The sequence below is a fragment of the Falco punctatus genome (genome assembly GCF_963210335.1).
Source record: "Falco punctatus genome assembly, chromosome: 4".
Taxonomy (NCBI): Eukaryota; Metazoa; Chordata; class Aves; order Falconiformes; family Falconidae; genus Falco; species Falco punctatus.
Window position 1 is genome coordinate 93,306,594 of NC_137583.1, and position 557,141 is coordinate 93,863,734.

Below are 557,141 nucleotides of genomic sequence, written 5' to 3' on the forward strand. Positions count from 1 at the left end.
CAGTGTGATTACAGAAGGATGCTCACACTGTCTGAGATTGTGCATCAGGCCTCTGGCTGTGCATCCAAAATACGAGGATGATTTAATTTCAGTTTCCTGCAGAGAATGCAAAGGTGGGGTAAGGAAACTGCCCCCCCATGTTGCCTTCTTGGGAAAGCTCCAGCAGGCGTGGTAACAGATGTAAGCCTGCTGATTTGGAAAAAAATGTGACTGGTGCTGCTGAGTCAGCATTTAGATAACAGACCGCAGGTTGGAGGGAAAGGGACAGTTTCTTGAGATGTGTCTTACTGGTTGGCAGGAGAGAATGCAGACCTAGGCTCTCCCATGTTTTCATTACGCTTCCTCAGGGGAATGGAAGATGGCACAGTTCCTGCTGTGTATAAAAGAAAGCAAAGGGGAACAATGACTATATTGCACGTGAGGGAAGTTGTATGATTGCCTCTTTTTATTAATGAATAGCGCTGGTACAGCTGAGACCTCTTGCGACCAGGCTCACAACACCATCTTGAAGCTTACTTTGATATGTTGGCAGGAGAAGTTATGAAGCTGTGGCTATATAAACTGTATCTTTCTGTATGTGATGCTGAGTGGTATTGTAGTACGTTCAGTACACGGGAAATACTTTCTGAAGGATTTTTTTATGATGAGGGTGGTGAAACACCAGAACAGGTTGCCCAAAGAGGCGGTAGGTGCCCCATCCCTGAAAACATTCAAGGCCAGTTTGGATGGGGTTGTAAGCAACATGGTCTAGTAGAAGATATCCCTGCCCATGGCAGGGGGCTTGGATCAGATGACCTTTAACGGTCCCTTCCTACCCAAACTATTCTACGATTCCGTAAAGATCCTGTAGGTGTTTAAACAGAGAGGACTTGTATAACGAAGCTAGAAGAGCTTGATGCTATACTGATACTGGTGCTTGCAATATGCAGAGAGTGGGAATGTGACCTAAAGCCGGTCTGGAGAGGTGTCCCTTAAGTGTCTCTGAGGCGTGGGGCTGGTAGCCATCTTGCATCAAGTTTTCTTGCTAAGTCAGCTTTTAAAATCCAAGATTAAGATGTAGCTTTGTTTTGAATTTCAGTGCCTGGAGCAGCTCACTGAGAATTCCAAGAGAAATTATTTGAGATAAGCCATGCTAGCTTTGACATGAAACTGCAGGCTAGAAGTGGAGTAGTATATAAAATAAGATCTGAAAAGGCACTGAAGTTACAGCTGTGTACTATTAGCTGGTGAAACTACCTCTTGTTACAAAGATGAGAAACTTTACCTCAGATATACTACTTTAAAACATTCTTTCCATTCTGCAGAAAATAAAGAAACAGTAAGGATACAGAATATTTTGTACTCATACAAAAATCTGTTAAGAAGAAACACTTTGCCTGAAGTGGGTGAATAAAGCCTTTTTACTTGCAGAAAAAAATATATATGAAAAACTTCTGTGAAAGTCTGTAGCATATGAGTAAGATCCTTCAAAGCACAGCTGAGACTGAAATATCTTTAAAAAGGCAACACAAATGTGTATGCTGCTTATTCACAGAATGTTTACGTCTTCAATTTTACAAAATAGCCACGTTTTCTGAAATTCCTGATTAAGACAGTGAACCATAGTATGCCATCAGCAGCAGTTTATCACATCTATAAATCCAATTTAAATCTAGTTATAACAGGAGTGTGAGACAATAAAGAACAGCATAAGAGCAGTAAAAGGAGCTTCTAATCGACAATGGATACTGCCTATATTTCAAAATACCAAAATGAAAATAAAAGTTTTAAATTAAACAGTTCTGTAAATGAGTAATAAACACATCTAAGATAGCACATGTGTGCTCTTCTGTCCAGTTGCCTCCTGGAAGGAATGGAGTGACTTGAGACTGCAATTTACAGGATTTTCTGTAGAATGGAATTGGCAACTTCCAGGGATTCATCTTTCACCAAGACAATATCATAAGAGTCCATGTATTTTTCCAAAAGCTCATCTACCTAATTGCAGAAAGGATAAAGAGACACATTTAGTTATAGAATTAACTATTGAAAGACTTTTTTGTCATTAAAATATTGCCCCGTCTTTCCACCAAATGCAAGGAATGAGCAATGCAAATATGTATCGTTCCTATGAGTGAATTCCACACCGTGACAGAGTAGGAGTGGCCTGACATAAGTGTGTGCATTCCAGGGTATGATACTTCATGTTTAGGCCATGATCTCACACCTACTGAAAGAAAAGCTATTTCCTCAGCTTCCTGAAAGGCAGAGAGAAACAGAAAACTGAATGCAAATAGATGTGCCTTGTACCTTAGCAAATGATCAGTTCTGTGTCACCTCAAAAGAGATGGGGTGGGGGGAGAGCACTGCCTAAATTTGTTACTTCGAAGATTATAATTTTGCTCAATTACCAATCCAGTATTGAAAGAAGGAGGAGGAGCCACAGGAATTTGAGAATTAACTTCTCTAGCCTCTGAATTTTACTTCGCAACAAAATACCTTTTCAGAAGTAGTTCAATACAAAACCCAAAGCTGTTTATATTTGTGTTTTTGTAGCTTATGTTTAGAAAAAACTTGAGGCAAGAAATCCATGAAAAATGTTTGAAATCTCAAAACAAATAAGGGTCGGACACTTGGTTTGATATCTGAAGCTTACTATAACAAACCTGTTTCTAACTCACAATGTTTTACTCGAAGTCTACAAGGTTTTATAAGACTACTTACTTTATCATTGAGATAGCCAATCTTAAGAATATGTTCAACGTTCGCTACTCCATCTGCCATGCTCAAGTCTCCTTGAGAATCACCCAGCAGTATGATATTACTGTTGTCTTTCAGTTGTTTGAAGTACTCTGTATTCTTCAAGGCACCATCGTGTTTGTTGTAAACATGAATCAATTCTCCTTTAAATCCTTTTAATATTCCCTATTAAAAAAAACACGTTGAAGTTATTTCTAGTATCATATAGACAAGATAGAATCTAGAATGAAATAGGTGATACTGCTGTTGAACTAATATTGAACTATGTAATCTCTAATGATGAACAAGATAAATTACTGTTAAATAATGAAATGACTAATAGCATCGTTAAGACTAGACAGACAGCGATCCTCCCTGCTTGAAGGAGGAGTAGCGCTGCACTGGGCTGAGTATGAGGTTGTCATCAAAGGAAATTAATGGTGTCTTAGTCACACCATACTAACAGTGTTTGAACTGTTATCTTCTGCTTGTTTTTTTCTTTTTGCCTGGGAAAGTGCTGCGTATGCAATTCTAATTTTCTGTGAGGCTGGATAGATGGCTACATATGTTTCATTAAAATGTTCATCTTGTAGTATATATAAATGGCTACTAAATATCACAAAACATTCTTGTTTGATACAAATGTGTTAGTTCATACGTACGTTTTCATCAAAATCCATGAAATTGGAAACCACTTTGACATTAGAATGGTAGACCCCAGCCTGGTGGATAACTTCCTCAAGAATGTCCCCAAGCCCAGCAGAAAATATGAACACAGGAATATTATGTTCACTGAGCTTATCAAAGAAGTTCTCATATCCTTCTCTGCAACACAGAATGTAAATACAAACCAAATCTCAAATAAAGAACGCAAAGTGAAGTCCAAGTTTTCAGAAGATACTCACATCATCTTTGGAAAAGAAAGTTAACTTTTCCCTGAGTGCTTCACTTTATTTCTTTTACCTCACCTGAAAAGATTAGCAAGAACCACCAACCTAACACAAGGCATGTAGTTTTAACAAGAAACTGCTGCATTGAGCTGCTTGATCTTGGTCTGGACAATTTTTTCCCCAAAAACTTCTCATCATGTTTTGAAGACTTAAAAATGTTTCACTCTCCCTAAACACCCCAGAACAAGGAAGCAACCAGTAGAATTCTCTCTAGCTACTATGAGGCTGTACATCTCCTTTCAATTTTACTTGCTTAAATATTGGCCTTTCTGTGGAGTTATTACCATCAAATAATTTTTTTTTTTTTTTAAATCCTCAAAACATCTGTTGTTGCTCTTCAGAACACAATCAAAACTATGTATAGTATTCCAGGAACAAGATAATATTATCTCTATATACTTTCTCCACACAGACATTGATTGGTAGAAAGTTGCATATTTTTAAAAAAATTATGAACATTTTTGAGGGAATTCTAGCCTGGGAATGAAGTTTCAACCCACATGGACTTTCAAACAGTTTTGCAAAATGTAAGAATTTATCTAGTATGATAAACAAACACTTCTGTAAGTTAAGTTCTAACATCCCGTTTCACCACTCCAAAGTTTAGAGACAATTTTCAAGCAAGGATTTTGCTGGCTTTTAAACTTGCCTTTAGCCATAGAGGAAGAATGATACTTAATAAAACATATGAAACGTATTCCTCAAGTTGCTGTGTTTTAATCTTAGATAAAACTATTACAAGGAACATTCTTCAAAGGAACAAAGTTGAAGTCTACATTCCCCTTAAAAAAAGAAGTGTCAGCAGTGCAATTTCAAGTGGATGGAAGTCTATGGTAATGAAGCTACTAGAGATGGGACTGAAAATAAAAGTTTCAGTCCTCTAGTTTGTACAGTGTGATTGTTGTAGGCATTTAGCTACAACATATCAATAAAGTGGGAGCATGAAAAGCTCACTGTGTTCCAAGATTAAGGTGTCACATTCCCAGGAACATGTTGGTTTGGGCTTTTCCCCCCCCCCTTTTCTTTTTTCTCCCTCCTTCCCTCCCTGCAATGCCCAGTAAGAATCTACAGAAAAGGTTCCGAAACGGCATCATTCAAATCAAAAAGAACTTACTTCAGCATAACATCAGATTCCCTCACAATTTCTGCAAATTTATCCTTTTGTAAGCCTTGTTCAATAAGTAGTGCATGAGATTTATTGTACCTAGAATATAAACAAAAAAGGGGTTGAAATTTAGTTATTAAGATTAGTCTTTCATTAAATCTCATGATTAAAAGCATCCTGTACGGTTAATTCTTGCTCACTCAAGTTAACAGCAAAGCAAAATCAGTTGTTGCACAACACTTTAAGAGATTAATTCGGTTAATGCGTTGGCTAAAAGCTAATTACTGCCACTAATTTGCTTGTAAAAAGTTATTAAATCTAATCTTAGCACAATTTGAAGATGGGAGGTGTTTCTTACCATTCTACCATATATGGATATTTTTCTTCAATAGTGAGAGATGGATCAATTTCAATAGCATAATAGGTTTCTTTCAGCTGCAATAACTGAAGGAAAAAACACCAGATGTTTAACATATTTTTGCAAAATAACACTTGGTATTTGATCTAACCAATCAAAATAACCTTCTTAATGCCGATTACATTGTTTAGATAGAATAGAATCAGAAATGCTCTTTGAACAAAGAACAAGCTTTTAAATATAGCTGAGAAGAAAAAGTGGATGCTGTTAAACTGAACTACATGCTGCTATCAAGAATACAAATAATTCTGTTAATTTCTATTAGTGATGGGATGCCTTGCAGTCAGCGACAAAGCTCAGAGAGAGAGAGAGCTTCTTAAAGATTTGAAAGTATCCCTTGTCTTGTTGGGCCGAGTAATTCAACACCCAATACAGCCAGGGAATAACAACAGTTGTCTGTAAAACAAACTAAACAGCTAGTAGGTTTTCTGTTTACCTTTTTCCGACAGTCCTCTGTGATGAGCTTAGAGTTATCAATGATGTCTGGGGGGGTGAAAAAAAAAAGCGTTAAACAAGATGTTGTATTTCTTTTACTTTGCACTATGACACTGTGAATGACATAATGACAATGTTTTGTGACGTACCACTATGTTTCCTCAGAACTTTTCTTACCATCAACCAGTAAAAGGCACATTTTTCTTAAGCATGAAGATGTCCTTCCCCTCATCTCTGAATTAAAAGCTCATTTACAAGCTCTTTTATCTATTTCTTGAGATTTAAATGTTTCTGAAATCATCAAGAGGCATCCTATGTGTTTTAGGGTACCCACTTCATTAGTAAATGGTTTCCCTTTGTTTATTCTAAAAGGCTATAGGATAAAAATGTCAAGTATTCTGAGCAGTTTACTATCTCGATCTTGCAGGCATCAGGATTACTATGGCCTCTTAAAAACAAGAAGTCAACCCTATCATGTCTAACTACCAACACCTTATAGTTCAGAACTTGTTTAATTGTGAATGACAATTTATTTGATTTGAATTCACACAGATTGTAATTAAAATATATACATAAACCCACACATAGACAGTAAATAGAATACTTCTTCATTAGGATGTACAGATTAGGTAACAAGTCGATATAAAATCTCACATATTAGGGAATAAATTGGGTAGAAAATTAAAATCCAGGAAAAACTAAAAGGAGTGAACAAACCAATCGGTATTAAAAAAAAAAAAAAGTACTCACTATGACAAGTTGGACATCTTTTTCCATTGTAGGAAAATCTACTTAATGTCATATCAAAATCTGTAATAATCTATTTAAGGAAAGAAAAAGCAAAACTGTCTTACAACACGGAGGGACAAAATAAAGAATGGCTAGAAATTCTGAATGATCAACAATAGTTGCAGCTGAGTAGCATGTGTCACAGAAATTTCCCTATTCTCTTAAACTACTGTAATGTAAGCTAGCATATCCCATAAGAATAACTTGTTTTCTAACAAAACCATTTCTCCAATTCCTTTGGTCAGAATATTTCCTGAAATTACTAAGCTTGTATGTTTACATAATTTACTTAATTAGTGTCTGGCTGAATTACAGGTGAATCAACAAGGGCTATTAAAAGAGTTAACATGTTTAAGTTTTCGAGATTTCTTGAAGGCTGGCTTCTGTTATATATTCTTACATTTTTTTTTGGCACAGAGCAACAATCACATGATTGCTTTCATTCCAAACTGGTTACACCTCCTATCTTTACCTGAAGTTTGGCAGCTCCGCCTTTGATGAGGCCACAAATAATCTCCTCTACTCTCCCTGGATCCTTAATATGGACAGTCTTCTTCTGAAATTCTGGCATCTATGAAGAGTAAGAACAAAGACAGAAATATACTTAGAGGAAAACTTCCTAGGGAATATCTGCTATCCATCAGATTGGAAGCTCTGCATCTATAAAGCTTCATGTAACATCAAGACATGCTCAGGACAGGAGGGCAAGTTAAGAGTTAGAAGAAATAGAAAACACTCTGGATATGTTAACTGATGACTGCATACAGTTCCGTTTGCTTTCAACATCTGTTTTCATTTCCTTTCCTAGTATAAAATTATTCAATAAGCTGACACCCACAGAAAAGATAATACGTATTTGTAGGAAATAAGGGAGATATACAGAAATAGGATATATGGGATCACCTTGTGGTTCAAGTATGTCACTGGGAGATGGTGAACCTTAAAACTAGCTTTTTCTGCAATTAATATGACCATAAAGTTTTGGCATAAATGAAGAACATAAACTAATTTTAGACACCTGTTGCTTTGTTGAGAATGCTGCCTGTGTCAGCTGAGTACTCCAATACAAGGCCATATAGTAATTCCTCCTCCCTAGCCAGTACATCATTTTCCATTACCTATTTTGAATACGTACAATTGCACACTTGAAATAACACGTTATTACACCACATATTCCTTTTGAATGAAGACTGTTTCTTGAATATTATAATAAATCCTGAATCTGGTAAAAAAAAAAGAAAAGAAAAAACGAAACCCACAACCACCACCACCCCCCCCAACCAACATGCTTCCCTCCAAGCCTTTGCTTACTCTAAAAGTTTCTTTTCAACCTTGTAGAAATGGTAAAAGAACTATTTATTGACAGAAATTTCCCAATTTAATATGTATTTCCTTCCTTTGTAATCACATATGTACTCCTCCTTACGCAAAGGTATCGGGCATGTAAAGAGGAGTAAATTTTACTTTCTGTAAATAGAACTTCAGAAATGAAGTGCTAGGAATTAAATTTTTCACATTCAGTTTTCCTTTTCTTATACCTAGCATGTAATCTCTGCTGTAATGAGATAATATAAATAATAATAATAATGATAATAAAGCAGTTTCTATTTCCAGAGACATTTCTGGAACCAGAGTTCTCGTCTCACCACTTTTTAATAAGTCACAGAACACTCTTTCCTCCTGCTCTTGATGCTACTAAGCCTTTTGTTTATTAATAACAATCTACTTGCAGTCAAATTGCAATTATCTTACCATTTAAGAAAAAGATGACATTTTAAAGTCTTCTAAACGCATGATTTTGGAATGGAAAAGATGTTTGTGTGTCAGGGAAAAAAAGGAGCCAGAGATACCTTTAAATATCAGCTCTAGTCCGCTCTGCCCTCGGGTAGGAGCAAACTATTACAGCTATGTCGCTCTCAGCAGATACTTGTGTAACCCATTCTGCAAAGCTCCCGCTCCCATATTCCTCACTTCCTTCAACCGTGTATTTTAGTGTTCAACTATCTTTATTCAGCAAAGTTTGCTTAATCTCTATTTAACGTTCCTTACTGCAATTTTAGGTCGTTCAGCTTGGTGGAAAGCTTTTTCACAGGTGCTCACTGGATGTTTTTCCCTTCTTCCTGAACTAAACAACCCCAGTTTCTTCAGTTTTCTTTTGCAAAGCACGATTTTCTAAACCTCTGACAATATCGTTCTTGAAACACAGCAACCAGAACTGTGGGTGTAGGGTCTCTGCTCTGAAAAGACCTCAGCTGAAGGGCTACTTGCGTCTTCAGGCAATACCTTCGCATACACATTTGAATACACCTACTTTGTTAGCGGTATTGGGTGATAATAATTCAAAATCAGTTGGTAATTACCAAATGTTCTTCAAAACTACTCCTAGGCAGAAACAGGTAGTTGCACAAACTGCTGAATTTTACATTTAGTCTTTGCTGCACTGTATCTTTTCTTCTACATCAGTGCTCCTATTTTTCAATGTAACAAGTAATTCTAATACCTGGTGTGTTTACTGCTACTTTCTGGCTGCTACCCTCAAAGACACAAATCAAAACAGCAAACAGAAATCCTTCTAAAACCCCAACCATGAGTATCTGATAATTTGCCAAGGTTTTCTACCGATCCAAAAACTTTTGACTGTACCAGAACATCTTGACAAAATTCTGAAGTCATGATAGGGTATTTACTACTATTGTGCTTTGCAAGTCTCATAAGAAACAAACTGGATTCATTTAACTTAGTTTGGAAGATTTAAGGTTTTCCTTTGTCATTCTGTGGCAAAGGCATTTTCTGTAACGGTAGTTCCTCCTATGTGGTTGCAGTGCCTTGCTACTTTTATTAGCACAGCAAATTCAAAAAAGGTTTTTTTTGAAAAAATCAGGATTTGCTCCCAACTATCAGCTATATCCCAGGATGAGAATCATTGAGAAGGCTAATGAGCACTAACAAAAAACAAAAATTCTGAAAAATATCCCTAGAAAAAAAATCCCTAGTCTTTTGAGAAATACATTCCCGAAGTATTTATAACTATTTATTCACAATTATCAGCAGATCTAGAGTCACAAAATAAAGTATCAACAATTTGCAACTCTTTAAAGGTGTTTTATGGTATTTTGTATGTTATACAGTGCTGGTAAACAAAAGTAACCTTACTGCTTATTTGCTGGGTATATAGCATTTTTTCTCTATAAGGAGATACAAAGCAGTTTGACTCTGTTTTGTAATTTTTTCATTGTAAATCGACTAATTCCTTTGACTTTCAGGAGGAAAATGATATGTGTATTTTTAGACTTGGAATGCAAAAATTAAACAAAGTGAAATCTAAATGTGTGCTTTTGTAAGAAGTAGTTTAAACATTATTTGGTTTACTTAGGTACTAAGCAACAGACTTCTTAATATAACTGATTTAAACAGACCAGATGTTGGGAGAGATGCAGAGAGATCTAGAGAGACCGTATGAGGAAAGCTGGATTGCTTGCTGCTGTTTTATTTCAGACTGAGGCTTTTTGTAGGTTTCTGAAACAACCTGAGGAAAACCACTGTTAATGTTAAACAATACATTGCTTAAGATTCTAAGTATGATGAAAGTTTCCTGCTTTGATGTTGTAAACTGGCACTCCTACTCAAGATCAGTTTTAAAGTTTCTTTCGTTTCTAATACATCTTTCATTTTTACACAAGAATTGATGTCAGTTGAAGAGTATTGTAATTTAGGGGGGGGGGGGGGAAAGTCTTCTGCAGTGAGCGTGATTCAGACAGTTTCAATCTCACAGGCACTTTAATAGGCAAAACCAAACCTTCCCTAAGGATATGGCATCTGATTAAGCATCAGGGAAAATACGGTTGATTGAAATAGCCACTGTCTCCACCACTGATTCCTTGTATTCATATTTGCAACTGAACATTAAGTAGCAATTCTTTTAGGTAGGCTAAATCATTATTATATTAGAAGTAAATGAAACTGTCTAATAAGAAGTCACCACTCTTCTAGCAAACTTTCTTTCAGTGTCTTACGCTTCTGCCCAGTCTAGCTGTTGGGTTTTTTGTGGCATATTTGCCATTCTTCAGAGTTGAAAGAGACAAGCAGATTCAAGTTGGAAAGAACTGATAAGACAGATGAAAGAACAAAGAGTGAAAAAATGCTAATAAGAAAAGTTCAGCCAATTTGATTTGTGTTTCTATTAATTGTTTGAGAAAGTTTTAGGAATCAACTGAGTATGCACCAGTTGACTGGGAAGAACACATATGGAGAAACAGCCAAACAGAAGTCTCCATAGCACCTAACAAAGGCAAGAAAGCTTCTCAGAGCAAGGGGCTTCTACTCACAGAACTAAACGGAACACAGAATACATACAGAAAAGGAATTCATATTCATTGTGGTATCTGAAAGTACATCAGATGGAATGACTTAAGTGCCCTTATTTATTCTGTCATTTTATAAAAGTGTAAGAAGAGTTTTGCTTTCTTACCACGGGAGTCTGTATGGTACTGAGATAGCTCAGAGGCCAGTATCTCTTTCAAAACATATGTTAAAAGATGACAACTCCCAAAGGTAACTTGTGGTTCACATACACATTGACTACAAATACATTAAAGTTTCTAGTTTCTGACATTTTTAAGAAGCCTTCAAAGAGAAGCAAGAACAAAACTGAAAAATATTATAGTAAAGGTTGATCTTAATTGGAATTATGAAAAGGAAAAAAAAGATCTGCTTGTTTGTGTGATAGCAGGTAACTGAATAAGGATGTAGAAAATTCTTTTGTAGCTAACAATTTTATAGTCATACCTTGATGAATGAACAGTAATGGATTCACGCAGGTTTGGAAATCCCCCAGTCCTACAAACCACAGAATGGGTCATTTACCACAAGGACAGTTCTGAAAATTACAAGTCTATTTAGTACGTGAGACATGCAATTGTGTAGCTGGGTTAAATAAAGAGGAAAAGTATTTACTGTAAAGACCATATTGAATTCTAGTTTTGAAATAAAATTTCTTATATACAATTGGATAGCAGGAGTGCAAACAGAACTGCTTTTATGTTGTGTCTGGGTGCTGCCTATATATATAGTTTTCTTAGTATTTGAGACAGCATATATCTAAGTGAATTCACAGCTGCCATAGAAGGTGTTTCCAATCAGTTATCCTAGAGAATTAATAACTGTGTGCACAAGGTGTTCTTCTGGAGTTAAGATTATCCTGAACTTTTGAATCTATTGAGTGCTGGAGGTAGAGCAGTTACTTCTTTCCCCCTACCCAGTAAAACAACAACATAAGTCCCTAAGATTAAAAAATCAAAAAATAGAAAAAAAATAAAAAATAATGTTCAATTATTCCTTCAAAAAAGGAAACTTCGTATAAAGGATGACTGTGGGACCTTCTGTTGTTTTCACTATCTTATTTATATATCTATATTTTTATATATAGATATATAATTTTAAGTTGGCAAGGATGAGCTGATGAATGACTTGCTGTCTTAACTACATGGAGATGTGTCTCATTTCACAATCAAATCTAGATACACAGTCTGAAATATTACTAGTAATAACTAAAAATGTAAGAGGCTATCATCATAAATCTGTCAAGTAATGCTTTGACCGAGGACATAAAAAAGTGGGGCAAAGTATTTTTATACTGATACCCTGTAAACCTATACTACTTGGCAAATACAAAGTTTTCTTATTTTGCAAAGGGTAGTCTGCTCAAAAAACACCCTGCATTACGTGTGGGTAAAATTTTAAGGGAACTTCTCTATAATTCTCAATGATTGATAGAGTAGTTTCTTAGGTGTCAGTAATTCTGAATAATAACTGTTCTCACACTTAGAAATGTGTAAAAAATATTCCACAAATCTTCAGATGACCGTAATGTCATAAAAGTGATTAAGACAATGAATAAGAAATAGATGTAATACTATTGACAGTATGTGAATTTAATTATCATACAATTTGTTTTTTTCCTACTTTGTTGGTAAACCTGCCTTAAGACTAGACTAGGTTCCATGCCTATTAACTTTTGATACAGAGGATGCAGAAGGGTGGGCTGGCAAGGAGAGGGAACTATTAATGTTATTTCTAAACAAGGAAAATGCAAATCGAAGTGATAAAATGGATAGGATTCAAATATTTGTACATTTTTTTTCTAGTCTTTCAGGTAAAAGCATATAAATCAAGAATAAATTACAATTATTTTGGGAACTGCAGGTGCCCAATTCCAAGGTCTGAGGCTAGCTATCACATAGACTTACTTCTGGCCATGTACCAAAAAAGGCATGGCATGGCATCAGTGATAGCGGAGAAATTTGAGACCCTGGCAAGCTACAGAAAATTGGTTTTGGTGTTCTTGGTGGCTGAAGGAAAGAGTCTGGTGAAATGATAAAGAAAAGGGGCACGCTCCTTAACATTTACATCTAGTTTTCCGCTTCCTTTTTCTTTTTGCTATTATTAAAGAGCATTACTTTCATTGACTTGTTCTAGGAAACAAAGCTCACCAAAACTTTTCAAAAACATGCAAGCTTCTTCATGTAACTTCTGCTATTTACAATGTTTGAGTTGCAAGAAGCAGGGGAGCCGCAACAAAAAACACAGAATGAGAGTGTGTGCCTGTCTTTTCCTCCATCTGTATATGATCCTTTATAGCTACATATATGCTCATTTATGTATAAGGCAAGATGGGTTTTAATTCAGACAATTTGAATTTGGATCCGTGAGTTTTAGAGGTTTCTCTTAGCAGCCCCAGCTGTTCATAGGCTTATATTTTAGACAGGAACATTAAAAGCTACTTGACGCGAGTGTAATCACATCAGTCACTCCATTATGTGCAGCTAGTCAGGAGCACTGTGCTAGTGATCGTGCAGTCTGCTAGCATAACCTGAGCTCAGGACAAAGATTTATTACTGTATAATTCCCCAAACCAAAAGCATAGTATGTTTTATATTCATATGATGTAAACTCATATATGGTAAGAAATCCTTACCAAATTACTCTTTTGGTAGTTTTATCAAGACGTGGCCTTAGGACTACTTATCTAAAAAGTACATAGGCAAATGTTATTATGGAAATGAAACAAGAGAATATGTGAGTATTTTCACAGTTGCTTGATAACATGCTGCAAAACCAGATACCCAGCACAGGTTATATGAAATAACTGGAAGTGGCTTCACTACCTGAGCTATTTTAAGAAACAAAATAGGATGCGTACTAAAAATAATTTTTCCTGGTTTATTTTGTTTAATTATTTACATATTTTTGCATTTAATGTGCTAGATTCTTTTATTTAATTTGGGAAAAAATATAAAAAAATCTGGATAGACAGCTTTCACAGAAAATATGACAATAGCATTTCCTCTCGTGCTTTTAAAGGAGAGTACCTGTGCGTTGAGCTTAGGGCACTCCTGATTCTTCTGTCCTTGATTTTGTCCTACTGCAACAGCATAGGTGGCAAGCAGAGTCCAGAGACGCAGGGCTCGCATGCAGGCTGCCAACAGAAACCAACCAAATCCTTTTAAGAATTGGTCTGCTATATTATATGATCTTTGCTATTTCTGCTGTATAGAAATAAACGCAGACATGCATGGTGCATAGCTATGTCACTCTGAAAATACCCACACCTCAGACTACTCCAATACATATGTAAAAGTAGAAGAACATTTAAGTTGAACTAACCTATTCAGTAAAATCTGGTAAATATATTCATTCTTTCAATGCTATTGCCAATTCTGTGCTATCATTTTTCTAATTTTAAAAATATGTTTTGTCACAATAAACAACTCTAAGTAATGCCTCAGCTCATAAACTTGGCTTAAAAATGCAGGCAGAAGACAGTACTGTTGACAGAAGCTGTGCACACTTACCAGAGGGTTTTGCAGGAGCAGCTGCAGAAGCAAAAGAAAATTCCTCTTGCTTGAGAAACACTAATATAGCAGCACAAGGTGCAGTTGAGGGCGTTTCCAAATACAGCCTGACTAATCCCCGTGCAAAACCCCGGGGTCCTGTGACGCACATCAGCAATGCACAGCAGTTTGTTATGCTCAGCAGTACAGCCTGACAGGCTTACAGATGATCAGCTGGTGTACTAACAACAAAACCTTTGACCTTCTCTGAATGAACAGCTTTCATGAATGCAGCAGGCAAATTTGGGCTGCTCTAAGAGAGGAAGGCACTTGTTTTTCAAAGCAAAAGTTTACTACTTTGTTACTTTTTAACCCTTTTATAAAATCTTTGCAAGTATTTTAGGATTTCCTGTTGCAGAGCACCACAAATTTCTTACAGCTCATTGACATGGCCTCATTAACACTTACAAGGGAGCACACCTTTATTTGTGTAAAGGCAGCAAATAAATTACTTAATTAATCTTTGCTTTGACTTTAATTATCTATGTGATACTGAAACAGGAAATCAAGGAGGCTTGTTTGTCAGGATTTTTGAGAGACAAGGCCACTCGACATGCTTTCAAAAGGTTGTCATTAGGCATGTTGCCTGATCGAAGATAGTAACAAGGTGACACAGAAGTTGTATTTAAAAGGAATCTTTTTTACTGTGAGAGGATGAAGGAAGTATTGCCTAATCATATTTACACTTGGAAGTTGTGTAAATGCTTGGAAGTGTCATGTGAAGTTAACTCTTGTTACAGCAACAGTGAGAGTCCCTATACCATCCCTTAATTCATCTTTGACCTTAGGTTTATGATCACTATTCCAGGCTGCCAGAACAAACCACAAACATCAGGCCAATTCATATGTGGCCACAAATGTGACCAGTGTAACTGTCAGAATTGAAGCAAGGGCAGGTTAGTAGTGTAGCACATAGAAAACCAGCACATCCTCCTTAAAAGGAAGTTTTTATAACTAATGAATTTCTGGAGTCCTGGTAACATGGGGGTGTTTTTATGGTGTTAGGGGTTTTGTATGTTAAAAAAAATAATCCAGACTTTTTATGAATGATACAGTGGATCCATATGTTTTGGGTCTGCATTCTAGCTGTAGACCAGTATGTACTCTCACCTACACCGTGTGCTTTCAGTTTTTTCAGTTGTGCTCTCTGTGTTTTGACCCAGTGGGACAAATAGTGAATACTTCAGCTGATACAAAGCACGCAACTTTCATCAACACTAATTCTCTTAGAATTGAACAAGATCCCCCCAGACGTACGTGCTAAGGTCTGCTGTATCCTGAAGCAGCAAAACAGTTTGAAAGGTATGTTCAAAATATAACGTAATCCCTGCAAAGACTATATACAGTAAATTTGTATTTACCTGGCACTGGTATTTGTGAGGATTCATAGCTTCCATTCATCTACTTGTTAGAGCATTTGTACATTATTGTAATAGGTAACATACAGGGAATATTACCTTTTATAGTATATTGATACAGTTAGCGTGCTTTTGGTTAATAGTATCTCCAAAATAATGTTTCAGAAAAATATGTATAATGCAGTGTCTTGAATAAAAATGAATTATTTGCACAACAAAAAGCTGTAGCTTTTGTCAGTGCTGGATTTCATATTTTAAAAAGTCTTACAAACAGTGAAGTAGAATATGCTTGTTAGATGAATCATGCCGTTCAGGTAAAGGATCACTTTATACATGCAGTTTGCAAAGTACTTGTCTTTGAGCTTTTATATGTTTTAAAGGTAAAAAGGGTGCTGATATAAATGAGTCTTGTGAACCTCAACAGGTGAGACTGGGATGTGGAAGGTGGTATAGCAGGCCTTTTGATATTCTGGTACTTGTCTGATATGATTCAGTGAGAAAATTAATTCTAATGCTATCAAGATTTTAAAGGAAGCTAGTTTGCTCTTTATGAAAGTTGTGGAAACAAAAAAATTTGTGTGCGTGTTATTTTTTAAAAAATATACTCATGATTTAAGACTGAAGAAAAGAGCTGCAGAAATTAAGTCCAACTTTTGCAGATTTTGGTATATCAGGCTCATTAGAAAGCATTTTAAATGAGTGATTTAAATGAGCATTAGTGAAAGAGCTAGAAAATGACGTGAGCAAAATTTCTGTAAACAGTAATACAGCCAACACCTAATTCTTAGAAAAAACATCTACTGTATCTCTAACAACAATGTACTTTCACTTTAATGAAAATACCGTATATGAAACTCCTCATCTAAAAACCAAGGAAGACTGTCTTTGCAACTTTAAGAAACCTTTATGTCAAACACTTTAATTACAATACCGGCTACTGACCATTTTGTTACTGCTGATTTGAGTCAGCTGAGCATTTTGTTTACAGTGTTTAACTTCTGGTAAGAGATGAATTAAAATTACCAAATGAAGTCCACCATGATATTTCTACCCCCACAATATCGAAGGTCATTTAAATATATTTTAAGAACCATGAACTAAAGAGGTATAGCTGTTTCAACAGATAGGTTCTATTTTAACCTTTTCTCTTTGGCTGAGGGCCATACCTCGACTGCAGAATATTCTAAACAGAAAGAGAGAGAGAGAAAGAGAGAGAAAGGAGCACCACCACTGAAAAATTAGATGGTTTGTCATCATGTAAGACTAGGAAAAGGTTCAACTTTATATGGTGGTGTGTTAGGTGAACTTAGTTTGTAGACATTCAGGATGCTCTCAGAGTATAAAGCACTGTAAGTTTGAGTCTGAAGGAAAGAAAAACTGGTTCTGCCGCTCCTTACACACCTCTGCCCCAAGTTGCACCTATTTGTGGAAAGAAATGAACACAGCACAGATAAGTTAGTAAGCTGAACTTTTTTTTAAGTAAATAGTTGAATACTTCAACTAAACCGACATCACCTTTTAAAGATCAAGAAAGAGGTCATATATGAGCCGTTTTTGTTCATTAGAATTAGAATATTTGCTACAAAAATTAGGTGACTGAATCCTGTCTACAGTATAAACATCAGCTAGTGGCTTTCCATGAGCTTACTACCTTTTATTCTTGTTTAGTGAGCCTACTACAACTGCACAACTTTAATATATCGCCCCATATTTAGCATATTGCCCAAATTTACTGGAACAATACCTTGTTTTATTGCAGGGATCAATTTTAAGCATTAAGGAACTTTATTTGTTTTCTAATTTTGATTTTGTGATAAGTCTACTTAGTAAATATTTTCCAAAGCAGACTACTTGATATAATGTCCACAAGACAGGGAAAGCTAACTGAACCCTTTTCAGCAAGTACCAAAACCAAGCAGAAGAAAGGAACCAACATAAACCCATTTTATTCAAACATCATTTTTATTCATGCCTTAGCAAACCAAGTTAGCAGCATCCTGGTTCCAGAAATAGCTTTTTATATTCCTAAGTGCCAATTACAAGGAAAATAAGATAAATGTTCAGTTTGATGAAGCTGGGGTAAATAAAGATTTAGGATACCTTGCAGGAATTTTGGATACCACTTATTTTTCCAGTACAGGTTTGGTATATAAAATGCTAGCCTTATTTACAGCTGGTATGATGCAATACAGAAGTATTATTTGTATATGAAAGTGTGTGTGTATTATAGAGATGACTCATGAGGAATGTAAGAGATTCTTTAAACAGAAAAGAGCTTGAACAGCCCTTGCTAAGGAAAAGTGCTAAGAACATATTAAGGACTGAATTCATTAAACTGTGATAAACCTAGAAGACATATGCTAAGAAGATGAGGGTCTTAATCTGCAATGTTTTAAGCAGTACCATTTTATCTGAGAATTTGTTTTGTCTACTCAGCTATCATATTTAAAAAGGCAAAAATAAATGCGTATACAGAACCAATTAGAGGAACTAAACGCTGTATCACAAGACATATTTTGCAACTTGATTTGATACTTTTAGATCTAATCAGAGATCAATCTTTCTTAAAAATAAAAAAGAAAACTGGTGATCATCTACAGTTTGACCATTCATAACATAAAGTTATTTGTGCTAACACATACACTCAAACATATAAAGAACAGCTAAACTTCTTCAGCAATTATTCTTTTCATGTTTAATAAAACAATCCCTATAATGTTGGACTCATTAAAAAATGGTATCTCAAGAAAACCACTGTCATTGATTAAAAAAATAATGCTGCATAAAGACACACTTCAATTCAGCAAGATAACTGTGTGTGTTTTAAGCATGGGGTAGGTAGATAATCAGCTCCATTAGGACTAACCAAAGGTTTTAAGCAGTGGACAGGAACAATGCTAAGGGCATGCAGTGAGATAAATTATTCTGGTTTAATGATCTCTCAAGGTGGTTACTCTATTAAAGTCCATAAGGTCAGAATTAGAAGGGTTTTTTTTGTGTGGTGGTTTGGTTTTTTTTTTTTCCTTCTTTTTCTAAACATTTTCTGCAGTTCTGGAAATCTGAAATGAACATAGTTTTTAGCATTAATTTCAAACATACAGGAAGCCATGACCGGCAATTCTATATGGGATTGTTCAGATGAGAGAATAAAAGATACTGCAGCATCATTGTCCCTTATGCACCTTCCTCTTGTGCTTACAAAAACACTCTAAAAGCAGAGATCTCTGCTGGTGATAAATCAACAGAAATTTTGAATCTTACAAGTAGGAATGAAGGCAAACCAAACACATTGCTGACTTGGTGTCTTGCAGTCCAGGTAACAGAACACAGGAGTAAGAGGTTGGACAGATTTACACATTTAATCAAAGACATCTTTCTCAAACACAGATATTGTTACACATTACAAAACTCAGAAAGAACTGTAACAACTGTGGCAACAGAAGTCGACACTTTATGCAGAATTTCAAATCCTGTATAGAAGTCTATGAAGAACTAATAGTAACTAGGGCCTGAATTTCCAGTATTTCATGTGACCTCCTCCTGTCAGTTATTACTCCAGGCAAAAATGTAGTGTCTTTCTGAAAGAATATAAGGGGCACAAACCATACAGAACCAGTTCTGAACATTCTGGGATTGAATGAATACAGCTCAGGGCAGGCATTTTTCACCTCTGATTGTATGATAGGGGAATCACCTCATCTCTGTGTTTTGCTTGCACTCCCCTCACTTTGGAGAGAATTAACCTTTGAAACTGGTAGGCTAAAAAAAAATATTTATGAATTGTTTAGTAATCAGTGAGTATCTTGAAATGATCAAATCATCTTCAGTCAGTAACCACTTATCTTGGAAATACTGGTCTATAAATGACATCTGACCTGAGCCAGAATTTAATCTGATGGGTTTTTCTTAAACATACCTCTCCTCCCCTTGCCAAAAAAACCCCAAACCTAAATGTAAGCAAGTTCAGATCAATACTATGAAGTTACTATATTATGCTTACATTTAACAATAGTTTCTAAAGCATTAGAATTGAAAGAAGAAATGAAGGTTGTGACACTCACTCAATGCAGGGCAGAAGAAAACTGACCCTTTTTTCTTGGCCTTCATACTTATATTTCACTGCTGCCTATTCTTACCAACGCTTTCTGCATAGCGCTTTATAAATCCATTAAGCACTTGCAACTTAAAAACCAAATGCACTTCTCATTTCCCTGCCTTACTGGAGATAGAGCAGAACTGCAAAAGTCCCTGAGAAGGGCAGTAGTATGAGCCATGGTATGAAAAGCTTCCATAGAATGAACAATTGAATGTAACAGAATTCTTCAGCCTGGAAAAGAAATGACTGGATGGCACAGAAAAGGTTAATAGACAAAGACTGTTTGCTACATCTTTCATTGTAAGAGGCAGAGTTCATCAACTAAAATGAACAGGAGGCACATTCACAACAAATGAGTCAGCTACAGATCACACAATTCAGTAAAGTAGTAAAATGTGGAATTAATTTACACAGCCTTAAAAAGATATTGGATAACAACATGAAAAAAGCTCATCTTAAATTACAGGCACTGTCTCTGAAATAAAAACTGCTGGAGGCTGGGAAATCATTCTAGAAAAAAAATCATGACAACTTGCCCCATTCTGATGATTTCCCTGGGCCTCTGCTATAGGCTACTGCTAAACAGATGATACTATCTGTACCAGGCAAGACTTTTCATAGAAGGTAAGTCAACACTCCCTGCTTGCAACATGTGACAACAGGGAGAATCATTTGCTCTTCATGATAGTGCTTCAGTTTAATCGCAAGTATCTCATTTTTTACCTCATTCTTCCTTTATTCTACCTGTTCTTCAGAGACCACAGATACAGAAAATTAATTTTTGACAAATTGGAATTTTTGAATTTGACTAGTGCTCTCATTTTCCTTTAATACTGCTATGGTAACAGGATAGATGTTGGGAGTCTGGCTATCTGAAAGATCCACTTCCCTCTCAAGGTACACAGAATTTAATGCTTCCTGAAAGAATGTTTACAGATGAGGCTGTTGGTACAGCTAATCCTTCTTCAAAATATCTAGGCAAACAGTATAGGATTCTAAGAACTGGCAGTATGTAAATACTGTGGTATATTTATAAATTCTTAATGAGCTATCAGGTATGAAAAGCTCACCTTGCATAATGTAATTTTGATGACCCATAGTATTTTTTTCCCAAACTGTACAAGTATACCTTTTATAATAAAATATTTTATATATATATCTATACGCACACGTGTTGAAAGAACTTAAAAAAAATGCTTGCTTCCCTAGAAGCTTCCCATGTAACACTATCTAGAATGGAATTTGCATTGAGCCCAAGGCCTGGACTGAATCAGTTGCTGCTGATGCGCTTCTCTTATCTGCTTCTAAGAAAAAAACATCTGCTTAGATTTTTTCTTGCTGTATCTAGGTCAAATAAACTCTGACCCTTGAATAGTGGAGTTGTGGGACTCAGTTTGAAAGCAAAGTCAGCAGGACAAAGTTTAATCTACAATGCATTACCAGACACTGCCATTTTGATGGAAGAATGTAGTGCTAATATAATATTCCAATTAAAGTTACGTATTGATACTAATTAGTTTTTTAATGGTTAGGATCTCTTTGAGTACAGACCATTCTTTAGACTTCTTGAAAAAATAATCCATCAAGTCTAGGATGAAATACAGCTGCCATGCACTCATTTTAAAAGTAACAGGCAGCAACACAATGACTTGAGGTGTGATGGTTTGTTTCATCTCTGTGTCTCATTGTTTTATGGATGTTTCTGACTGCTGCTGGCTCCACTCAAAGATGCAACTGGATGCTCCTTATATCTGTATATTTGCTCCCTGGAAGTGATATAGGACATGTTCAAAACCCATTTGTAATAATACTACCACTACTACGATTTGTACTATTTGTACTGCTAATGTACCAATACAGCTACTGCTTTGTACTAACTAATTCCTTCCCTTCGGATTCACATACAACTTTTTTCATGGTAACATGCACTTTTAATCTGATAACTAGTAAGTTTCCAACAAAGAGGTAAAGCTTTAAAGCAACAAGGTTAATGGTACATTTCAGTGGTATTCATTCTGTCAGCATTAAGGTGGAGTAAAACAAACTCTCAGGTAAAAAAACCACCCCTCTAATAAGCTTGGATTATTTCAGTGATCCAATCTGAAAAACAGACGAACAGTTTATTATAAAGGTGAAGGAAGGAAGACACAGCTAATGAGTGGGGAAACAAGTAAGGACAAGTACATTTGAACAGGAATCTTTCTTGGTGGCAAAACCAGCTCAAGAAATCTGAAATTCTATATTCAGGCACTTATTGAACCTTCAGTGTCCAAGTCTAGGCCTTGCCTCACCCCTTTAAAAAAAATAATTACAGATTGAATAAATTACCTTTTTTTTTTGAAAGCTTGGCATATATGAAAACAGAAGCCACATTTCCTTCTAGCAATAGGCATTATTTACATAATTAATAGAAATTATTGTATTATACATTACATATTATATATATTTGTATATATATATAAAAATAAAATATTTTTGTAATTATTGTCTCAGTGCAGTACTGTATTCTTTTTTGGCATTTTTACTGAACAAAAAGTATATAGTTACTTGTAGTATTTAAACATGGTGTCGTCTTTGATTTGTACTGCAACCTTAAGCATGTTCACTTGTACTGAAAAATACCTCATCTTTAACATTCAAGTTAAACACTCTTGATATAAAGATTAGCCAGATTAGAAAAATCCAGTGGACTTTTAACAAGTACTGGTTTTTTTTGTGTCAAACAGTTAGAAACTCCACACAAATAACCTAAGATAGAGGTGACCAACACAACAGTCACAGATTCCAACCTAATGGCTGCTGTGTGACAGATGTGGGACTAAAGATCTGCTTACTGCAATCATCATAAGTTCTCAGATGTTTTACAGCAGCTGACCATTGGTGATTGATTACCATCAATAAGGAGAAAGGTAGGAGAAAGTGGCTAATGTCCAGCAACTGGTCAACATAACTGTGACACAAACACTTCTGCCCCAGGAAGAAATAGTCCCTACAGATCAACTGCTTCATGGTAACATGACTGCAAGAAGGTCAGGGGAAAAGTTAAATTTCATGTCCTAACTTTTATTTTCTACACTCTCTACGACAGTATACTTACCCAACTCTCTTGCTCAGTCTTACCTGGCCTTATAGCTCTTCACATGCTGGCTAGGAAAGAAGGCCAGGAAGAATAGTTGTGAGCTATTTTTGCCTCTCAGTTCCATTTAGTATGTGATGGGATCAGCCAAATTTCAGTGTTGGGCATCAGACAGGAAGCAGAGACATAGCTGCTACTGTAGGCTTTCTGCATGCAGGAGTAGTTCAGTTGTACATGTCTGACCTGGAGTAAGGTAGTGGCCAAGAAATGCCAGTGTCTGTGGGACAGGATTTCTTAAATGATAGGTTACTTTACAAAATAGGGTATATCCATCTTCAGAGATCTACCGTGCAGACACAAAATTCACACTAGTGCCACCTGCTGCTCTACACTGTCTGCTGCAGCTCAACTAGCTAAACTTTAAATCTTGAAAATTAATTACTAGCCGACAAATGCAGCAAATTATAGCAATATGATCTAGCAGTGTGCTTGCTTCTCTTCCAGTATTTTTCCTTAAACTCTCGCCGAGACTGACTCTTCACAGTAAGTGAAGAGTATACTGTAGTATACTTGCACAATATATGCTTGCATATGCACACGTGGAGGGAAGGAAGGAAAGAGGGCTGATGGCTTGAAGGCTGGTAAAGTGAATTGTAACAAGCCAATATAGGAAAAGACTATATATTTTGCATTATGCAATAATTCAAGTGAAAATAAAAGGAAAGAGGCAGCTATTCTATTTTTTTAAGGAAAGAACTTCTAAAGTTCAGGTATTTTTAAAAAGTTTCCAGACTTAAAAAAATAGTGATGTTTTTACATTTACAGGTACATTTACATTTACCATTTATATGGAATTTACAGCTAGTATCTTCTGCCTAAAAATGCATGGGTCCATACTAGGGGTCTCTTCTATGCCTATATTGATCAATTTAGGTATTTTTTATAGAAGCTGATAGTTCTTGTTAACTCAAGACTGACTGTTGGAATGCTAAGCCAATTTAATTCATAATATGAGCAAATCTGCAATGATATTAAAAAAACTTCTTACTGCTTATACTGTCTGACAGTTAAAGGTAACACGTTTAATACTTGCAATATTTGCTATTGGTCTTAATTTGTAAGAAGAGTTTAATAGAATGGATGCCGTTATAGCTCAACCAATAATCAGGAGTTACTGCAGAGAGGAGAAAATAACTTGAAAATACAACTAAACACATACCAACTATTTATGAAAAGGTAAACATATTCCAGAGCAGAATGATTCACTGAAAGATTGCTTTTCTGTCTTAGAGAAAGACTTTATATAAAAGCTAAAAGAAAGCAGCAAACAAGCTCTTCTGAGCCTATACCTACAATATATGCTGTATCCTGACTTTTACTTATATACACTACTTGGAGCTCAGTTTTCAGATGTAGTTCATCATGACATTTTTGAGAACTGTTATAACTACAATTAATGAGTTCTAAATAAACTAATGCAGAATTAAAGATTTAATTGATCTTCCCGTAGCCATTCCTTGAAAGGATACATATTTCAAGACCTACTGAATTAACAAAAAAAAAAAAAAAAAAAAAGGCAGGGCCAATTTTGGAAAATTAAAACCTACTTCTGAAACAGGTGGTTAAAATTTTAGGATCAGCTTATTATACTAAATAAAGTAAAATATTAGTATTAGTATGTACATAATCTCTATAGTAGACTACTTTTTGATTCTTAACGGTGTTAGAAGAAAACACTGAAATTTAGTCAATTTTTCTTACCTTAGGATACAAATATCTAAAATTTCCAGCTGAATTATTTTACAGTGAGAATAAAAAGCTATTACTAGTATCTAAGTTGTATCAACACAAACTATGCTTAAAGTGTTTTTCCTGGCCTGTGTAAACTTGCTTTACAAGCCACATCCTAGGTCATTATATATAATCATTATCATTATCTGTGCAAAAAGCCTGCAGGCAACACAACCTTGTTTTAGTAATACTGGTGTTTATCATTCTGCGAATGTGATTTTTCTATTGAGAAATACAGTCTAAACCAAAAGCCAAGTTTTATAGAAATAGTTATATGACATCTCCAGTACTCATATCAAATGTAACTTGGTTTTAAAATTTTAACAATTAGGCAGGGCAGTATTAGGTCTCAGGATTTCTTTCACTTTTCACTACTTTGGTTCACATCACAGAACCATTCTTTCTGAACAATATTATTCCCACATGGATCACATCACTGGATAGGTCTCAAGGTCATGACATTTTAAATATTATTGCTGCGATACCAAGAAAATTACAATGTCCTGCAGTGGTTATCGTTAGAGAAAGTCCATGTCACTTCTATTCCCCTTTTATTGATTCCGGCTTGCTCAGGCTTAAACTCTTCTTCATCTTTGTAAGGGAAAAAGTATGTATGAAGGTACAGTTTCACATAATATCCATTTAGATTCTTGAATATGTATGCTACATATTACAAACTCCTTTACTTTATTCACCACTTGGAGGTCATTAATGTCTCATGCCAGAATAATGTCACAGTTACTACAACAACTAGTTACTAGCAACAAGACAAGAATAAAGAGGTGGAGTGGTATGTCATGGCTGCCAGCTGTAAAGGTCTGTATCCTTCATCTATGGCACAAATGCTCTGATGCCCTAAGAAACAAGACGCCAGCCTTACCAGAGACTGGCAAGTAAAATAAAATAACAACAATAATTAAAAAAATCTCCCCACAAAATGCCTATAACAGTCACACTCACAGAATATGCTCCTTTATTTCTTAGAGAAGTAGATAAACAGCAGCCGTCTCACTTATTACTAGTTTGCTTATTTATCTCCAGGCAAATTCTAATACTGCAAAAACCCATTAATTTCTTTCCCCCTACAACGTACTAGAAAGGAAACCGGCCAGAGACATCTAACAATGGCTGGTTGAAAAGTTTCCTGAAATATGAGAAACTACTTTCTAAGTCAATGTTTAATTTGCTGTTGTTGAAATTTGATACAAAGTTTCTTTTCAGGCAATTAGATGCTCTCACTTCAGCACAGAAGGCAGAAATTGACAAATGTAACCAAGTGCCTAGTTTTCTGGAAAACAAACCTGAGAGATAAAGCCTCACTTTAAGGTATTCTGCTATTCTGTCTTCAATCAGCTCTATTATGTTTCGCATCCTTATAAAATAAGTACAATAAAAAGCTCCAAAACTAAAGAGTGAGGACAAGGTGCTGAAAAAAATCCAAGGTTCTCACAACTTTATGAAACAGACACAACAAAAAATACTGTTACCCTATTAAGCAGTTTTTCTTATATTAACCCCCTATTTTACTTAATATGGACTACTCCTTACAGATGAGTGGTTTTGAAAGACTTAGGCAACATTTTTCACTCTATTTTGTGAACACCTTTTTTCTGCTGAGCTTCTAAAAGGCTTTGCAAAGAGTAAGCAAGAAACTGAAGTCTATTGTCAGTAGAATTGATTTGCTCTATAAGGATCCACAACTTCATTGCAAACTTGTCTGGGGCCTGAAAAATCCAAAAGATTGAGTGTTATTGTAAGGTTTAATCTCTTTTTACTGTAAGGTTTAATCTCTTTTTAAAGTATCTATCAAACATTATCTAATAAATTACCCTGAGAATCTAATTAAGAATCTGATTAATTATTAACCTTCTCTTTAAATTAAAGTTAGCAACATTGCAGCTAACTTCTACCTTTACCTGACTGTAGGAATACTTTCACAGTTTCACAGAAATGGCAATTTGGCTGTGCATAGTAATACAGAAGACTTTGGGAGATAGTTGATTCTTAACACACAGAGTAAAACGTCACATGACTGTCTATATATTTACTATTAATGCCTCTGTTACTTCAGAAGTGGAGCCGAAGTAACTCTGTTTACATTGATCAGTGCCTAAGGGAAACTTCCTGTTTGCAAACTTCAGATGGTCAGTAAAGACACAATATTAATACTTTAATTCCAAACCTAAACCTTTGCTTCCAAATAAGATGCAGTAATTTTATGGTGTCTTTATTGAGCTGAAATTTGTGTATCAGGCTAGTGACTTTGCTAAAAATTCATCGACTGAAATGTGAGATATACATTTAAGAATTTCTGAATTATTTTTATTCAGTTAGGAAACATGGTTACCCTTATATTTTCCCCAAAGCTTGAGAATCCTTTCCAGTCTTCTTCACATTGAACATTTTTGGTGTCATAATACCTGATTTTAACTTGTCTTATAGATACTCTATTCGATTTGTAAAGGTCACTGTCTTTTTAGCATTTAAACACTGCTATAAGTCAGCTTTTTACTTACATTTGGGTCTTATATAAATCAAATTTTATTTTAACTAAGAAAAAAGTAAAAAAAATATTGCTGCAGTTCATTATAATGAAATAATATTTCATTGGTGAGAATTAAAGTCACGTAACTAAGGTGTAAACAGGCCTGCTCCCTACTGATTTTGAGAAAAGTTATAAATTAAAGTAATTCTGAATCAAATGTGGATATAAAACCATAGCATAATGTTCCCCAAAGAAAACCTGAACCAAAAAAATCTGCTGAAAATACAAGAACAATCCTGTAATTTTAACCTAACACAGAAGACCAGCCTGGTATAGTATTGTGTATTAGTTGTGCAAGAGAAAAAATACATCTCAATAAAGCAGTATTGTTCAAAACCACACCATAATTTAACACTAAATTACAGGGTGGAAAATGGCACCTTCTCCCCAAAGCTCAAAGGAATGTGTCTCTCTCGTGATAAACTGAAACAGACTGAGTGTCTTGTAAATGACAAAAGTAGCTAATCAAATCTACGTTGGCGGATAAAACTATTTCAGGAAGTTCTCCAGAATGCAGTATAATCAAGTAAAACAAACAAACACATTTTTGCCCTTATTTGACAAACTCAACTCCTTGGTGTAAAGCTTACATAACTATTTTGCTTATTTCAAAGAAATTTCAGAGCCTGATTATGTGTCTGTTGAAAATACTTGATGAGGAAGAAAGAAAACTTGCAGCTGATGAACTAAAGATGTTTGCTAGCTGAGGAAGCTGCCAACTTGAATATCAGTTGAAACGCTAGCTCTCTAATGGAGCAGATAGTATTAATGTGTTGCATTCAGTTGGCCAAATGTTTCTGTATGAGAAGGCTGACATGCTTTGAACAAGCTTTATTTTTCCTTTGCAATGTAAAGTTGAGAAAAGCTCTGATCATAAAAGCAGAATTTTTGGAAGTATCTATTTAGGATTACAGATCTGTGTCCAAGAACGTAGTTCTGAAAATTTTATCTGAATTACATACTTCAGAAATTCACTTATCAGAAATCAATTTAACATTGTTGTAATGGTTTTTTCCCTATCAAAGGCAAAATCTTTGCAACAAAGACGAAAGTTACAAGTCTTCCCAGCCAAAACACCATTTAAATGTTGTATGGAAAGCGAATACAAATATATCTTTAGCAATTATTAGGCACTTTCTGAACTACAGCTCAGATGGGATATTACAAATAGGAGTTAGTGAAACTTGGATCTGCCTTTTGTTTTCATGATCAGTGTTCTAAATGTTATTTTACTGTCCACATAACTCTAAAGTTCTATTATTAGAGTACTAGAAATAATAATAATGTTGATGATGATAATAAAAAATGGCAGTTAACCAGTGTTATGCCACTGAGTTTTTGAAATGAGTTTTGTAAAAATCTACTATAGAGTCCAGAGCTCTCTTTTAGAAATACATCTAAAACTTCTCTAAGGTGGCAATCCAAACTTTCTGCTCTCCCACAAACTGTTTTAAGTAGGCTCACAGAAACTGAAAACCAAGAACCCACTCTCCAAATTGTTGAATGATGGGACTGATGACTAGAAACAGCATTCAAGTATTTTTCCAGCAGAAAGTATGAGGACTCTGTGATTAGGAAAAACGCACAGCGGAATTCTTCTCGGGACCCACTTTATCACAAGCTGCATTGTATGACTTCCACCAGCAAGTGTTGCAACGTAGGGCCAAGTGGATAGTTAGCTCACAATTCACACACAGAATCCTAGTTCTTAGCAAAATCTACGTTTCCACGTGTAATTAAGAAAAAAATAGAGTGTTCAGTAAAGTTTTGTGGGGGAAATCACAAAATACCCGTTGGCTAACAGCAAGTGACTTGATTTCAGTTCAGTTCTTCAGTACAGCGGCGTCCAAATTACAAACGCAAATTTTGAAGGATTTCAATTTCAATGAAATTTCAATTTCAATGTAATCAGGATATTGCCTAAACCAAGAACTTTTACAATCCAGTCGCTGATAAGCAGACCTTTACATAAGGCCGTAAATAACAAGTTTAACAAGGACAGTAGGGAGCGAGCTCCATCTTCCTTTTATAGTAACCGGGAACAGACACTGCTTCCAAGTTTCAACAGATGGCTGAACACATACACCCACACACCCACCCCCCATTTTTTCCTTGTGTGAACAAGTTACAAGCAGGCTGTTAAGTTAGCACCGCGACCTGCAGCTTTACGCTCAGGTTCACGGGGCCCGGACAGGCCGGGACGGCGCAGACCCTGCGCGCTAGCGAGCCGTGCCGCGCCGGGACCGCCGCTCCTGCTCCCGCTGTGTGTCCCTAAGGACCAGCCACCGGGTCCGCAGCCTCCCGGAGCCCCTTGGCCTCACGGGGTGGGCACAGGAGCAGCCGGGCTCCGGCGCCTGGAGGGGAGCGGCGCGAACCGGACTGTCAGCGCGCCGGGCGGCGGGCGCGGCGGGGCACGCTCGCTGTGGGGCGGCGGTGGGAGGCGGCCGGGCCGTGCGGGGCGGGGCCGGGCCGAGCCGGACTGTGCGGGATCCCCGCCCGCGAGGGCGGCCGTGCGGGACCGGCCCGCCGCCGGCCTGAGGAGGAGGGCGAGCGGCCGGGGCCGGCGGGCCGGCGGCCTCCCCCGCGCGGCCCCGCTCTCGGCCCGGTAACCACGTACCATCTCGATGATCTTGGTCTTCCTGCCCGTCTTCTTCTTCATAGTGAAGATGTACTGGGCCAGCACCACGCCGCCCACCAGGGCGCACACGCTGGCGCTGGCCACTGCTCCCATCTTGGCCACGGCGGTCCTGTCCATGGTAGCTCGCAGGGGCAGCTTCCCCTGCGGGGAAGCGGGGCCGCCCCCCCGGCCGCTGGAGGCGGGGGGTGATGGGGGGGGGGGAGGCTGGCGCCCCTCAGCGCCTGCCCGGGGTCTCACCAGGGTCCCCGCCGCCCGCCGGCCTCGCCAAGTGGGCAGCGACGGCGTCGCGCTCCGCCCGCCCCCGCAGCACGCGCCCCGCCGCCTCGGCTCCGGCGCGGGCTCCCCGCGAGACGTCACGGGCGCGTGTCCTGCCGGCGGTACCACGGCGGCGGGAAGGCGGGAGGAGAGCGGGCGGGCTGGCGCTGCAGGGCGCCGGCAGGGGGCGGTGCGGAGGGCGAGAGGCTCCTGCTGAGGGCTTTGAAAAAGAAAAGCCCTTAGCTCGGAGGGCAGGTTTTTCTTCAGAAAACGCAAAGGAACGTCTCTCTTCCCTCTCGCCCTCCCTGCCCCCCCGCACAGGAAGAAATGAGAGAGCCCGACGGTCCGTCACGCCGCTTCCCAAACTACATTTCCCAGCGTCAGCGCGAGCGGCTCCCTCAGGGCGGGGCGGGCGCGGCGGGGCCGGTACTTAAGGCGCTGGGAGAGGGACGCTGGAGATGGCGGCGGCGGCGGGGAGGGGGCTGTAGCGCCGTCGGTTTGCGCCTCACCCTTCGTTTCGTCTCAGGTCGTGCCTGAGCGGGGGCTTCCCGCGAAGGAGGGGGGCTGCCGCCTCCGAGCAGCTTGGACTGCGCGGTGCCCGGCGGGTGCCCAGGTAAGCGCCCCCTTCCCCCGCTGCGGGGTGCGTGTGTGCCCGGGAGCGGCCCCTAAGGTGCGGGGCTCGGGCGTGCGTGCTGCGGGTGCTGCCCAGGGGCTCCGTGAGGGAGCGGGTGTGTGGGGAGGGCTGTGCTGGCGCCAGCCGGCGCCCGGCTGCAGCAGGTTGCCTCGCTGACATAACGGCGGTAACCGCCTGAGGCAAAAAAATACGTTTTCATTTGGCAGACATCGTTTCCTTTAAAGAGGAAAGGCATGCAGGCTGCTCCAAAGGAAAACAAGGGGGGAGCCCATTGTTTTTCCTTTCTCCTGGAAAAAACCGCTAGAGCCGGCGCTGCCCCACATCCCCTCAGCGGGCTGTGGGGCAGCGTGCAGGTTTGTCCTGCTCACGGCAGGGCACAGGCACTGAGCTGTGAGTTTTGAACTAGGGTAATGTTATTGTCAAGCCACCTACTAAAGGATTAGTCTCCTCTCTCCCTCCCTCTTCTTAAAATAACAGCAGGTAGGGAGCAGAAAAGCTGATTTGTGCCCTATGTGACCAAGTTCTTTAGCCGTGTCATTAGGGCATCTTCAAGGCGATTACTGGGTGGAGGTTTTGATGCTGTCTGTGTCTTCATTTGCTTTTCTAAAAATAAGTTCTCTTGCCAAAAACTTGCATCAGAACTGTTTCCCCCTGATACTCCTTGCTTGGAGAGAAAACTTCAGTTCTGTGACTTTCAAAACTTGTATTACTTCCTTAATGCTTATTACAGAAGGCTTTTAACAATTTAAAACAAGCTGTTATTTTTTGCCTTTTGCTCACATGTGTGAGAGACACTAGCAGTATCTCTCACAACTAATTTGTAGACTAATGACAAGAAGTTTCCTAAAGTTGGCTTCTGAACTGTGTAACTAGAAACACAAGACACCTGAAATTAACGCTTGTTCAGCTCAGGAGAGCAATGTGAAACTGACATGAAAAGTAATTAATGAAAGTTGTTGCTAACAAAGTTGTTTGTACAAGCAGTTGTGTGTATACATTGTAACAATGTTTTGTTTCCTTTTCAGTAAAGAATGTCTTTGTTTAAAGCTAGAGACTGGTGGTCCACTATACTTGGAGAAAAGGAAGAATTTGACCTAGGCTGTCTGTGTGTTGCTGATGTTGATAATAGTGGCAGCGGACAAGGTAAAATCAGAGTTACATCGCTGCTAACTTATAAACTACGCAGCTGCAAGTTTGCTTTGACCAATGCATACTGAAGGCTTGTTAGCAGACTTTAACTAGCCTGGCTATCTTCAATGTGTCATTGTAGGCTTAAGAAGAGAAATTCAATGCCATTTATCTTTGTATATTTGTAGGTTTCTGAACATCTTGTTTGTGTTCAGCAGTAATTTCTCTCACATCTTATTCCCTCAATGGTAGATATCTTTAAAATAGAACATTTTCAGTTAATCATGGCAGTAAAAACACATTGTAAGTTGCTGAAAATACTTAAGGAAAAAAGGAAGGTAAGTGCTAATTAAGAATTTAGAAAAACAAACACTTCCTGCCTGGAAAATAAGGGACCACTGAAATAAGTGACTCTGCTTGAGAAAACCCTGCTTTTCTATGCACTCAATGTGAAATGATCTTTGCTGTCAGAGAGAGTTATTGTGTGTGTATGATTTTAAAATTAATATTTGGGATCTTTCTCTGATTCCTGCTTATCATGGAGCTTTGTTTTTGCTCAGTAGAGGTACTTGAGTTTGATTTCACTATTGCCATACTCTTAAAAATATTTTCACTTTAGATTGTGCCTTTCCAGGGGGATTTGAATAAAGTTGAGCTGTTACTGATTTGGTGTACAAAATTTTTCAGTAGAAATTCATAGAATCATTCAGGTTGGAAAAGGCCTTTAAGATCATAGAGTCTAACTGTTAACCTAATGCTGCCAAGTCCACCACTAAACCATGTCCCTAAGTGCTACATGTATACATCTTTTAAACACCTCCAGGGCTGGTGACTCCACAGCATCCCTGGGCAGCCTGTTCCAATGCTCGAGAACCCTTTTGGTGAAGAATCTTTTTCTAGTATCTAAACTAAACTTCCCCTGGTGTAACTTGAAGCCATTTCCTCTTGTCCTATCACTTCTTACTTGGGAGAAGAGACTGATGCCCACCTTGCTACAACCTCCTTTCAGGTAGTTGTAGAGAGTGATAAGAACCCCCTGAACTGCCTCTTCTCCAGGCCAAACTACCCTAGATTCCTCAGCTGCTCCTCATAAGCCTTCTGCTTCAGACCCTTCCCAGTTTCATTGGCCACCTGGGCACACTGCTGGCTCATGTTCAGCTGACTGTTGATCAGCACCCCCTATTTTTTTTTCTCCAGGCAGCTTTCCAGCCACTCTTCCCCCAGCCCGTAGCACTGTGTGGCATGGTTGTGACCCAAGTGCAGGACCTGGCAATGAGTCTTGTTGAACCTCATACAACTGGCCTCAGCCCATCGGTCCAGCCTGTCCAGACCCCTCTGCAGAACCTCCTACCCTCCAGCAGATCAACACTCCCCCTCACCTTGGTGTTGTCTGCAAATTTTCTGAGCGTGTGCTCAATCTCCTTGTCCAGATCATTGGTAAAGATATTAAACAGAACTGGCTGCAATGCTGAGCCCTGGGGAACACTGCTTGTGACTGGCTGCCAACTGGATTTAACTCCATTCACTGCTACTCTCCTGGCCTGGCCATCCAGCTGGTGGTTTTTTTTTTTCTTCTCCCCCCCCCCCCCCCCCCCCCCCCCCCCCCCCAGCAAAGAGTATGCCTGTCTAAGCCATAAGCAGCCAATTTCTTCAGGAGAATTCTGTGGGAGACTGTGTCAAAGGCATTACTAAGCTTTAGGCAGACAACATCCACAGCCTTTCCCTTGTCCACAAAGCGGGTCACCTTGTCATGGGAGGACATCAGGTTAGTCAAGTAGGACCTGCCTTTCCTAACGCCATGCTGACTAGGCCTGGTTGTCCTCTATGTGCCATGTGATGGTGCTCAAGATGATCTGCTCCGTAACCTTCCCCAGCACCAAGGTCAGGCTGGCAGTCATGTAGTTTCCTGGATCCTCCTTCCTGTAGACAGGTGTCACATTGGCTAACCTCCAGTCAACTGGGGCCTCCCTGGTTAGCCAGGGCTGCTGACAAATGATGGGAAGTGGCTCAGTGAGCACTCCTGCCAGCTCCCTTGGTACCCTCTGGCCCCATAGACTTGTGTTTTTCTAAGTGGTGTAGCAGGTTGCTAATCATTTCCCCTTTAGTTATGGGGGTTTCATTCTGCTCCTCATCTGTCTTTCAGCTCAGGGGGCCGGGTCCCCAGAGAACAACTGGCCTTACTATTAAAGACTGAGGCAAAGAAGGCATTAAGTACTTCAGTCTTTGTCAGTGTGTTTTCCCCTGCATCCAATAAATGATGGAGGTTCTCCTTTTGTTGCCAATGTATTTATAGAAACTATTTTTATTGTCTTTCAGGGCAGTAAAAAGAGTTCTAGTTGGGCTCTGGCCCTTCTAATTTTCTCCCTGCATAGCCTCACAACATCCTTGTGGTCCTCCTGAGTGGCCTATCCCTTCCTCCACAGGCCATAAACTCCTTTTTTTTTTTTTTTTTTCCTCTGTTCCAGCCAAAGCTCTCTGTTCAGCCAGGCTGGCCTTCCCACCTGCTGGCCCATCTTTCAGCACGCGGGGACAGCCTGCTCCTGCATCTTTAATATTTCCTTCTTGAAAAAAGTCCAGCCTTCCTGGACCCCTTAGCCCCAAGGCACTCTGTTAACCAGGCTCCTCAACAGGCTGAAGTCAGCCCTCTGGAAGTCCAAGGCAGCAGTTCTGCTGACCTGCCTCCTTGCTTCTCTGAGAGTCTAAATTGTCATTTTGTGGTTGCTGTGCCCAAGGCAGCCTCCAGCCATCACATCACCCACCAGTCCTTCTCTGTTCACAAACAGCAGGACCAGTGGGCCACCTTCCCTAGCTGGCTTCCTCACCAGCTGTGTCAGGAAGGTCTCTTCCACACACTCTGGGAACCTCCTAGGCTGTTTCCTCTCTCCTGTACTGTATTTCCAGCAGGCATCTGGTAAGTTGAAATCCCCCATGAGAACAAGAGCTAGTGATTGTGAGACTCTTCCCAGCTGCTTTTAGAATATTTTGCCTGCCTCTTCATCCTGGTTGGGTGCTCTGTAACAGTCTCCCACCTTGATATCGTCCTTGTTGCCCTTCCCTCTCATTCTTCCTACCCCATAGTCACCATCATCAAGCTCTAGACAATGGAAACACTCCCTAACATACAGGGCTACCCCACCACCTCTCCTTCATGGCCTGTCCCCTCTGAAGAGTTTATAGCCACCCACTGCAGCGCTCCAGTTGTGCGAGTCATCCCACCACATTTTCGCGATGCAACTGTGTCACAGTTTCCCTTCTGCAATGGCTTCCAGCTCCTCCTGTTTGTTGCCCGTGCTGTGTGCACTGGTGTAGATGTTCTTCAGTGGGGCTGTTGATACTGCCACCTCTTCTTGGGAAGGAGAAACCCTAATTCCTATGTGATAGTTCTCGGGCACTTCTGTGGTTTCTAACATGTCAATAACCCTTGCATCTTTGCTGCTGCGTGGATCTCCATCCCCTGCCTGCACTGAGACAGCAGACCAAAGGACCTTGCTAGGACGCTATCCCTCAAATATTAGCCTGCTGCCCCCAGGCTTATCTCTAGCAAGGCTGGCTTTATCCCTTTCCTCCCTTCAAATATAGTTCAAAGCTCTTTCAGCAAGCCCTGCTAACTCCTGTGCACAGATCCTTTAACCCCTCTGAGACAGGTGTACCCCATCTGTTGCTAGCAGGCCTGTTATGGTTTAGACTGACCCGTGATCAAAAAACCCCAAAATGCTGCTGGAGTTCTGAATTCTCTTTTCCTAGTGGAAAAAAAAATGTAATTGATAAAAAAGCAGAATTTAAACAGTGTTGTAGGAGTAGTCTGCTCTTTCGTTTTTCTCCTCAATATTATATTTTCTTTGTTTTTTGACTAGGCTGTTCTTCCAGAGTTCAGGACCAAAAGTGAACCAGCTGGTTGCAATTGTCTAATCACAGGTCAAAATGTCCTCACTTAAGCTTAAGTATTTTTAATGAATTAATAGCTAAAATGGGTTTAGTTTATTGTTGATGGAATACTTGTTACTGAACTGAGGAAAATATAAGAGCGGGGAAGGCAGTCAGTGTTCTCTGAATGAAGGATATGGAGGTGCAAGTTTTTTGAGGCAGAACGAAGCAGCTGTTCTGAGCTTTTGCATGGGGTCCTGTGGAAGTATGCCATGCCTTTAGAGCCTGCTCAACTTGGTTTAGGAGTATTTGTGTGTTCCCCTGACTTGTGGAGAAGTTTTATTGGTTTTGATTTGCATTGATATGATGATCTATATCTAGAGGAAATAAGTGCTGGCAACCAACTTGAGTTGTTAGTTGTTATTGCAGGATGCCCTGCTTTGTTTTTTTATTAATATTTTTTTGTAATTCACTAACAATAAAATGATTAATTGTTTAAAATACCAATTCCAAAATAACTCTCATGTAACTATTGCATTAATCTTTGAGATAAGGGATCTGTCTCAAGAGCAGGTGATCTCGAGGCTTAGCTTTGTTGACCTCATGTACTATTACCTGGCTCTAGTTTGCATTTCGATAAATGTCATCAGTCCCAATTTTAAAAATCTGCACTTCTGCTGGTGTGATATGTGTATGCAGAAATCCAAGATGTAGAAGCCTGGAGCTTGAAGTACTCTTCAAACTCAGAATGGGACTTTTTAAGAGGTGTGAACGTCAATCCAAAATGGTGGAATAATGCCACCACCATGATAATTGCTGTATTAAACCCTTTGCGGACAGGGTTTCCATGGATTTGCAAAAAAAAAAATAAATTGCTAATCTTAACCTAGAAGACAGAGCTTAATCAACATTAATTGAATCATATTAATATTCTGCCTTTATGGGGTATTCTTTGAAGCACTTCTGCAGCAAACTAAAATCCACATGTGCTATTGTATTCTGTACTCTCCTTTGGCTTTTTTTTTTTAGATAAAATTATTGTGGGCAGTTACATGGGATATCTCCGAATCTTTAATCCACACCCTGTGAAACCTGGAGATGAAGTACAACCTGAAGACTTGCTTTTGGAAGTGCAGTTACGAGAACCAATATTGCAGGTGGAAGTGGGAAAATTTGTTTCGTAAGTCAAAGTTGCAGTTTATTTAAGGCTTGAATGTGATAGTCTTTCTTTGTTTTGGGAGCTGAGTTTTGAGTTCCCAGATGGACAACTATTAAGCACATCTATGATTTCTGTAATATGCATTTGATCTTCTTGAATCATCTCAATATGAGAGAATTTTTATTTAAAGTATATTTGGAGAATAATCTTCTATGTAGTTGTATGATTTTTTAGAAGTATGTAGAACAGGAAAAACCTTATATTGAAAGGTTTTTTTAGGTGTTAAGATAACCTGAGTAACTTGTTATTATCTAAGATGTAATATTGGCCAGTTGTTTTGGTTTTGATAGATTGAAGATCTTTAATTCCAATTAATTTAGTGGCAATAAGTGGCCAGGTAGAAGAGAGATACTGTGAGTCTATGCCTCATATTTTGTTGGCTGTAAGAGAATCTGTTTAGGAGAACTTCATTTTTTTTTTCTTAAAGGTTTCATTTTCTCTCATTTTTAAAATGAAGCTCTCCTAAGTAGATTGTCTTACAGCCAACTAAATACATGATCTTAAGGGATTCATTTTAATTTTGAAATTAACTTCTAATATTGCAGCACAAACTTTATTTTAAAATGAGAGAAAAACCTGTACTGACCATGGGAGAGACTTGTGCCCTGAAACAAAAGGCCGCAAGCTGAAAGGCCTGCATCAGCTGGAAACTGTTTTTCTTTTATCCAAGTTCTAATGGGGTGGCCCTGTGCTGGAATTCTAATGCCTTATCCTGTGAAATAATCTAGAACATTTTCTATAGTCACAGCACAAGAACTTTCTCTGCAGGAAATAGTATTTGGGATTGGGGGACGAAGAATGTGAATATAGGATTCTAAGTTTATGACTTCTGCTTTATAGTTTAAATAATTTAGGTTCCATGACGCTAGTACGAAAGTGAATTTTTCAACAAGTAATGTACATGGTTGCTGAAAAATACTTGTTTGGAGGGAAGATTCTCATATCCCTTTGGGTTTTGGAAGAATTAACAGCACCTTGTTTGAAATGAATTTCAAGCTAAACTGGGAAAATAGTTGACTTGCTTTTTGTACTTAAATCTTAAAACATATTCTTAAAGGATTTGTTTTAATCTTGAAATTGACTTAAAATACTGCAGCACGAATTTAGGAAGATTAGTACTTCTGAGTTTTTCTACTAGCATCTAACACCTAAAGGTTTGGATTTGGTCCACACCTGAAAGTGATTTCAGCATGTTACTTGAATTTTATCCTGTATGCATTGTACCTGGAGTTTATCTGAAAACAGTGCTTTTTTTAACCTCCTTTACAGTGGTACTGAAGGACTTCATCTGGCTGTGTTGCATTGCCGAAAACTCTGTGTATATGCTGTTTCAGGTTAGTTTACAGATAAGTGTATTTTAAAGTTTGGATTAGGTTAATGCATAACTTGCTATATACAGTGTTTTGCTTGTCATCCCTGCAATTGTGCTGCAGTCAAGTTCTCTCACTGAAACTCTTGTATGAAGAGGAAACGCTAATTAGGTCTAAATGTTTCCCAGTGGTTAACAGAGATTTGCTGATCTGCTCACTGTGGTTTTTCTTAAATCTCTTTTCTTCTACTACCTTTGCCTGGAAAATCTAAATACTGTTTCCTCTATGTATGTGAGGAGGCAAGTCACAAAATACCTATTCTGTGCATTAAATTGTCTCTAATACATGCTTAAAGCAAAGCACAGATATGAGAGATCTATTGATTGTACCTGCATCTTCAAAATTCAATAGACAACTACAACTTCATTTTCTCTGTGCAGGGACAGCTGTGGCTCCTTTCATTATAAAAGCACGACCTTCTTGAAGCAACTTGCTTCCTGCTCACAGCCTTATAGGCAGATAGGTTACAAACACATGTTCTCTTTCCAGATTCTGTTGGCCTTCTGGTTATCTTTTCTGGAGACATCTGTAAAATTGATCTTTGTTGAAGGGTGATCTTTTGAGATGTGCTGCGGTTCTGCAGTTTTCATACCTTCCCTTCTCTGTAATAGTGCTATGTTTTAGGATTGTAGCCTACCAGTACAATTTTTATTAAAACGATTTATTTAAAAATTTGCATTAACGGCCTACAACAGTAAGTCTCAAATTCTTTTCTAGTTATAATTTGCTGTTTGGTCTACTTGGCTTAAGCATTTAAGTAATAATAAAAGCGAAGATTTACAGTCCTGTAACAGACTCTTCATACTGATTTGTAAGCATTCATGCTGTAATGGTAATTTCTGTCATCTGAGCAGGTACTTTAGAAGAAGAAAGTCCTTTGAGAAATAACAATTGCTATTTCTTTATGCTTCGATGGCAAATTACACTTCTATGAAGGGGGATCTTTACTTGCTTTATACATGTTGCCATATCTGTTACTCGTAAGAAAATAACTATGATGCTTCTCACAAAGAAATGAAAAGTATCCTTCAGGGCTGACTGAAGTATGGCCTGGATATTGTATTACAGCCAGTATACACAGACTGATTACTTTCTAACTTGCTTTTCCTCTGGTGTTGCTACTTAGCTAGTTTTCTGTCTAGCCAGGGCTTTTTTCCTCATGTCTGTTCCAGTCCTTTCCCTAATGTGGGCCTACTTCAGGGGTAATTTCTTAAAAGCTGCATTGGATTTTAGTTGAAAATAATACCTAAAAGGTTAGGATAAGCTACAAATATTTCATAGCATGTGATTTAAGATGATGTTGGAATAATCTTTGTATACATAAAGCCATGATAGGTTTTAGCTTAGATATCATTCATTGAAACCACCTTTTTCTCTGCTGATGTGACTGTTCTCAAAGGTTTTTTTTTGCTTTCTAATATTAGTCCTTAAGTGTTATTCTCTGTAATGAAGAGTTTTGTTTTCTTCATGGGGTGCATGAAATACTTTCGGTTATCAAGAGGACCTTTAGCTTCAGTTTCTTTAGAGAGACTTTTTGAATTTATGCTAGTTCCCTTGAGAGTCAGGAAATTAAAGTTCATGCAGACCTTTCCAGAGAATGTGATGCATATCATAAAATTATTTTTGTTTCCATATGTTTTTCTCTTATCTTTGCATTGTTGATCACTGCATTGAATTTCAGACAGAGTAAAGGCAAGTGATTAATGTGCCTTAAGTATAACTTTGTCAAATTATAGCTAATGACTAAGTTACAGCTTAATTTGAGACTATTACAGCTGAAGCTGGCTGTTGGATATAGTATATTCATTGAATAACTAGAGAATCATAAGAATTCCCCTTTGAACAGGCTTTTTTCTGATCTTAGATGTGTGCATAACATGAAGAAAAATACATTTCAGTAGTGAAATCTCAGCCTCTTGCTAAGTCTTCATATTTAGTATACTGAGACCATATTTCTGATTCTGGCCTTTAAAAAAAGTCACCAAGCTACAAAATTCTGAAAGAAAGCAGCAGTGTGAGCCTTCATATCTCAGAGTCCCTAGATTAAGTTATAGGTTTTTCTCATGTTGTTTACATTGCACTCCTTCCACATTACATTGATCAGAGATATAAATATATATCCTTTGGTTTTTTGTAGGAACTCTGGGAAATGTGGAACATGGGAACCAGTATCAGATTAAATTGATGTATGAGCACAATCTTCAGAGAACTGCTTGTAATATGACTTATGGTCCATTTGGTGGTGTAAAAGGTAAGCTCCTTGCTGCATATTCTTTATTATTAGTAGTTTAGCTGTGAACGGTTGAGAATTCACGTAAATTTTGAAAGGCAACATGATGCTGCTGTCTAGAGGAAACCATCTTTCTATAAATGATGGTACCTTTTATCTGATGTGTATAGACCAGGGGTTCTCAAACTATAGCTTGCGGGCCGGATACAGCCCCCCAGGGTCCTCAGTCCAGCCCCTGGTATTTACAGACCCATTCCCCCTGCTGGGGGTTGTGGGGGGGAAACCAAGCAGCTGCAGATGACTGCCTGCCATGTCATCCACGCGCCACCCCCCTGTTTAAAAAGTTTGAGGACCCCTGGTATAGACAATAACTGAAATTAAAATGAGGCAAAGAATATTAAATGCAGAACAGCTGTTTCCTCACATCTTGAACTGGATATGAATTTACAAGGATAATATTGATTTAAAAAAACATTACAAAACCCCTGGCTCTTCCATTGTAAAATACTTTTAAACATCTAAAATAATTATCTTCTGTGCTTAAATTCTGTATTGCTTTTCTGAAACTTGCTTATCCTGGACAAAGAAAAAAGTGAACATCTTCATTCTCTGAGCCTAAAATATCAAGTATCTTTAAAGATATATAATGCAGACTTAAAAAAATATTTAAACTTTGATTGGGAAAATGTAACAGTGGAAAATAATATTTATGGTGTGTTTGTAGTCTTTAATGAGTTTAATAGATATCTGTCTTTTTTGAACTTGGGACACAATATGAATGTTTTTGTGTTCCAATGCGGAAGCATTTAGGTTTGCTCCACATGTCAGCTCTTTCTCTTCAGAAGTAAAGTTTGCTCAACAATATTGGAAGGTGGTAGTCATCTATACAAGTAGTGTCCCTAAAATGTTGGCAGAGTGATATCACTTCACCAAGGCTGAAAGTCTTCTGAGTGCATATAGCAAATACATGCAGATGATCCCTCAGTTTTGTAATAATTCTACAATGCCTTACCCTAAATTCAAGCTTATCCCTGGGTTTAAATTCAGCTGACCAAAATTCATTCTTGATTGGAGAGATTTTGACCTACTAATCTTGCACAACCACCTTGGCAAAAATGGTCAGCTCATGTGGGTGAGAAGGTATCTGTGCTGTGAGTATCTTGAAGGAGTGAGTGTATAGGGCATGGATGTATTCATATTAACAGCAGAAAGACAATACGGAGTTTCCTAAATCTGAGAAGAGAGAATAGTGTGCTTCTGACGTACTGTAGTGGAATTGCTATAACAGATGTATTGAGGGGATCATAAGTTAAGAGTTTGAGTGTCTGGAATGGTTCAGAATGGAAGAATGAAACAAATATCCATAAACAACCATGCAGGTTTGCAGAATAAACTCTGGATTTTTGACGTGTATTTATTGTGGAGATCCAAGTAGAGGTCTGGCTACCAGGTCAATCTTACATGCCAGACTTGTCTCTTATATACCTTATCATGAGCTGTGGTGGATGCAAGTGATGTAATGGAGCAAATGTTTTGCAGGCTAGGAGGACAGAAGGTAATTTTATCTCAGAACCTTCTCAGCCAGCCAAACACTTCTCAACACCTAGGATGGTCAAAATGAGGGCCAATCCTGACAGAGCAGCAAGAACGGCAGACTGAACTCTTAAGTTCTGCAGACTTTTCTTGTTTTCTAGTTGTGTTTCTGTCCCAGCATGTCAGGCTGCTTTCATTTTTTATTATTTCTTCCCCATGTTCTTGTTCACATTAGTGTGTTTATTGCTATGGAAAAAGAATGTCCTCAGGTCTTGTGTTGAGGTGGCAAAAGTGTTAATAAACAAGGGAGACAGAGATTTGTGTTGTGTAATAAATAATATATGTTCATATCATAATATGAAGAAGCTTTCTGTTTAAGATCAAAATCTAGGAAAATTATAGTTAATGTTAAAGTACCTGATAGCAGGCATATATTGAAGCATCAGAGAAATGAACACTGGAGAAAGTTCTTTTGGGGAAAAGAAGGAATATTCTTTTTTTGTAGACTCCCTGGACTAAATGCCTTTTATGTTGCTTTCTTGGACTGTCTGATTGGATTTCTTGTCAAGGATGTGCTTTTAATCTTGCCTCTAGCTTTCTGCGGTGAAACTATTTCAGGGTTTTTAAGTGTCATCTTTAATACCCTGTTTGCTCCTTGAGTCTTATGAATGACAGTATTTGGTTTTATTTCCATCTTGGAAGACCAGCCAGAGTGAACCAGAAAGAAGGTCTGTCAAGCATTTTAATTGTAATGAACAGATACTTGTCGTGGTCTAGCCTGCCATGCTATCTGTGTGTTTCTTTGGCAGATGCTGTGGACTGCAATTGAGAGCCAGCCAGTCTGTAAATAAATAAAGATGTATTTTTTTTTACTATCTGCCTTCCACAGGCTTCTCTGGAATTCTTGCAAGGCATCTGCTAACAGTCTCTCTCTCACTCAGCAGAGGTTAATTCATGATGGTGGCAGTGCTGTAAGCACGCAGCAGTAAGCTTGCTTTGCTAACAGTCTGACCTCTACGCCACGCTCTGGAAGTAGACTAACGAATATAGTGTGACTAATATGTGTGTTATTGCTATACCTGAGGTATCCTTGAAACAATGTGAAGGTGAAAGAGGCACTTCAGAGGTCATGTTTACAGAGCTACTGAAGCAGACACAGGAGAATGGCAGTTGAGCAGGAGGAGGAAAATATGCACACAGGGAAAGCATGCTGTGGGCGTGCTGGGGAGAAGGGTGAATGTCAGTCCCCCAGGAACATAAGCTTTCATCTGAGGAAGCAAAGAATGCTGCAGGATTTGACACAGAGCACTTCATCCATGAAGTTGCTTGGTCTTGCTCAGTTTTCTCTTGCTCAAGATTGTTTTTTTCTTTTTATGGAGCTCTTAATCTTATACCTTCAGTGGTAAAGAAACTCATTCTACCCAGCCATGCCAGTTAACACTGGTAAAAGAAAAATGGGATTGAGTTTGTGTACACTAGTTTGTACTGGTGTCCTGTAACCACATTCTTGAGGGTTTTCTATCCTTTCTTGGGACAAGCAGTTATTTGGGTTCTAGTTAATGCTTGGTTTCTCTCTTATTGGACTGCTTACAAACAGTTGTCTGTCGATTTAATGGATTCTGCCAAAAATGATCAGTTTACTACTGCTTGCTCTTACCTCAGATAAAATACTTGGCATTTAGATTGTGACTGTAATCATTATAATGTGATTTCTACCCGTGTGCAGATGCAGTCTGTGCTGTCTAGTGGGCTCCTACAGCTGTGGCTTTAACTGAGATGCCAAGTGCTCTGTTAGTCTCTTGACGTTGTAAGGTTGCATAGTCAATTTTGAAAATCGGGATGTAAAGCCAGCATATAGTTTCCATTTCCGATCCTACATCTCCTTTGGCCTCTGTGGTGGCCTCTGTTCGTTCCTTTGGAAAAAGTTTCAATTTCCTTTGAAAAAGAAAGGTTGAGCAGTGAAGGTGGCTGAGGCTTACTGCTGCCCCCTGCTTTATAGAGAACCCTGCTGGGGAAAGAGCTCTCTTGTCCTCAAGAACCCTCCACAGTGTAGGATGTTATAGACAGGGTTGCAAGAGGTGCATAAAACAGGCTGGAATGGAAGTCTGGGTGACTGCTACTAAAATTGGGAAAGAGTCCTTTGAGTAAGTGGCAAGGTATGGAAGGGAAATAACTTTGTGTTGCTGAAAATCCTGCAGTTCTCTTTAGATCCTTACAGGGGCTGAAGAGGCAGAGATTTGTTCAGACCAAACTTTCAGTTTTCATAATATTAAAATTTGGTTTAGATTATATTGGACTAGAATCTAGTGCTCTAATTTACAAAGCAGCTTAGTGTCTTTAGGATGCCTGTCTTTGAGGAGAAACTGCCTGAAATTTTTCTCTTGAGTATCAATTGATCTAGAGTCCTGACAGAGCTTTTCAGAAATTAAGCAGAACAACTGTTACAAGCAATTGCTGTATTACTGTTTGATGTTTTGATTTGTTTATGAAGCTTCACTAAGCTTCCTTCAGCTGTTAGTAATTAAATGTGTGCTTGTAGAAACCTCTCCCTGCACCTACCCTCTGCAGCTTCATTAGGGAAGAGGATTTCTTACAGCTTCTATTACTGTGGTAGCTGGGGAAGAAAGAAACAGCACTAGATGTGTATCACATTCTCAGTCAGCTTCCTCCAGTGCAATTTTTTGCTCTCCTATCCCTGCTAGTTTGTGGCAATCTTAGACCCTTGTATTGTAATTTGGTCTGTTACATCTGTTTAGCTGAAATGTGATAGACTTGTAGAACATACCAAGTATGACTGGCATTTCTCAACTGGTGATGTTTTTGTGTCTTGTATTAAGAAAAAAGGTATTACAGATCTCTGAGGAGAGAATGGTGAGGTAAACAAACCTATTTTGTAGCCTAGTTGCTGGCAGTTTCATTCTTGCGAGTGTCTTCAGATTAATGATTTGATGCTATGAGCAACTTTCATGTGGAAGAATTGACATAGGTGTTTTCATTACTGGAACAGATGAAGCAAATCAACAAACCCATTTATTTAGTCTCATCACAGAAGGTCGAAATCTGAAATAAAGAAATGATTAAAACTATGGAATAAAAAAGGCAAAGAGAAATTGTCCAGTGACTTGTATAGATAAACAGTGTGTGATAACAGTGTGTGAATTGTGGTTGTCACCACTAGATGGTCCTCTCATTACAGTTATTGCTTAGTAGGCTGAATCTCGAAATCTGTATTTATACTTGAACGGGTTTTACAGGTGTATTTACTGCAAGAGTTAATGAAGTATAGGAAACAGAAGCACTTTCTGAAAACCTGTATAGCTAAAAGTGTTTTATTGATTAAAATAAAATATATTCTGTTGGTTGTAGAACCTTAGCAAAAAGGCAAAACAAACTTGATTCTTTCTTTCAGCAAAACTGTTAAGGGGCCAGAGATGTGGGAAATAACAAGGAAATCCCTTATATGTTTAGCTAGAATCCTAAACAAAGCTAATGGAAATGTTTAAAAAAAAGTAAACAGAAAAAACCTATAAAGATCAAAGTATAAATCTAGCACAGTGTAGGCAGTTTATTGTGACTTTAAAAATCTGTGGCAAAGGGAAAGATTATAATACAGAACTCTGCATTTCTTTGTTGCTTTAACTTCACGTTTGTTCCTTGCTCTCTCTGAACACTGGTGCTAAAATGAAAACATGAAACTATCAAGAAGCTACACAGGAAGATCAACTAATAGTTTTATATTTTAAAAATTCTGTATTGTTAGCCCAGACTTTCAAAAATTGAATTTAATTTTTAAGTTATCGCCTTAGTTATGTAGAATGCATATATCTGCTTTTCTTATTTCTGAACTCTTCCTCAAGATCTTAGAGCTGTAAGTTGAGTTTGTCCTGCAGTGCTCTGATTTGAGCATATGGGTCTTTTTATAAAGGATGATTCATGATAAAACCATGAGTTAGTAGTGCTAAACGCTGGTTTTCAACCAAGTGAACTCTTAACCTAGCCACAAAATGTCACAGCCCTTAAGTAATGAACAGATTGTACAGTCTTATGTTTTACTTCAGATATAAAATTAATGACCTTGAAGTGACTCTAGTGTAAAGATATCTTGATTTAATTTTTTAATAGAAAAGGTGAAAAAGCATACACTTTTGTGATTTGTATTGCACTGTTACCTATGGTGAGGACTCAACTCTACAAGAATTCTACTTTATATAAACAGATTTAATCACATCATTTTTATAAGGTCAAGTTATACCTATCATGGCATCATGCAATTATGCCACCAGAGACTGCTGTGTTAACAATTCAAAGTTTCATTATATGAAGTGATGTTCGCTAATAGCTTACAATATCTTGGAAAGTATTTTCTGTTTTCACATCTGTAGTATGTCATTCTGGGTCATTATAAGGTACTTGAATCAAATACCAAGTTATTGGGTAAGATTATGTTAAAGAATCTGATCAGTCTGTAATAACATGAGTGTAGTTTGCGTTCAGCATCTTAGACTTGTTTAGATTTTGTGGTCCCCCAAATGCAAAGTTCTCTCCATATTACTCTGTCAAAGATCTGAGTAGAGTTTCTCTAATGGGAGTGAGGATATACTTATGTTTCTTTGGTTGTTGCTATGTAGTGCAGAGGCAGCTGCACTAGTTCTAAAAAAATGTGTATACTAGATGCAGCATGAGATGTCCTGGTTTAGAAGTCTAGTTTATACCCTGGACAGCATCTTGCAAATGCTTTCTGTGAAGTGTCAAGATTTTTGAAGACTAGTAAATAAAATAGTTTAAAATGTTCTACTGGGCTGGTAAACCTTAAGTGATGAAACTTCATTTGGCTGATTGAAAGTCACTGCTGATGGAAAGCTGCTGATGAATGAGTCATGTGTTTTGACATTGTTAAAAGAATGGAGTGAAACAAGTAAATTGGATATAGTGTTTTAGTTAAGAATACCTCTTCTTATTCTTTATGCATCAATGTGCCTCCAGTTCAGTTCTTAAGGCATAAATCTGATATTAATCTAGAAGTTGTAAAGTCTTATTAAGCAATACTCTACATATTATTTAATAATATTCTATATATTGTTTATCTTACTAAAGTTAAAGCAATGTTTATTGAAAACCAGTGAGAAGATTTTTTTAGCTATGTAGTTTTAAATATGTAGTTGATTAGATTTTGAGCCAGTATTGTTGAATTTTGTGGTTGACATAATTTGATCATAGTTTTGTTCTACTCTTAAATTTTCTGTTTACAGTCCCACCAAAACCATGTAGGTCTAATTCTCTTAATTAAAATAGTGCTGAATTAGATCTGTTCCAGTAGTGCAGGCATTTTGGTAAATCAGTTTACCAGTGTTGACTTCAATTATATGAGACAATAGTAGTGAACTATCCTCATTCTTATAGGTGGGTAATCACTTAGAGATACTTGAGGTAATTATCAACTGCTTACTTAAGAACCTCATGAATCTGCATATTGGTACAGTAGAAGATTTGTAGGAAATCAGCATTAAGCGAAACTCATATTTGACTCAGGACAAATAAGTTCATATTACTTCATAATTAAATTTCCTTGCTTTTTTCTAATGTGATGTTTAGATAGTTAGTGCTGAATTTATATTAATTTTGTACCTAAAAGATACAGAAATAAACTGTTCTGTGCCTTGACTTTCTCTTGTTCACGTTGAGGGTATCTAGACATGGTGCATTGTCCTGCCCTTAGAAAAATCTGAGACACATTAATGAGGAAAATAACTCATATTTCTACATTACCAGTTTATGTTGAATGGATTACAACTCAGCTAGCTTATAGCTGTTAGCCTAAGTCCTTCAACATCTTGAGAAAGAGTCAATATGCTACTTGTGCCTGACTGTTCTTAAAAAAGATTTACTGATGTGGAACCTGCTTATAAGAAATAGTGGTATTATGCTCTTATGTAGTAAAAGAAAAGTGCCCTTACTACTGCTTTGAAAAAGCATGCACATCAGGCCACAGTTTCACTCTTTGCCTTGTTTGCCTTGAGTCAGATGTGACTTATGTTGGAGGAAAGTATATGCAATACATTTCTGCTGAAAGGATATAAAGAATGGAGAAGTGCTTTGAAGTAAAAACAAAACCACTGTTACTTGAAACTTAGGTAGCTTTACAGATTATCACATAAATTTCCTGTGGTCAGTTGTGCATTAGACTGAATGGTGGGCAGGATAGTAGCTCATAAATGAACAAACAACAGAGCATAGAGTGAATATTAAAATTCTATGCTTTGAGCACTGGTGTATGAAGTGCAGGTTTCCTGAGCTACTGCCTGAAGTGCTTAGGAAGTGTGTGAATGATAACATTCTGCAACAGGAGGATGACCTTTCTGAGGTGAGAGTGGGGTTTTGTGATTGTTTTCTAGGGTGTAAGTGGTACATTAAGGTGGGTGTATGAACATTCTCAACATTTCCAGTTTTCTTTTTCAAATTATGTTATTAAGATTTTGTCTTCTACTTAAGAACTAAAGAAACAGCGTATTGATAGCTTACCAGTGGGAGACACAAGCTGTTGGTTTGCTCTTGAATAGAATACTAAATTTATACAGTGACAGAGAGAAAGCACAGTTTAAACACCTTGCTTAGTTGCTGAGTTATTTTTCGGTGTTGTTCATTTATAGGTATATGCATTTTATTTTTACTGCAAAAGCAATATTACTATTTTGTGCTATTCCACAAAATATACTTGCATTATCTAATAGCTAAATAATCAGTGAATTCATCCTGGTTTTATATAACCTCTTCAAATTAGTTGGTAAAAGATTATAGAATTGTATCCTCCTAATAATGCACAGGGTTGGGAATTTTATTTTTTAATCTGAAACCTTAGTGCCTTAAATTGGCTTCCAGGATACTTCAGATTTATTTGAAGTTGTTCAATGGATACTGTACCAATAAAAGGAAATAATAAAACAATAGCAAAGAGAAGGAAAAAAGAAAATACAGCTTTGACATGAAAAAGTTACAAGCAAGAGAGTGTGAAAGTACCTTGAACCAATCTTTTTCTCAGTAAATGGGCTTGAATTCATTTTACTTTTATTATAGCACTGGCCTAAAGGCAAAGTGTGTTTGAGTGTTACAACAAAGAGGGTGCTATACGGAGGAATTTTTTTAATAATGAAATGCAACATATGTGTAAACCATGCAACCTTGTAACAGGAAACTTTGTAAGAAGGGTCGACTGTGCTTAACTTTTCCACAATTCTGCAAGAATGAATTTTATTAGGTGTTAGTCAGAAAAAAAATTATCAGCTGAGTTTTATGCTGTAAGGTTAAATGATTCTTATGACTATGTTTAAATACAGCAGCAGTATAAATTTGGAGTTTGATTTATTGGCTAGTTCTGTTAAGGAGTAGAATGTTTAACTGTTGCCTTCCTGTGAAATTGCTTCTGGATAAGGACAGATTATTTGCAAGACTTGGGCTTCATGGCTTTCTTTTTTCATGGAATAAATCTGCTGATGACTACTTCTAAATGGTTTCTCACATAACTTTGGAAACCCATTAATGTTTTTCTTAAATAATGGAGTTAGATCCTCTTCTCTAAATTGAACATGTGAATGAAAAAATGACCAAGGAAAATGTTCTCTTGAACCTTTCACCATCCATTTCCTTTCACCTTCCTCAACATCTCTTAACAGTAATGAATAAGATTGTAGCCTAACTGGAGCAAAAACTCCCCTTGCCTTCAATGTGCCAGAACTTTGATTCAATTATAAGTTGCTAGATGTATCACTCAATCTGCATTTCATTTAAACAAAGCACTATAATTAAAATGAAGTAAAACCAATTGCAGAAATATATAACTTTGGGAGCAGTTGTGTAGTGTAAGTGAAAGGCTTGTTTTTCAAAACTTTGATAGATTTTATGTGATACTTTTTCTAATTTATTTTGTTGAAGTATAGTACCCAAATGTTTGCAGTCATTGTGCACTGGTAGTATAAAATGGTTTGTATCTTGCATGTGGGGTTATGGCTTCTGCTTTACTTCTGCCAAGAATCAGTGTGTGCCAAGCAGAACAGTAATTACCTCATATGTTTTTAATAGCACATGTATATTAATAATGACCCAATCTTGCATTTGTCTTTTTGGTGACACATTGTTGACTCATATTTAATTCATCATCCTAGTCTTAATCCCCAGATTCTTCTTCTTAGTGCTATTGCCTGCCATTCTCTGGTTTCCTGTGAGACAATTGTCTGAGATCATATCAGATGTTTTACCTAAGTATAGAGATGCTGTCTCTAAAGTTTAGAAATGCAGTATGTATTTCTAGTCTAGTAAGTAGTTTGGCATGATGAATTTTCTGTTACTTCAAACCTATGTATAGCTTTATTATTTACATATGGACTTTCTATTAAACGTTCCAGCATTTAATGTGGATGCATTTGTCTGACAGATTTGTTTGCTGCCCCATATTTTTTCATCCAAAAGAATGCAATTTTAGTTTCTATTTGGTCTCTTTAATCTTCTCAGAGGGTCTTTCAGAAATGTGTGTATGTAGCTTTTGTTTAATTTTCTAGCGTTCATCTGTAACTATTCAATTACAAAAAAGTGTCTGACCTAGAGCAATTTATTTGAAAGGGCATCAAACTCTTGTTAGTTGCTTTACCTAGAGAGATGAAATGTATCTTGTACGGGTTATGATGCTTTCTACTAATAGTATTTTGGGTTATTAAGTTTGGTGCAAGTCATTCCTATTAGAAATCACTCTACTATGTCATTCAAGGGAGATTTTCTTGGAAATTTTAGGTAGTAGTGAGTAGGTCTATGTGTGTCCTCTGAGCACAGAAAAGAATGCAAAGCAAAGATACAGTTTGCCTGTATCTAAAGTGAGAGGGAACAAACCACAAGAGGAGATAAAAATCAATGAAAATGTGATAAGGTAATCTTCAGATTCATAAGGAGAATTCTAACTTTGTGGTATCCAGTTGGTGCTAATTGTGGCCACAACTTGTTCTAGTCCTTGTTGATAGGTTTATTGTTGGGCAACTTGGACAGCTGTGCATATACAGATGAATAGGATTTTAAAAAGTGTCACCAAATAATTATAAATCCAAGACGCTGGAAAAAAAATTTTGGTAGATTTCATTTTATATGGCATTCCTACACAAGAAAAGATATGTTTTTACCTGGGTGGTAATGTAAGCTTTGGTCAATGGGATTTGCACTCCCATTGATCACAGTTCTTGCCAAGTAGCAGAACTTCTGCCTACTGGAAGTTTAAGGACTGATGCTGTGCAATGGTGTCATTTCAAGTGGCAAAGTTTTATGGAAAACGAGAATTCTGAAGAGTTTGAAAAAGCAATCCAGCTTTTTAAAGTTTAGCAGACAAAAAAGAAAATTTTGAGTTACTGGATTCAAAATTCATTTTTTAAAAATAATTAATCTGTAACTTAACCATGCATTGCTGTGGTTGTCTGCTCTGTTGCCCCTTGTATAAGGTCAGATCAAATGAGTGTTCGTAACGTAAAGAAATAATGCTGCAGCCTTGCTAAATTTTTGCTTTTCTTTAACGTGACTGAGTCTGATTATGATGATAGTTTAATAAAGATAAACATGAATAACCCCCTTAAATGTATTTGGTGTCTACAGTGAATAAAAAGGTCAAGGAAGGATTACAGCAGAAATAAAATGTATGCAACTACACTTTAGTATGATGATTGATCGGAATGAAAATGTGTGCCATCTTGCTTACCTGTGAAAGTATGAAAATAATGTTTTGCAAGGTTAGTGGCAAAGTAATAAGATCATTTGAGTATTTGCAGTGTGCTTCCAACAGTCTTAAAATACGAGATAACAAATTGTTCCTGCTTAATAAATCTATGGGGTCTTTCCTGAGATTGCCAAAAAGGAAACCAATAGGGATGGCTAGTTTTTTTGATAGAGACATAATGCACTGACTCATTTGATGACAGAGTAAGAGTTAGTCCTTTTTGTATGTTGGTTACTAGCCTAGGAAATATATAGACAAATGATCTGAATGTGAAAAGTGGCTGTATTTTATTGGTGTTTCGGAGGGTATTTATTTCTAATTTTAATAGGATGTTTCAAACTTCTTGAAGAGGTATAAATGTTCCAACTAATTTTCTGTAAACTCCCAGTATTTCTTGTAAGCTTAGTTTGTTAAAAGTTCTTTTTAATGAGTTCTTTGGGTGTAACTTCAGTTATTCTGGAGAGTGCTCTTCAGCAAATTTTTAACAATTCTCTAGCTCAAAAAATCAGTAAAGAATGGAAGTGCTTTGGAATCATGAAGTTTCTTACTCTAGGGAGACTAGAAATGGACAAGTAGGCAAAAAGATGGTGAATTTCACTGGGTTTTAACAGTAGGGTTTTGTTATTTTGTTTGGTTAGAAGTTTGCAGGTCTGTCTTAAATGGAATTTTAAAGATTGCGTATTTATTGTATGGTGGTGTCTTAGGAGCCTACTTTTGAAAGTACCTAAAATACTGCAAAATAGGACCTATATTCAACTTCAGCTGGGCTCAATTAAAGGTCTGCTATTGATTTGTGATTCATTAAAAACATCTATGTGCCTTAAATATTCAGTCAGAGGCTATTGATTTGAAAGGACAACTGCTGACAGTACTTGTCTTGATTTCATTTTTATTTGTGGGAGATTTGCTAGTTCAGTAAGATGTTCTGTAATATTGTACGATAGGTGTATAGCTTCATATGGGGGCAGCTTGATATTGGAAAGGTTCACAGACTAGAATTCCTCCTGCCTTTAAAAAACATGTATGTCAGTATGGTAATAACTCTATGAATGCAGGGGCTTCAAAGATTTCTGCAGTTGGCAGGGCTTGAAAGGTAGTTACTCAACAAGTTAAGGCAAGAAACAGAATTTTGGGAAGAATTCTTCCATTTCTTCATGAATTGTCATTATTCAGGCTATATCTATGCATATAGTCATGCTCCCGTGCACACTTAATATTCTTTTTCAAGAGAAAAAGAACTCTACTTATATTGTCTGTAATGCTGTATTGAAACAAGAACACAGTTGTGTGATACTGTTTCACAGCCTCCTGAACTTTTTTCCTGAGACTGTTTCTTGCACTAGATAGAAACGTCCACTTTTAAATGTGGAAAAAATGCTTAATACGAAGGTTGTAATAAACAAATCTTAGTAATAGAATCTGTTTGGGAGAGGAGACTTTACCCCTCATGTCTAAGTGCAAAATACCGTGTTTCTTACAGTAGGAACTTTTGTGTGCTGGATGTTGCAGCTATGATACTATAGTGCATGTCAGTCTTTTGTGCTCCTTTGAACCATACTAGTGTTTTTCCTAAGGGTCCTTCCATCACCTCAGGTCAATATGAGGTTTAAAGGGATAATTCCCAGGTTGCATAATTTAACTATGTCATCTTCTCTGGTAAGAGTTGGATCAAGAATAAAGGAGTATATTACAGGTCTCTAGAGGATTGATTGTGAGAGAGAACTGATTTGCCTTTGGAGATACTTTAATAGTACAAGATTGCCTTTCCATCTAAAATCCTCATGGTTTATGGCAGGCAGAAATCTGCAAGAGGTTAGGTAGAGAGAATACAGTATGATGGCTGGAAGAGGCAAAAGGGTTCTTTTATTTTATGGCAGCTCTGATTGTAAGAAGCCTCCCTGGTCAAGACACAATAAAGCATGCAGAGTGGGCTGTTGCAAAGAGAGCATCTCTTGTGTTGGGACTTGTGAATATGCTTTACTGCAATACTTTAACATCCAGAAGGGATTAGAAAATAATTAAAGCTAACATCAGCAGAATAAGGATTTAGTGTTTTCCTTAAACACTTTCCTTAGTTTCTCTTAAAGTCCTATCCACTTCTATTTTTATCTCCTTCCTGTTAGAGTGATTTTTCAATTCCAGCAGCAAAACACTTAGTCTCAGTTGGAACGTGTATGTTTTGTGCATCGTTTGGGATGGGTACATGCATTAGCACAGAGTGATGCAGGGCATTTTTCCTTTTCCTCTTTATATGTGTTTAGGGTATTGTACTGCCTTGGCGGTGCTGTCAGACCCTCTGGCCTAGAATGAATGGCTGCAGCTGAAGTCCTGAACTTTGATCCCTTCTGTAGTAACGCAACGAGCAGCCACCAGACCACCAAGCTAGTTGATTCAGAGTTCTCTCTGAATCTACACTGACATGTGCTTCCTGCTTTGGATTAGGGAAGTAACCTAAGACTTGCCTTTTACTAGGCGGACATTGTTTTAAGTACTACCCGACATATTTTCAAATGGTTTTTCCATTAGTCAGAAGTGATTCCTGAAGTGCTTTTCTCACAGTTGACCCAGATCTGTTTTGCTTCAGGAGCTACACTCAGCAGCAAGTTGAATTTTCCAAAATGGGTTTGAACTGGAGGAGCTCTGTTCTCTATGCTGGAAGAAATATTTTGGGGCAAATTTCAATGGTGAAGGAAAACGTATTTGCTTATTTCAAGTCAGGACAATAATTTCTGTTCCACTGTGTGGGAATACAATTTGTGTACATAGCCTCACTGGTCAATGCACTGTGGATTTAACTTTTATCGTATTAGGAAAACATTTCCTATGTATCATTAAAGGGCTCTTAGGTTCCTGAGCATCTTATAAATGCTAGTTTATCTTTTAGTTTTATTTCATTGATATTTTCTTTCACGCTATTGACTGAAGCTTTTGATTACCATTGAAGGCAGTAACGTTATTTCTGCTGACATCTCCCTAAAATCTGTAACTTTGTGGAGGTTTTTCTGATTTCTAATTTATCACATTTGATACTGTAGTTTTCCTTGCATGATTTCACATGATGCTCAGGCCTTGTGATTACATAATGTACTTATGAAAATTATTTGGTGCCAGAGAGGAGGCTCAGAGTAGAGGAAATCATTAACATGTGAAAAACTTGATCTCAAAATAGCTTTAATTAGAAGCTTATTTCAGAGCTACCACCTGCCTCTAATTTTGGCTTTGCATTAGCTCTAAAAATACGTTGTGGTTTAAAAGTGTGATGTAAATTTATTCATATCATGCTAGAATAACAAAACTACAAACAACAGTAGCTGGACTTGTGCTTAAAAGTAACACTTTCTGGCTGAGGGACATTCCTCTTGAGACACGAGCTGCTGAAACTATGCAGAGTACACTAAGTGATTCCATCTGATCTGCAGAAAACACTATGGTTTATATTTTCACTTTATAAATATGTCACTGGTAAAGCCAACTGGCTGCAATAAGCTTTTTTGAAATGGACATTTCTGGCTGTGTTTTTGGAAGATGCTTTTCTTAAAGTGAAACATAAAAACTCTGTTCACTACCACACATTAAAAACAAACGGCCAAAGGAAATAAGTTCACCTATAAAAAGCTGGGAAATAAGATTTCATACACAATTTCATTCTCTTTAATTATGCTTTACATATGATAGCTTGGATAATAGGAGTTTGATGCAGTAGTTCAAGCTAGTTAAAATCCAAATTTGAAAGTTAGTGAGTAGAGCAACACAAATATGATGAACAAAGTGGTGGGTATATTAAGAGGTGATGCTGTGCTTTTAAAGGCAAAAAGAGCCATTGCTAATTCAGTCTTGGGTTATTTATATTTGTTTCTTCAGACAGTATTGTTTAGTACTGCAGTATGCTTGGAGATCATTGGAGTGCTCTAAAGGACTTGTCATATTATGTTATACTCAATCACATCACTACTGTTAAAATAGGAGATATTTTAACAATGATACTTGTGTGTGCATACGGATCATAAATGTTAAAGATGAATGTTTGCATGTCTGATATGCTGTGTAGGTTCCTATATATTGTAGAAGGCGCTATAGTTTTTCTATTAATTTTCTATTCCTGTTGTAACGAAATCGCTAAGAATAAGATTGCTATTCATAATATACATGACAGCAGAAACTGTCACTACTTATTACTTAAGCAATAACACCTCAGCACTTCTACTGACCTTTACTTTTTTGCTTGAATTGTGATATGTATAGTAAATTAACACTGCATATCAATTATATCTGGTATAGTGTTTGTCTTCAAATGTTATTAGAAGAATATAAAATAGCAACTAAGTTTTTTATTTTAGACAAGCTTAAACCCTGAAGTTTGTGGTCAGAATCTGTCTAAAAGATAGTTTTTTCACTACCATCAGTATAACCAGAAGTACCTGAAATTTAATACTATTACAAAATATCTAAGATTTCTGTGTTAGTAAGGGCATTCACTTGACAATTAAATGTCCTTTACTTTCAATCTTATCATATATCATGCAATATCTAGAACTTTTCAAAACAGTAGAATAGCAACATGGCAAAAATTTAAACATAGTTACTGTTGTAATTTTTTTGTGACCTAAATTATTTGATGCATAATTTTAGTTTTTTGGATTTTGCCCCACTGGTTTTATCTATATCTTTCTAAGAAAGAAAAGATGAAAAATAGCAAGCCTTAAGAAACAAAGTACAAACGTGTTCTACCACTGTACCTTTAAAAAAAGTTTTTCAAGATGATATTTGTAATCTCTTTGTCTTCAGGTTTCAGGTACCAGGGAGTTCTATTGAAACTAGATATTGCAAGTTAAGGTTCTGGAAACAGGGCAGACTGCTGTGGATTTCTTCTGTAGTGCGCTGCTGTATGCATATTCATAGGAGACTGTGGAAAGGGTGGTGAAGATTCTCTATACTCAGACTTACAGGGTTGTATTCATGATAATGGTGTAAAATAGAAATAGAACTGAACAGTTAGCTAATGTTAAGTATTGAGAGGGTTTTCAGTATACCTTTGAATACTGAATTTGAACATACGTGATTTTGAGGTAACAGATGTAGAATTACTGTTGTCACTTGGACAACTGGATTATAAAGCATTATTTTCTTGCAAGCCAAATTAAAATGTCACTAGTTATTTTCTAGTAGCCGATAACTGTACTTTAAGATAACTATGCCTGAGAGACTGTGGTGGCAACCAGTGGGCTACCACCTTTTACTAGTGCTTCTCAGAGTACTTTTACTGGTTACTCATAATTTTATACAGCTGGCTAACTCATGTTTTTCTAGACTGTATCAACAGTGTGATAATAATGTCAGCAACTGTTGGGAAGTGGAAGCTGGGTATCATTAACATGGATGGCATACCAGTGCAAAACATCTTAAGTTTCTCTAATGGTTTCTACTGTTTGCTGATCAGGACTATGTAATAGGATTAAATCCTGTGACATTTCACAGCCTAGAGGAACAGATATCCTCCATAGCGCCTTGAAGTAGATCAGTGATGAAAGATAGAATGCCTTTTTTGAATGACTTATCTGAATGACTCTTCTCTTGACATCGTCTAGTCCAATCCCACTTCCTAGGCAGGTTGAGCTAGAAGTTGTCCAGGATTGTGTTCAGTGTTGTTTTCAATATGTCTATGGAAGAACACTCCACAACCATTCTGAACAATGGGTTCCAGTGTTTGATGACCTTCACAGTAAAAAAAAATAAATATCTTTTTTATGTTCAGATAAATTTCATATGATAAGTTTGTTCCTGTTGACCTTTGTCCTGTGACTGAGTGCCATAGAGAAGAGTCCATCTCCCCCTTATTTGTTCTGTCTCATTAGGTATTTATGCATATTGGTGAGATTCCCCCTGAGCCGTGTCTTCCCCAGGCTGAACAGCCCTACCTCTCTAGCTTCTTATCTGAAAGATGCACCAGTTTATTAATAATCTTTGTGGCCCTTGCTGCAGAATGTCCCTAGATATTTTTTTTTTTTTGTACTGGGGAGCTCAGAACTGGATCAGAACTACATCCAGTACTCTGGATGTGACCTCATCAATGCTTAGGGGAAGGATTTCTTCCTTCAGCTTCCTAGTGACACTTTCCTGATGCAGCCTGGGATATGGTATAATTCATCCAGGAGGGCCCCATGTCTTTCTCTGCAGAGCTGTTTTACATCTGGTTGGCTCCCAGTGTGTACTGATGCCTGGGGTTATTCCTTCCTTGGGAAGGACTTTGCATTTCCCTTTGAACTTCATGACATTCCTGTCTGCCTACTTCTTCAGGCTGTTGAGACCCCTCTGAATGGCAGCACATCTCCTGACCCTGGCAGTTTAATCAGTCATCAGTCCACTTCATTGTCCACTTAGGTAGCCTGGACTTCATCAACTTATGTATGGGGATGCTACGGGAGGCAGCACCTAAAGTCAAGGTAAAGGGCATCGACTGCCATCCACAAAGCCAGTCATCTCTTTGTAGAAAGCAGTTAGGTTGGTTAAGTGTGTGACTACCTTTGTCGATCCATGCTGACTACTTCTGACTAACTTCTTGTCCTTCACGTGTCTGGAAATGGTTCCCATGAACATTAGCTCCTTCACTACCTTCCCAGGGTCTGAGATGAGGTTGACTTGCCTGTTCCCTGGATCTTCCTTATTGCCTTTCTTGAAGATAGTGATGTTTGCTTTCTTCTAGTCTTTAGGAACTTCTTCTGATTGCTTCTGAATCTCCTTTTTACAGATATCAGGGTGGTTCAAGTCCCCCATGAGGACCAGAGTCACCAAATATTAGGCTTCTGCCAGTTGTCTGAAGAGTGCCTTGTCTACATCTTCCTGATAAGGTGACTTATGGCAGACCCTCACATTGGTCTTCTCAATAATCCTGACTCATAAGCTCTTGACTGGCTCATCACCTGTCCCCAGGCAGAACTCTGTGTGTTTAGGTGCTCTCTTGCTAAAAAGGGCAACTCCTCATCACCATCCTGCCCTGCCCTTCCTAAAGGGCCTAGATGCATTCATCTTAGCGTTCCAGTCCTGTGAGCTAGCCCACTATGTGTGATCCCGATGAGGTCATAATTCTGTAAATGCACACAGACTTTCAGTTCTTCCCATTTTCCCCCATACTATGTGCATTACTGTACAGGCGTTTCAGGGAGGCACTCAAAAAGGCCATGAGAGCTTTCTTCACAAGCCTGCTGTTCCATGAGCACTTCCTTACTTGGATTCCTGTGCTTGAAATGATTCCACTTCAGCCCTGTTTTGTTGGTTGCTATGTCCTTTTGGTTCACGTCGTTGCAGCACCTTTTGCTTGCTTATCCCATTTACCACTTCCTCACTTGATTGTTGTAAAATCTCTCCCTCCCCTGTAATTCCTAGTTTAAAGTTAGTCTTACTGAGTTGGCAAGCCTGTTGGCAAAGATAGTTTTGCTGGATTTAGTCAGAGGATCCTGTCTCTTCCAAACAGCTGCCTGTCCTCAAAGAGGGTCACATGGTCATAAACCAAACCCCTGCTGTACATACCTGCTGTGCAACCAGTTGTTGGCTCACACGATACACCCAGTCTTCCTCATGCCTTTCCCCTTCCTCAACAGGATCAAGGAGGAAAACCACCTGGGCCCTCATGGCCTTAAGCATCACCCACAGGGTCATGTCATACTTGATACTTTCCAGGTCACTCCTGGCAGGTGCAAAGTTAGTATGGAGTTATTTACGTGGGGTAATGATTCACTCATCTGAAACATTTTTAAAATTACAAATTTGGGATAGAGTTCTCCTATCAGCTTAACAGCCATCAGATAAGTAGCAGACCTGGCTTGGGAGTGGGGAGGAACTCTGTGACCTGAGCAAGGGGAGCTGGAGGCCCACAGGGAAGAAGGTGAGCAGTATTGCTTCTGCCAGCAGTAGCAAGGCATTGAATTGGTTTTGCTCATTTGTCTACTCACAACCTTAGTTTGCTTCAAGTGATACTCTTTGAACTTATAGTTGCTACAATTCTTTTCTGCATACATTGTTTTTTCTTTTTTTTTTTAATTTACAGTAGTATTAGTTGATAGTGTAGGACGGTCAGAATTTTAGGAACGTTAATATTAAAAAAACTTTCAAATTTGCACGTGCAACTTTATTTTTTAAATTGAAACATATAAGGTGCTTATTTATAGATCACTCACTAATTTCTGAATCGTGTGTTAGTAAAGTCATTGCAGTGTTCTTGGCTAGTACTTCAGAGATTCAGTATAAGCAGCAAACCAAATGTTCATTCTGAATATGATCAGTAGTTGCTGTAACCTCTAGATACCACATATTTCAGGTACAGGATGTCAGCTACAAGTTATGAATAACTCAGTCCTGGAATCTTTCCTGTGAAGAATATTTAAGAGGGTGCATGATTCTTAAAGGCCTAATAAAGCTGCTTTATTCAAATAATTTCAGAGGAAATTATGCAGTTTTAAAAGGTGTGTATATATATGCATATCTAATGTGTTTGTGTATTGTAGAATGTTTTTAATTTTATAAACAATAAATTCTAAGACTGAACAGAAGCCCTAGACCCTGCTTTATAATTTAGAAAGTCTGTATAGAAAATCCTAGGAAAACTATAGTTCTCAAAGAATTTGTCTGTTTAGAAAATGCTTTTGGAGATCTATGTCAAACCCATAATTCTCTCAAATTATTGCATTTAGCCACAGGAAACATTTCTTCATTGACTTTTGCAGTCAAGACAGGTAAAAAGTTTACACTTCCTAGCAGGTTGCATGAATATATTAAATCTGCACATAGAAGAGGAAATATTTTAAATGTTTCAAGTTTCTAATCTAGTGGTATAAACTTCAGAACATTATAGATTAAACTTTTGAGACTTAAAGCATTGTTGTGGATTACCCCAGCTGGCAACTCGGCACAGCACAGCTGTCGTTCACCCCCTTTCAGTGGGATGGGGGAGGGAACCGGAAGGGTAAAAGAGAGAAAATTCATGGGATGAGATAAAGAACTTAATAGGTAAAGCAAAAGCTGTGTGTCCAAAAAAAGCACAGTGAGGAATTAATTCACTGCTTCCCATGGGCAGGCAGGTGTTTAGCCATCCCCAGGAAACCTGGGCTCCATCATGCATAATGGTTACTTGGAAAGACAAATGCTGTAACTCTGAATATCCCCCCTTCCTCCTTACCTCCAGCTTTATATGCTGAGCAAGTCATCATGATGGCATGTAATGAGGTGCCTCCAGCATGGCCTCATGCACAGCCACTGATGCTTCAAGATGTACCTGCTGCAGCAGGGACTTGCTTATCTACAGCCACAGGTGCTTTGAGGTGTACCTCCTCCAGAGTGGGCTTATCCTTGGGCCACAGGCCCTTCAGAGGCATACCTGCTGCAGTGCAGACATAACCACGGCCACAGACACTTTGAGGTGTACCTGCTGAAGCATGGACTTATTCATGGCCACAGGGACTTTGGAGTGTCCTGCTCCTGCATGAACTCATCCACAGGTCAAAGTCCCTTTGACTTGAGTTCACACTGGAGTTCCAGCCTGTCCAGCACAGCAGCACAGAAACAGTGGCCATTCCCTGGCTGTCTGCCAACCCAGGCACATGGCCGTTGCTGTTATCAGAATGCTCCTGGGCACAGCACAGTGAGATGATAAGCAGTGCAGCAAGCAGCCACTAACAAGTACAAGGGTGTAACACAGTGAGGCAAGCCCATGCCCATGGCAAGACAAAACCAGCTATAAATTTGATCTAGCATGTTCCGTTCCAATCTGTTATCTCTAACCCTTTGAGTTCCATGTTGGGTACCAAAAAGGACTGTTAGTGGTTTCACCCGACAGGCAGCTAAATACCACACAGCCATTTGCTTGCTCCCCCCTCCACAGTGGGACGGAGGAGAGAATCGGAAGAAAAAAATAAAATCTATGGGTTGAGATGAAGAGTTTAAAAGGACAGAAAGTGATGGGATAATAATAATAACAAGAACAACATCAATGAGGAAAGAATTAGTATAGACAAAAGAAGTGATGCACAATGCAGTTGCTCACCACCTGCTGACCAGTGTCCAGGCAGTTCCCAAGCAATGGCCCCCAGCCGGCTTTCCCCCTAGTTTATATACTGAGCATGATGTCATATGGTATGGAATATCCCTTTGGCCACTTTGGGTCAGCTATCCTGGCTGTGTCTCTTCACTTCAAATGTCCCCCACTTCCTCCTCCTCTCAGCTTTATGTGCTGAACTTCACAAAAAATAACTTTCCTTGGGGCTTCCGCCAGCTTCTCCAGGACTGGTTGCGTCGCTGCACTGAGTGCCTTGTGGCACCCATCTCCACCACTCTGGATTTGCGGATCTGAACCCAATTCCCTTTTGATCAGCTGACAAACTAGAACAATCATCGAATTGTATTTGCCAGTGACAAGTGGTTACTGTTTTAATGAGCTGCTATAAAGATGATCTATTTAAATTTTCTCACTTGCAGTAGTAGTAAAAACCCAAAGATATGTTGGTTTGACTTCAGTATCACGCAAAATCTCAGTCTGGCTACTTTTGAACAGTACTTTAATGATTTCCACATTGAATTGCTTTTGTATAATGTGGTAGTTTATAAGTACAGATTCTGACATTTTTTAGTTTAGGAAGATGAGTTTTTCTTGTTCCTCAGCAAAGTTTCTATTTGAAGCCACCTAGGATTCTTGATTAGTGGGGTACTTCTTTCATGTTTAGTAAAGAATAAGAGATTTGCCTAATGTTGAATAAAATTATTTTCTATATTTTATTTAATTAGTCATTTGGAAATGTTATTACTACCTTGCTAAAGCAAAATATAAGTGTTTGATATTATCAGTTAATGTTAACCTTCAAAATGTATGCACTTCAGGAGTTTTCAAACACACAAACCCAACAAAATTCCACTAAATAAGAATGACCTATAAGGCTTTCAGAAAAGGCATATGTAGGACATAAGGGAAGAAACAGGTGTTGTGATTATATGCTTGAAATACCATCAGTGTTCCTGAAATTACACTGTTGAAATTGTTTTGTGGTTTTGCCTATATAATCATTGATGTGAGGGCTTGAAGTATTTCAACTTTTTCACTAGAGACTGAAAGATTCAACTTTGCCTCTACCAGATGCACAGCATGAATTACACTTTCAAATGTCCTTCCTGTCAAATGGTTGATCTTTGCAATAGGGTTTGTAGTAGTAAACACTTACATGTAATGAATTATAGAAGTATGGGAGACCTTGATTTTTAGAAAATGGGAAAATCTGAAGAAGGGATGGAGGAGGACAAGCAGAAGGGACCCAGCTGCTTTACTTGCTTTTTGTTTTTTTCTGTTCTTAGCTTAAGCCAGGGGTCCTCAAACTACTGCCTGCGGGCTGGATACAGCCCCCCAGAGTCCTCAATCCAGCCCCCGGTATTTACAGACACATGCCCCCCCCCCCCCCGGGGGGTTGTAGGGGAAACCAAGCAGCCTTTGATGGCTGCCTGCCGCTTCATCCGCATGCTGGCCCCTGTTTAAAAAGTTTGAGGACCCCTGGCCTAAGCTAAATTTTTCTCCTTTTTAATTACAAGGACAAGTAACATGATGTACTCTGACCTATTACACTGCTATTTATTTTTAAGTGTCTATGAAGAATCATAGTGGAGATGAGCAATGTTTTGCACTGTACTTCATATTTGTTGCTTTTTCAGATACTGAATATCTGTTTGACCTTTGTTACCTTTATTTAAGTGTAAGAAAGAAGTTTTAGTCTATTTTTGGTTTGCTTTACCTTCCTGTATTAAAAAACGATTCTTAAAGGATTGAGGAATGGAGCTTAGTGAATAGACAATTTGTTTGGGTCCTCCATATATAAATTCCTGAAACACAATGGAGTATTTTAATGGAGGTGAATAGACATTTTGAATTACAAGTATTTCATGTTGTGCTTGCAAGATAGGGGCTTATCTCTGAATTCAAGCTAGATGCTTCTGTCAATTCAGAAGGTTTTAGTATTCCTGGTATAGCTCTTTTTGAATGTATGAAAAACATTTGTTTGAACTGTTACCCTTGCATATGAAATGCAAACTGCATAATCAGCTTCTGATCTCAGAAGTCTTCCAAATGATTCTTTGAATTTAGATTGGTGTATTTGAGGCATGACTAGTCATGTCTGGAGGCTGCTGAATAATGGACAAAGCTTGAATTAATTTGCTCCAAGCTTATTTTTTTTAGTCTTGTTGGTAACATGGAGTAGGTCTGTTTTGTTTTTTCTTTCCTTGAAGACAGAAAATGTGAATGTAAAACTTGGAAAAATTACTGTTGTATTATTTTCACAATACATATTTGTAGGGCTTTGTTATGTTGCTTAAGTAGGCTTGAAAGAGTAGAATAGGTTATTTTTAAACCACAGTTCTTATGACTGCTTGCAGGGTATGGAGGCATTTAAGAACCAGGATAATTTGGGGTTTCAGGAGTATTGAAACGTGTCTTTAAACTGAAATTGTAAAAGTTATATCTTTTGGAATTTTGGTTTGAAATAAAATATCTAACATTTTGTTTGCTCTTAATATATTCTGAATGTTTTTCCCCCAAAAATCTAGGTTGTTTATTTTAGTAAGCTTTTATTGAGTTTGGAATATTTAATGTTCTTCCTCACAGCACTCATGTAAATTAAATTAATCTTATTTATATTTTTGTTAGCATTACCTATGAGTACAATTCTGATTTGCTAACAATTTCAGGATTAAAACTATAAAAATATCATTACTTTGTTTCCTTTGTATTTCTTTCTTTTGCTTTCCTTAGGTCGAGATTTGATATGCATACAGTCCATGGATGGGATGCTCATGCTATTTGAACAGGAAAGCTATGCTTTTGGCCGTTTTTTACCTGGTTTTCTTCTGCCTGGTCCCTTGACTTACAGCTCTCGGACAGATTCTTTCATTACAGTGTCTTCTTGTCGACAGGTTGAGAGTTACAAGTATGTATTCACATTCAGTAATTATAGCATATTTTGGTGCTGTCATTTAGTATGTAAACAAATTAAAAGTGATCATGTCTTATTTTTATTGCCTTTACCAATATTGTATCCAGAAGCAGGTGATAGGTAGCTGCAGGAAAGAAGAAAAATAAAATATTGTATGTTGTTGAATGATTACTGTCTCTGTACAGTCACATAAGAAAGCAAACTCTGTGTCCTGAGGACTTTACAGTCCTATTTTATTTGTATAAATGTGTTAAGTTTACTAGTTTATCAAGACGTACCATGTTGACCTGCAAATGCTAGGTTTTTCCAAGCTTCAGCTCAGTCTAGTCTGTCCTTTCAGTGTTGTCTGTGCTATACTGCTTGAGCGAAATCTTCCTTCCAGTTGTTTCAATGGGATTTTTATTTTGATGCAAAGAGGTGTTGATCTGATGAATCTACTCAGTTTTCAGAAGAGATTAGAGCCAGGGCTTTGGCCTGGTTATATGATCCTCTCAAAGGCATGAGCGCTGGGGGGGGAGAGATGGAATCCACCTGATAAAATGGCAGAGGGGGATTGTTAATCTCGTTGACTGCTAGACTGAGGGATAGGTGCTAAATCCAGCATGTAAGTGTTGATATAGGGTGTAAAGGTCAAGTGCACAAAGGGGGATGCTTTCATAGTACCTCAGACGAAGTGGAATGAGTCAGGGCCCATATTAAGTGCATATTTACAAACACCTACAGCCTTGGCAACAAAGAGGAAGAGCTAGAAGTTGTGTGTGCACTTAGAGATGTGACAGCGTAGCTTGCATGACCAAGGTGCTGTAATTGATGACTCCAGACTCTTCAGGAAGAAAAGACATAAAGGGGAGGATTTGTGTTCACCATGTAGGAGCAGCTTGAATACTGAACCACCATGTTGAGAGTTTATCAAGATTCCATCTGTTCAGAATCAGATGGATGCTTGAGGAAGGGGATGTTGCGGTGGATGTCTGTATGAAGCCACCTTTAAACAAGAAGTCCTGATTGCAGGCCCTTGTTCTCATGGAGGGATAATGTCTGCTGGGAGGGCAACGTAATGGACTTGAGCAACGTGGAAGGTTTCTGAGGTGTATTAGGAAAAACTTTTTTGATGTAGGTGCTAGACAGCCTGGCTAAGGAAGGTGCCTAGAGCTCAGCAAGAAATTTTGAGGAGTAATAGCATCTGCTGTTGAGTGTTGCAGACACTGGCTGCAGTGACTGTGAAATTATGTAGATTAAGATGCTAAACGAAGTGAAGAAGATAAGCAGTGGACTAAAGCCTGTAGATTTCAAGGGAACAGACTTGGGCTTGTTCAAGGAACTGGTAGGCAGGATCCTGTGAGAGGCTGCCTTGAAGGGCAAAAGGGCTCCAGAGAGCTGGTGAATCTTCATGGATAACATTCTCAAAGACCAAGAATGATCCATTTCTGTATTCAGGAAAATAAGAAGTAGCAGAAAGCAGTTTGACTGAATAGGTAGCTCCTGACTGAGTTCAAATGGAAAAAAAGAAACGTGTGAGATGGAAGTTAACATGGACTAAGGAGGAATATAAAACATCATGTGGGCATGCAGGTGATAGGATTGAGAAGGTATAAGCTTGGTTAAAACTTCTACTGGCAGAGGATCTGAAGAACAAGGACTTCCACAGGTACCTCAGGTGTAAAAGGTGTATCCGGGAAATTGACCCATTACCGAACACTGGGAAACTTTAACCAAGGTCTGAAAAGACCAAGGAACTTAATACTTGTTTTGCTTCATCCTTTCTCCATTAAAACTGACAAGGTCTGCTCTTTGGCTTTTTGAATCTCTGTGCCTAGCAGTAAATTGGGGTGGGGGTGTTGTGGTGTTTGGGACAGAACTACTGCCTGTGGCAAAAAAAAAAAGAACCGAAAAATGGATGAAAAGTGGCAGAGCTGTCAGGCTTACAGAGTAGTAGTTGTCCACAGTTCAAACTAGCAGCCATAGATAAGTGTGGTTTCTCAGGAGCTGATACTGGAGCCAGTATTTCTGTAACATCTTAATCCTAGACAATAGGGCAGAATTTATCTCCTGAAATTCAAGGGTGATGCCAAATTGTAGGAAGTGGCTACATTCAGAGGAATCTCATCAAGCTGGAGGAATGGGCTGGCAAGTACCTTAAGGATTTTTTCAGAGATAATCATATTAAATGAAATAAGAACGCCACATTTTATAGACCATGCCTTGGCAATCTACTCTGGGAAACATTAATCTGACGCAATGCTTTGTCACGCTACACTATCACTGAATTTCTCAAGCAATACTCTTTTTTTTTATTATGCTGCTTAAGCTTGATCAAATGGTTTTTAGATTCTGCATATTGCACGAGTGGATTATAGACGTGTATTTTTTTTCTTGATACAGGAGAAGATGTATGTGTTGCAAGTAAAAGGAATTTAATAGAAAATTCATATTTCCCCTAAGAAATAAATTAGAATATAGTTTATTAATATTGGTAAGGAATAAAGAAGTATTTTTTCTTTAAAATGAATATCTAATGTGTTTTTAATATGTTTAGATTCTTGACTTTTACAACAGATTTGACTAAATTTTTTCCTCAGTCTGTCACTGATTCCCAAGTGTGCTGTCTTTATTGTAGAAAGGGGTAGTTTTTTAAAAGAGTTCTTCACTTGCTTATTGGCGGCAAGTGTTAAGACACTGTAGTACTAATCTCTAGTGTGTGTCTGAACTATTAGGACATTAGAATAAGTTAAATAATCCTTCTAAAGTAAAGGAAATAGACATGCTAAGGAGAGAAGTTATTTTTATAGCATTAAACATTTTTTTCTTGTTATAGTACATGAAAAATATAGCAGTCCTATTTAGTTTCTGTAGCAGAACAGATTGCGAAATTTCAAATTATCTGTCTTCCTATAGCTCATACAGACCAATGCCTTCGTTTGAAAGCAGTATTTCCTGTGCGATTCTGAATTCTTTCAAGATTGAAAAGGAAAATGCCTCTTATTTAAATGATTGTATACTTGATGTGATAGGTGAATTGAAAGTGTGTGTTTTTCATCTGTGGCTTGAGTTTTTTTGTGATGAAAGACTTGTACGCTGATAGTTGGTACCTAAACAGCAACATTTATTGCTATTCAACGGGAGTTTGGTTTGAAAACTGTGTATCAGTCCCTGATTAGTTAATAAAATGATAATGTGCTAGACAAGACTATCAATAAAATATGGTAAAAAGACAAAAATTTATTAGGTCAGAATCTGCAACTTTTTAATAAATGTGTTAAACTGAAAAAGGGAAGTAGATATGTTCATATAGAGGATATTTAAAGACAATAATTTTACTAGAAGCAGCTTAATTAGTATTCTTAATTAGGTTATAGCATTCACCATAAGCAATTAAATGTCTTACTCCAAATACATAGTTTACTTCTCTAAGTTAAATAATTTTTAGAAACTAAAATCCTTCAGTAGCAATCACCACAATGTGAGGTGAGGACTGCTGGTGTCATAATTTTAAATCTGTAACTTTGACATTATACAAACCCACATACTTTTATTTGTTAGACTTGAATTGGAAGATTCAGAGTTGTGTTGATTTGAGCTTAGGAGCTGATGACACCTCGTGACTTCCAGAATTGAATGCTATCTTTTGGATAAGATTTTTGGATTTATTTGTTGTTTGTTTCACTTTTGTAGGAAACATCAGTATTTTACATGTTACCTAGTGTGAATACATGAAAACAGGGTAGTTTGGTTAGTTAGGACACCAACACAAATTCAGAAAAGAAATAGTTAGAGGAGTCAATGAGGAGACAGGTGGAACTTTGATGATTGCATAGGTGTAAATGGGGACAGATGGACATGCAGAGCTTTTATGGCAGTTGACATCTTTTGTTCTAATGTCTTCACTGGAAATTTTTCTTAGTGTGGTTGGTTGACAATTACAAAATAATAAAAAACCCCTCAAACCTACAAACCTCCCATCTTTTGCTAGATAAGCCACCTACTGGTGCCAGTTTACTGTTATCTCTTGGATTGGAAACACTTAATGGATGTGCTTGTAAGTGTAACTATTTGATATAGCAAATTGTATTTTAGGGTGGTTTAGGAGTTTTTTTTAAAGCTTAATAAGAGAAAAAAGGTTTATTTTTTTATTGGAATCCTAATTTCATAATTTGAAAATATATTGGTTTGTTGATTCTTTGTGATCTAGATTTCTATCTTCTAATATATTTAGCCGTTGAATTTGTTTTAACACCAGATAAAATCTGTATATAAATGTTTGTTTTAATTTCTACCTTTACATTTTGCTGTTACCCTACAGTGATATTTATCTTAAAAATCTTTGCTGATGATAGATGTGTGGCAGCAGACTTTCTAACAGTTATTTTTCTGTGTATGTATACTCATACTCTGATAATTATATTTTTCACTTAATGTAAGAGTATTAACTACAAAGATAATACTTTATTTTTAAAAGTTTTTAAACTTCCTGTAACAGATACCAAGTGCTGGCATTTGCGACAGATGCTGATGAAAGACAAGAAACAGAACAGCAAAAACTTAGTTCTGGAAAAAGACTTGCGGTAAAACCTGTTTGTTTTACATAACCTGTATGGTACGCTAGATACATGTTAGAAAGACCAACGCTAAGTTAAGAGTGGAAACATTGTCTGCTGACAAAGGACCTGATCCAATTGCCATCAAACACAATGGAAAGACTCCAGTAGATTTCTGTTAAAATTTTTTTGGGCCTCGGTTGTTTAAGTTTGGACCTTAAAACTCACTTTTTTTCTAAGGAGAAAAAACACCCCAACACCTGTGTACTGGAAATAACCATTTCTAAGGCAGTCTTCGTACTACAGAAACTGTAGTAAAATAGATAAATAGGTACATCTGAAATGCTCGTGTTTTTAATTTAAGTATATTTGTGACTTTGTACTGGACTCACAAAATTAACCTCATGGTAACTGGGAAATCCTTTGCACTTAGAGAAAACTCACCAGTGAAAAATGTTTCCATAAACAGTCAGTATCTTGGACTCCTTTTGTCAGAAATGTGTGGATTTAATGGTCTTCAGGAGGTGTCTGTGACTGAGTTGTAATATTTCAGCTGCCTCCTATTAAGAGCAAGAGCATTTCATTCTCTGTGGTTCTGCAGCAGAATTGCTTGTCTGCTAAATATGCTGTGTAAAATGCTAGATTCAGCATATTTCAGGTATGACGGTAAAAGACTGGGAGAGCATCTTGCTTCCATTGGCTAATTGTAGAATTTCTCAAACTGTAAGTCAGAATCCTACATCTTGAATTAGGAGAAGACATAGTTTTTAATAAGAACTTTGAAAGCTTCATCAGATATGCTGCAAATTAAATACATTTTTAAAATCTAAAATGAGAAGCATACATGAAGACAAATTTAATAAGCCTGGGTTGTTTTCCCTTTGAATTTTAAGATGGCACTTACAGCTTCAGATATCAGATATGCTAGTATGTTTACTAATGTGTTCTATGTTCTTTAATCAAAATGATGGTTGCTGTTCATATAGGAAGTGCTGATGGTTGACCTCTGATATTTTTTAACTTCAGAAATTCTGGATTTCTGTTTAACCAGCTTGGCAGAAGTCAAAAACAGTTTTTACATGTGTGAATTTGTTGAAATTTCTCAGAGGAGCTGAAGTAAGAAAATGATGAAATGTATCAGTAAGCAGTAGTATTGTTTAAAGATGTAAAGTTACAGGCAAGGCAGGGTTTGTAAGTAGTTGTTTATTAAATCAATGTATATGGTTGGAAAAGTAGACAAGCTATGATATGCACAAACATTCTTCAGACTGAAGGGTGTACATTAGTGACTACAAGCATGAATATTGGCTTACACACCTAAAACATTGTCTATTTTTCCATTTACATGCATTTGTAGAATAATTTATCACCTTTCGCTGTCTAACCTTGCCCTTAATAACTAAGGGCGCGTACAGAAGCAGATTTAAATTATTCTAATACTCTGTTCTTGGATTTAATCGTTAAAGTATAAAGGATTTTCATTTTGCATGGGATATGTATTTAAAAATTTAAATATACTTAAGTGAACTGCATAGCCATCAATTCATGACTATTTTAAAAAGAGGATTTTTTTCTGCTTTACTTACAATAAGGAAAGTTACTGTCTTCAAAATAAGAGGATGTCTCCTTCAAAAAAAGACCTTGATTTTGCTTTATCTACGTTAATGATATTCATTTAACTTATGAGTTCTGAACTTTCTCTAAGTTTTGTCTCTAATATGCAGTTGTCAACTGATCTCTGGAACACATTTTTTCTTCTGAAGGTGGATTGGGTATTAAACATCGGAGAGCAAGCACTGGATATATGCGTTGTCTCCTTTAATCAGGCAGTTTCTTCTGTTTTTGTGCTTGGTGAGAGAAACTTCTTTTGCCTTAAGGATAATGGGCAAATTCGATTCATGAAAAAGCTTGATTACAACCCGAGTTGCTTCATTCCTTATTGTTCAGGTTTGTAAAAGGAAAATTCAACTTTAACTTTTGCTTGGTTACTTTTACAGCTAAGTTACTTGGTTACTTTTTCCCCTGACCGAATCAATTTATTTCTCTGAATAAGCTGTTGATTTGTAGAAAATCTGTGGAATCAGAGCTCTCTTTTTGGATGAGGCAGGTTTATTTTCACATGTTATTTAGGGTGAAGTGTCATGATTTTAAAAATCTAAATAGATTTTTTCTCATTACCAAATAGAGCTACAAATGGAAGAATGAGAGGTTTTGGAAGAGTAATGTTTGAGGATGTTCTGTTATTTATGGATAGTTAACAAAATCAAATTCTACTGCTAGGAGATGAAACTAACAATACATTGTGTGGAAGCATCTTGGTTGGAGGCTACTATGGAACTACAGACTCTTAACACCTCTTCTTTATTAACGTTTCAAAATCTATCTGATAAATTTTTGACACCATGTCTTATTTTAGACTTAAAATCTAATTGTAGAATTTATAAATATGATCTTAACAGTCTTCATACTATATACTTTTCAATTAAGTTATTCTATAAAAAAACCTTATAAATGCATACACCTTTAAACAGTATTCACAGGTCAATGAATTAATGAAGAGTGTAAGCAGCTGATATTTACCCTATCATATGTCATATGATAGATATGTATATCTATCCTAGCATGGCAACATGGCAATTAATGAGTCTTTGCTTGTCGTGTTTTAAATTACCAAACATGGCTGGCTAAAACCTTGGGAAGTTGTGGCATGTGTTGTATAGTATGCAGTTGAAATTGGTACCTATAATTAATCACATATGTCCTTGGTTATTGTCAGTGTAACTTTCATAACTTTTGACACTTTAATTATATTAAATTAATTTATAACAAGTAATGGCTTAAAAGGAAAAGAAAAAAAAACATGTAATGATATAAGCGTCAAAAAAAGTACTGGCTTTTGAAACCCTTTAATCCTAAAGCTGTTTTTATATCTTTAACAGTGAAAGAAGGAACAATAAACACGCTAATTGCAAACCATAGTAAAATGTTGAACGTTTATCAAGATGTTACACTGAAATGGGCCACTCAGCTTCCCTATATTCCTGTATCCATAAAAGTAGCAAATTTACAGTAAGTAACTTGTTAAAGTTTACTTTTTTCAGTTTAATTTCCAGTTGTGAAATTTGCTTCTAGATCCTAACAAACAGTTCTGAGGTATGTAACAAATAAGGTGGCTTGTAAAAGGAAAATTCAAAGTGTTTTTTCTTTGTTTTGTAAAATATTAATTTTATTAATGGACATACTGTTAATTCTAGAAGAATACTAGAATTGCTGTACTGTGCTTTAGATTTTCTGGGTTTTTTTGAGTGACACCTGGGGTCTTATAGCTCCAGTAGAGTAGTTTCTTCTTTAAAAGAATGAAAAGTGAGGCTTTGCAATCTGGTTAAAATCCTTCCCTGAGACAGGAAAATAGAGAATCTCACTGAAAATCTGTTCTTCATTAAGCATTTAAGAGCATATGAATTCCAGAGATGATTTGTTGGAACAGGTTATTAAACTCCGATGTTAAACTTTGGAAATAAAGGAACTGTTTAAATTGCTGTGGATTGCACTGCAACAGACTGAAACTTTTTGGAAAATATGCATAAGACAGGTGAGGGAAAGAACCGGTTGGCCAGGGGATCAAGTATAGAGAAATTATGATGTATTGATAACTTGTGCTGAGTCTGTCACTGAAACAAGCAAACTACAGAAAAGTTTGGCTAGTGTTTTTACAGTCCATCTTATGCCTGTACTGTGCCACCAGAGCTGTGGTGGGTGCTGGCTGACCAGTGCCTGTGACCACATGGGATGCAGTAGAAGTGTACTTGTCCGGTAGATTATTCCTGATCTCCAGCAGGCTTGTTGTTGCTGTGCCAGCATACGCTGGATCGTTGAATACTTGATCATAAGTCATGCTTTTTATCTCACAAGAAACGAAAAAGCAACATCTGACTAACTAGCTCTACTGACTTGTGGGGAGCAATCTGAGGGATGTGTGTGTTTTGTTTGATACTAATGGTTACCTGATTTTTTTTTTTTAATAATTTGTAATTTTTTTTTTTAGACTCTCTGGCAAGAATTATACTGGCTTTCATCCAGCAGGTCTTACAAGTAGAATACAATGAATAGTCTCAATGGGCCCGTTAGTGTAAACCAAAATTATGCAGGATATGACAGTACAGATTTACAGTTTGGAAAAAATGTTTTTGTCAGAAAAAAATTGAAAAAAGCATTGATTTTACAACAGCAGTTTGTACTAATATTCATATCTACAGTTATTTGTTTGGAAACTCATATTATTGAACCAGCTGTTTCAATAATGCCTCTAAGAAGTTCAAGCAGATTCTGCCTGTTCCACGTGAACTTTTAACACGCAGTAGTTTGATCTTGGTGAGAATGTTGACAGCCTCCTAATTTGTCCCAGATCATTTTGCTAGATGGGTTCAGAATTCCCAAGACCTACTAATGTTAGGGTTTGATTTGGGGTTTTGTTCAGTTGGGCGTGGAGAGACATCAGTCTGTCTCTCTTTATACAGGTACTGTATACAAACCTTTTTAAACAGGTACTGATAGATGAATGAAGGCCTGTGTGTCTAGACCCCGTCGTCTGAAAGGCAGGGAGAAGTCTAGTGCACATGTGTTTCAGAGCTATGCTTCTGTCTTTCTATTTAAAAATGTGGTGTGCTTGTACCTCTTTCTGACATTAAAAAAAAGGTTAGCTAAACAGAAAAACCCAGTAAAGCTTATAAAGGTACTAATTTGGCTTAAATAAAGCATATGTTATTAAAAAGAAAAATAATTGGAAAGGGGATTCTTTGTGGGTCAATGTGATAATGATTTTCTAATACTCCACCCAAGAGAGGCCTCAGTCTTAGTTGGGACCTCTGGGCCCTACTGTAACAAAATAATATTAAGTACCTCAATAAGCATAAAGTTGTTAATCCTACACTGCTGAGAGATTGAAGTGCCTTAACTATGTTGTATGTCAATTAATTACTTTCACATCCTTTCCACTTTTATTGCAGTAATACTTAAAAAGTCAACGGAGCATTCTGAAAGCAATTGTCTCTACAGATCATATGTGTTCATCTGTACTTTCTTGTTGGCATGATGTCTGTTACTTTTAATGTATGGCTCTGGCTTTCTGGATAAGAAAAACATTATTAGAAGCTATTTTATGTAAATCCCTTGGTGCAGGGGTAGTGATTGGCTCATAAAAGCAATCATATACTTTATCCTATAATCTTGATAGTATATTTCTAAGATCAGCTGTTCAAGTGCTTTGGAGAATTCAGCTAAATAACTTGTGTTTCTAGTGTGTGTCCCTCCTTATTCTTTATGCATTGATTTTCCCTATTACATTAATGTGAAATGCAGTATTTCCCTATTGCAATATCAGTATGTAAATAATGATAACTCACTACAACATTTGGGACTACATTTCAGCATAAACTTCTTGATTTCCATAACATTTTCAGAACCATGTAAGAAAGAATAGAATCAAAGGTAAGTGGTTACTTATAATATTTTTAGTGAGGTGTTTCTGCACTCTAAAAGTGATGTATATTTAAGCTGTTGAACTACACTTTTTTTGCCTTCTGTTAAAACTTGAATGTTCTCTGTCAGGAAATTGAAAATTTTGTATAAAATCTTGTGATCAGAAACTTGAAGTAGAGGCAAAAATGTGAGAGTTTGTTATTATGGGTTTTACCTCAAGATCTCTGTAACTATGATGACTGAACTGGAAGTTCAGTTCTAATCATTGTTATAGAAGTTTGCCCCTTGTTTTGTTGGAATTTTATATTCTGGTTCTGTTAATGTATGGGAGTTACTGTTTATGACATTGTTTGAATGCTCCTACATGCTTAAAACTGCCTAGACTGCTTTAGAGATATAATCGCTTACAGTGACAATTTGGATTAATTTAAACAGCTTAGGACTTTGTCTCTGCACAATTTAATCTTCCCATTGATGAGCTTGCTAGGACAGTTACATTTTTGCATTTTTGATTTTGCATGATGATTTGTTGTTATCTTTAAAGTTATGGCTGTGCAAAAACATTCTCACTGATGCTGAAACTTGTGAAGAAAATGGTGTAGGTGTTCTGCCAGAATTGATTCAAAACCCCCAAACAACCCCCCCAAAAAAAACCCCAACCCCACCCTTCTAGAGTAACTTGAGAGAAACTATCCATATGCTGCAGTTATAACAGCTGTGGGAAGTTACACAAAGGAGTTACAAGAATTCCTATTCCCCTACCATTTTAAGTGTTGAAATGGTAATTGTGATCAGCAGTGTTTGATTGGTATCCACCATAATTATATAAATATCTTCTTAGCACTGACTTCAAAGTCCATTCCCTTTTTGACTTGCTCTTTAGTTTGCATTTTTCTGTTTCATCAGAGACCTCATCTCTAAGACCCTCCTTGTACCTTCACATCTCCTTTGTGAAGGAAATTTCATGAGCAGTATCTCTTATGTTTATAGATTATACATTTTATGAATTTGTCACTTTTTGATGCTTCCTAAAATGTACTAGTTTTTCCCTCCCTTCTCTCCCCCTCATAATTCAGATAATTGTGTGGGTAGCAAGGCTGTAGGATTGTGGTTCCTACACAGAGTTCCTGTTAGCTAAAGTGCCTCATATGAAAGTAATTTTCTTCCCGTTAGCAGGGATTTGAGCCTGCAAACACAAGTGACTTAATAGTCCCCCACCAAAAAGGTGGAGTATGTTTGTCTGAATCATCTGAAATAACTTGTTCAGAAAGTAGCAGAAAGTCCATTTTTAAGGGCCTATCACAAGCTGTGTTTGTTTTTCTGATCCTGAATTATCCTATCTCCATATGCTTGACCATAAAAGGTTCTTGGGGTAGATTAGAATACTTAGACAACTACTTTTCTATTTATTTGACACTAACTCACTTGGCAAAGCTGTTCCTAGGAGTACCATGTTTTTTAATGGCTGATTGATTGCATTAAGTATTATTCTGACCTGGCTGGCCTGAAACTAGAACATTATGTTAAGGTGCTTTCAGTCTGAAGCAAAATAGCTCGTGTTGCTAGCCTCAGGGATGTTTCCATCACAAACATCTGAAATTCCCCTGTGGGTTGAGCTAAAACCACACAGAGCATTATAGCTTGGACATAGTCTCAGGAAAGGGGTTTCTGTTTTGATCACTTCCAAGTTACAAACCTGTTCTTGTGATAGGAAAGCACGAAGCCTTTACATCAGGGACTTTGTTTCTTCTGAACATTTTTCAAGTTCAGTAGTCTTAATTTTAATACTTGGTTTTGTTTGTACACAGCCTTCAAGTTATATCTGGTAAGCCTGTGAATGCTAAAAGGTAGCCCGACTTTTTTTCTTTTAAACTGAAATAGACTGCAAGCTTCCTCAAATACCTCTTTTTTCAAGTCTGTATTTCATGATGTCCCTGATTTTGGTTTTTTGTGCTTTCAGCTGACCATCAAGAAATGAAGTCTGGTGGTACCTATATGGCAAAAGAATGTTAATTTCATGTGGAATTTATCAGCAGGCACAGTCCTAACAGTAAACTAGCCTTGTCTCAAGGTTTAGGGGATGTCTTATGGGAAAGGTATTCCTTCCCCCTTTATTTAATCTACTGGGGACTCTTAAGAATTTAGGCACCAGTATATCCTTGGGCTTCATGTTTAAATGAAGGATGTTTTCACCTTCAGTCACATTGGAATTTGATTAGAAATACCCAAAATAAAAAACTTTAGTCACCTGTAGTGCTTGTCTATAGATAATCAAATGCATTGCATGTGTGGTGCCTCTTGCTTTTAGGAGCTACATCTGGGAATTAGAATGTGGGAATCATCTTTCTTACGTGAGCATTTTATATGTACTACTATATCTGTGAACAGAAGGACTTTTCTTCATGGAAGAAAGATTCTTGAAGCAAATAACCCACGAAATAATATGTATGCCTTGTAAAATGTGAACTTCCTTTTATTACAAGGGGTTGACAGGCATGACCAAGTTGGTAAAAGTTACTAGAATATTTGCTTTCACATTCATTTATTTGACAGATAAATATCATTTTACTTGGTAATGAAACAGCGTGTTTTCTGAAGAGGAAATATAAAGCAGTCTGGAAAGGATTTTTGTACAGAAGTAATTTATTACCTTTAAAGAATACGAATTTCTGAGTGTCTTAAAATATTAAATTTCCAGAACCAAACTTTTTAGCTTGACTTAAGCTATTAAATACATTTTCATTATTTGAGATGGGGAAAAAAATAATTATCTTCTTTAAAATAAAGTAACTGTTGAAAATCCAGGAAACAAACGTAGACTTTATATGTTCAAGATGGCAAGCGGGGCTACTTACTAAGCTTTATCCACACTTTAACTCTTCATGGACTTCAAGTCTGCCTAGGTTTATACTAGGGAATAATCCCATAAAAATATCACAGGGTCCCATGTCTTCGCCACTGGTTCTGTTTTGCTCAGTTTGCTGTCAAAGTGGGGTTTTTTCCTGCTAAATGCTAGCGCTAAAACTGACTATGGCATTTGAAATTTACTTAGGTAATTTTTCTTACTGCTTCTCTAGGTATGATCACTACAGGGTTGACTATAGGGGCCACGCCTGAGCTCCTAACATCAGTGTTATGAACTACCAGCCCATTAAGAATGTATCACATAGTAATGTAGTTTTCAGCCATCTCTTAAAGCCAGATACCCACAGGCTTTCGGTGTTCATGTTTTGACTTATGCTGTTATGTGTTTCATTATAGATTCTACTGAATCAGAGACTTAAAGTAATAAATTTAAAGTCACATAGTGTAGGCTGAGATGCAGGAAATACTGTGGCTTACTGAATCACTTTCAGAGTTACTGACTTAAGATGCTATAATAGTGTCCAATTTTCTTACTACTTGTAAGATAAAATAAAGTAATTCTGTAGGTCTAAAATTTCTAATGTTGTTCTTGTATGAGTCCTTCTTCTCCCTGCAGAAATAATAAAGAAGCAGAGGCTAATGAAGGTATTTAAAATAATTTTCTATGTAATCATTTTAATTAGCATTTGAATATTTATATTGTCCCATATGGTGCTGATAGCTATGGCTTACTATACTTTCCTGTCTCTTGGAAGATCCTCACTTGTGTTATGGTTATATAGGTGCATTACAAGAGAGTATTTTACAATATTTTAAAATAAAGTTAGTTTTGGAGACAGTGACTTCTAATTTTCTGAAGCGATAGTGTCTTGCTGTGTCCCGAGTGATCATTTTACTCCTAGCTACTCTTTCATTTTTTCTTGCATCTTTTCTAGTAAAAGCATGTGTAACATGCCTAACAGATGGCTAGTGTAAAAAGGCGTGTACATTGTTGTTTAGTTATCTAGTCATTTCCAGCCCATTTTGCTTGAAGGTAATAATTTCTTGCTACTTGTCTTTGACTTTTCTGTTTTACCATGTTCTACTACAGGCATGTGGCATTCATTCTTTAATAACCAGAGATGACCGCTTAAGGATACTTCTAGATCAAAGTAGGAAGGATTCTTGGCCTGACAGTCTGATGTGCCACCTTTGAACTGTCAGTGTTACTGTTGGCCTTAGCTGTTTGAGACCATACAAGCAACAATGAATGTCTGCAAAAAAATTCCTGGTGCTTTAACTCTAGGTTCAAAAGGATATGCGAGGAGGGAGTGGGTGATTTTTATGGCTTAGTAGCTTACTGTGTATTCTAATACTCTGCTCCTGTCCAGTCTCTCGCCATTAGTCTGCAGCTTGACTGCAAGGCTGAGAAGTATTATTCTGGTGACAGTGACCAATACAGATTGTTGCTACACCATCTCTGGTGCACTTTAAGCATAAGCCAAATGGTATGTGCTGCTGCACATCAGGATCTTTAATCAGTTTGCATTTTGAAGGGAAACATGCTACTGAAAGATGCATTTATTGTTTATTGCATTTAAAAACAATCCCATCTTCAAGCCAACACAAAAAAATTAAGAATTTTAGGTTTTGGAGCATACATCAATGCAGAGACTAACTTTTTTACCTTCTAGAAAAATAGTTAATACAATACTTCTTGGATTTTCTGATTCATTAGTATTTCATAACTGTAGAATGACTAGTGAGAAATGTGTGGTTTGTATACTTATTTGCCTATTGAGGTATAAAGTTCCTAAAGACTGTTGTTTGCTGGCTTCGTAGAACCAAGACGTGTCTTCTGTATATGAGTAATAGTTTGAGCCTGACATAGTTAACATGTTTGTAACTTCATGGCACTTTATCTGAATTCAGATTCAGCAACATGTCTCCATAAATAAAAGAACATCACTTAATTTTGTGTCAAAACAAAGACTTTAAATACTAAGTCCCAGGTTTGAACTCATATGTAGCCCAACAGAATGATCAATTTAATTTAAATGAGGTATGTGAATCAAAAGATGGGAGTTCAGAGCTCTGGTGTGTAGCCATTGGTTGAAAATGTCCTTTATGAAGTTTTAGCTTCCAATATTTGTTAAAGAAAATTAAAATCTGCGATCAGTTTGCAAGTGAGAAAATACTGGCCTGGTCCAAATACGAACTTGAAATTAAAACTTGTGCTCTGGCACAGAATCATAGTACATTGGGTGGTTAGATGAATGTACTTTGTGTAGCTGGGCTCTCCAAACAGTAGAAAGGCAAGAGGAACTGAATTTAACTGGAAAAAATATGAAGAAGTATTGTAGTTGAATTAAGTATATAAGGTGTAAAAGTGCAATCACATCTAGGTTAATAGTAGGTGGAGTCAAAATGAAACCCCTCTCATTGAATTTTTTAGCTATCCAAATGCTTGAAAATACTTTGTTCTTCATTCCAGCCCATCTGTTATTCCTTATTATAACTGACATCACCGCAGCTACCACAACTGTTAAAGAATCACCGTATAAAAATGGCAAAACTTACATATAAACCCAGCAAAACTTAGCACTTATTACATGGCTTTATGGAAAGAAAACTGCAGGAATAAAACTTTATAGTTTATTGAAAGATTTTTCCCTTTTCTGTACAGTAATACTGTAATAGAATCAATGCCAGTTATGACGCACAGTATGAACCGTTCAGTTATATATGAATATATATAAATTTTTATTTGAGTGTTCTGTAAGAATGTTGCCTGATCAGAGAAGTTAAGTGCAGAGAATTCTAGAATCTTTCTACTTAACCATAACTGCATTTAAAAGAAATGTTTTTATGGAGGGGAAAAAAATAATTGTATTTGTTTTTCATCAGTAAATTGCCACTGGATTGTCAAGAGATGGCAACATAAAACATTACTCTTTTTAAAGGCTTTTTAAAGAAATAACGTTAATGTGTGTAGCTTAGCCACAAAATATGAATGTGATTTTATTTCTTTTATCTTAGTAGGATTCTGATCCTGCAAAAGACATAGATATGCCAAATACTATGCCCTGCATATACTGTGATTCATGACTGGGCTTTCTAGCACGTTAGTTTTGAATTATATTTACTGTATGATACTAAGCACATGCCCATATTGCCAGTTCTCCTAATTTTATTACATGTAACTTAGTTGCTTTTTCAAAAAGCCTACTTTTTACAGTCATATGGTTTTGTAAGTGCTTCAACCTACTTTAGAATAACACTTAAAATATTCCTACCCTCGTGGTTCTAGAGAAAGCCTTGGAAGTGGAAATTCTAACTACTCAAGAACAAGTTACTCCCCCTCTAGTACTGAAAATAAAATACTTTTAAACAAATAGCCTGGGTTTTTGTGGTCAACCTGCAATTTCTCTGTGCCTGTTCATGTTGTGATGGAGTACAGTGTGTGTGTATAATATATATATGTATTAGGTTCTGAACTCAGTCTTGGAGTTGGGTATTGAGGTAGGCTGGAGTTTATGGATCTATTGTGACACTTGCTGTGCCCATGGAAGCGCTGGACATCTTGTTTGAAAAACCGTTACTATGAACAGTCTAAGGCTGTTGATTTTGAAGATCTTTATTATTATGCTATGAACATGAAAGACGTTTTTTCATACAAGGACCAGTAGGTGGGACATTTATGTCAAGGTATGGAGATGAGAGTCAGCTGGCAGTGCGAAGTGCCAGAGATGCTTTTAAAGAACAGCTTTGCTCTTTACAAAACAAGGTGAAGGGACAATGGTAAGTATTGTTAAAAGTAACAGTGTATGCACTTTTTCCTGCCTGAAATGCTGGTGAATTTTGAAGCTTGCAGTCATATCACTGTTACACTGTGAGGAGAAAGAGATGGAAATTAATTGGAGTTGAATGTTTTCAGAGTTATGTAATTATTCAATCCTTTCAGAATAAATCTGTGGTAAAGGCACATCATGGTTATTCTTGTTAGCCTCTTTGTAGTCTGTCTAGTTTTCCTTGTGACAGTTAAGAATAAGCTTTATCTAAACCAATAAACTTTACTAGAGTATAGATCTTATCAGTATAACACCTTGTGCTTATTTAGTCAGAAGCAGAGGTGCTAGGGGCCTCTCCAGCTTGCTTGGAGTGAAATGGACTCTAACCATTATCTTCAAGTGGGAGAACAGAAGGTTTAGATGAAGGATAAACTTTTGAGGCCCGCCATATCCTATAATCACAATGCTTAGCTGCTACCTTTTGGTATAGCCTTTGAGCCTTTGGAAGCTGTATACCTGTCTTGCCAGTGAGCGAGTTTGGCCTTGAAACAGATTTTAGACTTCAGGTGAAGGAGATGCAAATGAAAAAATATGTATTACTTCACGTAGCCCTTGACAGAGAATGAAGCATCGAGAAGTTTTAGGTATGTCACAGTAGGTCTTGATTTCTTTCTTACTGCTATCACTGGTACTGTCATAAAAGCAATCACAATGTAATTTCTTTTGTTTCTTGTTATTTGGAGCTCTGACCCAGGGGCTGCACTCTTATTTAGTTTTCTTATCAGTCCTCACATTTTCAATTCAGATGATGCCAGTAAGTGTCAGGTGTGGAACTGTGATAATAAATAGTGCAATGTGGAAGTTATGAACTTTTCCTGGAATATATTATACTTCAGAGCTTTTTACATTTTTTTGGCTAAAGCAAGATAATATATTTCTGGAGGCCTCTGTCATCACCCTGAATATACTGTTTTTATTCTACTTGTGACAAATACTAATTTTAATATAAACCTGCATCTTGTATTGCTGGCTACTTTAGTTTTTAATAAAACTTCCACTGGTTTTGAAATGCTTTTGATTTTATATTTTAAACAACATGAAAGTAAGTTTGTTAATCCTTCAGATAAAAATTAATTTTATGTGTAATTTGTAGCATGAGCTTAAATCACATGTCTAGCCTGCCTATACTAGTATGCATGTTCCCTGCCTGAAGGAATCAGAAGTTGATGTCATGCATGGATGTCTGTCCCTCTGAATGCATTTTTAAATCTTAACCTGTTAAGATACACTTACATCTAAATTGTCAAGCTGTTATATTGACACTATTACAAAAAAAAACCCACAAAAAAACCAACCACCAACCTGCTTCATTTGATGTGATATGATAGCTTTTAAGGCTATTCTGTGTGAGAGCTCTGCTGCTTGGCTTGCCTGCACAAGCCTTGTTGTGCTGCCCCGCAGATGGCAGTAGTGGTCTGGCAGAAAAGACCCCTGATCCAAACTTTTGTACTAACTTGACAGTAAAAGTAAACCCAATTAATTTCCATTGCTTTTTAAATTTTATTGTTTGACAGAAGATGCTCCTTTTTATTTGATCACTGGATGGTGTTTGGCATATTAAGGCAAAAAGTCTCTTTCAAAGAGAAAACTACACAAGCTAGGGACGTGTCTGAATTTGTTGTTCAGTAAGGCACTAGTCTGTTGTTTTGTGGTATGGTGTCACCATGTAAAGGTGCTGGTGAAAATGTCTTCACTACCAAGTAAAAAGAGTGAAAGTACTTTGCAAGACCTGGAACCTGGAGAATCCTTCAAGTGTCAAAAATGGTATCACTTTGGCCAACTTCAGGTTTTATTCAGTTCTGACTCTCAGTGGATTTCAGTGCTTATAAGAGGGGATAGGTGTTGACCTGTTGTTCTAGACATAAGTTCTCTCTTTTTAACTGTTTTTCCACTGGTTATCAAGACAAAATCGTTTTGTTTCCCTCTTCCTTTTACATATATCTCATTATTTTTTTAACTAGATTTGTTAAGTGGTTTTCTATTAAGATCAGCAATCCTAAACTATCACATAAGTGGGAAACATTAGCACTCTTCTGTAATGTAACAGCACAAATTATTTACCACGTAATGATATTCAATATAATTATGTATTGTTGAACAATTATAATTGAATGCTATATTTACATTGTTTGCATGTCCTCTGCAGAATATGCAGAGCATATTATATATATAACATAAATAGCCCTAAAAGGTTTTAGTTTCCAAGAGCAGATGGCCTGTTTTCATGTGTAATAGCAGAATGAGGAAGTCTTACAAGTATTACTTTTGATGTAAAGTTGACCAAAAATATTTTTTTTAATGAGGAAGGGATGCTCAAAGGAGCTTTGAGGGTGCTCCACAGATACCCAAAACCAGTTAAAAATTGGTTGTAGCTGGCACTGAGTTGCACCATGTATACTTAAAGTACTCAGCGGAAGGTCTGATTTTGGAGTGTGTGTTAAATAAGAGTAAGATGGGCTTTTGATTTTTGCTCCCATTAATTCATGTTAGAAAATTCTTGTAATTTATTACTCCTAGTCTGATCTTCCTTCAGCATTTTATGAAATATTTCACACAGTTACAGCTAAAATGACATTGAAATGGTAGTGAGACTTATAACAATTTGGTTTTTCCAAAGCACTAAACTTAAAAGTGCTATTGTAGTTATGCTCTTGCATGTAATTTCTTCAGAGGATGATAAAATGAGGAGAGAATTAGATTCAAAATGCTTCAGCACAATTCAGGAATTAGTTTCTTAATTTAGTAGTTTATAAATAGTACATTATCAATAAGGGACTGAAAATAGTATTGCAGAGATCTAATTTTCTAAAATGATTGATATGAGTAATATCAATTAAGACTACTTTTGAAATTGAGGTATAATTTTATGTGCTGTTATAAATATAAATAAAGATGTAAACAGTGTCAATAACCAGACCTTGTCCTAAGAGTTGTCCAAGGCTTACCTTGTGTCATTCAAGTAGAACTCAAGGCTTAGCTTGTGTCATTCAAGTGGAACTCAGAATTACAGATTCAACTTCTAAGTCAATTGCTTGAGTAATCAGTTTGGTATTATATAACTGGAAACATGCAAAGCATTTTAATTTCTTCAAGAATTATGTTGTGAGCAATTTGTTTTGTAAGAGAAGACCTACAAAAAGCATATGCCATTATTATTACCCAGAATCCAATAAAAGATAGTTTTAAAAATTATTACCATATGTGTGTAGGAGTTGCTTTGTACTGTAAAGTTATTTTAGATACCAGAATAATTTGTTTCATACTTTGAGTTCCTTACTGTTAAAGTGTCCCCTTAGATTTGTTATTACTCTGACTATTGTGTGATATATAGTAAAAAAATAGTTTACAATAAAAGAAATTTAACAAGTAATTGAAATTCCAGATTGTGTGCAAAATGTGCCAAATGAAGTAATGGTATTTGCAGGAATATTGTATGACTGCAGTAGCTGTAGGGAAACTACTATAAAACTGTTAAATATGCTTCCCCTCCCCCTGCTGTCTTTAACCACAGTTATAAAAGCTTGAGAGAATAAAGCAGTCTTGACTGGCTGACAAACATTCCAATAGAGAAATTAATGTATTATAAATCACATGTTATAATGGTTACCCAAATTTTTCTTGTTGTTTCTATTGATGTACAAATTCATGGACAACTTTAACAAGGAAAGATTACTGAAAAAGGCTGTTTCATTTTTGTATTATGTTTCATGTTGAACAATCTTAGAACCCAGCAAAAAGTAACTGAAGCAAAGGAAAAGTGTCATTTGTAATGCTGCTTTCTTAAACCAGTGCTTTTGTCTCTGAGCTAGTGCGGACTTAAAGGATGTCATGACTAACAGGAAAGTTGGTTGAAATGAGTTTATTTTAAGACGGAGGTTTTGAATGTGCATTCTGTAATGCTGACATAAACTCAGAAGTAAGAAAAGTGTAATTCATATAGGAGAATCACCTCACGGGTCGGAGTTAATTTTGTTTGGTAGTCTGATTATCTGCAGATGACTGCCAACTTAAAGATATGTAGGAAGGACTGTATTTACAAACCAGTTTTGAATCTATTATACTGTAGTAGTATATCTTCAAAGATTTATTGCTAACAGTGTAGCTATGTTTTTTTTTCCTGCCCTTTGATTTACATTCAGATGTTCTCACGAATCTTTCCCTCTTAGCTTAACTGAAAAGAAATTTTAAGATTGTCCAAAGCCATTGCTGGAGAATTTTCCAAATTGTCTCATTTTCAGGTGTCAGTTTTCTTTCCTTGGTTGTGGAACAAGCTCATGATGCAGTTTCTGTTGTCCCATTTTAATTTTTTTATTTATTAGTAACTTCATTGTTTGCTTAACTAAATAGCAAAATTTGTTTGCTACCAAATACACTGGGGCAGTGTATTTGATAGTATGGTAGCATCTGCTTCAACAGTATCCCTTTTTTAAAGACTTACTGTGCCCATGGCCAGTGTGGCAAAATTCTTTGCAAATACTTGGCAAGTATTAAAGTAACCCTATACATTAGGTGTTATTTGCATAACCTTACCAAGACCCAAGTATTCACAATAGTCTGTCTCCTTGCTTTGTCGGTATACGGATCTCAAGGTCAGCCCAATGTATTTATTCCATGTGCCATCCAGAATTCTGTGAATGTTGCACAGATATGTGTTCTACAGAGTTTTTTGGACATAAGGAAACTGGGATGAGTGGTTCTGCATGTAAGCCCAACAGGCTCAGTCCTGTGCAAGAAAACCAACTACAGTCAGCAACAAATATTCAAGCAGCCAGAGAAACCAGAACTCTTGCTTAGTTCCTCTTGCTCTCACTTTGACTTGAGAGTTTACAATTTGTCAGAAATAATGGATGCAGCCCTCAAGCTTACAGGTCACAAATAGGCCATCACATTCACTGGACTGTTGCTAACAGGTACTGGATATTTAAAATGAAAATCGGTATTGTCTTCTACTTTCTTTTCTTAAAGTATTTGTTGGGAGAGGCTTGGCATATCCAGCCTTATGGTGCTCACAAACACAGCTTGCTATTACAGTTTTCTTAGTTTTTGTAGTGAAAGCTAAATATATGTTAAAAATTGCCATGGTAGCTAGAAGCTTTTCTGTGGCAATTGGAACAGTAGTCCGAAAAGACAAGACTGTTTCCGTTTAAGATGAGCTTATGTAATAGATGAGGACAACAGTGTGTTTTGATCCCTGGTGTGTGTGTTCTGTTCCAGAAGGCAGCTCAGATTTGTGTGTTTCACCTGCAGCGAAGGACTAACTGGAGATACCTGTTGTCCAAAAAAACCCCCTAACCATTCATTCACAGGTCAACCAGCAGATTTATTTCATTCACTGAGTAAAAATCACTTTCTGTAGGAAGAGAAAGCTCAAACTTACCTGTGCAAATACTTATTTGTATAGTGGACAGTGGGGTCTTAATTTCTGTATGCAGTTATAATATTAACTGTACAGAGTTCAGATGATCTCTGTTGCAGCATAGTTTTTCCAGAGTATTTGATTGTAGTTGTGAAACCAACACTGGATTGTGGCCTTAGTGTTCTGTAAAAGAGCATTTTGGCCTGTCCCATTGGGCCATCAGTTATCCAAATTAATCTGTGATACCTGTTTGCCTTCATAATTGCTATTACCCTGGAAAAATTTGGAATAAGATTTCTTGTCTGTGTGTACTGGAGCGATGCTACAAGACAACATAGGAAACCAGAAAGAATTTTATCTTTTATATATAGCTACCTGTTTTTTAATGAGGATTGTACCAGAGGAGGTGCTTGAAAGGTATCAGTGTATGTAAGTTAAAATAATTTTTGTTAATTCTTTATGAATTATAGTTTGAACACATATAAGTTAAATGTTTTACATAGGTTTAATTAGTGGGATAGTGAATTAGGCTTTCTGATAAAAATTGAGATTTATATCTAAGAAATTTGTCTTGGCTTTATATGACAATCGTATTTGTTTAAAAGGTAGTGCTTGCTATGAGATATTTTAAGTATGGAATAAGAGCAAATTACTGTCATGAACGTGTCACCTCATGATTATGAAAATAAATACATGAGCTTTTGAAAAAGCTATGAAAGCTTTTAATTTTTTTAATAAAAGAGAGAACTTTCCATTTATATCTCATAACTTTTGCTGTTAACATCTGCATCTATGCTAGTCTTTCTTTACTGTTTAGTTCCTCTTCTGTATAGGAGTAACCTTCAAATTAAGCAAAATGTTGGCAGTACTCCCTGTTGTCTCATAAACTGTTAAATAGTTTCCTAAATCTTGCATTTGCACGGTACATGATCAGATAAACAAAATGAGTGAGATTCTTATAGGAATAAGTTCAATTAAGTACTGTTCCCTTGAGAGAAGAGAGACTATAGTGTAGCTAATAAAACACTCATTTGTATTGATACAGAGTGGTGTAAGGGGAATGTTCTAAATCCATGTGGCTTCCTTTCAGAAAGATACTGCAGGGAAGAGGTAGCCAGGATTTGAACTGAGCACAGTAGTTGCAGTAGCAGCCAAAGAATGGATATGGGGAGCTACTGATACCATCAAAGTCCTACTGCTGTCTTCACTGTGAACGTATTCTATCCATTTGTGATTTCTTCTAATGCATCCTTTCCCTTCCCTTACTTGATGTTCCATTTAGCTAATTACTCTTCCTGCATACCAACCTAAAGTATCCATACTTCAAAAAACTTAAGTAACAATTTGTGAATAAAAATGTTACAATTGTACTGTCTACTCAGCTTGTTTGCTCTGATCCTTTCTTTCACTTGTCTTGATTATACAGATTCTGAGATATTTGGGTGATGTTTTAGTCATCTGTCTAGCACAGATTGGTTTTTAGGTGTGACTGCAATAACTAGGAGTAATATTAATAAACATATCTGAATTAAAGAATAAATATTGTTGTTTTCTTTTGGTCAAAGAATCTCAGTAAAAACGGGAAGTTCTATTATATTTGTAGATGGGATGATAGAAGCAGTATAAATTCAACGTTATTGCTGCTGTGATTCTTCCTCATTTCTCAATGAGCTCTGTTTTTTTTTAATGCAGAGACTTGAAGGGTGTTATAGTCACTCTCAGTGATGATGGGCATCTTCAGTGTTCCTACCTTGGAACTGATCCTTCACTCTTCCAGGCTCCTAAGGTTGATTCTAGGGAAATAAACTATGAAGAATATGATGCTGAAATGAAAAAGCTTCAGAAAATCATCAAGGAAGCCACAAAAACACAAGGTATGCTTCTCTCTTTCCTGTAGTTGTATGTACTTTTAACTACCTGACTTTCCTTTTAATACTTTAAAATATTTTAGTTTATTTTCATACTTAAACCATAATTAAATTTCATGTGGGAAATGTAGTTTTTAATAAAGTTTAGATTTTAATAAAAAAATGTACAAGCAAAATCCTAGACTGTAAGGCCCTTGGGTACAAAGCTTTTTCTTTGTATTTTTGTAATGCCTGTTGAAATTTCAAGATATTTATGTCAGGTTGCAGATAATTCTTACTAGGGCAAGGGTCAGAGAAAAAACTGACAGTGCGTGTACTACCCAAAGGCAATAAAATGAGTTTTACAGCAACAGTCTGATGTACTTAAGCTTCAAAGAGAGAAAAAGTATTGTCAAATTAAGTTGTATTATTACAAATGGCTTCTTAAGTCATGCAATTAACAAAGAATTACTTTTGTTAAAACAACTTTTCTGTTGCTTTCAAAAGTGATTGTATTTGAAGAATATGGTGAGAGATATCCAACCCCAAATGACTGATCCTGATAAATTCTGGAATTTACATGCATTGCTAATAACTTGCATTGCTTTGGTCAAGGGTGGGACATAATTTCTAGAGAGTTCCTTCAAAGTTTGTGTTTTCATAACTGAGTGTTTAAACAGTGTATCTGACTTGCACAGGGAATTGGAAGCATGTGATTTTACAGGAAACTATGGAAAAATCTTAAATTAATAGAAAGAACCAATTAAAATCTTTTCCTGATGATAGTTAGCATGAGATTAAAATACGCTAAAGAAATAGGCGTGGCTTTCTGTGTGAAAAAGTGAAAAAGCTGACAGCTGAAATCCTTAGAAAATAAGAAATATGTATCTGCAATAGTGAGCTTGATTCTACAAATCCAAGATTTCTTTTTTTTTTGTAATTGCATATAACTTTGTCCATTATTGTGATCGACTAATATGAGCTTTTTAATGTTACAAATCCAGTAATTGGTTATTTAAACATATAGATGTGGGTAAATTCCATTGATTTTTGAAGGCAGCCCTTCTTTATAAGTGTTTGACAATTTTGTCTGGCCATCATAACCAAAGGAAAGAAAAGCATGATGGTAAGAATAAATCCTTTCGAAGTGAATTGATTTCAGTTTGTTAGTTTTAACATACTGTGTGGAAGATAGAGAGCAAAAGGAAACGTAGCTGTCCTTTAGAGCTTTTCTAATTACTGTCATGGTATGATTGACAAGTTTACTGTGAATATTGTTGGCCTTTTCCCCATTCTATCCTTTTCTTAATTCTTTTTCTTCCTCAATCTTTCTAAACTGATCTAAGGTGTTACAGTGGTGTTTTCAGATGAGTTTTTATGAATGCTCTTTTCATTGTGGAGATGCTCTAATGATGTTGTGTTTGGCTTTAACTGGACGTGAAACTTGTGAGAAAACCTTTTTTACAACAAAATATTTTACTTAGGAAAAATGCCTTTCAATTTTGCATCTTTTGCTTTGCTTTATTTTGGCTTTATTTCTTAGAACTTTAGCTAAAGTCTTAAAAACACTGCAAATCATCTCTGGTTGAATACAAAACACTTCTGAACATTGGTCACCATGAATTAATCATAAGTATGATCTTTAAAATGAGCCATTGACTCGTCTGTCTTTTGGATTCACATTTGTGCAGTAAGAGCTTGTGTTGTTTTGAAAATATCTACCCTTATATGGAAGTAATTTTTCTTGTTTCATTTTGAATTCCAAACATGGAAGGTATTTAGAATTAGATCATCATATAAAAAAAAACCTCCTTAGAGTAGTTGTTTCCATAAATGTCTTGTATTTCTGTCCAGTGCTGACCATTAAACTGTTGAACTTAAGCTGTTTTATACATTTTGAAGAATAAGGATTTACATTATAAACCGAGGAAATATTTTAAAATCTTAACTGTTATACTAACTTAAATCTAATGTTACTTGCATCAGTCTGGATGACATAAGTGATTAAACATAGGTGTTTTGGCTCAGTTTAATAGTAATGAAAAGCTGATGCTTATATGTAAACATTGGTTGTGATATCTGTCCTATTTCTAGTAGAAAAATGACTGTATGACAGAGGTTGCATCATAGTTTGCTTGAAGAAGTAACCTGAAGAGAAATGGTAAGGAAGGGATGGAAAAGGAAGATATTTTCTTATCTGTACAAGTGGAATGGATTGTGCTGAGCTATGTGCGATTGGCAGAACCAGTTGTGTGCAATTGTGGCAGTATGAAACAGGCCTAAGCTTCTTTAGTAGGTGGTATTGGAAGAACATATTTTTCTATTAAAGGGAAGCATTTCTTTCTGAGCAGGAGGAAATAAACACCTGTCTTCTGTCTTCATCAAAATCTTTTCCCTTGATCCTCTTGTTAGAAAGAGATAATGTGCTGCCTACTAGTTCTGGGTCACTTGCATGACCCTATGTGTAATGAAACTCTTGCAGCTTTCTGAATGTGCTCATGCTCTCAATTATTCAATTAATGGTGCAATTTAACACATTACCTTACATTAAGTCTACTGTTTGCTACTTCAGGAACTTTACATTTCCTGTTTGGATTTCTTTTTCTAATATATTTCAGAAAAACACAAATACCTTAGGGCTTGTTTCTGGGCTCTTAAGAGCAGATTATGTGATCCCTCATGGTTTTTAAGTGCCTAGCTTTTAATCTTTACAAATTTTTTTTGTGTACGTGAATCTGCATCAGGTTTTATATCATGAATGTGAATGATTTTGTAGCATTCTTTGCCTTGTATGTTGACAGTCCTGGAAATCATCAGGTAATGTATTGTAACCAAGCCCCATATAATGTTCTGTACATAAAACTTCCATATTCCTTCTTATGAAAAGGAACTTCTAAAATCTATATTAATTTTACTCTATTAGGCACTTTGTGTCTCACATCAAATTATTTGGATGAAAAATCCATGAGATGTGTGGTGTGTATTTTGGAAATAGTTGTTTATTGTAGGTATATTAGTATATGCATGTGAGGACAAAAGTTTAAAAATTCTGTACAGTTTCTGAAGATAATGGATAGTAGGTATAAAATCTTGTTACAGAATGCATCTAAACCCCAGGTTTAGGTTGTCTGTAGAATTTTATAAAATTGGGACATCTCTTTCATCAAAAATCATATGCATTGTAATTTTTTTTCCTTTACACTAGTACGTGTAATGATGTAAGTCTGAAACTTGATGCTGTTGAAATTGTATCATTTTTTGAAATGTAAACTGCATGTTTCTTAAAGAAGAGCTGATTTACTTTTAATTTTTTTTCAGACATTTTGCCCAAATCTGAAAAACACAGAGATGTAATTGTCACAGCAGAAGTTTCACCAGATCTGGATGCAGAATCAGTATGTACCTGTATAAAAAGGAAATTACTCTGAAAACATTGGTTTCATACATAAGTAAATAATGCTTGATCATGGATAGTGACTACTACATATTTATATTTGTGGGACTGAGCTTCTGCATAGCCCCCGTTTTTCCATCAATTAAAATGCACTTTTGTTAATGATTTTAACTAGAATTATGAAAATCATTTAGTATCGTCTGCTGGAGACATTTAGATTCTTGGCTAAGCAAACATAAGTGAGCAAGAACTTAGGATCTGGAATAGCTTTGTAGAGGTTAGAATTTGTAATGGTGAGCAGTTAATAATGGGGGGGCAACAGCAAAGTGTTACGCTGTGTATCTTTTAAAGATAGAATAGGGGAACCACTGAAACATGCATTGTAACAAATGATCTCTCTCTGGTAAGGCATCATTGAATATTCTCTGATGTGGCAGCCTAAATTCATCTTGTATATACATGTAGTTTGTGAAAATTAAGATTCAAGAGAGCTTATATTGTCTCAAAACTTTTCACTTAAACATTGCAGAACATACTAATTGTACTAGAACATGTGTAATTAGTCATTTCTGGCCACAAATTTCTGCAAAAGTGATTTTCAGGGCTACTTACTGTTTAAAAAAATACACAAGGACCTGCTTTTTAATACTTTTACATATATATTTGATGTATTTATTTAAATTCTGTTATTATTACTACTGCTACCTCTACTACTACTACTCTTTGATAAAGACACCTCTCTGTAATTTATGCTAGTGTCCTAGCACTTGTCTGCTGAAAAAAGGATGGTGTGACATGGTTTTGGCTAGCTGCAATAGTCTGCTCAGAACACTTCAGAACTGTTAGGTCCACAGAATGCTCTAATGCTGCTGTGCTTATTCGCTCAACCTTCCAGATGCAAATGGTCTGTTTCTTATATAGGTAACTCAATATATCAATAAAACCACAGCCTTGAATCTTTATTTCCCAAGGCTGTCCATATATTTTAGCTTCCTGTGTGGTCAGCTTTTCTGGCAGTTCTGTCAGTAGTCATCTAGAAAGGAAAAATCTGATGGGATGGTTCATGGGGAAGGATCAATACAGCAAATGTGAAAACAATTTTAGGGCTTCTGCAGTGATCTTGCAAACTACAGGCTTGCAGATACGACTTCTGCACAGTTCGAAATAATGATGTGTGTGGTAAAAGCAAAGAGGATATAGATATATTAAAATGGATTAGATAAGCAAGTGGAGGACCATTATGGTTATTTAACACCCACCACCTCCTGTGTATGGCCTCTGATCCACAAAGTGCAGTTGATTTCTGGAAGTTGAGTATGGTAAGGATCAATCTCTTTGCACCCCTGCTATTGCTTCAGGATCAACCACTGCTCATCAGAGACAGTGGGCATGACAAGCCAGTATGAAAGTAACTATCTGATTTTTACCTGAAGAAGATATACAATGTACAAATGAAAGTCTTATTTCTAGAACCTAGAATGCCTACCAGCTTCCTGACTGCTTAGGAACTTTGCAGGTGTGGACTGGCATGGTGGGGCGAAAAGGAGGGTGGGTAAGGGGCATCAGATTGTTCTTAGTTTACTCTTTTATCACGAGAAGTTATAAGTTCAAGTCAGTAATTCGGTATTATAGTAGAAGTGAAGTCTTTAAAATAAAAAAAAAACCTAAACGAGCAGAAATGTTTTCTGAAACTTTAGGGACTTGCCTGTTTCAAAATGAAAAATAAGCATAAAATAAGCTAGTAAAATAGACTGCAAGATCAAGATGAATTTTGAGTTAGATGGAATTGCCTATTGAAATAGAAATTAGCAGTAGCAAGATGTTTGCTACAATTTTCTTTTTAATTTCAAAATACATTTCGGATTTTAAGATACTGTATGATGATTTCATGGTACGTACTATGGTGTGTATGTAACACATTGCCAGATTGGAAGTCGCCTTTCCCTACTGAATAACAGAAGGTATTTTCAGAATTTAAGTAAATACACAGAGGAAAGTAGTGTGCCAAACAAAACAGTTTTGAAATATTCATATATACATCAGAGTGTATTAGTTTCTTACATACACAGCATTCATGACCTTTTGCTATCCTTTTTGCAGGCAATTTCAAACAGAGGCTTTACATTTTCAGAAGGAGCTCAGAAATGTATTTTGTGTATTTTAATCTGTCACAGGAATGATAAGTCCTTTACCATTAATTCCCTGTTTACCAAGTTGATGGTAGGAATGTAATATTGGATTTATTGTGTTCAGTCATTCATGTGTAATATTGAATTTTCTCTGTTTTCATCTTTTTCTTCACAGCAAGCCATTGACAGTGAGGTAAAAGCAGAGTCAGTACCATCAGTCACAGTAAAGGTACTGTGCCTAACTCAAACAGTAGCATTCAAATAGTGGTGGCAAATTTTAACAAACCTGTTACTTTGTGTCTTTCACTTAGATCATGAAAATGAGTAAAATTTGAAATGCAATATGTAGTTAATTCTTGTTCTCCTTAGTATGAGAAGGTGTCATTCTAACAAGCCTTCTGCTGAAGTTAGAAAGCAATTGGAGTTTTATTTTTGATAGGCTTATCAAGAAGCAGACACAAAAACATTATTAGAATGGAATGAAGTTGTTTTTGAAGTTACAAGAATATTTTTTCCAACAATTTTCAAAGGCAATGTTTGGTTACTTGAAATGTGAATTTTGTTATCTTTAGCTGCCTTTTTAGTTGTCAATATGCAGAAATGGACTTTCTTTTGTAAAGACTTTCATAGTTTTTGCTACTGAAAAGAAAATCTAGGAAAATCTAGTTTGAAAATTGACATAATTTCAGTCCTCCATGAGAGCTGCTGCCTGTAACTGATCCTAAAGAAAGTATGTATGAGTGCTGGCACGTGCATGTGTATGCCAGTGTATTTCTTAGAATTGCCAAAAAAGGGTCATGATTTTTATTTCTGGGTTTGGGAGGATCTTCTAGGAGTATCAGTGGAGCCTTATTTTTGAGAACCTTGCAAGTTCTCCCTCTGTCTTGAGTGAAAAGTTCAGAGAGTAGTTGGACTGTTTATTGAACCAATTCCTTTACACTAATGTGGTTTAGTTGTACTTGGTCCAACATCTTTTTCTGCATTTTTTAAATGCTAAAATGATATAGGATAATATCCTAATCCTGGTAAAGTCTGTGATAGTTTTCCTTGAAGAAGTTCAGATGAACAGTATTGGACTTTCAGTAAGGCTGTTTGTGAATGTAAGGGTACCTTAAAATGTGTAACGTAAATTTAAATTACCTCCAGAAAGGTACAACTTTATCAGTCTTTAATTTATGTTGGAGCCAGTATATTGTGTGAGTTATTACAGAGAAAAGTATTGTGATTATAATTATCAAATTTGATTTTTGGAGAGTGGTAATTTCAGTATTGAGAACACAGGTAACTCCCGTTGCTCTCCATCATCTGCTCATTATTGCTATTGTAAGGCCAATGGCAAACACTGTTTAAAATGAGCATGGATGTGTTTATATATTTCATAAGCTTTTAAACCAGAAGACTTTAGAATTTTCCATTGTTTTCTTATTTATGAATCTTATACCTTTTAATGAAACAAAAATAGTAAATGTAGGGGTTATTGTGCATTCACTTTTTTCCAGGATATTTTTTCCTGTGGTAATTTAATTTAACTGATCTTCATATGTCTCCATTCTAATTAATTGCAGTTGATGAAAAATTCCTTTTAATTAATGGATTCAACTCTTTAATATTTATGAAGTTATAAGCATTGGTTCTTATGTAAGTAAGAAACAGTTGTATGTTATGGTTGCATGTTTTAACTTTTGGTAGACTAATTTGAACTCAACCACAGAATTTGGACAAATTGAGAACAATTCTGATAAATTTTAAAATTAAATATTTTCTTGATTTGTACAACTGCAACCAGTGCAAATGTATACCTTGCATGTTTTCTGCAAAGTAGGTATCTGTTACTAATGAATATTATTTGGCCATTGTAATGGTGGTTGTTGTACCCGCAACATCTGCAGGCAATGCATTATGCTCCAAAAAAAGTCCGGAATTTGTCACACTTATTTTCATATTAAAAACCTAATCTTAAAATTTATTTTTGCACTAATGACAGGCCTATCAGAATAGTTAACAAAATTAGATACTTTTGGCAAAAGTTTCTGAGTAAGAGGATTCTTCACTTCAGGCTCTTATGTGTGGCAGAAAGCTAAACATAATTGAGAAATGCACTGAAGTAACGTTTGCCAGTAACTTTAAATGTCACTGTCTTGATGACAAATTTTGAAGTGTGCAGCCTCATGTCTTCATGTTTTTAGCTCATTTAGCTCTTGATTCAGTCTTCATTGCTCATCTTACTGAGATTCTGCCTTCAGAAAACGGGGCAAAGTTTACCTCATGTATATGCAGAGGTAGACATGATTCTTCCTTTCTAGCATTAATAGCGATGGATGGTCTGAGTGCCTATTTGCAGCCCAAATATATTGTTAAATCAAAATAAATGTTGATGTTAATTCTGTTAAACTTCCTATCACTTGACTCATTTTATAACTAATAACATTTTCCTAAACTGATTTAACCTGTCTGTAGTGAACTCCTTGGTAGAACAGCAACACAAAAGAGATAATAATAAATAGCAGGTACGATCTGTGTATATGCAGACCACATTCAGATCTCAGTCACTCCTGTACTTTCATTTTAGATCTGAATTAAGTACATTCTTTTGATATCTAAGAAGTAACTGCCTACAACAGAAGCAACCAGGGCTACTCCAGGTTTATGGTTAGATCAGCTGTAGAGTTGTTGTGCTGGGTATCCTATAATGGAGTTTTAGAATTTGTTTGCCGTAAAAAAACAAGTAGAACTTGACTCTGAAATTGTTCAGAAGACAATGCATTGCTTTTTGCAGTTAAAGGAAGTAATTTCTTTGGTTAGCTTTGTTTTTATTATTATTTTTTTTTTATTTCAGTCACCTGAAAGAGGCAACTTTTTATTATTTACAACAGAACAAATGCACATGACATCTGTCAAATTTTAACATTTTCATTACGCTTTAGCGTTAGTTTGTCTTGGGTTAAAATCACAAAGAACATGAGAAAACTCCTCAGGTTTTTGCAGCCTTTCAAGTTACTATGTTCCATTATTGGCTGTAAGTAAATCGGAATTGTAAAAGAAAATACTGCTTTTGACGTTGAAATTTGAAGTTCTTAAATATTATTGCTGAATCGCTCTTTGCATTTTTTTCATATATTTTTGCTGGTTATGTTTGTTTTCTGCTATACAGAGATCAATTTGCTGCTTCTGTTAAATACTACTTTATGTCACTTGATTTAGATAACAATACAGAGCAGAGTGACTGCGCAGAAACCAAACCTGGCAGTATGTGTACAAGCTCCATTAGCAGTGACCTGTGACCAGTTCGTCTTTGATGATTTAGGTAAACTATTATAGTAGCATTACAGCTATTGTATCATATTACTTTTTCTGAGGATGTTTGAAAGATACAGTCCAGCCTCCATCAAGTGGATTGTTGTTGATGTATGGCAGTTAAAGCAATTACAAATTTGCCTTGCCTGCACGCTGCAGCTTCTAAATACTGCTTGGTGGAGGAAGATGGAGTAGAAAGGAAGGTTGCTTCCTTGATTACAGTATGATGCATGGCAGGTGAGGAGAGGCAGGGTGGCAGCTTCATGATGGAGTAATGGCTGCAGGTGGGATTGCTTTGAAGACTAAAGGGAGCTGAAGCCCAGAGAATTGTTTCCTGCTGCCTCAGTTGGGCCTGCAGATCATTTCTGTCCTGCAATATGCGGTAATGATCCCCATTGAAACTGGGCTTTACTGGCTGCTGCTCTCATCTGAAAGGACAGGTTTTTTTCTCAACATCTGACAGGAGCAAAGTGTTGATGGCTTTGTAAAATATTAAAATCACAATATAAAACTGCTCTTTTTTTGATATTTGTGTTCAGCGTGCTGAATTGTTTTACTGGTTATGCTTCAAGATAATTACAAGCTGGGGGAGAGCATTTTGCCTTTTACAAATTACAGAACTAAAGAAAGCATGTCCAGTGATTTGATAAAGGTGAACTGATGGAAACAACTATCATAATTTAGTAGAGTATTTCCCAAAGTGCTAGAAAGTATGTTGCTTTCATTTGGATGCTCCTATCACTAGATTTAATTTTGTATTGTTTTTAGAACCAGATTCATCTGAAACTGTGATGCTGTCTGTCTTTTTGAAGGGGAATTGTTCTCCATCAGAACTAGAAGGAAATTGTTTGGTTTCATACAATAGGCCAACAGGTAAGTCACTGGAGTTTTCAGATTGATTTGCCTTTTTTGAGGTCTTTTTCTTTATAAGTTTCTTATAGATGCTCATTTGCTATATATCAAAGGCAGTGGTAATTAAAGAAGTGATGTGTATTAGTCTGGTGGTCAGTTTTAGTTAATATTTTATGTAGCATCATTAAGTTATGTAATTGGTCTTACAGAGGTAAAATCATATGCTTGTGGTTTGGGAAGCAGCTGTACAAGCTTTCCCATCCTGTCCTATCAATTCGCTTCTGTTCTGGTCTTTAAATGACAGGTATAGGAGAAGTTAATTACATCTTTATGACTATTCAGCCTTCTGGGCTGCCAAGAAATTTGACAGTAACTGCCTCCCCATAGAGGAGGAGATCTGAATAAATATTGGGAGTGATTATTCCTCACATCCCTTATGACAGTTGAACACACTCATTCTAAACAAATAAACTAACACATAGGAACAGAAACTAAGTAATTCTTTTTTATAATAACTTAATGACCCTAGTGATAGAATATATAAATTTACCCTGCTATCCATAGCTGAAGACTGATTAGCTTAGTTTTCTATGCACAGCCTTGTGAATGTGTCAGGCTACTGAGAAACTGTATTTAGGCAGGGGTTCTGTGTTAAGTTATGCGGCATAAACCAATTTAAGCTGTCTGTTTTTCGTGTCTCACTGCTTGGCTTTGCTCTTGCACCTCCTCGCCTGTTGTGCTCACACAATCAGCAGTTATTTCTCAGCCAGATATGCTGTTTTGGTTCACTGTGCAAAGACAGAGTTGTGCTGGCACAGATGGAAGGGTGACATGGAGTAGACTGGCATCAAAGAAATGCACGTGGAGTTAGGGCTTCTGTGAAGGGTGGGGATCTTGAGTACCTTATCCTACGTAGACACTTTTATTTCATTTACTTCACTTCTCCCTTGAAATATTGTGCTTATAAAGATAGTATAGACTACGTGAGGACTGAAATGTTTATTTCTAGACAAAACTGAAACGTATGTTTTTAAAGAACTTGATCTTACCCTCTTTAGACAAGACTTGCAGATATGTGCAGAAGGTGGGAGAGAAAAGGATGCTTCTCCCTTTTCCTTGAGATCCTGCACAAACAGTGTGTACAAACTTCACTCCCCCTGTATTGTGACTCTGCTTGTTCCTTGTGAATGAGAAGCTGTACCTTCATAAGTTTCCGACTTATGGTTGGGTTTAGACAGGTTTTGTGGTATGACTGTGTAGGTAGTACACTACTGAATATCTCAGATCCTCTGATTTTGAAAGCTTGCTTTTTGTTCTTGCTTCTGTGATTTTGCTTTGCAAGACCAGAGTATCAAAATTAAAGGGTATTTCTCACTGGCAAATGAATGTATTATATCTTTCAGGTGATACTAGTTTAAAACATAAACTTGCACTTATGTTTTAGATATTATGTTGGGTTTTGTGAGCATTTGGTTAAGGAAGTAAAGGAATCTTGAATCTTAAGTATGTTTGTTTATGTGCAATTCCCTAGAAGACATGAAGTTTAACAGAACTGGGGAACTGCAGAAGAAATTTTAAAAACTTAGCTTTAATGGTAGAATTTGAAAGACTTCTAAATAAAGGAGCATAATTAAGATCCTGCTAAAGTTTTGGATATTCAATTAAATTGTTAAGCTGGGATAATTCTATTCAATTACATACAAATACTAGTGTTACTTGTACAAGGCAATAAAATCCTTAAGTGTAATATACTAGTAAGCAAAAATTATGTGCTTTTCTGGCTTCATTTTATTGGAGTAGGGACTTTTTCCTCTTGTTTTTAAGAAACCCATATTTGTGGACCACTTGGTCTTCAGTGTGTCTCTGTGGGTTTCATACAGCTGAAGGTTAAGGAGTCAGTCAGCTGGATGGGATTGTACTATTGATGAATGTAGCCTCATGTCTGTTTTTTGGCTAGTATTATGTCTTTATGTATTGTCTACTTAACAAATGTGGCTTAAGTTCTTTAAAACCTCTTACTACGTTACCTTTTTTCCTTATTTGAGTAGCATCTCATGTATTCTTTTTTTTTTCTTTTTTCTTTTGTCCCATTGCTGATTACATGGTAGAGCTCAATCCTGAAGGTGAGTGAATGGAAAACATGCAAAGTTTGAATGGTTTCATGAATGACAGCATATGCTGAATAAAACAGATTTGGAAGGGAGCTGTTATTTCACCTGTTATTTCTATAAGTTCTTATCATCCTTGGTTTGATTCTACAATGGTGTGAATATTTGAAAAAATGGAAAGAAAATGGGGCTTAGACATAAGAAGACAATTACCATGGGAAAAATAGAAAGTAATAAAGACATTTCTTGGTGACGTGTATTATACTTTCTCATATGTAACAGGAATTTTGTAAAGTATTAAGAACCTTGTACTTTGAGACTGGAAATGGAAAACGCAGTTGTATGTTTTTTCTTTACCATAGTTTTAGCTTCCCCCCCCCCCCAAGTTTCAGCTTAGGCAGCTAAATTATAGCTTTTTTGGTGCAACTGAAATATTAAGGATTTATAGCTAATACTATGCTCTGTGGACTGAGTAGCTCTGAGAATGATGTCACTTAATCTCTCTTCATTTCAATTCCTATTGGAAACATCTTATTTGAGGCTAAAGGGCTGCTTTCTAAGAATACCAGCAATACAAAACATAGCTGGGGTTCTGGTAGATATGATACTCGGAAAAGGTACAATTTAAAAGACAAAACAGGACTGGAAAGTTAGCTTATATATAAGTAGACTAAAAAGAGAGAAGGGTGGTTTTGCAATGTAGTTGTGTACATCTGTTGAAAAGATAGAGTCCTTTAGGAGATATTTTACTGACTTTAAAAATATATATTAAGTACAAATTCTCTCATGTTTTGTGGAGGGGAAACAAGTTGCTTTTCATAGATTTAGAGATCAACTGAAAGGGTTATTTCAGTTTTTTAGGAAAACAGAAGTTATACATACAGATGTATGTATATTTGAGTCTTGTTTTTTAATACTTACACTCTTATGAGCATACCAAGTGAAGTAAGAAAGTACGTAACTCTGTTAATGGTTCCCTTCCTTTTCTGGTTTCTGGATATTTCAGGGGACCTTGAGGTGCCATGCAGGAAATACATGCTTGAACCATCTCAATAAAATACTACTCTTGGCCAGAGCAGCTGTCACCATGTGACAGATTTCTGCTATGTATATATATATGTATGTATATACTATACAACATAATTTTAAAAATTATTTAAAAATAAATATAAAAATAAATTATATAAAAATAAATGTAAATGTTTTGAAAGGGTAACATTCTAAAAATGAAGATTTGGATTTCCTAATCAGCATGGAAATCTGATACTGAAGGAAATATTGTGGAGCATAGTAAAATTTGTGGAATTTTCTGGGACAAAATTTATTTGGGTTGCAGTGAGGTGCATTGGACTAGTTAAATTCAGGGTCATCAATACCAGAAAAAGCATAAATTATCTGAATATTTAACATCCTAAATTTGAGAATTGAGCTTTAATGTTTTTATCATGTACATCAGTGTTATGTTTCAAATATAATTAAGATGAATGCTTAAGTAATTTGGAAGTGAAATTGTACCTACAGTGCATGTAACTTGTATTAGTTTTCTCAGGTGAGTGCATAGTATGCCTTTAGTATTAACTTATTAGAGAATGTTACAAAACTTCTGTTGTGTTTCAGATTAGAATCTGTTTTTTTCCCACATTTTTTCCTATATTACAGTGCTAAAATTGTATATTGTGCAGTGTGTCACAACTCTAGATGAAGTCAGATGTATTATTAGACAACACCAAAGGACTGAGGAAGTTCTTGCTCCCGCACTTTGCTACTGCTTTGTGTTTCTTTATTACCATTTAAAATTCTGAAATATTCTAAAAGCTTTCCCAGCAAGAGTTTTTCACTGTAGTGATAAATATTGTTGGAACGTTTTGGTTTGGTTTTCTTACACATAGTTGTTTTGGACTCGTCAACTAGATTTGTCTCCCAGTCCCCTTCCAAAGCCAGATACTCTTTGGTTTAGTTTTAATTTGGCCTTTGTCTGAGATATTGAAAAATTATGCTTATGATGAGGCAGGCTGAGAGCAGCCTATCTAGGAACAGCTGGTTTGAAACAAGAAGAAAAACATCTTGTTTTAAATAGAAAAATATTTCAAAATCTTTTTCGCTAGTTTTGTCACTAATTTTTTCCTGTTGATAAGTCTCCGTATCCAAGTTCAATAGTAAGATACTTGTGTTATTTTTTCATCAAGAGAATATTTTAATTTTCCCATCAGATGATGAAGATACAGTTGAAGTGAATCATTCAGGAAAGGTCATGGGTTTATTGTCAAGTATTTTTTCAGGAATTTTCCTTGGAGACCAGGGATATCCTAGTTTTGAGGACCAGTCTTAAGCTTTCCGCTTGTTTTACACTAATTCTGGTTTTTACAAACTGCTGCAGAATAGTTACTTGGAGGCATTAGCAGCCAGCCAAAGGAGCTAATGATTTGACAAGAGGGTTGAATCTAAGCTGTCTAGTAACATTTTTCCCCTAAGAGAAGTCTTAGAAATTTGGCTAATAACTTTTGATTTCCCATACAGTTGAAAAACTTTACTTGAAAAGGTAAAAAATTTAAAGGTACTTCCAGTGGAAATTTTAACAAAAATTGAGAATTTTACATAGTTTTTGTTTTAACATGTTCCTTAATTAAAATATTAAAAATATCTTGTTATACCTCTTTGAGGAGAGCAATATGAAGTCATTTGTATTCAGAATATGGATATGAAAGATAAATCTGTATTCTTTCATTGTAGGAATACCGAAAGTTGCAGAGTGTAACTTCAGTCTGCCTTTGCGATTAATTTGCTTTCCAGCTCAACCTTCAAAAGCAGCAAACCACAAGATAACTATTGATACCAATAAACCTCCCATCAGTTTTGTCACCATTTTCCCAGGTAGGTTTTTACGTATGTCTGTAATAGGAAATGTGTCAGGAACTCCAACAGGATTGTTTGTCTCCAGAAAGTAATGAGGTAGTTAACAAAGCTAATGTCAAAATGTTAAAAAAGTATACTTTGAAAGAAAAGATGGCATAATAATTCAGTAATAATCCACCTGGGCTAGTATATCTGTCTCTGGTAAAACTGCAGATTTCTTTAACATGGTGGGCATGATGATCTGAGTTTTTACGTATCCAGAAAAGCATTTTACATAAAATTGCACAAACAGTCTTGTAATGGGGAAAATGCGGGCTTTCATTAAAAAAAGAATAAACAGGGCAAAGCAAACATGGTAGATGTTGTGTGTAAGGGGGACAGTTGCTTTGGAAGAAAGATTTGTGGAGTTCTTGATATATCAGTCTGGAGCTGATCTTATTTAATAATTTCATTAGCCTTCTTGGACCAGAAAGAAGACATGTAACTTGGTGATATTTTCTGATGCGCAAACCTGAGCTACATTTTATATTCAGGAGAATACCAAAAAGGTACGAAGGAGGAATTAGGTGCCATTTAGGCCTGGAAAAAGAAGAATGAAACTGAGTACTCTGAAGTGTAATGTTATGAAAATAATTTCTGCTGTAATTATGTACTCACAATTTGGAAGAGAGAGAGGAGGTGGAAGGTTACCACAGGAATACTCTGTGGTACAATATAGTACAATCATAAGCAAACAAATAAGAACTGAACATGCATTAGACAAAATTTTTCCATGCAGGAAATTAGTATCATGTTACTATGCACTGGCATACTGAGTGCTGGTTGCTGATATTAAATAAAAATTAATTCAAACTCAAAAGTGTAGAAAAAAGCTATGAACATTATCTAGGGATTTGAAGAGGAGAATTAAAAGAAAGTGACTCATTTAGCTTAATAAAACACAGGCAAAGAAAGGGAATACAGTTGACTTCAGTAAATATTTTGTGGCTGTATCATGGATCTAGATGATCATATTAGCACAAGAAGAAATGAATAAACAGGGTTTGTAAAGTGATTGTGAATAAGTTCAGTCTGGCAGTGATTAATTTTCTAAACTTCAGAAGACTAAGGTTCTGGAACAGTTTTCTGAGTGCTGTACGGGCCAACAACTTTAATATGATATTTTTAAGCTGGAGCTGCATCTCTTTTTGAAAAGCTTATATAATACATTTGTCTAAGAGCAGTGGAGTAGGGATGGTTGGGGTTTTTGGTAGCACAATTTTCTTCATTTGGAGGCTAAAGATACCTTTTCTCTCAAATCGGTGTGCTGTGTAATACTTCAAACAGAAATGTTTTTTTCAAAGGTCTACATTTTTGGGTTTTAATCACAGTTTTCCATTACAGCTAAGCAATAATACTTTCAAAATAGAGCATTATATTTTATTTTTAACGTAGGGGTGCATTTTTGAAAATATAACGCAAATCATAGGCCTAATGTGTTCCAGAAGAAGGTATTAAAATCTTCTCATGTCTGTTCATCCAGTTTCCAGTGATGGGTGTGGATGGGGTGTGTGTGTACATGAAGCATACTGTTTATGATATGATCTGTGAGAGAACTTTGGATTCTTGTTATACACAATAAAAATCGTATCTCTTCTACTCCCTGTTTTGCCTTATTTTTAGGGGAAAGTTGGGAGGAGAGGTGACATGGAATTATTTTTGAAATATGTTACTTAAAATTGGGCCTTTTAACCTGGTATGATCCACTACATGGAATGAAAAGAAAGGTGGACATTTATGGGACTTTGCAGAGTAGCTACTTTTAGTAAGCTGCAAGTTTATTGCATTCTGCTGAAAGCTGAAAAGAGAATGCACTAAAACATTTTCATTATAATTTCCACATAAATATCTGAATTAAAGATGGCCTTGCATCTGGTAAAAGGTGATAGTCTTTGGGCTGTACACTAATCACAGTTCTTTTTAGATGGTACAGACTGAACCTCTGAGAAATTTACCTTTTGTTTCCAGGCTGGGGTCGAACAGCAGTGTGTGGCCCAGCTTGCACCTCTGAATGAAGGGAGGGTATACCAAACTACTGCTGATGTTCTTTACTTCGGAGCCCCAAGAAGGGGAGGGAGTAGTCTCATTCAGATTGCCTTTCCTAAATTGCACGTGCAAAGGTTAATATTGTCCTGGCTATGGTTTGAGGTTTGTTAAACGGCAGTGTTGAATTATAGAAAACTATTTAACTTTCTCTTTCAGACTTTGTTGATCCGTCTGAGGATGACCAGACAAATGTTTTGGGATTTCAGTTTTTAACTGGTTCAAAAACCACTCTTCTTGCTTCAAAAACGTCACGTAAGTGCTGTTAGTATTAATGTAAAAGAAGTCTGATCGTCGGTTAAAATATGTACAAAATGAGAATGTGAATCGTTACAAAGAAGAATAATCACTACATGAGAATTAACACAGGAGTTTCAAAGCCTTAACTGACTGTTTCTTATCCCCTCTCAACTATCTAATTATGTTACTAGGACAGGCACAAAATTAGATAACTAACCACAAAAACCATACTCAAAATATAGTACACTACAGTGACAATTTTCTGAAGAAATTATATTTTCTTCAAGTTTTTAGCAATGTTTTTATTCATGAATTAATATGATTGTTATAATAATGGAAGAAATCCTCTTTTCCTCAAAGGTGTTTCATTACCTGTTCTTAGAAGTAGTCATCTACTGGAAATTTTGAAAGGGTTTGAAAAGCAGGTTTCTAACTCTCCACTGACTTTCAGTAATCCTTGACATTAATTAGGCATCAGGCCCTACTCACTTGCTTCTCTACATCTAAGTGAATGCCTGTCTGTATCTTTAGATGCTTGTATATCTTTAAGTATAGGATTAGGGATTCAATATCCTTCATATTATGCTTACAGAATGTATGAACGTGCATGTTGATATGCTGTTACTTGGTCCAGTGTCTCTTGTATAGAGCAGTTTGTGAATTAAGTAGTCATGTTCCAACCACCTGTGAGTTTGTTCTCTTTTTAAAAAAGATTGGTTCTCTTTGTTTCAGAGAGTTTATGGTCTTGCTCTGTACAACTACTCAACTCACTGAACTCTTTCTTGGCATGTGCACTGGAACCAAATAAATTCAATTGTGTTTAGCGTTTTCCTTGCCAGCAGAGCACAAAGTCTTCATTTACTACAGCAGACAAATTGAAAAACTAGAATACCTATTGCACATTTCAGGGAGTTCAAATGGAACACTGTGTGAATGCTTTATGAAAACTGTTTTGAGTGAGATCAGAATCTAGTTTGTTGATGTGGAATTCTTTTGACACAAAAATAATCTGCCTCCCTGGTTTAAAAAATCAGTATTCATGATGGATTATATAAATATTGGTGGTGTCAGCTGTGAGCTATGAGGTAATATTTAGTATATTTTCTGGTGTAATCAAATGTGATAAAAACAGAAACAATCTGGAGAGTAACTTTCATTGTACCAAGAATCAATTTACACTTGTAAGGTTCAAAACAATTTGTATTAGTTTGTGTGTGTGTTATTTGCATGCTGGTTTATTGTTGGTTTGTTTTTAATATTTGTTTAAATAGTAGATCTTAGATAGTTTCAACTAACTAGATGTGCAATGATAGTCTCTGAAAGCTAAAGAATTTAAAGTATTAATAAATAACTTTTTTTTCTGGATTCCAATTTAAATCTTTCATTTGGACTTTGTTTTGTGTAGTTGCTAAATCTGATGCTGTGTAGGGGGCAAATTTGGGTTTATGTAATGAATGTATTTTAGCTTCTAGTGAAGCTGTAACTTTTAATTCCCTCACCCCAAACCCTCAAGCTTTTCCTCTCAGGTTTGTTTATTCGCTAGCTAGGAATGAAGCTTGCAGGCTTACTATAAACTTTCCCACACTGCTTTACTTGTGAAGATCACTTTACAAAGGAGATTCAAAATATCTGCTTCTTTTAGTGTGACTACACATTTCTTATGTCTGGGAATCCTTACTTCAGAAAACAAATTTATTATTTGATGTCACCTTCTATGTTAGCCGCTTGTTATCAGCATCTGCTTCATGCATTGGATTGAGTTAGTTACAGAATTTCTTGGGAGGGGTGGGTGTTCACTTATTTGAAATGTTATCCAAGTAAAACTCATTTAAAAAAATAAAATTGTAAAAGGCCTGATACTTTGAAACATAATTCAGAATATTTTTATAAACAGAGAATATCCATCATATAAAAGCATTGTTTGGTAGAATTTCATGATACTAAAATGATTGTGCTTGAGGGGACAGATCTATGGAACTAATGAATGCAGATGAAATTGTGTTGTTTGGGAGGTCCTTATTCTTTTATGTAATTTAACACGGAGTCTATACTTAGTAAAAGTGCTCATGCAGCACTATCATTGTGGAAATGTTCTTCAAAAAGAAAATTGTATGCATACATAAATAGTGACTAGAATAATGGTGTTTCAGAAAAAAAAAAAGTTAATTGGGACTGATTGTCCTTATTTCTGGTTTTCCATGAAATAAGTTAATCTTGAATAATGGAAGAAAACCTCTTTTTCCATATCCCTTATCAAATGGACCTTAAATTCTGAGTAAGAAGAACTGCATGTAGGAATGAAAGTCTCCAGGTTCAGTTGGGTTTCACTGCTGAAGCTGCAAATATGAATGACATCTGTTTCCAGAATTTTTATAAAATTGTATTAGTTAATCCATTTTGAACAGTGTAATTGAACATGTCACTTCAGCTTGTCAAGAGGACTGTTGCAAAGAAGCCCAGCCTGAAATTCATTTTGACAGTTAATATGTATTAAAAAGTAGCTTGCCTCATGTAGACTAAGGTTTTAATATGGGTTTTTTTGCTGAAATTTAACAGTCTTTTAATTGAGGCGTAAAGAAGGCTTGACTGCTAATTGTGGCTAGGTTTTTTTCTGCTGCTGTGGGCTTCCTAGCTGAGAAATGAGCTGAGTCTTCTAGACTCCCTTAGATAACCTACTGGCAGGGCAACAATTCTTAATGCAGACTCTGCTAGCTGGATACCTAGTGTAGCATTAAAAGCCTTTGTAACTTATGTAACCTATTGGTGCTCCTCAATGTCTTGCTTATCAGTTTCAGAATTTTCTGAAACTCTGTTGAAATTTCCTCTAACAGAGCTTATTTTTTATAAAAAGCTAACACAAGTTAACTACTATAAAAGCACAGGAGCAGAAGCACAGTTATTTCTTTAGGGTTTTTTATTGTATTTCTGTTTAAAGCATTTGTTTAGTACAACTAAAGATTCTCAGTTCTGTACAGTTTCTAAAGCTAATTTGTCTTTTTTGAGAGCTGAAAGATCATGTAAAGCAAATGACTGCAATTCTTTCTACTCAGGCTATGGTAAAATTAGATTATGTTTGTATTGACCAACATACGATGTATGGAAAGTAAATATGCATTTTGGAGGAAATTAATTTCATCCATTTTAAACTATTAATGTATTAGATATGTCAATTACAGATGGAATGACTGTTGATTTGTCCTGAAAACATCTGAGGTAATCTCCCTCAAGGAAAAATCACTTAAGGGAAAGCGTGATGATACATCCAACTAAGTCCAGTCATTACGTTGAGAGTGTTTAAGAAATGGGTATTAGGTTGAATGTTATCTTTAGCAGATGGTGTTCCTTTCTTTAACAGGCATGTTTTTAAATAAAACTTGCTTCTTTCCTGTTACATTGTAAACAGAATTTTTCATTCTCTATTTAGTGAAATACATATCCTGGGAATAAAGCCAGTGGTAATGTCAAACAATCTTGAATTACTAATGTTGAGAAAATTTTAAATAAGTATATTCAAGTTCTAAAGAATTCTGGTTAATTTGATTTACTGTGAACCTTGTTAACAAGGGCAAAAAAAAGAGAACTATTTTGTATCAAATAGCAGCAACTCCTTTTCCTCATAGCTGCATTTCCATCTACCCTTTTGGATAACGTACTGGTAGATGAGTAATGAGAAGAAATAAAGAACTGCTGTTTGAAAGTTTTCGCGGGGGGAGAAAGAAAATGCTGCTATGATTTTCCACAATGTTTTCCTCTCAACGTTTAGTTAATTCTAATTTCCTGGAAAATGAAGAGAGTATTATGCAAATATGGATTAGAAACAACAGAGATAAAATCTCTTTCCACTAGCTTGATAATTTGAAATTCACTAAAATGGGATAAATTAAATGAATTTACTGGGACAGGTAACACTAGCTAACAGGATTTGTGTTTTCACTTTTGTTTATATTAACACTTTCATTTCTACACTAAAACATTTTTACAAAGCTGTAGTGTGCAGATGGATAAAAATCGCCTTCTACTAGTATTAGCTGTATCTAGAGTGAAGCATAACACTATCAAAACTAAATATTGTTGTTTGTGACAAGTTAGATTAATACTTTTCCTACTTGAAGATATACTAGAAAGTGGAGATGTAAAAAGAATTGTGTTGATTGTATTATCTGAGAACTCGGATTGCAGTTTGTTTGTTGCCACTGTTATCAGACACTTAGGATGCTGTGCTCCTGTCATGGTCCAAAGTGAGTTGAACCTGATTCTGCCTCCAACCCGCAGAAAAGTTCACAAGGTTGTTTTATGGCAGGGAATTGCAGACAGACTGTTGTTATGACTCCAGTGATTCTCTCGTTTCCATATTATAGTAGCTCTTGATGGCTTTTTGTTCCTCATGATCAAGCCCATACTCTGAAGTAGCCCTGAAGCAATAAATACTAGCATTTTGTGCTACAAAATTGTCTGTTAAAATTAGAATAAAAGAGGTAGTATTTAGGACTACATCAATAAAATACAAGTATTTCTTTAACACTAGTGAACGCGTATCTCTTATGAAAATCTCGTATAGACTTTACAGTTAGCAAGTTAAATCTGTGTGTTACCTAAACTATGTTGTATAGTGAATGTATGTGGCTTAAATGTGTGTTTATTAGTATTGTGTTTGTCCTTGTTTTCAAAGAACGATATAGGATCCAGAGTGATCAGTTAGAAGACCTTTGGCTGATAACAAAACAGCTCAAGCTTCGACTTGAAGAACATTTCAAGAAGCAAAACTGCAAAGATTTTGCATGTACCTTTTCTGGTTCAATTCCCCTGCAAGAATATTTTGAACTAATTGATCAACATTTTGAGGTATGTTACATAGTATGTGAATTGTTAAATGTTCTGCTAGTTTTAAAATTGTTTGTATGTTAGTACTGTGATTAATCACATCCTAACTGTGTTATCACAGGCATTTGTTTTTCAGAAAAAAGGAAGTTGCATCTAAGGTAGTGCTGGAAAAAAATGTCCTCACTTTTTTTTTAACATATGGAGTATGCCTTGCCTCTGAAACAGTCCTTGTGATTAGCAGAGCACAAGTAATTAGTATGCACTCTACAAACGATACAAATTATGATACTAGTATTTGTTCTTCTCCTCACTGCCTGTACAGAAGCCTGGGTTCTTCATTCACTAATGTCATGTTAATTGTAAAATGTTTATAAAATTTGTCCTTGGTTTTAGGCAATTTTACTTTTCTGTAATAATGAGGTCATGAGCATTTTTTTTCTGAATCATCCTCATAATTATATAAAAAGTCCCTTCTGATTTTAAAAACTGACTGCCCCTGTAGAAGTAGCATTGGAGGCTCAAGGAAGTTTACCAGACCACATATAAAACAAATGTAATTACTTTTTCCTGTTTGTTCATGCAGATGACAATGAAAAACCTCCAGTAGTTCAGCTAGCTTGTAGAAATAGCTAATAAAATAAAATAGATGCACTCCTTCCCCCCTAACTTTCTAGTAAAAAAAGAGAAGAGCTATTTGAAAATTTCTGTTAAACTCATGTAATGGGCAAAAGCAGCAACTTATGTGTGTAAGAGTGAGAAATACTACTGGATGTTCTTTTATGCTGGCAAATTTTCTGTGTGGTGGAGCCATCACCACAGAGAAAGATGGAAGGCTGTAGCTGGGATTCTCTAGGATATCTTAAGAAGTCGTCCTAGATTCAGGTCTGTCTTGCAAGCTTGGGAGTAGTTATTCTGTTAGTTTTTAAGGTAATTTCAAAATCGAAAAGTTTGGGTTTTTTTTTAGTGACTAGTATTGTAGAAATACATTAAACATAGACTTCATTATATTTTATCACAAGCTAAAATACATTGAAGTTTGAAATACAGATGTGATTGCTGGAATGCTAATTTAGGATCTAATTATGTTGCAGCTGGATATTTTGAAGTTTCTGAAATTTTACAATAATTATCTGGTCTAAAAGGTAGCAAATAATCTGTCAAGGGGATCCTAATTCTCCCATCCCTGTAAGTTTCAACACACTTATTTTGGTAAGCTTGGGAGAATATTACCTGAGATGTCCCTTTTTCCCTCCTACTTCTAGAAAAGCTGTATTGTGTTTCTTTTTCTCTTAGTTTCCCTGAACAACCTGTCCTTCATAATTATGTACTGACAGAATGGTACATTTGCTTAAAAATGCTTAAACATCTTAAAATGGGTTAGTGTCATAATGCTTACATCTGGAAAGCTGTGTGTCTTATTGTTTCTTCTGATAACTTCTGCTAGTGACAGCATGTCACCTGTACAGAGGAGTCCCGCCTTTTTGAAAGGCTCACCTTTAGTGCTTTTTGTGTTAGGGGCATGTACTGGGAAATGGTAAGGTGATTAAAAGGTAAAATAAGAATTATTTTTATCTTGGCATTTGATATACAATGTTCAAAGTTTTGTGACTACTTCAAGAAAGTTTGTTGCTGTAGCTGATCAGTATATATAACAGGAAAAAGGTTTTTACTTCAGAAAAAGACAATAATTCAAACAGTGCAGAATTTAGTACTTTTATTCATGCTGAAGGAAAGAAATAACTATGTACTTTCTACTGCAATGAATATCAAGTACAATACACTGTGTGTATGTGTCATAAACAGTACACCAAACCAAGAAGCCTTGAGATCCTGGTGGTGAAGTTTCACTCTTGTTATTAGGCTTCTTGATGAGATATTTATGCATTTTCACAAATTGTTGTGGCTATTGACAATTAGTTTCAATCTCAGTGGCAAATGAGAATTCTTGAAAATGTTAGTAAGCTTCATGAAGAGTGTAAAATATGAAATTGGTGTAAATGACATTATCATATTTGAATAATACATACTCACCCCAAAATTTTACTATCAATCTCCCATTTCATTTGGAATGTGCATATATAATGTATATGACCCTTAACTTGAATCCTCAAAAACTCTTAAATTGCAGCTACGTTTGAATGCTGAAAAATTTCGGGAGCTGTTATCTGAGAGGGCTGTACAGTTTCGAGCCATTGAGCGGCGGTTGCTGACACGATTCAAAGATAAAACTCCTGCTCCTCTTCAACATCTGGATACCTTGCTAGAAGGGACATTCAGAGAGGTCAGTACAGTTTGATTATGAGCCTAACCTTTCTTTATGTTGTTGGTAAAACTTAGCTTAAAGCACATAAGCTATGCTTTCCTGGTTACATTTACCATCCAAGAGACCAGGAAGCAGTAATTTGTTTAACCTAATATTCCCTGTAACTTTCCAGATGATTTGCAATAGTTTTATTTAATCTGCGACCACAAAATCTTTACTCCTGGGTCACACCAGCTTGACAGAACATCATTCTTTCCCAACTGATGTTGATAGTATAAATATTTTATAGTTCATGTGAAAATATTCTATAGTTCATAGCTTGTGTAAATATTTTATGGTACACTGTAAACTGGTGGAATGGTTTGGCTGGTGTAACATTCACAACAAAATTGTCTGAGGCTGACCATGTCCTTCCTTATGGGGACATTGTTCTAATCATTTCAGAATGTGATAGCTGCAGAAGAACAATGCTAAAAAAAAATTATTCCTAAACCATCCCCATACTGGAAGAGCTCAAGGAATAGAACAATTTTTCTTTCTTTTCCTGCCTCCAAATTACTTTAGAATAACCCTTGTTTCACCATGCACTTTGCTAAGAAGTTATTTTGTGTTTTGTGCTTTTTTGTTGGGGGATCTGATTTTGCTTTCTAACGTTCCTTGTTAAAGAAGCTGAGTCACAATTAGATTCCTTGCTGGAAAAAAAGGCTTATCTTTATGTGCTGTTGTATATCACAACCTTTGTTTAAAGGTATTAAGGAAAAATATTTTTCCTTACTGTTTGCTGTAAGAAAACACTTCTCTAAATTGCAGAAAACTGCCTTTCCATGCATGATTACATGAGTCAGATTTGCCTTTATTTCAGTCTTCACTGTGAATGAGTTATCTATGAGATGGTTTAAGTTTAAAAGTCGGGTTTTTGGTTACTTTAAGAAATACTAGGTATTCTTGTGATAGATGGGTGATTCTTTAACACTTTAAAATGATATGACTAAATAAGCCCTAAAGATAAAGTGAAGTGAGTCTCTTGAGTCTACTTTTTCTGTATAGAACTGTTGCCTTTAAACTTAAAAGCAACTGGGATGTGCCAGAAAGTTTTCTTATGCAATTGAATTGAAAGATCAGTTCTGAGAATATGACAAAAATCAAGTAGCTGAAATAGATGCATGTTGCAGAATCTTATTTTATAAGGTCCTTCAAGTCAAAATTAGGTGGGTTTTTTTCAATTACTGTTGTAAGCTTTTTTAATTAGAACTAGTGTAGTTGAAAGGAGAATGAAGGAACAGATTTCTTTCTAGAGAGCAAATGCTTATTTTTCCACATTTGTTAAAACTTTCAGGTAAGCTCATGTTTTTCTTGGTAGATTTCCTTTTTTTATGTGAAACCCCTTGCAACAAAGAAATGTTAACATTAGTACAAACAAAAGTGTAGTAAAATAATAATTACCATAGAGACCCCACTGCTGTGTATGTTGTTTTGAAAGTGAGAGCTGTGGTAGGATTTAATATTGTCCCTTTGCTATGTGGGTGAAATGAAAATGCTCAGTGGTGCATTTTTTGTATTAGAAAAGACCTTGTTTTCTTTAATTGAGTGTCATCTTCTGTCTTAAGTATCTAATGCAAATAGTTGAAGTATTCAAAATATGGTACATGTGTTTTCATTAAAAGAATAATGAGGCTGAATAAATATGAACAGTATAAAATCTCACTCCAAAAATTCTTTTCAGCGTGTAGTTTTTTTGACATTGGAGTTAATATGATTTTGTTTTGAGGATACTGTTTTTCAGAAGAATTGTTCAAACAAGTTGTCTCTATTTTTCCTTTTGGAAAATTGTCTGTTTTGAGCACCATGGTTGTGTTTAATAGTTTTCCTAATGGAGAATGAATTCAGTGAAAAATGATGATCCATACCCCATAGACTGTCAGTGGAATAACTTGCTTCAGTGCAATTTGGATTGAATTCTGAATAAATGATGTAGAAGTTTTAGAGTTTTTTGTAATAAAATAGATGTGATAAATCCCACAATAAAATAGTCTGTTAGAAAAGAAGTTGATTTTTTTTCTCTTACCATTGCCTGAGAATCTCATCTCCTTCCTTATGTTAAATATTTTTCTAATGAGAAAAGAAAAAATTGCATTGCTTTATCCCCTCATTTTTCACTAAAGCAATTTATATGTACAAAGAAAAGGTTTGGTACTTTTTACTTTGGGTTTTGCAGTCAGAAGGGAACTTTGGTTTTATAGTGTATTTCAAACCTTTTCATGAACAGGAAGGAGTTTCCAGTTAGTGTAAGTATGTGATTTTATTATTATTTTTAACAGACAGTCTTCAGAACTTCGTTTCTGTATGAGTTACATTCTAACAGAATAACTATTATAGTTTAGGAATTTTTTAAAATAGTCCTATTTACGACTTTCTTCTAGAATTTGTCATTTTAAAGTAATATTATAGGTCTAAATAGATTTGAGTATTAACAACAGTTAACAAATAGTGACATCAGGTGTTCCATTTTGGAAGGGAAAGAAAAACTGTTATATATGTAGTAGCCTTATATATTATAAAAAAGAAGTGTGATTCTTAAGTTTAGGAATGATTTGTAGGGGAGTGAAAACAATGGAAAACATAAATTTGAAATATATACTATTTTAATGCCTATTATTTTTTTTAAATTTCTTGATGTCTGGTTAAAAAAATAACCAGTGCAATTGGACATGCTGTTATTGTTCTAAGAAAGGAATTTAATTAGATAAATTTAAAAGAAATTGAGCAGTAGTTGAGATTGGATAGATGTTTTGTAGTTTAAGGACTTGAAATATGAAATTACAGCAAATTTTATGGTAGCTGTTGTAAACAGCATGTACTTCGTATAATGCTCACCTACTAGAGATATGTTATTGCTTGTAATTTAATGACCTTTAATGTCTATAATGTATTTTCTGTGATATTAAAAAAAATCATAGTTTGGCAGTAGCTGCAGGTGCTTGCCCTGGAATTATAATTTTACATATATTGACTCTTGACATACATTATTTGGGTTTCCAGGCACAAGCTGGGATTAACAAGTGTGATAAAAATCAGTTGAATTTGTTTCAACTCACATGGATTTTATCCTAGTGAATCTAAGCAATGCTAGCTGTGTCTAGTTGTAAGCTGTGTTTACCCTGTAACCATGTTTAAAAGACTACTGCAGTTACATTTTTAGAGAAAGAGGAGGATGGGTGAATTTGAACATGGGGTGGTGTTCTAGGGCGCTAACTGTTGCTTAATCAATTTTAAGTACTTAACACATGAATCTGAGACAAGATTAAACAGTTCAAGTTTAGAAAAAAATGTAGTGACAAATCAATCGCTTCTACCTTGTGTTGTATCAATGTAAAAGGTAGCAAGATTAAGACAAATTGTGGAGCAGGTTTGTCCTATACCCCCACACTTCCATCATATGTAGTAAGGATAGCTCCCTTCCTATCCTTTGATGCCACTATTGCACAGTACCTCAAGTTTCTCTGTGTTCTGAAACTTCATCCCCACCCTGTAAAACTATTGACTGGCTTGTGCTTTCTAATACTGACATCTCAACTTTTACCCATGGCCCCAACAACCCTCCTGCCAGTTGCTTATTTGTTGACTGGCAGTAGTCACCTAACCAGACAAGATGGATGATGTCTCCTGTCTCAGCAGAAATATGAATAGTATCTCTCCCATCCCAGTATGCTAATTTAAGAAACATATAGAGGATCTTAATGATTTCTGGATCTTCACATCACTGTAAAGTTGTGTGTGGTCGTTGGAAATGACAGCTGCTAGAAATGCTGATGACGGAAGTCTGACATCAATAGTCGGTGGGCTTGCATAACCTTAGACATCTAGGCTTAATAACTACATGCTCTGCAACACTGGGTCTTTATTTTCAATTGATGATTTATTTTAGCTTTTCTTTCTTTAAGAAACTTTATAAATTTGAGAGCATCTTGCCATTATAGTAAGAGGTTCTAACATACTTTTCTAAACAGAACTAAAAGAACTAATTGATGCTGCAAGTTTATTCCCTTTATTTTCTCTGAATTCAGCTATTCTGACATGGTCATCTTATTTACATTATCACTGTATAACCTGTCTCACAGGAATATGTGACTGTAAACCGCAGTAAAGTGGCTTTCAACATAATTTTCAGATCTTGCTCTGTAAATAACTAGAAGTTGTCCAGTTCATTCTGCTGTCTTTACTATATGGTTTGTATTTATCTTGGTTGGTCTTGGTCCTGCATCTTGTGAGTTCTGCATATGAATTGCAGCTTGAAGAGATCCACATGCATAGAAAATTTTCACATAAAACCTCTTGAAACGGGGGGAAAAGTATTCAAATAGTCTTTCAGATTTTAAGAGGTACTCATAGGTTACTGTATGCAGGGAATAGGAACAAACAAAATACCTACAGATTTTTTCAGTGTAATTGCCCTCATCTGTTACACCTTCAGCATTGCTGTATTGTCTTATATAGCTAGCAGCACTGAGTGTAGCATTTCACCATCAGTCTGTTAGAAGGGGTCAACAAATGCAATTGCTTCCAAGTAGAGATACCATGACTACTCATGTAGAATAAAGAAGGCAATTCCATCAGGAGGAACCACTTTAATTCTTTACATGACAGTAAACTGTAAGAATTTGTTGCCTGTGACTGAGAAAGCTTTATCCGCATGTAAGGGTAGTCATTTTCCGTGAGGTCTGTGATCTGAGCTGTCCTTCGCTTATACAGCCCAGGATGTTTCTGGGGATCTTGAGCATTCTTTTTGAGAAACAAATGGATTTTGTGAATGATTTGGAAGTCAAATGTCTCTGAGTGCACTGGTTCTTTTAATTAGTAATGTCACAGGAGTTGCCCTTTCATATGACAGTTTTGAAGAAAGGTGCTTCTAATATTCTCAGAACTTTATGAACTTCGTTACACAACTCCTTTGTTGTAGCCTAAACAGGAAGATGGGCTATTTAATGTTTTTGAGATAGAATTTAATCAATTGTGCTATGAATTAATGCTTGCTGCTAAAACTTAGGACTGGCCCTGTTTCATGCCAGAGCATAGGATTGGTATTTAGGTGTCCTTACATTTGTTCTTTATGGATAAATTTTCTTGCAATCGTTTGATCCTTTTGGAGCTCCTCAATCCCATGTTATTTTCTGAGTGACACTGAGTAGCTGGTACTACATGACAGGATCTATTCTAGTCTTGAAAGCTGACATTCAAACAATCAAATCTAACTTTGTATCATTCTTTTTCTCAAAGAAAGAAAAAAAATCAGAGCAACACCTGATTAAAGCATGTAGGATCTGACTTGCAGCTTTGTTTAAATTTGCTCTAAAATACACACACAAAAAGAACATTCAACTCATGTTAAAGTGTTAACTAAATGTTTTTTTTAGAAAAGATCTGAAAAAAGAAACCTATGATACAATAAACTTTCAAAGTTAAGTGTATGGAGAAAAAGCAAATCTTTTGTATCCCTGGACATAATTTAGGAGGCCACAGGAAGTGCACTAAATATTTATGTTTCTTGAGGTTTCAGCAGAAGGTGTAATTAATCTGAATTTTGGATAGAACTTAAAAGAACATAATGTTATGTGCCCTTCGAGCACATCTTAACAAGACTGTTGTGAGAAAGTTTCACCTTAGTGCTGATGTTAATGCATATTAAGTCTCTCTTTCATTGTGGTTTGTGATCGTTGATCAAGCAAGAGTTTGAAACTGTCAAGCAGTATTTTAATATTAAAATACTATGTGCCAATTGTCCATTTTATAGTATTTGACACTATCAGGCAAAATTAGTTTTGGGTGTAAATCATTATCATGATTGAAATAACTAGTTGATTCTGAATTGTATCTTCTGAATCATAGGATTTCCTCTCTCAAATTTTGGGACTTCAAATGAAAGCCAACATTCCAATTAACAGTTGACAAATATCTAAATATAAGCATATTTTGTCCTTCTTGTCTAACACTTTTGATCAGTTTTCAGAACAGATCCTTAGCTGATTTAAACTACCATTATTCCAGAAAGCCTGGTTTATAAGACATGGGTTTCTGGCCTAGTGTTTAAGGGCTTGCCCTTATGCCTGGAGGCATTGTCACACACCTGCTTCACTTGTGTTCAGCCTCAGCTAGATGTGAATGTGATGCCATCTGGAAGCTTTGCACCAGTGTCAAAGTTGAACAAAACCCCATGCTAATACACCATCTATACAGGGCTGCACTAATGTAGTTATGTGGCGCCCAGTTGGAGGTGGTTCACCATTTCCTGCCTTTCAGCTGGTGTGGAACAATTCTGTGACTGTCCTCACCCTTCTCTGCTGTGGGTGCTGTGACAAGGAGAATTGCAGATGCTCTCTGTCTTCTGGTCTCTAGCCATGCACTCTAGGTTCAATCTCGTGTCTGGTATCTCTCTTGCTCAGAATTTCCTGGAGTACAGTTAACTCAAACTGGTGACAGCTCTTCCAGTTTTGTCCAGTTCCTGACACTGAATTTCCCTACTACTAAAAGTATGTGTATTTGACAATTAGAGTAATTTATAATTAAATTATGTGAAGGAATTTTTAAATGTGCATGTGCATTTTGTTGTTAAACAGCATGAAAAATACAGCTGTGTGTGGAAAACAGAGCCACCCTAATTGGAATGTTCTAAGTAATTTTCATCTGTTCAGCCAGAGATTTGGATCTTGTCACTGCCTTCTGAAGGGAAGCGCAGTCTCCGCTCTTTGCCTCTGTTTCCTATTTTTCTCTGCTCAGAGAAACTCTTATCAGAGTAAGATTCTTCCAGCTATGAAATGCCACCCTCCCATTTGATTTTTGGGTCTATTATTTCTGGGACTTGGTTGCAGACTCATGTGATTGAACTGACGCTACTATAATTGGCTTTTTTTGTTTCAGGGAATTGGAAGAACTCTAGGTTAGTAATCCTTGGTGGCTTCAGGCTGTTAGATGGAGTAATTTCTTTTAATATTTCCATAATGATTTCAGCACAAAGATGAAGAATATATTAATGGCAAATGCCTTTGCTCTCATTGCATGTGAGTTATAGACAGTAGTACAAAAGGCTATATATATTTGTGTACATGTCCTCATGCATATATACGTGTAGATACACATAATTCATCATATCTTCATTTTAGTCTTCAGAATTGTTCCTGAATGTCTTTTTAGAATTTAGTATCTTAAAATCCAGAATTTGTCTTCCATGATAGTTGATACCAACAGGTCTAGTAGCTAATATACTAAAGGAAAAAAATATTCCTATTTCTCTCCTTGCCTTGTGTCTGTCTACTGATTTAGGAAGCTAGGCTCTTTATTTCTAATCCATAATCTACTACATAGGTGTAATACAAAATAAGTATGGGCATTACAATTTTTAAAGTAAACATAATTTTCTAATCTCTTGAGAGCGTAAGTACTGTTCCTTTCATTATTTTAATAGGCACAATGTGTGGAGCAGTTCGATCGTTGGTGGTTTGTGGTCAGTGGCAAACAAAACTCATTATGTTCTATTCACTAAAACACATAGAATGTCATTAAAGGTCCATTAACTCTTTGTTCAAGCCCTTAACTCCTTTCCTTGCTTATTAATTGGTTGATAAAAATCTGAAAAGTGATCATTAATGATTGAGTATTCTCCTCAGAGTATTCTGACACACATGGCCTCAGGAACTCAGCATTTTGGAAATGATTCATTACTTGATTAGTAAGGGCTTTTACCTCAAAGCAAAACCATTAGGGTTTATCATGCATGACTCAAAGGCTATATATCACACCCGCTCCTGTAATAGTAATTTTCCCCAGATAATGTCAGTGAGAACTACACCCATAGTATAAATTAGCTCTTTTTGGCTTGAATAAATGTGCTGTTCTTTGGAGGAGTTATATTTAACTTCTCTTGTTTTATTGCTTTTTCTGCTAAATGTAGTTTTTTCATAGCCACTAAAAGTAGCTTATTGGCTATTACATGTAATTAAAATCCTCTATTTTACTGGTGTTCAAATAGTGCTGTGTTTCTGTTTCCCTAAGACTTACGTAGTCATTTAACAGTGGAATACTTACAGTGTCATCAAAGCCCCTTTTTATTAGAAGATGTGTTCCAAAAAATGTCTGAAAGTAGTTAGCTGTGCTTGGGAAGCATATATTAGGATCGCTGGCACAACCCTTCTGTATTTTGGTCTGTGGTAGCAATTAATTGCTCCAGTGTGAGACAGTCTTCACTTCAGGTCAGCCAGTTTGTGGGACAAATAGGTAAAACTGCTCGAATCTTCAGTAAGTTTTTTTTGTGTAGGCAGTTAGACACATGTAAAAGCCAGAAGCAATGCAGCCATCACAAGATAAAGAGGTTGGAAGTAAAATGTCCTTGTGTGTGTAGATGTGGCACAAAGTGCCTCAACTGGATCTGCTGGACTGCGTTCAGTCTGGCCTGTCACATTTTCCACGGAGGGTTTCAGTTATACTGCTGTGTCATACAGCTCTATCTATGGAATTACTCCCCTTGAACCTATGAATAGCCAGGTGTGAACACCCACTGTTCCATTCAAATCACTAAAGGACCAGAGGTGTGATTTTATTTAAATTTCCCCCCTCTCACCTTACTTCACCCTGGACGTGGTTCCCGCTTTAGAGCTGTTGCACCAATGTGAGCTGTCAGGGGTTTCCCCTACTTTGATTCAGTCCTCAGGGGACGGGTAGATTGTACCTCTGGTGTATAAAGGCAATGGCAGGAAGTGATTTATGTCACTTCTTGTGAAGTAAATGTTCTTTGGTGCTTTGTGAGACATTTGTTTCATTGGCTAAACCTTTTTGAAGGGGAAAAAATAATATGCCTTTGCAGGGGTGTATCTTGTATCCTCAGCCTAACCTGTGCTCACCAGTGCATATATGAGGTCTTTCTGTAGGGACTGAAAGAACCAGTGTGCATTTGAATGAGTGAAAATGGAACTGGTTGGCTACAATCCCCCAAGAAAGGAATACTGATAAATCTAATTCCTTTGGAAGAAATGTCATATCTGATAATCTGAAATATCAGATACCTGTGCTGAAGTTTAAATCACTGACAGGCTCTTTCACTGGGATAAATGTACTCCATAGGCAAGAGAGAAAGTGCTATGCAGTAGTGTAATCAAAACTTGAATAAAAAAACCTGATACTGTCGTCATAGAAGGATGGAAAACACTATTATTTCATGCTCCCTAGAAAGTTTTCTATATCAGCCCTCTAATCATGCAGTACAAAAGCATTTGAGGCATGAAAGCTATATGGCTGAGAACAAGCAGTGACTGTATGCGGTGGAAGGTACAATGATCACCTTGTGAGTTTGGGTACATGATCTTCAAGAAATGGCTCACTTTAATTGAGTGGACTAGATGTGATGAATGAAGTGAATATTAAATTATTATCAGTTTTGGTTAATTTCTGCATGCAGTACTAAGAACATTTGTGCTGGCTTCTGATGTAATTTTAATAATTTGCTTTTGGGTGGCTACAGTACTTGTTTAACCAGTGTGTAAATGGGTGCTGTGTCTTCAGGTAGCTGAAATAATATTGAACTAGATCATTTGCTGGTCTAAGCTCATAATAGGTGATACTGATTTGTTTGATGTACAGTAGAGGATAATTTTGCATTGTGGTTGGATAGGAAGTATATGGTGGTTTCAAATTCATGCCAAGTATTTCAGAGACTTTGATACTTGGATCCGTTGAAATGCTGGGTTTGTGTCGACTTACATATTTGTTATGCTAACAACTAAATATTAGGGGAAGAGCTGTGTAAGTCATGTAATTTAATAGCATTATATGCCAAACTGACTTGAAACAAAACAAAAAGACCTCCCCACCCAACAACTGGGAAATAAATGTTTGAGGACCAAATTAAATGAATTACTCATCTAATGCTTGCAGATCTTGGTACGAGTTGTGGATTGAAGTGGATTTGGTTACTGTTGTATCTTTACTGTAAACCAAGCAATGCCAAACTATTTTGTCTAAAATAATTTAAAATCATCCTACATCAGTCTCTACAACTACTTATTTCTGTGGAGAATGAGCATCTAAATCACTGTTCTGTTGAACTTTGGTGCTCTTCCAAGGTGTGACATTTAATTTAGTCACTGATCATGACTGGCCCAAAATGGCTTATACAGACTGTTGGTCTACCCTATAGACCAATGTCAGAGGCGAGAATGGACCTCAGGTCATCAGTCCCCTGCTCTCCCCAGTGTATCTAATACTGCTTATGTATTTGTTGTACACTCCTGATCAGCTGAGTTAGAATTCTGCTTGGTATTACTTACCAGAGGCAGTATAGTAGCGGACCATGGATTCCTGAAGAAACAAAAAATCAAAAATAGTATAGGCACCTTATTAAAAAAAAAAATAATATCTGTTTCTTTATGTCTGTGTTCCTTGCAGTCAGCTCAGAGCTGCTGCTCTAGCCACTACCTCTCTGAGGAAAAATGTAACTTGTGTGGTCATTCTCTCAATTTAGATTTTTTTAATAAAAGTTAGTTTATGTTGGAGCTAAACTGTTGGTTAAATATGTAAATTGACAAAAACAAAAGGGAAAAGAACTTCCTTCTCCATTTCTTCTTGCCAGTTGGCATCTCAACAGGTCTATTTTATGTTTCAGTTGTGCTTAACTACTAACTTCCACACAGTAGGTATTTCTACATTGTGAAGCCTTTAATTATTCTGCAGTGGATAATCTAAACCAGTAGGAAAAGGAAAAACGTAGTTAATGCAGGAAAAGTTGGTGTAATGAAGGGGGTCAGAAGTCAGGAAGGATGAAGACAGTAATGATGAATATCATAACTACAGCAGTATTCTTTCAAGGCTTTTATTAAGTAGAATGTTCTGCCCATTCTGCTTGCCTTGAGTTCTTTGACAAAGTTTTATGGCTGCTAATTTCTTGTTTTAATATTGGCAATTTTATGGTTACAGACTTGGTGTTATTTAGATATTTTAAAATTGTTTGCTTTCTTTGTTGGATGGATAACCAGGATACTGAAATGTTGAGGTGGCAGGTTTAGACCAAAATAGCTATAATCCTTGATTTTTCAGAAAGCTCTTTGGTCAACCTAAACAATATTATGTATGGGTGCTGAAAACTATACTTGCCAAGCTAAATTCCTGTAACATGGGAAGGATAAGTAGAGTAAAAGACATTATATATCACAGGAATTGGATTTTTTAAATGGTATTTTTAAAGGATTCATTCAATTTCCCTTTAGGAAATTTGAAAATATCTGGTATGGACAACATAATTTTTATCTTCTTCATTGTTTATACTCTTAAGGCCAATCTACTTAGAAAAAGCAACACCTATTAAAGGCCTTTGAATTCAGTCTTTCATGTTACAATGTGTCTATTTACTGCTGTCAGAAGGCTCATAATATATTTAGCTTGAAGAGGTTAACAAGCATACCTTGGAGCGTTACTTTTATTTTCTGTTCTGTGACACTTAGCAAAATCCCATTATACAATTGAGTAGTATTATAATGTTAAAATGTTAATTTGTTCTGCATTCCATTAAAATTGGATTTTTTTCTTGTTCATTGGCCCATGCGTTTTGTATAAAACCTATAATTTAAACACTACACCATAGAAATGCCCTAAATTAGTAACCTTTTGCCTTTGCTGCCTTAATTACATCTCATTATTTAGTACTTAAAGAGCAACCTCTAGCTGTTGGTTAAATATTTGCTAGCTAAATAGATTCGTCATGTTAAAGAAAACAGTAGCTCTTGCCTCCATTCTAATTTGAACAGGGTTTCAGAGTTTTAAGAAAATTCCATGCTTTGCTGCAGGAAAAGTAAACTTTTTGCATTTTCCTTTTTAATTTCTTCTTAATGAGCATTTCATCGTGCATTAGCTGCCTGTTACATTCCAATAGGAAATTAAAAGTCTGTCTTAGGATAAGTATTTTCAAGAAGACTGTTGTGTTTCAATATGTTCTATGTCTTCTAGCTACATTTATCCCTTTTAGGTTTTATGAGCATCTGATACACTCAATTTCTCTTCTCTTTTTATTGTGGAAACAAATATGAAGCAGATTACTTGTTGGCTACTAATAGCTGATTTTCAGATTTTTCCCTCATTTGGGAAGGAGTCTGTATTTCTTGATCAGAATCACAAGGAATATGATTCATTGAAACATCTGTTGAATTGTCTTTTCTGACAAATTTAAAGATAATTTCTCTGTTTTGTCTTTGTTTTTTCAATTGCATGCAGAAATTAGGAACTGCAGAAGTTATGAACAGCTTGCAGGTTGACTTAATCTTCAGTATTTTAGTCATATCTACAGGATTGTATTTTTGCGTTTTATTTTGCTTTATCTTTTGCTATTTTTCCTTTATATCAAAACATGTGATGAATTGTAGTTTGTAATTACATTCAGCTAGAATTTCATCAGGTGAAATTCACCATTATATGCAAAAATATTCTGCTTAATTTCTTTTACTTTTTTTTTTTCTGAGATCCACAGTCGTGGAAGTTTGTCTACAAGAGATTTCTTTATCTGAATTGATTCCTACCCAACACTTAACTCCTACTCTCCTTATCTAGTTCTTAAATTGTTGCCTGCAGTGTCCATTTGCTTGCTTTTGGAAGCCCAGTGTCTCCAAAAAGTTTCTTCACTCATTCTTCCCATATGTTTTGTTACGTTATGGGTTAAAAGTTGCAGACTGACATGGCCACAGTTTGACGTATAACTCTGCATTGATGTCTGTTGTGATATCACTGATCTTTTATTTTTAACAAAGGCACCAGAGACAAATGGAGAAAAACACATTGATACAAGTCTTCGTCTTGCTCATCTGTTTTTCTGTGGGAAACCCGTCTATGGAAACATGAAACATTTGGCTTCTAGTGTATAAATTTTCTCCTATGAAAACAAGTTTTGATTTCTGAAATGTATTTTATTAAACTTTTTTTGAGGGTAGTGGTGGGGGGAATACCAGCAGAGCATTTACAGAGAAAGTGGTTGGCCTTTGAAGTAGATAGTTTCTCTGAAAACCTCGTTTCATGTTTTGTTTCCTATGTCCCTGTTACAGAAATATATTCTATATCTGTAAGCTCTGAAACCATTACTTCACTCTTCACATGAGGGTTTGAGTGATTTATTGATTGTCTGTATGTATTCCTGGTTTTGAGTTCAGCAAGGCAATCTATAAAGGCAGTGACTGCCTAAGAGGCCCTGTTGTTCTTTGGGTGGAAGGGGGAAGTTCTGTGGAGACCTTTTCCCAAGAAGAGTTTTTGAGATTTATGTAGATTATAAAGCATTAAGAGGGGTCACTCCTTAATTTTCTTTCTGAGCAAAAATGCCATGATACAATTTTAGCAGGTATTAATAAAAATGGAGAAGTATGCTTTGTGTTCTGGGACTAGTGCCAACATCTGTATTTGCAACTCCCAAGGCAGGTCCAAGAGTGAAAGCTTTTCCTCATTGCCCTCTGAAGACTGCTAGAACAAGCCTGTGACATTTCTGTTCTGTTTCATCTGTGATATTTACTTCCCTTTCAAACATTTTTTTTTTAAAGTGTATTGTTACTGCTAGGGAGTTTACTCTTGGAGGACAGGGGCGGGGAGGAAGGAAAGAAAAAAGTCATAACCCGTTGTGCTGATGACAGGTGCATTTTTCTAGAAGGTGGTCACGTTAAATTTGTGTAGCCTGTTTGGGTGATTCTGGAGCAGATCCTCAGCCAGAATAAATTATCATGGGATTAAATAGTTATATTAGCCCAAGCTGATGTCTGTTCTGTAGTGCAGGTAAGTTTCTTCATTTTTTAATGAAACAAATGGGACTGTAAATGTCAAAATTTCATACAATGTCCAGTAAATTGTAGTAAACTTTAAGAGATTCAAAGTCTTGTCTCATTTTCTGTGTATGTTATAATCACCTATATTTTCTTTTAAATTTCTTTTTGGTATTTTGATCAGGGATCAAATGGGAGGGGGTTAGGTTTTTCTGCATATGGGTTTTTTTTTTTTTTAAATGGTGTGTTTATCAGGCGAAGGATAGTTAAAATAATGCATGCAAGTCCAGACTTTTCCAATCTGTGTTTCAAGAGGCTTTTCAATACCTTATTGAGGCACTTAATTTGTTGTATTTTATTCTTAGCAGCAGGGAACTCTCTTTTAATCCTTTTCTATCTAGGACTGTCTCAGGTGCTCTATCTTTGAAAATAGGCCACTTTATTAGGTCAGCTAAATATGGATTTAAATGTCTAAATTCTGGTTTGAAAAATGCATGTGCTTCAAAAGAGTACATATTTACAAGAAATAAGAATCCTGCATTTTTATCTCTCTCTTTTGTTAACTTTTGCATTGCATACGGAACAATGTTGCTTTCAGTTGAAAAATGGATTATTCCAGCAGAGTGCAGCAAAAGACAAATATTGTAAATATGTTTAGCTTTGCTGTCAAGAGTTGGTACACTGTAAAAAAGGAAGAACTTAGATAAGGAGCTCATAATTCATAAAATACCAAATAAATTATGGAGGAACTGTAAAAGAACATCATGGTTTAGTTCTTTCTGCAGGTTTTTTCTTCTGCAAGTCTGAGACATTGGTAGAATTTACTAGGAAAGAAAATGTTAATTTACTAGGAAAGAAGTGTTAATATATAGTGAATAATTCTAAGAACTCTCAGGCATTCAGGTAAGTAGAAGCAGAACTTTGAATTGCAGGTAGCTAAATTCTACTGTTTAGTAGTTTGTCTGAGGCTGGTGGAAGAGTTGAGGTTACAATTCATGATATTCCTTTCTTCCCCATACTTAAGCTTTTAGACTCCTCTGCCTTTTATAATTTTAGCTACTAATGTTTTGGGTTCCCCCCCGCCCCTGCTGATTGGTTGCATAGAAGTTAACAAGCCTTATATTTTTTGCCTTTGTTTCACCATAACATGAAAAAAATTTCTTTAGCCTTTTGAAATCTTACTTTAAATTACACCATTAAGAAAAGATGATACAGTTACCATGACCCTCCAAAATGTAAATATGAGTAGTGCGCAAATACTGGTTTCTGGATAACATATACAATTTGAGTCAGTCTTCTAGTTTAATCTTGAGGAAAACTCCCAATGATACATAAGCATTCTTGCATGTTCCATATATGCCTGCATGTCTAAATTCACATTAAGATATTTTTTTCTTCATATAGGCATAACTTTACTGGATGTTGGCAATATAAAAGAATAGTGAAGAGACCACCTAGAAGTATAGTTTTTTATAACGCTGAAGCCAGTAGTAGTTTGCAGTAGCTGAAAAGAGGAAATATAGTCTTAAAACATGTTAATGTGCAAGAGCTATATATTTAGCTAAGAAAAAAGTGAATGTATGTCTATTCAGAGAATGAAAATTAAAATAGATATGTAAAATATTTCTTAACAAATCTCAAAGGAATGTAATTTTCCTTTACACATCTGTTAAAATTTATATAATTTGAGTCAAGCCATACATTTTTACTAATAGTTTCTAGTGTTGTTCCCATGTCAGAACCTGGATTTAGAGCCCTAAGCAGGCTTATGTATTCACTGTTTGGGTTGCAGCCTGATCCCCTGGTCCTCCTGATCCTGGGTTTCAAAATGCCTTGTGCTGCCAAAGTTAGTGGGAAATGTTCCCAGACGAGCTCATTCTCAGCTCGTTAATTAACAGGAACAGGTCAAATGAGAGACTGAGGATGAGTGAGTCTGGGATCCCCATCCAGTGATTTGTGGGCACCGGAGACCCATCAGCCCCACAGTACGCCCTCCCATCCCTCAGTGGGTCCCCTTCCCCTCTTGCCACAAATGCTCCTTCCCTGACACCTTTGCCCAGTAGAAGTGTGAGATATTGCTTGTTGCTCTGGTCCCTTCCTCTTCCTCCTCACTGGTCAGATGAGGACAGTTCCCCAGGACAATGTAAGAGAAGTAACCTATGGAGAAACTAATGTTGCCACGCTGAAGGGGTAGAGATGTTCGGAGAGAAATCAGAACAGTCTTTTAGGAGGCTATCCCGGCATTCCAGTCTGCTGCAACCAGGTTCCCCAGTTTTTCCATGTCCTCTGGCTCTAACAGCTGATGGTAACAGCCTCTGATATATGCTGAATGTGCCTTTTACTGTGACCTTTAATCTCAGATTGCAGTAAAAGAAAGTTTCTGTTTAAGTTGAAAGTGCCTGGGTTTAGTTCTGATTAGGGTCTTTAATGCAGTGTGAAGTTACCTATAGACTCAAGTTAGGCTCAAGAATAAAGTTTTTCTTTTTCTCTTTTTTTCTGAAGATGTTGCCATTTCAATACACCAAATCCTAACCAATTTTTGAGTTTAACATATCTAACATCCTTGCGTAAGGATGAAGGTAAGAGTGTTAAGAACATGGAGGTATTTAGGAAAGCTGTTACTCAATAGGATGATTCTGGGTTCATTTATTGGCTTTTCTAACACTGTTTTTTGTTTAAATTTTTGGATCAGACTCAGTATCTAGTCTGAAGGGAATTATTTACTGACCTTTCCCATACCAGAAAATCTTAACAGCAAGAATGGTGTGAAGCTCACCTAGTATTTTTCTTGCCTTAGCTTTGTAAGACTTTATTTACAAGAAGACAAAGGGCAATACATTTAAGAATCACTCACTAATGAGAAAATGTAGTTGTTGGTATGGTCATAATTCTTGTGAAAGTGATGCTTAATTTTACAGAGAACATTGTTTGTCTTGGTAAACTAAAGAAAAAGTGGTCAACAAATACAGGCCATAAGGATCATGGAGAAAAGCTTAAAATTATCTGAGTAGTGTGGGACATGTGGCAATGACTAATTTTAGGGCTGCCCTATGGTATTCCTTTTCTGAACATTTTTTTTGGTAATAGTACAGTGTGGCCACACTCAGGTTGGAACACTTCTCTGCAGGCAGTCCAAACGTAAAATACTCATCATTGCCTCAAATATTGTACAATCTAATACATTATTTCTCTGTCCTTTTTGAACATAATGGGTATCTTCACACTGATTATTTTTTATTTCCCCCCTGTCTGTTTTGAAGTTGGAAACAAGAAAAGATAGCAAATAAAGCGCTTAAATTTAGATGAAGAGCATCTCACTGTTTACAGAAACATTGATTTAATGCTATAAACCCAGGTATTTTAAATTGGCACTGACAGCAGTCAGTAACCAGCCTCTGACTTTGCCTTCTGGCAGGCCCAGCTGTATACCTGCCGGCTGAGAGGGACTTGTGTGTAGGTAGTTTTAATTTGTATTTTTAGTTGCTGGTTGCTGCATGAATTCGGCTAGGAAGACCACCGATAGATCTGAAATCAGTGTGAAAGACTTGCAGAGTATACAGATGTCCAAGATAAAGAAGTTATTGCAAGGATTTAATAATAAAATAACCTGATGATAGTCATAAAAGCCCTTTGGATTGTGAGATGCTAGGATGATAATTATGCCTTGATAATTATAATGATGGGAGTCAATAGGTTGGTTCTGAAATTAATATATGAAGAAGCTATTAGTCTTTGAGAGCCACTTTGTCTAAGTAGTAGAATGGAGGTTTCAAAAATTCAGCAAGATAGTGGTTAAGAAAAGCATGCTCACTGAGTTTTTTTGAGGTCAAGAAAAGAGAAGATGGAGCGATAACTTGAAGAGAATACGATGTGCCTATGTTTTCTTGATTCAGTGATGATACAAACTATATGTTCCTGGACTGACTATAGCACATGAGCTGATGCAGAGAGAGGTGCTATTCAGGGCCATGGAATACAGAGCTGTCTTTGTTATCATGATACCAGACACTTTGCAGCCGTCACTTTTACTTTTCCAGGCACTGCAACTTGTAGGGGGTATTTATGATCTGCATGGAGTCTGACTGTTCGTGGAATTTGTGGGACAGTAGGGAAGGAGACCTGAGCTGTGGATGGATTTGTGAAGCCTAGAAGAGAGGTGGGTGCAGGCTGTTTTGGAATAAGGTATTGTGTAGGAAAGCACTCTTCATCTAGTTATCAGTCCTAGTGAGACTAAGAAAGATCAATCTTAGGTCAAGGGAGGTATTTGTGTGGATAGCTGTTGCTATTAGGTAAGAAAATAAAGAGTTCAGGAAGACTACAGGCTGGAAGAATGTAGTAGAGGTTGTACTTGAAAGAAAAGATGGGTAAGATGACACACTGAAGAGAGGAAGAGAATCTGGAACTTCCAGACAAAATGAGACAAATGATTTTTACACATACTACTTTGTCTTAGTTTTTAAATCCAAATAATTGATTTATAGAGGCCTAGAAATTATTTAAAACAGGAGTGGGCATTTAGATTTTGTGTGCCCTGATTATGAGGGGAAAGGAGGGTGGAGAGAAAGAAAACCCAGAAAGTACAGAAGCTAGTTATGCTTCAAAGCAATAATAAATATTTGGTAAAGATAAAGCAACATTTATGCTGCTTTTACAGTTTTGTCACAGTTGATTTTTTTCATCTACTAAAGATAATAAATGAATAATCATAAAATATTTGTGTTTGAAAGTTCTTCCTTGGTTTTCATGAAGAGTATTTATTTTCCATCAGTCCATTACAGTGTAACATTGATTGATGCATGTAATGTATTATTCATACTGTTCTAGTTTCATCCCATTAGCAATGCCAACATTATGCTGAATTCTGCAGTGGTAATCTTGTGTGAAGAGTCTTTGTACAGCGACTTGTACTGTGGTTCAGATCCCATTTCACATTTAGTGACAAGAGAGAGTTAACAACAGCACCTTATTGATACTACTCAGACTTTGTTCCCCCTTCCTCCCCCCAGTGCAATGAGAATTGTAAATGTACTGTAGACCTATAAACCAAATTGTGAAAGGCATAAAGTGTATCAGAACTGGTTTATTTTTAGTTCTCGTGTCTTTGTTTTCCTGATAATTCATGTCTTTAGAAGAGCCAAAGGACTAAACCCATCACATTGCAAAAATAACAAGAACAGAATTAAAACCAGCCTTCAGATAAAATAGTCTGGCATTTTGGTCCATATGTATGATCCTATGGGTACAATTTTGATCATTGAAATTGTTGTGTGTAGAACTGTTTTAAAAATGTGCTATAGCCAACCATGCAGCCTGTTGCTATGAAGGTCTGCCGGTTGCTAGTACAAAAAGTAGTTTTTCATTTGAACCTTTAATATTTGCTTCTTTAACATTTAGTACAGGAACTTTTTTCATGTGCAATAGGCCCAGCCCAATGTCCATCAGATTAAATTATAATCTGTTCACTGACTTAATGGTCTGGGGCTGGTCTGGTTATCTGGTAATGTGAATGCTTGGTTTTTTTTTTTTTATTTTAATGGACATCTCCATTCACTATTCTGAGAAACCAGGCCATAAAAAACTGAAATCTCTAGACATTTGAATGAAGATTAATTTAAACAATATCTTAGTTCCAAAATACTTAGGATGTGGAATTACAAGGAAATAAAAGTTTGAAGAATGTTTTTTCCAAATGTTTTCATTTTTTAAAACAGCTGTGTAAACAGTGAAACAGTCTCTTCCTGGCATGAATGCTTACAAAAAAATCCCATGCTTTAAGGTAGATATGTCATGAAGGAGAAATGGCTGGCATCTGTGAAACCATATTTCTTTGGCTTTTTATCTTTGGAGAACAAGGACAGCCTGAGCAAAGCTGGGAGGGCTGTCTGAGAAATAGGAAGCTTGCGGATCAGCCAGACTGACTCCCATGGTTCTGAAAAAATGAGATGGCAAAGAGTCTACACATTTTAAGGGATAAGATGGAATGAGGGAGACGGACAGCTTGAGATGCAAAATATATAGATTCAATAATCAAGGAAGAGTATACCAAAGGAATAGAAAACAAAAGTTTGAAAGAATAACAGTGATGGTGAGGGAGGGTGTTTATTTTTGGTTTTAAGTGTGTGCTAATTACAAGAGGCACAGTTGTACTTTGGTCTTCACTGGGGTTGGGGACATTGGAGACTGAGTAGGCTAGCATTCTTTAATAAGCTCTGAATGTTCTGAAAGATACTTGTCTTATATATGCAGATTTTTTTTTTTCTGTTTCTATGACAAGGAAATGTGCATGCTGGAATTTACATCAATAAAACACTGACCTTCCAGAGCTTTTAAGAAAATGAGGTAGGGAAAATTCAGTTATTTACAGCAGTTGTTATCATGTCTTTGTTGTAGTAAAATTTTTGTCTGTGAGGCATTGAGTAGATTCTACTATAGAACATGTGGTTAAGTTACTGTTTTCAGTGAGAGGCTGTCTTTTGATTTTTACATTATTTTTTACAGAATAGACTTTGATTCATTGCCTGACATGTTTGTCAGTTTTTCAGAAACATTTTTGAGTAGACAGAGTGCTGAAAATATTTAATCTTCAATTGCGGCATGCACATATATAATGTCAGACAATTATAACAATTCATTTTTAAAGAAATGATCAAAATCATAATTAAAACAGTATAGGATGTTTTGTATTGCAAAAGGATCATTGCTTGTAAAAAACAGAGAAGAGGTTGCAACCAAATGGTCCAAGTATCAGTGATACCACTCCCCAGTGTATATTCTCCTCCCTTTACCTGATACTATCCAGGATATGAAGAAAAAAGATTTTTACAATACCTTGTGTGGTATTTGACCTTCATAAGAGCAGTTACATCTGAATGCATTCCATTGAATAGGACAGTTATGGGGAAAGAATTTAGTCTGGCCAGAGTAGGATATGCCACAGCCAAACAGCTCAGTGGATTATAAGATATTTCTCACTGGCTTGCAGTTTGTATCCTCTATTTTCTGGTATTATAAATTTTGCATTCGCTGCTTCTTTTGGGTCCAACTTTGCAGGGTCCCATCTCAGGGTCTTTTCATCCCAATGATTAGGGAGCTTAATAGGAGTTAAAGAGGGTTGGGACCTGGTATCACACTTCCTAGGACAGTGCTTTAACCCCTGTTTAAATGATCCTGTGTAAAGATATGCAGATTCAGTTAGATGCCTTCCTGGATTTGGCTTTCTGAGTGAGTAGCAGGAGCTACTGTAGAGCCCCAAGCTACCAGGGGCTTGCCAGCTGCAGGGTGGTAAGCAAGCAGTAGGATAAGAGAATATAGGCATGAGATGCTGTTCTCCACTGGAAGCTGCTGGTCAGTTATGATCCCAGTAAGAAAGGCACTCAGACTCTCTAAGGTATCATTCACAATGCTGTTTATTGGAGCTAACGCTGTAAGAAGTGTAGATAATCTTACATCCGTTTAGGTGCTGGGAACCCCAGGTGGTGTAGCATCAAATGCACTTCCAAACCCGTGTGCAGTGGGCTGGGCAGACACCATCTGTAGAAGAGATTCACCTTTTTGGTCATTCAAGCTATTAAAAGATTTTCTAGGAAAACGGGAATGACTCTTCATTGTTTCTACAGTCAAAAAGGAGCAATGTTTCTGCACTTTCAGGTAAGGGCAAGGCCATGCAAGTAGTGTAGTTGCTGGTATGGAGGTGGAGCTGCCTACAGGCCCCTCTCTTACAACACGTTGGTTGCATGTGTCCTGTGGCAAAGGGATTTGTGCTGCACAGTCCAGGCCTGAAGGCCACAGAGGCTTGCAGCACAGCACTGGCCTGGTCCTCTGTAGGTAAACTGGTGTGTGGATGACAAACTGCTCAGTGTGCCCTGGTCTTCAGGTAGGATAGGTACAGATGTAAAATTTATATGAAGTACAGTAAATGAGATGTTTTCTAGGTAGTACCAAACTCAGAGAAAATTAGCATTTAGTTTTTAATCTTATATAATTAGTATATGCATCACAACAACATTATGCTAGATATAAATTACTTCAAAACATGGCAGGTGATAAAATATCATTTCCAGCTCCAGGAAGGTAAAAACTTATTAGTGTAACACAACCTGATTGCATGCAAATCTTATGAATATGTTTTTAGCAGGTACCAAATAACACAAGGGAATTCACCAGCTGGTATAAAATTCTGCGTTCATTTGGTAAACAGTTTCTCTTTTCTTTCGAGTTTAATACACTTAGGGTCAGATTTTTCTTGCTTGCTTCAAACTGATAGCACAGCAGTTGAAAATAAATAATGAGGTCCAGCAGGCAGTTTCTGTCACTTAGATGTTTAGGATTTATATATCCCATGTAATTAGTTGCATTGTGGGTAATGTGATCCAGTGAATATACTAGATGAGATCTGGTACTGGAAGATCTGGATGTCTTTTCAGCTTTAGAATCTTAAGTTGCTACGTTTTAGTGTAGGAATGGCACTAACATATGCACTAAAAGTGCAATATAAGTGGTAAATGCTATTCGCAAATGGTAGTGTACTAAGAGTACTTATTTCTTAAGGGAGGGATTCCCAATCTTTCTTTAATCATACTGAGTAAAAGAAAGAATTTTTGTCATCTGAGGAAATTCTTTCTCCATCCACTTTCCTTTCTCTTTCCAATTTTTCAACTATCTATTCCTATTAAAAATTATTTTAATGTAAATATTGCAAACTGTGCTCCATATATTAAAGTTTGAAATATTCTAAGTGCCTTTTTATTGCTCTGATAAATTTGCTGGAGTTGATAATCCTTTTTGAGATCTTTGTCCAGATATTTGATTTTGCAATTCCTCTTGAAACAAAACCCAAACATTGCACTGATAATTAAAAAAAAAATATGGAAAAAATCCAGGAACAGGAACAAATATTGTTTTGGCATCAAAATTTCATTGCGTATTTTAGTATGTTTCAAGTCATACTTCTACCAGGTTGGCTTGCTAAATTTTGAGCCTTACACATTTCAGGACAAAGGCACTAGAGTCAGAGGCTTACAGCTGTGTATTACATCTGGAAAAATAACAGATTGGCAGATTACTCTGTGAAATTTATCCTCTAAATGTAAAAACTCGATTGGCACTGTTGCATCATTTTGCTCATGCTCTTTCAGGAGTGTTGAGTATTCCTTCAAACACAGATTAAGATCCATGTGTGACTCCTGTTTCATCATCCGTTAAAACTGCTGGTTGATTTTAGTGGTGAAGTCGTAAACCTGTAACCATAAGGCAGTGGAATTTTCTGTATCTTTCCAAATTTCACATTACAAGCTTGTGGGGTGTTTAAGCAGTGGGAGGAAGACTGATGAAGAAAGATGTTCAATTAAACACAAGCATCAGTTTGTCAAAGTGGCAATCGATATACCACTCAAGAGGTGCAAAAACAGTCTTTGTGAGGATTGTTAATAAATTATGAGGAAGCAGTAGAGCACTGCTAGAAGAATTAAACTAAGGTGGCCCATGAAGAGATTTGGGTGTACTTGAGCTTTGCTGTGGGCTTGTTATGGTTTATGTTCGTGTGTTTTTCTCTTGAAGTGAAAGGCAAGTATACTGAGACTGTACTATAGCGCCTTATGGGTGAAATAGGAGAAACTCTGCTCCACAATCACTGTTTTTAAAGCTGTTGCTGCTACGATATTTGATGTTTTGTTCCAGCTTCAGGTTATTGCTATGTTGAAAGCATACTCTAAGGATACTTTTCAGTAGTTTCATAGCACAAGTTGTCATCTGAAAAGAATAGTTATTGAAATATTTTGAGCCTGAATTGAAAGTAATTTTATTACTTTCATTATATTTTCTTCTACAGTTTTATTTTAATTCAGTCTTTTAACACCTACAAATCTAGATATCCAGGAGCCATTTCTTTTTGGCATCCTGAATGTCTTCTGCAGGTAAGTCTCTTTCCTTTTTCTTACTCTTTCTTTTTCTGCTTTCTTCTCTTCTGCCATATTTAACTAGTCTTTTGCATTTTTTTATGTTTTCCCTACATATGTAGCATTACGCATTATTCTGGAGTTCATTATGTCTTCTCTCCAGAGCTATTTAGCTTTTTCTGACAAAGTATTTTTTCAGTGGAAAATGCTGAGTCACTAAAATTAGCCTGTTAACTAGTGTTAGCCAGTTTTCAGGTTTTCAGAATTATTTGTAGTTGTCAGAATGTTCTCTTCAAACTTTTTCTACATGGAACATATGTAAAGGGTTTTTGTTCACGTTGAAGTTTATATTTATTTGTATTTCCCAAGACTAAAGGAGAAAAAAATTGGAAAGCTAACATTTTGAAATTAAGCTAAATGAATGTTTCATTTGAGTTATTATTGTCCACTCTTCATATTTTTGTTCTTCAAATGATTTTGTATTGTCTCTATTGAGTGCATGACCATTTCAAACTCAACCCCCACAAAATTAAATGGTTTGAAAATAGAATCTTTTGAAAATTCTACTGGAAAGTTTTAATATTATGTATTTGCACTGAGATTTTAAATTGCTGAATATTCTGCGAAATGAAAATGTTTAATCTGCCCTTCTCTGTTAATTATATTATTCAAGCTGTTATGTAGGTGTGTTTTTATATTCATTACAGATATGGAAACCATGTAACAAACAATTTCTTGCATTAAGAAGAATTCTGAATCCTTGTTCCCAGTTCACAACTCTCACCATAGCATTCCCTTCCCAGCTAAATTCTAAAGGGAATCTAGATGTTTATTTAAATATTCATAACATAACTGCAGTTAGAGCTGGGAGGATCATAGATACCTGTGTTCATTTCACACTACATTCATCTTGTAGTTAAAAATGTCATATTCATTGCAGTGCTAGCAGATGAGCTCTTTGACAGGAAAATGCATTCCCCCTGCCCCCCCAAGTAAGGCTTTATGGAAAGGAAGCAGCAGAGCTGTCTCAGAAAATGTAATGTATTGAGTATTGACCCCAGCTCCACAGAAGAAGCTTTGTATACTATATTTAAATCTTGTATTCTTGAAGAACTCTGAAATTTTTTGCACTCGCCTTAGCACTGGACATATCTAGAAAGGGCATAAAACATCTTAAGGAGCCAGCTGCAGCTTTGCAATTAAGGTAGAACTGAATTACACATTTAAGATGGGGATTTTTTTTTCGTTGTTTGGGAAAAAGACAGTTTACAGTCTTGTCTGACAATCAGTGAAGCAAGGAGAGAAAAAAAAAAAAAAAAGACTTGCCAAATCTTTATTAATTTGTAAACCATCTGAAAAACACTGATTATTTGGCAAAAATTGCTGACAAACTTTCCTTAGAATTATGATCAAAATCTTAAATGTTAAACATATGTTACCTGATAAAAGTGATGAAATCCCAATCTGTAAAATGTTTACATCAGGCTGGCTTTATCCCTTCAGATATTTGTCCGTGAGAATGTAAATGGTTAAGGAGATAAAAAGTGGTGTATTGGACATGTATTAATTCTGGAGTACAAGGGAATGTGTGCAGTGAAAGGAAATTTATGCAGGGAAGCGTGAAAGCCACCAGGCAGGGAATTTGGGGTATGTGTATAGAAAGTCATGGGAAGATGCAAGCAGCAGTGGGAATCTGTAAGGCAAAAGAGAGAAGGGGAATCTGCTTTCTCGCTGTTCTGAGGAAATAAAGCTTCTGTAAACCTTTCCAAATGGGGACTGCATGCTTCTGCTTTTCTTCTTATTACTGAAAATGAGTCAAAGTCCCAGTGAATCTGGCCTTAAAATCATTAAAGGAAAAGCAAAAGTAGGGAAGTATGATTGATAATACTAAAATATAAAATAATATACGTAATCCTTGCTGACTAGAAGTTATCAAATTGCTTGAGTCCTGAGACCACTCTATTCTTTACTTTTTTAAAGGTGTACTCTTATACATTTCACTATTGATTTTAATAAATTATGCATTTAAGAATCTAAAATGAGATTTTTTAGCAAATGAGAGCAGGAGCATTAAATAAAAGTAAAAAGCAGAGTGGGCATGGTTCTTATGGAATGTTGGGACATCTTCCATGGAAGATTAGGTACCAATGGTGCTTTTTTTCTGCTATTTCCATCTTCCATCATTATTAATGCATTCAATATATATTCTATCTAGGTATCTCTGTTAGTAGTTGTGCCTTTTCCACCCAGATTCAGATTCAGATGATGAATGGTGATAAAACACATTTGCACTGTCAGCTCATAGCAGTGGGTTTTTAAAAACACTGTAATAATGTGGTTTACAAGTTGTTTTCTGTGTGTCCAGCTTTATTTGGAAGGCAAATAGTGAATTCTTGTAGGCAAGCAGTACATACCGTTATTGTCTGAATGACTAGACATAGATTTGAAGATACTGGTTTTTCCATTCCTTTCAAACCACTGGGAAAATATGTGAACATACATAGTGTTTGCTAGTTTGAGTTTACCAGAGTGAATGATACATGTACAAAGACTGAACTGTGAGGGAGCAGAAATGAAGGCTCTAAGTGCCACGTCAGGAACAGGATTCACAGGCTTGAAAGAAGCTCGATCCTATCCAGTTACCCCATCGCAAGACTGGCCTTTGGGACAAAGCACACCCAGAAGGTCTGTGCAGCTCAGCAGCTGCAGTGCTTCATTTTGTAGGATTCGAAGCTTACTTTCTTGTTTCCTGCAGTGAACAATGATAATGGGAAGTACTGGTCAGTAGGGATAAATATTAAATCAGTCTTTGGGCCTCCTGCCATGTTTTCTGATGCTTGGGCCATCTTATTTATAAACCCAGGAGAGTTAAGTAATTATTAGAAGAAAGTGTAATTAATTTATAGAGTTCTAGTTATTTTGCCGAGTACTGTCATTTGAAGTACAATGAAGCCTTTAAGTAATGTCCATTCAGTGTATAAAGCTGTCTTGTGGCTGCTAAACTTTCACATTATACTGAAGTTGGATATAAACACTCCTTTTATAACTTGCATGTCACTGAAGTACGCAGATGTCTTGGCTCTGAAAGCACATTTATGAAACGAGTGCAGTACTGGAGCTATGCCAGGATTGAGACTCGGTAGTTTGAGGAGGAGTCCTAATACCTCTCAGGATGGGAGGTCAGCTAAGTAAGGGCCTCCCTTGCTCTGGCAGCAGAATACTAGCCCTGAGAGAGTGTGCTGTTTGTGTATCAGTTGCATTATGCTACAATTCACTTCTGAAAAATCAGTATTATAACACTGCTTTGGTCCTTGTTGAAAAGTGCCAATTCTGTTTTGTGTAGGTGGTGTGGCCAGTTAAATAGGAAAATTAGAAAGAAAACAAATTAGGAAAATTTTTGGCTTAATTTTGCAACAATTTTGTGAAAGTGGATAGGAAATGCATAGATTCTTCGTGCTTGTTTTACATAGCTGATACGTGGATGTATATTTGTATAGTGTCTAGTATGTTATATATAGTGTATGCAAATGTATATTTGTATATATATAAACCAGAGGTTAGAAAGATAACCGTAGAACACTCTAGCAGCATAAATTCAGTCTGATTTCTAGAATGTTTCAGATATTTTACATGTGAATGTGTTTTACATGTGAAGTGTTTGCAATGAAACATGTGGGACAGCCATGTCTCCACGGCCGGATGGAGACGTGGCTGTACATTATCCAAGTTGGATATTATACTTTCTTTTGTTTAGACCTAATATATTACATGGTTTGGCAGAAATGTGGTGGAACAGAGTTCTTTTTTGGATAATTTACACTGTAGTTTTGATCTGTCATTTGAGACTGAGGTGTGAGATTTTATTCTAGTTATTTAGCACATGAGGAATTGATGGCAGAGAGTTGAGCACAGACCTGAAGCACTTGTTTTTCAACACTGAGCCAGTTTCTTCCTCTAGTAATAATGATGAGATGTGAACTAAAATTAAGATTACAATCATATATATTTTACATTTCAACATTACATCTGTTGGGCAAGATCCTTGGCTCTGCAACAATACTCTCAGTATCAGAAATGACCTTGGGAGAATTCTGCTTTTGATAGGGTATGTCTACACGTTTATTACAGGCAGATATGAGTTAATTCTGGCTGTGCTGCAGTTCTGAAGTTGTGAAGTGCTGTGCCCGATCCTGCTGGGTTAGCACAGTGCTAAAAACATCTCAGTAAAATGTCTGGCCTAGAGCTGAGTTGCGCCTCACTGACCTGCTCAGGTAAGGGCTAGAGAGTCATGTGCCGTCTGTACTTACATTCTGATATTTGTTTTTTTAGATCCTTTTAGGAAGATACAGAAATATCAGTTACTTATGAGCTCCCTATATAGGGTCATGCTCGAGTATCCCTGGGACTAGATAAATTGGGACTAGTTGCATGGTTGCTGTGGTACATAACTGAATATAAGTGGCTCAGTTCATGATTACACAAAGCTCATCGGAGAACAGGATCACTTATTTCTTCTGCAATATTCTGATGTATTAGTGCTATCTTTCAGATTTATAATGTAGTAAGTTACCTACAGAATTCTTATATTCAGACTTACAGATCTTGTATAATTACATACTGAAGCTTATAGATGATGTGTGAAATTACTTCTAAAGAAATACTGGTTTTTGGTGGAAAAAGTTATTAGCTTTTTTGATTTGCCGTATGAGTAAAGGATCTAGTCATGTCCTCTCAACTCATTAATCTAAAATGCAAATTTTAGATTTTGCCTAATGAACAGCACAACAAATCAGCCATAGATATCGGGGGGGGGGGGGGGGGGGGGAACTGGAGGAAAATACTATGTATGGAGTAGCATGGAAAAGATTAATGTTAGTCAACAGTCTTTCACTTTAATATTTAATTCTTTGGTTGTGACATTTCCAGCAAAAAGAAAAAATGCTTCCAATTTTATGTATATGTATACACACAATCACTGTTTATACATTGCACGATCTTGGTGGATTTTTCCTTTGCGACAGCAGAATACTGTTAAGCTGTTTTCAGGTTTGATCTGCTGTAATGCTGAGATCCTTGTCTGCAGATCTGCTTCATAACCCTAGGCATACCCTCGCCTATGTTACATAGTTACTTATTTCTGCCTAAATCCAATACTTAATTTTCTCCGTTTCTGTTGTGTGGCAAACTTTTTAAGCCTTCAGTTTTTCAGAATTATTTGAAAGTTTAATCCTGTTCTTTGATATACCCTCATGAAATGGTGTTGTGTGTTGGTGTCTGGGTATATTTTTTATTCCATGCTATAGGTGATTAATGAAAATGTGAAATGTAGTATTAAGACAGACCCATTTAGTTTCCTACTGGATCATCCCTTACAATTACATGATTTACTGATAATCTTTGAGGACACTTACAAATGGCATTTACTACTGGAATTTCATTCCCCAGCTGGTATATTCCTCAAGGTTCACCAATTCCCATAGTTTCTGAAAATGCAATAATTTAGTGTTTAGAGCTACCAAAACAAAATTAAGTGCAAGTGATTTCCTCCTTCTAATGTTATTAAATAGCTACCAGAAAACCAGGTGAAACGTCTTCCCCAGTATTCAGGTCTATGGCTGCAAAAGGAAAACAATATTGTTCAGATGCTGAGTGATGGGTTTAAATTAATGGATTTCAACTGTTAAACAGGTCTCACAAAGAATAGTCTACATCCTTGCTATAGTACTCAATTTTAAAAGAGGGTAGTGGTAGACAAGCTTAAAAGATGCAGTGTCTGGAGGTTAAGATTAAAAGCAAAGATGAGTGAACTTCTTCAGATAAGGTAAGAACTCAGCTAAGAACTTTTAATTTCAATTTCAAATAACCAACATTTTTTCTGAAATAAAGATCCTCATTTTTTTTTTTTTTAAATTATTTATGGTGTAGTCTAAGAATATCTAATGCATACTGGCACTCTCAGGCTACCCTTTACATGCATTACTTCTGATTTCATGTATGATCAATCCTCATCATCTACAACAAAAAAGTGTTTAATATACACAGAATTTTCGACTAAAGAATTATGCTTTGCATTGAGATGTTTTAGAAGGTCTGGCATGGTCAGATACAATGTCTCATTTGAGAGAATGTTAAATTTCTGCTGAGGGGTCATAACTAAGTCAATGAGAATTCAGTCACTTGAGGTAGACCTGCCATCTGTACCCAGAATGAGGGAAGCTTTCCTTAAATTCCTTACACAGGCATAATAATGCTGTCTCAAAAAACTCCCCTGGCCTCAAAATATTTTAGCTCAGTCTTAAAATCTCAGACTTAGACACGTTGGTCAGCCTTCAAATTAGTGAATGTCAGATGTTAATTTGGTTTAGCTAGATGTCATATCTTTTTCAAAAGTTACCCATCTTAAGTCATAAGAGCTGAGATTAATTACCTGAGTAAGCTCAGGCCACTCAATTTCTGTGTGAAGGTTTCTGGAGTGATGGGTTAATCCCAGCTGCCTGTGTGACTCCAGTGCATTGGCTATGTCAGTTTTCCAGGTAAACTGGCAGTTGGCCATTCTCATGAAATAAAATGACAATCCAAAATAATAAGCAAGAAGTTCCAGTTGCTGTAATACTGTGATATAGTTTTCATAAATGCATTACTTAACCTCATGTTTTCAAAAAGACTATAGAGGCAATAAGACCAACCAGACATAGTCCCCCTTACTTTATTTGGAAGTACAAAACATGTAGATTTTCTAGTCTGTCTAGAGTGGAGAAGGGGATGTGAAGAATGGGAATCTTTTGAAACTACTCATAATTCCTTAAAAGTAAGTTTGTTAATAGTTTATTTTCTTTTGGTAGTCTCATAATTCAAGAAATAATTTCTCATTACTTATATATTAAGGTAAATATTTCCCCAATTTGACTATTGTTATGAAATATTTTTGAAACACACAGGGAACTGTCAGGTATACGCTATTGAGAGGATACTGTAACATAAATTCATCTTAGTTTTTTTGAGGAATGATTTTATCAAGCGCCTTTAAGAAATAACCTGACAATAGTTTTCTCAGGCTTAAAAAAATGTTTTAAAAATTTATATTTCCATTAGTAAATAAAAAATGTAAAAGTAAATGTTCAGTATAAACTACTAGATCAGTGTAGTGTCTTAATAGTAAATACTGAATGTGTAGTCCTTCTGTCTGACTTTGGGCTTGCATAAAACTTGAGAAGAGCATTAGCTAGTATTTTAGATCTTGCCTCTTAAAATCTAGTATCAGAAAAAAGACCAGTCTAACCTGTTAGAGGCATTTTGGGAGGCCTGTGCTTTCTGTTTGGCTGTCACGGGCTTTGAAGGGTTTTTTGTTTCACTCAAAATTACTTGGGGACATCTATGCTTGGGATGGTGTATGGGGGCATGTTATAGACCCTGGGTCTGTATTGCTTTTAGAGAGAAGATCCAGCGCTCCCTCGAAAATAGTATGTAAGGACAACATGCCAGCATGTACCAAATGTCCTCTGCGGCACACTGAGATCCTGGCAGCTGGGACTCCTTGCAGGCTTTGTGTGCTGCGGAGCCCCTCACAGGCTTTTCATGAGGCGGTCCGGCAGGTACAAGGCAGGGCATGCTGTGAGCACTGGGACGGTAGGGAGAGGTCACAGACCTGTAGGGAAGCTTATAGGCACAGAGCTGGCTTTGCTGCTTGGAACTCTCTGATACTGGAGCAAGTGATGTAGGAAGTTAACCCCATTTTGGCTTAGACGGTATGCATGTACTATGTGTTAGCAGAAAGCAAACATCTAAATAGTAAAGGGGATGGTGGCCCACTACGACTAAAACAGTGTATTTATGGTGTTCCTTCAATTTTTATAGTGTTATTTCTAACCACCATTACCTGTAGTTATACAGCACAATCAAAGAAAGGGATGACTGATGGCAATAATAAAAATAAGAATGTGCACTAATAAATGTCAGATGGGTGAATTATTTTTTTTAATATTAGAAGTACCGATCTTTACACTTTCGAATTTACGTACTCTACTTTAGGCTACTTCATCTTTTTTAGGTACCTAAAATAAAAATAAACTTTCAGGTGTTTACACTATTCGTATCCTCCAAAAAAAGAGATTTGGTGCATTTGAACATCAATCTATGGTACTTCAGTAGCTTACGTATTACTGATTTAGGTTTCTGATTTTGCACGTGTGACTTTCAATGATGTTGTTCAAAGCAATAAATTGTAATTGCAGTTTTTTATTATTTTTTAGTTGGTTAATTTTCAGCAAAACCTACAAAACATAAATCTGTGCAAAAAATTTGCATACCTGAAGTTGGCAAAAATGCTTCTGATGACACAAGGCTTTTTTTAATCTTTTGAGTGAATGTTTTCTCTACTGTGTGCTGACATGTTTGTTTACCTTTTGGTATTTAAGAAAGGTTTTTCTGTAAAATTGTATGACATCATCAATGAACAAATGAGAAGTGCTGAACAGTTTGAGAGTTAATAATTTGCCTCATTCATTCATAGGTTTTGAGCATGAGTTTGTGGTAACTAAGCTAGTGGCACTCTTTAGGTGGAAAATCTCCAATCTGTGTCTGTTTCTTTCCCTGTTTTCAGACACAGTTTTAAACACCTTAGATAAGTAGTCAAACTGGAGGTTGCATTTAATTGTCCAGAACATGGGAATGGAATGCTGGTCTGGCATAACCCAAATGAGTTGTACTGAATTTGGCAAAGAGCATAAAAGAAGCTGAAGTCACTTTTAATGGTATGTCCCAATTCGTGAACAGGTGTTTGCCCAAGGGGAACACACCAGTGTTACTTTCAAGCATTATGGCAGAGTGATTCACTGGAATATATGAACATTTCTAACCCTTTCCTCACCCAAAATATATTATGTCAATCCTTTTAGCAATTCGTGTTCAGTGAGGTATTGCTTGCAGCAGTGAAAGAGACTGGATTCCAGAAATTGTGGCACTCTATCTATTAACCCATCTAATGAATGGTGTTTTAAAATTTGATTGGCAGCTTCTTTTCCAATTTTAATTAAATTGCTCCTTCACCCCAGTGTCTTTGAAGGACAGAGCCTTTGTTAAAGACATCAAGTTAGTCTTTTTATTGTTTGTTTCCATGGGGAGCAGAGCTTGTTGACAAGTGAAGATAAAGGTGTGGAATGAACAATATACTTGTTAAAATACTCATTAAAAAGGTCTTAATAGTGCTAACTAGGACAAAGCAGAAAATGTGCCCAGTGACATTGTTTTTCTCCACCTGAGACGCAAAGAGCTTGTAACATTTCTACTAAATCAAATTCTTCAGCTAAGATAAAGATTAGAAAGAAGGTAGTAAGACTTGTTCTGAAAGTGTGAAGGCAGCTAAATGCACAGAGAAAAGAATTCAGTCAAAAAGTCTGTTTCTTTGCTAGCACAGCGGCAACCCTTGCTTAATTTCCAATTAAGGGAAAATACAATCAAATCACCACTGTATAGAAAAATAGTGTAGATGTTAAAGGGAAAAATGTTTATGGGGAAAACAGTTGATAAAGGGTCTGTTTATTAAAATATTTGGTTTTAAATTTAAGTGGGGAATAGAAGTAAATTATTTTAAGGTCACCGATTGTGAGATTGTAGACTAATCTCCTGCAATTTGCGTTTTAATATGCACCAGTAGAAACTGTTTTCTTGAACCATTTCAAGGCTTTATTTGCAAGTGCATTTGACTTCAGAGGTGAAAGTGCACATCGTACTATTTGAAGTTCACTGACATTTCTCACATGGAATATTCCTGTTCATCAGAACCAGGTGGCTGTAAAAAGTTTGTCAGGTTAATGAGACAGAATTTTCACTGGTTTGAAGAAGACATAGAAACCCAATTAGAAACAGTAAAGGTCGTTTTATGCTGTTAGGAATGTATTTGCCGTTAAGATTAGTCTTATGGGCCTGGAGGATCATTGCTTGTAAAATTGTCCTTTATGATCACTGCTTCTTCTGAGGAGTTCCACAGATTCTGACCTGTTTGCAAAAAGAATTCTCTGCTGCACACTTAAATAGTTTGATGAAGAGTTATATTTTAGTATATAGCCTATAGTGATGTGCATTTTGTGTTTTATACTTAGGATATGTTTTGTATTTGCATTTTAAATCAACTTATGCTTTGTTTGCCATCATGTTTTAATTAAGTTTGTACACAAAATTTTTTATAAGGAGCTGATACCATTTACGGAAATGAAGTCATAAAACTGCCCTGAAGTCTTGGCACTGTAGGATATGATAATTAAGTAAGCTTAATCAAAATAAAATTTTACCTTTTATTAGCAGAAGACCCTTACCTAAGATTTACAAAATATAACAAACCACAGTAAAAATTAGCTAGATTAATGATTCAAATTAATGATTCAAATTAAAGACCATTCAAATAATGCATTCTAAAGCAATTACAAATTGTGTCAGAATGAGAAGTTCAGGCTACAGTGTTGTAGTAGTGATATGAAAACAGTGGTGGGAGTTTACTGATCTTCATTTTTCTGTTAGTTCTTGAACTAAACCAATACATTATGGAAAAAGGTTGAAGAGCCCGATTTATTTTTAAAATTCTCAATTTAGTTTTAAAATTGGGTATTTCTACATTTAAATAATGTCATGGGCTGGCAAGCAGTCGGAATAAGGTTGGAAAGAAAGTGGTGAAGCTGTTACAAAAATGTGCTTTTCTTGCTACCCACATAGTACCTGGCACCATGGGTTAATTTATTAGCCTTTCAATTATAGGGATCTTACTCAGGTAATATGTGGAATGTATTTGTTGTGACAGGTATATTGGTGCCTATTGTCACATCACCATTACTTGAACATCAATAAAAGTAGTTGTGATGGGTTATAGGGAAAAGCTCTTTACTTGTTGGATTCCTAAAAATGACTATGAATAGGACCAGACAGAGAGGCCTCGTGTTTTGCCTGACAATTGCTCAAATGAAATGCTAGTTGCTTTCTTGAGAGAATAGTTTTCAGCAGTGAAGATGTGTCCCTAAAAATAACATTTTCTGTATCATGTATAGAATATATATTCTCCATATATAGAGAGAATATACAAATTCTCTCATTCTCAAAGTATCTTTTTCTATAAACATCCTACCCAGTATTCTCCTTAGCCGTGAAGAACAGAACCCAGGAGTCCTTAAGCGGTTGAATTCTGCAAATCTTAACCCCCATGAGAAATCCTGAGTAAAACTAGTGTCTCAGCCAGTTTAGAGGGCCATAGAATAAAAGCAAAATCTGACCCTTACTGAGAAGCAAACACCTATCGAACGATGCTCTATCACCGTGGAACATAGCTGCCTGCCTGTTTCCAGTTTACATGAAGCTTTTGTAATATAATCAAAGGTTTGAATAATGTCAGTTATGGTGGAAAGCTTAATTACAGCCATCGAAGACCTTATTTGATAGTATTGTCATCTTGTAGCAAATTGACAAGCACATTAGCATTATAGTTATAAAGGCCACTGGTGCTTTCAAACAGATTTCACAATGTGTTTACATAAGGAAATATCTATATTCCTATGGAGATAGTGTTCTCATTGTATGAAATCTAAGAACACACTGCTAATAAAATCTACATTTTTTATGGATGTAAACCGAACTCTTTAAAAAATGGGTTTTAAATGACCTTACTGAGTTAACTTAAAGCAAATGGCCTGACATTTTGCTTACCAAACTTGCAGAGTCAGATGCTCTTGAAGCAGAGAGGAATGGAAGGAAATAGAAGTTATAAAATTAACAGCTATTTCTGTTGTTGTAATTACATTTGTGACACAGATTAAAGGAAAAGCTCTAAGAATATGTTTAGTGCAGGTGTGGGTTTTCTCTCCTGCAGAGGTATTTATGTGTTTCAAAGCAGTTATCAGTCAGGTTGAGAACAGAAGTGAGGAATAAAAGACCACAGCACAATAGGGAACAAACCTGCTTGATCCCCTCCCTGTTTAAGTTAATTAGTTTATAGCATATTTTTCCTCCAGCTTTCTTCTGGTGGAGTTTTGAAATGTATGTATAAGGGTCAGTATGAGGAGGCCATTCCACAAGCAAGGATGTTAGAATATTACTTTGCATTTAACTCTTCAAGAATCTGAAAAGTTCCAATTACCTGAGACTGGTGCATTCATATTAGACACTTTTTTCCCATCAGAAGTGTTGCTTTATTGACTTTTTTTCCAGCTGTGATGTGACGTAGTAACTTCAAGAGGCAGAAATGTTGAATATATATTCTTCATTGATCTAAAGTGAAAGGTTGTGTTCTGATTAAAGGATGTAATAGCTTCCAGTAGCCACTAAGGAGAATGGTAAATGTTACTTTAAACCTTTTAACATCCTCAGTTTAGCTCATTTAAGAACTTTAAAGGTTTAGACAAACAATCCCCTGGGCAAGGTTAATAAGAAGTGACATAGGAGTGCAATTCCAGAGAATTGTGTAAAGCTGATGTTCAAATGTATTAAAGGGGAAAACTAAGGCAGGTAAGCATAAGGTTGTTGGCCTGATGTTAGTCTTGAGTAAAATAACGGGATGGCTGAAATGGAATTGTGTTAGAAAGTTATGTAGAACTATAATATAATCAATAATAGTTGATACAAATTTATTGAAAGAGATGAGATTTTTATTTATATTTCTTTAATTACATGTTTAGTTTAAATTATTCAAAAATACTGTATGTTCATTTTCCACAAAACTCCTTGTTGATTATGTGCTATAGAATTTTATTATGCAGTGGTTAAGGAAAAACTATACATTCAGGATTCTGTTTTGTAACTATTGTTGTTAATTCTGTGTAGTTTGCCTTCCATTTTTACTGTTTGTTATGGGTATTTTGCAAAATCACAACAAAAGGACAGGGAAGATTGGGGGTACCTGAAGAAAAAGGAGAGGGGGCTAAAATTACACTGCTTTTGAAAAAGCTGTAGGTGGATTACAAATGCAGGTAATACCTTTTTGTAAAACCTGTTTTTATGTCATCTGTGAAATATTGTCATCAAAGCTGAAACAAAAGATTATCTTGACATCCTGTCATACATGCCCCTGACTTACCTACCATTTGAAGTTATATCAAATGACCAAAAAAAAAATCTTTGCAGTATTTTCATAAATCAATAATAAAGAAATAAATTGAGAAATACCCAGTTAAAACATGTTGAAAATTGGAAGATATTTGCAAAGAAAACAAGTGATTATGGAGGGATAGGATTGTTAAATGAAACAGCAGGTGAACTGAGAGAGGCACTGGCTGATGTCACATGGAGAAAAACAGATAAGAGAAGCACTCACTAGAAAAGACTAAATGAAAGAGGGCAGTTTCCAATTAGCAGGGATAATTACTGACAGAAGTACACCCTTGCCATTTTGAAAGGGATTTTGTCCATCAATACTTTGATAATAACTCCTGATAATGGTAGTGATCCCTGAATGTTGAAAATGCTGAATATTAACTTTGGGAGAAAGAATTTTTTCATTTAATATGGAGCTACTTTTTATCAAGTGAATTATTACATCAGGGTAATGCTTTGCTAAAGTTCAGGGCAGTTTCAGTTATTCTGTGTCTGTGAATATTCTTGAGTCATAGCAGCTGAATATGTTTTATCCACACACAGAAACCTGCTATTTAAGAACACAATTCTATATTAAGAATTTTTAATGTTTAGTATAATTATATGATTAAGAATTAGAATTATATATTGGAGGAAATTATTTTACTAGCTTGTTTAAATTTTGCATTTGTTTTTTCCTTGTATAAAATCTCAGTAATGCTGAAGTCAGTGACAAAACTTTGAGTTAAGGAAAATTTCTGGCTTTATTAATATAGAGTAAATTTCATTTTTTGTAATTGGTCGATATTTAAGTATTTTACAAATTTACTTTCAAACAACTGTGGAGCAAACCCCCATGTTTGTAGATTTGTGTGTGTGTGGGGGGAAACGACTATGAAGTTTGACCTACATATACTGTATTTAAGAAATTTACTTAAAAGTAATTCATTTTACATTTACAATAGAAAATATGACTGCAGCATACAAGGTTTTTTTTTTTTCTCCCAACTTTTGGTTCATTTTACCCTAATGTTAACCACATCAGTGAGACTTTCTAAAGTAATAGCTTCTAATTAACATATAAGCCTTTTGGTGTATAACTTGTCATATAAGCACTGTGACCCTCAGTTACCGGAGGCATGTGAGCTGTATTCTAAACTATAGTTTTTAAGTCTTACTTGTTAATACTTTTGTTTGATATAGTGTAGATGCATATTTTAGTTGAGTCTACAATGTACAGTATTCTGTTTCAAAACTTGTTTGCTATGTAAATTCCATGTATTGTTTTCTGTGATAAATCTTAAGGTTCAAACAGAGAATAACCATTTTTACAGTATTCTAAAATCACTTGCCTCCATCACAAAGTACTGTTTACCTGTAGGTTTTTTTCAATACTAGGAATATGTCTTATCTGTGGCACAGAAAATGGGAAAACCCTTAAACAGCTTTAATATGGGATGTTGTTTACATGCTCTCTGTGTTCATATGTCAGTTGAAGCAGTGGAATTTTGTTTTCTGTGGATGGTTCCCCAAAGGGTCCAAAGAACTCTCGCATCAATCCTTCCTTAAACGTGATGCTTTAACCACCTGAGCCCCAAATAAAGGATACTTGTTTGGTTTGGGTTTATGTTGACTGTTTAAAACATAAAATACTGTTCAAAACCAAAAATATGTGCTGTATTGACTTAGGTTGGAATGGCTTGTTTCAATGGGAAAGGAAGTATTCTTAATAGTTTCTAGGTAAAGCTTTAATTTACTTAAAGCCAGAATTATTTAACTTTTGAGCTGTATAGATCATGAATCCAAACCAAACGTACCAAAACTTTGTTCTTAAGGGAACTGAAATGTCTGTGGTGCATTTGTTTGTGGACCACTTTCTTGGCTGCTTTTGCAGATTTAAAACATGTTACTATTCACAGTAAGAAAAAGTGTTGAGAATTTTGCCTCTTTAATATTGTGCTTCTATGCAGAAGAGAAAGTTGTGGTGAATAGCAATATGTAGCATGCTTTGAACTGGTCGTTTATTCCTATTCTTCTTTTTCAGTTTACTCTGGATTTTACACTTTTGCTGTCAGGTGAAGATCTGACTGAGAATTCATGTCTTGATGTGTACACATCTCAAGACACTTATCCTTCAAGGGTATATTGAAGAGACATGGATAAAAGGAGGAAGGGTAGAATTCTGTAGTCATTTACAGGAGATGGATTATGCCAGTCAAATAGGAGTTGTGGAAAATGGAACCTAACTATATTGTGGATAGCTTTGTATGTGTTTCTACGGAATTATTTGAGGTGTCTCCTATGTCCAGAACAGGAGGGCTGGTAAGCGATGTGGTGGAGCCATTGCTCTATTTTCTTGCCTTAAGTGGCATTACAGGCTTAGAGTAGTGCCAAGTGACCTGACAGTCTTGGGGCTAGCGTTATTTTTCAGTACAGAATAAAATTATGATAGCTGTTCTCTGGATGTACACTTTTGAAGAAGTGAGATTTTTCAGAGACATGTAACTTAGGGATATAGTTTTTTTGAATTGTATTTTTGAAACGACTTCATCTACTGTGGCCCTTTATGTCAGCAGCTCAGTCATTCTACTGAGAGGAGGAATGGTAATCAAGCGAGTGAAGTGCAGACTGTAATGTACAGTTGTGAAGTGGTAGTTAAAGCTTTGTCAACTGAGTATGTACAGCGGGAATCAAACTGCAAATTGAGGAAACCTCAGTGTGTGTATAGTTGTCCTTGTCTGCAATGTGAGAAAGAACACCTGCCTTTAACTGAAAGGCTTCCCTGTAGGAAGTAATGGAAATAACTCCAAATGGTAGTGAAAGGCTGGAAATACCTCTCATGTAGAACTAACTAAGTGTGTCTGTGTAGGAAATTACCAATATATAACTTACAAAATTGATTACTACGCTTTTTAAATTTGTAAATATAAAGAATTCAAACAAGATCCTTCAATGCTCAGTGCAGTGTGAAGTTACTATTTTTTAAAATGTTCCCTTGAATTCAATACTTCATTTTTAATGGAAATCTGGAAAATCATTCTGATCACATGAAATTGGATGTTCTCTATATTTTGCTTTTGTCTTGAAGTATTCTGAACAAGGGGAAAAATGCAGTTCATAAGCATTTTGATTTGCAAAAATTTGATCCTTAGCCTGTCTCATTAACACTTAAGGGATGATCTCTAACTCATGCCTACAAATGTTGTATTAAGGATACCTGTCATTATAAAAATTAAGATTTGTAATGTCCTCCAACTTTTATAGCATTTTCTTAAGGAAGAAGAAAAAACAATTGTGTAGGGGAGAGAGAAATTTTAAGGGGGTCCTGATGTGCAGTATGGTGAGGCACAAGAATGCATCTATACTTGAGTACTTAAGCATATAGCAATATCTTGCATACAACTGTCATTCAGTTGCTTATTTCAATAAGGTTAATGGAAAACCATTTATTGATAATGAAGATTGACTCTAATGAGATGAAATTGTCCTTAGATTCTCTCTCATATGTTTTATTACAGTATTTACTGCTAAAGATCATCTGTGCATATCCTTTGAATAGGTGGGGTTTGCTTTGTTGTGCTGTGGGTGAGCGAGGTTCACAGAAGCACTTTTCATCTAGAGAAGTTAGATTTCCTCTGTAGTCAATGGAGAGAAAGAAGGGTCTTTTGGAGTCAAATGCATTGAAAGTTAGAAGCTTTCTATGGTTAAAAAAAAAAAGGCATGATTACTTCACAGTTTATAGAGGAAATTAAGGGAAACTAGACGCTTCATCTTAGAATGTCTTTGTGGATCTCACTCTGTTATAAAGAGCTATGTTCTTGTATTTGCTCCAAATGAAGCCAAGGCTGCCTGTCTTCCTGGTTCTTCATAGTTTCTTTTCTCTGTGAGGGCAAGAGGCATTTCTTCCTCCAGTTCCTTTAACGGTAATCTTTGCAGTGGAGTTATTTCCTTTGAGAAATGATTTTTCTTTTATATTTTCCCGTAGGAATTTTCCATTTAGAAAAGAACATAACGTTTGGTTCATACTCTCACTGCACAGCAGGTTTTCCTTAGTACTTTTTCCCACAGGAATGATGCTCAGTAATTCTCTCCAGTCCTAACATTTAAAATGCCAGCTGTCTGCTTTCTTACATGATCAATGGAGCTCAGTAAGTTAGTTCTACACCTGATGTAAGGTTTTATCTATTTTTATATATTTTTGTCCTTAATTTTTGACAAGTGGCTCAGCTTTACTCTGAGGGAATTGCTTACATGGGGCCCATCAGTGCAGTCTGAATTCAGCCATGTGCACCTGCAGTGTGAATCTCAAATGCTGTCCTTTTCTATGGGCTCCTAAGCAGACTCCAAGGCCCTTTTGGTAACGGTGGAGGCAAGCACTGGAGAGAGGGTCCTGAAAAAGGCATGAATATGAACTATTCCTGAATATGAGTGAAAGTAGACAAATGTTTTTCCTTAGATTCCTACCATTTTATTCGTGTTAAATTCTGCCATCGTTCATAACAAATGCTTCCCTTCCACCCCCACCCCCCCAGCAGATGCTAAAGGAAGAATTGTTGCTACTCTTTCAGAGGATGTAACTGTGTAATGTAGGTCATGTTTCTGAGCTCCACGAACTTGAAACATCAAAGTGAATTTGTTCTGATATTTGGCCAACTCATTTAGTCATCCCTCTAGACAAAACGTTTATCTGGATTTTTGGTCTGCAGTGTGGCTAGAATGTATGCTACCCAGATGTGTTTTACTAACTTTGATGCCATACAATAAAGCAAACATGAATACTCTTTTGAATACATCTTGTTATGACCGGTAATGGTTGAAACTAAGGCAAAACTATTAGATTTGACTGAACCAGGCCATGAACTTCAGCTGTATTACATCAGGGGAACACGACAAGTGTTTAAATTGAGCTTTTTTGAAAGGAAAATCTTTTCTTATCAGAAAGCTTATCTCAGCCAAAATCAGTAACAGCATTTGTTACTAATTTAGTGGGGTGTGTTTGTGTGTGGTTATATATTAGCGTTGAAAAATGAGCTCTTTCCTGCTGTACATAATTGAGAGCACTATTTGTTAATCCAAATATTATGCAGTAGAATTATCCATAAACTTCTGCTCAGACACTGAGGAGATTTTTCTGGATTTGAAACTGGGAAGGTTACAAGGTTAAGCGTCACATTTCAGACACTGAAGCATACCTGACACTTGCTATCTCTTTCCTCTGCTCCCCCACTTCTAGCAGCCATAGTGGGAATCTGGTCAGCAAGACTTAAAAAAGAACGTACACATTTAGTCCCATCTCCTCCATGGACTCAGCTGCCTGTTAGAGTAAAGCAGAAGCCAAGGAATGAGATGTTTGCATGGAAGGCTGTGAAAGAAACACATTAATTCTTGGGCATTTGATGGTAGGCTGTTTAACACTTTTTTTTCTTTGTGGAAGAAATTGCTTTCTTCTAGGAAGTAGAGTTGAACGGGACTTTGAATCTTGTTGAGTGTGCCTTCAAAGCCTTTCTGAAGGTGAGAGGTTGTTCCCCCTTTAACTCCAGGTGGCCTGAACTGTCTTGCTTTTCTGTCAGCTATGTACCAGGGTGCATAGGTAGTGAAGCAAGGTCAAAAATGTGTTTATTTCAAAAACTGGCAAGTTTGCCACACAGCTCTTCTTTCAGTATAGAATTGGCGCTAAACATATTGGAAGGAGTTTCTTTAATCTGTTTGTTAGCTGTTCTATCTTTTAATTATTTTTTCTGAAGGAAAAGAACAACATGGGATATGAGTGGAGTTAGCAGTTGCCCTACTGTAAGTAGGAAAAAAATCGTATTTCCACAGACATGGGTGAAGGACTTTTGCCTATACTGCCAATTTTGAGCTACTTTTTCATGACATTTCTCAAAGGCTTATAAGTAGATCATTAAATAAAAAATTAAAAAATTTTGCAATGAATATTAGAAAGCCATATAGCTTCAGATCTATTTGGAAGTTACAGCAGGAGAACAACATAGAATGTTATGATTAATAATAAAGCCCCAATCCTGTAAATATGTATGTGTGTATATGATGTTGGCGTTTACTTCATTGGACACCAGTCCCTAGCCTATGGTTAAACATACTTCATCAGAATAGTTGTGTGATAAAATAAGTTTTACCCACTCAAATAATCACTAGTTTTGCAGCTCCGCTTATTTGTAACAGAAGATGAACTCATTCGGGGAATGAACATTTGCTTATTTTGGTTTTATTTTTTAATTTCTGCTTAAGTTCTAACTCCTAGTTTTACTGGCAGAATGCACTGCCTGAGTTTATTGTGTGGCTACGGCAGGTGTGCATGTAAAGGAAACTACACCTGATTCTGTTCCTATGGGCTTTGTGCTTGTGAATTAGCAGGGTATTTCAGGTGGGAATTTTCTTAATTTGTCAGTTTGAGAGAGGAGTTAGGAGGTGCAGTTCCAGGTGTGCAGAAGAATGAGTATCAGTGGCCATTATCTGCAGCACAACAAATTCGGTGACCTAAAAATATAGGTTCTTTTGATCACCACCTGAAGAATTGCCATTGAATACCCTGTAATGTTACTTCAGGTGGTTTCTTTTTTGTTTTCTTTTTTGTTCACCGCCCCCCCCACCGCCCCGATGAAGGGTCCCAGGCACTGATATGATAAGCTCTTTGCTGCTTCATTATTAGGTTCACCTGCTGTGTGACTTGGCATTAGGGTATTTTTGGTCTATCAGTAATTGTCTTGATCCCATAAAATTAAATCCACAGCACTGAAAATAATGGCACCTGTATGGCAATAACTGTTGTCACAGAGGTTGAATACGTTATTAGAGTAGAATGCAGCTTAAATTTGTAAAAGTTGTTTGCTGGGTCTTGTTGTGGAGCAAGCATTATTGTGGTCTGTGCTGTACTTCATCTGTGGAGGCATGCAAAAATCTACTTTGTCTCATTGTGGCACCTTGCATGAACAATCAATTTTTACTTCCACTGACTCTTTTGAAACAATGTTTCTTTTTTTGCTAGTAAATCCAGTAAACCCCAGTGAACTCCAATCTCTTTGCTAAATTCTTTTAAGGTTTTATACAGACTCTGTTTTTGACTGAGTTTTATAAAAGCTGTATTTCATCGTGAAGTTCCTTAGTTTTGAAATGGTTATGTCTGTCTCAGAATAAAAAAAACAGAAGAAATTATGGAAAACTTTTAATTCAAAGACAAGTTATTCAAGCAAGAAATTAATATGTTTTGATACCTTTGCACTTTGACCCAAGAAGCCTGTTTTATGTCTAAATGTACTGGCACATGTTCTCAAGATTTTACTAAAAAAAGAGAAATTCTATAAAGTGTCTCAAAATAGAAAAGGGATTTTAATGAGAGGTATCCTGAAATTTGTGTTGTAGTGAAGTTTGAGCTTCTCATTACCCTGCCATCCATTTTCTTTGATTGCTATGTTTAGAATTTGTTTCCAGGGTGTATTATTTTAATTTAACCGTTCTGAGTCTTACTGTTATTCCCAGACACTGTGTTTGCAACCAGTGTTTTCTAATTACTTAAAATCATATGCTAGCTCAGCCTGAATGGGGAAATCTGGGAATTTCCTTGGGTGGTTGGGTACAAAGCAGAAGTGCCAAAATTGCAAGTGGGATTGGGTGGGCAATTTTAATGGCTTGACATTTCGCTTAGAACTTCACTGTCTTGATGGCTTGCTGATTTGCTTGATATTGATACTTTTATTGTTAAAGGTGTTGGAATAAAATTTGCTGGAATGGCTTTGTGTCTATACAGATGGAAAACTATCTGTATTATGTTAGCTGGATTGCTTTTTATTAACCTTTTTAAGATGTGTCTGTCAACATGTTTATTGCTTTTAATTATTATAATAAAATATTAATATGAGATGAGCCTGATTTAGGACATGTGTTTTACTGTGTGCTTTCTGAGTAGCAATGATTTGTGGAAATATTCTGGATTTCTAAAACTACGCTCATCACCTGATATCTACCGTGCTGCAAGTACTTTTTTTCTTACTAGGTGCATATGACTGATCACAATGAGAGTAGTGGCCATTAATAGGGCAAATTTCTGCCTTTCCTGAATCAATGCAATGTCCCCACTGGAGTTAGCAAATCCTTGACTACGCACTGAGCTTCACTGTACATAAATAAAGTATATTGCAGAAGTAGGATCTAATGGGTTTCTCTTGATTTCCTGGCCAGCCATAGATCCCATTGGACTGGAATACAATTAGTAATTTGCAGGATGAGGCCTCTGTTAGTTTTTAAAACTGTTTAGGTTCACAGCTTATTTTAATATACAAAAATAAAATTTGTTCTAAAATTTTAATTTTAATGTTGTAATTTTTTTGTCATCATTATATAATACCATATATTTGTTGATATAAACCAAGCTCCCCACCTCTCTGTCTCCATTTAGCTAATATTTGGCTGTATTTTTTTATACATTGTTGCCAATTCAACCACAACTTTACAGTGAAACTCTGTCTTCAATATTCATTGACTATTGGAGATTCTATGACACATCTCTGTGTTATTTAGTACACCCCTATGCTTAAATAGAACTTTTGCTTTGAAAGCGTAAGTAAAGGCTTCATTGTAACTCACTGGCTTCTTGGCTTTTGTGTAATTTGTAACAGACATTTACTCAGATAAGCTACTAATTGTATAACTCTGTTTTTAAATTTGGATTTCCTAATGTAGAACTTGCTTCTAAATGTTTTGGAAAGTATCATATGTATTTTGGAATATGTTTGTAGCCTTCCTTCAAGGATTTTTTTTTTCTCCCATTTTGGTATTTTATAGCTATACCAAATAACAGGCAGTTACTCATGTGCAAAGCTGACTGCAATATTTACTTGTGGCTAGGCTATCAAGAGGAGGTCAAAGTGTCAGATATTTAAATAATTTTCTTGTACGTATTCTTCCGGTTGACCATATTAATTTATCTGGCTTCTCACAAATGCTAAAGCCCCTTTAAAAAGAAGACCCCAAGCCAGTAAAGAAAGAAAAGTATATTAATCAAATTAAAATAATTTTAACTGTAATCCTTACCGCAGATAGAACAACAGAGACAACAGTAAGTCTCTTCTGTTACCTTGGATTTAAAAAACTGGGGAGAGAGAGATGAAGACAAAGTAATAGCCTGTTTACTTAGTATTCTAAAGAGGAAAAATGAAAAGCATAGAGTTCTTTTGCCTTCTGAACTGAGCATATTCATACAATGATGTCTCTGCATAGCTGAAATGATAGTTACTTTATCCCCAAATATTTTCTTAATAACATCATCATCACTGATTCTTAAAATAAATGTTGCAGCATGACTCTCTGTGATAATAATCCACTGCCGCTTTGGTTTGTGGAGGTAAGACACAGCTTTGATATATGTGAAGTCTCGAAAGAACGTTCTGAATTTAAACAGTACATGCATTTGGCTCTTACAGTGTTTGAATTGACTGCGTTTTAGCCTGTAACCTGTGTTGCACTTGTAGATGATACTGCATCATGGCAAATTCCAATTTAGAAAGGTGCAGTAGAGCTGTTAATGATAATTCCCTTGTGGAAATAACAGAGAAGAAAACAAAACCATACAACTACCCTTGCAACCTTGCATATTTCCTTAGTCTGGCTGTTGTAGTTTCCAGAGGGACAGATTGCAATAGTAGTTACTTGTGATGATCAATAATTTCATGTTCATCAAGTGAGGCAATAGAATTTGAGGAGGTAGCTGAGTGTCTCCAGATAAAGCATGGGTCATCATGCTGCAGTGTCTTTCATCTCTGCTGTCTTCTCAGAGCAAGTTCATGTTGAGCTTCTCTTGAAAGTTGAGTATTTGGTTTCTGGTGAATTGATGCTTTGTTGTCATCGTGGTGGGCCTATGCCACAGTTTTAAAAACTGGTCACGGTTAGCGCTAGCCAAGGCGTTCTTATACAGGTCAGATAATTGTGGCCTGAGGTACTAAGTCCCAATGTGTGCTCTCACGTACCCATTGCAGCGCTGTGGGAACACCACAGCATTTAGAAGTGCTCCCTTGCAGGAGTGACATGGTTATTCTTTCTGGTGACAGAGTGTTTGATAAAGATCACTTTCTGACATGGATATCTTTGCCCACATTCCATAAAGCTTTAGTCACCTGTCAAAAGCTGTGTGCACAATGGTTGCTGAATGAGGTTGTCTGCACAGGGAATCGGGCTGCTAATCATGGTTTCGTTACTTTGTAAACTACTTTAAGAAAACTACATTGAGGGGAGAAAAGTTTACTCTCAGAATAAGGGATATTCAGGATTTTATTAACTGATTTTATCACTTACGTTTTCTTACTTGTTTTAGGGGTTTGCTTTGCTGGTGTCTTGGCATTTGTATGTGACTGCATGCCATGTGTGCAAGGTAAACAAAGGAGCCTGTAAGGAAAAAAATATTTGACTTTAAATGCTTACATGTTCTATGTGAGCTAGAATATCTGATGGAGACTTCTTAAAACAACAAAAAATAATCTGTTAGATGTTGTTACAGATTTAGTAATTCAGTTGTATTTCCTTCTCTAAAATGAGTGAATATGGGAAAAGGTGAAAAAATAGAGTAGTAATAAATGCCCTGTTGCAATAGGTATGACCTAAAGCAGTAACCGTAGCATTTCTCAGCTCTCTATTTTTTTCTGCTTTATATATGTTAAATCCTGCTTTATGAATATCTAATGTTGTTTAAAAATTGTTGGAAGGGGTCAGATCACTTACCTACCTTGCAAAGTTATTCCATCAGAATGATCGCCAGAAGAGACCTGTGAGTTTGTGATCTGTTTTTGCTTGTACCGGTTACAGAATGGCTTTTCTGAAACCAAGTATAAAAGCTTTGATTATGGGTTAATTTACTGTGGAGTACATAATAATCTTGAGAATTCATCATCCCTGTGTCCATTTCAGAATAATTACATTTCTGATGTTCACCTTTTTACATGTTTCATTTTTTATCAAATTTTACATAGAAAACTTCCTCTGAAGTGCTATGGATGGAATGTAAAGAGATTCTGTATTCCATAAATGCTAAACTGTTCTCTTTAAACTTGATTTCTGCTAAAATTGAAGGTACTTCAAATTTACCAGAAGCTGAACCCAGTGTGATGGAACTAGGTGAGAATAAGACTAGTTGGCTAAAGTTTCAGCTGTGGTGAAACTTTGTTTCGCATTAAGCATGTTATGGACAATTATATTTTTCTTGGCTGTTTTCAAAAAAGAAAAACAAATTGTCAGTCACATTTTCTGTTCTCCATTTTACAATATGGCTTAAACCTATGAGAGTCTTCCGTCCCAATGGTGTTAGGCGCTCCAAGAAAATATACTAACAACTCAAAAGAAAGTTTCTTGGAAATTCATACTAATTTCTTGCCCTTTATTGTTTGAAGTTTTCTTCAACTTCCTAGCCAGCTAATAAGTACATTTCCAAAAATACAAAATGCCTTCTTGTATTTTTTTGTATTATTGGAATAAGCCTGGGAGACTGAAGTTCATTATTGCCCCAAGGAACTTGCCTGAATATAGAAGAATGAGTATGTTGCAAGCCTTTTTCAAGAGGGATTAGTAATTTTGAAGTTATTGCTGGATGTTAAACAATGCCCTGAAAATATTGTGAAGTAAGCACTAATAATGGAGAAATCTGATTGTTTTTAAAACCATTAATTTGAAGTTTTCAAATGCTTGACAGCTTGTAAGGTCTGCTTAGCAATGAAATAAGCATGGAGAGAAATCTTTCTGCTTGAACACTTGAGGCTGAAAACACCAGAAATGTTCTATGCTTGGAAATTATCGCAGTCAGATGCTAGTAATAGCATTGAGGGGTGAACTTCTCAAGATTATAAAAATATTTTTGGGTTTCAGCTCTACATTTACAGCTGTGAATATGAAATTTACTAAAAGTTTTAAATATTATCTTGATTTAGAGAATAGTTTTCTTATTTTCCTTTTACAACATGCTTTCATTAATAACTTCACTGACCTCTGCTTTGCTATAGGTAAGTGTATTGGTATTGGAACACAGCAAGAATTTGGTCAGAAAAATTTAAATTAAAAAAAATGTAAATGAAGAGCAAGTTCTGATTAGTTGTAAAAATATATATTTAATTATTGTACTTTTAAGCCATTCCAGTACCTGTTAAATTTTTCCTGTATCAGCCACTTTCCTTTCTTCCATTGCTTTTAGAAAGTTTAAAAAACTTATTTTTATTTTTTTTTTCTTTGAAAGTTTTGTAATATTAAAGAAGGAGAAAGAAAAATCTTAAATAGGCACTGATGGTCCTTGCAATATAGACTGATTTTTTACTTGACGGTTTCCAGTCCTAAACTTTTTGCATCTAACTTACACTTGGCACTGCCAGTTGCCATGTGTTTTTCCACCTACCCTGTGAAATAGTAAAACAGGGAGATTTCCTTTTTTTTTTTTTTTCTTATATCTGTTTAGAAAGATGATAAAACGGAACTAGGCAAATTGAACAACTACTGTAAGAGTTGAAGATACAGTTGGGAAATCATGGAGAAACCATGAAGAGTCTAAAGAGACTAGGATTTCAGTTTGCAAAGGGTATGGATTCTTTATTTTGCTCAACTGTTACAAAATACAATTGAGATAATATTCATGTGAAAAGAAAATAATTAGATATGTGAATGTTTTTAGAACTTATTAATCCTTAAATTCTGCAAGTGTTTGAATGAAGAGCCACAGAACACTTCTAAAAATTATAGCTGGTGTCCTGGCAGATGTTTAGAATAATGTTGCTCTGTGAGGAAAGATTTCTTTTTTTTCCCCTCATTTTAAGTATTTACTGTGGAACCATGTATTGTCAAAGTATCTTTAGTCTCTTCCAGCTGCTTTATTGCTTTGGCTTTCGGTTCTCAGCGTATCTCAAAGGGTGCTGTTTTGACAACCTTTTTTCTGTCTGGTTTTTTTTTTTTTTTTTCTGGCTTTTTTAAAACTGCAATGTCTGTGTGTGCCTACATTATTGTATGGTAATTTGTATTGTGTTATCCTGGATCTTCCAGATTTCAGAAAGCTATATTAGGTCACTTCTTCATCTATTAACAGTATAGTTAGTACTTAGAAATGCTTTTTTTTCTCCTCTGTTTCTCTGCAAGTGTAAAGTAGAACTTGTATATATGCAGTCACATAAAGATTTAATTGCTGTATGTTTTAGTAACCTGCAACACTTCAAGACTGCACCTCTCCTTCAGAAACGTTGACCTCTCACTGGTATAATATTTGTCTTGTATTATTGTGCGTTAGAACTGTAGAATTTTGTACCAAGGATAAACTGTTTTAATGGTTGTACTTTTAAGGGATTTTTATGAAGCTGCTTTCAAAATAGCTTATAGGCTTGGTACATTAGGTATTGTCTGGGAGTACTGGGATGTTTGTGTTACATCTATAGCCTAAGAAAAGGTAAGCATCTCCGTTGTTGTAAATGGTTGTAAAATGGAAAGAAGGCAAATTCTGAAATTAAGGATCCTTAAGGTAGAAGGTCATGTCAGTTCTCTTTATGTGATTTATGCCTCTGAGGTATACAGTATAGTGTAAATTGACATATAGCATAGAGTGAGAGACCACCTAGGAATTCATTAATGACTCAGTCTAGGTGTCTTTTACCCTTGTTGTGTAAGTGGGTTTCAGGTAGCTGTCACGCAAGTGTGACTGTATTTGCCTGCTGCTTCAGCAAAATTGATATTGCCTGATCATTATCCATAACAGGATACAATGATCTTGCCTTTAATCCAAATTCCAGGAATTATGGATTCGTCCATTGCACTATCCCACCCAGTAATGATGTTATAGGAAGCATACTGATGAATTTAACACACTGATGACATTAACCTTAGCATATTTTTCTTCCCAAAATTCTCAAATGTATATTGGACAGGAAAGGTGATTACACATTTGAAGGATTCTGTTGGACTGAGGAGAACTTTACTGTTGTTGCTTGTTTCCTCAGAAAGATGAAGCTGTATAGTGCATACAATTACTGGTTACAGTGGATAGATGCAAGTGATGTAGGGTACTATGTAGTGTTGTGTTTGTCATGTAGCTTTGTCATCCATAACCATTCAAAAGTGACTGCAGTATGGAACTCCACCTTGCTTAAAACACGAGGCATGAAGAACATCAGGGCTTTGGACTGAGCAAAATGAATGTGGGCAAGATTACATCAGGTGACATGTCTGTGACTATTACTCTCCTCTAACCGAAGTATGTCATGTTGGTTTTCACTATTTGGGATTAATTTCTCACTTCTCCTTTGCATAGTTAGCTGGGCTTTTTTATTTTTTGTTTTGTTACTTGGCTCTGATTTATGTAGTGTTTGGACTCATGAGTGTCCTGTGGGTTCTCTATTTTATTTGGAAACATTACATTTTAAAATCTAAAACAAAAGCTATCAACACGTTTTGTTTGAAATGTTTCTTATTTATAGTTCCCTAAAATTCTGTTTTCTTTATCTTCCCAGTCACATGGGAGCTTGGAGGGAACACACACACATGTCTAATGCCAGTGTGGGAGATTAAAAATAGTTTTCTTCTGTGAAATGCTAACAGCTGGTTGGCTTTGTTTCCCGGCTGAAGATGCATCGTATAGTATTTTCGTTTTCCTGCTGTTGCCAAATGTTAATGGATCAAGCTCTGCAAGTTTTAATTTGTAAATTCTGTTGTAATACTAATTACACTTTAACTGCATTTCTTGAGGCTTTTCACAACTCCAGTCAAGCTCTGTTATGCTATTTTGCAGATAAATAAACAGAAGGAGAAAGTGGTTGAGAGGTGCTTTGTGTTGATTTAAATGACAATGGAGATAATCAGTGCTGCTGTAAGCCAATTATTATTATTCAGGCAACATGAAGATGTAGTAGCAATTCATGAGAACAGGTCTTGCAAATTGTGCTCCCTCAGGATAAACCCCTAACCTTTGTTTCTTACCTTTAGTTGAAGTAATTAATTGCAAATCCTGTGGAAAATCTGTCATACTGAAATTATACCAATTGCATATTGAAATCACTGCCATCTTCATTTTTCACCAGTGATGGAAAATGTCTAAACATTCTATTTCAAGAAAGAAGGCATTTATAGCAATATTTTTCAAGATACCAATTTTTGTAATGCTGGGTGGACAATATTATATACAATTACAAGTTATTTCTGAACTGAGTAGGATATCATACAATAGCTCTTCTGTTTTTCCCCGTCTTGAATTACTCAGCAAAACTATCTTACCATCTTAGAAGGGAATCTTCATTTTATTTTGAAAGTTCTTTCATAATGTCTGGCAGTTGATGTGGTATTGCCTTCATATATATGATCCACAATGTTTACATTTTGGCATAAAAGCTGAAGCAACTAGTGCAAAACATGGAGAGACCCGAAAGTTAATAAAATAATAGATGGCAGTTATGTTTGTATGGTAATAATTATGTACTGCATTTTTAACTGCATAAATCAAGTGTACTGTTTTTGATTAATACTGTAGGCTTGCTGATCATATAGGGATTAGTGTCTTGTGTGGTATTAACCTGGAAGTTAGTTTGTTATCAGGTATTATGTGATATGATGGGGATCAGTTTCAGGAATGCCTGAAGAATCTGCTCTGAACAGAATCCTTTCTATGCTGATTGTACTAGAGAGATAAATACTGTTGCTTTATGGACTTGAAGTTGCCTTGGGTATGCAAAAGAAAAATGTAGATTTACTCATTTAATACTCTGTGGTTTGTGTTTATGGAATTGTGGAATTCCTCAGGATCTTCTAAAGGAAAACAAGAGTGTGCCAAAGGTAATTTCAGTGTTGAGTGTTCATGGATGGTAAAATTATACTTAACAGATGTTTGTAATTTTTGCAGGTAATAGCTCTAGCAGATGCAGCAGAAGAAAACCAAGCCAACGTGTTCCGGGCATTCACAAAGTTGAAAAGTGCCACCCATCTGGTTATTATGCTGATTAGTCTGTGGCAGAAGCTCAGTGCTGATCAAGTTGCTATTCTGGAAGCTACGTTTTTGCCGTTAGCAGAAGATACGCAAGAGCTGGTAAGAACCTGCAAGAGCTGCTTGAAAAATACTTGTTGACAGAGCTTTAAGTGCTTACATTTACATATTTCCCCATGTACTTTGTTGAAGACTGACCTCTGAAGTGATTTAATGACCTTATTCATAGAATCATTTAGGTTGGAAAAGACCTTTAGGATCCTAGAACCCACAGATAACCTAATGCTATTACAACAGTCCTGTTCTCCAGGGCTGATCAGACTGTTGAAGTAGGGGAAAGAAAGATTTAACCAATTAACCCAATTTAACCACTCCATTCCAGAAATGATGCAACTCTGCCAGCAGTGCTGGATCTCCCTTTTGCTGAAATGTCCTTGGCATAAACCTTGTTTATGATGTTTGATGCAAACTACATTGATTTCATGGGAAAGTGGGGAAGTAGAAGTAGGTTATGGAGCACTTCATTGGAAGGTATGGGTGATACCATTTAACTTCTACTTAATCCTTCCTTACCAAGCCAATTTGGAGTTCTCACATAAGTTTAGCTGGTTTTAGCTTCTTTCCAGTTGTTAGCACAAACAGAATAGCCCCAATTTTTTTGAAGACTCTAATATAAATGCTACCTAATATACATACATGTGTACTCACACGCACACATTCCAATAGAACTATAAAATGTGGACATGTACACACAGTAATACAGTATATTTGATCTATTAAGCATTTGCCGTGATTTGTCTTCAGTGTTTGCAAATTGGTTTTGTAATGGATGAAAGTTATATGAAGAAAATACTGTGAATAGATAATGTACTTGTGTTTTCCAAACCATGTTCTAGATAGTCCTTCATTGTGTAGATATCTTGAAAATTCTGCTCTGATTTAGTGAGTGCGACTATGTGAGACTGTGTACAAAATTTGGAGAGTGGTCTGTAAATAAAGATAGTGCTGTATTCTATCCTCACCTGAGGTCCCCACCTAAACACTGCTTTAGTTGAATTAAGGAATGTTCTAAAACAACTAGAGTCAATCTCCAGTTAGTTTAAAGTCCAGCTGCCTTACTGGGTTCTGGAACAAAATACTTAAAGATAGCATGCCACAGTTAGAAGAAAAATGAACTGACATTAATATATCTCAATGGTTTCTTTCAGGTATCTGAACTATGAAGTATACTGCAATAAATTACTTCTATAGAATAAAAAATAAGAATTATCTAAGTACATGTTAATTTTATTCTTTACACTCTGCTCAGGGTTTTTTTTTGCAATATATGGTGAATCCAGATTTTGGTACATATCTAGAATACTTAGAATGGTTTGTGGCTTTTTCAGAAGCTTGTACTGGGTTTCAAGTGAATCTAGGATCATCTGCAATTTCTACCTGGTCTGGGGAAAAGCATTTTGGCATTTTGTATGATGTTGACCGATAGCAGGCAAAGCAAAACAATTTTGCTGAGATTTGGTTTGGATTTTGTCCTCATTTAAACTTGAAAAATCAAGCTGCACAACTGAGGAGTGTGCATTCCCATGAATAGAATTGAAAGAAAGTTCATGTGAATCTCATAAAAGCCCAACCAACCGTTTTTTGCATGACTCGCTTTTATTTTGCTGTTAGGAATTGCACTGCTTTGACACGTGTTTTGATAAAACATGGTGAAATCTGTTGCGTATCATATAATACAGGATATCACTTCAGTATATATCTCGATGTGGTTTTGATACAGTAGTTAACATTATTCCATGTTAAGCTATAAGACCTCACATAAATATTGTCAGGATAAACATCCTGCAGAGCAGCCGGGATGAAAAATGTAAACCAACAATAACTGGAGGTGGAAATGGAAATGAAACCTTTTCAAAATACTAAAATACTGAAATACGTGCCATATTGAAGTTCTTATGGTACCACAAAAATTTGAATGTAATTTAAGGAGAAGTTTAGGCAAGTTAGGGGGGAAATCTTCTGACATACCAATGATATTTACAGACAGAAGCTCCTAGCTAGGCTTCAGGTTTCCTTGCAAGCAGTTGAGTAGAACACTGGTGAAAGAAAGTACTCCAAAGAATTTTTATTTACTCTTCAAACAATTCTGCACAATGGTTTGTTGTAATTTTATTTGGCGAGAATGTGCTAGAAGACAGTTTAGATGCAGTCTACATGTCCAGAACATTTTCTGCCTTGTGAGCATTAAACTATGGAAGTGTTTTTTTAATAAAAAGGAAATGTTTAGAATATACTGTTACCATAAAAAGAAATGCTTCTCTGACCATAACATCAACATTATTCTCATGCATGCCATTCCGTTTAGAACAGATCGCATCTTGTTTTCTAGACCTGGCAATTACTTCAGTTAGATATTTAACAGTTATCGAAGTGGTATTTTGTGTTCCCATTGTCACCAGTTTTTCTCAGACTACTAAATGGTTTCTGTTGCTGCAAACTTTTGTCTAAGAATATGTAAAATTTGTTTTTTCCTGTCTACAAAGATATAGCAGAATTAATACTGTTAACTTCCATATTTTTTGCGAATAACAGATATTTGGCATTATTTTTTATTTCCTGCAGTAAATTTCTAACCAGCACCTAAATAGTATTGTTTTGATTAAAGTGACTAAAAGGGTTGCTGTTGTTTAGTATTGAAAACACAAGGGCATTCCCTTTTTCCATGATTCTTTCATGAATTCTGCACAGCAGAAATGGAATGAGATCTCTCAAGTCTCTGCTTTTGACCAGTGAGATAAATGAGCTAACCCTTCTGCTAACGAAAGCATTAAGAAAGTCCAATGTACTTTGTTACTGTGGGATGAAAATGAAGCCCATATTCAAATTAGAGAAGTATATATTGTCAGTATTTCAGAGCATAATGTTACAGCTCCATGCAAACAATACCTCAAAACCTATACTGGTTTTGAGTCCTATGTTTTGCCATCTGTTGAAATATATGGTAGAAAACTATTTTAGAATGCTTTTGGAGACAAAAGAATGCATGAATGCTTTAATAGTATTGAGATGTATCTGAGTTTTTATTATGCAATTCACTTGTTTCAGGAGGGCTGAAAGTTCTGTAAGATTAGCATACTTGTTACTGGCTTATAACAGGGAGTGACAATAATTTGAGGTACTATAAAGTCTGGAAAATGAAAAAAGCAAGGAACATTGTAAGGGATGATTTTCAGTGATTATACTTTACAAAACTGAGTTAATCTGGATGGTAAAAAATAAAAAAAAATGCTGAGATGGTGATAAAGCATATGTTTACAATAGGAAATCCTTTTGGGAAAAGAGAGAATTTGTCTGGGCTAATTTAAAGGGTTCAAAGCATTTATGCTTCACGGGATAGTTTTGATACAAAGGTTGCATGGCTTCTGGATTGACTGGTTTCTCATATGGTTGTTAAGCTATTAATGCTTTCTTTGTTGAAGATATCACAAAGAGAAAAAATGTCTGTCAATACTGACTTTCTAATTTTAGGACTGATAGAGGGCCCTTGGCAGTATCACTATCGATAGTAACTTTATTGAAGAATAAGTAATTTCATAGTTCTCATGATATGACCAAATGATGTATGGGTGCTTCACTGCTCATAATAATCCCTTTCTTTTTATAGTCAAATTTGTGATACTATAGTTACTAGTAACAGCTATAAACTGGCATTGTGCAAGTACATTTTCATCTCCTTCATTTGTGTTTGGAATCACAACAACTAAGTAAATGTCTGTATTCGATCTGAATTTCTTACTGAAGCTGTCATTTGGAAGAATAAAATGCCTGAGGGTGAAATGCATAGCTTTAAGTGATTCTGATGTGGTGTAATTAACTGAAGTTAGTGAGTATAAATTTACTACTTTACAGTGTTGATTAGATAAAGTAGAAAAATATACTTTAAGGCAACGATGAAAAAGAGGTGGTTTCAGAAGAATATCATGAAGTGCCTAGTAAGAGTCAGGAGTTACTATCAAAAGTGTCTGTGCTTTCTGTAAGAACATAATCTGAATGTAAATCACCAGAAAAAGAAAAGATCAGTCACTTGGGAAAAACTAGGTAGTCTTTTCTTGCTGGGTTTTATGCATGATAGCAAGTGGGTTTCACTGTAGAGTTCTGGAGTAATGTAGAAAATACCCTTTTATATGAAGAATCCTTTACCGAGTGAAAGTTCTCAAGATTAAAGATAAGGTTGTTTCTGTAATTCCAGGAGTCTTAATTCTGTAAAGACTGACAGTAGCCAACTTGTTCATGAATTTTTCCAGTTATGTTTAGTACTTTTGAAGCTTTGAGCTAATAATTACATCTTTGATAAGAGTAATTTTTATGAGACCTAATTCTTAGAATTTATTTGAAATTGTCACTTTTCACTAATTCTTGTAATGAGTTAGAGAAGAATCCAGCCTAGGTCTTAATCACAGTAAAATACATCTGGAATTATTTTTGGTGTCTTATATTTTTTTTATTCTTTGCTTGTTGTTTGAACCACCTTTTAAATAGAAAGCCCCAACTATGTAACAGACTGAAATATGTTAAAATAGGATGAAATATAAAATATTTTATTTTATAAAATATATTATAAAATACTTTATTTTTTAAACAAAATTTAAAAAGCCCCAAACCCAGGAAATCAACAAAAAAACCAAGGTGGTGGGCAGTGACAACTTGTAACTTGGAGCCAGTTTTCCATACTTTTGCATACATACTTCCAAGTTGTATTCTTCATTTCTGTGAACAGACAAATTTATAGCAGATACATTATTTTTGGTTTTCTGCCTCCTCCTTTCTAGAAACAAGATGGATAATACAGCAGAAAATAAGTAGCTTTAGAGGGATAAGCATGTGAAAATTGTTGCCTTTTTTTTTTGAGTTGGGAAAAATACTTCACATTAAATGATGTTAACTATATTTTTTTTTTTTTCCAAAAATCAAAACTAGTATCCAAGCCTTCCTCCAATTCAAATCAAGGCCATGGAACAGAACCATTCAGAAAGGTTTTTTCTGGTACAGCCCAGCACCTAAGTCCAGCAGAACTGGTGCGTGTGTTTGTGTGCTGAAAATAGCTAGTGGTTTTTAAACCTTTAATCTCCAAAATAAAAGGAAGGAGCTTTAAGTTTTTCCTGCTAAAAAGATAATTTTTTAGTAAAAAAGATCAGCCTCAGTCTGAAGTTTAGTTTTGGTTCAGGGCAACATAAGATTGTCAAGTGAAGGAAAGATGAAGGTGAAGGAATGAGAGTCCTACTCCTCCCTGGGCAGGGAAGGTCCAGCATGAGGGCGGTAAGTTAAAAATGTAGCGGTGCCTGGATCCTGTCAGTGTCCTTTGCTCAGGCATGTGTATGTGACCCAGCTGGAGAATAAGAGGAGTAAGAGCATGGCTTAAGTACCAACCTTCTTTGGTTTTATGTTTTGATGTGGAAGTTAGACTCTTTTGCTCAGCACTCTGCCTTCTAGCCTGTTTTCAAGAGAACCAGAGTACACCAGAGACAGCTGGAGTAGATGGAGACAAGGACACGAGGTTGTAAAGCCACTACGTTACTGCAAATTGATGTGTATGTAACCTTTCTACTTTACTTTCATTTGTGATCCATTAAAAGCAGGGTTTCAAACTGATTGATTACTTGTCAATTTTATAATGTCTAGAAATGAAAAATCAAATGTTTGTGCTAAGTAGTTTGGGGAAAAGAGAGAATTTAAAGAGCAAGGCAGTGGCCTCACCACTACTTTAAGGACTATCAGTTCCTTTGAATGTTTGTGAATCATTCTTTTAATGCAGTTAATTTTATTTACCGAGAAGACAGTGGGTTGTGACAAATGTAGCAAGTTTGAGGCAAGTTGCACCACTGTCTAGCGATCTCCATCTGCAGCTGAATTCATGTGATTCATCACAGTGAATTCTGTGGGTAGTGAAGTGCCAAAGTTTTGTTGGTCTGAGAAAGAAAGGCTTAGTGTGGTCCTCTTAAAAGTTTGTGTATTAATGAAAATCTATAATATATCTTTATTTGTATGCTTCTCACTTCAAAATACTGGCAGAAGCAGCTATACCTAGCCGTATTTTCAAATTCTTTTGTCATTTTCAGTTTTTGTGGTAGCTGGTAAGAAAGGGACATAAGGTGGGGTTTTTTTTCATTTTTTAAAAAGGCTCGCTTCTGGTGGTTGGTAATAATAATGCTTTTCAAAAAAGAAAACTTCCTCTTTTTCTTCCAGACGACATAAAATTAGTGGAAGAAAATAATGCAGAAACAGGTTTTGATGTGCATTATGAATTGTAAAAGTTCTAAGGACAGAAAGAATTGTTGTATTCTTGTCTTGTTTAATTTTATTCCTTGAAACTTGTATCAAACTCAGAACAAGTATTCAGCTTTGGTATAAACCTTATGCTGATGGAGAATCTTACTTACCTGTTGGTTAGATGTATCTTTTGAAAAAGTTTTGAGAATTAGTTTTGTAATTAACTTGAGCAATCACCTTATTTACTCTGCCAGTATTAGAGATACTGAAGTTAATCTTCAGTGGGTTGTCTCTGTTGTAAGCAGAAACCTACTTGGGGAACTTATTTCTTGGTGTAAATTAGTTAAGGCAGAACTGTGTTCTGTTGTGTGATTAGTTTGCCTCCAGCATATGTTACCTCCTTTAAAACTAACTTGGATGTCCTACAAAGTATTGCAGTTGTCCCAAGAGGTGTATACTTTAATAGATTAAATAAGTTTCTGGTATCAGACATGTTTCTCTATATAATATTGTGATGGGAACCTCTAGACTTCCTCTTTGTTAGGGTAGCGTAATCTACCTAGTTCAAGTACAAGGACAAGCTGTAATATTTTAGTGTAGTAGTAATTACTGAATATGTGCTGCATAGCAGGAGTCAGATCCGTTATCATCTAAACTGCTTAATGACAAGAGTGATTATGGCAATGTTATTCACCATAAGATTTTTACACTCAATGTATATAATCAATGACACTCATTTTTTGGTTTCTTTTAAAGCAGCTGATTGTCAGTGGAGAATTCTCTTAATATTGTGTCCTAATTGAAATATCTGCAGACTCTTGCTATGTATTGAAAAGTATTGTACTAGTGTATTAGAAATATAATGTGATTTATGATTGATTGTAGAATTCCACTGGAATTATTTATATACTGAGAAGACTTTGCAGTTTCAGCATCATTAGTGTATGGCCTTTATATTACATATTAGGACAGGGTTTATATACTGAAAAGTTGCATATTTACTTGTTCATCTTATTTTCTGATTCTCTCACATCAGTTCAAAACTATGATACTTTTATTCTAAATATGTTAATGCTGTATTAGTACCTGATTTTAAAAAGCCAACCATGTAACATGGTATTTTCTGAGAAAATAAGATAAGAGATATTCCCAATCATTTTATGAAGTTCGCTATTTATATTGAACATGTGACCTAATGATATACAGCTAAATTCATCCTTTCCCTCAGATCTGACAGTCAGAAGTGTTTTTTGGAGGGTATATAAAGATCTGATCACCAAACCATCCAATCTTTTTTCTTGGATGTGGGAGGAAAAACAGTTTCAGTATTATTGCTTTTGGTTCTGAAGTTGTTGATGGTTCTTGGTTCTAAATTGCAATTGTACTGTAGCATTTTTTTCATCTTTACTAGATAACTATAGATCTTGTGGTGTTGTATAATCTGTCTACTGAGTTAAGAAAGGTATTGCTATGTAGTGTGAGAAGACTTCATGTGAATCTTTCATCTTGTTAAAAGATCCTAGAAAAGAAATCACTGGCTTTTTTACCATGATTTTCACAGTAGCTGTTTTTTACAGGTATAAGTTTTTCCTTCTAGTTGATGGTAAGATGCTTTGTCTTAATTCCAAGATTAAGAATGATATACAAGTATTCTCTCAGATCTGTGCAGGTGGTGATAGACTCGCTTGACATTAGGACAGGCCAGTTCAAATCAAAGGAACACAAAGATTGCATAATGTATTTCTGCCATTGTCTCCTGGAAGTGAGAGGTTGATATAGCAGAAATATGGTTTTGATACCTCAAAAGTAAAACAGCTCGTAAGACAAAGCTGTACAAACAATGGAGGAGTTAATGATCTCAAGCTACTGTCTTAAGCAAAACCCTAAGAATTCTAGCATAAGTTTGAAAATTGCTTATCCATAAATGTGCAAGTCCAGTTTGCCGCTATCCTCCTTGTCCTCACCTGTGAATTTTTGGAGAATAGAAATTCCACAATTTGAAGTAATAGAGCTGAGTCTGAAGTTAATAGTGAGTAAATCTAAAATACTGTGAGAATTTAATTCGGAAACAAATTTTTTCTCAAGTTATGTTTTTTTCAGAGCCAAAACATTAGAGTGGATGTGGTTCCATATTTCACAGCTTTTGGAAACACAAACTCATTTGTCAGGCTTTCATACCATCTTATATTGGTAACCCAATAAAGGATATTGTAGTAAGAGAAGAAAAAGTTCCTCCCCAAGTGTATCACTGATATGAAAATAAAATACGGGCTGAGATGCAGTGAGATGTCTCAAGAAGCTTTCTTTAGCATATGTTTTATCTACTTTTTTCTCCAGACCAAGTATAACAAGGTCTGATTCCTCTTCCTTGTATCAAAAACTATCTTGCTGAACTTCATTGAAGTTACAGACCTCACGTGTGGCAGACCTACTGTTGGATGTATAGCATCGTTCAGTAAGATGCAGGACTCCTGATGTGTTTGCATGTCTGCAGACAGCTTTGACAGCATCTACAAAACCCAAATAGCCACTCAGTTTTCCCAGCTAACTGGTGAAAAGTTCTTGAGGAAAATAAAGGTGACGTGTTAGATTAATTTCAGTGTTAAAAAGCAAAATAACGGACCTCTGAAGCTGGCAACAAAGAAGCCAAACCACTTTGTTCATGTAGTGCGTACAAGGATTTCTTTCATCAGTTCCCAGAAAGGGATCAATGGTTGTAAGAAGTCAGGCTAAGAAGAAAATTAAGTTGTCAAAAAAACCTCAAAAATTCAGGATTCAGGAATGGCTTCTACAGAAACCCCTGATGTGTGTGAGCTTCCACGATTCCAGACAGGATGTATTTGTATTACCACAAACAAGCATTACTAGAGGACTAACTGTATAATTAGTTACTTAGAATCTATCTCTTGAGGAATGTTTCCCCTTCTCTGCTTCTCACCCACTCTGCCTTAAAAATCTTAATAATTTTCACAGCTGTCCAGAATAAAAATATTAGGAAATGGGTTAGGACATACTCTGTATTGCTCTGATTTTGAGATAGGAGACAATTTGAAAGAAGCTTTGGGCAATATAGATACATTACTTGTCAAGATGAAAACTATTTGATCTAATTCTAACCCAATTTTGAAAGTTCTTCTGTGCAAATGAAGGACATCTGGTCCTAAAGGATGCAGCCTGTGTGGAAATCTGGCTGCAATAATCAGAGATTAATCACATTTTAATGCAAGAGCTTATAAACCTCATCCTGATAGATCATGTTTTGTTGAAGTATGCACTTTCCTGAGACAAAATTACTAAACTCATAAGCATGGAAGAGTTAGGCAGCTGTAGAACTATTATGACTATGATCCCCACCTGGAGGAGTTCTGCTTTCTTACCGGTGATACTCTGTAATTGTGTTATTAGTTGTTTCATTAATACACAAAACCCTGCAACTGCTAATAATCATAATTTGTTTCTGTGAGCGTGAAAAATATATTAAAAACTTGAATGATAGAGGTCATCACTATAATGGAATGCAGCTTTCAGAACCTTTGTTTAGTAATGCTCGATTTGCTAGATTCCTGAAACACCCACGGCCTTGATACTACTCTTCTACAATATGATTTTTCCAGAAGCTCCTTGGTAAAATAAGTAGTTTAGGAGCACCGTTCCCAAAAGAGAAATAATGCATATTCTGTAAGATAGTTTAAAAACACTGTTTTGATTTCTAAGCCATGTGCATTTTCAGCTTTCCTTCCATACTTGAAGACATTATAGAAGGAGGTCTTGGCAAATCTTGATTTAAAGTTAACTGTCTATAGAATAGAATCCTCCAAAAAATATAAGTCTTATGGTTAGTGCAGAAGTGCTCAGTGGTTTGTGAATTGTGTTTCAGAGGACAAAAATACCAGAGAAAGAATAAACTTTTAGATGGCAAGTGTACTTTTCTGGAAAGAATCTGTCATACAGCTTTCTCTCAGGTGAAGTTGCCATAGGTTATCAATCACAGAATGGTTTGGGTTGGAAGGGAACTTTAAAGATCATCTAGTCCAGCCTCCCTGCCATTGGCAGGGACATCAATATATGTTTACCAAGCATCTGTGACAGACTTTTTAAAAACACCCCAACTTATTCACAAATAGTTTTTTTTGCAATCTGCTACCTCAAAATCTGAGTTACTAATATTTGAATTAGATGCTCTGAAGTAGCTTGAAAATAGTTGCTAGCATGAATAATTATTGTTAAATAGCTCTGCACAGATCTGTTGTGCTATACTCAGACTAGTTCAATAAACATTGTAAAAAGATCTGATACAGTTTCCTGTATAATTCTTGATTCCTTTCTCTACTCCTCTGTTTGTTCATAGACTCTTTAATCTTTTATACCTTAAATATCTGTTGTATCAGGTTCCCTACAGAACCATATTGTTCAGGAGATGACATGTTGTGGTCAGAGTTACCAAGATATCACCTTGTACTTCCTCAGGTTTTGCATTTGTTTTCTATCCCTTGTGTTTTAAGTAAATTGTAATTTGTTTGGAGTAGGTAAGTATGTTAAGCCCAAATCCTTAATGAGTTTTAAATGTCTATAATGTAGCTCTTGACAATAGTTTCAGACTTCAGAGTACCGTCTCACAAATAAGGATGTTTTTCTGCCTAAAATTCTTTCCCTGGATAAAAATGAAATTGATTAATCTACTGTTTTGAGCTATTATTCTAGAACTATATATTGTAGTAATTTTCTTCATTTTAGAGAGAGCAGGATTAGTATAAGAATTTCAGTTGGTGTTTTTTCTATTGTGTTCTCACTACAAATGTCCCTTTTAGGCACTTGATGGATTTGGAATGTATTTAAGCTTGACTCATTTGTCTGGATTTTCATCAGGCATTCCACTAGTCTGTAGGATTTTACCATTTCCCTGCTTTCTAGGTATTCCAATTTTTGTTACTTAGGTTTTTGTTACTTAAATATGTGGAAGTTTGCTTTTGGGTTGTTTTGTGGTGGGCTTTTTGTGGGGTGGGGGTTAGGGGCAGGGCAAGTTACAAAAGTGAGTTGTAGAAGATTCTGGAATAACCTGTTACTAGCTTTTTTAATGCACTATGTTGAAGAAAACTGTTTTTAGATTACTACGAGGATAATTCTTCAACGAAGTCACGTGCATCTTAAAAAAGACAGTTTCTTGATTGTTCCAAGTTTAATACATTAAGACTTCAGTAATATTTTACTGCATTATTTCTGAGCTCTATATAGATATAGAGTCTATTTGCTTATCTTTTTTTTTTTAATTTTATTCAGATTCTGTTCAAAAGGTCTCCTAAATGCCAATCAGTTCAGTTTTAGCAGTAATTTTTCAGGGACACTGACAAGAAAAGTTTGTCAGCTCCATTTTTGGCAACACAGGCAAATGCTGTATGCAGTCTTCATGGCTGCTGTGGCTGTTATCTCCAGTTAAAGACAAATAGGTCAGAAATACAGAATATGCTTGAACAATATGAGTTAGGATGACTGATAGCACAGTGAAATCCTGGCAAAATTTGTTACTGGTCTATGTCTGTGTTAGAGACTACCAGTTCAGTCAGTAGCCCTGGCTTCGTGGATTGTAACAACGTGGTATTTTTTTATTTGTATGTGAAACAATGAGGTAATTTTTTTAATCACTAAAAGCATAGCATTGAGACACATGGCTAGTGTTTCTGGTGAATTAGTATACGCAGTCCTTTCAGATATAGAAACCTCTTTGGTGGTTTGGATAAGCATAAATGCCAAAGTTGTTATTCAGTAAGGTGAACTTCCAAGTATTCTAGCATTTTTGAGAGCTGATGAAATCATTATTGTGACTAAAATCAAGAAAGAAGATATAGCCAGGCAAATTCCTGAGTTAACGGCTGTAAGAATTCCCGTAATTTGGCATGCATCAATTTTGCATAGTTTTTGCAGTATGTTTCACATTGCATTTGAATTTTTCAGAACTGTCTTGGCTATCACTCCAGGATAAATTATTTCATAGGCATCTTGAAAAATGGCTGTTGCCTTAGGAATAATATTCATAATGATAAAGGCTTTAAAGGCTTTTTTTTTACTAGAGACTTCTTAAGATACAGAATCAAGTATCTGTCTGGCTCATGAACACAACTTAGGAACAATCTTGTTAAAGTTTGACTAATGTGTTATTAGAATGACTTATTTACGCTTAAGACAAATAGCATGAATTTGTAGATCTCAACTAAGTTTTCCACAATCCCTAGAGTTCTGTTAATTCCGTAGACCAGTTGTTCTCAAACTTACCTTCCAACAGCCACTCAGTCAGTCACACACCCACACTCACACCCCTCTCCCCACCCCCCCACCCCCCCCATGTTGTCCATCCCGTCCTTTCCCTGGAATATGCTCAGCCGTACAGTATTTGATGCAGTTTCCTGTCTAAGACACCTTATGTGAAGTGTTTTGAAAGGATTTCAATGTCCTTTAAACTTATGAAGAGATTTATCAGCAAGCGCCACTGTGCAGATTTTTATAGGCATGTATGACTTAGTTGCCTTATTTTGCTGTTATCTGCATGAAGCATTTTGTTACATTTTGTAATAGAAGCTTTTTTGTTGCTTAAAAATTCCAGTAACCATAGTTAGTGGTTGAGTGAAATTAAGTCTCTTCTCATCTCATATTTTATTAACTAAACTAGAAACAGAAGCTTTCTGTGGTCAATGTGACTTGTTTCTTAAGCAACATGACTTCATTGCTGCTCAAAAGATTGCCTCCAAAGGTTTTAAGCCTATTTAGAGAAGGTTCTTATCAGAGAATTATTAACATCTTTTGCAAAGTATAGAAGACTTGTAATCCTCCTGGCATGAACTGTCCATCTGTGACTATATACCTTTCAGTGAGTTCTAAGAAATATTTTTACATCTTTCGATTTACTTTAACATGTTCCTGTGTATGCTTTCTGATTATTTAGACAATAAACCAAATTGTTATCCTGTATAGATGTAGCTAACTGGTTGTTTTTAGGGGGTGGTTTGTTGTTTTTTTTTTGGGGGGGTGGTGGTGGTGGTGTCGGGAAGGAATATTCCTAGCACGGTGGGTTGAGGTGTTCTAGATGCGGTGTAGCAGAACTTGCTATTAGGATAGAGTTCAGCTGATAGCAGTGATTGCTCAGAGCTTCATTTGTGCCTCTAGATGATTCTGGTCCTAAACATGAGTCAATATACTTGCAGTTTAGGGATATGCACAATATAAGGTGAAAAACTATAACCACAGGTTGAAGTAGTTATTTTAATTCTACTTTTTCTTGGTTTTATGGGTCTTGTGAAGTGGTTGAGGTATTTTATTTTTCCTCCCCAATGATCACAAGCTACTTTACCTGTCTTGCTAAAAGGAACTGGCAGATTTAACTGAAGCAAAACTGAGTGGCCTAATAGACAAACACCTATGAAACTGTCTAACCATTTTAGAATAATACTGTGTTGTAGTGGGCAGTAATATTATTAGCAGTCATTTGTTGAGAAGTTGCTGCTCTTCTGTGTTTACCTAGTATAAGAATGGACTTGGTTCTGAAACTGTTTGTTATTAGACTTTTGGGCAAGCACTTGTGCTTGAAGCTCTTGAACCAGGGTCAAAGTCAGTAACTTCCAGTCCTGTCGATGTATTTGGTATAAACACACTTTCAGGAGACACATTCACATCTCAGCTACAGTCTAAGCAGTCTTTTGTTTCTATGGTTCTCTAAGCATTTCCCTATCAAAAATTCTTGTGGCATTTTGTGCCTTGTGGCATGTTTCTTCTGCAGATTAAATCATTAACTAATTAATGTTGTATCTTGTATCTTTTCAAACCTTATAGGTATAATCTCCAAGCTTAGTAGTATGTTTTTTGGGGCTGGCATTTACACATCTACTTTGTTGTCTTTTTTCCTTCATATAACAAGGATGTTTCCATCGGTTTGAGAGTTACAATCGTTAATTTTACTGACCTGTTATATACTTCTCTTGTATTAAGCATCACAAATTGACCCAGGGTTTACATTTGCTCATCTCTTATATCCAGAGAAGAAAAACATGGGAAGGTTAATAGCTTGGCAAAATTGAGTTTCCGTATTTATCTGTATTAAAATTAAGGAAAAGTCATTGGAGTCATCTGGTTAAAACTGTGAATATAAATTACCTTTTTGCTTGTGTTATGATGAAATGTAATGAACTAGTCGAAGTTTCAAACTTCACAAAAACTCCTACCTGTTCAGCTTCCATGCTTCGCCTCCCGTCCTTGACTTTGTAGGATTTAAACTAGGTGCATTATGTGAATTTTTTTACAATTGCAGAGTACTAAAGGAAAGGAAGTGGTGTTCATAAAATCTGAACATTCATTCTCAACACATCCCAACTCTCCTTTCTGTTTCCCAATTCCATCTTTTCTTTGCTTATGTGGGTGCATTCCTTCTATAGCCTGAGAACTATATGAAAGTAAATTCACATATTATTTACATCTATTACGGGTTTTTCTTACAGGACAAAATCACAAAGATGGCTCTAGCAAGCCTTTTGTAAATATACATACTCAATGTAATGATAATTTTTAACTTTTCAGAATAGGGATTTAAGTACTCCTCAGGCTATTTCTACAAAGCTGCATAGCTGTATGACTAGTTGCTAAATGTGGTCCAGGTCAAACTTGATGAATATTAGTGGTGTCATAATTTTAGAAGGCTTGATAATATTTTTAAAAAATCTTTACCTAGGTTTTATATCCACCCTTTTTATGTTTAAGATAGCCCCGTAGGGTATCCCTGCAATCGTAGATTTGACTGCCTGCTGTTTATCAATGATTAGTCAAATCAATCTGTCTACAGAGTTCATAAGTTAGATGAGGCTTGGCTTGGCTGTCTAGATGTGTGTTTGCTGTTACCCAAGTCAGTGGTTTGTGTGTCGAAATCTTCAATGTCTCAGAACAAATTTTGATAAAGTCTAATATTAAACAATATAGGGAAAGGTAGACTTTCAGTTTATTAATTATCTGCTTAAATACAGCTTAAAACTTGGTAAAAGTTGTTGAAGATTTCCAGTTAAAAAGCAACAAATGATTTTATGTGGTAAAACTTGTAGGTAAAATATCCTTACTTGTTTTTTTCTTCAAAATCACGTGACGGCAAGTTGTTGTATTATTATCTACTTGAGGCTCTCATTTACTGTATCTTGTCTGTGCTGGAAGCAGTTCACCCCTGTTCTGAGGGGAAACATGAGGTAAAACTACTGTGTCTGCCAGAAATCCCAGCATGGTGTTTGCAGTAGGAGCTGTTAAGAGTCTCAGCATTTTCCAAGTCAAATCACTTTAGTGTCTTCAGGAACCGGACCTTGGTTCTTTTACTTTTGTGTGTTTGCAATAGAAACCAACTGCTGTAAACTTATGAGCCATGCAGGTAGATAGGATTTTGACTGGACCTCAGTAGGAGGAACTTAGCTTAACCAGTACTTCACATTTCACTCCGTTAACTTCCCGTGATTTATGAATGATGAGTCAAGGGGAATCTTAAAAACTTAAAATGCTTGTGGGCGGTTATACAGTATAAATGTGTTAAGAAGCTAAACTATATGAGTAAACTTACCAAATCTGACTGTTAAGCCCTGTCTCATGCTTTTCCTAAATATTCATGTCCTGCACATCTTAGAAACGATACTGAAATCCTTCTTTCTGATCCTGCCCCTGTGTACATCCAGTAGACCTTGCCTGTTGGCCAGCTAAACTCTTGGGAAGTGGAGCCTTGCAGCCAAGTGGCAGGCTACAGTGCTGTGCCTCCTACCAGGGTCTGCTCCCAGGCGGCACTAGTCACCGCATTCCCCTCCTCCATATGGTGTCACAGGACCGGTGCCCTTTCTGCAGCACGACAATTTATTTGCAGTGTGAGCTCTTACATGCTGGATGGGCCTTTAGTTTTACTGTCTAGAATTTTAGAGTAATAGTAGGTTAGTCATTCACCCCGCAGAGAACATAATTTTGGAGGCTTCTTGTTTAACTACTCATCTTCCTAAAATTAGATACTCTAGATTAAACCTTAGGCTAAAATGAGATTGAATGCATTAATCATGGTCGTACTCAGATGTGCCATGACACCTGGGGATCCTTAATATATGGAAGATAAGTGATGTTTACTAGTGTAATCTTAGTCCTGCTAGTACCACAAATCTACATTTGGTCTTTAGACTCCTGCAGTGTAGATGATCTGGTTAAAAGAAAGTGCCAATCTCTGCCTATTACCTACAAGAGAAAATGTATGTAAATGAAATATGAAGCCAAACCTTCCCCAATGAAAAAGTTAAATTGATGAATTATGTATTTTTCATATCTATTTCAGCTCCTACAGTCATTATGAAGAATTTGCATTATTTAATATCTTTTCCTGTGAGTCTTGACTCACATTTGTTGTGTCAGATACGGCAATGCTTGCTGGTCGTAGGGTGATGGTTTACTGGTATCAGACTTTGGTTGGAGGTGTGCCTTTCAGACCACAAATATCCAGAATACTATGTAGAAAGCTATTAGTGAATATTACAACTATGGCTAGAATCATTCTTCAGTGTGGGCTATAAACTAGAACAGTTTCATTTTCAAGCATCATTTAGCTTTTTTATTGTGTAAGGGGTGAAGAATTTTTCTTGTTCCTTAATTGTCCCCTTGCACCAACAAAAATTTGTGACAAATGCCTTCTTATTTGTGGCCATTAATTCTTAGTTGTGTAAGATCACCTCAGCAAATTTTCATCAACATTTTTTTTCATGTAGATGTAGCTTTTGTGTACTCTATCACTAATTGTAAAGGCTGCTTTGGATTTGACTGGACTTGCTAGGTCAACAGTCCTTGAATTGGAGAAGAGAATTTTATGGTCTACTGAGAAACCAGTTTTACATGGAAATTAAATACAAGAACAAGGGTTGGAAAATGTTAAGGCTGTGGTACAAAGTAAAACATACTTGTGTGAGCCAAGGACAGAATACTAGCCACTTTTAATTTCCTGACTTTTGTTAGCTTGTATTTCAAACTCCATATTTAAATGCTCCTTTTGCCTGCATTTATATAACTTATTTGGAGGGATATACTGGCCAGCTTCTCAGCTACTGTATGCTGACACTAGTTAATCACGTGTTTCTTTGTCTTTTAGTGAAACTCAAGATTCTTATGTTTATGTTGTCTTACTTTTCATGAGTATAATTAGGAGTGCCTGGCTTGACTGTTTTTGGTGCTTTGTACATATTAAGTTTCATTGCCCAGTATGTGGGAATGTAGACAGCATTTACCAGCTCATTAACCTCTTTAAATTGGCTGTGGAATGGATTATTTCCTGTCACCATCACAGGTCAGTGGATGGGTTACAGTCCAATGGACTCTTTATAGAATATTTGAAAAATGCTAAGCTGCCACAGCATTGATTGACTGGCATGATTTTTCTAATTCACAATTATTTGGGGGGGAAATCCAAACAAGATAGTAGGTTAATATTGTCATTGTTCTGAAGTCAGGAAAGGCAAATGTTGGTTAAGAAAACCCCACTAGCTGATCCTGTTTCTCCGCAAAATGTGAACATTTTATACACATACAGCATGTTTTCAGGACACTATTAAAAGCAGTGTCCGTTTAGACCAGGATGAAGTGCATGTAATTGTGTGCTCTCACTGATGTGTGTGACCCCTAGTAAGCATCTGTCCTGGACCTGTTCTTAGGAAGTAACAAGGTCAGGAAGAGTGGCCTTTGTTACTCTGTGTTGAACATAGTACCCTAGCCTTCACAAAAGCCGTATGTATCCAATAAAAGAAATTCACAAACCTTATTTGCTTGACAGTGGACTCCAACAGGGTTGACATCATCATTTTTTCAAATGTTACATTTACGCAGTCATGGAAATTTGGATAGATAGGTAATTTTGCTGTTCAGCTGGACATTTTCAATCAAGAATTTGATTTGAATGCATTACGAGTAAGAGCTTAAAAACTTGAAGACACTGGATTTGCATTAACTACAACTAGATACTTGACTTTTCTTTTTGTTCTGCCTGAGTAATAGCCGTATAAAGAGCTACCTTCTGTTAGTTTAGCAGTAGAGCTGGGTGCTTCCAGACTGTAGCCTCAAAACTTCTCAAGTAAATGAAGACTATTGCCAAAATAAGTCCCAGCCAATCAGAAGAGTTGAGAGAGCAGATGCTAATACTACAGCAATTGAATATTACTTCTCTGCACATGTAGGCAGCACATATATAAAACTTGCTTACAGGTAGCTGAATACTAAGAGATGTTGTGAATCCTGAAATTAGCAGACCACAAAGCCCTTCACATTAGTTGCTAACTCTGTCCAAGCTCTATAAGGTTGTCATGGAAAGTCACGAGCAGGCTTTGTGACTGTCTTGCAGGTTTGCTAACTATAGACACCTTGGATTAATCATAGGGTCTCATCACAGGGTATAATTTAAGATTACAGAATGCATCAAGAAGAGTCAATTCTGCATTGCACCCTGCATAAATGAGATCAATGGCATATATTATATTTTACTTATTAACCTAATAACCTTGAACATATACCAAATAATACTGCTGCTCTCCAGGATTCTTACTTGAAGGAATGTCTTTGATTTGTTTGTGTCACTGAAAACCATAGTACAGATTACAAGCTCTAACTTTTAAAGGTGCTTTTCAGGGTGCCTCGTCACTTCTCAAAACTTGCTTTTACTGAGTATTATTTGCAAAGTAAACACTTCATTTTGTGGAAATATGTATACTGAGTATTACACTGAATATAGATTTTCCTCCAGAAAGCTTTTCTGTAGGTAGATGCTTATTGTAACTGAACTGATTACTAAGCTGGTTTTATCATAAATGTTTACAGCTTGACACTATGCTGTTAGAAACCTAAGTCCCAGTTCATCAGAGCATTGACACACCTGTGCTAATGCTGTGGGTATTGTAACTTAAAGTTAATTGCTCAGATAAATGGATACTGGATATCTGCAGCTTTGGGTTGCAGTCATGATGTTGTGTGCTACTGGCAGATTGTCAGAATCTTAGACAACGATTCCAAAGAATGTACAATTGGATACCTTTTTTTCTTTTATTGGGCTTGATGTATCCTCAGCATAATGTTATATAGTACATATTATGTTTGTGTTAACATCTCAGTTCTGTTCTTAATTCTAAATATTGCATCCAGGAACTTCTGGCTTTGTTATTAATGCAACTACTGGATTTAACCATTATGTCATATACTGTCCATATATTGCTATTACTGAAATTATATATATTTCTCTGTCAATCATAATATTGGAACATTTGGATTTTTTCAGTTTTGGCTTGTACAAGCTGAAGAACTCTGTGTTCATGACACTTATTAACCCCCAAATTATATCTTATGTATCGGTATCATTGGAAAATTCTTAGTCCTTGATTTGTTACTTTGTTTTTAATATGCTATATCATCTTACAGTTCACCTAATTTTATTTAATTTCCTTTTCTTTAATCCAGGGTTGGGAAGAAACTGTGGATGCTGCCATTTCTTACTTGTTAAGAACTTGTTTGTCAAAGAGCTCTAAGGAGCAGGCTCTGACTCTCGGCAGCCAGCTGTGCATGCCTAAAGATACCAGCAGACTGAAAAAGAACATCACCCTCTTCTGTGATAGATTGGCTAAAGGTGGTCGCCTTTCCTTAAGTACAGACTCAGCCACTCAGCAAGCTGTTGTCATGCCAGGTAAGATGTGTACTACATGTTTATAATTCAAAATATGCATTTGTATATTAAACCTAAAAATTATGCATATTTGCTTGTGTTAGCAGTTTGTTTCTCACAGGCTGTGGAAACCAAACACTGCTTGTGTTGCTGACCAGTAGAACAACTTGGGTAATGAGATCATTTTAAATCTAAATTTTGTTTCAATTTGATCACTTATAGCTGCTCTTGCAGCATATGGACAGTAATGCAGCAAATGAACCTCAGATGATCATCTTTATTCTCTATTTTATTTATAACCTACTTCTTTGCACTTAATTGAAGGTATATATGTGTGCATTTCTAACGTGATGGCAAAGTGAGGAGTGAAAAGCCCTCCTTTCTTTACAGAGCAATGGTTATGATTGCATTATTATGGCATATCCGAATAACTGATTATGAAGTAGTGATAACACTGAATTAAAAAAATCTACGATCTTAGAAAGTACTAGTTGGTTGGGTGATATCTCACAGAAAGCATGAAATTAAAGATGAAACTAATTTAAGTAGGTGTCTAATAATATTTCTTATTTTGAAAAGGAATGTGGGGAATATTTCAGAGTGCATAATGATTTAAATGGATGTTGTGGAGTTTCTATTTTTTTAAAAGATATTTTATTCATGTGTTTTTTAAAATTCCTGCTTTTTAGTAACAGTGGGAACAAACCCACACCTTTTCTATAGAGTCTGAAGGCTAGCATCTTTGTACTGTTGCAAGACATTTTCTTCCTGCCTTTCTTCTCTAGAAAGTCAGTCAGTCTCTTTATAACCATTAGAAACTCCTGCTGACTTGGAAACAGTTTTTTTTAATCCCAACTTCCTGCTCTGAATTTGGATCGGACATTCACCCAGCTTCATAGTCTCCTAAACCCCATAATATTACTATGGTCGTTGGCCTCAGTGACCTCCTTCACCTACAGCAGTCTTTACATCTGTAGGCAAAACTATGTATTATATGCACGGTTCAGGCTTAACATTGGGAACTTATTATTTTGTCCTCATGGGTATCATTTTTGATAAAGTTTGGAGTTGTGTTAGGGCAGTATCTTGATTTTCTGTAATTTGTTTTCTTACATTACAAAAATAATTTGATTCCTGTTTAATATAATCTGAATAGCCTGTGCAGTGTTTCAGCAGCTCGGAAGTCCTTGTTATTAATACGTGCAGCCCTCCTTTGTGTGTACTACTTTAAATGATTCTTTAAGTGGATGCAGACTGTGCAACGGTAGAAACTAGATATATGTAATTTTTCTTTAGTGTTACACTATGCCCGTATCTGTAAGTGGACTGATAATCATGTGAAGTGAAGAAGTGGGCCCGAATAAGTGTCAAATTAATTTTACAATTTTTTGTGAGTATTTCTTTGCAAGACTAAAATAAGTGTTAAGGCTATTCGATTTGTTGAACTTTGAAAAGGTTATATATGCGCTGTTTTTCCTTCTAAGGATTTTGTGAAGGTGTAAATAGCTGCAGTTCATATTTTTCCACCTAAGGTAATAAGATGAATTGACTTAATAAAGAAATCCACTTCTGCCTGTTCAATTGACTAGTGTTACTGGGTTCAGGGGACTGTTCAATTTGGTTATGATTAATTCTGTTAGAAAAAGAGTAAAATTTTTAAAAATTGTAAACAAATTAGAAGAAACCTTGCTGATGATGAAGAAACTTGAGAAAGCGGTCTGGTCATGGTCTCCATATTGCATATTTAAAGATTAAAATCTTAAAAAACGTTAAACCCACTGTTTTCTATTACATTAGGCCAAACTAGCATCAAGAAGGCATTAGTGATACATACTAGAGTAATTTTTACTATTGTGATACAGGAATATAGTTTTACTACATCTGAAATAAAAATAATATAAGGAAGAAGTACATTCAAAGCAAAATGTAAGATATTTGACTGAGGGCTGTTAGCCGTGTATTGATGATATGTGGGACCAGGATTACAATTTTACTTGATGGATAGTGAAAAATTATGCACCTGTAAAGGAGCTGGTTGAGACCTGGTATAGCAGTGTCCCACCCAACATAAACTATTTTAGCTATGCTTGAAATTCCCTTTGGCCATGATTTACATGAAAAAGGCTTAAAATCTGTAATCCAAATACACATTCCAAAATAAATCATTTTACTTTTAATAGTGCTGACTCTAATGTGTAGCCGTTTTGAATATCAAATCACCTAATTAAAAATCAAAATTATGACCTAATTAGTCTAACACTTCAGAGTGTCACAAGAAGGTATTATTTAAAGAAATTATAAAACCTAATACAGCTTCCTTATTTTTACTAGGAGTTCAGCCTGAAGCCTTGATAAAAGGTTCGATACATTTATGCATTAACTCATTAACTGTTGAGGGAATACAGGTTTTTGAAAAGTATGCAAGAGCTTAAAAATCAGAATTTTCATCTTCATTTACAGGACAGGGTCATTAGAGATAAATACTTCTGCCAAATGCTTAGAATAGCATAGTGCTTAAGTAGTTGCTGTCTAGCAGGATGTGCTGTGTGCTTTGAAACTGTGGGGGTGTTTGGACAGACTCGAGACAACTGGGAGCTTTCTTGGGTGAGTAAAGAATTTACTGAGGCTTTTAAAGCATGTTTGTCTTGTCACCTGTTTGGGTGTTCTGTGGCTGTCTCTACACTGGCAAGTAATGTGGTCCATTAGAACCAGATCTGCAGGGGGAAGTAGTTGAGGCTGGCAACATGACTTGTATAACCTATGTGTTTCAGAGGAGGTTTGAACTAACTCTGTTCTTGTCTGCTGTACTGCCCCTCCATTAGCAGTTGCAGTGCTTTAAGTGCTTTCCTGGGATTCATCTGCCCAGTTATTCACCTGTTCTTTCACCTGAAAGAAACAAGTTTGTGTGCCCGACACCAATCCTCCGTGTGAAAACGGTGCAGTTAATGGGGGTAAGCAAGAAGTTTGCTTCACTCTTCATTCCAATGAAAAATACCTGTTCAGTCTACACTAGGAAGAAATTGAGAATGATGTCTTATAAAGTGAAACCAGTATACAAAATAACTATATGCTGTTGAGTAAAGAGCTCTTTGATAATGCCTGTAAAATAGCGGAGCTTCTTCTCCCAGCCCTTAAAGGAGGGAAAAGGAATAGGTAGAGGAAAATGAAGTAGAAATCTACATGGAGATGGTGAGAATTGAATTGTATCTGAGGATTTATGGTTAAACATTGGATGTTAATGTAGGGAAGAGTTTTTCAGGATGTTTAATCTCCAAGCCAAGCCAAAAATGGTCCCGTACTTGTTCAGTATTGTAGCTGTTGTTACCTTGAGGAGTTTGTTCAACGCAACTTTTTCTTAAGCCCATTCTTTTTCTTAATGGTGGAAACCCCCTTTTCTATAGCAACCAACTTAAAAAATTTGTTTAAAAATGCCTAGGACCCTTCTGGCATTACAACACTCTAACAGTAAGCTGGATTTCTGGAAGCTATGTTTAGCATGTTCAAGATAGTGTGCCCTGAAATCTAGAGAAGTTGCCTGAAGCCACATTGAAATGCTGATGATTATCTGTAAGTGTGCAACTATTTGAAAAATGCCTTCAGAAAACAGTTATCGGTATTTGTAGTTAATCAAAGAGCGTATGTTAGAAGTATGTCAAGCTCTCTGCTGGGTCTGGTTTTGTTCATTATTTTCTTTAATGGCTTCAGTGGTGGAATATGGAGCATGAATGTTAAAATTGTGGTTTTGCAAGAAGCTAGCAGTAGTTTCAGGCACATTAAAAGAGCAATAACTGATCTTGATAAATCAGAGGCAGGATCTAAAGTCAGTCAGATGGTGCTCAGTCGAGACAAGTGCAAAGGACTCTAGCAAGTATCAGACAAACTAAAAATTGAGAAATAGTTCCTTAAGCACTGTTGCCATAGGATAGACTCCTGGAGGTTGTAGTGGACCAGCAATTGAATAAAAGTCAGTAATATGATGCCATTAAAGACAAAATCCAACTTAGGGAGGTGGTCATGTGACTTTTAATGAGGCGCTGTAATTATTTATTTCTATTCTTCATGAAAAAGTTCAGTTGAAATTACAGGGTAACACAAGAGAAACTGAGACAAACTGAATAGAGTTCAGAGAAGAGCACAAAAATTATAAATGTTTGAAACAATCTTGCTTTTCGTTTCTTCTGAGGGAAAAAGAAAGAGAAGGCACATGATAATTTTCCAGTACGTAAAATGTTCTTATAAGGATGATTAAAAGTTAATGAGAATCATTGGCTAAATATGATTATAATGGTAAGCCACATCAGGCTGTATCATGTACTCTATTGCCTTTGGCAGTGCATAAATGGTTGGATGAGAGGAACAGTGAGGGGCTTAGGGAGTGGTGCTAACCCGAAGTGTGGGCCAGTGCCAGGGAAGTGCTGGGGAAAGGTGCTGTAGACCACCCAGGTTGTCATGGATTGAGTTTAATGTGTGTGAGAATTTATAGCATAAATCCTGATGACCTGCAGTGAATTAATTCTGTAACTTTTAAAGGTTTCTTGTAATATCTGTGCTTTGCAGGATTGCTTTGAAAACCTTAAACGGTGTCAGCTGTGGCTGTTTAGAGACTTGTTCAGGGGTCAGTCTGAAGCTCTATTTGCAGTATCACCTCACCTTTATTTTGGGTGTCTCAGCTAGTCTTCAGCTAGAATGTGATCCTGCTTTTCTTCTAGTAGGTCCTGGTGTGCAAATGGCACCTTATCAGTTCTGCTTTGTTCAAGTAAAATTTTTAAATTGTAAATTAGGATTTTATTTTTTTTTTCAAACTTTTTTCTTCTTTAACTGAACTTCAGTAATTTTTTTCTCTTTTATTTGGTTAGCTGATGTTTTAATTGTGTTTTAGCATGATTTACTTACATAGCTGAATGTAACTGGAACAGTAGAGAAACTATTATTTAACTTGAAAATCAACTGAGTACTGTGTTGCTTAAATCTGTGGAATGTCAAAGACTGTCATCTCCTCAGGTCAACTGAATCTTTAGAGCTGAAATTATAAGGAAAAGGAGTAATATTTTGCATCCAAGAAATAGGATTTGCAAATAGTTTTGTGTAAGCATAATATTTAAGATTTATATAAAGAGCTAGAAGTCAAGCCGACTGTCCATCTAGCTTTCTCCTCTCTCTTGTGATGGGGTTGATGTATCCAGAGTATTAATGACAAAGTTTATCTGAACTCTTAAACACCTTGGACAAGGTTGAAAATTATCTCTTGATAGCTTATATGGTAACTTAGTATCCTTATATGTTGTTTTTCCTGCAGATGAAACTGGTTTGTTGTGAATATTGGAGGTGGATGTGGCAAATAATGTTCTTTATAATGTTTAAAGCTTTGGAAGATTTTTAGCATGTCCCTTTAATAATGTTTTATATTGTAATAACTGTGACTAAGTTATCTAAGTCTTTTCACGATGATTTTCAATTTTTGCTGTTTGTATTCAAAATCTGAATGCTTTTCCTTTTTTCAATAGCAGGGTATACCCTGCTATACTCTGCTCCATCTCAATTTCCAGGCCCTTTCCTACACATTTGTTGCCTAACCAGATGTTATCCCAGTCTGTATTTATATATATGATGTTACTTTCCCAAGCACAGTAGTATATACTTGACACTTTGTCTTCATAGCTTTTTTAATTTATCAAGTTGAATTATAATTCTGCTTTGTATAATCATGATTCTATCATTCAGGTTATAAATTGGTAAGTGCTAACTTTAAAGACAATGCTCTTTAGCACATTAAATACATATATGCACCCAGAATGTATTTGAAGTCATGTTTTGGAAGACAAAAGTTTTTCTAGTTCCGCTCCCCCCCCCTTACCTAAGCTTATAAGAACCTCTTTTCAAAATCCTGTCCTGATTTCAGTGAGTTAATATTGCCCATTTTGAAGCTGTGTTCTTAACTGGAAAACTGGGATGCAACAGAATGTGTCATATTCCTTAAGGAACTATCTGTTTACATGCTGCTAAACTTGAGGAGAATGGCAGGACTAATTGGAAAAACATGTGGATTTGAGTTTCTGGAAGAGCAATATTCACTTTTATATGTATGTATTGGACATAAACATTGCTGCAAAGTTCTTAGTACGTAAAGGGTGTACTGTAAAGAATAATAATAGTTTTCTTGATCTGAAAAATCAGGATTTTTGTTATTGCAGATTCCTCTCTTACACTGTTAATTATAAATTATTCATCGGTCATTAGGGGAAAGGAACAAGCAGTATAACTCAGGTATTCTCACATTTCATGGTGTGGACTTCAACACAGAATGTCTTGCAAAATGTAGTGCCTGCCATTTGTACTCAACACAGATTCCTGTCTGTCATGGTAATGTTATCTCTGTAGCAACTACAGTAGATCTTTGCCTGGAGGTTAGAATCATGTAGTTCAAAATTATTCAAAAATAATTTAGCAGCCTGAAGAGGATATAAAGTCAGCACCGAGGACTAGTGAACGCTTTTGAACTACCAGCAGACATTCTTAAAATCACAGAAGGCTGACAGATAACAGTTTGAAAACTTTTTCTATACCTTAAGTACTGTGAGCATGAGGTTATGGTGTGCTGACATCTTTGTAAACCCCCCTCCCATGTCGGTGTAGAGGAGTGTATAAGAAGTGCCAGCATATTTTTTTTTCTCATGGACATGACACAAGTCCAGTGTTGTTTATCTCCACAGAAGACTGTGGTCTGTTATGAAGTGTGATTCTCATTTAAGATATTTTCCATATGTTTTCTGTAGCAATAAAATACTAAACTACTTTTTTTCCTTCAGTAACCCCCAAAATGTTTTTAGATATTTTTGCTTTTTTCATTTTAAATACATTGCGTATTCATAAAGCTTTTTAACAATGCTTATTAAATCTATGTAAGGAAAAGTGAAAGTAAAGTTTTATTCACAAAGCTTGCTGCAAGTGCTTGCCAGGATTTTGTACACCTGAAGGTCAGTCAGTACTGATGGGTTGAAGTGGTTAATCCACTGAGATCAGTGGAAACTGTCATTGACCAAATTAGAGTCAGCATTTTACCCATCTTTTTCATAGTGTTCCTTGCCTGGTTCCACTATCTCATGAGACACTACCGTTTACAAAGGTGTCTAGAGGACATTGGTAAGTATCTTTGATCTCAGGAATCTAAACCTTAATAAGAGTGTCCATTTTGCATTGAAAGTCAGTTTGCTGAGGACTTTTTTCTTTTAAAGCACACTTATAAAACGTTGCATGCCGATTCATTCCTATGGATTTGTTGGCTCAGGCCCTTAAATATAAAGTTGACATTAACTCACTTTAACTGTTGTGATGGAAACTCCAACTCATCTTTTCTAGCTTCCTTAAAAACATACCGGTTGATCAATAAAGTACCTTGAAAAACTGATTCCCCCAGGAAGCATGTTTAAGAGCGAAGAAGTATTTTTTTAATGTAGGAGATGATATGAAAAAGACTGAACTCTGCATTTAAACAGAAAGATAAGATTTTTCGTACATTTGCTGGGTAAATTTATTTATCAAATATATACATATATATATATATGAAGTATAGCTATGTGTCCCTAAAGTATCATGCTTATTAACCTTCATTTTCTTAAGTGCTCAAAACATATAGACATATTTATCTGATTTGAAAGTTAATGTATGTTTGCATTTTAACAAGTACACCTTTTATCTGTCTTGCCTGTAAAAGCTGGAGGTCTCATACCCAGATAAAGGTTTCTCTGTGGAAAGTTCTATACTACTTGTAATGAAACCAAAACAGATCCAGCATCACTGTATCATTTTTTTCAAGCTTCCCATACTTTTCATATGGCCTTAAGGCAAACAAACATTTGGTAAAAACATGTACTTTTAATCTTCTGTGGGTCTTCCTTCTAGTAAGGCTGCCAGTATGGCTCTGCTTTGGGTTTTTTCCCTGTTTTTCCTCATTTTCTTCATTTTTCTACATTATGCTTCACTGGTTTCCTCCTTCATACTGTGCTCTTTGGCCATGCAACTATATGCATGGTTCCTTCGCTGTGATAGTTGGAGCAAGTAACTATCACTAGCCAAGGGAGTAAATGACTCTGAGAGTGAGAGGTAGCAATGAAAGGGTGGGAAGAGCCTTTTCCTGGTCAGCTGTCCAGCTGGGTGGCCCAAAGCAGTAACTGCAGAGAGAATCCTGTGGTACTAGTGTGGATCTGTTGGTCAATGAGACTTTAGTGAGGACTGACAAAGGTGTAACAGAGACTAAATCTGTAAACAGCATGATCATTGTGTACTTCTGTATCCAATTTGTGCAGCTCTGCATGGCTGAGATGTGTCAGTTTGAACAAAGCTTTCTTCTCTCCAATTGCAGATGATAATCACATAGGAATGAAAATAAGAAGAAAGAAGTTGCCATAACTCTTACAGCCCATAGCACTGTCATGCACTTCTGTTACATTGTGTCATGACAGCTAATAATGAGACATGATATGGTATATAATGGAACATAATACAGTGCTGCAACTTTAATGTGACTTCTAGTTCTCCATGTTTAAAATACTATTGCAGAAATTTATCGGCTGTTCATGATGAAAAATTTTATCTTAATTTAAAAGCCTAGAACTAAGCAAATAGTAATATATCAAACATTTTAAAGTAATTATTTGGGTTCTATTTTTGAGGCTAAAATAGGTCCCTTGCCCTGTAATGCTGATTTAGTGAAAAGGAAGGGGAGTAGCAATCATTAGGGAGAATTTTGGGAGTGCTTACAGCAACAAGATTTTGTGGTTGCTCAAGAAAAGCTTAAGAACAGCTTGGTGGAGCCAGAAACATTGATTGTTTGGCTCTCAGATGTGAATCTTTACTCTTTGTAACTTCTTTCCATTGTAACTTTCTTTACTCTTTAAAACTCATTTCTATTGTTTTAGTAACTTAGGTAATTTATTTCTGTGGAAAGGAAAATTAAACCATACAGAAATTAAGTGACTTTCCCAAGGTAATACCATGAGTCAATAACACCTGTGTATAAATAGAATTCAAATATGCCTTATAGTCTTGTGCTGTAGCTCCTATCTATGGTTGGTTTTAGGTGTTTTACTATTAAAACACAGGTTACAGGTTAATAGTTTGTGTTGAGCCAACTTGCCTTGCAACTTGTTCTTGCGTCATTCTACGTGGTTTAGGTGAACATGTTTAAAGATGGAAATCTGAATATCAGACATGGGAAGAGAGTGAGGAGGATTGTCTGAGGTGGTCTTTAATTTTAATGAATTCAGGCAAATTTCATCACTATGCTGGGCTCATGGTAGTTCTCAAAGTGGTTAATTTTCAGGGATTACATAAACAATGGTAAAGCATTGGTATATATTTTTATTGAAAAGAATGCACTGATAAAAAATACATATTCTTAATATTTTTTTTAAGGACATTCTAAGATTGCAGTATTGTGAAAAGGGGCAAAATAATATGGGAGTGTAACAAGACACATTTGTGTGCAGGGTTGTCAAAAGTTTTTTATTATGTTGTTTAGAAAATCTCCCCTTCTCAATTGATATTACAGCTGGCAAAAACCACAGAGGAAAGGGGTACAAAGGTTAAGAAGGCTAAAGCAATATTTTTTTAAAAAAAATTAATAATTTAGAGAGGAAAATGTCATGCATAATGAATAAAAAAGAAATCCCACTTGAGATTTGGGATTCTTTCGTTGTACTATGAAATTTAGTTGGCAGCATTGCAATTCCAACTCGCCTCATCTAAGTACAGTTAGGATCAACACATTAGTGCCTCGGTGTGCACAGTCGTATTGCTGGCTCTTTGCATTGAAATCCATTAAATTTTAATATGTCCTACTTAAGTATAAGTGGTCACAAATGATTCATAATGTTGAGGTAAGCTTTTGGTGAAAATAATTGTCAGTTGAAGGAATTTCCCCTAATGATTGTACTTGTCACTGGGCTTTATTTCCTATATTGTTTGAGTCCTTGAGAGACCACAAGCAGAATAAACTTCTAAAATCTGCACTAATAGGCTAATTGTTCAAAACTATGGAAAAAGTGTTGCTAAAGGATAGCGTGCAGCCTCTGATCTTCCTTTTCAGAAGACACAATAGTAGCAAGTAAAAAAGTAGAAGTCCTAGATAATTATTTTAAGAAGCTCTCATAAATGATGCAATCTATTTTTAAATAAAGCCAACGTTTAATAATGTAGCATAACCCTTTTATTTAAGGTATGCTGTTAATAAGGAGTTAGTCTTGTATGTCCAGTCATACTTGAGCTTTCTACTTAACAGGTTTCCCTTTGTTCCTTTAAGTTTTTATTTCCTGCAGTATTTCAAGAACAGTCTATATGATAGAGACCATTGGTATTCGTATATGAGCTCTAGATATTTGAAAATCATAATTAGCTCTGCAGTTTAGGTGACATTACTTTCCAGTCCCTATCTAGACAAAATCACCAAAAAATTACAGTGATTGTCTGCTTTCCCTAAGTACAACCATGCAAAGCATATCCATCCACAAAAAGGTATTGGGGGAGAGATATCACAGAGAGATGAAGCCAGAGGGGTGGGTAGGGAGCGGATAATTTCCAGGTCACCCCTTATCTCTTAAAATGCTGAAAATAGGTTCTTTGGGAGCCTTTGTTCTTTTTTTTTTTTTTTTTTGTTTTTTTTTTTTGTGTGTGTGTGTTTGTGCACACAACATTTCTCTTCAGTTGATTGTAAGTATTTCTTTTCAATGTGATATATAGCTCAAGCCAGAATATGTCAACATTAATGGCTTATTAGTGTCTTCTGACTGGAAGTAACATCCTTCAGATGCAACAGAGATGCAACTGCAACTGTTTACATGTCAGGAGATGTTGTGGCCATTATTTCAGGTACCACAACCTATTGGTTTTGCATCTGCTGCTTTTCTTGGCTTTCTGGCACATTTAGGTTGAGTAAACCTGACTCTTCTCCTACGCTGCAATAAATTAGATGCATCTTGGCTGAAACTGCTAGTGTTACATTATTCTAAACTGTTCTGAGGAAGTGTGCCCTGAATGAGAATGTTGTTTGCGTGGTATTTTGGGTTTTTTTGTGTTATCACTGAATTTGGCTTACAGCTTTTGAAGTGAAAATTTTACTCCATATTCTGTTTGGTCTTCAATTAAAAAAAAAAAATCACTGAGCTATGATGGTATTAATGTTTTTTCCTCAATATTCAGGTCTTTTTCAGTGAAGTAAAGGTGTTTGTGTATGTGGGATTGATTTCATAGTTTTTATGTAGGTAGCATAAGTAACATGTACAAGTCTGTGGAGCTCTGTGGTGAATTAACAGTGCAAAACTCTATGTACATCACTAACACCATTTATAACATATTTGCTTATCCACATTACCATAAAGGAGTCTAATAAATCTAAACCTAGTGAAAATTTCATATTTTGTACATGCAGAACTGATTTTTCAATTACTTCAGACTTTTTTAGAGCCTAATCCAAATCCTGATGAAATCTATGGGAGTTTTTCCATAGACTTCAGTAAGCTTTGGCTCAGGCCCCTACTTTTCAATTTTTCGAATAGAATTGCCAAAAATCTGCAGAGAGCCAGGCACTTGGAAAGTTTTTACTTGCAAAGTGCAGCTGGTTTTGAGTTGCATACAGAAAACGTCCCAATGCTTTTTTGAAACAAAAAAGTTTTAAAGGTCTTATAACTTTAGTAGGTAAAAGAGTGGCTTTAACATTTGAAGCTGAAATTGTCTTGGGTCTCAGTCTAAGCATGACAAATTCTATACTAGAAGATTATTTTAGAAATGCTTAACTATATGGTAACAAAGCTTAAAATTACAATCTTAATTATAAGTTTAACTAAAATTTTCTTGGGTTGTGAGTTTCAGCGGTCTAGGGATGTCTATCCTAATAAATGATTATTTTTTTTTCTTTTTGCTACAATGGAAAACTACACTGCAATTAAAGAAAAATACCCCCAGGTTAACTACACTAATTTGAGTTCTCAACCTTCAGGGAACATATTACTCAGCCAGATCCATCTGGTGACACATGGCACTTTTCACTGCCTCTGGGTGGCTGGATCAGTGGATTGAGGCAGATGTGATTGCACAGGCTGGGTTTTAGAAAGCGTGGGGCACAGCCTGTGCCACAGAAAGCACAGTTCATACCCTTGCATATCAGCCAGAGATTAATATCATGGCATTTTGAGGTAGCGTCTTGGGTTATGCATGGCAGTTGATAAGGTGTAGAATCTCTCTTAATTTTCCTTTTATTTCTTTGGTTTTTGAATGATCACCTTCAGCATGGACAGGATGCAGATCTGGCTACAGTAAAACTTCTCAGTAGCTACATTGTGATTTACCCCCTAACGGTCTTGATGGCTTTTTCTCAGGGAAAAAAAAGGATGACATTTCCCTGAATGTGAATGCCTGATGTTACAAAGTTGTGCATCATCAGTATTGAACTTGCAGATTTTTCTTCTTAATTTTTAAAGAACAAGAGCATTTTGGAGGACCAGTTATGTTTACAGCTGTTCATATTTTTGTGACCTGTCAGATGTTAGTTCATATGTCAGTGGTTCATGCAGTAAGTCCATAATTTTGTTTCCCTTGCCCCTGTGTTTATTTAGATTCACCTATCTCTAATACTTGGAGTTGGTATTTGAGGTGGAAATTATAATGAAATCAAGCACAAGGTGCTTCATGACATTGGCAGATTTGAAAAGTCTTCATAATTGTTCTTTTTTTTTCTTCTCAGTTGTGTCACTGGCTGAATCACAGTGATAAACTTGAATCCCTAAGGTTTTGTTTTGATTCAGTTACACTTTGAGACAAAGATTTATCTCACCCTTTTCTAGTTAGAATGTTGCTAAAGCACTAATTAAAAAAAAAAATAATGTGTAGTTAACTAAATAATACTAAAGTACTTCCTTGTAGGATTATAAAAATCTTCAGTAAACTGGTGAAATCCGCAGGCTTGATGACTTTCGTGTGATTAACATGGTAGTCTGCATATTTTTTTGGTTTTTGCTGTGTATTTTAAGTGCAGGTACCACAGGGTGCACTACCAGAAGCTCTCTATCTTTTGATGAAAGATGTACTTTATTTTGACCTTAACCAAAGCTTGGCTGTTATTCCACTTAAAGAAAACTAGTTAACTGCAAATTAGAGATATCACCAAAAGGGGTATTACTTCAAAGTTGGGATATGATTAGGGGGATGTTCCACTGTATTAATCGAGTTTCAATTTTAATGACCTACTGTCTTCTATGTAACAATAAGCAGCTGTGCCACACTGTGTGTTTCAAAGAACATTTATTCAGCCTTTAAATTTACCATTAGAGATCAAAGATGTGGTCTGATGTATGTGGATGATGAAGGATGCCTCAATTCGAATGGATGGCTGAACAGAAATAGTGTAACTAGAGGGTAATAAATATTATGAACAACCTTTTTAATGTAAGTTATGTGGTGCTGAACTGTATTAAATTTTATAGCCGTACTGAGAAATCTTTCATTATTATCTTAAAACCATATCAGAGTACTGATAAGCATGTGTTTCTTCTAGCACTTTTTTTCAAATAAACTTTTCAGTCAGAACTGAGGGTTTTTAAAGTAAAAATAATTGCTGGTGACATCCTTGAAGGCAGCTTAGAAATAAATGAATGCTTGAGTTACATACAGGAATTTGTGCAGGACATTTCAGAGTAAAGTCTGGCTAAATGATCAGACCTTTTCCTTCCAACCTTAAAATCTATTTAAATCGATATGAATTAGTAATTCTTGGGTTTTATCTTCTCTAAAATGGAGAGGATTTCTTGTAACCAGAGTAGTCATTAGAGGTTTTAGGTTGCTGTTCAGGGATACTTAAATGAAGTTATAAACTGACGTTCTCATTTGAATCAGGTCATTGATAAAGCAGGCAATAATGTGACAGGAGTTACACAGGAGATTAAAGTTAGTGGAAAAAAATGTTAGATATCCTGGGTCTGATTACATTCTACTATAAATTGTTGAGAAGAAGGAAATTCTGTGGGGTTGTGTAAAGTAGAATCCAGCCAGATATGTTGAGGTAATTAAAGAGGTTAAGATCTAGCAGGGGCCATATCACATTATAGATAGAATTTTCCTGTGCTCCTGTGATTCTATCCTAAAAGTCCTTCTGAAAGTAAGACAGGTTCTTATGATGCCTGTGGTCATAAACAAATGCTGTGTTTCCCTATGAAGGCACGGTATTGGCAGAATTAATATTTTGCAATACTTTCCCAGTCTGAGGAGAACAAATTAACCAGTTCTGCTTGATGATTTCATTTAATTAGTTATCAAAAGAAAAATGCTTGTTGTATAATATTACAACAGATTCCTCAAACATTTCCAAATAAAAATTGTGGGTATTTATGTCAAAAAAGAACTTTTATTTTTGGTCGTCTTTGTAGCACATTAAAAACAGAGGGTTTTTTTTGTTTTGTTTTGTTTTTTTAGTTTAGTGTAAAATTGATTCTCATATGGATAACTTGGTTCTCTCTGGCTGTTGAATTGCATATACACGAGTTCACATCCATGAATTTTGGTCCATGCTATGTAGAAGATATTCCTTCAAGTGCGTACTTTGTGATTTACTGAAAAATAGGAAGCTTCCTGCAGCACAACAAGAAAGCACTTCATTTCTGGGTTCAGACCATTCCTTTTTAATACAGATATGCCACTTCAGCAGGTGTGAACATCAGTGGTTGATAACGGGTGTTGAGGGAGTGATAATTATTCATTTGCAGACCAGTGTTAAGGTTATGTTAAGGAGAGCTTTGGTACAGCTGGCTCTTTGCCAAGATGCAAGGAAGATCTTTGTGGTGGATGCTGTTAATTAAGTTGTAATATTTTTGACAAGTAAACAGTTTACCTTGGTAGAACCTAAAAGGAACAGTTAAGACTCAGCGTGGTAAGTTGCATTAAGAAATTCATGGCAGGCATAGCAGTTTGGTCCTTCTGAACAGTGAAGTAATTGTTTTGATCAACAAGATAAGGGTGAAATCCTGGCCCTGTTGAGGTTGCTGGGAGGTTTGTTGTTGACTTCATTTAGTCAGGATTTCTCCTGTTTACTTGAAAGTACTGTGTGTTACTGTTTTACGCATATTCATGTAGTGGTTGATAACCTGACTTAGCAGAACGCAAGAGAGTGAACTCTTAAGCAGACTTCTTCTAAAATTACCTTTAGAGTACAGGCCTGGGTTCACTTCAGGTGGGTCTTCCTTCAGTGTTTGGACAAAAAGGAAGGTACAGAAGATGTTTTTTAGCTCATTGCTGATTTGGTGATGTTAGAACAGAGAAACAAATACCCAGTTATGTTCTGGAAGGAAAAAAAATTAGAGGGCTATAAAAGCCTCCCTTTTTCCTCTACCTTTGCTGTAATGATGGTGTAATAATGACAAGCACAGAAATAAAAGTGTAGAGAAAATATAAAAGTTACATTGATTCATTTCTATTATATGTCATTTCTATATAGTAGGAATCTATCAATTCCTATTGAGCACCAAGTAGGAAACACTCAGCATGTAGTATGAATACCTGTACCAAACCCTTTGCAAAGGCTGGCTTTATCAACTGCCACAAAATGTGCACTTGAAATATTGTATTTCCCTAGTGTTATTTTTTGCTTGAAAACTTCAAACAATGAGAAGCTAAGGATCTCTTGAGAAAGAATTTGAATATACCTTGTGAATTACAAGTATAACTGTGAATTACATTTGATGAAAGTCAAATACAAAGAATTTGATGATATGTTAATGCTTGCACCATAGGCTGTAACAGAGAGGGCCTGTTTTGTAATTGGTGCTTAACAAAATCAGCAATTTAGATGGCGCACAAAAACTGCCACAAGTGTTAAGAGTTCACAGGATAAAATGAACAGTTGGCTGTAAGTAGCATTTCATGTTAGAGAAAGTGCGGATGCTGCTGCAAGATGTATTATATTTCCATAATCAGTGATAGATAAGAATTGTTTAACAATCCATATCCTTATGTGTGCACTTAAGCTATGGGCAGATCAATAAAAAAGCATTAAGCCTGGTGCCAGCTGAAGTTATTATACCTGCAGGCTGTTCGACTACATAACGGAAACTAAATCTGGATTTCAGTAACTCTATTTAGGCAAATCATTATCTAGACAATGTCTTTTCCAATTTCTCTTTATTCTTGGGTCATTTGGAAAGGGAAAGTCTATACTCAGTCAATGGAGTTTCTTGTTTAGTATTTCTAACATAATTTTTCTATATATGAAGGAAGTATAGCTAGTGTCTTAATGTAAATATTGTAGTATTTAATAATAATTTAATCACTTTATCTTATATTTAAAGTTATTCCTAAGTCCATTTGTGAAACAGTGGTTAGTTATACAGAGAAGAAAACTTCATGAGCATGTGTTGAGATGACTGCTCAATTAAAATAAGCTTTCTCAAGTGTTTAAAATCCTATAATGATTTGTCATGCATCCATAGAGTGTTGAGGGATTTGTTTCATTCGAGATACTGGTCTGATTTCATAAATTTTACATGAGAAGGAAAGTGCATTGACCTGTAGGGAACTGTTTGTTGAAAATCATGAACAAAATGTGAAGTTTCAGAACAGGTCAGAGTTGAAAACCTTTCAAATATGATCAGAGTGGACACTGAAACCTCAATATGAACTCTTTCACTGTCCAGACAGGTTACTATTGCTCTTTGCTTTACTTTGTATTGTAGACACAACCAAATTAAAGCAAACGGATAAAGTACGTTTTTTTCTTTTTCTTTTTTTTCTTTTCTTTTCTTTTTTTTTTTTTTTTTAACTGATGAAATATATCCTTGGCCTTTGGTCATTCTGCATATGAAGTTATTAAGCTTATTTTATGGGGGGAAGCCAAGACAACTTACAGTGGATTTCAGTCATTTTGAGTAGGCAAAAGAATTAGAATGCTACAGACATACAGTGAACTTGGCTATACAACAAATTCTTCATAAGATCACAGACTTTTAATGCAAGGAAATGAAATAACATGATGTTTACATAGTGGGATTTTTTGTGGGGTTTGTGGGGTTTTTTTGGTGGGTGGTTTTTTTAATGGAAAATTTCTCCCATCAAGTTATTTCTTTTAATGAAGGAATTCGGATCTTACTGAGGTCAGGATGAGTTTTGGTGCTGTAAGAGTAAAAGCTGATATCAAGTGAGGTTAAAAAAAAATCAGTCAAAAAGATTGATTTTTTCATATGAAATATTTCTACTGTCTAGTGAGATAAAAAAGATAATATTTGATAGTGTTTGTAGTCAGTTTGACTTGGAAATATTCAGAATAACTTTAAACGTTGTACACGTTGTGAGTGCTAAGAAATTGCTTGTCCTGTTATTAAACTTCTGTTAAAACACACTCTCAAAATAAGTTAATATAAAAGATCAAGATTTGATGGCAGCAAAACTACAGTTAGATGATCTTTGGTTTGCCACTCAGATACTGCTATTTGGACTTCAGTTAATTTCTTTCAAGTGATGTGCAAGTAGAGAAGAAAAGCGTATGTGGTATGTTAGTGCTGTGGCTGGAGGGTTTAAAGAAAGAAGAGGTGGAATTTAAAAAGACCTGGTAAAGGAGAAGTGACATTGCTGAAGTATAGGAGGAGCACCAGCCATGGTGCTATTTGAATCATTAGCTTCATAGGAAAAACTCCATCGAATAATTTAAAAGCGTATCCACGTTTGCAAACACCTAGCTTCATTTAGGAATGGTTTTGGACAGTAAGAGACAATTTCAAATAATGTGTAACTTGAGCTTTCAAACCAATTAATGTTTATAGCCTAGAATTAGGGCTCTAACATGTTCTTTTTATCTAGTTCTGTAATATGGTGTACCGGGTTTGTGTAGTAGAGTGGGCTATAGGGGTGGCTTCTGTCAGAAGCTGCTAGAAGCTTCCCCCATGTCAGATAGAGCCAATGCCAATCAGCTCCAAGATGGGCCCACCACTGGGCAAGGCCAAGCTCATCAGCAACAGTGGTTGTGCCTCTGGGATAACGTATTTAAGGGGAAAAAAACTGCTGCACAGTAGCAGCTGGAAGAGAGGAGGGAGAATATGTGACAGAAACAACTAAGTCTGCAGAAACCCAGGTCAGTGCAGAAGGAGGGCAGGAGGTGCTCCAGATGCCTGATTCCCCAGCAGCCCACGGTGAGGCAGGCTGCGTCCCTCAGTCCTTGGAGGTTAATGGTGGAGCAGATCCCCACCTGCAGCCTGTGGATGTGCCCCAAGCAGGCTGTGACCCTGTGGAGAGCCCATGCTGCAGCAGGCTCCTGGCAGGACCTCTGGGCTCTGGAACTGCAACCCACGGAAAGAACCCATGGAAAGAACTCATACTGGAACAGTTTTTAAGAATGGTAGCCCATGGGAGGGCCCCCTGCTGGAGCAGGGTAAGAGTGTGAGGAGGAAGGAGCAGCAGAGACAACATGTGGGGAACTGACTGCCACCCCCATTCCCCTTTGCCTCTTGGTGGGAGGAGACAGAGAAAATGGGGAGTGAAGCTGAGCCTGGGAAGAAGGGAGGGGGTGTGGGGAAGGTGTTTTTAATGTTTGGTTGTATTTCTCATTACCCTACTCTGAGTTGATTGGTAATAAATTGGGTAAATCCGCAGGTTGAGTCTGTTTTGCCTATGACCGTAATTGCAGAGTGATGTCCCTGTCCTTGTCTGGACCCACAAGCCTTTTGCCCTGTTGTCTCTCCCCTGTCCTGCTGAGGAGGGGGAGTGACACTTCAGCTTGGAGGACACCTCATGTCCAGCTGGATCAATCCACCACACGTGGGGGTAATGTTATCCAGAGTAGCTAGAAACTACAAAAACATGGTTTAGACCTTGGGAAATTCTTTCATATAGTTTGAAGCCCTAACTACTATCTGGCTTGTTTATGGCTTTCATAAAACAGCCTAGCTTGTTGCTGGAAAGCCTCTATATCAATCAATCTGTCACCGAAGTGTCACTGAATTCTCCTTGGGATTAACAACACTATAAATGAGAAAAATGTTGTACTATGTAGGAAGTCTAAAATGTTCAGCCTCACAATTAAGGAAAGCTTGATATTTCCATACCATGCTGTAGGGAAAATGGCATATTTGAGGCAAATAGAGGTTCAGATGTTTTGTTAATCCAATATAGGAAGTATTCAGAAATTCTATCGGATAGGTACTGTAAGTAGTAAATACCAAATTGAAATTGTGTGACAAAATCTGTCTTTAAGTGACAGGTGCTTATGCATAAGATGTCATTTATGATTTCCATTGTGGGTCATAGAACATCAAAACTAAAGACCCAGTTGTGTTGCTGTTTTTTCCTGTGTGTAAAGTGCTGTGTTATGAAGTGCAAGTATATTAGATAAATTTATTGACAAGAATACATGCTTCAAATACTCTGAAGGTCAGAATGCAGTGGCACACAAAAGCCTGTGATTTTGCTCATTAAGATAAATGAGAAAATAACCCCACTTTTTGACACTTCCATTGCTTCGCTTCATTACTTCATTTTGATGTTACTAAATACTCTCAAAACCCCTTTGGTCAGGCCCACCCCCTTTCGCTACATGCCTAAGAGCTGTTTTTTGGGTACCACATCCACTGGAAGACATTTCTTTCACTAAGTTCTGCATCATCAGCTTTCTCACCAGCACAAAAGCAAAGTGTGGGAGAACTGTTACTCTTTAGACATGCCATATAACGTACACTGTGTTGTAGTTATTGCAGAAGTAACAAAGTCCTGCACTTATGTGGAATGGACTGCTGCCTCCTTTGTCTATACTTGTGTTGCATTACTGGAATTATTTTTGATCTTTTTTCATGTTTAAGAATGGAGGACTTGTTAAAGTAAGGCTTAGATGGGGCCTGATGCTTTTTGATGGTGCCTGATGATAGTAGAAAAGGAATTGGAGGGGAGTCAGTATTACCATAACATGGTAAAATCTCTTTTCTGTGTCATATACCAGAATAGGATGCCCAGAGAGGTGGTAGAATCTCTCTTTTGGAGATACTGGGAACTCCTTTTGATAAGTCCCAGAGCAACCTGATCTAGCTGGGCCTGCGCTGATTAGGAGGTTGGTTTAAGTGACCTCCAGAGGTCCCGTGCAACAAATTATTTCATGATTCTCATGATTTGCTTTTGTGCATTTTACTGTTGAGTTTTCAGCTAAATGAGTTTCTAGATCTGACGCATCAGACTTCACATGTACCTTTGTGCCAGCACACAGGAGATAAAGGGGACCAAAAAAATAGGACGATAGAATGACCTTCTTATTTTATTGAAGGATTACATGACTGGCTTAAAATAGTTGTAAAGCTGCAGCTTAAGATTCAGTTTTATCACTAGAAGAGAAGAAATATCTTTACTTTTAAAAAAGAGGTATGCAAGCATGGAACAATATTATGCAAATCAGTAAAAAGCAGCTCTAAACTTGTTTCCTCTTTTTTTCTTAATTGGTGTGATTGTGCAAAACCATCTGTAAAATTCTGTTATGTTGATTCATTCTTCTGTCTAGTTTCAGGTTATTTGTCTAATACTTTTAGTTGCCTTTTGAACAGCATATTTGATCCTTTAGTCTTTAGACTGCTTTGTATTGCTTTCTTGCAGATGAGGTAGACATTTCTAAATTATGTTTTGTTTAAACTATGTATTACAAAAATTATATTTAATTTGACATAGACTTTCTTTAGCATGTACTAATGTTGTACAAAACCAGGAAAAATTTGTAGAGGAAGGGAAGTCAGGACTACCCTTGTCATACATCTTTCACTTTGCGTTTTAACAGATTTTAGGGTACCCAGTCACAGGTTTTTTTCATTTCATTAAAAAAAATATCATTTTTAAAAAAATGAGTAATCCCTTGCCCTAGTCAGGCTACAAGATGATCCTTAAAAACTAGAGTTGATTGAGAGAACTAAATAAGCATAAGGCATAAAAGTAATTGACTGAGAGCATCTTTGTATTCTACTTGCTCTGTCACTTTATTTTTCATCTTGAACAGTAGCAGGAACATGACTGTGCCTTCCCATATAAAAATCCAGTTTGTTTCAGACATAGCATTTTATTGTGAAAACAGACCTTGCTTTTTACTAATAAAAAGGCTGGATTTGAACACAGTTCTCCCTAAATATTCATTATCTTCTAGTGGATGTAATTCATTTGACGACATTAACTAAACTGAGTCTCTCCCTCCTTTCTGAAAAGTTTAGTGCCAAGGTTCTCCTGAGCTATTAGAGGGTTTTGGAAGCGTGGTTTCTCATGTCTTCAGATACCTTGTATTTGGTAGAAGGGTGCTGGGCAGTTCTGTAAAGTCATTATCCTTAAGGTTTATCATGTGAAACACACCAATCTCCTGGCTACTTCTGAAAATACTTGCAGAAGATACTATACAAAATGTGTGCTTTTATGTATTAAGAAGAAAGGCCCAAAGTAACCCCAGTAATGGAACATCACTTTTATCTTTTAGTTGTGTCATTTCTATAACATTTGGATGCTGTTGGTGTTAGCAAAATTGCATGATTTACACAGCTATAGGTGTGGTACTGGTGAAATAACGAAATTCTAGGCAGTTTGTAGAGTAACATTTGCTGAATAGGAAGCTCTTCTAAACAAAGGAAAAAACTATCTGCAGGATAACTTGTAATTTTAAAGTATTACATAGAGTTCTGTGCTCATTTCCTCCAAATAAACTAGATTAATTGAATGGCATTATGACACTAAATGGAGCCAAAGTTGCCTTTTTTGATTCCTCCTAAAATCAATCCCAGAGATTTTAATGTTATAAAATGGAGAGCTAATACAAGATAATACCTGAATTTATTTTGTCAGTGGATTAAATACTAGTGGAATTACAGTAAATGTAAGTAATTTATGTTTCTTATTGCAGTATTGGAGCAAAGATAGGTTATTATAATTTGATTTTTTTTCTTCACTTTAGTACAATTAATAAAAATCATAGTGTGTCATTAAGTAAAAGTGGTGGTTTTTTAGACTAAACAAATACAATGTTACTCAGGTTTTACATGTTATGAACAAATCTGATTTGGGTTCAATGAGAAAGTAGAAATTTACAGTACATTAGAAATGTATTTTTTATTATTTATTATATTTTTTAATGCTTTGCATTAAAAAGCAAGTATTTCAGCAAAAGTTGCAGTTCAAGTGTGGAAGGGAACTTTTGCATTGCAAAAAAGATAATTCTCTTTTATGAATACTTTGATTTCCTAGACCCTTAGTGCCCGAAGGATCTTTATGCTGTTTGTCTTGGAAAGGCACCAGATAGATGTTTATTAGGTTTATTTAAATAACATTAAAAGAAGATGCTTGTATCCATGTTTATTTCATCACTTGAGATGCTTATTTCCAAGTAGTATCTGGAGATACAGAAGAACAGAGGCCAGTTCATTACCCTCTTAAAATACATTGTCTGATTACTTGTATTAAATTTCTGCACTTGGCACTTTATATTTTATAGTCCAGTGTGTCTCCAAATGTAAATTTAATAAGTTTGCTTGCCAAATACTTTTGGGAATTGGAATTGTGAGAACTGGAGGTTTAAAGTGTTTGTAACATCACTGCTGTTTTTTAATGAAATATTTTCAATGATACTTTGGCCCCAGAATCTTTACATGTTTTATTTTCCATTGTGAACTTATGGTTTACTTCCTACAGCTGGTTAAAGTAGCTAGGTAGCCTATTTGAGTGGTGTCTCATGTTCGCTTTGAATGCTGTGAAAATATTGTTAGATAGTAGGGAACAGTAATTCATTAATGTCCTAATGGTTAGATAACTACTCATAACTAGATAGCACATAACTGGATAGTTTCATAATACTGATAGATAAATTTATATCTATTTTGTGTTGTATTTCCTATATCTTCTGTTTGGAGAGGGTGGAGGGGAGGAAGGAAGAAAATAAATTCCTTGTGAAAATCCATCTCTGTGTTAGAATAAGGTAATTTAGTCCTATTCATAAATACAATTGCTTACCTCCATGGTTTCTCTTCAGGTTCTATTCCAAACCCTTCCTCTCTTCGTAGTCAGAAACTTAATTTCAAGTAATAATTAATTTATGGTCAATCCATAGAATTATAGAATGGTTTGGGTTAGAAGGCACCTGAAAGATCACCCAGTTCCAACCCCCTGCCATGGGCAGGGACACCATCCACTAGCCCAGGTTGCTTCAAGCCCCATCCATCCAGTCTGGCCTTGAACACTGCCAGGGATGGGGCACCCACAGCTTCTCTGGGCAACCTGTGCCAGGGTCTCACCACCGTCACAGGGAAGAATTTCTTCCTTATATCTAATCTAAATCTACCTTCTTTCAGCTTCTTGTTCTAAGTCTGTCTTTTATTTTGCTGGACACTAAGGATTTCTGGCCTAATTGCATTATTGGTAAAGATCACTCTGTTCTATTTTTACTTCTCTTAGCTAAGCAAGGCTGGTCATCTGCTCATGTGTCAATAAGTGATTCCTATATGATTGTAGTAACCTTCAGCTGAATCTTTCCAGGTTTATTTAATCTACCATGAACATGGTAAACAAGAATTGAACCCAGTATTCCAGATGTCTTACCAGCATCTTGTCCAATAGTATTACTGCTTTCTTGATCCTTATTTGGAACAGTCAGGTGGATTTCAGAATTGCATTTACCTTTTTCCTGGTCCATCACACTGAAGCCTTTGTCTTTTATTATCCTCTGATTATTTCCGTAGGTTTTATATCTTCTTTTGTTTCCATAATACCATTTCTGATAATATTAAATCCTTTCCTAATATTAAAGCAACTGCAATTGCTATTGAAATCCAATCTTGGTATTCTGTAGCTAAAGTTTCAATTTTTGTGCATTAAAGTATTTTATAAACCTTTTCCAAATTTCCCAGATCTGTATTACTGCTCTGAGTAGCCCATCACAATAGTGCTATGAAGTATTACTGTACCACTTTAATTCTGCCTTTCTGAGCAACATGTATCCTTCAATGCCTGTTTGTATCTTCTGTACTAGTCCATTGTCTTCTGTTATCCACAGTATATCTGATATTGCATCTGATGTCAGTAGTTTTTGTTCCTGTACTCTCTTGCCCAGAATCATGTATTAGCATACATATCAAATGCTTTTCCTTTGATTTCACTCCGTTTCTGGTCTAGATTAGGAATAAGCCCCTCGTTAACTGTTTCTGTCTTGACAGTGTTCCATCAAGGCTCTCAAACATCCAACAGACCCTGCTTAACAAAACCTCATGCAGCAAACTGCATTATCTTTTTATTTTGTGTTCACAACTAGGATAACAATCTCATTTTCACTAACTTGCATTACTGAGCTTCCTCTTGCTGTTAAGAGCTTGTAAACAGTGTTTTGTTTAGGTCAATATGCCTCAGTCTCCTTGAAGGTAAATAGTTGTCTGTCCCTCTGAACCAGTCAAATAATACTTACCTTGCAAGTCTTGCAGCATGATTGTGTGACAGAAAACTTTTGTGTACCACAAACATTTGCTATCTCTTCAATTTCTGATTGCAATAAATGAGGACTTGCTGTTTTTTCAGTAGTAAGTCCAAAATTTGTGTGTGTATACATATACGTGCAAATATACAGACTCTATATATGTGGCTGCATGCTTGCATCTTTGGCTTAAAGAATGCTTCATATATGTGCTCCAGGAAATCTAAGTGTTTTAAATGGGAATAGGACCAAAATGTTCCTCTAAACTTTTTAGAACAATAAATACTGGGAGGGTTTGCTATCAAGGTCATAACAGTCAATTTTAGTCCGTATCCTTTCAGTGTGCACTGAAGAAAGGTTACCGGCTACATAAAGATAATTTTGTGAATGTTTTTTGGACAAGCATGCTCTGGAGATCCCAGCTGCTCTAAATACTGACTTTCAGGAGTTCTCTTGGGGTGTGTTGAGAGACAGAAACCAGAACTGACAGTAGAAATTAAATTGAATACACTTTTAGATAAAATAGCGAAGTGTTTATCAAAGGGAGCATTACCTACTTGGGTTTTTGATGTAAATTATTAAAAAATGTCTAAAGATCTATCTAGTAGCCTCCTTACCACTGTTCATTACTGAAACAATACAATAAATACAAGCTCTGCAGAACTGGAAGAATGTCTTACTGAAAACAAAATATTTGTTATAAAACCCTTTATGTATTTCATATATATATATGTATCTCCTTATACACTTATGTGCATATTTATGTGCAAAAAATGAATTTATATATGTAAAACAAAGCCAATGACAAAACCCTTGCATATTCTTCTTGCTCTTCAAAAGGGTAACATGAAATTGAGTTTGTTACTGAATGAAGTTGCCCTGAACATATGTTAATGACAGTATGTTCTATAATATCCGCTACTGCTGTATTTAAGCATTTTGAAAGAAAACATTTTCTGGTTATGCTAAATGAAAGGTACATTTAGTGGTACACTGAATATGGGGAAGAAGATGTGAGATCCAGTAAAAAAAACCCACCAGGTGTTATGTGAGGAAGTGTACTCTGAAAAATACAGTGATTTTTATGATTATGGTGTTTGTCAAGAGTTGATATCCCCCTTGAAAAGTTCTTATTATAAGCTGATATTTTTTTAATGCTGTTACATAAAGGCAGATGGAAGTCCTCCAGGCACTACAAAAATCAGTAACAATTATCTCTCATAACACATACCAGAACACAGAGTGTTGTGGGTTTTTTTTCAGTCAGTCCATGCTCCTCAGGTGAATAGGCTGTTGGGTGGAACAGTACACTTGTGTGGTTGAAGCACAACTGTCATCATTCATCCTTTGTTCATTTGGAGTAACAAAAGGCTTTTGGTAGATACTGAATGGCATTATATAGTTTAATGTTATGGTAAGGGTACTATGGAATGTTGATTTTGATTGTGTTCTTGGCTGCATGCCCAAAAATGCTGCTTTAATGCAAACAGCTTTAATATCTGTTCTTAGCAATGTGTTTCCCAATGCCGTTTGTATGACTTGTGTACCACATGCACTGAACCTCATGCTGAAAGAATGGCTGAGACAGTCTGACAGCTTAAACAGCATCGTTGCTCCCATGAAGAGTTGTACTGCTGGAAGTACCCTGTAGTTCTTAAGTTTTTAGTAATTCAGGCCTGTTCAAAATATTTGAATGGGCTACAAGCTCAAAGAGATGCCACACAATTGATGTAAATTATTTCTGCATAGCTCTCAATACAAATAGTGGCAACATACTACAGAACAAGCTATGGAAATTTATGAAAATATGTTTTGGTGATATCTTAAGTGACCTTGGACTGCATGTTCAGTTGGTATGATTTTTCATTAATTTATTATTCTAATGGAATGTAATACAGAAATATTTTCCATTATTCCTTTGAATTTGGTTATGTCAAATCAGGCACAAAACAATGGAATATTGTGACTGCACAACTGTAGCCACACTATCAGATTTACATGCTACATTCTGAAATTACAATAGATGAAATTACAAATTGACTCTACATTTTGCTAGTGAAAATCTGAACTAAACCTGTGTTCATCATCAGATGCCTGTTTAGAAAAAAAATCTTTCTTTTTCTTTCCTTCCCTTTCTTTTCCTCCATTTCACTTTGCAATGGAAATATGCTTGCATTTCTGGGATGTGTCTATTCAGATGACAGACTCTAATCCAGACCCAGTTTGTGAATAAATGTTCACTGGAACTCATCATACACTCAAATATGTGTTTTCTTCTATAGATTTTATTATTTTATCTTCCTTCTAGAAAGCAGCAGTAGCACTATCAAACTGCAAAACCTGCATGCAGTGTTTACTTCAACAGGCAAGTTACTTTCTGACAGATCCTAATAAAATTTACAGGACTTGAATCAAGTGTAGCTAGCAGAACCAGTAGACGTAATTGATTAACTGTTTTAGAGAGGATAATCTCTAATGCCTTAAACTGCATTTTTAGTATACACATCCCTCAAAATTGTAGACAGCACGGAAGATCGAACTGAACATGCTTTTGCATATAGTTTTGGAATCTGTAAAATAATTTTGCTGTTTGGATGATGTCCATTGTATAATGGTATATACGTGGATGGCAAAACCTGCTAGTCAGAGAGCTTCCTGCTCACATTTTTGCTTTCTTGCTGCCAAAGACTGCTCAGGAAACTTTTTCTTTTCTTCTTTCTGTAGACTCTTGTAAGAGTTAATTTCAGAGGAAAATGGACACTTTATGTATAGTTTAATTGTGATCGAGTGGAAGAGAAAAAGGAAACCCAGTCTTTCCCTCAAAGTGTCTTTTTATTTTTTAGATGTACAGTACTTTTGTTTTCCTGTTTTTCAACTTCTAGAGCCATCTTAAAATGTGTAAAAACCCCATGATGATAGGAACCTGTAGGAAAACTGTCAGTACTTAATTTTTGTTCAATATGTATTATATGTTTGTTTCCTTTGGGTGTGGGTGTCTTTTTCCAACTTAAGAACCAAATGTGTTACAAAAACAGATGTAGTGAAAATAAACAAGAGAAGTCTCATTTCCTTTGGTGAACAAAGTTCACAATTAGCTTGAGTGTAATTTTGTGTGTGTTATATCCTATCAAACAGTTCTGCTGACCAAATCTTGCTTTCTTGGATTTATCACAACTGATAAAAGATCTGTGATGTCAGACAAGAATTTAGCTACACGGAAAAGGGGGGAAGTGTGGGTCAAATGTAATAACATATTCTAGATGTTATTTCTGCCAACAATTAATGGCGAAATTAATTTTATGAAGAACTGTTTACAGACTGACATCTGGAGAACTTCTCAACTTGGATAATTTCCAGTGTGTAGATTTATGTACTACTATTCCTGCTTCTCTTTCCCCCCTTTTTCCTTAAATATTTCACTTTTCTGATTTGTACCATTCACTTAATTATGAATGTATGTGAATTATTCTGCTGCTGTGATTTCTTTTAGGATTCCAGGTGCATAAAAACTTTCAATGCTTGCCAAAGTGGACATTTAGTGGATACTTTTTCAAATGTATACAGAGATACACAAGAATTCAAAGATACTTTTTCTGTACCTAAGATTCTGTTAGTCTGACCAGAGAAGTTGGAGCAGATACCCTCAGTAGAACCCCTGCAGTATGAAATGTAAAAGTTTAGAGTCCTAGCAGGAAAAGGTCTTTTTTTTTCAGGTAGCTGTCCTTCAGAGTTGTAAAATGTTTTTAAATGACAAAATCCTGTTCTGTGTGGTTTAAATATTCTATTCAGTGTTATATATTTGTGCCTTATTCAGTGTCTTTTTTTTAGTCTAGTGAAAGTTTAGAATTTGAACATTTCAGTTCTTTCAGTGTAACCGTTGTCTTAGTGTGGTCTCCACTCATTTGTTCCTGTGTGGAATCACAGCATGTTATCAAGGGTGTCCATTATTATCTTGAGGATGGATACCTGTACCTGTTGGAGCAAAACAATTGAATTTGCCATCGGTTCCATTGGAAGAAGCCGATACCACTTATGTTGCTGCAGATTGATGTGTAGATGAGGGTCCAGTCATTCTACCCAGCTTTAGGCATCTGAACAAGGTAAGGGACATAGTTCAGCAAATTCTAATAGTTTCTTCAATTAAAAGGTAATACTGGTTTTAAAAGAGTAAGACAGAAATGCAGGAGCACAAAGACCTCAATCCTGTAAGCTTCATTGTCTTAAAAGAGTAAAAACACCACTATTATATTGCTTTTTTGTCTGGTCAGTTAAATAATTACTGGCACAAGAGTCCTGGTGAAATCCTGCCCACTGATAACAGTGCTTTCAGCCCATGGAATGCCTTTATGAAACAATAGTATTTAAAAAATGGTTAATAGGGAACAGTTTTTAGTATCCTTGCAGAACTAGGAAATAATTACTGCTGTTAATACTTATGCTGATAATGTTGCTCTGTGTATTCTGTCTACCTTTTTACATAAAATAGTCTGTCACTGGTAACATTTCAGTCCTCAACATTCTTTGTCAGGACAATAAAGTTTCGAAAGAAGTGAATTTGGCTTTTAATTTTAATAACTCCTGATAGAATCAGATGACAAGTAAATCTTAACAGATCTCTCATGCCAAAATCAAGAGCAGGAAGCCTTGCTTCCTTTCAGCAAGAAGTATGTTGTACCTAAAGGGCAAATAGACCTTTTTTGACTTACTCAGTTACTATCAGTGTTGATGACTAATGAAATATTTTGGCATCAAAACCAACCAATTTTCAAGGCTATGTGAGTTACTGAATTTCAGGTTTTAGAACAAATATTGTAAAAGTTCTTTTATTTATTAGTTCTTCTATTCTATGTAAGTTATTGCATTTCAGGCTTTAGAATGAACGTTGTAAAAGTTCTTTTATTTCCTTGTAGAAATTCAGTAGATGCCATTGACTTGGTGAGTTTCACTCGTGCTGTTAGGAAACGTTATAAAACCTTTTAAAATGTATGATGCCATTTTTAATTGTTCTTTTGTGCAAGAAACCTTAATTTAGTATCCTGTATTTACAGATTACTGTTTAATAGGGTAGATTTTTATCTGAAGATAAGAATGAGAAATACCTAAATTGACTTTTAAAGCAGTGGTTTCCATGCCATCAAATCTCATAGCTTACATTTTAGTCACAATGTGCAAATGGGAACAGAAGTATTAGTTTACTGATATTTATTTTCATTTAGGGTGTAGGTACATTTATATCTAATGATATCAGACATTGCCCTAACGTTACGATATTTTAACATGAAGATATTTTCTAATTTCCCATTTTCTTCTTCAGTTTCATAGCAGATATCCTAAATATCTGCAGCTGTCCTGGGTCATAAGTCTGCACATTGCTGACACGTTGACTCCTAACTTTCTTTTTTTGACTGAAAAAAAAACCCTTGCTCTAAATCAAACACAAAATCCGTGAATAATCTTATACTTTCTGCCAGGGTGTATCTGGAATATAGTAGCTTGCATCTTTCCTCTTGCTTGGGAATCGTCTGGTAGGAATGAGTGTTTTCACAGGGTTCACTGGATCTGTGGTGCTTTGCCTTTGCTAGACAGTGTGGTACATTTCTGCAGGACCTCTTGTATTGCGCTGCCAGCGCTGCTGAAACTGCTGGGGAAACTGCAGCTCTGCTACTTGGGAACACAACCTTATTTTTAACTGTTTTACTTGTTTAGTTTGTAAGGAGAGAATAGACTGTGTTGCTGCAAATTGGATACACTGGTTATGGGGCTTGGTGTAGAACATTTCAAAATAGAGCGACTCTGACAGAAAGGTGAAAAGTCTGTGTGCTCTGGGAGTTGACATGCTGTTTATAAACATGTGCTTTCAGAACACAATAGAGAAGTATGAGGATTTGTTTGCTTGTGAGTCTTGATCCTGGGAGGGCTATGAGAAAGATGCAGCTCAGCTGTGTACTATATTGTTGGCGATGCACTTACTGTTAAGCCATGTTTTTGCTGTGGAATAGTGACACATCCTCCTATGTCCTGATCACAGATGTTCTGAAATAAATGTACCTCAATTTATTCCACTGCAAGCTGCAGCAGCTATCTTCAGGTGATACTACTGCTAGATTATCACTCTGTATTTTAAACATAGGCTTTTAAACATGTTTGAAGAGAAAGCTCTAAGTCATTGTGTTCTCTAATGAACTACTCAAAAAGCAATACTGCAAAATACAAAGAATCTGTTATGCCATGCATCCTAAAATCACTTGAATAAGGCATTGCCAATGCAGTGTGTTACTGGACAGTGACAATGTCCCTGTGTTTCCATATCTCTAGCACTAAGTAATAAAAATATGGTATTTAATAGCCCATCCAAAAAATACCATCATGTCATTCTCTGTGGCAGGCTAACAATCTTCATAAGCTTTGTTGGCTTTATAAAGTTAATTAATTCACAGTTAATTACTTTCATTACAAAACTTGTTCCCAGTAATCTGATCTTTAACATAAATCACATTATTTCCGTTTTATGGGGAGCCAGTTTTCCACATTCAAACTTTTTTTTCAAACCAGCATACTTAGTGGAGAGGAGTCATTAAGGCATAATCAGCCTTCTAAACAATGGTAATAATTTTCTTTAACAAACATGTATGTGAAGTGAAAAAAAGGACTATTTTAGTTTTATATATTCCTGTCAGCTAACTTATCCCCTCTTTTCCTTAATTATGCACTGGCGATTTTGGTTTTTAATTTGTTTTCTCACATAAACAATACATTAAGGTTCTTCCATTTTCAACTAGGTGGCTGTACTACAATCCCAGAGTCTGATTTAGAGGAAAGAACAGTTATACCGGGCTCCACAGCAACGCTTCCCAGTCACGGGCAGATGGCAAAGCAGAAATCCAAGCCTGGTAAGAACAGGAAAATTATGTTGTTTTGCTTAGACGTGTACAGCTCGTCTTTTCAGAATGCTTGTGGACATGTGAAACAAACGACGTATTTCAGGCTTTTTTAGCATAATTTTTTTTGATGTGTGATAATAGTACAGTGTGTAGGATTCTGAGTTTATTCAGCTTCTTCTATCAAGAACAGCTTAATTCCAAGACTGATCTCTACAGTTTAACAACTCCAGTTGAAAGTTTTTATGCTACATAATACTTGAATGAGATTCTTGCAGTTTTTATTCATGACCTGTTCTACAGAGGCAAAATGAAACTGAGGACATTTTAGTGTAATGAAAGCTTTTTTTTTTGCTGCAGTATGGTGGCTAGACTTTGTGCCAGCTTATTTAAAATACGGTTGTTACTTATCTTTTGTGGGGAGACTTCCTAGTATTTCAGAAAAATAGTATTGGATATAATCAAATGAAATTATACTGGCTATAAAATATGCTGCATACAGTGATGACACATTTTCTGGAAAGACTTCATGCTGCCGGGAACTGTGATATAGTGTTAACATATTTTAAAAGCAGCACTGTAAAGTAGTACATTGCAGTTTAATGAAGTGCCTGGTAAGCTCACAGGCTTTGACTGCAGCTATTTCCCGTTTTGTTTACTAAGTCGTACCTTCGTTCCTCTTTCCCCCCTCACTGTCTGATTTTATCCTGTAATAGTTATTTTTAAATGTATTTGGATGTTGTGTGTAAATCAGATGTGTCCATTATGGATTGGTGTTGAGGTTAAGAAGAGCAGCTCAGAGGTTGCAACCAACAATACTCAGAAATAGAAAGTCCTTACACAGCTGCAAAAAACAGTTGTGTGTTTAAAATGCATTCAGCTGCTTGTTTGCCCAGCTAAATGTTGCACAGGCAGGCAGGGAGTTGGAATATATAGTTAATGCAATAGAAGAATTTACATTAACAAATTTTTAATAGTTGGCAGGGAAGAAGGATATCTAATGAGGCAATGTATAATAATGCCACAATGTAACTTAAAACTCCAACAGGAGTATCTGCTCAGCGAAATGACCTGAAAAATCCCCTGAAGGCCTAAAGCTCTGACTTTTCTGGAGTGCTAATTACTTGCAGTCCTCATGGACTTCAGGTCATAAGAAGAAGGGAAGCTGTCAAAGCTTACATACATATAGTTTAACTTTTGTCATCTGGATATATTAAGTACCCTCCTGGTAATGGAAATTTATTTTGTCTCTCTGATGTAGGATACAATCCTGATAAAATTCCAACTTCAGGCAACTAGACCAATAAATCAGGAACATATGGCAGGCAATCCCTCTTCCTTGTCTGATGTTCCATTCTTCTGATCAAGCACATCTTTGTTCTTCAGTAGATAGTGTTCTGCTTTGTTTAAATAACCTTGTTGCTGGAAAGAAAAGTCTAGAAGGGTATTCATGAGATCCAGAAACAGCAGCATGGGGACTTGCATATCCTACTGCAAGTCTTAGCCCATGATAAAAGTTGAGACTTACATCACATAGCTGGCTGTTGTTGCTTTGTAACTATAAAAGGCATAATGAAAACTTTGAAAGCTTTAAAAAAAAAGTCTTTAGGTTTACAGCCATGTGTTATACCGGTGAATTTAATTTATTCATGGTAAGAATTGACTGCCATCTCCCAGTTAGTGCTGCAATATAGAGAGCGCCTAGAATATCTGCCGCTGAGCTGTCTGGAAATTCTAATTGCTACAAGTGTAAGAGCCAAGGGAGCTACTTAAACCATAAGGTAATACTAGGCATGAAATCACAGCATTGCAATGTTTTTCTGTACATGATATTTTTGGCCCGAGTTCTTGCTCAGGCACCAGAGACTGCAGCAAGTCCATGGCGATTACAACGAGCCCTCAAAGAATATTTGTTGTGTCTTATGTATCTTTTTTTATGAGTTTGCATTTAATTTAACTGTCTAGTCAGTAAGAGAAAAAAAGGATAGACTAAAAGTTCTTTTTCTTGATATATCTTTCTTCATTTCTTGAGGGAGTTCAAGACAGATTTTGATTATAAGTTGAGAATTTTTTTTCCTTCTTGTAGATGGCTTCTGTTATTCATATCTCTAGTTGTAGAGGTAGTTCAATGGCAATGCAAAATTTTACTGCTTTAGACAAGTTTCATTTTTCATTGGGCTGTATTACCTGAACTCCTATGCCATACCTAAGCTTCTTAATGTTCTTTACCAAAAAATTCCTGAAGTTTAATGATAGAGGTTTAAATAGATAAAATTAGGTTGAAGCTACAACACCAAATAGCTCAAAACTGAAGAGAAAAACCAGCATCTCTTCAGCTGTAGTTTAGTGTGCACATGGGCGCAATGGCTGATATCCCTGTGTAGGAAACGTGAAGAGAAACATATCTAGTAAGAGATTGCATTCACAGAGGAAGATGGAAATCAAAGGAATGAAATATGCTGATCAAGTTAGAATATTCCAAACAATTCTGTAGGTCATGGGAGAGCTTCAACTGAGTGCCATGGACTACCATCCTTTGGAATGGAGGGAGAAGTCTAGTTACGTACTTGCTCCATCTGGTGCCAGACCAAATCTTAGCAGCAGGATTTTGTACAGGTTGAATTCTATTAATATACACACAAGCAGTGCAACGCCCCGCCCCCCCCCCCCCCCCCCCCCCAACAAATAAACCAAACAACAAAAAAAGGGAGCAATGAAGTTGCCTTAGTGGGAGCACATGTATTTCTGTATCAGAACAAAGGGTACAGTATGCTGGATTAGGACAAAACTCGAGCAGTTCTCATAAGTAGTATCGTAGAGGTAGAAAAACAAAGCAGAACAAAATGCCTTATTTACTGAAAAGAGGTGTAAGGCCTGAATCGCAAAGGTCTTAGAAGGAAGTGGTGGGAGTTCCTCACTGAGAGGTGTGCTGTACTGGGACACCCTTGCTTATAGTTAAATTGCTTGTGTGTACAAATCTGCTGAGGAGAAGTGTTGTTGGGGAGGTTGGAACACAGAGAAATGATGAGCAGAGGAGGAAGCCTCAGGACCAAGACGAAACCTGAATTTGATGCCAGATTCTGTGAGCTCGCTGTGAGTAGATGTCTACGTTATTGCTGCTGTGATTTGCTGCTTACATAGGTGATGTTCAGTTAGTCTTGAACTAGCTAACTCCAGTATTGCTAGCAATCTACTTGTGATAGTATGGCATTTCATCCTGGCTGTAGAATTTACTAAAAGTCAAAATAAATATTCAGCAGTTGATTTACATTAAACTCTTGCTGCTAATAAATGTCTGAGCTTACTAATCTCTTGCTAGTGAGATGTAGTATGTAGTAGGAGATGACTGTCAGTCACTGTATTGTAGGTTAGTTTTCTCTTTAGACACACTGTGAATTTTTAAAAACCTTTTGAATTTTATGAGTAGACATAGATCTAGGAAAGAGGTCACTGCCTCAAATATGATGTATGAGCTGTGCAAAGGACTGAGGGAAATGACAGACTAAGGCCTGGAAGACTGTGCTATGCCATGAAAAAGTATGCTGCAGAGTAGCAGCTTGCCACAGACTTTCAAGTTCTCATACAAAATATTATATTGAGATTTCCCAGGTGGCTGCTAAGCATGTCAATGTGGCTTTTGGCTTTATTCAGAATAGTTACTTAGGACAGCAGAAAATGACAGCTAGTAGTCATGCTGCAAGTCTGTGCAAGGAGGGAATGAATGGTTCTGACCCGATCAGACTCCCTTTCGAAGGGGTATTAATGGTTGTACGATGTTTTCTTTTTATTGCTGAAATAGTTCACACTGATTTTTTTGTGTATTTATTTTTTTCTAATCCAAGCATGTTATGATTCCACAGTAAAGAATGGGATTAGGTTCATAATATTTGGAAGTTAATGATATTATTGCAGTTGTAGCTGAAGGAGTAGCTGCTTGCCAACAGCTTTTGCTTTCAGCGGGTGCAAAAGTTCTCCCTTGAACATTCCCTATCCCAGTGAATTCCTGCTTACCCCCTCAAGGCACTGAGTCTGTGTGCATTGCATTTTGAGGAGTAACATTAGCATGATAAATTTATCCCTGCTAACTTTGATCTTGGTGTTTTTGGTTAGAGTGAGGACAGAGCAGCACAGATTTCATTGTGGGCTGCACAAGCCTTGTGGAGCATTTGAATATGATTTGAAGTTGAGCCCACTCTGAAGTCTCTCGTTAAGTCATCATTTTTTTCCATGAGCTCATAGCTACAATACCAGTGCAGATACGCTGACCTCTGCTGCAGTCACAAGGTCAAATGCAGTGATTGTAGACTTCCATGTAGGTCCTGTGGACTTCCTTTCTCTTTATTATGCTGTTCTCGCTGTCTTCCATTTTCTTCTTCACAAGTTATGAATGTCTTACTAGGATTGCAGTCTACTTGAGTGAGTGGCTTAATTTCAAGGAGAAGTTTCCATATGTTCTAGAAGGTAACAATCCACAGAGATGTGCAGAACTCCACTTCTCAAGTTCTCCCTTGTACTTAAATATTTCTGATTAAAATGAGTTGAGAATGTGGTTTGTGGAAACTAAGTATAAGCAAGTTCTAGTACATACTAGCTTTTTAGAGACAGCTCTAAGGGATATGGTGAAGAGCTTTTCTCTGAGTCACAAAACTGTGCTGGTGATGAGCTTTAGGATGAAGTAATGACCTATGTATTTATCAGGATACAGCCCTTAAAGTAAATATTCTGTGTTCCTCGTATTATCCTGCTGCATGCTACTTACTGCGAAAGAGAATTTCCTAAGACATATTTTTCTAACCAATATTCCTACCGAATATTTTAGACAGAAAGGATCTAGTTCCTTTTTTATGAGTAAAGAGTTTTATGCTGGGAAATCATAAGTAACTCCACTAAGTTGATGGAAAATCAGATGATAAGCTAGTATGAATTGAAGACCGATTGGACTGAAAAATATATCTTTATTGTTAACTGGTTTGGGTTTCTTTTGCTTTCTTTTTTGTGTGTGGAACAATGGTGCCAATTACTTTGCTAATTTATTGAGGATTTTATATCACTGGGAGTCAGATTTGTCAAGTACCATGTCAGGCAGCTGTCCGAATTTTCACAATTTGTAAGGCTTGATTTTTCTGGCAGAATTTTTCATTAAAGATACTGTGAATCTATACCGTAAATGATCTATCCAAATGAGGAAAAAAAGTCTTAAATATTTAAGAGAAATGTTTGTCTGACTTTGCCATGATAATTCAGAATAATCATTGTGTCTTCCTGAGAGAGCAACCGAGAACGTGGCCCAGTATTTGTATTATTGTTTAAATACAAATATTTCTGAGAAGCTCTTCATGAGACCAAATGAGACCAAAGGTTTGGCATTTTCACTCGCTACTGTGCTGCCACTGTTTTTGGTTAAATTCTTTGTATTGTGCTGTCATGCAAATATTTAGATGCTTAAAGATTAAATTTCAAAGTTCTCATCTTCTATGATTATATTTAGTAAAGTAAATAAACTTTTATAGATGAATACTCATAACATCTAAGATGAAAAGCTGTCTCAGCATTTATATTTATGTATCAGAATAGATTTTTTAACTGTCTTTAATTTGAAGCATCTGGCCTATTACTTCTGACTAAATACACAAGCAGCTATACATAAAAGACTATGAGGATGAGCTATAAACTCTAGTAAAACAAGACATTCTGAGCCAAATTTTCAAAATACCCCCAAAGTTGCACCCAGACATTGCACAGCTGCACATCTTTTCCTACAAGCTTTACTTAGTATGTTTTATTTCTTTGTTACTTTATCTACAGCATGGCATGAAAATGTTCATATAGATGTAGTGGGTGCTGTTTAAGAGGATCTTTCAACTTTACTCTTCTAATCAAAGATTGCTGTCCTTAATATGCCTAGACAATTTTAGGAACTGTCACGTGATTCTAGCCCACAAACATGCTTAGTTACACAACTTCGTGTAAACAATGCTTATTAGTACAAGATTGCAACTATTTTTCTTTAAAGGGTCCAATGACACATTTCAATTTAGCTATGTGTTTAATTTTTCTTATGAATCATAATTTACATGAATGCACAACTATATGAAACTGCCACCTATAAAGTAGTTCATCACAAAGTGCTGTAATGTAAGACGAAGTTTTGCGATACCAATTCATTTATTTGCTTTTAGAAAGGAATATCCTTAAATGCTTGGGTTTGTACAAACAGATGGTAAAGAGTTTTTGAATATAAATTGTTGCCGGCTATCCACTGAGTCTTTTTATTTTTGTATTGTACTGTTCTGAATATTATCTTTTACCTACTCAAATGAGCAGAGACATATCTTTGAATTTGTTTTGAAGGGTGTTTAAACACACTGTAAAAAACTCTAAAACAGGTCTGTGAAAGATTTCTATTTGCTGCAGATCAGACATATATTGTTTATATATTGTACTAATAACTGCTCCAAATTTTCAACATACACAAGTAAGATACAGATGGCCTTACTACTGTTATTGTAATTATCATTGTTTGCGACACTGGTAATCATTTGGATACTGATGTTCTTGCCAGTTACAGCAAAAGTATTTTCAATGTATGTAGCCAAGCAATTAACTTTTTCAGGTTAGACAGTCTAATAGGACAGAAATCAATCCTAATACTAACTGTATGGTACATGAGAGATTAAATAAAAGGGAAATATATAAATCAAGCTAAAGATCGTTTTGGAAAAATGTACGTGCTGTCTGGAGTAGGATTTCATGCCTGTAATGAGCTTTCAAAACAATCAGTTAAACAAATCAGTATCATTGGCAATGCAGACTTCTCAGCTGGCTGTGGCTGCAGTTTTGAACCTGAGCTTCCATCTGAAGTTTATTACACTCGTGACCAAAGGAAGAACAACAGGTCTGACTTCAGGCTTATTTTTTGAAAGTCATTGAAGGACCAATTTATGGGGCTCGTCTGAGGGGGTGAATGTGCCTCTTGCACTTTGAGTTTAGTTTCAAACATTTTGAGAAGTGAGTTGCAACACAATATTTTGTCCTTGAGCTAACGAAGTCTTGAGTTAGAAACAAATCTGGCTAAAAATGAGGAAACTTGTGATGGCCTCAGGTAAATGAAAGCTCCCTCAAGACCTAACCTCCTTTGTAGCTCACCGTATTTCCTACTGAGTACTATGAGACTAGGTGATTGTTTCTTTCTGTATGGACATTGCTATATAAAAGGATAGATACCAGGAGCCTGCAGCTGGGCCCACCTAATACTTTAAAATTGCTAAGCTAATTGTTTCCACAAGAAAAGGTGCAAAGAAAATTACTGGGCTACAAAAAGCCTATTTTTCTGGAGAAAGCTGAAGAGATTTATGGAGGTTTTCTTTTCCACGGAGTATGTTTTTTTTAAAGAACAGTACAGCTTAAGAGATTAATGTGAGAATTCCTTCATTAAGTCAATACCAAATGAAGTGCAGTTTCTCTTTTAGCAGGAGCTTGTATATACATCTCCTGTGAAATGTAATATAACACATGAGAACATAGAAAGTCTTATTTATGTTCTAATATTTGCAGATTCGAGTATATTATAATGTGTATTATCCACTGCAGTGGGTGAAGAGATCAGTCTCTGTTTGCCCCATACCAATGGTTGTGGTAGTGTTTTAAAAAATGTTTCCTTTCAAAGGTTAAACAAGACTCTGCCTAACTCCAGTTTCTTCCATGACTCTCAATGAAACAAAGAACTGAGGGGTGCCTTACATTCTGCTTTGTGGGTTGTCTCAGAAATTGTTATGAGATCACAGAAAAAAGGTATGAAATGAACAAGTCATAGTATTGAGAGCCTGAACCTTTCCTTCAGATTCAGTGGCTTTAATGGGAAAAAATAATTTTTTTAAAGCACTTTTATGATTCGACAGTTCAAAGGCACTCTTCAAATTGTTAGCAAAAGGTTGCTGCTGTTGCAGTTTAAAGTGATACAAGGCATAACAACATCCAAAGTTTTTTGGAATCTATGAAAAAGCCTTTCCTTATTTTTATCAAGTCCTGAACATGAGAACTGCTGACGAATAACAGAAGATAAGGAGCGCATAAAAGACAGGTTGAGAAGAAAGGGCTTGTTAAATATGGAACAAAACGAAAACCAAAGTTTAACACATTGTTGTGAATTCTGAATACGTCTTGTATGCAAGAAAGGGCAACTATAGCACGGTGGAAGGAATCTGAAAAAGACAAGTTTAAAAGCTTTTTATGTGACTAAATGTTGTTTTTCATCTTTCCTTGGCAGTTGTAGTGTGTTGACCTTGGCTGGATGCCAGGTGCCCACCAAGCCGCTTTATCACTCCCCTCCTCAGCAGAACAGTGAGGGAGAAAATAAGATGGAAAAAATCCCTTGTAGGTCAAGATAAAGGCAGTTTAATGAAGCAATAGCAAAAGTTGCGTGCACAGAAGCAATGGAAAACAAAAGATGTTATTCTTTACTTGCCATCAGCAGGTGATGTTCAGCCACTTCCCAGGAAGCCGGGCTACAGGGCGCATAAGCGGAAGACAAACATTGTAAATAACAAATGTCCACCTTCTTCCTCCTTTCTCTTAGCTTTTATATCTGAGCAGACATCATATGGTATGGAATATGCCACTGGTCACTTTAGGTCATCTGTCCTGGCTATGTCCCCTCCCAAGATCTTGCCCACACCCAGCCTACCGGTGTGTGTGTGGGGAAGGCTGGAGAGGCAGCCGTGATGCTGTGCGAGCACCGCTTATCACCACCTTTCTAGCTACTAATACAAGCCCAGCTCTATGAGGGCACTATGGGGCTCAGCCAGACCCAATACAGCCATTGTCTTGCATAACTATGAGCTTAGGAGAAGTAGATGTTTGTCTATCACTGGGATTCATGCCAGTAAAGGTGGGCAGGACAGAAATTAGTCGGGCCTTTTCTGTTATGTGCTGCTGCTTGTTTTTCCTTTGTGATGGTGAGGGTTAATGCTCTGTTTTCCTTGCCAACGTTTGTAAGATTTCTTGTGGTGTTTTTGTTTCTTCACACCAGTTATTTTCCCCACCATATCAAGCGCTGCCATCTAAAGCACACACTGCAGATACGCTCAGTGCTTTGTTTCTGGTAGATACAAACCGCTAGCTATTGTTTTCTCTAACATTGTGTTGAAATCTTTTCACTGAATACTCAGTAAAACTTGTTTCTCAAGACATCTGTTTTCCTACGTAACGCTTTACTGACTTTCCAGTTCTACACAAATTTTACCTAGTTTTTTGTTTAACTGGGAAATCATTTTGTTCAGAACATGGATAGCTTTGAATTTTGTATGTTGTTTGGATTAGTGTGTTATTCCTGGCTTCATTTCTTCTGTCAGATCTTTGTTGGTTAGTGAGATAGTACACAGATATCTGTGCTAATTTCTTCACATTATAGCAGTGTGTCTATAAAATTTACTTTCCCCTATTCTTTATGTGCATTTGTGTTAGATATTAACGGCTCCAATGTTCTTGTCAGTCTTTGAGAAATATAAAAATTTCATATTGTTCTGTTTTCTAATGAGATATAATTTTAAAAAATAAATAAAAGGACAGGGAAACTCATCAAAACGTTATTTGAATACCCACTCAGCATTCCAAGCCAAGAAGGGTTTAGTGGCTGCCAGGTATATTGTTGAATCCTGGTCAGTTGTTCATAGCTCTGGACAACAAACGCTGGCGGGCAGTGGAGAATATAGACACTTTTGGCTTCTAACATCCATCTTGATGTAAAAGAAGTAATTAAAAGGAAGAAGTTCAACAGCACAAAAGAGAGGCAAGCGCTTCACTTTAAGACCTCCTCTACTGCTGAAAACCAGTACTGAAAGTTTTAGGAAATCTCAAAATCTTATTGAACACTCCAAGGAGGAATTTTTTCTGATGCAAAAACTCAGGTTGGAAATTCTATGGCTTAAGTCTGATTATGCATCATAAAGGTTACTTCTCAAACTGTTTCACTGTCTCAGAATCTTAATGTTAATACTAATATAATTGTTTGATATATCAGATGAGTATTAGTTAAATCCAGGATGAGGCTGTAAAATGGTTTTCCAAGTCTTTTTTCCAGGTTACACAAAATGCCAAGACACACTTTACAGCTTGTCAACATTGGCCACCAAAGGGAGATTAGCTCTAGGTCTTTAGGAACTGTTTGCTGGAAAAAAAATGACACTGTGGAGGTGTTAAAGGTTATTTTCCAAAATATCTTTTTAGAAGTAATTTTAGTGTCTTGTGCCCCTTTCTCCCCTCCCAGTTCCAGAAGGCAGCTATCCATATTATGAGCTAATGGCTTAAACTTCAGAAAAAAGAAAAAAGGCTGTTTTTGAGTTACAAGATTGCATGAAAGCACCTGAAATGGCTGGTATCAGTTCACTCTCCCTGAGGGCTGACTCTGCAACCTCTTGAAAAATAAGGTATTTAAATGGAAACATTGACTCTCATTTAAAGAACTGCTGACATGCCTGAAATGAGGGAGCACATTCCCACATGCTCTTTGTTGGACAGTGTTACTGGAATTAGAAATAGGTTTTCCATGTCATTTGTGGAAATTATCAGTGCCATTATAAGCCACTTTGGAGCACAGCTAGAACTTTGAATCATCAAGGAATAGACAGTGTTGGTAATATAGACGATGTATAATGCTAGAGAATATCATCTTAAATAAACATGGAATCATAGAATGGTTTGGGTTAGAAGGGACCTGAAAGATCATCTAGTTCCAACCCTCTGCCATGGGCGGGGACACCTTCCACTAGACGAGGTTGCTCAAAGCTCCATCCAACCTGGTCTTGAACACTTCCAGGGACTGGGCATCCAAAGCTTCTCAGGGCAACCTGTGCCAGGGTCTCACCATCGTCATGGTAAAGATTTTTTTCTTTATATCTGATCTAAATCTTCTTTCAGTTTAAAATCATTACCACTTTTCCCATAATGACAAGCCCTTGTAAAAAGTTCCTCTCTAGCTTTCCTGTAGGCCCCCTTTTTCAGGTACCAGAAGGCTGCCATAAGGTCTCCCCAGAGCCTTCTCTTCTCCAGGCTGAACAACCCCACCTCTCTCAGCCTGTCTTCATAGGAGAGATGCTCCAGCCCCTCTGTTTATCTTCATGGCTCTCCTCTGGACTTGCTTCCACACATCCATATCCTCCTTATGTTGGGGGCTCCAGAGCTGGACACAGTACTCCAGGTGGGGTCTCACCAGAACAGAGTAGAGGGGAGAATCACCTCCCTCAACCTGCTGGCCAAGCTTCTTTATACACAGCCCAGGATTTGGTTGGCTTTCTGGACTGCAAGCACACATTGCTGGGCTATGTTGAGCTTCTTGTCCACCAGCATCCCCAAGTCTTTCTCCTCAGGACTGTTCTCAATCCTTTTCCACCCAGCCTATGTTTGTCTTGGGGTTGTCCTGACCCACATGGAAGACCTTGCACTTGGCCTTGCTGAACTTTGTAAGGTTACTTCAAATAATATTGTACATAGTACTGTAATGTTTCTAGAGTTGGTATCAGCCATTTTTTTTCTTATAATTATTAGAATGAAATATTCAAAATATTCTATAGAGGCAGAGTATTTTCCATGTTTACTGTGATGCTAAGGTTGACATGTCTCAGAAGAGGCTTGAACCGTGAATCCCAGTAGTCTGTTGTGGCTTGAAGTTGTTCTCACTTTGTATGTTGGAGCAGTACGCAGTTTGATCATGCTGGCTATAGCTCTTAGCATAGGTCACTTAAAATGGACATTAACATCCTTATTTACATTTGTACGCAGTAGTGTTAAGAGCTCTTCTGCAGTTTTTTGAGTGCTTGGTGAAACAGTTTCCCTGTGTAAATGTATGTGGAATTCACAGAAGACCATGTTCTTCTAATAGTAATGTCTTTTGAGGTCTCAACTCTTCATTGCTGTCACAACTATTACAGCTGATGGCCTGTTACAAACTCCTTGGTTCTTTACTTAGTTTTCATTGCCAGTGGCTGTGAGATGCAGCACATGTGGCCCTGTTGTCCCTAATGCTTCGATGTGTTGTATTTCTAACTTCAGTGGAGAATTAAAATTTAGTAGCTAATGATTCTATAAGTTTGACTATAGTTAATACAGGTCTTCTGACGTTTTCTGATCAAGGAACACATCATTACAATAACAGGATTCAAAAGTTAGGCTTCAAGAACTGATTCGAGGTCACCACATCGGGTTGAAGGTGGTTGGATGACTTTGTTAAAGAAACTTACTTTGACACTTTAGGAGGGCTTTCACAAAAGGGACAAGCAACAGCAGAGCAGTAGCTCTCATTATTAAAATCAACGATTCCAACAAGGCAGTGGTTAGTAGTAGCAATTTTGTTAGCCTTATCAGATTTTTATTAGCCATCCCTGCTAATCACATTCTAATTCTGAGTTATTTTGTAGTCATACTCCACAAAGTATCCTCTCATCTTTTTCACCTGTTATAGTAACTTTGCCTTCCTGCTGTTGTGGTGTCACCCTCACTGATCTAGTATTAAGCCTACTGCAGTGTTTCCGAAAGTAGGATATGAGGCTGAAGTAGAAGTGAATAAAAGCAGTGTAAGTGCTGAATTTTGTAATAGCTACTGGAACATATGACCAGAAATACTCAGGCTGCATGAATCAATACTGAAGTGTCTTACCACCCTGTCTTATTGCATGAGTAAATCTATACCCATGCCTCAGTGTAAGCAAGCAGTATGCCAGTGCATAAAGCTAATCAAATTTAGGTCTTTGGTAATATATGGTTGCAAAATTAGCTTGCATTTCCTAGCTCAGACTTTGGTTTCAAAGTTTGGTTCTGTTTCAGAGGGGAAAATAGAATGTTGTTCCTGAATGTTTAGCAGCGCAGCATGTGATACCTGGAGTGGTGTTACAACTGAGTCTGTTTCCTTTCCTGCTACCCTCAAAACAAATAAACTATGCCACTTACTGAGGACATGTTTGCTTTTTTCATTGGCATGTTATTTACAGCCTGTGTTGCCTCACAGAACAAGGTGAACCACAACAGAAACCCTGTAGTTCCTTAGATTGCTACGTTTCCTAAAGAGAGTAAGAAGTTTTGTGACACCAGTTAGGCCAAATTAGTTTTCAGCTCTGTGTATAGCTACAATGTAGTAAGACAGCAAGTAATATACTACCTAATCAAATCTGAACTCTTACTTAATTTAGTTGTCTTTAAAATTTCTCTATAAAGATTGCCCTTGGCTTCATGTTAATAATGAATTGAATCTGTGATTTATTTTTTTAATGTATTTTGGCTCATAGATGTCATATCTGTCTTCAAGTCTAGTACCCTGAGTTTCATGGGGAGAGTGATGGGCTGTGTAACACTGTGCAATACCCCAGCTATGTACTGGTGCCCTGGAGAATACTACTTCAAAAATTAGAAGTTAAACTTGTTTTCTGGAAAGTAGCCTTAGCAAAATGTTGTAACTTGGATTTTGATGTGATCTCTGATCCATTTCAAGAAAACCTCAAATGTGAAAGTTAGGAGTTAAAAATACCAAAATTATACGCAGTTAGACAGAGTTAGAGCTCTTCTGTGGCTCTGTTTATCAAGACAATTTTATTCTTTTGTGGCTTTATTCTGGTGTGCTTAATATTCCAGCAAATGTTAGATATTATTTTTTTTTCCATGTGTATGAGTACAAACAACTTGCCACGTTGAGATTGGCAACTGCTATCATTACTGGTGGGAGAGAGGAAAAAGAAGTAAGGTAAGAGTAGAGGATAGAAGAACATAGCACAGTAAAAAAATACTCTAAATGTTCCACTTCACATGGGTATTAGTTCTCTCCCCTGTGGTCATAATCCAGCAAAGCTTTTAATTGTGAAAAGTGTGATTAAAAAGCATGTGTGTGCTTTCATCTGGCCTGCATTGCTGGCAGCATTAAGCAATCACTGCAACTGTTCCTCAGTGTACTTTGTAAAATGTGCCTGAAAAGATAACTTTTGCATAGCTAGGCTGCTAGCAGTACCTAGGTTAGCTAACTTTAAACTAGTTTGGTTATATCCAAATGAGCTATGGCCTAAATGGCCTAAACCAGGGCAGTTGCCACAGCTTTACCTTCTCTACCTCGAAGCCACCAAGTATTTCTCCATTTGCTGGTGCCAGAACTACTGTTTATATGACCAGGTGGTAAGGCAGCTTTAGGGAGCTGAACCGATTGAGACCTTGCCCCAAATGTGGTTGAAGCTGCTGTTTTACCTTAGTCTCTAACCACTATAGTTAGACCATCAAAAGGAAAGGTTACTATTTTATGGGGTGAGTGAGTTGTAACTGGGTCTACAGGTACAAAGCTGCTAGTTCTGCAGTGGAGGAGGTTGGTACATGCGTGATGGTGCATGGAGGAGGACATGGCTATCCATTTTGGCAGCAGGCCCTAGATATGTCAAATTAAGTATAACATGAAGTTGTGTCCTAGCTTTTGACTCAATGAGCTTCCTGAATCATTCACCACATAATTGCAGGAGCATGAGTGCTGGTTCAAGGAAGAACAATGGAATGGGGAAGCCACAGCTGCCCCGGCTTACAGCAGTTTGCACTGCCATGTGACTCTCAGCCGCAGTAGCTGAAACACATTCAGACCCTCTGTAAACGGGAACACTGAGAAAAGAACCCTGAATGCTATTAGGATTTTTTTAAATTGTGTGCTATGCCTTATTAAATGCAATTGTAAAGTTATTCTGAGTTCTGTTACCTAATTAACCAACGCTGGAAATATGAGTTTATTTTTATACCTTGAAAGGTGGTTTGTGTATGATGGGGAGCCTCCTCATTCTTGTGTTCACAATCCATTGTGCCAGAACTCATTTATGCTTTTTCCTGGCAATTTTCTCACAGCTCTAAAATTGTGGACACAGGACCTAATCCAACAAAGTTCTTAAGCACATACACTACTAAGTATGTTGCAGTCTCACCCGACTCACAAGGGAGTACAGTAGGCAAAGTGAAAACGCCCTCTGGTCTTTCTATATCAACTGTATTTGGTCTTTCTTGAAGAAAAATTGGTTGTAAGCCTGAAAGAAATGTCATATTAGGACAGCTGCTTCTCCTATCCTCCTTAGTATTTTGTTGGTTTTGTCAAATGGAGAATAGGTCAAAACTCCATCACGAACATGAAGCTAAGCCAACACATAAATACCCTTGAGCAGCAGTTTTAACTTTTTGGAATATTTATAGCTAACAGCTAAACTTTAGGATAATAAACTGTTCATGGCCTGTGTTAGTTCATTTTCTCTATAAAATACAATTTTTATTCTGGCTGAATTCCAGACATCTGAGCATGTACTCTAAATCAACCTGGAATGATCTAAAATTAAACTACCATTCCTTCTTTCTTAAAAGGATTTTTGAGAGGAGCTGTCTGATACAGTGTAAGACAGTAAATGTGACTAAATTAAAAAAAAAAAAATGGTGGTGGTGGTGGCAACACAAGAGCCTGTTAAATTTCATTTGCTTTCTGGAGTACTGTTCTGACAATTATGCACTGAGTTAATGTGTCACATTCTGTATTTCACTGTTTCTTATCAGGATCCTCAATATTTGATACTTATAATCATTTAATACATCATGACCTGTATTGTGTAATTTAGTGCAAAGGCAAACTAGAAAGCACAGACACTCCTTAGCCAAAACTGATTGCTTTTTCCAGTAACTGCATCCCCCTCTCCTATGGTAAGTTCTTAAGAACTGGATTTCAGATTTGTCTTTTTTCTGTTGATCAGCTTTGTTTTGGAGTGATTCCCCTTCTGCTCCCACTTTCTTCTTTCTTTCTGCAATCTTGGAGCCCATTTTCTTCCTGGAGAATAATGAATTCTTTCCAGTGCTCAGCTTGTAATATTTGGTAGAGATGTAGAAGGTGTTAATGTTTCTTTGTAGTTCTGAAGGAAAAGGTGATAAGGATTGCTGGATATCCTGTCCAGATATAACAGCTGCTCTTTGTATTCAGTTCTGTGATTTTTGTAGTCTGAATTTCATTAAGAAGAATTAGGTAACTGTTACTCAGTGTAGGATGTTCCTGAATTTTAATGAACAATGGTAGCTAGCACTTAAAAGATTTTGTATTACATATAAAGAAACATAGTTGAAATTAATGCAGTATTTAATTAATTTGCTCAGTGGTTAGAGTACGCTTTCCCAAACTGAATTTTGACTTATCTGCATATTACCCATTTGTTTCTTCTTTCAAATTGGGGATCATTTCTACAACAGTTTAGGTCAATGGCTATCAAGGTTGCCATTCCCTCCAGAATTGAGCATTGCCTCTCTGTTCATAATGACCACAAAAGTCTTCTGCCATGTTACACCCCTGAACTTGTTCTCCAGAAGAGCTGAAGAGAACTAATGTTGATACGAGCATGAGTTTACACATAGGCAGGCAAAAATAAGGCATCAGCTAAAACTGTACTAAACACACACCTCATGGTTTGAAGCTGATTTGCTTTATTTGTTCCTAAAATCACATTCTAGATTATTTACAGAATCATGGAACAGAGATGATAGTAGTAGCCAACTGAAATGTTAAGTACGCCTGCAGCTCAGTCTAGAGAACCCGAAAGTGTTTTCAGACTTATTTCTGAGTATCTGGTGGGAATACACCTGTGGAAAAGAAGGTAACTGTTACAGTTCATATAGGAATTAAAATTACATAGGATAAATTAGGTATTATAAGCAATTCTCTAGTTCTCAAAAAGTCTTCCACCTAAATCACTATTTCAAACACAAATTATTTTAAATTTTTTTTGCCAACAGTTACTTTCTCTCTGAGTTACCTGTGGTTTCAGTACTTCGCAAAGTAATAATCTTTCATGGTTTTCCTGCTGAGTGCCCTGTAGTTCGGGGAGATACAACCCATAAAGGGATTTTTGTTCTGTTTTGTTGTGTTTTTTTTTAAAGAAAAACAGCAAAGCAACTTGAGCGCTAATGTTTGTAATTTCTACTGTGCCAGCTTTAAGAAGTACTTGGTTCTTATGTCACATAAGTGGGCAGAGCGGGCTGCCCTCCTGCCTTCTCTTCCTTAAATCCTAAATGGTGAAATATTCTGCTAACTCTCTGAAAGCAGGTGTTTGAAGTATGCTTGCTTACCATTACCTGCCACCACAGAAAAAAAATGGGAGTTGGGTTTGAGTTCTTGAGATAGGTTTTTAAAGTCATTTTAGATCTTTGGACTATGATTTTGCTAGATATGTATTGTTGTCCTCATTGCAGAACCATGGTGATGTGCTTCATTCAAAATACCACAAAGAAAGATCTGTTTTTACAGCAAATGGGATGGCTTTTAAAGTCTGCAATGTACATTAAGTAATGCATGTTGCCTGATTTTGTCATAAGTAACAGTTTCAGGGGAGACTATTCTTGGCAGGCATTGCTTGAAGTAGAATTAACAGGCTCATGATGAGACATCCCAAGAGACGTGCTGTCTTTGTATAGGTGTATAAAATAACCCACAAAACTTTCCATGGGAATCTCTGGATAGACAAGTTACATATCCTTGTTTTGTGCGTCTCCTTTCTCCCAGAAGAATATCTGCCTGTTACTCCTATCTTTTCATATCCATTTGTCCTGTGATATGACACCTAGTTTCACCTGCCATTCCAGTAGAAACTGGAGTCAGTATTTTTGAGCTGCATTTGAGAGGTTTGTAAAAATTTTACTTTGTTTTCCGACAGAGATTTATGACCAATAGTAAAAGGAACGTCTTGGTAATTGATTCACCTTTTCTAAAGGAACAGAAGAATTCTGATACTGGAACAATGACAAGCAAACTGATTTGACAGGTCTTTTGGTAATAGAAACATTGGTACTGGAAAGGTAGTGGCATAAGCTCACATCTTTTCTTTTGCCCAATTTATGTTGACATATTAATGTTGCATGACTGGAATGCTGTCATGGATAGCTATGTACATTTTAGGAAAGACAGACCAGCAAGGTGAAGTGGTGGAGTTGCTTTTTATGTGAGAGAGCAACTGGAATATATCAAGCTCAGCCTAGGGGTGGCTGAAGAGAAGTCGAGAGCTTATGGGTAAGGATTAAGGAGCAGACTGTCATGGGTGACATTGTTGTAGGTGTTTCCTATAAGACACTTGATTAGGAAGTCAATGAGGCCTTGTACAGACAGCTGGAAGTAACCTCATGATCACAGGCCCTGGTTCTCATGGGGAACTTCAACCCTGATACCTGCTGGAGAGACATCACAGCTAGGCGCACAAAGTTGAGGAGGTTTCTGCAGAACATTGATGACAGCTTTTTGACACAGGTGGTGGAGGAGCCAAGAGACAAGGTGCACTGCTGGACCTTGTACTAACAAACAGGGAAGGTGCTGGTTGGCAATGTGAAGGCTGGGGGCAGCCTTGACTGCAGTGACTGCGAGATGATTTGAGATCAGGATCTTGCATGGAGGAAGCAGGGCAGTAAGTAAGATTATGACACTGGAATTCAGGAGACCTACCTTTGGCCTCTTCATGGACCTACTTGGAGGAATCCCATGGGTTAGGACTCTAGAAGGTAGGTGGGTCCAGGAGAGCTGGTTAATATTCAAACATGACTTCTTCCAGGCTCAAGATCGGTGCATGGCTGTGAGTAAGAAATCAAGCAAAGGGGACAGAACACCTGCATGGATGAGCAGGGAACTTCTGGCAAAACTCAAGTTCAAGACGAAAGTTTACGGAATGTAGAAAAAAGGACGGGTCACTTGAAAGGTATATAGCAGTGTCAGAGCATGCAGGGATGAGACAAGGAAGGCTTTTTAATTCCAATTCCATTTGGAATTAAATCTGGCAAGGAATGTCAAGGACGAGAAGGGCTTCTTCAAGTACATCAGGAGCAAAAGGAAGACTAGGGAAAATGTGGGCCTGCTGCTGAATGAGGTGGGTGCCCTGCTGACAAAGGATACAGTGAAGATAGAGTACTGAATGCCTTTTTTGCTTCAGTTTTTACTGCTAAGGTCAGGCCTTAGGGATCTCAGGCTCTGGAGGCAAGAGGGAAAATCTGGAGAAAGGAAAACTTCCCCTTGGTTAAGGAGGATTGGGTTAGAAAGCACTTAAGCAAACTTGACACCCACAATCCATGGGCCCTAATGGGATGTACCCCTGAGTGCTGAGGGAGTTGGCAGATGTTATTGCCAGGACACTCTCAATGGTCTCTGAAAGGTCATAGAGAACAGGAGAGGTGCCCGAGGACTGCAGAAAAGCCAGTGTCACTCCAGTCTTCAAAAAAGGTGAGAAGAAGGAAAACCACAGGAATCCACAGCCTCACCTCCATCCCCGAAAAGCTGATGGAACAGCTCATCCTGGAGGTTATCTTGAAGCGTGTGGAGGAAAAGGTGGTCATCAGGAATAGTCAACACGGATGCACCAAGGGGAAGCCATGCCTGACCAACCTGATAGCCTTCTATGATGGAATGACTGGCTGGGTAGATGAGGGGAGAGCAGTGGATGTTGTCTACCCTGACCTCAGCAAGGTTTTTGACGCTGTCTCACCTCACACCCTCACATGTAGACTCAGGAGGTGTGGACGAGATGAGCGGACAGCGAGGTGGGCTGAGAACTGGCTGATGGCAGAGCTCAGAGGGCTGTGACCCGCGGCGCAGAGCCCAGCTGGAGGCCTGCGGCTCGCGGTGCTCCCCAGGGGTCAGTGCCGGCTCGGGCCTGGTCAGCTCATCCACCGGTGACCTGGATGCAGGGACAGAGGCACCTCAGCAGGTTTGCCGGTGATACAGCCCGGGAGCAGCGGCTGCTGCCCCAGGGGCTGCGCTGCCGTTCAGCGAGGCCTGGGCAGGCCGGAGAGCTGGGCAGAGGGACCTCATGGAGCCCAACAGAGGCCCGTGTCGGGTCCTGCGCCAGGGAGGAACAAGCCCCGCACCAGCACGGGCTGGGGCTGACCCGCTGGGGGGCAGCTCTGCGGGGAAGGGCCCGGGGGGGCCGGGGGGCGGCACGTTGCCCGTGGGCCAGCAGTGTGCCCTGTGGCCAGGAAGGCGGGTGGGACCCTGGGGTGCCTCAGGAGGAGCGTGGCCAGCGGGGCGAGGGAGGGGATCCTGCCCCTCTGCTCGGCCCTGGTGAGGCACGTCTGGGGTGCTGGGCCCAGTGCTGGGCTCCCCAGCTTGAGAGAGACGGGGAACCGCTGGGGAGGGCCCAGCGGAGGCTACGAAGAGATGAGGGGCTGGAGCATCTCCCCTGTGAGGAAAGGCTGAGGGAGCTGGGGCTGTTCAGCCCGGGGAAGGGAAGGCTGGGAGCGGCTCTTATCGGTGTCTGCAAATGTCCTAAGGGCGGGTGCCAGGGGGCCGGGGCCGGGCTCTGTTCGGTGGTGCCAGCCACAGGGCAAGGGGCAACGGGCACAAACTGCAGCACCGGCAGTTCCGTCTGAACGTGAGGGAAACCCTCTGTGCCTTGAGGGTGACCGAGCCCTGGCACAGGCTGCCCAGAGAGGCCGTGGGGTCTCCTTCTCTGGAGACATCTAAAACCCGCCTGGACGTGACTCTGCAACCTGCTCTGGGAGAACCTGCCTTAGCAGGGCTTGGACTAGATGGTCTCCAGAGGCCCCTTCTATCCCCAACCATTCTGTGATTCTGTGATTTCATTTAAGGGCAGTATCAGTTCAGGTAAGATCAGAAACAGTCTGTCACGTTGCAATCAGAGGAGCCTTAATACAGACCAACCTACTGATAGTGCTGCTTTAAAATGATTTGATCCTTAAGTTATACAGAGATAAAATGTATTGAACATTTATAAAGTCCAGTTTTCTAAAGGCTGAATGAATTCTGCATCCATTTTCACTATGGTTAAATCTTGTCCTATGTAAGAGATACCTGATAGCAACTTTTGGTGTATCTTAGTCCAGTGAGTGTTTAACAGCATTGTAAAGAAATATTTTTTAAAAACTGAAGAAAAAATTAAAGTAGAATTCTGATTTTTAAAGTAACAGAATGCAGGAAATTACCTTCAGGTGCCTGCTCCCCCATTCTCCCATCCAGCAAAGTGTGTTAACGCAAGGCTGCATTACAAACTTTGTATTCTGCTCTTTATTTCTTCCATGGTTTCTCAAATCATTGCTCTGCTTTTAGATGATGTATGAAAAACTAGGTATTTAATAGAGAAGGAAAAATGGTAGCTGAGTACCTGCAGGGAGGTTTGACAGAACTGGAAATTTAAGACCACCAACACTAGCAACGTAATACAAACACAAGTAGCACAGTTTTGTTTGAGTATAACTGATTAGATTGATCCAAGAGAAAAGGAGTGTGAAGAGGAAAGTATGAGCTTTTCCACCTTTGAAGGATCTGCAGAGCTCTATAGTATGCTTAAGTGGTGCATTTGGAACCTGACAATGCGTTTAGCCAAGTACGTTACTAAGCATACGGTATAATAAAGAAAACTGCTCTAACCATGTGTAAGTCACTCCTAATGCTTATACGAGTTGAAATACATGTCTCCCCACCTCTGTCCCTCTAATTCTGCTGAGCTCACAGCAGTGGAATGAGGCAAAGCTGCCAGTATTTTACATTTTGTGCATTAATACTTTAAACAAAAATGTCTTATTAAATTACTTATGTTTTAATTATCTTCTGAAATGAACTTCTGAGTTATTTTAGATATATTTATTATTTGAGGGTTTTTTCTGTGTAGCTTTGAGTTCTGCATCTGGATCTGTATAAGATTTATGTAGCACTACTGATATTTAATTGAAATATTTATCCAGATTTTCAGGTTATTGACTTAATCTATTAGAATTGGAAAGAAGCAGACTTTTGCCTTTTCAAAAAGTCAACCCTACCAGAGCCCTAGCATTTTAAAATGATGAAAGGGGAAGGCAATTTTCTAGTCTCCTGTGAATCCAAAGGTCAGGCGTTTGTTTCACTTATCTCACTATTTAGTGTAAAGAACATAGATGGCATAACGTTTTCTTAAGTTATTTTGAATATTACTATTGGTTACTATATGTTAACATTGTATATAGATATATATCCAGCATGTTCAAGATCATTGATACCACTGATAGGCTTTCTTTTGAATTAAATGCACTTTGCATCAAGGACGAAGTGTTACATTTTGACTGCTTACTTCAGGCCCCTAAGCAAGTATTTCAGTATCTGAAAATGTGAGCGTTTGTTTCAAGTTTGGTCATTCATTCCACCCTCATTAGCAGCCTAAGCTTCTGGATAGTTAGTGTAGAAAGCAGATTCTTCTGAAGAATTAACTGAAGAGCTAGTGAAGATACCTATAGATACTTTTCATAGATTGTCCTGGGACTTACATTGGTGCTTGCATATGAAAACTCAATTCACCTGTGTGCCATGCAGGGAGCCACATGGCATTGGAGGAAGCTCTAGGTTCAGGCATGCATGGCTCAATGTCTTTTTACTTTGGAACTTCTTGTGCCGTGCTTGCACACTGAGCTCGTTTCACCTCAAGCAGCCCTCTGATCCACTTCTCTGCACAGCTGCAAAAATGTTTGAGCTAGCCCTGGCGAGTTAAAAGATGATGGTTAGCAAAGTGCAGTTGCCTGTTTCAGAATCCATATTGCTTATGCTGTTTTACTAGGTTTGCAGAAATGTAGCATCAGCAGGTGACCTCTGTCCGCTTGGGGCTGTGGAGACTCGCCACTGTTAAATTCAAATGCCAAAGAGCAGGGATAAGTAACAGGTTCAGTGCTGTTTATAGAGTTTACTCTGCAGTGCTTAAATGGAAGCACACACGACAGTAGGCATAATTTGTGGTCTAAATAGTGATTGTAATGGCTATGCTAAACAGTGCAGGGCAAAAAAAACCCCAACGTTTGCAGAAGGAAACGGTTTATGCGCAGTTTGATGTTCACACTATATTTCAGGGTGTTTCACTTCCGACTCTAATCTGGTCCAATGGACCCCATTAGTGGTTGAAGTACATTTTCCAGTGTTCCTCCATCTCGAAGGAGTCTCATCTGTATGCTTCTAGACTGTTCCACAATATGTGAACCAAAGTACAGAAAGCGGGTATGACTTCAAAAGCTCACTTCTGTTCCAAACTTAAATTGTAATGTAGATGCATCCAGTATATGTCACTGACAGTAGTGACACAATTAACCAAACATGCTGTTCAATTTTTACTCATATTTGAGTAAAGCATTTCAGTCATTGGTTTCTGGTTATTAAGATATTATTAAAATAGTCAAATTTTGCCTATGCTATTATAGCTTTAAAGGACGTATATTCTTAAGGTAATTGCAGATGCAGTTGTTTTCTTCTAGAGTATTTTGTTCTCTCCAGTTCTGTTTTTAACTGAATATTTCCTGTTACAGATATTTCAAGTATGGATTCTTTTTTAGTGTGCTCCCACATTCAAGTGAAAGTTGAAAACTATTTTAACCTCAAGTCTCACTGTTCTTACCTACATACCTACATTTCCCCCTGCTCAGTTGGAATAAGAAACATTGCTACCTTGTGAAACTCCACTTAAAGAATATTCTCCTAATATATCTATCAGTGCTTTATACTGCCCTGTTATAGGTGGATTTTGTGTAAAAATTTAGAGCTATATGAGTTTTAAAAAATTAAACATCCTTCTCTGGTAAGGGCTATCTTAACTGTGTGAAGAACTGGCCAAATGTGTCTTTATCAGTGGAATGAAATGTAAGCTGAATTTTTAAGTACCTGAGAGATACCTGTGGTACGATCCATGATCAAATTTTGCAAAACTAGAACTGTGTCTTTTTAATAAAAACTTATTTCTGACTATCCTTGACACTGGTTTCATTTACCTTTTACTAGCCTCCATGACTTCTTAGCAAAAACTCATCAACTTTTTGTTGTGTTTTGTGGATGCCCAGGGCTGGTTACACATTCAGATTAGGCTGGTCTTCATGCAACTGTCACATTTATGTTTGCCATTCAGTGAATACATCTTTGGTATAAACAGAATAAAAGTTAACTTGGTCACATACTGTGCCATTTTTTAAATGTATACTCCCGTGTATATGTCCACAGATCACAGAAATCAGGAGATGATGAAATTTAAGACTTATTCTAGTCTGAGAGTCTAACTGTAGTCAAAGACTATGAAAAAATCTTGAAATCTCAATACAGTTTTGAAATTAGCTGCTTATTTTTTTCTCAGGTACAAAATTTTGCAGTCAGTTTACCCTTATCCGTCAATGAAATGAACCTTTACTACCATGCTCAGGGTGCTTCAGGAGCCATGTACTGTTTAAGAAAGAGTGGGTTACTTAACAGTTGCCAAATGTCTAGAATATTAATCAGGTGTTGCAAGAATTTTTTGTATGGTTTGAATTTTTCAAGGGTTCTTATTAGAAAATAGTTTCATTCACATTAGATTGGTTTATGGAGAGATTGTGTTTCTGACCAGCTCGAACTCTGATCTGACTTGATCCCTATATCATTTACATAAAAGCTTCCCCTGCCAGATTTCCATTTATTGGCCTTTCAATGCCCTTATCTCCTTTCTGGGAGGCCAAGGAGTGAGGTCTGTGAGACCTCTGCCTAGATGTGCAGGTGTAGGTATAACCTTAATATACACCTGCACCTATCTACAAAGCAATCCTCAGCAGTTCAGGTAGGGACAGAAGTGACCAAACTTCTTATCTGGGGCTGTTACATTGCATTGACTGTCTCTGCTCTTTAATCCCACTTTTTAGCTGAAATTGTAGTTGTGGGCTATTCATACTTGTGGTGCCCCATGGATGTGACTAACCACTGAGGTTACTCATCTATTGATTGAGTAGCATCTCCCAGGTTTTTTTGATGTGTACATGGGTAGACAAGAAGGTTAGTCTAAAAAGGGTTCCCCGTAACCACTTCTTTCTGCCTATTTAGACTACTACAAACTTGTTTTCTCAATTTGGTTTGAACTTACTTCTTTGGATAAAACTATGGCTGTGTCTTATTAAGTTTATGCATCCAAAACTACTGATTCAGACACGTTCTCTTTTCTCTAAACAAATTATTTAGAAAAGATTACTTCTTTTAAGGGAGAGAGGGCACCCTCCCTTAGACATTTGTTGGATAAGCAAAACCTTTTCTCAGAAGAATGATGTCTTACCAGCACAAGGGCTGAATGTCTTTTAACTCGCCTTTTTCTTATCTGAGTGGGAGTTTTGTTTAGCTTTTTATTCTCTCTTGCCCTGCAGGATAAAAAAAGAAGCATATATAAGAAAAAATACCCAAGAAACAAAACAACCCCCAAACCCCAAAAACTACCCCCCCCCAAAAAAAAAAAAACCAAACCAACCCACTGAAGAGACACTGTATCATTTTAAGGATCAATTATATATGTAGTAACCATTTCTAGTTTAACCATTTGTATGCTTGTTTTTAATATTACAAACAGGATATTAAAATGTTGTAGTAAAATTATATGGTTATTTTGGGCCCTGGTCATACAGCTATGACAATAACTTACTATATGAGCAGTGGTGCTATTCATAGGCAGGTGGTTTGCAGAACTGTGGCCTGAGCTAGTTCTGATCTTGTAGTTTGTCCAGTAAATATTTATTCTTTGCTTTTTGGTTTAAATGTAGTATTTTTAAGCCAAAGCTCTTCACTACCGCTAGAGAGCTCTGCTCTTAAGGTATGTTGTTTTAACTATTTTGAATTGCAGTATTCATAATTGTTCTTACACAATGTACCGTTACTTTGTGGTTCTATATTATGTTTTGGTGAAGTATATAAAAATGTTTTTTGAAATGAAGAGTAGGACAGAACCTGATTTTTTTAAACTGTTCTTGAAGTTTAATTTTTCTTAGTGTGTGAGAAACACCATGAGGTGGTCTATTGTGTACTGTTTCATTGATAGAATTACCCTCTCTACATAAATGACTAGATCTCTTGTATATGTTTCCTCTTTACCATGTTTGGTTATCTTAATGTGTGCTGTAAATTACACTGATTCACAAGCTTAACAGAATTTTAAAGACCTACGTCAGGAAAAGATCCAGGAAGGAAAAAGTAACCAAATTGACTTGATAATTAGCCCCACCATAAAACTTCATAGTTTTGATTTAACAGCAATTTGGGGGCTAGTTAAAAAGAGAGAGGGTTTTTTTTGCTCCACCTCCACTTCACATTGGTCAGGTTGGATGGCTGCATGTGTTCAAACTTGTCCAGAGACCTCTGAAAAAAAATATTCATGGTTTTATAAAGCTGCCGGCTTTAACGGAGAGCATATTACATCTGTGCTGGTATAGGCAAAGGTAATTTAATAGCTTGATCCACAGAACAGAGAGTAGAAACCTCAATTAGAGTTTTGCTTTAATCGGGTTTATAGATTAATTTGGCTTACTTGGATCCAATCTGCTATATGGCAGATTAAAGGGAACTGAAAAAAGCATACCTGTTACTAACGCAGTTCCCACAAGTCCTTTTCATTTTAAATTATTTTGTTTGTTTGTTCCAAATGTCATTCTGAAAGAAAAGCCTTCTGGCAATGAAGTATAAGGATCAGTTACTTTGCAAGTCTTAAAAAAAGTGGAAAGAGCCCTCTCTTCTTCGTTGTCTTCTTGCCCTGAGGGGTTGCTTTTGAAAGATGACGTATAATTTTGTAAGGACAAATTTATGTCTGCTGTTTAATTGCACAGCCATATTTTGGTATTTAGTCACCTAGCTACTTGATTGCACCTGCCTACTAGGTAGTGAGATGACTAAACCCCTTAATTTGATTATCCAGTTAATTGCAAAAAGATCTCTATTAGATTAAAATAACCTAGATTGAAATAAAAATAAAAAAGCAGTACTAACTTTTCTCCCTCTGATTTTTTTCCTAAAGCATAGCGTTAGGTTGTTTACCAAGGTTTTATTGCTGTCTCCTCTGGCTTGAGTCTTGATGAAATTTAATTTTATTAGTAGATTTCACTGACGTTATGGTTTTTGACATTTCTTATTTTGGCTGATAATGTTGTATGAAAAGGTCTCTGTGTGTGATATATTTAACTGTGGTAGAGTTTTACTTTCCATTTGTATTCACATATTTCTGTTTTCTGTCATACAGGTGGTATGTTAAGTAGAATAAATGGTTGCAGTGATATTTTCAAAGTTGCAGTCACTGTTTTACTGGTGTGTTTAATACATGTGGGAAATAGGTCTTTTCTGAAAAAGAGACTAGCTTCTTGTCTTCAGTGCTCCTGATTCATAACCCATTATGTCCTGCACTAAACATAACATTGCTCATTCACGCTGATCTCGTTCCAGGAATGTGTTGTGTAACAGCTGGCAGTGTGCAGCCAGAGGCATCATCCCGAGTGCCTACAGATTATTTCAGCAGAAGCTGTAGTCTCTTAGTACCTTGCAAGCGGTGTTTGGCACTTCCTAACATACAGCACCTACTGGCTGCCCATCTCATACCCTGGTGCTTTTCTATTGCCCATCAATATGCTGCTGAGCTAAAATTTCAAGGGGGTTGATTTCTTGTTGTTTGTGCATGTCTGTTGCTCTTATTTAAGTAGGCAGGGAAGGAGTTTCCTCCTAAGGTACAGAAGCAGGTTGCCAACAACAAACCCTGTATCTTCAACTTTCTGCTGGGATTACTTTTCTTCTATTGTCTTTCTCAGTTTTCTTCCTCTCTGAAACTGTACATCAGGCTGTGTCATTGCCAGTTGCTGACTGTTTGCGCATAGGCAGTGCCATGAATAGTGCAGGCTGAGACTGCATTTACTGGTAAATGTTAGTTGAGATACCACACAGAATTTCTTACTGAAGAAAGGTATTGTTTTCTCTCTTTTTTTTTTTTTTTATTTTATTTTTTTTAAGTTGGAATCTTTTTATTGTACAGCTGATACTCTCCAATGAAACCAGCATTCGTTGTTTTAGAAACCCAGTCTCATGATGTCTTTTCCTTTCCCAATTAGGTTTTTACATCTTTAAACATATAAAAGTGCTTTCTTGTTACTGATGCCATGAAATTATACATTTGACAATAATCATTTTTTTCAAGAACATCTTGGATCTTTATTTCTAAATGAAGATATATGGGAGTTTTAGATCACGTAGTCTTAATGATGCTGTACTGAACTGATTGCTTTCCCAGTGTCTCTTTTCTAAAGGCAAGATTTGAAACACCTGTTTTGGTGTTTAAAATGGGGCTTAGAAGGAGAGGGGAAAAATCATAAGAAAACAGTATTGAGCTCATGATCTACTTTAGCCTTAGAGATACCTTAAATGCACTAAGGATATCTGTTGGACCAAAAGTTCCTCTCACTTTCACTACTTTTCACAGAGCAAGTGGGGATAAGCCTGAATATCACCGGAGTTGTAATCTCTAATTGTTATTAAAATTCACCCACACAATCTGTTTCACAGCAAAACTCAGGCATGACAGCTATATATATCCAAACACACAAAAAAGGAGTTTCATGAAGGGACATCCACAACCCAGTTTATTATGGTGCTTGTCTTCAGGGGAGACATCTGCCCTTGAGCCACTCCAGCTGGAGACACTTGGTAGGCAGTGATACTTTTGATGGAAGACAAGAGATGAAGATCCAACACATGTAAAGTACAATTTCCTACTGACTGTCTTTAGAGGCTCTGCACACAGCTTTTTGGATTTTTGGACCATTTACTTTGAAGATATTTTGCTGTGTCCATAGGCTATGTAGGCAAGTGACCAGGATTACATTCTGGAACCAGACATCCACTACTTGGGTGTTTCAGTTCTTAAGTGAGAGATTCCTGAGGAGGTATTTCTGGATCTCTCCCACAATTCCAATTCAACTTTTAGCACATTGCCCATCCAATCTGCAGAATCAAATGTAGAATAAATTTTAACTACAATGTTGTTATCACTCACTTTTCCAGCTGATCTTTCAGATCCAGCTTCACAAGTACACTTAGGGACTAATTGCCCCTGGATTTGAGTTTGTCCTGCACATACACATAAATGCATGTGTCTGTGGAGTGTTGTTGAAGAAAATTTGCTTGAGAAAGAAACTTTTGGGAAGGATCTGAATGACAACCAGATGGATAATTAGCTCTAAGAAAGGGAAGGAGTGGGACTAGCAACTCAGGTCTGTATTGCAGGGGGGCAGGAATACAAGAGAGGGAGGGGGAATACAGAAAAGGACAGTGAGAGCAGCAGGATGTTTCTGGGGAAAAAATGTGAAAAAGATGAAGCCCATATGGATTTCTTATAGCTTCTTTTCCATTGCTGAGTTCTGCCTTGTTTTGGTTTATAATGATTTTCCAAGTACAACATACTTAAAAATAAATCAGTGTTTTCATCAGAGTTTATGCACTTGCAGTCCTGATTCTGTTTTTAAAGTGCAGCTGTTGAGAATCACTCAAGATAGCTTACATTTCTTTGTGTTTTCCCTGATAAGTTATACTTAGCTTTTTTTGCCAGCTAGTTCTCACACAACTTCAGAATTAGATTTGTAAAAATCATTAAAAAGTAGTTGACAAGGAGAACTAATAATTCTTGTGGTTTTGAACACGTCTTTTTAAATTTTCATTTATTTCAGACTTGATTTTTAGGCTGACTGATCTGCTTTCTGAAAAGTAGGGCCATGGACTTAGATGCAGGGTACTGAAAGACTGTGGTCATATATGTTATTATTCTGTGGGAAAAAAATAAACTAGAAGATAAAAAATCCATTGGGAAAATAGATAACTATTTTTTAATAACTGCTTATGAAGCTTGAAGACAGTGGTCCTGCTCATGTGCTACTCAGTGAAGGGCTTGTTTGAATTTTTGTAGCAGCTAAAACTCTATGTTTTTGATGTGTTATACATGCAATAAAAACTTTTCTATAGCTCTGGACAGTATAACTTTCTGTCACCCTCTCATTATCCTCGATGCATATGTGACATACCACTGAATGGATGCTCTAGGCAGAATATTAAAAAGAATTTAGAAAAAATCTAAACCCTCTACTTTCATTTGTTGCTAAGCTATGCTATGAGTATTATGTGTTTTCATATTTATAGTTTTATATCAGTAAAAAAGGTCTTATGTTCCCATTCATTCAGGAAATGCTACGTAGTCAAAATGTTCCTTGACACTATCACTGTTTGTAAGAAGCTGTGTCCTTGAGGTTTCACTATAGCATCTGAATGTTTCTTGACAATTATATTACTACAAGTAACAACCTCTATGAGAAAACTGAGAAATTTGTAATTTGTCTTTAAATTTACTCTTTTTAAGCTAAAGATACACTTAGATGAATTACCTTTTTTAAAAAAATTGTTGGTATAAAATTTGTGTTGTATTGTATTGACTTTCAGTTTGAAGAACTGATTATATCCTTCTGCCTAAAACAGTAGCGGACTGATATAATTTTAGCTTATGTCATTCATTATGGGTGCCTTGTCTGATTTTATGTATGTGTGTTCAACCAATCATCCTACATTTTCTGTATATCTAAGGAGGTTTAAAGGAAGACCATATTGTAGGCTGTGGTATTCCATGTTTATGAAAAAGGTGGTATTGGGCTGTTGGTTGGAAGAAACTGAAGCAAACAGAGAGGGATGAACTAGGTCTTTGAGTTACTTGAATGGACTGGAGACTACTACATTCTCCTCCTGCTGACCTTCTGCTGATCTCCTTTTTGTTGGTTGTATTGTCTTTGCTTCAGTTACAAGAAGTTTTATTTTTGAGGGGTTCACAGTCATATTGACAAAAGAGTGGTAATTGGAAAAGGTAACAGAGCTCAGCTTTAGTATCTTGTGGCACACTTTGTACGTCAGGTGCTGGGAAGGTTATAGTACCACTTCTTAGCTGTATTCCTTTTATCTGATTGTGGCTGTGTCCCACCTAGGAGTTCAAGTGGTAAAAAAAACACCAGCCAAACCCAGAATTCTCCAGAGACTGTTTGTTTTTAACGGCAAAGGAAGGATGAATGAGTGAGACCCTGTTTCCTCAAAAAGCTCTGTCCATTCCCTTATCTCCTATAAATCTTAGCCACATCTATAGATTTGCTAAAACAGCTGATATTTTCCTTCATGTTTAATAATGTCATAATTTGAGGGACACATCAACTAGAAGCCAAAAGAGTTCTCTTTATTTAAGAAAAATGCTTGGGCTTTCATCCTCTTCCTTCAAAATTCGTTCAGTGTTTTTTGATGAAGTGAATGCATTAGAAGAATCTTGCTTTAAGTAGCATCTAGTTATTATGTCATCACATCTCACAAAATTAAGTACAGATTTTGACCAGATGTCAATATATTGGATATTCTTCAGTCCAACCAAAGGAGATGTTCCTGAATTGACTGCATTTTATCATTGGTATGATTCTGTAAGCCTTACTGGCAGTTTTTCTTAAAATTATGATATTGATCCAGTAATTCCTCCTGCAGTTGTAATTTTTTTAAATGTAAATGTAATTTCAGATGTTGAAAACAGTAGAAGTCACATAAAAAAGAGAACAAGTAGCTTTTTACTAGCTAACAATTATGAGAAAATACCATTTTATAGCTCAATATTATGCAAATGAATAGGAACCAGATTTTTCAATTATCTCTCTTCATAATAAAATTAAACCCACTGAAGCTATTGGGATACATTTTATGATGGAAAAAGCCACATGGGGATTCAATTAAGTAGTCACCTATTTTAATGTGATAATTGTTATATCCAGGCCACTGGAGTCAATGGATTTCCAGAACGTGTGTTAATATCAGAGGACTGCTGTACTGAGTAGGAATGGATTTATACATGTGATTATCTCATACACTGAGCTGGAATTTAAGGCTGTAATAATCCTTTTGTATGTGCAGGACCTTTGTATTTCTATTGCCATTGCAATATGAGTATTAAACATATTCTTACATGGTTGCAACATTCATTATATCAGTACCTGGAATTCTTGGCTCTGATAGAGAGAAAAGTAATAGTTACTTGACACTAATCTGTATTGCATTGTTTTTCTGCTGTCTGGATTTTCCAGAGTTCTTTGGTTCCTGTAAATTCCAATACTTTTTTATTGGAATTAAATATTGGAAACAATAAGTATGTCGCAATCAGCAGGAATTCATACAGACCCAAAAGATGATCATTTTAATATGGAGATGAGTTTTCTTCTGTTGATGGATAACCTCCTGATATCATCCAATACTCAGATACTTCTTCACTGTGCCTAGTGACAGCTTCCTTACAGAGTTCCAGCATATTTGCCTATTTATGATATTTATTTTTGTGCCTTACTATTGTCAACTTTCATTGATAAAATAATTAAAGCCGGGAAGTCCTTTAATGGAAATTTAACCTGGATCATGCCATTCATGACAACACTGTCTAAATGTCACGAGTCAGGGATTAGGAGATTTACACTGGCTGTTGCTTTTCACTTCATGGTCAAAATAGAACTGGTTCAAGAAGGATAGCAGGAAAAGCAGTTAAGCCTCCTGCTAAAGTCATTGGTTGAACTGAGACTTGTGAGGCAGCTTCTCAGAATTCACCACATACTTTCATAAATGATATTGTGTTGACATTCAGTTTCTCAGAAGTTCCAAGTGTTCCTTGGCTTTGCTTTAGGCCTCGCTGCTATTTGCAGCTCCTGCAGAACTTTTAAAAGCTTTCCATAGGGACTGTGTACATCTACAGTTAATGCATACTAGTTTGAGATTGTGAACTCTTTGCATATGCTTTATCACAGTGCAGATTTAATTTCTATTGTAAGGCTAGCTGCATCCTCTCCTCTGTCTTCTGAGTCTTGTTGGGGTGGAATTCCAGGCTCATTGCACAGTGCTAGCAATGAAAAAATGTTGCATTTTGAGAGCAGAGATGGGTAAGTCTACAGAATAGGCCCGTTCAGTTATATTATGAAACTTCGAACTGTTCCAAAGGCAAACATACTTGTTGAAAAAATGGCTAAAAGTTCATTCTTTATAATTATTTTCCTAGGGTTGAATTATAAACAGCCCAATGCTTTTTTTCTGAAGTGTTTCTGTTGATTACAATTTTCATCACTACTGAACAGGTTGTACAGTGAAGATGATCAAGGTTCATCTGGTTGATGAACAGAAACTTTGAAAAAGGTAACTTTTCTACTAAGTTCTTTAGAGAGAAGGAAAAACTCAGAGCAATGTGATGTAGGACAAGAGAGGGGATCATGGATAGACAATAGAGATCTCATTTGTAGCCACTGAACTCCCAAGAAAGGGGAGAAGATAGAGGTTGTGAAGGTCATACAGGAAATTTATGGATTACTTGGGTACGTAAATGTCTTTAGTAAATACAGGGTAATTGTTATTTAGATCCTCTTGCAAATTTTTTTTTCTTCATTTAAACACTGAAACACTTGGAAGACTGTGCTTAAGCAACTACTGTGTTACTGAAGGCAGCAAAGTATTTTGCAGATCTGTGGGTGCTGAACTATAAGCCTCTGATTCTTTACAGGGGTAACAAATTGCCCAAGAAACGTACCTGGGGCAAGGAAGAAAACAGAGTATAAAGGAAAGCTAAAAGCAGCCAGGCCCAGTGATGGGGCTTCTAGTGACTTAATGGGAGAGGCACCAGGGTGTTTAACTTTGCACAGGCAGTCTCTGTTTCGTAAAAATTCTTACACGTTTGGCTTACCCTGGCAATGGCCTGGCAGCACTGCCTGTGATGTCCATTGGATAGAAATGCTTTCAGCAAAATGTAGGATACAGAAGTATATTTGATTAAGAGCTTTCAATATCCCTGATTTCAGGCTAGGCTGAGTCTTTAAAACAGTGATTCTTACTCTGGTCACCCTTTCTTTTTGGTTATCTTTCTGTGTAAGAACAGATACTATATTTGATAGTGTCAGTTGCTAAATAAAGCAGGCACTAATGCTTTCAAAGTGTAATACATAGCAAAAGAAATTCCTCCAACAGCTGCACTGTACCTTGAACCTTTGGTTTTCCTTTAGCCTTCATAAGGTTGAGAGGTTCTTTTGAGACCCAGGTTCACAATTAGGGCATGCCTTGTGTCTGTTGCTTGGTTTAGGATGAGGTACTTCTACGGCTGTTAGGAAAAAAATAATAATGCTGTTCTACAAAAATACTACAGGGAGTTGCAGGTCTATGTTCAGGTTTTGGGTATTTTTGTTTGTGGTGGTTGTTTTTTTTTTTAATTCAGAATCATATATAGATGGGCTTATTAGAAGATGGAGAGGAGCTGTATTTTTGGTTATTTTTAATTCCACTGTCTTAGAAACTGCTTTTGCCATTCTTATGTCTCTAAACTTCATGAGTTTTGAAAGTATTTTATATTTAATGGGTAGTTGATTACTGTTTGTGACAAATTTTTGTGGTGAGGGATGAAAAAGTCATTTGTGTGCGTTTTCCGTAGTCATAATTTATTGCCATGTTAAAAAAGCTGTCCTCATATTTGGAATGCAACAGTCTGCTCCTGTCATAGTGTGGCAGTCTACTTATTTCAATCAGTTTATCTACTGCTTATGCGATGTTTTAAAGTCAGCAAGCACTTACAAACTACAGAGTTTTACTTTACCAGTCTACCCATTTTAATAACTAATTTTAGCAGGGGATGGTGTGTTTTATTCTTAACAGATCTACATTTGATTATTAAATGTATCGACTCTCAGATAAATACAACCTGCTCCACATAGATTGTTACTTTCTAGCTGAATATTTTGCTTTCTATTATTTCTTGCCAAGACGAAATAATTTCTAAGTCAGTCACACTTTGCCATCTACAAAGCACAGTGATGTTCTTAAATAGCTTGCTGGTAGAGTTCATTCAGACAAAGTGTAATTTTAAGATGAATTTTAGTAGCTTATGAAATTGTTGCCTCCAACACCAAATAACTGTCCTTGTAATAACTGAGAAATGTCTTTCAATAATACACTCAAAAAAATAGATTCTTAAATGGCTGCTTTTACTTACTAGCAATAACTATTATCGTATCTTTTCAGTTCTTGCTGTTTGTAGGTAGGTATTAATTGTATGCAATAAATTGCATTCAGTATTAAGAACTACAGTCTTCTCAACAGCACATCATTCAAGGTATGGTGTCGCTGAAGTCAGTGTAAATTCTCATTTTTCCAGAAATGAATCGGCCAATATTGCCCTGGAGAGTGTAGATTCCTGTCAAGTTTAATAGAGTGGCTACTATAAGTATTTTGTAGCTTAAGACAATATTTTACTTTTTGGTCCTACCTGTTGAGTTGGAAATTTGAACCTGTGACTGCAATGGGTTGAAAAACCTAAACGTGAGGAAGAGAGAACTGATCTGTGCAATAACCTCTGCGTAGCTCATAAACTACAGCTGAGAGCACCTCAGCAGTAGCACCAGCACACCACCCACAGGAATTAGGATTGGTTACTATAAGTGTATCCACTTAAGACTGCTAGAAACTAGGAAGGTGCGGCTGCATTAGGATGAATAGATAAAATTATGCAAGTCATTGCTTAATATGGCTGATTTGTCAGGCACAGGCATGTTTATATTGCTTTTATATTTCTGACAAAAGCGATGTGGTCATTAATCAATAATTGTCTTGCTAGATTTAAAGGTAAAGGGTGGCCCTAACAACATTAAGTGAGGAACTGTGGTAGAAGCCTCCTTTAATAAATAACAAGATTTTGCACTTATGTTGCAAAATGCCTTTCATCTAAGCAGGATAAAGATTTATAGAGGTGGATAAGTTACGCTGCATTCATTTTAGTATAGGAGGAGCTGAGGTATATTGAGTTTGAGATTCACCCAAGGTCATGCAGAAAGTCAGGATCAGAATTAAGTTTTAGAGTCTGAAGTACTTTTCTAAAAATAATCCTTCAAGCCAAATAAACAGAGCTGTTCCTTGAGAATTGAAAAGAGCTGCATGGCTAGTTATTTTACCATGCCTTACTGCTGTCACATAATTGCTGACCAGTGGAACTTCTTGTGGAGTAATACTTCATACAAGGGTGGAAGACTTCCTCCCCTGGAGTACTTTGGAGTCCTTTCCCTTTGACTGCAGCATGTCTAGCATCTCACCCAAATGTGAGTACAGTTAAAATATTATCTATATGCTCTGGGATCTTTGGAAGCTGCTGCTGAATTTTTAGTTGAGCAAAAGCTGAAGAGAAAATTGGAAAGCTTACCCCTTGAAAAGAAGATTCTTTCTAGAACATTGATGTTCAGTTGTTTTCCATAGTACCAAGGAAGCTTGCTCTTGCAGAATGCATTCAGGTGAGCAGTGATTTTTGAGTGCTGTTCTGGTGGCCTTTTTTTCCTCAAGTATAAATTTTTGGAAAAGGAAATACAGATTAACAGTGTGTACAATAAATTACCCCCATTTATATTGCAAAACCATGTAAATACTGTATCTTAGAATGGTTTCAGAAATGATCAATTATTTTCAACTGTATTGCCCTAAGAACTGGATGTATGTTGCAAGATCACTTAAATTTTGGGAAGATATTTTAAAGGCCCAGCTTAATTTAGTTTTCAAGCCCTTATTACTTTTAATTTCTTTCTCAAAAATCACGTTGTACTTCAGGAATCTTAGCAGCTGAAAAAATAGTACAATAAAAGTTGATGTTTTCTAATGTAAAATCCTGCACACATGAGAAAATAATGAAATATGGAATGTTTGGCATGACCTTCTTCCTAGAAGATCACATCACACCACAGAGTGCATATTCTATTAAGTCATATTCTTATCAGCTGTGGAAAATGAGATGTCATTTAAAATGCTTCCAGAAGATGAATTCTGGATATTTGAGATTTTTCTGACCTCATGGATGCTTTGTAATCAAAGACATTTGCATCAGCATGACTAGTGATTCTGTTCAGCTGGCTATTTCCAGAGCACGTATAAGGCAGAGGATGAAGTCCAAGAACCAGAAGTTTCAACAGTTTTTCTACATTTGGTATTAGCCTCATCTGGCATATATCTTGCTAAGAGCATTGGTTTTGGCCACATGGTCTTCCACTGATCTTTTCTTATCTGAATCCCTGGTCCTAGGCATTCTAGGCAAGTGAATGATGTTGCAGTAGGTTTTGGAAACATCTTTTTCTTATGTATAGTGAATTCACAATGATGTTTTGTTTGTTTTTGAAATCTCATCTCACATTTTTCTTCTGCTCAAGGTAAAAGTTCCAAACCTATGTCACTTGCCTAGATATGAGCTAAAAATTCTGAGTAATATCAGTGCTCTCTCCCTCCTTCCCACCCTCTCTCCCTTCCTCCCTCCCACCCTCTTACCCTCTCTCTTAAATAACAGCATTTGGAGTCTAGGTGTGCTAATGCTGGGTTTTTTTTCAGAATCATGAATTGTTTCCCATGTGCTCTTTTTCCTTTTGTTACTTCGTAGTCTCAATCTTTCCGAGGAGTCTCATTCTGATTTCTGTGGTCTCCAGTTTGCTTTTATTATTGGTTTTATAGTTTTTCTTTTTTAATCCTTTATGAGTTTGACTTATTTCTAACCACAGATCATGGCTGTCAGGGAATATTTAGTTTTCTTTATCAAAGAAACTTCTTTGAAAAGACACACTTTTTGCCAATTATAACCTAAAATATTCATGTCTCTGCGGTGCAGCATCACTGCACTTCAGAGCAAGAAAGAGTAAATGGATGCAGAGGCAGTTAAAGGATTTTTAAAACTGGCTTTCACTGGAGCCTGAGTCGTTATTTATCTGGTTTGTCTAATGCTAATTTCAAGAAGCTAAATGCAATTAGAAGATTATATTACTCCTCTACATTATGCTTCCATTCACTTTTCCCTTCCTGGCTGCCATTTTCCTCATGCGAGGTCTGATCCAGGAAAAACTGTCTCTTTTGTTTATGTGTACGCTCAAGATGATTGTTTTTTTAAGGAAAGACTCTTAAGTATATGCTTAAGTCAATTCAGTAATAATCTCTGATTGAGAGCCCTGAGAGGACTTTATCCCTCTCCTTGAAAAACTTGATCCTGTGTAATTTTAGGTAATAGGAGTTTTTGCCTTTGATATTAATGTAGGTCAGGTAGGATCGATGGTCATTATTTTTTTTCCCTGCGCTCAGTTTTATCTATCTTGAGGCATTGCTTCTCCTTCTCTTCCACTGCTTTTCCATATGCTTTCACAGACTATAAAGCTACTTCCTTGGTTTTGCCTTAGGTTAGTTGTATAATTCCACTGCTGAGCAGTCACTCCATGTTATCCGTGTACTTGTGGAAACATCTTTAAACATACATGTTAAAATTATTTCCTAACACTAATAAAGCACCAGCATAGATGAGGCCTTTGTACTAACTTACATTAGTTGCAAAGAGTATGCCACAAGGAAAAATTTAAAAGCCCTGTAGGAGTCTATAGATGAGAGAGGATATTAATTAAATGTATGTTTTGGAATACTGCTTTCCTTGGGGAGTGAGACCAAGGAGCAATCTCATTGAGTTACGCTAGGGATTAATTTGACCTCCTGTCTTTGATGTTAAAAAACTGGGGACAAAACTCATTCCTTTGGTATCTGCTTTGAAGAAGAAAATGTCTGAGGGTGAGGCAGCAAGTTTACATATCATCAGAGAGTGTATGGATGTAGTTTTGAAACAGTCTGCTGACACAGTATTAAATTTCTGGTCCTGTTCTGTGCATGAAAACAGGGAATATTTATAATTACTTTTTTTTTTCTTTTTCACATACATTTCTCTAAGTGCTGCAGAGTGGGCAGTGTTTCAAAATGCATGGTATTAAGACAGAAGTAGTATTTTTAACGAGTAAATTAGCAGAGATCTAAAATTAAAGTCAGCAGCACTGGCCAGATTTCTGAGGAGGAGTGAAGCTATTGGGACAGGCAAGGGAAAATTCCCTGAAACTAGAAAATTGCTGTATTCCTGAGGCAAAGCTTTACTGATAAAGGGTTAACCAAACTGACCCCTTGGTGACAGTGAAAATCCTTGTAAAATTTACTTGTTGATCTGTAACCTTACTCCTTTTACAGACAACAGCTCTCCACACAAATTTATGCTTCCTTGTGAATTCTTAAACAATAGATATTATAAAACTATTATGCAATGCTGCAGTGTTTTCTTTCAGGAAAAAAAGATGATGGTGGTTGTAAATAGTTTAGCCCTTAGCAATTTTCTGCTACTTAGGCTTATGACGGACACGGTGTGTGTACAGTAATAGCTTAATTTGATATAAGATCATCTGTGTATTTGGATTGAATGGTAGAAGGCAAGACTTTTTCAATAGTACAGTGAAAGGTGTTTCTTTTTGTACCGTGTCTACATTCAGTCTTAAATATTTTGTCCGAAATCAGTCTCCCCTGTACTTTCCCCCCAAAATAGAAAGTCAGTTTAGCAGAGATTTAATATTTTGAGTTGTCATTGTGTAAACTGGAAGTTTTGCAGAAAATGTCTTTTACTGAATTCTCATGTGTACTAACTGTCAACCTGGGAGGGAGCTTTTATAGGAAGGTTTCTATTCTTTGTATGGGTTGTGTTTCTCTTCTTGCAGTTAACAAGTCAAAATGAGGAAAGTAGTTAACTAGAAACAGGCTTGCTAATGTTACTTGTTTGTTGGGTGTTTTTTTTCACTGAAATGCTGCTTTGGTGCACAATTAAGATTTCAAAATGTGAAGGAAGTTAATATAAAGCATTTTTTCTATGTTCACTTTGTGGGTCTTTGTTTGCAGGCTGATCAATAGGAACTAACCTACAGTTGCGTAATAGTTGATAGTTGTGTTAAAAAGGACTAATAAACAGGTCAAGAGTATAAATACTCACCCTTACTACTACTGGTCCTCTAAGTCATTCAATATTTTACATAAGTTTGACTGAAAAATGAAACCAAGCCAGTAAAAGACAGTCATTTCCTGAGCTGTGAAAACCTGCCAGCTCTCATACTTTGGTAAGTGGTTATTTATCGTGTTCAGACCAAAGAAACACATAAGGTGAAATTTTATATTGTTTAAATATGACTGTGCTTAGGATAACATTGATTACTTGAAAACTCTACCCAGCAAGTTGTTTGTCTGCATTTGCATAGATATATGGTAACTGCATTTATCAGAAATGAGATTTTTCACATCTGTCTTTGTGCCATCTTGTTGATTGTGCTGCATTTACTGCTTTACTTGGTTCTAGCTATGTAGGAAAGAGTAATCTGAGCTGCATTGTATATCAGGTTTGTACATGTAATTCTGTCTCAGCTGAAATACATTTTATTTTATCATTGATAACGCGAATTTAATATTGAAGAAGATTATAAAAATTAATTTAAGTAGTACATCACATGCATGTGTCTTCCAATTTTCTTTTTATTAGCATTGAGGATTTTAATCATTGAATCTTTTGTAGTCTTTCAATCAAAGCATCAAATGTGCATGATCAAATCAAGCTTCTTTAATGAGAAAGATATCAACTGTATAAGTCATGTTTGACCATGTAGAATATTTGCATAAGATAATGGAATGGAGCGGTAGTTTCATTTTCCTGATCTCTGATTGTGAGAAAGTACCCTGACTGACAGTTTGAACAGATTAGAAACAATTTAAGTTCCTTGGTTATGTTAACCATAGAGATCTATTTTCCTACTAAAGTATGGGATTGCATTAATTTCCTTTGGTCTCTGTGTAACAAAAATTGCTGAAAGAAAGTGTCAATGACATTTAAATGACCCTATTTGATGATACTCATTTTACCTTGAGATGATTAAGACAGAGGAGGGGAATTTTTGCTGGTTTTGCTACTATGACTGTATTGGTAAAGGAAAAGCTTATAAGAATAAAAGATTTCTAGACTATTACCTTTTTTTTTCACTAAAAAAAATGTATATTTTTACACACTGAGAAACAATTTCAATTTTGTAATCGTGAAACTTTGAATTTGCGCAACAGCAGAATCCTGATGGGAATTCAGCTGAATGGTTTCTTGGGTGCAGGCTGTTGTAGCAATTCAGACCTTCACTGCAGCAGGTACCTTAGCAAAATCTACAGTTTTAAGTATTGTATTCACCATTATTTTACATTGTTTAACATCAATAAATCGATTAGTTACTCAGTATGGCAGTCTATTAAATAATGTAGTCATGGAATTTTAATTTCTGAAATTATGGTGAATAGTATACAATCTTGTATGCTGTTGTTTTCTTTCCTTATCACAAGGTAAACCAGGATTGATGAGTTGGGTCTGTGCTTAAATTGTATTGAAGGTTACATTTGCATCATGTTTCTGAACTGTCCTGCAGAAGATGTTGGTATACATGAGAGAACAATCCCTTATTTGCTGTTGGGTTTTATAAATTGATTATTATTTGTAAAGATCTTGTTTTCTGACAGTTCAGTAGGTTGCTAGAGTAGTTGCACAGAACCCATGTGACTACTTCGTTGCCTGTTTTTGTATTCTAAAGAAAAGGAAAATCAGACATAGCAGTGGTACAGATTCCTTCACACCATATTGCTATGGTATGTTTGGCCTTTGACATTGTAAATGTGTTTGCTAGTGTCCAGGCTCCTAATGCAAAGTTCTGCAAAATTTAATAACTGTCAAGACGTAAAATTTCCAGCGATCTAATAACTCTGTGTGTTGTAAACATGTCTGAAGACATTAAAGATGTCAGTCTGAAATACAAATCTTCCCAAAGAAATCTGAGAGGAATGTAGTTGCATATGATAGAAATGTCAAAAAAGCCTGTTGAGTTCTGCACAGATTTTTTTATAGCGTTGATTTCTTGTCCACTGGTACATTGGTTCAAAGTCATCGGGATCATTATACCAGTGGTACGAACGTGATCACATATGAAATGAAGATTTTGAATTATGGTAATTATTCTCCCATTCCTGATCTGCTTAATCATCATGGAGTTAATGTCATTGTGAAGTGCAGGAAGGTATAGGGAGTTGCTTATATTCTTTGTGTGAAGCAAGTGAGGCTTTTAGATGTCTGAAGACTCAATTTCTGTAATACTGACAGCCAAACTAACACTTTGAAGAAGTTAATGGTTTTAACTCTTTGATGCTGCGCAAGAAGCAAATGCCTGACAATAGTTCTTTCATGAGGTTTGTTGGGTTTTTTTTAGTTCAAGTAATTGTCCCTGTAAAACTTACATATGAAAATGCAATAAAAAATAATAATCTGTTAATCTGTTCTATAATTTTTGGCTTGTAATATCTTCTCAGTGCTTCTTTTCATTCAGTTGTTTAAGAAAATGAGTCAATTATTTCTGACAACCTGTGGAACAGGTCTTTGCTTGTATGCCTTCTTGGAACTAAGATGATGAATTTATTATGATTGACTTTGAGAAATAGGTTTTTATGTTAAAATGTTTATAAAGAAGAAGAATGGTTTACCATAGGAACTATGCTCAGGGAAAAAAGTCTGCTATCAGAGTGAAGAGTACACATTTCTTCTCCAAGCTTGTTTTCTTTGTAATAGACTTACCACAGGTGAACAGGAACTGCCAAAAGGTAGTAGGTTGGCTAGAAGAAAAGGTGAACAGAAGGTTGTTTCTGGTTTTGTAATTATTGCAATTGAAATTCTGGATTTCCGTAATTATTAAGCAATTAAGCAATGTAGGATCCTCATTAAACTTAGCAATGGATTTTGTAACAGCTCCTCTCCAAATCAATACTTTCTTTCATGATTCATAAAGATTATTACACTAAAATGGATAGGACAAACTTCTCAATTATTGATTTTAAGAAGCAGGGGATTGGATTGTTCAAAGGAGCTCTTTCCCAGTTGCATTGGTGGTTCAGTTTTTATTGTAGGAATGGTGTTTTGTGCTATCTGACCAGCTCACTTGTCAAAACCTTTGTCTGATCAGACTTTCCTTGTGAATGAGATCTAGCTCTTGCATTGTTTTCAAAGTAGAAACTGTTTCATTCCTCTGCTTATGCAAGTAGCATGAAAGCAGTCTAATCTTATTTAACCTTACTCATAGTGGTTGTGAATGATTTGCATCATCACTGAATAAAATTGTGTTATAGTTTGTTAATGTTTTCTCAATATGTACCTTCAAACTTACTATCAACTGAAAATTTTGATTCAGATCTAAGATTTATATTCTGTCAATATCCTTTTTTCATTTTAAAAATAATTTGAATGCCAGTTAAGTATATTCAGGAGTCTAGTGTGGTAAATGTGAATATTGTATGCACCATTTGCTCAAGTTCTTTGTGCCTGTGTTAATTTGACATTTAGTTACTGAGGGTGCTTTGGAAAATTAATTCTTCAGATGTACAAAGTAGTTGTATTATCTGGAATTCTGTGTCGATACGTCTCAAGTAAGTTGTGTTGTCATGTGAAAGCTCATGTGTGTAGACATGATTCAAGGTAGGAGCAACTTCAGATTAATTGCTCAGTTAATTCTGCAGAGAAGATAAGTCCATAGATGCATGGTACCTACAGTGACAGCTTAGCACTTTGGGTGGTGGTCTAGCAACTATCTATATAAGCTGGCCTAAGGTTTGCAAGATGAGGTAGATGAAAAATCTTTCCTTATGTATACAAGCTCAAACAAAGTATATTGATTTTAAAAGGATGAGATTATTCTTACTCATTACATAAAAAAGCTAATTGTTTAACAAGCAAAAAATATGTCTCAAAAAAAGGAACAGGGTGAAGAAGCATTTTCTGTTGCTACCTGGTTTTTCAATAGAATTTTTACTATACAATCTCATTTATTTGGGGACAGCACAATACAATACTACAAAACATAAATAGCTACGTGTACTTTGAAGCTGCACAAACTAAATGGAAGAGTTCCTTGTTGATGTTTGTGGCTGAGGATTCAGACCTTACGTTGTTTTCCACTGCTTCAATTCCTGCCCCTGGAAGAAGCCTTTCTCTGTCACTGTAGAAAAAGGATGACACTTTGGTGGAACACCACCCCTTGGAGGAAGTCATTGTACTGAAGAGTAGCAGCATGAAAGCTAAAAAGAACGTAAAATATCAGAATCAGTCTTTGTGAAAGAGGGATGTTATATTTCAGATATTTATGATTGAGATTTAAGCCTAATATTGGCTTTAAAAGAAAATGGAGTCTTCAACAACCTCCTTGTTTTTCTTGTGACCATTCATTTCTTTGATTTTTATTGGGTTTTGATGTTTTTGCTCCTTGGAATTTTTGTACAAACATCATTGCAAAGTCAAACATACTCAAATAAAACCTAATAAATCTGACAGAAAAATATTGTCTAACAGTTTCATTTAGATGGTGAGGACTCTCCCATTAAAGACTCCTATGGCTTTTTTTATGACTTTCTTATTTTTTAAATGTTTGGTTCTTAACTTCTATAAATTATGCATGTTGGCTTTTCATTAACATAGAAGGCAAACATAATTCATTGCATAGAATTCTTTGGTCACACATGATTGAGAAGTTCAGAAAGATCAAAAACACTTAGCTTTGTGGTAGGAACAAAACTGTATTTCATGTAAAGGCTCCAACTCCCTGATTTTTAATATTGATTTTTATTTTTTTTTTCCCAGTTCCACAAAAATTCAGGAATGCTGATACATTACACAAAGACATTTTGTAGCTGCCAGAGCTCTACAAGGAGCCCACAGAATGATGTTAACCTCTTCCTAACAAATGAAGTAATTGTTGCATTGCTTTTTGTATATAACAGGAGTCACGCATTGGAATAATTTTTGTCTACAGAAAGATTTCAGGCAATTTTTTTGTTCAAATGTCTTATGTTGGTTGAGAGAGAGGGTTGAAGATGCTGATAAACAGATAAGAAAGAGATGATGCCGAGTAAGGCCAGCTTTGTTATTGCAAGTTTGGTGGGGTTTTGGTGTGCTAGTCTAAAAGAGGTTTTATATGTGATATGAGAAAACAGTGACTGGGATATATGAAAACAAGGATGATGGTTCTTGCTTTCTAAAAGACAGTAATGGAGAAGGGTTAAATTTCATAGTATTAGTGCGGGAAGAGTTTTCTGTACTGTGAATGTAGGAGACTGAATACAGTATGTGCTTGGTAGATGGAAAAATCACATGTGGTCCAAAGGGAGAAATAACCCTAGTGGGGGCTTGCTAGAGTGGTTTTAGTACTTTGTTTAACAGAATAATTATAGCTGATGCAACAATTAGTCCACAGATACTGTAAATTAGAGAAGATGATAATTGAATATGAAAACTTGATGTGGATTTTAATACCTATATCTAACAATTTTTTCTTGCATAGCAAAAGTATTAAAAAATATTCTTGTTCTGTTTATGTGGGTTGTCTGGTATATCTAAAATATACCTGATCTCTGGACAAGATGGTATTGAAATACATTTATTAGTTAAAATAGACTCCTGAAACAGAAAATAATGACAAATCTTGATGTACATAAGAAAGCATAAATAAACTATATAATAAAAAAAAAAAAATCTTTATTTTAGGACTTCATAACAGTATCGAGATGCAGGCCCTGAGGTCTTATATCCTTCCTAGTAGTCTGTTACATTAATATTTGTGGTTAATGGCTAATTTAGATTAGGTCAAGTAATTGGGCAAAAATATTGTTACATTAAAAAGCCCCAAACAACAGCAAAACAAACAAAAAACCAGGAAATATGCACATTGGCAATATTGTGTCCAGTTTTGCTCCCCGCCAGTACAGGAAAGATGTTGATAAAATTGCGTGAGTTCAGCAGAGGACTACAGAGTTAAGAGATGGAGCACTTCTACTGTGAGGTTAAGCTGAGTGAATGGAATTTGTTTAGCCTGGAGAAGAGGACACTCAGGGTAGACCTGAGAGCAGCTCGCCAGTATTAAGGGAGAGGTTTGGGGAAGGAAGAGCCTGGCTCTTCACAGAGCTGCAAGGTAGGGAGAGAGGCGAGAATGCTCATAAACTGAAACATGGGAGGTTACAACCTGACATAAAGGGAAAGAAAAAAACCAGCCCACAACTTTTCATTATGAGGACAGTAAAACTTTGATACAGGCTTCAAAGTGAGGCTGTGGCATCTCCTTCCTTGGAGGTTTCAGGACTATATAGGTTAGACAAAACCTTGAGCAACCTGGTCTGAATTCAGTGTTGACACTGCTTTGAGCAAGAGATTTGATTTAGAGCGTTGTATCCAGAGCTATTGTATGAATCTAAGGAAATAAAGTCTTACACTTCATATTGGATTGGGCATGTAATTGAAATACAATTCATATGCCACAGGAGAAAAGAAGTATAAAAGACACTAAATGATTGCAACATAATTTAGGGAGCATGAAATAGCTGGAGATACTTTCTTCTTACATGTTCATGTCAGTTTTTGTATTTAACATGCATAGGTTTCACTTTGCAGGCACTTAGTGCACACTTTCTATTGTCATACTTGTTTCAGAGTCGCTGGTATCTATGTGCCCCTTTTTTTCCTGAATGCAGGTCAGTGCAAATTGTGGTCTGAAATTTTAGAATAGGTTTCTGTTGAGGTTATCTCATTATGGTGGTACCACAAATGAGATCTTAGGAGAAGAGGCAATCTTATCCCAAAGAACAAAATATTACTATTCCAGTTCTTCAGAGGGACATCTTAAACATGTTTCAAAAATATACCCAAAAGCATACTGTAGTTTTAGTTAAACTGGATCCAGTTCTCCTGAGTGTCAGCCTAATGTCAAACTCACAAGATTACTTGTTCTCATTATAAGGCTTGACTTACATATCACACTCTCTTTTTAACTATTAGATGGAATGTTTTATATATGTAGTACTTGGGCCCTGACTGAAAAAACTTGCAATGTCATCCTTTGAATTTGTTTTACAAAATTATTTCCTGAATAACATCATGGCATCTGTCAGCAGAATTCAGTACACTGAGGTGGTATTCAAGTACCCAAAGCTGAAATAAATAATGATGTTCATTCTTGATAATTTGTAGAAGCCAAGTATTTAATGCTTCGTAATTCACCCGTAAGATTACCTCAATGAATTGCAATCTTGTGTAAAGGTGAGCATTAGATTGTTAGTTTTACAATGGATTGTGTAAAAAAAAGGCAGTTAGTCTAAGTACAAAATAAAAGATAACCTTTCACAATAAGCAGACCAAATTCTGTTGTGTAAATTCAGGCTATTGCCAACAACCTCGCTTACTCCTTGGATTTATGTGAGGAATTTTATTAATCTGTGAATTACAGGTAACTCAGACAACATCCCTGTTAGTATACATACCTGAAAATGATTTTGAATTAATAGAGACTAAGGCTGAAAATTATTTTAAATTGTTATTGCTTGAAATTTTAGTAACTGTATGGTTAATAGAATAATCAAGTGATCTATGTAAAGGTTTAGAAACTCCTCACTATTTTGATACATAGATAAGTAAACCCACAGGACCATTGGAGCCCTGCAGCGTGCTGAGGCACATGTAACTAATATTATGCACTTTATTTTAAAAAAATTGTGGCTGAGGGTGAATAAGCATACCGGTACCTCTCCTCCATGTTAGTTATGGAGGCAAATGGGGCCACAAGACTTGTCTAGAGGAGATTAGAAATGTTGCCAGACACTGCATTTGATGCCACATCTCAAAAAGTGGTCAAAGCATAGTACTGTGAAAGCCAGCAAATGATAGTCCTACCAAGTGTCAGATAAAAAAAATACCCACGTTTTCTGAAATACCAAGGTTAGGAAAGGATAGTTATTGGGTCAGGAGTGAAATGCAATGCATGCAATGGATTTTGCAATAGCTGGCTTTGTATATTGACCTTTTCCAGTTTTCTTCTGAGCAACTGATGCCCTGTGAACTGGATAAAACGTTAGTAGTTAAAAGAAAGTGGCCCTAATAAATCACTCAAATTCTGTAAAAGACGATAAATGAATGGATCAGAGTGATATATTCAGCGTGTGTCTCTATTAAGTCTCAGTCTCTGCGGTATTGGAGAATAGTGTTTGGCAGGGCCACACTCCTATCCTAAAATAAGTAAATGAAAATCTTTCTTCAATACCAACCATTGAATTGCATTCACAAACAACGTAAATTGGCATCACTCTGCTGCCTTCATATTGATCAAATTGAGGCTGATAGAAAGTTTGGCTGTGTTACATTGCAAGCCTTTTCTTACCTCACCACCTGCAGTTTGTAACCAAAAGTTCATTTCTCAGAGGCGGGTTGTAGCTTTTAGAGTAGCCTCAAAGAAGCTCGAGTAAGGCAGGCAGCCAGGGAAATATTTCCCTTTACTTGGTAAAAGAGGAGAGCTAAAGCACAGCTAGATCAGGAGGCGAGTGTTCTGCTTGTGATGCTGCTTTGTGTCTAAAACCTTCAAATATACTAAAGAAACTGGTTTATGACAGCTTTCATCCATTGAAAGTTAAGGAACTCTTCCAATACAAATATTGTTGGTGTTACCTTGTTCACTGGTTATTATTGATAGCATTTTATGTTCCATAATATAATGATTACGAATACTGTAAAAGTAAGGCTCTGTGATCTGTAAAACCCTATAGAATGTCAGGCTTTCCTCACGGTTTACAGGATTTTTTTGTCTACAAATCTGTTTATTAACTGCAGTGTCACACACACATAGATATTTTAATATTATATTTTAATGTATTTTAATTTAATGTTATTGTGGCGAGAAGCATGACTGAAATTGATAAATAGAAAATGTTAACTTGGAACAATGTTATTTGTGTTCCTAGAATGCTTTTAACTGCAAACATGTACGCAGAATACTGTGGCTGCAGCTTTTTGTGTATCTATAGTAAAAATGTTACCTTGAACTGAACCGTTTAACATGCCTAATCCATAGCAGCTGTAATGGTCAGTGAAACTATTTCTGTAAACCACTTCTGTTGGCATTCTGAGCTTCCTTTACTATTGATTTAATTTTAGTCAACCACTCAAACTTTAACCAGAATAAGCTGGTGCCAGATTATGCATCAATGACATATGTATGCTGTATTCTTCAGAAGCCTCACACAACTGCAGATTTCTCTTGCCTGTATGACCACTTTGTAACTAATTAGACTAGACGTGGCACTAAAGACAAACCACAAACACAGCAGTATGCCCTGATAGATATTAATACAGTCCAGTCTCTTAACAAAGTGAACAATTGCCCAAATGATTTCCTGCTGTGGGCTTTTTATGCTTTCTTTGTTAAATCCTATTTTCCTTCCTACTTTCCTGTTGACTACAGCAGAATTGAATTTTATTCAAGCCGACTCGCACTGGGTCAGCAAAACTCTTCACCTTTGTGGAAGAAAACTTAACTCATAGAAGGCTGTCTGGTTTTGAACATGTCTTATCGGTGCACTGAGTTCCCACCCACAACTAAAGGGGAAGGGGTTAAAAGTGCTTTATGAAGTGTGGGAGAAATGAGGAGCTGAGGTACTTATTTGCTAATGTGTTTAAAGCAAAGCCAGAGTTCACTGGACCATGGTTTGGTTTGTTTTCACTTTCTAACTGTTCATTCTTTTCTTTTCTTAGTATTTCCTCATTGCCTTAGCAATTTAGCAAAAAATTGTGCTAAATATATTGAATATAACATTAACAGTGATTACTAGCATAAACATCACTACAAAAGACATAGCTGTATTGGAAACTAATCCTGTGGAATATCATGTCACTAAAGAGAATGGCAACATCTTCTCTACATATTCATTCAACTGCTAACATGGGAATACTGGAAGTAAGGTAATTTACAACATAATTTACAGAAATATATGTCTAAATAGGTTTATCTAGTGATATGCAGAAAATAACTTTTGTTGGTGGGCAGAAGGGAAATAATTTACTGACATTCTACTGTTTGTATGCAATGTAATTGCATGCAAATTTCATTTAGGTGTATCATTAAGACTGCTGCTTGCTACCTTTACAGTTGGAACAACAAACAGTCCAGTAGTCTTTAGGAAATCTGAGCATTTGCAAGAAATGTTTTTTTTTTTTTATAGAATGACTTTCTTGCAAGTACAGGAAAAGGAAATGTCAGAGGGGTATATTTTTGATCAAGAAGGCTTAATCAAATCTGGATAACTTTTGATGACCTTCCTCTTTCATAATGAAATTGACGGGTCATTTTTTTTTCTAATAAATTGACAAGTGTCAAGCAAGTTGTTTTTCTGTTTAATACTCTGAAAATATTAGGCCTACAGGGATGCATATGGTGCTAATTTTCAGCATTAATCGGCAGCAGATAAATAATAAAGTAGCTCTTTTTTTTACATTGGTATTTTCTTCTGTGTTTTGCACATTATAACATATGATGATGGATAGAATATAATGTCAAGAGTAAAGATTCCATACTAGTGCCTTAAACCCTTAATTCCTAGAAAGGCTTTAATTTAAGTATCAGTACTTTACCAGGGTGGGAAATTCTCACTGTTGTAGATACTACATTTAAAGCAGTGAACAAGTGCTGGAAGTTGCATTTTCTTTGGAAAAAAGGAGTTTCATATTGTGGCTTTCTGTGATCTTGAAAACCACCCAAAGCTGTCTGGTTTGGTTCTTTCATCTGCTCAGGTGGAATTGCTTCAGTGCTTAGCCTTCTGACAGGAAAAAGGTTTGTGAGATGCAACAAAGGAAAGGTCATTGACTGTGGAGGAGAAGAAAGTCTAAAGCTAAGCCTCCCAAAATTGCTCTCAGTAGAGTGATAGCTGCAGAAGTCACTGGACTGGCAATGACACATTTCCTGTATCCTTTAGAGCCCTTCGGATGGTGGAAGGGCATGCAGCCATTTATTTTTGAACTCTTGGATAAGAAGTACTTCCAGTTGCACAAACTGATCACCTCAGAATCAAGTGAATGTTTTATGTCATTGTTTAAGGCCATCTGCCAAGTACAGATGGCCAGTCCATTTTGATACCTGATGCTTTGTGCAGGTATCCAAAACAGGTTATGTTCTATTGGTATTAGTCATCTTAGAGGAGTCGCTGAGACAGTTTCTGTCTTCTTTCAATGGTAGTTTTATTTGTGCTACAAAAATGACGCGTGGATTTATTAAGAAAAATATTTGTTGAATCTGAACTCTGATTCATTTTCTGTAACATATGTGGATGTGCCAGGAAGGTGCTTGTTTCTCTGCATTATTTCCTGTCCCAGGAATGATGCTACTTCTTTGATGCAGGATGTCTTTATCAAAATTTGACATGTTTTGCAAGGGGCAGCTGTGTAAATTAGGATTGCAAGGGACTGGGGAGGGAGTAGATACATCTGTCTGCAATCCATTTCTGTGTGACCATTCTGTAGATAGGAGTGTAAAGCATTTTGTTGTTGGTCAGCCAAACACTGTTGTAATGCAGGAAATGATCATTAGATGGATGTACACAGGGACGAACTAAAGCAGACACATTATATGAATTGTGAGTTTGAGGAGGAATCGAGGGCTAACATACAGGATTTCCTTGAATCTCAGACTTAGTTTGTTAGACTATGGTATTTTTATTATGTGTTACACTTAATGGCAGTTAAATTCACTAGTTATAGGGACATGCTGGAAAAAATTTAAGTATAACCTGAATCACTGCCCTGTTGGTGAAAAGCTGAGTTTTCTAAACATTGCAGATGACAGATAGCTCGGATTTCTATTCACTTCAAGTTCAAAGGAAGAGAAAGATTCTGAATGATTAATAATATTTCAGAATGAAAGAATTTGGTACAGCCCTATGTGACTTCTCTGGTCTTGTGAGGAAAAAAAACAAAGGGCCAAGAGCCAGTTCTAAAAATCTTTGCAATTAGCTCTGACATTTTAGATTTCCAGTCATCAAGAATCTTCAAGGTCTAACTCTGATTTTGTTGCTTCATCAGTCAATTTTTATCCTAAAACTTTGCTCTACTAATATGGGAATTATTCTCTAGTATTGAGTAAGTCAGCTTCGACATTGGAATATATAGGCAATTATATATATATTATTTCTTTTTAAGTATCAAGAGAAGGCAGTTAATGACCTAAATATCTTTTTTCCTGAAGTAAATAGACAGCCATGATGTATTTTAGCTATTTTACACATGACATCTGAATGCTGCTTTGGTTTGTCACAAAAAACTTTTGTAGAGCTGAAGAGTTGCAGTCTGGTGTTCCATCCCAAGCTGCTGCATTTCCAGCCACATGGTGCACTTCTTTTTAGAGTTTGTAGAAAAGTGAAATTGGTATCAGGCTACCAGTACCTAAATAAAAGAACTTCAGTAATGTTGTTGGACCGGTGCTTATCAGGGAACTCCAAAGGAATTTGGTTAGAGAGGTGGTTATTTTAGACCTAATATGAAGGTCAGACCTCACATAAACTGTGAAGTGGGGAAAAATTAGTTGCTTCTACAGAAGAAGTTATATTAGTGCATTTTTATTGTGCAAATCATTACAAAGAATGTCAGGTTTGAAGTTTTTCCTTGAGTTTCTGTTCATCACATTTGGTTCAAGCCAAAATGTGTGGGTCTGTCTCTGAGCTGTGAATACAGTTGGTCTGTTTGATTAAAATGCAGAACCCAAATCCTCACACTGTCTGGTGAGGTAAAAATTTACTGCCATCAATTTAGACTAGACTATTTGTATAAAACAGTATCTTTTTGATTTATTGATATATTGATTTATCATGGATTATCATAATATTAACAAAAGAAATCACAGTCTAAAGTTCTGATGTGCAAATGAGTGTAGGAAAGAGAAATTAGAAGGTCACTGAAAGGTCTGATGTGCTATCCAAGGAGGCACTGGGGCAGGCACATAACCATGCTTGCATCTCCTCCTCTGAGATACAAAACTGGCATAAGTCATCGCCAGTAATTTTGCTAATGCATCCTGCCGTGGGCTGGCTGAACGACTTCTTTTTGAGGAGACATTTAGATCCTGAATCACATAATTTTTACTTTTTCTTTGAATTCACAGTCTCTTGTCCTCAGTAGCTGGTAAAAGCCGTATAATATTTTTTCCTGGCAGAAAATGCTGAATCTGTCCTGGTGTTTTTTTGGTATGGTTTTATATAATGAGCCTTGTGAGACGCAGCATAGTATTTTGCATGCCTGTCTGGTCTGGCAATGACAGTGTGAATGGCCCTAACCATGTTGTTACACTGGTTGGTTGTCCATGTAAAGTTACACCTTTCTATTACTATATACTATTTCTAAAGAAATAGCTTTTATCACAAAAAAACAAGACGTTACTAAATCTCAGCTCCAGCTAGAACTCAAATATTGTAATACACGTGTTCTTCAATGTCTCTCTGACATATATTGAAACAGTTTTGTTCTCTTGGCAATATTCAAAGTTTAGAAACAGCCTTGTGAAGGCTTGGCAATCCTTAGTGAGGCCATGGGTGAGGCAAATTAGTTGAGACACATCTGACCTGTATCCAGAATGAGCAGGAGCAAAGCAAGTCATCTTCCCTATTTAGATGCTGGAAAAGTTTATAAAAAATCACAAACATTCTTCCCTTTTAAATATGATCAAATTTATAATCTTCACATTTCTAAAAGCCTGTTTTGTATCTGTACTGTTCCTTTGATGGAAGAGGATAAGTAAAGTATAAATTGTCTTTGAATATGGCGTAAGCGGGAAACTGGGACTTGCTTCTTAGCTTAATTCTGCCAACAAGCAGGCAAGAAGATGACCCGAATCTCAGATTTCATTATCCACAATGGAAATACGGTTATCTTTTTTCCTTTGATTGTTAAAAGGATGTTGGGGAAGGTTATGTACGATTCTGTAACTTTTCTATTTCCCTTTCTGTTGGAAAACCGTTATTGTTCCCTGCTGCCCTTGCAAATAAAACAAGTTCAATGGTCAGCAGACACGTGCAAACCTGATGGCTGAGGAATGAAAAATAATCCTTCACCTTCATTTTCTTTATCATTGGCTTTTTTTTGTGTGACACACCAAAACAGGCAAACTAGAATTTTGTGAAAGTCACTCTGCTACTGGATGCTAACACCTGGGAGTGACAAACTTTTTGGGATGACTTTAACTTGTTTTTTTGCAAGCTTTTGGAGCAGTGAGGCCTGAGCGTACTTTACAATCAAGTAGGGCATTAAGATTCAAATATTATTCCCGAAAACCTTGCTGCTGACATTGCTGTTCCTATTTGTGATGCAATAAGATGACTGTTTACCAGTATCACATTGAGATCTCATTTAAAAAGCTCTGAACAAGGTCTAAAATAGTGTTTGTACCCATCTAGAGATCAGTTCATTTCCTAAAGTGTGATATAGTTCAAAATTGTCCTCAACCAGAGAAGGAATTTAGCAAATGACGAGGTGGTACAGATTATGTATTTCTTGAGGATTTTCAGTGGCATTTATATGTAACTTTCCTGGCAGGCAATGAGTTGTTACATCTCACTTGTCTGGACATGTTTCTTCAGGTTGTCTGACAAGAAGTTACTTCCTTGCCTGATATTTCCCTGACCAATTCCAAAAAAATCTTTGCAGAATGAACTTGCACTGAAAATAATGCCAAGATTTAAACAATTAGAACTGACCACAAAGGACAGGCTTCTTTTTGTTGCTTTCCTTTCCTAGTGTGGAGCTAGAATTGCAGAGCCAGTTTATGCCGGCAACAAACAATGTCAAAATTAGATTAATTTTTTTTTCTGTTTTCTTTCATTCTGGGGTTTTGTAGCTGGAATATCCACATTGCTGTTCCCCTACTGAAAAAAAAAAAAAAAAAAAAAAAAAAGCCTCACTAACCTGCCTGTGACATTTAGAGATGAAAGGATTTTGTGCCAGCAGCAACCAGGCATGATCACTGCAGTGAACCAGTTTATTAAACTTGCGTTTGAATCCAACTGGCACAGTGAACAGTGACTCAACTTCTCCCTGTGGCAGCCCCATCAGCGCACACTCACTGCCTGCCACCTTCGCTGGCTCAGGCTGTCACATAAAACTTCTCCTCCCGGGCCAGGTCTGAGACCTGTAGCACGTTTTAAGGACCTGACAGAAGGCACGAGCGACTTGGCGTGTCTGGCACTATTAGACACCGGAGGCTGGATTCAGACTTCACAGAAGCATGATGGTAATGTGACACAATTTGAGATGAGCTGCCTGGCTTAATCCAGCTAACAGCAATCAGAAGTGCGATCCTGGTTTGAACACATCTCTCTTTTTCTTGGCATCTGTTAGCCATTAAATTTCCATCCTCTATTATGCCTTTCCCAACAAGATTGTACTAAGATACTTTATGGGCAACTTCATGAATTTCTTTGCCTTTGGCCAGTGTGACCATGTGTAGCTGGTTGCCTGCAGCCCTCATCCCCAGAAGCAGTTGATGACGTTTGTGAGCAATTGTGTCCATTTGATGCTACCATCACTCCTCGCTTACTGTGAGTTTGCTGCTTGATATTTTTACTTGGCTCTTGAAGTTTACTTTGGAAAGAAGTGATGGAGGAACTCAATGTAGTCCCAAATGAAAGAGGGACATTACCATGTTGCTTGATGATACAACAACCAGCTGAAGCTACCTGATCCCTGATCCTTCTTCATATGGAGCTTTGTTAACTTCTGACCTGTCTTTGAACTTCCCTTTGGTAGCTGCCACTCCCCCACCATTTGTTTTTGCAGGCTAATCAAGCTTGGCAGATGGATATGTGCAAGTTTACTAGAGTCCTGAGGTATGGTTTTGACAAATTTTGAATACAAAATCAGATAGAAAGAACAGACGATGCGTGATGGAGTGTCACCATAGCTAATGCTCCTGTTACCACATTCAGCCAGAATGATGGCTAAACTTGCAGCCACTTGAACTGATTGCTTATCTCCAGAATTATATGGTGAAAGCAAACCCTTCTGTAATTCTGTGGGTTTTGCTTATTAAGAAGTGTAGGCATATTGTTAAGTAATGGTATGAATTAAAAAAAAATAATATATTAATGTCCTCACATCTTGTTCCTGGTGTAAAAATAATTTTCACTAGATATTTAAGGGTTTCCTTTCAGATTTCTATAAGGGTAGTGGTGGGGATATAGCTAAAAATAATGTGGTATACGTTTATTAGTTCTGATTTTTCAAAACTATGAATTGTTATTATTAATTGCAGAAAGTGTACTGATGTGTGTATCTGAGGTTATCATGTCTCTTGGTCTTTCTGGCAGTACAATCCATAGTCTATGCTGATTTAAAAATAGAAGTCATAAAGCCAGTTTTATGACTGCTTATAGTTTGAGGTAAAAGTGGGCTAAGAGAGATGTATACTTTAGATATTATTTTTTCCTCGCGCATGATTTTATATACTACATGAAATCTTACCTTAGTGTAATTACTCTATAAAAGTAGGCTGAAGAGAGTATTGATTATAGCATTTCTCATAAGGATGTGTAATGACAGAAACAATAAGAATGGCTACAAGCTTTTGAAATAATCCTGCTTTGTATTTTCTCTGTTCTTCTGTATGTACTCACTTGTGTTACTGTGGGAATGTATGTGAGTGTGGCAGGAACAGCTCATGGTACAAATATCAGCTCTCATAATGAGGAAAAGTGAAAAGGAGGTGGAAGTTCCTGTTGCTGTAGTAAAAAGGTAAACTCTACTCCTGGCGCGCCATTGCTGTCAACATTGTTTATTGTAAAATACAGGGCAGGACGCTGTGGTTATCAGGAAATTCCAGCAGTTTTCACAGTTGGCCCTTTCCCATGGGGGTTACAAGGAAACTTCTTAAATTCTTCATGTCTAGACCAAGCTGTAGCAACCAGCTACTGCTGGGAAAAATGTTCTAAATGCCAGTAAGGTCCTGTATGCTCCATCCATTTCTGTCTCATGGTTGAAACATAAGGATGGCTTTGCCAATAGCAGAGGAATGGAGATGAAGTAACCTTCCCTCTCCCAGCTCCATCCTCCCATCCAACAAGGACCACCCACAGGTATGTACAGTGTCAAGGTACAGTACAGAAGATCACTGAGCATGCCTACATCCAACCATAATAGACACTTTTTTTCCACGGGACTGAGAGTTCAGGTATGAATGTGGAACAAGTCATAGCTTTGCAACTGGAGCATTTATGAGGAAGGCTGAGTTTGGTGTGGGTAGAGGGGCAGATGGCACATAAAGTTGTTCTTATTGTTCTGTTGAAGTTCTTAGTTTGCACCAGCAGAGGATCTGCCCAAGAAGCGTTTTGTGTAAATCCAGCAGAATTTCAATAATTTGCACCAACAGCCATCTAGTTCTTTGTGGAAACCGGGATTCGATAAATCAGTAAGGGAAACTGCTTCAGAAGCAACGGGGAACCATGCATCACCGAAATATACTTGGTTAATTTGCTCTGACAGGCTTGTTTGTGGTGGTTGTTTATAGTGTTGTAGTACACTGGAATTCATTTCACAGGCTGTGACCCTGTTATAGTAGGTGCTGTATAAACGGAGAGCAGTGCTGCAGCCTGTGCCCGAGCTTTCACTCAGAGGACAAAACAGGAGTGAGGAAGTGGAAATAGAGAATACAATGGAGTACAAGAAGAGAGTATTAGTGTGCATGCAAAGCAGTGTTTTTTGCTTAAGCATGCTTTAAGCCTCACTGCTCTGCAGCTGAATTACTACTTGTTTTGGGGAGGGGGCGGGAGCCACGGTAAAAACTGTGTTCTGATAATACTTGTGGGAAAATGTTGCTGTAGAAGCTGTAAAATGTCTAACATGTCCTAGAGGGGGGAGGTTCAGAGTTGAAAATTGCCAGCAGCCTGGCAGTTTAGTATTCTGACAGGAGCACAGCCTGTTTTTGATTCGGTCTTAAAAAGAACTGATTCCTGTTTCCCGATTCTTCAAAAGTGATGTGTCCTGTAGGATGGCATTGGAGAAGGTAGATGCACACATATGCCGTGCTAGTTATTATATATGCTGCTTAAATCCTAGTAGGTAACAGTACTAGCTGTTACTACAAGCTTCTGCTTATTATGTAAACTTCTCTTAATTACACTGTGGAAAAACTTGACTCTGTCACCTCAATAGAAACTTAATTACTTAAGTCTCTTTTGAAGGGCCAACAGTAAATACAGGTAACCTAATTTCCATCTAACACATCTCCACCTCGTGCTTTATCTTTAGGTGTTGCCAAAGGTTTATGCCACAGATTGTGGCACAGAAACACAGGTGGAACTGAGGCACTTTGGTATAATGTATAGTGGTATAATGCCTAAGACAGATGCTTGACCCTTGCCTTTAGGCCTCAAACATTATGGACCTGAGAATTTTTTCCTCTCTGGGGAATGGTGGTACAGAAGGTCTGTCTGCACCTGCTGTGCACAGGAAGGCCAGATTTACCTTCTGTTGAGCTTAGGTGTTGATTGCCTTCGGTGCTGATCCCAGTGTAACACAGTCACAACCCTGCAGAGAAAACTTTGAGGACATCCTAGACTCACTGCCCTTAAAATGTTGTCATGAGAGTGGTGCTGATAAGGAAGGAGGGCTGGAAGGAGCTTGACCTCATTGCTGCTGGGAAGGCAAGGTATGTGGGTAGCCTGAACTCAGAGAAATAAGAATATTAAGTCCTTGGTCTGGAAGACATCCTGTACTTCAGAGTACACGCACAATTCCCGCCTCAGGAGAGGATAGATCACAGACAGGGAGAATTGTAAAGACTTCTCCAGGTCACTGAGAAGGCTTGTAAGCAGGACTGAATTGAACAGAGACACTTAGGTTTCTGTTCTGTAAGGGTATGGTCGTCTTATATAAAAGTAATAATTGATAGTTTATTAATTAGTACTGTAAACACTGTAAAACGTTCAGCATAATATCATAAAATGTTTCTGTCTTAGCACTCTCTTTCTGGTAAAGCTGTGCTAAGGTAATGGTGAGCCTGCCTGCCTTTTGAGATACTTATGGAGGCAGGATGGTTGGGATTACTGAAATGGTAATAAGTGTTGTTTTACTTCATGGACTATCTAAGTGCTATCATCAAATGTAGCTTTCCTGAAGCCTTTGATGTGCCATTGTACTCACTCTGGTAGTGAAGGATAACTCATGCCCTTTATTGCAGAGAAATGTAATGCAAGATACTGTTGTCTCAGATAAAAAACCCCTATAAATCAACAGTGTATAGTGAGGGTTTTGTTCTCTAATTAAGTCATCCTTTCTCATGTTTTTACACAAATAAAACATTTTCTTTTTCATTTTCATTCAGGCTAGTGATTTATGGTTTTGGCACCCTGTACTGATGCTGTAGGAGCTCTGAGATGTTCATTGTTAGGCTCAAAAGTATTGCAATAATTCCATTGCTTTCTGTCTCCATGTGTAATTTTCAGTCAAAGATTTACAGCCATGCACCGCATGGATCCTCATATTAAATTGTCTCATCTGCAAAAACAGATATAAATGAGTCCCCTGGCTATTCCTTCACAGTCCCAACGCTATTACACAGCCTGCATATGGCCGGCACACGAGAATACTCACTCCTATTGATGTAAGAGCCAACTTAAGTTATTGCCACTGTAGGTGCACTTTCTGTACAGTTGTTTTTAGGATAGCATTATCTTTATTTCATATTGTCCTTTAATCTGTGTTAGAAAGCTATGAAAAGCAGATAGGAGATCTGCATTGCAGAAACCTTCACACAAAGCGCTCAGTTATGTTCTCTCAAAATGTCAACATCTTTCTCATGTACACTTGCTTTGGTTAACTTTTTTTTTTTTTTATGGTCAGCTTTAATGGCCACCATGTGTTGACCACAGATTGTGAAAAGCAGGGTTTTGAAACCACTTGGGAGTTACTGATTAAAAGCTAGTGTGAATTTTAAAAATTAAAAAAGTGTTTCCTTGAAGACATTTTTTTTTACTGCAGGATAAAATAGTAATACAATTTGTAGCTTCTAGGAGTATTCTAATGAAAGATTCTAAATCAAACATGATCCGTTTTCCTGTTATTAAAAAAAGAAACCCACTTATTTCATAAATTTCAGTCCTGCAAACTCATCTGTTATACAAATATGTTAGGTTCTTACAGGCTCATGTGTCATCCACATATAGGCATGCAGAACCCACAGTTTGAATTAGCTGATACGGAATCACAGAATGGTTTGGGTTAGAAAGGACCTTAAATATCATCTAGTTCCAACGCCCCTGCCATGGGCAGGGACACCGTCCACTAGCCCGGGTTGCTCCAAACCCCATCCAGCCTGGCCTTGAGCACTGCCAGGGATGGGGCATCCACAGCTTCTCTGGGCAACCTGTGCCAGTGCCTCACCAACCTCACAGCAGAGAATCTCTTTCTAATATCAAGTGTAAATTTACCCTCTTAGAGTTTAAAGCCATTTCCCCTTGTGGTATCACTGTGTGCCCTTGTAGTGATGTCAGTATTGTTCTTTCTCATGATATTTTTCTTTCTTAGATATCTTGAAGATGTGTAAATCCAGCTATTTTTTTCTTTTAGCCTCATTTTATTGTTTTGTGGTAATTGATTAATATATATACATATTATTTTGTCCAGAAAGTAAGCAGATAAAGGCTGAGAAACACACAAGGGTACCTATAATAGGAGCAGGGTTGTAGTATATGGAACAAAGCCTTTTTTCTTCTTTTCTTGCCCAAGGTACAAATTTAAAAACAGAGAGAGCTTTATGAAATTTCTAAATTTTTTATGAAATTTGAAGTTACTCTTTTCTGGATTTGTTTCTGTATGCAAAACCACTTTCTGTGCGTCCTCTGATTTAAATTAGAATTCTCTGTGCATTAGTAAGTGTTGTTTTTTCTGTACATCACTTGTGATTTGAACATAGTTGCTTTTGGCTGAGATGTATAAGACCAGTTTCTCTGCCCACTATCTTTCCAGAAACAGTAGCTATTCATTTTTCTGCAATCTAGTGCTCACTTGCTCCTTCACACTTTCTTGGAGTTCTTTCAGCTCTTTCTTGGTTGTGTTACTGGCAGAAAAAGGGGAGACCAGATACAGCACTGAATATGACCTTTGTGTGACTTCATAAAAAGCTATGTTTCCAATCTGAGAAGGTGGTCAGCATTGGTCTACAAATTAAATTTTAGGGGGAAAGTACCTTATGTTTGATCACTAGTTATATCAGTGATGGAATAACAGTTTGATATTTTAAAAATGAAATCTGAGTCGGTAATGTTTGATTAGTTGAATTAACACTGGGCTGCTGTTTACAATTTTTTAAGTGTTTTATTTTCTGTGTGTTGATTTGTCTAATTATAAAATCAGAATAGTTATGCCATTTAATAGTATGATATGTAATATAATCAATCGTATAGCAATATCAGAGGTGTTCCTTTGGAAAAATAAATTCTACCACTGACTGACAAGGTAACTACCAAATACCTTTCACATTCTCCATGATTTTTTCCACTCATCAGTTACTGGTGTTTCCCACACTCACAATAGGAAAGTAATTTCCTTACTTAGCAATTATTTTGCTTCCCCTTTGATGTTCTTATACTTGCCTAATTATAAAAATAAGCTGTTGTTACTGTCTTAAAGTATTCTTATATTGGAATAATCCTTGTTTTGTTTGAACCACAGGTAAGTACATACTAATTCTTAATTAGTGGCATAAACTTAATGTTTTGGGGTTCTTCAATATAGGCAAAGATACTTGATCTTACCATCCCTTCACAGTTACTTTTCACAGTCAACCATACATTACAAGCTGTCTTCAGATCTGTGAAAATGCATCTATTATGCCCTTTCGGGAAAGTGAACTGTTCTCTATTGCTCTGCTTAAAACCTTTGTGTCCTGCAAGGAGGGTTGGGATATGGAGGCTAGACACCAAGGAGTCACTATATATAGTAGGTTTTTTTTTTTTCTTTTGACTGCTTAAAAAGATAAGTAGTTGAGAGAGAGTCAAGTGTTGTTTCTCTATAAATTGTGTGCCAGCAGGTTTATCACTAAACGTTGTAAGTTATGTTGAGTGGAATAATCAGGAGGAAGAAAGGAGGCTAAAATAACAGAGTGGTAGGACTATTTTGACTCCACAATCAAACCCTCCTTGACTTTTGCCCTTTGGGTGGAAAGTGCTTATGTTACAAAACAACACGAGGTCAACCTCTAGGTTCTGCTGTTTCTTTCTTGCTGATCTATACTGAGGGAGTAGTTGCCTCGTGTATTTGATTCTTTGCTTTTCTATTAAGTGTTACATGCCATTACTGTTTTGGGTGATAAGAATGCCAGTCGCTTTTCCTACAGAGTGTAAGAAGAATTGCCAAACTGAAGAATGAAAAATTGCCTAGATGGCATTAAAGAGCCCATGTGTAGGCACAGCAGGAAAAACGAGAGCATCCACTTTTCAAGTATCTCCTTCCCTCAAAGGCAGTGTACAGTGTTCAGACTATTTTTACAGTTCTGAAGCCAGTATATTAAAAAAAATTGTTTTTGGTGCATCCAATTGATTTCGTAGCACTCCATGAAAATTCTCTTGAGTTCTTTTGAAAAGATAAATCATACCTGGTCTAGTCTTCAGCTTTTTTCTCTTATCAGCTTAGGATGACAACTGCTTGGTTAGTGATCCAGTGATAGACCTGTGATGTGGAAGAGGTGTGGGAGCCAGAGTGTATTATTTAATGGCTGTGGTACGGTGGAGGAGGCCCCTGTCAGGAAGCAATAAATTAGTTATTAGGTAATGACTGTGGAGGCACCATATATAAGGTTAAATTGATATATGTAAATCACTGATTTTAAGATGCTGAAGCTGCCTCTTGGTGCTTGTCTTTTTTTTACACAAGTGGGGATCAAATAGTTACTGTTTTGATAAATGGTATGTAGCTAAGCTACATTAAAGACCTTAAGGGAGTTGAGCTCTTAAATTCCTTTGAAATGTAATGGTCTTTGGGTGCCATGTGCTATTTCTTTTAAAATAAAAAGTCACTGGCTCATTTGCTTTTGAAAATAGTGTGCAAAGATGTTGATAAGTTCTATTGCTGTCTGAAATAGTATAGGCACAGACTATACATTTGAAGCAAGCACATCTGACTTTAAATACATGTTGGCAGTGGCAGAAACCAGTGGAAACCAATTAGGATTAACTGCTGATGGCTTTCTACTCTTCTGTCTGAAAAGTGTGGTGCCTAATACTTTCTGCAGTTTTTTCAGGTCTCTGCACAGGCTGTATGGGATCATTTGAACAGAAATGTTTCATATTGGCTTGTTGTTTGGTGTCCATAATTTTTACTTAAAATAACATATTGTAAAAGTGAAAAAACCCTGTAGTTTATTGGAGGACTGACTCCTGCCACATATGCAGTGCCTAAGTCAAAGTAAATAGGAACACGCCTGAGTAACTTTCATTTGCTTACATACCTTGTCCGCTATATAATTGTGTCTTAAGGAAATACTTATATTTAGCAAAGCTGTTATACACGCTAAACAATTTAGAATCTAGTGTGATTATCATTATTATCCAAATTCAGAATAGATTAAGCAAATCCTTAAAACTGCTGAATTGGAGTCCCAAACCACTTACTCAATATATAGTATTAGGATATCTATAAATGTTCATACATACAATTTGTATGTACGAGTGGATATATTTATGTGTAAAATAGATATAAACAAGATTTTACAGGGTTCTGTTAGCTTGCAAATTCACGAACAAGACCAGAGGGGTTTTTTTAGGAATGTATGATTGTTTCCAGTTCTGAGGCTTGAGATGCCTTTTCCTTGCTTGTAAAATCAGTGTTTTGTATTGCCATGCATGGACTCTCTTTTTAGCAGTTAAACCCAACAAATTTTCTTTCTATAGTTCTATTGGAGGGCTGCAATTTGCTTATCCTCTCATTTTTCACATGAAAATGCTGCAACATAAATACTAACTCATGTATTTATGGGGAACTGATATTTTTTTCCTCTGGGATTACAGTTTCAAATGTAACTCATCCTACTCCAGCATTACAAAACAAATTTTAATTGGTATGCCTTCCAAAAATATTTGTACAATAACATGAATTTGTCAGATTGCAATCTGAAACATTTATCTGTCATTTGAAATGGAAACCATTAGAGGGTTTTTCTAGGCCACACCCAGGGCTCCTCTGAACAATGCTGAATTATATAAATATTAAGAAACCAACCACCCCCCCACCCCCCCAATATTACAAAAGAAAAGAGAGTTTTCTTCATATGTTAGTTTACACATGAAATTGTAACTACTCTGAGAATTGAATCTGCTACGATTAAAGACTGTAACTGATACTATTCATATCATTTGTGCTTGGAAGCTGCGCAGGATTGTAACAAGTGAGTAAAATACAAAACAACTGCAAGCTGATTTTCTTAAGACATATGTAGCATTAGGTCTCTGCACAGTCTCGCAGTTAATCTTAGGTACTCTGCTACCTGAATGGGGGATCACCAGGGGAACAGGCTTTTGTTTGTGAAGGTACATTAATTAAATGCACAGTAGACATTTGAATGAAATTTTATTTTAATATATTAATGTAAAAGACTTGTAATTAAAATGAAACCAAACCAGATGAAATTTTTTTGCTAAATTTTTTAATTGTGTGAGTGCAAATTTTGCAAGTGTTCAGTAATAAATTCACATGTAAATTCAAAAGTCCAGCTGTAAAGTTAAAACAGGAGAAGTACCTTAATCAGAGTTATAAAAACCTATATAATCAGCATGAAAATATTTTTGTACTGCCACATGTGATATATCATTGCTTTGCTCTATAAACACAATTAAAGAGTGCCTTGGGGACTCCCTCAACAAGAGATTAAACAGGGAAACAAGACCAGAAATTCTAAAACTTTGCATCTGATGTTTTAACCAATCCAGACAGGCTTTCTTTCCCAAAGATTTCTATTCCCTGAAATATGCATTATAAGGGTTCACAACGGCAAGTATCTAATGCTTTAGGTCACAGACATCCAGTCTTTCACATTCTGCTTGTCAGTAGAAGAAATAATCCATAACCTTTCCACAGATTCACGTTATTTTCCTCTCCCTCTATCCCTTCCCCCCACATCCCCTCCCTGATAGAGATCAGCAGCAATTTAGACTTGTGAGTGGCGCTAATTGCTGGATGCTGTCTAAACCGCTTCAGACAAAATGACCTTGCTTAGCAAAAACCTACCATTTAAATTCTTAGTTAACCTCACTTGTTTTGTTTGGGGTAGGTTAAAATCATAGCCTGGTCTGGAGAAGGTGGGCATTTCTGGTGAGGAGGGTTGAGGTGAGCGCTGCAGGGAACATCAGCTTCCTTTATTGAAATAGCAGCTTGCAGAGCATATATCAAGTAAACTGCACAGCACTTGAAAATTACTGTCTTAACTCAGGTAATGGCTTAAAATTATTTAGGTGATTCTTTCTTATACCATCTTATTCTAGCTAATACTCTAGATTCACCAGTCAGATAACAAATCCCTATTTCTCATGGGTTTTAAAATGATACATGGAATGCTATAGGGAACTTTGTCTTATTGAAATTCATTATAGAGGAAACCAAAACTTGCAAAGTGGCAATTTTCAAAATTTGTTGCTTTTGATAGCATTCAGTAAATAGAAATGTGTTAAAATAGTTCAAATCAATCTCCTTTGTGATGCTGAAAAATTAATAATTTCAATGATCATTTGCACCCATTGTTAGTTACAGATAGCTTAGTATGTATTTCTTATGCTTCAAACTTTAATTTTCTAGTAATAAATGACAACAAATTCAGCTCAAAATCTGAAAAGCAGTTTTGGCAGTGTCCCTTGGTTTTTTTGATCATGAGTTATTCTACACAACACCAGCCCTGCTGGCGACAGACAGGGTACACCTGTCTCAGAGGGGTTAAAGGATCTGTGCACAGGAGTTAGCAGGGCTTGCTGAAAGAGCTTTGAACTATATTTGAAGGGAGGAAAGGGATAAAGCCAGCCTTGCTAGAGATAAGCCTGGGGATAGCAGGCCAATGTTTGAGATGCAGTGTCCTAGCAAGGTCCTTTGGTCTGCTGTCTCAGTGCGGGCGGGGGATGGAGATCCACGCAGCAGCAAAGATGCAGGGGTTATTGACGTGTTAGAAACCACAGAAGTGCCCAAGAACTATCACATAGGAATTAGGGTTTCTCCTTCCCAAGAAGAGGTGGCAGTATCAACAGCCCCACTGAAGAACATCTACACCAGTGCACACAGCACGGGCAACAAACAGGAGGAGCTGGAAGCCATTGCAGAAGGGAAACTGTGACACAGTTGCATCGCGAAAACATGGTGGGATGACTCGCACAACTGGAGCGCTGCAGTGGGTGGCTATAAACTCTTCAGAGGGGACAGGCCATGAAGGAGAGGTGGTGGGGTAGCCCTGTATGTTAGGGAGTGTTTCCATTGTCTAGAGCTTGATGATGGTGACTATGGGGTTGAGTGTTTATGGGTAGGAAGAATGAGAGGGAAGGGCAACAAGGAGGATATCAAGGTGGGAGACTGTTACAGAGCACCCAACCAGGATGAAGAGGCAGGCAAAATATTCTAAAAGCAGCTGGGAGAAGTCTCACAATCACTAGCTCTTGTTCTCATGGGGGATTTCAACTTACCAGATGCCTGCTGGAAATACAGTACAGGAGAGAGGAAACAGCCCAGGAGGTTCCCAGAGTGTGTGGAACAGGCTGCCTTGGGACAGGGTTGGGGATGTGGTTTAGTGGTGGACTTGGCGGTGTTAGGTTAAATGGTTGGACTCAATGATCTTAAAGGTATTTTGCAACCTAAATGATTCTATGATTCTCAGAGGAAAAGAAAAATTCCATTTGGTTAGTTTTGATACAGGTTCTTTATTCGATTATAATTTTTATTCCAGATGACTAAAATATATTTTAAAGGAAAATTTCTTTGCTTTTGGCTTGAAGTATTTAAATTGACATTTAATATCACAGCAAAAATATTAGGCAAAAAAATTCCACTCACATGCAAAATACTAGAATGCACAGTGCAGTGTACTGCCCAAAGTCATTATATTGGGTTGGATCCAGTCTTATCATGGGCAGAAGGAAGAGATTGTCTTTTCAATTGGTTGTTTGGGTCTCCAAAAGTAGCCTGGCCTTTGTCCAAGCTTGTTTCTAATTTTGATAAAGGTTAGTCAATGACACTGGTATGTTTGATGAGATTTGCATATTTTGGAAAGGTAGAGATGCTTATGTATTTTTATGTCTTTTTATACTTCCTGTCATATGCATACAACAGACATGATCTTTCAGTCATTACGGTGGCCATATGCAGGTATTCTTGAAGAGCTTTCTCTTCCATGACTTCCTTATTTCACATCCAAGCAACTGGAAACATAGTTTTTACAATACAGTCACTGTAATGGACTCTAAATTAAAAGACTTAACCAACCTGATAAATAGAGTGTGGGAGCTATCTACAGCTGCTGGCTCTTAACCAAGAGCACTCATAGCTCTACAGCTCTATAGTTAACTTACTTTCCTTTTCCATGCTGCACCTGGTATTCAATGATTCTCTAAAGCAAGTTTTATTAACAATTTAGTTGTCTTTCTGCTACCAGAGATTCTCTTTAAAGCAATAAAGGTCCTAGTGGGCTAATCCAAATTACTATCCCAAGGGTCAAAAATCCTAATAACTTGTTTGTGAATATTGTCTAGTTTCAGAAATGGTGTTTACAGGTATTATAAACTAAATCCAGATGAAAAAAATTTTTCTTTTAATCATCTTCATAGGCTCATAAGAGTGAAAAGTCTATTTGAGGGAGTAAGTAAGAAGTAGAAGTGGTGACATTAGGAGCCTGTTCTTTCACTGTCCCTCATCCGCAGTACAGATTATAGGAACTGGTGAGTTGAAGCTGTAAGGCATGAACTAAAATGAAAGTTGGAAAAGAAAAATATACAGACATGGTATGTATTTACTTACTTGATTCCAGAAAAATAACTTTAATTCAGAAATATTGTACTGTTACATCCGAAGCCTTCAACAGTACTGCAAAGTGATGAAATGTTTAAGATTTTTGCTAACTGTCCAGGAATATTCAGTAGCTAAAAAATAAATAGCAAATGTTAAGGGAAGGAAATGGATTTTTAAGCCCCATTTAAAATTAAACTTTGTGTTTATTAGTTTCATTCTATGATAGTAATACTTGTATTTGAATATGCTGTTACCAACAGGGAACATTTGGTGTATTTGGACATGCTGTGAGATCCAGGCAGCTGCTGTGGCTTAGCCATTTTAAAATACTTAATAAACTGGCATGCCTAAACCTGCCATATTTATTATTATGGACATAAAACCCTGCAAAAGAAAGCCAGATGTTTAGGGAAAACAGGTTTCATGGTTTTGAGCTGTGTATCATACTTTTAATTAAAAAAATTCCTATTCCCAGTATCTGTATTTTTTTATATCTTCTGATAAGGCTACCAAATGGGTGCAGTTCACCCATTCCCCACGTAAATAAGTTGAATGAAAATTGTAAGAAATAAAATGTGTGTGGTTTAAATGCTTGCTTCAAGAGCTAGCGAGTTTTCAAGAATAATGTATTTTTTTTATACAGAAAGCAAAGTTGCTTCTAAGTGCTTTTGAAAATCTTGTTCAGATCAGAGCCCAGAAAGTAAGCTTGTGAAGTTTCAATCTTCAGAACACTTTTGCAAATAATACACCCTGTACCAAATCCTACACCATGTGATTGAACTACCTGACTCCTTTCAATGCCTGTCCCGATTTTACATTGTTTTCATTCTGCCTTTGAAAAATTCCACCAACTTCAATTTTTGTTTCTCTTTTATATATACTGTCCTCTAACCTCACTGGCAGCGTTTAATGTCTGTGTCTTTGCTTCTCTGTTGAAATCTCTCTTGCATTTTAAATTTCATGTTCATGGACGTTGAATGATGACCCTCACTGAAATTCTTTTTGCAAGTGCATTTCTGTGTAGAAGCTAACACTAGCATGTTCATTTAATTATAAGTGTATCAAAAGAAGTTTGATCATTCATCGTGGACATTGTAATGTTGAAAATATTTGTCTGGTTTTATGTAGCATTTCAAATGTTCATGTAGAATGAAAGTAATAAGCACCTCTTGTTGCTTAACTTTAGGCATTTAGTCGTCTTATAATTGGTCTCATCAGCAACAACTATTGCCTGAATTCTCAGAGCTTTGTAGTTCATGTATAACATTTCATTAAATTTTTACTGTGTGATATTCTAATTAAATGGGACTTGCTAAGGAGATTGGAAGTTAAAATTATATAGGCAGAAGAAATCATGGCCCAGCAGAAAGTAATTGTGTCTTAGAAAATAGTCTCATCAATTATAGATAATGATTGTTTAAAGGTCAAGAAAGAGTAAGAATGGAAGAGTGGGCATGGCTGTGGGGAATGTGTGTTAAAGGTAATGTGAGGATTTCCTCCCTTCTCCGAGGGATCTTCTTTTTGTCCATTTCTCTCTCCCCTCTTGAAATTTCTGTCCTTTTTCTTCCTCATCCTCCAGAGTCTAAGTTCATTTGTCTATACATGTAGAGCTGCAGGTGAGTAAATGAAGTACCTTTTTTTAAAAAAGGGCCGAATTGACCCAGAACAGTAAATTTATTGGATCAGAATATTGGAGAATCATGTAACTTTTGAAAAACTTAATGAAACTTGGTTAAGGAGAACCTTAGGTATGTTCAGACCATGACTTGATTCCTGAGATTCCTTGAAATGTCATGTTTCATGTGGCCTAGGTTAATAAAGCAGCTGGGAAGTATGCACCTTCCTCAGTTATTTTCTGGGAGAAGTAATAAAACTGGTGCATGTAATTTTGATACTGGACAGGAAGGGGAGCAAAAAACCATCCAAGTAAGTAGAATAAGTAAGTAATTTGTAACTCAGATGGCTATGGTGTTTTTTCATCAAGTTGCAGTTTCCTGAGATCTTTGAGACTTGAAACTGTCTCAGTTTTTGTTGAACAAAAGGAAGAAAGGGGAGGAGAAAGGGAAAAATTAGATACGTGTTTTGCTTTGGAACAGTCAGTAACACATAGGGAGTCCTGAATTGCGCTAAACTTCATCTGACCCTGATGTATGTGAACTAACTGTATAGGAATTTAGTAATCAACACCACTTTCAGATTCTGGAGCCTGACATGAGAAAAATATTGTTATCCTCGGGTGAGGTTTTTTCTGTGCTGAAATAGCCAATATATGTGCATCAGCACTGGTGTGAATAATCATATAGGCAGCAAAGAGGAGCTAATATGCATCACATGGCTAATGCTTTCTTGGGGGTAGTCTCAGTAGCTTGTGCAGGATTTTTTTTATTTCAAATGCTTTCCTTCTTACTTGGCAGCTACTGATTTGATACTCAAAACATAGAAGAGTGCTGTGTACACATGTGTATATACTTTATGATATTTATGGGATGGAACAATGTTTTAAACACTGGAAAGACTGAAGAAGAAATGGGGAATATAGGTTTATTATTCAATTTTTGTAGTAGATGTTAAGCATAATTTAAAGAAAATAACATAATAGATAAGTAAGTTCTCTTTGAAATGAGGAGGAAGGAGGAGGAGGATTTTTAGGATTTACCATGAAAAATCTGAATGGGTATGTTTAATAGAAACATATCTTTTAACAGATAAATTCTGTGGTAAGATTTTATCAAAGGAATTTATCATAACAAATAATTACCCTTAACAGTGATTTTAAAAAGCAACACATTCATTTGCATTGATTTTCATTCTTCTAGAAGTGTTTTGAATTAAGTGTTTCAGATCAATGTCATAAATGCTGCCATTTAAAATTCTGAATATACTCCTATGGACATGTGGGCTCATGCTCAGATACGTAGGCATCTGGCCTTTTCGGTGGAGTAATCAGTGGCTGAAAGAAGAATTTGAAATTATTTGAATATTGATGTACAACCTGAAGTATCAGTTTATGTAAAAGGCAGATTTAACATTGTTGAGGATTGGAGGGCTTGTCACCTTTTTGTCAGATGAATCCAAATTAGTGGAGCATTTCCAGCACCTCTTTGGCCCCAGATCTGGCCTTTTAATTTTAATTAATTTGTGCAGTCCATGTCTTTTTATTGAGGCCTCCGCTGTTTTCTGTAAAGTGTAGATCAATATCCTTATTATATCTTTGAAATAGAATGCTATTATTTGGACATGTTACAAATAGAATTAATTATGCATAGAAAATGATCTTAAGTTCAGTTTTTCTAGGTTTTTTGTATATCTCTCTCTTCCCATATTCACTGAAGATATTATGTTATCCATGAAAAAACAAAAGCATGGTTTGAAAATTATCTGTATTTAGTGCTCAGTTTTTCTTCTTACTTATATCAATTGCAAAGTAGGACCTTTAACAGCAGAATACAGTACTTTATGACGAAAGATTCTTTGATTTTCACTTCATTTTTTTTTTGTATTTAGATAAAAATTTTGTTCCAAGTCTAAAAAAAGTAGAAAACAAAATTGTACAATATTGTTTCTCTAGTTAATATATATATTGCACATAGTTTTATATTGTAGGTTTATAACGTAGTTTTAAGTGTGTATTATAGGTAGAAGTATAGATAGAAAATATATCAGTCTATAACATCAATTTTACTACAGGTATCTCTCTCATTAAATTTGACCTTTTGTACCAGGCATGCCTGTTGATTAAAAAAAAAACAAATAACAAACCCCCCAAAAATCCAGTATCCGCAGTTGCTTCTTAAATAGCGTCTGAGAGAAGAGGACATAATCCACAAGTGGTTTTCTGTATTCTACAATCACACCTACTATTACACCTCCCAACCTTAATCAAAGGTTTGTTTCTGGTCTACAGACTCTGGCTGGAGCAGGTGTAAATAGAAAACAGATTTCTTGAGTCGTGAGCCCAGCAGCTAACAACTTCCTGCCATAGCTGCTCATGCATTCCCTATAGGACTTGTAGTTCCTTAAATGCATTAGTGGTATAGCTGGATAAGTGATCGTTTAAAGGGAATCATATACGTTGTACTGAAATTCCTAACCGCTACCTAGTAGTACCAAACCGGTACCTAGCATTACCCAACTGTCGCTATATTCTGTACAGAACTGGCATGATTTCTAGGGGCAAACGTAAATGTAATGTGCTGCATTGGTACAGTTCCAGAACTATGTAAATGTGGATTGCTTTCAGATACATGATTAAAAATTCTGAAGTCTAATCTGATCTAAAAAAAGGTCGCATAGATTTCAGGAGGTGGCTGAAACTCCTTGACAAGCCCATTGAGTGCAGGGTGGTTAAAACCACCTCATAATGAAGCAAGAAATAGAGGCCTCAATACCCCACTGTGCCTAAATCGCATTTTATCCACAATCATATCATTAGTTTCACTGAAAGCAAAGGTTATTTACAGGCACAAATTTCTTCCTTTCTTTAGTTGTTTTCTGAGCATAGATGTTTCTGTACCCTCAAGATCTTTGCTGTGTGATAGCTTTTTTTCTTTTGGACTTCCACATTTAGACAGCTGAAGTTGCTTTCAGCCAAATTTTGAATATTCCCAGGCACAATGAAATCAGACACTGTATTAATTGGATTAGATTGTTTAATTAGTTGCAGTAGAATGTCAAGCACTTTTGACTGAAGATGAGCCTGCAGTATAATATAGGTTTCTGATTTTGGATCTATAATCTCAGCTCTGAAGTTCAGAAATGTTCATATGGCATATGAATGGGAATGGCATATATGTACAGGTCACCTGCAAAATTCTGGATGTAAAGCTAGAACTGATTTACAAGCAAAATATAATGTAAATTAAGTGCAAGTTGATATGTTTTGAAAACAATTGTATGTTACTATGCTATTTTGTGGTCTGCATTGAAATGCAGGGAAAAGGGGGTTGCAACCCTTAGATTAACATGCTTTTCACCAGGGTATCAATAAAACCCTAATGCCAGCCTTGTCTGTGAATAAAATACCTATAAACACAGTGTATAACACGTTTTTACATAGTTGACCTATTGAACATTTCCACATGTTTTTCATTTATGTGGAATTGTTCTCTCTTACTAGACTCCATTCATATATTTTTTTCAAAAAACTTGATTTAAATAGAGCAGACACCTTAAATATCTTAACAAGCATAGCTGACCTTTCTGTGGAATTCTCCAAAAAGGATTGTCTGCAGCTGGTGTGCTCAAGGTGTGCTTAGATCTGGTTTGCAGAACGAATAAGCTACAGGAATCCTCAGAAGAGTTTGTGCAAGTAGAGTGTAAAAGCTAGACACGGGGGAAAACATTGGCACTAGTCAAAGCAGTGTACGTGGTGCGTATAATTGCCCAGCAGTTGTGCTGCAGTGCACTCAGACACCCAGTATCCTGGTTAGCTGGTCAGAGGAAGCCATTGTTTTCTTTACAGGTCAGAAACATTAACTCCTGGCATGTCATATGAACACATGCATAATGTAATAAGTTCAACATATGTCACTGTTGTAAGGCAGGTGTGAAACAAAGATATTCAAGTTGAAAGTTCCTACAGCTAGCTTTAGAGTCAAGCTCAGTTCTAGCTACTGAAAGAACCGTTTTTCAGTCTGATGACAATCTGTGCTCTAAATAGTCATTTCAAGGTGTATGTTCATTTCCTTTTGGTAATGAGACAAACTTTGACTTGCTCATAAACCCCAAAGCAGCTTTAATCTAAAAGTAAAACTGAGGAGTGATTTAGCCATATTATGGTCTTGGGTTTGGATTTTGTTTCCTCCTTGTTGCTAAGAACTTTCAGAACAACAGATGTTTTAAATGTACAACAAGAGATTTTAAATATGAAGCAAACCAAATGGACAAATCACAGATTCAGGGCTCTTTAAACTGCCTCTGTACTATAGAAAATCATATTCACAATCATTGTGGTATAAAACACATCTAGTGCTGCTTTAAAATTTTCAGTATCAGAGTGTAGAATATTTGTAGGTAGGTTGTGTCTGCTTTAAAATCCTTAATTTGCAGACTGGGATAATTTGCAGAAGCCATACACTTTTTCCCTGAGTGGTCTGGGTACATACTTTTTTTTTTAATTTAGTAAGAATTCTTATAAGTTAAAAATCAGAGCTGATACTTGCAAACTTCTTGTGGAAATTACTTGATCCACAAAATCCCAAACAGTTAGAAGGAAAAGCACATTTTAATCTGCCATTGAAACTCAAATATTTCTGTTCACAGGCAAATCTATAGGGTATAATTTTTATATATTTGCTAGAAGATACCCCCAAAATGAATCCTCAGTGTGTGAAAGTGAAAGGACAAGAAACCAAACTGTTTCAAAATTGTAAAATTGAAGTCTTGAAGTCAAAGGTCTTCTTGCTTCCTACGTGCTTGTTTGTGAGTTGGCAGTGTAATGGCTCTGTGTCCTATTCTTCCTCTCCCCAGCTGTTAGCAGCAGTAGGGCTAAGTGCAAAGGCTCACCCCTTATGGGCTATCGTTTGTGTCTTTAAAACAGGGTCTTACTGTGGCTGTAGCTTTTGCGAATGGTGTGTGAAGCTTTGATGCAAAGGAAATCGGTAGAAAGTTTGCCATTGACTACAAGAGTCTTTGGATCAGGCCCTAAGCTTTTAAGTTTGTAACTGTCATGGAAAATAAATACTACACTTTAAGGAGCAAGCTCCAGGGTCTCCTAAAAGTAACTTAAATAGCTCAGAGAGGAGCAGTATAATAACTCCAGCTTTCATGTAGTAGGTTCTCACTAGTTTTACATCCCGGGGATACTGCTGGGACTCCCAAATCACTGGTCAACAGTGTAATGATACATGGCAAATTACCCAGGTAATGGCAGTCGGATAAATCACCTCCAGCCAATGCTGGTTAGCCAAGGGAGGGGTGTGCTATGTATTAACTGGAACCAGTCCCCCAAAGACAAAATCAAAGGGAAAATGGACTTAAGAAATTTTTTTTAACCCAATATGATGATTAGCGGTCATTAGTGAAGATGATTTATTTTTCCTTATGGAAAGGCTAGTGAGTGACTTTAGAAAAGCAAATGTGAATGTTTAACTTTTTACAGAAATTGCTGGAAGGGATCAGAGATTTCACAGCAGAGCTGTTCACCTTCAAGACAGAATTTCTGTTTGTATTCTTCAAATAAGGGAAAACAACATGATAGAAAAAATTCGGGAAATTCTTCATAATATCCAGGGCTGCAAACCAGACACAGTGACTTGGCATTATCGTTTTCATGAGAAAGAAAGGAAATAAACAGAAACTACTCCCAGACCTCTGAAATGTTTTGCTGGGATGACATGAAGTTGAAGGTCAAAGTGCTGTCAACTTGGTAGGAATTGAAGGTGCTGAATACATCATAGGATCCTGGCAAAATGAAGTGCTGTGACTCCTCTTAGAGCACAAACTTTTTTTCGAAACCAAACCAGAAAGCCGGTTATAGTCACAGAAAAGTGTTACATTTTTCATACCTTTATCCAGAAATGTAGGTCTTCTAAATCACTTCTGATGCTCACAGTTAGCTGTGGGAAAAGTGAATGCAGTTTAGGCTGATGCCAATTATGATTATAATTTGAATCATCTTAGAACATTTCAAGATATTTTTCTGACAGATATGAATCATGTGTTAGTAAACTGAGCAGTTAAAGGAAGGTGTTAATGGAAGCTCGTCCATTGACGAGCACTAAGCACATCCTGTGTTAGGGAGTGATGTACAAGCCCTCAAGCCCTCGATGGTATTTTTGGAACTTCCTTTCGGGGCTTTGAGTGCTGGAATTATCACCTCTTTATGAAGGTACAGGCAGGGGAGAATGACGTAGCCATCTCTGTTGCAGAGTTCAACTTGTAACTGCACTATTTTTAGTCTGGGCTTGTGGAGACAAGCCTAGCTAGAGGCTCCCATCTTGTTTTATTGGCCATATTGTTTTATTGGCCATTGGTTTATGCTGCTGTCACTTCAGCGTATTTAAGTGTATGCCAGACTTTCAAATATTTCAATTCAAACAATTAGGATGGTGACTCACGGAATCACTTGCATGGAGGGTGCTGTCTGAGTTTTACAATGATTGTTATGCAACACTCAAAGCCCTCTGACTTAGAATAGTATTTATATTTTCCTCAAATGAGCTTGTTTTCCTAATGTGACCTGCCCACCTCCAGCTTTCCTGTAATGTTTCTGACCAAAAAAAAAAATCCCAGACACTTATTCTTTTAATTCTGTGGTCTCCACTCCTGACTAATATTTTTTTCCCAGGAACCTGGATGCAATGCAGTAAGAGAGAAGCAGATATGATTCATCATCTCCTGTAAAATGCAGGCGAATGATACATGAATTCTAAAACCCAGTAGAGGCTGAATGACAGAAGGTGATGCTGAAGCTGTCATGGAGGATTCATGCTAGCAGCAGAATACAAAAAAGCAAACTGGTGTTTGATCAAAACAGCCTTTACCCTTTCAGTAGCTTTACACAGAAAAGTAATCCCATTGATGAATCTTAATCTTCACATAATTTTCAATATTTAGATTGTGGATGGACTAATGTGTCAGGAAGTTCTGTGGCAGTAAATCCCACAGGCCAGTTATATTAATGAAATAAGATGAAGTGAGTATCAGTGTTCATAGTACTGGATTTCCACTTGTTGGCTAAATGCTGTCTAAATGCTGCAGAGGGTTAGGCAGATTTTTGTTAAGGATATATAAGTATATAGAATACAAGGAGTAGTAGTAACTATTGAATCTTGATTCCATCTTAGCTGACATTTTGAAAGATTATGAGTGCTTCAAGGAACTTTATTTTTCCTGGGATTTCAGCTTGTTCCTGACAGCCAGAGCTGAGTTGAAGGTCTGTTCGATTAGATGGAGGAGCTGGGGTTTTCTCTTCTGAAGAGGAATTCTCTATTTTGATAAGACTCAGTGACTTCTGCATTTATAGACTTTTTGTAGCTAAACCAATTGCCGTGCAAAGGTGGTCCTTATGTCTCCCAAGGAATACACAGTGATGCTTTTTCTTTCCCTAGGATTTTTTTTTCACTTGCGGGTCTATTTCTGGGTACAGCCAGCCCTCATTCATTTAAGAATGACTTCTGTAGCTTCCTGACTGACTCTTCTCCTCCCTTGCCCTTTGAAGATGCTGCCTTTGCAAAAAAACACTAGAAAGGTCATGGCTTTCTGGATCATGCTTTGGACCTTGCTTGTAGTCACTGGTGGGATCAAAGGCCCTCTTAACATTCTGTTTTGTTTTGGTTTTGTGTTGTTTTGTTGTCGGGTTTTTTTTGTTAGATTATTTTGTTTTTAGTGTCTGAGCAAAAGAACCACCCAAATACTTCTACAATTGTTTTCAATGGAATCAGGAGGCCAGAGGTCTATTTCTTTATTTGGCCTCACTATAGGTTATGCCACAAAGAAGGAAGTGACTCTGAAACCAAGGCGGCATTCAAATGTTTCAATTTGCCAAAGAAATCCACTTGGGTTTTGTATTTGGAGTCTTACACCATTCTTAAGTGCATAGCGACTAAGTACAAAAACAAAGGTCATATTTCATTATGCTAAAATTATAATATGTTTAATATGGCTGATCAAAAATGTTGAAGTTACACTCCCAACAAGAAGTGGATCAACTACCAGTTGTAGTACTGTGCTGTGTCTGCCAAAGTTTGCAACAGGAACCAAATGTCAGTTGTTTGATAATGTTAACTTTTCCAAGATGCCTCATCAATCCCAATTTAAGTCTTTCCTTGTGTGTAACTGAAAACAAGGATGTTCTTTCAGTGCATCTCCTGGTTTATTTCACTGGCTCCATTTTTCTTTAGTTAATGAGAACATACTTTCTACTGTTATAAAGATATTTTTTTTTCATGCAAAAAAAGCAAATGGAGCTTTCATGCAGTCTGGATTATCTAATCAGAAGAGTGCTTAAATTCAGGAGGGATTAAGATTCCTGATATAAACATTAAATCATTGATAGCCTTCCAAATGCTCAAAGAAATGTTACCTTCAATACTTTTGCAGGGGTGGGAATTAGAAGGCTCTTGTTGAAAATAAATAGTATATGTGATGTTGCACTTTAATGTTCTTAAACTAAGTTTGCCCTTAAATAGGTCATTCACTGCAATTTTATTTAGCTGCTTTGTTTGCATGATGCTGATATGATACCATAGTCTTCCTGAAAAAGAATCAAAGTAAATTTGCAAGTCATTCAAACTGAAAGGAAATTGTGGTCTAAATTTTAAATGTTTTTTCGACAAAATCTCTGTTAAAACAGATGCACAACTTGTTGTAATGCAACCTGCTTATCAACAGGCAGTTATCTAATTATTAGAGGCATATAGCCTAAATCTGCTGAACCAAGTCACGCCGCTACTATTGCGGCAGACTTAGTAACCAAACTGAGCTGGGAAGAAACTATGAACTATATGTGTTTAATTGCTTTGGCGATGGCCATATTTTAAATATGGCATGGTACAATATTATTAAGATAATGCAACCTAAACTATAAAAATGAAAAACAGTGAAGGAAATTGAAGACATACTCTAAATAAGCATTAAATATGCAAATGAGGTGTCATATTTTGGAATATACATTATGATGTATGGTCCACTAGCAAGATAAATTCCTTGAAGTAGTTTTGGCTTCCATGTCTCAAATCTCCTTTATACCACTTGCAATTTGGAAGTTATGAAGAATAACATAAAAGATTTGATGTAAGAATATAGCTCTGCACTGTAACAGTTCAAAAGGAAGATATCCAAGCTGGAGCCTCATGGTCTGGAGAGGGGACACAAGTAGATCAGCAAATAACTGCTTAGCTGGTTACTCAGAGGGGGGTAGCCTGGAGGTCAGCCACAAACCATGTCTATCTGTGACTTAATGCTGTTGAACGTCTGTATCATCCAGCGGGAGGAGGTGATGGAGTACATTCTGACTAGGTGTGCACCACATGAAATTGGGGTGCCTGGTTGATATCCTCAAGGTCAGGGCTGCCATTCAGCGTGGCCCAGGCGGGCTGGAGGAAAGGGCCGATAGGAACTTTATTAAATTCAGCAAGGCCAAGTGCAAAGCGCTGCAGCTGGGAAGGATTAACCCCTTATGGTGATACTGGTGCAGGGCTGGCTAGGGAGCGGCTCTGTGAGAAGCCTGCAGAGGTTGGACAGGTTGCTGAGGATAAGCCTGGTAGTGATGGAGACCAGTGTCTGGCCCCTTTGGGCAGAAGCAAAGCTCGTAGATTGAGAGGACGGGTTTTCCCCCTCTACTTGGCACCCATTAGACACCACATACATATTGTGTCCAGTCTGGGGCTGCCAACATGTGAAGTGTACCAATGAACTGGAACCAGTTCAGGTGGCCAGGGCTGGAGCTCCTGTCCCATGAGCAGAAGATGAGGAACAGGATTGGTTCAGCCATGCAAAATCAAGGTATGTCTGCTTAATTAAATAGCTTCGGTAGGTTCTGTAATGCTTATTACTATTTCTTTCCAGTTTATTTCTAGATGTTTTTAGTTTCAAAGGTATTTTAATGAAAAAAAATATTAAATTGTGCCTATGGACGTGTTTTAATAGTTGATATTTATTCACTGATCTAAACAGAGGCATGATCGTGGCTCTTAAAATACAGATAAAGGTATTTGTACCAGCAGGTATAGTGATAATGTTGGAATGATTGTGTGTCAGTCTCTCCTGTTGGAATTGTTTCACTTTAAATAAATTAAGTATTCATGAGAGGGAAAGACCTCAGTAAAGGGTTGTGCCATTGTGTTCTCTTAAGAAGCGGAAATTTTTGACTTCACATCCTTGTTTCAGTGAATTTTAATTATCCAAAATGAAAGAGTTGCAGAGATTGAGTCAACCAGCTCTGAGGAGCAATAGACTGACAGGTAGGGAGTGCCTGGATATCTGCAGAAATAGTGGAATCCAGCACTTGAACTGAAAACTTTTTCTTTCCAAGTGAATATCTTACCTGGATGTGTTTCTGTCATCCTCTGTTCCCCTTTTTGAATCTGGCCAATTTGCATTTTCCAGTTTAAAAAGACTACTGAAAACTTCTTAATGAATTCTAACTAGTGTGTCTACTAGTTTGATCTGTAATAGAAAATCTGAGGTTTTTAATGCTACTTTTCTTCATTTTGTGTCTTTTACCTGCTTCTGTGGTCATTTTCATTTCTAAGTAGTTCCACAAAAAGATCTCTAAAATCTTCTGGGGTTAGATTTTTATTTCATTATTTTTTAAAAAATTATTATTTAAGAAGTGAAACTTTATTCTGCAAAGCTAGTAGCTTGTGTAAGGTGGTGCAGTGTCCTTGCCAACTATAGAACATTTGTTAACAATATTTATTATCGTAATGCTAAAAGTATGTTATTACAAACTTTGTATGAATAATATTTTTGTGCAAGTTACAGCACACAACAAGGTGTGTATTATAAAACAGTGTGTCTTTGGCTGAATGACCTAAGTGACTTGAAAAGTGGAATTTTTGTGTTCATCCGCACAAATGTATTCATAGTGCTAAAATTTTCCAAAACTAATTTCTTTTGAATGGTGAGAGAGATTAAAAAGGGCAAAGTGATTCCGTATGATCTCGTTGTGATGGAAAGAACTTCAGGCTAATGACTGGATTGTAATTTATAATCTGTTCCCATTTTATTTTTTCAAGGGAGCTGTATGTTTTAAGTATATTGTAGTTGGAAACAGTACTGCTTTGTGATCTTAAAGGGCCTTATCTTCAGTGATGTGTTGAAAACCGTTAGTGCTACACATCCTATCTATTTTCAACTCATACAGTTCCAGCTAGTTTAAAAAAAAATAAAATTAGTCGTCTGTTGATCAATGTTAGTTTGTTCATAATGTAGCAAAGAATTGGGTACTATTTGCATCCTGCGCTGTGATTGATTTTTCTTTCTGCTCCAGCTAAGATGCAGAAAAAGAAATATGAAACAGCTAAATCAACAACTTTTGACAATTACAGTTTCAAAGTTGGATGTGTGATCAGTGCTAGCTACTTAGGCTTTAGAGTATGCAGGAAAGTAAAATAGGATGAAACATCATCCCAGTCTAAGATGGATGCCTTACATAAGGCAATGGGTTACTCTGGTTGTGAATTCCTTTCTCTATTATCTATCAGAGGAGTCTAGTCTATGTATCAAAGTGGATGTCTAATCTTTGCAGAATTATTAGGTGACCTGTGTCCTACAATTCCACCACCCCCAACTCCCCGGTAATGAAGTCAATTGCTAGATAAACTCAAAGCTGGTAACAAATTAAACATTACCATTATTAGTATGTTATGTAATATAGTGGTGTCATGCTTTGAAAGAAATAGTGCCTTTACTAAAAAGCCAGAAACACATTGCATGTAAGATCAGTGCCACTCTACTGAAGTAAATGGACTTGTGCTGATTTTATGTGAGCTGAAGATATGGCCTGTGTTCTGGACCTAGTTGAAGGACATCTCATGTTTACCTTTTACTTTATTAGTGTCTCAAAACCACGCTGCACTGCCGTATCTTTGTGTCAGTGACTTTTTAGAATTGGCATTTATTAATTTCTCATGAAGCATATAAAAGGCTTGATAATTGATTGTTTGACCCAGAAATAACTAAATGAAAATACAAAGCAGTTTTTGCCATCTGAGTGCTGGCAAGAAACCAAAACATTAAGCTCTAATATATACCTCAAATAAAACTTGACATATAACTATGAAATGTATAGAGAGGTATGTTTCATTAATACTGTATTGGCATAACAGAGGGTAAAGTTCCACTCTCCATTAAATGGAATTCAATTTCCTGGTATCATTAATGCAAAAGGAGAATTTGGCCTCCATCTTCTTAAGCCACACTGTCTTTATTATCGATAAGCTACTAGTTATCTTGGTCCACTGTACTGGTCTGGACTTTAGGCTCGAGACTGAAACAGGGAAGCTTTCCTGAGCATCAAGTGCTACAGTAGGTCAGTGCTTCTCAGTCAGTCCCCGTTTACTACCATCAGAAAATATGATGGATTGCACTGAACTGAAACCATCAGGTTCTGAAACAGAGTGGTTCCTTTCTCGAGTTCAAGAAAAAGTTTAAACCTCTGGATGAAATTATGTGCCAATTATGTATAAACTTCTTTACCACTAGAATAAAGGAAGCCATAATTCTGTAGACTTACATTTTATTGAGTTCATCTGTTTTCATTTATAAGTAGAATGTAAAAGAAAAAGAAATCTGTGCTGGTGGACACTGAAATAATGCAGCTTCTATACACTTGCAGTGAAATGAAAAGAACCCATGGTTTCTTTCTTTGACAAGCTGAAAGAAGAATCAGAACAGGCAAATCTGCTTTAAGAATGTCAGTCCTGAATAATGTAGTTGTTAATGTTGATCTTGAATATTATAGTTAATAATCAGCCTGATGATTTTTAACAGCATATTCAAGCTTCTCATGGAAAGAGGAAATGTGGAAGGCAGGCAATTATTTTAATGATTCTTCAGAGAAGAATTTAGATCAAACCTATAAAACTCCATATTTGGGACACAGTTTTTTTAATTGCCTCAGAAATTCCTAAGGATCTAATTTCATTATTTATAATGTTTAAACTTGTCCTTTTGTGTGGGCCCTTTTAAAATTAAATACAATTGAAACCTAAAAACCAAGGAAACATGGGGTATTTAGTACATAGAAGAATACTTAAGCTAGGGCAATAAAGTGAGAAATCAAAAAAGTATCATGGTTAAAATTCTACTGTGGCATCTAGTTTGGACATTTGCTGGCTGGAAAAGGGGAGTATTTATTTAAGATAGTGTTGATATTAACTTCATGGGAATGATAAATACATACACTGTTAAATCTCACTTCTATTTGCTACTCAACAGTAATCTCACATAAAAGTTTTAAAATTAATCATTGGAATAAATCATAATTAAGGTAGCAACTGGTACGAACAGGAATGAAGTATTTAGTATACCTGTCACTAATGAAGAATTAATTTCTCTAATGTATATTAATCTAAGCATGAACATATAGCTTGCTAATGGAATTTATGATGTACAGAGTACAGGATGAATATATTCTAAAGCATCCCCTTGGATCCCTTTAGCAGTAATCGGGACTGTAAGGACAGCGTTGTGGTCTCTCCTTTGCATCATTAAAATGAAATGATTAATTTAGTACTCTTGTACCAGAGCCACACTAAAAGGGTACTGCTAGTTTTAAAAAAGGAGTTTTCCTACTTCAAAGAATTAGTAAATCCACGATCAAAATACTGCTTTTGTGCATGTATATAGATACAAGTACATGAATTACATAGACTCTGGAAGAATATATGTGTGTAATCTGTCGCTTCTCCCATAAATTCCCCCAAATCCTCCTTGATAAATCCAGATTTCAGTAAATTTCAGTGAAATCATAATATTTGGGTAGTAGCTAAAAACTGCTGCAACATTTTCAAATTTTTATTGTGGGAGGATCTAAGTTTCAGTCAACATTTCTGAAGATGGAAAATACCTTCCAGAGTTGGGCTGTTATCTGTGGTAATCTCCGTCTGAACTGTGGGCATCATCTCGTTGACAGCCAGTGATGTATTTTGTAGCTATGTGGTACAGAGTGAATGCTAAGTGTCTAATTTTATTTTTGAGATAATTATATTTCTCTTGATTTTGCCCCCAACCCTGTGATCTCAGAACAGTTCCTATACGTTTTGTCTGAATACAATCAAAAACTTAATTCCTAAACCCATCACTTTTTTAATTTTTTTTTTTTTTTTTAGGATAACACTATTATGTTGCAATTTAAGACTTTATTCAGAGTAAGAAGCAGTAAAACTTCTGGGAGTCAGATGGGGGGTGAGGGAGAGAAACTGTTCCCAGCCAAAATACAGATGTATTTTGCCACTTCATGTTAACTCTCAGCAAAACATGTGCGGATTGAGGAGTCTTCCCAGATATTGTTTAAACGTATGTCCAAGCAAGTAAATGAATGTTGTTTCAGTACAGGAAGCTTGTGGCACCAGCAGTAGCAATGAGGTGGCCCAAGACAGCAGACCCAAAGAGCTCTGGGAACCCTTGGCAGGCTTGTAACGTGTTCTTGGTGTTTATCAGAACTCCTGGTAAGCCTTCCCTCTCTCTGGGGAACTAGATGAAAGACAAACAAACTGAACCTGTGGAGAACGACCAGACACAAAACTGTGAAAGCGCAGGCTCAGAAGAAAGCAAAGAGTGAGCTAAGATCAGGCTCAGTCCTGAGTGAAAGGCGAATAACCTTGGTAGTGAAAAGATGCTTCAAAGAAACGTGCAACTTTCTCAGCTTTTTCTCTTTTTAGTAGAAGTACCCTGAGGATGCTAACTTTTGGGTTCCCACTCAGGTTAAAAAGAAGTGATGCTACTCAGGCAAAACTCACAAAAGATGTGTCTGATAAAAACGTATTACTTTCTTGGGTTGCCCTTCACCAACTTCACAGAGATTTAGATGACCTAACATACATGAGCAGTACGGGTCTGCTTGCTTCCCTGTAGTGTTCAAAAATCGTTCTGCTAATAGCTGTCATAAATTACATGTACCTGTTTGGTGCCTGGAAGGCTGCCTGACAGCAAGGGTCTAGTCTCAGAGCAGGGGTCACTCCAGTTATTTCTCCTTTTTCCTTATCTTGTGACCAGCAGGTGGGACATAAGGAAATATAGGAGCCATTATCCATGCCCTCGAACACCTGAGAGCTCCTTTGCCAAGGTGAGCCATCTGCTACAGAAAATAATTTTTAATGATGGTTTTTCAGCACCACGGTACCAATGAACAACCTTTAAAAGGTCAGAATGACTGCCTATATTTCACTGCCATGGGAAATCCATCAGGCAATAATTTAACCTGTATGCCCCTACATACACATATGCAAGTTCCATATTGTATTACAAATCTGTCATCTACTTTGTATTTCCCCAAGCAGTCTTTTTGACTCATAAACTGTGTTTTCTTTACAACTGTGGCCTGCATAATTCTCTGTGGAGATGGAGGGAAGGAAAAAGATTGCAGTGAATTGTTTCCAGAGTGCTTGTGTATATAGGTATGCTTAAGAAAGTGAGAGTGAATTTATTTATGATTGAGAAACAAAGCACGTGAGCCAAAATGAGATGCATGTCCTTGTGGAGAGTCATCTTCTGGAATTAAGATGATGGCAGAGTGTCCTATCAGTGTGCTAAAAATACTCCCCTCTCAAGATGTAGCAAATTTTGATACATTTGTCTTCCAACCTATTTGCTTAATCTAACTTTCCTGAATGAACCCAGATGCATGTGGCTAATCCGGTCAGTGGACCACTGCTTCACTTTGGCAGTCACGTGGGGTTTATTTGAAGCTTAATTTCATCATGTGAACAGAATAGGAAGATTTTTCCTTTTATTTTCATGAAACAAACCCACTTTTATTCCAAAAGTGCAAGCGGCATGTGAAGACATGTTAGTCTACTCCCATAGACACTGTGTTAAATATACCACTCTGTTATACATACGTAGTATTCTGTAGCACTATGTCAATTTACTACCTTAGGCTTCTGCAATCTCAGCATCATTGTCACTGTGTATTGTGAAACTACTGTGAGGAAGTTTGGTCTTTTCCTAAATGAAGTGTCATTCATGAGAAGCTATCCTAGGGAACTTTCCAGGAAACGTAAAATGTAAAACAGCATTATGTTTTTTTGAAATACCACTGAACTGATAACTGGTGCTGTAAGAAAATGTGGTTACTGCAGTGTGAGTGCCCATCTTTAAAGACTGCATTACTGCTGCTGGTTTTTTTTCTTTAACTTTTTACAGTGTCATCCTGTTTTTAGTTAGTGAATAAATAGCTCTGCAGAAATATGTGTGATTTTCTGTTTTATGCTTTGAAGCAGAATCAGTAAGGCTGGAGAGGAAACACGAAAATGTTAGTTGCTGTTTTAAAAAAAATGGCATACTGAGCCAAACATATAATAACAATTTTAATAGTTTTTGTCTTGAAGCATTTGTTTCTTCATCCATGATAACTTTTTTATTCCTAATCTAAGGTAACTAAAATTCTATGAAAGCATAAACTTCTTAATAGAGTTTTTGGGATGTAAGAAAATTGGAATGTAGGAAAACTGGAAATAAACTGTATATTTGCGATTTTTTTTCTGTTTATCTCATAATTATTCTGCTGCTTTCTAAACACCACCTCTAAAATCTTATCATAAAGTTCACATTCAAGTGTATTTATCAACCTTTGGGCTTTACTTACAAATTCAGATTTGGATAATCCATAGAAAATGTGACATTAGCCTGATAGGTGTATTGCTCTAAAAGAGTGTACTACGTTGCTTCAGAAGTTGCAGCTTTGTGCATGTAATGAAAAGCGTGTCGCAGACTACAGAACTATGTAATTTTGCAGTGCCCAGACAACATGATCTTATCAGAATGTGATTATCCACACTGTCAAGATTGTAGATATCAACAGTAGCTGTATTTTCCTGTGAAAGACTGGAAGGGGCACTGTATTCACAAAAGCATCTTTGGTATTTTCAGGATGGCTGGAGTTCATTTCAAATAAACCAATTAAGTTTGTATTCTGTTTAATATTTCTGTTCTTAACGTTCTTGGACAACACTAATTTTTAAGAAAATTGATTACCTGTCCTATACAGGTATCAGAAAAAGATGTTAGCAGTGTGTTTGCCAACAAAAATTGGATAAAGGTGGGTACATTTAGTCACTTTCAGTTTTCCACCCATTATTTTTAAACTGAGGTGATATTGTAAACTTTATTTAGGGTACGTACTTTGCTGATTATTGAGGGGCTTGTAGTCATTTTAAGGTTTAATTAAAACTGATCTGAATCTGCAGAAATTTTTCCTGTTATGGTCATATAGTTGTTATCAAAGATGAATAAAAGTCCTTTCCTAGCAGCAGCCTTTGCTACACAAGGGGAAAACTTCTGTACCCTTCTCCATAAGCCACAACAGCTCAAGTTATTAACATTCACTACATGCATTGCGTTTCTGTTGAGTATTTCTCTCTTGTCCTTTAAGTTTGGTTTTAGTGTCCCTCTCTATTTTCTGTGTATAATGTTCATTCCTGTCTAAGTACAGGAAGAACCAATTATTGCTATAGTATTTCAGTTAGATGGCATTGTATATAGAGGTATATTAGGCATTTAGGAAATACCACAGATAGATGGTTGACGGCTTGCCTGCTCTGGCATTTAATTTTTCCAGGTTACAGACAGCCTGGCCACCTTTATTTATGCCTGTGATCTTTGGGAAGCTTGTATCTTTAGTCCAGATATGACTAATGATCCTCACAGATATTTCAGACAGATATTTTTAACTTAGTTTTTTAAGATAGCTGTGCCTTTGTGTTCTCTGTTCAAATAATAAAATATAATCAAACTTGCATAAGAACTTAGTCACAGAGGTGCTTATGGATTAATTAGGGTTAGTGCTTTTTTAAACCTGTTTTGATTTGTAAATAACGTTTTTTCCAAAAGAGCTGCAAAACTGAAATGAAAATTTGCTTTTCCAAGGCCTTTAATATAGACCATTGATTACAAATTTAAGACACTTATGTTTTAGTATTATTAATTGTCCTTTCTAAAGTGAAAATTAATAGAATTATCGTAACAATTTTCATCTATAAGCCTCACACTTACTTTTCATATATTTTCCCTTTCTTGGCCTTTCTGTGGTTACCTTGACTGTTACGAACTTCATCATGGCTTTCTCTCCATCATCTCTCCTAGTTGCAAATTATGCAAATATCTTTTTCTAAGATAATTTTTTTCCCCCCTGTATCTCTGACTGTCTCTATTCTCCTGCCTCTTAGAAGATCATATTCAGACTTTTGGTCCTCAGCTGTCAAGAATTCCCTTACTTTGCTTCCTTCTTTGGGGCTGCTGTTGCTTTCTGGTGTACACCGTTGCGGTGTGTACAGTCCTTCTCAAGCCTTATTTTCTTTCTGTGTGTTTAATGCTCCAGGCTGAAAAAATCCCCCAAGAAACCTTTTTTTCCAAATTATTTCTAAAGCTTCTTTTCAGGAACAGGAGCACATCATTTGTTTAACTACTCCTCTCTGCATTTTCTTGTATCTCATAGGTGATACGCTTTTTGGCAAAGAGATTCCAGTTAATGGTGCCCAAATTATTGATGGTGTTGCTAGCTCTCAGTTGTATGTCTTGGAAAATACTGATGTATCAGTAAGACCTTCTGCTCTTTGAATGCAACAGATTTGAAAAGTATGTCAGCTTCCATATTAAACGCATTTTTTTCCCTAGAAATTGTGATTGCAGAAAGATTTGCATTAAAAGTCCAGGAATGAGAAAGGAAATGACCTAATATTATTTTTTAACAATTTAATTTCTAATGTTAACATCATGAATTTTGGAGCCTGACTCATTTTGTATTTCGGGGATTTGAAAAACTGTCTTTTGTCAAGTTTTCTTATGTTATGAGGTGATTAGTATAGTTAAACTTCACATTTTTGGTGGGTCTATATGAAAATGAGATAAATTTTCAGAAAGCTACCTTATTGCCAAACACAAGTTTTGCATTAAGCTATCAGTACAGAGGTACCTGTATGAACTTAGTGGTTTTGATATGCAGGTGGTCAGACCACTTGATCTTGATCTAACGTTCCCTTCTGGCTTCAACCCCTGTGAAATGGAGTTTATGATAATTATAGAAGTCTTTGTCACTATTGTTGCTGAGCAGCAGGGTTTATTTTTGTCAGTCATGAAGATGAGTCTTTACATTTTCCATTTTTTGCACCTTATCTGTTTTGGCTTTGCTTGTCTGAACCCAAATATTTACAGTTACATTAATTTGAGGGGAAGAGGGAGGTGCAGAGGACATATGTTAATATTTGTATTTTTTTCTACATCAGGATCACAAGTTTTGCCTGTAGGCTTTGACTGGCTTGTCTCATTTTTGGTGTAGAGGCCGGATGGATCCTCCATATCCTGCATTTATGAAATAATTGAAGGCATTTCCAGCCCCACACTGGCTAAGGAAATTTTATTTCTTTGAAAAATCTGAGGAGAAAGAGAACAGCATCCATTTGTCAGTGCTAGATACAGTGTCATCTTGGTCAGTGTGTGATCAACCATATTTAAGCAGTCCACAGGCTCTAGTAAATTAGCATCTCTGGTTGCGGTAGCAAAAAAGTTGTGAAACTCTTGAAATGTTCCTCTTTTATTAGCCAAGATTTCTGTCTGGAAGGATTAGCTAGACTAGTTTTTCTCAGTAATCATATCACCTTTTAACATGAAAAAGCAACTATCTTCATTCAAAGATTTATCACATATAATAAAAGGTTTGCTGTATGAAAACTTTAGATTGAATAGTTAGCTCATACTAGCAAGTACTAATTCACAATCTAATTTAGAAAATGAGAAATTATTCTGCAAGTGTGCTTTATTCACAAGATGTTTTAAGCTTATTATATTTTTATGAATGTATATTCTCTGAAGTCTATACAGATAACCGTTTTTTAACCTCTAAATATAGCACAACGGTAACACAGAACATTTCATCCAGGGTACAAGTAATCTAGTAACAAAAATGCCTGTGTTACAAGGTTTGAGTTCAAATGTTCAAGTGTAGAATTGGCTGTAATGGTATATCTGTGAAAAAAATAAGCCTGTGGTGAAGTTGGAACCCCAGTGCCAAAGCACAACATATAATTGGGCCTAATTTTTTCCATATGTATCAACAAAAACAGTCTTTGCTTCCATGAGAGATGAAAGCGTCCCTTTCTGTCATATTTTTATTTTGTGTATAATTCCTAACTCTTTATAATTTCATAGGCTTTTTAAAAAAACATGCCTAGATTTAGGGAGAGATGAGCTGTCACCCTGGATTTGAGTTTATGTTTCTAATAGAAAAGCCTTTTTTGGTGGGGAAGGGAAAACACGACTATTTCCCCTCCCCTGCCAAAAGGGCTACTATGTTAAAATCCTTGTACAGTGCCTGTGAGCTATCCAAGTTGGCGTGGAACAATCCATTTGTGAATTGATTTAAATACCTCATTTAAAATAAATAATCTAGTGGAATTAGTGTCATAAATCTTCATAGAATAAGCTTGCTATTTATATAAGATCGGAGAAGTGTTAAATACATTTCTGTTCTGTTGACAATGTATGGTGGTGTTTTTCCCCTCCATTCAGTTTTACACTAAGTCCTGAATAAAAGCTGCATCTTTTCTTGCGCATTTTTTCTGTTGTTTAATGTGGTATCTTTCAAAATAATCTTTCTTCCTCCTGTCTATAAGTTCAGCTAATATATATCTGATTTCTGTAGACTGATAGTATGAATTGTATTTCACCTATATTATATTATATTATTTTAAAGTCTGTAAATTCATTGTTATCAGGATGGTTGAGCTCTTCTGGGTTGTATTTTAGCTGCTATAGAAAGTTAAAAGTTTCTGCATTTAGTAAAGGATTAAGAAAAGTTTTTGCTATCTATCCCTTGTCCATGCTCATAAATACACACAGGCACACAGATGTTATATGCCTTCTGATACAAGGTAGAGCAAATCAAGCTGCCAAGCAGAGTATCCCAAGCATCTTGGTGACATTGATGCACTGGCAGCAAGATCCACATGCTTTACCACATGTGTAGGTAATGCCTTGCCACACCAGCCTACTCTCCCTGTTTGTGTGGTGGCAGCTACTGAGACTTCAGGTGTTTGTGTTCAGAACGTGGTTAGATAGGGCTCTGCATACTGCTTAAACAACCTTTTTGTGTGTCTTCTAAGGAGAAAAAAAAAAAAAAGTAAACTTCATGGAAACGTCTCACAGAAGGCCAGTGGTACCTTGTTGGCTTACTAGTTCACCTCTCTAGTTACATCTAGAATTTGTTTTGTAATTTATCCCTTCCCTAACTGATTTTATGGAAGTGAAGGGATTATTTTTTTTTTCCTGGACTTACATCTATACAGAGTTTAAAACATTTTGCTCTAGGCATGGTTATTTTGCTAGGGGCAGAGTTGAAATTTGCACTGGCAATGGAAGCACATGTTGCTGAAGTGACTTTTGAGTTCCCCATATTGCTGGCTGTGCAGAACTTACTTGAATGTAGTTGTGAGCTAAAGCCATCTTCAAAATCATTCCTCATGGGCTGTTATTTGTCCTATAATGATAACTTACATAGTGCAGCACATCTTTCCCAAATGACTTTATATGTTACTTTTCTGTTTGTTAGGAAGAAAAAAAAAAAAAAAAAAAAAAAGCAGGCACTCAAGAAAAAGAAGCATTCTTCCTCTTCTGATGCAGCTAGAAAATACCTAACTAAAATCAAGGAAGGCATGTCTTGGTTATGGTAACCTGTTTCCACGGATCCCTGCTGATGTATTTTTGTAGAAGCAGTCTTACACATTTTTGCCTCTGGTTTGAGACACTCCAGAAAACGCAGCCAGCTCAAAAGAATGAAGCAAAGAAAACTTTTCTACCTTGTTCTCATTTCACATTAGCCAGAGAAACATTCTTGTGGACACTAGATGACCACAAATCCCAGGGCCTTCCTGTAACACCAAAAATCATTTTGGATTTCTTCCAAAGGATTTATTTTAATCTTAATGCAGGTCAGCCACCTTAGAAACAGAAGCTGCTACTAACAGTGTTCACAGCCTCCAGGTACAGGCATTCCTTCTTCAGCTATCTGCTCCTACCACTTGAGTTTTTAATATATTTTTTTTCCAAGCCTTGGGCTGCTTCTGCTTACCTTTACTGCATCCATTCCCTGTATGTACAATGCAGACCTCTTAAAATCCCCGTGCTATGGTCCCCATCTCCAAATACACTGATATCAGAAGTGAGAAGTCTGGCCTGAATGCTCGCTTCAAGCTCAGATCAAGATGCTACCGACCTGCTTATAACACCTCTCCTGAAAACCCTCTGCTAGTCCAGGACCCCTCCTGACAACTAATAACCATATTCTTCCCACTCAGTTATGTCTAATGAAAAGTACTGCAAACTAGACACATCTCTTCTATCACTTCCTTTTATTGACAGCCACTGGTTTTATTTGCCCCCATTAACTACCATCTCTGGCCTGAATCACCGATGTTCTTGCCCTCACTTGACGGCTTTCATGCTGTTCTTTCAGACTTTCAGCTCTACTTGTGCTTTTCCTGCAGTGGTTCCTCTCCAGCTGTCTCTCGCTTGTCTTCCCATTTTGGCAGTGTGGGTTTATTTCAGCCTCTGACCCTCCTCTTCATAAACTCCATCATTTTGGACTCCTTTTACCTTCCGAAACAGGGTGTCTTAAGCCAAAATTTTAGAAATGTAGTTCTGGCCTTACTGCCTGAGGATTTTGCTGTCTATCTCTTTGTGTAGTTCTTTCCCTGTGTGTTTGGGCACTATTTGCATATATAATTGTTATATATGAATCTGTCTCATAAAAGAAAAATAAGCTGAACTTACTCCAGTGTCTGAATAGTCAGATGATTGATATATGACCAGTATAGACTAACAAAAAGAACATTCTCCTATGCGCATATTGCTTTGATTACTGAGGTTTTTAGAACGTCCAAATGCTGTACAAAATGAATAACAAACATCAGATGTTTGAAAAGTTAACTCAATAGAAGTCAAGGAAATAATGCTTAGTAGCAACTTGTTACAAAGACTTCATATTTTTCTATTAATGGAAAATGACACAAAGATGCCCTTAGGCCAGCTCAGTATTTGTATTAGTAAGTGACCAAAACTGTGTGTCAAGGCACTCACACACATACTAATCACTTGCATTTGTTACTGCTTCCTTCGTCTTCCTGGCAAAATATCAGCGTTAGGAAATTGTGACTAATGGTAAGAAGAAAGAACATCGAAACACTTATCTTAATAGGCACTCTATCAGTACAATCTTTATAGGTGCCAAAGAAAAAATGAAATAAGTTTGATTAACCCAAATAAGATAGAGTGTGAATGAAGCAGGCAGTTCCTTTGAAATGTAAGTGAAAGTAACCAAAAAAGCTCCTATAGAGTTTGCTTTTATTACTTATTATTTTTTTATTACATTTGTTAGGAACACGAACAGTGTATGTACTCATTCCTTCAACACAGAATCACTTTTGTGCACGTACAGGCATGAAAGAAAGGCAAGTCTACAGTGTTCATCTGTTTTGATTTTTGGATATTTTTACTCCTTTTAAAATCTAATATTTCTGGATAAAATTTACATCCTTTGTTCCCTTGTTTAAAAATAAGGGGGTGGGGGTGTTTTTGTTTTGAATAATTAGTTGTGGCGTCTGATTGTATAAGAATTGCTCTATTGTTTGGACAGTATGACAGCCTCTTGTGTTTTAAGGATTTCTTTTTTTTCAGGCAAATGGCTTTTGAGAATGGCAGCATTTCAAGATTATGAAACTGCCGCTGATGGTAATGGTTCTGTGATAATTAAACTGTCCACAGTCTCGTCTCTTTTTTTTTTTTTTTTTTTTTTTTTGTGAAACTGAGACAAGGGTAGTTGTGATTTCATCAAAGGCTTTGTTTGAGCTCTGGCAGCTGGCAAGGCAGAGCCCTCTGCTAGCAGACTGAGTACCATCCTGAGGAGTTTTCACTATACATTTCCTTCATCAGCTGCGTATTCATCACATTTCATCTTTGCCCATCTCGTAACTAGTCGACTTCTTGGTGTTCTTTGTTGACAGAATAGCCAATTTGTTCTCTTAGTAGTAATGTATTACAATTGGCTTTTGGAGGCTTCTTAAGCTGAGGGGAGGGACCACAGTCTCCCTGGAAGTTTCAATTTTTGCAAGACCATTAGTGTAAGAAAGCACAGTAACCTAAATGTGCCCTGATATTAAAAATAAGTACTAAATTATAAAATACATGTGTCCCAGCGTTAAAAATAAAGAAGTATTTCTTCTCTTCTTTTAAAGAGGTGTGCATCTCATTTTCTGAAGCCTGCAAAAGCCTATGTGTCTGTTTTTGTGCAATTGTGTGATTCTCTGTGATGCTTTAGGACTGGTCAGGAGTTTAAGGGCAACCACAGCAATGCTGAGGGATTTTCACAACTGCTCTAGTGTGTGTGATTGTGCCATGTAGGCAAGAGATTATCTACTGTTTTCTGGAAGAGCATTCCTGTAAATTGAGTCTAGAGATTCATGGGAGCAGAGCTATATAGCCTGGCACATAAACTGTTCAGATCAGTGGTGATGTACTGTTGTTGAGACTGCATTCATTTACCACTCAGTTGGTACCCTTACATTAATAGTGTTGGACTTCTGGGCACTCAGAACCTCGTGCGATCAGGACCTTCTGCTGAGTATCTTGTTCTGCTCAGCTCTTGTTCTGTCCCTTTTTATATGGTTTTTAATTCAATATTGTCTATTAACACAGTCTAATTAAATCTGATTAGAAGATGGAGAGCCAATACACAGAAGGTGAAATCCCATTTAAAGCTTGCTGATGGTGTGATGCTTACAACAAGGCTTGATGGTGGAGACATCTTGCTGGTAGGCTATGACAGCTCTGTTACACTAAGTGTATCATTTGGTAGCGGTATGGTCTCTGTTGGCTGGTATGTGTTATGGTTGGGATGGGAGTCTGTTGCGGTGGGCACCACACAACTGCTGCCCATTCATGGCTTTGGAAAGAGGGTGGTCCTTCTACCCTTGTGGTGGAAACACACCGAGTCTGCTGAGAGCTAGCTCAAAGGGGAAGACTGGCCCTTCAGAGGTAGCTTAAGGAAAGACATGATTTAAGTAGAAAATAAATCAGAGTAAATTCCACTTCTAGTGGAGGACAGCATTTGTACTATGAGAAATGTTTTGAAAAATTTAGGTGAAAGGTAAAACAGTTAAGGGAAGTGAAGGGGATTAATACACAGAGAATAGTGTGATTCAGAGTTTGGGTAACTGGGGAATGTGGGAGTCAGTAAACACTCAACAGAGCTTTACTGGTGAATTGTAAGATATTAAAAACTAGGAGGTTGAGAAAGAAAGTAGGAAGTCAGAAAATACTGACAAGCAATGAGCAAGACAAAAGGTCTTTAAGGCTCTTTGAGATAAAGGTCTGAAGTGTTTGCAAGTACAGCACCAGATGGGTAGTACATGTTCCTGGATTAGTTCTCATGACTCACTAGCTTGTGGCCTTTCACAGAAGCCCTTTAGTTACATGAGTTACATGAGATGAATGAGCTTGTCTAGGATCACTCCTTCCTGGAAAGAAAAGATTTTTCTCCTTTCTTCTTCCTGCTCCTGCCACCGGGCTCTGGACCCCACCCTGCCTGCCTTACCCGTGGGGTAGCATTTTGTCCACTAAACCACCAGAAAAAATATCTGTACAGTTTTTGCCAGATTAACTTTCCATGGTGTCACATGATGAGTGAGTCAGTTGTGAAGTCTGATGTGAAGGATGGGAACAAGCAGCTGGAGTAAGAGACAGGAGATAAGACTCTGTTTTGTATTAGTGACTCCTCAGTGCAGCTGTCTTACCTGTGTCTACACTGTGGCTGCAATTTTACAATTATCCGAATCATATTTAAGTTCCAGCTCCAGCTGAAAGCAGTGGGAGCTGTGCTTGCCTCTCACTCAGCCGTGCATTTTCGCTGCCTTGTGGTGACGGCATCAATGCATGGTGGGATGGTCAACTGAGCTAAGAGACAGTCAGCAACCTGACAAAAGAAAAGAGGTCTATTTTTAGCTGGATCTGTTCTCTGATTTGGCTGTGTCAGCTCTGTTCACAGGGACCCAAGAGGAGGGAGGAGGAAGGGTAGGCTTTCATTCTGGGCTGCAGCCTGTGCTTGGATGAGCTTCAGCCAAGGGTGATGCTATTCCCATAGACTTTTCTGCTCGACACTACGTTAGATTCTGGTTCTGTAATGTGGATATAGTCTTACTTGCCCAGAGGGAAGAGGGTTTAAGTAAGTAGGCAGATCACGGAGACAGAGTAAAACTTAACGTAAAGTGTTAAGTTCTTCAAGCTTTTTGGATGGAGGGCGTTGTATAAATATTGTTTGTATTAAATGGCAAAAAACACTTCAAAATTTCAGGAATAACTGTGGAAAACAATTTTAGGTCTGTGTAAAGAATGCATGTTATTTTAAAAGAGGGAAGAGAGAAGTTACAGCAGAGCAAAGGACAGCTAGAATGATGCAGTAATACAGGGGTTCTGGGTATGCAAAATAACTTGGTCTAAGTTCTTTAAGAAAGAAGGGGATCCTACCGAAGACAGGGATTCCACTTCAAATGTGTATAAGTTTAAAGATATTGAAAGAGCGGGTCTTTAAAGGCTTTTTGAACTGAAGTGTGGGACAGAAAACAAGGAGTCACAGACATAACTTGAAGTGCCATCTATGAAAGGAATTGAGGAGGAATTGCTGGTTTACAAAGATGGTTATTAATATTGTATGGCTTCCAGAGAGAAGGCGACAAGGAAGCAACTAACACAGTTTCCAGAAAAGTAATGGATAGGTGTTTGAAAGAAAATATGTAGTGAACACATGCAGACTTAAATGAGAGGAGTGTCCTAGGTGGATTTTTGGCTTCTCTGAATGAATGGAATTCTCTCTACAAATAGTTCCTGGCCCATGGTGGTAGCAACACAGGAAAAAAAAAAAAGTATGTGCCAGACTCTGGTAGGGCCAGTTGGCCATGTAAGTTGCGGCATGTAGCATTTTGATGTGTATGCTCTAGTAGAGGCTCTGGACGTCACTTTTATGGTTGAATTTAATTAGAATACACTTCATTTTGATCAGTCTTTAGGCTGGTGGGTGTTCATTTGCTCACCAAATTACACTTTTGTATTTGGGCAACATTCAATAGGTTATTTTTTTGTTCTGTTTCTTCACGTTGATTTTCTTGTGTTCCTTCAAAAGAACACGTATATTCTATGTGGTTTTAGTCAAACCAAGCATATATTTTTATATGCAGATGGCAATTATAGTGAATATATATAGTGTAGAGACTGGGACTTCCTTCCTTTTGACCACAGCCTTCTCTGTTCCTGCATAGTTACCTCCTAACATAAAAGTAGTCATAAGCAGTCATGCATACTCAGGGTCAAAAACGGTTTCTCACAGTAGTGTTATACAACCTGTAACTAAATGCCAAACCCCCAAAGTGCATTGAATCAATAAAAATTCCTCTTGGTCTCCATTGAATAAAGTGATACTGAAGTGGAGTAGCCATATCGGTTTATGTATCCACATCCCTCTGTACTCTCTTGCAGGTGACAGAGTTGCAACATTCCTCCCCTCTGTCCCAGACTTTAAAGGAAACAAATGGTGAGGGGCAAATCTCAAAAGAATTGAAAGCTCTGTTTCTGCAGTTTTTCTGTCTAGGATATTTATTCATATTGTTTTGATTTGGAAACTAAGCTGGGAATTTCATGAGAACAAGCATTTTCATGAGTTTTCTGGGATTTAATTACCTTCTGTTTGATACAAGTTTTACATGTTGTAACATGATTTTAATAATGCTCTGTGTTTACGCTCTTTAGAAATGCATTTCTTATGTAGTCTTCAGCTGCATGTCATGTAAAAAGCAGCCCTCTGCATGGTAGCAGAGTACTTTGAGTCTAATCTGTTGAACTTACATTTTTTTAAGACAAAGGATTCTCCAAAGTCCTAGTTTGGACATACAAAAACTCTGTATTATTTCAAAGGCATTCATGGAGACTGAGGAGAAAATCCCATCTCTCCAAGCAATTGTTTTCTTCTCCAAAAGCTATTGTTTCGCCTGTCTGTAGAATCAAGATTATGGTACTTACAGCTTGCATTTTCATTTCAGCATGTTATTGTTGTTTGATATAGTTAAGAGACTGGAGCTAACTCTCCAGTAACAGTTGTTTGCTAATTTTGTAACTGTAGATTTACTGAAAACCCAAGACTTGGTTATTTTTTATCTGATAGAGTTGTCTATGTAATGGATCATAGATAAAAAGATGGCTATGATCTTTGAGAGTTTGAAATATTCAGAGTGTCTTTTTAAGCAGAGGTAATGTTGATGCTGAGAATGAATGAGGTATTAGTATGCTTTGTCTTCTGTAGTTACAAAATGGTTATTTCAATTAAAGGTGAAATCAGGAATTGTAAAAGTCTTAAAAATGAAAACAAAAATAAAATAGGGTAAAAGAAACTGCAAAAAAACTTTTGCTTTGAGGGAAGATTTATGCAGGTTTTTAGTTTATCCAAATTGCTTCAACCATCCTTTGTAGCACTAATAGTACTTTGGATTTCTGTAGCACCTTTATCTGAGAACCTCAAAGCACTTTGCAGGCATTAATTTAATTAAGTTTCATAGCACTCCTGTGAGCTAAGTAATGTTTAAATAAGGATCACTTCACCCAGCACTGAAATGAAGCCACCCCTGGGGTGGAATGTGGTAAGTATTCAATAGTACATAGCAACACTACACAATAGTTTGGAAGAGAGCATGAAGAAAATACTGTATCCCACTGAGACTGCAGAGTGAATCTTGTTAGACAGCATAAGTGTTTGCTTGTTACTTTTCCTTCTTAGTTACAGGTTAAATTCCACCATCTTTTTGATGACTGCAAGGGGCTAGGAGCTTTCTTCTAGGTCTCACCAAACAATCTTTGCCGAACTGTGACTTAGCTCAAAGTGCTGTGATGCTCTATTCAATGAGGTGACCCTTCTAATAAAGAAAGTCTCTGTTACTTTCATACCTTGGTAGTTTGATGCTGATTTAAAGAGTGGAGCATGTCATCTGCTCTGTCATCAGTTGTGAACTGGCAGCAGCTTTTTTCCCTAGGAGCTTGTCATGCCAAGTACCATGCTGGTCCATCTCAGTTGTGTTTGTCAGACCTGATAGGTTCGTAGCACAAGGTACAGTTATCCTCTTAAATCATGACATGGTGCCAAAAACTAGGTGGGCTGCAATTTCTGGTACATTTTACATTCAAAATTGACCTAATATATTGAATAAAATTTTACCAAAGTCTTAAACCCACAGCAAAGCATTTTTTCATTGTTACTTTTTGAGTGCTGTAGAATACAAACATACCTGTTTATGGCTGTTTTGAAGAGTAGCAGGTTATGGAATTTTAACTTTCAACATTCCTTGCATGACTTTTACCCAAATTTGAAAACATAACTGAGGTGGGGAAAGGGGGAAGGGACTCATACCACTGGTGCTTAGTACTTGCTTTGGGAACCTGAGGTGGGATATTCATAGGTCAGCAATACATTGGTTTTTGAAAACAAGGAATTTCTTTCCCACTGTCTGTAATGATGATATTATGTGAGCTGAAAAGAATTGCTCTTACTGTCTGTTCTGTCTTTTCCATCACATTTTTCATCTTGTTTGTATGTTTTGTTTTTAATAACCCACTAAGGTGCTGGGTGTACCAATAATAATAAATAATAACCCCCCCCATCTTTTATTTTTAACCTTCTTCATATGCATTTATCCTTTTAAATTGCCTTCTCTTTTTAACATGACATTGAAAATCTCCTGTCTTGTAAGTAAGTAGTATAGAAGGAATATAATGAGAAATTCTGTTCTGTCATAACCAAGGGGCAGGTGGTTTCCATTATAAGCTCAGCTGGAGCTTCCTTCCCTGCCAGCAGCTTCCCACAACTGAACTGCTCTGCTCGTCTCTGCCCTTTTGGGTGGGAATGGACAGAGAGAGTGGAACACGGCCCTGACAGATTAGGGATTACTCAAATGGCTTCTGTCACAGTTTGGGGATTAGGTTCAGTTATGAATCCATTTCTTTTGTGAGTCCTGTTTGTGCTTGCGACAGTCATGAATGAGGATGTTCTGCTGTCAGGAATTTGGCACCTGAGGAGCAGTGGTGGAGGCACGGTGTCTGGAAAGGGTGCAAGAAAGCAATCTAGCCATTTTGGTATCGTGTGTCTCTCACCTGCTGGAACAATGGGGCCTTTTGCAAACAGAAGTGTTGTCCATACCTGTGCTATCTCTGCCCAGGCTTGCTGTGGGAGGGAAGAGTATGTGACTGGAAATCTTTTTGGAATAGAGTCTGACTTGCGGGGGGTGGGGGAGTGGGGAGGTGGGGTGGGGTTGGGGGAAACACCCTAGTTTATCCAGCTGTGACCACTTAACCACAGAGGCACAAATTCCTACTTGAAGTAGGAGACTGGTGTGCAGAAGCTTACCAAGACACTCAGAGGATCTATCGGAAAACTGAGAGGGGAGATGCTGGTCATAATCCATAGGGATAACAAAGACAAAGGGGGAGGAAACAGATCCAAAGGGCAAAATATAAGGTAAAGACCAGGTGCTTCATGGCAGCATTTTCTCAAATAGAATAGAGGTGAATGAGGCATGAGATGATGCAGCAGACATGTAGAAAAACTTGAATGGTGTAGACTCAGCATCGTTCAATGGTTCTAAAAATACTAAAATTAGGGCCACCGAGTGAAATATCAGACAGCAGGTTGCAAAACAATGAAGGGGATACCCTTCTGTGGGGCATATAAATTGCAGTATGCCTTCCCACAAGATATTGTGGAAACCCAAAGTACAAATGGTTACAATGATTAGATGAATTTATGAAAGAAGAGTCAGTTGAGAACTACTAGCCACAAAGGTGTAAAACTGGTCTCTAGCTCAGGAAACATGCCAGCTGCAGAGTGCTAGAAGGTGGGCATTGCTTTGTGCTTGCCCTCTGCTTTATCCACACTACCAAAGTGTTTGCTTTGGCTCACTATCAAAAGGTGGCTATTGGGCTAAGCAGGATTATGTATGCCATTCCTGTGCTTTTATGTAAGTACTTTTTGAAATATTTATTTCTTAATGGTAAAGAAAGGTTTGTTTTTAGGCAGAAACACAAAACATACGAGGAAATGAGGGATTACCCAGTTTATTCTAAAAAATTGGATGGTGCTTAATTTTAATCTTGTGAGTACTGACACAGAAGTAAATGGAAATATGTGTATGCTAAAATGTAAGCATAAATCTAAGTTCTTCCCTTGTTTAGTGCTATGATACATGCCAATCTATGAACATGTAGAATTGCAAGTCAACAGATATTTATTTCTGCCCCCACCCCTGCTCTTCAATGTGAAAATAAGTGTAGTCGTTGCTAGAGAATAGATTTTTTCTGATGCCGATTGGCTAATTGGGAATTGGAATCAGTAGACAGGGGAACTAGATGTGCAGGCGGTTTGGAGCATAAGGTAATAGAGGTGGTGTTCAACAGAAGCATTTCTTTCTCTTCCCATCCCACCCTACTAGCAGTAGTGAGCATTAACTGTATGGCTTGCAAAGGGAATGAAGCAAGCCTTGCTATATACTTTCTGGAGATAGATAGTAAGTGATTATTTGACTCTCTTCAGCTTCCCATCACCATGCTAAAAGAGTGCTAAGGAACATACTGACGATCAGATTTCAGTGGGATCTGAGTAACCCTGAATTCATTTGAGAATTTAAGTTCTATGCAGAGTTTTGAAATGCTGTCACTCAGTTTTGCTTGATGGACAAGTTGTATTTTAAGCAAACATGCTATGTGAGCAACTTTAAGCAGGCATTTGGAATATAGATTTTACTTAAAGCCTGAAGTTAATCGCATAAGCTTAATCCCAAAGTTAATTAAAAGTGGATAAATTAAAGTTCTAAGATATGAGCTATCCATAACATGTTACAATGGATTGATATATTTACAATATCACAGTATTATATATAGTTGTATGCACGTGCAATAAAATATACCTAATATTTTTCTAGTAAGTAATATTGTATCCCAGCTTTTTAATTCAACAGGTACCTTTTAAAGTTACCAATAAAATCAAAGGAGTTCTAGCCACAGAGCAACATCTGAAAAAGAACAAATCACTTTGTTCTTTAAATGTTATATTTCAGAGCCATTTTTATTCCTGTGTATACACTCATATTGAAGGAAATCAGTAGAATTACAGCTTCAAACTTTAAGACATATTCCCAGGTTAACTTTCTTTATATTCCAGAAATAGCTGGCCTCTGGATCACTGGCTTTGGATGAACTTCCACTTTATTTATACAGCCGTTCTTAAACTTGGTTTTCTTTTTCAGTGATGGAACAAATCTTTCTTATTGTCTGAGAGGTTCAGCAGATGCTTCAAACCAGAAATATTGGCTTAGCTGGCAACCAATCTGACCTGTGGCTTAGGTACCAGGGAATGTATTGCCTCAGTTCCTAGCCTCTTTGGTCGCAAACTGCACACTGTGCAATATTCTTGTTGTTCCTTGAGGGACATTGTTTATTTTTATTTTTGTAAATCAAATACAAACCAGGTGGTGAAAGACTAAAGAGCTAAACTCTAGTCAGGAAGCGGTTAGAAACTAAGCAACAGTAGCCTGTTGATTCTGAGCTGGGTGACCTGATCAGGGGACCTGGTCCCAGTGTCTGTGTATGTCTAAATTACGAAACTGCTGTCTTTAGTAATACTACCCTCTGCAAAGCAGCTGCCAGGAAGAGCTTTGGGGCTTGAGGCTTTAGTGAAAGATGAGGTGGATGTGGATGTAACTGTGTTCCTGGTATTGTTCTTGGTTTGCTGATGAACATGGTGAAATGATATTTTTCTGAAATTTTATGTTTACACAATGAGTTCTGCTACTTTATCTCAGCCAGTGTCCCACAGAGAGCTCTGTTTTGGTTTGTATTGCTCTTTTCCTGTGTGCCATTTAATCTCGCAAACCTGGCTGAAGATTCCTCTGCCAGCCACAGTCTTTGGTCAGTGTCCTCCATCAGAAGTGATGGAGAACCACCCCTGGTTCAGAAACAGCATAAAACTGTGGTCTTCCCTTTCCCTTTTACACTACTGATGTAACTTGGTGCAAGTGTGTTCCCATACTACTTGTTTTCCTACCTTATGTGCTTAGATGGCATTTTTAGGACACTGAATTAATGTGCAGTCTGTCTTCATCTCCCTACACACTGCTCCTCTGAGCTACACCATTTCTTCTTTACTGGTAAAGTATGAATCTTTCTTAACAAGAAACTTTTCCCACCACTGTTACTGTGTTTACACCACTGAAGTTAAAGGCTTCTGGGGAATATGTCTGCCAGTGCCCTCTGCTGAAGAAAACATCAGTGTCCTAATCAGTAGGGACCTTTCTGGTACAAAGTTTTAATGTGGAAAGTGCAAGTTTTTAGTTTATAAAATGCATATTCAGTTTGCCAAGACCTTCAGCATCTCCACTCCACTCTTCCAGTGACTGATATTGCACAGGACTGAGCTCCTATTCCATAGTTATGGCCAGAGAAGCAAATTTGTTTTTTAAAAATGTACTGTTATTTTATAAAGAAAATTATCTGGTGGTAGAATGACTTACTAAAGCAAAGCTTTTTGCATAAGTCAAGTCATCTGGCTTTCAAACATATTTTGAAAAAAAAAAAACCAAAAAACAGAAGTCCACCAGACTATTACGTATCTTGTGGAGAAAAATCTGCCGAAACTGCAAAAGTGCAGTGTGTTGTGAGTGTCATTTCTGTCTCCTTCGTTCCACAAGCACTCGCTGACAAATGGGGAAACTATCCACATTGGGTATAGTTTGCTCGGGTATGTGCTTTACGTAGACTTAATCCTTCTAGTACTAGCAAATTGAACTCCCTATCCAAGCAATGACAATGTGTGTTATGTTCAAGGTTATTATCTCATACTTTGTACGGCACTAGACATGAGATTAAGTGCTCTGTAATGTGCATGTTACAGCTTTTTTTTTTTTTTTTTTGCTTCCTCTTGTGTTTTGTTTGATGTAAAGTAGAGATGAACAAAACCAGATAAATGATTTTAGAGCCGATGTATTGCACGTGTGTGTGGCTGGAAGCAGAAGCAAGAAAAATTTGGACCTGGAAATAAAGGACAAATTTTGGGCAGAGAAGAATAAATTCCTTACAGATGTGATTCGTTCTTCACTTGAAGCTCTTACATCAAAAACTCAACTTGAAGTTAAGGGCTTGAGTAAATTTTTGGGTGAAACTCTATATTCTGTATTGTTCCAGGCATCCAACTAGATGTTTGTATTGAGATCATCACAGTCTAAACCCTTCTTTTCTTTAAAATCTCTGAACAGTGAAGGTTGCTGGCATATGTTTTCACGTTACCATGCTGTTTTTTCTTAAGTGGTGTGCCTCAGTGAGGAGCAGCATTCGAAAAGTTGCTCAATAATACCCAGTATTCCTTTAAAATAGTCAAATTCTGCTTAGTTTAGCTCCAGCAGGCTTTTTGTAGGTTCCCAATGGAGTTTCCCCAGCACAGAGATACTCTGTGTTTGGTGTGCATGTGCCAGGCACATAACCACGTCTTCCTTTCCCTGCTGATCCAGTAAAGAGTCACTTCAGTGGTGCACTTTGGGGTGGTGTGGTACCACCTGAAAGAATCCCTCATCGTTCTTAATGCTTGCGAGAATGAGGCGCTTCATGCAGTGCTTCATCCAGAAATATTTGTTAAAAAAAAAAAAAAAAAAAGCTGATTATTTCATGTTGCAAAAGAGCACCTGTGTTTGCAAATCCTTAGTGAGAAGTGTTTGCTCCATGGATTCCTGTCTTCTCCTTTAGTCCATAGGCAGCACCCCACAGAAATTGGTTTCCACCAGTTTTGCAGAAATTTTCTCTATACCCTGAGAGAGGCGCAGGTCCAGAAAGGTGGGAAGGGGAGTTACACCTCGAAGCACCTCTCCTGTGGGCCAGCAGAGCTGAGCTCAGGGTGCACGGTGGAGAGCCCAGTACTGGCACTGAGTTGAGACACACACGTCGTGGTATCTGCTGGGGTCCTGCCAGCGCATAAATCACACCCGTGTGGAACAGAGCCTGTATTAGTGAGCACCATGCTCTGTTCCACAGAAACCTGGGGGTAAGATCAGGCATCTCCATCACAGGGCATTCTCTGTAGCTCTTCACATGATGCATTTTTCAGTACAGTCTTTCTACAGAACATTTACAATCAGGAAAGCATTATTAGAGGTACTGAATTCACTGTGCTTTTTAAATTATGTTTGCTCTTTAACATGTAGCAGTCTGTAAAACTAACTGGTGGTATAAATCATAGAGTTATTTTTTAAGTTTAATACAAACCTCTAACTTATAAGTGCTTCCCTATAGACTGTTTTCCTAGTAGAGTATATAATTAAACATCAGGGTGTGAGCTTTTGATTTTCAGTATTTTTAATTCTCCAGGCTTTCTCATCTAAAATTACTCTTATCCAGAGAAAATCAATAATACTGTTTTTTCTCCCCTTTGATGAATTAGTTTATGTAGAGGTTTTCTTGCAACTTCAGTGAATATCTCTGAGACGCAGATGGATTGCATGAAACCAAGCTGAAAATGCATCTATTTTTGTTTGACTTGAACCAACTGGACATATTGAAATGGGATGTTTGGATTTACTGAACTGGAATCTCTCAAAATTTCAAAATGTCTGGTTACTTTATATCTAACAAAAATCCTTTCATTTTTAACCTGCTTTGAAACCTTATGTAATCATAACGGTTGTCTCTTGTTCTTCTCTCCCCAGCCTTGTTGAACCCCCATGGCCAGTTTCTGATGCATTTAAAAAGAGATTAATATCTCAAAAAATATATAATATTGTACAAATTTCATATAATTTGTCGGGTTGAGTGTAAAAGAAAGGTTCCGATTACTAGAGGGAGGGCTCAAATAGGAATTTAAGTTACCTGTTGCATTTGATATGATCTTGAGTAAGTGCATCCTTACCTCAAAACCAGCCTAATTTGTGGCTTATGCTCAGGAGGAAATTAGAGAGGAGAGGAGACATGGGTGAGTTTATGTGGGCAGACGGGGGATGGGATTATGTACTTCTGACAGAAATCAGGAATAGGAATCAGGAGAGGAAATGAGACTTCATAATTTCTGGTGTTCTTCATAACCACAGCTGCTTTTATGGTGACATTGCCAATCTGAAACTCAGTGAAAAGTTTCATTCTTTGCTATGTTTCCATGTTTTGATATAGCTGAGAATGAAAACCTGTGGCAAATACCAACATTTTCCATAAAGTAAGCTTTCCACTTCCAGAACTGAGTTGCAATCACAGACTGCACAGTTCAACGTGTATATTTTTGTCCAGTACAAGTACTGAGAACAGGACTTAAAAAATTCTGATTTCATTTTTCTGGCCTCTTGGCACTTCAGAATTATACGCAGGTCTCAGAAGAACTGCCTTTCCAAAGCTGGGTGACAGGTCCGCTCCTTGGCTGTTCTTACTGTCACCCCTTGTTTTAGCATTTGATACCAGCCACGAGCCAAATTTAAAAGATCGTTATAAAAACAGATAATGTGAGGTGGGAAGAATGGAAGACACCAGAACGTTACCTGATCTTTTTAATACTTCCAGCTATTTCAAGTTGATTTATAGCCTTTACTTTATCTCAACAAGTTCAGCTATCAGCAGATTTACCGTGTAAACCCCTGTTTTATCTTCTTTGTTTTTCTTTCTCACTGTTACAATTCAACATAATGAGATGCAAGTTATCCTTTTATCTTCTTCTTACTTTTAAGTTAGCAAAAAATGAATGTGGTAAAAGTTTTATTAGCAACTTGTTAATCTTTAATGAGTGTAAAGGATGATACTATCTACTGTTTACGGTTTTCAAGAAAATGGTCTAAGGTATGTCTTCCAGCTATCAGATCAAATATAAATAATAGCGACGGTGCAGACTCTGACAGAGTGAATATACATATGTACTGAATTACCCAATTATATGGGATCGTGTGGGTGTATTTACATCATGGTGGTAATGTTCTTTTAAAGTTATAATCTCAAGTGTATTATCCTTCAAGATTTTCACCAGTAATATAAAAAATTGGAAACAGTGCTGACTCTAGAAAGTTTTAATTTCTTTTTTCTTCTAGATATTGTCTGTTTGTAACGCAGAAATTGTACATGTACAACACAGTTCACTAGGAAAATTAGCTTAGTTTTCTTGATTTAGCCCAGGTTGGACAACACATTATGTAGCACAATCAAGTGCTCTAGCTTTAAGACAAGTACAAGACTGAATAAGCATAGGGATTTTATTATTTGAGTGAGCTGAACTGTATGCTTAAAACGATGAGAAATCCTTGCACTGCATCCCACCTGCTTTCAATTGCACTGTTTTTATAAGCATTGGATTTACAGTAAAAAAGTTTCCTAGAGAAATGCTGTTCTTTCATATTGTGTATAGATGAAAGGTTGCATACTTCTGTCTTTCATGTATTGTATTTCTGCAGACAAAAAAAAAGTTGTGTAAGTTTTATAGAAACATTGATAAAAATATTAGTGTGTACATTAAACAGTTGGTTAACGTTTTTCAGAAAACAAATATATTTTATGTTCAATAGACAAATCAGTTTGATACATTGTATATTGCTCTTGTGCCTTGCCTGTTGAACGAAACCTGCTTCTAAGGCAAAATGCCCTTTTTTTTGTCCAATCTTAATGACTGCTTGTTAAAATGCTAACTTCTGTTAGGGTGTAAGTACTAAATTCTGCATTTAGTTCTCATGAATTCTAATGTTAAGAAGGATGAAATTCATACATTAAGAAAGAAGTCATTCCAGCCCATGGAAAGTGTTATTTGTGTTGAAAGAAAATGATAGAATAGGCTGCCAGTGAAATGCTTCCCATTCTGAGGGTCTTCAGAAAGAGCCTCGGTTCCAGTTGGAAAGTACTAGCTCAGTGAAAAGATGTAGTGACAGCATGACAGAAATCCTTGGTCTGATACATCTGATACTCTGCTCAGAGACATTGAGCATGGGGACTTGAACTTTCAGACTAGGTTTGCAATAAAAGGGTGGGATTATTAAATGATGTCCTTGCAGTCGAAGAGGAGCTACTGAATTTCATTTCAAGGGAGAAATGAAAGAGACTGTGTTCTAGATGCAGTTCCATCCTAGACCTAAAGTTACAATGCACAGGGCATTGTAGATGGCTTTAGCCTGAGCTGAGGTTAAATAAATAACCTGTGAAGTTAAGTGCAGTTATCAAATACTCAGTCAAATGAAAAATAAGGCCACCTTTTTCATATAGTCTTGGCCTTCTCAGAGGTGCCAGAGGAGGAACTTCAGTATTAAGTGTTGAAAATAGCTAGTAAAGCAGAAGCCAATGCTAATAAACAGTTTTGGAAGTACTGTGAGTGGTTTAAGCAGTCTGAATTATTGTTATTACTGTGTTAAATCACAGCAATCAAATAGCCAAGTATCGCTTTGAATGATTAAGTGGAATTGCCGTCAATGAAAAACTTTTAGGCTGTATTGCAGACATAGGGGTGGGTGTGGTCGTGGTCAGCTCTCCCAAACATTACTTTGGATGCTGTTGCAGATACAGAGCAGGGTGTTACATGATATTTTCAGAATCTGGCAGATTTTAGTTTGGTTTGGATATTTTTTATGTACCTTGGCAGGCGTGCGTATCCCTGCAGCCATACAGCAATCTGCATTAAGAGCTGAAGTAACACCTACTGGTGAGGCAGAGTCAATCAGCAACAAGCTGCTGTTGACTCATGACTCCAGTTGACTCTTTATCCCACCGAGCTTTTTGGGTCACTTTTTATTCCCACCCTGAAGCCCAGTGGCAGTTCCTCTCATGATCTAAATACATGTTAAGAAAGTAGATGATGTGCTTTGTGAGCAAATGAGCACATGCCTTTAAGGAAGATATGGTAGAGCCTTTTATTATTTCTATCAGCTAATTGAGTTAATTAAAATTATTTATTCACATTTACAGAAGTCTCCACCCAGTTTTAGATAAACTGCTCTAATCAGAGAATCATTTAGGCTGGAAAAGGCCTTTAAGATCATCAAGCCCAACTGTAGAGCTCAGTGTGTTGAAAGAGCTCAGTATGTCATCAAGTCCAATTCAGAGCTCAGTGTGTCAAAGTGACACAGAAAGATCTCACAAAGATAAGTTATTCATTTCAAACTGTATTCAGACTTTATAATCCTCCTCATATATTTCTGTCTCTCCTGGAATTGCCTAGGAAGACAGATGGGGCTTGAAAAGTGACAGATTCTGTGTAGTGTCATGTGAAGGTGGCATTGTATGCCAGATAAAGGGATTTCTGGATCAGATTTAAGAGAAAGAATAAAGGAAGTGAACATTTTGATCCCAGAATTTGGAAGGTAAAGAAGTATTAGAAGCATTTCTACGAAGTCATTCCAAGCAATCTTGGCTTGAATGGGTAGTGGTGTTGCAGCATCTCTGAAGATAGGTGTCTCAGTATGATCCAGTTGAGTTTCACAAACATGAAGTCACTTAACTTGTCATCCCGTGCATGATGTGTGATAGATGAGACTAGCCCATTTATTTTTTTTGAAATCTGTAACTTGTTAAAATGACTAGCCATCCTTTTCCAAGCTACTGCGCAGGGACTCAGTCTGGTAATGAGGATGGAATCCTTCAGGCAAATACTATTTCTGACAGTGCAATTTGAATTCTCTTGTGTGGGTGGAGAGGATCTGGCCTTGCTAAGTGTGAGCCAGCGGACTATTCCACCATGCTTAAAGGAACTGTCTGTCTTGAGCTGCTTGGTAGGCCTTACTACAACCCATTACATCAGATGCTAATGCCTGGACCTGTTTCAAAAGTGCTTCTGTTTTACTGCCTTCCAAAAGGCGTGAGAGAAGAGTAGGTGCTACTTTAAATAGTGTATTTGAAGCTTTGTTACACATTGTTGTAGTTGTTCATGTGTTTTACTGTTTTCTTGTTCATCTGTAGTTTAAAGGAATACTGGTGAAACTGCACTTTGATCCTCTGCTTTTCACCTTCATGCACCACTGAATGAGTGGTTTTCACACTTTAACAATCATGTATTTCTGCTGGCCCATTTCCTGCAGATGATCATATCTTTGCACCTTTAGCTGAAAATATTGTAAGGGTGATGTTTTTGTTTGGTGTGATTTCATGGTCTGCAGCCCATGACTTCATGGATGACAGATTGGGAAACACCCTTACTATTCCAAGTAAGAGTTAAAAGCAAAAATGATCTGTACCTTAACTCACAGCTCCTTTCAGAACATCTTACACGTTACATATATTGCCTTTCTTCCAATCAAATCCCTGATTCCAGCAACAAGACCTCTAAACTGCAAATGCATTGGGAGAGAAGCAATAGCATCCAGCTTGTTGCAAGATCCTAGCAGAAGCAGATAATGGGCAGGCACAGTGGGACTATGTCTACGTTTGGATAAATCCCCATCTACTGTATTTAGATTTCACTTTTGCTGCAACAGAATGTCTCTCAGTAATGTGCATCTTTTTACATTTTTACCCCAACTATCACATTGAGAGGCTTCAATAGAGCTTTTGGAGCTCTATGTGAACTTTGATGTAAAGCTCTGCTGCAGTGAGAGGTCAGAAATGCGCTGTATCAAAGCAGAGACTCCTTTGAGAACACTTTGGAGACAGAAAATGATCTGTTTCCTAAGAAAGTTTTAAACAAGATTGTATTGAGTTAAATGTAATATATGATTTATGTATTTCCTTGGGTGATGTCATCAGATTCTTTTTAGGCTTAAAACCTGCCATAAAAATCCCATACCAACATTACTTGCAAGTAATGTGTACAGTAAAATACAAAAGTTTTGGTTTTTTAAAAATATTTTTGTTACTAAATATGCATTGTTCATTAGCATTTTATATTTCATTCAGAACATGAATGTAGATTTTAAGATTTTTTTCTTTTCTGTTTCACCACTGTTCTTTTATGCCGGAATTTGAGATCATCAGCAAAATCAGAGGGAGAGAGGAAGAAAAAAGGAAAGATTTATGCACTAAATCATTTTCATGTTTCAACAATTTTTCCAAAATCGATGTTCTAGCAAGTTCAAATTTGAAAACACATTGATATCACCACTTTTGGAGTATAGGTTGAAATACTGAGTTATAGCATCAGGGAGTTCAGGGGCATCATTTAGGCTTTTTATTTAAGGCTATGCTTAGATTCTTTAAGACAGCGCTTGTGCTTGAACACCTACGAGGTGCATTCAGTTCCATTGATCTCAGTTGATCATATGGTTAAGTGGTTGGAAACAGTTTTTTGAACTGGAATTGGAGCTGATTAAGTATCGTGCACGAATAGTTGGCTACTCTCCGAACTAGAAAACCTGAGTCTTAAAGCTCTGTCCTCTAAGCTAAGTAGGAGTAGATTTATTGTTGAGAACTTCCACAGGCTTCAAGATGGCTTATGAAAACCTGGATGGCCACCTTCTTGGCGAGGCATACATTATTGCTTACGTAAATAAGGACAGGTAATGGTTACCTAGATGCTGTCTTCAAGCACAGATTTGTGGACCTTGCATTGAGTAGGGAAGAACAGCATGAAGTTGAATTGGAGTATAAAGAAGCCCGTGAAGTTTCTCTATCATGTAGATTACCTTCAGGCATGACTGAACAGTCTGTAGGCTGTTTCAGGTGGACAAGAGACTGTGAAATTAAAACAACTCCAAAGGCAGCCCTTTCTCTCCTATATAGATATAACTGCTGAGTCTGGGAAACCTGACTTTCATACTTCAAGAGAGATCATTTGTTTGCATTAATCAATAATATTTAGAATCAGTCAGAAAGAAGCTGACGACTGACATAATTCCCAAAGTGGATGTTGCTCTTTTATTCTGTCCATGATTTAAAGAAAAATAAAAATCTTAAGCTTCTTTTTTAACCTACTTTCAATGGTATCCTAAAATCTTTCCATTGCAAATGCAGAAACTGTTCTATGCCTGAATTTCATTGATAATCTTATACTGCTCAGAATAAAAAGTGAAAATCAGTTAGGAGCTTAAAAAACATAGAGTATGAAAATAAGGCTCTACTTCTGCAAGCATTTACATGTTTGAGAATTCCTCTAGGACTCCTTAAGTTCAATGGAATTACTTATGCATAAACCATGGTGTTTACAGTACCTGACCTTAAATCAAGGTTCCTTTATTTTACCTGTTTGTGGCATACCCTTTAATTATGTCAGGGTTTGGCATTTTGTTTCTAAGTGTTCCAAGCCGCTCATGTTGAAACTTCTTCCAAAGTTGGAAAGAACTGCAAAGTGATTGATAAATTGAAACACTGCACAACAAAATCTTACCAATCTTACTGATCTAGCACAGCTAGTTGTGTTGCACTGTAATTAAACTAACTCATTTACATGACGCCAATTTATTTTGAGCATTGTCTTTGCAGAAAGTAATTTAAACATAGCCTGCTTCTGCTGTGGGAATCCCATAGCAGTGACGTTTCCTGAAAATTTGTAATACTGAATTGGCTGTCTGTAAAAGTTGAGTATGTTTTCCCTAAAGCCACAGAAAATTATGAAAGCTATATTGCTCTCCTGCAGTCTGACTATACTTAGTTTTATTGCTTCCTGAGCCCATGAGAAAAGCCATAATACATTTTAAACTGTTACTTTCATCATTCCAAGCCTTAGATGTGGATGTGTTGGCTTCTACTGCTTTTTCTGGAGGTGCTAAAAGGCTCAGTCCTGCGAAGTGCTGCCCTCCTGGTTCTGATTTTGTTGTGAGGATGGAGGGCCCAGCAATTTCTAGTTGTAGTTCAGAAAAGCACAGATTTAGACCTTAGGAATCCTTAATTGGATCATCAAGTCTGAGTAGCTTTACAATTTTTGTTTTGAGTACTGAAATTGCCATTATAACCACTATGACCAAGGTTGGGGTGGGGGTGGCAGTCAAAAAACACAAAACAACAACAAAAAAAGCAGATACAGATTTTTGGTGAGCAATAGATAGTTCAGTGTCCATTTAGAAGAAATTTCATCTGTTACTTTAATACAAGCTCTTTTTATTTCGTTCTTTTGCTTTTAAGCCAACATTGAGACTTATCAAAAGATTGCATTTGGAAAAAAAACTCTTAAAGCATTTTTCTCATATACTGTAACTTAAAAGGAATGTGTGAAATTGGAAAGTATTACACAGAAGTATTCTTTTTCCTTTGTTTTTTTAAAACACATTTTTCCTCAAACCTGCCTCTCTACCAATGTCTTTTCCCACAAGACTCCAAAGGAAAAATGACATCAAATGGTAAAATCCTGTTGTATGTTATTTCCAGAAGAATCCATGGAAATCTTGAATATGATTTTATCATTTGCTCTGTAATGTTCCATTGTTTAAAGGAGTAACATACTGAAGAGTATTCAGTTGCTGAGTACTTGATGGTAAGCAAAAGCTGATGTTTCTGTGACTATTACAAAACACTTAGGAATTTGTAGCACCCCAGATCTGTTGTATGATAATAGGAGTTAGAAATGGAAAACTCTTGTTATATCAGCTTGACCATCTCCGACACCACCAGATGGTTGTCCTCCTTGTGTACTGATTTGCAAATGTCATAAGCCATGTGGCTTCCACCACTTCCCTTGGGAGAATACATGGCATTAAAGCATCCCTGAATACTTCTTTCCTTGACTTCATCTTTTTGATAGGATTTTATATCTCTTCATTGCACCGAGCAGTTCCTAATGTTGCTTTGCCTTTAGCTATTTTATTTGTCTCCCTTTCCTTTTTTTCTAATTCCCACAAAATCACACAGTTATTAATGCTGTTCCTTTTGGAATGTCTTCTATTTTTTTGTATCTTTCTGGTACTGAGGAGCCATGGGCTTATGTGTGCTGTAGGCTGTAAAGTGTTGGAAATCTCTGCTGGAGAAGCTGATGATTATGTATGAAGGTACTAAGTTGTTTTGTGGCCATACAAGTTAACCTTGCACAAGAAGCACAGCACAGGCCCTAAAAAGTATATCAGACTCACTATTCATAAAAAGGTGGGCTTTTTCCCTCTATAAACCTAATATACTTTTTATTCTATGTTTTATTGAAGTTGGTGTAGGATAAAGCTGCATATACTTTGCGTGTACGTATATAATCTAAATTTGTTGAAAGCTTTGTTCTGATGATTATATGATGCATGTTTAAAAGATAACCACACTATTTTGACTTAAATACAGGTACACACTAACAAGAGTTCTGTGAATAACTGGAATGTTTTTTAAGTTTCTGACTTGAAGCAAAAAAAATTAGAAAATGTTTTATTTTGGGACAACCTCCAATGATTGATTCAGGTTTCTCTTTCTCCTCAAATGAAGTGTTTTGCTCAGACTTCAGATCTGCTAACTTATTAAAAAAAACCCAACCCCTCAAACATTTTATTCAAGGTAGTTTATTTATAATACTTCAGTGTGAAATGAAAATTCAAAATTTTTGAAAATATCAAAAATGCTGTAATTGTTTACTTTTTTTAGCCAAATTGATCTGACAAGTTCAGCAGAAATTTGACTGATGATTTGTGTGACTGGCATTTGCAGTTTTCTAAGGAAAATAATCTCAGCTGAAAAGTTTGCTCTGTATTAGCTGGAGTTACATAGGTAGATGAGGAGCATTTGAAGTTATACTAATGGCGGGCTGTAGGTCTTCAGATGTCAATTATGAGCTGCAGCCAAACTATAGGAGTAGAAATTGAATGTAATATATGTGTATCGTATCCATGAAGGATCTTGGGTCTTCCTGCAGGCAGACACTGGGTGGCTGTCTCCAGGAGTAGGATTCACTGCTATTCATATGAAAATGGTGGAAAATCTTGCCCTAAAGCTAACCTACCCCTGGAGTTTTGCCTATCTGTCATGGTGATCACTTGTCTGGGAAGATAAAGGTTTTGTTAATAGTCAGCTGGCTGGTCCATCTGTCTGTCTGGGAAGTCAACAAAACAGCACGAGGAATTAAGCAGGCAAAAGACCGATTACTATGGTATTACTTCTCCCCAGGAAAAAGAGAAGTCTGTGTAAAAAAAACCCTGTTAATATGTTATCATCTGTTTAATCTCAATGTACATGGCTTATATATATATATATATGATTTCCCCCCCCCCCCAACAGCAAATTATTAGACCCCCCCCATTTATGAAAAGCTTAATAGGATTTTGGGTTGCAGAGAATCGGAAGGTATAAGCATGACGAAGAATAAATGGAAGCATCGACATTTGTCTGGCCATAATTAGTTAGGTTTTAGATTGGTATTGTGCATATTTGCCTTGGAAACCACTGAATTAGTTTACTGCTTTAACAAAGGCTGATAGGTAATTAGAAAGAAGGGAGGTTTGGCCACTGAAAAGAGAACTCATTTTTAGAGATTTAATTCCTGGCAAGAAATATTTGTTTCAACTGAAATGTGTCATTTGTGGCGACTTCTTGTGATCAGCTCTAAACGAAAATAACTATTTCTCAAAAAAATTGCAAGCTTTCCTAGAAAAATGACCAGGATTTCAGAGGTGGTTTTGATAAACCAGATATTTGGAGAAAATAGGCATTTTTAATCCAAGATTTTGGCTTCACTGAAATTTCCCACAGTAATCATCAATGACTTCATTTCAGATAGGTAACTTCTTTTTAAGGAGCTTGTCTTCTTGCAGGCATATTCCGTTTGCTCTGTAATAATTTGGGGGGGGGTGGGGGGTGGGGGTTTTTTTGGTTCCTGAATGGAGCTTAGAATACTGATATTAGAGCTACTTACAGAGCTCTACACTGCTTCAAGCTAACCAGCATCCCATTCCTCTTGTTCTTCTCTCTTTCATATCTACAAATGTAAACCAGACTCAGTGTTTTGGCACCTCCTTGCTTCTTACAGAACCCATTTATTCCATCAGTGTGTGTATGTGTGTGTATGTATATAGGTATGGATATGGGACTGGGATCATTAAAAGAAATGGCTGTGCGCCTTGGGAATTTTTGGTCATGTCACTGGATGTGTTTCCTGATGTTCAAGTTTGGTAACATCACATTAGACACATTTGATATGTCTTGGGCATTTTCTAAATACAAAGCAGAACACCTAAAGAAAACATAGAAACTTTGCAAGATTATAAATGTAGGAATCTGAACTCTGCCATTTACAGCCTGAGTAGGGTAATCGCAGGAACTGGGAAGCAATGCACACCTCCGTACCTCACCCAAAACAGAGGGGCAGTAATTCCATCTACTTCTTCATTCCTTGGATCTCCTGGTTGCAGCTCTAATGTTTTTTAGGTGTTGGGGTTCTCACCAGTTTTGTAGTAGGGATGTGCATGAGTATGTGTGTGTGTGTACACCATATGAAGCTGAAGACAACAGTGTAATGCAAAACAAGCATCGCATAACTTACTATCAGGATAAAATAGACGATAGGGTTATTTAGTGGCTGTACTTTGGAAAACAAAGAAATTGCCTTGGAAGGGACACTGTAACTTTTCCTAAAGTGTCCCTTTTCGCAGCTGGCCTGAGTTGCCACAGGACAGTGTCTGTGGAGTCACCATTGGGGGCTATTGCCTAGGGGCATGAATGCACAAGAGCTGTGTAAGGTTTTTGAAAGTTAATTAAAAAAAAAAAATGTGAAGCGACACTTAGTAAATGTTGCCTTTGTCATTACCTCCTTGTTATCTCCATTGTGTTACACTGCTACTACATGTCACTGTTAAGTCAGAATGACAAAAGGAAGATTTTTATCAAGGTTCTTTAAATTTTGTGGGAATAGACCCTGCTATCCCCAAGGTGAGAGCTGCCTCTTCTACCCCTGCTATTTTGTGGCGCTTTAGAAACTTAACCATTGATACCTTTGTGTAGGTTGGACTTGTGGTGTTGGTTGCAGTTAGTAGGGAGCATATTTGAGAGTGAGTGATGGAAACTTGTTTCACATCCTGTGACATATATGGTCCCTTAGGACACAGAAAAGTTCACGGAATTAAATCCTTTCTCTCAGTCACACTACTTCCTAAACTAAAAGCAAATTTAGTTGATTTACACAATTGTTTAATGGATGAGTCAGTCCATGCTTCCTGCTCATTCAGCTACCGTCACTCCCCTTTCAGATACAAAAATCTGATTATTTTTCAATTATGTACACAGTGATCAGTGACTCACTTGAGAGGCAATGGTAAGGCTCACTTACCCCTTTTTATGGAATAATAAACAATATAGGATACTGATCATGTCCAGTTTCTCCTGGTAAAGCAGCGTAGGAAAGTTTGTAGCTTGTCCATCATGGTGATCAGTCTTCTGCACCACATTAGAACTGATGATTTTACACTAATCCATTTTGCACTCCAAGCAAGCTGTGTTAGTTTGCTTGTGATATGCAAGATATTGTTGCTTGTTTTAACTTTCTGGAAAGCCCTTAGGATTGTGTTAATGGAATAAAGTTTAAATACTAAGAAATAGGAAGCTGCATATGTTCCTCAAGAAGTTTGTAATGATCAAGCAAATTATTAGTGAATTGATGGGAGTTCTTAAAAAGAGAATTACCATGATTTTCAGAAATGTGACTTGAAGGTGCTGGGAAAAATCTGTCATCATTTGTTAACAAAAAAGCAAAAAGCTATTAACTTAGGTCAGTTGGAACATTTTGTTTTGGATCCAAAATTTTATGAAAAACAGTTACTTTAAAACTGTAGTTTGTTCTCAGGCTGGTTTGTGTCAGGTCTAGAAATAGCAGTATTAACCAGCAGGCCATGAGATGGGGTGGTTTTTTTTCCCCTTTTAAGTGGGAATAGCTGTAGAAAGGGGTGCCTCCCTTCTCTAACTTAATATGAATTCAAAATAACTTTTGTTGTCTTGTTGTAACAGCCCTTTTTTTCTGAGTCACTGTATGAAAGAGAGACTGGGAAGCATTGAATACTGTAGATCAAACACTTCAAAGCCAACTTTGACTTAGTTTTATGCATGCTTCAGAGTAGACTAATGTACAATAGTATCCAGGAAACTCAGCCAGTAATTCATAAGAGTCCAAAATATTCTCTTTAGGATGAATCATAGCAGCATAAACGATAGGATTTGAGAAGATCCTTTAGGTCATCCAGTTCAAAGCCTGTGTGTCTTCCTCTTCACTTAATACCCCCTAGGATTTCACCTACCCTGTCTTTGCAAACCTCTTATATCCTTGACTCAGTCACCTCCCTGGGTAGTTTCTCCCATTGCTTAAACCTTACACCGTCATGCTTAGTGTGATCAATTTATGACTACAGAAAATGATCCTTTCTCCTCCCTTCTGCCATCATGCTCAAAAATCATCTCTCCTTTTAAATGTTTGGGGTTTAGGGTTTTTTGTTTGTTTGTTTGTTTTTCATTGTTTTTTTTTTTTTTTTCTTCTTTCTTTCTCTAGCTTCATGAATAATAATTCCAGGAAAGCTGAGGGGTTTTTAGCTGTCTTTGGTGCTTCTGTCATTGTAACTGATTTTCTTTGAACTTTCAGTTTTCAAGACTCAGTAATACATTTTGATCTAGAAATGAACTTTCTGTGACTCAGTGATATGTATGCATTAAGTTTTGTTTTTCAAGAGGCAAATTAACACAGCTGAGGTGTTCTCTGTCTTTGTAGGAGCTGCTTCCATGAGTGTGCTAATGTGCTCTGTCTGACAAATACATAAGCAATGTGAGGGATTTAAGTGACTGAAGGTGTTATTTGTTTTTGACTTCAGATATACGCAACCTCATATTACTAATCAGGATATTAATGTGATCATGTACTTTAACTCTGTTTTGAAAACTTACCTCCAAAAACTCCTGGGGTTGCCTACTGCAAAATTTTTTGAGGTTATTTCCAAAAGCAGCTTCTCAGTTCATAACTGTACTGATAAACAGAGATAGAAACCTTTTAATAGACATTTGTCTGAAGTGTGTGCTCAGACCAGTATTATTCTGAAATGATTTTTGGATGATCTAGAAAATGAAACATTGAGAACTTTATAATGGGGATATGAAGGTGGAAGGAACAATTTTTTCTCTGATGAAATCAAGTAAAGGAGCTTTAAGCTACAGAATTTTTAATTTTACACTCTGAGTTTCTTAGGATCTGCCTCAGCTAGTCAATATGCTGATGAGAAACCCCTGTGATGTTAATCATCTCACCTACTATAATGTAGCATGTGCCAATTAGATTAATGTGAAATTTATGTTATTCTGCTAAATTACTAATAAATACTGAATGTTGAAAAAATACAGGGTAGAGGTGGGAAGGATGATTATTATAGCAAGCCCTGTTTTCATGCTGCCTCCATTTTGGAGTTACACAAGAAAAATAGCTGCAGTCTATGCTCATGTGGTAGTTCTTTGATCCATGCAGAAGTATTCCAGTTTCCCTACAGTCATGTATGGCGCTGTCGGGCAAAGCTGTGCAAAACTTAGGTAAATCCTGCTATATCGCTTCAGTTATGCCAGCCCATAATTACAGTGAACACATTAGGTCTAGGGAATCCACTGTGTTTCATGAGCTTGAAAGTAACCGTTCACATGGCCCATTTTGGCTTGGCAATTTGTAGAAATAGACACAAGGGTTATTTGAAAGATGTCAATGTCATGGAAATAACAGGTTTTGAAAGCATTATCTTGCACACTATTTTATGGCTCAAGTAAATTGTTTTGCATTATAATCATATAATTAGATTTTAATTTTTAACATGCTAAGTTTTCAGCCTAATAAAGGAAAAGATGCATTAGGATATTATACCCTGTCCATGAAAATTGTTTTTTTCCCCCAATATTTTTGTAAACCTTCTTTGCTTAATTTCTCTTCTGATAGGCTTCTTAGATGCCCTCTAGCCAGTCCTCAAATGTATTGACGTTGAGGGCACTGTGCAGTGGCAATGTCACATGTCTTACCCGTGTAATTTAGTAAGTGATCCTAATGCACAAGTTAATGCCTCTTACCAGTCTCTGGTAAATCTGTGACTACTCTCTTCAGGTACTAAGGGGTGACCATAATTGTACCACCTTTGTGCCATTTCTCATTCAAACTATGTGCGAGTCTGACTTTTGTGAAGAGTGTGCAGAAACCAGTTTCATAATTCTTGCAAACTCTTTTCCTTGATTATGGTGGGAAAGTTGAATATTCTTCGGTATCATTTTATGTAGTACAGACCTACGAACAGCTCCAGATATCACCTCCACAAAGCTATATACTCAGGAACAGTAGTAACTCTGAGCTCTGCAGTGGCTTCTACACTGCGTTGAGCTACGTGGGGTATTTCACTGCAGATGCACGCCTTTAACAGCTTTTTCCACTGTGCTACTTCTGCAGGGCTTTCCTCAGCAAGTATCTGTATTTAAGATTGTTATTTCCATGAAGTATTTCAAGTTGGTATCTCCTTTTATCTTCTCTCAGCCTTGTTAATCTCTTAGTCCTAAAGCAATATTTCTTTCTTCTCTCCAGCATTTGTAGCTCATCTTTGTTTTTATAATCCGCACATTCCATTATCATGCTGCCTACCTCCTTGCCCTAGATCATTAATGAAGCAAGTTGGGACCTGCTGCTGGTCTCTGTAGCATCCCAGCATGTGCCGTGTGATAAGAGTTTTGAACAAAAGAACTAGCATTCACGGGGCTGACCTTTGTAAACGCAAGTCAGCTCTTAACATGGTATTTTTAATTGTACTTTAAAAAAAAAAAAAAAAGTAGAAACTTCAGTAAGGGGAACTTCTTAGCCCCTTGGGGGCTTTGGGCTTCCAGCTGTTGCTGAAATTTTACTGCTTTAGTCTTTTGTATCTTGATGATTTTATCCTTGATCTCCTGCTCTGTTAGCTTCACTGATGCTTTCCCTCAGTTCAAAGCTTGAGATAAAATTTGTTCAGTTTAGTACAATCAAACATGAAAACCATTGTGAATATTGAAATCCCCAAGCACCAAAAAGCATTGGTAGTGTAAAATAAAAACTGAAAAAGAAATCTGTATGTTTCTGTTCACGGAGAATTGCACAGATCTAAATTAAAGCATATTATTTTAAAATTACATAGTTTGTTATTGATAAATTCTGGTGAACATGGTTGTGAAGGCAGTTGGGCTGACAGTTGACTGTTGAGTTGGGTTTAGAAGACCTGGATGCTCCAATTTTACTCTGCTGACCGACTGTTGGATCCTGTCACTTGACTGGGTGTGTGGGTATTTCAGCCTTCTTCAGAGGTGACTCGTAAGGAGAAAACCTCAAAACATAAAAGCTGTGTGTTATTTTTATTATTATTCATATATCATTTGGAGATGATCATTAGGAAAGGATTTAAGTTAAATCATTTTCAGCCTAAACTAAAATGGACATGTAGGAAACTGCTGGGTTAAAAATATCACTTTAAATTACAGTCATTCAACTATGTGCATATACAAATATGTGTGATTATCCACTGTTAATTTTCTCCCTTAGATATTCCAAGCAACTTTGAATAAGTTTCTATCCACTTTTCCAGTTCTGCCAGGTTCATTATTGCAAAGATTGACATTCAGTCCAAGATGGATTCATCTCTTGAACTGGTATTTCAAAACAGGAAACCCATACTCTTGGTTTAAGGCAGAAATTATCTTCAATCCAGAGGTTTTGCTATTTACCTCTTGCACAAAGTGTTAGTCTTATATTTAAAAAAAACCAAAAAAACAAAAAAACAAACAAACAAAAAAAACCCAACAAAAAAAACCAAAAAACAAACTAACACCTTGTTAATTAGTTTATGAAGCCTACTTTTCTATTATTTTGTAATTTGTATTGCTAGTTTTACCTAGAAAAAGAGGCAAGGCAAAATGCAAATAGATTGGAGTAACTATCTCAGATCATACGCCCAGTTGTTCTCTGTCACTTTGTGATGTAAAAGTAGTCAGTGGTTTTGTAACTTAGACTGTATCATCCATCATATGCATAAAAGAGCTGATGTGAAATTGTTCTTCTTGCCTTAATTTTTATATTTTCTAAATTTGTGAGTGCTTGACTTTGCAAGTTATTCATTTTTATCCAGTTTTGCATGTAATGAATTGTTTCCTCCAGCTATAACCAAGGCTTTTACAACCTGATAGAATCAACAATATAGTGCATATAGTGGCCAAGTACACTGATTTTTTAAGCATCTTCTTTTTGCTTTATAGCTTTGTCTGAGGATGCAGCAGAGGAAGCAGAAAAGCCATGAAATCTGAAGAGGACCCTCAGGAGGAATTTCTGTCTGATGTCAGATGCATTTTATAATGCAGCAGTACCAATCCATTTTACTCTGTACTGATTGCAGCTTCCAGGAGAGGACTGTGCTCATTTATACAAGTTCCATTCTAATCGTTTTGGTTGTATCTCCCTGCCAGCTACTAGCATCCTTTCTGTAAGCAAAGTTTAAGCACTTACCCAACTGTGGTAGGGGTGTTGTGTTATGTTTTGCAATATATCAGCCCTTTCTAAGGATTCAGTTCATTGATCAAAGACTGTTTACACATAGTTAAAAGCAACCTTTGTTTCAGGATACATTTTATCTTTTTTTAAAAGATATTCTGAACTGTACCTCCCTTTGAGATTATAGTAACATTTGTTATATCACAGTTTTGACAAAAGATAACTATCTTGTTTCCTCCTGTACTAACATTCACGATTCTAGACAACTGAATTCACCACCAGAAGAAAAACTGGTAATCCATCAACTTTTTTTCCCCCCTTTCATTGCTTATACAGACTCCTACTCTCTAGAGATATAGAGTAAAATATGGTTACTGGACATAAAGGGCAAACCTTTTTGCCATTAACTATGTCACTATGAATGTGAATAAAGTTTACGCTGTAAGTACCTTCAGCACAGCGACACACAGATCTTTTTATGGTTACCTGTGATTTCTGTTTTTCTTGTCACTCAGTCTGTTCTAGTTTATGGGTAAGATTTTCAAAATTAACTAACAATTTTTGAGTGCCTTAATTTTTATTAATCCTGTTGAAGGCTGAGTTTTTAGAAGGTGCTGACTGTTCACCTTCTGAAAGTCAGGTCCATGCAAGCTGTCTGAAATGTATCACCCAAAACTGAGGCAATCTTTTGAGAGGACCTTGGCGTAGGGTTGGAAGCATCAGACTCATGTCTGAATTCCTGAGAGGGAGTTGAGACATCAATAACAGGTACTCAGAACTGAAAATAACTGAGACCTGGGTCAAGTGTAAAAACAGGCCGCTTGAACGAGGCCTCTCCTGGCTGTTGCTGGTTCATACCAAAATACAAGTTGAAGTCTTTTGGGTGGCAGGTACAAAAAGCACTGCTAATCTCATTTTAGATTCTGGTGGATGCAATTGCATGAGGCATCTCTGCATCCCGTGCTCCTGTTGGTTTCTTCAGCTGGGGTTTACCAGCTCCTGCTCTAGCTGTTGAAGAGGTCCCTCCAACCCACTTCTGTGCTGTTTCCACAGAGGTTGTGACAGTTGCTGTGGTCTGTGCTAGCTTGACCTGTGGATAAAAAGGAGACATTATTTTTCTGGATGTCTTAAGCCATCAACAGTCATGATCTCCATATCCACTTTCAACATTTTTGCATGCAACTCCAAAACAAAACCAGCTTTGCACCACTTCTGCATCAGCTGCTTTAACCCTCTGGTCCTGCGCTGGCTCAGTAAACATCTTATAACCACGTTTCATGGAGCCTTTTTCAACATGTTAGCTATTAAATAGAGCTAAGTGGCCAGGGAACTGGGTAAGGCTTTTGATACCTCTAGGGCTGAAGCAGCAACTCCCAACAAAAATGACTGTCCCCCCGGAGACCTTGGATATCTGCAAGTTGTGGGGCCAGAAATCTTGCTGCTTTCCCAGGAAAGAAAAATCCTCCCCCCTGCTTGTTATGGAGTGATTCTTCTGCCTGAGTTTTCTTCCCTCTGATCCCTCCCCCGTGGTTTTTGTCAGGAGGGTAGCATCCAACCCATTGTCAAGGTACCCTACTGCGCTGAGAAAATTACACAATAAAATAATCTCCTGTAGTCTCTGTGCACACCTCCATGACCAAAGAAAATCCATGGAGAACTAATCAATTACTGTAGCTATTAGGCTTAAACTTTAACTATATATCTCCAATCTTCTGTTGTCCTCTTGTCAGCGGCTACTAGGTAATCTACAAAAATCAGCCACAGTTACTACTGAAAGCCTGTACCATAACGGTGTAGAATCCTGGGCCAAAGAATCCTAAGCTATATGTTTATGTTATAGCTGGAAAGCACACTACTATGAGACTTCTGTGAAATATATTGTTTTGTCATAATTACCATTATTGAATGTGATCCCAGTGCTCAGAGCTGCCTGGCTTCATTGGGAGTTTAGGGTAAACAACAAGTAAGCGCTCAGGTAAACTATATCATCCACTCTTATTTAAGATATTTTCTGTTGATTTAAGATGTAAGGCTCAGAAGCACTCTTATTTGCCTTTTCTGCTCCATGCTTTGTAAAATGAGGTCCCACGAGAACAGTTTTACAGAAAGGGGGAAACATACTGGTAATAAAGGGTATGTGTGTGTGTGAGGTAGAACTATGTGTAGTAGTAATGTGTGACCTCTTTGTATATTGCACTAAACTGCTGTATTTGATAGCATCATCAGGATTTAAAAGTTGCATTGAGTAAAACTTACTTAGTTTCCCCCAATGCCAAAGAGTCCATCTAGTTCAGAGGAAGGAAGTCGTTGAGAAGTAGTCAGTTATGCAGCAGGCTAAGAGGAAATATTGTAAAGTAATTCTTAGCATCTCTCAAATGCAGGTTGAATTATTACAAAAGTTCTTTTTGGTTGGAAAAAAATCAGGCCAATTACAGGAATTTTTGAAGTTAGAGAGTTGGCCAACTGAAAAATGTAAGGAGATATTGCTAGTTCGGGGGGACCAAATGTTTGGTTCTCATCAGTGGTGTTTCTGAGTCCAAGACAGACATTGCTGGCCAGTCAAACTATTCTGAACGGGATTTTAAAGTAATGCCTGTTCAGCTGTTCTGCTTAGCTTAAATATGCAGCCTGTCTGCACATTTAGCTATTCGAGGAGAATTTTATATGTTTAGGTGGCTCACAGATAAAAATGAGTCTTGAGTTACCATTTTATTCAAATTAATTATGTATACATAAAACTAAAAGGAATTTTGTGACATTTTGCAAACCACATTGAGAGTCATGGCAACTTCATTATATTTGTGCTATAGCACTTTGAAATGCATTCTCTAAAACAAGTCCTAACAAAAAATATGTATCTTTTTTCCCCCTATTAAATAGGTAAATACTTACAGAGTTTATTTTCTTGGTAGAGTTTATTTTCTGAATGTCATTGTCCAAGGGCTTTTCTTTCACATCGCTTTTGTGCTGTTGCAATTTAGGAAAACACATTAAAACAATTAATACTATGCTGATCAAAATCTGGAGGTCTGGGCTCTGCTGAACTTTTGGGCTTTGAACACAATGCTGAGTTCAAACTAGGACTGTGGTTTCCAGCCCCAGATTGATTCTTCTGTCCAACTGTTACTAAACTATGACACAGAAAAACAACATTTCTTTACTTTCAAGGGGCTGGGCTTCGCTTTAGAATGTCTTGTCTTTTTCTCTTCTTTAGCATTTACTGTACAGTGAGCATTAGAGATTTAGTTTCTGTATTCTTGTATTGCTTATAAAGAGTAATTTGCTGCCATAAACTGAAATTTGCTGAACAGAGATTATATTTCTATGTGAATTCCTTCCAGCATAAAAAAAAAAAATAAATACAGGGTATGTGTCATATTGAAATAAATATCTTTCATTCTTATCAGAATATTCTGTTTATAAATAGTCTATTAAAAAATACTGCAAAGGTGCTGTGAAATATATAACATACTCCTGAAACTAAGCTTCTGTGTCTCTTCTTTGTTTGAAATTAACCTTGAGTTTCCCATAGCCTTGTTTGTTGTCACCCCTTTACATCATGATGCTTTGTTCATTTACTCCCTTGTAGCACAAGGTTCCTCCGGTATTTATGTGGCATCTTCATATGCAGTTTGCAGGTGACTTAGTTCTTTTGCAGCTCAAAGGTAAAGTTTGCATAGATTTTGGTAGGTTCACAGCTTAATCCAGTCCAGGGGACAGAATGCCCTCAGGTCCTGTTGAAACAGGTGAGAGGTGGAGGCACTCAGTGTCTACAGGGCTGGGCTTCTAATTAGTGAGTGACCCAAGCTAGAAGTGTTTTTGAATGCATTGTTTCTATGAGAATTTATTGTAATATTCCAGTAGACCAAATTCAATGCAAGTTTGATATTTATATAGAGACTGAAAAATATTGTTTGGTTTAAAGTCTGAAACTCCTCTCTACTTGTCTGTCACCTGTCTTGTAAATTCTTACTTATAATGGTCAATAGTATCAGGAATTATCATCTCTGTCATCCTTCATTGCAAGATAGCTAGCTTTTTCTTGTATAAAAGCTGCTAATTAGGGGAATATGCTTTATCCAGGAGACTAGCACATGGCAGCAGAGACACCTAGCACTTTTGTTAGCATTAAACGTATAGCAAGTGATTTAGTTAATCCCAGGATGGAAGCATTTAATTGATTTGACCTGGTGTTCTCTGACAATGTGTCCTGATCACTGTATCTTTACATCTGCTATAGCAAGGAGTACAAACTAATGCAACATGCAAGCATGTTTAAAAAAGTATAATTGTTATTTTAAAATACTGTGGTATTTTCCAAGAGTTTCATGTTGTCGAAAGCAAAAAATGGAGTAAAATACCATTATGTTTTCGTATGCGGTCATTGTAGGTTGATGTTTCCTTTGTATGTGCTGTCACGTGCTCAGATTTACCATGTGTGCACAGGTCATTCATGCTTGCAGATGAACCTGCTGTATTGAAGATTTTGGTATCCATCCTCATTCTTAAAGTGAAGGGTTGAGCAAAATCATGTCTTTGCAGCAGGAAAAATCGCAAAAGTAACCAGGAGCCCTGGAAGAGATCCACACCCTCAAGCTACGCATGTGAATTGATGTTAGCTCTAATGAGAGTATTTCCATTTGATATAGCACGAGTATATTCTATTATTCACTTGTTTACTAGCACCACTTTAACACTACTACACTCTCATCATAAAATAATATTTCTTTTGGAAATTATTTTTGGCAAAATCAGTTAAGGCTCCAGAGCAACATGATAGCACTGTGTGATAACATATTTTGATTCATCCATATAAGCAGAATAGAGACTTGGAGTGCTTCCGAGGTGGGAATGGTCATTGCAGAACACAGCTCACCCTCTGCCACAGCTCCAGCTGGGTGCAGATCGACAGTGTATTCAGCTGCAGAAACAAGATAAAAGCTGTTCCGATTATGTAAGCTGTTGCCTGATCAGAAATGTTGAAGGGAGGTCGGTCATCCTGAGTCATTACTGTAACCTGATTAGAGGCCCACATCTACTCCCGTTGAATTTCACTGAGTATTTTGCCATTGATTTTGACAGGACAGCATCCATGCTTTTCTACTGGAGGCTGTGTGCCGTAATAAGTTGACGTATCAGCACCATTTAACTCCTAGCTAGATGATATAATAAGTTATGAGGGCTGCTCCAAAAGGTACTGCTCCCAAAATACCATATGCATGAGGGTTAGCTAGTCAGTATTAATTAAACAGCAGCTGCATTCCACCCCAGAAGCAGTTGCTTCTCTGTAGAGGGTGATGCTGATGGGCAATAGACCCTTGCAGAAGAAAACCCCATAGCATTTTATACACATTATTTCAGCCACTTATGTGATGCAGTCACTCTCAGGATGATGTATAGCAGCTTTTCAACAACCAAAGCAGGACTTCTAAATAGTTTAAGAAATCAGGCAATGAACAGATGCTCTGCTCCCCAACCAAGAGAATATGGGAGGGAGGTATTTCCAGGACACATTCTATTAAGAAGAATGCACTTAACTTAATTTGGCATTTGATTAACAGAAAGCTTGGCCCTCTACCTTTTAAAAAGTTCCTATAGTTTCTTTAAATTGATGATGTTGTTATTACTATTTCCTGAATTACACATACTAATCAAAAATTGGCAACTCCAGTCTCCTCTCATTATACCGAGAAGTTTTATCATTGTTAATGAATGTAACATAGGTGCTATTCTAAGACAACTTTAGGAAACAACAAGGGTTTTGATCCAAGGATGGCTTTGGACCAGTCCTCCTTACCTTGCTAAATCTGATGAGGCCATATGGTAAAGTCTACAGTGTGTTTGGGGAAGAAAAGAGTTTTTATTGTATTGATTTTATTACTTTATTAATTTTAAAGGGTAGACCAGTTCCACAGCATTTTGGAAGTGTTGGAGAATATAGGAAGAAGTTGTTCTATAACAGATGATATTCCAATTCATAATTCAATAATTAATAGTTACTTCAAGTACCCACAATATATTATAAGCATGGTTGGATTCAATTACAAGAGACATACAGGGATTATTGTACTTTTTCTTCCCCTGATGGTATAATGATGTGGAGGCAGTTGGGATCCATAAATACTGGAGAACAGTCAAGTTGCTACATACATAACAGGAACGCCTTTTTCCAGCTGTCTGGATGTGCAGTGTCTTCCTTCTGCTTGAGCAACGACTGTAACTAGTTACTGGTGAGAATACAGCTTGGTTAGCGTGGTGTGATTGCTTCTGATCCAGTAGAAACAGAGTTTCTCTTGGCAGAGTATTTCAGTGCCATGTTCCAGCACTGACTAGATATTTCATGGTGGTACGACACATATCTTTTGTCATGACACTGGACAGCTGCTTTGTGGGTTTCAGGGTGCAAGTCTCAGAACAGTTGGGAGGTGTGTGACTTGGGAGGGGAGCGTTTTGCCTGTTGCTGTGGGCACCAGTATTTCAGCTGTAAGGATTTGCCCCTTCTGACAGTGACTAGAAGGCCTGGGAGGAGGAAGAGGAGGCCCAAGATGCTGGAATCCCAGCAGGATCATGACCTACCGTTCCCATGCCAGGTACCACAGAGAAATGTATTCTCCTGAGGAGAGGAATCCTGCCTCCCCCAGGTAAGGCAGTGCCCCCAAAATTTGTACACTCAGGTGTTTGGTGGTCAGGCAGCAGAGCTGAATGCCGTGATAACAACCAGCTTGATATCGGTAAAGGGCTGAAAATGAATGTTTCTGTGGCCAAACGACCAAAGAAGAATATGGACGATATGCCTGGCCTTTCAGAATAGCTAATGGTTTATCATTGCAGTGCCAGTTACGCTTACCTAGTCCCACAGCACCATGAAGCAGGAGATGGAGAGGCCCAGGAAAGCACAGTTCAAGCAGAAGTGGGTGATGCTTCCTTGCTGCAAGCAAGCAGGACTCAACAAGGTAAAGTGTGGTCTTCTATGGAAGTGCTACAGGTGAGGTTGGCAAAAACAAGCTGTAAGAATTGTAAATATGTAGGACGTTATAGGTCATGGATGATACACACTTAGGTAGAAGGAATTGATTTTATGTTTCTATTTTTTTCTTTTTTTTCTAAACAAAGTTATTCCACATTAAGCATTCATTAGCTCATCTCATGGGGAGAGGAGCCCTTCCTTGGTTTTCATTCCTTAACATCACCCACATTTTTGTAGATAGCAGTCACTCTTGCAATTGTGTCATTCATTTGTTTTCCTTTTTGCTTCTTTTTTTTTTTCTTTCTAACAGATCCCATTGACCATAAATCGATGATTTTGTCTAGCAGCCACTTTGTAGATGTGTTTTAAAATCCTGAAAGAAGGAAAACTTGCAGCAAAATGAGTGTTTGGTTAAATCTTTGAAATACAATGTAGCTATTCTTCTCTGGGATGAATAACATTGCTTTCAGCATCAGGAAAATAATGAATGGAAAACCAAATGTGCTCTAAAGAAGCTGAAGCCTTTTTTAAAGGGCTACTGCCCAAGTATGTCATCCAATGGAGGAAAGTTGGTAGCTGCATTGTTTTTTGTACGACAGCTACCCAGACGGTGATGTGATACCTTTTATTGGGCTAACCAAAGTTAAAATTAGAACTGAGCAAATAAATCCCAATGAGTAACAGAGTTTGTACATTTAACCTTTCTTGCTGCTTATTAAGATCAGCTTTTTCAAACCTGGCCACTGATTTTTGGCTTCTAGTTTACAGCATGCTGAGAGGGCCCAGTTGCTAAGCCTGGTTAACTTCCTAACTTCAGCTTAGCAATTTTGATCGTGCAAAAACTACGAGGTACAAGAATACGGTCTGGTCCTACTCGTTCAGGATTGTTGCACTGGCTAGAAAAATGGTTTCTACAAATGCTCTTCCACCTCTCTGTCATTTGGAAATATCCACAAATCTGAACCCAAAGCGTTTAGCTCAGTGAGGCTTCTTAGGTCTCAAACCAGGGGGCACATCCATCCCTCTGGGGCTGAGTGAGGAAGTGAGTTCAGCCATTTACCTGTCTGTTTATCTGGTATAGTTTATTGCTATAGTAGAGCTGGGGGAGGCTTTGTGATAACATTTATAGAAACCCACATGCACTGTGATCTTTTTGTCTATAGAGGTTTGTTACCAAATCACTTCCACATTGGCTTCAGATTTGAAACTCATTTCTCTCTGGTCATTGTCCTCACTACTGTAAATTTTTATGCACCAAGTTTAAAGACAAATTATTCCTTCTCTGTATCATGTTTACTCCTGTCAAAAGATACCTCTCTTTCAAAACCAGTCGTGCACTGCTGCAAGTGAAGTGAGCATCACAGCAGAGGTAACCAGATCAAATTGCCTGTAAATAGTGAAGTTGTATAACTCACTGATTCAGCATCCAGCGGGTGTGGTGGAGCAGTTTCCAAAATGGTAAACTTACTCACCAGAGTGGCCAGAGGACGTTTCCCCGAACACAGGGGGAAAAAAAAACCAACACAAAACTAAAACAGCCAGAAGGGTATAAGCAAAAGAAGAACCGTTCTTAATTTCTTGTGCCTACTTCATCGTTACTTGGGGCTAGACAGTTAGTCACGTGGCTTCTGTGGTGAGAAGATTGTGGCTTTGACTCTCAGCTAGACAAACAGCGACCGGGGTAGCTGAGGCTCTGACAGTGTGCCTGGCCAGCCCCGGAGCCGTGCACTAGCCCCTTTTCCCTTCTCCCCCTTTCCCCGCACATGCACAGGCTCCTCTCTGCTCCTCAACAGGGCAGAAGCGGGGATGCTCTGTTTTACTTCTCAAGGGTAAATCTCCTCCTCCAGCACATGGCTCCAGCAGAGGCTGTGCCAACAGTCAGGCTGTGCCAGCATCACTCAAGACTCACCATGGATTCTCCCAGCTCTGTGCCTCCGCCTGGCTCATGTCAGAGGTGTCATCTGGCTCCCCTTTATGTATTTTCCACCCTTTGTAAACTATAGCCCCAGGTGGTGCTTAGAAAATACTCATAAACCAGTATTATAACTTTTTTTTGCCTCTCCCTACAGGCTCCCACATCTCTTCATCTTCACTGTGTGCCCACAAGGATATCTTTGGATTAACGTGCCACACTAGGTGGTGTCACTGCCAGGCTTCGCTCAGTCTCTGTCCTTCCCCTTGCTAAGGCCTGCATTACCAAAACTAACTGATAATTTGGGTTATGCTCATTTTTTAGGTACCCCAATTGAACTCAAAGCCTGTGGCTCAGCCTGGGAACCCAGAAAGTGAGACTCTAGGTTTGGAGAATTTGGTGGTGGGTGAATAGAGCTATTGTTCAGCTGCTTCCACGCTCATACCTTTGTGATCTGGCTGGATCCTGCTAGCTGTGAAAAAATACTTTGTTTGCATTGCACCTCTTCGGGGACAAAACAAAGTATAGCTTTCACAGCAATCTTTTCTTCCTCATTTCTTCTAGTTTGCATCATCTAAATTCAAACTGTCTTGTCTTAATAATTTTCTGCATTTGGGCCAGCAGCTGAAAGCCTGTGAAAGTATGTGCGTTTTATCCTCTGCGTGCTCGACAAAAACAGCTTTACAAACCACAGAGGCTATTTTAAAATAAATGGCCATTTTTTGAAATCCTATCATTACAGAGCTGAGGCTCGATTGTTGTCCTCTGAGTGCTTCATAGCAGCAAAATTCCTGCATTTTGGGAATTGTGCTGTCTATTCATCCAGCTGGACTGGATCCAAAAGCAAAGTGCGGAACTGTTGTGAGCACTGGCTAGTGCTCACAATGCTACTTTCCCTAATAGATGGCCTGTGCTGTCATTTTGTGGAATGCTCAGATGTCAATTCGTCATCATTTGGAGTGTGAGGATGCTTTTTTTATTTTTAAATAAAGACGCACAGAAATTATCTTTAAGAAGTCCAGTTACTTTCGTTACTTCTGGCATAGAAGAACTGAAAGCAGCTCTGCTGTGGTGTGGCGAAACCCTCAGTTCTGTGTTTTATTGTTTGGTATTTTTCTTTCTGAATATGAACACTTGTGAAGGTAAACACATGCTTCAAAACAAGTCCATATAAGAAAGTAATTGTGAAAGTTAATAAACACCATCCTGGGTGATCTGTTAGGGAAAGGTCTCCATCCTCCAGGTGCTCTGTGCCATGCATGTTCCAGGCTAGCCATCGGAGCAATGCCAGCGGGCAGCCAAGCCACACAACTTGCTTGGCGTAGTCTGTAAGTACTGGGGCTGTCTACTCCTTTTGTCTGAAGGTTTCTGGTTGGATTTTTGGGTTTCTTTCTGTCTAGCTTCCCTGAAACCACTGCCTCCCAAGGAAATCCCAGAAGACCCTAGATGCTGACAGCCACTTAGCTGAGTCTGTGGATTAATTTAAGTCTGGTGCCAGTTTGAATGTGAGGGCTAACTAAATGGGGTGGGGTGTCCTCCGCTGCTTCTGGGATCATGGCCACATGCCCCCAGGCCAGAGGTTTAGCTGTCTGTGTGCCCAGCACTCAGTGCTGCCACTTTCAAAGGACTAGGGACCAAAATCCCTCCTCCTTGGGGGCCCCAGGAGATGCAGCCTCCTTGGGAGAAGAGACATGTTCTTTGGGCAACCCAACACAGAGTGAACCTGAACACAGGGGCACCCCAAGGTACCACTTCTGCATGGAGTTGCGCTGGCTTCCTCTGGGGACCTGCTGCAAGCAGTGCTTACAGGAGGCCCTTCCGCCCAGGATTGATTATTCTTATTGACCTCATCAGGGCTACTCTGATGTGTGAACATTTCCCAGGGAAGGGTCTAAATTATGTGGTCTGTTAGCACGGTGAGCAGTTTCCAAAGTCCTTCCAGCACCATAATCTTCTGTTTTAATAGTACCTGCCTTATTTATTATCTGACTTCCATACCGATACAAACTACACCACAGCCATACAGTCTGACTTTGATTTGATCAAAAAATAAGAATATTAAAGCCAATTTGATCAAAACCTAAGAATATTAAAACCAGTTGGAATTTTAAATGACTTAGTGAAGAGGTAGCTGTGTTGTTTTTCAACTGAGCTTAATTAAAACCCCAAATACCCAAAGCCACAAATTCTGTTCTGAAAATAGTTTATCACCATCCAGTCTCTCACAAGACATCGTTTTGTATGTCAGAATACCTGCCAGCCACTCTCCTGAGACTTCAGAGTCTACGTTTGAAGACACCTAAAATAAATAGCATATCCCACATGTAGATACGTATTTAAAATTCTGTGAAGCCTTAAACCTGTTGATTAATTGTTTTCTTTGGTCAAAAGTAATTCAGGTGACTCTCTTGGGATTAACCTGCTAATATATACAAGACATGTGACTGATACATTCCCAAAGTAAATACTATTCCCTGTCTCTGTTCACCTCATGCTTCTGAATGATGTATTTAGGGGGATGCTACTGTCAGAGAACTTGGGGATTTGGCAGAAACCTCCAGCGGATCCGCATAATGACAGCAAAAGCCCACCTCTGGCACATTTAACGATGCTCCCATCTACCCCTGAAAAAGCCTTAGACAGCTGAGAGGCAGGTAGATGGATCACACAGCCTTCTGGAAGTACATATTTTTTCTTTAGCCCAAGTGGCATGTGGGGTTTTTTTTGGTGAAGGTCTGGGATAAATCTGACCTGGGTGAATCGGTAGCAAACTGAGGTATTTTTTTTAACACATTTCTGCTTTGTTGTTGCTCATATACTTGCTTATTTCTGCTTTTTTGTGTGCTCTTGTCTACCTTTGGGTTTAAGCACATGCAGAAAGTCCAGGGCTGAATTATTCAGTCAGACTGGTGGGTAGTTCAGTATAATTATTAAATCTTGTAATATTGCTCCTTTCATAATGGTTATATTACTCATTATGAAACTGCATAACTAGTAGAAGTTTCAACAGATCGGTGAAGGATTACCCCAATTTACTTGTGTATATTACCTGAACGTATCCTGACAGTTGAAGCTGAAAAAGACTGCTTATGATTGTCAGTTCATTGCTCTCTATATGTGTGGTACTGTCAGTCAGTAGGACAGATGAGGTATTAATCCTTAATTGAGAATGCTTCATTTAAATCAGAAGCCCCAAAGAAATAGTAAGGATTTCTTACCTATACCAGCTGTAATTTTGCATATAAGAAAAAAAGCAATCATTAAGTTGTTCAAGCTTTGTATCTGGAAAATAACAATAAATAGGGGTTATTTGTAAAACTATCTTTTGTTTCCAGATAAAATAAAGTACGTTGTACTAATTACAGAGACAGTGAAACCGCATGTCCTGTACAGCCAAAGCCAGATGGGCGAAAAGAAAAAGCACATTCTAGGAACACACCGAGAGCATTTCGCTCGTGTAGGAGCAAGACATTATTAGCACATATGGATTAGATTACTACAACCAGATCTGTGCTTCAGGTTAATTGCAGAAGCAGCCCCAGCTCATCCCTGCCCCGTGGCTGCCGGCTGCAGGGCTCTCCGCTCCCAACACTGCCACCTGCCAGCGGCTGCACCACACAGCGGCTGCTCTTTTTGGGTTTGGTTTTTTGGTGTGTTTTTTTTTTTTTTTTTCTTTTTGCCTACCATTGTCGACAAGCTGTAACTTTTTATTATAGACGACTTAAAAGTAATGGCCCATAGTCTTCTCTCACTCGTTTGAGTGCAAACGAGGGCACCCATGTGAAGGAGAGGAGGCTCCGGTTTGATGGATTTCGTTCCTCAAACCTCACCTCTGAGTTCTGAAGCCTTTAGCTGTCATCCAGAAAAAAGTCGTGGGAGAAATTCTGCTGTAAAGCAAGAGGAGCAGCAGGAGGAATGAACTCCCAGGGTAGGGTCTCGGGAGGTGAGGTGATGATCTTACAGAACGTGTGCCGCTGGAAGCTTGTCCTTTAGCAAAAATGCAAGCCTTTGCCTTGCTGTGCATGGTAGAGACAGCTGCTTTTGGACTGGATCCTGGCTGGAGGGAAAAATCTTCTGTCAAAATAAGCATGGCTTTTCTTTTTGGGGGGCAAGGGGTGGTGGCAAGGGGTGGGGTCAAGGTTTTCTGTGTGTGCTGAGCAGCCCTCTCTTGTACAGAGAGGGTCCATCCTCCTCTGCAAGCATCAGTCTTACATTTTATCAAACATTTCTCTAGTACTACTTGTTTGTTGCATTTACGAGGTAGTCTAGCAGCCAGGTAAAATGCAGGTTTTGCTTTGTCTCACAAACTGAGAACAAAGGAGTACCTTGTGTATGTCACTCTTCGTGTGATTTCGTTAGCTTGTATTTGTTATCAGACGCAGCAGATGTTCAAGGGCAAGCCTAACACAAAAACGCATAACTCACACAACATAATTTTTATTATCTCTGGAAGGCAAACTATTTACAGCAGCGAAGTCACAAAAAGGACTACGAGCACATGCCACTTTACTCTGTTTGCTTGGCCTATGGCCTCTTGAATAGCTTCTGCTGGGAATCCCATAGTTAAGACAGCATCAGCATTTCTGTTATAATTTACTTCTTCATTGTTGTTTCAGCATATTTCATAGGGACTACTACAGCAATCTATTGTCTCCATATTGGAGTGATATTTTTCTGCTGCATGCAAGTATTTTTTAGTTTGAGGTACTGGTGGCATTTAGATCCAGTTTAGTTTATGTTCTTTTCATTTGGTTTGCTATTATATGAATACAGATGATGAGGATAATTGTGAAGATTTTTGCAATCAGAAACTCCCTTTTGTAAGGCTAACTTTTTTGAGTTCTTAGAAAATATAATTTAAACAATAGAAGTATGCGTGTTTGACCGTGCCAGGACGTTCTATGTTAATAAACTTCTGAAGTAATACTCATTATCTTTATCTTGCCACAAATAAATTAAATGCCTTGCATGTTCCAGGGGTTTATGGAAAACTGTCAAAATGATGAGTTGTTTGATAAAGCTTATAAACATTTATTCAAGTAAGTCTCACTGTAACTTTTATATACTTTCTTGTACTTTCCTTTTATTTAAGGACTTTGACCATATGCCATTTTTAATCCTGTTACAGTTTTAAAACCTCTTAGTGTGGTCTCCAGACCTCAATTACATCCATTTAGTCTTCTGAACATTTTGCAGTAGGGGAGTTTTGTCAGGAGCACCTCTTTGTTATACTCAGGCCGGTCTCAGGGTTTATTAACATCATCTCCCGGAGGAAAGGGGGCCATGTGAGAAATAACGTTAGTTTGCACTGGTAGATACTCTTAACTCTAAAACATGATTAAGCACAGAAATGAATGAATATGTGTAAGCATTTGAAAGAATGCAGCCCAGCTCAGTACGACTGAACTGTGAAGACCTGATCAGCCACCAAAGGATGAGCAGTAGAGTAACTCCCTTCCTCTCTCCCGCGTGATAAGTGCAATGTCTGCATCAGGATCCTATGAGTTACTACGGAGTTTCCCGATTGCTGTGTGCTGCTGCACCATGATAATAAAATACATTCCCAAATTACAGGTCTCTCCACAAGAAATTGCAGGGTTGAAGCTTATGAGACCCACACCTCCAGCTACAGCAAAGGACCTGCTTGATTGTGTAAGTTATTGGATGGAGAGTTCTTTGTCTTTAGTAAAATGTTAATAACAGTTAGCTCAATCTGACATGTAAACCACCTTCAGTGCCTTGTAAATGTAGTGATTTAACAAAACAACTGGAAACGGTGAGTTGTGCTAATTGGCATAGCCTTCAATACAGTGTTTGAAACGATGAGTTGTGCTAATTGGCATAGCCTTCAATACAGTGTTTATCAGACATACTTTCTTCTTTATTTCAAGAAGTCTCGTAAATACAAAGAAATTGTGTTAAAATAATGCATAGCAACATAAAAGTAATAAAAGCAGGGATACTCCCAGTGCCGATGCATACGCATTGCTATGTAGTGTGCTTATTCCAGACTTTCCTGCGTCGTAAGGGACCCTTAGAACAACCTATGCCTAAGACCTAGAAGAGTCGCCTTCCCAAACAAAAGAAAATATGCGTGAATTATAGTGACTCAGTGCCTTCCTCCACTTCTGGAAGATTTCTCTAGCCCATGAAGAATGGGCTTCTAGTGATTTTGACTTACCAGTGAAACAAATAATCACAGAGAAAGATGTGCATGTGATAGCTGTCACCTTCACTGTTACTACTGTTAACCATAAAGCTTTTTTTTTTCCTTTTTAGGTGGGTGCTGAGTTGAACTTTTATTATGGCCAGCTAGTGGCTGATGTTGTTTTACGGCTGACCGATGGGAAAACACCCCTGGAGAAGGAGCTGAATTACATACGAAGTGAACAGCTACTGCTTCATCAAGCTGGATGAGCCCAAGCTGAACAATAAATAGAATTAATGAACGTATCCTTTCAATAGTGACTGATACCATGTAATGCTTATACCAGGGGTCCTCAAACTACAGCTCGCAGGCTGGATACGGCCCCCCAGGGTCCTGAATCTGGCCCCTGGTATTTACAGACACCCCCCCCGCCGGGGGTTGGGGGGGGAACCAAGCAGCCGCAGATGACTGCCTGCCACTTCATCCGTATGCCAGCCCCCTGTTTAAAAAGTTTGAGGACCCCTGGCTTATACAAAAGAGGTAAGCGTTTTGATACTACTTCTGTTTTAGCTGCTAGCAAACAACAAAGTCTCTGTGCATATCCGATAGCAGGACACAGTTTTCAGTGCCACCTTCTGATTTTGCCAAAATTACCATAGCTTTGAATGTTACTTGGAAAAATAAGAACCCCTTCAAACAGGGATGCAAAAGGAAAAAAAAAGCACCTCAACCTGGAAACTGTACTTAATGCAGCATTACAACCAGAAAGGATGCTGACCTTTGATAAGGCAGATGTGAGAGATAGGGTAAGGGAGAGGTAAAAAGCGGAGATAAACCCCATACCTGTAGCACTGAATGGGCGAAACTAAGGTGGGGGAGGATTAAGATGGCATATTTCCCCCCCAGGCTGGGTTTTACTTCATGAGAGATTTAAATGAGAGAGCCATCTTCTGTGACATGTCACTATCGTCAATATCAGGAAGAAATAGAGGTTGCTGCTAAAGAGTGTCTCCCCTCTGGGGAACCAGGGCAGCGGGAGACTCGGAGGCAGCACCAGCCCTCAGCAGGCTCATCCCTGGGCAGCTAACAGCCTGTGAAGTGCAGTGTCGGCACGGTACGGGGAGGCTGAGCATCCCCTTGCAGCAGGTGCTTTGAGCAAGGAAGAGAAGATGGGCAAATTCCTCACCCCAGCACTGGTGCTGCCACAAAAGAGGCACGGACCCAGGGAGCTCACCCCACAGCCAGTATTTTCATGTCACAGATGTTTCAGAGGTAAGTTTTAGGCCTAATCAGTGTCTTAAAGGTGCTTGGTGCTTTAGTGATGATCGCGCTTGCTTTTTTTTTCACCCATGGGGAAAGTGAAACTGTGAAACCAATCTGTGTGTATTGCTCTGCAACTGCCCTGCCTTAGCTATGATTTCATTTTGTATTCTTGTTAACTGAATGAGTTATGGCAGGGATTGAGTGTGAAGTTCAGTTGCTCTCACCTCTTGTCTTCATTTTATAAAGGAGATGAAACTTTTTTGTGTTTTCGGAGTGTTTTAGCAAGTTCCCTGCTGTTATTTGGATGCCTGAATTGTTATTTGATGCCCTCAGAGTGATTTGTATGTTTCTCACACCGGGTGCCATTAATATTTAATGAATTTTAGACCATCACAAAGAGAAGATTCAATGCACGCAATGATATAAGTACTCTCCTGTGGTAGTTGTCACTGGAGAAATTATTAGGGTAGATATTTTTTTTTTCCTATGGCTGTTGCTTTAGAAGGGCTGTGGCTGCACTGGAATTAGAAAAGGGGAACACAGCCACTGATTACAGATAGAGAAGTAAGAAGAAGCCAGTTTGCCAAAAGATTCAGTACATCTTTCCGATGGAAAAAACATTGGGACATGTTAAAATCTCTTCTGGAGTAGTGCATAATAATGTATACCTCTTCAGGCTCATCTATGTTTAAAATGCAGGGAAATGCGAAGACGACATTTTCCAGAAAAAAAATATATCCAGGTTACATGCATTATTTTTATGTACTGAGTTTATTCTACACAATGTGGAGCAAATTTTGCATCCCATTTATATTTTTAGGGAATATAAACCCATTTTAATGGCATCCAAATTATCATGTTTGCCTGTGCAGCTTCAACCTGCACAGACTGAGGTTGGGAGATAGGAAAAAAATAGGTTTTCTCTTCTCATGGACAGGGATTTTGCTAATGATGGCTACAAGTTCACCAGTATCAGTTGTCCATAGTCCCTATCACAAGATGTATAATATAAGTATTTGGGGGCTTTTGCTTCCTACCCTGAAGGTAGGTGACAAGTTGTGTTGCGGGTGAGGTATTACCTTTTAGAATAAAGATGCAGACTGGAAGTCTTTGGGGTTTTATTCTTAAAATGAATATGTGAAAATCTAATTGCCTTGCATCATACTGAGAAATGAAACGTATTTTTGAAGCAGCCCTGTACGCACCAGCCGGCCGTGCACCTGATTTGGCATCGCCCTAAGCTTTTTTGAAGCAGCTCGCATCCACCCCCCAAAGAAAGAAGAGTATGTATAGATCCAATGTTTTCCAGCTTACCGTCAGACTAGTTTATTTTGGGGAGCACACGTTTCCCCGAATGAAGCATCACAGTTTGGAGGAAAGCGGTTTGTAAAGCAGGCTGGGGGAGCGCTGTCCCAGCCAAGCCTCCTGCCAGGCAGCACCGGTGACCCCCGCCCGCCCCCCGCGTGGGCAGAGTGGGGGTTCGGCGGTGCCCGGGGCAGCGAGCACCGGTGGGGAGCGGCAAGGAGGAGCGCAGCTAACGGGGGTCAGGCTGGGGCGGGGGGGGAGAGGCCCCGGGAGCGGCCCCTCGCGGGGATCCCCGGCCCCGCCGAGCCCCGCGTTGCCCGGGCGGGGAGAGGCAGCCCCCGGGCTGGGCGGGGAGGGCCGGGGAGAGCCCCGGGGGTGGGGGCGGCTCGGCGGAGGGGAGCGGAGCGGAGCGCGCTGCGGAGCTCCCCGCGGGCAGCCCCCGCTCCGGCCGCTCCCCGCCCCCGCCCCGCCGGCCGGGGACCGGCCCGCAGGGCCAGCGGCGCCGCACGGGGCGGGCTGCGGGGCCGGGGACCAGCCCGCCGGAGGGAGGCAGCCGGCGCCGCCGCTCTCTGCCCAGGTACCGGGCTCCGCACCGGACCTGTCCGGGGCTCCACGTTTCCTCCCCTCCTCCTCTTTTACCTTTTCCTCCTCCGCTTCTTTCCGCCTCTTGCCCTCGATCCGCTCCCCCTGCCCCCGCCCGGCGGGCGCAGCCCCCCGACGCCGCGGCCGGCCCGGGCGGTGCTCGGCGGGGCCGCGGGAGGGAGTGGCCGGGCATCTCCCGGCAGGGAGACGGGGTCTGGGGCTGGCAGCCTGTCCGTGCGTGTGCGCCGGGGGGGAGGGAGGCATGGGGCCGGGGGGTGCCGGAGGAGGGACTATGGGGAGAGGAAGGTATAAGAAGGGATGCGGGCAGGAAAGGGGGGTGATGGAAGGAGGGGGTGCGGGGCCGAGGGGCAGGCGCTGACAGCTGCTTTCCCCGCACCCGCAGTCCCCTCCCCCGGTGCCGCCGTGGGGTGGGACTCCCCGGCGGGCCACCGTCTCCCGAACTGCTCCCCCCCCCCCGCCCCCGCTGCTGCCCGGCGCCGGGGGTCGGTGCCGGGGGCGGCCGGGCTCCGCCACCCGACGGCGCGTCCGGGACGCTGCCCCGCAGCCGGCGGCACCCCCGGGACCATGGGCCGGCTCGGCGGGGGCTGCCCGGCGGTGCCGCGCCCCGTCCCGGCCGCCGCCGCCTTCCTCCTCCTGCTGCTGGGTGCCCCGTGCCGCCGCGGGGCGCTGGGGTCCTCCCTGCTCACAGGTAAGGGGGCGCGGGGCTGCGTGGGGCTCACCTGCCGCGGGGCTGCCCGGCCGCCACGGGGCGCGGGGGGTGGCGGCTGGAGGTGCAACGGCGTGCGCTGGGCAGGTGAACACACGAACCACCACCCCACACCACCCCCTGCCTTCCCACCCCCCCATCCACCCCCCCGCTTTCCCTCGACGGTTATATTTTCCTGTTATCTGGGGCACGGAGGGAAACGCTGAATCGATTTCTAGCACGAGCAAGGAGCCATTAGATTTCGAGAAGAGATTCCAACATGACACAATACCGGCTCATAAGCGCTAGGGCCGTAAAGGGATTTCTAATTTGATTCTGTCTGACAGTCAGCCTGCTAATTTTGACTCCTTTGCCAATTGGCTGTCGCTCGTTAAAAGGATGCTTGGGTCTGGGCTCATGCTGTACTCCTGGTCCAAGCCCTTGGAGCATAGCAGACAGCTTTCTGCTGATTTCAGTGAGCTCTGGGTCTACCGTTATAAAAGCATTCTGCTTTGCGTGGAGTACTCGTTATTCTCCACACGTCATCTGAGAAGAGGAAAAGCGTCCTTCTTTGCCATAATGGGGGCACAAAGAAAGTCGAGGTTTGCGTGGCAATAAAAGGCCAGTCATTTCCCTGTTCCCTTTGGAATCTTGCAGAAACACTGAACATCCCTGCTTGCTTAAAGAGGGCAAATTAAGGCAAGATTTGAAATCAAAGGCTAGGAATGGAGCAGGGGTTAAACGTGAGTGCGATGAGGATGGTTTCCAAAACCAGCTGGGGGAATTGAAACATGTCAGTATTTTCAATTTTCTATTTCAGGATCCGTTGCAAAATGTGAAAATGAAGGGGAAATTCTGCAGATACCATTTATCACAGACAACCCTTGTATAATGTGTGTTTGCCTGGTAAGTTTGGATTTCAGATTGTAAGAACATTCAAGCGTGTACTAAAAGTAACTGCACAGAAAGGGGAATATTTCACATAATCAAATCTTGGGTGCTACTGTCACCTTTTGTGTAACACAAGGTTATCTCAGAGCTGAGCTAATGGAAAGTAATCCAACCCACGATCTGGCAATCGTTTTCTTTGACTTTAAAACTCTCAGGCACAAAGTTGTACATGACTTTAACATGACATTGTGAAAGCACATTTACCGTGTGAATTTGGAGGGAGAACTGTTTTCACAAAGTCAGGGTGCAAACAAAAAGTCTTTGCTTGTAGCTCAGCAAAGAGAGCGAAAGGTAATGTTTGGAAACGCCGCTGCTTCGAGCTCCCATGTGCTTTAGTTGCACACAGCAGCGGTGCAGGGTGAAGGCTGCAACGTGACTATACATGCTGGAATAAGACGACAGTGAAAGCACAAGCGATGCTTTCATCAGAGCGCTTTGTTCCAGGGATGACACTGCCTGCTGTGCTGGGAATTCAGTGGTTAATAACGTTACTAGCTGATACACATTTTGGGGAGAAACATTCCCTTTCCTTGTAACTCTGCTTCGGAGTTAAGCATTTTTGGGAGCAATTCAGCTGGACAAGCCAAGGCTTAGGAGATATTGAAAATCAGTTGTTCTAAATAAAATTTTCTACAATGTATTTAAAAGAAAGCTATAAACCTTAATTTGCTGTTGAATGCAAAGAAAAGCATAGATCAGAAAGCACTACGTTTTGCGTTTTGGAAGTTGTAAAGTAGCTGAATGCTCAAAATGTGCTCTGCTTTAGGACTGAAACACCAAGACAGCCTCTCCCTCCCTTCTATTATTGCTATTAATATTATTAGCATTAGCCAGCATTATTATAAGTCTATAAAAGACTTAAAGAATTGTTTCAGGCTGCCTTTTAGAAGGCAGTTTTGGCAGCTGTGGGACCCTGATCTTGAGCCCCCTGAGGCTGATGTATATTGCTGCAGAGTTCAATAGATTTTAAGTGAAAGTGATAACTTTCCAGCTAATAGTGATAAAGAATAAGTTATTGATTTTTCTGAGTAGAGGGGGCTGGAGAAAGGAGAAGCATGGGATGTGGTGAGTAAAGAAATCAAAAGGAAAACAAACAAAAAAAAAAAACCAAACCAAAAAAAAGAGATGAAGCTGTGTTTTATCATGGATCACCTTCCCAAATATGTCTGCCACCACTCTTGCTAATGGAAGTTGGTGTTAACCAGCAAGGAAGCAATTTATCTGTGAAGGAGCAGAAGTTCAGTCTCGGGCATCAGGGCAATAATGCATCAGGGTAAAATATTTGTATTTATAGATCTCTCTAGACCTTGGCTTTATTAAATCAATGAGCACCCTTTTAGTGCGTGAACATGAAGAACTGCAAAAACCCTTGGATGTAAAAACTCTAGATCTCTGCCATTTGTAGAGCTTACCTTAGTGACATGGTAACTGGGGGCATTTGGCTTCCTTCTGTGCAAGGGGGACACTGATTTATTAAGAGTGCAGATGCCTAGCAATTTGCTGCAGTTACCTGCACTGGACGCGCTCGGTTTTACTTCTGCCAATGGAAAAATGTGATCCCTGTTTCGTGAGTTGGAAGCTGGGAGACCTGGTAGAGGAGAAGGAAACCGGTCTGGAGATACTGACTTTAATGCTGTGCAGCATCCAAGGCAATGACTTATTGGACAGCCTGTTGCGGAAATCTTCGTTCAGGCCTGCCACAAGGGAAAAGATCAATTTTAAGAGGTCTGGGGAGAACAGAAACAAAAGAAACCATGTGGTGATTTGTGACCAGGAGGGAAGAAAGAACCAGGTTTCCTTACATCCAACTAGAAATATTGATTGTTTAATAGCAGTTCAGTGAGGAACTTTCTCTGGAAGACTGATCTTATGCTTCAAGGGCAAACCTGATGGATGTTCATATCATAAGAAGTGAACAACTAAAAAGAGAGCTTAATCAGCTGTTCCAGGAAGGAACCTATTGCTGTTCACGAGAGGACAGAAAACTCAACAGAGGGCACTTGTGTTAAAAACACCAGTAAAGCGAGTAACTGAAATATTGGAGTACAGCAGGTCTCCCCTAGCAGTGATACATTCCCATGCCTGCAAGCTGCCATAAATAACTGCACAAGTTACAGAACTCTGAACAGCTCTGTGAAGAAGAGGAATATCTAAATAACTCCCTTCCAGGATTTTCCCCATCTCACAAATGAGAGGAGACAGAATTGAAATGCGAGAACCGAATGATCAGGTGTTTGACAGAACTGACTCTGTGGGTTGTATCCTGCCGGAGCATGGGGATGCATCCTAGCATGGGGGAAAGAGGGAGGCAGGGTAAGCAAAGCCATCTCCAGCTTCCTCTTAACAAGCTAAATCAGTTGGGAGGGCAAAGCAACAGGTAGTACTCTAAGAGGAAATGTGGTAAAAACTGGAAACTCATAGGTTATGAGTAAGTTGCAATAATGCAACAAAGACTGCGAAGAGCAGTTGCAGATTCAATTCCATATACACCACTGAGAATTCTTAGCAGGAAGACCAAAAACAAAAGTAGTCTTTTCTCATTGATTAGTGGAGACAGGGCAGATTGCTTTTCATGATAGGGACATGAATAGGACCAAGGCAGATAGTGCAGGGACTGGCTTTGAACAGGGGGTGCTGCTGTAGTAAAGCTTCTAGCTCTTGTTTTAGAGTTATTGGTGATGCAACCCCCTGAATCTTGAATACAAAAGGGAAGCTGTTGGGATATCCTAGAGGCAGCCAAGTCTAGCTACCAAACAAAATGAGTTAATTCTTGACCATCTGCTGTAACATGTGGAAAGAGAAGTCGTGGTGACAGGGGAATTCAGATGGGGGGACGTGCTGCAGGTTTTGAATACAGTACACAGTAAGCCGTTCACTTCTAAAGTATAGGTAACACTTTTCTAATAAAAAGGCATTGCACCCACCATGAGATAATTCTGTTTTGGGCTTCCCTACTTGTAGAAATGAAATGTGGTGGAGTGCACGGCACAGCACTGATGCTTGCCCTTAATAGAAGGGAACAGGTAAGACTAAGAGTGTGTGTGTAAACGTACAGTGTAGCTCTGTATGTGAGAACTACCAGCTGAACAAGCCACAATTGGCTAAAATCTAGAGTTCCCTGATTTGTGATTTATACATCTTTGCTTTATGGTCTTAGTAATGCCCATTAAAAATGGTCATTTTTAACATCTGTAAGACAATAGTTTCAATGTGAGCTTTTACAGTTACAACACACTAGCAGTGGTCTATTGCTGTCCAACTAATAATCTCTAAGTACTTAATAAACAAGGATGAATTTGATCTCCAAAGAACATCATTAATTACAGCTGACTGCAAGAATTGGCCATTTTAATTTTTTTAAAAATGACAAACATCAAAGTCAAAGAAAGATTGTGGTTTATCCACAAGGAATTTCTTGTAGGACTGTGCTGAAAGCTCAGGTCACCTAACTGCTGGTGTAATGGTTTGACTACAAAGCCATCCCTTCTCACTTCATGCTCGTCCACTTTACAAGTGGATGTGGGTGGTACAGTCACAGTATGAACACACTCATCATCTTCTTTGTCTCTCTGTCAACAGGCAGGCTGCAGAGATGCCAGGTTTTTGGCATGTCTGATCTCCAGAGCGTGTTCTGTAGCATGGATGGGCAAAGGCAAATTAAAGCTGACTTCATGATCCAGAGGTTTTGAGAACTTTGATTTATGGCTTGCTGTTTCTATCTGCAAAATGCTGTTAGAGCTAGTGCACCTTGGGCTTCTGCACACTTCCACCTTGAATGTCTGTGGTTCCGCATCTCTGAGAAGATACACTCTCCCCAGAAAGCTGCCACGCCACCTGGCTTTCCATAGGGTTCAAGGTACTGGAAGAGCACAAAGCAGGCAGCAGGCAACTGAAAGTACCTGCTCTCTTGTGCGTTTGCCTTTACACGCTGTTAAACACAGCAACTGGAGGAAGCACTGGCACCCTTAGTGCTTAGGGCTAATGGGTAAAGCAGATACACAGAAGCTACACAGGAAAAATTGTTATTCTAGGTCACGTAAAAAGTGCAGGGTGGCCTACTGGTGCAGTGTCATGGCTGAGCCTCCCATTGCAGCCCTGTTTACAGCTAAAGACTCCTCTGATGAAAGGATGGAAAATGCTCTAAGCTGCAGCGAGCTCTGTGTCAGAGGAGGGGGAAGAACAGAAAGAAAGTGCTGGATGTGATGGGCAGTACCAAGGACTAAGTCAGTCAGCTTTGTGAAGAAAAAATATTGTTGTCAAAAAAGGTAAATTATTATTTCAGATAATGATGTGGCCCTTGACAGTACCAGAAAAAAAAAAAAAAAGAAAAAGATAGAGAGAATTTGACTGTGAAAATATTTTATGCTTAGTGATATGTAGTAAGAAAACCTCACGTCCTGCTGGCTTCTGAAAATCAAAGTGATGAAACTGGGTTATAAAGCTGACTGAAAAAAGCTTGGGTTTTAAAGAACTTGTCTGAATTGGCAATGATGATTATAGGTAAAAACACATAATCTTGATGGTATCCATAATGGAATTATTTTTATTTGGTTTGAGAAATCGAGTATTTTATTCCAGTTATTAAATGTTTTAAGACCACAAGCGTACATATATATATATAACTACACTACCTAATGCGAAGATTCTCTTCTAAAATTTTCTCCCACATCTGTGGAAAAACAAGTTTATTTAAATCCCTATGAGTATTTCCCATACCTCGTGCAGTTTGAGGAACTCAAACATATCATGTATGACAGATTCAGATCTTTATATTTGAAATGTGAGAGTTTTGGGCTGAGGGTAGTGGGGGCATGAGTAAATTTCTGTTAGTAGAAACAAACTTCATAAACATGAAAACTTCCCACCGTTTGGTAAGTTTTTTATTATCTGTATACTGATGATTTCAAAATGTTAGGGGAAAAATGCTATTAACAGAATACTGGGAGAACTTTCGATTAGATTTCTTTTATATGGGTGTCAGGATATAAAATAGGCATGGAATATTTAAGCTCAACTCTGGTACAAGTACGGTAAACGATCAAGTGCAGCAGGGTTTTTGTTGGTACAGCTTTCTGGCTGGAAGGCATCTAAAACTCAAAATAGAAGTAGGCTCGCACCTGATATTATGGCATTTGCTTTCAAGAAATATGTACCAACACACACGTGGAAAAGACATAAAAATGCTACAGTCCATCGGAAATAGGTGAGATGAGAATCTGTGCATAATTATAGGACAAGAATTTAAAAAATCGCAGAATTAACTTCGCTTGAATTAAACCTCTGAGTGCTGAGTTTTTTGAAGGTGAGATGAGCTCAGCAGTGACAACGATGACAGGTGGTGGTGCCAGTGGTGGCGGTGCTGAGAGCCACGTCATTTTATGCTCATTTATCATCATCTGCATGGACTCTGAGCACCTTGCCAGAACAAAGCAGAGGGCCAAGAATAACCTGTCCATTGGCCACTGGTGTATATATTTTTAAAAACTAAAAATGCCAGCTGAAAGGGACAGGTGAGAAGCCAGGAACTGCAAGGGAATAGATAAGTATACCTCAGCTAAGAGTGGTCTTCAAATTGCAAAACTGTGGTGGTTTTTTGGGTTTTTTTTGTTGGTTTTTTTTTTTTTTTTTTTTTTTTTTTTTTTTTCCCCCCAGAGAATGAAAGGTTTTATTCTCATTGTTCTTTGTGGGGAGAACAGGTCTTTAACTTTTTTTTAATTTATTTTTCCAAAATAATTTAGAACAATGTGAGTTGTATCAAGAAACAGCTGATAAAAGCCAGTAGTGATCTTGACAAACCACATCCAAACCAGTACCATTTCCCCCGCCTCTTTTCCTCCCCCCTTCCATCAAGCCTGCACCTCAAACTTGCCAACTGCACCTGAGGAGTGGTAATCATATGTCGCAACCTTTTATCACCTAAATCCAGAACAGAAGGAAATAAATGTGAGCCACAAAGTGTAACCAAGTGTCGGAAACCTGAGAAAAGTTTGGAGACAGGAGCTCAGGAAACTAGAAATCAGAGCTTTGCTTGGCGTAACTTTTATTCAGCATGAAACATCATTCTGTAGTTTAAATTTCCACTTTTAAATCCAAATGTGCAATGTAGAATTTGACCTTTGCTCATAAAAAATTATGTTAAATTCATCATTATAAGACCTAGTGTTCTACCTAGCTTGAACCAACAGAGCAATGAAACCAGTGCAAGCAAACAACAAAGTGGAAGAAATAACCTCAACCCTTGATTCATCCTGTCCCCGACCTCCTTAAAAAAAAAACAAAAAAAAACCAAAACAAAACAACAAACCATCTCCGTATTGCAGGCTAAAGCAAGAAAGCTACTAGATTTGCTGGGATTCTTTACCTATAGCATGGTTGGTTTCTGTGGCCAATGCACAAGCACACAGCTAGCCTGAAAGCAAGTGCTTGACACGTGTTCAGTGGAGATGGCAGTGTTTTAGTACAGCAGGATTCAATTGTTGTTGCGTCAAGGTATAATGCATCCCAGATGGCTTTTAGTGGAGTAGTGCATATTAAAAAAAATAAATATATATATATAAAAAATCATCAAACATTTCTTTCATACCTATTTGATTTAATTTAATTTCGATAGTTTACATACATCAACTACAGAATCTTCCAAGACCGCATCTTCTTTCAATTTAAATATTCTTGGTCTTTATTACTGTATAATATAATCAGCTTTCTCTTCACCCACAAAAATAACAAACAAAGAGACAACAAAGTCTATGATACAGTAGTGTACTGGTAGTTTTCACCCTCATGTTACTGCAAAAGAGAATGTTGTTTTGATCCGTGTATGAAGGGTTCCTGGAACACAAACATGCTCCAACATGATGAAAGCTTTATTAGTTTTTATCCAGTTTAAAAAAGATACAGATGTATATGCCCTCTCTTAAACGAAAAACAACCCAACACCCTACACCCCAAAAACAAACCCTGAAAGCAAAACCCAGTCATAATGCCATGTCTGGCATGGTACAGCTGGGTGTCCCACGTGTGCTTTGTAATGGAGACCAAAGAACAATGTGTGTGTTTGAATATGTTTATGAAGATGTTTTTGCAAGTGCAAAGCGAGTTGCATCAAGAGCCTAGAGAGGGTCAAATGACCTGTTGTGGAGGTGATTGCTTTGGTAGACTCTCCTGAAGGACAATTCAGGCACGTTCAGTTGTACTTGCTCTTAGTTCATGCAACACCTGTAAGAAAAGGCATTGGCTTGCCTAAGAGTGAAACAGAAACTGTCTATGGTAGAAGATGGTGACTCTAGCTTGATTCTCAAAGTTTCCAGCAGCAGTGTTGAGGCAGTGTTCAAGTCAGTTTAGTCCCATATACAGGTATGCCCCCCCTGGCCAAGTACTACCTTGTGCAGCATCTCATCTAATTTTCTCCGCTGAGGGCTGAGTACAGATTGTATAGCTGGGTGCTGTGTCTGTGCCATCTGTGGACCTTTGGAAGTCCACTTTCTGCACTTCGCTTCACATTCCAGAGCTGCCTCATTGTGGCACATTGCTGTGCAGGCACATTTGCCTTCAGTTCGCTATGCTTTATTGTGACATCTAGTTTGGAGACATGATGCACAGTCATATGTGACTTATGATTATGATGAGGCCTTTCTGGAAATCTGCAGGCTTGAAGGAGCCGTTTCATGTTGTTCTCGAACCACATGGGATAGTGAAGAGTTCACCACTTGCACATTTCTAACATAGAAGCAGCTGCATTGAGCAAATGTACGTATGCACACAGTGCTGAACTGATTATAGGTCTTGGCAAAACCTCCTTGGAAGACAGCTGGTGATATGTCACTGTAATGATGATGAAGATCCTATCCATCAGGTATGGAAATGAGATTCTTTTTGGCATAAATAAAGGATTAGAGAACTTGAATACAAAAGAACATATTTAAAATGTATAAATAATATGTGGAAAAATATGAAGGGCACAAAAATGCCGTAAACTAAATGGAAAAATGTAATATTAGTTGCAAATGTCCTTGGAATGTGTCTACAATAAGTGCAAAATGGATCAGTGTAGGTTAAGGCACTTTTTTATTGCCAATAAGAAAAACATTATTAAAGAACTGGTCCAATATCAAAATGGCATTTTAAAAGCATACAGTTACCTGTATATAGTTTTTATTAGCTTTCAAGTTTCTTCCGTTGACTTGTTAATGGTCTTTTTAAGAATTATGATCCTGTAAGTGAATGGCTTACAGTGTCAGTACTTCTGCTGTTCTGCTTTGTGCTGCTATATAGAAATAGATATTTTTTTCCTCACCAAATGTCTGGTTTTATTTCCCCATCACATTTTAACAGAAATTTTTGAGGTAAGAAAAATATTAAGCAACAACCAAAAAATCAAATGAAAATGCAACCTTTTTATATTGAGCTTATGGTCAAATAAAAGGCGGTTGTGAAAAAAAGACAGTATTGTATAAAAGCTTTTACCTGTAATACTACTATTAAAATGACTGTCATACCAGTGCTTGCTCATATTGTACCTAATAACTGCTGTAATTACTTCCTCTGAATCTTACCATCTTATGCATTAAGCTGCAGATAAAAAATTCCTGGTCTGACCTTTTGTCCGACTGGGCTCTGTGCAGCATTTTGCATCCAGGTGAATTCAGTGCTGAGCCCCCTGGTGCCAAGCACAGTGTGGACCCCAGCCCTTCTCATCCCCAGGAGCTGACATTGAGACCTGGGTATCATATACTTCTTTTTTTTTTATCTCTCCCATTTATTTGTTAGACTTTCTTCCTGCTTTTTTTTCCCCTCCATTTTCCCCTTGCGCCTGGAATCCACTTGCTCTAGGTAGTGGTCCAAAATGGGATGTTAAACTAGGGCCATGTACCGCCGCCTGACTGAAAAAATAACATGTCTTCATGCGTTGTCTATGGTTTGCATCCTCTTTACTTGTTTCCTTATCCGTTCCACACACATCAACCTCCTGGCTGTCATTTTCATTTTCTGTATTGTATCTTAGATCTTCCAGAGAGGGAAGCATTGTATGTTTGTGCTGTGAACTGCTATGGCAAAAGGCGATACTATGAAATAGTGTTAGAGTTGGAGATCTACCTGTGCTTGTAAGCACAAAAGATGGAAATGTGATAAAATGCCATGAAAACGATGGAAAAGATCTGATGTTTTCCCTGACAAACTGAGGTCCCAGTTTTTCTGAGTCCCTGTTTTAAGCAAACCTTTTTGCAAAGCTTCAGTGTTAAGGGTTGAATCAGGCTGTCTTTAGCTCTGCCTTAGAGCTATGATTACATTGCATTTTGCCCTGGAGCAGGTCTAGTTCATATAGGGCATCTGCAGTCGGTTGCACGGTAGCAGTGCTGCCTTATGTATGCATAAACCCCAACCTGCAGTGTTGAAATTTTCTGTAAATCAGATATTTAGTGCAAATTCCTCAATTATGTAAACACTTCCATTTCAGTTTTAAATTTCTCTGTGCTGAGCACTGCGTTGGCTTCAGTGTCCAGAGCTGTGCCGGACTTGAGAAGTTGAAGTCTGCCGTTTCTACTTCACACTGAAAACCCCAGGTACTGCTCATCCCTGGGCTGCTAAGGTGCTCAGCATCACCTCAGCTCCCCTGCTGGCTACAGCAGTTGCCAATTGCCCCTCTCCCCAGACAGCCATGGTATGGCTCGCCTCCTCTTCTGTAACTAAACATCTCACTTGAGCCATGAAAACAGCAGCTCTGCACTCCTCCTTACCCAGGGGGATGCAAGCCAAGGTGTCATAGAGGCCCTGGCTGGGACAATCAGATTTCTGATAGCTCATAGCCTAAACATTGTGTGTTTGGGGGTTTGTTTTCTTGTTTTGCTTTTTTTAGCTATTCTGACATCTTTATATTCAATTATATTAAGTGTCTTCAATGGGAATTGGATCTTCCTCAAGATTTGGAACCGTCAAAATGCATTCTGATGGCCAGCTAGAGGCATACATTTGCATCTGTTTTTCTGGTTTGCCTTATGATTTATTAGTGGCTGAAGAATAACAGAGCTTTATTGCCCTGAGGTTGTCTCCTCCTCCTTTTTTTTGTCTGGGCGGTGATGTGCCGTTGGGGCATGGTTTGGGAGAGATGGGGAAGAGCTGATAAACGGCTGCTCTAAGGCTCTGTAGTGGTTATGATCCAATTGTGCCAGTTAGTGAAACACCTCGAGGTTGTGCCGCTTGGAAATCATTAGGGCAGGAAGGAGCCAGGCAGGGTGGCTGGGCTGGAGATAAGGCTATTAGCTGAAGGATTGCCTGTGGGACCTAACATACTGATAAGAGCAGCAGGCTCTCCTACTACTGTTGATCATTTTCTTGTGACAGAGAGTAAGAAAATAATTGTTTTCTGTTCTGTATATGGCAGTGCACAGTTGATCGTATTTAGCAGTTGTTTCCCTCCCCCCCCATCCCTACAAATACTCAGTTCTGGGGGGAGCAGTTACCTGGGTTAGGTGCATTGGTGTGCAACCTGGCAAATGCTTTTGATTACAATAGATGAATAAAATCATGTTGGCAGGTAGACTGCATAACATGCAGGCTTTTTAGCCTGTAAACCAAAGGGTGTTGGATGGGTTGTTTGTAAAAGCAGTGGATAAAAAAATGCTGGACAATTAAAATCATTATACATTAAAATGTTGACGGTGTGGTAATGCAAGAAAACTTTTTAACAGATGCATGCTTGAGGCTTAGTTTGTGATCTAAAGGCATTAAGCATTTCTGGAGAAACTTGCTGATGTGGACATGTAAGATGCAGCATAGTGCACTGATGCTGAACCAGAGATTGTTTAACATGAAAATGCCGAGGAAACAGAAAAAACGTGCAATTTGTGTAGCTTCTGGAAAAATGTGTGTGTCCAGTTTAACTTGGGAAGGTTTCCAATCCCCAAGCAAAAGCTCTTTGGCCCAAAAAATCAATCTGAAGTGGAATTTTAAAAAATATCTAGAACTCTAGGCTGTGGTAGTAAGAAGTTTGAATGCTTTTATGTATTTGTTACACGAAGGGTACATATTCAGTGCCTAAAATTATGTGTAATCATTTTATTGTAAAAGGAGTATCTTTGATGCCATCAGGTTTCTTGGCATAATTAAATCAATCCACATATGGAAACATACAAAGGTGGGAGCCAAAAAGGAGAAGAGAAAGCCAATTGCCTACAAGAAAAGGGAGGGTTGCTGGAAGGCGGTCATCTCCAGGGATGGGTAGGCAGCTCCAGGCTGTTCACTGGGCAATGCCTCTTACATACAAGACAGCACAAAACCCACTGGTGAGACAGAGCTTTAGTTGAGAGGATGTGGGTGTGATGTGACTCAAGGAAACCCATGTTTGACTCTGGAACCAGAGGTCTAAAAGGGTTTAAAGCACCTTCTAGAGACTTATTGTTACTACTGTGTGTTTGTGGACAACTTGTGACTGTGGCCATAAGGTAGTTGCCATCAAAGGATTTAGGTTAACTCACTGAGCAGTGCTGTGGTTGGGCTGCTGGATCAAGCAGCCCGTGATAAATCTCTGGTCTCCTCCATTGAGATGAAAACTCAGAACAGGAATTCCTTACAGCTGGCGTGCCAAGTAGAGCTGACAGCAGTTGCTGGCTATAAGCCCTTACCCTAAACTTCACTCTCTCTCTGTTTTGGGGCCGAGTGCCTCACGCTGTTCCACTCGGGGTTCACTGCTCTGACCTGGGAGACAGGAGCACCTCCTCTTGTGTCATACAGCTTCGCAGCTGGCAGCTGTGGGAGAAAAGCAGTTTATTGTCAAGTGTATCGAGAGTCATTGATGCAGAGATTAGTGATTTCGTCTTGGTCAGGAGATTCTCCTCTGGGCTAGAGAAGTGCGTTTCAACTGCCCATGTAAAACTCAGCAGTGTGGACAGGCTGGATGAAATGCTGTTCCTCTTCCAACCCAGATCGGGCAGTGACTTGGCAGTGAGGGCTTTCTCTAATTGCAGAAGAAGGTACAGTTAATAAAACCCTAAGTTTCCAAGACCTCAAGTGGATACTTTTTAGTTTTCTTCAATTTAGTCCCAGGTTCTCATTCGTACATAGCACTTGAGTCTCTCATCACAAAGAGCCCTTCCTATGCTAAAGGTGTGAAACCTTTGGATTTCAGGCTGGCTTTCCACCTCTCCTGTGTTTTGCCCCCGGCTGCCCGGGTAGTAGCGTTGCTGCCTGAGATCTTGCTCTTCAAAGAGAACAGTGCTATCCCACACAGTGAAATCACCTCTGGCTGCCTGGTGAGCGCTGTGGACTTCGAGCCAGGCATAATCCCTTTCCTGACATTTGAATCTCATTAATTGGGTTAACAAGATGCTATCTGCGCTCCATACTTATGTAAATATAACCTGCTAGCAAAGATCTTAATAGCACCTGATCTGTCACGTTGCCTTTACAACTATCAAGAGGTACCACTGCAGGAGTCACTTCCAAAAGCAGGTTGTGTTCGTGGTCCCATGGGTCCCTTTATAAACTGTAAGAAATGCTGGTGGTCAAGGCCAACTGTTCAGATGTCTTTAAAGTGTCCCACTGGTGACCAAAAATCACTTTGTCAAGATGACAAATGGCTCGCGCATACCCCGTTCACCTCAGAGCTTCAATCTAACGTCAGCTCCATTTACTTGTCAGAAACAGGTATTTTTTTTACTTCCAGCAGAGCAAGTGGGGCAGGGGAGAGGAAGGAGCGAAGGGAACACAGGCTGAGGAAAAATCTGCTTGTATGGCTTCTATTCAATGTATTATTGTAGTTGAGATTTGCAGGCTTTGGACATAGCAGAATCTGTTTGTTTGTACATGTGCAAAACAGAAAGAAGGGAATTTGCTGTTCAGAAGTGAGAACTGTCCCTGCAGGGCTATGATTATGCAAAAACTTGTTTTAACCACTGGATTTTTCAAGCAGAAAGTGGTTGTGCATTGTGAGTTTCTTATTTTGGACAGTAGACTTCTTTCCAGAGCAACATTGAAGAATAACTGTTTAATTAACTGGGTCTACGCAGTGCATGGGGCATTGTGCATGTGTCTGCGCTGCAGAGCTCGGCTCAAACCTCTGAACTCGCGTGGGTGGTTTCATTGACTGCAAGGGTATTGTCATGTGGCGAAGCGATCAGGGCTGCGAGTGAAGGCTTCTACATCTCACCCAGAAGCAGCGAGGGCCAGGCCACAAAGTACGGTCAAAGTCAGCTTGAGAACTGTGAAAGCAACTTTGACAGCTTTGGCTTTAAGTTTCCTCTTAGTGACTTCCATATCACTTTTGCTTAGCTCACGAGTCAAAATAAGCTTTTTCTCCTAGTAGCTCTAGCGTTGGCTCAAGTTTTGAAAGTCACAGTCTAACTTAATTTGGCAATGCAGTTGATCGCAACAAAGGAAAGCTTATTCCACCTTCCCCCTCTGCATCTGATGGAAGCTTTGCATCTGTCAGAAGTGCGAGTAGACACAAAGCATAAACACATAGAAATGAGATGTGTCAAATAAAACATGATGGTGGCATACGTTTTTTGGACTAAATTCTCCCATGACCTTGAGCTTCTCTCACTGGCACCAACTGGATGAAGCCCATTTGAGGATAACTGCTGCCACGAGCCATCCACAAGTCAGGATTCCCGGCTGCCCCTCGAGATTTTACTAGCACGGAGCAGTTGCAGCAGAAAGGAGTGAGCCCCTGCAAGTTGAAGGCAGCGTTAAAAGACCATAAAAGCTCTTGCCCCCTTGAAGGAGTCCTCCCTGAAATGCTCTTGATCCTTGTTTCTTCCCCCTTTTCTCTATACAGAGCAACAAGCTGGGGGCTGCCCCTTCTCTCTGCAGACTGCTGTGAGTGGCCTCTGCTTTTTTTTTTTGCTAATACCACTGTGTAGCACAGGCAAGAAACATATCACATAAGAAAACAAATGCAGGGTCAGCGCTCAGTTTTCTTGCAAGTTCATTAAACCAGCAGTGTCTGGAGGCGTCTTGCCTAAATAATTTTGTAATAGAAAACAGACTCTTGTTGCTTTCTTTTGGGCTACTATTTTTATTTGGTTGTTGTTCCTCAAGCATTTTGGTCCCATTTCAAAACTTGCTTCAATTAAATGAAGAGGAGTTTTTTTTGGTGCTTTCCAGTTTAAAAGCTGTGCTACTACTGCAAAACTTCTAGGAGTCCTCTGGATTATGAAGCTAGGATTGACAGGGATTTTCCTGACAAAGTAACATTAAAAAAAAAACATGTAGATTAAAAATTTGGAAGAAAATAAGAAAACCCTCCCCCTTCCCTCCCCCAGCCGAGGTCTCCTGTTGCTGCTTCTGGCATGCATCACATCTTTGAGGATACAGTATCATGAGAAAACTGTCACTTGGTGATGTATTAGGGTAATATATCATGAGAGCATCGTTTCTTTAGAGGATATGGGCAGTAAAAGACATGATTCTGGCCAGACAGAGCAGCAGGGGACCTTGCTTTTTTTTCTTCCCTTTTCTTTAATCTAGCTCTGTTTTTGTGTTGTACAGAAGTGAGTTTCTTCATGGGATATGACTTGTTGCAGAGTAAGTTAGGAGGCCCATTGGGCTTTTTAAACTCTTGAAGAAGTACATGGCCTCAAGGGCTGCTTTGTTCAAAGTTTTTAGAACAGGCTCAAGCCCAAAACTAGAGCATTTGCCACTGCCTAAATCTCCAGTGTAAGGGTTGAGTAAGCAGACTTCAGATAGAGAAGGCAATAAAGATGCAACAATTGTTTGGATAATATATTTGTAGATTTAGCCCATCAAAATGTGATGAAATTATATTTATATAAAAAAAAAACCCAAACAACAACAACCAAACAGTCAATGCAACTCTTTTAAATAAATGACAGATTAAGTTTTTTAATTCACATAAGTAGAAGAAATATAACTATTGGTCAGTATTCACTCTGTAATAGAAGATATAGTTATCTCATTCAAAAACCAGGAACTCTGAAGTGACAGACTCAGTTTTAGGTGTTCTTTTATTGTTTTCATGGTTTTGTTTTTCCCTCATTGGCAACATCTGCAGGAAAATAAGCTGAACATGGTCTATAGGGCTAGGATGGCAGTAGTGAAGAAGCAAAAGTGTTGTTAGGACACTCTCGATGGGACTGAGTTAATTTTTGAGATGGGCTAGAACGTGACACAGTGGCTTCATCTAAAATATATTGAATTCAAATGATTTAATAGGTTATTTTAAACCTTTGGCACAATCTTCTTTACCTTCTATGAACTTGGCTTGATAATACTTCAGTCCCTTCATCAACAATTTTTTGGGGCTGTCTCTTACTCTGAGTCAGAATTTTCTTAGATTGTTTTCAGACCAGTTTGGCTGGGGGATAATATGAGGCAACTTCTCCTCCAACCTGTCCTATGGCCCGTAAGGGGGATCAGCAGAGCAGCGTGCTCCAGGAGCTAACGCATCCAGGGCACCGATGCTCTTCCACATCTACTGACTTCAGCTGTGTGCGGATGGCTTCTGGATCAGCCTGAGGTAGAGGAAGATTTTATGGCCCTCAGCTGCCTGTTCACTTCTCTGGGAGAATGAATTCTGCCCCGTCAGCTTCAGTCAGGGTAAACCAGGCTAAGCTGCTTTTAAGATACTCATTTAACTTAAAATAAATTGGGCAGTGATGATCTGAAAAGTTTTGCTGGCTGATCTGAATGACTGGGAACATCTAGCAAGGGGGAGATCGTAAGCTCATAGGGTTGAGTCAGTGAGCCATAGCCTCTTCTAGCAGCACGGGTACAGGTTTGCACACTTGGCTTCAGATCGACAGGTATTGCCTGTGACTACTGTTTTCTTAGGCATTGGCATCAGATTTGGGTGACTGATAATTAATACAAATGCTTCATTGACAAAATAGAAAAACTATTAATTTGGGAGTTTTGTTGGTTTAAAAACATATTTAAAATTCACGGGAAAAGCCATGAATTTGAAATGCATGCACCTTGTGAAATGCAAAGGTGTGTTCTCCCAGAGTAACCCCGGTGCATACCCTTTCCCTGAAAAGCTGGCTCCTGGATTACTATAGGTAGTTTTTCAAACTACAGTATGAACTACTGTGAAACACATGAAGAACCTGTCTCTTATTCCTAGAAGACTATCCTGCTATTCTGGTGATGGGTAAAGAGTTTTGCCTTTAACTTTACAGCTGAAGAACTCTATGCGAAGTGGCACTTGGAGGTTGAGGTGGAGGCAGGGAGATGGAGAGCTGAGCAATCTGGATCCTGCTCTGGCTTTCTCACTAAGTTAATCTGCAGTTACGGTCATTGCATCTGGCTGCGTCTACTTTGCCGTAAGCTCACCGGAGCAGGGATGTACTCCTTGCACGTGCTTATACAACGTCTGATGTAATGGGACCTTGATCCCAGCTGCAGCCTTAGCAGTTACATTAATGGAAACAAACATTAAGAGGAAGAAAGCGCTTGCTTTGCACCACATAGCAGTGCAGTGGGCTGCTGTTGGGGAGCGTTGGGATTGCAGCAGGCCACCGAGGTCACTTTCCTCATGCTGGTGAACATCATTAAGCACGGTGAAAAAAAGAAAGGAAAAAAATATCTGTTCAGTCTATAAGGGGTTGTGAGTGATGTGTCCTGAATGACTTGCGCATACTCATGCCTTCCTCGCAGCGGTGGGGAATACCCGTCTGCAGTGAAAATTGGTGTCATCTTTCAGCGGGGCCTTTGTTTTAATCATCTTTCCTGGGGAGCAGGGAGAGCTTGAATTATGAAGGGGATGGCTGATGCTGGCTGAGCACCACCACAGGGAGAGGCCAGATAAGCTAAAGAGATTAGGGGGATGAGGGGATAAATCGGAGGCTACCAAGTGCTCTGCTCAAAAAAAAAAAAAAAAGGAAAGAAAGACTCCGTGAACTGACCTGGCATGTTTTGTTCCTCATGAAATACTGTCATTTGCATCGAATGCAATTCATTCTGAAAGCACGGTCATGTTGTGCCACGGGCAAGGATCTAATGCTGAAAGTACTGAAGCATATGTTTGGCTTCACTCCCATTGAAACTGAAGACATGCTTAAAATCATAGGGATTTTCTCTCTGAGGGGTGAAGCATATGCCTTGGTGTTTGTAGGTTTATGTGGGTAAACAGAGAGAACTGTATCATTTTGCAGAGAACAGACATTGTTTCATAGGGAAATATTTTTTCCACCTTGAATTTAAAAACACGCCTACTGTGCTAAACCATTTTTGTTTGCTTTTGCAAGGAAAAAAATACTACCAGATAATTGGAGGGGAACAAGGGAAATGAGACCTTTTGCTCATCTCCCTTAACAGTGGTTCGAAATGTCTGCAAACATCTCTTCTTCGGGAGTGGTGTCTCCTCCCTGAAGCCAAATCATGTGGCTCTTGCTCAGGCAGAGAAAGGCTGATGGAAGACAGCAGCCCCCCAGTATGAGCAAGGGTGGCTTGCTTGCATCAGCTCCACCCGCTAAAGGAAGGTTTGTAGGTCAGACCCGAGACACTGAGTTCCAGGCAGGAGTGCCAAGGGAGCGAGGGTGTTATTTTCAGAAAACACCTCAGGATTTGTCTAGACCATTACTTACGCACATGCCTGAGCCTGTTCTCCATAAGCGTAGGTGCAGCACACGCTTGGCAGCCTGAGGCTCCTGAGCTTTGCTGAGGGACAGAGCCTGTGGCCAGCGCTGGCCCAAACCTTTGCTCCTGTGGCCTGCATGGGCTAAGCGTGGCTCCATGCACACTCAAGAGGATGCTCTGGCCACGTGTGACACCTGGCAGAGAGCCAGCAGCGTGGCTGGAGAACGTGTGGGTCATGGCATGCAGCGTGAGCCTGCCCTATGCCTTTGCAGTGGAAATGTTGCCTATGTGACTCGAGTGCACTTGTCTCATTAATTTTAAATGGCTTTTTCTTCTCCTGAGGTCATATGTGCATATTTGAAAGCCGCATCCCAAATTCCCTGGGGGTAGCTTTTGCCATTGTTTGCAAATTTTTATTGTTTTGGCGGATGATCCCACAGGCTTCTCCTGGCAGAAACCTAAGGACACTCTGAACTACTTGGTGGGGAGTCCTGTTAGAGTTACTAGTGGGACTGTGATGAACAATGGTAAAACCCGAATGTTTCCAGGATTAGCCATTAGTGGTAGTTTGTATTTCTACCTAATCTGCCTCTGTTGCTTTTATTATTTTTCTCTACACAGCCTTTTTTAGTTAAATGAAAGTTTAAACAACATTTTTTCCTATTCAATATAAATAGTTAATAACTTCAGGGTACCAGAAATGCAGTGCAAGCCTCTAAAAGCATTTTCAATGCATTAAAAAAGAAAAAAAAAATCGGACTCTCACCATAGAAATCCAGCCCTCTGAGAACCTGCATCTGCAAGGTCTTCAGCAGCCAGCTGTGACAGCACCACAGCGGGCTCAGGGTACTGCTGATAGAGGCACTCCTTGGTACAGCCCTGAAGAAATGAACTCCTGATTTTACTTTTTTTTTCCTCTTCCAAGCCAAATCCAGGTTGAAAAGAGCCATCCTCCTGGTGGCTGCTGTGAACCGGCAGGAGCCCAGTGGGGAACCCTGTAGAAAGTTGGCTGTGGCTTCCAAGCTGTGGTTTGGCACACGTCCTCTCCAAGACCTCTGCCAAATATTCAGATTTCTTTTTAGTGGTTTTTTTTCTTTTTCCTTTTTTTTTTTTTTTCCTTTTCATGTTGGTATTTTATTTAACTGTACCACATGAGCTTAGGGCCGTTAGCTTGATATACTTTGTCACCAGAATGGGTGATTTTGTGTGGAGTTCTTTGATGGAAGGTAAAAATATGAGGTGTATGTAGAAGGTGAACAAATTGCGTTGAGAGGAGGTTGTAGTAAAGGTAACACGAAGCAGTAACGCTGCTATTAGGTCTGGTTAGTGTATCTCTCCTGTATGGGAATCTGACATCACCTTTACGTGCCAAGTTAAAGAGACCTCTGGTTCCGACTGGCAAAGCGTGGGAGAGGGGAGAAACACTGGCACCCAACAAAACGTTCTGATCTTTCCCCAAACACATTAAAAAGCAAGTTCTCCAGCAGTCGGGCTCGGTGAGCACAGGAGAGGAGTCCAGGGTGATCCTCCAGCACTTCTTTAAATTTTCCTTTCCAAGGGAGTCTGGGATTCCAGTGTAAACCCTTCGCCGAGCGGAGCGCTGGCTGGGGAGTTGCGTCAGCTGTGGCAGCATTGTTCTGGAGCAGCCTGACCTCTTTAAAAAAAATACGTATTTTTCCAACACTAATAAAAACCTTAGCTGAGGTTCTCTCCCTTTTTGTGTGTGTGCCTGAGCACTAAATTAAAAAAAAAAAAAAACAACCCAGATGTGAATCTATAAACCATCTGTTTAAAATAACTATTGTGCAGGACTGTAATTAAAAGTTATTTATTATGAATCTTGGGATCCTATTATGGATTTGACTGACTCCCAGGTTTCTGATTTAGCAAACGGTTTATGTATTTATGAGCCATGTGTCTCTTCCGCACTTCTTGGTGCCAGAGTGCATGTCCTTTAAACAAAAGAAAAAAAAATCCCCTACCCTCCCATAACTGTTGGCTTCTGAATGTTGCCGTCTAAGAAGTTTTCTCTTAAGAACAGCAAAAATCAAAGTATCTGAGAGCTTTCAACAACTCCAGAGACGCTGTTGACAACACAGATGGAGGTTTGGTAATACAGCTCTCCTGCATGCAGCTACTTAGCGACTTTTTAAATGTATGGCTGGGACAAGTAATGAAATGTTACGATGACTGGGGGCAGGAGCAGAAATATTTGGAAGGAAAGGATTTGTTGCTGAAGTGCATTTGCTCTCCCCCTCTGCCTTGCCCTTGTGTAATGGGTGGGAAGGAGGCAGCAAAATCGAAACAAGCAGATGGACAAGTAGACATTAGAAGCAGTGATTTGGGCAACCGAGCGAAGGCAAAAAAACTAAGAAAAAAAAAAAAAAGCAAGCTCCTAATGACAATTGCTCTTTGTTTTATCTTTGTACTTTTACACCCAGTGGGCCCAGGAGATCTGCACTGGATAATGCCTGACTCCAACAGACTAAACAATGATTTACCAGCCCTGTTTTATCTGCTGCTGTCCTATGATTGATCAGCATGGTACATTAACCCTTTCCTCCACATCTGCTGGCCTAGTTTTCCGCAACATATAGCACTGCGATAAAACAACAGGGTTTTTTGAAAGAATTTTGCAATTAAATCCGGTCCTAGAAGCAGCAAGAGGCAATTGGATGTGTTTCTCCACAGCTACACCCATCTCTTCATAGGACACGAGGGATTTTGCTGTGAAGGCTACGCCAGGGCAGTGTGTTGCAATTGTGGCTCTACCATATATCTGTTCAGCAGAAAGCTCCAAAAGGAGCAGTGCTGTGCTGTGCTGTGCGTCGCACCCTGAAGAGCATCCCAGCCCCGATGGGCAGGGACTTAGGCACCTCAGGGTGGCATCTGAAACAACTGGTTTTGGAGCTGTCTGGGGCTTGCCCATAATACCAGCTAGAGAGGGGGAACATCAGCTTTGCAAATCCAGCCCCACCGAAGTGCTTTTTCATGCGGGCAAGGATTAGCTCTGTTTACCTGGGAGACACAGAGCTGTCGCTGCAGACAGGAGGATGCAGCTCCTCCTCCAAGGGACAGAGCTGCTCTTGCTTCTTTTCTTTAAAAAAAGGATGGAGTGGAGGGGCACAGTCAGTGTGGCACCTCCTGCCCACCTTTTAGCACCATGCTGTAACAACTCACCTTTGAGATTGGGATCCAGGTTTGGTACCCTCCATGTCCAGAGGCAATTCAAAGATTCATCTCCTCCTTTCCCCACAAGCATCCTCCTGGTCAGGACCGGTGCCTTTTGGGAGCATGAGGAACAAGCCCCTCTGCTGCTGAAGCTGGGCCGCTGAGCAGCAAGTGGTTCAAGGTCCATTGGGATAGAGAAAGGAATTATGATGTGTAGCCTACTGCTTAACACACCCTTCAAGGGGGAAGGACCCTTCATTTCGCATTGCTGCACCATGGGCTACTAATGTTCTTTATGTGGAACAGCTGCTTAATGTAAAACAGCCCTTGGCACCAGGGCATGCACTCCAAAATCTTCCCTCACAGAAAACATGGCTGCTAGGGTGTACAGCCTGGGTCAGTTTTGCTTTCTCTTTCCAGTTACTCCCATCCTCACCGGTAATGCAGGTCCTGAGTTTGGAGTTGGGCCGCCAGCATTGCTGGTGATAAGGGCAGAAAAGCAAGATCCAAATTTTCTTGCCCCCTGGGTTGGCTCAACGGCTCCGAACTCATCACTGGCAGAGAAGATTTCTGGTTTAAGTGATGTGGGGGAAACAGGAGGCTTTTCCTTAGGAATGGTAGCTAGCAAGTATCTCCTGTTTGAAATATGCATGTTGGGGTCGTCCTTAGGAAAATTTTGCATCAGCAACAAGAAGCAGCCACGTCAAGGTGTACCTGAGGGCAGAGGGAGGCAGCTGGTGTCAGGGGAGAGGCTTCGAGGCTGCCTGGGGTGCTAGGCTGAGCTAGCAAATGAGGCATTTGCCCCAGAAGTCCCCTGGGAATCAGGGAGTGGAAAGAAATACAGAGCTGTGCTCTACTTTTTGTCCCTCTCGCTGCCATCTGCAAGAATAATTTCTTCCTTTGAAGAGGGCGTCCGACAGGTAGCTTCCCACTGGACACCACAGTGTGGGGCCAGCCCAGCTGGCTTGGCCCAGGAGGGCACTGTGCATCTTGCAGGGGTGCAGGATAAGTGCTGTGGCTGGGCAAATCACCTTCTACAAGGAATATACTCCAAACCGGATTCAATCCCCCTTCCTTCAATCCCGCTTTCACCATGCAGATTTTCCCACAGATAAGGTAATGGGGCCGCTGGGCTTATTAAATCTTTCCCTGAGTAAACGCTCATTAAAGAGAATCAGAACTTCACAGAGCCCTTTAAAAGACAGACTGTTTATAGTCGATCTGGTAAATTTGATTCTGCTGCCCTTCAACAGGCTGTATGGAGGCAAAGTCAGGGGCACTGTGTTTGCCTAGAGGGAATCAGGATTTCACCCTGCACTCTAAAAAGAAGTTGTTGGGCTGTGCCATGGCTGCTTTGTGCCACTCCAGAGCTACAGACCTGCTGTAAATTCAGCTTAACTCATCAGTTAAATGGCATTGATGGTTGCTCTGCAATGCTGGAGCGATGCAGAGCTGCCAGCACGTAGCAGTAACCAGCAGTGACCTGGCTTTTTACAGTAGTCATTTGTGTGGCTGCAGCTGCACTTTAGGGCCTGATTCTCATTTGCTGATGTCACACCAGCTTGGCCAGAGCGAGTCCTCATTTACACTGATAAGATTGAAATGCCTTTATAGCTCCCATCAGATCAGGCAGTGACTTTGAAGAAAATAAACGTCTGATTTTAGACAAAGGGCTGGAGTGTAATAAAAGCTGCGTGTTGTCCTTCACAGGCACCTTGAATAAGGCCACAGGGAGCAAAAGAAAAAGACTGGAAAGCACAGCTTCTTTTCCTTCAGTTTTATGATTTACATTTTTCTAGCCCTTTGATTTTTTGGTCTCTAATTAAGTCATAAGATTGGGCGAGGTGGGTGCTTGCATTTAGTAGATGGCCACCTGTGTCACTTAATGAACTGAGCTACTAATTATAGGTGGAGGTGACTTCAGAGGGCTACTCTTAGCCAGGAATTTCAAATAGCAAAATTTTACTGAACAAAACGCCCAAAGTATTTGTTTTCTGCCCTTATTTAAAGGCAGGGATGACCAGAAGGGTTGACACCACAGGGGCAAGGCAGGCCATAAATTGGACTATTTCTCCTGCCCGCTGTCGCACATCCTCTGTTGACATCCCTTAATGTGGTCAACGTGCTCTTTGGCCTTGGCCATCGCTGGCTCTTTGCCATAGAAAGATGACACTATAATGCACAGTGATTCCAACTGCTTGCGGTGTTTCATTGATTCTCAGCATTTTGGGAAGAAAGATGAATTACGGGAGTCTCTTTTCTAGTATAGTATATAGTAGCCTCTTTTGAAGGACCTCTGGGTAGCTAAAAATTACTTTCAGCAGCGGCAGAGTTTTATTTACTCTGAGGTTGCCACCTCCTCCTCAGCCGTCTGTCCTTTTGTCACCCTGAGAAATGGTTCCTGAGCTGTGTGGTTCATGGGGCAGCACCTCAAGACCCCGAGGGTATTTTAACAAGCACATTGTGTAGCTAGTTGTTCGTTTCAGTGAAGCAGATTTCTTCAGTGGGGCATGTTTTCTGTACCATGGTGGGTAGCGGTCATGAATTACCATCTAAGTGGAGTTTAAACAATGTTTACTTGGCCTCCTGGATAATTCAGAGACCATTTGTTTTCCACTGCATTCCTTGAAAGGGAGAAAGGTGTTTTGAGTCACAAGGACCTCTCCTAATTGAAAGAGTAGGTTGCTAGCCTCATGTTTTATTTCTGAATCGCAAGAAATGGTAGCCGTGGATTTGATTTGCTTGCAATAGCTTTTGTCTGTCTATTTCTTTTTTTTCCAGAATAAGGAAGTGACATGCAAAAGGGAGAAGTGTCCGACGCTCTCCAAGGACTGTGCTCTCGTCATTAAGCAGAGAGGAGCTTGCTGTGAGCGTTGCAAAGGTGCGGCTCCCTTCCTATTGTCTCCCTCTTTTTAAAATGTTATCTTTTCACATTTACGTTGCCAGAGATAGAACAAAGTCAGGAGCTTCTCAGCTGGGACTTGGCTGTCACCAGAGGCTAGAAAAGGGCAATAACCATAATTAAAATAAATATGTTTACAGAGCTGGTGGGGATGCATAAATTCACATATTTGTCCAGTAATTATTAGTTCTTGCACAGCGATAATCCTTTAGAAAGACATCTTTATTGTACTTCATGGGTATATTGTCAGTCTTTGGAGAGATATCTCCTGCTCTGACTTTATCAGAATTATTTTAGGTCAACGTCAATCCACTAGTAGTCACTGGTCAATAGGAATTCCTTAAATTTTTTGTGTGGTTGGACAGAATACGAGTAATGTTTCTGAGTAATAAAGAGCAGAGTAATGATCCATGACTATTTCTATTTCTTTTCATACTGCAAACAAACCAACCAAATTGTATTCATTTTACTAAATATCTCTGGATTCAAGTAATAATATTGTAATAATATTTTTATTAAAGCCAAAATGGAAAAAAATCTGAACATTATACATTTATTTATTGACTAGCATTCTTCCAAGCTCTTTAGAATGAAATTATTATAAAATATATATTAAAACAATTAATTATGTAAGCATGTATGGCTTGTAACTACCATGCTTACCCACATGAAAAATGTACAAGTAGATGAAAGTGAAAGCTACTCTTTTTCTTTTTTTTTAATATATATTGGGGTACTAAGTAATACGCTCTAAAAGACTACTTTTGCTGAGGCACTGCTGATGCAGTCAATGAGGTGGAGAATATCAGATTCAGACAGCTTTTCTTTTCATTATTTTAATCTGATGTTTAATTCCCCAGTGGTGATAGAGTGGTTTTGAGAGGGAGATAGGGTAGGATAAATTGTTGGGAAATGCAAGCATTTATTGTCTTCTCAGAGGAAATACAAATGCAGGAAAACAGATTATGCTGAAATTCGGATAGAAGAGACGTATGTTGGATATGTGGTTTTTTTCTGGATGGCTGCAGAGGTGTGTTAGCTGCTGCGTTCATGATTTGCTTCTATGCTGCAACTTTGGAAGAGGCTTGGCAAGCCCAAATTCGAGGATTTTTCTAAAAGTCTGACAAAAGGAAAGGAAATTAACTGGGAAAAAAATTGTAGCATTACTGAAACAGTAAGAATTTGTAGTTGCAGGTTTCACACAAATTAAATATAATTTATTTCCTTTGTCAAATTGTGTTTAGTGTCAGCTTTAGAGCAAAAGGTTCCTAAGTGTTAGTTAGGCTGGAGGTTGACTTTTCATTTCCATAATGGGATATATTGTTGGTTAATTGTCTGAAAATTTTATATGTGTAGATAGGCGTATGTGTGTGCATGCATACAGAATAATTCTACACTAGAAGAAAATTAGTGTTTCAAAGTTGATGATACACATATTATTTTAATACATTACTTTAATTCAGACTTGTAAGATTTTTCTGTTTAACCTGGATTGGGGTGATTTTTGTCTTGGTAAGTTTTTGTTCTAGACAGATGCTTTTGCATCCATCCCATCCACAGGACATTATTAACAGGCTTGGGCCTTGCTCTGCAGACAGGTATGCCTGAAAGTGTCTAATAGGAAAATTAACAGGAACTGTTCAAGCATGGAAGTAGGAGCCACATGGATAATCGTGATATAAGGAAAAGGAGTTGTGCATTACAGAGATGTTAGAATCCTTTGGAGGTATCAGTTAAGTGTATGGATGGAGAGATCCAACAAGATCCCTCACCCAAAACTACTAAAGAAACTAAGCACCCCTGATTTGTAGAGAAACTCTTCTCATCAACAAATAACTAACAGGTGGTGACAAGGAATGGTTATTTTCATAATGGGAAAAGATTACCAGCAGATCCTTGCAAAGGTCTCAACTGGCCAACATGCTCAGAAATGATCTAGAAAAGGGTGAAGAAGGGCAGAGAGGTTGCTGCTGCTGCCCTGATCTCTTTAGCACAGTAAAGGAGGAGGGCTGCCTGCGGGGAGCTGCAGGAGGTTCTTAGGACACTGAGCAACTGATGACAAAATGGCAAAGGGAGTTAACGTGGATGGGAATAAATGGGTGCAGGCAGGCCAAAATGGTCCTAACTTTGCAAATATAATACTGGGTCCTGAGCTGACAATTAGCCATTAAGAACTGTTTCTCAGTGTTATAAAAGTTACTTTTGTGGCAGGATCAGCTCAGCACTCAGTAGCTCTCCAAAGGGAAAACTGAACGTTGAGTGTATTAGGAAAGGAGTAGGGTACCAAACAACGTGCCCCATTATCACTCTGTGTGAGTCTATGGTGTGCCCACTGAGGGAGTACCAGCTAGGCTGCGTATTTTTGCTCCTCTGGAGGCTAAAGTAGAGCTAAAGAACTTGCCCTGTATTTTTCCCTTTTCCCTAGGTGTCTGTTATTGGCTGTTGTCAGAGAGAAGATATTAGTCTAGAAGGACATTTGGTCTGATCTAAGATGTCAGCTCCTATGTGCTTAAGATGCAAGAACAGCTTTAAATTTCAGAATTAAAAAAAAAAAAAAAGGCTCTCAAGGGCTTAATTTTCAAAGTGAGTGTGAAATTTCTGAATAAGGTCTTCTGCTCTTTCTGAAAGGGAAAGCAAAATATGCACCCATATAACTACAGCAGTCCCGACACCACACATTGTCACTGGGTTGTCCTGGTGCCAGGGGAAGAGGCTGATAGAGACACCTCTGCCCCTGGGGAGGCTGCTTGCCCTCCTGCCACTCCGAGCACTGCTGAAGCTCCTGCTCTGTTCTGTGCAAAATCCCAAATTAGTGTCCTGTGGGAAGTATTTGGGGAATCAAGGGTGCAAACAGCAACCTGGCTGGGTAAAATTTCAGCTACTCCCTTTGGTGTCCCAGCGGCTCCTCGGCACTCCCCGCACGGAGCTGGGCTGCAGCCGGCACTTGGCCCTGCAGCGCTTGTTCTCAGTTGCTATTTTGTCAGGCTGCCAGAGTGCCTATAGGGAATGCAAGCGGGAAAAGGGAAACAGGGATTTTTTTTATTTTTTTTTTTAACTGGTTGCATTTCATTCAAACGTGAACAAAATGTTAGGATGAAAAGACATCAGAACCTGATGGCTTTTTTTTTTTCTTGGCTTCATCCCCAAAACCTAGAAGAGCTTAATCAGGCTTTATGGGCTCTCGCCAGCTCTTTTTGAGAGCTTCACATCTTCCTACCTCATGAAGGAATGAATGAATGAATGAATGAATGGCTGCTGTCATTTGAGTACATCGGGAGGATAACATCAAGACCAAAGGGTACATTTCCAGAATTGGCTTGTGTAGGGAAGGAAACCACCACTCATGAGTCATTTGTGACATTGCTGCCAGGATATTTGATTCTGTTCTGAGGAGTGCGTGAGGGCTGGGTATGTAGGCCTAGTATCTCCGATAGCAAAGAAATCATCTGAAATGCAGAAATACTGTGTGCCTGCTATGGTGCATCCAGCCGAACTCCCGTATTTAGAGCCCTGCGTACAGGAGAAACGGAATTGTTAGAAGAAGATTTTTCCTGCAAATGATTGTGTGCTGAGTGTAACCCCCTTCCTTCCATCTGGGTATTTGTATGCTATTTAGGTAATTCCTAGCACTTTTTTTTTCATTTTTCTTAATAAACCAAAAAGTAAGAAACAGCAGCAAGTACAGCTTTTGCAATCAGAAAATCCACTGTGGTGGAAACAATATGTTATCCCTAATGTATTAAAAACCTGGGCTTTACTTAAGATCTTAATCCAGACTAGTAATGTGTTTTAATACTGTTCTTGACTTCAGGCCTGTAGGACCTTGAATAGTAAGGTTGGTGGGGCAAGGCTCTTGATGGGTGTTTGCACAAAGTCTGGAGCAGAGAAACGTAGGCTCCCTGCTACAAGGAGAGTGCAAACAACTAAGTGTCATAGTTAAGATTTTTGGCGAGATTATTCTTCTGTCAGGTACTGTAGTTTATAAAACATACCATATACCTCTAACATACTATTAATTTTGAAAATATAAAAAAATTAAGCCCTCTTATTACTTTAGCATAGGCTAAATAGGCCACTTTTCATCTTTCATTTTCTTTAATATGTTTAATGAAAACATATGAGATCATTGAGATTATAGAAATAGATTTGGCAATGTTTTCTCATTTATTTGGACGGAGACCTGTCACTTGGATATAGAGCTCTCCGCACCTCTAATAATAAGTTATTTGCTCTCTGAGTAAGTGGTATTACAGGCTCAGGGCTGCATAAAGTTTGCTTTTTTAAAATGGTGCACCATATTCTACTCTCTTATCCTAAGAATCTGAATCTTCTATGGATGTACAAAGACAAAATTGGTGGGTATTTGTTACAACAGATAAGATTTGTTAAGTTTCTTCCACCTCCCGTGTGCAATTTTGCTTTTTCTGCCTTTGTTAACTTCTGAGAGTTACTGGGGGTGGGGGGGTGGGGGTGGGGGGTTGTTGTGTGTTTTTTAAAAAATTAATTTAGTGATCTTAGAGGTTCATGTGCTATGCTTCATTGATCTGGAGTCTACCAGAGAATGGAATCACAGCCCAGGCAACAGCAGCGCTAGTTCCCCTGAATAGTGAATATCCAAAGCTATTGTAGTTAATTGCACATTTCTTGGAAAGAATATACAATATTATGGTGGAGGATTGCAGCCAATTTCAACTATTAGGCCTGGCTTAAAAAGGAAGTTAGAGGGAGGTTATGAGTTTATCAGTGATCTGGCTATTCTACGAACGCCTTGCAGGAGCCATACACACATTTGGTGCCTTGTTGACCTGTGGACGCCCCTAGTGTGAGACAGCTGGTACCAGTTTGGTGCCCTCCTGTGAGACTGGCCAGGTGGGTATTTGTGGGGGCCCTGATTGGGGCACCATGCCTTGCCACCCATCCTCACATGCTCTAAGGCAAGCTGTCAGAGGCAAGGGTGCGACCTAATACATGAATGGGGGGTGGGGGTGGGCTGGGAAGATGGTTATGTATCTTCCTGCTAAAACTTTTTTCACCTTCATCTGAATAATCTAGTCCTGGCATCTGTCAGAGACTGCTTATGGAAAAAGATAGTCTGGGGACATAATAAAGACTTAACTTTTCTCTTGGCTTTTCTCACTGCCTCTCAGTCTTCTGATAACTTGCTCCAGCTCTGAACCAGGAGGCCTGTTTGTTGAGGCTGGAGATACAGGTTGTTCTCAACGTTCATTCAGTTTCTAGCTTTGTATTTCAAGTAAAGGCAGAAATTTTGAAGCAGTGACGTATAGATGCTAAGGACAGTGTCATCCGGTACCATCACAGTGGCAGCTTTGATTACTTCTGGTTATGCCTAGGAAAAGGTCTCTATCTCTCCATCCTTTGAGTTAACTCTTCTTACAAAGGCCTTAGCAGATACATTTCACATCCCTTGAACATCTGGTGTATACTATCGAGTTCAATAGCACCTCAAATTTCAGTTTTTCTTATTACCTTGGCTAACACACTTCTCCATTTATGTAAGAAGCTTTTAATGAACTGTCTTGTCATGTTGTCATAAATACTTTTGCAAACACCAGTCTGCAAACATCAAACGTCGGTTACCCAGACTTTTGTGATCACAGGGAAGTCCTTGAGGATGCTCATGTTAGAAAACAGCACAAGACCTCCATGCTGATATGTTGATGCACTTGTACCTTGTGTGTGGACATTGTGTCCAGTGCAGCATAATCAAAGGAAACTGAAGACCAGGATGGAGGCTTCATGCAACATCCACATGTAACGTTTCTCTGGAACAACATGATAAACATCTTAGGACACTTAATACAGGAATAAGAATTTCTTTCACTGTTTGAAACTGTGAGCTGTACTGATCATGAATGATTTTTCTGGTGTGAGGAGATTGGGTATAAATGGCAAGTAATTGTGTCACCAAGCAACATCATTCATGACACCCCTCATAACCATGAGACGTCACAGTTCTCCAGCTGCCAGGCTTGGCAAGCACATCCAGTATCAGCTCAAGATTCAATGGCAGCTCTAACTTCGTGGCATTTTGGATCGCCAGGATCTTATGGATCCCAGAGAGCAACTTCCCCCCCATATATATTGTGAAACACAAGACATTTGAGAAGGTGAAATTCAGTCCCAGTGGGGTGCAGGGGGCAAGAACAGCACTGGGAAGAGCTGATTGTTCCTGCTGCTATTTGGTCAGTGAGTATGAGCTGCTTTGCATCATGTGCCTGTGAACTGTGCAGTTCTGGCACAGTTTCACCCCATGGTCACCTTGCTCTGCTGTGCTGCGCACCCTTTCCGTGGCCCCTGCACCTTGTGTCCCCTGGGTATTGTAACTGCGATGGTGCAGCTGCAAATAGGTTTGATTGTGCTCAGTTATAAAGGAAAGAGTTGGATTTTCACTACTTAGAGTTACACTTAATAAGCATGGGAGATTTGGTATATATTTTCATGCTTCTGTGTTGACAAATGAAGACCAACATTACCCAATAGGAAGTTTAATTTTCTAGCAGCTGTCAATGGCTTTACCATCATTAAAACATGTAAAAGTATATTTCATAATAGGTGTATGTATGATTCACAGTTCTTTTATTTTGGCCAACGGTTTTCATGCCAGGGAAATACTGCAGAATGTGCAAATTATTGGTGGGTGGGTTTTTTTTTTTTGTTTGGGGTATTTGGATTTTTTTGTTGGGCTTTTTTTTTTTTTTACTTTATTTTATTTGATTTTTGGTGTGGTTTTGGGTGTTGTTTTTTGGTTTTTTGTTTGTGTTTTGTTGTTTTTTTTTTTTCCAGAACTGCTATTTAGTGTTAGCATGCCTGAATACCTCCCTGAGGATTAATTTATCAAACACTAAATAAAACATGTCTTCTGACTGTTTTCTTTTTCCTAATGTTTATTTTCCATGCCAATAGAGAGGTTACTTTTTTAAATAGAAAGTGGAGGGAAACCAAGAGAAAGACTTAATAGGAGAAGAAAGATCCTGAAGAAATGAGGGATGGGGAGCCAGTCTATTGTGCACCAATCTATCACTTTCTCTTGGGAGAAAAAGGAAATGACTTGTCTATAAAATTCTCATTAGCCTAAAATAAGCAAAAATCTCTTCTGGAATCTTATTAGGCAATGTCAAATTGAGTAATAAAGGCTTGTTTTTAATGAACTCCTGAGGACACTGGTTGAGCTTTAGCGCTACTAAACTGTCTCTCACAGTCAATTTCCCTATCGTCATGATACTGCTTGGTGCTGGGGTGTCTGGAGTAAGAAAAAAAAAGGGTCATTTAACAATGTTATTGGATTTGGAAAGACAAATGACTTCCTGATTGCCAGCTTGTCCACATGCCAATAACAAAATCTGCTATCATTTGTGTTTTTTGTTATTCCAGTCCAATTCCACATGAAGATGCTTTTTTTGGAATTAAATTGCTCTCTTTCAAACTAAATTGGCCAAAGGTTGATTTATTATGTTTGCAACTAAGGCACTCGAGTAAGGTATGCACAATTTTGAAACAAAGTAGCTCAGTTCGTAAATTAGAAGTGATTTAACTATTTTATTGTCATTTTTTGTGCAGTAATGACTCAGTTCTAGAGGATCATTTTGCCTTTATGAGGTGACTAGAAGGTAATTAGCAACTTCCATGGCATACACAACAGTTGACCAACTTAAAAGTATTCAGTGGTTTGGTTTGATTCAGATAAGCAACTTTCAGCTTACTTGTTTATCCAGGACTTATCTGAACTATTTGGCTTGAAGTAGGTAGTAGGAACAAAACCTGCAGCTAACTGAAAGTTAATATGTTACATTAATAAAACACCAACTATTCTTAAAGAAAGAAACAGGAAAGACTAAAAAATTAGGACACACTCCTTGAATGATATGAATCACCTTAGCTCTGTGAAAATTCATATAGACCACTGCTATTTAACTTCCTTCTGTGTGCAGAAATCTAAAGGTTTTCTTTACAGGGTATATGTCACGGGGTCAAATTTACCTATTAATGTCAAATCTGTTACTTTTCATGTACTCCTTAGAATATTCTCAGGCTTTTTGGATTCCCCTCTTGAAAACCTCCTCTGTAGCCCTTTCTTTTAAAGTTTTCTTTAAAGTGTGTATTCAGGCAGAAGTAAGTGGGTGGCATTTGTGACTGTGCTAAGCTCTGATCTTTCTTGATTTATTCTTTTCTCCTGCTCTCCCTTTCAAATGGTGGATGGAGACAGTAAGTTAATGTCATAACAATTCCTAAGGGAATTAAAATGGCTTTTAGGAACCTGAAGTATGTTCTGCCATACATCAGGGACTTTGCTGATGCCTTTGGACATGTGATATTCAGTGACTGCTACTTTCCAAACTGAATGTGGTGGACCTTTAACCATGGGCAAGCTAGATCAGCTCAACTGAGTTGGCACATGGAGCGAGGCAGGTTTCACTCAGCTGAGTTTAGGTGAGGCTCGTGAACTTCCATGCTATGAGTAGGTGGGTTAGGAGAGTCCGGGTATATGTTTGTGGGTGTCAGCTGAGAGATTTGTACATTGAAAGTGAGGTTCAGAAAAACTTAGCTGGTATGCGGGCTTTATTTTGTTTCCCTTTTGAAAAGTGAGTGGTGAGTGTAGCTCTGCAGCATCCAGAGGGCAAAGCGTCAGGGCATGCCTCATCAGAGACAGGCTAAAATCTCACCTGGAGATTGTAAAGCCCTTGCTTTCTTGCCCTCTCTTCGGTTTGCCTGATGTTCAGCCTTCCCCCAGCTCTCACCAAGCCTGCTTGCATCACTGGCTAACTTTCCCCTTTGTGCCGTTTTCCTTAACTGAGCATCTGCTGAAATCCAGCTCCCACCGTGCCTCATGCTGGTGCTTGCATGGTACTGCTCCATCTCCCTTATCCAACTGCTGGCCTGTGCCAAAGCTCAGGAGCGATCTTAGTATTTCCAATGCTTCCACAGACTTTTCCATCCTGCTCTCCATTTCCAAATTTCCCTTTTCCCGCCTGCAAGCTCTCCCTGCTGTGGTTACATCTGGTGTGCTGTCCCCCAGCGCTGGCTACCAGTGACAGAAATGGCTTGTGGGTAGGTGGAGCTGGGCTTCCCCCTTGCTCCCTTGCTGCTTTCCACAGGGGCAATGGCTGGTGCTGCAGGGCAGAGGATTTTGTAGCATACCTCAGTTATGCACCTCAAGGGAGAGCAGTGGTGACTGCACAGATGCACCACCTTCATGCTTTCTTGACCAGACTAATCCTTGAACTGAAAATTTCAGTTTAATGTGCACAGCGATGCATGCAGATTAGCCCAGGGTAATTAGCTTTCTTACAGAGGAAACATTTAAAATGAAAGAACATAATTGGTGAGCAAATATGCAAGGTATTTTGCAGTTGCTAGTTTCCAACATAGCCCTTGATTCTGTATAGTGCTGAAGATACCAGCCCCGTCTGGTAAACCACATTTAACATTTATTTGGGTATTTAACAACACAGCTCGTTCCATCTGGAGTGTCCAGCACACATGTAAACTCTTTCTCAGACTGGGACCAGTATGTTAGTATGGCCTTGGCTACTGCAACTTGAGGATGCTAAAACACATTGAGCAGGCTCTTGATATACATTAGGGTTTGCACTGAGCAGAGAGACTGTGCTACAGGCTTAGCCCGGTGTTTTTCAGAATGGGACTTCAAAATGTATGAAAGGAGTATATGGCTTCGTGCTCGAGTATATGGCTTCATCCTCCTCCCTTGACATGTTGGCCTGTGCATGTCAAGAGCTCCCACAGAACTGTAATATGCTGAGAATCTGAACATTTCTTCGTTATTCAGAATTGCTTCATAGGCACTTTGCTACTTAAAAAAAATGCATGCTTTGTGCCTTTCAACATTTGTCAAAGATTGTTATCGCAGCCAGCTCTTAGACTACTGACCAACTCCTTAAAAGACATACCTGTTACAGCTTAGGGAAATGAAATGGCCACAGCGTCTGCAAAATTTCTCCTGTGTTGCTCTGCATTTAGCATTTCTGAATACTGCAGATCCTGAAGTACAGGTCTTCTGTTGTTTAAGATCTGAACTGGAGGCAGTTAACACATTTGTACATGATCTTTATATATCAGGTTTCCTTTACATTTTGGGTTGCATTCAAGATGGTTTTTGTGGGGATTTGAAGTTACTCAGCAGTTCACAGCTGTGACCCTCAAGTTTTCTTGTACAGTGGGCTGAAAGGTTTGCTGTTGTGAGGCTGATAACTTGCATTTGTTTTCAGAAGGGCATAAAACGTAGCCCAAGGCAGTTCAGGACAGTGCAGCCGACACAGCAGAGAACGACCGAGGGCAGCTGCTGAGGCAGGGTGTGGAAGGAGAGTGGTGCTTGCGGCATTGTTTGACCAATCATAGTTTTCTACTTGGTGACTCTATGTATATGATATTTTTTCAAAGTCTCTGGCAAGACTCCTGTTGATTTCTTGGGCTCTTTGATCAGGCTCATTTTGAATAAAATAGACTAGGAAAAAAAACCTCGAAGCAGTAAATGGAAAATGGGCATTTTTCCTGCAGAAAACTGGGGTATGTGTTCCTTCTAATTTTTTTCCAGAAACACTTTAAGTCACCAAAGAATTAATTTTTAATTGAAACAATTTTGCATTCATAAACTAACTCTTTTAAAACAAGTATTTTATTTCTGCTTAATATGTCTTTTCTAGTTTTGTTTTTCCCATGAGTTATGCTTCTCGTTTTGTTCCTTTTTGCTTTTCCCTTTTGCAAGATACCAGAAAACAATGAAAGAATGGGAAGGGAAACTAGTAGGGAAACATGTAATAAAAAATGTGAAAATTAACGTTTGGGTTTTTGGTTGTTTTCCAAATGGCTCAACGGAACTTCATTTTGCGCAAAAAGTGTGTGCTGATCCTATGCATGGGCAAACCGACCTATTTTTCTGTGTACAAAGCTGTCATATAGCACACAAAGATACATAAAGCCAACCTGTGGGACTCTAATATGTCCTGCTCAGAGCTTCACCACCCACACAGAAGAGCTTGATGGCTTTTAGTTTATGTGGATGTTGATCTCTTCTGTCATGAAAGTGAAAAGGTATAAAGGAGGGGTAGCTCTGCCAATGTCACTTGGTCCATGCCAAGCTGCGCTGGCTGAGAGCTGTCCTGGGGGTTTTGGTTAATGGATGAGGATAGCATGGCCAGGCTGGATGATGAATGTTTGCAGCTTTTCTCTTACCGTTTCTCCTCCCTCCCTTCACTCCAGTGCATGAGTAGCTGAGTGGCTCCTGAACAGGCTGTGGAATAAGCATCGACATCCATTTTTAGTCAAATTGTCACTGATTCAGGTTTGTCTTGAGCGGTGGTAGTTAGTAAGGAGTTTGGCCAACCATGCATCAGCAGCAGATGTCTGGGGTAGTGATGGTGCCAGCCCTCCCAGGACATGGTCCTTCAGGTCTGTTCCAGCTCCCAGCTCTACCTCTTCCCTTAATGGGGGGAAGAAGATGGGTCATATTTGGCGTGGTGCTCTGTGATCCTCAGCAGCAGCCTCCCTCAAGATCATTGCGTTTGGCTGAGCTGACCAGCTTGTCTCTTCCTCTAGATTGCAGTTTTGGAGGAAACACGTACAACAGCTCCATGAAATGGCACCTCCCTAGTAACCCCTGTGTTACATACCAGTGCCAGGTAAGGCTGTCATCAGCGTCGCGCTAATTGAGTTGTGAGCTTTACTCATGAAATTCTGAGCCTTGTTTTATCCAATTCAAATCAGCTGAAACATTTTATACTCGAAGCACAATAGGGACCTTGCATTTAAAGTAGTTTGAATCCACTCAGACGTGGCCAGCTATAACCAGATGTTCAGAAGGGTAGGTGTTATCTGGCTTGAGTACCGTGATACTGAGAGATTGCTGCAGGAGGGGTACGCAGCCATGCCATTTCATGCTGCCTTGACCTTGAAATAAGTCCTCCTTTTTTTCAGCATGCTAAGCCTTTTGTGAGATACAAACTATTACTGTAATAATCAGACACTTATGTGTGTATGTGTTCACAGGTTTTACCTGGGATGTTCTTTAAGAGAAACCCACAACCATATCTTCTTTTCCTAGGCTCCTGTGCTGTTACCACTGTGGTATTTTTGGTAGTTTGCCTGTTTGCAACCACAACGTGTGCAAGATTGTCCATTTTCAGGCACAAACCAAGTAATTACATAAGGAATTTTAGGTTCTGTCTGTGAACAGGTCTGCCATTTTTGCTGACAGTTGGATCCGGTTTTAGTAATAACACTCAGGCAGCTACTAAGAATTGCAGCTGTTGGAAAGAGGAGAGATGGATGAGACCTGCTACAAACAGGAGAAAAGAGTTTCAAGATTTTTTCTGTGATACTTCTGTTCTATGAAATTCACCTGCATTTTTAAACTACGCAGAATGAAGTTATAGCAGCAGTATTCTGTATCCTTGCACTTAATGAAAAGATACAATGTGAATTTAGATACTCTTATTGCTACTAGCTACTCATGGAATGAGCAATTCTTTATTGCCTGCTTCAGTGTCTAAATGCAGTACTGGGTGATCCTCTTTACCCTAGATCCACACATCTGAAACCAGGTTTCCCTGTCCTTCAACTGCAAAGCTGCAAGCAGTAAAAAAAAAAAAAAAAAAAAGTAACAGCCTTTTGTGCACAGAACCTCACACCCAGATTTGTTCAGGAGGACTCTTGACTTCTGGGACAAGAAGTACAGGAAATGTTAATTTACTAATACTTATCAGGCAAAGCATCAAAGATAAGCGTCTCCCCTCTACAGAACAAGATGCTTTTGTCTGCTTTCTAAGTCTTTTTTTTTCCTCCAATGGGAAAAGGACAAGAATGCCTCACGACCTGCCTGTTTTCACCAGAGCCACATGGCAGATTACTGAGCCTAAGAATTCCTGATAAAGCAGGATTCCTTTTCCTAAGAAGGTGCTTGGTTTGTTACCTGATGCATTTTAAGGCAAAGCCTGTGTCTGGAGTCAGGGAGACTCAAGTGGATCTTTTGACTGTGGATTAACCTGAATTCTGATAGCAGGCAGCAGGTACAGACAGAAAAGATGTTTTGAAATCCAGTGCTCCACACCATGTGCCGGGCTTTAATTGCACTGCTAGTAATTGTGGATTTTTGCTTGTTAAAGCAACCACAACGCTAACAACGAACATGTCTGATCTGCATCTTTTTCAGGAAGGAGTGATAGTAGAGTCGGAGGTACAGTGCGTTGTTCATTGCAAAAACCCTTCCAAACTCACGGGAATGTGTTGTCCTGTGTGTCCAGGTGAGATTTCATGGGAAGATGCTGTTCCACATGTGCAACTGTATTTCTGATGATAAATATCATTACCTGGGAGGTTGCCTCTATTCTTCTCCGTTACGCTTGACAAGTTACTAAAATGTGGGCCAGTGGCTCACAATGTACCAAATGATGGAAGAAGAGAGTGCTTAATATTTTTTAGTAGAGGACATGCAGACTAGGGGTTCATGGGCAATAGCCTGTGATGATATCCACAGATGTATTTACATAATTTTTCAGAGGTTCTGTCAGCTCCTTTTGCCCGGCTGATGACTGGGATTTTGTTAGAAGGGGAAGTATAAGGGTAATCCTGAAAAAAAATTAAAGAGAATCATTTCTGGAAGGGGAGTGGGAATGGGTTACCTTTGTGAAGCATGGTAGCAAACTAACATGATTTTATAGATTAATCTGATTTTTAACAGAGGTTTTGTAAGCAAGCACTGCTCCAGTTGTGATTGAATGGGTTTATTATATTCTAATAGGTTATAATTTTTGCCCACATCTAATATAATAAACTCAGGGAGTAAGAACGATTAGTAAAAAGCAAAAAGCTTGTTGCAAAGCCACTTTTGATGGAAGACCTGGCAGCCTTGACTTCACTAGTGCAAATTTATCTGCTGTAGAAGGATGCTTGCTTTCCCCCAAAAGATACTGAGGGGTTCTCAAGCCTTTGAAGGCTTCCAAAGTGATTTGTATCAGAGAGGATGGTACCATTTACTTTCCATGTTGTCCTATGGTGGGGTGTATTATAGAGAAAAGACAGTCTTCTATCCTGAGCTAAACTTATTCAAATGCTGTTTTCCAGGTTGTATATTTGAAGGGAGACTTTACAATGAAGGAGAAGAATTTAGGCCTGAAGGAAATAAATGTACCAAGTGTTCTTGTATTGTAAGTATTTGCCTTTTGGCATTGCATCTCCCTGTATGAACTTCAAAAGCCACATTATTATTGCCATAACAAAGCAAAAAATATAAGGAATTCAACACTGTTATGCATTCTTCTCTTGGAGTTCAGGTTTCTGTTGAAGATTTCACTGTGCTAATACATTTTATCACTCGTATTTTGAATTTAGCACCTTTTCTGTGACTTTACGCTGTAGGCAGAGCAGGTTATTTGAGGGTCAATGTGTTACATTAGAGATGCTTTTTTGTGATGGGATCATGCAAGAAGAGACAGAAAGCTTTTCGGGCTTCATCTATTGATCAACACTACTTATTAGATGTTTCCTTAAACCGATCTTTCACAAGGATTCCTTTCAGCTGTATGCAGCAACGGTCTTTGCTCTGAATTACTGAGTGAAAGGATGAAGGGTAGGCTACTTAGGCTGTCCCAGGTGGATTTTGGCTTGATGTTTAATGAAAAGGTCATATCCTGGATTTTATTCTTGACTAGCAACAATAGAGAGAGGAAGTAATAATTGCATCCTTTGGGTAATGAGCACAGGCTTCTCATTCACTTCCATTAAGGCAAAAGATAATGCTGTGTGAGTTGGGGCAGATAACTTGGGCTTCATTGGTGTGATCTGTGAGACTGGTAAAATGCAAAGTTCAAACCACTGCTTTTGTTACAATCGATGGGCTGGTTGACAGCAGATAATGCAAGGCTGGGGAACTCTGCATTTCAGTAGAATGCCAAGAGTTCTGTCAGTACCAGACACAGCTCTCCTGCATCATGAAAATAAAATAAAACAGGGGAGAGAGAAGAGTGGAATTCAAAAATTAATAAGTTTATACACAGACACATATGCACATTTAATGAAACTACTGCAGAGAACTTGGACTGGTTTGTGGGAGAAAAAACCTGGTAATCTGCAAAATTAATTTACGTTAAATCATTACTTCTCCTGTAGAGAATCGGGCTACTCAGGTTGTTCTGTTGCGTTTGGTTTTATAAAGTTTTAATCCTGTAATAGTGAAAATATGCTGTCGCGCATGTCACAGTGATATATGCCCTGGGCTTCTGCTCTGCTGAATGCCTCATGTCCCAGGCTGAGGAACATTGCTCCCTTTGTACTTGGTGGGTCCCCCTCTCAGTTCAGCTTCAGCTGCAAAGCAGTAGCTTTATGCTCCAGCTTTCCTTAGTCATGTTCCTCAGGGGAAGGCAGGTCTGAATGGTTGAGAAGTCTGTGGAGACATGCTTGAGTCTTCTCGGGCTGCACTTTGCTCTTTCGTAAGTACTGTACAGATGTTGCCTATTGCCTAGTTGTTGGTGTGCCAATATTTCCTTGATCAACTTTCCTTTGTTCCCTAAACAGCAAAAGCAACTGTGCTGAGAAAAGCATGGGAGGTGGGAGGTACTTGAAGAGAGCTATATAAAGAAATATAGGAGTATAGGGTCAGACCTGAGGGTCTTTCCTGGACAGCACACATCAGCAGACCTGGGCTGCAGAGCCCAGTCTTTGGAAAGCTCTTTGGGAGTTCAAGTTTGTGGGATTTTCAGCTCCAAGTGGTGCCTACTAGATACTGTTGAGCTTCTAAAGAATGCAAACTGGGTGTTAAGATGGGTGGTTTTTGTTGTTTTTAACATGCATTGCTTGTGCAAATGAGGAAAAAATGGGCATCTTGGGAGCTGGGGATCCCGGTCTCCATGGAGCAGGCTGGCTGGCTGCGGGGCTTCCCTTGCGCTCCGAAGGGTGGGGGAAGCCAGGGCACAGTTGCATGGGGGCGATGCGCTCAGTCCTTACCTGCCGTGCATCCATTAATATGGTTTCTGCTTAACACCCCTTGTGGTTCTGGTTATTGTCACTGCAAACCGGACCTAACCCACCCAACTGATTTCATGGAGGTCACCCAAACAGCCGTTAGCTAATAACTTTTGGGTTGCTACCGAGCCGGGCAATGCCGGCAGCAGTGAGACAGAGATGAAAGGCCCTGTATTCCATTACCAGTCTCCTAAGCAAGCCGCTCCTTGGGGCGACTAAGATTTCGCGCTGAAAATGAAAATGTATCACCTCTCACTCAATGCATATTGCCTGTCAGGAGCGAACGAGCTGGCTTTTAATGACTCGGTTTCTCTGGGGAGAGGCATTTGTGTAAGGAAGGTGGACGGGATAATAGGGATCTCCTCGCACCCCGGCTGAAACCCAGCTGTCTCGCAGTAATTCATCTGTCTGGCCCATTCCTGCTTTTCGTGATAGGCCAGCAGCCTGTTCTAGAGAAACCTTGGATATTTTCCCTGCCATAAGCACCTACTTAAATGAAGGACTGGCTGCTTTAATCAAGTGTTATTTCTCAGATACTACTTTTATGAGGTCGAGAGTGTGTTTCTGCTTGAACAGTGAGAGCACTTGGCTTACATGTTTCCTTTCCTACAGCCGGCATTAAAATAGTCAGACTGTGATTATCTTAAATGTTTTCATTTTCTCTTTTGATGTAGCACGTTTTGGGGGGAGCAAAAAATACTGGAGGGGGAAGGAAAGCGAGCCAAGGAAGGAGGAGAGGAGGTTTGGCAGGAAAGTGACCTTGCGTGAGAGTGGTAACCATGGAGAAGCTTATCTTTAAATGGTAGTATCCAAACTCATAACTGGCCCCTTTTGACTCACACCGCTGTTACCCAGAGCATGGGCGCTGCGTGTTTTGGCATGTGAGGCATGCGGCGGTACGAGGTACCACCATGCTGAGAGCCAGCAGCGCTATGGAGACGCCGCAGCCCAGGACCTCTCTTCCTCCACACCCCCACGGAAAGAAGGCAAGCAGACCTTCTCAGGAAAGGGTTGGAGGCTGGGTTATGGCATTGCCGGGATGGCCAAGGGCCAGGAGAGGGAAGGGTCGCATGGTCTGTCTGTACTGCAGGGAGGCATGTCATGGGGACGATTGTCAGCAGGGTGTCCACACAAGTTTGGTCCCCAGGCAGCATCGTTTCACAAATGCAACACCGGCTTCTTAGCTGCTCTTCCAAATGAAGCAAATAAACCCCAAATGGCTGGAAGCAGAGCGTAGGGATTCGGGGCCCTTGGAGAGCAGAATTTAAAAGCATCCTCTGCTGGATCTCCTTTGCATCACTGGGGGCTTTTGTACACCACTGCTCGGGCGTGCTCAGAGGGACTTAAGAGGCACACAGCTCCTGGTCTGCAGTTATATTTGTGGGTCTGTGAAGGAGATACCTTGTCACTTATGTTCCTGAGAGTTAAGGTGCAAAAACTGCATAATGAAAGTTTTGCATAATGAAAGTTTTGCACAAAGAAAAGGAAATCACACTGAGAAAATCTGTTTCAAAATCAATGAGTAGCAGGCGTTGCAACTGTGATAAGTAATGAGAAACTACATATGTTAGTGTTTTGGACACTGAGGATGGAATTCATCTCGTCTAGGTCCAGCCAGTCAGAAGTAATGTGTCTGGTCTGAACTACTTATCGGAGCTCCTCTTCAGTTAATGGAGAGAGAGAGGTGGGATGGATTACTCTCTGCAGATGCCTATCTTCCTCTGCTAACTACAGGGGGAGTCTGCCCGGCTCCCTGGCCTCTGTGGTGTTGAGGGTGGCTGAGGTGGGTCCCGCCTGTGCAGTCAGCAGGGTGATAAAGCACCCTGATACTGCTTTGAAGGCCTAGCTTTAGCAGGTACCGCGAGCTGCCGAAATACGTTCCCACCACAACAGGCTGGGGGGCAGATACTCCAGCCTACTGGGAAACTCAGGGGAACACGCAATTAAATGTATCCTCAGTGAAGGCTGGTAGCAGAAGCTATGTCCAAATTCAAATTGCCATCCTCAGTGCAGTGCCAAATGCTGATCTTCCCAAATTTCCCTGTACTCCAGCGGCTTTGATTCAGCTCCAACCTGCAGCAGACACTGTCTGCCCCCACTCTGGGGGCTCAGGAATAGAGACGAAGGGTTATAGTCTGGGGTGAAAAAGCAAAGACTCGGTAGGAGGAGTGTTTGCTTTCTGAAAGTTAGTGGCATAAGTAGAAGTGGTTGGCTTGTGGGTGGATGCAAATGGAAATTAGTAATACTTCAGAAATACGGGATATGGAGGGGTTGTCACTGTGTCTCTCTAAGACACGACCCCTCACCCCACACCCCACCCCAAATTTTGCCTGCAGATTTTTTGCAAGGCTAGAAAGTTTGATTTTCTGACTAGCCTAATAAAAACACAGTCTTCCAGGCAGGTGAAGAAGTATGGCTGTGCAGGTAGGTGTGGAAGAGCAAGGACTTGGTATGTGCTGAACTTCAGCAATAAAAGTAATGCAGCAGAGAGACATAGTGTCCTGTTAGTTATTCTTTCTTTATCTGATTTTCTTCAGACTTAAAAAAAACATACCCGCTTCTGTGGAGATGGTGCACTACATGTGCCATGTCTGAAATATTAAATTCCTTTAATTTTGGAAATATCAAAGTTTAAAAAAATATTTTGACATTTTTTAAAAAAATGTTGGTTAGAAAACAAAGTGAGGCTTTTCCTTTCCTCTCATTGACATGCCTAGCCATTTTTAATGTGTTTTTTTTTTCTATTTCTCCCCAAAAATGAAAAAAAAAATCTCAAAACATGTGCCTGTGAAGAAGTTAAAAACAATTTTAATAAAAGTCATGGAGTAAAGTTAAAAATAAAATCAATCACAGTTTTTTCTGAAATACAATTAACTCTGGAATAGCAATGCAAGTGGGCGTAATTCAGAGTAATTATTCAGTGTAAATGATCCGTATTCATAACCACTTCAAATCTCAGACTTTGGAAAGTATCTTTCTGTGGCAAGCTCTCATTTCCTCCCTCTGTGGACATTTGAATTTCGTCCTAGATCTTTCCTATCTGCAGAGCATCCTAGCTCACCTAGTCCAAGTGTGTTCCCAGCTCATGCTGCAGAAACCCTTTCTCACACTTTTACTTTTGATGAGGATCAAAGGGATCTTTCTATGCAGCAAAAGACTGTGCCCAGTTCAGGCACCTTTCCAGGGGAGCAGAGAGATGACTCTTTAAGCGTCATGGGTCCAGAACATGCAGCATCTTTCTCATATCCCTTCCTTCCTAAGCACCTTTTGCTCACCCCTCCTACCCTTCAGGGTTCGGTTCAGATTTGCTCTCCATGCGTCAGCATAGCCCGTGCTCCTCTGGCCCTGCAGTCAGAGGGGTCTGCGCCAGCTGTGCTTCCTTCTCCTCCATCGTTCCGCAGAGGTAGTGCTACCCAGTTGTTTTTATTTCTGAGAAGGCATCTATAGCACCCAGTCAATGTATGAGTGCCTGTTGTGCTTCATATCATAAGGACATGTATTTCTGTCCCCAAGAGAAGAGAACATGGAAGAAGAATGTGAAGAAAGACAAAAGTGGGATTTGGCAGATTTCTGGGGGGAATTTTTCCTGCTGGAAAGGGAGGGTGGAAATGCCGAGGAATTGGAGGAAGGAGCTCTGCCCTTATAAGGCTCTTGTTTAGGCAGCGACTGTCTTTCTGGTTTGATGATCCAAGACAGCATTGTGATAATTAATGAATTAAGCAATACTAGAAGCCGTGAAAGACTTAAAACTTCCTGGGTACCTGAAGGGCCTTAAGTAAATGCTGATAAACACCACCCCGACTGTGTGTTGCATGAGCAACCTCTTGCGTACAGAGAAAAAGTGTCCAGGACTTTCTATCATTTAAAAGAAATGAATGCACAGAGCAGGATCTATTTTGCATTCCTAAAGCATATAAAGAAAAAAATAGTGCAGATCGACCACATTTAAATGGTGATAATAAAGGCTTATACCTTGAGTGTAGGTTGCTGTCACTTTTGAGAGGAAAGGAACAGAGCTTATGCTGTCAGATGTCTGTCCTCTGTTGCATTAAACTTTCCCTAATTAACAGGCTGAGATTGATTGTTCTTATTGACAAAGAAGAATTAAGTACACAGAGCTTTAACAATAAACGAGAGCTGTTAAAAGGCAGCCGCTGATGAGGGGACTATTTTTATTGGCGTTGGGCTGCAATGAAGACTACAAAATTCTCTGCTGTAACTCACTCCTTGCAAAGGCAAGTAACTGTCTTGGAGGGAAAACAAAGAACCTGGTTAAAGTAAGCAAACAAATAAACAAAAAAAGGACCTGCTGGCCAGCAGGGGATGAAAGGGTTGCACGTGGTTTCCGAAGCGCCCTGCCAAGACAAAGGTTTTATGTGAGAAATGGCTGTAGCACTTCTGGTAAGTGGCTTCAAATGGGAATGCGTGTGGCATCTCGTGGGAACGCTTGTGTGCAGAATTGATTTGGGTCTAAAAGATTCCCACAAGTGGTGGTAGGAAGCAGTAAAAGCAATAGCTTGTCAATTAACAGGGCTTTTGTTTGCCAAATATTTTATGGGGAGTCCGAGACCCTTCTGGCTGGTGTTACAATGAAGGAAAGGCTGAGAAGAGGAGGAGTGCTTGGCTTTCATGTTTGTCACCCTTTGGGTTTAAATAAACTTGGATGTCACAGGTTTGGGTCTTGTTATCAGGTAACAATGGTTAATGATTTTAAACTTGCGCACAGCCCTCTGTGTCCTGAGACAAGATGTTGTAGTATGCACAGGCCTGCTAAATGAATTTACACAGGAGACCTTCATCAACTGCGTAACACCTACTGGTTTTCCTTTTTCAAAAGCAAAAAAGAAAAAAATAATTAAAGGTTAGAGAGAATACACTGTTACCTGCAGGTCTTTGGGTTTTGTTTTTTCCCCTCTCTCAAGTCTGAGATCACTTTGGATCGTGCATTTTTTTAGTTAATCGTTCTGAGCTGTTGACTTTGTTCATATTGAATGTCTTTTGTAGAAGACGTAAAGTGAAACTTGGGATCATCAAATCCGAATTGCTGTTGAGCTCTAGTGTGATTGCCAAATTCCATCCTGACTCGCTATCAGTCTGCCTAAATTCTCCTTGCTCTTTCCACTGCATCCTACAGCTTCACTTTGTTTTCTGCCCTGGAAGCATTTTGTGTGTTGATAAGGTAGCAAGTTTCCAACCCTGCCTGATAAACTGTTCTCCAGCTGGCATATGTGATGAATTAACATTTCTTGCAACAAACCAGTCATATAGAAAGGCTAGTCAAAGCTCCTTGGATTCCATCAACTTTTAAAATGTTAATGAACATAGTTATTACTTTTGTTGCCTTATTTAATGATGAGAGACAAGCACATTGGATAGTCAAGGGGAGGAAAAAAATACCCAGCAAATTATTTTCAGGACTGTGACAGGCTGTAACTTTTCTATACAAGCCATCCTCTTAGGCTGAGTGCAGGATAGGCAGGATAATTCTTCGGCTGTCAAAATAGACATGGGAAACAGAAAAGGGGGGAAATAAGTGCTTTGAGACATGACAGTGATTTACTTATTCTGCCTTTAAGCTGTCAGAAATAAAAATTGACTAGGAGCCAAACTATCATAACATCTTTGGCACTCTTCTGTGGGTACATCAACCTGAAGGAAAGCTGCAGAAATCCTTGCGGGCAACTTGGGGCTGGGGTCAGCAGTGGGATGAAAGCTTCCAGCTTGTACTGTAGGTGCTTGAATACGGAAGGTGAGTCCTTAAAAAAGCAAAAAGCTTTCTAACTTTCTAATCTAGTGATAGAAATTGCCTGGATGTCTTAACTTTCTCCCAGGAAGTCACACTCCCATGGTACCTAAACTTCTGTCCCAAACATGACTGGAACACCATTGAACATGACAATCCTGAGCTTCATTGAAAACCAAAGAAGTTTTCAGCTCTCTGCCAGAAGCTTTGTAACAAAGCCTTGAGATTTTCTTCAGAATGCAGATGTGTGTGGGGGTTGGTTTGGTTTGGTTTGGTTTTTTAAACTGGAGTTTAGAGGCATTACTCAATATTTTGTGCTCTAATCATTGAGATGGAAATTTCTTTATCGCCTCTACTTGGGTGTCAGAGCCAATGCAATTGAAAGTGCAAAGTCCAGATTTCCAGCAAGCTCAGATCTGATGTTTGAGGCGTCTAAGCCCAAAAGGATTTGAGTGGCTCGCATGCTTTGTCTGGTTTCTTTTCCCTTTTTTCTTTCTCCAGAACACAGCACCAGGAGAGTAGAACAGAAGCTAATGTGCCAATAGTGTCTTTCTTCACAGGAAGAAGCAGAGCTGGCCTCAGCACTGAGAGCATAGCAATGAGGAGAGTCTTGTTCCTTTTACTATCCTCTGCTTTGCACCCAAGTATTCAACATGCTGAGTAAAAATTTGAAAATGAGAAAATAATTAATTCCAAGAAGTCTAAGGATTTTGTGCTTTTCAGCACTCCGTCTGTTCTCTGCCTCCCTCTCCTAGTTGCAGCATAACTTTCCTTCCCCTGGATGCAGCTGAATAGCAATTCTTCCTCACAATCCCAGTTGCTGATGCACTATTTATTCTTTCAGCAGGCAGCTGAACTGCCCTGCTCTCTGTCTTTTGAGGTCAGGGATTTTTTTTTCATTCCCCAAGGTTCCTGCAATTACCATTCCTCCCCCATCTAGGTTTTTTAGTGCTGCACTTAAGCAAGTACGGGTATGTACAGGGCATCATGCAAGGAGGGAAAATCCTATGTTTATTATATCTTCTACTACCTGCTGCTCTTTGTAGTTGACGCGCACATGTAATGTCTCTTATGTGTAGTACTTGACCGGCATCTGCTACTATGACTTTGTCTTTCTGACTGTGAACCTGATTCTAACGCAGTGAGTATTTTATGAAGTAGCTAAAAGGGAATAGGACCCATAAAAGTTGACACCTGGTGGAAAGCAAGCCAGGGAGGCATTTTCTTTCCCTGTGGTATTGTTACATTCCTTGTGGTCAGCAGTAATAGCTCTGCCTCTTGAAGTATGGGCTGTGGGGTTTTGTGCCATGTTCAAATGGACATCGCTCGAAGCTTTAGCATTTATGGTGTTTGGAGGACACGTTCTCACTTCCTGAGTATTTAGTAGAGCAGAGGTAACGGCAAGCAATTATATGAAATGAGAAGAAAGTTACAGGCTGATTTGAGGGCTGAGGGGCATGGAGGGGGAAGAAGAAACATGCCTGTACATCAACAGAAATATCGTCAACCTGTGTAGCATGCTTGCTGTTGTTCCCCTGAGACTGTTTTTGCAGTATTTCTCTGAGTCAGATAGGAGGCTAATAAGGATACTATTAATACGCCTAATGACCGAAAGTACTTTTTGCAGCTGTCATGAGCGCCTTTGTTTCTATTTCTAAATACCTTATGTGGCTGCCTCTCATTGCTGTCAGTCTCTGGGAAATCCTTTATCTCAAACTTTCTTCAGTCTTATGGGAAGAGAAGGTGGCAAAGTTCCCAAAGCAGACATGGATTTTGCTTGCTTGTTCCCTGATGCTGCTCTTCAGGCTTTAGTGAGAAGCCCAGTATGCTCCGATTACAATGCATTTTTGATTCCTTGTCTAAGATTTAATGTGGGGCAATGGGTTTCAAACAGAGAGGATGCTCCCTTCCCAGGATGTGACGCGGTTTAGCAGAGGGGAGCCAAGTCAAGCTCAGGGATTAAGTTTTTTCCTTCATGATGTAGTGGTTGCAAAACAATGTGTAAAGTGCATGTTGCTCCAAGGGAAGCAAGCAGGGCTCACTGGGACCCTGGAGCTGCTGCAGCAAGGAAAGGTGCCAGCTTGCCCAGGAAAACCCAGGAGTATCCAGGTGGTACAGAGATAAAAATCTGCCATTTCCAGCTCCCCACAAATTCCTTCATCTCTCCTTCATTTTGAACTCTACCTTTTTCTAAATACTGACATTTATTAAAGTGGGGAAGCACACAGAAGACGTGGCCTGCAAGTGGGCAGATGAAAGCAAAGGCAAAACAAGAATAAATAATTTCTGTTATACAGGATTTATACAGTATTTGTGCTCCTGCACGCAAAGTAAGCCAGTTATACTGGGAGTAGGAGTTTTAAAGTCAGTATGACAAAAATAATTTCTCAAATCTTATTTGAAATTCATATCAACTTTTATCAGATGGAAGACTTTCTCTTAGGGATGATACTTGCCCACAGAAGGAAAACTAAAATAAGATGTAGCATACCACACAAGCCCAGTCAGAATAGCCTGAAATATTCATATCTAGAATGTCAACAAGCATATTTGTGGTTTGACTATAGAATAAATACCATTTAATATTATTAATTAAAAATCATTTAAGCACACAATTCCTGGATTAGCGTATAATATTGAATGCATTAAACTCAGCTTCCCCACTTTCCCAATACTGAACAGTAATTTGGATGAAATTCTATAATAGCTTGCAAAATTACTGGTTTAATAAATCAGAATCAATACATTGAAAATATGTAGGAGTGTGAACAATTTGTCTTCAACAGCTGGAACACCAGAATGAGGACATGTCAGCCCTATGAAATATTATCAAGATGTTTCTTCCCAGCCTGTTGACAGAATTTTTTTTTTTTTTTTTTGAGGACTCAAGAGTTTCAATGTTTCAGTGTCAAAAGGAAAGCAACGGAAAGAAACAAGATGGAAATTTTCAAACGTGGTAGCTTATGATTGTGGTCTTAGTTTTGATTTTTGGTGCCAAAATCTAAATGGCCTCAGATAAGACAGTGCTGAATATCACCACCTCCTACTTGAGTAAGAAAGTCTTAGCAGCACTGGCTTTGAAACCCTGGCCCTAGGGCAGGAGGTTGGTTTAGCCCTTTTAAACACCATTTCATTTAGACCTGATGTCTCCTCCTTTTTCAAACAATGCCAAACGTAAAAGGTTACAAATATTAAAATGAATGTGGTTTTCTGTGATGAAGCTGAGGTAACTGTATTGATAAAAATGGAATCCAGGAGCTGCGTTGAGTGTTATAAAAATGAGGAACTAATTATGCCCACTGAATAATTTTATCACCTATTGCTAGAGCACTGTCAAAACCAGGAGAGTGCCGTCTTTGACGAGGGTGATGTGCTGTCTCTAATTTTTGGAAAATAAAGCTGTTTTTCGTGCAATCCCACGCAGCCGCTGCTTTCCTGGCTCAGCCGTGTTCATTTCAGTGGTGTTAGCTCGGGACGGACCGCGTCCTGCATTTGCAATTTACACTGTTGATACTCAAGACCAAATACAGGCAACCTTCGTGGCGACATCTCACGTAATGGCTTGGAGGCTGAATGGAAAATTTAGTCTAAATAGATTTTTTTTTGCCATATTGCAAAAAAAGTGATGTGGTGGTGGTGGGGAGAGATGGTGCTTTTTTCTTTTCTTCTTTTTTTTTTTCTTTTTTCTTTCTTTCTTTTTTCTCTTATTTTTTTCTTTTCTTTTTTCTTTTCTTCTTTTTTCTTTTTTTCTTTTTTTCTTTCTTTTTTCTCTTTCTTTTTTCTTTTTTATTTTCTTTTTATTTTCTTTAAAAAAAAAAAAAAAACAAAAACAAAACACAAAACAAAACACCTGGAACACCCCCAGTGAGACGGGAGAAGTGGTGCCTGGGTGGGTACCTCTATAGGCGCGCGTGTGCGTGCGAGTGTCCCCGGGTGCGGGTACCTCTGCGGGGCCGTGTTTGTGTGCACGCGTGCTCCTGCGGGGCCGTGCGCGCGCGCCCCTGCCCGTCCCCGCGCCGGGTGCGCGGGTGCTGCGCGCTGCTGCCCAGCGCCACCTGGCGGCGGCGGCGGGGATAAGGGCTCCCCGCTCCGTCTTCCCGGCTCTTTTGAAGTTAAACACTGTGGAAGTAGGTTTGTAACTGCAGACTTTGTAAGAAGACCAGGAGCCACAAAGCGTGGAAGGCGGTGGGAGCGCTAAAACTTCTTCGGGGGACCAGGAACTGCTGCATGGCCGCGCCGAAGGTCGGCAGCTGGCGGGGTTACCTCAGCTGTGCCCCGGTGGGTGCAGCGGGCGTTTGGCCCCCTGCCCCTCAGCCCGGCCCGGGGGCGCTTGCCTGCCTGTTTCCAGCAACACATGGGCTGCAGAAAGGGGAATTCAGTGATAAAAAGGGAGAAGTCAACCCCATGTGGAGGTGACGGCGCTGCAAGGGGCTGTCCCAGAGTTCGGCAGCTCCTAAGCGGGGAGGCAGCCGCTATGACTGCCTGGAGAGCTAAAAACAGACGCTTAATGAGTGGCACGTTTGAGATTCCAGCAGCTCCGTTGAGATTCCAGCAGCTCCGTTTCTGCGTGCAGTGACCCCCCAGTTTAAACACAATTCCCTAGAACCTGAATGAGCATGACCCCGTTTTGTGTTTGAGCTGCCTTCCTAGTTGGTGGTGTTACTGGGCATGAAGTTCGATGTTATTTATTGAGGCCTTTTACTAGTGCTCCTGTTCTCTGCTTTCGTCTCTCCTCGTAATCCTTTCCCTGGTAATAAAACTCTGGTCAGCAGGGTAAAACCGTTGGATTTCATTTCTGGTGACAGTGCAGTTTTTTAAATAAACCTTTGCCTAGATAAACTGACAAAAATATGCAATACTGGAATGACTGGCATTAATAGATGGAGATGGCTCTTGGGGTTCAGCCTAATGAAAATGATAGGAAAATACAAAAGAAGGAAATCTCAACAATTGTGCTCCGCTGGGGAGTTAAAAAAGGCTGTATTGAACTGGAGTCTAGTCAGCTGCAAGTGCTAAGTTTAAGTTGTTATTTATTATCAGAATGACCACAAATGAAATCACCAATCATTAGCTCATAATGTGTAAAGAGCTCTGAAATGTCTTTGCAGGCCCAGCAGACTCCCAGGCGGCCGCTGCAGCTAGCTCAGCCTCTCGGCCTCCTTGCAGCAGTTCGCAGGGCGCAGTGGCTTTGCTGCAGGGTTATCCACGCTCCACTTACTTTCTCCTCAGCTAATTTGATGTGGAAGGCCTGCCCACGCAGTGAAGCGAGCTGACAACAGCATGGGACAAGCGGGCTACTGTGCAGGGTGCTTTACTTAGGAGGTGGTGGCTCGTCAGTAGCCATGGCCCTGCATGGGTTAGCCAGTCAGTGTTCATATCGCCACCAAAGTCAGCATGTAGGGGACAAATTAAAGTTGCAATGTTAAACTTGCTAACGCTTACTCTTTGGCAAGGCTGGGAAGGAAGAAAGGGACTGGAGATGCTCGTAACCACCCCGGTAAACAGAAAATAGGTTCTCAGGTGATGTGCCTTCCTCTTTGAGATCTAAGGGGCAGCAGGGCCAGGAGGCATCTGCCTCTCTCATTCTTTTAGGCTGGCTAGGAGGAGGATCCAGCCCATGAAGTAAATAATTAGGAGGGCCTGTGCAAAATACTATTACAATTTAGAAGGAGAAGCAATCTATGCCCTAATAATTCCCATTCACGTTTTATTTCCCTTATGTCTGAAAGGAAGGGCCTGGGGATGGTGTCATAGATGTGTAGAATAAAATGTAGATGTTTTGTCACTTTTTTCCCATTGCTTTCTCTCCTTTTGCCGCTAGCAGATGATGACTTGCTAATCCTGGGAAGAATCTACTCACCTGAGTTTCTGTTGGGGCAACCCTGGCTGTCCCGTGCTTTACTTCTCATAGGGAGACAAGAGGGTTTTCCTTGAGCCATCACTGGTTCGCTCACAGTTGACTATTTAAAAAGAAATATCTTGGGCTACTTAAGCAGTGTCTTTGTGTTCACTAGGACTCTGATGGATGCCTTTCTATTAAGCATGTCACTATATTAACCTGTTTAAGTGCTTTGTATATCTGAATCCTCTGTTTCCTTGTTCAGGCATAACGATCTGTAGACTGAGGCAGAAGAAAGGTTCATCTGGGCAAGTGTCTTGTCTCCAGCACTTGGTATAAGGAGACGTTAATATTCCTCCTAATACAATACATAATGTTTTACCACAATCTCTTCAGAAAACTGTAAGAGATGCTGAGGCCAGGAATGTGCTAATTAAAAAGTGTAGTAGAAAGATCAACTACAAAACCTTGGGTAGGTCATATTGACTTAATCCCTGTGGTGTTATGTACAGCCCCATCACGCAGAAGTCAGAGGGTCAAAGGCATTTTAGCTTTCTATGTAGTTAGAAGTGTCACAGGTTTTGCTCTGGCCTCCCTGCTCCTCTGAGAGGGCACGGTGGAGAGGTGGAGGCCAGTACTGTCTCAGGCAGCAGAAGCTACAGTCTTCAGGATGCAGAGCTAGACTAGCTTAATTTAGAAGTGGAAGATGCCTGAGATGTTGGGGCAGCTGAGGGGGATAATTTGTTATTTACTAAAAGCTTAATCATGCATTTGGATTACTTTTTAATGCATTTTTACTCCACTAGTGCTAGTCTGTGCTTTTAAGTAAACATGCTCTCTTTAATCTTTGTTTTTTCTTGCTGATAAGGCTGTTCTTAGTGACATGGCACACGTTTACTGTAAAGTGGGGGATCCTTTAGCTGGGATAATGGGTTGCTCTCAGTACGCGCCAGCTCTCCAATGAGCTACTGCATGTTAGCCAGAGCCTGGCAGCATTTTCCTCTGCAGCACCTTCTTGGGTCACTTACAGAGATGACGTTCCAAAAACTAGAAGAATAAGAAATGTCTTCCAGTGACTAGCAATAATTGAGAAAACTCTGGCATATGGCAGACTTTGAAAAGCACTTATGGTTTTAAGGAGAGAATGTGACATACAGATGTCGGACTAGGGTTAAACAGCTACAAATGAAAACTGGACAAACAGAACAAGTTCTGGGAGTTTGCATCCTGTGAGCAGAGCATTGCCTCATGTTGAAGGAAATGTCCTAGCAGATATACCAGTTGCAAGAGAAACAGGATTAAAAAATGATATCTGAATTTTCTTGAGTGAGTTTAACTGTGGATGGTGGAACACATTATTTGTAGCTATTAAAAATGAGATAAATGTTTTTGTGTTACTTTAGCGATAGCCCTAATGAAGAAGAATTTTAGGAAGTAGGGAAAGGTCCATATGACTTCAACTACAGCTATATCCCTGGACTAATAACACCTTCTCTGGACAAAATGGGCATGTGGCCAGCCAAGCTTAAGTATGAGCTCACCTTCCACGGGGACTGCCTGTCCTGCTTTCTTGAAAGGCATCTGTATGCAGGGCTTATTTGCAGTGCTCTTTCCTTGGTTGTGGCTTGTCCTGTTGGAGACAGAAGAGGAAGCTTGATCTGGCTTCACACCTTATCCTTTCTCCCCACATGAAGGCAGGCAAAGAGCCAGCAGGAGAGCAGTGAAATATATTTCATGCTGGAACATTTAATCTCTATGTATTTTCCCAGGGACCGTGGCTTTTCCCTTTTCTTGCATGATATTTTCACAATACTGAATGTTGTCTATTAATCTGATATCCTTGAGAACTGTCAAAAATAGAAGACTCATGTGAGTTGCAGGATTTATTTACCTTCCTCTAAAACACAGAAAATTCTCAAAACACAGGAAATGTATTAGAAGAACAAATCATTATGCTGAGGAATTTAGTAAAAGAATGGTTACTTTTGTCCCTGCTGCACCTCCTGCAATACAGACCATCAGGAGCAGGAGCAGAGGTGTATTTAGCCAAGCATGGAAAAAAAAACAGAGCACAAATGTGTTTATCTTCCCATGTTGGTAGAAAGCACATCATTTCTATGTAATTTGCAGTAGTGGGAAGGGAATTGAGAGATGCCCTGAGCTGTGCTGTACTGTACTGAGCTGGAGGGGAGGCAGAGCAGGCAGGAGGTGAACAGGCAGCAGTGCATTTGCTTGGCAAGCTGAACGGGATTTGGTAGAAGTAGTAGTGAAGCAGCCAGAGAGCGAAGTAGCTTCTTGTATTATCAGGCAGGAATTCCCACTCCAGACACAGTTCTTTGAAAATTTTGTTGGCTAATAAGAGCAAGACCGTCTCTTGTTGATGTCACGAGAACAGGAGAACCTAAAGATATCACCAGTAGGAATGTGTGAGTTGGAGTAAAATAGGAATTGATTGCACCTCGGAGTGAAATAAACTACTGTGAGAGACAGGCAGCGTTAGTGGTGATTTCATGCTGGGTGAAGCTAGCAGTGCCTGGGAGGCATGAGAACAGGATATTTCCAGACCAAAAAGATTCCTGATAAACACTGGGTGGTAACGTTTCCCTCCCTCCTGACACTGCTCTTGCTGTAGCAGCACTGTAACATGGTTTGTATTCTGGGGCAGGATTGGCATGAGAGTTAATATCTGCTCTGAGGCTCTGAATTTCCTAAATCTGGAATCCTCCGTGTGTTAACAAATGTCCTTCGACTGCGGTAGCATTTCCCTCTGCTTGATGCATGGGTCAGTGCAGATGGGGCGTACATGACACTGTTATCTGGGTCTAAGAGGCTTGCCAAATCTTCGATGGTGCTTCAGAGGGGGCCCCAGATGGTTCATAAACAAAGGCTTTGCCTGCATATGGGAGAGCTGCTTGACAACTTACTTAATTACTGGGTGGAAAAAAGTTTAAACATTAAGAACTGAACCATGTGTCATGTTCCTTAGGAAAGAAAGTAGTCTGAGGGAATTGCATCGTTATTATCCGACATACATGTAGTACTGGTCATGGTAAAAAATCACAGAGTATCCTCTTTGGTGCTGCTTCCTCTCAATTTTTCTGTGGCTCATTTGCACAGAAACTTGTAATAGACAAGTTAGGTGTGATTGACACTGCAGTATACTTGCATTAGCTTTGATAGCCAAAGCAATCTATTCGTGGCCACACAGACCATTGCATGGGCTAATTTACACTGTAAACAAACTTAACCACAGACAAGGTATTTTCTTAGTGAGGGAGCAGATACTTGAATTGTCTGCAGATGAGCCTGTGGGAGAGAGCGTTTTCCTTTGCAAAAGAAGACCTGGGCAACAGACAGATGTTCACTTTGCCGGCAGCTGTGCTGGTTAAGATGTTACCATCCCCAGATGTTTGATATTCCCATCTTGCATACATTCCTGTTTCCTGAGTTCTGCCAGTGGAAGGGAGCCAGAAGGCACTTGTTAAATGGGCTTCAGGCAAAGTCAGCTGCATAAACTCAAGCAGCTGATATAGGTGACTTGAGATAACCTGACTGCCCTTCTCATGCAACCCTTCTTGGCAAACCTCAGAGTATGGGACAGCCCCCAGTTGGCAATGCTAAGATCTGGAAGGCAATGATCAGCTGGTGGTCTTAAAGTCACCACTGCTGCCCTTATTCATGCTTATTTCTTGCCTTGTGTTGGTCAGGAATGAAGTAAATGTGTTTTAAACCATCTTTATGGTCCTTAGGCTTTTGAATTGCTGGAGGCCCTGTTCAGGTAACAAACCTCACTCAGGGCTTCTCCAAGTTATTCCCTGTTCCTTAAGCCCCTCTGTAAGACTAAAATTAGGTTCTTGTTTTGTTCCTTACTTCCAGCACTGAAAGCAAACCTTGGCTTGGAAAGACTAAGCAGCCCAGTTCTGAGCGTGGAGGACCTTGTAGCGATGGGTCCTTGGAGGGGCTGGTTTTGCTGGCAGTGTTTGGCGTTATGAACTCTCCACCTGCGTGACGTGCAATCCAAACTTGCCCGTGCTCACCCTCCCCTCAAGCAGAGTAGGTAGCTGCCTCCTGGAAAAGATTGGGCAGGTTACCAGATTTTGGTTCATTGCCATAGGCGTTTGGAAGTTCCCAGCAGAAATCTCCTGTGCACAGGGAAAGCGTTTTTCTAATTAAACCTACAGATTTCAGCCACCTCCGTGAAGCTGTCTAGCCGTCTTGCCTAATTTGGCTCCTGGGGAACAGGCAGCTGAGTGAAAGAAAACAGAGGTCTGCTGTGGCATCGCAGTGGGAGGACTCAGCTGGGGCTGGCTTGTGGAGCTGTGTGTGGCTCCATTCCCAGGCGTACTTTTGCTGAGGAAAGCTCCCCGGGAACCCACCAGTGAGAGCCCCACCGTGATGCCGCCGCCAGACACGATGCTGCTTCTGTGGGCTCACTGATGGATGAACAGCTTTGTAGTGTGCGTAGTGCAACTGCATGGCTGGGAAGACAAGCCAACTGAGGCGATTGGATCTGTGACAGGAGATAAAAACAGCAATTTACAGAAGAAATTTATTTCTGTGAAAAACACAAGTTCCCAAAGATGGGAAGGAGGAGAGAAAAGGCCCAGATACTGAGAGAGGGAAAAGGAGAGAATCACGGCATTGTAGTCGGTGTTGAAGTTGTGTCACCTTGATGAATCACAGCTTTCAGGTGTCCATGCAGTGCTACCACAGACCTGTGTTCCTGCTCAGGTTGTTGTTCTTTACCAGCGTATGTGATCTGTGTGAGCTTTGTGTCACTCCTGTATGTCTGTGAGCTGTGCTCTCAGGACTGTGCATGGGAGGCAGAATTTCTCCTTCCACATCTGCAGTGGTGAGGGGTCTTTATGGCCTTTGGATTTCCAAGAGGGATCAGAGAAATGGAAGGGTTCATTAGCAATTCTTTTTTCAGCTAAGAGAAAAGCAGCAAGGATGAATCAGAGAGGGATTTTTGCCCGTGCCACAGATTCCTAAGGAAGTGCCACACAGGCTGTTCGGCAACAGATTCCCAATAGCATGTCTCAATTCAACTCTTTGGTTTTAAATTTCAAGTCCAAATAAACACTATTTAGAGAAGAGCTTATCGGGGGCTTTCCATCCTTCCCGTTCCATTTATTTCACTTCCACCTGATGAAATGCTCCGAATAAAAGAATTATTTTTTAAACAGTCTTTGTGGATTAGAAACATGGAGAAGTGGAAGTTGCAGATTTCTTTTTGAGCATTACTGGTGGGAGCAAGAAAAGGGAGGAACTGCTTTTTTCCTTTGAAATTTCACAAGCGAAACGTTGCTTTAAATACATGTTAACTGTTGATTTTATGGTGCTCTTGGTTCTTCTGATTTTTGATGGAGAAGGGGCTTTAGTAATTCTCTTCAACATATACTGTAGGCAAAATTTTTCCCTTGTTTTGCTGCATTTAAAAATAGCTACAGATACTGGATTTCTGTTTCATTAAATGTCACTCTAATACCACTCTGAAACCCTGCTTGTAATTAAAAATTTTCACTCTGGGGGGAAATAAGTGCTTTCTTTTTCTCTCTCTTAATGAAATTGAAAATGGGACAAATGTATGGTGCAATCTGCAAAGAATTTACACCAAAATAGAAGAATCAATCTTTATGAGTCTCTGACATCTGTATAGGTTCTTTTCTCCCTCCCTCTCTTTCATTCTTTTAGGAACAACGAGTGAATAATTACTTTAGAAAAAGAATCCATTAAAATAATTTCTGTCAAATTCAGCTTTGGGATAAGTAGTTCTATTTCACTGTGTTCAAATTGTCTTCACTAGAGTGGCATTACCTTATGTCATGTGTAAATCTGGCTGTAAAACCTTACCTGACTACTCTGAAAAGCTCCCAGACCTCTGCTGAGAAATCCTTGCATTAGGAAATATCCTACCCATGGTCTTGCTTACACAGAGTCCATTGTATCTATGTAAGAGCTTTGGTGCTTTTGAAAATCTAAGTTAAATTTTTTTGAGCTCTGCAGTAAAGCTGGAAAAAAGGAAGAAAAAAGAAACATAATTCAGATGAGTCTTGACTGATTGAGATTATTATGGAATAGATTGATTCCTTTAGTATTTGCCAGAAAAAAATGAGAAGGGGAAAAAGAAATCTACATTAAAAAAACACAAAAACCAAAAACCAAAAGAAAAACCAAATGTAGCATCTATCAAGTTAGTACTATGTATAAAAATTACAAGAGGAGTCCAGAGTTTGCCTCGGATGCCGTTAGTTGCCTCGTACTCTAGGGTGATAACGTGACTGATCAACCTTCCTTGCTTCCTCTTAGAAAGAGGGGGAGAAAAAGAAAAAGAGAGAGTAGTAATATATCTTCTGTTGCTCATGCTGATATGCAATCTAAAGGGATTTGAGCCAACTTGGAGAGCTCTTTGAAAACAGCAGTAAAATTAATTAAGGAAGTTTGAGAGGGCTATGGGTGGAAGGGATAATACAGAGAAGATTTCATTTAGCTTTGAAGTGGAGCCCTTCCTAAGCAAGAGTTTCACATTTGGGAGGGGGGCTGGGAGGAGGACAAAATTGCAAGATAATCCCTTTTTCTTTACATTTATTCATTCTGCTTAAAACAGAAGTGAGTTGAGGGGGAAGGTCTCTCACACACACAAATCATAGTGTTGTTATCTAGAGAGTGATGTATTTTCTTCTGTGTCTTCTCTTCACTTGAAAGACAATTCTCTTGCTTCTGATGCATGTACCTTCTTAAATGACATGGAAAGAGTAGGCAGTATTTTGAGGGATGCTCCCAGTAGGATTTTATCTTCATTCTTCTTTTGCTGCTTCTATTTTATTTATCTCTAAGGAATAAACTGTGCCAGACCAAGAGCCCTATGCTGCCTCTCCTAGGACATCTCTCTTGCTTATGCCACCTGCAGAATACCTTGCACACAGTATTTGGTGGCCATCCTCAGCCACTGGAAATGTCTGCTAAGCTTTCCTTCCTTGAAAAGCAGAGTAGACTTCTAAGTAGATTTGGTTTATTTTTCCCTTTGCAAAAGTCCTAATTAGTGCTGGCGAAGACAGTTTGCATTGCAGATTGCCATCTGGACAACCTTATTGCATGATTTTTACAGAGGTCTTGGGAGAAATGGAAGTCTCAAAGTCAAAAATAACTGGTTTTTCTAATCTTCTGAAAGTACAATGTTTTGCAAATCCTAACCAGGACTTAAAAGTGTACAGGATTTGGTGAGTTGTGCTGACACTTGCAAAAAACTCAAATCCTATCTTTTTCTGCAGACTGAAAATGCATAAGATAAAAAAACATTTTCTCCTAAAGAAATCGTAAAATTATTTTGAAAATAAAGTCCCTGTAGAGTCTTTGAACTACAAACAAAATGGAGTTGCCAATCAGAGTCCCCTGGTGTTATTGAAAAAATACCAGATTAATGTCAGTCAGAATAACTTCTTTTTAAATTAAATGCTTGAGTGATCCTAAAAATTAAGAGTTCATTAATATTTAGCATAGCTAATTGAAGTACTTGTCACCCACAGAAAAGAGAAAAATAGAAAGCCTTTAGCAATGGCTGCTTTAATATCAATTTAACTTGGACACAGAATGAAGAGACCTCATGCAGGCTCGCTTGGCAACACTGACGTTCTTTGGTCCTCTGTTTCTATCATCCATTGCTATTTTTAGCCCCATCTGTAAAAATATGTTTTTGCCAAGGAGCAAAGGCAGGATAAATTGCAGAAAGCATGTAAGCAAACAGAGAAATTACAAAGCTTACAGGGCAGTCACTGTTGCAGTTTTGTTAAGCTGCTTCCCATTTGTTCCCTGGTTTTGTGTTACCTATTTAGATAACAAAGCTGCTCAGGCAAGAACTTGGTCTTTCAGCTTTTTTGTTTATGCTTGAAGCCCACAGCACATTGTTTGTACCTATGTGTATACAATACTTACTCTTACAGGAGAAGATCTGCACTGCCCCACTGCCAGGAAAACTGGGAGAATTTTGTCGTTTAGCAGCAGCACTTCATACAAGCACCTATAATGGATGTAGGCAGCTTTAAGGTCTCAGCTGATGGTGTGCCTTTTCTGGGATGTATTACCTAGGTACAGTGCCATGCTGAGAGGTCAGTGTGGCCTGCAGGCAAGCCAGGAGTGGTGTCTCATCTCTGGCCAGCTCAAAATGGTGAAATAAGGAGATCTGTCAGCACCTCTATGTGCAGCCATGCTGCAGAGGTCTCACTGTCACTAAAACATGTAGGGTAACAACCTGAGCATAGTATGAAGCAAAAATAGCCAGCTGTGGAGAAGAGCTGCCATTTGGGGTAGGAGAGGTTTTGGTTATTCAGCATGGTTATTAATTTTTGTACCATTGAGTAGCATACCTGGCTGCTTGCTGGTGGGCCAGGAAGGTATGGGTCTGCCAGTGCCATGCAAATGTCTTATGTGGTCGCTGGGTCTGAGATGGCACAGGATAGTGTCATGTTTGTGAATTTTGCCCAGAGGGAAAACTTAGCTAGTGCGGTCCATTCTTACAGCTCTAATTTGCTCTAACTGGTCACTAACTGGAAGATGGTTTGTCTTGAATTGCTGATGGTTAGCAGCCACCTTCTCAGTGCTGTTTGTCCATTTGTCTGCTCGTGGTTTGTTTGTACGTAATTACCCTTGAGTGATATTTTCTTTTGGCATGCATTTCTCTGGGAGGCAATGGGAGTACTGCAGAGCTCCTCTGTCAGGGAGGGTGAAGGTGTAGGAGGTGTTCTTTGTGCATATGTAGTGAGTAAGGTATAGGGCTTCCTCTGCCGTATCTACTAACAGTACTATGTGCATGATAAAAAGAACAACAATTACTGTACTAAATACATGGAAATGAATTATAGCATGCTAGCTGTGTGAGCCAGAAAGCTGGATTCCTTCTTGAATTCAGTAGAAAATGTTTCTTTGTGGTTTTTTTCATCTCTTTCTCTCCAGTAACCCCAGGAACTACATACAGCACTTTTGTACAGCACCTTGTAACTTTAGCAAATACTGATTCACAGAAGTGGAACAGCCAGGTGGAAAATTCCTTTCAGGGAAGACGGCAAGCCTTCCTCATCCCGCAAGGAATGGGCTGTGGAAACCAGCCACTCTCTATACCTAATCAGACCTAACATGTGTAGCATCAATGACATGCTAATAAAACTGTCAGGCCTCGGGACCAGTAATTTACACCCATGTTTTTAGATTCTCTGTAAGAAAAAAGAAATTCTCTTAGTGGATGAAAAATGATGCGTGAATCTGTAAGGCTGTGCAGAAAAGAAGCAGATGCTGACATTTCTAGAGTTAATATTTTTCCCTTAAAAACACATCTGTCATCAGCCTCCACTTATAAGAGTGGAGGAGCACTTATCTAAATAAACATGGCAGCTGTTTTACATGATGGGTCTGTTTTTTGAAATAGTAAAAAATATCGTATCATTTTGAAAGGTATAGCTACCATTAGTGGTAACTTACAATAATAGGTTGGAGTGTGTAGCTGTTCCCTGCTATGGAATAATTTTAAATGACACTTTCTCACATTATCAGCGAACCTCCCTGCAAGGCCAGCATGAGTAGAGGGAAGGTTAATAACTGGAAGTGCGTGCAGCTAAGAATACTGCAAATGCTGAAAACTTGCTGAGGAGAGAGTTGTAGATTGTAATCTCAGGAGCATGTTTAAAAACATGAAGAGTAGGGAAAAAAAGACAAGAACTTTTTGAGAAGCAAATTATCAAAGTGCCTGTGGGATGAGGGTTACAATATAAATAATTCACATTTTTTCAAATGTCTTTGCTCTGCTAATTAACTTAACTTCTTTCCAGTTACTCAACGAATCCTACACATAAAAATGTATGATTCTGTTTCCTATGGGAATCTTTAATGAGTCACTTTACACTGATTTTAAGACCATTTTACATCATTAGACAGGTACAAAGGAGACTTAACAGGGCCGAGGAGAGACCTACCCTTGCAACCAAACCCAAATTTTATTTGCTTGCTTATTATCTCTCTTAGGGACTACTAAAGGCTTTTGATGATAAAGCAGAAAGCCAAATACAAGAATGCATTGTAATTTGCATTTCCAATTGCTTGTGGTGTGACCCGCATTTTTAGTCTTAATATGAAGTAAGTATTTGAAAAATTCTTCCTTTGTGGTATGTGCCCTCTTCATTAGGTTCTAGAAACATAATCCTTCTTTCCAGACGACCTAATACTTTCATATATATCTTTTCCTTTTTGACTGCTTGGTGGTGTTGCTTTATAAAGAGTGCCTTTGCTTTGGGATGTACCTCTATTCTGAAGTGCTTTTGTTAGCAGGATGCTATTGGAAAGGTAGATAGAAGTGTTTCCAACTCCTGCAGCAGTTTTTTTGAATGAAGTTGCCCATGTGCTATGGCCTGACCATGGCCTATACATATGGCCTTTACAAAGATCTGAGGTATAAGACTGTCCAGTTTGTGAAATGTCATGTGAGCTTAGCTCAGAGAGAAGTGCCAAGCTGGTTGGCTTGCCATAACAGCTCTGATCCAGAGGAAGAAGAGCACAGGCCTTTAGGCAGGTGCCAGAAGAGCTGGCCTGGCCAAAATATAGCCAGCCCTGGCATGCTATAGCTGCCTAAATGGTTAAATCCATATTTCTGTAGGTTCTACATCATGCCTAAGCTGTCCCTGAGGAACCTATGATCTTTATAGATCTGGGCATCAGCCCTTTACAGATGCATTGCTGCCAACGAGAAGCCAGTAATTAGCAACAGGATCTCAGCCATAAATTAATAGCAGTAGCTGGATATGAATTTTATTGGGGAAAAAGTTGGAAGAAAAGACAGGGGAGACCTGAGTGTATGTCATGGGCAGTGCAGGGCTGTGAAGAAGGAACTGACTTCTTATGATTTCATCCACCCTCTGCCCATGCATATGCAGATGGTTTGCAAGCTAGGAAGGAGGGAAGAACCTTATTCCCCTACCAGTCTTGCTAGTCAGGTCTGGGAAGTGTCAGAATTTGCTGCTGATGCTTCTGTAAGTCATTACCCATGGAGAAATGAGGAAGCAGTAGAAGAACTGTAATTTGTAAATGGTTCCTAATCAAAGTGCTTCCCAAGGCTATTCCTGGAAAGCCGCAGATTCCTCAGCACTCCTTGCTCTGGCTTGTGTTTAAGACTAAAATTTGTTACTTTCCCGTGATCACAGGTTGGAGTGTGCCCTACCTTTGAGTAAAGCCAAACCGTATCTCTGGGGAGAGACAGCTCTAGATAGTACAAAGCAGTGGAATCATACACTGTGGTATTAGGAATGTTACTAGGGCTAAGTAAAGTAGCGTTGGCCTACAGTGAGTCTCATCCTACACCACTGTAGGTAGACTGAGCTACCCTTGTGACTGTTTCAGTGTCGACACAGTTTCACAACCTGCTGGTTTCATAAAAATAGCCTAGTTTTCCTAAAACTTTGCTTCCAAGAAGTACTCTGAATGAGCTGCAGTTTAGCACTTTCTCTTCCTAAAGTCTGCATAACATTCAAAGTGTATTTTTAACTCTCTTTGCTAAGTGCTTAGGACAAACAGGATCTCCTGTTAATGAAAACCTTTGATGGATGCATTAAGGAAGCAGTGTGTATGTAATCCTATATTTCCTGAGGTTACCTCAGCAGTATACTTGAAGCATAACATTTAAGGAGGGTATGCGCATGCATAAAGGTCTTCTAAAAAGCTAGTAGTGTCCTTACTACTACTACAACAGTTTGATTTATTTTACTATAAATTTCTACAGGTATCTGCGTGTTTTATTATCAGACCTTCAGGCAAGGGCATCCATAAACCATAGAAACAGCCAGCAAAGGAATAAGTCTCAATCTCTCCAATACCTCATTGCTCTGAATCACTAAAGGAGATTTGTTCTTTTTGCTTGTGAATAGAACAGTGACTTGGTGTGGTCTATTCTGGTAGGTTTTGACCTAATAACAGTTTTTCCAAATTCAGGTGTGTAGGCACCTTCTTCAAAATTGTGTTTTTTTCCTCTTCCAAGAACGACCCTGGTTGGCTTTATTCATGACCTTGTTTATACATTTGCACTTCCAAAAAAATGAAGCTTCAAGCCATGCAATGAAATGACATTCATATTGTCTACAAGAAAGATCCATACCGTTGAAAATTAAGCCTTTATTTTGTATCTAAATGCCAGATGTCAGGATTTGGGCATTTGGAAATTTAATTCACTGGAGTCTTGCAATTTAGTCCTGTAGATAACTCAAGGCGAATTATTTAAAACTAATGCTCTAAGGCAAAGCTGTGCGGATACATCTGTACAGTTTCTTGTCGTGACCAAGTATTTTAAAGAATGATGATGAAGTGAGAGTCAGAATTGTCACCTTTCTCAGGACCACAATGGTACTAGTATTCTGTGTGTGCAAGAAACATTCTGGGGACGCTGGCGGGATTTAATAACTGTGTATCTCTCTGAACGAACTGTTCTGAAGGAAAAGCTGTTCTTAGAAGGGAGGCCAGTACTGCACTGTAATGTGGGAATTGGAAGTGGGGGTGAAGGTAGTTCACCGATACTGCCGAAGTGTGGGTTTTATAGAAGTACCATTTACTGTAGGACATAGCAAGAAGAGCTTGTAAGATAGCATCACAAAGCTTATGCTGCACAAAAAGAGAAGAAAAAAAAAAAAAGGAAAACCTTTGAGCAAGTTTGTCTTATGAAAAGCAAGTGCTATTTATATATATAAATATACTGTGGCAGTGACTATCATTTTGCAGGCATTGGGTTAGGACTTTGAAACATTATGCAAATGCACTGGTGGTGTATAAACAACTGTACACCCACTGGACTGTGCTTCATGTGTTCTTGATGCCAGTGAAAACAAAGCAGCCTCCAACTGATTCAGGGGAAAAGTCATGGCTGCAAGAAGCCAGGACCTGCTTTACAGAGCTACTGCTCTGCTTCTAATAACTGAAGTTAGGAAAGTCCCTTGGATTTAACCCTAAATTTGTTATTATCTGGGATGGGACATGAATAGGCTGAAGAAGCCTGTTAGTGGTTTTTAATAGGTTTTCTGGCCACAGACAGTTTCCAGCATAACATGTCTTATTGCCATTTTTCATAGAAACAGTTCTTTTGAGAAAAGAAATAAATGATCACGTGGGTCACAGCAAAACATCCATAGTCACTGGAGACCTCTGGTGTAACAGCTAAATTAGTCACAAATAGCTGAACTCTCTCCTGCAGTGGCATGCCAGAATCATTTCCTTGCCAATGTCTTTGCTTCCCTTCTGCTGTCCCCCAGAAGCTGCTGCTCTTTATTCCCAAGGTGGAGGAGAGCTCTGCCCCTTCCTGCAGTGTGGGGCTGCCCTCCTGGCCCCTTCCTGCTTACACGGTTATCTTGGCTCCGTTTCACCATTTTTCACCATTGCCCTGGGCAACTTCTGGGACTTTTGTTCAAAATGCTGTCATCCAAAGTGGACTGAAAATCAATGGAAAGACTCCAACTGATTTGTATGACCTTTGACGCAGTCCTTGCCTACATCCTGCTTTTAAATCCACCTCTTCCACCAGGTGTGTGTCTTCTAACCTCCAGCATTATAGAATGGCATTGTGCTATAGTGAGGGCTGTACAGCCCTACATCCCTACCCCTGTTTTCCATAGCAGTGTTCGTAGAGATGACTTGGCATGTTTGAGTGTGCCCTGTGCAGCAACTGGCAGGGGAAGTATAGCCTGTAGAAGGATGTCTGGTTTATAGAAAACACCAAGACGTGTGGAGGGTACATGCAGTTGTACCGTGAATGCAGCATTTCTGTTAAGTAGCTCTCTGTTAATAAAAAGCTGGTTTTAACTTCAGGAGTCTGAACCCTTTGGATACTGCTACCCAGCATGGACTATATAAGGTGCATTGGCAGTAATCAGTTTAACGTGAGCTGCAGCAAAGAAGAGAGTTTGATTAGTAAGTGTGTGAAATGGCAGCAAGTAATGGAGGTGATGTGAAAGGATTCAGACTAGAGGAAAAGCTGGATTTGAGATGCTGGCCAATAATCTGCATGCTGAAAGCAAGAACTAACCTGCTATGAGCATTAGGCATCGCTGGTAAAATTGAGAAAATGAAGATAACTTTCTAGATGCTCTTTTGCTGGGAAAAATATTCTGAGAAGTGATGCTCTGCTGCTGGGAACAGTGCCTGGGAGAATTAAGCAGCGCACAGAGGTGTTTGAGGTGTAGCATGAATCCATGCATCTCTGAGCTATGGAAAGATACTGTCGATTTTTTTAACTCACTATCAGCTAGCAGAAGAAGGAGTAGGCACTTATATTAGAGTTGAAAGCTTTGCCTTTCTGCATGTAACTTTAGAGATGTTAAGGAGTACCTAACGAAAGACAAAATAATTTGCGGGACACATTATGTCTGCTTGCAGGAGAGATTTATTGAGAGAAACAGGTCTATCCCTGGAAAAGCCTGAGTTCTTGAGGAGTCCAGGAGAAGGATTAGTAAGATAAAAGTTTCCAAAGCAGAATAAGTATGTAGGCTCCAGCTGAAAGCATCCAGCACTCAGGGTAGTTGCAGGCCAGTCTGGAACACAGGTATCTTGAATCTGCATAGGTACTGGGGAAAAGAAAACAGGAAAGCGAGGAAGAAAAATGCCTCATCTCATGGGAATGGTGCAATGGGTATGGACACAGATCTGTTTTATGTCCCATTGCCCCTGCTAACCTAGGAATAGAGATATTGTTCCAGGAGCAGCAGAAGTAATGAAGTTCTGTTTCTATGGATGTGTGGCCCTTGCTCCTTTATCTGCCCTAACTGCAATAATCTGAGTTTTCCTGCAGTGCAGATGACACAAGCACCAAGCAAAAGGCAGGAGGTGTGGGAGATGTTGCCTGGACCAGCTTCTGCCTGACACTGGGATGCTTTCCAGTGTCCTTTCTGGGAAAGAAACTGGGCCCTGCTGTCTGCAGCAGTCTGGTTTTGACAAAACTTGCAGGAACTTCATGTCCTTGAGATCGCAATGCTATTTCGATTTTTGCTATTTTATGTCTATATACCTTTTTCAGAGGAGTCCCTCGATCATCTGTGGCTGAGGCTGATGAGGGATTCACAAGCCACAGGTGTGCCCAGTTTGTGCCTGCATGAGCCTTCTTTCCTTAGGAAATCAGCCTGAAAGGGGAAAAGTACACACCGTGATTAAACCTTTCATGGCTTCCAGGTGAAGAGGGGCTATTTACAACATCACTTTCAACAGAGCCAAGAGCTCACTGCATAAGCCCTGGAGCCCAGAGGGTTGCTGGCTGTTCAGCTGCTCGACTCTGTAGCTAGGCTGGTGGGTCAGCAAGTGATTTGATTTCAGCCGGATTGTGAAGCCAGATGCAATATAATCCCAACAATCCTTCTGCAAAGCGCTATTAGACAGGAGAAATACGACCAAGTGCTGGTTGCACTGAGTCCCCTGGCTAAGAGCAGAGCACCACCTGACCTTCCCCAAGGAGCCCTGCTGCAGTTCCAGCAACTGTGAAATTTTAGGAGCAGTGTCTCTGCCTGTGCATACTTAAAGCAAGCTACTGTGCAACCTAACATTTCATTTTCCAGAATGTTCCCTGTCACCCAAGGCCAAAAAATACACTGGTTCTCCACCTCCTCTTACAGGAGAGTTGGTGCAAATTGTGTTTCAAAACTTGAAAGAACCAGGACCAGCAGCTCCCCAGCAGTCCAGTTTCAAAGTGGAGAGCTATACCCCAGCACAGTGTACTTCACTCTCTAGGAGGATGCTGTGATATTTCAGCAAATGCAGCACACCACTTCCTTCTGGAAAAGAAAAAAATTCTTTCCTTCATCTAAGCAATTCCAGGAAATGTGGCTCTTGAGAAGTGGAATAGATGGCAAGACTGGATTGGCTTGGCACTTAAGACGAGTCACTTTGTACACATGGTATTTGGTTGATGGAAAGCATGACAGTATTTAGAAGCTTCATCCTACCATAAATTACTAACTAATGGATAATTTAGTTAATTCCTCTGCAGCTGGATACAACCACATACGGATTAACTTCCAAAAGAATGAGGTTCCTGGTTTTAGGTCAAGATGTTCTAACTGTGACACTTTGTAACCATGCTTGCAATTTGCTAGGAGCTTGGGGACAATAATTTACATTAATTAATACATTAACAATAAGTTACATTAATCAAGCTTTCTTATTAATACAGCTTGTTTATGACATAAAGAGTACACCTAACTACTTGTATCATAAGGATGCACATGGAGGAAGAGGTGTAGAGTCAAACTTTTACCTGCTAGAAACTGGTGGAGTTTTTAAGCCTCCTCTTGGCTGTATCAAGGAATGCTTTTGTAGCAGACTTCAGAGAAATCAATGGGAAAGGATAGTTTAAGAATTGTGCCTTTGCTTTGCCCAGAGTTTTGCTCTAGAAATTTATTCATAAGAGTCTGTCATCTTATCATATGTAATCTATATACATTTTGGGTAATTTTTATGACATTTAAGACAGTAATTTGTATCCACACCAATCTGCATGATCTGGTATTAAAATGAAGGTGAGCTCTTTAGAGTATTTGCTGCCCATGTGGTTCTTAGGACACCACTTTAGACTGTCACTAGGACCGCTTTCTAAAGCCTTCCTATATCAGTGATATCTCAGCAAATAGGATTTGAGATCTAGATCGGCGTTTAAAAATCTAACACACACGAGACAGTATAAATACCTGCAGTTTTGAAATGAAGCTCAAGACTTCCCTATTCTGAATTTTATCCAATACTTTCTAAAGAGGCATTTTTAAAATCCTAGTCTAGACAACAGATCACGGTGCAGGGATGTGGGAAGCTCTGGCTTGTCCGTCTGTCTGTTTGCTGAACTGATTGATGTGCTCTTTGCTTTTATGCTGAGAACTGTTTTACTACTTTGTGCATTTCCTAAAAACCTTCTCCCTCCCATGACCCTTTCAGGGAACTCTCACTGTATATGACACCACTGTTTTGGGGACCCTCAAATACTGTGTAAGGGTGAGGTTACTTCCAAAGGCTGTCTGCCACGCACTGTATCTGCATTCTTACATGAATCAGAGTGTATTTCATTTGATTTGGGAGGGAACACCTATTTTATTTCCAGATTAAACCCACACTCTAAATACAGTGTCCTCTCATTTTTGTCCCTGAAGTCTACTTCCATGATACATGAGGGATTGTACAATTGATTGTAAACTCAAGGTATGGGTTTACAAGTGTGTGATTCCAGGAGCATTTTGAAGATGTTTGCATAGCACATGTTTCTGACCTCTTTTGTGTATTTAGCACATGTCTGGGAGTTTGTGGAAGTCTTTACTATCACACAGTAGTTAATATATTAGACAGAATTCCTGTTGACCAACAACTGTATGCAAGCCCATACACTATCCAGTTTACGCAGGAAGCCTTATACACATCAGCGAATGTGGTGGAGTGAAACAGGAGTCCTAGTATGCTTTAATCTTTTTTTTTCCAGACTGATAATATTCATCATTACATGAATCTCAAATGATATGTCTCTTTCTTTATCAGCAGATTTCTATTCATTGCCTTTATGCCATAGCTGTCACAAAAATTATAATGACTCTTAATATGTCCATGGTGTCTGTAGTCACCTCCACTTGCACTAGAGCAGTTGAAGACAAACAGTCATAGAGTTTTGTGTTTATTTGGCTTCTTTTGCCACTGGCATGGGGCAGACTTGCTCAGTAGTGACCCTGTTGAACTTCCAAAGGTATTTGTCATGCTGGTGGTGTAAAATCTTTATTCATAGCTGGAGACATCCTTGAACATCTGTCTTAGTTCTTACAGCAACCCCTGCTGAGGTGACAGTATGTGTCTGACCTTGCTCTAAATATCTGGAATATGTATCCTGCAGTTGAGAGAAATGAAATTTTGATATTTCTTTATGGTTTTGTTTTGTTTTGTTTTGTTTTTTCCCCTGTAAGGATAGCCTCACTGGTGACAAATAAAACCTTTCACACTTCTTCTAGAATGAAAGTTAAAAGTAAATGCCTACAATCCACTGCGGGCTGAATCCTAATACCAGAACTTAGACAAAATATTCTGCAAAATCAATGGAAATTTTACTTCTGTTGGAGGATTAGCAGAGTCTTTCAAGCACAAGGTGAACATAAGGCAAAACTAGGGAGGAATCTTTTTCAGATGATTTATAGTTTCACTAAAGCACAGAGATAAATTCTGAAAGTAAAATGGAAAATGAGATGCCCACAAGAAACATGGTTCTCGATAATACTGAAGTTAACCTTTAGCATTAAATAACATACATATAAAATATTATTAAGTTTAGATATGCTCATTGTCAGTAGCAAACAAATTGGGAGTATGGAAACCTCTGTTCTGAGATTTCCTAAGTGCTTTCAAAATCTGCTTATGGCAAGGGCAGCTCTGTTGTTGATGGTCACTGTTCTCACCCTAATGGTAGATGAAGCTCAAGGCTCTTGAAGATGAGTTGCAGCAGGCTGCCAGCCTTTGGAGAGTTTTTGGACAGACAGTTTTTTCTGCAGACATTTTTCCCTCCGTCTGCCCTAGCACACAGGCTGCATACGTGCTGTGCACCAGGCATGTGGGTAGCCTGCCCAGAAACTGCGCTCTGTCCCTCATCCAGTGTCTCCAGTGAAGTCAGCCACAGCCTGGATGGGCGCGTCTCTCAACTCTGCCAAGTTTCTTGTGTCCTTATTGAACAGCGAAGTATCATAGTCAAGGTAGGAGCTTAGCAGAAGTGGATGGGCGGGTAGCTAGACCAGCTTCATGCTTTAATTTTAGGGAAGACTCATTATCTGTCTTTCTCAAAGATGGACCTTTCATGGGAGAGTTAGAAAGTGCTATTTCATCTTCTCTTTTCCATCTCTTGAGGAAGCTGCTGAGATAACACCTCAGCCCATAACACCCTCTGAGCCGATGCTGGGGAGCCTCTTGCTCTGTTTTGCAGCTACAAAGTGGTGGCAGGAGTTTCAGTGGTTTTGTTTGTCTCTGAGGTGAAAAGTGAATCTTTTCATTGTAGGCTGTAGCTTTCTTACAAATCTGTTACCTCCAGAGGACTGTGGACTGCAGCAGCATCCCCTGATTAAGGCTTCACATTAGCTATTGCTCAAGGATTTATTTGCTTAGCTCTTGAATAGCATTTCTCACAGGAAGCAGATGTCATTTGTACTTTATTGGTCTGTGCTGGCTTCCAGTTCAGGTTTGATTTTACTGGAAGGTGCTGCTTTGGACCTGGAATATTCTGGCTGCCTGGGAGATGTTATGCTTAACAGGGAAATGTGAGCTAAAAGCTGTAGATGTAATTGGGAGGTGGAGGAGGCAAGGTGTTTACTGTGCAGTTCCCACCCTGGCTTAGGCCATCCAGAGCCAATCTTTTTGCTCTCCAGAGTTATTTTTTCCCTTGATTTTTTTGTTGAACTTTTGTTGCACTGTTTTTTCTACACGGCTCTATTCCATGCAATTTAAAGCACTGGCAGCACTAGTTAATACTGCTTTGAAAGCTGGTATTCTGAATGCGTTGTGTGGTTTGAATTGCAATGACTGAGGCTTTTAAGAAAACAGGAATATTGTGTAGGTTTTGATATTTCCTTATAGTGCCCAATAAGCTCTCTGTCTAAGCTCTGTAGGGCAAGTAGAATTACTCTTATTTAAATGCTACAGGTTGATTTGTTTCAGACTGTCTTTGAACTTGCACCCTAGCATGATATTCAAGCCTGGAAGCACCTATCTGGGACAGCAGCAAGTTAGATAATAGTTTGGTGTTAAAAAGCAGTGCTACAGCTGGAAGCAGGAGTAGCAGTAGGCTAAAGAGAGAGATGCAACTATACTACTTTGTTTTGTGCAGAGGAGAGGCCAATAGAAGAGGTAAAAAAGAAGCTATAAACAAAAGGCTGAAATGAAGAAATATTTTACATTATCCATGGCATTCTGTATTTTAAAAAATATCTGTACAACAGGCTGCAAAGGCAATGTCTCAATAACGTGCTAATCCTGAGCTTTGATTTAATCTGTCAGAGAACCCAGACTCCAGAGCAGTTCCACAGAGGCATAGAATATGTGAGTCTTAAACACAGAAGCAAGGTTGCAAGAAAGGACCGGTGGTTTATCTTCCACAGTTGTAACCCTGATCCTGTCACCAGGTTGTCTGAGGTCTCCATGCCCTACTTTCCCATTTGTTGAATTGTCACCGAAGTTTGAACTTTGTCTTCTCTTAGCCTTTTTCCCTGGGCTGAATGACGGCACTGCTTCAGAGAGCCCTCTTTGGTATTTTCTCTTTCATTCTGCACCTGTGTCTCCTCTCACAGAGCTATTCCCTGAGCATCATAAGGAACATCAGCGAAGAATTCATTTAGTTTTGTCAAGTTGCTGGTCTGACCCTTAATTTAGAGCAGTCATTTCAGCCTACAATAAACTCTGTGTTCCTGCATGCTGCAGTGAAAGAATTACGAGCAGTCCTTAGCCATGTGCATTCAGGATGCTTTGGTAGCCCCACGGGACAGGTACACTTCAGTGCCTGAAAACTCATTGTAGAATGGGGGTACAGTCAGTATGTTGTTTTCTGTATAATAGCGTTATGCGGGTCTGCCTGTATGTAAAAGCTTTTACATGATTCACTGAGGCCATTAGGAGTGGAATGGCATACCATCATTTTAGGCACAGAGCTCTTCAAAATGAACGGCTTTTTCCATCTTTCCCCGGGGAGCCCTGAGAGGCATCCAGCATGTAGGTGGGAGGAGACTGTTCATAAGTCTTCCATCACGGCATCCAGGAACACAAAGCTTATTGTTGGGATGAGCCTGCAGCTCTGAGTGATAAACAAGGCAGGCAGTTGGATGAAAAGGGCTGACTTCCCTTGTTGAGACAAAGGCGGACTGATTTTTAAAGTTTAACAACCTGGACCTCTCATAAGCATATGCATCACATGTTGGCAGAGGGTCCAGAGCTTAACACAGTATTCTATAAGCACAGTGAAGTAATCAGGCAACAGAGCAGAATGAGAACAAAGATCACTTGCCTGATTTAATCTTAGACGTACATATATTGTGCTTTCCTCTTTGCTGTGCTTTTTGCCTCTCTCTTTCTGATATTTATTGATACACTAGGATATATCCTGTCCAGGTTGCTTATTTTTTCTGTTTTCCCCCCACATTCATTCTCAAAATTTCATATGCCCTCTTGGTTTTCAGTCTTCTGAAGAAAGCAGACCTTCTGGGTTTACATAGTTGGACTCTAAGGCTAACAAGAATGTGCTTTCTTAAGTGATTTTGGCTTATTTGGTTTCTGAGGTCACTAGCATAGTGGAAGAACACCTGCTCTCATCTTGCTTCAGCACTTAATCCCTGTCCCAGACAAGCCTAGAAGGGCATGGCACAGGAGGTGAAGAATAATGTAAAAAATTGCTCAATAACTTGTTTGAACATCCGGAAGGGTTCATGGATAATGATTTTATTCTCCCTGGTTTTCTCATATCCACCAAGAAATATTGTTTCTTCAGCTATTACATTCATTGCTTGAAGGAATTAAAAAATATGAATAATCCAAGGTCTCTGCAAGCAATATAGAAAGTGTTGAAGGACAGTTGTACACATTCCTTTTATGCCTGATGCAAGCAGAAATTTCTGTTGGCAAATACTGCTTTGGCTAAGGCTTTTCAAGACTTGTTACCCGTCTGTGTGGGTGTGTGCATGTCTATTTGACATTTTGCTTTGTTTTTTTTTCTAACTGAGCCTATTTTCCTTCAGGGTGGAAGGACACAGTGCATCCAAGAAGTCTGCCCCATTCTTTCATGTCCCCAGCACCTCAGTCACATTCCTGCTGGACAGTGTTGCCCCAAATGCTTAGGTGAGTGGGTTTTTTTTCCTGGGAATTTTGTAATTAATATGATACGTTTCTGCGTAGCATCTCTTATACCAGTATTTTACAATACTGGTAAATTCTGGGAGGTGGAAGAGACAGTATTGCTCAGTGGAGTTTATAATCTACAGGTTTTAACAGGTACTCGGTGTCAGCGTGCAGGGTTGTGATGGGTGGTACTAAGCAAGCACCTGCAGAGAAGCATTTGAACAGAGACTCGCTGGCTGGGTTAGAGAGACAAATATAGAGATGTTTCCCACCTTCACTGCATATTTTACAAAGAATTTTGAGGTGGGAGGAAATATTTTGCTGGAGTTTGCCACAAGAAAAAGGCCTCAGCAGCTCATATTTTTATTCAAGTGTGCATTTGCATTCTTGTTTTTGAGGAAATGCAGGTCAGAGGAAACTTCTGGACTGAAACTGCATTCTTAGATGCTGTTTACAGAGAGGCCAGGGACCCAGGAGTCTGCTTCATGGTTGCCTTCTTAAGGTGGAATCACAGTTTCAGCCAGGAATATTTTCAATTACGTCTTTCCAACACATTTTAAAGGATTAAGTCACTGACCTCTAAGAACGGCAAGTTCTTCCAAGCCATGCCAAGGAAGGCAGTGACTTATGACCTTATTTCACTCTTCCCAAGTCCACAGATCCCACAGGTTAACATTCCTCAGCATGTATCCCTCTCATCCTACCACGTACCCTAGTTTTAATTTGGTCTATGAAGTTGTAACTCACTCTGGAAAATTTTCAGAGCTGATAGCTCCCAGTTTTTCAAGAGAAACATTTTGTCCTTTTAACTATATCTTTGCTAATACCCAAGTCCTATTTCCAGAGCCAGGTTAGGGGAACAGAGAGGTCTAGCTTTGGAAACAGCAAGCCATAGAGAGTTCCAGCTTCTCATAATACTTTAACATTTTTAACTGCTTGAAACAAACCTGAATTTATTTATTTAGTTAGTTAGTTTGTAATTGAGGCATGCTATAGATAAATATCTGCCTGGAACATTTAACCACATCACCAGAGAGTAATACAGGAGAGGAATTAAATGGAGAGGAGAACAATCCAAACATCAAGCTTCTATTTTGGCTGAAGGCATTTTTCCTTTCCTTCTGTAAACTACGCTTGTCCTCTCTACTCTGTGCTTTCCCAACCGGGCCTTCACCTCCTTGATCTGGGCATTCAAAACCCAGCTTTAATTTTTCACTGCTTCATGGGGATTTTTCTACAGATTCTTTTTTCCCTCTTAGAAATGTCTGTAAATGCATTTACTATATAATAATGATTTCTATTTTATGTGGTCTTTGCTCTGAAATATGTCATGTATCTGTGAATAGATAATGTCTGTTCACAGGGAAGTGTTGAAAGTTTTGGAGTGGAGGTAGAGCCAAGGGAGGTGTAGAACACTGCATGGCAATTGGGAAAGAGAAACACTTTCAGGGATGCTGAGGCATGGTTTTTAAAGTATCATATGGAGGACCTCCCTGCAATTGAATTCCTGATGCTCAGCATATATAGCTCAGAAGAATGATGTGGACTCTACTGGGACTTGAGTTATTAGTTTAGCTAGTGTTTGTGAGCCAGAAAAGCTGACCATTAAGCCAATATCTTTACCACCACGTCTTTTAAAGTGGTAGCTCCTTTCTCAGTGTTTTTTTTACCAGCTATTTGAACCGGGTTGGCCACCTGGAATTGTGCTGGGTGGTTTGCAAGGCATGGCAAGAGGCTGTAAGACAGAACTGGGCTTTTGTTCACTTGTTGATGTAAGTTATGCAATTGAAGTCCTGGCCCCACATATAGCAATAGAAGTGTTATTACAGGCAGGACTACAGCTAGGCTTTGCCCATAAGTGATGCATGTATGTAGACCAGTTCCTTTTAGGGCTACTGAGCATCCTCAACTGATTTCATATGTCAGTCCTGCAAGACAAATTAAACCTTTTCAGAAAGATGCACATAAAAGGAAGGCTGGTTGTGCAAGCACAGATTAGTCCAAGGTAGTTAATTTGCAAGAGAGAGATGTTCAAATTGTCTTTAACTGAACAATAGCAATTATTTCTTAACTTCTGTTTAATAGTTAATTTAACATTAATTTGTAAAAACTCAATGCTAATCCAATGGATTTTGTTGTGTGCATATCCTTTTTTTTTTGCTTGTATCTCAAAGTAAAATGGAACCATTATCTTTTAAGCTGTTCTACATTTATCAAGAATTATCAAAAAAGGAAGGAATTACAATGTGTCAAGACCTGGTGGTTTGAGAGCTAAAGTATTGACCTAGTACTTACTGACCTACTGCATGTACTTACAGTGGCCATTCCCTACCTTGGAATTGATGCCTATTTAACATCAGACCTCAGAAATTATAAGCTGGGAGACTGGCAGCCACTCATAAAATAACTTATTAGCTGGCTGCCACCAAAAGTAAACAGGGGAGGGTATTCAAAACCAGGAAGATAAATACAGTGTTTTTATGAAGAGCTCATGTTCATGTGTCATAACGGTCACTTGTGTAAAATAACCTGCTGGGAAAGAAGCTGAGGAATAACAAAAGCTTGCAGAACTGCAAAGTGTGTTGCAGCTTGGATTTGAAAGTGCTTGCAGGATTGCAGGACTTCAGGAAGGATTTGATATTGGTGCTGCCTTCCCTGTGTAGTGCTCTAAACCTTGCCTCACTCCCATGAAACCCAAATATTTTATGGGTTATGGAAACTAAATATCTTGTGTTGCCCTCAATCTGCTCATAAATGATGCAAATGCATGTATTTCTTGCAGCCTTGTGTGAAAACAGTACACCAAGCTATCTTAAAGAGACCAAACAACACCTGTGGCTTTTTTGCATCAGTGTCACTGAGTTGCTTTAGTTTGGCTGCTGTGAACCCCTGAGGTAGATACGCTAAAACCAGTTAAGGCTGCTTTATTTGATAAGTTATTGCATTAAGTTAAAGGCTGTTTAAACTAGTCTAAGTGTACCTACCCTAAGAGTTTGCAGTGCTTAGCTTTTATGCCTTTAGCTGCACTGTGCACTTTATGGTGAGAAGGAGAAGAAGGATTTTTGCAATATAAGCATGCCATAAATCATATTTATTTTCCCTCCCACGGTAGAATTTGTACAGATGAATGTGTGCTAGAAGAACAGTCAGCTGTTAAAAGTACCTATTTTTTTCACACCAAAATGGAAATACATAGCAAATGACACATTGCACATTAATTTGGTCTGGTGACAATAAGCCCTACTATTTTTGTTGACGATATGGCATCTTTTCAACCACATTCTGTTTCTATTACTGTTTATTTATATTCAGGACAGAGGAAAGTGTTTGACCTCCCGTTTGGAAGCTGCCTCTTTCACAGCAATGTGTACGATAACGGATCCTCGTTTATTTATGACAATTGCACAATGTGTACATGTAAGGTAAGTCCATAATTGCTTTGGTATTGTGTGCTGCTGGTTCTCTGGCTTAGCAGTAATTTGTAGGCTGTGGAACTGTAAGCCCCGATACTGTTCTTCTTTGGCGTCTTGTGTGGTCCTTGAGAATCTGATCTGAAGAGCACTTGCACTAGCAAAGTTTAAAAAGTTACTGACTGCCGCAGCTGAGACATGGTGCCTGACTGTGTGATGCAAAATGAAGTTACTCAGATTGCATGATCCTCCTTAAGTTTGCATTACAGTGCAAGATTTTCTAAATGGTGAATTACCACATCTCTGCTGAAAGGCAGTGATTTCTTTCACTGTGACCACTTGCACTTTTGCATCTAGGCAGAAAAATTAGCGTCACCAAATCAGTCAGATTTTGCAGGCCAACAGAAGTAAGAGCTGGGCTTTAGCCTCACAAACCATGGAAGATTCCATAAATCTGGTAAATAATTTTTATTTTCTCTGAGCTGACCTGTTCACAGCAGCTGGGCCATAGCTTGGGCGGATGCAGTAACTGAGCAAGCAGAAATGTTATGGTAGGGACACACAGGAACACAGACATCTTGGTGATGATTTGATGATTTCCTTTTGTCCTTTTGCCTAGGATTCAACAGTGCTGTGTAAGAAGAGGTGCTTACTGCCCGGTGAATGCAATAAAAAAAAAGACCACTGCTGCAAGGAGTGTGTCTCCTATATCTTTCCTGAGGAAGTGAAAGTGTGCAAGTTTGGCAATAAGATCTTCCAGGTAAAGTGTCAGGTGACCCAAGAATAGATGCCATTGTAACAGCTGAAACAACACGAGTTTACTGTAAATTAGTATTGTGGCTTTTTTAGCAGAATCCTCACCAACCTGGTTGATGATGGAACAACTCAGAGCCAAAGTTTTTCAAAATTTGCCATCTGCTGGGTTTTTTTTTTGTGAGTTAGTGTAAATTCTGTTGATACACAGCAGTTAAAGATAAGTTGCTCCTTCATGTGACATGTTTTTCTCTTCTCTGCTTGCAGAGATTCAAGCTGCTGTTTCATGACAAGTAATGCATTTTTAGTAAGAGATAGTAATGCTCTGCTTTCCCAAACAAACACTGAAATTCATGGAGAAGATATTCTGAGTAGTACATAGGCTTTATCTGCTGATCCAGAGTCTCTTCCACAGCTGAGCCAAGAGGAGCTTTGTGGAGTTCATCTTGGCTGCAAGTTACACATCTTGATTTACTACTTTTCATGTCTCTGCTAAGGACAGCACCCCTGACATCTTATATGTAATAACTGTTATCTCCTGCACTCTCACCCAATGTTTTCAAATCACAAGGGATTCCCTGCAGAACACTTCTGCTATTGCTGAGACCCTGTTTGTTTTTCCAAGTGGTGCAGCTTTTTTCACACTGGGTCAGAAAAAGATTCTGTCACCTCCTGGGCCATCTGTGAATTAAGAGACCCTTGAATCAGATCAAATGTTAAATCCTTTGCAAATACTTGGTTTGCTCAGCCAGAATTGCTTTCCATTTATTCCATCTTTTGTGTACATAGCCAAAGTGTTTATTCTGGAAATTACATGTGAACCTACTGTATGCTGAGACTATACTCCATCTGATTGGCACTTTCACACTGGTGCTATTGTGCTTCAGGAACAAATGCCTGCTTCTTAGGCACCCAACTAAAATATTCTGCTTCTTGTGAAGATTTTATTATATTACTAAGTATTATATGGAGTGAGAAAAAGTAACGAGACAGTACACCCATTTCTGGCCTTGTGTGCAAAAAGGCAAATCCAGCATCGCTCTGTCAAAGTTAATGGTCTAACACAGGTAGGACGGGCACAGCGAATGTGTTTTTGTACTCCTGCGCAAAAACAGCTGTGAGACGAAAAAATCAAGGTAGCTGCATGCAGTCAGCTGGGATATATTCTGTTACCGTAGCAGTCATTAGAGGCCCACAAGAACATGTGCTCCATCAGGAACACCAGGCAATTGTAACATGGGCTGGAAACAAAAGGCAGGGGAGAGACACAGCCTTCGACCAAGCACGCTGTGCTGAATAAGTTAGGCTCCTTGGTATTTCAGATTTAGTCTGTTTTTCTCGCTGGTCAGAACGTCATGTTGAGGTGGGCACGTAATTGTTCACAGCTGTCTGGTTGGACTGCCTGTTCCTGTCAGGTCTATCCTCACCCTTCTTTCACAGCAGCCCTCTAAACAGAAAACATGCACGTTTTGGCTCTAAGCGGGCTAGCACAAGACTGTAAGTGGGTGAGACAGAATGTTTTAGGAACCACACTTGGCAAACGCAACACTATGTAAAAACGATCCAGGGCAGTTCCACAAGCAATCCTTCCCAAGTAAGTGGGGACAAGACTATGAGGCATATTTTGCTCTGCACCTAATACTTTAAGAGCAATATGTAGACTGTCTTACCTGCTTTGCATTGGAGAAGTTCCGCACTGTCTTCTAAACATTTTCAGATGTTTAGCATATCAAGTATCTATGAAAATGCTGTAAGTAATCTAAATTAGAATTCATTTTTCAGCCATTCCTGTCCTAAGTCAAAATGATGCTGCATCTGGGAATAAATTCACTATATGCTGACATCTTAATCAAATACTTTCACGTGCAACAACTTAAAGACGTCACTCAACCCAATGAAGCAGGTTTTTCTAATTATGTGAGCTTAAATGAAAATTCGTGGTAGGTGTGATCACATCTCAGACACATACTGGAGAGAAAACAACGCAAATAATCAGGACACTGCAAATATGCAAATATGATTTGGTTAGCCTTGGAAAAATTAATTTCTGACCTAGAGGACCAAAGGGAAGAAAACCTGGCTGAATTTGATCTTTGTCTTTAATCTGGCTGGCCATGGACAGACACCTCAAAATAATTTAGACTAAACAATGACACAGTGCCAATAGGGAAAGTCATCCTTTCTTGTGCAATGATACATTGCTGAAATAGCTTCCTGTTGCCACCCCAGCTGATACTATATCATGTTCCCTCTTGCAGGATGGAGAGATGTGGTCCTCTGTGAACTGCACCATCTGTGCTTGTGTGAAAGGCAAGACAGAGTGTCGCAAGAAACAGTGCATTCCAGTCAGCAGCTGTCCTCAAGTGAGTTTTTTAAAAGAACAGAGCTTTCTTCTCTTTTTTTCTCCACCATTATCTTTTTCAGTGTTTCTTGGAAGTGTGTGCATGGCAGTGGGAAATGCAGACTGGAAAGCAGGGATCCTCTGGCATATTAATTTAAGCTGATGTTCCCCAAGTGTGCTACTGCTACCTTGAATACAGGCTTCCCACCACTGACCTTGCTCTGAAGGCTCTGTGCTTCTTTTCTCCTCCTCCCTTTCACTTTCTTTGTGCTGAGTATCTGCACTGGAACATCTCTTTCACATATTTAATAGCCTTATAGAGTGGTGAGATGACTATGTTAATATTTTGAGAGCATGTATATTGTCGAGGCAAGCCACAGGAAGTTGTTGTACTTGCATTTCTCAGTGCATATGAACCTTAATACTTGGTTGAAAATGTAAATTAGACAAAGCAATGCAAATTGATTTCAATCAAGCGATGCCACTTTCTCTAAGGTTGCAGCCTGAGTATTTTGTATTTGAAAATCTGAAGAGAACCCAAGGAGTGGTGTAATTGTAACTTTACCTAATTGCTTCAAAAATCAGCATTACTTGAAACCTCAAGCTAAAGTCAGCCTTGGTTTCATGAATTTCTCTAACTGACAAATTATTTTGTTTTAATTGCTTAAGCTTTCAGAAGAGGGAGCTCTAAATAGCACACCATGTAGGGGCAGATCTTTGAACAGAACTGCGTAAGAGAAAGCCAAGTCGATAGCATTACACCTCAGTGTTTCCTTCGCCATCCTGGAAGCCAGTGGGGAAAACATGAGTCACAGACACCTAGGTTTTAAATGACAAACTCTAGTTTGTAAAATTTTATACGTGTAAACTTCTGACAGCCAGAAGCAGTGGTAGAATAGAGAGTCTGTACCCTGGTGTTCCCTGTTATGCTGTGACGGTGGGCTGCTAGAGCGATGCTTGCATCCTCAGAAGAGGGGACATCCTTCTCCTGTCACCGTGGCACTCACTGCAGAGGGCAGTTCTCCTGTTAATGGGCCTCACATGAGATGTTGCATACATCTAACCAAGTGTGAACTAATAGAGCTGCTCTGGGAACCTGATGCGGCTTGTGGCAGTCAGGTTTGCTCCATTCAGGCCATTCACAGTATAAGCAGGAGGTGGAAGCTTAGACTCCTAAGACGTCTCCAAATTATTTGTTAGCTGAGAACCTGGCACACCTTGCATCTCATTTATATTTTCCCTGTGCTGATGCATTTCAGAACTTTAAGATGCTTCCGAGACTAAATAACTAATATGACTTATAGATCTTAAGTGAAATGCGCCACTTCAGCAGTACACATATATATAAATTTGAGCATTAAAATGATCAGTTGAAGTGGTTTCTGAAATTAAAATAGTAGTGGGCAAAAATTCACCATCCACAGTCCTGTGGCAGCATAACCGAAAGACGAATGCAGTCAGTGCTGCTATGCAATCTGCTCCAAGGTTAATGTGAAGTCCTAAATAGCCCTGGATGTCTGGGTTGTGTCCTCAGACAAGGTCCAGTTCCTCAGGGGTGAAAAGACCAGTTTTGTTACCCTGCATCACCATTACCTCCAGTATCTAACCAGTCACCCTGCTCCCCTCCATAAAACGGAGTTGACAGCCAGCTGCATGCAAACCCACCCTCCTCCACAGGTACACATTATATTCTGCTCTTTCTAAAGCTAAATTGGAAGGACAAACAGGCGAGAGAATTTATTCTTTGAGATTTATTTTCCTATTCCACGTGGGTATCAAGTAATTTTAAAGCAAAATGTGTATGCTAATGGATTTAAATCTTCTACTTTTCATCTGTGCTCTGCTCTCTTTGATGAAGTATCCTGTCACAAAACTATAAACTTTAATTAAGCAAACCACATTATTCAAGATAAAGATATATTAGTGATTCTGATACTGAAAGTCTGGATATCATGCATAGAGTTATGCTGCTGTCTCTGCAGACTGTAGGGATGTGAACTCCATTTCTTTTCTCTCTTCACAGTATTTCTGGCAGTAAGCGATCTCTACTGACTGCTGAAGACTGCTGTGGAATAAAATGCTTTTCAGTGTCCCTCAGGGTGTTGAGGCAGATAAAGTTATCTTACTAAAGCTGTGTTACGATACACACAACTGAGTGTGAGAGGATTGAAGATTCACAAGGAACTTACAATATTATTCCTTGACTTAAATGCTTTACCATGCAGTCTTAATACTCTTTGCATGGCGTTGTGTGTGTGGTTTTTTGCCTTTTTTTTTTTTTTTTTTTTTAATGGAATATTATTTAATTGATCAATATAGATTTTGGTCAATTATTTCTTGATAGGTTGGGTTTCAAAGCAGTAATTCTGCAGAAATTTCCAATACCATGCAACCATTTGTATTATTCAATGTGCTGGCAGCAGGCTGACGTATTTTCTAAGACTGTTTCTGCCATTTCTTTCATTTTCTTCATAGGGCTAGGCACATTTTTCTGTTTCTTTTATTCTTTTCTTTTTGGAGCAGTTAACCCTGAATCAGTAACTACAGGAAGTGTCTTTCTTAGCTTCTTTTCATCTGCAGTGGAGGCAATACATCTCGCTTCTGTCAAATTTATAGTAAAATCGGTCCTCCTTGGGCTTCTAGTGAGCCTTGTGGTTTGTGGTTTCTGTTTCTTACTTTCTGACCACTGACTCCACGTATATATCCCCTCTCTCAGTTACCTGAAGTTTCAGCCTGCAAGGTGTGGTACACACTGGCCCCCATCCAGCAAAGCTATTAAGCATGTGTCCAGTCCTGCTGAAGGTAGTAGGCCCTCCATGTGTGCTTAAACTTAAACACATGCTTAAATACTTTATAGAAAGGGAGTAATCTCAACACATGGCAAGACTGAGTTTCAGAGACCCTTTAGACCTTTTCTTACCTAATTTGCTATTCACTTGCCCTAGCTAGCCCTGCTCCAGCCTCTTTCTTGCCTTGTGCCATCTCCTTTCCAATTACCCTTCCTTATAATTTTCCACCTCACCTCCTCTCCTTATGCCTTTGCATTCCCCACTAACAATGCAAGCCTGTGGTAGTGGTCAGTGGTCACGGACACGTCTCTTTTTGTACTGATAAGAGGAGACCCTGGTGAATTTTACAGCATACAGCCTTCTCTGAGTTCCAGGGCTGTGCAACATTTAATAGAATTAAATTCACGGCATGTGAAGACATTTGCAGAGTTCGATTTTGTGGGTAAATTTTGAACCCGTGAACTTCAAGTGAGTTGAAAATTTATTCAGAACACGTTCTCCCATCTCTAGCACAGACTGCATTTAATGTTATACACATCTGTTATTATTACAAACAAAAAGTTGCTGTTTTTACTCTAGTGCCAAATGAGGAACAAAAAAACAACAGCTGTTGCTATTGCACAACCAAACAACCCCTTCCCCCCCACAATTAGTCTTGCCTTAAAAAAATAGAAAATAAAACCCTCAGACATAAAATTGAAAACCTCATAAAAAAGAAGAAAAATCCCCCAAAATAAATAGACTCAAATGTGGTCTGCTTATAAATATTCATAGGGAAAAATGGGATCACATCACTTAGCCCACTCCTAAGGGAACCCTGAATGCTAACGAACTCTTGCAGCACATGTTAGCAATAATGGGTTTCCTTATTCTACAAGACAAAAACAGGATCTCAGGCCAACATGGTGGCTCAAGTAACCAGCCTCAGCAGGCTGCTTTGGAGATTCCAATTTCACTTGAATTCTTGCCACTTCCAGCTCGGCTGATGATTTCAACTCTTACTGAAACGGAGAGGTAAGGCTGTGCAGTGTAGTGTGTGGCATTCAGCTGCACGTCTTCTGTTCATACAAATATGTGTTGCCAAGCTCCCTATTTCTGTGCAGTTTTAATGGTTCCTCCTTTAAAGGATTTTGTCCTAGCAGGTGCTTGGTACGTCTCCCTGTTGCAGCCTGGTCCTCAGGTGTTCTATTTGCTCTGGGGCCTGGTGGTCACACAAATACCTAAGCACTGCCCACACTGCCACAGAAACCGATCCAGCCCTTTTCTCATGTCCAGATGTGCCTCGGGTCTGTCTACATGCAGTTGTACATTCAAAGACAAGCTTACAGTGAACTTCGGTGCCTTGTGGGTGATGAGCCCAAGGACACTCATCACCAAGCTCTCATTCATGCCGTCTGGGTACATCAGGCACGAGCAGGACAGAGTGCGCTCTGCTCCGGTCTGCCAGCAGATACTTGCAGCTCGTTTCTCCCCATGCACATTGTCAGAGCTTGGCAGTGCTGTAGGCAGAAAGCAAAGCACACAGCAATAGGCTTGCTGCCTGTGCTCACTTCCCCACTCTCTGCATAGACCTGCCGCCTATTTCTTGTCTGTTTTCATGAGCTTTTCTGCACCGTGGTGTGGGCAGAATAGCACAGCTCCATTTGCTCACTCTTGCTGGCTGCTCCTTGCTCACCTGCTCGGTGGGGAACCGAAGCAGTGGTCCCACAAAGGGGACTTCCTCTGTGTTCAACTACTGTTAGAGCAAACAGTCAGTGCTGGAGAGGAGCACAGCTCCATATGCCTCTTCCTACCCTGTATGGGAATGCAGGTGAGCTCCAACAGCACCACAAGTTCTGTTATAATCCGTGCCAGTTGTGTTTGGAAAAACACATTGTTCAGTCTGAAATTTTGCAGGCTTATCCTCTAGCTTGATGGTTAGCTTTAGGGAATTTAAGTAAAATCAGATAGAGCGCCTTTTAATTTGATGATGACTAAAAAGGAGCATGAATGTACATACACAGAGGTATGCCTCCTGCTTCTGGCCAGCCTTGTACAAGACACAACCATTAATAAAGTTGATGTGGGCCAAATGATAGATAAAGACTCAAACCTTTTGACCATATTACTATGAGAAGACCAAATTGTTTGCTTTTAGATGTTGCACATTCTTGGATGCATGCCCATTTACTTCACTGGGGAGACTGGTCTGTGCTTGGTAATATGATTTGGTGAGAGGTACCACAAGATCTAACTATGAAAGAAATCTGGTCAAACTAGATCTCTACCCATGCCTCCTTTCCTTCTTCCTTTTTGTAGGAAAAGTGAATGATTTGGGGCGAATTGTGGGGAGTGTGTGTGGAGCAGATTGCCTCTGTGTGGCCACTAAAAGGGTGTACATAGGAAATGTATGTATTTTGGGAGGTGCACAAGAAGGTAGTGATCTTGTTAACTCAATGACTAGTCTGCTTTCGATATCCGTGAATACATGAGCCCAAAACAGTCTCACACTCTCTCTAAAGAGAGAAGTGGTAACAGAGAACCCTTTTAGTATTTCATTTCTTATACGACTGCCAGGAAGCTCTTTGAATAGTTCTGTCTGTTTTTAGCACCTGATATTTGAAGCTGTAACCAGGGCATTGAGTTCAAACACAACCTGAACTATTTTCAAAAGCTTATCCAGCCTTACAACATGACACAGTCATTGCTTCAAAACCTTTTTCATTAAATCAGCCTGTCTTTCTCCCAATTAGGGTAAAATCCTGAACAGAAAAGGATGCTGTCCTATTTGCACTGAAAGTAAGTTCTTTCTTCACATTCTTTACATTCTTTTTTATTCTTTCAGAGAAAACAAATATAGTAGAAGTATGTTTGCTTTTTCTGCCTTCTTTTTAGAGGTGGCTAAAGGGCAGGTGATTATTGCTGGCCACAGATTTTGCCTCCTATAAATCTGTAAATTTAGAATCAAATGCCTGAGTACTTTGTTTTCATTTTATTTTATTTTTTCCAAATGACACTATTTTTGTCAAATCTGAGGTGCTGCTTTTTGAAGGATATAGTTGGCCTGTGAAATTTATAGGTAATAAAATAAGCAAATGAATAGAGTTGTAACTTTTAGGACTGGGTACCTTCTATACCTGCCCAGCCCAGCTATGTGTAGATATAATCCCACATCTTTGCAGATGAATTGTGAGAGTTAAAAAAGGGTGTCAGAAATCTGAGATACAGTCTGGGGCAGCAGTGGAAAGTACAATAGAAAGGTGTCTTTCTGTCTGTGTGATGTTTAGCTCAACCATCACCTTTTTATCCCTTTACTCTTCACTTTAGGAATGATCAACTTTATGATATCACTTGTGTTCTCTCCTAGTCGGCAAAGCACTTAAATACTTATCTTTAAACTTGTCCTATTTAAATCAACAGGGAGACCTGTCTTCACTGAAGTTAACAGGACACAATTACTTATTTCCTTCAGGACATGTTTAAGTATTTTACCAAATAGGGACAGACTGCTAAAATGGGGTTTTATGATTTATAGGAAGGCTTCTGAAAGAAGGAACAGGTTTTTAGGAGAGTGTTTCCTATTCTTTTGTCTAAAATCAAATTGGTTTTGCTGATCAGCCCAGTTCTGGGTACTCTTGGCTTTCACAGATTCCATATGCTAAATACCTGTTTTTCCACTCTGCAGCTCAAGTATTTTGAAACATGTAACTTGTGACAAAATAAATCTAGTTTGCAAGTCTTCAGTATCAAAATGAAATTAAATACAAGTGGCAGCCTCAGAAACACTTGAAATAATACTGAGCAGAGGGAGAAATGAAAGAGGATTCAACTGACCAGCAGTTGATTTCACGTTAGCTCAGCTTCAAGGGAGAATAAATTTGCATAGACCCCTGCTCGCACATGACATGTCATTAGCGTCACAAATTTATCAATCTCTGTCTTGCTTCTGTTCTTATATTTCAGTCTCATTTAACCATTCTCACGTGTTCCTTTGTAACATGAGAGGGTGAGGAACATAATGGGGCCAGCCATTCCCTCAAAGCACTGGAGACTCTCTACTGTATGGGGTCAGAAAGAAGACAGTACAGTGACTCCTTCAGAAATGCTGCCAGAGAATGATGACTTGTAAAAATTGTTTCATGGGACAAAGAGGCAAAACCCAGATTTCTTCAAAGTAACAATAACTCGCCTAGGAACCAGGTTACCTAAAATGACAGAACTTCTTGATGATATAAGAAGGGAATGGTCATGACTACAAGACATGAAATTAAGGGCCGCTTATTGTTACTTGTCCTCCTGCCATGCAGACCTACGAAAAGCATGGCTCCATCTTCCCAATAACCTCCTTCTAGGTACTGGCAGACAGCTCTTAGGTCTCCCTGAAGCCCTCAGAATAAAAAACCCTTATTCCCTTAGCCTCTTCTTATGGGTCCTGTCTGCACTGCACTGGCTGTATGTGAGGCTGGGAGGCTCATGGCATCATCCTGCAGTGGCACGCTTTTCTGCTGCACATGAAAGAGAAGCATCCTTTTTTTGGAGAGGTGTCTCGCTGTGGACCCATTTAGTATTTGGAGAGCTGATGCTGAGCTGACTCTAAGCTCTTATGATTAAAAGACTGTTCCCAGCTTTTATCAGGTAATGTAATCAGAAAGCTTAAATACCCACTGTCATACAGCAGTGGTGGCTCTCACTAGCTGTTCTAACATTAACGTTTTAACAGTTGCCATTTGCAAGGAACTAATTCCACCTTTCTGCCAGAAGTGCTGTAAATCTCATCATGACGTAAGACAGGCAAAAGGCAAAAGGATTTCAGTGATGATCACTATCTCAGATAGTTATTAGAAACCCTGCTAATTCAGCCAATTTCTGATGAGATAAGATGTACATTTACATCCCTTTCCCTCACCCACCCACTCATGTTGAACCTCTCTCCACATACTAACACACCAAACGTTTCTGGCGGTACAGCAGATATTAATTTTCCAAAGTAAAAACAACATAGGAGGTACAAGAACATACTGTACACAGGAGAGCTTTGAGTGCAGTTTAAATGCAGCCAATTTCTATGAAATGGGTCAAAAACAGTCATGTTGTTAAAGGATACACTTTAAACTGGAAAAAAAATATCAAAGGATTATTTTCAAAGTAGTTTGTTACAGAGAGAAAAAGTACCTCGTCTCCTAAAGGGTTGGAGAGTCTCTTTTGTCTACTGTTGCTGAAGTTAACTATGGTTAGTTTTGGCATGTTGCTGCTTAAGCTCCATGGCTGGCGTACAGTTATCACTAATTAAACACAGTGGTCATACCAGTGGAAAATTCAACAGTTTAGTTTATGCTGCTGTAAAAATGTAATGAAATGTACTCTTTTGGGCTTGATCTAGAAAAATCACCACTGACGTCAATTCCATAAATTAGTAATCCTATGTTAGACCACGGTCATTTTCATATGAAAAAAAGAAAACACTAAACCTGAGTTCAAATAACATTAACAGGCTGCTCTAAACCCCAGACAAAGATGGGAATTTGCAGTGGAGGTTAAATCTTTGTTCTTGGCAAAAAAAAAGAGTTGATAGGCCTTGCTGAAATTGCAGCATGCAGTACGAAAGCTTCCTACTGCAGCTGTGTAGATGTATTTCAGTCATGATCAATAACCCTAACACAGTCTTACCCAAGTCATTGTGAGGCTTTATGGATGAAGTTTTTTCAAAGTGGACTGCAATCATCTAGGTCTAGCAGTAGACATGATTAATTTCGCAGTAAAGGCCTCTTTTGGGGCATGAAATTTTGTTCATTGCAAATCATTCTGCAGCTTTTTTAGTTGACCAAATGACCAATGGAGCTAAACTAAATTCAAGGGCATATGGACGCAGCCTTAGGCGTAAAAGGTTGGTACTTTCACCTGGTCCTGCATTCTTTTTATGTGTTTTTAGAGAAATTCTGCAAAAAGTGCTGACTCTCCAAAGAAAAGAAAAGAAAAAAAAAAAAAAAAAAAGAAGAAAAATGGTGGGGTTATGCATTGTAGGTACCGGTGAGAGCAAAGAGTGGGACTGAAGGACCACATAGGACCCTGCTGGTCCTGTTTTTTGTGTTATTTCCTTGCCATGGAGAAAAACATCAACAAAAAGGCTGCAATTGTTTATTCATAATGGAATGCTGTTCATTATTTACCTCCTCAGACTTTTCAGCTGTGATGGTCTACTGTATAAATATGTATTTGGACAAATTGGAATAGCTACTTTGTTTATGAAATAGACCATAAAGACTCCTGTGGACTTTTTGACACCACACCTTGTAACATGTATTATATCAAGCTGCACTATGCAGCAGTTATGAGGAAAGTACTCTATGGCTATGCATTTTTAACAGAAAAACTAATGAAATTCTATTATGCGTGTTCTGTAGCTAGTTTTCAAAAGTTAATAATGTGTTCTGTTTGATTTAGGGCTTAATTCAGCATATGGGCTAATTGCATTCAAAGTTTCAGTTTATTTTTAAAAAGCTGAGATCTTTTTGAATTATAGATGTACAACCAGAACACCCTTAACTGGTAAACTTGTATTTTTTCCTCCCTCTCTTTACTTAGAAAGTGTCCAAACCAATTTTAGTTATAATTTAAAGTATATTTTTCTTGGCCACTCTTAACTACCTACAAGCCCAGAAGAGTGTGACCAGACATCTGGACATCTTGGACTTCAATTGACTGCTCTGATCTCCTGAAAAAATAAAACAAGCTATTCCATGAGCACCAGAGCTAACACAGCCTGGTTTCCTATGGATTTGTGTCCCATTTCCTTTATATCCCAACAAATAATAAACCCAGCTAGAGACAATATATCCTCTGGCTGCTCCGGAGCTACAAGTGTGCTAACTGCCCAGCCAATATGCTCTGCTCTCTGGCTGGTCGGGATGTGTGTGCTGATGGTCTGTCTGGCCGCCGCCAAGCAGTGTATCTATCTCGCCTTTCTAGGAAGGGTAGATACTGTCGAGGGGGTGTGTGTTGGGCGGGGGGAGGCATCGGGTGGAAGGCAGAAAGATACTCTTTGGCAAGCACTTATTTCAACAATTTGTTCGTACCTTTACTCAGCATACTACTGACTAGAAATGAGTTGTCTTTCAGACTGTTATGCTTCTGTATTAGGCAAAACAGGTCGTGATTTCATAAACTTTTCTTTCCTTATAACAGTATGTTAAAAATCTGGGAATCCTAAAATATTTTTTTCCTTGCTGTTGCTTTTTCAGCTTTATTTGTACAGATAAAAGTGTTTTCAGAAATGGTATTCCTTGCCCAAAGTTACCTTCCTTGTTACCTTTTCTAATGAAAGTCATTATTTTATTTGAATTAGGCACATGATTTGAAAATGCAAGGAAAACATGCCAAGAGTTCTATAGTATTCACTTTAGCACCTAAATACTATTACTATTAGTTTGCAAGTAAGCTGTAGAGCCTTAGGTGGGAGCTGAGCAAACTGCATGAATCATACATGTAGTTTAAGATTGTTAAATGTAAAAGCGTCCATATTTAAAAGTCCATATTTAGTTGCTTAAAAAACAAATGTGAAAACTGCTGAGCTCCCAGAAGCTTTTATGAAAGCCAGAAGTTTTGAATACTGATTTGGGAGCCTAAATGAAGGATTTCCAAAAGAGGTTTAGAGGTGTTTGCAGCCAGCTCCCAATAATGTCTAATCAGAGGTGAGTGCCTAAGGTGCTTTGAAAATCACAGTCTCCTGAACATAGCTCTGAAAAATCTGTGATTTTCAGGGACAGAGAGGAAATGGGTATATTTGCCTTGATGTGTATGTGTAGATGAGTAAAAGAAGATAGCAAAGAACACGAATGCCAGATTCAAAACAAGCAAGAGGCAGTGGTCTTCATGTGTTTTGCCCAAGGATGTTGTGGATGTTAAAAACATTTTTGGGTTCAAGGGGAGACTGGGCAAACTCACAGAAAAGAAGTCTGTCAAAGGTTAATCAATGAAGAGATACCACGTCTAAGCTCAGAAAGTCCCTAAAATGAAAATGGCTCAATCCTGACAGAGTCTTAGAAGGAGGTATTGTATATAATTGCCCTTTTCTAACTCTGCCCTAGACAGCTGGTGGAGACAAGGAGTATCTGCAATAAGCCAAGAAAATTCACTGTAGGGAAAAAAAAAAAAAAAAAAAAAAAGGAAGGCTCTTCACCTATGACCCTATATGCCTTGTTAGCCCAAGCTTGTAAAATCCGTATTCCGGTGTTGGAGAATGCAGCTTTGGTGAGGCAGCAACACCTCTCCATCCGTTATGCCCCAACAGAGGAGCAAGTCACACATGATCCTAAGTAGAGAACTGGTACTTCCAATAGATTTCAAAAACAGCCAAGCAGAAACACTGGTTTGTTTCAGAAGGGGGGGGGGGGGGGGGGAGAAAAGAAAGAGAAAAAAAAAAGCAGCAAACCATAAACCATGCTGTGATTGAAACGCTCCCAGAAGGAAATAAACAACCCAAAACCTAAAAATGGCAGGAGCTCTTTACATGTTGCCTGTCCTTTGCAGCCTTGTTACACCCAGTATTTAAGGTTTATTTCTAGGCCAGCCAGTTCTTCCTACTGGCAGTGCCTGAGTTACTGCACACACTCTTGCAGGGTGTGGATTTTTTTTTTTTTTTAAACACCACAATTTTAGCAAACCTTTCAAGAATGTTTTACACAGTGATATCAGAGAATCAATTATTCAGGCTGGTTTTAGGTAGATTTTCCCTCCTCCATTTCCTCGGTTATTAAAGAAAACAGTGAAATTTGGATCAGACATTCAGCTATCCAGTCCAAAATACATTCTTTTTTTATGTTAACTGCACTGCATCAAGTTGACATATGATGTGACACGATGTAACATAACATAAACCAACATTACTCTGTATAACACATTAGAAATTAAAAAAAAATATTTCCTTTGGATCCCATTGGTACTATCAATTTTACTTGCACATCTCTAAATTATGTTTGTTCCTCTCATGTCTTGCCTCTTAGACACTTGCTTAGGTGAAGAACCAGCCTCCCCTTCCCAATATGTTAGTTATAACATGTATAATGTGTCCATGTTCTTGGACTCTAGAAATGCAGACAAAACACCAGTTTTCTCCTCTAAATTCTTCACTGACGTTTGGGTTGATTTTTTCATTGATAGTTTCCTTGTTTTCATAAAAGTTGTCATTATGTTTAAAGAAAAATTAAAGCCTGAAAAAATGAAATAGAATCTGAGCAGGTAATAAAATGTTTTTGATATTCATTATGCAGATAATTACATGAGTATGTAAGGAAATCAGAAACATGTCAGTATGATTAGGAATGGTAAAGTCAGATGGTCTCCATATAACATCTAGGGTTTTCTTCTTTCCTGTTGGTGATTAAATACTATATGGTTCCTGCCAATTTATGGAGATTCAGTCTTTTTACGGCCTTTGAAAAAAAGTTACTGATATCCTCATTGGTGCACATTTTAAAAAGCAGTCTCTTATCTAAGTGTCTTGGTTTTCAGGCTCTGCTTAAAGTCTCTTGGGCCTAATTTCCAGAGGTGTTGATCAAATGTGTTTCATTGTGACTTCTAATGAAGCTGTTGACATGATGTCCTTGAAAACGTCAACTTTTTGGTCCCTAGTTGCCAGACGCAGGCATAAGAACGATGCCAAGACTAGTTAGTGGCTTAGCTAAAGAAGCACGCATGTGGCACTTTAGGTGAAAAGTACCGATCTCCCAGGTACCAGCTCCGTGATGGCACTGCACCATGCGGTGAGGGAGACAGAAGTTAGACTTCAGGAAAACCTTACTCACAGCGAGGCCAGCTGAGCACTGCAGCAGGTTGCTGGAGGTGTCCATAGGGTTGCTGTTGCTACTGCTTTTTAAGGGCAGGTTAGAGGAACGTCTGTCAGGAAGAAAACAGGTACAGGTGATTCTACATTACAGCTGCAGAAGGAAAGGTAATGTCTCCTGGGGTCCCCTTCAGCCCCATTTTCTGTGTCTCCATGTAGGTATCCTTGGATGCTCTTTAACTACAGCTAGTAATGCCAGAATTATAGCTGCTTTAGCATAGTGCTCTGCCTAGGCTGAAGAAACCTGCTGAGAAAGGTGTATTGCCTAGTCAGAACTGTATTGCATTCTACTGAAGGAATTCTCTACCTCTTCTCCACAACACCTATGTCTCCTTCCTTTTTGTACGTTTAAATTTTTGGTTTTTTAGCTGCCTTTTCAGGTGAGCCATTGTTAGTGGGATAATATCTTTTTTTCAGTGACTAAATTGTATTCCTTGTTACTCTCCCCTCCTTTGTTGGCTTTTGGGTTTTTCGGGTTTTTTTGACTGATGCTGTTCACAGCTCTCTGATTACTGAGTCAAATTCTGTTACTGCACCAAGCCCTCTCCCTAAAACAGGCATCATCTTTCAAAAGCAGCCTCAGCCCATGGGTATCCAGCTGGCAGTGGCAGTGTGCATTTCTCTGCTTTGAGGCTCCTTCTTCCAGGAACAGCAGCAATGAGATGTGGTTAGGACCTATTGTTATACCAGAAGGCTGCAATGCAAATAAATTTGCTGCTTGCTTTGATTGTGAGGCAACTCAATCAATCATTGGGTAACTGCAGGGTAACTCAGCGTCATTGACATGAGTGTGGAAACATGTTCTGCCTTTGAGCTGTGGCTTCGCTGACCAGCATATGGCTGGAAATATCAGTAAGAAATCTCCCTTCGTTTGCAATGGTGCAAATGGTTGGTAGAGATGCTGTACCCTTAGTCACTGCATTATGTTAGTCACGTACTACTGACTTTAAGCTGATAGCATGATAACAATAACTACTCAAGTCTGCTGTGTATAAACAACATATATGATAGCTTATAACACTGAATAAAGATGCTCGTTCTACCTAATATGGGAATACCCCATAAATATACCTAGTTTATAAATGTACAATAATTATAAGTAAGTGTGCTTATTTAAAATACGGACAGAATCAGGTCCTGCTAAAGTGGTCTGATGGCTTTTAATTTCAGAGGATCACCCCTGCCTAATGGAGGGCATTAAAATTAGCTTCAAAAATATACATGCGATGTTTTGAATTCTGCTTCTGTTAGTGGATTAGGCTTTGCTCCCACAACACAACTTAAGGGTGGGCGCTCATCCCAGGGGGGAGCTTAACTGTCTGAGAGGAATGCCTGTAGTCTTAGATACTTGTTTGTGCTCCCAGAGCTAGCAGCAGTGAGACAGGCTCCTCCAGAGAGTAATTCCCCCACATATTAAGAGAGATGTCTAAAACTGGTGAGATGAAAGACTTTCTAGTCATGTCTGTTTCTCTCTGTCAGTAAGAGGGAGACTGGATGAGTTGCTTAGACTAGACATTTCATGTTTGGAAAGCTGAAGCTAGGTGGGAAGGCTTCCGTCACACATCTCCAGAGACGTGGGCTCTGCAAGCCCAGGGCTCTGCCTGCCCTGATATCGTGACTAAGGCTTGTATTTTCTGGAAATGAAATAATTTGGAAAATTTCACAGGCACCGTAATACCCTAAGCTGTTCAGATGGCACAGTATGTTTATGGGACAGACATATAGGTTGGAAGACGTGTCTTTGGTTCCTAGCTACAGGTTAGCATTCCTGTGCTGCCCCAAGGATCAGTTGGCCTTTGGTTCCCACCTGCTTTGGGAAAGACTTCCACTAAAGCCATAAAGCCCCCGTCTTTCAAAAACATATTCGTAGTGGATGTCAGCCAAATCCATAGGGCAGATAGATGAGGGGTGTCCCCTAAGTTCTTATCAGCTGCTTTTTTCAAACTTTGATTGATCCTGATATGGTGCTTTTGTTTCTCACTCACCTGCAGAGCCTGGAGTTTGCACTGTATTTGGAGACCCTCACTACAACACTTTTGATGGACGGACATTTAACTTTCAGGGAACATGTCAGTACGTTTTGACAAAAGACTGCTCCTCCTCTGCCTCACCCTTTCAGGTGCTGGTAAAAAACGATGCCCGCCGGACCCGTTCTTTCTCCTGGACAAAGTCAGTGGACCTTGTGTTGGGCAGAAGCACTATCAGCCTCCAGCAGCACCTCACAGTGAAGTGGAATGGGACCCGCATCTCACTACCTTGCGAGACACCACAATTTCAGATCGATTTGGATGGTTATTTGCTGAAAGTGACGACCAAAGCAGGTAGGGCAGGAGTGTGTGTGTGTGTGTGCGCGTGTGTTTCTCCTCCAGTGCAACATGAACAGCAGTCAGTAAAAAAGCGTGATAGTGGCAACATATGTAGTTAAGTAAAAGAAAATCAGAAACTTCAGAGAATCTGATACCTTATTTGTTGAAACAGGGAACGGAGATGACTTACGTTTGTTTTGGTAAACTGTTCCGAAACTATAGTATCCTTGGATAGATAAATACTGAGGGGAAGTTTAAAACTTTCTCATTAGCATGTGTTAGGTACTACTGTAGTCCTGAGAGATTTCACTTACACAGTGAAGTACTGTTTCAGCAAGAATACTATTTACTGTTAATTCAATTAAATGCCATGTGAAAGCAGTGAAACAAATCTTTCTTATGGAGTGATATGGTCACAGGCGTGACGCATAGTCATACTTATTATCTAGCATCTTTTTTTTTTTTCAAGGGGGACACTAGCACCCACTGTTGAGCTGAGAATTTAGACACCTGTTCATATAGCCCCTGGAAGTGTAAGTCTGCATAATGTGGGTCCCAGCTCTGGGCTCATTCCTCAAAGTGGCAATGCAGATTTTTGTGGCTGTCTGTAAAATGCACACAAGCTGACCATTATTCACAACTTCTAATTAAAAGCATCTTGAAGGTTTCTCTTTGCAGCCAGCTGAACACTGTGAATTCTGGTGATGTGGATTTCATTAGCCAACCACAGGCCAAAGAAAGGTTTTCAACTGAAGATGAATGACAGCTAATCCTGCTGCTATTCCATTTGTCTGTGGTGCAAGCCTAATAAATGACTACACACATCCTTGTCCATGTGTTGGCAGAGGGAGTGCAAACATGGCATATGACAACATACCAAACAGTGTGTAATCACTACAAATTATAGCCTAAATAATTCCTCCCCTTAACAGAGCCGGATCAGGTTTCTCTCGCTGAATGCAGCGTGATGGGCCAAGTCCTCTTTTCCTCAGCACGTAAGGCCTGGAAAGCAGCAGAACGGCATAGCTCCATTTTGCTGGGAGAGGACAAGCAGCAGAGAGGCTGTAGAGAAGAGGAATGTCCTGAGTAGAACTAGTTTAAAGACAAACCTGTTGTTCCACAGGAAATTCTGAGTGCTGGGTGGGAAAAAAAACTGGAGAATTTTCTCTGTTTCAGGATGAAACATGGATTTTTCAAGAAATATATGCTTTCCCGGTGTAGGGTGAAAGAAGAGGTGGAGGGAGGAAGGAATGAAAAATAAGCAAAACCACTGCACTAGAAGCAAAATTCAAGTAAAATTGGGCTGGGAAGTGCAGGGGCTGGTGCTTACAGCTCGGTCAGCATTCCCACAGCTTTTGGGTTTTCTTTTTGCAGAGCTGTGAGCTTCAGGAAGCCTTGTGGTCCCTGGCTATGGGGCAATCTTCATGGCAGGGCTGTCCTGGAGTTGCATACCCTGAAAGTCCAGGTTTCCAGGCAGCCCACCAGGCGAGCTGGCAGGAAACCAGCTTGGACCCTTGCCTGTGCTGTCTTGGAAGTTCGCTGAATTCGATATGTCCCCCTGAAGCATTTCAGTTTTGATGAATTGGCATTTTCCAGTGAAAACCTGTTTTGTTGCTAAATTCCTCACCAGCTGTAGCCCTGGATGCCATGCAGCAGCAATTCTGGCACCCTGCACTTCCAGATATTTCATCATGGGTGTGGTTGGGGTGGTGTTGAGTCCTAGTCTAAAATTTGGATGTTAAGAAGATGAGAGAGCAGAGGGTCACAGGGCTGGTGTTACTTATCTGTCCCTCTAGTGCAGGAGCATTTTTGTTGTTGTTTCTGTGCTGATCTTTTGCACGAAGCTGCTTTGCTGAGGTTTTCTGTACCAATTTGGCACTAAATCTTTAGGGAAGAGTGGTCTGCCAGGTCTGGAGGATGCCTTTACCATGAAAAATCATGCAGAACAATTGATGGGAGTTCCCAGCATAGGGAACTCAGTATGTGATGTGCATAAATCCAGAAGGATTTTTTTTTTTCAAATGCAGTAGAGCTGATCGTGTGCCAATTTAAGAAATCAAGTAACAACTTGGTTAAGCACCCTTCAAAGAAAGAGGAAAACTGGGAAACTCTAAGAAGTAACTCAGAGAATATTCCTTTCTGCACATCCCCACATGGGACAGATGCTGCATCCTTTGACTTCATGTTTCTTGGATTTTGATCCTTGTCCAAGTGAATGGGAAATCATTCATTTTGGGGGCAGGGGGGAAGGTAAGGGCAGTATAGGCACCAGGAAACTCTTCCAAACAATTTCTGTCTGCCAAGGAGACCGTTTCAAACATCACTCCATAGCATAACCCTGTCTGTCACCGCTTTTGTTGGTTTACAGAAACCAACAGAACTTTCTGCTTGTGAACAAACAAAAAGGCACACACTACACAGTGCAATCAGGCTTCAACAAAATTATCATGTGTGTACGAGTAAATACCCTTCCTAGTTATCCCAAGACGGAATAAGCTCCATTATGGACAAAAAACCTTTAGGCTGTTCATGAAAGCAAGAAACTACCCTTCCATCTGGCAGTTACAGCAGAATATAGTATAATTAAACAATACGCAGCTAGAGGAAAGTACCTTCTTTTGTGGTAGTTAAAGTCTGAGTCTCTTGAATCAAATCCAGTAATCAAAGCAGGACTCCCTAGATTTAAAAATGTGCATTTTTACATGCTGAGATGAAAAGTCATAGTTTTGTGTTATTCTTGTTTGTATTACCTAGAGTTCACAGAGCAACATGTAACAAGTAGGTTAACTCTCACAAAGGACGCATAAATATAGAGGATAATTTTAGAGTTAACCTTTCATAATGAATGTGAGTGGTTTCACTGAAAGCCAGTTGTAGAAGGAAGATTAAGATAGAATCATTAGCCAATCTTTTGTAACTCTGCTTAAAGTCAGCAGCTTCTGAGGGAGCTCATTTAGGGAAGAAGTTAAACACTGCCTTAAAAACTGGAGTTGTTTTCTGAAGAGAACTGTCTGAGAATTTGGATCTTGATGCTTCAAGCTTTGAGAAAGTTTATATGATTCTCAAGTCTGAAGAAATCTTAGTTTATAAGTCAATGGCCAGGTTTTTCTAAAAGCCAGCACAGCAGTATTAATCTGGTGTCTGCAAATCAAGCTGTGTTTTGTTTTGTTCAGCGTTGTCAGAGGCAAAGACAGCTGGAATTTGAATTTGTCCAGCAATGATAATGTATGAAGCAGCTTAAAAGGGAGCCTTCCCCCTTGCCACTGTGCTGGCCTCGTTAACAGTTGTAGTCTTGCACAATTTCTCAGTTGGCTGGGTGTACAGTGCCTTTGGAGGAGGATACAGTGGCCATATCCATGCTGGGTTTATTGGATAATTTGAAACTACTTTCAGGTGTATCAGCTCAGGACATATTTGTGCTATCATTGCTAACCTACACTGATAAGAAAACATGATGCACTAGACTGTAGTGGCCGGTGATACAGAATTATCTGCACAGCCTGGGTGGGTAAATCATTCCCAGACCCCTTAGTGACACTGTGTGAACCACACAAGCAGCAGGACAGTACGTACCGATGGCAAAGCACCCCTTCTATAGTCGTAATTGCTCTTTGAGCCTCACCCTGTTTCTCTGCAGTGTGGGTAGGAATTGTCATAGGAGACAATGGGATGTGGCGCTAAAGGAAAGGTTCCAGCTTTGAACTGAGTCACTGGTATGTTAATTACTTACATGAGGATAGGGCAGACTTTGGATCGCACAGTGACAAGCACTGATTTACAAGAGGAAAGGGTGGTGCTAAGCCAGCCCACACAGCAAATGTAGAAAGCTGGAGCGAAGCCCTGGTCATACACTGCGGAGTGAGGCTGTTTGGTATTCTTGGCCAGGCAGGGAGAAGACGGTAAAATCTGGATTACCCTGTTTAAAAGCAGGTTCCTGTGTTTATCCTTAACTAACCACTGCACACTGGTACTTTATGGGAATAAATTAACATCAGCAAAATGATTTGTGATCTTCAGATGCAGGGTTACTGCAGAGATATGATGTAGTAGCATTCAGCAGACATTAGAAATAATTAAAAGAAAGGCTATTTTTGGGTAGAAGTTAAGCAGCAGTGATTCTTGGTGTTGTTTTTATCCCCTACGATACCAAAATTGCTTTCCCTTCTGAGAAACATGTTTACTTCTCGAAGGATGGAATTAATTTAATCTACAATCACCCAGGTAAAAACTAGAATTTTAGTCTCCACGCAGTCTCTGGGCCCCCTAGAGTATCACTGGAAACAGAAAGGCATTCAGAATGTAGTTTATTCCCTCTGCATTAGACACCCACGTTGTGACCCAGAGCTGCCTATTTCTCTCCATCAAAGAGAAGGCCCAGACAGCTCAGCTAACTTAAGCGAGACACCAAGCTTTTAGATGGGTACAGAAAGATAAAATGGATTTCACTCACAGAAAGCTATTTTGATTTTGACGTACTAGGAGTGCAAGTCCTCACGGTAAACCAGATTGTAGCAGAGCACTTACATCTTGCCACTAGATGGAGGTTAGATGTTTACCGTCATCCCTCAGTTTGCTGACTTACGGAGACAGATTCAAAATTCCAGTAATTGACACCTTTTGAATGAACAGTTTGAATCCTGTTCAGAATGCCTTCTTACAACAGTTTTACCCATCTCCCATCTTTGGGGTCATCTTTTTAACTCTCTTTACCCACACAAAATACGGTACTTGTATTGGAACAGTTGTATTCACCCAGATAACTGATCAGTCTCAGCTTTGCGGGCAAGAAAAGGGTGTTTTCCATAAGGTGATCACTGGTGGAGTCTCATGGGGCATGGACAGCATTATATGCCCACGACCTGTGCCATGGATGACAATGGCTAAAATTCTGGGCTGCCTGTGAAATCCGCTAGAAATCTGCCCTAGCAAATTCAATTTGCAGAATTTTGAAAAAGCCCTTTTTTGAAGTTAAGAACAGTTCTGCCTTGGCTTCAGACTTTTTAGGATAACCCCATTTGTTAGTGAGGAGGAACAAAAATAAACAGAGACAGGCATGAATGTATTGTAATTGACTATGATTTAAGAAACACTGCACTTGCCAGAGGCACTTACTGGGAGGTATAGAGAAATCTAAACATTATCAGAAGGAAGCCAATGGCTTTGTTTGAGTTCCCTGTTTAACAAACATAAAGCATATTTTGTTATCCTCAATTTCTTCTTCTTCTTTTTTTTTTTTTTTTTTTTTCCTTTGTGTGTGTGTGTGTGCATGTTTTTATCTCATCTACTAGGCTTGGAAATCTCATGGGATGGAGACAGTTTTGTGGAGGTCATGGCTGCGCCACATCTGAAAGGCAAACTCTGTGGTCTGTGTGGCAATTACAACGGGCACAAGCGAGATGACTTGATTGGGGGTGACGGGAATTTTAAGTTTGACGTGGACGACTTTGCCGAATCCTGGCGCGTGGAGTCCAACGAGTTCTGCAGCCGCCCGCAGAGAAATCCTGTGCCTGAGCTGTGTCATGGGACGGTCCGGGTAAAAATCCGAGCTCACCGGGAATGCCAGAAACTCAAAGCATGGGAGTTTCAGAGCTGTCATTCAACAGTGGATTACACCACGTTTTACCGGTAAGTGTGACTTGCTGTGGAAGGAGATAGTAAGTTACTGTGTGAGCAGAAAACCCACACAGCTGGCCCAGTTTCTAGTAGCATCTGAGCACATGCTTTGAGCTGCTTGTGCTAAGTATTAATACACAGGCTTAGAGTTGCAGTATGATGAGCTTTTCTGAGTCAGGGATCAGAAGATAGTCCTGAGCTAATAAAAACCTGAGCAGCCAACACTGAGAAAGGCAGGCAGGCATGTGATCACCCAGAGGAAAAGTACTTCTGGAGACTGAGGAGGGAGGGGAAAGAGACTTCAAAACATGTTGTTAAGCTCCTGATTTCAAAGTCAGCTGTAAAGTTGAGGCTGGCTTTCACTGCCGTTGCTTGTGGTCCAGAGAAGTGTGTCTTCGCAGAAGCATTTTGAAAATGACTTTATTAAAGCAAGGATATTAAATATTATTAGTGCCCCTTGGATGCAGCAGTTTGTGGGTTGAAAGTCTGAAAGGAGAGAGTTAAAAAAAGTTCAGTGCATGCCCATCCTGCCCTGGGAGCAAAGGAAGACAGATGAGGATCTAGAAGCCCTGTCTGAGTGAATTATTTAAGATTTTTTATCTTTAAAATGCTTCCAGTCTAAACCACAGAGACATCATTTCTGTTCTTTAATTGGCATGAGTTTATTTGCCCTTCACTCAGTAAATAAAATTGGCTTTTCTTTTGATTGCTTGACATAAAAGATAAAAGCAAGCCGAGTTACAGTTGTATGATGGCGGATGGAGCTGCCTGATCTCTGCGCTCCCAGCTTTCCCCACTTGCACACATCTGCTGAACTATTGGGCTTATTAGGAAAAGCTTTCTAAAATGACTCCATTTCCCTTACGAATTGCCTTTCCTCTTCTTTTATAATGAGACAGAAAGACTTTTATCTACCCCAGCAGAATACTTCTGGGACTGGGAAATTCTAGAAGACACACAGCTCGGCTCATAGTCTATGTGTTTCTGCATTTAGTTTGCTATGGTGTATCCCTGTGCTAGGAGCCTGGCAAAGAGCGACAATTATATTCTGTGCAGGTTAGAATACTGCATCTTTTCCAGTGGCTGAAAGTAGAGCACAGAGCACTAGAGATGCTAACACATATAGGGTCTGTTGAATGCATTTCAGCAACATTCCCATCTCACTTCCATCGTCCTCTAAAGGTAAGTGATGACAATGCAAATGGAAAACAGGCACAGAGAGATTTGTTTCATTTTGCAGTGGATTTTTTGTCCCTTTTTAAAAGTAGCTTGTGATTAATTTAGTGCAATACACTTCCTGACACCAGAACAGAAAATGATTTATATTTTGGCTACAGCAGCCAGAAGAAAAAATCTCTACATGCCTGCACACAAGAATTACCGTAGAACATTTCTGTTTCTTTAAAATTATGTCTTCTATTTGTCCTGGAAAGACAATGAAATCAAGCAAGTATTTAATTTGATTATGTCCTTTTGTATAAAAGTCTATTTTTCTCTGAGAAAAATTTATGTTGAAATGACTGTCATATTCTGTGAGAAGCAGCTATTTGTTTGTTTCCATTTAGAAGTTGCTAGCTGTTAGAGTGCTCAGCTCCCAATACAGGAATCAAAGATGAAATATAAGTATGAATTAAATAATGGTATTTAGCAGAGTGCTACTTCTTGTTAGAAACTGACAGAGTTGTAGCAAGCAATTTATTCAATGACCATAGCCATTTTTCATACTAGGATGTTCCCACAAGAAGGTAACGATTATGGGACACACATTCAAGAAAGTTCTGAGAACCTTTCTAACAAATCTTTGTATAAATAAATATGCACGTGCATGTGTGTGTGTGTATATTAGTATGCATATGAGTACTTAAAAGACTGGCATTTTTTAATGAATGTTTTTCAAAGAATCCATTGCTGGTGAGGTACTTTAGCAGAAAAATTAAAATACCATTAAAAGAAGTTTAAATTAACATTTAAAGCTTTTTACTGAAGTCTTTTAGAAAAGCATATTTAGTCGATGTTTTCTAATTTCAGGGTAGGTTTAACTAAAATTTATCCAATTCCTCTTTTCTAACTATGAACAAGCTCCTAGCAGTAAGGGAAATGAAGAAGCAGAACGGTAGGGTCAGATTCTTTCATTTTTCTATTCATCTTCTCTTTGAATTGAATAGCTTCTCAGTTTCTACCCTCCAATATTACGTATTATGGAAATTTTCCATTTGAAATACTGCATTCTCAAGGGTTAAACTTTCTTGGTCATTCTTGCCTGTATTATCAACATTGCCTCATTTTCATTATGCTGCTCTGGCAGTGACCTGCTGTTAATAAGAGTTCTCAGAAATAGAAATAGAAATAAACTCAGCAGGAACATTATGAATGAGGGTGTGTTTTCTCCAAATACCAAAACAGGCAGTGAACAATGCATTACAAACTTTTGTCTGATTTTGTGTTACTGAGATTTCTGTGAAGACTTCTCAAATTTGTTTTAAGTCTCTTTCTTTTTACAGCTCTAGTTTCTCCATTTGTTAGCCGTCCAAAAAATATACACGGCAAGATTGTCACAATTGTTAGGTGACAAGGATATGGTTAATGTAGAGTAGAGCTAGCTGCATGGTTGTGGGGTGAAGAACAGCTAACTCATGAGCTTGACCTTGATAGATCTGTGACGCCTTAGCAGAATGGTTGTGCACCTTGCCCTTAACCCTTTTTTTGATGTTGTGACTTTGGTGACTTGTGTTTCTCTGCAAAGTGCATGGTAGAAGAAAGCACAATATAAGTGCACAAGAGAGGATTTTTAAATAATCCAGACTGCAAACTAACAATTTTAGCATCTAATTTTATACCAGTCTTTTAATTCTTTGTTTTGTAACTAGACATGTTTTATGGGCTTTTAATTGTGGTTTGTTTTGTTTAGTTTTGGGTTGGTATTTTTTGTTTGTCTTTAATACATTGCTAGTTGTTCAGTACTCATGAGTAATACTCTAAAAATAAACCTTAGGGCTGAACTTTATGGAGGCAAGTTCATTAATCAGGGAAATGATTTTGAATTTCCAGGAGATATTGATAAATTCTGGGTGAAGATGAGATCACCGTTCCATCACCGTCCAAATCGTCACCATTGCCACTTGTTTATTTTGATATTTTAACAAGCATCCTGGATTAGTCCTGGCCAAAAAGAAGTTGTTACTAAGGTCACTCAGTAGTAGGTTTTTAGATTGGATACTTTAACCATGTATGCAATAAAGCTTGCACTCATATTCCTGAAGCTGCTCTTGAGTATAAGCAGCACTAAAAATAGGTGATGCCATCTGTATTTCTCATGCTGCTGTTACCAGAAAAAGCTCTATCACATTATCAAGAAATATTATGGTACTATTTAAGTTCTTGGATGAGGATTTGGGGAGCTTAGGGTACTTGAGGAAGGAGAAGAGAACTTTCTGTGCTCACCAAGCCCTTGCCCATGGCTGATCTCATTGTGTGTCTTCGAGCTGTGCTGGAGCAGGGGCCTGGAGGTGACTCCAGCCCTGGTGAGGCCAGGGAGGAGCACGGCATAGGGGGCATGTCCCCTGTGGGCCCCCATGCTTGCTTTGCTCAGCCACAGCTGGCGGCTCTTGGGAGCCTCCTTGGGAGGCCTGGGAGCAGGCAGCCCCAGACAGGGTGTGGGGGCTGCAGTGAGGGGGGCACGGCAATGCTGCTCAACGGGGGGACAAGCTGGGCTGCAGGAGACACTGTAAAGGCAGGCACAGGACTAATACTCCCAGTGGCACCTGCCCTCACTGACATTCATGGCTTTCCAGTAGGTTTTTTTGGTAGTTCGGTAGCACCAACAGATTTGGAACACGACAACATGATACCAGGATATCACCCGTCTCTAATACACCTACACAACAGGTGAGTTCATAAATTATTAGTTAGACATTGCTCAAGACTCTCACTAGTGCCATAACTTTGGAAAAGTATTCAGTGTCTTGCTTTTGCCATGCAGTAGATTTCCCCCCTTTGAGATTGGAAGATTTGTGCCCCTAGCTCTTCAGAGAAGTGTTTTTATTGCTCTTACCCTTCCTATTATTACTATAATTTTTGTTATTGTTGCTATTATTATTATTATTACATTTTTAACAGACAACAGCACACCAAATGATTAGTTACTCTTTTCCTCTTTGGTAATTGTCCTAAGAGGTATGTTTTTCTTTCAGACACTTGAATTCAATGTTATTCAGTATTTTATGGGAAGCAGTAATTAACAGAGTAATAACCTCACTTGTTTGAATCTGTTAATCAAATACATTCAGGAATTGCAAAACTACTTTATTGCAATTCTTGTCTTAAATATTCCTTGTGGCTGTGGTGACATTACTTCATCTTAGCTCTCAGTTAACCAGTTAATGAGTTTCTCTTTCAGTTAACCAATTAACTTTATCCAGTTAACTGCTGCAGTCTTGCAGTTTTTCTGAAAATTTCCACTTAACTAGAGAAAATATTATTGTTTAGAGTTAAAGCACAAATTGCAATGTTGTGTAGTCCATCAGCTCCCTGTTGATATGCCATGAATGACTTCAGAGAGCATGTGAGCCGTAGCTTTGCTAAGTTAATTACGAGCTCTATTTAAAAGATGGGTAAGAAGGGTCTGTGGCTTTGAAGCAGAAGGTTTGAAGGTTTGTTTTCCCCTGTTAACAATGATGTCCTACAGCTGTAAAATTCATGTGGTTATGCCCCGATGTTTGCTCAGCAGGATGGTGCAAAAGAAATGTAGGCTGAAGAATGACTTCAGAAAAAGCCTGCTTCAAGTGTTAAAGGGGAGGGTGGAACCGGGATCTCTGGAGCCCTCCATTTGCTGTCAAGGGTGCATGTATTACAAAATTCTGCCTGCAAGGTTTTCTGGTCCTGGCTGTGCATGTGGGCACAGCAGCTGCCCGCACTGCTCCAGCCAAGGCCGGCTGCTCCAGGGCTCATCTGTAGTGTCAGTGACGGGCGGCTGTAGCTCTGACTGCTCACCAGTGTGACCCCTCTCCTGGCTCCTTTCCTGCACCAGCCTCCACATCTGCCTTTCCACCCACCCCAGTGCAGAGCTGGCCTGTCCCTCCCTTCAAGACAAGCCGGTGGTGTTGGCTCGAGAAGAGGACTACTGGCACGAAGCCGTGCCTGGTCCTCTCGCCGAGCTGGCATGGAACAGGGGCTGTTGCTTGCACTCACTCTCGTGCTGAGGTAGGGGTGTTCCTGCGCCTGTCAGACCGCCTGCCCAAAGCTGGCCCTCAGCCTGGGCACTAGCAGCAGTGTAACCACAACAGAGAAGAGCTCAGGATGAAACAATTTACTGAGCTTCTTGGGCAAATTGTCACTGAGCAGCTGTACGGCCGGGGGGGCTTCTGGTTAGAAAGGCATTTAAGAATATTTGAAATAATAATTGTATTTTTTTAAGCAAATCTGCACCAGGTCTCGAGTTTCCTGTGAGCTAGATGCTCCACTTTCCAGTCCGCTCTGTTCATCATCTTCGAGTCTTCCATTTGAAATCAGCACTGGAGCTTTAGTTGCTTGCATTGTTAAGTGCTTAAAAGTTCAGGCTTTCTGTACAGAAATACTCTGCCTTATATCATTCTACTTATACGTGGTGATCCTTTGCAGATCTTCATTGGAGAAAGGTGCAAAAGACTAAGCCTAAATGCGTAGGCACTGGGAGAGCCGGAGTTCCTAACCCTTACAAGAGCACTGCTGCTTGGGAACACATTCTCCACGCATATCTGGCTGGGCTGCCTCCTGCCTTTACTCTACGCCCTTATACAAATTGACATTATTCCTCAAACTACTTCTAAATGCCAGCCTGTGCATCTTTTGTAAGGCCATGATGAACTCACTGACTTACAGGTAAGAGGCACCGTGTCTGACGCTGCCAGTGACTGACAGTGCTAACAAACGGGAGAAAATGGACTTTGCAGCATCCGATGCACTTTGGGATTTCTAGCAACAAGCAAGCATCAAAATTTGCTACCTATATACTGACGGCAAGGAGTACCACAAAAATGCCGCATATATTTAACTTTATAGATCACCACTGCTTTAAGCTTCCTCCTTAAGGATTTTTCATCTGATATAGCCAAAAGGGAGTGCAAGCTGCCAGAAAAATACTGTTTAGATTTAAGGCTTAGAAGTTTGGATTTCGACAAAATGGGTTGAGTGGTCAGAAAAGATAAATCTGAAGCCAAGCCGAGCTCAACTATCTGCAGATCATGATTCCTCTTCATCTTTCCCCAGACCCCTGCCCCTGGTGGGGTATTTTTCATGTAACCAAGCCCCATCCACTTGTGTCTGTTTAGAAAAGTACCTCAGGAATTTGGGGCTAAGAAACATTCTTCTCTTTGTATCAGTGGTTATTACAGCTGTAAAACATTGAAGCAGTGCCAGAGGATTCACAGATGTCTCCTTTCCTGTTGAGGTATTGGGGACAGGGGGGATGAGGGTGGAGAGGGCTCCAAAATCTGACAGGACAGTGGTGCTGGACAGACACCGTTCACCTGGGACTGTCCCTGGCTTGCTCCCAGCTGAGAAGCGCATGCTTTGCTTCCCCAGCGACCCGCTTTGTGCTTCCCTATATGGAAAGTTAATGATTTTTTTTTTTTTTTTTTTAACAAGGAAAGATGTTTTTTTTATAGGAAAACCAGATGAAGCAGCATACTGCTGTGTGATTAAAACCCGGGGAAGTTTCTTTCCCTTCAAAGGATGGCATGCCTGGAATGTGTTTGTTTTGCTTACCTAACTACATGATCACAACCCTACCTGATGCAATCCCTTTACACTGAATGAGATGTTATTTCCTACTGGTTGCAAACGCAATATGAGGATTCTTTTCTCTTTTCAAAAAAAGAACTCTATTTGTGATTATCACGCATGCAGGTATATAGAGACTTATTACAAAAACCTGCTTCTGCCTAGTAAAACTTTATTTCTTTCTGGTTTATTACCTGGCTCAATGAAATTCAAGTCAGGTGTTTCATAACCAAATACTGTCTTCCTCATTGCTCAGTGTCTGACAGATGTGAGACGCTACATGTGAAAATGTAAGGTTAGTTTGAGACAAAAATGATCCTGAAGGATGGTGGGAACTATGGGGAAGAGAGGAGCGGGGGAGACTTCTAACAGCAAAGCAGGGCACCATAAACGCCCTTCTCATTTGTCAGTATGGACTGCATCCTCAGAACTTGTTGCTGGACCACCTTTAACAGAGGCTTGGTAGGGTGTTGGGTTTTTTTGTTTGTTTTTCTATACTGCCTTGGAATCATGGGATAAAATCCTGATTCATTGAAGTCAATGGGAATTTCTCTATATTTGGCCAACTCGTTTTGTGTCTGTTTTTCATCATGTCTGTTCCTGTCCCATGCAGGTTTATGACACTAATCTCTTGCATAAGTTAGCAATCCTTGGTTAGCCTTCCCACCATTTGCTGTACCACAGACAATTTATGAAAGCTTCAGCTGGTTCAGACACAGTGGGTCCATCTTTTACTGGCATAGACAAAATGAAACTTATTTAGATCAGGGCTCCCAGATCCTGCCTCCTTGCCACTTTTTTCCTAGGGGCAATCTGAGGGGTACCTTCCCAAGGCAGAAGACCTAATTATTCTGGCCACAGGCAACTGAGAGATCATTTCTGCATTTCACTAACTAAGTTCACTTGTGTTTTTTTCTTCTTAGCTGTAAGAAATTTGTAGAAAAAGCCTGCAATGCTAGGTCTGCTGTCCCTCACATTTTTCAAAGCTTATATGATAGGCTTTTAAACATGCCCTAAGTATAACTTCTTTAATAAAGAGTTCCTCATCTCAAATATCCTTATTAAAGCTGCAATCTTAAAATGCCACTATTTCACAGTAAGCATGAGTGTGCCCTAGGACTACCATGGCAAAATGCAAGCACATCCCTGTTGTATACAGTAATAAGTATTTTTTGGAAAGGGTCCTTTCACATTCTGGAAAACACCCCTGATGTTTCAGTAATATAGTACAATGCATGATTTTTAAAAAGAAGAGGAAAGCAGGTGTGGGAAGGAACTGGCGGAAAAGCAGAGTGACATTCTCCCTTGTGGAGATGGTTTAAAAGATGCCACCTGCCTTTTGGTGCAACTTGATCCACTGCCAAACCAAAAACACTTGCTACACTGAAGTATTCTTTTTAGTTGCAAAAATAAATACCCATTTTTTTTGAGAGAGATGCTATTCAGAAAAGCTGTCAGCATCGTCACAGGAAACCACCTTATGTCTCTGTCAGGTACCGCAGAATTTTAACTACAGTGGCTACAAAATCCAAGACGTCTGTTTGATCTCATTTTAATTAACCTCTAAGACAGGTTCACAGCAGGGCTTTCTTTGCTAGTTTGTTTTAATTTTAATTTCAGCTTTCTATGTTTTAAGCTTTATTGCAGTATTGATTTTAAATAAAATCCAGAGATGCTTAGCTGATGGTAACATGCCTATTTCCATGAATAAATAATTCAAGAAACCAACCCGTCGGATCTCATATTCTGCCTTGGGCAGACACTAATAAGTGTTGCAAGGAAGAGGAAACCCACCCATACTGTAGCTGGCCAACCGTGCCATGTCATATATGGTGGAGAAATCCCTTTCAGGCCCCTGAGATGATCAGTTTACATCTCATAGCATGAAATTTTAATTACCTTTCCTTTAACATGCATAACTGCAGAGCTACTATATTTCATCTCCTATTTTAAGCCACCTGCAGTATATCCTGCCTAATTAGACACACAGCAAAGATGAACGAGGGTGTTTATAAGCAGGCAAGTGAGACGAATTTGTGGGAAACATTTTAAAAATAAGCTTAACCTAATCCTCCTGTTATTCTTATGAGTTCATTTATGCTTCTGGCAGGATAACCAGACAAAGCAGGACATAAGCTGTGACCAGCACGAAAAACTTTTCTGTAGAAAGTTTGCCTTAGAAAGGTTTTGACAGCTCCGAGCAACTTATCGAGCTTGCTCTCGCTGTCATTTGGAGAGCTGTCTTGCCGCATGCGAGAGTTCCATGCTGGAGACTTTATATCAATTTGAATTAACTGCAAGCTTTCTTGTGGGTCTTTTTTAATAGCTGAAGGGGTTTCCTCCATTTTTCCTGTTGTTTCCTAAATCTCACAGGGTATCCAAAAAAGCCAGGGTGTTCTCGGTTCTGGAGACCTCCAGGAACCTTTGCATTATGTCAGCTTTTTTGTAGCTGTCTGTGACACAAAGTAGAGATCCGGGGTAAAAGCAAATCTGCTCCTCCCCTTTTTGTCCCTGTAAGGGCTTGCTGTATCAATAGCGCAGAGTGCCAGAGCGTAAAGCGATTAATTTCTGCTGATTGCTCAAGCCTCATTTTTCCTTCAGTCTTCACAGTGCATGAAGGGACCAGCATCTCACATTACTGGTGATTTATGCAGCCTCACAAACAAGCACAGCACAAGCTCTTTCAGGAGGTCTCTACTGCTGCTGTTCAGCTGCAGAATGTTTGCTCCCTGGGCAGCGCCGCACTGAGAGCGAGAGCCGATCGCCGATCAAGCACCAGGTGCCGGCGGTGTGATGAGAGGCAGGTGCAGCACTTGTTTAACTGCAGACACCCGGGGTCTACGCAGCCGTATACAGCAGGGCCAGTGCTGATGAGGGCTTGTGGCATGACAGCAAAAGCTCGTGACACCCCTCCCCCATGGCAAACCTTGGCACCTAAGGATTATTGTAGCCTAGGGCATCGCAACACCAGAGCAAAGAGCAGACTCAGGGGAAGTAAGGCAAGAATAGGTGGAGGCCCTTGTGCTTATACAGGAATATGTATTTATCCATCGCAAATATTTACCATCAGAATACCTAATTTTGGGTAAGGTACGTGGCACAGGCTGGATGCACAGGGAATGTGTGTCAGGTTCACCCACCTTTAAAACTGCTGAGATGCCACTTAGAAACACACTGTGTGTGGCTCTACTGTTGTAATTAACTCTGTCCCAGGTGGATTCATCAGAGCAAGCATAGACTTATGCTAACATGGTGAGGTCTCAAGACTGGAGATTGCCAGTGCCATCCTGAAGCAGAGGTAGAACTAAAATGCCACTGGATCCAAAATACACCATAAAGAGACCCTTTCTTACCCAAAGGGAGTGGTAGGGTTATATCTTCGCTCAAATGGAGGGCTCTGCATATGTGAGAACAGGTGCTGTGATTTCACTTCTTCATCATGACATGCAAAGGATGAGAGTATTTAAGTCTCTCCCTGACTCCTCCACTTAAGCCAGTTGAAATTAAAATTGGTGGGGAATGTGCTGGGAATACTGAAGGGAGTTGGAGCCATATGTTTTCTTGCGTTCCTGGGTACTCCTACAACTAACATTCTGTTTATATAATAGTCCTGAAACATAAAAGCTAAAATAAATCCAGCATGTGAAAATTAATAACAAGTCATTTCTCTTATGATCAGTCCAGAGGAAGATGTCGTAAGCGTTAAGGTATTCAGACAGCTGATTTTTGTACATCAGCTCTCAAGTGAGGTATGTAGTTTACAAAGAGTGAGTGCTTAAGGTTATGTAGTCTATGAGTACATGAAGTAAGAGGCTGTTGAGGATGGTGGATACCATAGCAGCAAGAAAAAAGTTTACAAAGTTCATTTCCTAAGTGCTCCTTCTTAGCACTTTACATTTTCAAATTGCAGTGTAAACATTTAATTCTCACTGCACCCTGGTTTAGAGTTGTTGAAATGAAGAAAGAGTTCTTTGCTGTGCAGGAAGCCAAGAGCAGATCTGAGATTAAAATGTGAAAGTGTCTGGTTCCTGGCCTCAAGCTCAAGTCCTTCTGATGGGATTTAAGAGGTTTCACATGCACAAGAAGTGTATTGTCTTACTCTTGTCAAAGCACAAATCCTTCTCAAACTTTCAGAAGAAAGCATTGCTAGTCTTTTTAAGAAGGTACTAAATCTTCTCTGCTCCTGTAAGGCCCTGTTAGATGACAACCTCATTAATACTCTGTGCAGCAATGTGTCTTTGGCGAGTAAGAAACTTAAAACAAGTCAAAACCTAGTAATGGACTGAGACTTGCTTTTGGAGTAGGAGGAGCTGATATGCAAGAAAACCCCATACTCTGTTTTCAGATATTAAGGATCTGGCTGAGGCTTGGAAGCCCGTTTTTGTTGTTCTGCTCATCCATCTGTCTACATGGTTCTTCTCTGTTGTATTGATTTCTCAGTCCATTGTTCATGAAAAAAAAAAATCCATACTCTCCAGAGGGAAATGTTTCATCATGGCAAGGTGATTACATAGATCATAGATGTCCTAGATATCCTCAGAGGGTGACATAAACTCTCAATGATTTCAAGATTTGCTGTGGGTACAGAAAACTTTTTCAAAAAAGGCTTATAGACTGTGTGGCATGGGGAATACACTTCTTGGTCTTGTTTCCAAAGGCAAAGGTGATTCACTGACAATATAGAGAAGGATCACCAAGATACCACCTGAAGGTGTTGAAGATTGTTCTGTAATCACATAACTATACAGATCCCACAAACAACTGGCTATTTTATCTGCCATTGAGGTTGTTAACACGCCCTCAGATTCCATACATTAATTAGGCTGTGTTTTGCCAGCATCTGAAATATGTAGTTTCCACTATTTGCATCATGATTCCTCACTTCACAGAATGCCCAGGTCTTCACTGTAACCCCTAGCAGCAAATGTCTGATTTCAAAAATACCTACGAGCACAAAATTGAAATACAGTACACAGGGCTTTCAGCCCATTAGTAAGGAATATTTGGTTCATCTTCCAGCTCTCCTTTATCTCACCTGTACTGACCCCTGGATAGTTTGTCTCTCTGGTTATTTTGGTCTCTATACAATCATTTCAAACTGGTGTCCATCCATCCTCCCTGGCAGATGAAGAAGGTAGTTGGCAAGCACCTGTGAATGCGTTCTCAGCATGGCTGTGTGAGATCATATGACACACAGTGGCAGGGAGGCAATGAGGGAACAAACCCCTTCAGCAGGGCTTTCTCTCATGACCCCATGCGTTGTCCCAGGACACCTAGACTTCTGCCTGACTTGACATAATCTGTTCCATAGCCACAGCCTGGGTTACAGGGTAGCCAGGCGATATCCTTGGCCAGGATTCCCATCTGGTTTTTAAGGTGAGGAATTCACACTGCGTGGTTCTCCATCAGCTGCATGCAAACTGTGTGCTGTCTTGTACCCCACAGAATTCCCTTCACCTGCCTCTTCTATTTTTCTTTGTCTCTCAGTGCTGTTCATATTTCTTTCCAAGTGATAAATGGCCAGGAACACTTTGTAGTTATGGAATACCACAGAGATTTTTGTCAACGTTCCCCATCGATGAAAGTTACAGTTTTATATGAGCAGAGGAAATTTGACTGTGGCACTGGAAATAATAACTCTTGTGACATAAAAAGATGCTGTTTATTATCTTCACTGTTCTTGCAGCAGATGCAGACACCGGGTTCAAAGGCATGCCAAGGTTAAAGATGCTGTGTACATGCTCAGAGAATTGTTGGTGGAGTATGTTTCAGTTCCACAACCATGATGGGCCTGATCGACAGCAGTTTATGCTGAATGTTTAAAAGCTTTTCCATATGACTAGGAAGTCAGGAGTTGACAAATTTCCTCAGTGTTTATAATTAAAACCCAGAAGAAGATATTAAACAGTTATTGGTTTCTGTGTTGTGGTCAATATTAAGATTTATTGATTTGAGAAGCAATATTGACTGAGGGGAAACCAAGCTGATTTTTTCCCCTAAGGCCTACCAAATCTGGATGCTGACTGAAAACAGAAGGTTGCATGGAATAGGCATCCAACAGAAACCTTTTCCAAGGACAGGAACTTGTTTCTTGGACTTTCAGAATGAGACCAAAGTTTGTTATAACGCTTTACAGAAATTAGCATTACAGTGTTGCTTTAACGAGCCTTTTAATTGTGGATATGCCCCTTGGACGTACAAATGCTGGGGTTATGTAGAGTGCATGAAAATGCTGGATTGGTAGCCTAAGGGAGGGTGCATTGTGTGTTGAATGGGTACAATATGAATAGCAACAACAGGAGCTTCTTGTGGTGTGCTACTGTTATGTTTCCATCTCAGGCTGTGACAGCACAGCTTGCTGAAGTCCATGGTTAGTATCATCCCTGTATCTATCCAGTCCTTGACTGTCTCAGAATTATGGCAAACAATCTGGTGACTTTTATGACATGGACTGCTCCTTCCTGGGGAGGAAGAAAATGCAGCTGAACTCATTCCAGGTCACCACTACTCTTGCTTTTGAGTTAGAAGTTTTATCATTTAAAAACATCAGGTGCCTGAAAGAAGAAAGTTTTGAGCCAGGAAAGTCAGAAATCAGAGCCTGATCTCAGAAACCAACATATTACGTGACTATCACTCCTACATATACAGCATATGTATTTTTGCCTGCTTCTGACTGTTGCCTGAATTATATACATTGCTAAAGATCTGAACACTGCTATTTTTTTAACAGTCTCTATGAAATTAATCTCTTGCAGATGCTGGCTCGAGGCTAGCAGCATCCTTCTTTTTCAAGCTTAAGGTACTAATAAAATTCTTAAGTCTGCTTTCCATTCAGATGTGAGAAAACCTTCCAGTTTGACATGAACTAACTCTTTGATTCAACTTTTGTCAGTGGGAAGAGTGAGGCTAGTTCAGCTCTCAGCACTCTAGGCAGTATTGTATTTCACAAAGGAGCCTGATAACCCGCTCAACAGTTAGACCCAGAGAAGTAGTTTACACAGGAGTTTTTGACACATCCCTTCCTTGGCAGCTTGGAGCCTGTCAAATTACACGGTCAGAACAAATTCAGGCTTCTTGGTGTCTCAGTAAAAAGATTGTGTTTTGAGCTGAGCATGGAATGACTAAGAGAGGATTACTATGCTTATGTGCAATAGGAACAGAAACAATTTTTGTAATATTGCGTGTCAACTGAAAGAAAACCAGCTTTATCTTAAGATTAATGACATTTCTGAAAGCTGGCAAAGAGACATGCCGTTTAGTTTTCAAGGGCTGCATTGGTTTTGTCCTCCCCTCTTGTACTGTCCACTGCCTGCTTTGAATGGGAATGTTCTGTAAGCTCAGTTGCACCTTACTTGTCCTTTTAGCTCAGGAAAATGCATTATGCCCTGGTAGCTAGTGTTTCCAGATAACAGTAATAACTTCTTACAGTCTACCAGAAGCCATCTGCCTCAATGTTAAAAATGTTTAATGTTCCCTTTTATCTCTTGTAAACATGAATGCTTTCTGTGCAGTAATCTACGTGAAAGTGTGAAAGAATATACATATTTTTTTTTATTTTTTTGTTTACCCTTTATTTTCCCCTTTTGCAGTACAGGTGTGACAGTGATGGAGGAACACATTTACAAGTCATGGGGACTGCTGGAAAAAAGATCCCTTGCAGGGCTGTTCACAAAGTGAATCATTAGCCTGATTGTAACAATAAATACCACCACAGAGAACATGCAAGGATTTATCCAAAGGTCACATTCACCCAGAAGGTTTCTCTGCTGAAAGAAGCTCACAGCTGTGTTAAGATTAAAGAGTGTCAGAGAACCATAATGTGTGCAATTTTTTCACTCTGAGTAAAATATGAGCTGTTTGTCTAACAGCCCCAGCTGAGGGATGCTAGTGTCAGACTGCCTTGGGGCTGTCATATATATTTCCAGTGGGTTTTTAGTGTTCAGGAATAATCTCCTCTTTGATGCATTTATCTGACACATCCTAAGCTCCTGCGATGCCCAGAAGATCTTCCTCCTGCTATTCTGAGAACTTTGATAGTCACTCAGAAAAGGGAAGCTTAATGGGAACAGCCCAGACAAATGACTGAGGTCAGACTCATGTCCCAGAAATGGAAGCAGCCCGAACGACTCACTTGTCTTCTCACTTGAATGTGCTTAACACGTGGTGGGTCAGGCTATGATGTGATAAGCACGTTATCTGCAGCAACAGGCAGCTGCTTGGGTGAGTGGTTGCTGATGGACTTCAGTCAAAACCCTGATGTGAGTTTTTACGCGTGCGTGTAAGGATGCAGTCATGTAGTTCAGTGTGTGGCAACATCTCTGTGGCTAATCTTGTCAACCTGCTTTTTCCTTTCAATGGTAATATTTTTTAAATCAGGAACCGTGTCATGAGTTTAACACCGATTTAAAACCGAAACCAGAAGCAAGAGTCTTGCATTTAGCCACACAGGGTGCGCTGTAGCCCATGGTTGCATTATGTCTCTCTTGGTCTCTTTCTAGCAGATAGCCTGGGTTTTCTCCTCCCCTACCAACAGCAGGCCTGGCTCTCTGAGCTCAGGCAGGGCACCTTGTGCTTTCAGGACTGCACGCTGGTGTTCTCAGTGGTGGGAGTCTCCAGTAGATGCTGTGGAAAAATGCTGTGGTGGCAGAGAGGGACCTGGAGTATTGCTGTACTGAATGTTCCTTGGGAAGCAATTGTGGTTATTGTTGCATCTGTGGACAGTAAACAAATTAATCTTCTGACATTTGTATTGCAGGAAACACCAGAGAAAAGCCATGAGAAAGTTTAATATAATTTTAATTACCCTTTGTCATTTCCTACCCACAAGTCATTTAATTTTTTATCAGAGGACTCCACACTAGAGGTGCACATGTGGGGGGTATGAGGGAGACGAGTTCTGCTGGTCTTTTCTGTGGGTTTCCATTTTGAGTTGAATTTTTCTGAAAACACTCAGTGGTGTGTTTTTGCTCTGTATTTTAGAGAAGCTTCAACTGATCACCTCGTGAGAAGTGGACCCTGCTAGGGACTACGCAACAGGTTATAGGCAAACATTTTGACAGCCCAGCAAGAACTCTTTAGCAGCCATAGCAGATGATGTATTTACAATCGGTGGGATTAGAAGTGACTTTCAGATTGACAGCTCAGCAGTGGAGCTATGCTGGTTGAGTTGGATCATGTCTGAACCTGGTTTCTGTCGCTGTGAGTCCACACGGTTCTTACGTTGGCTTGGTCTGCAGAGTCACCTAAATGACTGTGGGTTGTTATGAGATGGGTTTCCATGTGTGATAGCCTTCAAATATGGAAAGCTGCCATGAAACAACATAAGAGGAGAGGAAAACAACTGGGGCTGAACTGGTGTCATGTTTCTATTTTACTTCCGAAAAACCTAAGTCTATATCCAAATTGCACAAGGTAAAATACCTTAAATCTGTTGTCTTAGCTTGTGCAGAACTACTAGAGGATTTTAGTCAAAGTTAGAGCACACCGCTTTTGGCAGAAAATCCAGAGGTGGTTTTTTTTTTGTGTGTGTGTGTGGTTTTTTTCTTTTATTATTTAATACAAAGGTGACCCAGTCCTAATGAAGAAGAGTGGTACCCACTTTGATATACTATTTCTCTGTGTTATTATGACACTAAATAGAAAACCTGCAAGTGATGCAATGATATACTCAGCTGTAGCCCAGTTAGATACAGAAGAATACCAGAGTCCCATTGCAAGGAAGTAATCAGTTTTCTTCAGGTGGCCAAGTGCTTTCATTTTGAATCTCCAAAGTTTTGTAACTTTGTAAGATTTGTAAGATAGTAAGCATAAAATTTTGTAAGATAGTAAGCATAAAATTTTTTTGACACCTTCAGGAGGTGGCTGGCATTTTGGAGCTGGGTGAATGGAAGGTGTGAGGTTTCATCCCAGTTCTGCCCTGTGTCACATATGAACCAGCCCAGAAACACCTCAAACAGAATCTTAATATGTGAGTACTCAAGATAAAGCCTCCAAATCCAGAGCGAGCTCTCTAAATGTTGTCAGGTGGTATTGTAGACTTTGTCCAACTCCACCAACCTTATGGTGCAGGTGGGTTATCAGCTGTGCAGAACATGGGCAGACATTTAAACCACTTCCATGCTCATCTTTGCAGCGTTTTGCAGAGGTACGCATTGTAGCAAAGGCTGAAAACATGTGCCTGAACCACCCAGCCAAAAGTACTTAAAAATTTATTTCTCATCTTTTATACATCCACCCTTCTTCTCTGTTTCTCTCCCGTACTCTAGCTCTACTGATGCATGCTTGCAAAAGAAAAAGCATAACAAAATCTCTCTTTAGAAAGAGATTTTGAAGCAATGACCTTCTGAACTTTACGTCATGTTTTCAATTGCCTGTCATGCTTGGAACAGCTTGAAATTTCCTGGTGGCTTATCCATTGGCTCAGCACCAGGGTTTTCACTTTGTCGTTGTTGCCCAGTTAGTGGGCAAAGAGCAGAAACGTGCTTGTGGAGAGGCTCTGCTGGTTTTAGGTCTCCAATGAACCCAACAGCTTTGCTAATGTCAATGTTCTCTGTTGAGCTTATGGCAGCATTGCTGGGGAGCGTGTTTTATGGACGCCAAGTTGGAGAGGCAGGCTGTAGAGGTTAGGTTTGGCACCTTTTTCAGCTTGATGGCTGGAGTGGTAACATTAGCACCAGATTTCAGAGTCTATGAGCTGGGGAGAGAGTCCAATGCTGAGGGCAGCAGCTGGGTGCTTGATCTGTGACTCACAAGTGAAAGGTATTTGCTACTTAGCTGATCTCAGGTGTCTGCATTTTCTGACTGGTGTTCTGTGTGAGTCCAGTGATGGGTGATGGCTGGAAACAGCAATAAAAGTGGATTTAGAATGCAAAGTTCAGTTCTGCCATGTGGTCTTTTAGTGTGCCATGGGTTTTCCTACATAGATTTCTGGGGAAAGGGCTGCTCCAGGGGCCAGAGGTGTTTGCTTCATGTTGTAGGAATTCGCACTCCAACCAGAATATGAAGCAGTTGGAAGTCCCCTGGAGATAAGACCGTGAGTGTGACTGACAGTGCCAATTGGATATCTAAATGGAGAAATTTATTTTGACTGTTTCTGTGTAAATGGATGTCTTTATGGGGAATATCCCTTTGTGGTGCAGTACATGCAGAGAGCTAGAACGACACATTGCCAGTTGTTACAGGCTCCAGGGGATGCTCTCAGTACAAGCCTGTGGCGTGGTGATTTCTATAGCTCTTCTCCACTTCACATCAGCTCAGGGTCAGACCTTAATGGCACAGTTTTCATCTGTCTCACTGCAGGTGAGATGATTTGCTTGAGGCCACCCCAGGAAATTGTACGTGCAGGTTCACATGTCTATTCAGGATTAATAGAGAAGTGTGTTTTAAGCCTACCCTAGACTGCTGTGCAACTGCACACAATGAATCATAGGGCCTGCAACTTATGCTGCATGAAATAATAGAGGTATTTTGTTTGGTAATACAATAATATTAACAATAATTATAAATAATTGTAACAGTAAAGAAGCATTGCTCCTAGCCAAGTTTTTCTTTTCAGACTTTAACCTGACATTTCCCTATTTCTTTCATGAATGGAAAAACATCTCTGGGTCACTTCGTTGCATAGAAAACAGGAGAAAAAAAATATGTGCTGGGATTGTCATCATGACTGATGGAGTTTAGTCAGTTTAACGGATTTTTCACAAAGTTGCTGGAAATCTGCTCCTATTTTATTTCAGATTATAATATGGAACAGCACTTCATTCTTCTGTTGTTAAGACAAACTCTCCATTTTGAATGTCACCCCTCATGACCCTATTTTTGACCTGCATAGCTCAGGCCTGATTAATCTAAAACGATGCAGCCAAGACCTTCGGCCAGGAAAGCGTATGCCTAGAAAATCTGGTAAATACTAGACAAGTAATATGATAATAGCAATGAGGCAGGGGCATCTTCCACCTCTGCGCATATTCCCCGCCGCTTTTGGACGTCAGATGCAGCAGACTGTGAGCTATGCTTGCCCTTGCGGAAGGTTGGGATTTGGAAATGCCGGATAGCAAATGTCTGCTGTGCTCCAGGCAGCATAAGAGGAAGCCCTAGGAAGCATGTGTATCCCAGAAACACAATTTATATATCACTTTGTGGTCACAGGGTGTGATCTGTACATTTTGTTCATCCTCAGGAATGCACTGGAAGTAAAAATAAAAAGTGAGAGAGCGGCTCTGCCTACCACGCAGTGACGGTCTGAGGCACAGGCTCAATGGAGATGAAGCGCATGGGGAGGTTGGCAGGTAGGGTCAGAAGCCAGTTCTGTCATTCTCCCCCTGCTGAAGCCATGATTTGTGTGTTATGTGGGATAAATCAGTTCCCAAATTGTTGCTGTTCCCATGCCTCTCCATAACTGGGTCCCTAAAGGGAAGGTAGAGGTCTCTTGGTTGGATCTGCCCATTGTCTTGAACATGCAAAGAGCAAACTTAAGACTTGGCATCATTTCTCTCTTCCATCCCCAGAGAAGTGAGATCTGACCATCAATGCAAATAATTTAACAACTGCCTCTGGTTTGAATTGAGCCTGGGGCTGAAAGCCATTTGCATTCAGGGAGCAGTACACAAGTTGCATCAAATGAGTTGGTGACTTCCCTCTGTTATTAGACATTAGATAAATAATTAGCAGCATAGCAGTATCTTCAGCAGAAGCTATGTAAAGATGCTGGAGTCTTTCCCCACCTGTACAGCAGGATCACTATCGGTACTCTGTGGAAATACATTGCTTCGCTTAATTTCTTTTTAAATAGATTTTAGTGCCAGGACTTTCACCCTGCCAGTGTTTTGTAAATACAGAATTTAGGATTTTTCAGAAGTTAAAAAGCACACAAGCTGCACAAGCTTAGCAGGACACATGGAGGGAAAAATGACATTTCAAGCTACTTTGAATTTAAAAATATTTACTGTATTAGCATATGAATGTAGTTATGCTTTGGGGCTGTAAATATGTTTTACAGTGCATTGGCTTGTGCTATACATTCACTTTCGAGGCTCCAAATTGCCCATGTACTTGTGTGTGAAATGAAGTATGAAAACAGACCATGGGAAAATGAAACGTTTGTGAGGTTTACCTGCTGATCTCAGGCATTCAGGGCTGCTTGCTATCATTAACAGCTTCTGACTGGCATAAAAAAACCACCAAGTGGTAGGTTGACTATTATCCTCATGGAGTTCATGGTGCAAAACAGCAACGTGTTTGTGGGTGACCAACTCCCTCCCCACCTTGCAGTCTGCAATCTCCAGAGCACATCAGCAATGTATTTATGTTTTCGTCAGCTTTTGGATTCTAATTGAATGTAAAGAGGAGGGAGAAGAAACACTTTCTGAAGTGGAAGGGGCAGCTGAGGCACGAAGAGGGCAGGGGGACTCCTTTATCTGGCATCACCCCAAAAGCAGCTGAGTCAAGGCCTGAGGTTAGTTAGCTGTGAGACCACTGTGGCTCCCTGCTGAGCCTCCCAAACTGACCGACTGGCTGCCTAGCTGGAAGATCCTTCAACCCAAGCTCCTTGATGCTGCTAGGCCAAGCTGCTCCACAGCTGGGCAGCAAGGGACTGAGTTCAGCCACACAGGCAGGCAGGCTCATGGGCTCCAGTGACCCCAGAGCAAAGGTTCAACCTTGCTGTCCTTCAGAGCTCTTCTTGTTCCTCTTGCGACCGTATTTCTAAAATGGTGGGCATTCAAAGCAGAGCTGGGAAAAGTCATGGTTTTCATGGGATTTCTGAAGATGGATACAAGGACCAGATATAGAGGGGTTAGGGAGAACAATCTCATAAATTGTCACTGGTGAGACTATGATTGTATGTGATATTATTCCACTGCTGAAAAAAAAAAATATAATGTATTACTGCAGAGCCAGATTTGGGGCTAGGAAAGTTGGGTAGAGATCCTTGCCTGGGGCTCTCTGTGCTTCTCCGCTCTTTCTAGTGAAACTGGACTGATTTATGGTTGTGTCTGGAAACTAGAAGTGGCCTAACATGGATCCAGATCCAGAGGCAAATGTCCTTAAAATTGAGTATTCCATTGTGCGTATGTGCGGATATGTGTATGGGGGATGGAGAATGATTTTAGTTTGTAACTAAATTGGAACAGATGTTGGATCTGGAATTGGAGATGTTGGTTCTTCTTGTCTTGTGGAAACAATGCAACGCTATCTTTTCAACTGGTGAGTTGGAGCTGGTGTGCGGCTTAGGTCTCAGCTTTTTTACCCTCCAAGCTCTGAGGTTTATCCAAACTGAGAAACAAAATACAATTCAAATGTTATGTTCTCAGAAAACAGAAATGGAGTAGATGTCGGCAAAAAATGTTGGTACTCCTATGGACAGAAACCTTTCAAAGTCCCTCACACTTTACTACTGTTGTTCTAAGTGGGTCAGACTCAAGGCAGCTCAAGATCACATATCAAGAAGTGGATGAACTGCTTAATTTACTTGTGATAGAACTGAAAATAAAATCTTTTTTTCATTTTTTTTTTTTTTAATTTAAGACTTAATCCTCCTATTCACTATTTTGAAATACGGCTAAGGAAAACCCTATATGAAACAAACGGACAGAACCAGCATGCAAGAGAAAAACTAATGAACATACACACTGAAAGGGAACATTTTATTCTCCCCAAGTAATTCATGCCATTTTATGGTTTATTTGAAATGAAGTAGTCAGTCCTGGCAGGATAGTGAGCAACTTGGCACATGTGTTTGGTTGCATCCATGGAGAAAAGAAACAGCTCTTTCTGGAGAAAAGTCAGTATGTGAGTCTGAGGGAACTTTTTCAGAGCTGGTTGTGTAGCATGAGACGTCAGAAGCAGTTGGTGCTGGCCAAACATATCTGGCATTACAGACAAACAGAATTTTACCCTGGGCTGCAACAGGGACAGAGTTATACCAGCACCAAGTATTTCTGGAAAATCTTAACCATGAAAGAGCCTTCTTTTCTCAAGCCAGGCTGTGTCCTCCTGTAACCAGCTTTTTGGGAGAAAAGAGAAGTTGGCCTGAGGTTAACCACCACATGCCCAGCTGAGACCAGCTCAAAGACAGTGAATGTAGAAATGCTTAAAATATACTCCTTAACCAAAGCTAGAGCTATTTGCTTAATATCCCAACAACCCTAACAATTTCTTAGAAATACAATTAGTCATTTCCAAGTCCTAGCTACTCTTTGTATTTAACCATAACATCAAAAAACCTTACTCACAGGCTAAGATCCTAGGGTGCTAGTGTCAAGCACAGGTCAGAATCTCATTGCTGCCCTCAAGAAGTTTAACTTTTAAAGATATATGTTTGTATAGATTCGTTGAGTTCAGGACAGTCTGTCTCATACAGTATTATATGTTGTTCTGCCAGTACCAAGCTTAATTTGATAAAGAACCAGCCTGCTTTGCTGCTCCAGCTTCCCCATCAAACTGCTTCCTCCGCTAACATTTCAGTGGGATTGAAAAGTGGGTGTGTTAAGAAGCAGCGAGAGGAAATCATAATGGGGTGTCTGTAATATTTCCTATCTTCAAGTGTGATGTTCTCCAGCCTTTCTTCTTGCTCTTGAGAATCCTACAGTCAGATCTCACTAACTCAGCAGAGCCAGGTCAGAACGTTGCTTAAATGGAGTACCCTGTGGGGTTGAAAGCACACACAGCAAGAAGTTTGTTTTAGGACTTACTAAACGGCATGCTGCCTTGGAAGGCAGTGCTGTAGTATAATCATCAGGATGCCTTATAAAAACAGATATGAAGGAGTACAAAGGAAAGCTATTTGCAATGCAGAGCGATACATTTTATTGAGCATACGCAATGAAGAAAGGCATTTTTCTGTACTTCTGAGCACATCTGTAGACACTCCTACAAGTATATACTCGAGGAAGTTCTCTCTTCCCAATGTGAAATAAAGACCAAAGAGTAACAGCATGTGGGCGTAAAAATTAATGTGACAGTTTGCATAAAAAGTAAAAGTTGGTGGTGGGGGTAATACTCTGTTTTTCTGAGTTTCATTTCTAAACATTTAATTCTGACCACCTCAAGGCTTCCTGCACTTTAACTTAACTACCGCCTTTTTGTCACTTCCCATCGTGAAAATTGTACAACGTTTCTGTGAGGTGATAAACAGGTGTTACTTTTCATTCCAGCAGCAACAGCATTTTGGTGCAGGATGAAATAATCTTACCATTAAATAAGAAGCTCACACAGTGGTGTTGTGAAGCTTAATTTGTTTGGAAAATGCTTTGCAGTATTCAGATGAAAGGCACTCTGGATATTCAAACTATTATTACTGCACAGCTGGTGGTCTACACGCTGCAGATGTTTCTTCCATGCTGTTGCATGGTTACTTAAGTGGCTTCTTAGTGCAGATGTTCACAAGTGAGCATACACAACCTCCTCTGCCTATTTTTTCTGACACGGATTTTATTGCTGCTCGACTTTTGATCTTGAAAAGAATATTCCTCTACTGGTAAGGATTGAGTTTTTCTCTCTCTCTCTCTTTTTTTTTTTTTTTTTTTTTTTTTTAAGGCTAGTAGGTGCTATGCATTGCGTGTGTATGACTACGTCCCTGTTCCACCCCCATTACAAATGACAGCATCTGCAGATATTTACTGTGGGCCTTTCTCTTTAGCCTCTATTTCCTTCTGTGGCTTTTACTCATTCCCACAGTGTTTGACTCTGGGGACTCTGCCTCTTCTGTTAATACTCTATCACCATCACTCTCTTCAGGCAGACGTGATGATTCCCTTTGTACTCTTTGCCCAGATGGGATCAAGAACTTTGTTGCCTCTTCATTCTCTTTCCATGGCTGCTGCTACTGTTACATAAAGGGGTCTCTAAGAACTTCTGGGCTTGCCATTCACAATAATTTAATGTCTCTGAGAAGATTTCAAGATAAGGCAAAATTCTAATTTCTGCATGTATGGTGCTATTCTTTCTGTATAAGTGGAGAGAGGTAAGGTTTGAGTGCTGCTGACATCCATGTGGAGTGTGCTGAACATGTGCAAATCTCCACGGAGGTGCTATATGATTTCATCAACCTATTTGGCAAGAGAACCAATGTTGAAATTTAAGTTCCTCTTGTTTTGCTGTAATTCCAGCAAATGGCAAGATACCCGATGCAATACAAGAGCAACTGGGTAAACAAGACTTTTGTCTAACCTGAAGCGCAATGCATAGCCTATTGCATTACTGACCTAAGAGCAGAAAAGAAGCAAGGCTGTATAGACACATGTGCACACACAGGGCAAGAGGGAAGTGCCACAGAAAGGCACTGGTTCTGGTTAGAACTGATCTTATTTACAAGATTCACAAGGAAGACAGAGAGCATTTGGTACAATATACTGGAGTGTTTCTTTTGAAGTATTTTGAAGAAAAGATCTCTCTTGACACATGTCCAAGAGCCACCATCTTGCAACTCGGAGGAATGAGTCGTGGCCACGTATCTCTGGGGGACACTGTGAGAAAACAGAAGCTTTAAAGCTGACTACATCCAGACAAATAACTTCAGAGAGCAAGAAGAAATCACATCACTTTCTGTGGCACTTTCTGCAGAATTTATCATGGATCAAAGCAGAAGCCTTTACCCAGGAAAGTTAGATCTGAAGGTGAGACACCTTGAGAAGACTAAACCCTGGCTACGTTGTGAGGTGAACTGCACCCTAAAGACTTGGTAATTTCCCCTGATTTTTAAGTGTGTAATAATTTGCCAGTGCTCATGACTCTTCTAAATGGCATCCTTGGAGACCGTAGCTACTTTTAATACACAGAACTGAGATGGCTTATGCAGATATATACAAGCTTCTTTACACTCCTGTGATTCTTCTGAAATGTCTCATACTTCCTCTGGGTTCAACTTGGTAGGCACAGCTTTCATTCTGGCTCCCTAAAGTCTCAGAACTGTAAAAATTGCTACAGATATGTGTAACAGGATTTACTCCACCTTACTTCCCCACCATTGCCTACTCCAAGGGGACAGACTATGGTACTGCCACTTCTCCAGATCCCCACCTTTTTTATTCCTGACTGCTGACACTGCAGTTATTCATCTTCTTTCAGTGCAGCTTTTTCTAATATTCATGTGCTCTGCATCACTGAAATGGGAGAGGGAGCAGGGAGGAGGGAAGGGAGGAATGAGGGAGGGAGGGAAGGAAGAGCTTCTCATGTTCTGGCATTACTCAGTTCATCTCCCCTGATTCATGACCATTGTCCGCCCCTGATATATTCCTTTGCTCATTCTGGTTAGGCGTCTCAGCTGAAATCTAGTCATCGTATGGGTAACATTCGGATGTATATCATCTCATTCATTACGATGTGATCATTTGTGATTTACTATTGCTTGGTAACAAAATTTTCTTTTGCAGATGATAAAAATTGTATTAAATCATTGGACCCAGAACAGTGGCTAAAGATCAATCAGGAGGGGTTTTTACTCCTGCCACTTTGGCTTGAGATTGAAACGTTTCATACAGTAGCTCTGCTAGGAGTAAGCTGCGCTTCCTTACTAACATAATAAAATGCAGACCATCCTAAGGGGATGAGGGAGTTGCATTCCAAAACTTGCACTGCAAGCGACCAAAGTTTAATGGAAAACTGTGAAAAGATTCTATTAAAAAACAATTTTCCTTCTATATATCATATGTTCTATTTTATGCTTTCCCTGCTCCCTCCTTTTTTCCTTACTGGCACGAAAACAGGATCTTTGTTTTGACAGACCTAATCCGCTCATGCTTTCTTATGGGCCCTCGGGCTCCCCACCTGTGGAAAGATCCATGGGAGCAGAAAACCTATTGAGCGGGTGCCACTTGCTCACCTCAAAGGGAAGAAATCAGTGGCCTCCCAGAGGTATGGACTGCAAACACTGTGGTTCCAGAGGACCTGTGGAGAACGTGAACTATGAATCCTGTGTAACCTCCAGCAACACCTTTTCCTTCGGTATTGCCTTCTGGGATTTCTGTCTCCTGTCAGCTGCGCTTCTTCAGAAGACATGCTGTATGGGTTGCTTCACTGCAGCTGTGCCGCCTCCCTCTTCCCAAAGATCGAAAGGCACGCTCAGTGCTGACAATTTCTACCACTTCGCTGGTAAGAAAGGTTTTAAGTAGCTTACAGCCACTGCCAAGTTTGACAGCAAGCTTCATAAACTGGTACAGCTCCGAGATCTCTCTGCTGCTTCTGTAGGGAGGCCAGGGAAGATTTTATGGAGTGAAAAGTGATAGAGAGAGGCTTAGTAGCTCCATCAAGCAGCACGCTCAAGGTGGCTAACACTGGGCACTGATCTGCTCCGTAGATTCTCTTCCTAGCCAACATAAAGAGGCAGAGTCAAAATCAGATGTTTAGAACTTTGTATACAAGACTAAGTCCAGAATTTATCTTAGCATCTTTGCCACTGGGTATCGCCCACAGATGAGCAGGAAAATACCCCATCATCGTGATTGTTCTGTGATAGGGAGAGTTTGCTCATGCTTATGGCTGGCATCTCTCTTTAAAGACTGCTGATTCACATCATCAGAGCTGTCTTTGTATCTACCAAAGTAAAAGACTGTGCCCAAACCAACACACTGAAAGGTAAGTTTGTCACGAAGAAGAACAAACCTTGGCTCTGTCTACTCGTATCATCTCATCCCACCTCACCCAGGATTAGGTCATTCTGACTTTATAACATCCATGTGGGTTCCTGTGGCTCCCAGGCCAGGCTGATATGTCATGGAGTCGCTATGTCTAGTACGGGAAATTTTAATACATAGCATTTTAATTCAGGAAGCTTGAATTTAATGTTTAGTTGTGTTGTGAAAGAGTCTGGATCCTTCAAAGCCTTGAACTACAGAACCAAAAAAAAAAAAAAAAAAGACACTTCTGAGTCTTGGCTCCTCTGTTGTAAGTAGGAAAATCCCCATCCATTTTACTGGAGCCAGTGTTTCATCCACTGTATTTTCAGGTTCTGTACAGTGTTTTGCAGTTCAGATCTTGTACTCAGGTAAGTTAAAGAACAGTGGTAGTATGTGGAGCATCTCTTATCCAAAGCTTTCTGCGTATGAAGCAGCAGGCTAAGTCAAACTGACCAAGAGATGAGAAACCAGGTCTCTGCCTCCTGGCTGAGTCCTCTATCACTATCAAACTGTTATGCTCACCCTCTCTCTCTGGTCTGTTAAACCTCAAACGGGACCACAGCAGCCCTCCCTGGTGAGCAGGAGGACCCCACTGTTGGGGAGCCAGCCAGGTTTCTGCCTGCCAATGCCCATGCAGTCCTGAGCACATGCAGAGCAAAAACAGAGGTGCCTGAGGAAATGTAAAGGCAGGAACTAGGCACCCAGCATGATAAGGTCAGCATTGCCGAGGGCAGGGCAACCACGCCAGGACCGCAGTTTTGCATTTGGGTGTTTGAATCCCTCCTAAATCATACTTTATGTACCTATGTCTTTGTATGCCCAGGTCCACGGTTTTGCATTTGGGTGATTGAATCCTGCCTAAATCGTACTTTATGTGCCTATGTCTTTGTATAGGTCTGGGCCAGGACCACATGGGAAGCCATAAAACCAGGAACAGAGTGGGTTTTTGAGTTTTTCAATTTGGGTAGGCTGGCTCTTATGCCACTTTTTGCAAGTCCTATTTTTAGCAATTATCTTTGATAACGACCAAACAGGGAGATGTCTGAGATGAAATGCACTGTGAGCATGCAGCAGGCTGGAAGGTGGCATTAGTGAGCCTGGCTTTGCTGAAATGAGATTTTGGCTCTTGGTTTGTGAGGGGAGCAAGATGAAGAAGAAAGCTGTATTCTAAGTAGTGGTCGCGTATCTGCTCTTTCCCTTGCTCTCTTTCTTTCATATTCCATCTGGAGCCAGCAACTTTTTAAATGCTCTGCAGCCACCTAGAGGAAAAATATGCTTGATTGAAGTTAATTTTGTATTGGTTAATCCAGGGAGTGGGCTCTGCAGAGTTTAAGAATGTGAGTTTCTAAACTTGCCAGCCTGTTTATTATTATACCACAAGACCTCTTTGGAAATATACACAGTGGATCGTCATCTAAAGCTGAAGATAACTTCAGTTTATGTTTACACTTCTAGAAATATTTCCTGCTTTGTGTTCTCATTATGCTTGTTATTAGATATGACATTTTTGCAACAGATAGATAGCATAGCAGGGCCATGATATGTTTTGTCGGTAGAGAGAAGATGATCGGTTTTGAATTTTTATTTTAGAAGATTTAAATCTTGTATTATTGTATATGTTTATCATGGCTATGGCAATATGCTACTGGTGTGCCTATGTGGTTTATTTTCTGTAGGGCTATGACTCCAAAACCTCTCAATAATTTTTGAGGTTCCACCTAGCATGTTTATAAGCTTCTGAAAATCCTCTGACTTTTCTCAGATGAGACTGTCACACAGAATACACTAATGGCCCCTCTGCCTACTAGAGCGAAAGTTAATGCAGTCATATTAGATTCATTTAGCCTATGCCATGTTCATTTGCACTGATTGAAACATAATAACAAAGTTTAGCTGTTGATTGAAAGTACCACTTGAATGGTATAAAGCTAGATATTAAAACATGTCTGTCTTTTTGAAATTAAATTGAAATTAGTTTTTTCCTCTAGATAAGATATGACAGTTCAGGCTCCACTTGTGCCTGAAGAACTGGAGACTGGGTGGACTCTTCTTTAAAGATCAAGTCTAGACATGGAGAAAAAAAAAAAAAAAAGTAAATTACATAATGCAAAACCTCTAAACTATGATGGATTTTCCATGGTAGCTATGCCAGAGGATACTGAAAATTCCATTACGATGGGAGTGTCTCTGTCGTAAAGGTGAATTCATATTAGCAGTGTAAGTGCTAAGCAAAGTGTGTGCATGCAGTGAATGGAAATGCAGAATACTAGTATGGATATTGAGAAGATCCACTAAGGCATCTTCCATTTCTTTTCCTCTCATAAGAAAGATATACACATCAGATGTGGTCAATTGAAGTAGTGTGAATACTGCTGCATTATGTCGGAACAGGATCTGCAGTAAGGAATCTTATTGGCTTAAGAAATTAAAGCCAGAAAATTATGAAATTTAGGAATTTTTCATGGTTGTGGCTTCTGAAGGGAAATGATGGGGTTCTGGAGACACAAGTAGGTCAATTTGTCCAAAACACTGTGCCATATGAAATCAGTGATGAGCTCATAGGCTGTAGACCTCAGGCCACTGCACTTATGAAAGATGGGATTTTTGGTAGAAAAGCCCTTAGGAGGAGACTTTCTTTTCTGAACATTAAACCCATAGAGCACCTAGAGGGTTTTTTTCACCAGAAAACTTTGCATAAATGTATAATAAACCATACCAGGTAGCATTAGACATAACGGTACTGTAACATTTACCAAGTATGTGATGGATATTTCCAGGTGGGTGACTGTGGATATTAGTTAATTAAAGAAATACCTGTCTTCAGAAACCAAGTTCTAGCTTTTGAACCTTCAGTGTCAGGTTCCAGGTGATTCTCTTAAATTTGCCTCTGTATCTTTTTGTTGGTCTAAACCTTTTATTGCAAATGACCTCTTTATAATGAGTTTGGTAACTCGGTCCATTCTAGAACACAGTTATTATGGTCCTTGTATTTTCCAGCCAGATATACAAACCAGAGATGATACAACAGACAGGCAGCCAAATCCTTTACGCAGTAATCTCACCCAAGAAGGTGAAACAAATTGTATGTGTACTGCTCACGTAAGCAAGTAAAAGAGATCATGCTTTGATAGACACATTTCGGTGTGATATCGGGCACTTTTTTGAAATGGGTTAAGAAACTTACAGTGTGTGTCCTCCTTATTCCAATAATTCTGTATACAAGTTGTGTGTAATGTGCACAAAGAAGTGTTTTTTAACTGTTTCACTTCAAGGTATATGCTACATATGAACTCAAACTCAAACCACTTGAGTTCACATGTATACAGATATTTATTTCAAATGCCAGGACTTTAAAGGTTAAGTTCTGCGTGGCCCAGCACAACTGAAACAGAAGAACAGGAGGTGAAAACTCTCTCCCACTTTCTGAAAGTGAGTAGAAGTGCAAAGGGTCAACTCTTCCAGGACTGTGGGTGGCGTTTCCATATTCAGTTGGAGTTTCTTGAGCAAAAATCCACTCTCTCTAAAGGTGGCAAGTCAGCTGCTCAACTGTAGTGTAACCTTCAACTCTAGGAAATACTCTGAGTCATGCCAGATGCTTCTCGGAGCCCAGCATGGGACTTCATTGTCTTCCTCAGTCATGGTTCAGCTATTTCCCCACAGAGGGATTTTAGCCAACCTTTCCGTTCTCAGGACCAGAAAGAACATTTAAAGCCACAGACGCCTGTAAGGATCCAAGCATAAGATACAAAAAGCCTACTTGACACATTAGTAGGAGAATTATCTTGAAGAAAGTAGGGAAGGCTGCTGTGCTGTTTTGGTCTTTATTTGGTTCTTCCTCCTTCCCTCCTTTGAAGTGCCTTTACCACTGCTACTACATATTCAGAGAGATTATAAATAGGTGTCAGGGTAGTGCTGTCCTGAGAACTTTAATTTTATGCAATTTTAGAAAATGTTTCAGAACGTTTCATTGTTCATTTTACCATATTCTTGTGGGTAATGTTGGTTAAGGCAATAAAACGCAATTCTGGCACAGCATGCTCTTTATATAAAGGTTAAAAATACACATAGAACACTCTTTTTGGCTTTATCCAAAGGCTTTTGGATAATACTTTTAGCAGCACATAGTATAGACTTGTGGTGATATTGTGCAGCACAGTATGCTTTTTCAGAGGTCTACATGGACCTTCATTTATTCAGTGTCTGGAAAATACCATTTTTGCTTACCCTTTGTGAGGAAATACGGGTTCTGCCTTTTTTTTTTTAAGGATCTGGATATGAAAAGAAATCAAAATTGAATTGCTGTCTGTCTCTGCTATGTTGGAAATTACCAACTGTAATTACCACTCGCATTTAAAGTATCCTTTTCCCAAGTTGACTGAACTCCTCTAAATAACTGCTTTGGAAGGGTGCCTTGGCAAGGCAGGGATGGATGTGGATATCTTTTGTGATTCTGTTTAATTACCTCTGAGTGCCAAGTCTATATCTGGAGCAGGAACAATGGCACTCAGAGTTAAATTAGGACTCTTTAATGTGTGTGTAGTACGACTGCTCCGCCCTAGAAATCTTAGATCACACACAGCTTATGCCCGTTGGTGGAGTTGCATATCTTATAATTTCTTTCTGCTTGATGGCTGGCTCAAAGTTGCACAAAAATCAGGGATCAGGATGAAATTTGAATACATGATTCAACTGCCTACTTCTGCAAACTCCTCCTCCGCAATCTGCCAAAACCAGCTACGGTATTCTCAAGCATTATAGCCAACGCTCTCTTTATAGAAATAAGATTTCCCCATGGAAAGCGTATGCCTGCAGTAGATTTGCTATGCACTGCTCGCCAAAGATGAGCTGTGAGTTCCCTTTCTGCTCCCACATTTTTAGGGTTTTTTTGGAGCCAGTTCAGCCGTGTGGGAGTTCTTGTACCATGGGGGAGTCTCCAGTACAAAGCACATGTATTCTGCCTGCTACTTTTTCTGGGCACTTTCCCACTTAGCAGAACAAAGGGTCAGGGCACTGATGATTTACCTTTGTTACGGATGCCTTTATCAGATCCCTAATTTAAGGCAATGTCACCATTGTTATGATGTGTGGGAAAAGCACAGGGGGAGTGCAGATATAGTTACCTGGTCTTGGAAGAAATGATCCTTGAAAATGACTGCCTTTGCTGCATGAAAGAGTCTGTTCCCCAGGCAAGTGCTTTGAATGGATACTCAATAGATGTAAGGGCTTCTGTGTTTTCAGCAGCCTCCAGAATTACCTCCCTCATGAGTTATTTGCTGCTTTTGCATTAATATTAGTAAATTCTGGGGAAAGAGAGAATGATCTCAAGCCTCTGATCTCAATCCTCAAAGCCATAAAATGTCTTCAGCTCTACATGCTAAGCTTCAATACTTCAGTAAGATTAAACATGCACATAAAGACAACAGAAAGCTTGTGACAGCAACAGCATAAGCTTTTCCATTACACATCGAAATGTGGTTCATCTTCTCATCTTCTTACCTTGTCAAATGGCTTCTCTAGCTGGGGCCATAAATAATGGCAGCTCATTGAAACTTTGCAGGAAAACCAGCCCAAACAAACTTTCTCGTAACAATGTAACTACTGAAAGAAGCCATTGGCTTTTATTTTTTCTGTAAAGGAAGAGAAAGGAGGTCTAATTCTGGATCAGGAAAAATGAATCCTGAGTGTTGCTGCTGAATGGTGAGCACTTTGGTGTGATTATGGGAATCCAAGCTGGCTGTCAGGCAGAGTATAGCTGCGTTCATAACCAGCGCTAAATTAGGCCAAGCTTGCACTAGAACTCTGACTTGGCATACGCAGTAAAAAGTTATCCCAAGAAGTCTGTCTCACAGGATGGTGGGACTGGAAATTGATCCTCCTCTCTAGGCAGATGATCCTTCAGGCTTTGGAGTTTGCAAGTGTACAGCTTATCCCAGGTATAGAGGACAAACCCCTTCACTGTCTGATGCCTTCACATACATAAAATGGATGTAGTGATGCACTATCTCTAATTTCTTTTGTAAAGTCTGTTGAGACCTACTGGTGGAAAGAGGAAGATGCTAGTGTCTTCCGTGTCGAGCCACTCCTTGAAGGTACCAAAAGCTTTGAAAAATGCACTGTGTCATGCTCCTGTTGTGAAATGTGGCGGGTGGTGGTGGTGGTGCAAAAAGAAATCACCCATCCTAAAATAGCTGGCTCTGATTTTGGATTTCTGTGTATTGCAAAGGAAAAGGAACTGCTCATATCCCGCAAGTGAACATCTGCAATTTCAATCCCGTGTGGCACGGACTAAGGCTGTAGGCTTCGTTGCTGTGATCTTTTCTTCTTCCTTTTCATTAGTGCATGTAGCACAGGACTCGGTTCTTTGCCCTTTGTGGGACTTGGAGACTTTCCACGGTTTAATGTGAAAAAGGGCTGTTGCTGAAGGAGTGTACTCATCCCATTCACTTTGAAGATGTGGCAGCTGAGTGTGTGTGTGTTTGTCTCCTTCAAGGGTGTGTCCCACAGCTGCCGGATGCCTACACTTTCATGGATTTCCCCTTGCAACAGTTTGTGATTATACACACTCAATTAGCGCCATCTCTGACACACACCCTGCAGGCAGCAGAGACAGCATCAAAAGCAATCACAGTGAGGCACTTGGTACCAGTTGAGGCCTGAGAGGTTAGCTGTGCTACAGCGCTTACTCCGAGCAGGGACTCCAGATCAAGTGCGCCATCACAGCCAAATATACTTTAGAAATGTAAATATGTCCTTAAAAGAAATGTAGTTTTCTTTTGGAGCACAACAGCATTGCATATCTGTATGATTTCACTGAGGGCAGAGCTAAGGCTGTCTGAACTATCTTGTGTGTATTTCCATAGCTGGTAAAATGGCTTCATTTTATAAGTAACTTGCCCTACAGTCTTCTTGTGGGATTATTTCTATGTGACTGTAATGTTTTGATGTTTAAGCTTCTGATATGTTTTTACTTCACTTAAGCAAATGTTTTGGTCTTGGTAAAGCATCACAATGCCTTTGAAGGCCCAAAGTCTCCGTTAGCATGCAGTATGACAGCTTGTCAGTACAGCTTCATTACTGGCACAATTCCAGAGTTTTACTAAAAGTGGGGTTTTCTGTTGTTTGAAGAGTCCCGTCAGATTAAGAGTACAGATAAGCCTCTGCATACCTGCAGTTAGTGTCATCGAATCTATTTATCAGATTCAAAGGAGGAATGGAGAGGAGGCAGAATCTGGGGTAGCAGAGAATAATTTTTGAAATGTATCAATCACTGGTAAGGGTGAAAAAAAAGAAACTATGGGCGTACCAAAGACTTTTGCAAGGGGAAAGGATTAGGGCAGCACACAAGAATCCATTTTAAAATTTAGCTATTGAAGCATCCCATAATAACCCTTTAATACGACTGTAACAATAACTGTAAGAAATGTAATTAAATGCAAGAAGTAAACACAGTTTGAAAAAAATACAGACCCCAAACTCAAAGCTTGCCTATGGGCCACCAGCAGCTCTCCCTTACTAGCCAGCCCCCAGAGGACAGACATCTGCTTCCGTGCCCTTTCCCAGAAATGCCCCGTCACTCCTGCAGTGGCTATCGAACCGTGTACCTGCTCCCTGCTGATTTCAGAAGCGATACAAAAAGACCCCTCTCCCCTGACTGCCAATCCATCTAACTACAATTAATATTAATGCATTAAACTTGCCAGCAAGGAATTTCATTAGGAAAACAAGAAGGTTGTTTGGGGTTTTTTTTGATTGACTAGGTTTGGCAGCTGTGGATATAGTTTCGTTTACTCCTCATTTCTCATTCAACCTTAATTAATTAATTAAACATTACAAATAATTAACAATTGTCATTCATTAATAAAACTGCCACAATCTGATGACTGCTCCTCAGCCAAGCCTAGGGCTTGAGCCTAGCAGCTGTCATCAGGATTAAACACCTCAGGAAAATAAAAATTACACAAGCAGTTAGGTGGGTAATGAATCAGAGGATTGTTTGTGCTGCACATGGCATGCCACCTTCCTTTGTGGACACCCATGCCAAACACTGTAGCAAACAGTGCTGATCCCAGCCAAAGCGGAGATGTTTCACTCTGGAGCCCGTCTGGATGCCCAAGATCATTTCAGTGCCAAGAGTTAACAGTGGAGTGTCGCTCATGTGTACATAGGGGCAAAATTCTCTGCACCCTGAAAGAGTGTGGCTGCCCTCCTGCAGGCTGCGAACAGTGCCCCGGCCTCCCTAATCCCCCGGACCATGCCCAGGCTTTGCCGGGGTCAGTGTTAGCCTTGCCACAAAGATGTTAATGATTAAAAAAGACTGGGAGATTGCCTGACCTGATGCAGCTGTAGGTGCACTGACCCAGTGCAGGAGGTTGTGTCTCCCTCTGAGCAACGGTAAAAAAATGTATTTATGCTCTAAAAAGCAGAGAAAGTACCTCAGGTTTAGGATTTTATAATTTCTAAGGCAGGAGATTGGTGAACACGTAGCCAACCTGGGACAGGCGAGTGTCCCTAAACACTAAATAATAACTAAATTTGAGTGGAAAGCAGGAAAATGTGATTGACAAAGGAGGCTAGCACAGAAACAGAAAGATGGTGAAGTGGTATCTTGATAATGGACTCTCTCCGTGGAGATTATTACAGACTGTCTTTGTGATAATAATTTGCTGCAAACAAGCATCTCCTTCGCTGCAGAATGAGACATACACCTCCTAAATGGCACGGGGTCTATGGAGCAGTGCCTGCTGCAGGGATGCTAGCAAGAGATGACAAACATGTTGTGGCCAAAGGAAACAGTGTAAAGTTAGTGTGCCACATGAAAAGGTGACCCTTTGTCAGCTAACAACATCAAATAATGCCAGGGATGTTGTGCTAATCTGTTCCTTGCAGCCTATCACCTCTGACACCCATACTGCAGCATCTGTTACTGGGAAAAATGTAAAGGGACCTACTGCAGAACTAAAGTGAAATAAAATTGCATTGTCCCTAGAAAGTAATTTCAAATGAAAACCACTGGTCTCTAAATATGAACGTGTTATATATTTGATTCAAAGCAATTTTGTTTATCTACAGTACGTGTGTCTCAGTAAATGCAGGACAGGTAACATTTTTACATTAGCACTTACATTGCTTATTTGTCACAGTGAATATTTAGGTACGTTCATGTTGGGGGTCCACTGAGAGTGAACAGGTTAAAAGCTCATGGAAATATCAAGCAGAACTGTCAGGTTTAAGCATATGAATCATCACTGAATCAGTCAGCGACTTTGGCAAGGGGAAATACTTCTCTTTAAGGGGCACTGTTGGAAATGCAGAAACAAGCTTGTCTGTGTTCGAAGATTCCTCTCTCCTAGTTTTGAATAAGGGGTTCCAAATGACTCTAAAGCATTGTACGGGTATCAGGGCTCCTGATTACTTTGACTGAGGTGCTTGCACCTTTTCCAATCTGTTACCTATTCAGCTCTGGGGAAAGTTTCTGGAAAATTAAGCCTATATCCATTCTTTTCTTATAGACAACTGAATTTTTGGTCCACAGCAAAAGCAATTAACACGGAAAGCTCATTTTTTACTTCAGCCCTTGGTCTTTCTGGAGGATTTGTGTCTCTCACAAACATTGTCTTGCCCTGTCAGGAATGGAGAAGTCCCTGAACATGCATGGAGCAGGGGGCTCTTCCCATTGATGCCCAAGGTGCACACACAGAGCACCCTCAGTGGAAAGCAGAGGGCCAAATGTGTCTTCCATGTACCTTGTCCGTCTTCTAATGATTCCACTTGGGGCAGTAGGTACTCAGCACTTCTGATTTTGCATTGCTGCGTCTGCAGAAGCATCTAAGCATTTTGCATATGCAGAAACTGCTGACTGCAAATCCACTGGCTCTTGCCAGTTGTATTTTAGGTCTGTGCCAAATGGGCACACGTTCTGGATGAGCTAACTTGAAATATAGTGGTGACACACACAGTAGCAGTTTCATTTAGGGCCATGTTAGCAGCTTTGCTCCCTGACATGTTTTGTGGTGATTCCACCTTACGCAATGGAAGAAGATGGTGGTATTAACAAGTGCCTGGGGGACTTCCTAGCATGAAAACTGCTCGGTTATGCTGCCTCGCCCCTGCTCCTTTGGAGGGTCTTGAAGTCTGGCATGTAGTAGTGGCACTGCTGAGAAAAGAGGCATATAGGTATTTTGGGGTCTTCGAAGTGGGAGGAGGCTGGAGGTAACCTGGAGAGAAGGCACAATTTCTCATCCATTGCATGGAAGGACACGTGCTCATCACCTGCAGAAGTCATCCACTTAACACTGCAGGTATTATTACTAGTAAAAATACTAAATTATTACTTTCCAGAGAATAAGAAAGAAGTCTTTAACTTGGGTTGACACAAAATCATTGCAAAAATGGAGTCTGCCTTCTCCCACTGTGGTCTTGGTCCTCTCTGCATGAAGTTTCTTGGGTCTTCTTCTCACCTCCCTGTTCCTGCATGGGTCTCTCCCTGGTACTCCAGAGACTTCTCAGCATCAGAGCAGCACATCAAAAAAGAGATAAGCCTCTGAGTGACAGCAGAGATGGGTTTAACTTTCTTGCCATTTAGCACAGGTTGCTGCAGTACTGTGCTCCATGGGACAACTCCAAATCTTAGACAGATACCTGCCAAAGCTTTCCTTGCTGATTTGTTTTGGGACTTTGTTCTGCAGGTCCTGTGTGACGGACATGTGTGAGTGCCCGGTCCATAAAAACTGCTACTGTGAGTCATTCCTGGCGTATGCCCGAGCCTGTCAGAGGGAAGGGCTGAAAGTCCAGTGGGTCCCTGAGCAGACCTGTGCAGGTAAGTGTTTTGGGACTGCTTCTTTGTAAGCCAGTGCATAGGCTAATAGGCTGCTATCCTTCTACTGGATCAAAAATGAACCGACTGGGATTGCACCAGCAGGAAAGTTGCATTCCAAGTTGTGGAGAAACACCTTGCCAGGAAAGATTTTCAACCATCAAATATTAGAAATGTTTATTTCACTGCAAAACTTTTCACTTCTAATGATGCCAATCTTAATTTTATGTACTTCCAGGAAGAAGCACAGGCTTTCTTCTTTCAGGATATGTAAACAGTTGATTACAGATAATGTTGAAATTCCTTTGACCTCCTGTTAAAGCACAGTTACATTTCCAGAGACAACATGCATCATGCATACATGATTGCAGTAAGTTCAACCTGGGAAAAAGAGAGGATTTATTTAATGGGAATATTAAAAAGCAAACCTGTGTTGATTTTGGTATTTGGACCAGATTCCCTGTGTGATTAGGACTGCATTAATTGCAAGTAATTGTGAGTAATTGTTTCCATGAGAACTGGTGGCCTGTGGTCATGGGCAATTGAATGCAATATTGGGGATTAATATTTCCCCAGATGATGGTCTCATTAGTTTAGGACATTCTATAATGGCATTGGTTTGCCTGGAAATGTATTCAGATTTATGTAAAGCAATTGACAGTAGTTGGGGGGGGGGAAAGAGAGACGGATACTCAGTGCTGGTCAAAGAGCTATTACTCTGTGGTCCATTTCAGTGATTGTGTGTGGCTCAGGGTCTACTGTCTCAACTTCAATTTCCTTTTCTGTTGAAGGTATGATAGCAGGGATGGGTGACTGACAGAGCAAATTACATTTGATTGACTGTTCCCAAAAGGCTGATTTTTTTTCTTCCAAAGCAACAGACAATCCAAACAGGGTGTCATTAAGTGAAAGCCCTATTCAGGAATGTGGTCTCAGACAGTTCTAATAACATATGTAATTTTAATCTATTGATCTGGTAGCAGATCCATGTAGAACCTGAAGCATCCTGACTTTTTTTTTTTTTTAACCAAAGCACTTCAGACCAAGACCTCAGAGTGGCAGATGCTGTAAAAATAATAAAAAATCCAGTACCTGCCTTATGAAGTTTATACAAGTGTTGGCATATCATGACTTAACTAACTGAGGCTTCTTTTCACAGTTCTTTTCTAGCATTTTACCAAAGACAAGAAAAGTTTCTAAGGCAAAAACATTCCTTGAGAGAACATTATGAAGGAATTTAAATACACATCTTCTATTAAAGCTAATGAGAGAAGTGTTTAAATCTACCCAAGTTTTTTAATCTCAGTGCAGTCTTCTAGAGGAAAGGGGAAATCTTGTTAAGCAGAAAATATGGATAAGCTGTATATGGTCAAGTACCCTCAAAACACTTAAAACATCCAGTGCCAAACAAGTAGCACTATCTTCTACAGTAAATTGTATGGCAAGCATTAAATTGCAGTGCATCTACTGCACTTCATATGTTACCAATGGCCAGCATCAAGATTTTAATCTTTAACTTACTTTTTTCCCCAAAAAACGTGTAGTTACAATTATTGTGTTCTAATTACGGATAAAAGTTCCTGGGTATGAAACAATATATCCGTAATAAAACTTTAGCATTCTGTGACTTTCATTTCCTGCTTGACATTTCATAGCCGGTGGGATACTTGGAAGAGCTGTGTTCTGATGAAAATGGAGTATACTTATTAGTAAAGTCAGGTTTTAATTATTCTTTTGTGTGTTATAAAACCAGATCTTGTGTAGTTGCCAGTTCCTCTACCCTGACTGCTGTACACTTAGCTCGTTTTTATAATCTTTAGAAAGCTTGTGTTGTCTGGAAGGCCAGCCAAACAGGATGCTCGGGAGGCAGAATTACATGCCCTGTTCCCTACATGCTCTTCTTCCTCCCGCAGTGTGGCAGCGTATCCTCCTCTCGGTTCAGCAAATACTGCTGCTCAAAGTTTGCTGCCCTTTGACGTTGGCTTGGTAAGGGGAATGTCAGCGGTCATTTAACCAGAGCGGTGAAGAGAAGCAGCTAACGCGGAAGGAAAATGGTTGGGGTAGGAAAGGTTTGATGAGATCCGTGTGGGAACTGGGAGGGTTTGGAAAGGAATATGGGTTTCTGTGGGAAGTTGTGGGAAGTGAGACCTGTTAGGATGGGCAGAGGAAGAAATATGATGTGTAAAGGAGAAAAAGAAAACCCAGGAGAGCCAGCGTGAGGGAAAGAAGTAAAAGTGATACGTGTGAGAGGGAAAAGAAAGGGTACAAATGGAAGGAAGAAGTCTGAAAAGAAAAGGAGTTTGTTTTTTTTTTTTTCTTCAGACAAAGAAAGGCTAAGCAAGCGCTTTGTAAAGTACAATTAAGTAAACTGAAGTGGTGAAAGGCCTTGGCCCACAGTAATTTAAAATTGAATTTCTGAGGGCACTGAGAGAAAGAAGACCCAAGCATGGCAAATGGCAATAACTCCCTGCCATGGGCATGACTACACAGGCAAGAAGAAAAAGCAGATATGTACCACAATAAAGTGCAAAGCACACATGGTAGCACTGATGTGCTGACATGCTCCAACAGCCTCATAAAAACCAAACAATTTTCTCTTTTTCCTATGTGATTGGTTGAACTAGAGGAAGATGAGTATCTGACTTTGACTCTTCTCTCCTGGGTTCTCTGCTGTGGAATTTTCTGGCCAAAGTCACTCTTTTCCCCTGTCATGTTACTTTCCCTTAATCTCTTTATTCCATGTGAATATGTATCAGAAGGCCATTCTGCCTTTTCAGTGGAAAGTCGTTAAAAACTGAAAGGTGAAGAGATTAACATGAGTGTATAAGTAGGTCAGTGCCCAGATCTATTGCCTTCTACTATGTTAGAAGGAGATGTGAATTACAAGCACCATGAATGACATTCAGTTTGAAAGTCCTACAAAACACCTCGAAAGCTCAAACTGTGCAACACCAACAGAAGAAGCAGCAGGACGATTCATTGATGCACAATTATTAGCTCAGAAATTTCTGTGGAATCAGATTTACTAGATATCACCCACCAAGGGAATTCTTCAGCAGTTCCATGTTAGGTATTCTGGCTTTTGTGTTGGGAAAGAACAAGAATTCCTCCTAAATAATTACGGCCATGTCTACCAAGACAGGCACAGACAGATACGAGCCATCCCTGTGAAACTGCCAAACTGGCTGGAATAAACCAGCTCTGGTCTGAAAACTGTACAGCCTTATTAGGCAGGGTTTATTAGCTCAGGCACAGTGCTGTATTTATGTGACTATATGGCTTCTGGACTGGAGCTGGCTATCATCCCGCCAGCTCAGAAAGCGATCTGAGGAAGCTCACATCTGTCATGCCAAACACATGTTCTAGAAGAAAAGTGGAAAATTCCTGTTGGGACTGGTAACATTGCAAAATGCAGTATTATTAGTAACTTCTGTACTTTGGGGTTGGGTTTTTTATTTTTTATTTTTGCTAGTGCACTAAGGAAGTTATTACTAACAGAGCTCGGTTCTTTAAGACTGGAATTTGCCTTAAAAGACGGGTGCAAAGGCATCACTTCTGTTTTCCATGTTTACATGGTACTGATTCATTTCAGCAGTCCCTGGGAAGCCTACTGCAGATTGTCTTTATTTTTATTTTTTAAACAGTTGATGAAGTGGAATGTTCTGGATCAATCACACCACATGTTAACAACTAGAGCACTCAACAATAAAAGCCATCCAGGGAACTTAAACAGCAGCCATTGTACTTTCCTGATTTTCCCCTTGACAGCAAGTTAGTAATGCCATTATAGGCTGCCTACAGCAGAAAATAAAGTCATCATATCTTCTGTATGGCATCATCTGAAGGAGAAGGAGGTGTTTTGACATACCACATGCACGTGGGGTAGAGCAGAGCTGGGGAGTACTTACAGATGCCACGGCTGCCAAGGGCAGGCTGTAATAGACCCTCGTTTGCTCTGGGGCAGAGATGAGGAAATGGAAAGGAGACCCTGGCCAGCTTTCCTCAAACCCACCAGCTGAGGCACCAAACAGAGCCCAGGTGGAATGAATGGGCTGGCTAGTACTGCTCTAAATCTTTGTGGGATGAAACCTGTGCAGCCTGAAAACTGAACCAGTTTGTGGTTGGTCAATTAGAGATCCTTTGAAAGGAAACTAATTTTCAGAGAGCAGGGACAAAAGCTTCTAGTAAATGGCTTCCTTCAGATAATTCATGTTGTGTGTGGACAATCACTGTCTGTCCTTGAACATCTTGGTCTGCTTTCCTAGACAGTTAATACGTTGTTTGCAAAGCTTCTGGGAGCTCCACACACTTTCGTTTCCCCTCTTATAGGGATTCAACCTCTATTCTTAACAAGCTATGTAAGTGCAGAGTTGTGAACTAACATTTTACTGTACGCTCAGTATTGCTTGCAGGTTTTTCCTACCTTCTAAATTTCCTGTTTCACTTAAATTTCATTTTAGTTATTCTTTTTCTTCTTTTTTTTGTCTTTTTTTTTCTGTTCCTTCTTCAATATGCATGAAAGTTATTATGCACACCAAGATAGAAAGTTAAAACTGGAAAAAACATCTCAATATATCTATGCTTACAAGCTGAATAAGCCTATCTTGAACACTGCTGAAAGATGTTTTTTCAAACCTATACTAAAATGATGTTCAATAAAAGATGTCTCACATAGTTTTTAGGTAGCTTTCTCCGGCACTTTCTCATGTTTAAAGCTGGAAAGCTTTTATTCTCTCTAATGTCTACCTAATATCTACTATCTATCTGATATTCAGCTGTTGATTCTCTGTAACTCCAACTTTCTGCTGTGCTACCAAATTTTTCCAATTTTTTATTTGCTTACTTGTTCTCTGTCCTGAGAACTTTGTAAGTATCCTTGCCAGAATTCCTTCTTCAGGGCTGCTTTTCAAATATGTATAGATGCCATAAAATGCATTTTGTAATGCAGAGCATGGAAGTCTTGGTGTTAAGGCATCGTAAATTTAAGGGGTTCCTCTTCACCAGTAACAAAGTGATCTTCAAAACAGCATCAGCTTCTTGCAAGTTTTACTTACATAAAATGCATAAAAGCTGATGCTGTTTTGAAGATCACTTTGTTACTGGTGAAGAGGAACCCCTTAAATTTACGATGCCTTAACACCAAGACTTCCATGCTCTGTGACACTCTCTTATACACATTTTATCAATTTATTTCTGCCTGTTTTCTCTTTATGGATAATAACAGTACTGTAATAGCACTTTAAGGCAATCCTCAGAACAAAATAGCATTTTTCTGTCCATAACAGAACTGTTCTTTAAAAAATCTGGACCTTCAATCTCTCTCAAAATGGAAGAAACCTTCTTAATGCAGCCACCTCTCTGTAAATAGCAAGAGATGATTTTGGATGCTTGAGAGTCCCTTACCATCTATAAACTATTTGATCAGTACTTGTTTTTGCCATCAGCACAGCCGTTAGAAAGAATAACAGACTTTCATTTGCTATCGAACCATGTATTATTCTCCATACTAAAAAGGCAGGATATAAAATGTTAAGAGTTTAAATATTGATCTGGAGGGGGTATAGTGCTTTTAGCTGAGCTCTCCTTGGTCTCTTATGTTGCAAATGCATTGAACTGTCAACTACATAAATCAATGAATAGATATTGGAATCATTAAGTGCAAGAATCCTCATTCTCAGTGATCCCTTGGTAAAATAGCATAAAACATGGAAATAATTGATTTATTTTTTTTTTGGTAGAAACGGTGCTGCTGAATGACAGCACTGTTTTGATTTCCTGGAATATGCAATATTGAAAGTATTGTCTCAGGAGTAGGAAGCCTGACGTGGTAAATGACTCTCTCTTCTTCTTTCTGTAGGAGTGGGACTGATAATAATATCTGTCCTTGTAAACATTTCAGGAATCTTTGATAAAAGATATTGTAACAAATAAACAACATTAAGCCTTAAATATAAAGCACAGATGGCCTTACAGATAGAAACCTTGCCAAAGCTTTATATACCATCAGCTGTGTTAAAATGCTCGAGAAGTTCAAGAGTGCTAGGAGCTTGATACCCTTTTGATAAGGAATTTTGCTACCTTTATGTTTGTGATGTAAAGTAATGTTGCATTTAATATAGTGGAATCTCTTCACAAGTAACTTTTTCCTCTAGATGATAGTCATGCCAAAATGTGCTTTTTGATATCTGCAGTAGAAACCAAGCAAATGCATATGTAACTTGCCTTGTAAGACTCTGTGTAATATGCGTATTTTGTTCTTTTTAACTGCCTTTCAGCAACCCAGTGTAAACACGGTGCAGTTTATGATACCTGTGGTCCAGGATGTGTCAAAACATGTGACAATTGGAACGAGATTGGCCCATGCAACAAGCCCTGCATTGCAGGGTGCCACTGTCCAGCAAATTTAGTTCTTCACAAAGGAAGATGCATCAAGCCAGTCCTGTGCCCACAGCGATGACATTTGTTCTCTTTCCATGGACACTAATGCGGGTGGTCACTGATCCCTCTGATGGTCACAGCCAGTAAAGGACTCCAGCTGTTTGTGTGCTGATTCTGCAAAGTACATGTCTACTCACAGACTGTAAATATGCTCCTGTGTGTGTATTTATGTGTGTTTATGTATACACACATGGCACCTAGAAAGATATATAAATGTATACTGTGTGTATGTAGACACACATATCTATATACACAAGTGCCCTGAACGTAAGTACAACCCATATATTTATATATATGTCCACACACACAAATATACATCATTTCTATATATCATAGAAGGATGAATTGTTATATGTATATTTTTTGCTATAAAGTTTATGTATTATTATTATTTCTAGGACCCTGATCTGTAAGTCATTGTATAAATAAACCAGGTGGTTTTAATATAATATAGTGGCATGAAAAGATTGGATGACTTTGCCATTGCATAAGTTTGTTGTTTCCAAGGAAACTTTTCTAGGGCCATAGCACTGCCAGACTGGATTAGTTTCAACACAGAACCTGGATTTACAGTTGTACAGGAAACACATTTCTCTGGAGATGGAGGATTTATCTAGGAATATTTCATGCGTACCTTAGAGCTGCATAGTGATTGGTGACAGTGCTTAATCAGGCAGAGAAAGCTGGGGATTGGCTTTTATGCTTTACTGAAATAACTGTGCAAAATTATTTCCAAAGCTGGTTGGCCAACTGCCAGCATAGAGATATTTCTTTCTGGAACGGCACCAAAGAGTCAGGGGCCAGATTTTCAAAAGTGTTTGGCACCCAGCAGCTCGCTTTGAAAATTTGACCACTTCCCATTTCATATCCTAATGCCCCGTCTCTGTTGTTGTGTTTGGCAGTAGCTGTGAATACACAATAAGGAGCTTGAAGAAAATATTCATGTACATATTAGCCCCTTTAACATGTTGGAAATTGCTGGGTTTATTTCATATTTCCCCCAAATATTATGCAGAAAGCAAATCCTACTATGAATTGGAGTGTTTGATTTCAGTGTGCCTTAAAACATGAAATAATGCCAGGTTTAGTAACTCATTTCATTTATCAGCATGGTTTAGAAGAAAGACAAATTCACCCCACCAAAAAAACAGTAGAGAATGTCAAATGCTAATTGGAAAACTGCAATTTATTTCCTCACTGATCTTTTGCTTGAGGTTTATGAACATGCGGGCTCTGTGAAGTTTGCATGACTTTTGAAGTCTCCCAGGGGAGAAGCAATAATATGGGATTTCATTAGAAACTGTTAAAAAAGCCATACAACTTTCTCAAGCCTGAAGGAAGGGGGGGGGGGGGGGGGGGGCAGGCAGGCTATTTTTCTTACACTGGAAAACCTCTTGTACAGCCTGATGGAACACTCTCTGGAGATGGCAGGAATCTTTGGGCATCTGATTTAGGTTTATAATGAAGTAATACCCTCCCACACAGCTACTTCCATTATGCCTTGCATTGAAATTGCACATTTTAATGCTCTGAACAATTTTCTCCTTTAATTCTTCACTCTCCAGGAAGTTTTGCAGGGTCTGAATTTACGGTGAGTGGGTGCAACAAACTTGGTTTATACAACCTGTCTGTGATCCTGTCCTGGAGGAAGATGCTGAGAGAGCCTGGTTAGCTTAGACACCACACTGTCCAAAATGCTGCACCACCACGGTGTTAAAAAGAGCTGGGCAAATAATGCCAGGAGCATTCTGTGGATGTTTATCTAAATCTTAAATAAACTCAGCTTGATCTTTTTATGTCCCCTTTGTGTTCGTTTTCTCGGAACAATTCGGTTTTACTGGCAGAGACAGTTTTGAAGCTGCATACACAAGTGCACTGGAAAGCAGAATTGCAAATGTGCAGATCCTATCAGAGCAGGAAACTAGGAGTTTTATGTGGCTCATGATAATTGAATGGTGAAGCTGAAATTTAGAACAATTGCAATTGGTCCAAGGAGTTAAAAAATAAAATGGCAGTCATTAAAATAATTTAAAGCATGTTAGACTGAGGAGCATTTCAGCCTGTGAGCTTTCAATGCTGAGATATGGGATCTAAACCATTAAAAAGGTTATTTGCCTAGCTCTAGTTTAGGATATATTTTCATTACTGATAGATTTTCATTACTTACTGCTCAGTGTTTTCAAAATAAAAATACAGGCAAAGTGAATTGCATAGATGAACGACGCATAGAACTGTTCTTGCCTCTTCTTCTCCTGACTGATGAAGGTGAGTGAAAGGTGAAAGGAAAGCTCTCCGGCTCTCTCAGTCCACTGATCCATTTCAAGAAATGCTTAATTGATGCCAGGTGAAGAGGTGACTCAGTCTATCTGTAGGACGAACTCTTATTTTTAAATCTTAAAGTGGTTCAGGTTGAAACCCGACCTACAGGTCATCTCGAAATGAGGACTCATTCCTTAATTTAGCTTTTTTACATCTGCCTAATTATGGCTAGCCCCCTGCTTTTTGCTTTAATGTATTCTGATGACGAAAGTGGTTTTACCTCTATAAGCTGTCGTTTGTGCCCTTATAGTGCTGTAAAGCTTTTTCCTCCAAACTCCACAGTTTTTAAGGCAACAGTGAGGGCTATCGTCTGCTCAGTTCACATGTACAGTCTAAGGTAAAGGAGTTCTGCTTTTCTAGAAATTGCCCCCAAGGTTCATCTTGCACAGGTTTCATATCTGTATCAGCAGTTACCCTGTGCCCAGCTGAGCTATTCAGATCAGTCCCAGCTGGGGCTGTCTCACTCTGCTCTCCTGTTTGCCTCTCTTCTTCCAGGCTATCCAAAAGTTGAAAGCCTAGCCCAATAACATCAATAACAGCATTACCACTGGCCTCATTGAGTTTGGGTTGCAGCCCATCTTCCTCCTTAGTGCAGCATTCTTTCTAATTCTGCTGTCTTGGCTCATGAAATATTACCCCTATGATGCTAGGGCTCATAAATTATTACCCCTAGGATACCGGAGCTGGAAACTTCCTGCATATCACTGGGGATTTTTTTTTTGACAAATTCACTGATAATCCAACTTTAGTATGCTAAATGTGTTTAGTATGAAATAATGTGTTTTTTAATAATAGCATAAGGTTGATAATCCGTATGGTATATTCACCATGCAAAACTGATGGCTGTGTAAGTTTTGGTCTTGACTATGCTCGTGTCAATCTGTGCATATAACTTCTTGCCAATTTGTAAGGTGAAATATATTTGAAGGAGCAGATGTTCCAACCAAAGAATGCTCCAAAAGGAGAGTCTGAGAAACAGCTCTGTAATCTGATGGATGGAATCAAGGAAAGACTTGGATCAATAGCTTCACCATTAACCTGCTGTGTGTTCCCTGGCAAGTCATTTAAAATTCTGTACTTCGTTGGGGAAATGAGGCTCTGGGTTTATGCATCTTTTTTAAGTTTATGGATAGAAAATGTTCTAAAATGCCATACATCACCAGGGGAACATCAGCTGGTATTTTACCAATCTACTCAGGTCTGCTTTGCATCAGGTTGCCCCATATCTCCCAGATCGTCATCGCTTCAACGTCAGCTTTTAGTTGGCATTTGTGGACCTCAAATACATTTACTTCCTCCTCATTTACTTTTAACTGTGTCTATTTTTGTCACATATATTGAGTTTTATAAACCACAGAGACAAACCATAGCCAAGCAGAGCGATTTGAGTTGTAGCCCAACTCAGTAGGTACTCCCACCTCTTCCAAGAACACCTTTCTTCTATTGAGTAAGGTATGCACTTGGAGCAAAAAATTAAAAGATTCTTAATATCCTACCCAAATGTGACCCCATCCTTGCATGGTGTAAGTAGTTTCCAGTAAGTAACCTAAAAGAGGTAAGTTCTTCTCAGCAGAGGCTTTTCTGCTTTTTTGAACACAGGATTCAAATACAGTTTGGCACTGCTTGACTTCCCCCTGACAGAACCCGACATTTGCAATAGCTGGACTGATCTGGAGAACAAATGTACAGGGGTACATTTTTATTTATTATTTTTTTTTTACCTTCATCAAAAGTGGACAAGGGTATATCAGAGCTAACAGATATGACAATAACAGCCCACGCATTTGCAGCTGGACAGGCTGGAAAGAGAGGCAGTCAACCGCATTTAGCACTGAATTGGTGAGATGCGGGTATTTCAGGACCAGACACGATTTAAGGGGGCATTACGCCAAGGTCTCCATACTTGACAAACAGAACTTTACATTACATAATTTGGATCAAATGCTGGTTCTCCTATCCCTGATTTTACCATTTTAGAAAGCTTTGTGATGAGAAAGATGCTGCTTCTTCCTTACAGAGAAATTTCTAGTCTACAACTGCAAATTTTTCAAGCTAAAGGCCCAACCATGGTGCCATTAGAGAATTCCTTCTCTCTCCCTCTGTGCAAAGGTTACTGCACAGATTAGTATTTCTAATGCAATAATCACATGACACCTGAGCACATAGTCTGTAACAACAAAATAAAGTTCTCCTATGAACACGAGGTAGTTCTTGATCCCTCAGATGGCCACAGCACTGTGTTTGAATGAAGGTGATACAATAGTGTAAAGAAATAAAAAGGCAGGATGGTGGAAGAAGGATAAGAGGAAAATGAGAAAGGAGAAAGTAGTAACAGGATTATTTTTTTTCTGTGTGGATATTTTTTCTCTAAATGGTAGGAAACTCAAAGGTTTCTCTGACAAAGGCAAAGTACATCCATACTCCCTGAGCAAAAAATAACCCCAACAACCACCCAAAAACCCCAGACCAACCACGGCAGAATTGTATGTTGAGCTCTGAATAGAACAGGCGTATATTGGTAGGTATAGAAATCCATAATTAAAATAAGGTTATGAGCTTCTATTCCTACTTTTCTCACAATCCTTAAATCATAGTAGAAGTCACCATCATTGTTAATGAAAGGGATCTTATTTGCTGGGCTGAGATGAGGCAAACGTCTGTAGAATTTGATTCTTGTGCTTCCACTAGCCCAACAAACCTGTTCTGGTTACCTCCAGGATATGTGTTTTAGTGAACACACATCATCTCCCACTCTACAACTGTCAGAAAAAAGGCTGCAAATGTATGTTTATAACTAGTCTGGGTCCTGGTTTTAAGATAAAATGGCAAGTTCTACTTATTACCAAGAGGTCACAGGTTTTCTTTTTGACAACATTGTTTTTACCAGGCAGCAACATTGCTCAGCATCAAGCAGCATCTTAGAAACTTGAAGCAATGTGAAATATGACATGTAGCATTTGCTATTTGCATGACTTTATCCTTTTCGTTGCGAGTTATGAGTTAATGCTAGCCCTGCACACAGGAGGAAGTTGGCTCTAATGGAGCGTGTCTCTGGTGGGAGAGGGGTGATTGTATAATTATCATTACCATTGATAGCGTTTTTTATTTCTTTAAGTGATGCTTATAGCTGGGCATCAATATAATTTGGGTTTGCACATGAAAGTGAAATGATAGGAATTTAGGAATTTCCTGCCCAGACAGACCCACACATTTTTTCTTATCCAGTGGTAAAGAAATGCTTCAAAGAGCAGTATATAAGCCTCGTAATGGACAGCGGTGCAACAACCTGTTCATAGCGGTAACTTAGCCTTATACTCTGGCAGTAAGTGGTTGCTACTTTAATGACCTAGTCATTCAAAGCACTTAACTATGTGCTCAAACTTTGAATAACCTCATTTGCTTCAATGGGGCAACATACATGCTGACTTCCAACCACATGCTTAAATGGTTTGCTGGGTCAGGGCCAGAGAGTTCAGCATCTGGCAGGATCAAATACTAAACCTCATGATATTTCGTATTTCTTCATGATTTCTATACATAGATCTATTTTATGATCATGCTGCTATCTACTGCTAGAATATCACAGAAGTCAAGGCTTTCTGAAGCTTTTTGTTTTAAGACTTTAAAAGATTGGAGATTTTTTTTCTATTGATTTCCAATTTCAGCATAGTAATTTCTTATGTCACATTGTGATTTCCTACCCTGCTTTGTTATTGTTAAAAGAAAGGGACATACTGGATTTGAATATTTCTCTTGCATTCATAAAAGTAGGGAACAATTTCAGTGAGTTACTGTTGCAAGCTACACTGGTTTGAAACCGATTTGAGATCATACTAGCACAATCCTGGCTTTATAGTTGCAGAACAAACCCATGATCCTGGTGTGGCTGCCCCCAATTATTAAGCCTCTAACTGCTTCTAGCTATAGTTCATTATAAAACTCTGATAACACTGTATTAGAATAAAAGCATCTGCATCCCAAATCGGTATAAATAATTTGCTGCAAGAGATCACAGTTTATAAATGAAGGGGGTGGAGAAAGTAATTTGTTGTACTTATGTTCACAATATTTTTTATAAATGGTATTATTAAGGAAAAAGGAAGAATGAATATAGAAACTGATGAAGACAAGTTCAGAAACTAAAGATTATTTTTTTTATATATTTACTGCAAGTATTCAGCTTCTTTAATGAGTATCATTGGCATTCAAAACCCATAGAAAAAACCTGACTGGGTTTGACAGAATATGGACCAAACCCCAGAAGTGGGTATGTGCCAGCGCAGTTCTACAGTTAAAAATTTCACTGTGTCTCAAAGGGAGGGAAATAAATTAGTAGAGTTTGGCAGAAATTATTTCTCCCATCTTAGGCACCTGAATATTTGTTTGGTATTTTGGGGTGTAAATATGCAAGTGTTTGAACCCCACCATGTCTGACATACAGTCCTGACCATATTGATGTGCAACAAGAGTAACTCTAGAGGAACCCACAGAACTAGAGGAACCTTATGTCAAAAGACAATATATGGTTTGGGTGGTTTTTTCCCTTTTTTTCTTTCTTGTTCATTATAATTAACTGTTACCCTGCAAATGATCAAGGGGAAGAGAAGCTGCAGGGAAAATTACAGTGTGTATCACATATAGTAGATGTTTGAAGCCATTAATGTATGGATGGGTTACTTGAAATATTTTATATGCAATTTGTGGAGAATGCTCTGTAGTGTCAAGAGCATCACTGCAGAATGTTTACATTTTAATGTTTAGAATTGCTTTACTTACTCATGCGAAATTTTTAACAGATTTCACCTGAGGTGCATTCATGTAAATATGAAATCTATTTAAAATTTTACTAAATTTCTGTCTTCGGTATGTCTCACTTTATACCTTTGTTGAATTTAAGAATTGTTATGTAGTTTAATGTAAAATGGTGCAGTAACATTGACATGGCTTGTCTTTGAGTGTCTATGCAGTTTTGCAAGTATATTGTACTAATATAATTTTGTAAAAGTCGGATTGTGATGAGTATGTTTGTAAAGACATTATTTATTCCCTTATAAACCTAATATCTACTATCTTTATGCAGATAAATATTGATGCCTGATTATTTCATAGCTATCCGTGAAAACTGCTGCTCTGATTTGCAAAGTCTGACTCAGAAAAGCAACATCTCCCACATGGTGACAGATACTGTGGTTGTCCTAAGAACTGGTGTTCAATACCGTTACTTGTTGGGAGGGGAGGTAAGAGCCGTGCAAAAGGTTTTCCTTTACTTTTACCTGTGGTTTGGGAGCTGGGATTTTGGGACTCTTTGTTCAGCTGGTGACTTGTTCATGTGGCATCACTTCACCAGGTTACTTCACTGCCATTTGCCTCAGTTTTCCCATTGGTGGAACAGCAATTATAATGCTTTAGAAAAATTACAGAAACTTTAGGAACAATGAATTTGTTAGAAATCCACTGATCTGTGTTTGGGCAAGGCTCCTGTTAATGTCCATTGGGCTCCAGATCAGGCCTCACAATTGCCAAATATTTTTTATTTTATTTTATTTTTTGCAAAGAGGAACCTGCCCTACTTCTGAAAGGGTGAGTAGATCATGAACCCAGAAGTCCAGGGCTGAGAGCAGGCCTTACTCTGCATTGAGCAAGACCAAGACCTTCTTTGGCAGATTTCTCCCTCCTGGAGTGAGACAAGAAGAGCATGGCTGGTAAGAGATTTGGGGCTGATTTTTCTTCAGATTCATAGGTCTACTGGTACTGCATGCTCTGTAACTGTGGGACTCTGTGCTTGGTCTGAACTAAGTATATTGATGTGATAACCACAGTGACAGGCTGCTCCAGTATCGTCAGACACTGAATGTTCATTTTGGGGAGGGCAGGCTCGTCTTACCAGTCTTTGTTCCATTACTGAGAGGCGAGGGCAATGCAGAGATGGCAAGGGCTTGGGTGATCAGGCCCTGCCTGCTAGTGTACCTGGTGACTGCTTGCATGGTCACACATAACTTTTACCCCAAATAATCACTGAGTGGTCACAATTATTCCGTATTATTTTTCCTACCCATTTTGGATGCAGCCTTCTCAACTCCTGCTGCAGTATTGATACTCCTCTGAAGCGGTGTGCGGTTACAGACTCTACCCTCACTTAGCCCTTGGTGAGATTAAGCAAAAAAACAGTCAACATTTTGTCTGCCCAACATAAGGCTTTAGAGACTGACCTTTTTCACAGTCCTTGTACTGTTCATGGAGGCAGAGTACAGGTCCCACTGGTACCTCTAGCAGCTCTAGTACACCTAGCATAGGTCCCACGGGCACCTCTAGACCTATACAGGTCTCACAGGCATCTCTTGCAGAGCACTTGAGGTGCTCTGACCCTGAGTGTTGAGGACATAGTACCAAACGGTGAACACCACGAATAATGAAGATGTCCAGCTTTACACAGGAAACCCCTGTAAAAGACCAGGCTACAATCGACAGCTTCGGGGTGGCACTCAGCCTCAACCCCTGAAATGCCACGTCTGGCATTCCCTGCCTCACCCACTGCCCTCTCCAACATGTGGTTTATGGTCCTGCTGGTGATGGCCTCCAACCTATGAGGCTGACATTCACTGCTGGGTAGATCCAGCTGGGCAATAAATGCCCTGAGATGGAAACAAAGGTGCAAAATGAGAAACTCTCTAAAGGCATGACGGGCAGAGGGCTGCAAGGGCAATGAGGAAGGGGGCAGGGAGAACAGGAAAAGAGGACAAGGAGCTCCAGCATAGCACCTCTGATGCTCAAGCTCCTCCAGATCTCCTGTCTTGTTCATTTGGGCAGCCTGTGCTTTGCACGGCACAGCAGCAATCCTCCCCGCCCTGCTCCTGTGTGACCCATTCCAAGCTGGACAGCTTCTGACACTCATTTTGTTTCACTGAAATGCTCAAAGAGAAAAATATGGAAGAAAGGCCTTACATGGAGGCTAAGAAAAAATTCTGGTGGCTGTTTTTCATTTAAACAATCTCTAGGTTTATTTACACATTCAGGCTATTCACTTAATTCAGGCTAATAATTGGAGTACTTTTCTGCATCACTTACAGTTCACTGTCAATAGAGTTGTGATATTTGGGACTCCTGGTAATTGTTCTGCTATTTAAACCATACTGAAAAGCTAATAATCCTCATTTAGGGTTTTTTAACTGAGGCATAGCTTCTGGTTTTATCATCATATCCTGTGGTTACCACACATTAAATTTGTCCTTGAAAGACAATGCTTTGTCTCCAGTTGTATTCATCCTGTTTTACTTAGCACATCTGGAAATCAGGCTCAACATTGCTATTACTTCCCCATCTCCTTCCACTGTCCTGTTCTAGGACATGGTGGTTTGTAATGCAGTTTCTCCCCCAAGTGTCCGTCCCTCTGTGGTCTCTATGTAACTGTACATTGATAGATAATGCAACTGGAGGATTATATGAAAGCAGTTTTAACATTCCAGAGCTGAAATTATGTATTTGATAGACAGAACTTAAATAATTTTGATTTGATTTAAAAGCTGGAAAGAGAATAGCAATTTTGGTTGCTATTTTCTGAATGTACAGCAGATGGTGCTTAACAAATATGCTTTACAACCGATGTCTGAAAAAAGCAAAGCCTGGCAATTTGAATTTTAATCATGTTTCCTGGTCTTTTCCAACTGAAAAAAACATCAATTTGAATGGAGGGCCCCCAACAGAATTGACTTCAGTATCCACAATGTGCACAGTGTTTGAAAGATAGGGATACAACAACAGTTCTTCAAAACCAGCCTCTTGTGTGCTATAAGGAACTATACATTTGGAAAGGAATTAGGCATTAGCAGGATCGTTTCTCTTTCGATTGTTGCTCCTTCCCTCCAGGCTCATCAAGGCTCACTTAACTAATGGGAAAGGTCCAAGATCCCAAGTACTACTTTCCACATGCACAGAAGACTATGAAGAAAATAATGTGATGAGACCCAGTCTGATGTTCCTGAACTCTCATTTGTATACATGTCAGTGAAAGGAAGTTTTTTTTTGTTGCTGACACCAACAGATGAGCCTGTGCTGTGGCTCTGGGCAACTCTTTCCCAGAGTGGGTGGGATCTGTCTCAGGACTAAACCAGAACTTGAGTCGCTGTTTCCCCTCTTGGTATCTTCTTAGTGAGACAAGAAAGGTGCTGCAGCTCTGAGGTGCTGTTTACATTCTGCAGTGTCAAAACCTCAAGATTTATCTCTTGCAAGGCAGCTGTCATTGTACAGAAGCACAAGCTACCATAAGCCAAGGGAATAATATTGAAAGGGGGCAATGAGTCAGAAAGCTAAAGAGAATTTACTGACATGATTAGTAAAGTTTTACCTAAGGTTTATTCTTTTTAAAGCCTGGTTGGTTTTTTTTCAAGAAAGCGTAATTTCTTTTTATTCAGAAGTGCGTTTTTTTCATTACTGATGAAAAGACTCACAATGAACATCTCGGAGAGGGAAATTCCTCCTGCACAAACATTGCTAAGGTATGAACAGCAGGAATACAAACATTCACACCAGCCTTCTTCAGTAGACCTGTCAACCCCAACCTTGTTGGATATTTTCTTGACCCCTAAGGGTACTTTAGCTGCAGACTGTAAACTGTAGTGACATCCATGCAAAACCCATTGGGAAGACCTTTCATGCCCACATAACTGGCCTAAAATCCTTGGATTAAAAGGCGTAAAAACAACGAAGCATTTTTAGATTTAGCTTGCCTGCTAAATAGCCAGTCATGCCACAGGGCTGCCCCGGTTTCTCTAATTTAGAGTCAAAACTTGATTCTCTACTAGCACTGAGACAATTGGCCATCTGTGGAATGGGATGCAGAACCCATACATCTTAGCAGCAGCTGTGGGGGATGCAGTCCTCATCCTTGCCTGCAGCAGTTTCAAAGACAAGCCAACCTTTTAAAGGCAAGTTAATGCAGCTGCAGGCCTAGTGCCGGTGTTAAGACTCCTTTAAGAGCTTGAACACGTGAATTGGATGCTTTTCCACCACATCTGCATAGGGATGCACATGATGACCTGCCAGTTGGACTTGGATATAGAAGTCTCACATCTGCAGTAGATTAACTGGGATTCAAAACCAGAGTGATTTCAAATATGGTCCTGATCAGATTAACTTTGAAAATACATGGTGCCATGAGATGTTATGAATCATACCTACTAGTCCCAATAGGGAAAAAGCCCACATCAGCTTTGCTGATTAAACCAAGCCAGAGTCCAGGTTTTGAAGGAAAGGTGAGCGGTCCATTAATGACTCAGAGCCCCCGAGACCTGAGTGGAAAAGCTGCCACCAATTCAGCAAAGAGGTTGAAGATCTACCAGGATCTTACATGTGCAAGCTGTGTGAAAAGGCCCTTGTTCCTCGCTCTGGAACTGAAGAGGGAATGAGAATACATCTCTCTGGCATATGACGGCATGATTGTTTATGGGCAATGGGAAACGATGTGAATTTATCTGAGGTGTAGCCAAAGAGAAATGGCCAAATTCTCTCTGAAACCATTACAACAACAGACAATTAAAAGAGCCTCTGTTTAATGATCCTAAGAACATTTTGAGGAGTAAGCAATTACAGCCAAGATCGTTGGGAGCCTCTGTGCAACTGAGTGTCTGTTTAACCACCATCTGCAGTTGTTGGCCCACCTTCTCCCTTTGTTTAAATTTCTATTCTCCACAGGCTCCTGCGAGCAGATCACAGCACTGCTGAGGTAATAATCAATACTGCTCCCATTTTGCACTGAGGCAATAATCAATATTGCTCTCATTTTAACTCGCTTGCCACTGAGAAAGCCAAGTTTAATCTCCAAGTTTTTAAAAAGAAACTTCAGCAACAGACTGTGTTAAGTTGCAACTTCATTACAATTATAAAGCTGTAGGAAAAAGATTCATTTATATAGTAATCTGTCACAAATGTATAACATCTACTTTCCTTTCATCAGTCCCATTTTGCAAAGTACTGGGAAAATGTCAAAGCAGACTGCAAAAAAATCTTTTATAGGATGCAGTAAGAAAGCACAATTTATCTAAGTCTTGAAAAGGGTGTGCTCTCAGGCATGGAGTCAGATCAGCCAGAGTGGGTACGCATGTTATATGTTGGATGTGTGTACGCAGGTGTGATGGGGGGAAGGCACAGAAGAAGTAGGATCGCTATGTTGGTATCATATGAGGCAGAATACATTATTCATCTTAAAGGTGAAGGCAATTTCTCCTTTCCTCCCAAAATCAGAATATCCCTTTCTGGTATGGAGAATTGCAGTGTTTTTCTACTTGGAGTCTTCCCAAGGCAATCAGCAGAGAGTCACACAATGAGCCAAAGTTTTCCTCCCTACTTCTGTCCCCACCACAGTCACTAATGTCTTACTGGGAGCTGAACAGAAACGTAGATCTGGCCCTCCACACACCCGCTTCAAGGGATGGTTAAGACTAAAATAACATTAGAAGAAACGCTGAGCATATCCCCAATGAAGCTGAAAGGAGCACTTTTTACTGCTGATCCACCAGTGCCTGATCAGAACTTGTGCTCTAAAAGTTCGTATTTGGGGAATTTCAAAGCTGCCATCCATCCAAAGGGAGGTGTATTCAGTGCCACAGTTTCCAGTGAAAAAAAAATGCAAAATTGAAAATGAAACGAAGCTAGGTTGTAGCTTCACTTCTAGCCTAAAACTTGTCCCCTTAGCCAGGGACTGGTATGTTCAAACACCATGAGAGGAGAAACTGCTTGGCTGCAAGTGAAATTTAGAAAGGAGGTATAAAAGGAGTTTTGTTATTTAGAAGGTCGGTCTCTGTTACGCTTGCCTAAATATAGCTAGATTTCACAAGTTTACCCTATTTTCTCAAAAGTAAAAATATAACTTCGAGTTGGGTACAATAAGGGTGTCCCCAGGAGCAGAAGGTATTGTGCTGTATCATTTAAAGACTTAAGAGTTGCTGTTTCTTATCTTTGGGTTTACCTCTACCACTGTGAACTGCCCCAATCAAACTGAAAGCAAGCAGCTTCAGAAAAGTTATGCAAGTGTAAGCTCCAGCTAGCTTGCAGACATAATACAGAAATAAATTCTTACATCTACGTCTACTACTGCAAACACTGAACTGGCTCTTGAGGTGTCCCGTAAGGCTGTGGGTGGTTGCCGTTCAATCTACATCCAAGCTCGCTCCCACTAACACTAACAGGTATGCCACATGCTTCTTATTCAGAGGAAACAGAAAGGCAATTACACATCTTTGTTTAACATCAACTCGATCAACAGAAACCACTGTCCCGAGGCATGGAGCAGCATGACAAAGGTCTGAGCAGGAACTCTGCCGTGGGTCCTTGCAAACTGGCAGCAAGGACAGGCGCTGGGGCACTGGTTTCATTGTGGTTGTGTGTGACAGGAATCTGAAAGTGAGTTAACAGCAAGCGAAGGCAGTGTGAGAGTGAGACTGAAGTGGAGCAAGAAAAGCTTGTGGTGCTCAAGGTGCCTGGGAAGACTTTATCCATGCTCACGGAATTGTGTTTAGAAAAACTGTTTTCTGGTGTCTTTGCGTGTAAACAGGATTACAGTATTGAAAACAGTAACTCCTTACTCCAGCCAGACAAATGTGACCCACACAACCAACTTTTAAGAAGCAAAGCTGCTTTTTATGGCTAACTGCCTAAGGACTAATACTTAAACAAAAAAGAAAAAAAGCAGGTTTTAGACTAGAAGCGTAGTAGTGTAAATTCGCATAATTTACCTCTAGCATAGCTCCAGTGAAATACTAGAAACCCTGCCAGTCTGTATCAGCTAACATAGTCCTTCAGCTCCTTTCATTACTGGCCAACAAACCATCTAGGGCCCTGTCAACATCTCATAAATGCACCTGACCCATGAAAACAATAATCTCCTTGTAAGGGGTACATTATGGTCAGGAATCACTAGAAGAACCAGTTTCAGAGCTCTGATGGTCCACAGGTGTCCTCTGCAACCCTCCCAAGCACAGCACTTCACTTCACAGGCCCTAACCCACCACCTTCTTTTGCATGGTCTCTCACCAATTCCCACCGCTGTGACTTTGTGTTTTGGGTGTACTGGCTGCAACTCAGTTTGAGAGGAGGAAGATAGAAGACAACCTAGCTAGCTCACAGTTCTGTCTCAGATCAATGCTACCGTAGTGTCCATTGTGAGGCAGACGTGATGGCTTTTTATCAACGCTTTCTGAAAAGTCTATGAAGAAACTTTTCCAGACCCTTCCTTCATGATCATCTATCAGTAGGGCAATCAACAGGATAGAAACAAAAGCCTTTAAGGTTACTTTTCAAAAAGGCCTCCAGTTTTTTGTAGAATCACAGTTATTAGTCAAATAATCTATTTGCCTAAGTCAGTATTACTTCTGTAAAGCAGTAGTGAGTAGTCTTGAAGCAGTATTGACCACTCCTGACATTTCCTAGTTTAAGGAGCAGCATTCCATTCGGATGGAAAGCAGATACAAATTTGTCTTTAAAGAAGCCCAAACAACTGCGCCAGATCTGGACACCATTATGATGAGAACTTAATGGAAAAATCGAGCTCCCTACAGTTTCTATATGAAGCTCTGAAACAGAACCAGGAAGCCGAGATTCGGCTCCAAAGTCACTCTCTTAATGTGTCCATTTGCTTTTTAATACCCTGCTGCTACACCACAGACAAGCAAAACACAAAACTCAAGATTCCTTTGAAAGCTGAGCCCTTTATTAAAAATACTAACCTATAAGCCATAAAAAAAAAATATATTCTACAGCAAGTGTGTAGTATTGCAGTACCTCCCAACAGCCATACTCAGTTATTTTAACTCCTGAGCCTGTTCCAGACAGTCTAAAGTCTGTTTCTAGATGGCCTAGAAAATCAGCCCCTACTGAAAGAAGGGACAAAAGGCTTTACACAGTTCAGGGTAAATCCACGAGAAGAGATTTCTGAAGTTTGTTAGAAGCAATGACTAAAAACTAAGACAATGCTGAAAGTTCATCTCCATAGTGGAATGAATAATGATTATGTCATCAGTGATATGAAATATTGACTACAAACACCTTACAGATGTATTTCCTCCTGTAATTGTATGGGCAAGTTTAACCGCAATTCTGAACAGCAGTGACACTTTTGGTAAGAATTTGTAACCATACTCTTCTTATGGAACTTCTAATAAACCACCTATACTAGTGGAAGATAAACCACAATTTTCAGTTGGGCTGTAAGACACCAATTTCTAAAAAGCTGTATCAATTTTTTACAGCATTTAAAACAATAATTAAAGGTCTTTTTGCTTATTTTGAAGACAACTTGGCAAAATACACTTTGCACATTGTTTTCATTAGCTGTAGACAAATCACATATAAACATTTCACACCCACCCGTTTAATTGTACGAAAGTTTGACCAGAGTAGGGTAAAAGTGCATTTTTAGAACACAGTGCCTCCATGAATTTGGTTTTAAGGATTCCTCTACTCATTAGATAGAAAAACCAACACAAGTAAAATTGTAGATTGGTATGTTTGAACAACCGTATCTACGCAAACCATCTTTATTAGCTGTAAACTCTCGGAGATTTTGCTCTGAATACTAAAAGGCAAATTAAATTCTTCATAAGCCCATTAGTTCTCAGCAAGCGGTAACAGTCAAGCGGGAAAAGTTGCAATGTCTGCTAACAGATTAAGGCCTGACTCTTCTGGGGATTTTTTGGTGAACATCTTCATGCACCTGAGGTGAATACAGGAAAGGATTTTGCTTTGAAGGTAGTAAGCTGAAGGGAATCTATTTTGAAGCTTGTATCCTCAGCTACATATCAAGTGCACAAGTTGTTTGGTGTCGTAGTGTTTTGGGTTTGGTTTGGTTTTGGTTGTTGGGGGTTTCGTTGAGGCCTGTCGGGTGCAACCCGGCAGCTCGACTTGGCGCACACTTCCCCTCAGGGCTCGCCTCCAGCCGGCGGAGGGACACCGCGGGCTGGGCCGCAAGGCCGATCTGCCCCCTCCCGCCCGAGCCCTGAGGCGGGGGCTCTCTGCGGCCGCGCCGCGCCCCTTCCCCACGGCAGCTGCTGCCGGTGACAGGCGCCGCGACCCCCACTTTGGCGGTGCGAGGCCGGGGCCCGCCTCAGCCAGGGCGCCGGCGCGGCGGGCGGGCTGCGGGGTGATGGCGCAGCCTGTAAGCGGTGCCGAGCAGCGGCGTGGAGCGCAGCACGGCCCCGGTGCGCCGCGCACCTGCCCGGGCCGCAGCACCCCACGAGCGCCTCGACACCTCCGCGGGAGGGCGCGCCGCTCGGCCGCGGAAGGGGCGGGCAGAGGCGGCGCCGCGCTCAGCAGCCGCCACGGCGACTCGTCGAGGGGCGAACGGGGCGCTGGCAGCTGGTAGCGGTCCGCCATGGCGGCCCCCTGCCCGCCCGCCGCGGCACCTTTCCCCCGCCGGGGCCGGGCTGCGAGCTCCCGGGGCGGTCTGGGCCAGCCCGGCGGGCCGGGGCCGCTGGCTGGGCCGTGGGGTGGCGGCGCGGGCAGGGGGCCTGGGGGACCCCGGGGCGGCCGGCGGCGAGGCCGGGTGAAACACCCACGCAGAAGAAACCGCGGGGGCTGGTTTTGCCGGTAGCCCAGTACAAAGCAATTTGTGCGTCCGCTGCCGCTTGGTACAGAGCTGCGCCTTCCTGCTGTGCTAATGCTGCTTTTTCTTTTTTTTTTCTACCCCCTTTTCTCAGAGCTAAAATTCATCATCTCTCTTGATTATTACGATCTCCTTTGCTGCGATCTCCGACAGGGTGTGCAAAGTAATTACTGAGCTCGTTTTCACGTGCTGGTCTGAAAATCCAAGCAGTTTCTCCCAGCTTGCTCAGGATGCCTCTGTCGTGTGGAGCTCTGCCAATTTTATTTGAAGGCCCAGGCATGACATTAACAAAGCCTCCCTCACCCAAATTTTCAGCTGGAGGGAATATTTTAAAAATTCTGGTTATGTTGACTGAAACTCTGTCTTAACTCATCGATAAGGTTTTATTTCCCCCTGTATTCAGAGGCTTCGTGGTCTGCTTTTCCAGCTGTCTCTGTGGGTTTGTGCTGCTGGTGAGGTTTGGAATTTGGAGCTTGAGTGGACACCTCACAGGGGAGAAGATTGAGCCTCTACCCAGACAGTGTACTTGCAGTTTCAGTTCTGGAGTGTTTTGACCAGCAGTTGTAAATCTACCGGCTGCAGCATATGTTCATTTTCTTTTAGCTCGGGGTCAATGTGAATATATATCATGATGTGAGTTGCTGAATGTTGTTGTTCTTAAGGGAGAAAAGAAAAGGTTGTGTTATACAGATGGAAAAATTTTGTGAAAGTGCTTCCATAGACGTGGAGGAATGTTGCAGCATTTCTATGTGACTAATTTTGTTTTCAGTCAAAAGCTTCCAGCAAGGTGGGCTGCTATGAATAGCAAAATGGCTGAAGTAGAAGAAAAAAAATGGTTTCCAGAATGAAATGGTTACTGTGTATGCATTTATTTTTATGTATTTATTTATTTTGGCAAATGCATGTGTGTCAAGGAAGGGCCTTTGTTAGGGATGGCTTCTCTGAACCATGTTCCAGTAATGATTTCTTAGTGCCTTGCTACAATTTTTTTCTTCAGCTGTAATGATGCTTGCAGTAAAGTCTCCTGCAAAGCCAGTCGAGGTTTTCTCTGGTTTAGCAGTACAATGACCCTCCCCACCAGTGGAGGAAAGTGGTATCACAGAAACTGTAGCTTTAAGTGGCAATTAAGTTCACGAGTTCATGAAGTATAGCTAAAAAATCTTGTCAGCGGTAACTGGCTCAACTTGGCTGTAGTTAGTTAGTTTGGCCTTACAAGTCTTGTCTGACTTGCTTACCATTGTAAACAAAAAATTCCTTATAAATTGTTCCTGTTTGATACAAAGCCATTGGAATATGTACTGTTGGTGTGTACACATGTAGTACATGTGAAAACATAACAAGTGTTCCCTATAAATACTAGAGCACCTAAATATTAAACCACTCATCAGTGTTACAAGAACACAAGAAATTCACAGTCCAGAATTACAGTTTATTTGTGATCAGCAAAGAAAGACCCAGTACAACCTATTTCACTTAGTGCAGAATAAATTTTCATTTTGGATTAATCTCTCTGGGAATAGGTTTTTTAATTCTTCTTAGCATCCGTGATTTGCATTAATATATGCAAAGCATTGTAACAGCATACTTTTTCCAAAAGCTGATCTCTTCAAAATTAAATGCACCATTTTGATAAGGGAAGTATCTTTTGTTTTAAAAAATATCCCTAAACGTGAAACTTTTTTTAACCCACAGCTTTTACAGCAAAATGCACAAAGCATTTACAAATGCCAATTTAAAGGGTTTAATTTTGTCTGTTATTAAACTGGATAATTCCTTCACAATATATGCTGGTTACACTGGAGTGTCTGCAGTCCTAAAACTGTGAGTGTGTATACATGTGTGTATGGATATACATACATATGTATTTTCTGCCTATTCTGTGTAAGTGGCAATCATGATATTCTTTCCTTCAGTGCAACAGGTTTTCAATCCTGAGTTACTACTCAGACCTTTTATTTAGGACAATTTTCTACTGATTTCACTGAGAGTTTTTCTCAGTTACAGTCTGAATAGGAATTTAACAGTGTCTTCATATTTTGGTGCAGTACAGTCTGAATAGGAATTTAATGGTGTCTTTCACGTTTTGGTACAGAGTTAATTCTCAGTGACTGTGATTTGTTTCTTGTGGGCTTCAGAGACCTGGAAGCCCACACGTGGTCCTGTTTGTTGGGAAACCCTTCCAGGTCATCTTTTTTCAGATGTCAGCATATAGTCAGATTGTATTTCGCTGTGAATTACTGGATCACGAAGAAGAGTTTAAAAACTATTCAAAGACCTGGTGGAGATTGTGCCCTGCTTCTGTTTTGTCTGTTTAACTTTTTTTTTCAGTCTTGAATCTTTCTTACCTGCATAGGTGTTTTTAAAAGGTCAGAAGAATGGTCATTTGGAAAGGTAAAAAGCTGTATCACTTTTCTTTACATCTTTCTGATCGTTTAGTTTGTTTTCTGTGACTGAATGCCTCAAAGTGATTTCAGCGTTTCCCACACTTAGCTTCATAAAAGAGCCCCATGGCCTGTAATTAATGAGATATGCTATAAATGTCACCACTTTGCTCATGAAACAGTTCTATTTTTACTTGATTCTTGACATTCAGGCTTGTTAGCATGCTGACGTGTGTTTTACAACATTTCACTAACTTATCATCTCAACTGTGCAGGCTAAATGGCAAATACATTTTCATAGCTTGGAGAAATGCAGCTTAGAAAAGGACTGTTAATGGTCTTCTCACATTTTCTTTGTTATTAGGTTGCTGGGGCTTTTTTAGTCACTTTTAAGAGTTTAGAGTACCTCCCTCTTCTGGTGTCATAGTTGCTGGAACTCTGTGACGGCCATCAGGTCAATCCTCTGTGGTTTTGAACGTTGGTACAGCAGCACCTTCCTCTTGCAGGTGAGAGGTGCAGCAGGCCCTGTAGCCTCTGGAGAGAGAACCACACCAGAACTAAAAAGTCTGGTATTCTAAACCATTTTCTTGTTCCTAGCTCAACATAGGCAGGTATCTGTACCACAGAATCTGAGAAGCCCTGGTACAAACAGGTAATAGTTTCTGTGTCTTTCAGCATTGAATTGTAGGTCTTGAAAAGTAATAAAAAAAATACCTAGGTAGTATGGTAATGATTTGATCACTAATGAAGGATAAATGCTTAGATAATTAGGATAATTAAAAAGTGAAATATGAATTTGATTTTAGAAATCATTCACATTGGAAATTGTTCGTCCCCATGAGTTTTTTTCTTATGTTTAGTTACTTAGTTTCTCTCTTAAAGGTTTTAATTGCCTGTTTTGCCATTTTACCTGCAGTTTATATGTAATATAAACAAACAGCTGTTTTCTGCAACAGTTCATGGTAGATCTTCCCTTTGTTTTGTATGCCTGACTATTTCCTGTGTAGGCCCATCAGCTTTATAAAGTGAAGGTTTTTGGGTTTGCCTTTTAATTTTGTTGTCCTCCCGTTTTACATGGCCAGATAAACTGTGCTGTTTTTTCCTTAAGGATCTCTGGAAGAGAAAGATTACACATATTTGAAATTGTAGCAGAGGCAGCCTTGTTAGCAGCTCACCAGGAATGAAGATACCTGCACTTGGAGTTTTGTCATCCCATTTTTAGAAAAAGGAAATGTGACGGAAGTGCCAGTACCAGTGCCCTTTTTGGGGTCTTACCTAATGTAATGGGCCTGTGGCTGTGCAAACAATACTATTAAATACAGAGTCCTTAAAGGTGAGCAGATAGGTGCAAGGTAAACAAAAAAGAGACTAGTAGCAGCCCAGAGAAAACAAGATATTTTCCTGATCAATACATTCAGACTTGGGTTTTTTTCCACAAAAAAACTTTGAATGGGATCTAAAGATGCTTAATTGCACAAACATACAAGCTTCTTGAACATTCTGCTTTAGTTTTTAAGTGGCTTTTCTGTGATGAGATAGTGACATGCTAGCCCTGAAATGTAAAACATGAGTATGTTCTTGACATAGCTATTTTTTTGAAAGTAGCCTATAATTTTTCCTATTCTGAAAGTATGTATTAAACCCTCTTAAACTGAGCATCTTTTAGAGTTGGCATTTCAGACTATTCAATCAGCTGGAAAGATGTTTTCAACAGAACTTTGGTCTAAGCCATAGTTCTACAATACATGGGAATAATGCAGTGTATTCATAAATAACTGCTGCCATTGCTTCATCTGGTAGTGATGCAGAAGCTCTCTGTTAGTGGTGTGCTTTTCTAATCCTTTTCCTATTAGAGGAGGAAAAAAGCTATTTTTTTCCTCAGTGTATAAAATGATCACACAAATCAATACTGTGCTTCCAATTAGTCATTCTAGTTTTGTATCGCTTTTCTCGTTGTTTGCTCTTAATGAGAAAACAAAGATTTCAGCAAGAGTTTTGTTATTTACTCTGGTCAGTTAAGCCAGAATTTAATCCATGAAAATCTGGTCAAAGAATAGTGCTTGCTGATCATCCTGGGTATGGTGAGAGAAGATGGTGGTTGTTTTCCCCCAAAATCTCCCACCTTCAGATTTTGGCACAGGGAATTTTCTAATATTTTCCATCCATCTCTGTTTTTGATGTTACATCAGTAAAATAGAAAATAAACTAAAAGACAAGCCAAAGCACTTGCTTCCTCAGTTGTTTGGGAGGGACCAAGGCAGGGAGGAGTGTGTGCGTGTGCATGAGGAAGAGGAGCACTGACTGCTATGTGAAGGGCTGTGCAGGGATGCAGGATGCACATCCAAAGGAAAGCGATGTCTGTGAGTTTTGCTCCTTGTGGAAGTGTTTTTCTGTATCTGGCTTGCTCCTACCGGTTCCAGGAAAAGTCTAGTATAGTTTGATGCTGGTCCCCTGCAACTTCTAAGCACATTAAAAGTCCTGAGATACTCAGTAACACCCTGTTTTGTGTTGGCTGCAAATGCTTATATGCTTAATTTCAGTGTAACTTTATCAATAATATTTTCTTCAGAAGTCAGCAGGGACTATTTGCTTCATTTAGGACACCCACTAGAGGGAGCAGTGATAATGTTTTAACGTTGAAGACTACACAAATTGCATTAGTAGCACTCGTGTAAATCTGGGGCACTAAGAAAAGGCTTGGGTTCCTGCCTCTCCTGAAAGCCCTGTCATGTACTAAATCAGTAATCAGAGGGTTTCCAGTGCTCTGGAAACACGCTGGATAAAAAGGTTTTGAAGAAAGGCTGATGCTTCTTTTCTAACTTACGTAACTGCATTGTTGAAAGACTGTGCTGAAGGGCATTTTCAATGATAAGACAAGCTTTACTTGCTCTCAGGAATGACTTAGGGATGGAGTGTAAGGGATTTTTTTTTTCTTTAATAGGTAAGATTTGTGTGCAAAAGTGTTGTCCTTTCGATCTTCAGAAGCAGCTTTTAGGAGAGACCTTTAAGATCATCAAGTCCAACCTTTAACCCAGGACTTCCAAGTCCATCACTAAACCATGTCCCTGAGAACACACCTGCACATTTTGTAAACACCTCCAGGGATGGTGATTCCACCCCCTCCCTGGGCAGCCTGTTCCAGTGCTGGACCACCCTTTCTGTGAGGAAATGTTTCTTAACATCCAGTCTCAACCTCTGCTGGCACAACCTGAGGCCTTTTCCTCTTGTCCTGTCCCTTGTTACCTGGGAGCAGAGACCGACACACACACACACACACACACACACACACACACACACACACACGCCTACAGGCTCCCCTCAGACAGCTGTGGAGAGCAACAAGGTCCCCCCTGAGCCTCCTCCTCTCCAGGCTGAACCACCCCAGTGCCCCCAGCCAGCCCTCATCAGACCTGAGCTCCAGACCCTTCCCCAGCCCTGTTGCCCGTCTCTGGACATGCTGCAGCACCTCAACGTCGCTCTTGTAGCGAGGGGCCCAAAACTGAACACAGGATTTGAGGTGCAACCTCACCAGTGCCCACTGCAGGGGGACGGTCACTGTCCTGGTCCTGCTGGCCACACTGTTTCTCATACAAGCCAGGATGCTGTTGGCCTTCTTATATTACTGTGCTTTCAGTGAAAGAGCTGGGCAGCTTCTGAAGAGTGCCTAGGCTGGTGGAGGGACTTCGGTGTTGCAGTGCCTGAGTATGTACGATGGTTACGTGTTCAATCCAGCCCTGTGGTAAAGCTGACAGTTTGGTGTGTGGTACCTACACTCTACATATGGCTAGGGGAAGAAGTGATGCATCCAAACAGGATCTGTAAAAATTCAGGCACTGAGTAGGAACCACTTAGCACAGGTAGTCATCTGGGCAGTGCTGGTGGGAAGGCATATGAGTAGCTGTCACAATACTTCTTTTTTCACTTTGTCAAAAACCTCATAGTAAACATCTTCGGGAAGAGTTATTTTTGTGAAACAATTTTTATTTCACTCCTCCACTTCTTTCCCCTCCCTCTCTCTTTTGGTATTTGTGTAAGTGTGAATCTTGCATACCCACAGCTATAACACAAATTGAAGTGTTTTCTGTTCTTTCTTTTTCTCTCTTTTTATAATCCCAACCTTCTGAATTATGACTTTATTAGTATAATGCTGAGCCTGAGTAATAGCAATAAATTATTTCGCAGGGTAGACTTTGGGTACCTTTTTTGGCAGTTCTTCTACAGCTAGCAGACTGGGAACTGTGTAAGTAGTGATTTACCAGTATGGAACTCTCTCTTTAATCTGTTTAAGTGATTTCCCTTATCATAACCATTCTGAATGTTGTAGATGGCAACAATAAGTATTTCTTCACACCAAGCAGGTTCACCTTCTTGGCTAGAGATGGGAGCAGCATTTTCTTGCTTTTGACACTTGTTTCTTTGCAGAATTTTAATCCCTCAAGTTTACTTCTGTCAGGGTTGAACATGGCCCAGTCAGCAGATCTGCAAAGCATTGCAGAACCTTATAAAAGTCCAGGTTGGCAGGGACCTCTGAACATTGTATGGTCCAACTCTTTGTTGAAAGCAGGGCCTTAAACTGAGTTGTCCAGGTCCCTGTCAATTCTTGATATTTCCAGTGAAGGAGATCCCATAGGACAACCTATTCCAATGTTTATTTTATCCTCACGCTGCACATTTTTTCCTTATCCATATGGGATTTCTTCTAAAGCTGTTTGCACCCATTGCTTCTTTTCTATCACTGTGTATCCTTGCAAAGAGAGTTCCTGCCTTTCCTTTGTAATTACTTTTCAAGTATTGGAAAAGTGTGATTAGATCCCCCCCGAGCCTTCTCTAAGCTGAAAAAAACCAGTTACTTCAATCTTTCTTCCTCTTTCAAGCTCCCCGACCCTCTCATCATCTTGGTGGCCCTTCAGTGGACCCTCTCCAATTTTTTAGTGTCTTCCCCTGAGGGAGACCAAACCTAGACCAAATATTAGAGGTATGCCCTAACAAGTGCTAAATGAACTGGAATAATCACAGCTGTACTCTTGATGCAGTCCACGGTAAGGTTTGCCTTCAGCGCTGCAAGGGTGCACTGCTGGAAGACATTCAGATTGCCATCCATCACAGCCCTCCAGGCTGCGCCCCGGGCATCCCCTCTAGTGCTGTGTGGGATTACTGCATCCCAGGAGCAGGATTTAACATTCATCTTTGTTAAACATCATGCAGGTCTTGTTGGCCTGCTCTTTCAAGCTGTCGAGGTGTCCCTTGGACAGGGCTCTTTCCTCCAGCAGGTCTGTCTCCTCTCCCAGTGTGGTGGTATGTCTGCACTTTGCAACATATGAGTTGTGCATCATAGTGTGGTATATGTATACATACCCCGGCAGGCGGGTGTCTGGGTGGCTCACAGATAAAAAGGTTCTGTTTGAGTGAACAGGCAATACCCAACTGGGTCAGACAAGAGCTGTGTCAGGTGGTACTCAAGTGTGAGTTCAATGCTCAACTTCCATGGGAAATGGGAGAAGGAAGACAGCACTGTGATGAAGGTCTGAGTAGTCAAGTACATATTTTATTTTCAAATCTGATCCAAAATGACTCAGTTTTGCAAAACCAAAACACTATTTGATAATTCTGTCTTGGATGATGAAATATATTAGCATAGCTTTCAAAAAAAAACATATGAATGGATGCCATTTTGCAGGTGCCTTTGTACATAACATCATTCCTGTGTCAAAAACTCAATTATAAATGAAGAGAACATACTAGGTGGGGAAACCGGCACTTAGACATAGTTATAATTTGAAGACATGGAAAAAAGTCACTGGCATAAATTGATTGTGTGCCCAGAACAGTCCTGATAAGTTAAAACTGAATTTAAAAAAGGATCCCATAACTGAACGTATGTTTTTGCAACTAGATCTAAATTTTGACGCAAAAAAAAAAGTGTTGTAGAATTAAATGGTGTAATAGCATTAAAAGTAAAGTGTTACTTTTCACAGTTCTTGAAGGGAACAAGAGAAAATGAGTCTATATATTCAAGCCTGCTTGTGTCAGTAATTGTTCTCTGATTGTAAATCCTATCTGAGGTGAAGGGACTGTAATCTGGGTGTCAGCTTTGTGTTTTGTCAGAATTCCTCTGTCTGTTTCAGAAGCGGAGTCCTTTTTGGAGTCTTACCTGCTGTGTTGTCATTATAGGCTGAGCATACCTTGGCAACCTGAACACAGGCTGCTGTTAATGTATGGCTTCTTGAAGTATCTGCCATTTAAGCTGCAGATAGATAGCCTGGCTATTTTCAATTTTATTTTATTTTTTTCCAGTTTGGGTGATGTGTGTGGACGGCAAGCAGGCTGTTGTATTGCCAGATGGCATCTGACTCCCTAGTTTCTTATCAGTGCAGGAAGACTGTAACTTTGGTAGGTGAAAGAAACTGGTTTAAAGGAAAGGGAATTATGTATTTGGAGAAATAAAACAAGTTTAAATACAGTACAACCATGCCATAATTATCGAACTAATGATGCAATAAAATTTCTCTGAGAAATCTTCGGAATGGGAGAAAAGAGTTCCTAGCACGTCAGGAGTTTAATATGGAGTGAGAAACACTAATATGTAGTAATTGTTCTGCAGCCATCTGTGCATAAGCTATATTTTTAAGCATGAATTTATTTGCTGTGGGACTAGTCATGCACGAAAACACTCCCTCTCGTCTATTTTCAGAACAAAACCCTGAGACTTATCAAATGTTTAACACCGATGCTTTGTGCTTAAACTAAAAATTCCTGCTATTGCTTTCTTCTTTCCCAGCAGATTTCATTGCTGTTTTCCACTTCTCCTTCTGGAGGAATGTTTTAAAGGTTTTTGGTTGCTTGAAGAGGCTTGTTGTTCTAACAATAATTTGTTAGTCATGGTCTCCCTGAAGTTTTGAATGCTTTTGAATAAAAATGGATTTGAAGCTGGTATGGGATGAAAAACTCTTGCTAAACGTAATGATTTTGATGAAGTAAAGATGCAGTCTGAATTATTGAGTGTATTAGCGAATGTTCAAATAGTCTAGCAGCCTGCAAAATCTTCTTCGTTCATCCTCATAGGCACACAAGCGGCGGCTCTGTTTTTCTCCCCCAGATTTCTCTGCAGCCCTTCATAATGCTTCTCTCCATTCCAAAGCGTTCCTGCCAGAGCAGCTTTCTGCCCAGCCAGAGGACGTCTGCCCCACAGATGAACTGTGGCATCTCTGGAAATGTACATAATGTGTTTGTCTTTCTCACAAAATACATATTTCTTACCGTTGCAGTTTCTTGCTAGAGGAAGCTCAGAAGCCTGCTTCTCACCTCATACATGCAAATATGTTTAAAATAAACTGTTTAAGGGCAGTGATATCTATCTGTTACGCCATGAGACTGGAGTTTTGAGTTTGTAGAATAAAGCAGTAAAATTCTGCCAAATGCTAGTTTGACATTTTTCAGCTGTCTTAATTTAAGAATAGACCATTTTTTTTAAGGCATAGTAAAATATCCCGTAGACAGTAGCGGAACGTATAAACTGTGCTGTGTGTGGTGTTGAGATGGGGTAGTAAATATATCTTAGGTACATGTTAGATCTTTTCCTCTATCTCCTTTTGTCTCCAACGGTACTTTAATGGTAACAAAGTGACAAAAATGAATACTAAAAAACTTTACAGATCTGTCAAATTCCCATTGACTTTCATACTGTACATCATGTAGATTTAACGCCAGTGAGATGAGGATTAGGTGTACTACAGTGTTTCTTTACTGCCTGATCCTTTCGCAATCAGTAATAATGTGTAACACAGGGGACACATGCAGCTTTCCTCTGTGTTTACTGGCTACAGCTTAGTCCCTGCTGCTTTGTAGAAAATTTACCAGTATAAAGGAATATATATATATATATATATATATGAACTGAATGTATATCTGACCAGCTCTAGATGTTTGTTGGGGTTTTTTTACCTTTGGGTGGAGTAATAGACTGACAAATCACCTGAAAGGCAGTATAATAACCATGCTGGAAGGAAAAAGGTCGCTGACTTTTTTTTACATGTACAAACATAAGTTTATTACAGGATATTGAAGGCCACGTGCTCCACAATTTGATGTCTCCATATAATTTCAGAAGCTGAACAAGAACATTTACCTTTTGCTTAATAGAAAGTTTGTGTGTGTGTGACTTCGGCGGTTTCGGTGGTTACTCTTGACATGTGTGCGTGTTAATTAGAGGATAGCTAATACAATAGTTCTTGCTCAAGGGTTTCTGTGAGCTATTAATATAACCTTGCATGCAAGTAGAAGTAAGTGGAAGCAGACTGGTTTTCTGTGTTGCACTTGGAAAGGGCTTTGTCCGTAGCACCAGCGTGTCTGGCTCAAGCTCACCACTTGCGAGGACTTGTGGTACAGCTAGCACTGAGAGCATAAGAAAGCACCGTTGAATTGTGCTGCACAGCACTGCCTGAAAAACCAAATTCATTTGCCTAGGAGGAGTCTGCTGGCAGTACTCAGGGCTACATCAGCTTATGCCAGATGTGGAGGGTGCATAGTTTATTGTTCTGTTAAATTGCACTGGCTCATCATGGGAGCAGAGATAGCTTGATCCTACAAGGTTGTTAATGAGCTCAGACTAAGAGGGGATGGAAAATTAAGATTTTTTTATTATTATTTGTGTAGTTTTAGATGTTAAGTGCAGAGGAATTCTGAGGTCTGTCCAGAAGACTAAATGGCTTACCAGAGGCTTAATAGGGTACCTACAGTTAAACTGGGGTATTGCCATGTACTGACTGGAAACATAAAAAATCTTTGTATTTGCTAAGGTCATCCATTATTATCGTCTTCCCCTAATAGTGTCTTGAATAAAAGAAGTCACTATTAAAGAAAGAAAGAAAAAAAATAAGATGACAGTACTACATCTCCTGTTTTCTCTTAGACACATTTGAGGAGGGAAAGATGTTAATAATTAGGTAGATCAGAGGATGATTTATTTTAATATGGACCTTTGGCAATTAAGGGAGTGACATACCTCCTTTCATAGAAGGTGAAGACATGCCCCAGACTTACTCCCCTCTCCCCTGTGAGCTGAACTTGAGGTTCCCATTACAGGTCTGTTAAATGTCATATGGAAGAGGTGCTGTGTCCTGCTCTACGGGAGCACAGCTGTTTGTTCTCTAGAAAACTGGATGGGGATCAGAGAGGATGAGACCTGCTGGACATGGAAGGAGAGTTCTCAGTGTTAGAGCCATCTTCCTATCTAAGGGCTTGGTAACTGTTAACACCTGAGACTTATATTAGGAAGGAGTAAATAGGTGTTGTGATGGGGACTTTTAAAGGTGTCAACAGGTTGGATATCCCCCTTTACCACCTGAACGGTTAGCAAAACTTAGCCATCAAACCATGGGAGAACCCCTCTCCAGGGCAAGTGATGAATTTCCTGTCAGCTTCACTGGTTCCTTATTAACAAAGCAGATCTGGAAAACTTACTTCAAGGAGAGGGGTTGAAAGTTGGTCTATATTATCAAATTTTACTGGAAAAATAAGTTAAGGTAAAGTTTGTTTTATAAAACATTGATAAAATGCCCACAGGAGACTTTTTGGCCCTGTATTCAAAGGCATCATGAACATGATTTTTGGAGACTTAAATTAACTGAAAGGGACCTTTAGTGAAAACTGTGGTAGAGTCAATACTAATAGTTCTAAAACTGCTGGTCATCTCTTACAAGATAAATATGATCTAACCCAGAAGCTGCAGATTTATTTTGTGTTCAGACACTGATCAAGTGTCAAAAGAAGGAGAATGGTTACCAGTGCATAGTCCTGGGCAATGCAGACTGACTGTGGTACTGTCAAATTCTTAGGAATGTCCTTGACAGCTACTGGTGACAAGCAGAGCTCTCCCAAAGAATTCCTGAGCAAGGGCCAGAGTAGGCAGTTTAGATGGGGCTGCCTTGTTTTGGAGGGTAGGAGAGATCAAGAGTATAAATGCAGACTGCTCTGCGTTAATTGACCTTATTGCCAGAGGGTGCTCCTGTGCACATTTGATCTAATAATACTTGAAAACAGCTGACTTTCTGCCAATTTTCCTTGTGCAACGCCACAGGCTTTGCTGGATTTTTGCAGAGCTGGGAAAAGACAAGTGTCTCTTCTGACAAGATGTTGGAGCCAAGCATATGTTCACTTTTATCTTGGATAATACTAATACTAAATAGTAACAACAATAACAACATTTATTATTTATTTTTATTATTATTATTTAATATGAATAAACCACAATGTAAATTTTCATGACATTGTAATTCCTTATGTTTTTTCTCTTACACGTAAGAAATGCTGTTTCTAACCACAAACCAGTCCATGTTCTTTTGTTCATTTCTTTGTTCTGGCATTACACCTGCACTGCAATCTTTAGGGAATTGCTTCCTCCCCTCAAGCAGTTTATTGAAATGCTGTGTGGTGGCTTCCAAAAATAATGCAGTATTTGGGTAAAAAATATATCTTATCAAGAAGTAGTTTTGCTACCAGTGAGTTGCAGGGAGTTGTCCTGTTCACTGACAGCTGGTTTCACAGGGTTGAGCATTAACATTTTTCTGCATGAACAGATGTTGGATTTTTTTCTTTGTTAATAGAGATTGTGCACGTGATTTGACACATAAAAATTCTGAAGTGAAGACTTTGCTTTTGTCCTCAAACTTTTTCACTATTTTTGTTCTTGAATTTGGTGTCAAGGCCTCATTAGGTGCTTCTGCAGACAAATGAGGTGCCCTTCTTGTACCCTTGTGAATCATTGTAGCATACAGGTTTTTTTTTCGCCTGGCTTTCATGTACCCGCTAAAAAAAGGTTTGTTGAAAGAAAAAATCTAAATGTTCTGAAATAATGATCAGTGTAAGTATCTCTCAGTTCTCTAGAGGTTAAAAGATTCTCTCTGTGTTGCTAAGCTTTCAGTAGCCAGCTGTCTGTAATGTACCAACTTTTCATATCCAGAAATCAATTTAATAGAGAACAGTTACAGGGAACTCTTATGTGGGCTTCCTTCTCACTTTCGAGTGAATTCTTTATTCTTCCTGCAATTACCTTACTATTCAATCAAACTATCATTTTTTTGTGTGTGTGTCCTATCTTTTCTGGTATTTGTGAAGGTTAAATAAACTGTAGGGTGCCCTCATAATGAAAATATCTTGCAGATGATTCTTAATTGGCATTTAAGGTGGTGATAACTTCTAGTCTGCCTGACTAGACTAGTATGCCTGACTAGTGTTCTTTGGAGCAATGTGTGATGTGAAAATTGGTCTACGCTAAAGTTTCCATGTCTTTTCGTTTTTGTGCAACCTGAATGTTATCTGAGACACGGAAAGAAACAATAATAATAGCCAGGCAAAAAGGACATATGCATTGAATGCATCTTTTTAGGTGAGAAAATATTGCTTATCAGAGCTGTAACATTTTGACAGCAAGAGCATTTCTACCTACTGCTCTTCTTATGGTGAGAACTTTTTATAATGTTCATTTTTCTGACTTTTCCTGTCATCCATAATTTCAGCTAGATTCTCATGCCATCTCAAAAATGTGTATAATCCTTCATTTACTGGCTCTGGGACATAGAAAGAGCTCTCTGTCATACCTATGGTATTAACGTGCCAAAGGTCCAACAGGCGGTACTGAAAGGGTACTGTGCCAAAGATGATTAGCAAGGTCATTTCACTGTGCGTCCACAAATACATGAGGCCATTCGGCACAGACAAAATAGGCAGCTGCCTCAAAGCATCTCCCAGGCTGTGGGAGCAGCAAGCCCAGCAGCATCTGGCTCGTATAGAAGTAGTATCCTTCAATCAGCTACTTGAGTGTTTTATATTATTATCTGTGAAGTGGGTGATCAGCGCATATAAACGTGTACTCTGAGTAGCAAAACTGTAACGATAATTACTGCTTTCGTAGATCTGTGATTTCTGTAATTGGAGATTTAATCTGAAATATAAGAAACCCTAAACTGTAGAAAGTCTGTGCCTATTGGAGAGGCAGACATTGGGCAAGGAGGAAGGATGCTGTAGCTGTTGAACTGCATTCCCTTCCTTTCCATTCACTGCTACTGTATTTTGTGTATATATATATATATATAAAAAAAAAAAAATTAAATAGAAAAAAAGTGTGTTGGTTGGATTTTTCACAACTGACAGCAGAAATTTGGCAGTTGACAGCATACTGGTATTTTTAATTGATCTTCTAGCACCAGGTGCACAGCCTCCAGTTGACAAGTTGAATGGTTGCCAAGAAATACAGCTGGAAGGTACCTGCTGTTACAGTGCTGCATGTGCAAAAACAGATGGGGACATGCGCTTTTGGAAATGAGTGTCTCTGAGCCCACTCGTTATTTACTGCTAGCCACTACAGGCAACTTCTGGGTGGCATCTCACTGTTTGCAAGTCTGGCTACTGCCAATTTCACTTTTTTCTTCTCTGTGGTGGTGTTTTGATTGCCTATCTCCTGTCAAATTCAACAGGAGATGAGTTAGGCTTTTTAAGACTCAAGTTCCTGTCAGAATGGGACAGTTCTTAGAGAGAAAATGTCATCTGTCTGTGCTTCGCTATCATTGACTTTTCCAGAAAGCCCCAAGGCATGTCTGCTTATCACCTGCAAAATCCTAATTATAAGGCTTTTAATACTCAGTGACTATTCTAACAGTGCACACATTCACCAAACATTTAATTAGAACTGATTTAGTGCAAATCCTTTGCTCAGAAAGAATTCTAATGATCCTTGGCAAATTAGAAAAAACCCATTATATTTTGCAAATATGGGAATATGACTGAAGCCCCTTCTAGAAATGAAACCGGGAAGGCCCATGTATGTTTTATTACGGTATCTGTATTTTAAAATACAGTATTTTTTTAACATCAAATTCTAACTTGAGAAATTGTTAATAACATGCAGTTTTGCAGAATGTTAATTCCTGAAGCTTTGAAAACAATTATATGTAGTGTAAGTTTATATCTTTCCACTCTACTGATCTCAGAACGCATCCATAAACATTTTAGGTGACAGTTATGTATGCAAACATCGATTAACCACTACAGTCAGGGTCTGTGCGTTTTACTGTCATTATTGCCTTACTCTTATGTACAGTGTTAAAGTGCCTGACACACCAAATGAGAGCATATAGTCATAGAATGGTTTGGGTTGGAAGGGACCTTAAAGGTCATATAGTTCCACCCCCTGCCATGGGCAGGGATAACTTCCACTAGCCCAGGTTGCTCCAAGCCCCGTCCAGCCTGGCCTGGAACACTGCCAGGGATGGGGCATCTGAATTTCTTTGGGCAACCTGTTCCAGTGTCTTGCCACCTTCACACAGTAAAGAATTTCTTCCTAATATCTAATCTAAATCTACCCTCTTTCAGTTTAAAGCCATTGCCCCTTGTCCTATTGTCTGTCCCCATCTTTCTTATAAGCCCCCATTAGGTACTGGAAGGCTGCAGTAAGGTCTCCCTAGAGATTTTTCGGGTGGATAAAGAAACTCCTTGACCTTCATGAAATCACTCTGTGATGCTGTCATTAAACAACACAAGTGATGCTATACAGCCTTTCAAATAAATAGATCTGGGCTTGAGTAATTCAGCAGTTCTTTGATTTGAATTGAGTGTGCTGGAGCTTCTATTTCATTTTACGTAGCTATACCATTTTAATTGCCTTAACACTGCAGTACAACATTCTGGACAGAAATGTGTGTTGGATCTGTGTCCTGCGCAGGTTTGACAAAGCTTGAGCTTGACAGAGAAACATTTTTGATCAAACTTCGATCAATCTTTTGTAGTAGCTTTTTGTATTGGCTTCAACTAGGAAATCATAGAAAAAAGTTTGCAGCTGAAGGTGTTAATGACTGAATAATTGATAATCCAGTTTGTAATAGAAACGTGTCTTTCTGTGTAGGTATGCATGTACGTATACGCCTGTGTATAGATACCTGTGTATAGATACAGGTATCTCAGTACCTTGTGTTCCTATATGGTACTGTGAAGTAAGCGTACGCTTCTCCATGCCTAGTTAATGTGCGTCCTGCAGATAGCATGACATCCTGCAGGGATGTTCTTCAGAGAGGGATCTTCTAAAACCATAAACCCGCAAAACAATGTCTCCCTCTAACCCACAGACACAAAAGGACAAAAAGACATAGACACCAGGTGGAAGCAAGATTATCAAGGACGGGTTGCTTTTCTCACCTACTTCTCATGGGGCCATGGAATAGCAACCCCCATTTGCACTCCAGATGGGGAAAGCTGTAAAATCCATGGACTCCTGCTGTACCTCTTGCTCACCCACTGACAGCTCTCTCCTTTGGTTAGTGTTGGTTTTCCTTGGGATTCACAGCTTCCAAAACAGACAGGTGTGAGGAAAGATTGCATTGTGCAGGAGGCTGAGATATGAATTTAGTTTTGAACACAAAAAGGCCTGGCACAAGTCTAATACGTTTTTGCTGCAGCTTCCCATCTAAAAAAAACCAGGAGATTGTGTTCTCTTGTTTTTGCTCTTTTGTTTATTTGCTTGGTTTAAGGGGATTTATGTATATCCTTTTAAGGAATGATCTGCCTGATTTTTATTGTTTGAGAAACACACAGCTACCTCCATGCATGTGGTAGGGTTGGTTCTATGACTCTCAAGAAGCCCCTAAAGTCCCACTTCTGCTGTTCCATGACTGTATTACATCTCACTGCCTTCACCGTCGGGGGACTTCCACCCACGTGGCAAATGGCACCGGAATCTCCTGTGCTTTCTGTGTGCCTCCTGCAAGGCACACGGCAAGCGTCTGAGCTGAGGTGAAAGGAAATGCGCCACCTGTTTTCTCCAGTGTCTTCTCAAACAGGGGCTGTGCAGTCCTGCAAGGTGCTGAGCGCCTTCTGGTCATTGTGAGGCTGCTGGATGCTGTGAGCACTTGGAGGTCCTGAGACATGGGTGGCATCAAGTCAAATCGGCTTCGTGAGACGTATGGGAAAGAGACCAACCGATCAGAGCCTCTGTTCATGTGATCTTCAGCTTTGATTGCTGCAGATGCAGACGTAGTTTTTCTTTTTCCACTTTGAATTTCTTACTGGTTTAGAATTTCAGTTGAAAGTCAGTGCTTCAGGAGAAGCTCCAAGTTTCTCATGACGTTGGCATTTGCACAATAAACCGGTGTAGGCTCTGAATTCTGCAGAGTCCCAGAGGAAATTCTGGACTGGCACACAGCTAAAGGATGTACAGACTGCTAGTTTGCAGATATAATTTTTGCACAGCAAGAATCAAAGTGCCACTGTTGAGAAATTGGGCAGGAAAGTCATTACCAGGTACTGTGATAATCATACTCCCTTTGGTAGTATTCATCTCAGCTTTTAAATTGGTATGAAACTAGTGGGGGACCTACTGCATTATTGGTGACGTTCAAAATAATGTTTTCAGCTACGGTCCTTGCCTGAAGCTGGTTCCTACGGCATCTGAGTTTGCACAATGGCATATGAGACTGGAGTGCTGGATTTGTAACACTTGACAGTCAAAATCCCATTGCCACTGCCACCTGTAATGACACCCCCTGTCAGTCGCTCTTTGTGCTGTTCCATTGTCTTGGGCATTAATTGCAGAAGACCCCATCAGTGCTTGCTGGCACAGGATGAGAGTGATAAAATGGTCAGTGCTGTTTGCAGCCAGACTGGCTTGTCGCATGTACCACACTGTTGGGAAGAGCTGTGTTTGCTCCTGGAAGGGCCTGGGGAGCGGCAGAGCTGCGGCTGGGGAGGAAGAGGGGCTGCGCGGGCAGGCACGGGAGGTGACGAGCCAGAGTGCGATGAAGGGGACGCAGCGTCGTTCCCTTTGGGCAGCAGGAGCCCCTGCCCTGGCTCTGCTGCCCATCGAGCCCTGGCCTGGAGGGCTGTAACAAGCACCTGGGTCCTGCAAGGCAGATAGGAGGGTTGTGTGGCCCAAGTGGGAAGCAAAGGGCCTTTCAAGCAGCAGTAGGTATTTAATGGCATTAATTCACTCAGCCAGTGGTCTGGAACTTCCCCTACATTTTCCCTAGGCTCAGACTGTGTCATTATCTTAAATAAAACAGGTCTGCAACAACCCAGAGCTCAACTCGAATGAGCAGGGCTCTCTCTGTTTTCCGTAGCAGGAAATCTGTGTCCCTGGTTCCTAATATGTGTATGTACACAGCACAGACATCTGTCAACTGCGTATTCATTATCTCACTGTGTCACATCTGTCAGGCAGATTCAGTTAAGTGAACATGCTTCCAGCTCCAGTGAGACGCTCTGTGCATGCAAAATGCATCAAACCCCAAATACGGTTTCAGTAATCAGAAAACCGAACAGAGTAAACTAGGGGGAAAGCAGGAATTAAGCGGTGTTGGTTAGTATTTCCAGGTTTGCTACCCCAAAGACTGTGTGCCCCTGTTCTGGGAATGCTTGCAAATATCAGGTTGTACAGTGTCATGCGAAGAGAGGATGCTGGAGGGTGATCGGACATTTGGAAGCATTTCATTGCTTATTATCAGCTATTTCCTTCTTTTGGTGATTCTTTAAAGAAATGCAGTTTAATCTTAGAAGTTTGCTCTATTAATCATTAAATCCTCTCCATCTTTTTGAAGCCTGAAGTACAGGCACAGTTTTGCGTGCTTGTGTGTGTTTGCTTTTTATGCTTCACAGCTCATTGTTTTTACAAACCCATCATTAATGTACGAGGTTGTGCTCCGTCTCCAGAAGCCTTTTCCAGATGGCACAAAAGTGCGAACAGCCTTCTCTTCCTTGCAGGGAAATACATTGCGGGAATGAGGTCCCCTCCTCTTGAACCACCTTCGACTGAAAAGGTGATACAAGAAACTTTAGTATCTGACTGAGAAATAATCACTAGAGGATCATCGCGGGGGTATGAATGAGACACGCCAGCATACACAGGCTACGTGCGATGGGCAGCGATGCAGAAGTGGCTCTCGGCGCCTTCGACGAGCTCCCTGCTGCTGGGGGTGGCCAGCGGTGCTGACCCCTGGTGCAGGTCACAGCAGCCTGGGACCACTCTAGATTGTAGCAGGTAGGTAATGTAATGCCTCAATTTCTTACTAAATTAACTTCTGCCTTGAATTCTGAAAAGAAGGAAAGGCGACGCTGAATGTTTGAGGAAGCAAATGAACTAACAGGAATTGCACACCCAGCTCCTGGGTGGATTTTACCTGTTTTGAATATTTGCCTGTGCCCAGCGTTATCGCTTTAGACCTTGAATCCTCGCAGTAAAGCAATTCAGGGTAGCAATCCGTGATAAGGACTGACCCAGACCTGGAGAGAATAGAAAGGCAGACTGTTTGTATTAGGAGCTTCTGGAAAAGACTTTGCGTTATCAGTCATAGACTAATTTAACTCTGCTGAAGTCCAACAGTTTGCATAGGTGCAGTAATAACATAATGGGAAGGATCAGTCCTAAACTGACTTGTATTCATGCTGATTTAAATACATTCCTTGACTTGGCTTCTATATGAACAAGATAAAGGTGCCATATTTCATTAATTTTTACATTACATTTATTTGAAATGTCAGTGATGGGGATTTTGTGTGTTGACCAGTCTAACTCAAATATAGATGTGCTGAAACTCTTTTGTAAAACTCGATTTAAGATCTAGAACTGCCAGGAGTTTCTGAATGCAGGAAAAAGGACTTTGTGGCAGCTGATTATAACGCAAACTTAATGTCCTTTCTGGACTAGATAACAATTCAGTGTTTGACACAGGAACTTAATTGAACAGATTTTCCCAGTGGATCAGTCATGAAAAACTTGCTAATATCCAACAGAAACATCTCTTTTGAAGAAGAAATTTCATCTGGCACATTCTTACCAAGAAAATTCTGCACTTGGGCAGCACTGGGGACCGAAGGGCCCCTGACAGGGTCTCCTGATACAGTGGCAGTGGACCCAACCAGTGTAGCCTATGGTGAACTGGCTTGGGTCTCTTTTTTAAAATTTTTAGTCTTGTGGTATTGGATGTAGTATTTCTTGATGTCATTTTTAAAGTTCTAGCAGCTGAACTTGTGTTATTACATGAAAATCACAATTACAGATGAAGTAACATGCCGATTTTTAGTATTATGATAAAATTTGGAGTCTGAAAATGAGACCAGGGACCTAACATCATTACCTGAACCAGAGACTAACAACTGCATTCCTTTCCCAGATTTTACCATTTCCAAATGTTCCCTTTTTCCAGAGCTCTGTGAAGTTTTATGTAAAAAAAAAAAAAAAAAAAAAAAAAAGAAAGGAAAAAAAAAGTCTTAAAAAATAATGAGAATTTAGCAGTACTACTGATTTTATCTCACTCAAATCGCAGTGGGCAGAGTTCCCAAACATATGTAGGGTTATGGTTCTTACCTCTGCTTTGTTTATTATAGCACAAAGATAATTTCACTAGACTGTCCACCTGCCAAAAAGCTCAGGAACATTGAAGTCCAAAAGGAAAAAAAACCATGGAACAAACCTGTCCGTGGCCCACCTGTGTCATGGTTGGTCCCTGGGAACTCTTGTCCTGCTCATCCCTGTCTCTGCCTGCCACAAAGCTCTTCTGAAAGTCCACGGGGGCTTTTAAAAATAGGTCAGTGCCCCTGAGTGGCTCCATGTTCATCAGGAGAAGGAGATGACCCATCTTCAGCTGTGATTTTTATGTGTTCAATGTATTACTAGGTAATTTCAGAACAAATTTAACAGGTGCTTGAAATTAAGTAGCTGCAACAATTTGAGCTAAGGTGTTTTGATGTGTCTCTCTGCTTCTTGTGTGCCTTCTCGAGTTTCAGATATAAACCCCAAATGTTTGTTTGTTGTAGGAAAATGCATGTGTCGTACATATGCCGATGCTTTTATGTTTGCAGCTGCAGCCCCATGTAAACTGCTGTTTCTTGAAGTCTTCCATTCACGGTCATGGTGGTAGATTACACATTTCCTTTCCGGAGGGCTAATTAATGTCATCCAAATTCTGAACAGTTAATTTCTAGGTAATCTTGAGGCAGCTGCAATATCTATAACCAAAGAAACACTCTTCACTTGAATAAATGGCCTGTATACTCTTAATATTTTATCAAGCCAACGTGGGAAAGGCAGATGCTTAGCACTCAGATACTGTTGTCTTGAATGGGGTTCATCTGGTCCCTGCTGAAATCAAGAGGGTTCACCTTAATTTGCGAAAATGTGAGATTAAAGTCACAGGAGGAGGTAAGTGAGCCAGTCAACCCAATATTTTTCTGGCAGAACCCTTCTCTGGTGACAGTTGTTCTTGCTGCATGCATGGGGGGAAAGGAGTCGTGTGTCCGAGCAGTTAAGGGATGCCGACAGCCTTTGTAGGCACCTGTAGTGTCTGGCTTTAGCGCTTGGATCTCTGTGGCTGCTCCAGACTAGGGAAGTGGACCTCTGGTCAGAGACTTCAGCTAGACGTAAGCTCTCTTTTTCCATTTTTAAATCTACCTTTTGGGAGAGGGTTTCCACAGCTCGTTTCCTTTGGCAAATTATTTGCTTCAGTGGAACAGCTGCATCATTGCAGGCGAAATAAAAGATTAACAGATGCACATTTAGTGTTCAGATTTAAAGTTTTTAAAATGTGTATTTTTTTATGAATCCTGTTGGGATGCTGTCTGTCATCAGATTCCTCTCTTTATTTCAGCACTCTCTTTATTTCATACTCTTCACTTGACAACTGTGAAATACCTGCTCTTTCTCCAGCTTGGCAGACCATCATACTTTTATTTTCTCTCCCTCGATCAGTATTGTCATGGAATAAACAGGAAACAAGGACATGGCCAAGCTGCCAAGTGGCCTTCCTTCTAGTAGGTAGTTTCATTCCTGTTTTTTTCCAGCACTGCAGCTGAGAGAGATGCCTGGTAGCCATTCCTTTCTTTAGCTGTCCTGGCAGCTATGAGTTGCTGTGAATCCAAGGAACAGACTAATCTTCTTCAGCTTAGCAATTAAAAGCTAGGTGTCCGCTTTGAGTTGTCATCTAGACTCTCTCCCTTGGCTAGGCAGGGAAAGGCAATTTCAAGGGTGATCCAGTATGTCCTAGAGGAGGGGGGGAAATTTTCTATGAAACTTCTTTTCCCTCTACTGAAAACCAGCTGAATGACCAGTTTTCTCAGTCTAGAGGTTTCACTTCTCATCCAGCTAGAATTAAGCAGGATGAATGTTTGTTCTGCTCAGAAGCCAGCATCTCCTGGAAATGGAAATGTTCAATTCCTGCAGTTCTCAAGCAAGGCTAGAACTGTCATAGCTGAAAGCAAAAGAGAAACAAGTGAGACTACTTCATTTACCTCATTAGTGGTAAAAGAAGCGTTACATCAAAGCGTGGCAGAACAAAGGAATGTTTATGATTTTCAGTTCAGGTTTCTCTTGAACTTGCACCACTACCTTCATTGCTGCCATCAAAAGAGAAGTTTGTATAAACTCATCAGCAACAGCATCACAAAAATCCCTGCACCTCAGTGCTCTCAGCCTTGCCCTTTCCTTATTGAAATGGGGTTATTAGAAGTCAATTATTACCACTATTTTTTGGTGTTGATACACTTCAACAACACTTGCACTTTCAAACACAGAATATTAGAGATGACAAATCCACTGGACAAGATTTCTTCCCTCCCCCCCCCCCCCCCCCGAAGTTTTCTTACTGTACAATATAAACAATTTTAGGCAGTATTGATATGTTGAAGTGCTACTTGAATACAGTGTAAGGATGGGATTTCCTGACTGGGATACCTGCAAGGAAGGAGATAGATTGCTTGAGACTGAGAAGGTGTTAAACAACAATGTGTAAGGGATTAAAATAGTAAGTCTGATAGGCTGCTTTACAGAGCTCTGGAGATAATTGCATCCTGACACTGAAGGTCTTGGCTGTGTAGACACAAAAATAAGTAGTTCAGTCAAATCAGCAGACTTCCATATGATGAGGCAGGGCTATGGGGCAGGAAAACAGGGATTGATTTAAATGCAGAACTGACACAGAAAGAGTGCTTATTCAGCCCTCATCTCTCTGGCAGATATATGTTGCTCTCTCCAGGTGCTTGCATGGTGGAGGTTTGGGTCCCTGCCACGTCAGAGGTGAAGAGATGAATGCTGAGTTCACCTCGAGACCTAGTTTTCTTTCTGCAGTTCATTTTTTGGATCTCAACATTTGGTTTCAGCTCAAACTTTTTTTCTGGGTAGAAGACACTGTAGCAATTAGTGGTTGCATCACAGTCATGGTTCTAAGAAAGGTTTACATGAACAGGTGAAGAAGGAAAAAAGTGAAAAGGACTTTTAGGCACACAAGCCCTTCTTTTGCTCTTAAGGTCACAAATTTCAGGCTAAGCTATTATATGAGAAGATGCTTGGGAATAATTTGCTTCTGGCAGGAAAGCTGCGGACGTACCTGGCGCTGGTAAAGCAGGAGTGTTAGCAGGGGAAGAGTGGAAGTCTTGAGACTGATGGGGTAAAAGAAGATACAAAGAATTTATAAGTATAGATCAGCAGGAGATCTGTACAAGCAGAGGTGCAGGTGTGTGACGAGTAGTTGTATAGCACTTTCAGTTCCCTGATATGCTGCAGATTCCTACTGTGCAGCACAAGAATACTTTTATCTGTCTATATGTTGGTCCTCCACATGTAAATGGGAGATAGTTTATACATCCCTCCAAGAGGTGCGAGTTCGGACTCACTAAAGGCTGTGAGCTGTGTGCATTGGAATGTCTCAGATGGGGTATTTTTAAAAGCCAAGGTAAATGCAGAAGTAGTCAAGTAAGCTGCTAAGTCTCTGAAAAGAAACATATGCTCATTTTATGTATTTGTTTTTCTGAATCTGGTGAAGTCATGCTTTGTTTTGCATTGCAGCTTACACTGCGGCATATGCTTTACTGATTACAGGAAGCTGAGCTTGTAAAATTCATTACCTAATGAAGGAAAGATATTTACAGCAAAGGTAAGAAAACTGGGACGGAGGGAGAGACACCAGATTAGTTTTAAATTTGTCTCGCTGCAAGATTAAGTTGATTGGGAAGTTCAGAGAACAAACCTGAACCTACTTATTAGCAAATCCATTCCAAAGTTTGAGATTATTTTTTTAAGAATCCGGTCTCAAAGCTCTTTGTTAGGAAGTAGAGCTGTGCAAATATTGGAGATACTTAATGCTTCTCAGGACTCAGTGAGCTGATCCTTTACCAGCTAGACTATCCATAACGATCCTGCAGTGAGAAAGCTTTAACCTGGATATGTGCATCTAACAACCACAGCAGTATATTGTTGGTAACTGTTAGGAAGTAAGAATATTGCAGCCATTTGTGTGAGCTCTTGAGTTTGCTGAGTTTCTGAGCCACAAGTAAGTGTTTGGTGCTGAACTATTTGCTTATTAAAAATGGTAGTGTTCTCTTGATGTCAGGGCAGGCAGGAGAGGAAGCTTTTTGGAAATAGCTCAGGAAGGTAAACTTATATTTTTTCCAAGACCAACTCGCTACAAAATTTACAGTGCCTATAGGCCATTATGGCATAGCTGGAGGTGCTGTGCGGAGGCAGCACAGTGTGCCTCTAGAGCAGTAGCTGCCACGGGCAGCAAACATCTGCAAACCGAGCTCTTGGCTCCTTAAAGAAAGATTAAAACTTCTCTTTCCTTTCTAAACAGTGTGATTAACCTATTAACATCTTGTACTCGGGCTATTTTTAAATGAGGTAATATGAACATTGTGCAGTATTTGCCGCCTTCTGGGTCAGCCTAGAAAGATGGACCTCTAGAAATTAGTATAGCCCTGGGGACGAGGTGTATTACCAACATTTAGGTGTTACAAGCAACCCCACTGAAACCTTCTTGCAGCAAGGCGTTTGTTGTTCATTAGAAATAAACACAATTCTGCCAACTGAAAAAAAAGGTTTTCCTCTTCCTTTGTCAGGGCTGTATGCTGGTGTAATTAAGCATGGGTAAATTAGAAGTAAATTACCTTTCTTAAGTCATCTGTCTGTAATTTCATCCAAGAATCTGAAACTATATGTCTGTGCTGGTGATTAGATACATGGGCACAATTAATAAGACTGTTGGTGGAGTCCAGGCGACCTGCCCCACTTCAGACATCAGAAGCATACCCCCAGCAGGTTATAGAACTCTGGACCGTGGGTTAAGGTTCAGATGACACCCCAGAACGTCACAGGGCTGTGGCAGGCAGGATGATGAGGCAGGGGGAAAGGTCTGACCTCTCTGCCTTCTTTGCCAATTGCTGCCGGACTTGGGCCAGGGCAAAATTCATCAGGCAAGTTTTTGGTGCTGTTCCATCCCACCTTCACAGCACTAATTTAGAACTGCTGTTCCTGGCATTCGGTCACTGAAAAGACCGATGGGATCAACAGAAATAGCATCACTTTAATTAAAAAATAAAACCAGTGCTTGGCAGGAAATGTGGATGACTTGTGTTCTCTTCAGGACAGATTTTAAAAGTAGTTACGTGCTTAAAGATACAGTTAGGTACTTGGAAGATTTTTCCAAAGTAGCTATATGCTCAACTCCAATTATTTTTAATGAGACTTATGTGCCTCCTTATTTCAAAGAAAGGCGCCTGATAGAAACATGTGTGAGAGTTAAAGCACTGGAGGGCCTTTACAAATCTGCTGCTGTGTCACTATTGAAAATGAGCCTTCATTATTTAAGCATTACAAGACTGGTTTGATATTAAAATGATCCGTAGGTTGTATTGGTGCCTTTGACCTTTTAGTGGGCTTATGGCATTCAACACTGAGCGGCCAATCTGGAAAAAAAAATGGTATTTTCTAGTTCATCAGAAGAAATGTTACAGCTATGGGCTGGAGTTATGCAACTGTGAAAGTGCGAGGGAGGAGGAAGGGACGTGCGTGCGTATTGTTGCACATACAACAGTTCTGAGATCCTACAGGGAGCACCTGTGCTTTCATGCTGCTGTCAGAGGAAATGTGGACCTCAGGTTTGAAGAGTCTTCTCTCAGTGGCCTGAAGGTAACACTGGCTAACATGGCCCAGCACCATGGGGCTTGGCAGCAGGAGAACCAAACTCCTGCCTGAGCACCTGAGTTGGCACACGGCCACTGGTACCCTGCTCCTCTTTGCTGGTCCATCACCTCCCTTGGAAGGTGTTTTGAGATCTCCCAATGCATGAAGATACTAGCAAAGAGTCACCTTCACGTGGTGAGCTGTGTCCCACAAATACGTGGACCCAAGTGTGTATGGGTTGGGAGCAAGAGCAGTCGATGGGAACAGGCACGCTGGAAACCGAAGCGAGCCTTGTGACCCCTTGTGACCAGGGGCTGTGAGAAGTTTGCCTGTGCTCGCCCATATTTATGGTTCATTTAATTCTCTCACACACAGAGAGATACACACACATCTTTTTCTCTCCCCAGGGAGCTCCCTTGCATATCGTATTTTCACTACTGTAAATATGAATTTTAATGCACAGACAAAAAGCTGTGCTGATAATGACGCCAGTAAGTGCTATGGCTTCTTAAAAGTGTAAGTGTTTTTTCAAATGATAAATAAGAAGTTATGGAAATGGGGAGGAAAAGTAGTTAAAAGCAAACTGTACTGATAGAAGATTAAAGCATGAGCATACATAGAAAATGGCTTGCATTAGTTTGGTTTGAATCCTTTTGGAAGGAGACACTGAAAAAGTACTGAAATCTGAAACTGAGACAAACATCAAGGTGCAGCTGAATAATAACACAAATGGTTACAAAGAGCATGTTGATAATGGCAATTAATGAGATCATAGCCGTGATGGCAATGATTTCTTTGATTACTTATTAGTTCTGATGTGACTCTGAAACCACCTGCCAGGTTTTGACCTTAAAAATCTCCATTTTCCCTAACACAGGGAGGAGAGGGACTGTAATATTGTACCACTTCAGCTAATTACTTAGCTTCTAGGTTGCCACGGGTGCAAAATGTGCTCCCAAAGAAGTGGCAAGGTCTGTGGTATTGGTGTGTTAGCACCATATGTGTCTGTATGGAGTTTGGTGAAAATTTTGGGACAAGTAGCCTTTTTATTTTAAAAGAAGTGTGCTTTCAGGCTGTCTTAAAGAATTTGTGCAGAAGTCAATTAATAGTTTTAGCAATAAGCAAAAGAAGAATGAAAGCAGAACAACTGTGGATTTTTTAAAATCAAAGCATTGCAATACTTTGTTTCAAAATTGCATTCTTCAGAGCCTGTCCTAGTATGCACTTGAAAAACAGGGCAAGACACAGACCCCCCCGGTCATTAGTTAAACATTTTGGGTTTGTATGAAACAAAATATGAATAATAGTAATATATTTTTTTACAGTTTTCTGTCTTGACCAAAGCACAGAAATCAGGGCTCTGTATGCCAGTGTGTGTGTGTATGCAATAGCTGAACAAAACCAAAATAATACAGAGGAGCAGTTTTGAAAAGGACGATAGCAAGAGTAGAAGCTCATGATGGTTTAGCTGATGCCTTTTGTGTTTTGATTCCTTTTTGACATTTACTACAGACCAAACATAGGAATTAGCTATTCCTGGTTTGCTCTTTTTGTCTGTTATCTCACAGGGACTGTCAATATATCCCTTTGAAATACTAAAATGTAGAAAATAATTTTCTATTTTTTCAGCTTGCTTTTTGTGTTCATGTAATTGACATTTACAAGAAATGCAAAATGTTTCCATGACAAGTCAGGTGCATCTCTTTAATTCCAAGCACAAGAGCAGATCTTTTTCCATTTCCAAAGGAGCACTGCAACAAATAATTAATGAAAAGTTGGGGGTTTTTTACGTATACATATATAGCAGTTAATAGGTTTCCATATAGTTAAAACCTGAGAATCTGGGCATTTGAAAACAGGTGGGACACTGGAGATGAATTAATCTTCAGGCGGTATTGTTTAAACACACTGCGAGATAGTGCAGGTCACTGATCTGCTGTGTGCTGCTCTCAAAGTTAACAGATCTGTGGTAGTTTGCAGTTTATAAGGAAAGGCATTTGCATGTTCACAGGATAGTAGAGTTGTACCGTCTTTAGACGGTAATCTCTGCTGCTTGGTAAACTGGAGCAATAAATTGTGTAGCAAGAGGTGTGTGTCCAAAATTGGAGTTGAACCCATGATCTATATGCCAGAGAAAGGGGCAGGCAGTGACTTTTGAAATGCGGAGGCTTCTGTCTGGCGCTGCTGCTCCGAGTGTCCTTAATACTCATCCAGGCAGGATGCAAACCCACCGCCCTTCTGCTCTGAAAGCAGAAAATCTGCCTCCTTCTGCATGGGATGAACAGTCTCTTGTGGCCTTTGCCAGCTTTGGGATCTGATGTGGTCCTCATGGAACAGGGAGGGACTTTCTGGTGGCAGTCTAGCACTGTAGGCAGCAAGTCAGGCGATTTCCTCTAGAAAATAATTGGATTTCACCTGAAAATCTGTCTCCTGGGTTCTGCTGGAAACTAGTTCCACATTTCCCATTCCCCGATGATTATAAATCTCTTGTTTTTCCAGACTGTGTTTACTCGCTGCCATTTTGTGTCCTTTTGCTCTCATTCGAATGTAATCTTTTACTTTAAAAGCTTTTCATTGTGGTGGAGAGTTAGATGCCCCTTTCCTCCAGTGTGATTACCAAAAGTAATCTTATTGCCTCCCGGCTGTGCCCTGACAGTCTTCAAATGCTTGAAATTGGGTGTGATTTTTCTGTGTAAAGCACAACCAATACTCAATGTAGTAAATGACAAGAAAAAAAAGTTGGACAGCTCAGTGGAAGAAAAGATATATGGTACTGTTACGACCTGTTTGATTAGTTCTTCAGTTCTTGGCAGGAAAACTTTCAAGTTGGCCCGACTTCTAAGTAGATTCCTCTTTTCCATCCTCTCTCTCCTGTACCCTTTCTCCCCCGTCACTCTGTGTATCATGGACTAAAGCTGCGTTTATGGTAACATCTATTAAACACTGAGTGTGCACTTAGATTCATGTTTTCATTTGGATCAAGTACAGGTTTGAAGTGAACGTCCTGGTTGGTTGCACTTTGTGCACTTTGTTTAGTACCATGGATTGGCCTCAGAGCTCATGAGCTGTGTTGTTTTAAGAGGAAATTAAAGTGGAAGATGTGCCTGAGTGCAACACTTCAGCCGCAAGCGGGCATCTGGGCCAGCAGGCTGGTCTAGAAATAGTCTGAAAATAAAAACAAGCACAAGCACAGTTTGGAAATCAGGTCCTCAGCACCACGTGTTCCACTCTACGGGTCTGTCCCCATGGTTTACATTACTTGCTATTGCAAACGCAGGCTCAGCCTTCTGCCCCTGTTTCCTGGCTGTCTGAGGGTGTGGTATAGGTTGATCACACCTGTGTGAAGCTTTCCATTGCCCTTATAATACCTTTGCATTCATGTGTATCACTTTGAATCTCCTACAGAGTGTTTATCCTACCTTTAGGCAAACGGATGAAACTACCTAGCGAAGAGCAGAGCCTCTGTTCCTCCCGTGTACGGATGCAGTCTCACAGACCCACATCACTGGTAATCGAGATTAGGATCCAACAACGTGTTCACCTCCTTGGAACAGATTCCTTTGGATGGTATCCCTTGGTAACCTACATACCATAAATATCAATTTAGGGATAAAGAAGGCTATTGTACGAGTAAAACACATACTGCGATAGGTAGATTTATATTTAAAGGCTTGAGTTAATATGGCAGGTTTAAACCCTGCATTTGCATATATTGACTTTTGTTTCCTTGGTGCTGTAAGCAAGATTTGTCTTTAAATCTTGCCTATTAGCTTAAAAATGCTGTCTTTTAATGGAAAGAATAACATACAAACTGGTTATCTGCCTTCTGGTCAGGTACCTTTACCAGAGCTTGGAGCAGCAGCAGGTCACCTTTTTGATGATTGTTCATCCCATTCCAGGTGAGCTGTGGCTGCAGCCCCTCCGTTTGGAGAGGCACAGAACCAGGCTCGTCTGACTGCGGTGCTCAGGACCTGATCCTGCGCCTACTGTACGTGAGCTGCTCTGACTCAGGAAAGAAGGGCTGCATTTTGAAGGAATATTTGAAAGAAAGAATACTTATATTAGCAGCTGATTAATTAGTCTAACCCAAGCCATGGCATGTGCCTCTAGGCCTGTGAGTTTATCAGCTTGCTTTTCCTCTGCCTGCCTGAAGGATTTGTAAGGCAGAGTTTAAATGGAGATTTGAGATCTCAGTGTGTGGGCAGGAGCTGGAGTTCCTGTAGCAGTAACTGCAGGATTGTTCCTGGTGTTAATACAACAGTGAAGACAGGCCTGAAGCAATAACATTTTATATTTTGCTTAATCTCGCTTCATTGTGGAATGACCACCACTTCCAATGAAAATGAATCCCAAGTGCAGTACATTGTTGGTTGAGTGCAATATTGTATTATGCTAAATCAGTCCTTCTTTCTTTCATTTTATTAAGTTTATGGACTTGCTTATGAGAGGGGAATGAGTGATTATGGAGAATATGAACAAGGAAGTCATATATCCCTGTTCATGTGACTTCTGTGAACGTAATTCATCCTCGTATGCAGAGAACATAAGCTGGATGATTGTATGGCGCTCTGTAAAGTATCTTAGTTACGATTATTGCCCAAGGTAACATCAGAGTTAATTTTTAGACTCCTGTTGGACAGTGTGTTCTGTTTGGCACACTAAATCTTTGCAGTTTTGATTTCATTGTTAATGACACTTTGTACAGGAAGAGGTATACCCTCACTCTCATCATGTTCATTGCAGGGGCTTGTGACAAAGACTGATAAACATCTCTTGAAGAGCTCGACTCAAAGTGGGTTTAAAAAATAATGCATCAAACACAGAAAGCATCTGATTGGTAATCCTTGAGATACTGTGTCTTTCAACTACTTGATCTAAAGCTTAGGTATCCTGCCTTGGGTGAGTGGTTTCACCTTTGTGTAAATCCTGAATTATTTGTAAAACTTGATGTGAATGTGAATGCATTGAATGCTGTAGGGACGGTATTCTTGCTTGGCTGATGTACTCCTCCCCGAGCACCAGTTTGCAGAGCTTGCTGATACCCAGAGCCCGGAAGATGGGCCCACAGGAAGGGCAGTGCTGGCTGGCACGGTGCTTCAGGAGCCTTTTGCCTCCTATGGCTCCAGAGCACGAGCATCAGTACTCAGTGCTGAAGGGAAGGCAAGGGGAAGAGGGTACTGGTGCGACCCTGTTCCCTCCTCATCCCCAGGGCAGGAGGGGGCCAGGCTGGTGGGTGCTGTGTAGGTCTCTCCACACTCTCATGTGTTGGCTTGGAAGTTGGACACGAACGAGGAGGGATGTGGGAAAAGAAAATTTTCTCCAGTTGCCTGTGCCTGGTCCTTATCCAGTTTGGAATGGCTTCATGAGAGCTGAATGGGGTTGTTAAAGCAGAGACTGGCACACTTTCCCCAGGATACGGTTCTGGTTTAAGCTAACTTTCTGTCTTTCTTGTATGCTTTTTAGTGCAGACATTGTTAATTTGGAGACAGCTCTTTCGTGAAATGTTTCTCCTCTTTCCGTTTAAAGACTCTTTTTCAGCTACTATAATCCTGCCAGATACTGGCAGTTCAAAGGACACTTATTTCCTTCCCTGCAGAATAGGCTAATGGATATATCCTTCAGGGGTACTGCTAGGAACTCCCTGAGAAAAGCAGGCGGGGGGTGGGGGGGTGGGGTGGTGGGGTGGTGGTGGAGGAGAAAGCCAAGTGACACCTTGGAGGTGGTGCCTCCCACAGATGCTAGCTGTCCATGGGCGTTTGGCTACCTCTGCATCGAGGCTTCAGACTTGGCATGGGAAAAGTCCCCTTGTTTCTCTCACCCAACCACCATTGCTTTGATACTCAGCAGTTTAAAATCTTCTCATAAAGACCTACCTATAATATTTTTTTTCGCCTGATGACATGCAGTAATTATGACAGCGGAATTGTGGAGAGCATTGGCTAAATATAAATTCTGAGAGAATTAAGTACAGGCTGGCTGGGCTTTGATTCTGAAAAAGTCTTTCAATGTGTTCATCTGTTTCCCCACTTACCAAACCTAATAATTTGATCCTAAGCTATGTGTTTTCTTGGAGTGCATCCTACTGCAGACTTTGTAGAAAGCTTTAATTTGTGGCAAAACTCATGCAGCATCCTGGCAGACATCCTTTTATTTGAAATTAATACAAATGGACAACCTTTACTGAGCCATCATTTTAGTAGCGTTACTCAGTGACCCTACCTTTGTCTCACCGAGTTCTGGAACTGTGCATGGTCACTCTTATGTTATTATTTGAAAAAATATTAGGCAGCCTGAAAAAAAATATAATTAAAATAATGGTTCTTCCATCCAGAGGGTAAATTTGCTTGTGTCCCCTATGTGTTACTGTTCTGAAGTTCAGACATCAACTCCAGCACTTTCAGAACTGATGAGTGCTTTCTGAATGATGTGGGTTGCGTTTGGGTTGACATCTTAAAAGGACCTAATTCTCAATGTTTGTCAACGCTTCTTGAAGAGTTAGGCTGTTCTTAAGTAGCTCAGGCTGAACAGGGAACACAGAAGTATGTGGTTTCCTACAGGTTTTTCAGACTGACATCCAAATTTTGTTTGATCAGAGCTTTCCTCTCCCTTTTGCAGTGGCTTCGGAAATGTGAGAGAGACATTTTAATTTCTTCAGTCTTTTGGATGCTTATTTTCGGCTGGATGATATTTAGTTGGACCCAGTGCCTTGAATTCAACTTGTTATGTTTTTATTTGCGTTTGCGATGTTTTGTAAACAAATCCATGCATTTCTTTTTAGCACAGCTATTTTAAGAAAGTTTATCATGTGCTGCACAAAGGGACACACGGCCCTGCTGTGCAAGTAATCTTGCAAAGATGTACTGGCAAATGCATTTATAGTAGTGGTATTTATGGAAGATCTTGAGAGGGAGCAGAATTCATCTGTATGAACCACCTGGAGCAAGTCCCTGACTGTGAGTGACGAGTGCCAGATGCAGCAGTGGTCCCAATGTGCTGCTGGGGCATCACAGGGGCTCCAGCCTGGGGCATCGGGCACCTCGATGGGGATGGGCTGGGGGCTGGCTGGGACGTCAGCCCACGGGTAGGGGACAGGGTCAGCAGATCCTGTGGCTGGGCGGGGAAGGGCTGTGGGGAGCTGGAGACTGGCACTGCTGCACACTGGGGCATGGGGTAAAATAGGGTCCTGGGCCATGAGCAGGCATAGGGTTGTCCCCAGGTGAGGTCAGGCAGGGACACAAAGGGCTGCTCATGCCCTCAAAGCCCTGCAAGCAGCTCTAATGTTAGCAAGACTCACAGGGCCATCAGTAGTTTGGGATTTATGGAGGTTTGTGGGGAACATACTGGCAGTAAATGAGGCTGAAATTTGCTAAAGAAGTTGGCCATTATTAATAACTTCCCTCGATCAAATTAATGTATTTCAGGATGATAGCACATGGTAATCTCTCCTTAGAGACCATTTTTGGCAGAGGATAGATGCATGTAGCTGTAGTCTGTGTGTGTGTGTGTGACGGGGCAGGATGAAATAATAGCGGTGATCTGCTTATATGTGCTTATATTTGTTTTCCCTTGCTTAAATGAATAAGCCCTTCTGCTTTGAATTTGGCACACTGGTGGTATTTAAAGTGCCTTATAATGCTGCCTTTCTGAGTCTTGCTTCTAAGGATTATCAAGCTGTACTGCTTGCTCCCAGCTGTTGGTTTTTGCTATACGCTACTAAGCTGCTGTACTGCTTCACCCCAGGAAGTGCTGCTCATCGATCTCTGATAAAAGTGTCCCTGCCACGGTGTTACCCCCACCAGACCATACATTCATCCCTCTGAGCCTTGTGGTCCAAAAGGCAACGCCAGCACAACCCAAAAGGATGCTCAGAATTATCTATAAATAAATTGGCTGACTTAATAGACACAGTCTTCTCATAATTTGAAGGCTTTAGGCTGGTCTTTAGCAGGACACGGCCATGTATTTTTCAGCTAGGGCCAGAACATGAGCGGGCTTATACATCTCCAGCTTCACTGTGCATTATGATTCGTTCTAGCCAAAGAGTCACGTTGTAGTTGATTGAGGGATGTTAGTTGTTTCTGTTTTATTGCTTTGTGTTTATTCCTTTTCCTCATTGGTTTCCAGCCAGGTGTGGAAGAAGAATTGCTCAAACTGCAGAAGAGTCTGCATTATGTTACCTCCAGCAAAACCACCACATTTCTGGCAAGTGAGTAAATACATACAATATTTGTAGCCCCATTTTGCTGCCTTAAGAGGCACAGATGTGTTTGAAGATATTTTATTTTTTTTCAGCACAGCTGAATTCGAGCCCTGAAACTTCTGAAAGTTCACAGCAATGAAACTAAGCAGTAGAAGGAGGTGCCTGAGAAGCACAACATCTGGGTTGACCCAGGCTGTCCGCCTGCATTGGGAAGTACGGTGGACCAGTAGGAGTGGATCTGTAAAGCAAAACAGCTGGCACCGATAGACCCAGCATCCAAGATGCACACATCTCCAGGGGAATTTACTTTGGATTATTCTAGTCTGGTCCTGTGGAGTCCACATCTGTCAGCGACTGGAGTGCCACAGGCGCAGTCATGGAAAGCTTCTTCCAGATAAGTTTCATTTGAAAGGCATCCCGTTTGTGTTCTCTAGGACTGCCCAGCCATGTGAACCAAAACGTGGTAAGTGGCGACAATCTGGAGGTTCACTTCAAAAGGGCGCTCTTGATATGAACTAAAAGGCTAACAGATGCACCTGTAATCTTTCCCAGTCTGTCCTGGACCACTAGGAAGTAGTTTGGGAAGCTGTTCCACAAATCTGAAAGCTCTAACAGAGGGCTCACCTTTATTTCTTAGCACAGTGCTGGCAAAGGTAGTATTTTTCCCAAGCTCAATGTCCACTTATGACTCAAGTACTTTATTTAACTGGTGGTAAAACCTATTGTTTATGCAGGTTTTTTTTAAAAAAGGCCAGTTTGCTGCAATCTAGCAGCCCACAAAGGCTGGTTGAAAGCCAGATTACTGGTGTTATTAAAGTATCATTAAGGGCATGTGAAAACTGAAGGAATTTCTTAAGACACATGGAGAAGAGAATCTGCATTTAATGAAATTTGCCAGAGGAACAAAATTACGGCTTATGTTTTCTGTGGCACTGTTTCTGCAATGAAATTGCTGAGGGGGTCTTGGGGAACTGTGATCCAGAAGCAAATGGATCAGCTTTAATTGCGTTTTCCTGTGAAGCAGAAGCATAAGCTCAAACACCTACCAGTGTTTCTTGACTGAAAATTTAATCTGTTTTTTACTGCGAGGTTTTTTTTTTTCCCCAGCTGAAGGTGAATAGATGTGAAAAACAGTCTTTCAAATGTGTCAGAGCTGAGGGAGGTGAACAGGATGCAAGGGTGAATGAGTGTTTTTGTGCCGAGCTTGCTGGAGTTTTATGCATAATTACAGAAGTTGTGTTCCTTGAGTGTTGTGATCTGGGGGTTGGAAGGAAGCTGAAGTCACCGATCAGGACTCAGAACGTGAAATCATTTCCCTACTGGAAGTTACACTGGGTTTTGCTAAAGACACGTGTAAAGCTAGGATCTGATGCAGAAAATGTAGATGGTTCTGTCACCCTATGATGACTTGAAAAAAGGTTAAGTTAGTTGGGGAAAAAAGCCCCTGAGATAATTTGTCTAGTTTCAGGTATGGCTTTTCAACAAAGGCAGGAAAGGAGCCTGGGTCATAGGACAATATGCTCTAAAACCTTACCTGGACAACTGTGTAAACTTCCAATCCTGAAAGACAAAGTCAGACTGGGACAGTCACAGAGGGGTGGTAAGGGGAACAGGGAGCCTAATGTCTGTGTTGAGGGCATTAAAAGAGCATGGTTTGGTTAGCCAAATGAAATAAAAACTTTGTGGAACATGATGGCTGTATACACTCAAGAGTACTAACTTCCCAGTCAGAAGAACAAATCTTAAGTGAAGTGACAACAATGGCACATGAACAAATGGATATTAAAACCCCATGAATAAATTTAACATGCAAATTGGATTATCAATCATCAGAAGCATGAGGTTCTGGACTGGCTTTCTGACAGTAGTGGGGGAAAAAAACATGTCTAAGACAGACCTGGATAATATTTTATAAAGGAATAGTATGATGTGCCTGCAAGAAGAGAGGACAGGATACAATGACCCTTCAGGTTATACCTTCAAGTTTTATGTTCTCATACAGAGTTCTTGGAACACGCTAAAGAAAACAAAGGGAAAATTCAACTCATGTAAAAGCAGATATTTGTATAAATAGATAAGTAAATACATTTGTGTTCTTCCTTACGATCGTGTTATAAATGACAAGTACCATCAAAGTGTTGTATTCTTTACTGACAGAAGTGCATTATCCCATACAGCATCAAGTGATGATTATGTTCTTGCCTGTGCATTAGTTTTGCATATATTGCACCTGTTTTTACTTGCCTGGAATTTTGCTTGAGATATTTACATGCTGTAGGAATGATACACATGCCTGTAAACAGGAAGGCTAATTATTATAGCAATCTGGGTGAGGTAATGGAGCGTGACTTCCAGGAGTGCAACTGGTAAAGTGGCAGATAACAGACTAACGACCCAGATTTTGTAGCCTGTCAGAAAACCAAGTTTCTCTATGTGAGAAGCCTGCAGTATTGTGCACTGGGGATGTGAAGGCTGGAAATGGCCAAATATAGCAAGAAAAGACACATGGTTTAAGTTGAACACATGCTGATAGTAATGACGGAGGCTCAACTGTGTGCTTAATGAAACGAACCATTTTAACCAACAGGAAAGTAAAGGATGCAGTGTTTGAAGATTTGGTTAAATATATGCAGACAGGAGCTATGATCTAGCTGGCTAGCTACAGCTGGATCCTCCTAGATGCTGTCTGATCAACCAAGCATGCTAGATGCTGTCCAGTCAAGGTCTTGCAGGTGAAGACGGTCTTGAAGGAAGACTGGTTAAAGGGGACCGAGGATGTCAGATCCCTTGTCAGTGAGAGAGACAGATAATTAGTCTGCTAGTTGTAGCTAGTGGGTAAACCCTCATGGAACAGCCTGTTATGCAGCTTCGGTGGCTCCAAGGGCTCCAAGAGACACTGTGGAAGAGAAATACACATTATGAAGGATAACTTCATATGCATGTAGTTTAGTAAGAGTAGATTACTATAAAAGATGGCTTTCCTTGCCCCTCAAGATACCTGCTGTGTCATGCACTCTTAGCATCTTAAGGGAAGAGTAACTCAAAACACATGTACAGTGCAGAGAAGGTTGTACAATATTGATCTATATTGGAGAGGTCTTTCCATGATCACTACCATGGAAAAAGTTAAAAAACAACTTTTTGAAGCAGGATAATAGCCTTTATGTCTAACACTAGACGAAACAGTCTAGCATGTTACACTGCTCACAGGTAAAATTTCAATGATTTAAGACAACACAAACCAACTCAGCGAACTTGTTAATGAAATCACTCCTTTGATTAAAATTGCTCAGTAAAGTGATCATGAGGAAAATTTATAAGGCATCATGGATTGTAAAAAGCAAATAAAAAGGTGCAAAGCTTTTGGCAGGTATTGGTTTCAGATTAGTATAGTATATATAGTATTAGTGTACTATTATTAGTAGTATAGTATTTTTATATATATATATATATATACACACACACACACATACAGGACCTCAACAGATACCACTTTGAGTGTGGTGGCATTGTTCCAGTAGGGCCAGTGCAGCTGTTGGACTTGGACAATATTAGTATTGCAGTGGTCTTGTGTCTGGAGGACATTCCCTGAAGCAGGGGGGCAGAAGTCCCCTGAGGGAGTGTATTCCCAGAAGGTTGCTGGAGGAGCCAGAGAGAGGAGAGAACAGCTGGAGAAAACTCCAGCTGGGAACAGATGGGACTGTACCAAGCGCCTCTGGGCTAGAAGGAATATTGCAGCAGAGCTGTCAAGTGCATTGCCTGGGGAGGCTTCTGCGAGCTGCCTCAACCCCAAAGGGCACGCAGGCTTGCCAAGGACAGGGGGCAGATGAAGGTGAGTGTTTTTGGGTCCTCAGCAGGGCAAAAGTGGAGTGCTACCTCTATCCTGTGTGCTCATGGGACTCCAGGTCCCTCTGGGAAACTGCAGTGCTGCAGAGCTATTGATGCCTCTGTGAGCAGGCTGGTGGAAAGAGTCTAGGCTGTCCTTTAAGGAAGGTGAAAATGAGGGCTGCTTAGGCAGAAAAGCTGAATATATACTGCCAGCATAGCAGGTCGGATGCTGCGTGGCTTAGTAAGTGGTGAATTTGGAGCGCCACAGTTTAATGTGGCACTGAGCAAGCTGCCTGCAGGGCTCCCACGTGC

At 38.8% G+C, this 557,141-nt stretch overlaps 3 protein-coding genes across 22 annotated transcripts; 2 read left to right on the top strand and 1 right to left on the bottom strand.

The window, feature by feature from the left end:
* Window positions 1-1,382: 1,382 nt before the first annotated feature.
* On the bottom strand, window positions 1,383-30,108 carry NT5C3A (5'-nucleotidase, cytosolic IIIA). Of its 6 annotated transcripts, none has more exons than XM_080383348.1 (10): window positions 29,814-30,108; window positions 13,783-13,889; window positions 6,888-6,986; window positions 6,377-6,446; window positions 5,628-5,674; window positions 5,132-5,217; window positions 4,783-4,872; window positions 3,381-3,543; window positions 2,704-2,904; window positions 1,383-1,977 (listed from the first exon to the last, which is right to left on the bottom strand). In XM_080383348.1, exons 1-10 carry the CDS (start codon window positions 29,923-29,925, stop codon window positions 1,876-1,878), a joined length of 1,077 nt encoding a protein of 358 aa, XP_080239474.1. In that variant the 5' UTR covers window positions 29,926-30,108; the 3' UTR covers window positions 1,383-1,875. The 6 variants fall into 6 exon arrangements, with proteins under 6 accessions (XP_080239474.1, XP_080239471.1, XP_080239469.1 ...); XM_080383345.1 differs by having other exon boundaries at window positions 29,788-29,921; XM_080383343.1 differs by lacking the exon at window positions 29,814-30,108 and adding an exon at window positions 14,266-14,442.
* Window positions 30,109-30,499: 391 nt separating this feature from the next.
* BBS9 (Bardet-Biedl syndrome 9) lies at window positions 30,500-338,545 on the top strand. Of its 4 annotated transcripts, none has more exons than XM_080383273.1 (23): window positions 30,500-30,676; window positions 31,723-31,840; window positions 36,719-36,869; window positions 38,178-38,242; window positions 40,416-40,529; window positions 64,562-64,736; window positions 69,220-69,304; window positions 71,002-71,224; window positions 72,217-72,346; window positions 88,499-88,680; window positions 91,972-92,048; window positions 94,352-94,405; window positions 97,378-97,480; window positions 98,239-98,343; window positions 100,431-100,445; window positions 103,161-103,301; window positions 105,525-105,620; window positions 110,275-110,447; window positions 112,555-112,707; window positions 165,258-165,440; window positions 185,079-185,301; window positions 216,490-216,600; window positions 337,860-338,545. In XM_080383273.1, exons 2-23 carry the CDS (start codon window positions 31,729-31,731, stop codon window positions 337,898-337,900), a joined length of 2,712 nt encoding a protein of 903 aa, XP_080239399.1. In that variant the 5' UTR covers window positions 30,500-30,676; window positions 31,723-31,728; the 3' UTR covers window positions 337,901-338,545. The 4 variants fall into 4 exon arrangements, with proteins under 4 accessions (XP_080239399.1, XP_080239400.1, XP_080239398.1 ...); XM_080383274.1 differs by having other exon boundaries at window positions 71,041-71,224; XM_080383272.1 differs by lacking the exon at window positions 337,860-338,545 and adding an exon at window positions 239,422-240,625 and having other exon boundaries at window positions 71,041-71,224.
* Window positions 338,546-352,779: 14,234 nt separating this feature from the next.
* Window positions 352,780-503,381, top strand: BMPER (BMP binding endothelial regulator; the record flags this gene model as incomplete). 12 transcript variants are annotated; one of them, XM_080383303.1, is made up of 15 exons in its annotated part: window positions 352,780-354,390; window positions 357,795-357,880; window positions 381,410-381,509; window positions 393,102-393,184; window positions 394,714-394,804; window positions 395,625-395,707; window positions 430,840-430,939; window positions 434,252-434,361; window positions 434,969-435,109; window positions 437,361-437,465; window positions 442,965-443,010; window positions 452,041-452,370; window positions 457,644-457,980; window positions 495,020-495,150; window positions 501,423-503,381. In XM_080383303.1, exons 1-15 carry the CDS (start codon window positions 354,288-354,290, stop codon window positions 501,602-501,604), a joined length of 2,028 nt encoding a protein of 675 aa, XP_080239429.1. In that variant the 5' UTR covers window positions 352,780-354,287. The 12 variants fall into 12 exon arrangements, with proteins under 12 accessions (XP_080239429.1, XP_080239418.1, XP_080239422.1 ...); XM_080383292.1 differs by lacking the exon at window positions 352,780-354,390 and adding an exon at window positions 356,146-356,977; XM_080383296.1 differs by lacking the exon at window positions 352,780-354,390 and adding an exon at window positions 356,146-356,977 and having other exon boundaries at window positions 501,005-501,510.
* Between the last annotated feature and the right edge of the window lie 53,760 nt (window positions 503,382-557,141).

Bases quoted from the DNA above. Each gene is read 5' to 3' on its own strand.
- NT5C3A (XM_080383343.1), bottom strand. From the start codon at position 14,416: ATGTGCGTCACAGGACCCCGGGGTTTTGCACGGGGATTAGTCAGGCTG. The intron at 13,890-14,265 runs GTAAGTGTGCAC...TTCTGTTGGCAG, and splicing joins TGCTCCTGCAAAACCCTCTG to CCTGCATGCGAGCCCTGCGT. The intron at 6,987-13,782 runs GTACTCTCCTTT...TACTCTTCATAG, and splicing joins GCCCTAAGCTCAACGCACAG to ATGCCAGAATTTCAGAAGAA.
- BBS9 (XM_080383272.1), top strand. From the start codon at position 31,729: ATGTCTTTGTTTAAAGCTAGAGACTGGTGGTCCACTATACTTGGAGAA. The intron at 88,681-91,971 runs GTATGCTTCTCT...ATTTTTTTTCAG, and splicing joins GGAAGCCACAAAAACACAAG to ACATTTTGCCCAAATCTGAA. The intron at 110,448-112,554 runs GTATGTTACATA...CTTAAATTGCAG, and splicing joins TAATTGATCAACATTTTGAG to CTACGTTTGAATGCTGAAAA.